Consider the following 530,212-nt stretch of genomic DNA (forward strand, 5'->3'; position numbering starts at 1 on the left):
TTTGGTGAATTGCAGTAAAAAACAATACCCCAATAAAGTTCTGCATATGTTATTTTAATTGTAAATTTTATGAGAGTTGATAATTTCCTTTTATTGACAAACTTGTAAAAACAAATAATATGCATGGTAGTTCTGTCCGACAAGAGTTGGCTTTGCCTTGTTCAAAGAACAAGTTACATTGTACTTCCCCAAGAGATTGAAGATCTGCCATTATTTATTTTTCAATCATCTCGTAGAATCTGGTTGGAGCAATACCGCACTAGAAATATCTTTAGTGTTGTGTTGGTTGGAGAGGATCTTAAAATGTCCGTGATCACTCTCTAGATCTGAAAAAGACTGATTCTGCACTTCCCATACTGTGCATATGAAATCGAGGACTTAGCTGCCAGCGTGGCTGCACCCTTTGCACTTACGTAAATTTTAGGGGTCACAAACTGAATAAAAATACTTTGATTATTGAGTTAAAGCAATAGCTTAAAATTCTACGGGTATTTGTGTTATATATTTCAAAATGGGTATTTTGGTGATATTTGATATCCATATTTTTTATGAGCATAATTTTCAGCCACTCTTTGAGGAATTTGCCTATTGTGGCCTTTGTATTTGTATTCTGCCCAATACCGGGAACCTACAAGTCTGAGGTTTTGACAGTCCTCTTCAAGCCAAGGCCTCAAGTTCAGGCCGAGAGAAAATATGAATGTTTGTCCCCCCCCCCCCCCCTTATTTATAAAGGGATTAAAGAACCGAGTGTTTTTTGAGGCTGAGGCACGGGGGAAGGACTTCTGCTATAATGCAAAAGGCAACCAATTTTGTAGCGCTGAAAATTTGTCAGCTCTGGGCCCATGCGAGAAATGCTCTGCTTCAAGCCAAGAGTACATGGGTTGGTGCCTCGGATGCTGGACCAGAAAGAGTGGTGCCAAAATGAATGCTTGCCCCAGCTGAAAGAGTATTAGTTACAGAGCTCTAGATAGATAACCCCTCTTCTAGGTCTGACAGTCCTTCCATTATGGTGCGCTGTGTACATATGTACACTTCCCCATATCTTGCAGCAGAGGGTTCCCAGGCATAGGAACCCTTGATCTTTGGCATGCTCCTCTATAGTTAATTTATAAGATGAAGAAACAGTAAGAATCGTTCAGTTTCCCCTGGCTCATCGTCTTGGGGGAAACATGATTATAAAGTAGTGGTTCTCAACTTTCAAGTGCCCGAGGTCATGCTTCAATTTTTCCCATTGGGCGATAGGCACGAATTTATTGTCAAAAAAAAGTGGCAATTTTTTTTACTATAAATATAGAATGTAGTATATAGTTCGATAGGGTAAATTCTCTCGGTTAATGTAAACCTGGCGTGAGCCAGGGTGTCGAAGACACTGGATGATGAACGGGAAAAATCATTTTACGGGCCGCAAAAAAAAAAAAAACCAAAGCCAGTTCCCTATACGAAACATCCTGAAAATATATTTTATTTTTTAATGTCCTTTCGCCACTTGTCACAAATCTCGAATGTTCATAACATATTAAAGAACCGATGACGACCTCAGATGAAGGTGATGGCCGACGGGATTGATTTTTTTTTGTCTTGTATCTCCCCGCCATTTAATAAAGTCACTGGGTAGGAACAATTTTTATCCTTGATTGTACAGCACATGCGCTTCGTGATTAGGAGGATTAAGTCGGTTAATATTTCGGATCAATTGAATATTGGTTGTTTATTCCTATCTAATAGTCAGTTGCGCGGAAACAGGTTTCCTGTTCCTTGAAGTTTCTTTTTTTTTACCCTTCAACTCTTGTTTATAAAACCGAATTGCGTGCCCTTGCTTCCCATGGAGCCATTATATATATATATATATAAACACGTTCAGGTTGTATCACTCCTCGTCTATGATGAAGTCGTCTTAAAAGAAAGGGGAAAAAATTATAGCTATAATGTGTGTGCACGCCGTTTCATCAACTTGCTCCGGTTTCGTTTCTTTTGACAATAATTATTTTAAAATTTGAATTGGAAAAATGGGGTTTGGGTTTCCGAGAGAGAAAAAAAATTACCTATAAAAATCATTCAACTTTCACTGCTCGGAAAATTTGCACCCGACGAAATTTCGATTGAACAAAAAGATTTACAGCTTTTAAACTTTGATAGAAAAATTATAGAATTCGGTGTTGTTTTTGAAATGAATGGCCAAAATTTTCATCGAATTTCGCTCCGCTTTTCCAAGTATGAAACACGCCACATCAGGAGTTTGTGATGGAAAAATCATTACTTGTAATAATTATATGAAGTCATACCTCGAGAAGTATTACATTTTATATTTAACCATTACTACTGATGTTAACCATAAATAGATCAATCATTGGACCGTTTCAAGACGATTCTATCAAAATAACATACTTTAATAATCCGAACACTAAATATCGTTCATGCATTCCAATGGGTTTGGGGTTGAAATAGCACCCATCCAGCGTAGATAAGCCTCAGTTTTAAAAAAATGTTTTTTATGGTTTTAATATTTTTACTATGCAGTATGAAATGTAAAAAAAGCATTCAAAGTGGAGAGAAACGTTAAAAATTTTATTTTATTACGGCTCGCAAGTATTGCCGGCGACAGGTTTTCAAATCACTGAAGTGACCCGCACTCAACAAAACGTTGAGCACCCCTGCAATAAACTGCTGTATCCTTATGCAAATTTTGTTCACTCTCTTCTTCCCTTTTAATTTTTATTAATCGAAACTCAATTATTATGCGAGTTGAAAGAAATCACATCGTGACTGGATAAGAAAGATATATTTTATCGAAAGTAATTGCTGTAAAAGTCATGCACTATATTCATTTATACAGCCAGGGGCGGCTTCGGGGCTATGTGACCCGTGTGGCCGCCCGGTCAAATCAAATCCGACGTAAAGGGGAAAAAAGTTCAGTCTGTGTGAAGTTTAAACAATGAATGCAGCGGCGTCAGAGCACAATTATTTTGGTAGCTCGATCGCCCTCTATAATTTGCGGCATGGGTCCGAGTCCATTTGATTCCCCCTCCCCCCTAATAATTTCTGAAAAATTGCAATGCACTTTCCTTCTCCTTTGCATACGACCAGCAACTTTCAGCCTCCCCCCCCCCCCCCAATGTTTTCTTCATGTCGGCGCCTCTGGTCCAAGAACCCCCCTCCCACCAGGAAATTGATTCAGATATAAAAATTTCTTTATAGAAGCAAAGACCCACAGGTTCGAAAACACTACTGATGCCCCCATATGAACGCGTATTGGATGAAATAATTTGTAGAGAATAAATTTCATCCAGCTGGTGAGTACACACAGTCGTGAGTTTTCGGAGTCATGAAGTACCGGGCGCCGCACAGTGGTTAATATAGCGAATTTAGGAGGAAAAAAATGTTTTCTCGAAAACTAATGAATATTTTTGAAAAATTATTTTTGCTTCACATCAAAAATAGGCATCCACACAGGCCGAGACGTATAATTTAATAATAATAACGTTGGGTAATTTTAAAACTACTTTGGCACGATTACTACGTTTTCTACATTTTTGCAATTTTTTCCATTTCAATGAAATAATTACTTATTTCTAATTAATCTTTCCATCTTTTACTGATGTTTCCTATTTTTCTGATTGACTGTCTCCAAAATAATAATGCATCACTCATATTTATTACGAATAATATTTAAAAAATAATAGTAATACCAAAGCACATTCTAAACAAAATATTGCCGTGAAAACTGGGGGAACACTCAGTTGAAGTTTAATATGTAAAAAATCAAGATTTTCACTCAAAAAATAATAAATTATTCTTTTATAACACAAAACATTAAAAATAAACAGTGCAAATAAACAAAATCTATGATTTGAGGGCTTGATCACCCCGATTGAACATTTCAAATCGGAATGAAATTTTTCATAAAAAACAGTCAAACTCCGCTGATTATTAAATACTTACAAATTTATACAAACACTGAAAAATGTATATTATTTCATTCTCGGAATTAATTTACGTTTATGTACAGTAATTTTGCATATAAATTAAAAATTTACCTAAAACGCACCCACCTTATGCGTAGTGTCAATCACTGTAAGACTCTGAGGATCTGCTTTTTTCTCCCTTTTCTGTCTCGCTAAACTTCAGCAAAGTCAAAACCTCTTTTGGCAATGCTCCCTTTTTTGGGGCAGTTCTCTTATAGGAGATACTAGATGATCTGATGATGTAAGAAGATAGTTCATCAAATCTTCATTAGTTGTTTGACGTGAAATTTTTCTTGATCTATATTCTCTGGCTTGCTTATAGTCTTTATGTCTGGCTTCTTGTGCTTCCTCCGTCAACTGACCAACGGGAAGTAGCAAATGTTGTATAACATCTGCACCATGAACCAAAACTTCGTGAACAGTAACTGGCACGTAAAACCAACTGTAAAGTTGCGCATAAAGCTTTGCAGTAGTGTTTGCAAACTCTCTAAAATTTCCGACATCTATTTCATGTTAGAGGCTGTACGTTGGCCGGATGATGTAAGACTGGCTTGTGCTGCAAAGCACGACTTGCTGATTCTATGTTCTTTTAAGAGATTTTTTATTTTTGCCTTCTTGGTCCTCGGGCCACTATCTTCGAAATTCTTTTGAGGTCTGCTCCGCTCTTTCTGGGCTATTTTGGATGGAATAGCTATTTTCCCTTGTAACCATGCTGAATTTTTGTCGAGGAAACGTGTCAAGGTCTTGTTACTAGATCTCCACTTTTTTGATAAGAAACTGATGAAACATTTGATTTTCAAACGAAACTTACTACTCTTGACTTCCAGGCTATGTTCAAATTTTGACTTTTCATCAATATATTGGATTAACAGGTCTGCAGACTTTTTAAAAGGCAAGCTCAACCCACCATTAGCGCAAATAACGTCAAACAACTCTAGACGAGTCGCACATAAGGCCATTTCAAAAATTTCTTACGTAGAAAGGGGCGGCTGCGCATAATGCAAAACGTTCACCAATAACATGTAGAACATCAGAAAAAACATTTCACGATTGAACAGAGTTAAACTTTTTTTATAACTCACTTTTTGTGCTCGAAACTACTCAAAAAAAGCCAAACTTCAAGGACGAATTACGAAAATTATTTCCTCGGAGCTCGGAAAATATCGAACCGAAAAGGACAAAGAACTAAAAATGAATAGCAAAAAGAATTTCACAGTTCCACTCAAATGCAACCGAATGACAGCCTAGGGATAGGGAAGTTCAGCTTTTCATCACATTTCGGCGAAAGCCCCATCTGAGTCAGTCATTACCCTTCTTTGACCCCCCCCCCCCCCGATGTAAACAAATATTACCTCAAGATGCACCAGACATTTCTCTACACACACATATGGTTTTTTTCTCCGAAGCAAAAACTTCATTTTTTATTTTTTTTCCAGCTAATTTCACGATTTGGACCACTGTGCGCCGCTGTGAAGAACACATAGGGGCTGAAAATTGCTGGTCGTCCCGTCCCGTATATACGGGACTCAAGCGCTTACGCAGGAGGAGGAAGGTGCATTGCATTGTTCTTTCAGAAATTATTGGGAGATGTACGTGGAAGGGGCACCGAAATGATGTCTTGTTCGGGTGAGAATGTCGTCTCGAGCGGTCCCTGGACTTGGAGGAGGAAATAGAAGCATATACCACCTCTATGCCCTGTGCACATATTTCGAGTGACATCGCGTCATTATAGGTTATATTATAGCCACTGGATATAGCTATTCCCAGAGCCGTAACTAGAGGGGAGCAGGGGGCAACGCCCCGGGTGGCAGTTTTAGGTGGGAACAAACACTATTACAAAATTATTGAATTTTAAAGTTGTGGGGGCGGTAAATTCCTAGTTACGGCCCTCGCTAGCCCAGTTGCCTTAGGCTACATAGCAGGTCGTGGTAAGGCCATTGAGGAAAGAATAACATGAGGTGACGTGACTAGCGCGTCCGTTGAGAAAGCATGGGGAATCTGGGTTGCCAGTGATCGCTCTATTAAAGAGACCAAGTAAGCCCAAACAAACCGTGGCTTCCCATGTTTTCCTATGAGAAATATCCCCGTTTTTGAAAAACATTTAAAAATTTTCTTTTCACTTCAGGAACTCAATTTTTTTTTCTCAAATTCTGTGGATATATTTATACAATTGAACGAGAGTTTTTACAATTTTAATTGTTATTTGTTTTCGAATATTAATTTCAACAACATGGAATCTTTTGCAAAAATAACCAAAATTTACCCATATATCTTGTGCCACAAAATTTCTTCTCAGCATTTCAATTTTTAAAAAAATTATGCCAAAGCATGTAACACCTCAGTGCTGAGAGAGAGAGACTATGTTTAAAGACACTTGAACAAGCGGTGTTTGAAAAAATCTGACTTTTTTTTGCGAAAAACATTATCTATGCAAAACATTATATAATTTCTATAATATTATAGAAATATTTCCAGTCCAGGTAGAACAAAAACTCGAAGACAGACAATTTTACATTTCAAATTCAATTCGAAACTGTGTTCTTTGCCAAATTTTCGTACACACCACCAAGGGCGTAGAGGGCGGACTTGGGGAGTCTGCCCCCCCCCCCCCGAAATGTGAGAAAATGCCCGAAAAAAAGGAAAAAGATGGCCAAATCTTTTGTTCTATCACTTTGGTTCCCCCCCCCCCCCGAACGAAATTTCTGGCTACGCCCCTGCATACCACTTTAAAAGCAAAGTAATAGGTACAAAATAAAGGGTAAAAAACAGCCCAAGTGATCATTTTCCTATAGACTGTACGCCAGAGAGATGACTTATCGTGGCTCATAAAAAAGTTTTTTATTTTTAATATTTTTTTCTCAATACTACATCTACATAACGGAAGGTTCGGATGGGCGGCATGTATTTCAATCATACGTATCCAAGAATATGAGAGTGGAACGGAAGAAGGGTGGCGAAATTTGTACAGTCTACAGGTAGCAAAACCATAAATACACAGTGGCGGATTACGCTCGAGCACTTCCAGTACTTTGAGGCACGGGGGCGGCAAAATGCTATTTGCCCGGGGTGGCAAAAATCCTAGCTACGGCCCTGTCAGAAGGTGCTCGAGCACCTCAGAATTGATTCAGAAATCAAAATTCCTCATGTAAAGCTTAAGACGAGCGCCCACGGGCCTGAAACACTTTCGAAATGTCCCGGATCTATCATAATGATGAACGAAACAAAAAGCCAAAATAAACAGTTAAAAGAAAAAAATTATGAAAATTGCATTTTATTGAGCTTCATATTATTTTAATTAATCATATTCCCATAGACATTAATGTGATACATCGAATTTTTAAATAAATTGAAGGCACTGAACTAATATAAGGAAATCATAGTACAGAATGGTAGGCGGGGTCACATGATTCCGTTTATTGGTCCTATAAGGATAAGGAGCAGCTCTGCTCATGTGACGTTTTCCTGAAAACAAAAGGGGGGGGGGAAAGGGAACAAATGTAGAACTTGGCAGAACCAACATTTTTATGAATTGTATACAGTATTACAAAAGAGTACATTCGGTTATAAACGCAGGATTACCAACAAGAAAAACGGAAAAAAATCTCATCATTATACACTTTCCTGGCGAACACAAAGTAAGCAAATGTCAAATATTACTTACTCATTTCTGATAAATTCATGCATTTTGTATTTTGTGAGTTTTCTTTAATAATAATTTATGTCTACAATTCAATCTTTAATAATTTGGATTTCTCTGTAATACTTGTATTCAATAAGGCGTAAGACGCACGTTTTTATATGATACATCGATAAATTGAAAAAGTTTGAGCTAGTACTCTTTTAAGAAATTAAAGTAAAAGAGACCCACTTGGGTGCAATTGCCCATTTTGGGTGCAAAGCCACATGAAATTGGCTCACATTCTCGTCCTAATACGGTTAAATCGTGTTTTCTCTGCAATCTTTATATTGTTCTCTTACATGCTTTTCAGATGTGTAACAAACACGACAGGTGAACAGTTTACATTTGCAATTTGAAATATTTCTATACATCGGAGATAAAACCATATGCCAAATGCAAAAGGGAAATTTTCTGAGAGCCATTTGAAGTGTTTTTAAAGTGGATATCACTGTTATTTATTGTAACAGGATTTCATGTTCTATACCTATGTATACATACAGGGTGTTCTGTTAATGGACCGACAAACTCAGAGGGTTGTTAGTAGACATCAAGAGAAACAAAAATAGCAATGGAACATGGTGTCGCAAACTACGTTGAGAGGGTGAAAATCGCGAAAAACGCATGCAGGCTCTGAGTCTAGCTGCAACCGCTCGTGTACTTGGCGAGGGGCATTCAGCAAACCGTTGCAGTACGGTTTCTTCCATTTGAAGAGTGCGTACATTGAGCAGTCTCCCTGCATCACGCCGTGTTGGGTGGAAGGTCCCTGTCTCCCGTAGTAATCGATCGATCGTGGGGAAGGAGTATGGGTGCGGACAACGCCTCATCGGATATTTGCTTGTGGGTACATCCGCTGTGCTAAGCGCCCATTGCCATTTGCTCGACCGTAAATCAGATGCATATCAGCGTAGTCCTTGTCCGTGTAGTCACCCATCACGATACTCATTGTAACGAACAACTAACTGCTACACGTGATTACTACCGCAATAGCGCTAATTTACGTCGTCCGTAGTGTGTGATCCTACCCCAGCGCAGGACCGGAGATCGAGCACCCCTCTATATGGCAATCATTATGGATCGGAATAGGATGCGAATGCAGGACAGAAAAGAAAAATTTAGGCGCAACTGTATACAGTACCACTTTTTGTGTTTTGTTTGTTTACGATTTATTAGTAATGGCATGAGATTGGTGAAGGGGGGGGGGGGGGGCGGAAAATTTATATAGCCTACAGGCGACAAAAACATAAATACGGCCCTGTGCTTCTGTTGCGTATTGATCTAGAGCAGTGGTTCTCAACCTTTTTTTGTCCATGGCCCCCTTTCACCCATTTCTCATTCCTGTGGCCCCCCTCGCGAACATGAATAATTTTCTACTCCCCCTTCCTTCTCCCCCCCCCCCTGTTTCTGAAGTATAAATATGTTTGAATTTAATTTGATTAATTTTTTAATGTATGAAAATAATGAAAAAGCAAAACAAACATAATTGAATACAGTAAAAAATAGAATAAATTATTTTCAATCAATCTAAACTCGGCGCTTGAAGACGGCACAATGTCATCAAGTTACTGTACTGGATGAAACTTGTATTATTTCCAAATTAGTTTTTTTGTGTGTAAATGGTTATGGTTTCATTGAGAAATGTCAGTTGTAACTTCCAAAATACGCATTCTTATAATGATAGAAATCGCAAAAAGTGGTAGCAAGCAGTTTTATTAATTTTAATCTCTTCATGCGGATAAAAGTAGTAATGAGGGAATAGCCACACAAATATGAATCACAATTGAAAAGTTCAACCTTTCACATCGTTTTCAACAATAATACATGCATCAAGGATATAGGTTCATGTTGTAGCCCTACTATGAATTTAAAAAAATGAACTAAAATACGTGTGAAATTTTTTTGAATATTTGTTTGAGCCATTCAATCCAGAGAAAACATGTGCGCAGTGACAAAGCTGTTCGTGTGAACATAATAATGATTCATTATCAGGAGTTCAAGCCCATCGGAAAATATAAATAACCAGATTTTCAAATAAGAAAATTATCAGTTTGTTGACTTCAATTTCGATACGGTTAAAATCTGATATTTCGTTGGATGACAAGCTACGTTCAAGTGGCTTTTTAGTTCATAATATGGCCGCTGTCTCGCAGCCGGACGAAGCAACGTGCGAGTTGGCTTAAACACAGGGCAATATTTCACATAACTGTCCGTACTATATTTAATATACAGGGCGCATAGGTAACGCACATATGACATTTTACTGGCGAACCATTGGTCCTAGAAGCATACATCCAGTTGGAAAAAGTACCCAAATAATGTGTAGTACTCAGATATTTGATTCATGTTTCCAGGGGTTACATAGTGTGGTGTCCTTATAAGAAATGACTAAAAGAACTAAACTGATAAGAACATACAACGCCACCTAGTGTTGTGTAAGGGGAACTAGTGAGTTCCACCTCGGACATCAAGTAGACAAGATGTCTAAATGTTCTGCTCTTTCCGCTTTATAAATTCTTCCTATCTATATGTATGTAATCTATCTAAGTCTAACGTAATAATAAATACTCATCAAAATAAATACCCACGTGTTATCCACTCGGCTAACAAAGTGTTAAAGAAAACACAACAAGTGGCGATGAGGCCCATCTTAAAAGTTGGATAGAGTATTTACTCGAAGACTGCAAAAGGTAGGAGAAAAAGTTTTTCATACATCTCTGACGATGGAAAATTTAGTTGAAGAGTTGATAAGACAGAATCAAGCTCTAATGGAAGCTCTCAAAGAGCAACGAGGCTCAACGTCAACAAACCAAAAAGTGACGGTTTCGTTTGATAAATATGATGAAGCTTCAGAGACTTTCGATTCGTTTATAGAACGTTTCGAGGCGTTTTTAGACATTCAAAATGTCCCAGAAGAAAAACGTGCTAAAGTCTTAATTTCGAGCATTTCTGCAAAGCTCTACAACTTGTTAAAAAATTTATTGTCTCCGGACAATCCAGCGGAGAAAGAATTCGCCATTTTAAAGAATGTTTTGAAGAACCATTTGAATCCTAAAGCATTGATTATACCGAGTAGGCACATGTTTATAAACAGAAAGCAGAACGAAGGCGAAAGCATCAGTTCGTATATAGCCGAATTGCGACATCTCGCAATCGCGTGCGATTATAAACAAGAGATGTTGAACACCATGCTTAGGGATGTTTTCGTTAGTGGGCTCCGAGATAGAGCGATCCTCGATCGTTTATTTGAGGAAGACGACATCGAGCTAGACAAAACAATAAAGATCGCGCTGGCGATGGAGAAAGCTGTTCAGGGGGCGAATGAGATTATCGAGAAGCCGGCAGAATTGAAGGTAGTGAAAGCGGGGAAGAGGAAAACGAAACTGCCCACGCAAAACAGAAACTACTCTGCCGCCGCTGTCAAATATCCGCCGTGTATACGATGCACAGGGACAAATCACGATAAAGACTCCTGCAGATTTATTGCTAGCAAATGTCGCTTCTGTAAAAAAATCGGGCATATAGAAAAAGCCTGCTACGCGGCAAAGAAGACTCAATCGGCACCTAACAAACAGAAACAGATTTCAGTTGAGGAAAACAAAAATGACGTTTCCATGTTTGGGTTAGAGTGGGTATTGAGTGAAGAGCCGAAAAAGCCTCCGATGATGGTTACTGTCAACATAGACAATAAACCAGTGAGTATGGAAGTTGATACGGGTGGAACAGTATCAGTATTGAGCTTACGGAGATTCAGAAAAATCTCGAAGAAAAAAGTTCAACCTACGAATTTAGTATTCCGGACATACAATGGAGAAAAAATTGTCCCAGCGGGATATGTCACTGTGAAAGTGGAGTACGGAAAACAAAAGTTGCACTTGAACTTATATTTGGTGAGGGAAAATTTAGACACGATTTTTGGCCGTGAATGGCTATACAAAATCAATCTAGACTGGAACTCTCTTAAGGCTGTGAGGACCGCTAATGACATGGATCTCAAAAAATTGTTGGATGATTATAAAGAAATTTTCGACAACAAATTGGGTGAGATAAATAACCATGAAGTGGAACTAAAGCTAAAACCAAATGTTACCCCAGAGTTTCGTAGAGCGAGAACTGTGCCCTTCGCATTAAAAGACCGGGTTGAAAAAGAAATAGACCGGCTTGAAAGAGAAGGCATTATCGAGCGAGTTGAAACTTCAGATTGGGCTACACCAGTTGTTCCCGTGGTGAAACCAGACGGATCCATAAGGTTATGTGCAGATTATTCTGTCACATTAAATCCTAAGCTAGAGGTGCCTCAGCATCCCTTACCAACGTTTGAGGAAATATTCTCATGTTTAAATGGGGGTAAACGATTTTCAAAATTGGATTTCAGTCATGCATATTTGCAAATGAAAGTGCACCCTGACAGTCAACGACTCCTAACCATAAACACTCATAAGGGGTTATACGCCTGTAAAAGATTGATGTACGGCCTAAATGCAGCCCCAGCAAAATGGCAGAGGTACATTGATGGGCTATTCCAAGGAATAGATGGTGTAAAAGTTTTTATGGATGACGCCAGAGTGACCGGAACAAATGACGAGTCACATCTCAGGGCTTTGGAAAAATTTTTCAAAAAATGTCAGGAGCATGGGCTGAAGTTAAATTTGAAAAAGAGCACATTTTTTCAAAAAGAAATAAATTTCTTAGGTCACAAAATTGATGAAAATGGCCTAAGTGAAACAAATGAGAAAACTGAAGCAATTTTGAAAGTTCCCGCACCGAAAAACGTTCAGGAAATAAAAGGTTTTCTGGGCATGGTAAATTTCTACGGGAAATTTTGTCCTAATCTGGCAACCATTGCCTATCCTCTCAATGAGCTGACAAAAAAGGACGTTCCGTGGCGTTGGTCTATAAAGTGTGAGACTGCATTCAAGAAGATCAAAAAGGAAATTTGCTCAAAGCGAATCTTGATGCACTATGATCCTACACTACCTCTTACTCTTGCTTCGGATGCTTCTCCAGTGGGAATAGGAACAGTTCTATCACATGTCTTACCAGATGGAACAGAAAGACCAATTGCCTTCGCTTCTCGTACGCTGACGAAAACGGAACAGAGATACTCCCAGATTGACAAAGAAGCTTTGGCAATTATCTGGGCAGTAAAGAAATTTATGCTTTACTTGAAAGGCAGAAGATTTACTCTCATAACAGATCACAATCCTTTGGTAGCGATATTCAGCTCGAAGAAAGGTCTACCAGTGTTGACGGCTACTCGACTTCTGCATTATGCCTTGATCTTACAAGCATATCAATTCGATATCATTTATCGTAACACACAGAACCATGGTAATGCAGATTGTCTTTCCCGATTACCTTTAAGGTCGGAAGACTTAGTTGTCAAGGATGACATAGAACTCTTCCAGTTGAATCAAATCGAAACACTACCAGTGAAAGCTCAACATTTAGCAAAAGAGACACAAAATGATGAAGAGTTGGGCCCATTGCTGAGGAAATTGAAATTCGGTGAACCTTTAGGAGGGAAGGAAGCCGAGTATACCTTGCAGGACGGATGTATAATGCATGGCCAAAGAGTTTTTATTCCGAAGAAATTTAGAAATCAAATTCTTGATGAACTCCATCAAGGCCATCTGGGCATTGTTAAAATGAAAGCAATTGCTCGATCCTACGTCTACTGGAGGGACATTGATAGCGACATAGAAAAAGCTGCTAAAAATTGTCCAGATTGCTCCAGATTCAAGTCCGATCCGGTGAAAGCAAGGGTACACCATTGGGAATACCCGAGTGCTCCGTGGGAGAGAATTCACGTAGATTTCGCAGGTCCCATATTCGAGCATATGTTTTTGATCGTAGTCGATGCTCATTCTAAATGGATGGAAGTATACCCGATGAAATCAACAAACACGTTCAAGACAGTTGAATGCCTACGGGACTGTTTCTCTCGATTTGGACTGCCTTTAGTGTTAGTGAGTGACAATGGTCCTCAGTTCACATCACACGAGTTTGAAATATTCATGAGGAATAATGGAATAAAGCACAAAACGTGTGCTCCCTTCAAACCATCAAGCAACGGGCAGGCAGAGCGATACGTTCACACCTTAAAACAATCCCTTCGGGCGATGCAAAGATTTCCCGGAAGCATCTACCAAAAAGTGAGCACGTTTCTGTTGAATTACAGAAAAGCGCCAAATGCGACTACCATGCAAAGCCCAGGAATGTTATTCCTAAAAAGAGAAATCCGAACAAGGATAGACCTAGTCTTGCCAAATATCAAAAACAGGGTTCAAGAAAGGATCAGAAATGAGGTCACAGACTTCTATGACCGAACTTTCGAGCCAGGAGATCGTGTGGCTGTGCGAGATTACAGATCCGCCAATAACAAGTGGAAGTTCGGAACTGTTCTCAACAAAGACGGAGTTCTACACTACACTGTAGATGTAAATGGAACTCTCTTCCGACGTCACATCGACCAGATGAGAGCAGCTGGCAATCAAGTCCAGCCAAGCTTGGTGATACCCCGAGTTCCAGGCAAACTTTCATCAACTCCTGTCGCTGCTGACTCCGAAGTGCAGTTTGCTCCAGAAGAACAGACAACTCCGGCAGAGATCGGTAACGATCTACCAACACCAGCTAAGGCACCAGCGACGTCCAGCAAGCCACCAGCGATGTCCAGTACTCCCGTTCCTTTGCGACATTCCCAACCAAAGCTGCATTAAGCGTGACTTACAAGCGGCTTTGTTCCCAACGAACCAGGAAAGCTCCTGTCCGGTTGGATCTTTAAATTAGCGGGGAGGAATGTGGTGTCCTTATAAGAAATGACTAAAAGAACTAAACTGATAAGAACATACAACGCCACCTAGTGTTGTGTAAGGGGAACTAGTGAGTTCCACCTCGGACATCAAGTAGACAAGATGTCTAAATGTTCTGCTCTTTCCGCTTTATAAATTCTTCCTATCTATATGTATGTAATCTATCTAAGTCTAACGTAATAATAAATACTCATCAAAATAAATACCCACGTGTTATCCACTCGGCTAACAAAGTGTTAAAGAAAACACAACACATAGTTATTAAAATAAAAATGTTAACTCTTTATGCGGACACCCTGTGCCCCAAAACTCAATGTGAAAGTTGTTTCCCGGTCTCCAACAAAAAAATTCAACGTTTCTAAGTGCAATATTCACTGAGATATTCAAAGAAAGTTGGGAAAAAAAACAGCATTAAATACGGGGAAACCATTTTATCCGTTGCTGTTTTTTCCCAAATTTCCTCAATTTTTCGAATTCGCATATCTCGGTGAATATTGCACTTCGAAACGTGAAATTATTTTAGTTGGCATCGGGAAAGACAGAGCAACGTCTTAATTGGGTTCTTTGGCACACGGGGACGGTATAAAAAGTTTTTTTTACTTTATAACTATACAACCCCTTACAACATGAATGACATATCTGAGTTGGACACGTGATTTGAATATTTTTTCTACTTGGGTATGTCTCCAAGACTGGTCTAGGTCAACTTGTCGCGGGACAATTCGTCGCATTCAATTTGTCGCAGCGTCAATTCGTCGTGCTACAAACTCGTCGCGGTACAAATTTGTCGCAGACTCATTTCGTCGCGGTACAAATTCGTTGCAGATTCATTTCGTCGCTGTATTGTCAATTCGTCGCGACAAATTTGAATTGCTTTAAAATTCATATGTTTGTTGTGATCTTATAAATAGGGTAGTTGCTTTAGGCGTAAAAAATGGATCTAATTTTTTTTTCTCATTTATTGGAAATGTTCCCCCTTCCCATCTCTGTTTTAATTTTTAACAAATGAAGGAAAGTATTCATTGAAGTCATCGAGGGACATTGGAACGTACACCAAGATAATAAATTGGGATCCAATAAATTTTTAAAATTTAATTTTTACCATATAAGCCGCATTTCTGTCGGGATTTCCATTTCTCGCAGTGAGGGACGTTGAAGAGCTCACCCAAATAAAAAATTGAGATCAAATAAATTTTTAAATTTTAATTTCCACCGTATAAGCCACATTTCCCACTTTTTGTCGGGATTTCCATTTCTCGCAGTGAGGAGCGTTGGGAGCTGACCCAAATAATAAATTGGGATCAAATAAATTTTGAAAATTTAGTTTCCATCGTATAGGCCGCGCTTTCTGCAGGGATTTCCTTTTCTTTCAGCGAGGAAGTTGGGGAATGCAATGTGCCCCCCCCCCCAGCACGATTTCCGTAATTCACTATTAAATGCATCCATGCAGAGAATATATCTTTAAGGAATTTTTTATGGCAATGTATCTAAGTTTTATGTGTAACAGCTGCGAAAAGTATTATTTTGAAATTATTTTTTGCAATGCAGTGTACATTTCAAATCACTTTGTATTATCACATCGAAATAATATTCAAACACTCCGACCATAGCCACCAGAACTGGGGGCTGATGCCATTTGAACCCCCCCCCCCTTCCCCAACTCCAATAACGAGCCTGAGTACAGGTTTGAGTCCCTCATAAACGGAATGAATGACGATTTTCAGGTCCCCCCACCCCCCCCACTACCAAAAGCTTAGACGCTAATGAAAACTATGTGAAAATATTCAAACAAGCCAGCCAAAGATATGCGACTGATTATAAACATAAGATTAATGATTATATTATATCTATGCGACTAACCCATAGTCATCTTTCTTATTGGTGATTACATTGCCTTTGTCGGTGCTCATCCTGTGGGCATTATGAAAACTTCATCGAATCGTCATTCATAAGCACTTTACATTTCCACCCTTGATCTGCGCCCAATTCCCTTCGCTGTGAGAAATAAAAATCCCAACAAAAGCGGGAAGTGCGGCTTATACGGTGAAAAATAAATATTAATTTAATTGAATTGTTAATTAAATAAATATTTCAGGTTCTTATGGAGATACTGTAATGGTAAATGTTGGTGACTCTCGAAGGGGGTGGGGAGAAACTCTCTAGCCCATGGGGCAGATAGAAATTTACCATTAAAGATAGGCTCACTGTAATTTGGGGAATATCATGCGAACCGAAATTTTTCCACGTGATATTGAAATTTTTTCACAGCAAAAATCAATTATTTAACATTTCAAATTTTTATAACTGAATTTTCAAACATAAACTTTTATATGCAGTTAAATTAGTAAATGTAATTGATATTGTAATTTTTATTTCGATGACCTTTCTGCATTGACAAAAATTAATTATTTTCAGTTAACTGCGCGTACACTTTTGTTCATGTGTTTATTTCACGTGTCAGACAAAAACCTACATACGAGGTCGCGTGGAACATGTACAGTGAAGAATCGACGGTTCGACGAATTGATTCTGCGCTGTAATATATAAATTGACGTCACGACGAATTGACACGGCGGCAAACTTGTACAGCTACGAAGTGGAGCTGCGACGAATTTGTATCGCGACGAATTGGAGCTGCGACAAATTTGTACCGCGACGAATTGGCACTGCGGCGAATTTGTACCGCGACAAATTGAGGCGCGACGAGTTGAGCGCGACAAGTTGAGTGCGACAAATTGACCGGCTACGCTCCAAGACTAACGGCCCGCCAGTAAAGTGCCATACGCCCTGTTACCCATGAGCCTGCATATACACGTAAAAGAAGTTTGGGACGAAATAAAGTCGACTCTCGTTTTAACGAATACCGTTATAACGGGAAAAAAATATCGTTTTAACGAAAACTTTTCTAATCCCCGGGTAAATTTACATAGGAACAATATAAAAATCTGGAATTCCTTTGTAACGAAATTTCGTTATCACGAAGTGATTTCTCCGGTATCTTGGAGCTCATTATAATGGGGTTTGACTGTATTTCCCCCCCCCCCCCGAAAAAAAATCTGACATTTTTGCACTAAAGTAATTGAACTTCGGCAATTTGATCTGATAAATGTACTTTTTATAATGATTATGTCCTTTTTACTTTTATAAATTTAGGGAGAAAACAAAAGGAAGAAAGGGTGGAAAAAAAAAGAAAAATGGCCAAGACGTAAATTAATTGATTGTGCGTAAATGTCTCGAAATTCCACTTGTGAGCAAGGGGATTCGCGCCTCACTCTCAGTTTTATGACAAAATTTGACATTTATGAGACGTTTGACTACGGCCACGATTAATCTCTATATATAGCTTTCAATATTAAAATATTTCATTTATACGAAGAACAATTTCAATTATTTGACATTTTCATTTTGATTCGAACTCTCCAAATCTTTGGCATTTAGACACCATTTCAAACTATCAAATCCCCGCAGTTTTTGCAGATTGTCGCTGAATTGGTTTTGCATGCGTATTATCAACACTAAAAACCATAAATTTTAGGTTGACAGATACAAAGAGACGCATTGAACTGGTTATGGACATTTCAAAGTGAAGACTTACGTGAGAATTTATTGCATTTTTCTGAGAAATTAACAGACGCAGTGAGTCTCAAATAAACAGATTTAAATTGCTTTAAATGTGGTCATATGCCCTTTAAGAATTTTTTTTCTAATGTCCACAACATTGTTCTTGCAGGATAGGAAAATTGCATTGGAATTATTTGAGATGTGTGTTGCAGGCCAGTAGTAGGCGCCTATCGACATTTCGTACTGATGAATGTCTGATCAACTTGTAAAAATTGAGATTATATATATTACATCTCAACAAGGCTATGACCACAGTGTCAAGGGACGCTGTTTAGAGCGCATGGACGCTAGTGTTCATCTTCGGACGGAATCAAGAACTTTCGCAAGATTATGATGTAGATTTTATAGTTGTTTTTTTTTTTCCTCCGTATATTATGATCCGTCCATTGACGAACATTGATTATGTGTGAATTTATGTGTGCAAACTATATGTAATATTTTTATTTATTATCCTGAGGATATCTAATACAATTTCCAGACGTACCCATCCTACGGGAACGCTTCGATATCTCAATGAGATAGGAAGCAGTGTGCGTTTGGTCGTCAAACGCTAGTAGTAGGCCAGCAACAGGCTTAAGTAGTAGGTCAATTAATTAATAGGAAGTATTGCAGTATCGATTAAAAAACTTTAAAGGTGTAGTGTCAATCTTGCTGACACTACACTGACAATACATTATCTTCTTGGATTGCATATAGACACCAATCAGCAAACCAAATGACGTTAAGACCGTCTTAAATATGTTTAAAATTACGTTTTTCCTGTTAAATTGAAAGGAATGGTATATGAACACTTGCGATTGAAACAACGGTAAATTTATGCAATTACAGTTTCTTAAGTTATACAGCAATGTAGTTTTAAAAAATTTAATTTCGCGGGTATTTTTTCTCATGTATGATTTGGTCTCTTGGAGTTCGTTGTAACTGAATTCGACTTTATTTGTTTTCAGCAGAGGCAATGAATTGGCATCCCCTCAAAATTCATAAAAAAATACCTCAGAGCAATCATTCTTTATTCGATTTTTATAAATATATTCCCCATCAGACCACTGCTGAAGATAGCTTTGTGCTAAACTAGATGGCTATCCGTCTGTAATTGCATGAAAACGATGGTTTTTTTTACAAGCTTTCATTTTTCACTCATCGACTTCTTGGATTGCATTTACTACCAGCACTCAAAAGAATGTCAATGAATGGTCAACAAATCTTTGTCTGCTTTCTTTATGGCAGCCCTCTTTGAATGAAACAATTGTGTGTCTTCGAACACACAATTTTCTGTCATTACAGTTACTCCATTTTGCTTAAACCTCTTCTATAGTTTGTGTCAGGGCCTACTGTCATCCCCAAGTCGTAAAACCACCGGGATTACATGAACCACTTATTTTAGTTTCTTCCTCATGTTAATGTTACTTGAATAGGGGAAAATTTGCGAAAGAGATATGCTATATATATGCTATTTTATGCATTTTGTTTGCAATTAAATTTTTTTAGTCAGAGTGACTAAAAAAATTTAATTTAATAAACTTCTTTGTGGCCCCCGTATCAGTAGCCGTGGCTCCCCTTTAGCGAGATTTTCATCCGTGGCCCCCCTGGAATATCCTAGGGCCCACGTGGAGCCATATGGCCCCCGGTTGAGAACCACTGATCTAGAGCACAACCAAAGTATGCTAGCCTCCAGCGGCTTTGACACAACCCGGAATGCGAGTGGACGGTGGTTCGATTTGCCGCTGAAGCCTGCGTATTTTCTTACTGAAAATCTTCTCTGCTTCAATCTAGCATAGAGGAATCTATCTAACATAAAGGAGGTATAGGAGTCTCCTCTAAGGTATCTAATTAATTTATGCATTACAGAGTATGACATATACCATGTCTTCTCTCTCATTAAACATTTATAGGTTCATTATATATTTTTTTCTCGATCGGAAAATTAGATTTTCCAAACCTGTGTTTTTCTAGGTACATGTGTGTTGCGATACTTGAACAGAATAGGACCATTTCAGATCGACGGAAATGTGTAACTTTATCGCGCTTCGCGTTTGTGTTTTCCTAGCGCGGGGTGCATCAGCTGTTCTTTCTTCTGCATTTACGTATTTTTACTATTTTTCATAATGCACTAAACACAATAAAAATGCAGAAGACAGCGAAACGTGCGGTGTAAGAATCCTCCAAAACCAGTCGGCAGATCACGCTCGACTTAAGGCGTTGGCGAAGTTCTGTTTTTCTAGGTGAAGCAGGTGTTTTGCGGTGCCTACAGCGTGGCTGGCCCATTACGACACGCCATTCATTTACCAATAGGAAATGCAGTATGACCGTTTTCTTACAGGAGCGCAAGACCCCTCACAATTTTACGTCGGGCGTGATTGGCTGACTGCTCCTGGAGGTGTCAACGGCATCCTGATCTCCGCATTTTTGTTGTGTTCTCACAGGAATCAAGGCTTGAATGGAGATGGACAGACAACAGAACAGCTAATATTGTACACCCACGCTCAGTTGGCCACTGGCTATGTCATGAAAGGTCACGATGAGCGATTCCATTCATCTTCTTTCGGTAAAAAGGCCGCAAGCAAAAAGGGCAGTTGGTTAGTATTTTCCGTTGGCGTCTTTTGCGCTATTTTAACCAGCTCCCCACCCCCGTTTCCCCTCCTCAAAAAATGAACCCCCCCCCTTCACGCGTCAAGGTCAGAAGCAACTCAGTGCCGTCTTAAGGCATGGGCCCTCCCGGGCACGGCCCGGGGTCTCACAAAAATGAGATCTGGTTGAAGTTTTCGAGAATTTGCCTAATAGGGCCTCAGAAAAATCACTTGGCCCGGGATCCCATGATGCTCTTAAGACGGCTCTGAGGCAGCTCAGTATGGGTATATACAATCAGGGCCGTAACTATATGCTTGGCCTTTGGCCTTAACTCTCTCCATAGGCGGAGATAGACTTGGAAGTCTGGGGGGGGGGCGGCACGGTCATTATTGTTGGGGGGGGGCACGATGATGATGTCAATTCATGTATACGCATATACATTAGATCTGTCAACTGCACCTTTGACACTGAGGGGGGGGGCATTGCCGTCACGCCCCCTCGCATCTCCGCCCATGACTCTCTCCCGCTCCGTAATTATGCGTCAGCTATTTTAGAATAGACAGAGCTAGAATGACAGCTGTCATCTGCATATCCACATATTTATGCAAGATTGCACAATAAAAAGGAAAACCCACCCCAAACACAACAAAAGTGCAGAGACGATTGGTAAAACCACGGCCGTGGCGCAATAAAATTTGACGTCTCTAAATTTAATCCTTACAGCGGCAATCCCGAGATGTCTCGTCAAACTTGATCTCTTTGATTTCGGTCACTCCAAAATATTTCGGATTCTTAACACGGTTTTATTTCCAATGTTGCAGTTATAATGCGGATCAGGAAAAATTTAAAAACCGCTTAAAGGGTTAACCTGTTGGCCTATCCCACGCGACGTAAAGAGCTGGCGTTAGGCGTCTTGCATTCTGTAATGGCGCATCTATTGATGAGTGAACGGCAAAGTCACGCTGAGTGACTCACGTTGCACGCAGTGCAAAGAAACCTGCTCGTAGGAAAATCGGGCAAAACGAAAACACGGCCAAACGAAATAAATTTCAAAAATGTTTCGTAATAAATTTTCGAAATTTCACGTTAAACGAGAAGATCGTGACAAGCAAGTCAACAACCAGCTAGCTCTAGCTGCTGGTGTTGTTAAACTGATCGAAATATTATTTATTTACATCGAAGGGAAGTCATTCCAGAAAAAACTATCCTACTCTGAAAGATGTGTCCATGATTCCCTTCAGGCAAATCGTAATGGCGTCTGCAAGACCAATTTTTTGCAGTGGTTGTGGCTGCGTGAAAATCTATAAGAGTGATGAATCAGAGTCTGGACTCGTCATAAGTTAATTGATGTTGTCCTCGAATGGGTTTTCCATACTGCAACGCATCATCCCACAGATTTAGCATTTAGACAAACATAAAAATGAGGTGATTGATTATTGATTATTATATATATATATATGTGTGTGTGTATTTTTTATTTTAATGAATGGTCCCAAGATTAAGATTTGATTAGATTGTGTTTCGTTGCTTATTATCGTGTAAAGGGTGTGGTGAGATTTCGGGTCTATTCTCAAATAATATATTAAAATTTTAATTTTCTCCCCAGACTCCATGAATTATCAAAAATGGATGTGTTCAAATGCTTTTTTAATTATAAACAGAACTACATTTTCGTATTCAATGTTACGTAATAAGTAACGTGTTACGTTATATCAGTTTAAAAACGAATTTTTTTTAGCTTTGATCAATTTTCATGCCTTGATAGGAAAATTTAATTCTCTAAAGAAAGTTATTCTTTTTATTAACTTTGAAATGAATCATCCTATTCATTTGAATATTTAACGTGGCTCTCACATGTAAAACACGATTTTGAAGAATTGTTGGTTGAATGTGAGTTTGTCACACTCACTCTATCTTTCCTAGGTAGATAATTAAAACAACAAATTCAAACGTTATCGGGTTAACTTACTAGCCTATGTAAGTTTCACGTGATTTCAATCAATAGCATCACTTTGACATCTCAAATCATTGTTTTTGTTCAGCTAATAAACATTGACAACTGAAACAATAACATTTTTCAGAGAGCATTACAATGTGAGCAACATTTAAAGCAAGTATTTCGATCTTGATTTTATGAGCTGACATTTTTACAAACTTATCCCATGGTCTCGAACAACAAGTCTTTACCAATTCTTTGAATATCTTTCCCATTTACAAACTAATTGTTTGAAGTGGTTTGATAAAAACAAGCTTAGGGGTGATATCTGCAGTCATTTGAGAGGTACCACATTTCTGAAGCTGATGCGACCAGTAGTGAACATTCCCTCCACTATTACTTTACTGCACACCAACTCCAGTCATAATATGTCATATAGAAATTTACTTGCATCTGCTATAATAAAGTTGTAAAGAAAGTCATTATACTTTTGTCCTTGTCTTGGACAGAGGGGATTTCTGGCAAGAGCATATTGAGGCATCATCATGTCCCAAAACAGAGTACTGCTACATAAGTCACAGAACAATCTGGAAGAATTTTAAGGAAAGTATAGAAAACACTATTATGGGAATTTTTACTGTAGAACATTTCCAGCTAGCCGAGGGTTCGTTGCCAGAACAGTGCAAAGCATTCTGTTTTGGGAGCTATCATGGTGGTTGCCCCCAAAGCAGAATGTGCCAAAATCTGTGACGTACGTCGCAGAACAATTAACGTTACAGCAGAACAATTTGGAAGAATTTAAGAAAAAGTGCAAAAAACACTATTACATGTATGGGAGTTTTTACCGCAGAACATTTCCGTACATGAGGGCTCGTTGCAGAACAGTGCTAAATATTCTGCTTTGGGGGTGGTTGCTTCAAGTTCGATAGGGCAAGAACTTACCTATGCCTTCTCTGGGATCGAATATGTGGTCCTGATGTATCCTTCATGGTTGTAGGAATCTTTTGTCGATAAGAACATTTAGTTGGACTTACCTGTACAGAACTTCAAAGATGAAACACTGGCATGTATTGGCCTATTGGTTATCTATTATATTACCAATTAACCATAGATTACTACACATTAATTGCCTTCATTTTTTTGGTCAACACCACTTTTTTTCCACCCTTTAAACTTGGATTTGGCGGTCGTCTTTCCATTGCCCAAGAGTTGTCCCAGTGAATCAATTCATGTTTTTTTTTGTTATGTTACTCTTGCCTGTATACCCTAACATATTTATATTGTCAGATTGTGTTTGTTTTGTGTTTTTGCTGATGCTGTCATATCTTCTTACATATTTTGAAGTGAACATAGTAAATGCTTTTTAATTTTCACGTTATGTAAGTATCATATTAAAGTCTGTCTATTCTTGGCTGGAGAGAAATCAACTATAATGTTTATTAATGGAAATATTCTGAGAAAAAGTGTCATGAACCGGTCTCTCATGCAATCAACAACAGAAACCAAAATTTTTTAAATTGTATGCGGGTCATTCCATGTCAAATCACCCAGCCATGACACCCATAGTCTCAGATTTCAATGATTTTTTTTTTATTTGTTGCATTTACCATCCTTATTAACTGTGTGAAATATTATTTGCATATCTCTAAAACTTTTTGAGAAAAAAAATGTTGAAATTTATCAAAAACTGATGCAGATGACTTTTCCGAGGCTCAATTTTTAAGCGGCATTGTTTGAGAAAATAAATCATAACTTTTTCAATTTGCAATATATTCAAGCGAAATTTTCACTAAAGTGTTCACAAAAGCATACAGAATACGAATAAAAATAATTCATACACTTACATTTGAAATTTACATGCAAAAAAATTATGTAAACTTTGTTTTTGTGGAATTTTTCGTTAGAAAAAATACAATTTTTCAAGCGTATTTTTAGACCAGAGGCACAGCAGTTACCAAAACAACTTTTATTTTAAATTTCTCCTAAATATATGAAGTAAAATGCTGGAGAAAAAAAATAAGGGTTTTTTGACCGTTAATATGTTTATTCTGGCTCGCAACGCAAAATTCATCGAAATAAGACTGGATCGTTCCGATTTCAAATCATTCAACTAGATACTGAAATGCAACCCATCATCCCGGATTCCAATTATTATTTTTTATTAATTGCTTCTACCATGCTTGTTGACCATGCAAAGTTTCATGTACATATCTCAAAAACTTTTTGAGAAAAAAAATGTTTTCTAACCTCACGAATGACGTCTCTTAGGCTAACCCCATTCAAGCAATATTATTTGTGAAAATATATCATAACTTTGCAGTTTTGATGGAAAACAGGTTTTTGTGCAATTGGGCATTGAGTAGAGCAGCGGGTTTAGATGCGGCTTTACATATTGCCTTCCGCGTCAGACAAAACAGATCTGTTCCAAATTTGTCTTCTCTCAAACTCTCACGCGTGCATATGAGTTCATCGTTATGGTAAAGATCGATGCAATTTCAAAAAAAATAAGTAAAACACTGCAAGAAACTCAGATCCATATTATTGAGAGAGTCTCCCTAAGCTTCGTAATTTATTGCGGTTATCCGTAGAAACTATGGATAATTTGTAGTAGTTGGTAACTCTGAATATGATAATGGTTGATGAATGGATGTCTATAGGTTTTCGTACCTCATATATGCATTTTTTGCGAAAGTGGCTACTACTTCCTTCGCATTCTAAGATTTTCTTTCACATTTTTCGCAAAATGCAACCATAGCTTAAATCCTAATTCACTGTTATCATGTATACCTAAACAACTTAGATTTCTTCATTACAATTTACGTTTACTGAAATTTCCAATATATATATATTTACCTTGTTCATTTTACTCTAATGCACTTTCAGTTCTCTGCCTCATTTATTTCATTATTGAATTATTATTTTTTAATTGTACCACCACCACTGTTTGCCGCGTAATTTTTAATAATTTATTAATCTTTTTTCTTTCATAACTCTTTCACACACACTTCCGGACACATAAGTGTGAGGAATTGATAGATGAATTGTACAATTTTTTTTTCCACGGACTGTTTCATCTCTAACCATGGCTCACCTTACACTGCATTTTCACCCATGGCCCCCTTAGTATATTCTAGGGATCCTGTGTGTTCATGTGGGCATTGTTCTGAGATCTTATTGCGAGGATCAAGGTTTGCACTCCACTGCCGGCACAGTGGTGGTCTGCTGAAGTTACGTTTTCTGCGGCTTCTCAACTTTGAGGTGCAGATGTGAGCCGGTCTCCTATTTGGAAAAAGTCTTGGACCCCAAAGTAGAATGTTTAGCACTGTTCTGCGACGAGCCCTCGGCTGACTGAAAATATCTGCTGTAAAAATCCCCATATATGTAATAGTATTTTTTGCACTTTTTCTTAAAATTTTTCCAAATTGTTCTGTGACATATGTCGCAGATTTTTGTACATTCTGGTTTGGGGGTCTTGGAAGAGGGCAGGAAAATAATTCTCTCTTGCTCTCTCAACCTTACATTATATGAGAATTTAACCACCTGCCTTTTTCAATTCAAAATATAGAAGATTAAACATGGAACACCTATAACTCTGACAACATAAATACATTAGAGGCTGTTCAAGTATTACATAAGCAGGATTTTGGTCATTTTTTGACCCTTTCCCTTGTCAGCAAAATTTACTAACCTGGGCCCCCTTATACTGATACTAGTCTCAACCAAGGAGGTTTCAGCTCCCCCTACATAAGAGTATGGGGGGGGGGAAGAACATAGTCCCATGGGACTATGTTCTTCCCCCCCCCCATTTATTTAGGAGAAAAGACTTCAAATGTTTTTGTAAGAAATTTCATTTTTAAACTAGTAACTCGTAACTCTAAGATTTATCTGGAAGTTTTACCCTTCCCTCCCATAGGCTCTACCAACGCCCCTTAAATACTACCATCTAGGAGGCTTTGGCTCCACCCAAGTTCCTGGGCTCTGTTTTCTTCCCCTGTTAATTGAAATCACCCTAGAAGAATAGATCTGGCTAATTGCACTGCTGAGGCAAGCACTGTGTGTACATGCACAAGCAAAAAAAACATGTTATTAACGAATTGTTGACCGGTTACGAGTTTATGCTTCTTGAAAGCAAGAGTTTACTTGTGACCAGTCAACAATGTGTCAACATGCTTAGTTATTTCTACATCCAATTTTTTTTTTCCCATTGCAATTTATTGAATACATAAATGCCCTTGGCTTGTTTATTTTTCAGTTCCGAGCATGGCTCAGTGAAGCATTGTGCAATGATATATACCACAAAAATGTATATCATGGTCGTCAAGCATTTTCAATCCACTGCTGGATGAAGGTCTCCTTGAAATTTTTCCATTTTACTCTGATGCTTTTGCCATCCGGTTGACTCCAGCCACTTTTCGGATCTCGATCCATCTTGCCGGAGGATGCCTTCTCGGACGTTTAACATCACAGGGTACCAATCCAGAATACATACTTGTAGTCCATCTGTCTTCTTGCAATACGTCCAGCCCGTTACCATTTTAAATGTTTAATTTTTTTTCATGATATCATATACCTTTCTGTGGTTCCTTATCCAAGTGATTCGTTTTCTGTCTGTCCTTGTGATGCCTAACATACATCTTTCCATGCTCCTTTGTGTTGTCTGCAGTCTTTGTATTGTGTTGCTTGTGAGTGTCCATGTTTCAGCTCCATAAGTCAGTGCTGGTAGCACACGCTGGTTAAACACTTTTCTCTTCAGTCATAATGGCATGTGACTCTTCGGAATCAGTTTTTGAAACGAAAGTTCTATATCTGATCCTGATTCTTCTGAAGGCACTGAAAATTAATAGCATTATCTCAATATTGACGAAAATGGACATAGTGCCCTTTGCCTCTAGCCTAGAGATTTAGAATATTCGAAATAAGGGGGGAAAAAAAGTGATAAAATGTCATTTGATAACTGTAGGAAAATTAGAAAAAATTCTCTCCCAAAGAAATTTTAAATTACTAACCTTGAAAAAAACATTTTAAATAAATAGAAAGTTTATTAATTTACCCAACTACGTTTAAAACCTCATTTTGGAAGAAAAAATTTTTTTTCTCATTTTTTATGAAATCCCTTTTTTTGTGATTCTAAACCAGGCCTTGTTTTTTTTTGTATGACGCTTAGAATCAAAGTTACATCTACTTTAGAGTTATGTTTTTACATCAAGTAATCTGTGAATAAAAATTTTAAAAAGGCATTTTATGAAGAATGTTATTTTTGACATTTTACTTGAGTTTGAAACATGATTTCTAAATTTCTATTGACTGTGTCATTGTAAAGTTTTAATATATTTTACCATTTATCGTTAAGGGTTATGAACCAATATCTAAAGTGCATTAAATGTACTTGTCTAATTACTGTGTTTTACATACACAATATGTTAAGTGGCATTTCAAAAATTTACATTTACATTAATTGAGTGATATTAATTAAAAAATACTTTGAATTGCCTTCTATGTACGATAAAAAACTGGAAATGCTTGAATTAATTTTTATCTGATATTTTTGCAAATAAAAACCATATTCCATTGATAGAACAGTGGTGGCAAAACGGTTAAATCGTGGGTTCATTATAGTTTTAACATAGTATAAAGTAATAGCCTCTGTAAAATTTAATTCTACTAATCTGTAATTGTATTGATATTATATTTTACTAGCTATAATACCCGGCGCTGCCCGGGTTTTCTTCAATGAGGCTTTTTGGATCACGTGATATCCCCCTCTTTGAGAGACATACAAACCGTGTCTAAGTTTACCGATATGGCGACTTCCTGCGCGACTCATAAAATAAACAAATCTAAATTTAAAGTAACGTAATATATATATATATATATATATATATATATATATATATATATATATATATATATATATTTTTTTTTTTTTTTCTTTCTTTCTTTTTTTAAAGGGTGCTAGGTATTTCGATTCCCTCAGTTGAACTTCAAGTTATCCATCTCTGCCTGTTTCTGCTTCAAAAAATCCTTGATTAAAGCTGTGGAATTTTTTCGATGTACTTTTTACGGGCCCATAATTAATTTTAAAGCAACCTAAACTATATGAATTGATGCAGTTGAATAAGAAATAATATAAAAGACACAATACGGAGACATTCATTTTCATGCTTGAGAAGATATACATAAGTTGAAATGAATGTTATATTGCATGGATATCTCCAACTCAAAAGTGGTTCCGGATAATTACTTCATATTTGATCTCCTGGGCTTCGTATATCTCTAAGCGAACTCAATATTTCAAAAATCAAGATTTCTATACAATTTTTAAAATTATTGATGTGACAGAAAACATAACCAAATTTCTGCATTTCTACAGCAAAATCGGCAATTTTAACACTGATTTCTATGAGGATCACCCTTTACCTGACCCTCAAAGTGATGATTATGGCGTCTATTCAAAAAGCCTTATTATTGGGAGTATTAAAAATGTGGCAAACCATTATAAAGGCATAAACTATTATACATATATGTACAGCATTAAAGAAACGACAAACCATTGTAAAGGCATATACACGTCTTAAACGCATTGCTAGGGAACCACTGTAACCAAAGTAAACGTTTGGAAAGTGATTGTTGAAGCCCAAAAACCATTGTTGCCCTACGGTTTTTTGCCCATTTGGGGCATTTGCCCTGGTCTGACGAAATTTTAAAGTAGTCTATCGTTCAAGTCGGGTCCCATTTGGTATATATGCAAAATTTGGCGACGATCCATCTAAAATTGTAGATTTGTATAGAGAACATACATACACACACACAGACAGAAAATGAATTTTATATATATAGATTAATATTTTTCTTTTGTTCTGTCGCAGTGAACAATCTATTGCCTCTGCTAAAGCATCTGTTATGGTCTATGATGAAGCAAGCAAGAAATGGATTCCAAGTGGTTCCACTCCTGGCCTTTCAAAAGTTCAACTTTACCAACATACTGTCCATAATTCATTCAGGATAGTGGGGCGTAAAATTCAGGATCATGAGGTATGACTAAGATGATGTATAACTATATATATTATCAAAATGATATGAAAGCTTATGTCTCAGGGTTAACAAGGGTTTGGACTGCACATAAAAAACTGTATCTTTAATACCTTGGTTTTTATTTAACTGACTTTTGACCACGTATGAAATATTATGTGTGAAACAAAAACAACTTTCAAAACCAAATAAAAGAATTGTAAAATTGAAAACAGTGTTTATATAAGCAATTATGACCAATGGTCATTTTGTAATACAAGGTTTTTCATTTCCAGACTACAGATTTGACAAATTGGCTAATGATAATCTCAGCCCTCTCTGTGCTGACAGTACTTTAAAGTACCACCAACTTTTTAAACCCCTGTAATATATACGTTGTTAGGCATTGGTATTTTGAAGTATAAAGGCCATATAAAACTACTACACGATTACCAGATGACAGCACAAGTGGGGGGACTATTACTTTTCCAACTATGTTAGTTAATAAAATTCAGTTAGATATTTTGCTCCTGTAAAAGTATTTACTACATTACACAAAAGCGTTATGCAGTGAAACACTGTTTTTAGAAAATATTCCCTAACAAATGTATAAAACAAATTATTGCTTTCTTTGAAAATAGATATTCATCGTTACGTATTTCAATTGGTATTTTTCATTTTTATTGTAAGTATAGTGCTGGCTAAACTTTCAAGTACTAGGTTAATTAAATTTTTGTGTACTAAATAATTGAAAAGTTTTTTTTTGTTTTTAGGCATTAATTAGAACTCAAATGACCTACCAAAAAATTTCCATGATAATTATTTCATTTTTTCATAATGTGGTTCTAAAAAGGTTAAGACAGTTTTTGACAATGCTCGTGAGAATTAGAGGACACACAACTGTGTATAATTTTAGGAGACTGTATGCTATAATTTAAATTGATGTTGACATAAAATATAAACTATCTTATAGTATTCATATCTTAAAAATTGTAATACTGAAATAGTAATTGCAGCACAAAATGTTTTTTGCAATAAATGTTTTTTTGCAATAAATGTTTTTCATATTCCAAAGTTGGTCACCCTATCCCGAGTGTATCATGTGTATAATGTATTATTGATGAACAAAATTATTTTTTGTTCATTCAGTGCTCACATGACACTCATTCCATGAAATACTGTAGCTTATATTTTTTCATTTATCTAATGCAGAGCTTGACAAATTAAAAAAATATCTAGCAGCCAGCCAAATTTCTTGGGAGCCAAGTATGGTTTTTGCTCAAGAAACATGGTTCTAAATGATGTTTCTTTTTATACTCTTTTCCGGGACTCTATAATTTCATCCCATCTTTACTTACTGTAATGAAATCAGAAAATTTTATGTCATCCTTAGACTTTGATTACATAGTATTACTATATATAAAAAATAAAAATTTTCTTTGCAGGTCGTTATTAACTGTGCCATTTTGAAAGGTCTTAAGTATAATCAAGCAACACCAACATTTCACCAGTGGCGAGACAATCGTCAAGTGTATGGCTTGAATTTCACCAGCAAAGATGATGCTGAAAGTTTTGCTGTTGCTGTGGTTGCTGCGTTAGATATACTTGGTCAAAGTGGTGAGAAAAATCTGCATTATTTTTTTAAATTCTTAGTCAATCCGGGATACAAGTTATAATTTTTGTATGCAAATTATTAATTCTGAATAAACCTTTCTGCATGTTGTCTTATTCCTTATTTTTATTCGTAGGTACATCAAATCATAGAGCTTCCTATCAAACACAGTCTAATTACCAAGTAACTGGAGGTGGTCCTGGAGGTGTAAGCTTAGATGAATATGCTGAATATCGTGGGTAAGATGCTTCTTTTTAAAAGTGTGGAATAGTTAAGCATGATTTGTTAACATTCAGTTTCTACTGTAGCAAGCATAATTTTGATGTGTCCTGTTTCCCATAATATTATAGTGTGTGAAAATTGAGAATACCTGACATAGTAGGTGCAAACCTGCACAAGTTATTATTTCTGGCATCAAATGAGATAAAGTAGTACTTCCGTATTTGCCAGTAATTCATTCCAGAACTCATGATTTTGAGTACCAATTTTCAGGGTATGTCGATTCAGGGTCACTTGATTTAAAAAAAAAATCATTGATTTAAATCACAAAATTTGAATTGTTTTTTTCTTTACATAAATTCAATGATATTGAAGTAAATGTAACATGGTATGGTTTGCATGTTACTGATATGTAATAAAGTTTTTGATTAAAAGAATTGTAGATCATCTTTTTTGGGGTAAATACAGACTTAAACTTAATCCCTAGATACAGTGCAGAAAGGAAGCTGTTCAATTTCCAGATTTTGTGCATGGAAAACATTTCAGAAAAATATAGGGAGCTAAACTACACTATATTCAATGCATTTCAATGTGGCACTAGGGTTCCCATGATAAACAGAGGAATAATTTTCTGTACAAAGCCCTGCCCTAATTTCTGATTCGAAATAATAGATGTTGTACCACCATAGATATCATTGGGCTTTCGACTTTACTTTTCTTATTAAAATTTTGAGTTTGCTCGTTTTTTTACCAAAACCCATTACATCTGTGAAATAATAAAACTGTAAACATTTAAGCAAGATCATGTAAGTTGGAAACACATCCCACTAATTGTACAAGAAACAATCTTGCCAATAGAATTTATTTTATTTAGTTGATGCTGAATTGCCACCACTCATTCACTATAATGGGGGGGGGGGTGGTCATGAACAGGGCCGTCATTTCAACTTTTTTCGGGGGGGGGGCAAAGAACATGTACTCAAGGTATGCATATATATATATATATATATATATACCATTTGTAGTGTATTTTCAGAAGCCAGGGGGGGGGGGGTTGCCCCCTGACCGGCCCCCCCCCCCAATGACAGGCTTGGTCATGAAACATTTTTTTCTATTTAAAAAAAAAAAGTTGACCTTTCATGTTACATAAACACAGATTTTTGTTTGTAGTTTTCTTATTTATTCATTAATGCTTAATTAAATTTGAGCGATTAGGAGAAAAAAACAGTTAGGTGATATTAAAATATGTATTCTTAATACAAATACAACGGCACAACAGGCAAATTGCCCAATGAGGTGGCTGACTTAAGAACATCATGGATCCCCGAGCCATCCTTTGGAGGCCCTACCTACTACTATTACACCCCCCCCCCCGCGGAACCCCCCAACGAATCGGTACATGCGGGAATGTGCGTGTACGTATAGTGAAACCTGACATGAAGTTTTTTTTGTTGTTTCTCTGTAATGCTTGTTATGTGTAGTGCTGCCATCTGCCACCAGTTTTTCTAACTATGAGTGAATGATTTATCGTTGTAGGACTGTTGCTCTCTGTGGCGAGACTTTTTAACGGGGAGATCGGCTCACATTTGTGCCTTGAAGTTGGGAACCACAGAAAACCAACTTCAGCCGACCACCACTGCGGGGTTCGAACCCGGATCCTCGCATCGCGAGTCCATCACTATAACCACTCGACCACCACAGCGGCCTTAATGATTAACAAGATTTGTTTTAATAAGCAGTCAGCTAATTTTAATCAACAAAACCAGATTTAAATTTAAAAACATCCAATTTTTTTCCCCCATACCCTGTTAGCTTTATCATTCTTTATGCACATTAAAAAAATTAACAGAATCCTTGGATGACAAACCATTGTTTTGTAAATTAAGCAACGAGAACGAAGCAGCTATCGGTGTTATAACTTCTTTTGCTTATGAAAATGTAACATCTCCAAAAGTCAAGTACCAAATTGTGATTACCGTCCGTAAAGTTTTGAGTTTACAGAGACTATAAAAGCGGCAGATTTTGTTATTTTCTTTCTTCTACTTTTGAGTATGAGCTGGCATTATGACGTTTATCCCATAACATTTTTCCAAAATAGTGAAAAAGTGTAATGTATTAATAAATTATAAACTTATATGATCTGATTGCTTTGCGTTATTTAAAAAAATTCATCTCTCTTTGAACCAGTGTCAGAATAAATAATGAAAACAATGTCTGGAAAGCCACAACTCCAGATTATGCACCAACATATGCTAGTACAGCAGCAGGTAATTTTCTTAGTTTTGTTTGAAATTTGTCGATTTTTTAAAAAAATTGATTATCCAAATTTATGCAATAGTTTTTAGCTAGAAATTACAGAAAAAAATCTGCAATTTTAGGCGATAAAGAAAATTCTACAAGGTAATGGCAGAATTTATCTTCATTTAATTGTTGGATGATATGTTTAATGGAGAGGGAAAATAAAAATTAAAACCGAATGTAAATTTTTTACGCAATGAATAGGCACAAATCAATATCCTCAGCTCGATGTCATACTCTTGACAAGGGTTGGTGACATCACTGGGAGCCGTGATGCACGTTTTGAAAAACACTGCTGTAATGTATTGGCCTATAGTCTTCTGAGAATTATTTTGATTAGTCACATTGGATGACTTTATTCTTTCTTTAAAGGTGAAGCAGCCTCCAGAACCAGTTTAGTTACTCAACCAATCTCTCCCCATTTGATGTCTTCAGTGTTATTTTTGTATTCTACTTTGAAATTTGCTTGTAGCACCGAAGTAAAACAGAACTATAATAAATTTCATACCTTTCAGGCAGAGGCCATGTTCCAGGCTTCTTTGAAGCAGACGCTTCGTCCGCTACTGTGGCGACATCTTTAGTGCTGTTTTTGATGAGTGAGGAGACGAAACAACCTTCTTGGATGACCATTGTCCATTGATGCTGGAGACGAAATGCCTATGAAAGAAGAGTACCTATTGTTCGAGGGGGTTTGTAGATCGTGGAAACATATTTCTCAAGTATGGAAATGATTCGGTCAGTGACTTTTACATACAGGAGGTATGCTGTGCTCATCTTGTCTGGAACATCCTGGGATTTTTTGTTGGGTGTTCTGGGGTGGATAGCTCTCTTGATCTCCTGGGGTGTATACCTATTTGATTGCAAGGCTTGGTTTAAATTTTAACCATCCGGGACAAAAACATGCAGTATTAAAAACTCTCATCCACCGTGCCAAACAAATCTGTGAGTCAGCTAACCTCAATGAAGAACTTGATCATTTAAACTGAGTTTTGCAATCAAATGGATATACACCCCAGGGGATCAGAAGAGCTATCCACCCCCAGAAGACCCAACAAAGAATCCCAGGATGTTCCAGACAAGATGAGCACAGCCTACTTCCCGTATGCAAAAAATGCCACTGACAGAATCAATTCTGACTTCAGAAACACAATGTTTCTGCGATCTACAAACACACTTGAACTATAACTACTCTTCTTCAATCGGCTAAAGACCCTCAAGACCCCTTCTCATAGACGGGAGTTTACAGGATTTTCTGTTCACTTGGATCTGTCTATACTGGCACCACTTTGTGTTCAATAAAAATTCGCCTCACCGAACATCAATGCCTGAGGCAAACAGAAAAATCTGCTATAGCTAAACATGCCTTTCTCAAGGGTCATGACATTCACTTTCAAGACACTGATATCCTCTCTTCTGAAACACTTCTACTCCCGACTAAAACCGTGAAGCTATTGAGATCGTTAAGCACAAAGGTAATTTCAACAGGAAAGAAGAAGGGTTGCACCTGAGCAAGATATGGCATCCGACAATCGGAAATACAAAAATCAGGATGGTTAGAAAATAAATTCCTCTGAAGTCGGACCCCCCCCCCCCACACATTCAAATTTGAAGACTCACTCAATCAAAAGCCACCACGTCCCATTAACATCAACATGTCACTTGCTCGATGTCTAAACAATGAGGTTAACCCTTCCGTGTTAAACAGCACTGAAAATTTCGGCGCAGTAGTGGACGAAACGTCTGCTTCAAAGAAGCCTGGAACATGGCATCAGCCCGAAAGGTATGGAATTTATTATGAACTCCTGCCGTAAAAGCCTGCCTTCTCTTTTTAAAACAGGTCTGGCGATATAGCCAAAACAATTTTATGAAAGAAATTAATTTTATGCCAAGGCAATATGCTAGCAATATCCAGAGAGAGACTCTTTATTTCTCCCCACTCAACAAAATACATTCACCTTCCCAGGGGTCATTCTAAATGCCATTCTTGTCCTTGAATTAATTTAAGGAGAGTACTTTTTTGTCTAATTTAAATTTTTTCATAAGGTATTTGATCTGACTTTACTTTAAAATTGGTGCGATAATTTCAGTGTATTTAGAGAAAAGAAAATGAAATTGATTATTTGATAATGATTTTTTAGTAATCTCATATCACGACTTTCTCCATCTTTTATTCCTTTTTCAGTGAATCATTCCAGCCATCCATCAACTCCCGGCAGTGCCTCATCACCTATTGCTTATGGGCATCACAGGACATCATCTGCGCCATTGAATCCTCAGCCATTGTCCACAACACCGCAGCAGCCGTCCTATCAAATTGTTTCACCTCCACCTCCCCCACCTCCGCCGCCAACGATTAATCCATCTGGATCCGTCACTTTGCCAAGGCAGAATGCCAAATCCAATGCAGTTGAGAATGTGATTAATGTTTCCTTAGCTTCAGCATTGGCAACAGCAAAATTAAAAAAGACACCTGTTAAAGTGAATCTATTTCCTTTTACAATATTGTAGAATCTATTTGTTTTTGAGAACTATAATTTTCCCCCCAATATTCTCAATTTTAATGTTAGAAAAATGTTCCAATTTTAGGCAAATGAGACTTCAAACAATGCTGATTGCAGGATTCTACCTGGGATTGGTAACATGGCTAGTATGATGGATGAAATGACAAGGACTCTTGCTAGGAGGTGACTAGATTTTGAATATATATTTGTTGCTGACTTTTGAGTTTTATAGCTAGTTCCTACGAGATATGCAGTTTCTCTCACAGGAGAGAAAAGACAAATTTCAACGTTATTATTTTTTGAAATTATTTGGAATTCTAACTATTTATATTAAAAGATTGTCAATTAAGCTATCACTGTTTAATGCTTTGGCTCATAAGCACATATGTACAGTTAAATCCTGATTTCATGCCATCACAGACATTTCATAGTTTCATAGACTCTAGTGCCATTGATATTTGATAGATGCTGTAACAAACAAATCAGCTAAAATTGAGTCTGGAAACTTTTTGAAAAAAACAAACACGTATGCACAGACTGTGTGTGCACACATTTTCTCATTCTGTGTCGAACTGTCCAATGTGAGCACATGTGCAGTATAAACTTGATTAACTGAGCCTCTATCAACCGAAGCATGTATTCCTTTTACAATAATAGCACAAGTTCCTTTAACACTTGATCCACACTGTGCTCTGCCTCTTTTACTCGATTGATTAGATGAGCATAATGTGGAAGGAATAATAAAATTAGTAGCTTGAGGATCCACACATCTGATCGTCACACACATCAGATACTCCCCCCTCCATGTATGGCAAAAAATGTTTTTGCAACAGATGCTGATGAAAAAAAAAAGGAAGTAAAATACAGGTGTGTTCCTTGAGGAACCCAGGCACATGTAACAGGGACTCAGCTTTGAGAGTTTTGATGTCAATGGGAGAAGAAACAGCATGAAAAACCTAAAAAATGATGAATAAATCAATAGAATTGTCACCTAAACTGATGGCTATAAATCAACTAACAGTCAGACTGGAAATGACCACACGCAGAACACAAAGAGAAAAGTCACTCACCGGTATTAATTAAAATTAATAGTGAATCATTAATTACGCTAATTGTAATGATTAGGGATCATTACAATTAATTGTGATTCCTGAAAATTTGATAAATATTGTAATGCATATCAAGAACCTGGATAATTATCAAGGTTCTATATAAACGAGGCCACTCCGAAACCTGTTTCCCTGTTAATCAAGGTTCTACTGTATATGCTTCAAATTGTAGACACTGTGTAGTAAGCATGTGAATATGCATAGTATGTTCAGCCTTGAAACGTACTGGGAACCAAAGTTTGAGTTTACATTTTCTTTAACATGCTTTTCCGTTGTATAATTACATGTTAGAGTTTTACAACTAATTGGATCTATTTTTTCCTCATGGTTATAGACGAGCTCAAGCTGAAAATCAAGTGAGTTTTGTTATTTATTTCAAATTGTGATAAAAAGTTACCAAAAGTTTCTTTAGTAAAGTCATCAAAAAAAATTTTTTTTTTCACAGTAAATGTTTGGTTTTAAAAGAGAACACCATGATGCATTTCGATCTGAATTTTTGTTTTTAATTTCCTTTAATGAGAATTTCTTCTAACAGGACAGAGAAAGTATCGGTAGTAATGACAGTGGCAAGGGAGGCAATTCAATTGGAAGTAGTTCAAGTCCTAGTAAAAACGCTGGTTCAGAGTCGCCTCAGTCTTCTCACAGGTCTGTGAATTTCCTAATGATCATGGATTGTAGGTTATCACATTGTGATCAGGAACTCTTCTCAAATAATTGGAAATATTATTTCCAGTAGATAAATTTATTGTGTTGAGACTGCAGTGATAGCTCTGACAATATTGCTAATTTACAAATATTCAGTGAAACTTCCATATAATGATAGAGCCTAAAAAAACAATCTTGTATGTCAAGATATTGTTCTTCAATCTGGGAAATTTCCTATACCATTAATTACATTCCATCTATTATGATAAATCCCTCATAACAATAAGTTCCTTCAGTCCTGTGCAAACTGTTATATAGAGATTTCACTGTTATCATAATTCTTTTGATTAATTCAACAATGTATCTCCTGTATTTTTTCAGTCTTAATATAATTCTCTATCATGTTTAAAGTTTGAACTTTGTATTTAGATCACATTCTGATGCAGATGGAGAGAATAGAAGCCAAGGAATCGATCTTGCCGATCTCGAGAGAGTGAAGCAGGAAATTATCAGTGAAATGAAAAGAGAAGTTAATAGAATTAAACAAGAAATTATAGAAGGTAAATAAACCACAGAACATTGTTAGCTGACTTGAAATTCATTTCTTGACATAACATTCTTTAAAGTTAATGTTTAACTTATTGGTCTTCTAAAGACTATGTTTAACTTTAATTTTGTAAATGATTCTGGTGTCAAAAAATAATTAAAAAAAACTTAACATTTTTGAAAATATAAGATTAGAATAATTTATTTATAAAAATTAATTTCACAAAGTTCTTTGAATTCTAGGGTAATTTTTTTAAAATTTTGTTTCATTGGTACATGTTCTGATGTCTATCACGGAATGAAAAAAAGGTCACGGAAAAGTCTTATAAAATTTGGACAATGGTCACAGATTTTTTACGTCTGAAGTTTTTTTTAAAATTACATTATTTTTCCGGCACCTTTTGTTTTGCTGGGGCGAGGGAATGGGTAAACAAAAAACAAGGACGCCATTATCTGTCAATGTGTATATTGGGGAAAAGGATGGGTATCATTATTATGGGTGGGGGAAAAAGCTATTTAGCTGGATGAACAAAAATAACTTTTTATGTGTTTTAGTTTTTTAATATCTACAATATTCCCCTGAAGCAGTGGACTTGGTTGGTCCAATGCCCCCCACATCCTGCAGCAGGGCCTCTAAGTTGAGATTCTCAGCGCGCACAGGCCAGTTTTATCACAATCCCTTGTATAGTGGGGCTCACTATTGTGTGAAAAAATAATGAAGAATTATCTTGGGGCCCCCAAGCTGGAGCCCTGTCAGCCTCTACTGTGCTTCACTGCGCGAGTGTATGGGTCATTGACTGTTAGAATTGGGAAATAGGCCTTGCAGTATATGTGTGCCCTCACGATGGTTTCTTTACTTTTTCTTTCAAATCGAGCACAACTCAAGTCTATCACCATCTATGGGCGATTTACTACCTAGTGAGTTGTGCTGGAAGTGTAACTGTGTAAGTCTTTTTTTGGAGTGTATGTAGTATTGTGGTGTTGTTTGATTTTCAGTGCTGCCATCTATATTTCAGAAGTGAAGTGAGCGACGTGATATGATTGAATTACAATTTGTACTGTTTGTAGGTCTGTTGCTCTCTTCTACTATGAGCAAAGTTTTCTCAAATTTTTTATTTTACCTTTGCCAATATGTTTTGTCTGTGTTCTGTAATGCAATCAGTAAAGAAATTTGCATATTCATGCACATTCTATTTAGACAGCGTTTTCTTCTGATGCACATCACTATCTGGCAATGCTCGTCGTGGCTGCCTGCAAACCGCCGATCTTGTTAAACCAATGATACAAACTGTTTGTCACTCACACCTCTCGCCGCTCAACGATGCTCTAGGTTCTTTTGCTGTTTTGAGCCCATTATTGCTATGGGCATTGCAGCACTTGATACACAACACAACCATCATGCACATGGTTTAAAATAGCCAATAGTTTTGTAGCCACAGGACACATTTTCAGCGTGTGTGAATGCCCCCGCAGAGCTTGTTTTGAAAAGTTTCATCGTAGGTGCCAACGGAACTCAGATATGACGAAAACATTGTGGGGGAGCCTAGGGGTGCCAGATGTCTGTATATACGACCCACAAGGGCATATGCAGGGATGGATTATATTGAATATTTATGAATTACTGAGGGTTTATAGGCCAGTGATTCCCAATGTGGGCGATGGAATGTTCCGGGGACAGTAGAAACTACGGGTATATCATAGGATTTTATGGGTTAGATTGTGTTGGGGAAGGCGCTGGGAGAAAAACAAATTCTGAAGAAGGGGGCGATGGGACAAAAAAGGTTGGGAAAGTATGGTTTAGGCGATCTCACAAAGAGGGATATGGGGGTGGGTGGGTGATCTTCCTATTGCCCCTCATTCCCCCGTTTATTGAAAAAAAATTTATTGGTTAAATAAAGCAAGAATAGAGGGGGGAAATTCATCCACCCCCTGGGTAGAGAAACAAGCGGGAGGGGGGGGGTTATGTGACTTGAACCCTTAGGATCCTGTAGGGTGTTGTACTCAAATGAACTTTAAAGTGATTAAAAATGAAGTTTTTATACATTTAAAAATAAATTGAGGTTTTTATTGTAGTTGGAGAAGGGTTCTCTCCCCCCCCCCCCCCCCGGTGAAAGTAAATCTAGTAAATATATTTAGTAATATTTTTTGGGCATGTAGAATATTGATTCTGGCATTCATTATTGTAAGTCACATGTCTGACGGGCCCTGTAAATTTTTGGAGATTTGTCCAGTTCTGATCTAACACCAGAGGGGAAGAACATTTGGTATTTCATTTGACCATGCGTAAATCAATTTTATTTATGTACCCAGTTGCGCCAAATAGAAATTGATCTTATCTAAGCATTTTAAATGATTGGCCTGGTGACTACTCAAAAGTAACAAAATGGATGCAGACCTGAGAAAGATTTTAAAACTATTCGAAAGCATTGAATTTTATTGATTCATATGTGCTGTATATGAATGATCTAAGCACTTCTAAGGTCTAAGCAGAAATTGAGTCGCTTGCGGAGTTCGCGAGTGGGCAGGACCTAAGAGTGATGAGTCAAACCCCACGTGTGGCATGGAGATGTGCATATTGGAACACAGTTGTGTGGATACTGGATGCGAGTGGACAAGCGTTTCCGGAAAGAAACCGGGCCTGTCATTTAGAGGGGGGGTGTCCATTGCCCCCCCCCCCCCGGCTTTTGAAAATACACTACAAATATGGTATATATTTCTATATATATAGAAATATATATATATATATCATACTTTTAGTACATGCTCTTTCCCCCCCCTGGAAAAAGTTTAAATGACGGCCCTGAAAAAAACAATTTCATGGGGCCCAGAACCTTGGCATTTGGGAAGCTCCCAGAGCCTGGATATTATATATTGGGCATTAAAGTTGGCATTAAAATGAAGACTACAAAATTAGTTAAAATTTAAAGTATGGGAATGCTGAAAAATATATATTAATATATCGTATGTAAAAATGTGAACACAAAGAAAAGAAATAATAAAAAATCAGGATTGATGACAATTCAAAATTAGTGAATAATTAAAAGCTATTGAAAATTCAGGTTTTTTGGTAAATTATTCCGGGGGGGGTGGGCAGAACCTAAAAAGAAAACTAAAGATGGATTTACATAAATTAATAAAAATTGAAGACTGATAAAAATTAATGCAAATTTAGGATTTAAAAATTAATGAAAAATGCAGTTATAAAAACCAATGAAAATTCAGATGAAATTTCAAAATTCATGAAAATTCAAAATTTAGAATGAATAACAGAATAAAATTAAATAAAGATTAATATATATTATATAATTAATAATTGTTATAAATTAGAATGAATGAAAATTCCAAAATTAATGGAAAATAACCCATAATGAATGAAAACTTGGAACTTGTGAAAAGTCAAAGCAAATGATTGATCACAATTTAAAATTAATAAATAATTCCAAAACGGCTAAATCTCATATTTAATGAAAAATAACTAGATTAATGAAGAACCAGAATTAGTGAAATTAATATTTAATGAAAGCTAATTCTTCCATTGATAGATGAAATATAATTAATGAATATTCGGAATTAAAGCCGAATTCAGAAATATAATGAAAATTATGTTGTAGGCTATCAAAAAATATAAAGATTTTTTCTCTAAAAATTAATGAAAATTCTGGATGGATAAACATTAATCAAAATTCAGAATTTTTAAATAATCTCACAATTAATGAAAATTCAGTGTATCAATGAAAATTCTGAAATTAAAGAATCCCATACTGAATTCCAAAATTAAAAATAACTCCATAATGAATGAAAATATAGAGCTAATGACAAGTCAGAACTAATGAAAGAACAATATTTAATAAAAATTCAAAAAGAAATAAAATAATTCAGGAATTAAAAGAAATAATTGATAATACTATGTTTATGTAACATTGATTCCTATTAAACAATATTTCATAAGGATGAACACATATTGGGAGTCAAACAAAGAGTACGATTTCAAAAGATAAAATAGATCGGGATGAACATCGATGTTCCCTCACATACTGACGAGGCGAAGGAAAGTGAAAATGACCGCAGGTGTTCTGAAGGGTAAAGAAAAAAAGCCTTTGAGCGGGAAACATGACATCTCACCAACTAGTAACCCTACCAGCCTGTTCATGCCAAATCAATCGGTTTGGCAATTTTGGAAATTTTGGAGGATTCCAATAAATCATCGGTTCTCAACCAGTGTTCCGCAGAACCCTTAGGGCTCTGTGTGAACTCCCAGGGGCTCCGCGGCCACTCAAGGAAAAATAAATAAAAAAAACCCAGTAAATTTTTGAAGAAAAAAAAGGAAGTCGAACTTTGATGAATAAATAAAAAAATAGGCGTCTCTGGGGCTCCGCCATAGAAATTACATACCGGAAAGGTGGGTCAAAAAAGGTTGAGAAGCACTGCAATAAACGTATTAATCTTCAAAAGACTACAAGCCCTGATATATGTTTTTAATGACTTCTTGTATCAAACCGTTGTTTCGAATATTATTGCATAATACGTATAAAGATTTAAATAATTATACTTCAATCAAGATAGAGAGACAACAGAATTAGTTAGACACTGAATAAAAATACATGCCTATAATCCGCAGAAGTTAATTTTGATACTTGTAAAGAAAATATCACCATTAATGAGATGAAGCGAGAAGTTATCCATATACCTCGATGATGAAACCGTAATTTTCTTACGGCCAGTGTGTCATTATGAAAATGATTGTTATTAGCGATAAATGTATACATGGTCGTTAATCACAAATTATCAGTGTGTATCCATTATTTATGCCATCCCAAAATTATAGATTCCTCCTATATGCAGGGCTGTCTTAAGAGCATCATGGACCAAATGATTTTTCTGAGGCCCTATCAGGCAAATTCTCGAAAATCTCAACCACATCTCACTTTTGTGAAGCCTTTTTTATCTTGAGATCCCCCGGGCCGTTCCCTGGTGGGCCCATGCCTTAAGACGCCACTGCTTATACCCGGCATGTTCTGTGCATAACCAATTTCAATGAACACACAGATGCTGCAATAAACTGGTTTCGATTTTGTAAGAAATAGAGATATGTATTGTGTGTGAGATGTTCATATGTATCAGAAAAAAAAAAAAATCTTGTGCCTCTTTCATAACATACAGCATTCCAATTCAAATCCACGGAAATAACAGATATTCAGTACAATAAAATAAAAGAGAAAAAAACAGAAACCTTGTTTCGACAATGTTAGTAAGCGATGAGCAATCATCACAGTGTTTATCCGTTTTAATAAAACCCAGGGGTTCTCAATCGCAAACATTTTCCACCCGCTCCGACCCTTTCCCTTATGAAGACCATTGCCGTACTGAAAGGGGGAATTTGGGGTTCTACCCCCCCACCTCTTAAGCCAAGATTATAGATATATATGTTAGATATATGTAGATATATTTTGTAGAAAAAACGTAACCCCCCCCCCCAGAAAGGGAAAAAAAAATCTGACCCCCCCCCCACCCCCCGAGAAAATTCTGCGTACACCTATGTGAAGAGCAGTTGTAAGCAAAGCATTTCTTTGAAATACCTTTGTCAGAACCACTGCGGAGCTGCACCCCTGACAAAGGTTGGCATGCACAGTTTGAGAAGCCCCGGTAATCCATCAACGTGTTGACAAATTCAGGGCCCTCATTTGACGGGAGTCTGGGGCTTTTGAAAATACACTAAAAATGGTATATATACATACAAATATATATATATATTTACTATGGGGTCTGCTCCCCTGCCACCTTTGGCGGCCAACCGCGCGCCCCCCCCCCCCACAACATATCTTGTTTATTTCGTTCCACTTCATCAACGATCAACGTACTATGGAAAGAGACATGTGAAAGAAAATTTTACAATAATAAAACAGCAAAAAAACAAATGTGATTCATCAAGTACCCCCAGAAAACTTGCCCATGGGGGTCCCCAGACTCCATTTCGCTATATTTTAGTGGGGCCCAGACTGGATTTATCTCTGGCTACCGATGTGTTGCAAATTTTACAATGTTAAACAACAAAAATCAATGGGATTCATCAAGGGACACCCAAAATGAAACCTGTCAACATTTCGATGGGGCCCCGACCTGGAGGCTTGTCAGACGTCTCCCCGGTAAGGGGCCACAAAAATTTTATAATTTTTATTAATTTTACAATGAATAACATCTATGGCCCCCATTCAATAGCGGGGACCCAATACTCAGATTTTTAGTGGGGGACCCAGACTGAATTTATCTTGGGCTTCCGCTGTTGCAAATTCTACAATGTTAAACAACAGAAAAGAATGAGATTCATCCAGGGCCCCCAGAATGAAACCTGTAAACATGGGGCCTCTGACTTGGAAGTTTGTCGGTCATCCCCCGCTTTGAGTGGCAGAATGAGATTCATCCAGATCCCCCAAAATGGAATGGGCCCCTGACTCAGAAGCTTGTCGGACCCCCCTTTGGGTGCAAATGTGGAAGATTTCTAGGCATTATTTTTTTGATGGAATCTCCTACTATTTCACAAGATAACCACAGAAACTCAACAAAACATCTTTATTTCACTGCACACCTCACAAAACATAACCTTACAGTGCTGAGGGCATATTCCAACTCGCACTCTGTCCTCTCGCGGAAGATAGTTTATCCCCTCACCTTCCTTTATCAACTCATAATTGAAACAAATGTTATGTGGCATAAGGCCATGAACAGTTTGTAAAAATGTCTATACCGAAATAAAATATATTTGTTATAGAAATTTACATTTTTTAGCTTTGAACATATCAAAAATAGTCAAACCAGTTTCCTTGTTTGCTATGGAGATAACCTTTGTACTTTTTTTTATTGTAATGGCTATGTGAAGGATGGGGTGCTTTAAAGTTTTTTTTTGAGATTTGGTGTCTCCCTTCAGCCTCATCAGACTGGGACCTGGCATAAAATTCTAATTATGATGTAGTGTTCCCCCCTTTCCCATATTGACTATCCTTAAATGAGAGAAACCATTGCACTGTAACCCAGGGGTCAGCAATCCATTGATCATGACCCTTATTCTTGGCCATTTCTGGACCCTTTTTGTAATTTTTTTTTGGGAATCATTACAATAAACATTTTTGAAGACATAAATTGCAACCATATTTGCATTTTGTTCTCAAGTGATTGATTATAATCCTACAAAAAGCAAAACGTAAAGTAATTTTTGTTGACACAACCAAACCCTGTTATGAATTTCATCACAAAAAATTTGGTTTGCTGTATCCAATCTAATAAGAGATACCATCTTTTCATTTTATTGAAACAAACCAAAAATTTTGTTATATCCGGAGGTTTGTTGCAAGCCAGCTATAACTAGGTTCAATTATCAAAAGTCAGTCTTTGGTAAAAAAAAAGTTAAAAATTTGCTTACCAGTTTAATTTAGTTACCAATCCCCTCTATAGTCCTAATCAGTCGAAGCATCATTTCAGTTGAAAGCACCTACATTTTATAGCTTAACCAAGGCAATATCAACTGTAAGCAATAAAGGTTTTCATTAATGTACAAAAGGCAGTGTGATGTACCTAAAGACATGTTATTGGCTAAAACATTTTTACTTTACTATGTAAATTTGATTGATGTATATATTGTCCCCTTTATGCCAGAAACATGAATGTTTAATTCCTATTGAAATGCATGTTATAAAACATTTTAGGGAAATGACTCTCATAGAGTAACATGGGTAGAGTAAACATTCAAATGCCATTTTCCAAGATTTGAAAATTTGCACATTCATGCTTCTGGCATGAGGGGGACGATGTGTAGAGTAGGTGAGTGTAAATTAATAAAAATGTAATAAAAAATTCTGTACATTAAGAATTTTCAATTTTTGGTAATTTACTTTTGCACTTCCAAATAATTTCTGAAATTACTATTTCAGCCATAAGGGTGGAGAACAATAGAAGATAAATTGCAGCAGTGTTACATGAAACAATCACTAGAATTTAAGATGGTTTATATACGGTTTGTTTCTTGTGTCCTGTGTCATTCAAGCAAAACATGTTGCATTTTTTTTGTTTGCATTTTACTTGTTTGGTTTCAGTTGATTGGAAATAATTGTCTGAAACAATGGATATATTTGTGTACATTTGTTTTAATATCAATTATGCAGACAGCAAATAATTTCCTATGATCCTGCTTAAAGATTTTGTACACAATATTCTTTTATTTTTTTCCAATTGTCAGGGTTGCATGTTATCAGCCATGCATTCTTGATAATAAAAAGGGAGAAAAAAAATGAACATTCAATATCCTTAGAAGTTTAATGATGCATGTTCTATTCATTCAGATGTTTTCTTGCCAGAATTTTGTGTACAATATTTGTGCAGTTTGTACATATAAATATATACACATATATGTATAATGGTCGAACGTGTGTTTTGTATGCTACCAAGGACAAAACTGCTGTGCAGAGCTCTTTAAAACTTGTAGAGTTGTTCAAACATCTTCAAAAAAATGACAAAATTATTTTCTAGTCGTTTTAATAGGCCATTGTTTCTTCTTTCACACTTCTCCCCTCTCCATTCATGCATTTATTTGTTATTAGATTATTGTGCTTCCATTTCAAAACAACAGATTTTTTTTGTTAATCATTAGCATCACATTGGCTAAGTTAGCTTTGTTTAAATTTTTTCTGTTGTATTTTACTTATGATGTTACGATTTTGTTGCAATGCTCAGTAATGTAAACTTTGTTTTTGATCTTCATTGAGTTTCAAATCATTTTTGAATTTTTACTATCTAATCGTTGTAAGTGAAAGTGACTAAGAATTATATATACATATGTTAATAAAATTGATATGATGAAATTATGATAGGATCATTATATGAAAAAACGTTTTAATCAAAAATACTCACAAAAATGTATGCGCTACATCAATTATATAGAACTTTCACAAAGCACAAAATTATTCTGAATATTTACATTTTATGCATATTATTGCAGTGTTGATGCTATATCATGCATGGATAACTGAATATGCAATAAAGCTCAGGTGGCTGATTTAAAATGATATAAAATATACATAATGTTTTTTAACATACATTGTGTTCTACAATTGTGACACTTATTGCATATGTATAGCGAATGTTGGGAGATATATATGTCTATACTATAGTCAGTTAAAATAAATAAAGGAATTTAGATTTTGATTAATATCTGAGTTTTTAAATGTTATTTGGCAATTGAGAAGTTATGGAATATTTTTGTCCCACACTTCATGATTCGGTAAAAATTCTATTGAATGATCTTGATATTTGTCAAGAGTTTTTCGGAGATGTTGGTTTGCAGCTGCTGTTCCTTTTTTGCTCATTAGGCAACTATAGTGGGTCACCAGTTACCGAACCTTTCCACTCAACAGCAGTCACTTGCTATCCAGCAGGAGGCTGTGATTGGGTTTGGAGGACTTTTATCACTGTAATGCGAGTTTTATTTTTGAAAATAATCACTTCAAACACTATCATAAAAAAGGATTTTTTTTTTGTCATGATGTTCTAATCCAAATGTTTCAACAATCTTTGTGCTGACTAAGTTTGTCAACTGTATAGTTTTATAGGTGATTTTCAGTATAAGAAACATAATATTCTCAATGATCAATTTCTCTGGGTTAAGATGAATTGACATAAAAGATTCAAATCAAGGATTCTTGATCACAAGTTTTTGAAGCAATTTCCAGAAAATTTTGAGCCACCATCATATGTGTTGCATTTATATTTATGCTAATTATAAATATCTGTTCATAGATAACATGCTTTACATAATTTCCTTTCTAGTAAAAAGAAATATTTATGTGCAGACTAATTGCCATCAGATAACATGTGGGTGAGGTAAGGAATTACATACCAATAATATGCTTCAAACATTTGTCATTTCAAGAAATTTTGTCTGTGTTTATCGACAGCATGTGGCATGCAATTTCCAAACACAGGTGACCCCACTTAAACAAATATAAACAATTCTGGTATATAATATTCAATTATACAAGAAACACAATTGCCATGTCACTCCTTTAATATAGAGTGAAACTTGGTCTATTCACAATTTTTTATTTTTTTGTATAATAATGGTACCATCTGTAAATGCAGTTTCAAATATGAAGGCATTTCTGGTACAACTTGGTTGGCATTGTGAAAATTAGATCTTTTCCATTTTCTGTCCAAGGCCACCCTTTGAGCAGTTTTATAAATTTCACTGATCCACATTATGACTAGCATAGTGGAAACAACCAGATCCTTTGTGACATGGCACATCTTTTTTAAAGGAGGGGGGGGGGTGGAGAAGAGTTATATTTCGAACACTATCTCTATCAAAACTTGAACAATAGTTGACTCCGCCTACTGGCTGTTGATTGACAGGTAGGGGGGACGAAAAACATGCTTGAGTAGGGGAAAAATGCAGTATTTGAACTCGTTTGTAATTGCCAAAATAAATGGATTTTAAGGAAATTTGATATCCTGCAATTGCTGCTGAGAGGGCTAAAAAATTCTGTATGTTATTGACATTTCAGTTTGAAATTTTCTATTTTTTATTGCGTGTATTTGTATTACTTGTATTTCTATGGTCATCTTTTTATGGTTCGAGACAGATCATTGCTAAGTGATCAGAACTTTTTCATTTTAACTATCCGGGAAAAGTTTCAGAAATTACGCTTAACATTTTTATTTAAAAAATACATATAAAAATTTCCATGAGAGAGATTTTTGATTCCAGAATGTCTTTTATAAGTGGGGTCAACTGTATTCCAAACTGGAGCTTTTGATTTTTAACTTTGCTAAATTTACTTCAAAAGTAACGTCATGAATGATGAGTAAGGAGTCTATGTGGTGTTCTGAATATCTTTATTACTTGTATTTTTTGTTTTTCAATTTGTTTTGTTATTTTATTGTATAAAAAAAGTTCCCTTTCTCTCTTGCAGGCCAAGAGTTTTCTCTCTACAATTACCATTCATTTTGTATAATTTCTCTCTTTTCCCTCAATATTTATTATATTCATATCAGTGATTGGACTGTTTTTAATTGTATATTCAATTTTGTTTATTGATTGACTGCAATAGCAGATTGGTGATTTTGCGTTTCTATTTTGATTGATATCTACATTTATATATATACTAGCTGCTTTTGTTTTATTATTTCCTCTCTCTAATGCACACTGCCAAGCAGATTTTTTTTTTTTTTAAATGTAGGTTAGTGAAATTTTGTGTTTCAGAATTGATCTTTTTGTTACGTGCACTGCCATTTCATTAAAAACAGAATATGTAACCAAGGATTGATTTTTATGCTTAAAATTCAATATTTTTGACTTGTGAAATGGAAATACTCGTATCATGTATTCTTATGAATGCTAATTGAAAATTATTCTAATTTCCATGATTCACTGAGAAACTTTTTTAGTATATAACATTTTTTTATTTACTTCAATTTAGTTTAATGAGCCGATATCTCACTATGGTAGACAATTTTTTTTTCAATTTGCAAACAAACATGTTGGACACAAGCAATGTTCAGGTAGGTATATGATTCCAGAATGATTATTTTGGTCAGTGATCAGATTTATCATTGAAATAATCAAGTATGTAATTAACTCTTCACATCCCAGAGTATGAAGAGCTCATCTGTAGTTTACGCCTTCTGGGAAACATCATGGAAGAGGTAAGAAATATACATTAAATCTAACAAACTCCAGGGGACTGAAAATTTGGTTTCCTATGTTTGATCTATAAGAACATTGTATAGCAGTGTTTTATAACCTTTTTATTTTGTGGCACACTTGAACAAGTATAAATGCATTGTGCTTAGTGCCCTTTTACACAGGTTCAGTAGTAAATTAAATTTTAACTTAATTTTAAGCGACTCCCGAGTGAGTAAATTGTGCTAAGTTATCAAATTGCAAGTCCATGATTAAGTTGATAAGTAGAATAAAATTCAGTCTATTTTTTTCAAGCTCGTGGCGTGGTGGAAAGATGCTCATCTACCACTGTGAAGGTTTCCTTCAGGTCTCTGGTTTGAACCGGGGGAAGATATTTTCCCCTAACAAACTTGAGACGACCACAGATATTCAGGCACTTTTATTTCTAACCAAACTCGTTAATGGCAGTAAATTGCAGTATAGCAATATGGGCGGAGTGGGTGTGTGGTCTATTTTTTCTATAACATAGCCACTATGTGCATGTGGGCATGGTCTCACCTTCAAATGAATCAAGAAGACATTTCAACAAGACAAATGCATCCACAATTTGAAAATTTGATATATATAGTCTGATCTTTTTCCTTATTGGGATCCTATAACTGCTGTTTGAATTTGCAATTCCGATTTTTCAAAAATGTTGAAAGAATAGATGAAGATATGCATACATATTTTAATGCCACATTGTTTTTATTTACTCTAGCATCAACTTTCAGAAAAATTGCATGTTTTTCTTTAATCGAAAACTGTTTCCTTTTGGGGCGACTCATTTTGAAACAAGAAATGTAAAACATTTCTAACACCAGAGATTTACTTTTTCACTCATTGTATTTGTAAAAATTTCTTCCCGCACCCACACAACTGCATGGAAGAACAACCCTTCTCCGATAGTTCAGCAAGTTGATTCTCTGAAACCAATTTTACAGGATAATTTTTTGGAATGTTCTGTATTCTTTTGTTAGTTTTCAGAAACTTGTTTTTTGATTTGTTATAATAGATTTTTCATCTCGTAATATCAGAATTCGCAATGCATTGTTTCTATGTAAACTTGGTGATTAGAAAGTTTGTCACAACAAGGTTTTTGCTATAACTGTATTCTATACTGTACTATTACTTTAAATGTGGAAACTTGTGAAAGAAACTGAACTTGTTTTTTATAATTTGGAATCACCTAGGTCCTGAGAAGTCCAGATTAGAGAGGTACTACTGTACTTGTGTTACCTATATTGGGAAAATCTTAAAGTACAGTGATCTCTCAGTTATACATTTCTTTCAGTTACAGGATTTTCTGCACTCGTGATCAAAGATATCATAAATGATGTTATCCACTTGTATGCCTCTCTCACTTATGCATCTTTTTTTTCCTTGCACCGATGTTATAGGTGAGAGGTCACTTGAATTTAAATTTAGTTGATTACTTACTATGTATAAATTACTTGACCCATGTAAATGAGCCTTTAGTTTGTACTGTGTAAAGTTTTTATTGTACACAAACTCCAGTAAAACTTGCGTAGTTAAATTGATTTTGAATATAGATTGGTTTAATATATAAAAAAACTGTAGAAAATATCACAGTATGCCAGTTCACTGATTTGTGAGTTTTCAGATTGAATATCCTAAATGGAAAAAAGTCTTTCATACCTTTTCTTATAAAATGTGCATACGGAATGAGATTGTATTGCGTATTTAAATTTTTACTCTCATTTGTATGAAAATCAGGCTAAGGGAGTTCATGATAAACTTCATCATAAGTGGAAATTGTGTCGCTGCGTGAGAACAGCAAGAAAACTGTTCCTATTTTTTAATGTAGCTTAAAGTCCATATTTTCATAATGTTTTTATGCTTTACTGCATATTTAATACTATGAATGAATGAACCTAGTTTTCTTTCTGTTTTTTTGTAAATAGTGGCAAGTCTATGTAAATGTTATTCCTTGGCTTTTTCCCTTTGTAATATGATCTTCCTCGAAATGAAAAATATTCACACTGGTTCACTGTTATTGTCAGATATTGTAGAGGTGCCAGTGTGATGCACTTTGTAATTAATATTGGAATAAAAGTGGAATTTTCATTTGGGAATTGTGAATTTGATGAATCAAAGAAAAACTTTTAAAAGAAATTCTTTTTATTTCTGATAATGTCACAAGTGGTTTCTTTTGAAAGATTTCTCATATCTGCAACTTTAAAGCAATGGTTCTTAACCTTTTTCTCTATACTGCACCCCCGTGCAATACAATTTACCTTCCTGCACCTCGTTGAATAATTTGTTTTCTATTTGGTGTAAAATTTAGTTTTGTAATTACATAATCTTGATAATTCAAGTCTTCAAACTTCACAGGGGCTGAAATGTTTTCAAAACCTCTGTTCTTTTTCAAGTATGAGTTTTGTTCTATTTTCCTCATGAATGCGAGTAATTTCGGTTAGAAGGAAGTTTCGATCCCTAGAATGTGGTCTCGTGTATCCTTGGGCATCTCAATAGTAAATATATATGTTACAAAAATTAAACCCTTGAGAGAGAATTAAAGGCAAAATAAGGTAAAAGCCAGTCATTTTCTATTATGATAATCTGAGTTTTTGCACTTGTGGAGGTGATCTGTCTCATTCACCTCAAAATATCGACTACTCTGCAATCACATTAATTACTCATTTTTTAATTTCCTAGTAGTTTTTTTTTTCTTCCAAATTTAAAAAAAATTCATTGAATTGTGTTCACTTATTGGTTTCAGCTGGGACATTAGTATAGTGTTTTCTGAGCACTTTAATGAATTTTTTGACATTTTTTTCTCGAGTCATGCCCATGACAGTATGAAATCTAATTGCAGCATGCTAATGATATGAATTACGAATGTAAACACAAACTGCAAAATATATTGATGGTATTTTCTTTAATGAACTAAAGTGAAAAACAACTGAAAAAGAAACTTTTGCAAAGAGAATTTAACATATTTCTACTAATAAAAGCTGAAAAAGAGTCAAAATGTCACAATTTTTTTTTTCATCTCACACCCCCAAAAATACTTTGGCACACCTTGAGTTGAAAATCACTGATTTAAAGAATTTTTCTCATTATTTTATAAGAATGTATCAATTGCATATATGTGATGCGCAAAGCCTTTAAATAACTCACATAAATGATTCAATCATTTATGTCAAAGACAACTGAACAAAAAGAAAAGTTTAATGGCTATGTACACATTCAGATGAAGAAAATTATTAGAATAGTATTATCTACAAAGCTAATCGAGGCTTTTTTTCAGGAGGCGGTTTCATACTGGATCTTGCTTGTGATTGCTGTTGGGGTGGGGCTGTAGGAGCTGGAACAGTGCTAGGTGTGTCTGGCTTTTCTAGCTTTACTTCTATTTTTGGCTCCTTAGGCTCTGTTTTTACTGTAACAACTTCTTCTGAAACAAAGAAAAAATAGAATTTTTCAACTTTTTAACAAAGATTAGGTTGTTTCTCCTGTTTTTTCAGAAACAGCGAAAAAAAAGTTTGAAAGAATATTATACCAAATATATTCTGCTTCATTTTATGTGAACAAATACTTATCTTACCAGTTGTTTGTTTTTCTAACTGAGGAGGTGATGGCATTTTGGGTGGGAACTTTTTCGATAATTCGTTGAGTAAAATATCAACTCTTCGCCTCTGGAAAAATGAACCTGGTTCATCTTTACTCTTGTCTTTTGCTTTGGATTTATCTGTGTATTCACAATAAAAATTTCAGTTTTTTTATATGTTAACCTATTGTTAAAAGTTATAAAATTTTCAATGTCATTATGTTCAAATTTTATTAAAATAATTTCAAATATTGCAAGGACATAGGTGCCAATTCACAGACTTGGAAAATCTGTAGTTTATCACGTGATGACATATTTGGCATCAAAGAGAACATGTTGCACAAATAAAAGGGAAAACTAAGGGATATTTTTTGGGATTGCTTCCTGTGATCATAGTTTTTTCACGATGCTTTTTTCGCAATAATGGACAACTTTACTTGCTTTTGGCATCATATTCGGCAACAGTTAATGATTTTTCATACTTGAAAAATCCTGATTTGTGATATTTTTCCTGAGAAAACTGGGTCAGTCTGGAATTTTAAGAACTGAAAGAGTATTTTCTTTGGGGATTTTCCATTTGAATGCACACAATTTGAAAACTTAGGGATTTTTCTATGAAGATAAGAAAAATTTGAGGAATCCAATTTCCTATAGGAAAACTTTTAATAAGGCCGAAAAACCGGAAGTCTTCCGGGTAAATTCCAGCATCAAAATGAGTCCCTGCCCGGGTGATCAAGGATCTAGTTGTGGCCCTGTCTGCAGTTGCTAAATGTTTTATATATACAGTATACATGTGCATACAGGGAAAGGGTGGAGCACAACACAATTTTATTTCTGCATTAATATTGAATATCCATAAAGTTCTCTTTCCCCTGATATGTTTTGAACTGGGAAAAGGACATCTTCCTCAATCATATTGTCTGGATATTTTTAACCATAAAAGGCTCCCTTGCCCAATTCATGGTTCATCTGTGGTTCCCAAGAATAGCTTATAGTGCAGAGGTTCTCCAATTTTTTCCACCCACAGAGCCCCTTTCCCTAATCAACGCATATGCGTGGCTTGCCAGAGCAATATAACAAAGAATCTGAAAGAGTTTTTAAGCCAAGCAAAAGTAAGTGTACTTTGAACATAATATAAAAATACCACGTATACAGACTAAAGGTGCAACGAAATCATTCTCCTCAAATGGTTTTAATCTTACCAGATGGATCAGAGTCTTTGAACTCCCACCAATAGCCTTTAGATGGGTGATACCTTGAATACATGGAGGCTGTAAGAAATTGAAATCAGTAACGAAAAATATGATCACAATAATAACTTTGAGCATAAAAGCTGATATTGATGACTATATTTTACACTTATTCTTAAAAGCCTTCCTAAATTTTTCAATTTTTGAGCAGATGAGTATTACAAGAATTCAGTGTTATAGCAACTTGAAAATGTTTCTAAATAATCAAGACATGAATAATCCTCATTGCAATGCTAATCACTTGTGTGAAATGAGTCAAGAAAATTGTGACGATGGTACATAATATGTCAGTATCAGGGCTATATAGTAAGGGCTGTCTCATCCCTTTGAAATTGCTCTTGCTGCCTTGGCTCAGTGGGCATGGTATTGGATCAGGTTTGTGACATTATGCTTTAATGCTTTTTAACTAAAGCATGACCTTGAAATACCAGGATAGCCAATGATGGCAAGTAACCAGTTCTGTTGGCTTCGCTGTGGTGATCAAGTGGTCATAGTCACCCACAAGGACCCGGGTTCAAGCCCCACAGTGGTGGTCGGCTGAAGTTGCTTTTCTGTGGTGTGCAAATGCGACCAGATCTCCCTCATTAAAAAGTCTCACCACAGAGAGCAACAGGCCTACAAATATTCAATCATTACATTTCACTTCTGAAATATAGATGGCAACACTGGAAAGCAGACTGTTAGGTACACAAACTTACACTTCCAGCACAACTCACTAGGTAGTAAATTGCCCCTAAATGGCAATAGACCTGAGTTGTGCTCAGTTTGAAAGAAAGTTCTGTCTGGGCATTGACGTCAGCTAGTACCTACTCTCTGGTGCTGCGTCATGACATCCTTTATTATATGGCCCTATACAGAGCTGCCAGCATGAAGAAAACATTGGGGGCCTGCAAGTTCTTAGTCATCTTGTATATACGGGACTCAAGCACATATGCAGGAAAAGAAAATTACATTCCATTGTTTTTTCAGAAGGGGGAAGGGCTTAAACGACCTCAGCCCTAACTTCCAGCACCTATGGGCCTGTAATGGCTTGAATAGAGTCAAACCTTACTTCAACGATACAAAATCCAATAATCCCTCTATAACTATATACCTTTTGGTCTGCCTCTCTTGGAGTATTGTTATACCGAGATTTCACTGTATATTCCTGCTATTTTTATACATGCATTTTATTTATTATATCATTCATATATATATATATATATAGATGAATGAGGCTCTCCACATCTATCAATACTAACTCCAGTATTATCTTGTATAGATCTCAGCCAAACAATATTGTAAACAAAGGAACTGAATGTCTGAAATTGTAAGAAGTTGAATTCAACTTATATATTTTAGTATGATCGAAGACTTCAAGGTGCGAAGGCGAGCTGATTTTCCTGTTAAAAAAGTCTTGTCACAGAGAGCAATAGGCCTACACCAGTACAAATCTTCAATCATTACACTTCACTCATAGTTCAAAAAATAAATGGAAGCACTATAACAAGCATTGTACAGTCTGCCCGCCGTATTCGCGGTTTTCATATTCACGGTTTTTCTTCCTTTATTGAAATTTTTTTTTGACAACTCAGCAATCGTCATTCACATGTTTTGTTTGCAAAATTTGAGTTGTGCTTGTTTAGGATGGATAATTCTTTTAGTGCTACTGATAATCCTTCGAAAAGGTAAATAAAAGTGAAAACTTCACAAGAAAAATGGATATATTGACTATGCTAGGCGAAAGTAAGTCAATACCTGCTGTGGTCTGCTATCACAGAAACAACGAATCTACGGTGAGATATATCAAGAAAAAGGAATATGAAATTCGTTTAGCAGTAGGCATGGCAGTCAAAACTTTGCAGCGCCTACAGGATCCACGTGTTTCTTGTACAGAAAATGCTGTTTTTGTGGGTACAAGACTGATACAAAAAGGTATTCCAATTGATTGTAATATTTTAACACAAAAGGCGAAAAATGTTACTCTTCCGTAAAGAAAGGGCTGGTGTGAAACATCTATTTCATCCGAATTTTATGCAAGTAAAGGTTGGTTCCATGGGTTTAAGAAACGATTCCGATCGTGCAATGTAAAAATCACCAGCGACCAAGCTTCTGCCGACCAGGAGGCAGCTAGAAAATTTCCAAAGACTTTGTAGAAAATTATTGAAAACAAGGGTTATGCACTTCAGCAGGTGTTTAACGCTGACGAAACTATACTATTTTGGAAGAAAATGCCGCAAAGAAGTTAAGCAAGAAAAGAAAATCGAGCCACTGGTTTTTTAAGGCAAGTAGAGATAGACTTACTATGTTGTTTGGTGCAAATGCGTATATAGGTAACATGATATAGCCCATCATCATTTTCAAATCTGCGAATCCGTGAGAACTAAAGAGAAGGATAAGCCAAAGCTACCAGTATTTTGGACGAACAATAAAAAGGCTTAGACTATGAAAACACTTTTCTTGAATTGGTTAAAACAGTGTTTTGTTCTGGAAGTCAGGAGTTACCTTCTGTTAGTGAATACATGCTATTCAAATTTCTTTTGATGCTGGATTGACCGAGGAGGAATTAATGCAGCTGACTGGTCATGAAACTGAAGCGGTACCAGATGAAGATCCAAATAAAGAAATAGGAGACAAGTTGACCACAAGTAACATAGCGGAAAAGCTTCGCAAGCTCAAATCAGCAATAGATTATTTTCATAACATAAATCCCTCTATTTTACATTCTTCACATGTAGAAAAATTAGTAGAGGAAGCCTTGTCAATATACTCCAACATACTTGATGATATGAAGAGAAGAAATGACAAACAGAAAAATCACAACGTTCTTTCAGAAAACATCGCCAACAATTGTTGCACCCTCTTTTACATTCCCTTCTACCTCTGTGTCACCTTGCCCTTTGTCATGATGTTCAATAAACGAGACATACAAGAAAAAACTATGGTTTCAGTTATTCGCAGATATCCATATTCGCCGTGATCCCTGGAATGTACCCCCCGCGAATATGGGGGGGGGGGTGACTGTACAGATCACAACACAGACACAAACATTCGACCAAATCATTAGAAATTCTGCAGAGGAATATGGATGATGTGTGGTTTGGTAGTAGTATGATTGGGGAAATGCCCCCCCCCCCCCATCTTCCTGTGTACGCCACTATATAAAAATTCACCATTCCTTATGGGGAAATACAGTATGTTCAGTTTAAAATTGTATTATAGATATTGCAGAATGTTTTGAAAACATTTGAAAAATACAGTTGACACTAGTTATAATGAACCCACGTTCCATTAAGCGACCATTCCATTAGAATGACCGGTAGGATAAGTCCCAAATGTTTTCATATAACGACTATCCTATATGTTTTCGTTTTGATATAAAATCTGTTTATGCTGGAATGTGGCCACTATAATGAGCATTGACTGTATTTTCATACACCTTCTATGATAAACATGAAAATGTATAAGCAGAGAAACTACCAACCTTCTTCAAATGCTGACTGCATATGATGAACCAAGGTGAGCTAAAATTAATAAAATACAAGGATTCAAGCATACATTTTAAATTAAAGAATTGGGTTTTCAAGAGAAAATGTTCTCTTTCCCTCTCACAGCATTGAAATCATTTATGGACGAATCACACATGAAGAGCTTGCAGCAAGAAGGACTTGGCTCCATTTTCGGTACCTCCTTTGAGTTAAGTGCTACCAATTGTTGTTAAAAAAATATATTTCCTTTGTTTGGTGCGAGACAAATGCAATTCCAGCAATTTGTTCGTGTTTCTTATTAGATAGAGCTATCACTATCATAGCATTGAGATAAGTAAAGAGCAAAAAACTGACTGTTTCTTAGTCCAAAGAAAGAAAAATACCCCAAAATAGAATGTTTTGAATTGTTCTGCAGTAAAAATCCCCATGATAGTGTTTTTAAAATTAAAATTTTTCCAGATTGTTCTGCAGTGGCACTGATTCTGCGATGTACGTCGCACATTTCGGCATATTCTGCTTTGGACGATAAATAGAACTAACCTCTTCCTGCTGCAATCCCTTCACATATTTTTGAAACTTTAGTCTCTTTATATTAGTTAAAACGATAAAAAGTAAGGGTTTGTTCGTAACTCTATCATGAAGTAATTAAAATAAATTTAAACTTGCCATTCGAGAACCAATAACGGAACTCATATCTGGAGCTTGATATACAACACCATCGAGAATATAATAATCTGCCAATGGAGTCACTGTTGAAGAAATGAAAGAAAAACAAAATTTTATAAATTACTTAATAACAACAAATTTTGGAATGACGCACAGTACATAAGTAACATTATAATTTACCTTGAGTAGGTGAATGCCTGTGCTGCTTCCTAATAACATACAGTATAGGCTCTTGCACATGTATCAGACAGTACTCCAGGCCAACCATATTACTGAACACAAGAGGAAAAAAAAAGTGAATATATAAATTTCTGATCAAGTAATACAGAGTTGTATTGAACAAAGCAAAATAAAAGACAAATTTCTTGGAGATCAAAAGGATCTTGGAGAAATTAAAGACATTTCTTTTCGGACACATAATTGCTAGGAAAACTACAAGTTTTTCTAATACTAGATTGCTGAGCTAGAATAGCACACAAAATAGCAGTAAAATCAGACATGGAACTTTTATTATAAAAGGTGCCCACTGTTATATAATTGCCCCATAATTAATTCCTTAACCGTTAGTTTTGATGGAAACTTCCAATTGAAAGAAAATGTTTCAAATGTTCTCCACATTGAACCCGAGGCCCTGATACACAGCAGTAGTAATTTTTTCATTCAGCAATTAGAATTTTTCATGGTTTCTTCACATTAAATTTACGGCATAAAGACACAGTCTGACCTGCTAATAACAAGCTCTTTTATGGTGAAAATGCTCATTTACATCCTTTTTCAAGTTAAATTTTTTTTTTTGGAAAGTGCTTGTAGCGAGTATAGCAGAGTCTTGAAAGTTTGAGGTTCCATACAATCTGAGGCACTGGAATTTGCCAAAATTCCTTTTCAGAACCATACTCTTTGCTTTTCACTAAGAACTTCATTTGTCCTACGAGATGCCAGTAATTTTTAATTTGAAGAGGATTTTTTTTTCTTACCAGGGACTGAAGGGGTCTTGATCCCTAGGTTGGTGGGGGGTCTTCGTTGGGCCCCAGAACAGAACTTTTCACGGGTCTCTCTACAGTAAATTTATAGTTAGAAAAATTATACAGTCAATGCTGCTTATTAGGATCACTAATAACGTTATCATTCTGGTATTGTTATAAATTTGGCAAAGAACATAAGGAACTAATATAACATGGGGAAAAAATTTATTTTTAGTTATTGGAACTTAAGATAAAATTATCCATTTTTTCCCATCAAAAGTTATATTGTGCATTCTGAAGCTAAGGCTGAACGAAAATTATTTTTTTCTGTAAGTTACAGTTATCGGGCTGCAAGTCTATGTAGGAAGCTAGAAGTGTTCTCTTTCCCCTCCCTTGTTGACCAAAATTTCCACACTTAATTCTCTGTGAGTCATGTATGTGTGGAGCTGCTTTCACAATGGCCTTCCTATAATGGAAGCAAATGAATGTAAAAAAAGCAGCCCTTTCTTTCCTTCTCAGTTCTTGACCAGTTCCTTTCAGTTGATCAGATTCATTTTTTTCCCCGAGAGACTTTCTCTGGGATCTATTAAATGTTTGTACACTAAAAAAATATATTGTAATTCACGACGTTCCATTCTAACGCCTCACAATGGTTGAATAATAAAAGATGGGTGAAAAACCATACAGGATTTTAGCGCAAAGGAAAAGAAAGTCCCGTTTCAGAATAGAATTTTTTAAAAAATGGAATGATTAAACATTTGCAACCAATCATGTGAGAAAGAGAAACAAGAGTTGTCCCATTTCATTTGACCATACTGAATGTATAGTGACCATACTTTCAAACAGGACTTTTTTCAGATATAATTTTCATTTGGTTATTGTTATCAGAAACCCAAGTCCAGATGTGATCTCATTAAGTGCCGTGGACTGTGTTTCATATCAGGTCCCCAGGGCTGGAACCGCTCTCTCAACCCCAGTTACAAACAAGGCATTGGTCGTGGAAGCCCTAATTCAGTGAATTAAGTTAGTGAACCAAGAACCAAAAAGGTGTAAGAGAAAGTATGAATATGTAGGTGTAAAGAAAACAAGTTAAAACAACTTTGTCAGATGAGAATCAATTCTGACCAGCCCGATAGATTTGTATGTTCATAATTTTTACTGCATGGGGCTATATTGGTATATTTACCAGAAAAAAAAAAAATTATTTATATATATATATATATATATATATGCATACAGGGTCAATCAGACCTATTCTGCCAAACGAAAGGAGGGTGATAGTGAATCACCCTCCAAGTGGATCATGAAAAACCCCACCAACCCTGACCTATCTCAAACCGTTTTTGAGCTATGGCGAATAATCGATTATGGAAAAAAAATGAGTCAAGTCTGAAAAAACCAGAATTTTAAGGTTTCTGAAAGACTTATATGCAAACTACATACATATTTTGAAAGCACAGGAAAAATTCTATAAGGTCACACAAATTTCGTCAAAATATCTGGTTTCAATGGCGAGCTACAAGCACTGAAAGATTGGCAAAGTTCAAAATCAAATTCTCACCAAAATTTTCAATCACCAATTCTGCAAACACCCTTCTAGCTATAATCAGTCAAATTTCCCAAAAACTTGTCCATTTCACCAGCTTTCGAAAGAACTTAAAATAAACCATGTCGGTTTTCTGGTTCAGGAGAAATTTAGTCTTTTGTTTGCAACATACATAACTGAAATCAGCATTTGTTGAAGTAAATATTAGATAAAAATTTGGAATTAGCAGTTACACATTTTGGCGACAATTTTATTTTGCTCAAAACATCCTATAAGGTGACATTACCTCTATCTACAAGATATCCATATTTAATGGTGAGCTGAGAGATCAGTGAAGTGAAAAGTAGCAAAAACCCACTAAAATTACTTTGATGAATGCAGATTTCAGAGATGTATCGCAAACAAGTGATTAAATTTCTCCTGAACTAGATGGCCAATTTGGTTTATTTTCGGTTCTTTTGAAAGCTGGTGGAATGGAAAAGTTTTTGGTAACTTTGACCCATTGTAGCTAGAAGAGTGTTTGCAAAATTAACAAGTGAAAATTTTGGCGACAATTTCATTTTGAACTTTGCAAATCTTCCAGCACCTGTAGCTCGCTATTAAATCCAGATATTTCAATGAAAATGGTGTGATCTTATATGATTTTTTCTGCGCTTTCCAAATATGTGTTTAGTTTGCGTGTAGGTCTCTCAGAAACTTCACAAATCCGAGTTTTTTCGGACTTCACACATTTGTTTTTCAATATTAAATTATCCACCAAAACTCAAACGGTTCCAGACAGGACAGGTTGGTAGATTGATTCATGATCTATATATAGGATCATCTCAATATTTCATGAAAAACAATTTTTTTCACCTTTTTCTAGTAACATGGTGATTTCTATTTAACTCTGAAGTGGAAAATTGGACATTTCCCCCCCCCCCCCCCCCAATCCTCACACTCAAACACATGAAGTCTGTATTGGAAGTTGAGCAGAACTACTGAATCAGATTTTTTTAAATTCTGATTGGTCATCAAATCAATAAACTTTCCGGATACAGTAGGACCTCCCAAACACGGACGGATCCATATTTCAGACACTTCTGATGTCTTTTCTTTACACAATTCTTCAGCCTTATCTAACACATCAGTCATTTTACAGTAAAACCTCTATAAGTCGTCACCTCATGCTATCGAAAAATTATGACGACTTAAGCGAAGTGCCATCAGTTTCAATGTGCAGTATTGTGAAAATCATATAAAAAAACTTAAAATAATATAACATTTATTAAAATATGAATCCAATTTACAATGTTAATACAATTTATAGATCGCAAAAGAAAAAATGATAGAAATTTTTAAACTTATTTGAGCTCTTATTACTTAATTTACTATGGTAAAATAAACTGGTACACTTTGATTTATACAAGTAATTTTTAATTCAGAGCAACTGTTAGAATAGTTGGCTTTTCTTCGCAACAGAATTATTGTACATTAGTTTTACAAATACATGAAATTTAAAATTTTAGTGTTTTAATTCTTCATTAGTAGTTCATGATACCACTACAAGATGATCTTGAACACAGGATCCACTTTTGTCTTCGGGGGGGCCCTGGGTAGGGAAAAATAAGCATTAGACCTCAACTTTGGAAAGAATGTCTGGTTTTTAAACAAAGATATTTTGTTTAAATTTGAAGCCCTAAATTAGTGGGGCCCAGGCAGAAATCAGATCTAGCTCCAACAGTCTCTTATGTTTTAAAAACCTTGGTCCACAAATGAACTTCAGTGTAACTTTCGTTATTTAAACTGTTCCGTTTTGGTACATAGGCTTTTATGGTGACTCTTAAGCATATGGCAATGCTGTTAACAAGCTTTTTTTTTTTAAAGGAAGCCATAAAAAACAATCTGTTCCTCTCTCTGAAACTTTTCCATAGTGATGAGTTAACCAAAATTAGCAATGAGTAAACGAGGGTTTAAGAACATTGTTGTCTATGAAAGCTGGAAGGGCTTATAGAAAAACGACAACTTAACGAGGTTTTACTGTATTTTGTTTTTTATTCTTCTTATTGTTCATGTCCACTGCGATTTTCAAGCTTCTGGGAAACAATGATGGCAACTGCGTGTGTTTCAATGAATGTGATTAGTCAGCTTTGATCAAAAGAAAACATTTCTTTCAATTCATTTCTCCACCCAGTACTATTAGGGTTTTAGAACTTGTTCAGTGCTTTATTTTTTTTCTATGATTTAAACACATCGAGTTTAACACAGATACTAAAAACACATATTACATTCTAAAGATTATACCCAAGGATCTTATCTAAGTATTTCTGAATCTTCCAAACATCAAGTGATGTGGCAGGTACAAGCTACAAATGGATCATAATGCTTTAAGAATATGTAAGAAAGTTAAAAAAAGCTAGAAAGTAGAACACATTAGTACAAATATTGTATGGAGAACATGGAATCAGAAAATCTACCATGTATGATCTTGTTTTCCATTTTTTTTCCCTGATCCGAGCAATGATTAAAAAAAATGCTCAAAGAATAAGGATTTTCTTCTTCTATGGACAACTGGTAACCGCATGTAAATCAGAAGTTATGGTTTTAATTAGATTATTTGTTACTATATTGCTTTATTATTTTTATTCAAAGAGAAATATGAATCAAAATGCTCAAAAATGCATATATATCACTGCTTCAAATATGAAAACTTGGAAAATAAACAAAACTGGATCCATAATCTGGAACTACCTAGGTCCCGAGGAGTCTGGATTTCAGAGGTCCCACGGTATTATGCTGTGGGAACTTGAGAAAAAAAGTCCTGTTGTGTCTACCTCCTCCTAACCAGAATATGGCCTGACTGTTGTCTCTACCAGGAATCAAACTCAAGACCTCTTGCAAACAATTCAAGCACACTGATTATTATACTACAGAGAGACAAGATATTTTCCTCTTTAAAAACATGTACAGTAGTGTGACTTTATGAGTGGAGACATTTTGCGGCCTCTCTAACTTCAGCGAATGGCTTCCACGTGGTGACCGTGGAGATGGATAATAATTTTTCTATTTTTCTCTCCTTTCAGACAAACTAGTTATTCATGCACATTGGCAAAAAACCTAAACGGGGTGATAAATAAACCTTTTGTCCAACCATTTGATTGACATGAAACAAACAGGTTTCGTGGTGGTTCTTATATTTACGTTTAATTTTTTGTCAATTCAAAGATCACACCATTAGTGATCCCCAAGGTGAAGATGTAGGCCCTTAGATTGGTCTGGTGCTCTACATTAACTGATTCAGTTACACACAGTCATTTTCTATCCTTTTTGCAAGGTCTCCCTTTTAAATCTGGCCTACTATAACAAACCTGCTAGTTACTTACAACAAAATTGCTGTAAAATTAGCATTGTATCAAACGAAATGCATTCATTTGCTTGTTAAACCGACCCTTGCTAAAACTTGTTATAAGTGAGTCCGACTGACACAGGATATAATGGCAGTATTTTTATTTTCCTTGAATTACCCCAAATGCTCGAGTCCAAGCCTTTGCATCTTGATGATTTCATTGTTACAAGTTCTGTCATAAAATGGATTGGTTCTTTCGGCAAAATAATCCATTACATTGGTTGGGTTGAGTATCGGAATCCATGCACTGTCATGCCAAGATATACTGAGAGGATTCTCTGAAAAAAGTAATATAAAAATCAATAAGTACAAATCATTAAGTTTCACGGTTTCATTTAGAACATATTTCAGTAATACTGTATCACAAAACCAAAAGCTTTACCATTTCAATTTAATGTGGTAAAATTTTGATTAAAAAAAAACATTTTTTTTATCGCATGAGATTATTCTTATTATTTGTCTTTAATAAAATTAGATATTTACCAAACATTAAAGCACACATGTGATACCAGGTGTCTGAAAATTATATCTGAACTTTAGAAGGGAACAGAGAACAAGTAAAAAAAAATTACGTCGGAATGTATGATGACTAGAAAAGCCATCAGAAGGTGATAGAAGAGACACTACAAGTACAGAGATGCTCCAAGTTACTACAGTCAGTCATCAGTCACACACACGCACTCTCTCTCTTTCTCGCTCTCTCTCACACAAACACTTACACACGCAACCTGTACATCCTGAAGCAGGGTCTTATGGGATGACAAATTAGTTTTGATTGAATGCACATTCTGTCATTTAGGTTGGCAAACTTTTCAAACATAGGTACCAAAGATGTATTCATGAATAAAGCAAATTTACAGTGCAGAGCCCCACCATTGTTCTTTCTTTCTCTGAAGCACCGGAACAGTTATAATATTACGCAACAAGTTATAGTATTAAGTATACAATGTGTATTCATACACCAGTTAAAACCAGTTCTCAAAGAGTGCATTGTGGCTCCAAGTAGGGTGTCGCCAATTCTTAACAAGGGCACATCACAGTGAGCTGTTGATATTGATGTGTACCTGCTTAGTGCTTTGAGGCAGTTCTTTGTTAGACTATTCTGGGGAGCTTTGGATGTATGTCGATTAGGATAAGGGAGCTGCGAGCAACAAAAGTTTGAGGACCACGGGTGTATAAATTTTTTTTAACATGTAGTGTGATCGAGTCTTGGTTACTAACATGATGGAAATCTTCAGGTGTTCAATGTTAACCAAATACAAACAAAGTATAGAGGATGTGGACAGGGGCTGCTTAAGCGAGGGTGCATGTAGGGCAGCAGGTTGAAAGTGGTGGCAGCTTCAGCCTTAGTTAGACAACAAATTTTTGAAGAATTACTAACAGTGAAAATTCACGTCCCATCACGCTTTCGAGTCACAGTTTGATGAGACAAATTGAGATAAATTTTGAAGAAAACTTGAGGGAAGCAGTCAAGGCCTGGGACCGTATAATACTAGGAACAATATACTTCATCACAAGGGGCAAGTGTGCATTTTGGTGCACTCAAATATTAATATTTTTCTGGACTGATCAAATAAAAGCAAAAGAATTCTGGAGCACCAGAAATGTCTTTGAAATGAATTTATTAATAAAAATCTCCTCATTATACATAATCTTTACTGCATAATATATGCAATGATGGCTCACCAATCAGTGCTGTTTTGTGGATTGAATTATCTAGCAACAAGAAAGAGCAGATATGGAGATGATTTTTGAAAGGGAAATTTTCAGGCACCTGCAGGGAACCACTTACTATAACTAAATGATGTGTAAATGGTCATCTGCATGCATTTAAAACTACTTGACAACTTAAAATTTAGTTACCTACTTAGTGACTTAACGTGTGTAAACGGGCCTTTATGCCAGGATCAGTTTATTATTTTAAAGATAGTCTGGGTTCTAATTTTTTTATACTGAGAATATTTATTTATACTATTATTTATAATAGTATTGTTGGTTTCCGTTCTTATGTTTTCTATACTGGCAATTATTTTTTTTTTGGCAACCATAACGTCTGTTTGGCCTTGGCAACTTTCATCCAGGCCATCGGATGTGTTCGGTGTTGAAAAAAAAGTTGCCAAATATCTGGATTATACAGCATTTGTTTCCTACTTTTTAACAATTAAATCTTTTATAACATAAGTTACCTTGAAGATCACACTCCAATACACGGTTTGATGTGATCTTATATTAATTTTTAAAAATTGTCAAAAGCCGAACCTGCACATTGCATAAAACAATCAAAGATGTTCATATTGCGAGTTCCATGCCTTGGCTTGTAAAATATAGCGATTTTATAAATGTAAATTCGATAGTTTTATTTCAAATTCTACTTCGAAACAATATGTGTGCACCGAAAGAGCCCCCCGTTCGAAAATTTCTAATCGATTTTGAGTTAAATGATGATGCAACATAATTATTCAATTGTAGATAAACTGAGGAAGAAAAAACATTTTTAGCACGCTTAATAATTCATATTTATAGAATAAAGTTAACGTATTCATGTCATTTCTGAAAGACCTGCGAATTGCGTGATTTTCGCAAAAAGAGATCTTCATTTGACACGAAAGTTGAAGGTTTCAAACGTGACATAAAAACTGATATTGTACGTCGGGGAAGGACACGGCGTATCGTTCATTTCCTCTCTGCGATAACCAACAAACGACGACACAGAAACTAAAATAACTGGGCCAAATCGAGACTTTCTTTAACCTATTTCTCAGTGAAAAATATCTCCTAACCGAGCGCGTGAAAGTTTTCCACAATGAGAGAGAGGTCATCATCGAGGCGAAACAAGGGATAAAAATACCAAGTAAAAAATATTGAAAAAAAAAGGATTTTAAATGGGAATCGCAACCAAACGCGCCGCATACGATACACTGCCATATAAATATAACGCCAATTCTGTGTCCTTAACGGAATATATTATTCTTGCGTACGATATAATTATTTATAAATAATTAAAATTCCAATCTTATACCTTTGTGATCCGCCATTGATAAACAAATGATATCGTTAGGTATGTATTTAGTACTTCTTCAAATCGGATGAATTCCGCGCCTGCCCACATCTACCGACTTCATCGCCGCCAATGATATCACTTCTATAACTTCACGTGTGACCAATTTCAAAAATTAGTTTTAATTTATAAATTTATATTTATTAGATTTTACACGATTTTCTATACCATATCGAATATAATTATATTCGCTACTTTCTTAATTAGATTGGACTTTCAAATCAGATGCGATGGAATATAGATCCATCATTCCAGCCAATCATACGTAAGGGTATGAGATCTCGTGAACGAATCACGTGAATCGCGTTGCAAAATCGGTGAAGCTCGCGGAAGTGAATCCTCCCCGCATTTATTTAGCAAGCTCAAGTTCAAGATCTCCTTCAGGTTCTCCTTCAAAGTATTTACTACGCCAGTTGATGATTTATTAGCTGCATTCAAGGAGGAAAAAAAGAAACAAATTCTCTTCCGTCTGTAGGATTCGCGGCGCCGAAATCACTTTTCACCAAGGACTCGAGTAAGTAAATAGGAAGGAATTTCTATGTTGTATTTGAATGTTTTATTTCAAATTTTCTGCAAAATTTCGGTCTGAGAAAGTAGCATTGGTACACTAACTAACTAACTAATTAAGTTAACGAAACAGAACCCAGTGGAAGCATATCTCCCAGATTTCCATCGCTAATTTATTTTTACATTTTCGGTCGCATGTTTATTCAGTGTCTGAACTGTTTATCAGTCACAGCTCTCTATTTTTAGATGCTATCACTGAAAGAGCATTTTTTGTTGTTGAGCTATTTAGCTTTCTGAGATAAGGTTCTGGGGGGGATGAACTGATGCCTTTTTCCCCAGACGTTTTATGGCTTCTTTTTTTTTGCCTTGAATAGATTTGATTAAAGATTAGGGGAACTTCAGAGAGCTCTTGGCTTCATTTTTATTGTTTCTCTCCCTGCTGTAAGTTATTACGGGGAAAAAACAACTGCTGTCTCAAACCCCTGAAGGTAGGTTTTATTCGCAATTGTTCATCAGATTCTTGAAGTTTTCCATTAAAGGTGCTGACATTTAATTTGTTCAGGTTGGCGTTTTAAATTTCATGATCTTGAGGGTTTTTCAGTTGAGCCGCAACTGTTTCCGAAATTCCCTTGAATGAACAACTGTCTTGGTATACTTCCTACATTAATTATGAAGTATAATGCAGATATTCTTCTAAGAAGAAAAAAATTTTCTTGTAGAAACTAGTGATATGCCAATTTAAGAATCAATGATTACCTCATTAAATTGATCATATTTAATTGTTGTAATGCAGTATTAGTCAATTTGTTCATTAATTTGTTCATAATCGTACCACATCAGCAAGTGGATGAAGATAGAACCACCCCCCCCCCATTCGAAGAGAGTGCATACACTTATGCCTAGCACTGTAGATTTTTTTGGTTTCATTAGGCAGTATTTTTTAAGACCGCAACCGCAATTATTTTTGTGCTGCATGAAATGTGAAAATTGTTAAAAAATTGTATTTCAGGTTTTTAGCCAATCCCCACCCTGCATAAAAAAAACTTGCTCTTGGGTCAAAATTTGAGAATTATTTTTATTTGCCCTCAGGACTGGATTTAGAGGTTTGTTGACCCTAAGCACTTGAATGGTTTTTATGTCCCCTTACAAATATATAAGTATATTTTACTCGATATTGAGAATACTTGAATTTTTAAATGTAAAAGACAAAACATTAGATATAGATAATATCTATATCTCTCTATCACACCCTCAGGAATCACCACCACCACCACCATGGCACATTTTCAGATCACTGAAGAAGGCCCGTGGCATATTCAAAAATCACTTAAGTAACCTGCGATAGTTTCAGAACACAACGATCTGTGACACATTTAGAAATCCCTTGAGTGACATATAGCACAATTTTAGAACACTTGGGTTGCGCCCACCAGTACACTTATACATCATTCAAGTTACCCACAGAACATTCCCAGGTTTTGGGCCAGATTAGGTGCCAGCAAAATTTATTAAGAGCGAATCATGTTTTCCCAAAGAAAAATAGTCCTGAGTAATCTTTTTTTTTTATTTTTGGGACTCAATTCTCAGAAGACACATTATTCCAAAAAAAAAAAAAAAAAAAAAATTGTCCCATACTTACTCTTCATTTTAGTAATGATGTATACAGAATTTTATGTACCAAAACAGATTTTCTAGTCACCTCAGTATCTGGGATTTGTCCAGCTCTGCTATTCGCACACTGATGCTGTTGAAGTGAAAAAATGACATGGTTGCGCAGCAAAATGGATTAGACCTCCGGCCAAGTACAGCATGATCTACTTTTTTTTCTACATATTTTTTTTCTTTTGCCAAATCAAATTCCATTACTTCATGCAATGGACCCATGCAAGTTTTCAAGTCATTCTGATAGTTCTTATGCATGTTTTGGAATCAGAACTTTAATTATAATTGCCCTGTATATAGCTGATTATTTTTCATAAATCACTTACTATTGTGCAACCTAACCAAATGGTGACCCAGTCCATATTCCAAAGAATTTCTAACTGAAAATTATTTGGACAGGACACTTCATCAATTGGTTAATTTCGGGCTTTTATTACTGTACAGTAGAACCTTGATTAACTGGGGGTAATGTTAGAAATGTGTAAAAAAAGAATTCAATATTAAGCCTGGCGGCAATACACAGTATGAGATGTGCTGCTTCTTATGGAAAGAAAATGAAAATGTCTGTGTGGTAATGTAACCACTAGTGCACTGGTCTTTGTCCTTTAGGAGCCACCGGTGTCTTTTTGGATTATAAGACAGTAGTGAAGTCACTACTGTTGTTGCTTCTTTGTGAAGGGAAAAAATCTGGGAGATATTTCACTGTCACATGTGTGTGATGTAATCCTCATTCATGAATTTGCTTACACGTGACAGGCATGCAACCCTTCCGCAAATTGCTGTAGATTTCAATGCTGGGCCATCAACAAGTGTCAGCATGCGAACCATTCAACGAAACATCATCGATATGGGCTTTCGGAGCCGAAGGCCCACCCTTGATGAATGCACGACACAAAGCTTTACGCCTCGCCTGGGCCTTACAACACCGACATTGGACTGTTGAGGACTGGAAACACGTTGCCTGGTCTGACGAGTCTCGGTTCCAATTACTTCGAGCTGATGGACATGTACGGGTATGGAGACAACCTCATGAATCCATGGACCTTACATGTCAACAGGGGACTGTTCAAGCTGGTGGAGGCTCTGTGATAGTATGGGGCGTGTGCAGTTGGCGTGATATGGGACCCCTGATACGTGTAGATACGACTCTGACAGGTACGTGAGCATCCTGTCTGATCACCTGCACCCATTCATGTCCATTGTGCATTCCGACGGACTTGGTCAATTTCAACAGGACAATGCGACACCCCACACGTCCAGAATTGCTACAAAGTGGCTCCAGGAACACTCTTCTGACTTCAGACACTTCCGCTGGCCACCAAAATCCCCAGACATGAACATTATTGAACATATCTGGGATGCCTTGCAACGTGCTGTTCAGAAGAGATCTCCACCCCCTTTTACTCCTACGGATTTATGAACAGCCCTGCAGGATTCATGGTGTCAATTACCTCCAGCACTACTTCAGACATTAGTCGAGTCCATACCACGTCATGTTGCGGCACTTCTGCGGGCTCATGGGGGACCCTACACGATATTAGGCAGGTGTACCAGTTTTTTGGCTCTTCAGTGTATATTGCTATGAGTAAAATAAAATCTTGGATAATAAAAGTTAGATGAATATTTGGTTCAGCAGAATATCTGTACAAATGAAATCCACGACAAACATTGTATTAATTGAAATTTTTTCACTGAATGATAAGAAAGTATTGTTTACTTTATTAATTAAAGTGTGTGGAGGTATAAAATTATTAGGTTTATGTAAAAAATAAAAATATACACAGGCTGTCCCTGAACTCAAGAAATAAAAGGTGGGAGATGATAGTACACATCTATATAATGCTTGTAATGGGACCATGGTTTGTGAATTATTTTTTTGGTCAGCTCATGTTAACATATAATTCAAGTCGCTGGAATCAAAAAAGAGAAGAAATTAAATCTTGAAGTAACCCTGGCAGTGACAAGAAAAATATCCTTGCCACACAATGTCATTAAAGAAAGAAAAAAGGATCAATAGCCATATTTTGCTTATTTCTGAAAAAGGGATAATGCATATATCCCTCAGATAAGTGGGTTGCGATTCTAGTTTCTATTAAGGGTACCATTTTATTATTGTTCTTGATTCTTTTATTTTGACCCAGTTATGTGTGAATGAGTAGTTATAAAGAATGGAATACTGTCTCAGTGTTTGACCACACATATCAGGTTTATGTGAGGCTATTGTTTTAATGTAGAAAATTTTTATATGCCATATATAAAATGCTGTTGTTTTAAAGAAACATGTTTTTTTGCAGTAGGCTAATTATGAGATTTTGCTAAAATATAAAGCGTGGCTTATTTATTCTATATTTCTGTAATAGTATCATTGGATTATACCTGTATCAGGTATCAAAGGCTGCATGATTTCATGGAACTATATCTATGGACATCTGTTGTTGAAAAGATGAAAATCTTTGTTCCATAAGTTTGAATTTCATCATAACCTTATCTCGCATTTGCGTAAAACTTGGTTTTTTTTTTGCATTCGGGTCAACATTCTGATAAGCTAATAGAAATTGCTCAAGTTTTTCTTATCAGTTGGTATTTCTTTGATGCTATGGGCACGTAAACTGAGCAAGATAACCCAGAAAAAAAAAGAAGGGTTAGAGACTTTGTTTCTCAACTCATTTTGTTTCATTTAAAATTTTAGGAAATAAACATTTCTTTCAAATGTGTTGAAAGATATGTCTAATTTTTGCTGTTACTTTTTAAACCAATTTTCAAGATGAGGCTGTCAAATGAAAAAAGGGAGTGAAGTTGATAAATACAGGGCATCCATAATTAAAGAACTCTATTTTGAAGTAGCCTACGGGCAAAACCAGTCATCAGAAGATTGTGAAATTTTGTGGTGGACTTCATGAAGTGATGTGAATTTGTTTCAGGTGGAAAAAAGTTAGTTGCACATGTCGCCACAGGAGGACATTTTATTAAGAAATGACACATTAAACGTTTATAATTTTAACAATTGTTAAACACTTTTACAATTGTTACTGCAACAAAACATGTTCCACATGATAGCCATCATTTTCAGACACCATGTGAAATCGCAAGATGACATGTTCCACAACTGACCAAAGTCTATGCAGGGAAATGTTCAGCACATGACTGAAGTGCTGCCTTTAAGGTCAGATAAAGTTCTTGGCAGGGTTTTAAACTGGATAAAAAATTCCTTTTGCAAGAAAGTGAAAATGGGGGAAAAAAGCTTTAGCAAAATGCTGCAATGCTAATGTAATGATTGATGGTTGGATGTCTCGTTTTGTACCTCCTGTATGCATTTTTGCGAAAGTGGCTGCTATTTTTTTTTTGCATTCTACGATTTTCTTTCGCATTTTGCAAAAAATGCGACCATAGCTTAAACCCTGGTTCTTGGATAGTCACGACTTCAAATGTCCTCAAAGCCAAAAATCGTATGAATTAAGGTCCGGGGATTAGGGAAGTGCTGGCTGATGACACGTTCTTCTGTAAAATGTGTTTTAAGAACATTCTTAACTTGCACTGCAATGTGTGGAGGAGCTCCATCTTGCATAAAAATTGTGTCTGCAAGGCAGTGACGTGCTTGCAGAGCCGGAACAATTTTGTTCTGTAACAGCAATGTACAGTATATTGCTTCCCTGTGATCGAACATGTCACTGGACCTGTAGAACGTAACTCCTCAGAAGTAGGGACTGAGAATAAATGATACAGTAAATCCACACTATACCATCACTTTTGGTGAATGCAACAAAACCTCTAAGATAGAATGGCGATTTTCTGGTTCCCAAATGCAGCAGTAGTGAGTATTGACTGCATCATCCAAGTGAAAATGGGCTTCGTCTGTCCAGAGGATATTCCAAGGCCATTCTGAATTGACCTCAATGCGATCTAGAAACTGCAGTAAGAACTGGAGTCGAGCATCATAATCCTGTGGAAGCAACCGCTGCGCAAGTGAAAGTTTCTTTATGATTAATTGCATGATCTTATGGATAGTTGAATGTGGCTTATCCTATGCCTGTGCTATACGCCTGACATTAGTGCTACCACGAGAATTTGAAGCTCTGTCCTCTTCCACTTGAAGCAAAACCTCCCTTACTGCGCATAGCTGCCAAGTCTCCCGAATTTTCCAGGAGTCTCCTGAATTTTAGCTTCATCTCTCTACCTCCCGAAAAGTTCTTAAATCTCCCGAATTTTTACAAAAATCACAAAAATCCCTAATTGTAAAAATTCCCTACATCATTTAAAAAGAATCCCCGGTTCTGAAAACAATTCCTAAGGAATTTCTTGTGGGGCAAAAAGTCTTTGCCTCTGTTTTTTCCCCCTTTCTAAATGACGTCACACGTCGTAAATGGGGAAATTTCTTTTTAAGGAAGTTTTACAAACACTCTGATGCAAAACTGTATTAAAGAATCTCGAGCTGCTTTGCTCTGATGGTAACTAGAAAAGTTGTTTGTTTTATCGTTCAGGGAAATAGCTTAGCAGCCAATAGTCCTGGATAATAATTGAAAATTATAGTGACGCGCATGTGGTCAGAACTTCCTCTTTTGTTGAAGTTGCGTACGTGAGAACAAAACATGAATACTGTTCCTTTCATCAAATGTTCCAGAAAAAGGGCAGACTTTTTCTTTTTGTACAAGTTGTGTTACGGACATAAAAATCGGCCATGGTGGAAAGACTGACATCACCCACAGTGAAATCAAAAAACATCAAGCTAGTGTCACAAAAAGTCAGTGTTCTTTAAAAATTAATGCTTTTTTCCCTTCATCTTCCCATGATTTTGGGGTCATTCGTGCTGAATGTGTTTGTTCGCATCGTTTCTGATGGAACATAATATATATATTTTTTTACATCACCATTGAAGTTTTGGCCTCTAATTTCACTTGTTTTTTGCGTAGGGATTTTATTCCCAAGTGTGTTAAATCCATATTTTATTTGAAAAAATCCCTTTTGTATTTATTAAGGAGTGGTTTTAGTATAAAATATGTGTCCGCGCGAAAATCTCCCTAATTTTCATTTTCAAAAGTTGGCAGCTATGACTGCGTCTATAGAAACAGGTTTTCTTCCTCTTTCAGGATGAACAGCCAACGATCCTGTGGTTTCAGATTTCATTATCATACTCCGAAGGTTTTTAACATTCCTTTGAACTTTTCAAATCTGCTTCCAAGTCATCTATCTTTACATGACATATTTCCGTAGAGCAGTTACTGCGGAATTTTTTTTTTGGTAAAACAATTTGGCCAAGAAAGCCCAATTGCATAAACTTATTGTTGCTGTGAGCAGTAAACATATTAAGAAACAAGATATCCGCAAATGTTTCTAGATTTTATAACAGCTGCTGCGTGACATCACATAAATTTACGTGTTTACTACAGGTATTCAAAGTGAAACGCCCTCTGGTGGCGACGTGCAACTAATTTGTTTTTTCTAAAACACACAAGTTCCCATCACCTCGCGATGTCCTCCACAAAATTTCACTTTTCTGATGGGTGGTTTCACCTGTAGGCTACTTTAAAATAGGGTCTTAATTATGGACGCCCTGTATTTTTTTTCTCCTACTGTGTGTAATTTATAATTGTGTATCGAAATTCCCTTTTTTTCTTTGAGAAAGAATTATGCAGATTGCCTATAATTGGAGTTCCTATGTTTTATTATAGTTGTAACTATTTATCAGAAAGCTGAAAACGTATGGGATACGAGATGAAAGAAATTGGGAGCAAAAACTAGATCTCAAAATCCATCACTAGTGGGCACATTCAAATTTCATATAGATCTTTAAATTGTTGAATTTTCTGTAATTAAGGTGAAAAGGGTTCAAGATGATGGCCACTATTGTTAGCTGCTGTGATTAAACCCTGATTTAATGTTGTAGGGTCTTTTCCTTCAGATAGTTTCCTCTTGTGCCGCCAGTGGGCACTCTTATGTAGGAGATGCACGTTCTTCTGTGTATTTCCTACATACATATTCTCGCTCGAAGGTTAATGATAAAATTTTGAAACCTTCAGAAAAAAAGTTTTGAAAATTGGTTTTCCAGCACTATGTTTGTTTTACTCAGTTATTTTTTTTAGGCTGTTAGTAACTCAGTCTCTCAAAGAGATTTCCAGTATACACCCCTGAATCCTGTACCTTTTAATAATTATGTAATCTCATTTTCGGGTCTTTTAGCATTGGTTGAAGCTCTTTTAAAAACAAAAGTTGGTGAAGCTTTTTGGTGCTGCACATTAGCCATGTATGTTAATTTTGCTATTATGGATAAAAGAAATTTTGTTCTTAATAATAAGCATTAGAAAGAGTTGATAATTTTTATCAGATCTAGAATAAATTGGAGGAGTCCCGCCTTCCGATAATGCAGCTGCAGATGTTAGACTTCAAGTTGTTAGTTTGACACATAGAACTCATGACATTGATGGTTCTGGGCCATGTGAAAACGTTGACCTAAACAAATTATCTCATCATGCATTTGGTCATAGAAACATTTTCACAGTGCATGGCTGCAACTTGTAAGGAACATTGTTCTTGATGCCCAATGAGTATGTAGCATGATTTTTCACTGTGAAAAGAACAGCACTATCTACCAGAGAGGTTTTGCTACTTTTGTTTTAAAATATCTTGTGGTGCTTTATTGAAATATTTGAATGAAAAATTTGCTGTATTGGCTCTTTGCAGGAAATAGATGGCAAGTAGTCTCTTCAAGATTGTATCAAGATTACATGCATCATCGATTCCGCATGTTTTTAAGTTGTCATCAAACAAAAGTAGTGCTTTATTTCCAGGATGTCGAAACCTCATGACCATATCGATTAACACAGAAAACGAGTTGCACGATGTTTTACCAGTCACTGAAAGCTATTGTCCCACCAAGAAGCCATGTCCTTTGGATCCAGAAACATTGAGGAAAAAAGAGAAAGGCGATTGGAAGTGCCTTACTATGGAAGAAAAGAAAGCATGTGAGCAAAATACTTATATTTTTATACCCATATTAAAATCTTTCTTACTCTAAATGGTCAATACAGTTGATGCCATTTATTGGAATCGATCATTCCAGAATTGTTATCAATTTCATAAAGTACTGATCTGCATCATATAGGTACATGTGATACATCATAAAACACGCACACACACTTACTTATAGTTTCAGGGTTTCAATTTTTTTGTGCATTTTGAAAAGTTATTAAAGATGTCACAAGTGTCCCGCAAAATGCTTTGATCCTGAATCCTCAGCAGCACTTGTTGGTATCGTTCTGCCTAGAGTAAGAACTGTTTACTCAGTTGTGATTGTGTCATGCTTTGCAGATAACATGAGTACACACAAAGATCCTGGTGGTGGGTATCATCTAATGACTATAAAGAATCAGAGACACAAGGATAATCTGTGCTCTTCAAGGAGAAAAGGGAAATTTTGGTAGCAACTGGAAGCTTGAGCAGGCATCATTTTCACTCCATATGACAAGAAGTGGGGGAGTGCATCATTTTGCCTCTTAGATATACCATGATTTATGTATACACGAGAGCCAAAGAGAGAATAATTTATGGTCATGTTTATTACATATATACCAGAGCTTTGGACATGCTCTCTCGTCCAACAGTCAACAACTATATCTCTTCGGCTCCATAGCCTTTTCACCAGATCCAGTTATTATTTATCACTTTATTTCACTTCCAACACATCTCCCCCTTTTTTTTCATAAAAATTACTCTAGTTCATAGTGTCAATTAGTGGATAGTGCTAGGGTTTCCACATCACACAACTGTATCAGGTTGCTCTGATGGGGATGAATGTTTATCTTGACATCTGTCCAGTTATCTTTCTGAGCGCATTGCTGTCATCCCGGACCGTCAGACTAACCAGCTTGTGAAATCTCCACAACTCCTGGCTCTGGATCGGATATAGGCTCAGGGCATTCAGTCTTGTTCAAGTGGAACTGATTGCTTCTCACAGATCCCCTTGGCGTCTTGATGATGAAGGATCTCGGGGTATCTGCCCTGCTCTCGATTTCATCCAATGTCTTCATGTCTGCCACCCACACTTTGTCTCCTACATTCAGCTGCTCTCGAGTGTGGACACCGTGGAAATGATTGTAATTTTTCCTGCTTCTCAAGCCGTGCCTTCTCCTTTGCCCTTAAGCGATTATCGTCGGGTTGGGAAGGCTTTAGCAGAGGAGGGTAAATCAGAACCGTTGTTCTAAGGCGATGCCCCATCAGTAGTTTAGCTGGACTATAGTCATTCTCCAATGGCATGTTTCTTTACTGCAGCAGTGCTGAATGAATGAATGAACGCCAGCGTCTGCCACCGGACTTATCCCGTTGCCGAGATCTCTTCCAGCCCAGCTTCATGGCAGAGTCTGGAGCAAAGTGAGTGTGCACCTAACAGTCTGAGTGTGTAGCCAGTGTTGTGCCTGATATTTCAGCGCTGCCATCTATACTTCAAAGTGTGATGATTGAATATTTGTAACGTTGTAGGCCGGTTGCTCTCTGTGGCGAGACTTTTTAACGGGGAGATCGGCTCGCATTCACGCCTTGAAGTTGGGAACCACAGGAAACCAACTTCAGCCGACCACCACTGTGGCGCCGGTGGGGTTTGAACCCGGATACTGCAGCAGTGCTAGGTATGGATCTGAATTTTTCTTCATCAGTCCTTAGGCCACCTTGACCATAGATTTAATGAAACCGTTTGCTTGCGAAAGTCTTAGACTTGATGTTACGTGCTCGAATTCATACGTCCGTGCAAATTCTTGGAATTGGGAGTTTTTCAGTACTACTTCACCGACACCAACTCTGGTTATATATCTTCATACGGCAATTTCCAACCATTGGAGTTGGGTGGGAAATGAAGTCTTGAACCATCGGTGTTCGCCCCAGAATCGGTAGGTAAAGAACTTGCTTTTGACGTTCTTTGCCTGGATTTGAACCCATCATGGACCTTGATGGTAACCTTCATAGGGGAAGACGAGCATCTTACCACTGCACCACTCGGGCGCCAGTTTCTCAGTACGGTCCTGTTCAGTGCACACAAGCTCCATGGAGATATTCGTTGCCTCTGTAGTCTAGTGGTCTAGGGTGTTCACCGGGAAAGTGAAAGGACATGGGTTCGATTCACATCAGGGGCAGTTGAATTCCCCCCCCCCCCAAAAATACATCTTTGCATCAGCCAGCTGTTAAAAACCTTTGTATAATTCCAATTATTCAGCATTTTACATAAATCAAGATACGTTTATGTAACTTCGCTGAATGATTTTGCTGAAATATTGTCACAAATAACAAAATTTGAGCTTAAATATGTGTATTATTACACATATTATGTTACAAAATTTACTCTCTGGCTCGTTAAACACATGACCCTCTGATATCCCACTCAAGTGCAGCCCGACAAATAATAAAAACATGAGGGGAGATGCTAGAGCCACCAAGAAGGAAAAAAATGTCTTAAATGTACACCGGTGATTGGTCAGAGAAAAGGGAAAATAATTTTCCCTGCATTAATAATAATTTTGCATTTTCTTTCTTGGTGTCATGTGGTCTCAATCATAATTCTGAAAGATAAGTTTTGGTTCTCAACGATTCTTCCAGATTTTGGTTAAAAGGGAACCCTATACTTATCTCTCAGATTATTCTTTAGCAGCATTAAAAGATGGTAGGCCCCTGGACTTGCTCTCCCCCCCCCCCCCAGGAGGCTTTGGATGCTCATTCTGTTGAAAATTTTATTAATTTATGATCATTATTATTATAATGAGTCGCAGAATGGCAACAGTATGGCATTCGAATGTCGGCTCAGTTGTTATGGTAACATATGTCCCTGCTGGATGTTTATTATTAAAGTTTCAATTATGTTCTCATTCGTAACCGATGTAGCATTGCATCACTAAACACATTCAACTCGAATAATAGGAACTTGTTTTATCGTCAAATTTTTTTTTAAGTTTTTGCTTATAGACCAAGTTACTTGTAATCTAAGTTGTTATTGTATGTGGTTTTATTCATGAAGCATCAAATTTTTGATTGACTTTAAAAATCGTCATTTTCTTCTACATTAACATAATTTTGCTGCAGTTTTTCTTATTGAATTTTCCCCTTTTCTTTCAGTATATCAAATGAGTTTGCATCAGTCATTTTCTGATACTGCACCCACCGATGAATGGAAAACGATTTTGGGAGGAACGTTCTTTGCAATGGGTCTGATGACTATGGGCATTTATGTGTGGTTTACTCAGTTTGGTAAGACTTTTTTGTTAAATTATTTTATTAGAGAATTGTATATTTTGGCAAAGGTTCAGACATGGGTGTCTTCAAGCTTTGAAACAGTAGGCCTACGGTTCGCATTGGAAATTTCAATGACCCTTACAAGCTAGTAAGCCATACTAAACCCTATCGAACAACATGGTGGCCCTCAAGTCATGCATTGGAGACACCTGTTACCCTGTTGGAAAATTAGTTTGAATATATTTTCAATAACCATTATATTACTATTTTCAAAGAAAGAAATTTGAAATATTTGGTTCAAAGAAGTATTCGAACATGCATAACAGCTTTTTTTTGGTAGAACAACATAACTTTGCCATATGGAATAACAGAGAAACCTCAATATAACGATGCTCTGTGGACCAACAAAAACTCTCTCTCTCTCTATTGTAAATGGTTTATCGTTGTATCTAGCATTATCACCAGTCACACTGCCAAATTTATATTGTTGGTATCTCTTCTGAATTGGCATTGTTAGTACTAGTATAAAATGCATGAAAAAGTATTGTCAACAAAAAAATTCTAATTTATCATTTGATTTATGAAATTTGGTTAGTTGTTCCACACTGTAAAGTGGCTTTCTATACAGCACTTTTGTGTACTACAAAGAGTAGCTCCAATGTGCATATTTATAAACATATACATAAAGGTAGATAGTGCAAAATACCAATATTATTAAATGCCCTTTAAAGAAAACAACCAGGTGAGGAATTTAAAGACATATTGTGTGTGTGTGTGTGTGATTTTAAAGGAAATATAAAAAAATATCATTTTGTAGTAGTTTTAAAATTAAATATTGTTACAGAGCAGGGGCGGCCAACCTTTTTCCAAGCAGTGCCACAATCAAGATTAATTTTAATGTGTGTGCCACTCTACAAATTTTAACATGCAGACCCTGTGCGTCCTGTATTTTCACAGGACACTAGCATTCTCTGTTACTGTAAAATATTGTTTGGCTGCCCTCGTATTTTCGTAAAACTGTTCAGTTTGTCACTCTTTTCTGTTCTAAATTGTTTTTATTTTTGTTATAAATTTTATTATTTGGCAATGCAGATTGTGTATGTACATATACTGGTAGAAGTTTATCTTACACCATGTTGGGCATAGACACCAAAGTTTGAGGACTCGGGTTGCTTGGGCCCCTCTCCTCCCCAATAAACTTTCTAAGAGGGCTTAGCCCCCCCCCCCTTAAGATACAGTATGAGATGTGCTGCTTCTTGATATACAGTATGAGATGTGCTGCTTCTTATGGAAAGAAAATGCCTTAGGTAACTACTAGTATACACGTATACTTTTTTTTTCCAAACTGAACATAACTCAGGTCTATCACCATCTAAGGGTGATTTACTACCTAGTGAGTTGTGCCGGAAGTGTAACTGTGTGTGTACCTAACAGTCTGAGTGCATATGAAGTGTTGTTTGATTTTTCAGCGCTGCCATCTATATTTCAGAAGTGAAGTGAGTGATGTGTTATGATTGAATTACATTTGTACTGTTTGTAGGTCTGTTGCTCTCTGTGGCGAGACTTTTTAAAGTGGGAGATTGGCTCGCATTTGCGCCTTGAAGTTGGGAACCACAGAAAATCAACTTCAGCCGACCACCACTGCTGCGACGGTGGGGTTCAAAGCTGAGACCTCGCGACGAGAGTCCATTACCACTCAACCACCACAGTGGCACTAGTATACACTGGTCTTTTTGTCCTTTAGGGGCAGCTGGTGTCTTTTCAGATTATAAGACCACCTGCCCTTAGCGTGCCAGTGAAGTCACTACTGTTGCTGCCTCTTTGTGAGGGGAAAAAATCCTGTGAGATAATACACCACCACATATGTATGATGCAATCCTCATTAATGAATTTTCTTAAGATGTATATATAGAGCATCAGAGAATTTAGCACAAAATTAGAAAATGCGGAAGAATGAGAAATTTTGATGCTGTTTATAATTTTCAGCAACTTAGATATTTAATGTGAAAGAAAATTTATATTTAGGCCACTTTTATGGGATTTTTTTGAAAAAAAAACATATATTATCTTATACCATTTAAAGATATACCATTAGAATGTATCCTAAGAATGGAAAATGTAAGAATGAAATATTTTTTGGCTTATAATGAACCGATATAATATTTTTTAGGGGAAAAAAATTTAAGCCACTTTTATATGGTCTTTGAAAAAAAAAACCACTTGGTTAAAACCAAACAACCCTAGTGTCGCGGGTTTGCCACTTCTGTTATAGAGTGATTTATTGTAATAAAGGATAATTGTTGTATTGAGAGTTTCAGCATTAGATCATTAGTGATTTCAAACAAGATTTGAAAACATATCGTTGTAGACTGATTTATCGTTATATCGAGTATAACTGTATTGTGGTTTTACTCTCTGTATATTTATATTTTTAAAATTTGGTTAGCAGATGCAACAATTTTATTATGTTTTTCTTTAAACTGCTTAAAATTATTCTTTCCTGCTGAAGAAAAAAAGTTATTTTTCTCCCCTCCCCCCCAAATTGGTGATGGGGGAGGGGGGGGTTTCGGATTTGCTGACTTTTGATGACGGGGGGGGGGGATTTGAAGGTTGCTTACATCATCAACCACCCTTTTTGAAAATATGAAATTTTCTAAGCTGCTGACGAAAGTTTGCTGACACGGGGGTAGGGAGGGGGTCAAAAATGGATAAAAATCTTCTTACGTAATACTTGAATGGCCCCTTATTAATGATTAGCATTCATTTTCTATTCGTGATTGAAGCAGTGTAATGGTTAAATGTTGTAAAAGCTTTTGAAAGGGGACATTGAAATAGATTTTAATTTTTTTTCAATGAAATTGATGCAGAAAATTCATTGATAATTATGATTTAGAACAGCGGTTCTCAACTTTTTTTTACTTGCGGAGCCCTTTTTTAATAAAAAATTTAATGGCGGAGAATGTAAGCATATTTTTTATTTATTCGTCAAAAATATCTATTTTATGATTTAAAAATATTACTGTTTTTTACTGTTGAGAACTGCTGATTTAGAATATAAGTAATCTTGAATTGTGCAAAATTGAAATACAATTTCGAAGTAATTTTTTTTTTTTTTCAAAGTTTGCCGTAATATTGACACAAGTTCTTTGCCTGTGAAAGAGCCATCATCAGGTGATTTGGATCCTGTTTTGCTTATGAACTTTGTTGATAATGATGAATCGTCATTTGATACTCAAGGCAGGCACTAGTTGGATTTATTTTTTAGGATAGAATTGTCATCTCATCATGTCCTTGAGTCTGTACAAGTTCTCATTTTGCTACTATTGTCAGCGTAGTCATAGGTTTGTTTCATTAAAGCATTTTGAGCACCTATTTTTTGTGTTTTATGACTACATTTATTGATCTTATTAATATTCTGTGGTTAAGAATTAGATGGGACGAATATTTGGCTACCATTAGGTATTCAGCCCTTTTCTGCTGAATATTCAGTTTGGCAGAACAATGCTTGTATTCGGCCGAATATCAGTGTAAATCTAGAATAGGTTTACACTGATATTTTTATTAGTTTGATGTACATATACACCAAACTAATAAATAAAAATTATATTAGAATTTTTTCCATAATTATGTACACATAGTATTATATATGTTGTAGATACATGTTATAATTGATAACAATGATTACAAGTTTATTAGACATGCATAAAATATTTACAAATCAGATGCGTGGTGTACATTCAGTTCTTGAATTCATACTCTGAATTTTCATCCCAAACAATAAGAGATTTCTTGGAGAAATGAGTTCGTCACACATTCTATACATGTTTGTCAAAATAGTGTTTTCTTTGAAGAAAGCTATTCGGTCAATTAAGATGGCTGCTTCCCAAATTGGTTGTAAAAGAATCTGTAAAATCTAGATTTAAAAAAGAAAATGACTTTTTTCCCTAACAATGGGAAGTTCAAATTAAAATATTGTTAATACAGTGCCTATAAACTGGGTGAAAGTTTTATGCACCTTCTGAGGTGTTTATATAAGGGTGTGTAAAGTTATGGTTTCAAATGTTCTATCACAAAAATACAACAGTAAAGATCACATGTGAAAAGAAATATTTTTTACAATTTATAAACCAGTTTTATATAGTAGAAAAAAATTCTCAAAAGGTTATCCAGAAAAAAAAAAGATAGAAAAAACAATGTTTAAAAAAGCCATCACATGGAGCCAGAGCAGTACATAAATGCAGCAATATTATGTTATAAAACCAAGGCTTGAGAAATTCTGGGTACCTAGTGACTAAAGAAAAATCTGATTTTGCACCTGAGAAATTTTATTTGATAAATAAAATCGGAGTGATAACACAAAAGTTTTTTGGAAATTATATCAGCATGTCAACCAACGTAGAAGATGATCTTGTAATGCATTGCAGTGAAAGAACAAAAAAAAAAAAAAAATAACTTGCACTATATTTAAGTGAGGCAATAAGTCTAAAATAAAGATTATCTTTTTTCCTAGAGAAACTAAAATAGACTCCTAAGAAATTATGGTGATTCCTTAATTTTTTTTTTTTTTTTGTCAGTCATCAGTTAAAACTCCAGTATATTTTGAATATGGTTTATGCCTGTGTATATAAGTGAGTTTTCTGAATTCATAAATGAATTTTACGGCACCTGTGATTATAAATATTACAAAGTGTGTGGCGTAACTGTTCTATTTTATGTAAATATGTTATCAGTATGATTTTTAAATAACTTACATCTAATACTTTGATATGAAGGAACAGATGTTCTTTTGTCTTTGCTATTTCTAGAAACTTCGATTTGTATGCTTCTTTTCTTGTTTCTACAATTTGGAGAAGAAAAATTTACTACAAATGCAGAATACTTCATTCTGGGTTATTTTCCTCTGTTACTGATTTTCTCAACCACAGCTCATGATTAAAAAACAATTTTTATGTCTGTAGAAGTCTCAGAAAAATAAATTTACCTGACCAATCATAGTATTGGAATGTTACAGATAAAAAGCTTTCAATTGATAACATATCCATGTTTTTTACTAGATGCCTTTTAGGTTTTTTCCACTCTAAATTTTCTGAAAATAAATGTATGATGAAAATTTGAAATACATGCAACTGAAAATATTCAGAGAATAACATTTTATAAAAACAAATACAAATCATATTTAATATGATTACATATTGTATAAATATTATTAATATAATATCACTAGATATAATATTTAATTGCAAATCATAAAACACAGTTAAAATACATACACTCCCTGAGTTAGGAATGTCAGAAGTTACAAGCAAAAATGGTTTCTATCGATCTCTGTTGACTTTGCTAATGTTTATTTAAGGAATAAATTATAGCACACACTCTGCAGAACCCTGCTTAATTCAAACCGCTAATTTAGGACTAGGACCAGTTTAGATTGTGAAAAACGTAGATTACCTAAGGTTTTTTTTCAAACGTTCTGAAATAGTGGGTATCCCCTTACGTGTTAGATAAGAGATACAATTCTATTAATTCGGGACTATCTTGGCAAGTTTGAGGGATATTTTTTTCAAACTATAAAAATTGCCTTTTGGAGATTAAATGCTAGATTGAATTTTAAATGAAATATCAAAGTAAAAGGGAAAAAAAAAAATCAGATCAGAATAAATAAAAACTCCATTGGGACATCTGTTAAGATACCACTGCATTTAACAATGATCTATAGCTCAGTGGGAAGGGGGACGTCCAACATCAAAGAAGTGCTCAGTTGACCTAGTTATATATATGCAAATTATATCGTCGTGCATCCCCAACACCTTCACTATCTCCTCTTATTTCTCAGAAGTACACAAAATATACTGTAGTGTTTTTCTCAACCTGGGATCCCCTTCCAACCATATTTAATTCTCTTTGGCGCCCCCCCCCCCCCCCCCCGTCATAAGAGATCCTTTCTTATCAAATTGAGTTTAGCCACAACTAAATTTTAAATGAACAAAAATTTTATAAATAAGATTGATCTTTGGAATCCTGAGTTAAGATCCAGAAGTTGGGTGATCATCCCTCCAAAGAGCGAAATCATATGGGAAAAATAGGTCTGTGTAAAATACTGGATAATCCACGCACACAGCAGACCTTTAGGAAGGAAATTTTTTTTTTTTTCTATACAGAAGACTGGATGTTGTGAAGATATTTATTATTTGAGATGTTAATTTTTTAAGGAAGGAAAAAAAAAATTTTTTCCTTCCTTAAAAAATTAACATCTCAAATAATAAATATCTTCACAACATCCAGTCTTCTGTATATCTTGTATTAACAAGTGGAGAGCGACATTCATGTCATATATATAGCCCTCTGGTGGCTCGTCGTCCATGAGCTATTAGCTGATCGGTTTCACCGTCCATTGCACGGTTCCGTTCGGCATATATACGCTCTAGCGAAGGAAAATCTCTATCTCCTCTGTAGCTTAGTGGTCAGAGCACTCGTCCGGCAATCGAGAGACCCGGGTTCGACTCCCGGTAGAGGCAGAGATGAGTTTTTTCCTTCCTTAAAAAATTAACATCTCAAATAATAAATATCTTCACAACATCCAGTCTTCTGTATATCTTGTAATAACAGCTTACATTTGAAAATCATAGTACTAGATCTCAACATGCGGGCCCTCTATGGATATGAGGCCCATTGGTTAAGATGATGCTGGTTCTATGGATAGGCTCTGCTGGATTCTGAAAGTGTAGTCACACCCCCCCCCCCACCATATTTTATTTGGAAGCTTTATTTTTTCACAGCTGTGGTTGAGAATCACTGATATATTGAATGGGCAAGCAAAACCATACATTGGTAGGGCTATTTTTCTCCCTTTCCTATATATAAGTTTTCCTGTTTTATATAGTGTAAATGCAAAAACTATAATCATTTCATAATCTTGGGTCATTGCACATTTCATCTTTAACAATACATTTTTCTAGTCTCTTGAATATCGTTATATGGAAGTTTCACTGTATAACTGTATGTATTAAATGCATATGGCATATTAAGCAGGATTCATTGGCAATATAAGATGTCATGCGAACGGCAGAGGTGAAGTGTAAGTATTATCCGAGTCTAAGTACAGTGCAGACTTAATATTCATTTGCCATCTTTCATGGTTCTTTCTGAAGGACAGAGCTTTGATACTCTCCAAGTGCAGCAAACTTGAATTAAACTTGTCCAAATTTTTAAGTACAATTGAAAATGTTCAACTACTCTTAGCATTATTTTTTATGTAATTTTGTTTCAATGTTGTATACATTCTTAATTGCAAAATTAATGTTTTTTTTTTCCTGTTTTGGTTTCTGAACTTTGGACTTCTGTATTTATTGTAGACAGCATTAAAAATTTAATACACAATATGGTACCTTTTTGAAGGAAGTGTTGAAGCAGCGCTCTGTAGAACAAACATTTTTGTTGCTGGGAATATTTTTCTTGAGTCATACCACACCAATTTTCTCTTGTCATTTGACAACCCAATCGAAGGCCTGTTACACGTGGTGTCCAGTAGTTTTTTAATGTACTCACAATTGTTTTTGCACAGTTGCTTAGTGGAAATTCTATAAAAAATATGCATATGTGTATAAACAAGTAAGTTTTTCTCAATTTATCGAAACCAGTGAATATCAGATATGATTCATTTGAAAAATTAAAACAAATGTTTAGAGGAAAGAAAACTCCAAGGATTTAAGAATACATGTTTTTTTTTTTTTTTTAAATCATTCCATTTACTGATTAAGCAATACGAAAGCAAACAGAACTGTACTGTTACTAACCTTCTATAGGAGTTTTATGATAGCAACACCCAGCAGTCAAGAACAATATGCAAGTTGGAATATGGCAAAAGAGCTTCATCATATCTTGCATGAAATTTCCGCAGCAATGAAGACCAACCATCATAACATTTTCCCTTAAATTTTCATCTGCACAAAAAAAAACATGCTAGATCATGATAAAGACTTCAACAGTCATAAAAATAAGGTGATAGTTTCAAGCCAATTTTTTCCCTACATCACTAATTTCCCCCAAATAACATTTTATGCTCTCCTGGATGAATTTAAAAATTGGTTGGTACACAACATCAGGGGTGTGTTACTTGTTTGTCTTTAATGAGTAGAGCCCGGAAGTTTAGGCACTAAACATGGTCAAAAAGGCACTAAAAAAAGGTATAATTTTTGGAAGGAAGGAAATATATAACTAACAACTAAAGGTATTAAGGGAGGGTCCAAAAACTAGCTGAAAAATTGGTTGCACTTAATTCACCTACCGTTTTAATTATGGTTTATAATAACTGCGTTATTATCCAAGTTAAATTGATTTCAAGCCCAAAATAAAGTATTTGAGGTCCCTCAAGTCAATTTCAGGGCCACCATTACCAGATGCGGAGCCCGAAGAGAAAATAATCTGTGGGGCGCCTTTGAGCTGCGAATAATTCTTGTTTATTTGATGCATTATTTGGAACAATCACTATCATTTCTATAGCTGATATATAGCTACCTTGTTCTATTGATATAAAAAAATTTACTCTTTTTTTTTTTTTTTTTTATATTCCTTCATACGTATGCAGAACTCCAAGAGTGGGGGCCCTGTGTGGCTGCTTTGTCTCATACACCTGAGGGCGACTCTGATCAATTTAATCGAATACTAAATATGTACGTAAAATAAATATCCATGCTTGTTTGCAGTGCATTTTTTTTTTTGAGATCAAATCAAATTTATTGTTATCATATAAAAGTAAAAAAAAAAAAAAAAAGTGAGAAAAATTTATAAAGGAGTTGATCAAAAAAAAAATGACCCACTCTGGTAAATAATATTCAACTAAAAAATTCAAATTATTCAAATAAAAATAAAAATTCATGGCAACAGAGGAGTGCAATTTAAGAACAGTTCTATATGACGCATCTAAAAAAATATATTTTTTGGATGTTGGAATCAAAGCAAAAACAACTAGATGCAGCATGTTGACCATTTTTGTCGCACCATGGTAATTTTCTGCACACGAGGGCTGATAATACCGGGACCTACAATTTATTGCAGATTCCGAATGGTAAGCCTGTTTTTATACTCATCAAGAGGTTGGTGCGCTAACCCCTCCATGGGATACTCCCTGTGGCGGAAATTTTTTCTGCAGTCATGTCGCCGTTTCTGTTGTACCCCTGTGTCAGGAAAGTTTTCTGACACGGATGAACCGGGTATCAAACTCGTGACACCTCTAAACATCCTTTGGTACATTACGCAAGTATCTTATCAACATGGGCTACCTTGCACGATGCAGCACGTAATTAAATGAAACTGTTGTGCTATTTAAGAATTACATGAGCAACAGAAAAACCATTAAAACAAATTTTCTGTACTATCAAGTGAGAAAATGTATTGCTTGACATATTTTTTAAAACGCAAGGATTTTTTGAACGCAAATTTTTTAAAACTTGATTTATTTATGGTGCATAAAACAAAATCCAAACAATATGGTCCCCCAGAGTGGTCTTCTCCTACCTCGCCTTGTGAGTCATGACGTCAATTGATGACCTCTTGGGACAATCATCGCTCAACTGTACACATACAATGGCGTCCAATGACTGAGTGAGATATATAACGTGAAGCATGTAGAAGAGAAATTTCTAATTTTCCTGTTTTTCTAAAAGCGGGCTGTGTTCATCTGAAACAAAATTATTCATGTCTAACATCCAGTCAAAGCAAAGTTAATGCATGGCAATACCAAGTTTCCTATCTCTCAGATCATGTATTCATGTTTGAATGGGACTTTCTGATAATTGATACTGAGAGTTGGGAAAAATTTTAAAAAAACATTTCTTTTGTTCTCAATACTCAAAATATCCAAGTTCAACTATGTAAAAATATATTAATAATTATATTTATTATGCATGGCAGTTATTGTAATTTATGGCAGAAAAAGTTTAAAAAAAGGCATTTTTTTACAGAAAAGCTTGAAAATACTTTCCGGGCTCCATTAATGAGAATCCAACCCTTGTGTTCTTTTTAATTGTGTTCTTTTTCTACATTGAACTACACATAATATTAGAGCGGAAAAACAAGAATTAATAAAAATTTAAATCAATTGGGTTAATATGTATTAGATATGTAATACACTTATTGGCGCATGCAAGGGAGGGGGTTTGGGGTTCTAACCCCCCCCTCCTCAAGCCGAGATTATAGTGTTATTTTGTAGGAAAAAATGTAAACCTCCCCTTCAAGAAGAAAAAAAATTTGAACCCCCCCCCCCCCGAGAAAATTCTGCGTACGCCTATGAATGCACCAGTATGTCATTTACCAGCATTTTATGTACCAGTTTATATGTGAACAAAACTCATAATTCTTTTCATAAAATAAAACTAAGACCTAAACTATGAAGAGAAAGATTAGATTCTTTGAAAAGAAATACACCTATTAAAGCAGCATAGATTACTGAGAGGATATGACTGGAGTCTAAGGTTTTTTGAGGAAGTCATAATTCATCAATCATAAAACTAAAAAAAAATGGGGAGAAAATTAGAACATCATATGAAATAACTAACCCCATGATGATTTATGTTTCCCGCATTCACAGTCATCAATGTTTTTGACACAAGAAAGAATATTTCTCAGATGTTTTTCACATTCATCTGTATGCGAAATACTGCAGTGGACATGATGCATGTTTTTGGAGCACACACCTGTTATAAAGCAGCAGACAATTAAAATTAAGGCAAAATAAAATTAGAAAAAAATAATTTAACATTCAGGGGAAGGTATTCATAAAGATGCCAAGCAAAATGCAATTAGCAAGAACTGAAAGTCTTATTTTAACAAAGCAATTTAAAACTTAGTATTTTGTAGGAATACCCATATGCAATAATTTTTTAGAGCTAAAACTTTTTTTTAATCATTGAATGGGAATACAAATACAAAGCCACAACAGGCAAAATGCCCAATGAGGTGGCTGAGAAATAGTACTTCAGAACAAAAAAAAGTAATTAAAAATCTCACTTTATTTCTTGAACACAAAATACGCACTAGAGAAATTTAAAATATAGGATTTTTAACTTATTTGAATTAGTGATTTGCACTCGTTTATTTGCCTGAAAAAACAGTGGGACTTCTATATCTCAAAGCTGACAGATGCAGAAAAATTTCAAGGTAGAGAGGTTTTAGGTAAAAAATCAAAAATATGATGGAAACAAGAAAAATCCCAGTTGAGAGAACTATGCCATATTGAAATATGTTAAAATTTTGTTTCGCTCAGCGTAGAATTTATCTTGCCTCAATTAAAATAATTCACACGCTTATATACTGATGCATTTTTTTTTTTTCTTTGAGAATGTTTATCATCATCTACAAGAGCAGTAAATAATTTTGGGCCCTTTCCTCCCTGCCTACTCTATAGAGTAGCACAGGGTTCCTAAGACATGCTCAGCATTTTTCACTGTCACTTTTTCTAATTCCTCTGGATGATGATTACATGAATTTCAGTGTGAACCAATCTGCATATGAAAACATTTTACCCAGCTTTTTACCAGGCAATTCAGAAAAACATATCATTATCTCAAAATTAGCAGTAGGCCATGTGGTTCAATATAATATTGCATGTAAAATAGAATTGTATAATGACATTTATTTTGTTGTAATGGTAACTATGCAGAAAGAACCTCAAAAAACACTAATTTAACATGTTTGGATAAATCGTCACAAAATCATGAACACAAATTTAGAGATTCTCATACTTTTTTGGAACTCACCTATTGTTCTGGAAGCTCATCTTCAATATTGTACCAAGAATCATTGGAATCTTATGAAGAAGCTTAGTCTGATTCATCATAGTTGAGATTATTCAAAAAACCCAGTTTTTAAGGTAGCAATTCTGAATTGTCGGTAAGATGACTTTTTAACCATGATGAACAGAGCATCCACATGCATGCTGATTGATAGGTAGATTCCTGTCTATCTATATTCCCAATAGATTTAGTCATCAATTAATGCTGGCATGTGATTTTGAAGTTGCGAATAATACCCTGAGCTAATTAATGGTTGAGGCTTAAATTTGGGGGCAAAATCTTCACAGGGAATGTGTAACATCAGTGTTTCCCAAAGTGGGCAATATCACCCCCGGTGGGCGATGGAATGGTCTGTAGGGGCGATAGAAGCTACTGGTTTAACATAGGATCCTATGGGTTCGTTTGAGTAGGGGGGGGGGCGATGAGAGAAAAAAATTTCTGAAGAAGGTGACGGAACAAAAAGTTTGGGAAACTGTGTTACATCATAAACATTTAAATACTTTGAATGGGTTTTTTAATATGGTAATTCCCTTATTGTAATGAACTACAAAAGATCAAAAATTAGATTAGCTATATATGAAGATTACAGGCTAAAAGAGTTGGAGTACAGGTGAATGAATTAGTACCAAATATTATGCTTATATCTAGGGTGGTATCTTCATTGTAGATAGCAGTGGTTTAAGGTGTATGTGCATGCAGTAAAATTCCAAAATGAACATGAATAGAAAAAAAATTCAAAGACACATACAATGGAATCTAATTTTTTGATTTTCAGGGAGACCAGGATGAAATGTTGCATGAATGAAAAAGTCCAAGCTATGGATTTTTTCATTCATGAAAAACCAACATGCTTGTTTTTTGAACTAATACTTTGTTCAAAATACCGGTAACCTTTTCCCACTACATTCTGCTATCACAAAAGTTTGATCTTTTCATTGAATTTTTTGGAGATGGCTCCTATTTTGTGATGACAATTAAGGAAATAGATATGAATGATAACAAGCTTATTTCAGTGACTGTGTAAAATATGAGTTTTGAAGGATTTTAATGAAATCCTAAGGCAATTGTAGTGAAACTTTATGATAGCATGGTAATAAAATAACAATAGTAACAGAAAAATTTTTGTTAAATAATCACATATTTCGCCATTTTTATTGTTGGCATTGTAACCAATATTTATTTTTTTCCTATTTAAACATCAAATTTGTCATTATTTATGTATATTACCCCCCCCCCCCCCCCCCATGCCAGAAACATGAATGTGCAAATTTCAGAAAATTGGGAAACAGTCTTTGAATGGAAATTGTTTTCCTAAAATGTTTTGTAAAATATGTTTCAATAGGGGATACACATTCACATTTCTGGCAAAACTTAGACAAAATATGTTATAAATCAAATCATTTAGATCAAAATAAGTTAGCCAACAAACCAAATAAGTGAAAATTTGCACATTCGTTTCTGGCGTAAAGGAAACACTATGTGATGACCTTTTTTTATATTGAGGTTGCACACATCTAATGAGCAGATTACATGCCAAGAATTGCAATATCATCTTGATAGTAGACTTTCAAATTGATGCATGTAGTTTATCGTGAAACTTTAAAATTGATCAATATAGACTCATTCCAATTATGCAGGATAATTGAGGTTCTACAATAATTTAGTATGATGAGGTCATGGCAAATAACATTTTCAGAAATTCATTAGCTGTTTGTTGAGTGAATCAGAATTCTGATCCAAATCACCTGATGGTGAATGAAAAAATAAAATCTCATTCTATATTAAATATAACAAATAATTTGTGGCGTTGAAAACCAACTTCAGGGCAGAAAGTAGAATACCTTTTTTGATTCGCGACAATGCATCCAATGATCTCTCTTCAATGCTTTCCACGCCTATGGTTAATAAGTTGAAGTTGTGATGCAATACTTGATCTAGATATCCCTTGAAAGAGAGAAAAAAACTAAACATGGGAACTCATTATACTAATAGGTGAGGAAATTACATTTTATATAAATAGGAGTTTAAATTATTTAAGTATATAATTTAAATAAATCAAATTTTTTTTTATTTTATTCAAAAGAAAAATTATTTACCATTTCAGATCAGAAAACTGAAATTCTATGAAAAGGAGCGATTGGAGTAAAAAAAAGGCACAGAAAATCACCTACCAAACCAGAACCCACATCAAGGACAGTAGCGCAGTTATATTTCATAGCAAAATGACCCACTATTGCAGCCATGCATTTTATTTCATTCAATTTTTTGGCTGGTGTTGACTGGGCTATAAATTTTGGCACTTCAATGTCCTCGGGTGTAAACATACATTCGTGAGGTGTACTCCATAAATAACGTGATTTACCAATGTCATTTGCTTCTTTCAGAAACTGCTTCAACTCATAGGGCCAATCTTCCTAATGTTAAGCAGAAGAAAGAAAAAAATGTAGACTAAAATAAAGAACATTAAATACGCGCTATAAGGCTAGTTATCCACTGGAAGACTGCTATAGTAGTCTTGCTCATACATGAAATTTGTTATTGCTCGTAGTACCTTCCGAGAAGAAAAAACAAAACAAAAGCAATAAAAAAAGTGCATTACAAGGAGTGGTTTGGTAAGTAAGGTATGAATCATCATCATACCCTACCAATATGTATGAAATACCATTATGTACTATACTAATATGTTTCATAAATCTCTGAGAAAGTAACGTGGGTAATTTCAGATCACTACAGCTAGAAACATCACTCTTTAATTTGATCATTTTCGTCACAAAACCATGTTGTATTTTCTGCACATAGGGAGTGCATTATACAGGGGCCTAAAATTTTCATAGCACGTTAGTATGCTGTCTTGGTGCAAATCAGTTTTTGTCTTCAAGTCATTTCTGCTGTTCGGTCAATGTCGTTTTGTTCTCAAAACATGCACTTTGAACCTGGTATGAAATAAAAATTCTTTGTAAATTTTGAAATTTTTCAATTATCTAATTAATTTTATTTTTCAAAATTTGAAATACTTTTCACTGCTTAACTGAATATTGGAATTCACACGGCAACCATAAATATATATTAACCACTATGCACACGGTATAATACTTTTCTTAGATAAAACATTTTGAAATTATAGAAAATATATTTACAATTAAGACATTAAAAAAACCCTAGAGTTGAAGACGGATACAGGCCTTGAAGCATCTTGATTGTCTGCAGCTATCGATTGTCTGCAGCTGCGATTGTCGAGAAGCTATCCATACTTAGATTAAGACAACCATAAGTATTCTTTATGGGCATTGTATAATATTTTATCATGTATATATTGTTTATAATTTTTGTTAATTGCATTTTTAATTGGGTTGCTGTATTTTTGAAATATATGACAACCATATTTTCATGGGCATCTTTTTATCAGCCACCTCGTTGGGCATTTTGCCTGTTGTGACGTTGTATTTGTATTTTTAATTATTTCATATTTTTGTTGTCTGTTAAGCCCATAGAGGGTGTTAGCTTCCTCAATAAAAGTAAAAAAATCTTAAATCTGCTTGAACACCATGGCTTTATGAAATGGCTTGAAATTAGAAAAATGAATGCAAAAATGAAAGATTAAGTTTGTGTGATGAATTTAATTATTAGCAGAAAGATTGACATACAGCTTGGAGCCCCAGCAGACAAGAAGCAGCTTAAGTGAGGGTGCAAGGGGTGTGGTGCACCTGGGCGGTAGTCTATAAGGAGCGAAAGCTTAGGCTTTAGTAGACAAAAAAATTTAAAAATTTTCAATAATAAAAATGTACATGCTCAATTACTTCTAACCAGGTAAGGGAATTCCAGAAAAATAACTTTGTCCGAGGGCCTATGATGTTGTTAAGAGAATCCTGATTTGAGGGAACTGTAATACCAGAAACAAGAATGTATTCTGTCAAAAGTGGCAAGTGTACATTTTGGTTCCTCCACCCAGAAATCTTTTAGGAATAGTCAAATAAAGACATGGGAAGAATTCAGCTTCTCACCTTCCGGTTTCTGCAGCACTGAAACGCCTTAATATATTTACTTTTCACAAGATAAGTATGAATAATGATGAATCATCAATAACAGCTGTAATCTAGATCAAGTTATCTGGCATAATTAAGATAGAACAATCTTGGACTAAAATGCCACACATATTTTGCTCTGCTGTTTTATACTGAAATAATAGGTTTGTTTGAGGGTCCACCCCACCTACCAGGCTAAACCTGGGGCTTCAGCTTTTCACTAGGGTCGTCTTTAGGGCAGCATATGAAGCGTTGCACCCAGGTGGCAAGTAAGCTCGAGCTGCTCCTGCCCTGTTATGGTATAGGCTACTTCCCTACTAAAGGCATAAGAAGTGTTTTATACCTGCGACTGTTCGGCTTCAGCTCAGTGCATGAAAATCTAATTTTTAAATAATTGCTGAAGTGCCCGTTCTCAATTTGTGGTTTAATTTTTAAAGTTGCTCCAAATTTTCATCACTGCAGTTATACTGAAAAGGAGTTCCATAAAAAGGAAAAAAGAAATATTTATAAAGGGTGGAAAGCTGCACTAATCAAAGTTGAATTAAATGAAGTTAATGGGGAGGCCATCATCAAAGAATATTAAGTACCAATAATTTTCTTAAAAAGGAAAACCACTTTTTTTTTCTGTCTTATCAAACAACCTTTGCAGTTAGAAACAAAATTTTACACAAAAAGACTTGTTGCATATTGACATAGGTGTAGCTTGGTTTTCTGAGGGGGGGAGGTCATTTTTTTATAGCAAAAAACACTATAATCTATACTTGTTAGTGGGGGGGGGGCGGCGGCCACAACCCTCCCTGTATATGCCAGGGTATATTGAGTGAAGGAAGATTACTTAAAAAAAAAGATTTTGTACGATTGCAGTGTGATTTAGAATGCTTTTGATGATGGCTTGGTAGCCCTATTTGTGCTTGTGATTCAAGCAGCAACCTCTCCTTTAAAAATCAAAACGCTCCCACATAAGACTTGGTCCTTGTCGTCCTGATAGCTAACCAGTAACGTAAATTTTACCTTGTAAAAACCCAGAGGAATCTTTTGTAGATCAGAAAAATCAAGACTGTTCAAACAAGTCACCCACTATAAAAGAAAAAAAAGAATATGTTTAGAAGAGTATTTTTTCACTATATTTCCAGGAAAAGAACAAAAAAGAAGATTTACTTCTAGACCAGGTTAAAGAAATCAGATTTTGCAGAAGTAATATTAAATGCACTTATTAAATACTTTGCACTTGGTATATATGGAACTATAATTCAAATAATTTTCACTAAAAAATGGCTAATTTGCACATATTAAAATTAATTAATTTTCAATTTTATTATATCAAATTAATGATTAGTTAATCACAACAATTTAAAATCGTTACAAAAACTCTGTTGGATATAGTATTTCACTATAAAGGAAAGTATCCATTTTGAAGAGCAAACTATTCATTTTCGTGGTCATCTCATCCAAACCAAAGTGCAGTGAATTCCATCCTTATTTAGTATGACATACGTCTATCAGCAATGTACAATGGGACATTGATTTTCCGAACTTTATTAACCCTAACAATGGTACCTAAAAAATCTGTGCTCAGGAGGGGAGTAGGGAGGTATGGGACAATGGGAAGAGTGGTTGCTTTTACTCATTAATAAATGACTTTAATTTGTTTTTTGTCTTTTTCAATGTATGAAGCTTTCAATGCTTAACACCAATTGCTAAAAAACTTTATTCAAAGAAGATTTTCTGCATAATAAATTGAAAAAAATATTTTTTCACTATTAAGTAGGTGAATACCTTCAATTTTATGAAGTAATTTTTAAATTATTATTTTTTGAATGCAAACTGGGTGGATAATAGTTAAGAAAGATCAATTTTGAATAAAATCAAGCATTGACATTCAGCCTAAAAACTATGTACTTTGTATTTAAGACTTTTTTTATAAATGAATTCACTAGAGAGAGGAATGGGACATCTTAATTTTATTTGTTTAATTAGCTTAAAATATTTAATGCTGTAACTATTTAATGGTTTTTCCTGTATTTAGAAGCATTTAACATCTGTTCAGATGCTTTCTTTAATCTTTTTAATGAATCTGTAATAATTTCTAGTTCTTGAACAGATAAAATTTATTTTCTTCAAATTTTCCATACAGTAGATCATTTCATTTAAATCTGACTATAGGAATATAATTTTTCTAAGATTTATCAATATTGCGGTTGTGATAAATTTAAGGTCTTTTAATTTAAAATTTAATTTAAATCTATCACATTCCAATGTTTATTAAATTTTCACTTTTTAATGATTGTCCCATTCTTCCTACATGGGAGGGAGGGAGGGGACAAATTTTTTGAAAATTTAGATTTCTCATAAAAAAATAAAATATTTGTTTATTTTGAAGTGTTATATATTTTTCCTTATTTCAAAAGTGATAAGGTTCTTGCTTTATCAATTACATATTATATATTACAAAAATATTTTTGTGAAAAGTGTCCCATTTTCCTCCCCACCTTTCCCTAATGAACTACTTCGCTTAGACGTATAGGCACCATTCTACTCTTAACATAGTGTTGGGTTTTCGTGAATTAATTCTAAAGATTAAGTACATTAAAAAAGAAATGTCTTGCATGACTATCTCTTGTCAAACATGTCCAATACAGAGAGAAAAAAATGTCCCTCTCAGCTGTTTGCATAAAGTGGACTGGATACCAAGCAGAGATGAAGGTGAAGTTTGGAAAGAAAATTCACATGCCTCTAAGGAAATTGAATAATGAACCTCTCGCAGTCCAAATGATGAGGTATTAATTACAGCATATGCTCTAAGGCAGTGGTTCTCAAAGTTTTTTTACCCATGGTTTCCTAGCCCAAGTCAGGGTTCATCTGTGGTTCCCAAGATAAGTTTGGTTGATATTTTCCTTTTTAAAAAAACCACTTCAAAACATAAATAAGCACATAAACCAATGTCTCCAGCTTGTCACAATGCCACTGACAAAAGTTGGCTGTGGCTCTAAGAGCTGCAAAGCACACTTTGAGAGAAACTGTGTTAACACTTTCGGGTATGAGCTATTTCGACTATGTTTGTCCCTGTGGACTGAGGGTTTTTGGCACTTTTCATGGCTTTTTTAAAAATAATTAGAATATATACATCCCAACAGTTTTTTTTAACTAGAAATTTCAAACTCTTTTCTTTCATAATATAGCAATTATTTAAAGGTATTAATAATTAGTATTTAATGAGAAATAATTAAAAAAGGTACGTTTTAGAGTTTAAAAAAAGTTCAGCATAAGAAAATATCATTTTTTTAACATAAAATTTCAGAAATTCTAAATAAAAACTTATCCAAATGTTGTACAAATATCTAAAAATGGTTTTTATTAAAAATATCATCTTGTCATCAACAAACATGGCTACCTTACCTAGGAAGACAAATGTGTTTCAACTATACTTACTTCTACATCATTTCATAAAGTTACATCCGTTGGCTGCTGTCATCTATAAGTATATATATCTATATTTATTTATTTTTTTGGAACTAGAAGAGATAGATTACGTTTAAAAACACAGGGAACATATATATTCAGCAATTTTATACCTACCAGAGTTAAAAGTTAAGCCAGAGTCTGACTCAGGCTTAGTTCCCTTCAACAAAAACGGCATCCCGAGTCAGGCTAGGACTTACACCCGAAAGTGTTAAGGGAAGAAAATAGTCCTTCGCAGCTTAACCAATTTTCTAACCATTCTTCCAATTCATTTTTTCATACATGCCAACTACTTACTTTGTTACACATTTGAGAAGTATGTTTTTGTGTGATTAATGTAAATTTCCAATAAACTAATTCTTTAATAAATATAAATTAATTAACTTAATTTCATTGAAATAGTATTTATGACTTTGGGAACCTCATGCAGGAGAGGGAGGAGTGAATCCGGGTAGGGCATTATCTTCCAATCAGTGATCCACCTGAAAACACATAAATTACTGCTCTGAAGCCCTTTAAGAAATTTGAACTAAAATTAGGGGAATTGGGGGGGGGGGGTTACTGTGTGATTTTTTTTTCAAAATTTTTTAAGTTTTTAGGTATGAATAATTCAATTTTGTGTTTTATATTATCTGCCATACTCAACTAAATGTTTGAAGAATCATAATTGTAAGTTCATGAGTATATTCATTTATTCATTATTTTTCAAGTGACATTAAAACGCATTGGAAAAAAATTGAAGGCATCATTAAACAAAATTGTGCCATTTTGTTTCATGAGTGCCAGTGTGGGACACACCCGGGTATTACCCAGTTATAATTTAAATCATAATATTCTTAAAATCAACACTGGAGGACAAAATTAAGAATGCTCAAAGAGTTCCTTGCTTCAAAAGCAGCAGCAAGAAAGTTATTAGAACATGTTACGAAAAAAGCACCTACATCTCAAAAAGAGTCAAAACAAAAAATACGGAAACATCTATGCTGCTTGCTCCTTCCCTAATGAGCTTGTGCTGTAATAAGAGACCCCAGATAAATATTTTCAACATCCACTAATAAAAATATGAAAGCAGCAGCAATAAGAAGAAGAAAGTGGATAAAGTCAATGGAAAAAATAGCTCAAAAGAATGAAGCTATTTTAATAGGATTATCAGGAGAAGAAGAAAATTTTAAAACTTGTATATTTGCAAAAAACATTATGCATGGTTGAAATCAAGAGAATGGATCCAGTGCCACATTTGTAGAGACTGGGATCGCAAAGTACGCTCAAATATAGAGGAGAATGACACATTCAAATGTGGTTTTTGCAATTAACATGAGAAAAATATTTAGGTACTTGAATTTTTTAGTACAGTAAAACCTCCCTTTTGTAGATACTGGTGGGACAAAAAAATTTATCTGTAAAAGAAGGGTGATCCTTAATCAATGGTTTGAAATTCATAATTTTGGAACAGCTTCCATATAAGGGGCCATGGCAAGTTGGCAATTCCAGTTTCTATTTTTTATACCCTGAATATTTATTTATACAACAGGAAGGACTTGTTTATTCAAAAAAGTCTGGATACCTTATGCAGTTTTGATTATTATTATATTTAGTTATTATTGTAATATGCTAGGTTGGTTTCCATTATTGTTATGTTTTCTATGCTGAAGATTTTTTTTTCGTGCCCGTAGTGTCTGACAGTCTTGGCGACTTTTTGTTGGGCCGTTGCACATGTTTGGTGGTGAAAAAGAGAAATCGGCCATTATACCAAATCTGTTCCATAATTTCATTATACAAGGGAAAATTATTATTTGGCCGGAAAAGAGAGGGGTGACCGTGTCTGAGGGATTTTTACTGTAATTGGAAGTTAAATGGTCATAAAAGGAAGATCTTATTTTTTAAAGTGAAATGTATAACTTAAAAAAGCAAATGTAAATTTTGTAAAATAAACTTCTTGATGAATACACTTTTTTACATGAATTTCAATGGGTATCCAGTTTTGCCCAACATCAGGGGAAAAAAAATTAAACAACAACGTTTTAACAAAAAAAATATCACTTATATTAGTGTAGTTGAATATCAATTGAAGATGTATGACAAGGTTGTGCGTAATTTTCTTCTTATGTTTCCGAATAATGTGGACTCAAACATTTGATACAAGGTTTTGCCTTACCATTTTGCACGAAAAAAAAAAATTTCTGCTTAAACAGTCAAGTAGTTACGATGGCAACTGCCATACGTAATGTTGGCGCCTACGACGGCATTTGCAGACACGCAGACTTTTCGGTCTTTTTCACATAGATATGACGAAATAATTTGTCACATATGTGCTGTCATCTCTGTACAGCCATCCTTCTACTTTATTATCTCATCACTAGATGGAGTTGACAATTATAATTCAAGGTCAGAGATTATTATTACTATTATCTTTGTCATGTTTTGCAAAGCAGCATCCCCAACGCTTTTGTTTCAATTTCCAACTCCCTTGCGAAGATGCATCTGTTTTATTACTCATATATCTTTTAGCAAAGGTTCAACTACTATGGTTCCACATAAATCCATCAACAGCATTTCTTTTTGTCACAGGACATTATGACCGCCCCTCCCCACTTTTGGGGTGTCATATTAAGTCTCGACACATTCGAGCTATAAAAAAATATTTTAATATTTCAAACTTCCAAGAAAAGGAAAAAAAAGGGGGAAAAGCGCGCGCATCTTCAAAAAAAAGTGGGCACTGCGGGTAACACTTGGAGAAATTAATTGGACAGTTGACTGGTTAAGATCATGAAAAAAAATCCAGATTGAAAATTATTTATTTCATTTTTTGAAAAATTATAACGAATCAAATTTGTTTGAAAACAAATTTTAAAAGTTATTATAGCAATCCTTAAACTTTTTAATTTCAAAAAATATTCGTTTCATGCAAAATTTGTATGGAAATTAATAGTTATTTTAAAGCATTACGTAAATGCAATGTCAGTCAAAAATGGGTTAATGGTAGAGCACTCGCGCCCACACTGCGAGAGGTTGGTGGTTCGACTCCCAGCAGTGGCATGAGAATTTCCTTTCTGAACGTCATCTCCGCATGATATGTATACATACGGTCATTTCGTACTTTGTATATCATGTCCAATGTATTACCTCAAGCGGAATTTTTTCCAAAACGTCATGAACGAAGATGTCTACATTTTTCTCCTCGTAAATCCACGAAGAGTCGGCCAAAAATTTGAAAATTCTTTCAAGACATTCTCTGACATCTAAATTTGATTCTCCTGCCATGAAGATGCACAGCTTAATTACATAGAGCAATTTTTGTTTATATTTACATTTTCAAGACAAACGGCCGTAACCTTAAAATTACTTTTAATACTCCGAATGACTTTGCTGACCATATTTTTTTCTAGAAAAGCGAGATCCCAAATGAGGCTTTTCCGCGGGTAACGAGAAATCATCGGCATCACTCTGAGGAACAAAGACTGGATGATCCCCATAGAGATCAATGTTAAAATTGCCGATTTTAGCGTAGAAATGCGGAAATTTAGTGGGGTTTTCAACCACATCAATAATTTTAGAAATTGAATAGAATTTTTGATTTCGAAATATTGAGTTCGCTTAAAGATACGAAGCCCAGAAAATTAATTAAATATGAAATAATGAACCACTTTTGTGGTGGATATTATTCATGCAATAACATTAATTTAAGCTTTTTATATGTTCTCAAGCACGAAAATGAAAATTAATGTCTTCGTATTGTCTTATAATATCCGAAACCTATATATTCTAGAAACCTTGGATATACTGTACTTAACTCTACCAAAAACCGACATCCGCTATTGGTACGGTAGTTAGAGCTTGGGCAATACCTTCTAGAGCAGAAGGCCAATACCTTCTGCTCTAGAAGGTATTGGCTTGGGACGCACGTAGTGAAGGAAGGCTGTGGGTTTGATTTCCTCCCACCAGGTTGAGGGATTTCTTTCCTCATTACCATCTTCGTTTTCTAATGTTTGTGATCGTAAATTTATTTTTAATTTTAATAAAATGTAATGTTTTTATTACATTTAAATTTAATTTGCCATTGCACATGTTAAATGTGATTCATTATATCACCACCAACACTACCTCCTATATACAGGAGTATATATTGTATGCAGGGGCGTAGCCAGAAATTTCGTTCGGGGGGGGGGACCACTTTCATTTCGGGGGGGGGACCAAAGTGACAGAACAATAGATTTGGCCATCTTTTTCCCTTTTTTCGGTCATTTTCTCACATTTCGGGGGGGGGACCAGACCCCCAAGTCCCCCCCCCCTGGCTACGCCCTTGATTGTATGTATAGGTGTATATACAGTATATAGGAGGTAGTGCCACTAGTCGCCAGATGCAAGTGGCTAGGGCAGTGGTTATCGACCTTCTTTGATTCACGGATCTCTTATAATTTCTACGAAGAAGCTTTGTTTGACTCGAGGAGCCTTTTTTGTACATCATTTTTATGGCGGAACCCTGCAAGCCTCTTTCTCTTATTTATCTATCAAATTTACTGATTTATTTTATTTTCCTCGAATCGAGTCGAACCTGGAGCACCGGTTCAGAACCGCTAGGCTAGGGAGTTGTTTCCAAACAGCGAAGACGTCCGGCGATACGTCCGCTGTTTGAAACAAACGAACACTTGAAAAAAATGAACACTTTTTCCCCTTTAATTAAGACTTTGTAATATTAAATACATTAGCGTACACAAAGGGGGGGGGAAGGGTTGGGGTTCTAACCCCCCTTGAGCCAAGCTTATAGTGTTATTTTGCAGGAAAAAATGTAAACCATCCCTCAGAAGGAGAAAAAATCTGAAACCCCCCTTGAGAAAATTCTGCGTACGCCTATGATTACATATATAGCTCAGCAGTAATCAACACATTAAGGAAGATGACCAGGTGGTAGCCCAAAACTTCAATAAAAGATGTTTTTATTTCACAGGCGATACATTAGAATTTAAATGAACTTGGAACTATCCAAAAAAACTGCATTAAATTGGCATTTTCACAATTATGCAGTTGAACCAGACTTCAAGAAAGCAATAGAATCAATCAATTATTGTTAGTAATAGCAGCCAAACTATGATAATTGTTTGATAATTATAATACATTGATAATATAATTACGTATTAGCAACGTAATTATAACACTTTGATGATTATGATAAATTTATTATTTTACATATTTCGCTTTTCATATTTAGCAAAAACTGATGATGTAAGTAGTATTAATTGTATTTATTACTCCTAATTGTCACATTATTTTCCCAAAATTAAGTTTACGTCCTTTGTTTCTTTAATTTACAAGGGATAATTTTAGTTCTTTAAGTCATTATAAGTTTTTTTAGGACATACATGCAATTTTTAATGAAGCATATTTTGTGAGTTTTTTCCATCATAAAAATTTTAACCTAAATAGTAATAAGCAATTTCTACACGATTTCAAAAAAATATTTATCAAGCTTGAAATTCATGTGAAATTAATTTGTTATTTTGAATTATGCTGATTAAACAGAAAGTGAACGTGAACATGCGTTTAATTTTACAAATTTAGTATTAAAAAAAATCAATGCTTCTTTTAATATAAAACCGCGTGCATTTATGAAACTGAAGTTTATTTCCATCTTCTCCATCGGTTCTTCCACTTAATTTACCCCATCGGTTGGTGCAATTATAGGTAGACTCCGATATCACCATTTGTGTAAGTAAGTGCTGATGGACAACTATACTAATGAAATAATATGAAAACTGAAAAAATACTCAAGATGGAAGTTTTCCCATAGTTTAGATCAGTGATTCCCAACGTGGGCGTTAATGTTTCAGTGGGGCGGTATAAGTTACGGGTATAACATGATCCTATGGGTTAGATTGCATTGGGGAGCGATGGGAGAAAAAATTTTCCGAAGAAGGGGGCGATTTGGGATGAAAAAGGTTGGGAGACTATGGTTTAGATGCTGAAACCGGCAATGTGTTGCTCGTCTCGCTCACGACCTCCTAAGCCGCGTTTACATGGGAAATAGAAAAAGCGGGTTTAAAACCCGCTTCAAGAATTTTCAGCAATGACTGCTCTCCATTTCTTTCCTTACTAAGGAAAAAAGTCGTCAAGCAAGCTACAGAACTCCCAATGCTACCGCAATATTGCACATGTAAATGGGGCTCTATATAACCGTCAGGTTATATCAGAATCACTTTGAGGGACAGGCAAAAGGATGATCCCCATAGAAATCAGTGTTAAAATTGCCGATTTTAACTGTAGAAATGCGGAAATTTAGTGGGGTTTTCCACCACATCAATAATTTTAAGAATTATATTCCATTCTTGATTTTCGAAATATTGAGTTCGCTTAGAGGTACAAAGCCCAGAAAATTAAATATAAAATAATTAGCCGGACGTACTTTTGAGTTGAATATTCATGCAATAACATCGATTTCAACTTTTTGTTTATATCTTCTCGAGCAAGGAAATGAAAATTAATGTTTCCGTATTTTCTTATCATATCCAGCTGTATCAATCTATATAGTTTAGGATGTTTTAAAATTAATTATGGGTCCATAAATTGCAATGAAAAAATTCCGCAGCTTCAATCAAGAATATTTTGAAGCAAAAACAGGCAGATCGATAACTTGAACTACAAGAAAATTTTGAAATATCTAGCACCCATCCAAAAGAAAAAAAAAAGATTCATTTCCACGTTTCTTTAATTTAGATTTGTCTTCCATGAGTCGCGCAGGAAGTCGCCATAGTGGTTACCTTGTCTATGATTTGTACGAGAAAGAGGGAAATATCAGGTGATCCAAAACGGCTCATAAAAAAATTTATTTAGTGTGGGGTTGTATGAGCCCTATTCAGCCAATCACGTTGGTTTACGATAATTCCCACTATCGTAATATCGTACGATCTGTTGCGCTTTCCGTCACTAGGCTTCGTAATTAACATTATATAATGTATATAACTTCGATTAACACGTTGTAAGCCATACAAACATTGTTTACTTTATTCACGTAACCCCAGTAGCACAACGATATCGCTAGGATAACGTGCCGATAGCGGTCCAACGTCGGAAAGAGATCGGAAATTTTTCGTGTCTGATATCGAACGCTTTGGTAATAATGTATTCACCCTCTCAATAAACGCAAAAATACATATCTTATTTTTTCTCTAAAATAATTTTACTCCCATTTTTACAGCATTTCGTTTCGAAGGAGAATATCTTGTACGATAATTAGTCTGTTTTGAAGTAATCCAAATTTCTCCGAATTCTCTATGTCGAACTACACCAACAAATGCATGCCATTTCTACGTCGAACGATATCGGTAACGATTTTGAACGGTATCGAAATCTCCACGTCGTTCTATATCGGTGTGCTACTGGGGAAGGGAGAAATAAAAATTCGTTGGTTAATGGTAGCGAGTGACGAAGGCAGTAATACATTTTTAAAAAGGCAAAATTTTTACTCCGGTAGGCTTCACTAAAATTAGGAGATTTTGGTAGTAAACAGTCCTGCATTGTAGTCAGGTAGTAAAGTAGTCTTAGTCCCTAATCGGACAGCTGCCTCGGTGTAGATGGAATAGACTGTGAACTTGATGATCTGGGCTCGTTGCACTTATGAATCTTATTTTCCACTGCTCGTACGAAAAGGATTTATAAATCTTTTCATTTTTTTGCTGATACAATATATTGTAATATATTTTACCGACTCTTTGACCGATCTAAATTTTTTTATATAGTAAATAAATTAAATGTTATAACAAAAACATGTAGAAAAAATTATTAAGACCAATAATAATGTTCTAAAAACATGCAAAGATTTTTCATTTTCAAAAATTTGAAATCATGATCGACCTTTAACTACACTGCTCAAAACAATTAGGGGAGCAAGCAAAAAAGTGAAGAAAACCGCGCGAGACAGCCACGTATTGGCATACAATGGATAGCACACGCGTATCAATGCGCAATACAGAAAAAAGACGTAAAAAAATTTGGAATCAAGCTTTAATTCTTTGAAAATATGGAAAAAACATGAAAAGATGATTTAGGGCAACAATTTGGTTACATGCAAACGATAAAAAAAAGTACTGTTTAGACATGATGCATGAGTTTTAATAGGGCTTGTGGTCTCCTCGAACAGCTAAGACTGCTGCACACCTGTTTGCCATGGATGCGATGAGGTTATCGATCAGACTTTGGGGAATACTGTTCCACTCCTCAAGAAGTGCAATCTGCAAGTCTCGGACAGTAACAGGCGGTCTTGGTCGCGCAGCAATGCGTCGTCCTTGGATTCAGGTCAGGAGAGCACGCTGGCCATTCCATACGCTGTATTGTTTCAGCTTCAAGCATGTTCTCCACCAGACGAGCTCTATGCGGTCGGGCATTATCATCCTGGAAAACAAAGCAATCTCCAATGGCTCCAGCGTAAGGGATGACATGAGGTCGCAGTATCTCGTCTGCATACCTTCGGGCCGTCAAAGTGCCATTCCGAATGATATGCAGGTCCGTACGTCTGCCTATGCTGATTCCACCCCATACCATCCAACCAGCTCGTCTGTATTGTGACCTTTCACGAACGAATGCGGGGTTATTTCGAGTGCCCCTGTCCCTCCATACCAGAACACGTCGGGTGTCACACTCCAGACTGAATCGGGACTCGTCTGTAAACAGCACTTAGCTTCAATCATGTTGCTCCCAATCTCGATGTTCAGCAGCCCATCTTCTTCGGGCCGCACGGTGGCGTGGGGTCAACGGAATGCAGACCATTGACCTACGTGCATAGAGCCCTCCCTCATGAAACCGATTACGTACTGTTTGGCTGGACACCCTTCGTCCTGTTGCCAAGAGCGACCGTCTTTGCAGCTGCGTAGCATTCTCTGTTCTGTTTCGACGGGCTGTTAACCGTATATACCGGTCATCAGTTGCTGTAGTGGCGCGTGGCCGACCTTGCCCTGGTCGACGTCTAACATTTCCTGTTTCTTGGAATCGATTCCACAGCCTTGCAACAACACTTCTGGCGACACTACGTTGTGTTTGCCCGGATTCCAGTCTGCCTATAACACGCCATGCCATGGATTCCGGTAAATCAAGTTGTTGAGACATCCTCAAGTCACCTTGTCTCAAAAAAAAAAAATACTGCGCAATCGAATTTCACAGTTACGGCAGTAAAACAGACGTTTCTGCAACATCCCGATTTCTGCCCTTATCTCCTTTTTCTGGTTTTTGACGTCATGAACTTTGATTTGCATATGAAGTTTTCTTCTTCCGTTTCCTGCTAGGCTTTAAATTATGGATGGTTCATTTTATGTTACTCATCGGTATACATCTTTGCGTAATTTTGTTAAAACCATGTGCTCCCCTAATTGTTTTGAGCAGTGTATTTGAATATTTCAGTTTGTGCTTTCAATGCATAAATTTTTAGGTTTAAAAAAAATAAGATCGTTTATGTTTCATTTAAACATAGCGCGATTGCACATTTGAAATGTCTTATGAAACAGCGATGGAAATATCTAGGTACCTTGTTCCGCTATCAGATAAGAAAATGATATCGTAGAGTTACGCAAATTATCATAGAGGCTGAAGCAACGTGATTGGTTCTGTGGAAAATATTACGAAAAAAATCGTGTAATCACGGAACAGCAGTGCATTTGCGAAATATGCATACGGGACATAGCCGGTTGTCGCTAAAAATGCTGACAAAGGTAACACAAGCAAATGTTATCGAGATTTTCGCTTTTCAGTGATACTTGGGCTGATTTGGCTCACGAAGATGATTCGTTGTAGAATCGCGTTCGTTTGCGAAACGTGAATTCCCATAGATATCAATGGAAAATCGTTTAATTTGTTCCAGGTCCCGATCAAAATTTAAAGATAAGCTTTTTTTTCTCTAAAACACAAGAAACGCTACAAAAAACATGAAAAATAACTGAAGGCTAAAATGAACAGCTCCAAAAAAGGATAAATGAGAATCTACAGAAAGATCAGAGATATTTGTATCTTATTTTACTCTCACTCCCTTTCTCAGACACACACACACGCATGCAGCCAGCACCAATTTTTGTTCACGTTGTATGTCCAACCACCACTGAAGCTGGTGTTGACACAACCCGGACGAGTTCGTAGGTGTCCCTATTCATTTCTGATTCGTTCAGCTCATTTGTGTGCTTTATACATGCAGATGGAAAAGATAAGCTCCTAGAATATCCAGATTGTTCAATTTGATTCTACGAGTCTTGCACTGTAGAAATGCGTGCTCTGAAAACATAGGGCCCTTTTTTACAAAGCATTTTCTATCAGCTGAATCTTTCATTTCATCCAAAAAATGGTTCAAAAACTTTCTGAAAAAAAAGTGGAAGTGCATTTGGAAAAAACTTCTTAGGTGGACATGAGTTAATTGGGCTCGTAATTAATTCTGATGATCGCAGTATTTCTGATGATGATTGGGGCTAAAATTCAGCTCAAGACGCGACTGTTTTATATTAGCACGTGCATACATATAAACGAAAATGTTCATGTAGTCGAATTCGGATTTCGGGAAATAATTCGAGAATAATGAACTTCGGGTAGTCCCAAAAAATTTTGATACTTCACTTTCTTTTTCTATTTTTGACTTTCAACCAACTGTATAGTTGCAATTTTTAAATAATGCGAGTAGCGTTTTGCAGTTGGACACTCTCAAAATTAATTTGCAAACGATGAAACCACCAGAAAAAAACGTCCGAATCTATCTTCAGAATGGCAAATGTGCGCTAAAAGTGGTTTGAAGGTTAGATTCTTTTGAGAACACAACCTCAATCCTTTCTTCCTAATGAGGTTTTTTGCCAATAAAATAAGATTTAGCAGAGAGAATAAAAAAAACCAGTAAAGAGGTTTTTACAGTACCGAAAAATGGGGCCATAACTGGGGAAACAGGCGGGTATGATGCCCCGGGCCAGAGAGGGCGCTAATTTTGCCCTCTTCAACCTCTCTTTCAACATTACAAAGGGCGCCAAAATGCATGCTTGTCCCGGCTGAACAAGCATCTAGTTGCGACCTTGCCTAAAAACAGCGCTATTAGAATGTCTTCCAAGGAAAGAAAGAAGACATTATCAGTCTCAGAAAAACAAATTTACGGATAAGAAGATTTAGATGAGATGACAAAGAAATTCATTACAGTTCCGTGTTTGAAAATCGGTCGAAAATTCGTTACAGGCGCACGCACTTTGCTGAAATCGGTGTTTGCCATAAGCAATTGAAATAGCATAGATCAGTGTTTCTCAACCGCTGGGTAGCGGCTCACTTTTGGGCCCTGACATGTCAATGCAGGACGTGAGTAATTTTTTTCTCAGGGCCGTCACTGGGATATGTGTCGCCCGGTGCCAAACATGATTTTGCCATTCCACAACTTCAAATTCCGATAATTTTATAAGGGTTTTCTTCGTAAGACTGCCGCCGACTAAATTTTGGCGAACAGGGCACAGATGCTCTCTCTGTCCCCCCCTAGTTCTAGCCCTGGTTCAACTGTATAATTTATAAGTTGGAAAAATAATTCTTTCATTGCTTTCAGGCATTGATTGTAATCATTGATATAGGCTGGGTTGAAAAAAATGGGGAATTTTTATAAAAATAGTCTGGATTGCCCAAATTATATGGTGTTTATTTGGGAATGTCCAGCGAAATACGAGTGATATGGTTATATACCCAGTTCAATAGTATTACAGTGGAACTTTCCATAACAGACACTCCCTTAACGGAAACTTTTTTGCGTGTGAATTATGATGAAAATGACCTCAACGTATTTATTAATGGACACTCCTCATTAGCGGACAAAATTTTCGGTTCCATGGGTGTCCGTTATTGAGAGGTTCTATACTATGGGGAAAAAAACAAACAGCTTGTACCATAATTGTGCAGTCATCCTTAAATAGAATATAGTTAGTAAGGTACCGATAGCGTAGCTGGTTAAGGTACGAGATTGGCACCGTGAACTTCATCGAATCCGGGCTCAACCGCAACGATTCCTTATCTTTAGGAGATGCTGGTTCAACCTTCCCCTAAGGAAGACATTTTTCAACCGAAATACCTCGATATGAAAATACTTCCACTTTTAGAACATAAATCATCTCCCTCTAATAAAAATGATACGCCTCGGAAAATTCTCAGAAAGTTTTCGTCTAGATCAGCTTCCCTGATGGAATGGTCCAGGGGGCGGTACGGAAGCAACGGAAATAACATAGAATCCAATGGGTTGACTAGCATTTGGGGCGATGAGGGGAAAAAATTTCTGGGGTGGGGGTGGCGATAGAACAAAAAGTGTGGGAATGGAAATAACGATCAATAAATATACGTCAATTTTGAGATGTATTAAGAGTTGCCAAAACGTCTTTTATGACGTCAGGTTTTTACTTGGGTTCTTTCCCTACCAAATAGCATTTTTTTTAAAAATGAAATGAGCAGAAAAAAAGTGTTTTTTTTTAAATGAAAAATTTCACGAAGGTTCAAATTTTAATTGAAGTAGCCGGCCACTTCACGGAGGGCCCACACTTCGTCCTCTCACACACATAGTCCTTGAAGTCGGGGCTGAACTCCTTCCAGGTTAAAAAAAAAAAAAAAAAAAATATCTAAAGCGAGAAAAGCAACCTTCCCTCCCACATTTGGGCGTACATGGTCTGAAAGGGTTGCGGCGTTCATTACGATTGATTGTCCATTTCCAATTTTTCTTGAAAAACAACATGATATTATAAAAATGAAAAGCTAATTTATTTACAGACAGGCAAACACAATAAAGATTTCAATCATTTTTATTACATTAAAACGACATTATTTTCCGTCTTTACATCAAAGAAATGGTCACACCTTCTCATATACTCTCTGGGAATTCTAACATAAACAGGGAATATTATCACCAATTTCTTTTTTTTGAAAGCTCTCAGGGTTGGGATGCCATTTACTCATAACCGTAAGCCTCAGGAACCAAACATATACCGTACGTATTTTCATAACAGGAGGACCACAAAAAAAAGAAAAAAAAAGAATGCTGAACATTAGAGGTTGTCTATGTTGTAATATATCACATCTTCTTCCAACATATGTACAGTATATATATATATAGTCACAAAACTATTTTATTTCCGAAACTGCCATTTCCACTAAAAGTTTATTCATCTTGAACACAATGAACGAAGCCAAATAAGTAATTGAAACAAGATTCAGCACCCGCTCCTCCCTTAGATGTTTCACATTAATTTTTCAACCACTTAATTATATGTATATAACGTATGATAAAACTAAATATTTTTCCAGATACCTAATACTGATTTTCATCCGCTTTTATAATCAAATATATTTATTTCGTGTTAAACTAAATTTTTTTCATAAAATATTCTATCTAGTTTGAGGAGAGGAAATTTTAAATCGAAGTGTTTAATAATGTTCACTGTCATTCCCCATCTGTTATTTTATATTTATCAATTTCTTTGTGTTCGACTCATTTAGTCTTAGAAAAAAAACAGCTTATATTTTCCACTGACATTAGGCGATGATTCCGAAATTTCTTTAATTTGTAGGTTGATTTTCCGGAAAAAGCAACCTCCTGAAAATATGCAACAAATGCTAGGCAGTCTTTGTACAGTGAGAGGAAGAGATACACGCAGTCATGGAAGCGTTTGACATCTAAAGCTTCGAGTAAAACTTCTCTTATCTCTGCGTATTCATTTTTTAATGTTCAATATTTTACGAGGATTCAACGAAATAGGTTCGAACAAAATTATGAATGCGAAAAAAGAACGTAATTATTGAATACTGAAATCACCACCCAAGTTTACAAATATCTCGAACATTTTCAAGCACGTCGGTGATTTAATTGCGTATATGGATTTTTTTTTAAGCAATCGATAACGTACATATTCCGGCTCCTTTTCAATGAACATAGTAATATACAATATATTTTTGGTTTTTAATTGTCAGAATCACAATGTATATATATATATTATACTCGACATTAAAGCTAACTACATTTCTGTTTTTCCTCTTTTTGCTGCTTTTGGAGCTATCGGGACTGAAATGTTTTAGTTTTACACTAGGTAAGTACACAAGTTGAACGTTGGAATTTTGCGAAGACTGTTCTTTTTTTTTCTTAATCAATGGAACGATATTCTAAATTTTTTTTTCTCTTCGTTTTTTAATCGTATGCGTTTGATGCATCGTACGCAAATGTTCATTTATTGCATTCACCAGTCGTATTGACTGTCACTTTCATTTTCAGGTTGCTGGATGAACGGCTTAGTCTCTGGAGCTGGTCCGACGAGTAAATCACTTTTGGAAAATTGGCTGTCGTTTCCACTCGCTACTAAGGCTTGTACTTCGTCGTAAGCCTGAAAAAAATAACGGGGTGCACTTAAAAATAATAGCAAGATAGTATTCGGGCGAACTTTGAAAAAAATTCAAAGCAGAGACAGAGAAATGATAAATTGATTTTTTGAAAGGAGTTTTATTGCTGATGAGCAAATAGAAAAAAATTGAATCACGAAAAGTAGATTAATATGACATAGGTTCAATTCATCATTCACCTACTTTGAAATCGCGTCGAATAAACTCGTATTGAAACACCGCTTCTGGACTAGTAGCTTGAGCCAATATACCTTTTGGATTAAACGCTGCTGCTAGTGCTCTTCGGGTCAGTGCAATTGAGCCACTGTTCTGTGGGATCGTAGTATTCATATTGAAATCTTTTGTATAGTTTGTACCACCGACATTTCCAACATAGTTGCCTAAAAAATTAAAGTAAAGAAAAAATGTAACACTTTTTTAAACCGGACTGATTAAAATTGAAAACTATTTTTAAACCTCGACATGTTTTGTCTTTTGTCCAAAATCTCTTTTACAGCTATCAATTAGTTTTAAATAGCACACGTAACGATGACTTTTGCAAATTTTATAAACGCTGTTGCGTGTGGGTGCATCAAGATCAACCTGTGGGATATCAAGATATAAAAATGTTCTGCTATATCCTCACCTCCAGCATTGGGTATATCTAGGAAGCCACCGCTAGTATTAGCTGTGCCATAACCTCCCGTACCTTCGTTATTGTTATTAGCGGTAGAGGATCTCTGCTGGTCTCCGATGTTTTGCTTCGAAAGAGACCTAGCCATCGGATTCGACGGCACACCATGAGGAGCTAAATGAACTGTCTCCTCGACGACAGTGTCAGGCTCTTGATCGTCTTGAAAGGAAGCGAAGCCTTTGTCCGTTCTGTAGTAGTTGATGAAGACGAAGAGGATAAGAACAATCAGGCAGGCGAAACCGTAACCACGAAAAGTAACCTGCGTACCTGGAAACATTCGACAGAAAAAGTAGAAAAAACACTTGGTTTTATGTTATATTATTCAATAAATTACTATTAATATTTTAAAATGAGTATTTAAAAAAAAATTCAAACTCTAGGTTTCGTATTACTGTACACCAACAAAACTTTTGAAATTTTGGTTACAACGGAGTATTTTTTGAAGAATGAATTTCTTTCGACAGTTATCCATCAGTATTTATTAGTCGACCCTGGAAAGGGAAATTTTATGAAACCAATTGTAATTGAAAACGGGGGATTCTTTGAACTTCACTTACCGAAGTAATTGACAAATATACCGCCAATGACGGCACCGCAACCTCTTCCGAGACCATGATGCAAACCTTGAAGGACACCTTGAGCCGATGACCGCAAGTTCGAAGGAGTAGCTTGAGTAATGTACGAGCAGCATGCAGCCCAAACAGCGGCGTGCGTTATGCCTTAAAAGTAGAATAATATGAATCGAAAATAATTGGTTGCTTCGATATAAAAAAATCAACCAAAAAGAGCTAATTATATTAGAGGATCTCTGCTGGTCTCCGATATTTTGCTTCGAAAGAGACCTAGTCATCGGATTCGACGGCACACCATGAGGAGCTAAATGAGCTGTCTCCTCGACGACAGTGTCAGAGCTTATTTTAACTTTTCATCCCGTCCGAAATCATATACTGTATACTCTTTGGGTTTTCCCCACTCATAAGTAATATTAAAAGATGGAGGGGAAAATAGAGAGGATGAAAGGTACATATTTAAAAAAACAAGTCTTTAAAAATGCGGACTTATTTTTTCCTTGTAGTTATTTAGAGCGCTTTACTTGTGATATGCTGACGGACAGGCAAACATTTCCAATCACCAAGGTAACCTCGATAGATATTCAATCAATTCATTTACACGTATCCCCGGACGTTTCTTCTCTTAATTACTGTATACCACGACCTGTATACGTTGTTCGTGAATGAGATCGATAACGGTGAAATTTGGGAACGTTTTCTCGCTCTCACCCTACTACGTGATACAGACTTTCCTCATCGGGAAAATCATAAAACTTGTTCAATTCAATCAACGATTAACGAAATATATCACATCAAAACATATTTAGACTCGATCCGGAACCGATCATATTTGCTCTGATCTGATGAAAGAATTGAATTTGTGATCTGTTATCACACAACGATGAAAAGCTTCGCTGTAGATAAAGAGCTATTATTTTAGTTTTTTTTCTGGGTAGATACCAACATCCACACGATCGTTGTTTGGCTGATTTTGGTTTTCTGTGGTTCAGGGCCATCTTAACAGCATCATTGGCCCCCGGGCCAAGTGATTTTTTTTGAGGCCCTACCTGACCAATTCTCGAAAAATTCAACTACTTCTCATTCTTCCTGAGGTGCCCGGGTGGGCCCATGCGTTAAGACGGCACTGCTGTGGTTTCTAACTTCGATGCACAAATGCGAGCTTCGTTAAAAAGTCTCGATACAGAACGTACTGGACCCCACAACGGTTCAAATATTCAATAATTGCACTCACATTTGAAACACAGGTGACAATGAATGAATGAACGCCAGAACTTTGCCACTGGACTTATCCCGTTGCCGAGATCTCTTCCAGCCCAGCTTCGTGGCAGAGTCCAGAACACTTTATTTTGTGTCAAAAAAAAAAAAAAAAACAAAAAAAAAAAAAACACCATACAACATATTTTCCCCGGATAGTAGTGTCGCAATTAACAAATTTTGGGGTGATTACAGACGAGATGGGGTTGGAGAAAAGTTTCTGGGTTTCGTTAAGACGGATGAATGTGCACACATTAGGTTTTAAAAGCAATTGAGGCCCCCCCCCCATGCCATTTTATCTGTTATCTTACACTTGCCATATTATATACACAGGATACAAAAAAAAAACAACAACGAAATGAGAATCTTATTGTGAAATATAAAATATCCATCGGAACGAGTCATCTCGCTAAACACCTTATTGGTGAGAAAATGGGTTTGATGACTTGCGGACTAGAAGCCAGCATCAGTTTTATTGGGTTGAGTTCACTCCCTCCGGTGGATTTAATGAAAATATACAAAATAGAAATATTGAGGGGGGGGGGAATAATATACAATTAGGGATGACCCGTGGCATCTCGCTTAGCACTTTATTCGGTGAGCAACGTGAATACGACAGTATGAGTACGCACATGTGTTGTGGACATGAAATACATGAAGAACTTGAATAGAGGAAAGAGAAATACACATGTACATATATATATATAACTGCCAGGCCGAGTCGTCTCGCTCTACACCTATTTCGGTGAGCAATGTGGTATTAGTTTAAATGGGGGATTGTCTTTTTTAGTTAAGGATTAGCTTCGGTCTTGTTGTTTTGGTTGACTCGCTCTGGCTGGTTATATTTATTAAAGAAAAAAAATATATAATAAAAACTACATATAAAAAATGGTTATTATGAAACCATTCGTGTCCTCCCGCCTAGCACCCCCGCTAGAACAGTTGAATGGAAGACACTTGTGGTTATTACATTTACATCATTGTTACGGGAATGTCGTAAAAATCTTATTTGGGTCCCGTTAGTACATGCTACATGTTGTACATGTAATGGTTATGTATCAGTAGTGGCAGTCATGTGGATATGAGAGTTGTGTTGTTGCTTTTATCTATTTCTGTTTTTTCCTTATTTTTGCAAAACTTAAATAAAATATTTTATAAATCTGGTGGACAGATTTTTTGTTTTTCGTTGGCATGTCTGACAAAGCTTGTAATCCTTGCTGCTGTGTTTGGACAATTTCGTGCACTTTCCTAGCTGCTGTTCCTTGGTCCCAAATTTGCTGCCATTTCTGGATGGTTGTTTGTTTAAGTTGTCGCTTCAGGAGCGTTAATGGGAACGGGTTATCAAGTTTATTGTCACAGTTGATGGCTAGAGAGTCTGCTCTCTCGTTTCCAAGATTACTTACGTGGACCTTGGTCCAACCTAGGAAAATTTTTCTAAACGCCGCCGTTTAATACACGTACTATTGTGTTTCTATATGTTGGATCTTGAAGTGCTTGAAGTGAGGAGCGGCTATTAGTTATTATTAAAACTCGTTCTTCTGTTCCCGTTGCGTGTTGTGTAGCCGCTAACAATTCTGCCTGAAAGTTACTATTGTTTTTATCTAGCGCCGCTTGCCACATTCTATTATCTGTATTGTACTACACAATAGGCTGCCCCGACGCCTTCATAGGTTTTGGAGTCATCTGTGTATATGTGGGTGTTTGCTAGTTTCATATCGTGGCCGTCAATCGAAATTCTATTGGCGATAGTTGAGCAGGATGGGTGGTGGTGCCAGCCATGTTCCCTTTATTCAAACTTATTGGGGTCAAAGTCTAGAAGTTCTGGTTGAATGTTTTTCTTAAACCTAACTGCGTTTGTGTAGACTGGTTCCATTTGGAGTTTTAGGTGTAGTGGGCAGTTGCCTGTGATCGTCTGGAGTCCAAGCGTGGATGTTGTGTCGTAGGCCCCGGTTATCGTTAAAAGAAATTTCCTCTTTTGCGGTTGCGTTTTTTTGTTGGATGCTTATACCAAGCTGAGGTGCCATGGGCTAAGAATCGCTCGACTACCGTCTTGTAGATGGTGTTCCTAATGGTTTGTGAGATGCCCCTGCTATTTAGTTAGTTTAAAATGGAAGCCAGTAGCTTTTAATTTTCGTTCATTGATGTGTGCTTCCCAGCCGAGGTCTTTTTGGATTGTTACGCCTAAATATTTGAGATTGTTAAAAAAAACGGGTGACAGTGCTAACATCATACACACCACTAGATAGGCACGCACACTATTAGGTACACATACCTCAGGCACAAATCACTTTCCCTATGAAAGGTTGTAAAACGATAGTAATTTGCTCATAATGTCGATAGTGTTATGCTCTTAGAAGTGAAATTTCCTGAGGTTGTTGCGACGATATGGATCAGTAAGAAAGTTCATTAATCCATGCTCTGACTTGAGGCACTGCCGAAATAAAAAAAAGCTGGTACACAGAGAGAAAGAGAGAGCCGTGACAAGGGGTACACATAGCTGCCAACTTTTGAAAATGAAAATTCGGGAGATTTTCGCGTAAACCCGTATTTTATGCTAAAACCACTCCCTAATAAACACAATAGGGATTTTTCCAAATAAAATAGGGATTTTCCAAACATAAAAGTTAAAGCGTAGGGAATAAAATCCCTACTCAAAAACTGAAGTCAAATTAAAATAGGGATTTTACACACATGGAAGTAAAACCCTTGGGAATGTGAAATTCCTACGCAAAAAACAAGTGAAATTGGAGGCCAAAACTTCAATGATGTAAAAATAAATATTGTGTTCAATTAGAAACGCTGTGAACAAACATTCTGCGCGAATGACCCTAACATCATCGGAAGATGAAGGAAAAAAGCGTCAATTTTTGAAGAACACTGACTAAGACACTTGCTTGATTTTTGTTGTTTTTTTTCCATTTCACGAGTGATGATGGCAGTCTTTCCATGACCGATGCTTATGTCCGTAACACAACTTGTACAAAAAGGAAAAGTCGGCCCTCTTCTGGAACGTTTCATCGGAATAAGTATCTTTAAAATTGATGAAATATGTTTTTGTTCATCAGTATTCATGTTTTGTTATATCGCACGTACGTAACTTCAACAAAAGAAATTTTGACCATATACGCGTCACTTTAATCTTCAATTATTATCCAGGACTATTGGCTGCTAAGCCATTTCCCTGCACGATGAGACAAACAACTTTCTTGTTACCATCCACAGAGTAATAATACTATCTTATCTTATTTATATCTTAAGTCTATGTTACCATCAGAGGGTTTGTAAAACTTCCTTAAAAAGGGAATTTCCCCATTTACGACGTGTGACGTCATTTCGAAAGGGGGGGAAAAAAATTCATGCCCCACAAGAAATTCCTTAGGGATTGTTTTCATGAACGGGGATTTTTTTTAACGAAGTAGGGAATTTTTAGGGACAATTAGGGATTTTTGTGAATTTCGTAAAAATTCGGGAGATTTAAGAACTTTTCGGGAGGTCGAGCGATGAAGCTAAAATTCGGGAGATTCCCGAAAAATTCGGGAGACTTGGCAGCTATGGGTACACATATAGAATAGGTATATAAATCAAATGAATTGGGGCCGAAGTCAGAAATTTATTTCAGTATGGGATGAGGACCACACCCCGTGCCCTCCTCACTACAGCCTTGAAATGAATATAGTTAAAAAGAATATAAAATGGTACAAAAACGCTGAAGCTGCCCGCTTGTCCGTTCAAAAATATGCAGAGTGCATAGCAACTCCTTGCACATCACATTACTGGCGATCCTAGAAGCATAATACCAGATTAATTAATTAGAAAAACAAAAAAACTCCGTTTAGGTCTCAGATTCGTCATTCATATTGCAAAGGGTTGTACAGTTATTAAAATAACAGGGGTGGGAAGTGACTAAGTCCATTTTGGAGCAGCAAAATTCAGGATTTGGAGCAGCAAAATATGGGATTCGGAGCAGATATTTATAAATTGGAGCAGTGAAATTAACAAAAATATTTTCGTTAACCCTCAACCCTTTTCAAAATAAAACTGCACTGTCTTTTGTCATCAAACATCTTTTCGTCAGCTTGATTTTTGCTTTTGACACATTGTTTGAAAGAGCGGCTGTCATAAAATTTTTTGCACCCGTCTATTTAAGATGATTTTTGCTTACTGAGGGCACTATTTGCTGCCTTGAACAGCAGCACTTCAAATGAGATAAAATTTTTTTATAATTTTTCAATTTTTTTATACTTGGAAAGAAATTGTTGCAAAATGGGAGAGAATTTCAAAGAAGAATCAACTTGATGTTTGGCGATTCAGCACTCATTATCTGGCGAGATTGGCGATCTGACACTCGCTATTTGGCGATATTGACGATTTAACGCTCGTTATTCGGCAAAGTTTCTAAACTAACATTTGTAATTCGGCGGACAAGGACATGCGCTTTTTACTCCCGGAATGAAATTTTTTTTCACGAAACATCGGAATTTAAAACAATGACAATCGACTACAGTAATTTCTGCTGCTTCCAGTGACGACTTTTTTTTTTTAAACGGAAACACTCGAATTTGCACTTTAAAGCTGAAAGGCATTGCAAACCATCTTCAGTTCCACGATCACGGACAGCATCGGGGTTTCGCGATGGAAAGCCCGATCAGGGGGCGATAGTTTAAGTATAGTGGAATAAAACACGCTCTTCTCGTAAAGAAACGTTTCGTGGCTAGCAGGAACAAAAATTTTTTGGCGTCCTTTCCGAAATTCCGGGCATACTGAAGCAAAATTCGCTATTTGGCGCAGAAAAATGCGAAAATACGCTATTGGAGCAGGATGGCGCAAGATATTAGTTTTGGCGCAGTGCGGCGCAATTGGCGCAGAGTTCCCACCCCTGAAATAAAATACAAAACTAACTTTTTATACAAACGCCCTGTCCTCAAAAACCAAATTTGATGCCAAAAAAAATTTCCACGTTTTAAATGCAATATTCGCTGAGATATTTGAATTCAAAAAATTGAGAAAAGTTCGAAAGAAAAACTAACGATTAACACTTTTCTGTACCTCATTTATGCTGTTCTTTCTCAACTTTTCAACGATTTTTCACATATGCCAGCGAATATTGCACTTAGAAACGTTAAATTTCTTTTGTTGGCCTCAGAAGAGACAGGGCGACAACTTTCTTGTTGGGTTTTTGAGGACAGGGTGTCCGCATTAAAAAAATTTAATTTTTTATTTTAATAACTATACAGCCCCTAAGACATGCAACATGAATGTCGTATCTGAGGTCTAAACGGTATTTGGATACGTTTTCTAATTGGAAGTAAGCGCCAAGATCAAAGGTTCCCCTAATAATTTGCGGTGCGACGAGCTAGTTATGCACCCTGTATATACAGCAAATAAAGATGTAAATAATGCTAGAGAAAAACAAAAACGGAGTAAATATACTGTACATGTGAAACATTTGTTGTTGAACCAATGCAAAGGTCAAAATTCATGGCTGAACCCTATATATATATATATATATATATATATACAGGGTGATTATAAAAAAACTATCCCGACATATGGGCCCCTAACTATCATACCATTCACAGGAACTGAATGAAATTTTGGCATAAGGTATTTTGATGTATGCGCTCAAGAATGATATGGAAAACAACAGTGTCACTCTAACAGTTACGGTTACAGTGAGAAAATTTCGAAAATATCAAATGGCAACACCAAGTTTTTTTGTATTAGAATGCGATCTCCATACTGAAAAACACTAAATAGCGTTGGAATGGCAACTGTAGCATGCCATTTTTATAATCACCCCGTATATATGTATGCATAGTTCGAATAAAAATATAAAAACTGTACAAATGCATAAATAAAAAGTTTTGTATAACGTCTTTTCTTTCATTCTTTCAAACCGAGCACAACTCCGCCCTATCGATACGGGCAATTTATAACCTAGTGGGTTGTGCCGGACGTGTGAGAGCGTATGTAGTGATGTGTCTGTTTTTTTTCAGTGCTGCCATCTATATTTCAGAAGTGAAGTGAGTGGTGTGTGATAATTGAATATTTGTATCTTTGCAGGTCTTTTGCACTACAATAGAGTGGTACTACAATTACTATACAAAGAAAAATACAAGTTTCTAAAAATACAAAAGTGCAATATAATTTCAAAGTACAAAATTGTATTTTTACAAAAGCGTTTTGCGTGTGTATATACGTGGCCCTAACGTATTTATGATGACAGAATTGTGCGTTTTCTGCCATCTACTTTCCACATTGTGATTGAAAAAATGACTGAATATTAATCTTCTTGTAAGTGTAGTGTCGCCTGCTTTCTGCGGGGAGACACAGAATAGGAGACCAGTTTGCATTCGCACCTTGAAGTTGCAAACCCACAGAAAACCAACTGCAGCCGATCATCACAGAGCCGTCTACAGGGATCGAACATTACGCAGGAAGAACGTTACCGAAGATTTTGCGCATTTCTTTTTTTGGGCCAATGTAGAAGATGACCTTGCACTGGATGTATTTTTTTTTTGTCCTTATCTCTCTTTTTTTAAGCATAAATTATTAAACCTTAAGATCTGTCTTCTTGGGAATTTCTTTTATATTCTCATGTACATTTTTGCAGAAGCATAAGGTAGTTTTTGTGCCTTTACCAGTCGAAACATTCAAATTTTTGTTTCTTTTCATGATTATTTTCGTCCTATTTTAATTTATGTATCTGTGTACAACACATATTGAGCGAGGACGATCCTCGGCTGTTTCCACCAAAATATCTGGGTCAGAAGAAGCCAAGAAGAGTGAGAAGGTTAAACTACGATTCTTCTTGTGTGAGCCTATCCTTCCATATCGATCCGTATGTAGTGGCACAAGGAAGGATGAAACAAAACCGATTTCCACTAGAGGGATTTTCCCAGACATAGAGGATAGAACGTACACTCACTGCTGACCTTTGTTTCCGTTTTTTGAGGTTAAAAGTTTTTTCCCCTCACATCTTATTTTATTTCAATACGTCTTAAAAACCTATTCCTTTTTTGATTAACGGAACCGTTTTGTTATTTTTTTAAGGCAGATGCACGAAATTGAGAGACAATAAATGGTTTTCCCTCTTGCCAAGTTTTTTCCCTATTTATTCAAGCAGTTGTTCGTTTACCAAGGATTAAACCATAATCGCGTTTACCTGATCTTGAAAAAATTTGTAGATAACTGTGAACCAAGATGACTTGACTCGATACGATTCTCTAAATGAATTACTCATTACTTAATTTGTATTCCATAACTATGTTGCTCTTTTGTATTCATAGATTTTACAACTTATATCCAGAGACAACTCGAGCTTACCTGCCCGCCCGGGTGCAAAGCCTCATGTGCCACCCCTAAAGATGGCTCTTGAGAGAGGCTGACAGGACTTCACCCAAAGGAATCCTGGAATAACCCTGATTTTTTTAGTACAAAGCCTCACACCATTGTTCACTGAGCAAAATGTGGATGACCATATGTCCCACTTTTAAAGAAACTTTTCGTCCCCTGTTCCAGGATTGTTTTACCGTTCTTAATTAAAGATAACTTAATAGAATAATTAAGGTAATTTAATTCACATTGAAGCACTTATCGATGAGCCATCAGTACTTACACTTATCATGTGAAGCGCGAGTGTATAATGAGGTGAAAAATCGATTTCAAACGCGTTTGTGGCACGTTCTGGTGCTTCAGAGACCAGACAAATGAGAAGCCAATTTTTTGTTTTATTTGACAGTTCTGGGAAAAATTACTGGATGGGGGCATCTCTCTCTCAAAATGCGCACTTGCCTGTTGTGACAAAGTGCATTCTTATTTCTGGTATTATGGTTCCAGTTCATGTCTGTCCCGTCAAGTTTTCTCAACATCTCCATCACCAACGTATAGCTCAAAAGCGTGATGTTATGTGAATTTTTACCATCGGAAATTGTTAAAATTTTAATTTTTGACTAAACTCTAATCAGCCGCCCTTATAACCTGCCACCCGGGTACACCGCAATCCTTGCACGCTCGCTTAAGACACTCCTGCTTATAGCGTTTTTCCTGAATGAAACGGAAGTAATAAATTGATGCCAGAAAGACTGCAATTTGTGTATATATTTTTAGTGAGAATTATTTCAGTTTATTTTGAGATTTTTGGCAAATCCTCTTTCTCTGGTATTGCCGTCATTACAAAAATAAAATAAAAGTAAAGAAAACGGATCAAAACGAAGTTTTAAAACTTTTCGCATTCTTTTTCTTTGCTCCTCACTTAACGATCTGCACATTCCATTTATATTTATTCGAGCATTTCCAAACATATATATTTTTTGCATGATTCGTATAGAAATGAAAATTCCGAAGAGTCAGGGAGAAAAATGAGAGGGGTGAAAAAAGTTTATGAAGTCATTAAATAACAATATTGGTAGGGGAAAAAAGAAGATAGATAGAATATTCTACAAAACACCTGATTCAAAAAAATAAAAAAAAAAATTGACCGATTTTTCCTTTAACCCTTAAATGCTAGTTTCTTTTAGGGCTGATAATTATTTTCATAGTCACTGAAACTTATAGAAAACCTGAAAAACCATTTTAAAATAAAGAGGGCGTACACAGCCTCAAAAATCGCACATAAAATAAACATTAAAGTAATAATACTTTCCAAATATATGACTACTTTCTTTGCGATTCAAACTATAGTAAGAAAAAAAATTCTGATTGCGAAGTTAAAAGTAGAAAAAGAAAGAAATGCAAAAAAAATCCTTTCAACAAATTAGCGAAATCACAGCCACACATGTTCTGCAACAAACAAAGAGTTGTTGTCATTAATCGAGATATAGAATAGAATAGAATTTATTAACACAAACCACATACAAAATGGGGGGGGGGAAACAAAACATATTACAGTGGGATGGGGGGGGGGAAATCAAAAGCAAACATCCATAATAGACCCAAGAGATCTATATATGATCTGTCCAGGGCCAAACCACAAATAATTTTATCGATTGGCAAACACAGGCTATTGAAACACAATACACACAATATCATAAATATACATAAATACTAAATAATAATACACAATATATATACATAAAAGTTGATCAAACAGTAGGCCGCAGTACGAGGTATGGTTATTATTTTCACCAGTAATGTTTCATTTCACAAAATAAAGTACAGTTAAACACATGGCAGATATTGGTGTTTGTTTAGATTGAGTTAACAGGAGTTAATGTAGTCTACAAGCAATTTTTTGAAGCGGTTTATGTTTCTTTCGAATTTTATATCATTACTTAATGTGTTATAAGATCTTGGTGCTAAATATAAAAATTGCTTCTGAATAAGTGTTTTTTTAGGTTTTATGACCTCATATAGATATCCATATTGCCTTGTTTGCATAGGAGTGTGTCGCAATGTGAACCATGTTTGGTTTTTTTGTAGAAACAGTATAACTCGATATAAAGTTTATGTATATCAACTCTATAATCAGAAATGTAATCAATATTTGATGAATAAGAATATTGACTAGATATTACATTGATGGTTTTCCTTAAATTATTTTTTATTAGTTCTAAATTAGATCTATAGTCACCGCCCCAGATACATATACCGTATTGTAAAATAGAGAAAAATAAAGTGTATGGAGAAATTCACTTGAAATTATGTTTTTCAGATGGTAAAATCTTATATTGATATATTTTAGTTTATTACTGATTGTAATAGCGTGGGATTTCCATTTAAGATTTCTATTTAACGTTATTCCCAGATATTTCATTTCATCAACCTCAGAAATCGTGGGGCATACACAATGATGAAAAGGACAGCCTAATTTGTGACACTGCAATTTCAATTGTTCTCTATTATCATTATAAAGTTGAAAGTTGATATATGTAGTTTTATTAAGATTCAGGACTAGTTCATTACTATTCAGCCAAATATTTATTTTATACAGATCTGCTTCTGCATGGTTTTTCAGAATGCTTCTGCATGGTTATGGCTGTGCCATCAGCATAGCTAATTAAATGTTCATTTAGTTGAAGATACTTTAAATCATTAACAAAAATTAAAAACAATATGGGCCCAAGAACTGATCCTCGAGGAACACCCGTGTTAATATATTTATAACCGCTAACCACATTCCAAATTTTCACAGCTTGCATTCTATTTACAAGATAACTTTCTAGCCAATTATACACAGCGCCTCTCAAACCAGCACGATAAATTTTATTCAGAAGAATTTTATGATCAACGCTATCGAAAGCTTTATTTAAATCTAAGAATATGGTCAGTGTTTTATTATCTTCATTTATATTTTTATGGATATTTTCCATTAGTTTTAAAATTGCCATTTCCGTATTTTTATCTGTAGAAAACCAAACTGAGAGTCCGAAAAATACGAATTTGTATTTAGGAAATCCATTACTTTCATTTTAACAACTTTAGACATTATTGGAAGGATTGAAATCGGGCGATAATTATTTAATTCATTTTTGTTTCCATTTTTATAAACAGGGATAACAAAAGCTTTTTTTAGTTTTTAAAAAAAAAAAACACCTTCTGTAAGAGATCTATTGATAAGATATGTAATAAAACGAGCATGATATTTGCAAACAATTTTGAGCATTTTGGCGGAGATACCGTCATATCCAACTGCTTTGTTGTATTTTAATCCAAATATTATTCGTTTTACTGTAGATTCTTCAACGGGAATTATAGCCATAGAATTTTGTGAGTTAGGTATATATTGTTGTACAGGAGGTATGTCAGTATTATGGTAATTACAAACATTTATAAAAACAAGTTAAAATCATCTACAAGGCTATGAGTATCACTATTTGTTGGAATAACAAAATTCTTGGTTTTTTTATTGACAATATAATTTACAATTTTCCACTGTTTTTTGGAATTTGTACCACAGAGGATAAATTTAGTATGATAATAATCTTGTTTAGTTTTTTTTATTTTATAATTCAATATTTTGTCGTAAGTTTTATAGGCTAATTCGTAACAATTATTTGAAGGGTTTTGTTTATGCTTTTTGTACAATTTTTCTTTATAATCAATCATTTTTTAATTCCAGTTGTGATCCATTCGCTTTTGAGTTTTTTACTGTTATTTCTCGATGATTGCTGTTCCCAAAATTTTTTATGTTTCAAAATAGTATCCAGAAAATTCTCATACAAAAAATTTACATCTTGTTCATTATACAAATTTTCATCTAATTTGTAGCTTCTAATACACGTTTCAAATTTGCAATGATCAATTAAATGGTAATTTTTTAAATGTGTTTTATTACTATCCAAGTGTTCAATATTATCAGAAAATTTACATTTTATGATTAATGGCCAGTGATCAGTAATTTTGAGTTCAATTATCGCAGTCATAGCTGCCAACTATTGAAAATGAAAATTCGGGAGATTTTCGCGCGAACCCGTATTTTATGCTAAAACCACTCCCTCATATATACAAAAGAGATTTTTCCAAATAAAATAGGGATTTCCAGCACATAAAAGTTAAAGAATAGGGAATAAAATCCCTACGCAGAAACAAGTGAAATTGAAGACCAAACTTCAAAATGGTGATCTAAAAAAATAAATATTGTGTTCAATTAGAAACGCTGTGAACAAACATTCTGCACGAATGACCCCAAAATCATCGGAAGATGAAGGGGGGAAAAAAGCGTCAATTTTTGAAGAACACTGACGTTTTGTGACACTTGCTTGATGTTTTTTTTTTTTTCATTTCACATGAGTGATGATGGCAGTCTTTCCATGACCGATGTTTATGTCCGTAACACAACTTGTACAAAAAGGAATAGTCGGCTCTTTTCTGGAACGTTTGATGAAAGAAAATTCAAAAATCAGAGGGTTTGTAAAATAGGGAATTTCCCCATTTACGACGTTTGACGTCATTTCGAAAGGAGAAAAAAAGAGGCTTCATGCCCCACAAGAAATTCCTTAGGGATTGTATTCATAAGCGGGGACTTCTTTAAATGAAGTACAGAACTTTTAGGGACAATTAGGGATTTTTTTTGTGATTTTCGTAAAAATTCGGGAGATTTAGGAACTTTTCGGGAGGTCGAGGGATGAACCTAAAATTCGGGAGATTCCCGGAAAATTCGGGAGACTTGGCAGCTATGCGCAGTACTAAAATTCCAATCAGATTTACAATTTCTGACAAAAACATGATCAAGACAAGTATATAAGCGAGTGGGTTTATCTATATGTGACCTGAAAATCCATATTCAGCCTGTGTATTCATCTGATTCATTATTTATCTTCAGTATGTCTATATTTATATCACCTACGTATATGACATTTTTATATTTCATAGTATTTACGATTGATCGAAATTCATTAAAAAATTCAAAGACAGTAAAATCAAAAGATCGGTATAAAAGAATTACACAAACATCAAAATGATCATGATGTAAATATAATGCTTCTGCAGTAATCATATTAATTTGTAATTTTCGAAATGCACTCAAATGGTCCTTTATGAATGCTATAACACCTCCCGATCTATTTCGGGAACGACATTGGTAAAAGCTATAGTAACCGGGGATATTATAAAGGTCTATTTCATTATTTTTTACCCAAATTTCTGATAATAATATCAGGTCAAACGAAAGGGCCAATCTATTTAAATATACTAATAATTGATCAAAATTTTCTCGCATACTTCTTATGTTTAAATGAAATATGTTCAGATTACCTGCAGGTTCCATGAATTGCGATATCGCAGAGAGTTAAGGTAAGGGTACGTCCATAGTGAACCGCTTCTCGCTTCATCGCGGCTGAAAAAAGATCGCGAAAAGTCATTGGGGCGGCCATAGTGCGCCCGCCTACCTGCTTTTACCCTCTTTAACCGGAATGAATTATTATTTCTTTTTCTCGCTTGACCGGCTCACCGCTTGCAGTTTAAAACGGATACTTTCCTCTAAAACTTGAGTAGTTCGTTTTATAGTGGAATAGTAAATCGACGGAGTTTTTGTAACGACAATTATTGTTATTACTAATTATTGATTAATTATGACATAATAAAAACGAAATCATTAAGTAATTAAGGAAAATTTAAAATTACACTAAATCCAATTGGAGTTTTTGTGACGATTAATTATTGTTAATACTAATCGTTAACTAGTTATGGCATAATATAAGCGAAATCGGTTATTAATTAAGGATCATTAATGGTCATACTGAATCCAACGGAGTTTTTATGACGAATAATTATTAATACTAATCGTTAACTTGATATAACATAATAAAAGCGATATCGTTGATTAATCATTAATTAAGGTTAATTAACGATTATACTGAATCCAACGGAGTTTTTGTGATGGATACTTGTTGCTAATACTAATCGTTAATTAGTTATGACATAATAATAAGCAAAATAGTTAATTAATCGTTAATTAATTAAGGATCATTAATGATCATACTAAATCCAACGGAGTTTTCATGACGCCTAATTATTGTTAATACTAATCGTTAATTACTTATAGTTGACATAATAAAAACGATATCGTTAATTAATCAAAATACCGTTAGATTTCGTTTTATCGTTAATTAACGAATTAATTAACTAATTTTCGATTAGAAAAACTAAAATTAATCGTTACAAAATTCCGTTTGATTTAGTTTTGGCGATAATAGTTAATTAACTATTATAATAATAATCATGATCGATAATTAGTTAATTAACTAATTAACGATAAACTAAATCAAACGGAATTTTGTAACAATTAATTTTCGGTTTTCTAATCGAAAATTTATAGTGGCACTAAAAGCGAAATCGCTGATTTATTATCAATTAATTAATTAACTATAATTAGCGATTACACTAAACCCATTGCAGCTTCAAGGCGAGTCCTATTCATTTCATGTACATTCGTCATTCTTTCATATTTAAATTTTATGATAAATATTTTTTGTTGTCAACAAAAACACACACAATAGATCCCCACGTGATAGCTCCATGATGCCAACTGCTCGTGCAGGCAGACGCTCCCGCGAGCGGTGCACTATAACCACCACCGGCTAGAATCGCGCGGGATCATCTCGCCTTCTACAACTGCCGCGGTTTAAGCAATAAATCGAGAAGCGGTGCACTATGGACGTACCCTAAGGCGAGGAAATATCTATTTGTATATTGTCTTGAAAATCCAGCATTTTCTTTAGTTTAATTTCCTTTAACTCAGTTTTCACATCCGTCAACTCAGATTTCATTTCTCGCAAGATGTCATCGTTGAATTCGATCGATTTTTTAAGTTCAGAGATTTCACCACGTAATCCACTGCATTCCTCGGAAAATTTATCAGTGATTTTTTGATACATCACACGCATTTGTTCCTTGAAACATTCATACATTGTTAAGTCCTTACCCTCCAGGGACTCACAGGTCTCGCATTTCCAATTCTGCTTAGTTTCTTCCGGCAACTTTTTAAAATTCGAATCTGAAAAACCAACACACTTCCGAAAACCATAATTGGTGAAACAGGGTTCCGATGGGAAGTTATAACCCATCAAACCCCCTTCATCATGACTCTGCCAATTCCTGTTGCAGTAGTGCGCTTTTAACCTTCACACAGTGCAGTGTGCATTTAGACACAGCTTTGTTGGCTGGAAGCCGGCCACTACATTTTTCGCAATTTTTTTCCATGATGAAATGTATAGTCAGATTGCACTATGAAACACCTAAGACCGTAGATTATAATTTTTTGATCAACTACCAAATTCTCATTTAGATAATTTGCTTCATAAGTTTTTAGATTAAGATTTTACACATACTAACGAATTCAAAAACCAAGTCAAAAAAATGAGCGAGCAAAAATAAAATAATATCACGGACCATAGAAAAAACACCTGCATCGACTCGTACAGCGTGTTACCATAGACAAAAAAAACAACAGTGTTTTTGAAACAACTAGTTCAAAACAAATGATCTAACCTGGTACTTTGGAGTACCGTCAGGATATAAACGGTTAAAATAATCGAAAAAAAGGAAGAAAGGCTTTTTATAAAAGTTGAAAGGTTTTTTTTTTCAAATAATTTTTTGAAAAAATTCAAAATTGTATAAGATTTCATGATTAATTATAGAGAAATTTTAATGCAATGATCAGAACATATTCAATAGTTCGATCTGAAGAATATTAACTAAAATTAACCACAATTTGGTGGTTAATTACGCAGCATTATCATATCATTATATAATGCGCAATGATACTGTATTTAGCAGCTTTCGAAACCTCAATTCCGAATATACAACATAGTGATTTTTACATTCAGCGAAAGGGTTGTTTTTGGTACTACATAATTAAAATGTGAATTTCCGCCTTTTGACCTCTTCGCACCAGAGATACACATATGTGTATCTTCATTTTTAACGGTTTATAATGATTTTATGTTAAACAATTCTTTTTTCAAGTTAAAGCTTGAGGTGGGCGTAAGTGTGCCTAACAGCAATGGTATTAGTAAAGATATCAACCCTAATTAATCGATTAATTTTTTCCATATTTTTCTCTTTTTAAAGAGAATTTTGTCGTACAATGAACACAAACCAATCAAAACAATGTTTTAATGGTTAATTTTGGTCCAGGCTTATAAAGAGGTCAATATAACTTCTTTCTCCCTAACGTCTGCTCTCAAGCTCGCTGATGAAATTTGAGAAGAGTAAAATTGAACGCCTACCTTGCACAAATTCGAACGGCAACACCCACCAAGGATCACGCAACCAGGATATGTATAAGAAACGGCAAATATTCCCAACCAGACCAATGCACAAAACCTAAATATAATAGGAAAGGTTTATCATGATACGCTGGAAAGAGCAAAGTAATATTAAGTACTTTGAATGATATATCACAATATATCAGAATTAGAGAGGACTAATGTACAGGGTGCATAGCTAACTCATCGAATCGCAAATTTCTTGCGAACCGTTGATTCTAGAGGTATACTTCCAGTTAGAAAAAATATCCAAATAACGTGTGGACTTCAGATGCGGTCATTCATATTGCAAAGTGTTGTGTAGTTGTTAAAATAAAAGAATAAAAACTAAATTTTAACATAGACACCTTGTATTCAAAAACCCAATTATAAAGTTGTTGCCTTATCTTTCCTGTGGCCAAAAAAACAAAAACTTTCGTGTTTCTAAGTGCAATATTCGCAGAGATATTTGAATTTGCTGGAAACAGCATTAACGGGGGAAAAAGCATTTTCCGTTAGTGTAATAACTATACAACCCCTTGCAATATGAATGACATGCAAGGTCCACACGTAATTTGAATACTTTCTCTAATAAGAAGTATCCCTCTAATATCGCAACGGTTCACCAGTAATTTGCGGTTTGAGGAGTCAGTCTAAGAACCCTGTATAGTATGATTTATATAACTTGTAGGGAATCTGCAACTCACTTTCGTATGTCCAATCTGCCTGATGAACTTGAAGCTAAAGAAATAAGCGAATATTTCTGAGATGTGGTTGATGACTGAAGCCACGCCGAATAATGTCGGAGTGCCTCCGAGATCTTGTAGATGCCAGAACAGAAATGTAAACACGAGGCCAACGCCGAAACCCATGAACCAAGTGACGTAAAGGAAAGCTCCATAACGAAGGTTTGCGAAAGTCCTCAGGACAGTTAGCCATTCTGGCAATTGGCGCGTCGTCTGGGCGAACACTGTGCTCTAAAACAATATGAAGAATAACACTAAGATGTAATGGAGAAATTTCTTAATTATTTCGAATCACACAGAGATGCTATTGCAGTATAGATTTTCGTACCAGGCTGCTTTGACAGTGAAACAGTTTGGCATAAAATATATTTCATTTCGAGAAAAGTAAGCATGTCGGACTCACCTTTGCAGCTGGAGGTTCTTCTTTCTTTGGAGGTGGCATGGGAATCGGACTATCGTCGATGACGGTTCCCTCTGTCAGAAACGATGGCAAACCGGTTCCCTTCTGGACCTGATTCGTACCATTTTCCACAACGGGCTTCATAGCGATCTGATCCTCGATCGCATCGTAGTCGAAGGTAAACTGGGTCGCGGCAATAAACGCACAGCCCATCAGAACAGAGAACGTCGCGAAGCAAATCGTATAATTTCTTTCCTTCTCGTGTGGTCTGCAAGGATGGTCTGGAAACGCCGTGGAATGATCCAGAGCGATTCCGACGAAAAACATCGCCAGGCCCCATCCCAGAGAACCGAACATTCTTTGCCTGCCGTAGTTATCCGTGTTGTCTTCTAGGTAGGAGAGAGTCGCCGAATCGGCCAGAGTTATTGCTGGTGCGCTGAAGAACTCTCCGAGGACTACGAGCAGTAGCAACAAGAAAAACGTTTCTTGTACGTCTTCCCATTTATATACAATGGAACTGAACGGAGGAGAAATGTAAGAGACGTGCTTTTCCTGATTGTAATTTAAGGTATACTCCACTGAACTAGGAGATTTACCTACCACGTGATTTGGTGGTAGATTCTGCTTGAATTTGTCATCATAGTAATCCGAATCCGTCGATTTTTGTTTCGATTTCTCCTTACGTTTATGATTCTTTGTGTCTTTCGAGGGTTCTTTGGTTTTCTCGTCATGCAGAGGTTTCGAAGTGGTCTCATTTTCAGCGCTGTCGTAACGTGAGAAATCTGATAACATCTCATCTTGCCTCACAACTTCGGGTTCATATAAGTAATTTCCGTACTCTTCTTCGTATACGCTCCTCTTGTCCCGATCATTTTCTTCCGGTACGAAGAGGAAGTGGTGCGTCTCGTTGAATACTACGCATGAAGATGCGGGAGGCTGTATAAAAGCGAGGGCTAGGGTGAAAACTATCCAAGATACCAAAGAGCAGAGCAGCATGATCTTGCCCTTGTGGAACCTATCGGCCATGCCACCCCAAAACGGAGCAGATAAGAACTCTACGAAGGGGCGTATCCCAATCAGCAGTCCACTCTGGGTTGGGTTCATGCCCATCTGCTTGAAATAGACAGCCAGTAAGGGAAACAACGAACCGAAAGCCGAGAAGAAAAAAAAATAGAAAGTCTTGGCAATCAGCAGGTCTTGATCGACGGAAGTGCACAGGCCATCGATAATATCTCTTCGGACACCGGCCACGTTCCTTCGGCTATTGGGGTTGTTGTTATTGGCGTTATTGGTTGTAGGTAAGAACTGGTCTTTACCCATTTCTGCACCCTGCTGATGCTGGTGCACGGGCGCGTCTTCTAAACCTTTCATTTCCACCATTTTTCTTTGCTCAACGATTACTTGCTATCCAGCAGTTTCACGTATAAAGAATAGAATACACTTTTTTTTCTTAAATGACTTATTTAACACCGTCTTATGACCACAAAGTGATGCATCTTAGAATTGTTTTAAGAACCTCAAAAAAGGGGGGTTGGTTTTGAACTCCATTGAGTGGTTTTCTTTATAATTGGCGAACATTGTGCACATCAGCTCATTCGAAACGGAATAACAACCTGCAAAAACGAGAAGTTAAATATCTGGATAAATAAATCGCATACACACAAAAAAAAAAAAAACAACAACATTATGCTGTAATTTAAGAGAAGAGTCATTAGAAACAACAGTATATATTCTACGGTATTTTGAAACTCCAAGCAGTAAATCTGTTTAAAAGTTAAAAATAGATTCACGTACTTTTTTTTTTCCAAACTAAAGGAGAATTATAATATTTTACAAATTAACTCATTTTAATAAAAACTGAACAAGCTTCTGCATAATTACTGAATTTGACGGCGTATAAGAATTAATTTTCTTTCGTAAGTTCTTTTAAAACTAATTGTATTAAATTTTTTTAATGAATATCTTTGAAATTTTTCTCAAAACTAGCGCGTTTGTTTATATGTGAATACATGCATCACCATGAAATGTTTGATTGAATATACAAAAGGTAAGGGTTGTACGCAAGTTATGTGATCGTGGTGACATTAGTTTCTGTTTGTTCTTTAGTTTTAGTTATTAATCATTAATCTCTTAATAATGAGGAATCCATAAGTGCTAAACTAAGAGTACTAAGCAGGTGCAATCGAATACGTGAGAAAGAAAAATGAATGTCATCACACGAAGACTATGGTCTTATACACCGGCAAATATGACACACAATAGTGAAATAGGTTTCTTGTTCAACCAATAATTTAAAATTTCATCAGCATTTTCGTTAGATGTTTTCTTTCTCATTTTATTTCATGAAATTTATTTTTCATGAGAAGAGCAACTGTGGTTTTTAACTCGTAAATGCTCAATTTATTTTTCTCGAACTGTTTATGTATTGAAATAATGTCACTTTTCAAATATATATAACTACTTTCTTTGTGATTCAAACACTAGTAAGAAAACAAAAAATCGAGTTGCCAACCGCAAGGTAAAAAAAAATAAATACAAACATTTTAACAAATAAGCAAAATCACAACTACACAACAAACAAAGAATTACTGTCTTAATTGGAACATCTACCAGCAAATTCAAAACACAAAAATGGAAAAAATATGACCTCACCTTATGTACAAAAAGGCGACTCGGAATTTTTATCACCAAACTGGTTGCAGTAATGAACGTTCAAACCGTTTACTACTGACAATGTCCTTTAAAGTACCACTTTCTTTTAACCCCCCCCCCCCCTACATTTTGTTGAAAAAACTTATATGTCAATGGATCACATATTCTATATTTGAAAGACCGATGAAACACATATATATTAATTAAAGTATATGGTTTTGATCCAGTCTATATAAAATTGATTTTCTGTGTGCGTGTTCTCTATACAAATCTACAATTTTAGATCAATCGTCGCAACATTTTGCATGTATACCAAACGGGACCAGACTTGAACGATAGGTTACTTCAAAAGTTCACCAGAGCAGAGTAAATGCCCGAAATGGGCGAAAAACTGTCGTGCAAAAATTGTTTCTCGTCCTCAACCGCCCATCGTAGAGGTATAGTTTCAATTTAAAAAATGCTTAAAAGGCGTTTGAATAATATTCGCTGCATAAGCTGCACATATGACGTCACTAACAACAGAGAACATCAACTACGACGACAAAACTGAGAATAAAAATGTTCATCGCCATCTGATGAACTCAATGATTGCCTCAAATCATCAGCACTCTACTTCCCCAAACACCAACTCTGGCCAAATCGCTACATTGCAATTTACTGCCATTAGTGAGATGGGTTGGAAGTGAAGGTGCTGTCTATCGGTGGTCGCCTCGAGTTTGTTAGGACATCAACACTCTGGCACGAAGTTAAAAAATTATCATTATCCACCAACATGCGAGTTGACCAACTGCAAAATGACTCGGCACTGCTATCATTTTCACATCAGTTGATTAAACTTGCCAATGGAAGAATTCCCGTAGACCCAAGCACCGGACTGATTACGTTCCCAAATGGATTTTACCAGTTGTTAAACTCAGTTCAAGAACTTGCAAAGTCCTCCCAAACATTCAACAAAATCACGAAACCATGAATGGCTTTGTGAGAGTGCGATTCTGGCACCGAAAAATGAGTGTGAACAAGATCAACGAGAAAATCAAAAAAATTATTCCAGGAGACTCCACGTATTATAAATCGGTTGGCACTGTCACAGACACGGCGCAGACAGTTCTGTATCCTGCAGAATTTCTGAACTCTTTTGGATATTCCGGGTGTGCTACCATACAACTTGACCCTCAAAGTCGGAGCACCTGTAATGCTTTTAACAAATTTGGAGACACCGATACTCTGCAATGGCACCAGAATCTGCGTGAAGAAATTTCACAATTACATCCTTGAAGCAACGATTCTAACTGTATGTGCCAAAGGAGAAGACGTCTTCACATTCCCAATTATCACTGAAGAAATGCCATTCGCTTTCAAGCGATTACAGTTCCCGATTCGTTCAACTTTTGCCATGACAATCAACAAAGCCAGTTGCTTTTCATTGGGAGAGCAAATGCGTAGAAGAAACGATTTTATTTTACGTAATACAAGCGAGACATGCGTACGCGTCGAATGAACATATACATACAAGGGAAAAGAAGACACAAGCAAAAAGTCACATAACGGATCAGATTCGCCATCTGGAGGTGACCAGTGGGATTACAAACGTAAGCTCGTACTATTCCCAACATCCTCCCCACCCTGGTCAACCTCCAGAGGAATTACCAATTGAATTGGCCGTCGAATTTCTGTTCCACTGGCTGTACTTAGGATACACGAACGAATGTTGTCGTCACGACCTTTGACGAGAGAAAATACGCGTGCCTTCGTCCACATGTGTCGAGGTCTTGCATCTTCCTGTAGGAGGACGACATCTCCAACTCGTAACTGAAGACCTTGGCCTTTATTTTTCACTTGGTGTGTATTCTTTCCTCCATCGGCTCCAAAAGTCATTCAGTGAATCTTGCTGCAGTGACCACGATTTCTTGAGGTTCGGTAGCTCCAGGAACCTTTTCGTGAGAAGGAAGGGTTGTCAGTCGTTGTCCAACCAGGAAGTGGGCAGGCGTGAGAGGTTCTTCGAAGCTATCATCTAACTCGATATCTGCTGCCAATGGTCGACTGTTGACTGCGGCTTCAATTCCAGCTAACGTAGTCGTCAGTTGTTCGTCATCGAGAGATGCGCGACCTAATGTTTTCCGTAAACAACTTTTGACAACACCAATCACGCGTCCCCACCAAGCCGCTCGAGGGGCTATGAATTTTCAAGTGATTCCGTGGGAGGCGTAGTATTGGTGAGCAGAAGGTAAAGTCATGGCACCCCAAAGGACGGAAAGCTCACGATTTGCGGCGTGAAAAGTCTGCGCATTATCCGAATATACAGTGTTGGGAACACCTTGACGAGCAAGAAAACGTGAAAATGCCAGCAAAAACTTATCTGTAGAGCAATCCGTGACAAGCTCGAAATGAATCGCTCGAGTGACAGCACATGTAAACAAGATATACACTTTCACTGAGATAGAGCTTCTACGAACGTATAGTGGGCCAGCGAAGTCTATTCCCACGACACTGAATGGTTTTGACCGGGTGACTCTATCCGAAGGAAGTGGTGCTTCAATTTGAGCCGGTGGCGTGCTTCTAAAAATTTTTACAGAAAAGACACTGGCGTAGGACACTTTTAATAACCTTTTTTTTTTTTTTTTTTTCAAACCGAGCACAACTCAGGTCTATTGCCATAAGCAATTTACTACCTAGTGAGTTGTGCCGGAAGTGTAAGTGCGTGTACCTAACAGTTGAGTGCGTATCTAGTGTTGTGTATGATTTTTCAGTGCTGCCATCTATATCTCAGAAGTGAAGTGAGCGATGTGTGACTGAATATTTGTACTGTTTGTAGGACTGTTGCTCTCTGCGGCGAGACCGGCTCGCATTTGCGCCTTGAAGTTGGGAACCACAGAAACCCAACTTCAGCCGACCACCACTGTGGTGACGGTGGGGCTCGAACCCGGGTCCCCGCGATGCGAGTCCGTCATTATGACCACCACAGCGGCACTTTTAATAACCTGTCGACCTCGAAGAATCCAGTAATCATTTCGTAGTTCTGATAGCACCACTCTCGTGCTCAGATGATGGAGACGAATATGTACGTGGCGAATGAGCAATTTGACAAATGGGTGTGAACCATCGAGTACCAAAGGATGTTTTTCAGCAGCTGGAAGTGATGCGAACTGCAAGCGACCACCAACTCGTATCAGATTATCACAAAGAAATGGATGGAATTGTGCAATTTTTCGAGTCTTTTGGAAGTTGTTTACCATGTCGAAGAGCATCATAGTCAGACGGAAAACAATCTATTTGAACTTGACGAATCCAATAACATTTCGCGTTTTGGAGTTCTTTTGCTGTTAATTTGCCATGAAGTTTGCAAGACGTGCGACAGCTGTATATGAATCGTTGCATCCACGAGGAAACCCGAATAAGTTTCGCGTAAGAACTGAAACGAGAAATGTCAATCACTGGGGGAGACGTGGATACCAACATTGAACTTTTCACAGTCTGACGAATTTCTGTCGAAGGTTGCTCAACACTAATATTTTAAGGCCACGCAGACTGTGTTTCAATGAGCCACGTAGGTCCATGCCACCAGGTGTCCAAATTGCGAAGTGTAGTGGCAGAACAACCTCTAGAAACGTAATCCGCGGGATTCGATTCGCCAGGGCAATGTCGCCATTGCGTCGATTCAGTGTGACGTAGAATTTCTGTGACGCGGTTGCACACAAACGTTTTCAATTTGTTCGGATCCATCCCAGGGTAACTGTTGAATCGGACCACAAAACGGCTTCTCGTGCATCGAGATCGGTTGCTGCACAAAAATAGCTGAGTAAACGAGCAGCGAGAAGTTCCAAGTCGAGGAAGCGTGATCTTCTTCAGTGGCGCTATGCGGCTTTTGCTGCAAATCTGTCGTAGCACCTTCGTGAGTAGACCGGACATATAGAACAGCACCGTAAGCACGTTCGGACGCGTCACAGAAAACATGAATGGATGCTTTGGAATCGGGATTGTAACCAATCCAACGGGGTAGTTGGCAACTTTTGAGAACATGAAAGTCCAAAATCCATGACATCCAGTGGTTAGCAATTACGGCAGGTAGGATTTCATCCCATGACAGATGTTGAACCCAGGTGTCTTTGAAGAGTAGTTTGCCGCGAGTGCTGAGAGACGCATAGATGCCTAGCGGATCGTACATGCGAGCGATGGTATGGAGTAGAAGGCGTTTCGTGCATGGCTCACCTGCAACAGAGTCAGCAAGTGAGGAGAAATCTAAACAAAAATGTGTCGTGCACCGTGTCCCATGGTATACCGAGTATTCGGGATACAGAGGTTGTTTCGATACCTTCAGTCGCCCAGATCTCTTTCAGCACCTTTGAACTAGTAGCCCATTGGAAGACTGATGATACCCATCAAGGCAGCCAAGTCTCGGTAAAGTGTGATCACTTCGTCGTGCGTGTAGCCGCCAGCAACAAAATCGTCCATGAATAAACTGCGATCCAGGTGTTGAGAAGCGTACGGGTGTTGTTCAGAGAATTTGTTCGCCAGTTCACGTAGCGTAGCTGACAGTAGAAAAGGGCTGCATGCTAGACCGAATGGTAATCTCGTGAAACGATAGGTCAGCACATCATTTGTTAAATTCAACGAGTTATTATCATGATCAGTCACTGTGCGAAACCAAAGAAATCTGGTTACATCTCTGTCTTGCTCGTGCAAACTAAGCTGCAAGAACGCTCGACATCCATCAGTGGTGAGAGCTATTCGGAACATTCGAAAACGTAGTAAAGTCGACAATGTCTCAGGTAGTAGATTTGGACCAGTCTCAAGAGCATCATTCAGAGATGTGTGTCCGTTGACATGAGACGATGCATCAAATACGATGCGACACTTTTGCGACTCAAGAATGGTCTTCTTCACTGCGTGGTGAGGGAGATAATAAATTCTAGGACTTGACGATTCTGACGTGGCCGTTCTCGATGTAACGTTCCATTTGCTGAATGCACATTTCCCGAAAAGGGCGATCCTTATCCAGACGTCTACGAAGAGTGTCAAGGCGGCGTGAGGCAATAGGCCGATTGTCCGACGTGAGGCATACGTTTTCTTTCTACGGTAGTGAAACGACACGACGATGGTTCTCCAGGCTGTAAGATTCGTGGAAATCTCGCAATATTTTTGCTTCAGCAGTCGAGAGTGATTTTTCGTTTACATCGGTGATTCCCATGGCCTCGAGTTCCCAGAAGCGTTTGAACGAGTCATTTATTTCTTCAGCAAAAGTAGTAGCCGTGCAATGAACGGTAGTGTTGTTCGAAGGAGGAGTGTGTTGGACAAGAACGTTGGAACGGGTATATGTCCGAGATGAGACGGAACAAGAACGAAAGTGTCTGACAATTTGACCGGCGAATCAGTTTTCACTATTTTCCAGTAATAATCGCTACCGATGAGAATTTGAATCGGGATGTCGTCGGACGAGTGAGGATCCGCAAGCTGAATTCCGCGTGAAGTAGCAAATGCACCAATGTCTACCGGAGCCGTAGGATGTGAGCGTAAGAATTATTGCTTTCGAACGCAACCATCGGAATCGATCTGTTATCCCAAATGCTAGATAAGAAAAATTGCACTTGACGTCGATTGTTTTGGTACAGCTTCGAATGCAACTAATAGACAAGTTGACCGATTGCAGCACATGCAATTGCAGTTCATTCACTAAACTGCTGTAAATGAAGGAGGTTTGACTTCCGGCGTCTCACACATCGAGACAATTTGCAATTTCCGTTGGGACCGAACACCCAAATACGTAAAACGGGGCGACACATCAATTTTACCACCAGCAGTAGAGGCTTGAAGTGAAGGACAAATGGATACGTGATGTGTCCTTTTACAGTTAGAACAGAAAGCTCTAGCACGGCGTGGGCAAGTTTTAGCGTTGTGCGAACGGTTAGTACACAAAAAACAACGACGAGTTTCTTTTAGCTTCTGCACTCGTAATTGAACATCAGTTATCACCGAGCAATTTTGGGGCCAATGATCATACGATTCACAAAATGGACAAAACGGTGACGGATTTTTCTCGTTACGTCTAGTGCGGACATGAAATTAGTCGGGCGGAAATTCGAAGGTGGCAAAGGAAACTCACCTTACACTTTGCTTGATAATCCGTCGATTTCTTCACCGAGAAACTGCATCAGCTTGGATATGTCCATGTCCGAGATATCTTGCCGTTTAGAGTGGATAACTCTACACCGTTGACGAATGTCCGTAGGAAATGTGCGAAGGATCTTCGGTGTCAAAATCCGACTGTAGTTATCGACATCTTCGCCGAGTGATCGGAGAGCTTGAATATGGGCGTTAATTTCCAAGTAGGTGTCGTTGAGAAACTCGGGCGATGAAGATGTCGAAGAAATCGATGTGGGTCTGTATGATGATATCCTTCTTCACCGTCTCGTGGGCTTCTGATGTGCCGCCGATTCCCTCGACGAGCTTCTTGGGTTCGTTTTGTAGATACCCCCGTAGAAAGACGTGTTTGTCGATGGTTGACAGTTGAGGATTCTCTTCGATCGAAGAGGTGAATTATTGCCACAATGTCGGCCAGTCTTTTAACACAACCGCGGAAGGGCTCTAGGCGTACTGTAGGCACCTTGAGAGCACATGGTGATGAAGTCGATGTAGGTTGAGCTGAAGCGGGAATCGAAGTAGCAACCAGAGGAGGCACCGTCGTTGGAGACTTGTTGCGTTTTCGTAGCATGGGAACAAGGAACGTTTCGCTTACTCGGCGTATTCCTCGCATGTTTCGATATCGTAGTCCTCGTCGGATATTAGAGCGTGAATACCGTCGTCAAGGCGAAGTAATTCGTCCAATTGCTCCGTCAAACGAGCAACCACGAAGTCGGTTTCCTTCCCGGCACTGTCCAACGTTGAAACGAATCTAGTCACGTTGGCGCGCACCGTTGTCCGTTTCCGATGGAGCGTCGTTAAATTCTCCTGATCCAAAATATTCGTTCCGGCGGGTTTCGTGCACCAAAATATGTCGGGGCCGAAATAGCTTTTCATTGGGAGAGCAAATGCGTAGAAGAAACGATTTTATTTTACGTAATACAAGCGAGACGTGCGAATGACAAGCGAGACGTGCGTACGCGTCGAATGAACATATACATACAAGGGAAAAGAAGACACAAGCGAAAAGTCACGATCAGATTCGCCATCTGGAGGTGACCAGAGGGATTACAAACGTAAGCTCGTACTATTCCCGACACTTGATGCAGAAATTTCTTTTGATTAAGAAATAATTGTAAAGCTATACATATATAATTATTTTACGGGGCGGGCAACGTCGCAGGGTATCAGCTAGTATAATATAAATATAGAAAGCTATGTAAGGGAAAGAATAATAATGACGCGTCTAAGTAGTGCTTTAATGTATGACTTGGCACATTGAAACATGACTTGTCTTTTAAACTCACTAATTTTTCATGCTATTATAATTGAACATATCTAATTTTCGAACTGGTTCGAGACAGTATGTTCTAGTCAATGCGCAAGTAATTTGTTTTGAAATATGTATAAACAATCTTTCGCAGCAGTATGAGTTGTGATCTATTGCAACATGTCGATTTCTTGCTCATTTTGGTATACTATGACATTATATTTGAGAATTTGTAATCGGGTTTGTGTGTGAATATATACTCCAGCTACCGTGTTTATAATTACTTATTATTAATTATTTTCTTCCTCGGGGGGGGGGGTACTACATAATTCCTGCTCGCGTTATGTTAATGGTGCTGCCCGGAGTATAATGTAAGCTATAATTCTGAAGTTCTGAAAAGGAAATAATGTAAATTGTCAAGTTATCATAATCGTAATGTAATGCAAATTGTTAACCCCGGGGGCTAATGGTGATCCCTGGGGTAGGATGTAAACCTTTTCTTTTTTTTCCATTGCTATGTATAAATGCTCCCTCCAGGGAACTCCCGTATGGCGAATGTGATTCGAGACGGGGTGAGGAACTGATACGTTGTTGAATGTTGGTATTTTGATTATAAAGGCTGTATAACTATTTTACGATTACTAGATGACAGCGCAAGTGTGGGGCAACTAGTTTTTTAAGTATGCCAATTGACAAGAGTTTTCAGGAAACAGATAGTTTCTGGATATTATGCCGAGGGAAACTCAGAAAGAAAAGTCATAAGGTCTCCGGCGGCACTCGAACCCAGGTTCTCTTGCAAATCATGCTACCATCTACCCCACTCGAAACACGACCCTAACGTCCTCTACTTCAGTGCCTCACGCCACGGTACACGAAATAAGGCAGTCGCCTTTTGATCGTTGATCATTTTTGTCGCACCACGGTCATTTTCTGCACACGAGGGCTAATTAGACCGGGACCTACAATTTATTGCCGATTCTGAACTGTAGCCTTTTTTTTATACTCATCGAGCGGTTGGTGCGCTAACCCATCGATGAGGGATTCCCTGCGGTCATGTCGCCGTTTCTGCTGTACCCTAGTGTCAGAAAAATTTTCTAACAAGGACGAACCGGGTATCGAACTCGCGAGACACCTCTAAACATCGTTTGGTAACATCCTTACTTTAGGCGAGTATCTTATCGACCTGTGCAGTCACCTTTAATTTCAGCAAATGCCCCCCCCCCAGGTGGGACGGTAGAGAGAGAGAGAGAGAGACGACTTTTTCTTCAGCCAAATATATCTAGGAAACAATAAATTTCAGTTAGATGCTTCGCCCCGTAAAAGTTTTTGCAGCATCACACAAGAGTGTTATGCAGTGAAACACTACATTTACAAAAATGTTCCCTAAAAAATGTATGAAACAAATATTATGTGGCTTTCTTTCCTCAACATATATTTGAGAGAATTAGTATTTTTTAATTTTTATTGTAAGCGTATGGTGCTGACGAAACTTTCACGCATCAGGTTCATTAATTGGTTGTGCGCTAAAATAATGTTTTGAAAAAATATTTTGTTTTTAGGCCTTAAGCGGAACAAAAATGACCTACCGAAAAATTTACGTGATAATTATTTCATTCTTTTTCATAATACGGTAATTGAATGGTCAAAGTTCTCCGGGAAAAAAAAGACTGACACATCGCTCCCGGTGGGACTCGAACCCACAATCTTCGGCTCCGGAGGCCGACGCCTTATCCATTAGGCCACAGGAGCACACTCCGATAAGAAATCAATTTGATATAAATTTATCAAATCCTATATTACAAATATAAAACGTCAAACATTTTTTGCATTTTGTGGAAGATGAATTACCACACTAACTTCATCATTTCATTCGGCCTCCGAAACCTTCCTCCCCGAAAATCACGAAAAAAAAGGGCAATATTTCATAATAATCACCGATATTTACGCTCAGAAAATATGATCCATTCTGTATTAAATATGAAAAGGGTATTTCAGGAGTTTCAGTTACATACGTGCGAAATTTTCAAAGAACGAGCAAAAAACATCTTAAAGTTTTTTCATAAGTTCGTGAATTTACCGATCGATTAATTATGATCATATGGGATATATATCTCCGCGAATACCATTTTTTATGTATTATATATATAAGCATCTGTCTATAGTAATCATATTGCATAACAGTCAAAAGTTCAGCTATAGTTACACAGGAATGTAAGCCGCAAGATGAATTCATTATTTTTATTCTAACACGAAAATTTGCCTTGTTAATATACGCCATCGGATAATTTCCAGTCTTATATAAGTCTTTTGAAAAAAAAAGAAGAGAAATTCATTATTAGTACCTCGTACACAACTAGAAAAACAGCACTTCTTCAGTCTCGCTAGAAATTTCGTTAAATCTGTAAAAATCTGTAACGTCCTTTAAAATATTGTTGTTAAGGATAAACTAATTTTAGTTCTATCTTTAGAAAATATAATAATGGTAAAAACTTATATAAACTCTTAGCATTACCTGCGGACACCTTGAGAGTCTTAGCGATTGGATACAAGTCTGTATCGCAGTATTCACTTGATGTAACATCATCCAAACGTACAAATTAAAAAAAGATCGAGGAGTTTTTTTCCTTCAATTCACTCCCTGTTTAGTTTCACGATCAAAAGTTGTACCGGAATAGATTTAGTTTTTTCTCCCGTAGAGAAGATTTAGAAATAGGTTTGTTCAAAATTCATTCGATCAACCTTTAAGATTCCTCTTCTACATTTTCCGAACGATAGGGGAGGGAGAGCGCCGGGAGAAAAAAAAATCAATATTCTGTTCTCTCGGAATAGTGTTCAGGTGCACTCTCGTTACCGCCATCTAGCGCCAAGATCTGCAAATAATTGAGTTTTATCCCGGACGATTGAAAATTTCGGGAGCACTAGCGATTTTCTGTATTAGCGCCATCTGGTTGAATTTGATCAAAATAAACAGTTGAACATATTGAAACCATAATTATAAAATTCAACCGAAAAAGAATCTCTCTCGATCAATGACCGAAAATTCTCCAATATGTATTTCGATGACATCATCGTTTGTGGTACAACAGGACAGGAACGGGAACCTTGGAATGTGCGCCTCCAAAGACGATCTTAACTTGAATTAAGTACACATTCTTTCAAGAGTTTATCACATGACATGTTTTTGAATTCAAAAACATTTCCAAAAGTCCGGTGATTATGAAAATTCCACGTCCATTAAATTCACTCAGATTTATTAGCATGGGTCACATGCTATATTCAAGATTGCTACCCGATATTTCTTCAATTACGTAAACCCCCCACGACAAATCCTTCGAAAGAATTTGAAATTCCGATGGTGAGCAGCATGGGAAGCAACTTTGATTAATTAAAATGGAAATGTCGAGTCACCGCATTCCAACTCCACGTGATCCAAACCTAACACGTATGCTAGTCCAGTAGGTGTTGCCGTAATCATGGCATACAATGCATCATCGATCGTCAAAAAAGACCTATATATCGCATTCTTCTCCATACATTTGACTGGTCGAACAAAGCAATTCACAATTTGATCATGGAGTATTAGCTATTGTGTTTTTCACCTTTTATCATTCCTTCAACTGCTTATTCGGAAAACATTACAATCCTGCGATGGACGATTGTCTGCTAACAAGGATTTTTCATCCAAATTCAACGTTTACTTCAAAATGGTAGTTTTCTTTGTAGCATTTGATCATGACATCACATTCGAGAAAATTGTCGAAAATACAGAACTTTCATCTATTGTGGTTCAAGAACACCCACTTCAGAATCTTCTGGCATCAAAAGACTGTCTTTTCAATTTCGTGTCTCTTATGTGGTTTATTTTAAATTTATTTTTGTTCTACTAAAATTAGTACTACTGGTTGAGGCCTCTTCATGGTTTAGGCTATCTAGGTTAGAGGTGGCCAACAGCTGGCCCGTGAAGTGATTTTGCGCGGTCCGGGACAAGGTAAAAGTACCGTGAAAAAAATTAAATTTGCGACCATTATTTGAACTATCGGTTCCAACAGCAGATTTCCTGATTAACAAACTGCTTACAAACTTCTCATTTCTAGTGACGAAATTCATTTAATAACTAATTAATTCAATTGATAATGGAGCGGCTTATACACACAAGTTGCACCACTGATGCGGCCCGCGACGCTATAGCTGACCATTATGTTGGTACGCGAAGAGAAAGAAGTTGGTCACCCCTAATCTAGGTCATCAATGGTTGTTCCCTTTCTGGAGAAACTAGTAGAAAATACTGTCCTCCAAGTCACCCTGCAATTCTTAAACATTTCACTAATCACACAACCATTAATTACCAAATTAATTCAATTAGATAATTTGTTATCCAAATCTCCAAACAATAAATATACCTACCAAAGCAAACTTCTATCAAGACTAACTCTAAATCACTAAGATCTGTAAACAAAATTTTGCAATGGGTTCATGTAATCTTAAAACGCAGGTTATGATAAAAGTAGGAGGGGGGGGGGAGAAAGACGGGGCTAGTTATTATGAGAGATTTGGGCAGAGTTTGAATCACGGAAGCTCAATCTTGGACTGAACTTGAATACCTCTATATTTCATTCACAGTGGCTATGGAGTCATCTGAAATAAAAAAAATTGGAGCATATACCCAAGTCACCCCGATAGTCATTCAAGTCACACCATTTGACTGCACCTCAAATTTTGCTTGCACGCTAGAGAGAGTGTAACACAATGGATAGTGATATTGAAATCACACGAGTAGAGCTCGGAAACAGATAACGAACGGCACAAGCTTATTGTCATAGAGTGTGTTATAACGGAATCACATTTTCAAGCTTTATAATGAAATTTCCTATGCGTGCAAGTACGAGAGGGTAGTAGTCTTAGGATTTTAATTATTTGAGTATTAACTGAGAGAACCTTTTGGCTAGGGATCAACATTGTTAAGATTGTTCCTGATACTGTTTTGTATATATCTCAACAGATTTAGGAATCTGCTAGGGGAATATCTTTATTTTGCATTTGGTTCTTACTAATTCCGACGACCTTTTGAGCGTGTTGTGGTAGATATTTTTTTCATTTTTTTTTCTACTAATAAATGTTGTTTTGTTAGTATTTTTTTCAACATTTCCTGGGATTGTATCTGATAACAAAAGATTTGTCCATTTTTTTTGGCGAAACTGCTTTGTTCTTTTGAGAGAAAAGTCGGCTATGTCTTTTTTTAAAGATCGATTATAGAATCGGTTGGAGTGGTAAACCAATGGCTTGTGAACTTCGAGAAAATTTTTTCTCGGTTTTTGGGATGTCATACCTTTCGTTCGAAACAAAAGAACACTGTGCGGTCAGTGTGTCATCGTGATGAATTCACATCACGACGACCTTAGTTTGAACCCCCACTGGTGGAACAATGGTGATCATTTGGTTTTTCCGCGACTTACCAACTTTGAGGCAGCAATACGAGTTGGTTTCTCATTTGGAAAATTCCGCAGAGAGCAGACAGATCTTCAACATAATACAAATACTCACATAAAAACACTTCGGGCATCTTTTACTCCCAATTTAGAAGAAATATGGTAGCACCACTAGAATACGAAACACGAATAACTCTGGTGTTATACGTTTTCTTAGAGATACGCATACACATTCGCCCGGAATACACATTCTGGCATTTACCGAACTGTTTTCTACGATTAAGTAGTGGTAGTATAGGCTGATTAGGGACAATTCCGAGTTGTGTCGTGTGGAATTTTTTCTAATAGGGTTGTAAATGCATGAAATAGCCTTCTGTTGTCGTGAATCCTCCCCTACTCCATCGACACAGTCAAAAGGAAATATCATTCATGAGAAATCGAGAAGTTACCCGTGCTTAAACGAATAACGATATTTTAATGGGCATTGTACTTTTATAACTCAACTAGCTATAATATCCAGTTGAATTATGTAAATACAATTATATAATCCAGTTGAATATCCAGATGAAAACCTCTATCCCGGGTTTTCCCCATATACTGGCAGCATTATAGAAGTAACAAACCATTGCAAAGGGCTATACATGTCTGAAACGCATTGTTTATGAACCAAGGTAACTAGAGTAAATATTCCAAAAGTCATTATTGAAGCTCAGAAACTATCGTTGCCTGACAGTTTTTTGCCTATTTCGGGCTTTCGGCCAGCTCTGGCGATTATTTTAAAGTAGCCTATCGTTTAAGTTGGGGCCCGTTTGGTACATATGATAAATTTGGCGGTCTAAAATTGAAGATTTCTATAGAAGAACATACGCACAGACACACAAAGAGAAAATCAATTTTATATTTGTATAGTTTTGAATTTGCTGTTTTTTTTGTGCTAAGGCCATCCATATTTATTATAGGCATCCTTTTTTATGCCTGGTTTTTAAAATATTTTTGTTTAAGCTACTTTGTGGGGCACCGATACCTCAGCGAATTTTCGTTTAATTGTTACGGACAAAAAATGATAGACGCAAATTTTACTATTTAATTTTTTTTTTGATTGTGTGTGTGTGGGGAGCCACATAAAAACTTGAATTTTATTTCTCCCCTAATAAAATTTTTTTGGGGTTCAACTATCACAAAAGAAATCTGCTCTCTTTGTTTATGTCATTGTTTATGTTTTACTTACATTTTAGTCCTTTCACTAACACATTGTAAAAAAAATGAAACAATTATCATTTAAATTTTTAGGTAGGCCATTTTAGTTCTATATAATGAAGGCCTTAAAACAAAAAAAAACGTTTTCAAAAATTATTTAGCATACAACGAATTAAACCTGCTGTTTATTGTTTAATTTACAGAGAGCTGTCCTGTTAAAATCGTGTATTTTCCGCTATCCCACCAGCCAAAACTTTGTTTTTAAAATATCGCACCTCTTTGAATATCAAATTAGGAAACTGTTCTATTTTTTTATGATATTTTGGAGTTTCTGAATTTTTTAAATTGATGTGTGCGCGTGTGTGCGAGATGTGTGTTTTACGAGTTGTATACCCTAATGTGTGATTTGTAATTTATTACTTGTGTGCATGTTATCTTTGTATGCTATCCTTGCATGGGTCTGGGCCCCGTAGGAAAATAGATTATTAGTTTTATTAATTAATTAACCTTGTACTTGAGAGTTTCGTCAGCACTATACGATCGCTTGCAATAAAAAAAAACAATTCAAATATCACCGGTGTTCATGCAAAATGTCGTATGTAAAAATTGCACTTTTCAGGATAGCTGCCCACTAGTTTGAATACATAGGATAATTTGCAATAATGCTATTGAGCTGGCGTCAGAAACATATGGCATTTTCACGGAAACACGTGTGAAGAAGTGGCCTAAAAAATGAGTATTTTGACATATCACATTTTCTACGAACACCGATGATATGTTGAATAATATATAAGAATGAGTATTTATTTATTTTACCGCAAGACATCCATCAATTTTTCATAAATTTGTTGCGGAACATTTTGTGAAAGCTTTGTTTTACTGCATTACAGTACTTGTGCAATGCACTTTTACAGTGGCGAAACATCTAACCCAATGCTATTAATTAACATATTTAAAGAACTAGTTGTTCCCAAGTTGTGCCGTCATCTAGTAATTGTAAAGTAGTTATACGAGCCTTTACGTATAAAAATACTCGCACCCAACAACGTATGTAAGAGATGTTGCAGGGGTTGAAAAATTAATGGTACTTTGAAGTACCATCAGTAGTCCCAGGGTTGAAATTGGAGAGAGAGAGAGAGAGAGAGAAAAGAGTATTCTTTTATTATCTTTATTTTTAAGGTAGTACCGTATATTTCTTTCGGAAATTTTTGGCGAAACATCCCGTAAAATAATCTTTCAATTAATTTTCGAAGTTAGATTGAAGGAGCTGCATCTGATAATCAAACGAAAAAGTTGTTATTGGTCCATATTTCGGATCGACAGACAAATTCAAGTACATTCATTTTAAGTACATTCAGTAAAACGAATAGTTAGTGTTCATAAACTGTAATCATGCATTATTTCAACTTTTGTCGGAAGTTCAGATTTTGGCTGACGCGTATGTTGTGAATGAAACAAAGCAGAAACAATCATAAAACGAATACACATTCGTATACGTTACAAATTTTATTAAAAAATTAATATGAAATTTCTTTTTCGTCTCATGATATAAATTACTCATCTCCATTATGCTTAACTGCACGTTAGACTTCGTACACTACAGTACTGTACAAAAAAAAGTTTTTTCCCCAGAATTTTTTTTTCATATATATTCATAGTTCAACATTTTTAAATATTATGTATTTCAACTATCGCCAGAGAATGTTCACAGAGAAGTATCAAATTGTTCTGACGGAAAAAGAAAACAAAACAACATTTTTGAACGAATAACATACATATATTTTAAATACGCGCAAATATTAATTGTACACATTTTTCTCTCATTTTAATTCTGTCGAAAACTTAAGCACATCGATTCCGGAATTCTTCATCAAGTTATAAATACAGTCACATCATTCTTGTTCCAAGTCATCATCATATTACCACTCGTGCACACACAGACCATCGTACTGATTAAATGAGTAACAATTGGCACATGGTCTATTGCGTAACAATCATACGGAAGAAATAAAAACAGCGGATCATTTGTTTCTAATCTTCTATGTGTGTTCAACCCAAAATTAAATATACTTATTCAAATTTATGATAACAAATCGATTCTTCCTAAGCTAAAAATTAGAATAATGCACATGCGTTTTATCGTATTTAATTTTATTCGAAACGTTCAGATGATTTATTGAATGCTGTTCTTTTTAAGAAACACAGATGGTTTCGTGTCACTTGGAATATTATTTTTCGGAAAAAAAATTATTCCCCAAATAATTTGAAAGGAAATGTAATTTATATCAATAGAGAAGAGATTGGGGGAAAAAATATTTGATTCATTCAATCGACGATGAATGGGGAGAGACATAGTAAAGAAACACGGCTATCCTACATCTTTCCGATACTCCTCTAGACCTCCAGACCGTCTTCAGATTGACCATTGCATTATTGGCTGCACGTCTTTACCGTATTGGTGCTATGCAGAGCCATCTGTGTACCTCGAGAAGTCATCAAATATCTTGCCTCACTCTTACTCGCAGAACTGTGATACAGTGATACTGAGAACCAAGGAATAAACTGTAACTATCTTTCATCAGTTTTTTTTTACCCTGTATTTTGCGTTTCGAATTCTATTTGCAGGTTTTAAGAATACTTTTCCATGTACTTAGAAATAAAGTATTTTGATTTTATATCTCAGCATGACATGAAGAATATAATGTTTTGTGCCCATTAAATTTTCATTAAGAAGATAAAGAAATAAGTAAAGCAAAAATAACTCTGAAGCAGAACTAATGAAATGAGGGGGGGGGGGGCATCCTCTAAAGACACTTATAGGCCTGGGTTTCATGACTTGTCTTCAGGGGAGAACTCCTATGCAATGGTCTAAATTAGTGCTCCTCATATTTTTGGGATCCATGGCTCCCTTGTCTTAGTCATAGTTTATCCGCAGCTCCCTTGGGTAGTTCACTAGATAATTCTGCATCCGTGTAAAAGAACCACTTCAAAGTACTCAGAACAGGAACACGTCAATACAACCAGCACGCCACGACGCCTCTGACGAAGGTTGGCGATGCTCCTAGGAGCTCCGAAGCACACTTTGAGAACCACTGGCCTAAATGGATGCGATGGTAGGTTAAGGCCTAACAGTGTACGAAGACTGCCGTCACTATGTCTCCCGCATTACAATATTGAAAAATTATGGTGAAAATATATAAAATTTTTTTTTTTTTTCAAAGATGTGTGTTAAAAATGAAGAAAAATAGAAAGTTAAAAAAAAAAAAACAAACAAACAGAAAAATACACAAATCTAACCCTTTGAACGGCTTGACGAGATATCTTGCATCCTTTAAGGCCTCTCATTTCACCATTGACAAGCCGAGATATTTTGAAGATTTCTCAACAAAACAATTTCCCCCGTATCTCTTACTTTGCACCTACTGAAAATCTAAGCCTTGTTGGTTAAAACAGATATGGCATTTTGAAGGGTACAGTGATTACTGCTGTGCTTTTTTGAAGGGGTTAAAGATACTCCTACGTTTCTTATTGATGCTCGTTGATATCCACGAAATAAAATTTGTGGAAACTGGCAAACTTTGCTACCATCAGCAGCTAAGTATTGATAACAATATTATTTTTATCAATTCCTTTTCCCTTTTCCGATCTATTTTAAAGATCTGGTCAAAATGATAAAAAACTATTTAATGCTCGTCAAATAAGATACCCAGAAAGAAAATCGCACGCTATTAAATAATAATTACATAAATAAATTAATACCCTCGATTTATGAAAATAAAAAATTTTGGAAAGCAGCATTCATATTTTTAGAACTGTTATTATTATATTAGTATGGTATATGTTTTTAAGGGGAAATATTTCACAAAAAATTGTAATTTTTCAACCCTTTGAAACAGCGCAACACTTTACAGCGCGAAATCGGTAGTAAAATTTCATTTATTTCAATAAGTGCTATTATCAACTTTTGCATCTTAATTAGAAACATAAGGAAATAGTTATAAAACAGTTTTAGAATTTATATGTATTTGATCTATTTGCGTTTTCCCGTCTGCGCTACTTCTATCACTATAAAGTTCTTCAATCAAAATACGACCGTCAACTGAAAAAAAAAAATATATATATATATATATACTCAGGTCCACACGATTCTGGTGTTTGCAGAATACCTGGTGATCTTCAGTAAATCGGTTAAGCAAAACACAGAAATGGCATCAGTTTGTTCTATATCACATACAGATCTTTCACAATTCTTATCGATAAAATATCTTATTTATTGAAATAAATGTGAAATATGATAGCGAATTCCTCCTATTTTAAAGATCTAAACATGGTACTTGAATGAAATGGAAGCATTAAATAAACAGAAGAATCTACAAAATCTCAGCACTTCCTGTACATCATTAACTTCATTATCAGATTTGGATGTTGAGTAGAAGTGAAACCGATAACCTGAAATTTCGAAATAAATACTGAATTCACGGTAATTTACCCACGAACTGAGCGCATGACTTGGTACAGGACTTAAATTTCTCAAAAAATGTACAAATTTCTTGATCAGATTGCAAGAATAAAAATTTGCTTATTTTTGAAACGGCATTGTCATGGTGCGGAAGTCGAGAAAAAGAATTTAACAAATATTTTCTAGAGAAGAATGTCTTATATGTGTATATCACAGAAATAATCATAAAATTATTACACATATGCCTCTCCTCGCACCTCTATTCGTGACAAATTACAACGGATAACATTCACGAATTCTAGTAAAATGTGCAAAAAGGACCTTTTTTGCACGATATCGTAATACATTTTCAATACCCATCATTGCTCACACTGAAATTATTCATTCATGGAAATATTGTATTTTTCCCTGAATAAAATAATACATCATGGCAAAAAAATAAATAAAAATTTTTTTTTTTAAACTTTGGTCATAATACAAGACCAGCAAAATAGAATAATATAAAAAATATTTCGCGAGTGCTTTTTGTTCAACCCACTCTGACTTGAATTTTTTTGGGCAATTGAAATCGTTTTTCCTATCAATTTACTTCATGTCCAATAAAACATGAATGTCAAAACTTTTCTGAAAAATACATTTCACATTGATGAAATTCCGAAACTTTTCCAATTGAGAACATTTGACTTTTTGGAGAGGAAAATATGTCACTTAAAATAGTTTCTTAAAAATAAGATTTAAAATGATATATTTCCAATTCAAGTATATAATTTATGTGTGGCATTCTCTGATCATATGAGAAATAAAAATTAATGTTGGTACTATTCATAATGAATAAATGTATAATTTTCGAAATTGTCGCAAGCAGTGAGAAATCAGAGTGATAATGTGCATATCAACATAGAGAATGAAGGTTGAGCTCACACAAATGATAGCGATTGAAACAGTAAACCACTGCAATCTATCACCAAAGAATGGAACTGCAATGTGCAATGCTAATTGTTATCATTCCCGACGAAGAATGGGCTGTGAAAGTTTTAAAATTACTAAATATTGTTAACGTTTTAAAAATGTTACCGATTCCAATTAGAACCACTGGGTCAGAAAGGGTTAAGAATGTGCTTTTTTGTGTTAGTTCGGAAGCAGAGCCAGCATTAGATTAGAAAACGATGGCGTGAATGGTAAACTCAAATTCATGATCGAAAAACGTTATTCATCGCCACCTAATGAAATAAAAATAAGTGAATTGCCCACCCCCGTATGCATATCAATTAAAGCGAGGTGCTCTTCAGGTGGAAAGGGTGAATGTATTCAATAGTTCATGAGGTGGCCAACCTGCATTTCTCCAGTGGTATATATATATATCTTATGTAGGAAATATGCTGTATTAGAGGCAGTTGAAAAATTCAAACTTTGAGGTAACTATGAATGCAACGGAGAAGAATACAGTAATTCGTTCTACAGATGTTTTTCAGGCAATTTTCAAAGATAACGAGGACCCAATATGACTACAGTCATGAATAAAACCGTGTTACTGAAATTGAAGAATCAGGGTTGCCAACATCAGCTGAACCCTCTATGGTTTACTCCATAAACACGTACTCAAATTTTTTTTTACAAAAACATGTAAATTGGGGCTTTCGCATATTTTTAAATAGCGCATCAACACAGCAATTAAATTAATTAGAGTGAATTTTTAATCAGCCAAAATGGTTAGGTAATGGTAAATATTCAGTTTGCCTTAATTTTAAATGTGTTATCTATAAACAAACCAGATTCTTCTTAGCAAACTTGAATAGATTTTACCTTGAATTCAATTACCCACTTTCTTCAATTCGGTGCGATTTTATAAATCCTTGAACACTTATTGCACTTATATTGCCGTATTTTGCACCAAAATGACACAAAAAGGCTATATCTGAAAAAAAAAATGTTGAGAAAATAAATTGATATTATGGGTTTTTTTGTATTTGCCCTTTATATGCAAATATACACGGGACCAGGAGTAAAAAATTTACTTCAACTCCCACTTCTATACTTCCTAAAATTTATTTAGTGTAGAACAAGATGTAATATTAATAAAAGATATAAATTTTAGGAAAAACCGATATCTAGAACGCTAGAAAGTGAATATGGTAGCAGATTAATGCTATTCGTGTGTTAAAGCGGGAAACGGGATCCGGCGGAAGTTACAGTACAAAAAAAAATGTTTAGGAGAAAATGAAATTTATATATAATCAAATAAATTGATTCTGCTTATCGACTTTTATATTGATTAGTTACTGCTTTCTTGAAACATGTTGGTATGAATAATTTTTGTGTAGATCAGTACATCATATAGATTTCGATGATTGCGAAAAACCTCTACGTGATAGAGAACAAAACTATATCAGTTTCAATATCAGCACTAGAAACTACGTCCAAGTCAAATGATTTCATGAAAATCCCAGACAGAAAGTCAATTTTTAAAGGCTCACGCTATTTGAAACAAACCTTCGTAATTACATCAATTACAATGATAAGTTTAAATGTTTTTTATATGATAACGATAGTGGAATTTTTGCGCGCGCGCGTCATTCAAAACCAACGTCAATGTATCCAGAAAAATAAGAGTAAATTAAAATATAGAATATACAGGGTGCATTGGTAGCAGGGAGTATGACACTTTACTGGCGAAGCGTTGATCCTAGAGGCATACTTCCAGTTAGATATATTATTCATGTTGCAAGCGGTTGCATAGTTATTGAAATATAAAAATTAACTTTTTATACGCCCTCAAAAACACAATTAGAGAGTTGTTGCTCTGCGTCCCCTGACGAGAGAGAGGAAAAAAAAAACTTTTCTAAGTGAATGTTCACTGAGATACTTGAATTCAAAAAAATAGAAAAAAGTTGTGAAAAAACAGCGTTAAATGCGAATAAACGGTTTTCCCACATTTAATGCTGTTTTTTCCCATCTTTCCTCCGTTTTATGAATTGGTACATCTTAATGAATATTGCACTTAGAAACGTAGATTTTTTCATGTTGGCATCGGGAGAGGCGGAACAACAACTTTCTAATTGGGGTTTCGGGCACACGGGGTATCCGTATAAAAAAGTTAGTTTTTTATTTTAATAATTATACAACCCCTTGCAACATGAATGACATATTTCAGTACTACACGTTGTTTGGATACTTTTTCTACTGAAAGTATATATTAGGATCAACGCTTTGCCAGTAAAATGCCATACATCTTGTTACATACGCACCCTATATATTATAATATTTATATATTATATAGTATACAGTGTATTGTAAATTCAGAAATAGGATCAAGGGGCAGCAGCAACAGATAATAAATTTGCATCACGATGTAGCTATTCTTTGTATCACAGAGGGATAATACTATTTTAAGAGAATAAAATGCATATTAAAAAAAATCATGGTGACTACAAAATTCATTCTATTTCTCACTAAAGAACAATAACCACATGAAATTCAAAAATCCACGACTTCCACATTTTACAAAAACGCAGATCTTTTTGAGAATCTCTTTTGAAATTCAACTTCTGTTCCTACATTTTGTGTTTTAAACGATATAATATAGAACATTCAATCGTGTTGAAGGCAGCGTGATATCATCTAAAACAGTTTCCGATTCGAATTTTTATTTTTCTTTCAAATTTTGCATTTTTAACTAGTGCATAAAGATGATATATATTTATATATGTATATATTATGACTATCTACATTCTCAGTTCATTTTAAAATAATTTTATTTGCTCCAAGATATTCTATGTAGTCATTATATATATGATAAATGCATAATTCTCTCCTCCTTTTCTTTATTTTTTTTACTTCATACACATGAACGTAAAACTTTAACGAGTAGGTAAAAGCATGTAATTGGATTTCTTTCAAGATTGGTGTTTACTTTCTTTTGAGCAAATATATATGTATATATATATATATACTCTATTTAATTATTTATATTAAAAATTAATTTTTCAGTGGGTTGGGTAAAATTGGTATAGTATTAAACTTTTCAACTTTCTTTAATCACATCAAGAAGCTAATACGATACTGTATTAGGATTTAAAAAAAATGAAAATTAAAGGTTAAAAAGGTTTAAATGAAGGTTATAAAATTATCTGGACGAAAGAAAAGGGATTTAGATTATAATGGTGGTTAGAAAACTAACGTGGTAGAATAAAAATGATAGGGAACTAAAAATTTATGGTCATTTTTGATATTTGAGTCAATTTTTGAAAATTACGAATTTTTTTTCACCATAAGAAACTGACAGTTCTACAGAATATAGTACAAATGTATTGAATCCGTTTAGAAAAGTGACAGGGCAAGGCATTCAATGACTTGACTAAGGAACTTGTCATTATATGCGAGCAAAACACAATACTACTATAAATAAAATAAGTGAATTCGCATAAAAAACAATACCGCTGTAATACATACGATAATAAAATAATTTAAATAGCTCGGATCGGGGTGTTGCATTACACGAGGACTAAACTTTTTGGATGCGTCATTTTCGGAAGATGACAAACAATTATAGTCATGCAAGTCGAAAGGAAATGGAATACAAGTTATTTATTTATATTAGGATCTGTATTGGCCCTTATTTTTTATTTGAGTAACTAGCCTTATTATTATTATTTTTAACCTCAATTGTCAAACGTACATAGTATGGGTACTCGAAATACTATCTACTATATTTATGCCCCTTCCAGTAGTCATGAGTTAAGTTTTAATACATGCAAACAAACACGTTGCTAAGATGTTTCCTAAACGACTTATTTGATTCCTTGTTATCGAAGCAGCTTTACATACCTGGTATAGTCCGACCATAATTTGAAGCAATAATCATTAATTGTCTCGTCAGTTTCATGACCGCAATCAATAAAAGTTTCAAATTTACGGTTACAAAATTTCGTGTGGCTACAAAGATGCCCTCTTTTTCTCTCAGTGTATTGACAATTGCAATTGACCACTGTTCTGAGTTAGTGAAGCAAATACTGACACCGATTGTTTATTGACTTAACATCAACAATTAGAAAAAATCATATTATGAATATGATTTTTTTTTTGTTTTGATAATTGTATACAAGCTAAGTTGTCTGTAGTAAATCATTGGAAATGTTTCTCTTTGGGTAAAACAGAAAGTTTGAAGAAAAAATCTTGAAAAGTAAAATTTAGAAGATTTTTAGTTAAGAGAAAAAAATAATTGAATATTATGCACATTATATCGCAATTTATATTATATCAATAACATATTTACACTGTATTAATGACATATTTATATCATATTAGTCATAACAAATGCAATTTTAACTTAAAAATATTAAATATGATATTAAATTAATATTTATATATATTTATTTGTTAGTAGACAATAAAAATTTTTTCATAATAATTTCAAAACCTTAAACATTTTAGTAACAAAAACCATGGGGTTTATAATAATTATTCTTTATCTTCGGAGAACAAGATATTCAAAATATAAATCAAATTTCATGGCAGTCAGTGTGATTTTTTTTTCTCAGATTCCAGTTATCATATTTTATTTAATAAGCAGCTATGTTGACATTCTATTTCAATGTTTGATAGCTTAAACTTTTTCTGAAACCAATAAACATTCAAAGTTTCCTATCTTTTTTAAGTGTGTGTGTGTTTTAAAGAAAAGGAACCACCATTGTGGAACTGAGAATCAAACTATTCGAGATAATCTTTTGATTAAGTTAATCTACGACATTAAAAAGTATTTTTTCTTAGATATCAGTACGATTATAAAATGTTTGGTGCTAATTTTTTCACCGAGGCTATGGGAAGAAAAATCTACTCTTATACAAATTTATCGTTTCTTTTGTTTGTTGAAATGTAATCGGTTCCTTACTATTTTTTTGGCATATATTCTTGGCACTCTACTAGTTGGTTTCAACACCAGCCATCATTTGCTTCTTTTTTTTCAGTAACACGAAACCCACATAAGAAACGTCATTTTAAAAGTCATTTCCATATTTTCTTTCCCGTTTGACCATCATCCAACCATCACTAGCCGAAGTAATATCAGCTTTTTATGTGTGGAATCAGAAGCTCTTCGTCACTTGGTAATGAACTGCTTCTCGCTTCAACAAGTTGCAGATTTACCACCTCTCTTCTTCGTTTGATTGGTAAATTTATCTCTCCGTGTAAGGAGCAAGAGCTGTTGAATCTTCAACATTTGATTTCTTCGAAAGATTCGCCTAAGTTGAGTTCTTTTCATAATACTACTTCCATTCGGTTACCCCTCCTATTGATTTTGACTTGATCCGGCTGAACTTCTGGTAAACCAGCACATTTAAAAGCCAAAATGACGTTCTCCTTGCCGAAATTCGCTTCAAACCTATGATCAAAATAAAGAGAGAGAGAGAGAGAGAGAGAAAAAATAAAACATGAAAAACGACATTAAAGTAATACGTCCAAGAGAGCAATGCTACGCGCAGAATGAATATGAATTGATATTTTGCGAAAATTACAGCGTGGGGGTGTTTGACACATTCAGATTCAATCCTTAAGCATGTTATGACATGCGAAAAATTCTCCAGGACTAATAATTATTTCGTATGTTACGGTGGCAGTTGCTTATCGAGCAAGAATTCGACCATTGAGTCGTGCTTCCAGTTGTTTGCTGAATGAATATTTGATGATTGTGGTGACAGACAACATGGTGCACGAAAATTTTGCAAAGGTAGTTTAATGAAAATTTCATGAGACCTAGGTTATATTTTACGGAAAAAAACACGAGACCGGCTTTTTTATATTTTTTAACGGAAATGTTATAAATGACTCAATTCGTGAAGTTGTTTATTTTGCAACATAATAATATGTGCAAAGAAAACAACTTGGATTCGCTTTTCGAAATTCATTGATCTTTCGTATATATATATATTGTGAATTTTAGTTTCCAATATACTCCCAAAAAATAATTAACATTAAACATGTTTATTTTAGATTATAAATATTATATTTAAAGTTTATTTTCGATAAAATATATTATATTAGGTTTATTTTTGAATTCGAAACACAGAGCAAAGTTGGGGAAAAAACAGCATTAAATGCGGGTAAAATGCTGTTTTTTCCCAACTTTTCTCCGTTCTTCGAATTCGAATATTTAAGGGAATATTGCACTTAGAAACGTGGAACTTTTTAGTTGCAATCAGAAGAGACAGGGCAACAACTTTGTAATTGGGTTTTGGGCACACGGTGGAACGGTATAAAATATTAATTTTTTTATTTTAATAACTATATTACATGAATAAAATATCTTTGTAACACACGTTATTTGAATACTTTTGCTAATTGGAAGTATGCCTCTAGTATCAACGGTTCACCAGTAAGACGCCATACGCCCTGTTACCTATGCACCTTGTATGCTAGGTTCAACTATAGATAAACGTCTAAAACCAAATAAATTCTCATTTCAAGCTTTCGATCTTTCCTATCAGTTTTCTACAGAATAGTACTGGAGTGAATTTTAATAACATTTTATGATGAAAAGGGTCTCAAAATGGTGAAAACGGCAGTAAATTATGGCGTACCTATGCCATTTTCTATGAAAGAGTTATTTTTCGTCAAATTTTAAGCGAAATTCATGTAATATTTGAAAGGCGATTGCAAAAAATTTCTATGAATCAAATGTTTTGTTATTTTCACAGCAATATTCAGTTGATAATGATGCAATTTTGGTACCCAAATTTAAAGGATTGTATGTATGCTCATAAGTTACACTTGAAATTCTTGATGTACGTGTGAATTTTTTGAAATAAAGTTTAACACATTGTGTATAGATAAACAAACTTCTGTTTATAACCGTAGCAATACATGGTGGAATATCATATTAAAATTTTGTACTGTACAATAATAGTATTTTTGAAATCATGTTTCAAAAACTCAAGTGAAATGCCAAAATAGCATTTCTTCGTAAAAAGTCATTCATAGATTACTTGATGTAAAAACGCAACAGTCGTATAAACAAAACAAGGTCTGTTTTGAAATTTGAAGAAATAGGGCTTTCTCATAAAAAAAAGGGGGGGGGAAATATCGGTATCTTCTTTCAAGATGTATGATGTTTCTAACGTAGTTGGATTTGTTATTTATGTGCATGTCAGGAATTTTAGTACTTTTTCGAACTTCTATCATCTCGCTGTAGTAAAACCATGGCTATACTCTGTTCGTTCTAACTTGGGTCCTGATGTAAATAAAAGCACGTGAGCGATGCCCAAAATGATTGGTTGAAGAACATTTCACCTTTTCTTACTGTGCAATACCACCAAAAATATAGTCCTTTGTCGTTTGCCCCTCATACCATAAAATAGCTCATAATTTTTATTTTTTTTTTTAAATATTTATTCCATATTATTTCAAAGTTATCTGGAAGACGGGAAAAAATATTTTTTAAAGATCGGTCAAAGCGTTTTTGCTGCTATGTCTTCAGGGTGGGTGTTGACAGGATACGCCTTTCTCACTCTAACATTACCGTCCCCTTTTTAAATGGAAGTTTCATTTTATTATTATTATTCCCGTTCGCAAACAGATTTGGTATACACTTGTATACGCTTCTTCAAGAGGTCTTGCAAGAAAAAGAGTTTTCTTCTTTATAATTTGATGACATAAATGAAATATGCGTGTCTATCTTGTTTGGCAGAACCATTTGAAAATGCATTTCTTTGCAGCTGCTCTGGACTCCTATAAACAAAGTTTCTGTCAACAAGATTTTTTTTTCTCACCCATGCGCTTTGACGTACACTGAACGGAGGGGGGGGGGGGTCACTTATCGTTCGTGGTGAATGTACGCATTTCAAAAGAATTCTCACTTCTGCTTGAGCAGCTTGTTGGGAGGAAGTAATATTGGTTTCGTCGAAGGCGGCGAGCGGAAGAAGTCTGAGGATTATCACGTAGACGTGAAGGTAACGTTTTGAAACTCTGGTTCGAAAGAGTAATGCTCATTTTTGATTCAGTTAGCCTCATTATGACAGACACTATAGATCCGGTGAGAAAGCCTGGCCTAGGGGGGTCCCATTAAAGATCCCAGTCCAGGGGTTCCTGCTGCTGGATGTTGGGGTCATGGCTCGCAGCCTACGCACGGATAAAAAATCGAAATTGTCTTGACAAAAAACAGGATATCAACAACAGCTTGAAGTAAATGTGGATGACTCTCTCATCAAATTGGAACTGCTACAGCCCGTGGATTATTATGAAATATTTAATTATACAGACCCGCAAGAAAAATAAAAAGTGGCAACATAACGGTAAGTTGTTCATAATTTGTTTCACTTTATAATTGGTAGCATATCCGGCCCAGGAAAATCATACGGCGTAAATTAGCTCAGAAATAAAATTGTAAAATTCTAAAGAAAAAAAGTAATAAGAAAAAATGAGGATTTTTTTTCTCACTATCTGCCGTAAAATAATAAACAACTCGCACAAACTTTTGTAACGACCATGGCCCCACATCCTGCCGCAAGAGCTCCCCCCCCCCAGGCTGTGTCCGGGCTGGAGCCCTGCCATCCCAACTCTTGAGGAGTGTGCCATGATAACGACAGAATACGTTATCGAATTTTTTTTTGGGAGATATATATATACCTCTTTCTATTATAATTAGTGTTATCAACAGTTTTTATTTCAACAAAATTTGGAGAACAGTGAAAAAAAAATTTCCAGGAAAATTCTTCAAAAATTAGAAAAAAATTAAATAAAAATATTTTATAAATTTTATAAAAAAAATAAATTGGAATCATGATTTACAATCTCGCGTTTGAGGAAAAAACACACGTGTTCGGAACGTAATGAAGGGGCGGGTAAAATTACAACCAATAGAGATAAAGGATGCGGAGTGATATCAAAAATTGGTACAGCGGTTTATTTACATCAGGACCCAAGTTAGAATGAACAGAGTATAGTATTGTATTAGTAAAACTTAGTCAAGATCTCTGTTTGTGGCTTTTACCGTACGGTAAACGCCCCTTGGGTAAGAAAAAAATGCTCACTCACTCTGTAGCGATGTTTATTTCTGGTGGTTTACCCGTGGCATTCTGTACAACTAAAAATATTTTTGTCACAATTTCAATGACGTGACCAGTTTCGAATAGGAAATCACCTTTCTTCCGAGTAGCTTCTGTCTGAAATTCAAAGATAACAAAATAATAAATATTTTTCAGGAAAAAAGAATGTGTACATATCAGCCATAATATGTCGAGAGGAATGAATATCGAACTGTGTCTCACCGATCGGACGTGGAAGACGGCCAAGTCATCCATGAATGGACTCAAAGATATCCTGAATATATCGGAAGCTGGTATTCGGTACTTGATCTGAAGTGTTCGCTGATCCATCACGAGCATCGAACTTGTACTCACAACGAACAGAGTTTGGAGGCACTAAGGAGTTCAAAATGATTCATTTTTTTTTTAAAAACGAAACATGCAAATATGAAAAAGAATAAACTCTTGTTGACATTACTTTGAAATAATAACTCGTAGAAAAAGCTCACACATATTAGAAAATGACCCAAAAAGAGGGAACAATACGACCATTGGCCGGTAAAGGTAATGCGAGAATAAAATAACGAAGAAGGTAATTTAGAAAAACTAATGCGATCATTGGCTGTTGAATTTTGCGACTGTTAAAAAACTAGGTTCCTACTTAGGCGAAAGATAATTTTAAAAGTCCAAATATGTATAAATCTACACACAAATGCTGTATTTAATTAAGCAGTAAGGAGGAAATTCATTGTACCTTTCCACTGGCTCGAGCAATTTTATTGATTATGTCAGCAAACACAACGTATTGGTCTCCAGACTCCGAAGCTATTTTTTTCCACTTCAGATTGTGCCTGAGTCGCACATAATCGCCTCGAAAAGGATGCGAAACGCTGCATATACAAAACAGGAATAAGAATTTTAAAGACAGAAATAACACTAATGGAACGATCGGAAAATACCGTGAGTGACACCGGCATGCAGTCATTATGACCATTGAACATTCAGTGTGAGTAAATATTCAATTTAAAAAAGTGACTGCTGTTGAAACAGTCGTATGAAACTAATCAGAGAATTTTGTAGACACACATGGCATTCATTTTAATTACGGTGTACATGCTACGGTGAATGGGGTAAATCCGGTTTCTCTATGCATAATAACCGGTTACTATGCGTAATCACCGACCATTTTTGTAAGTTTGATATTTTCTCAAAATTTGTCACATTTACCGGTGATTATGTATTATACCCAAGCATCGTTGGTGAACATGATAAATCGTACTAAATTCATCACATTTTCCGGTTATTGTGCATAATCACCATTTAATATTGGTAAATATAATAAATTGGCCCCATTGCGGTGATAAGATTTACTATTTAGAGGAGCGTACTTGTGAGCCAGAGTCTGAACCGGATATAATGAACTCTGATTTAACGAATTTTTCCGAACATTCTCCCGAAATAACTCTTATAAACAACTCCTATTTGACGAAATCTGAAATCGAACCTTGATATAACGAACTGTTATTTAACACATCCATTGATTTAACGAATTTTGAAATTTTTTGTCGTACACAATCAAGCACAAATATATAACCAACACCTTTTTAACGATTGTACCAGATATAATGAACTGTGATTTAACAACCTTAACCATAACCAACGATGTTTGGGTATTATGTATAATCACCTATAAAAGTGAATTTTTTTTAGTATTTATCAAATCTACTAATTAAGCTTTTGTGGGTATTATGCATAATCCCCGGTGAAACAGGAATTTATCACAGGTGAAAGCGATGAATTTATCACAGGTGAAAGCGATGAATTTATCAAACTAACCGAGAGACGATTAGCGATTATGCACAATAACTGATTTATCACATTTACCTAATATGTATATTAGTCATAAATACTTATCGTAATATAAAAGAAAGTGTTAATATAAAATGAAGTGGGAAGTAAATATCATTGGGGTTGGGGCGCATACCTTTTAGGATAAGACGTCTTGCGGTCTTTGAATATCAGACTGGCAGTGACTTTTTCTCGCATCCTGTTCCGAGATGTTTGATCGAATTTTAATCTGTATTTATTGCACTGCGAGAAGGAAAAGAAGCATGAAAACAATAATTGTTTTCTACAACTTTCGTATGTAAAACAACACGATAACACTGCTCCCATAGTATCGATTAATATTAAATTGATTTAAAGCGAAGTGTTTATTGTTGTACGGGAAATAGTATGAGCGATTGTTTCTTCTCTAAGACTACTTTGAAAGAAGAATAGTTAAAAATGTTGGGTTAAAAATAGTTAAAAATAAATAAAATTTATTTTTATTTATTTTTTGATGTTTTCAGCTGTCAAGCATGCTACTGTCATAGTATTTTAATACTAACCCTCCATTTATGATAGAGCTTCCTGAGCAAGTAACTGGTTTCATGAAGGCAGTAAGGCGCTGGTGGCCATTCTCGGCACAGCGGTGATTCAGAAGGCAGATGACGGGCCAACCACGACAGATACCGTCTCCTCTGATCAAAGGACAAGGCAAAGAGAATAAGGAGCATACAACTGAGACTACAAATAAATTCCCAAATCATACAGCATTTCATCAAAATATTACCAATGTGTCATATAAAAATGCACATAAATAATAAATAAAAAGATAAAAAACAGAAAAGTTCACATTTAAAAAAAACAAGTATCAACAACTATGAGATTTGTTTTGAGAAAGAAAAAAAAAACATTAATTTCACGATAGTTTTGTGAAATTTTTCCCTCTAGAAACGGTGCATTCAAAGCTCTCAATTCTAGTAAAAACTAAATTTGGTTTTCACAGCTTATATATCGCAGCATCACATCTATTATGCTATCGACGGCAAAGCTCAAAAAGGCAACAACTCAGAAAATTGAATTTTTGAGTTGCGCAAATATATACACTCGTGCGCTAAATTAAGAGAATTTGCACATTGTGTCTATTTTCACAAAAAGTGCTGAACCAAAGACACTAATAATGCCACCGAAGAAGTATGCAAATATTCAGTGTCGAATACGTAAGCGTACACGTGCATGTGAGCGGAGCTGTGACCATGGAGGGGATGATAAGGGCACGAGACGTTTTCCACGATTCGTGTGCTCGTACTCCTCGGCGACATTCATTCGCTGTGCTTCTCGCAAGAGTTAGGTAAATTTTATAACCTATCAGGTAAAATGAGTAGCCACAAATGTATGGATGATGGAATGAGATGGAGAATCGTCGGTAGATTGGAGGCAAGGCAATCACAAGCGCAGGTGGCTACAGAGCTCGATGTTACGCCCAGTGTCGTTCGCAATTTGTGGAAACAGTTTCAGGACACTGGATCCATATCGAGAAGATCTGTACAAAGTCATCGAAGAGCTACGGCGACCAATGAGGATCGTTATTTGGCACTTTCAATGCGGCGGCACCATAGGACTGCTACAGCATCACAAGCTCTCACGTGAGCTGCATGCTACCACTGGAACTCGAGTTTCACGGTTTATTGTTGCTCGAAGATTTCATGAGAGAGGGCTTTATGCCAGAAGATCATCTGTTTGCGTCCCGCTAACTGCAGCACACAAGAGAGCGCGTTTAGCATGGTGCAGACAACATCAGCGTTGTACCAGACTTCAGTGGAGCACCATGCTCTTCACAGATGAGTCGAGATTCAGACTGGACACTCATTCTCGACGCACACTCATTTGGAGAGAGCCTGGTATACCTGATACCATCCCTTCCACATCAGGGAAATGCACCACTATGGTAGTGGAGGTGTTATGGTCTGGACAGGCATCATGTTGGACGGCCACACATCCCTCCATGTGTTTGGCAGAGAGTCCGTGACTGCTAGGAGGTATAGAGAGATCTTAGAGCCAGTTCGACTTAGCTTTAGTTCGACTTTTCAGGGCACAGTGTTGACCCTCGGTTCCTGTTCATGAATGACAACTATTGTTCCCATCGATCTCACCTGGTCAACGATTATCTGGAAAGTGAGGATATTTGGCGTATGGATTGGCCAGCCAGATCTCCTGACCTAAACCCTATAGAAAATGTCTGGGACGCTCTTGGGAGGACAACTGCATCTCGTCATCCTCCTCCGAGAACCATCCCGGAACTGAAAACTGCGTTGCTGCAGGACGGGGACCGATTGCCACAGGGACTCCTCAACTGCCTCGTGTACAGTATGCCGTATGCGACCTGTCTGACTGTGAGAGGGGAACCATACCCAATATTAGACTAATTTTCGGTTCGATCTTGCAACGTGGATTTTGGACATTCCTGCAATGATGAGCTTTACTGCCAATCATGCGTGCGTACTATGAGTTTTGTATAGTACATCTCTTTCTCTGTTATGAATGTGTAATCATATCGAATTTCATTAAAATCTGCCCAATAGTTTTTTCAGAAATTAGGCATAATGTGCTAATTCTCTTAATGTTGCACACGAGTGTAGAACAGAGGAAAATGCCTCTAAATATTGCAAAACAGCAATATCTCCCACCTTTGCTTATACGCTATTCTACTGTAATTAAATCTGAGTTGATTCTCATTGAGTTCCATATAAAGTGAATCTTTAGAATGCAGATAATTCAAAATAAAGATTTTGCAGTTGTTGCTTCTTTGAACTGGGCCGTCCATTCACGGGGGCATAGCTAACACTGCAAATTACTGGCGAACCGTTGATCCTAGAGAGGCATAGTTCCAGTTAGAAAAAAAGTATCCAAACAACGTGTAGAACTCAGATACGTCATTCATATTGCAAGTGGCTGTATAGTTACTAAAATAAAAAAAAATAAACTTTTTATACGAACACCTTGTGCTCAAGAACCAAACTAGAAAGTTGTTATCATGTCTCTCCTGATGCCAAAAAAAACTTCTCCGTTTCTAAGTGCAGTATTTGCTGAAATATTTGAATTCAAAATCGGAGAAAAGTTGTAAAAGAACAAAGAACAGAAACTAACTGATAATGCTTTCCCCCCCCCCCCTCAACTTTTCTCCGAATTTTGAATTCAAATATCTCTGCGAATATTGCACTTAGAAACGGGGAAGTTTTTCTTTTTGGCATCAGGAGACAGGACAACAACTTTCTAGTTTGGTTTTCGAGCTCAGAATATTCGTATAAAAAGTTAATTTTTTTTATTTTAATAATTATACTACCCCTTGCAATATGAATGACGTGGATATTTCTTCGTCAGTAATTTGCGGTACGAGCTGTTTCCTATACACCCCGTATAATCATAGTTTTCGTCACTTACGGTAGTTATTTCGACATAGTTATGCATGCTCAGGCGTCAAGGAATAGAAAACTGTCTATATCGCTTTTCTAATTCTAAATTAAAAAATTTGGGAGATTCTATCTCACAAGGAATCAAGTTTTATTTAAACGTCGGAATAAGAAGGTTCTACAATACAGGAAATTTTTCTGCTAAACAGATTCCCAGTTCAAGAACATTATAGAAACAAAGCGTCGATTATGGGTTATTTCTATAGATCGATAGGCTTGAAACCTCAGGTTTCGTTCTAATCATCCGTTTAATACGCGTGAAATCCCAATGATACGACTAAGTGAACATATTAAATGCTATTTATGTTGGCGCATGAATGATGTTTGGTAAGCAAATAAGTTGACGCCCTCAATAAAAAACATGTTTGTAGCATCAAAAACAGCTTGGTCGTTAACTGGACGGATAATGAAACGGCAACCTTTATAATATTTGGGGGATAACTTGGAAAATAATTTTTAAAATGAAATAATGTAAGTAAATTGAATGTGTTTTCAGAAAAATTTGAGTGCAATGATCGAAACAAAGAAAGCGCAACGTCTGAAATATTCAACATACACTATAATATAAGAGAAAGGATCATGCCACAAAAAAATAAAAACACAAAATTTAATGTCGGGTGGAACAATAACAGCAATTAGCATATAAAAACACATAGAAAAGCATACTTATATTGGTTGAGCACAATTTCACGCAATTGATATTGATATGGAATTCTCTAAGTACATAATAACTTCTTTATGAGTACTCAAAAAAACAATATCCGGCATGTAGTGTGAATTTATGAACTTGATGAATACTATAATGTTAAGGATATCAGTGTTACAACGATTAACCTAATTCATATTCAGATTGCTATATACTAAGCATTCCTGTCACAAACTATAATTTTTATAAACGAATGAACTTATATTTATGATCCTGCTTTATTTGATTTAGCTATAGAATTGGTATTTGGGCCGTCAATCTCCTAAAGACATGTGATATTTCGTTGCTAGCGTTATTTTTGTTGTAAATGACATGAAATCATAATAACATATATCATGGGAACCAAATAATAAAATCGTAATTTTTTTCATTTAACGCAGTTTCAGTTTTAATTTTAATCTACGGAAACAAAATTTTTGAATGCTATAGAATAATGTTGAGATTTTTGGGGTGTATTTTATTTTATTTTTTTGTATTTCTGTTTTCAATAGGCCTCACCTTCCATGTTATGTAGGCAGCATAGACGACGTAGGTGGCCCACAAAGTTCCGGGTCCTGTCCGTGCCAGGGAGATCTCTCCACTCTCGAACGCTTCCGACGGATACTTTCATTCCAGACATTAAAACAAACAATTTTCTCACTCGAGAAGCAATGGTTACACCACCTGTTCACACACATTAGTAACATACGCTACCATATTCCTAAGCACATGCAAACTAAAACACGCACTTTCTGCAGAGCTACAGAACATTTTCTCTCAAGGCGAGCTAGTGAAACTTTTTCCATGCAAAATTGTTGCACGAAAGCAAATGCTATCAACCAGCAAAACAATATGCATCGACATCGTACACGTTTTCCCTTATGTTTCAATAATTTGATGGTATCAAGCAGTGTTCGCCAATACACGATTCACCAAATTAAATTTTACTCCTTCAAATTTTAGGTAATTTTTTTTGGCCTATTCTTTAAAAATACCCCTCTTTTTACAAAACTACCCTTCAAAATTTTGGAGAAAAGTGAAATTACTCTTCAAAATAGCACTCTTCGGATAACACTCGTAACATGTTATGTAATATTTGCTTCTCATAAGCTTCTTAATGCGAATCGAGAGAATACAACCTAAAACTATTAAACTATTGAAATACGTAATACGATTTATCAGGTAGGATTATAGGGCATATGTTTATAGCCTTAATCTCTTCCCACTGCCGCTCTGCAGATAGTTTTGCGACGTAAATCTAAAAAGAAAATGTCATGCTTAAGTGACACGCAGTCTTTCTAATCTACTAGGTTTTAGATGATTCATTGCTAATTAAACATAACAATTTCAACATTCAAGCACGAAATTCGATGAAAAATGAAAAAGAATTTCATACCATGCATGTAGCAGAAAGGCCTAAAAGAATAAAAATCTAGTAAAATATGTGATAGTAAAGAAAATAGTGTGGAGATTCTCTTCTTTGAATGCGAAAGAAAGGAAAAACGATCGATGAAGCAATAAAGATTTGAATCGGGGATGGATCGCTGAATTGAGTTTCGGTGTGTAGAAAAGTTTGATTCAAAGCAATCTTCAGTTCTAGTGTAAGTACACAAATTATTTATCAGAAATGATTGAGAAATTCTCGATAAGACATTGCGATTTTCCACATAAGTCGTTGGGTTCGGCCGTAAGCTGCAATCTAGAGAGGAAACTATTTCTTAGGCGGAAAATGATGATGGCCTGAGAAATAAGTTGATAGACCGTGATGTGAAATCGACGTATTTTTTTAATTCCAACTTCAAGATGTAATTAAATAAAATAAACCTCAGGCCATTTATTGTCATGACTTTTTCCCTCCAGGTTTCAGCTTTGGATTCTTCTAGTTGTTTGGCTTTATGTAGCATTTCCAGTTGAATATATTGGGGGAAAATTACAGAATTTTTTGGAAACAAGCAAAACATAACTTTTAATAAAAAAACACACACACACTCACACATTTGCTCAGCATTTTTTTCCAATATAATATTTCAAGTTTCACACGCAGCAAACCAGGGAATGTGAAGGAAGTGAAGGTAGCTGATCTTTGGAACTCAAACGCATCGTTATCTGTAATTCCTATTTTCACTGTAACTGCTTGTGGCCTGAAACGCAGATCTGGAACAGCGCCATAGGTCACTTAAGTGATCTATAAATGTACCGCGGGCCACTTAATTCATCTGTGTAAATGCGCCACGGCAACATAAGTGACCTGGAAATGTGCAGCGTGTTACTAAACGCTTTAAGCGACACAGCAGAAATCACTAAATCCCCTTCAAAATGCCATATCCTTTTTGAATATAGTGGGCTTTTTCAGATTTTCAGTAGGTGCAAAGTAAATGCTAAATTAAGAGGCTTTTTATGGAGGCAGATATCTCGCTTAAAAGGTTAAGTGAGGTAAGAATGTGTCACTATCCACCTAAGTGATCTAGAACAGTGTCCCAGGCCACTGAAGTGATCTGTAAATGTGCCGCGGGTCACTTAATCTAGTTGTGTGCCGTTTAGTTCATTTATAGAAAATTAAGTTTGAGGTCGTGGGTCACAATAGATGACTCCGAGGGCCATATTTGGCCCGAAGGCTGTGGGTTGAGCATGTATGGTATAATTGGATTAACAAGTTCAAGTAAAAGAGGCTCTAGACACTTGAAGATGAAAATACAATTTGGAAAAGTAGGCGAATAAGAGTAAAAAAGAATGGTTGGAAATGATGCACGATAAGGAGAAAAGATTGTCAGTAATACGTGTAATATATTTATAAAAAAGAAGAAAAAATTCTCCGTATGCGAATCTAAAACATATGCAATCATAGATGGCATTATTATCTATGTATCCTAAGTCAATCAGAAAAGAAATGAAAATTCGAAGAAAAAAATATATGTTATAAAATGTATGATAAGTCATCTAGATGAGCAATATTACTTCCAAAAACATTTATTGTTTTTCGATTCCGAAGAAGATAGTAATATTAGTCACGGAAGCGATTTATTTTGTTTCTGAAAGTAACATAAGCCTGTGATTGTGCTAAAAAAACTTAGCTTACCTTCCAAAGTTGGTAATTTGTTGCTAGAAGGATTTGGCTTCTCCTCATCTGGTGGTAGAGCCGCCGATGGATGTGTCCTCTCCATACTTTCTGTATGAGCGTTGCCAATTCGTGAAGACTTTCTTGGCGATATTGTTCGAGCTCGTGAAGCTGAAAATGCAGCAAAAAAAAATTCTTTATTGTAAACACACGAATAACTTAACAAATAACAAGAAAATTTCACAAGGAAACGAATTTTCGATGCTATCTGTTTAATTTAAAAGTTATCGCATTAATATCACGATGGGATTTTTCCTCGTCACACTCACGGTTTTTGAACTCTTTATGAACACTTTGTTTCTTCCGAAAGCGTACTCAGAAGGATGGACGGGTAAATCTCTGAGGAGGTGAGTAACTCCCTCGACGGGCAACCCGGACCAGACGGGCCACGTGTGGATGGATAGCATCTTGTACCTCCGCAGGAAAGACTCGTAGTCCTGACGATGAGCGTAGCCAGCTTTCCTCATCCGAACATTCTCCATTAAGCTATTATCCAGCAAAAAAAAAAAGAAAAAAAAAAGAAGTATTTTATCAAAATGTGAATAGTATTTCATGTGAAAGGAAAACTATGTAGAGTTACATTGCACTGTGATAAGAAAGCATACCATTCATGAAAGGTACTATAGAAATATTAAATGTTATGAAAAAAATATAAATATTTCATCGAAGTATAACATATCGCAAGAGTATTAAGAATCGAATGTTCAGTATGATAACGTTAGAATTTGTATTTTCTTCTAACTCACCCAAGGTATCTGATCTGATGCTGAACCAAGGCCATTTCAAATATCATAGGCTGCTTTAGCTCATTTGGCTGAAAATTGAAAAAAAAAAAGCAAGATGATTTACTTGAACAGAATGGATTTCAATGATTTGATACCGTATTTTATGTATTATACAGGAAACACGAAAGCATAAATATTCATACTAAAGCATTTTCGATTAGAAACAGTGTTCCCTCGCCCCCATAAATGCTAACAGTAAAACGTACTTTAATGCATCGTATGTAACTGGCGTTTCTTGCTTGAAGGCTTTTCATGAGAGCACCCACGGATATTCTAAATTGTGTGGCAGTGGTTGTGGGCCTCTTCAGTGTTGTACGCCTTGGATTACCTGTTTGAAGACGGAAAATTATAAAAATAAGATTACCCATACACACAGCACGCTGAATAATTTAATTATTAAATGTCTTTTAACTCATTTTTAGAATAGTGTAACTGATTCTGTTTATCACAAATCTTTCAGGTATAATTAATCCTTTAATGCTCAATTTTGTTTTCATGCTGATAATTTTTTTCATAATTAATGACCCGTATTGAAAGCCAGGCTCTAAAATCGCATATGAAATAAATGTATAGAAGTAAATATTACTTTCCAAACATATAAGTACTTTCTTTGTGATTCAAACCATAGTAAGAAGAAAATTCGGGTACAAACTTCAAGGTAAAAAAAAGAAATTCAAACAAGGCATTTTAATAAATTAGCGAGATCACAGCCACACATGCTCTGTAACAAACAAAGAGTTGTTGTCGTTAATTGAGACATCTACCAGCAAATTCAGAATATAAAACGGAAAGAATTTGATCTCACCTTATGTGCAAAGGCAATTCTGAATTTCCATCTTCAAAATGGTTGCAGTAATAAACGTTCAAAGAACTCTTTGCATATATGCAGAGCTACGCATTGAAGAGTTGTGTGTGTGATGACACAAGTACTTAATTTTTTTAAAATAAAATTTATAATTGAATACGCTACATCCGTTGCCAATGATTAGTGTTGTATAATTTAATTATCGAATCCTTCGAGAGACATATCTTTTTATTTCAGATAAATCGGGTAACTCTGATTTGTTTTCATGAAGGATAAAGACGTAATTTTTTTTTGCATAAATTTAAAAAAATGAGCAAAATAATATGAGTTATTACATGCGTTTTGAGACCAGTGTGAAATATAGCCAAGAGCCATTCATACATGCCAACCTTGGAATCAAGCCTCTCCGTAGTGACAATGTTCTTCACTGGGTGACAGGGCGGGGAGGCCCCGGAATTTCTTTCTCCCCAGAAAAAAATTGTTTGGGAGGGGGTAGTTCCACCCCAAACAATTTTTTTCTGGGGAGTTCCACCCCCTCAAATTTATCGTCACTTTTTTTTTAAAATTCAAATCGATTTTCTTCAACTTTAGGAAAAAAAATTGTGACGTATTCTATATCATACATATACATCGATATCATACAAGTAGTAATACCTGGCACTGCCAGTTATTACTGCTACTTGATTTTCTTCATATATTGTGGGCATTAAAAAAGTAAAAAACAATTGTTTGGGAATCAAGGTAACCAAACAATTAACTAAATACTGCACACAAGGCAACTAAACACCTCCAAGTCATTGTTGCTGGACAGTTTTTTTTACCTTATCGGGTATTTGCCCATCTCTGACGAACTTTCAAAGTAGCTTATTGTTTAAGTGGGGCCTGTTTGGTACGCATACGAAATTTGGCAAAGATTTGTTTTGTACATGAAATTATAATTTGTGTACCAAACAGGGCACGGTAGACTTGTATAGAAAACAGAACTCAGACACACACAGAAAAATTATTTCATATATTTAAATATCAAGTTTTTCGTTTTACAGCGAAAAATGAAAAACTGTGAGTGAAATTTGAACTTTCTTCTGTTTATCAAAAAGAACTTTAGGCCACGATAAGTTATTTTAGTGCAAACCGAGCACCTTTTTATGCCAATTGTCGATTTGCTATTAATTTGATATTTATTCTTTGGAGATGCGACCTTTGCGTGACGTCATTTTAAACTCGGTAGAATAATGGAATTAAAAAAATCTTTGAATAACAGAAGTTTCGAAAAAAACCAGACTTCCATAGTTTTTCACGATTGGCCGTAGTTCCGTATTTTATAGTAGAAATTTATAGAAACTACGGAAATTCCGTAAAGTTCGCAAGTATGCATTTGAATCATTGTATTAAATACCTTCAGGAAAGAGCGTTTTTAGTAGAGGATGTTCGGTTCTGTGCATGGCTTGCGATAGATCTCGGTGTAGGACGTCATTGTTTTTATCAATAAAACCTGTTACGGAGTAAGTCACCTGTAGAAAATGGATAGTACATCATTAAATTGCAGTGAAATATTTAAAGCAATTTTTAAACAGCATAATAGCATTATGTGTATATAATACGCAGTGACGTCGGAGCCAGTGGAGTGAGCTGTGTATGTTCGAGCATCCATCGTGATTTGTAGCATAGTTTCGAACATCCGTAGAATTGATTTAGAAAAAAATCAAAATCTTCCAATATATACACTGCTCAAAACAATTAGGGGAGCACATGGTTTTAACAAAATTACGCAAAGATGTATACCGATAAGTAACATAAAATGAATCATCCATAATTTAAAGCCTAGCAGGAAACGGAAGAAGAAAACTTCATATGCAAATCAAAGTTCATGACGTCAAAAACCAGAAAAAGGAGATAAGGGCAGAAATCGGGATGTTGCAGAAACGTCTGTTTCACTGCCGTAACTGTGAAATTCGATTGCGCAGAATTTTTTTTTTGAGTCAAGGTGACTTGAGGATGTCTCAACAACGCGATTTACCGGAATCCATGGCATCGCGTGTTATAGGCAGACTGGAATCCGGGCAAACACAACGTAGTGTCGCGGACGCAAGGCTGTGGAATCGATTCCAAGAAACAGGAAATGTTAGACGTCGACCAGGGCAAGGTCGGCCACGCGCCACTACAACAACTGATGACCGGTATATACGGTTAACAGCCCGTCGAAACAGAACAGAGAATGCTACGCAGCTGCAAAGGCGGTCGCTCTTGGCAACAGGACGAAGGGTGTCCAGCCAAACAGTACGTAATCGGCTTCATGAGGGAGGGCTCTATGCACGTAGGCCAATGGTCTGCATTCCGTTGACCACACGCCACCGTGCGGCCCGAAGAAGATGGGCTGCTGAACATCGAGATTGGGAGCAACATGATTGGAGCCAAGTGCTGTTTACAGACGAGTCCCGATTCAGTCTGGAGTGTGACACCCGACGTGTTCTGGTATGGAGGGACAGGGGCACTCGAAATACCTCCGCATTCGTTCGTGAAAGGTCACAATACAGACGAGCTGGTTGGATGGTATGGGGTGGAATCAGCATAGGCGGACGTACGGACCTGCATATCATTGGGAATGGCACTTTGACGGCCCGAAGGTATGCAGACGAGATACTGCGACCTCATGTCATCTCTTACGCTGGAGCCATTGGAGATTCCTTTGTTTTCCAGGATGATATAGCCCAACCGCATCGAGCTCGTCTGGTGGAGAACATGCTTGAAGCTGAAACAATACAGCGTATGAAATGGCCAGCGTGCTCTCCTGACTTGAGGACGACGCATTGCTGCGCGACCAAGGCCGCCTGTCCGAGACTTGCAGATTGCACTTCTTGAGGAGTGGAACAGTATTCCCCAAAGTCTGATCGATAACCTCATCGCATCCATGGCAAACAGGTGTGCAGCAGTCTTAGCTGTTCGAGGAGACCACACGCCCTATTAAAACTCATGCATCATGTCTAAACAGTACTTTTTTTTATCGTTTACATGTAACCAAATTGTTGCCCTAAATCATCTTTTCATGTTTTTTCCATATTTTCAAAAAATTAAAGCTTAATTCCAAATTTTTTTACGTCTTTTTTCTGAATTGCGCATTGATACGCGTGTACATTGTATGCCAATATGTGGCTGTCTCGCGCTGTTTTCTTCACTTTTTTGCTTGCTCCCCTGTTTGTTTTGAGCAGTGTATATATGAAGCTCAAGACCAGCGAGCACCTACAGGTCTAAAATATTTAAGCATGCCCCTGACCATATAATACAAGATAGTCCTAGACTTGTATAGAAAACAGAACTCAGACACACACACACACACACAAAAAAGTTATTTCATATATTTAAATATCTATACTTTAAATATCTCTGGACCTGTTTTGAAGAACAGAATAATAATAATATTTGAAACATTTATAAAAAATATATAAAATATTAAAAAAAAGTTATCTCTCAAAGATACAAACGGCTTAAAACGTTTGAAAGGGAAGATTTCGAAGGTTTTTTTTTTCACTTTCATCTATTTAGCTCCTTTTTACTTACATTCTTTGTAATATAGAAATCCACCACATAAATTACATACTATATATAATACTACTGTATCTATTCTAAAAAATATAAAATCACAAACTCGAAAACGACCCGTTTCTATGCATCGAAAATTGGTTACGATTTTGGGACGGAAATCAGTTACGTTTTTGCGTTACGAAAATCGATTACGATTTTAAGTCGAGTTTTTATTTAACTCCTGAACATATCGGGACCAAGTTTTGTGCATGTACTGAGAGGTACGTATATATCACCAGTGCTCTCAACACGCAGGGTCTGGGTACCGAGGGAGGGGCATTGGACAGATACTTTCATGGGGAAGTTGACAAGTTTGATTTCGAGTTGCCGTTGATGAATCTCATTGTTTCCTTGCTGTTTATTGCGTATTGTGCTGTACCGCTTATTGTGGTGCACTGAAAATAATGGTGCATTGCGTATTGTAGTGTATCGCGTGCTGTATTGTTTATTGTAATCCAGTGATTATTGAGTATCGTGGTGCATTGCGTATTATAGTGATTTGCTTATATTGCAATGCATCGCCTATTGTGCTTTTTTAAATTTTCCTCTGCTTTTCTAAAACACGGGATTTGTTGATCTGAAACAATCATTCACGTCTAACGCCATTTGGTCAAAGCAAAGTTGATGCATGGCAACACCAATATCTCGGATCACTTATTTACGCCTAAATGGGTCTTTTAGGGGAGGGGACCTTCTGATGATAACTAATACTGAGAGTTGGAAAATGTTCAGGTTAAAAGTTCTCAATGCTCAAAATATAAAAGTTTTATATATTATGGCCTCTGGAATTCACTAATAAACATAAAACTATGTTAAAATAGGCGTTTATGGCACGAAAATTTCAAAAAAAGCATTTTTATCAAAAAAGTTTGAATTGAGGCAAAAAAAAAAGGCATTTTGCCTGAACTTCCGGGCTCCAATTATGGTGCTTTGTTTATTGCGATACATCGCCGATAGTGCTGTATTGCTCATTCTGGTTCACTGCTCATATTGCATAGCTCATTCTGGTTCACTGCTCATATTGCATAGCTCATTCTGGTTCACTGCTCATATTGCATAGCTGATTCTGGTGCATTGTGTATTGTTATTCATCACATATTGCAGTGCATCACGTTCTGTATTCCTTATTGTGGTGTGCTGCAAATAGTGGTGCATTGCTGATTGTGGTGTATTCGGCAGGATGGGGTATTGCGGTGTATCGCGTATTGTGCTGTATTGAGGGTAGTGCATTGCTTATCGGAGTCGGAGACTGGCAATTGAATGACTATTTTTCAGGCATCAGCAGTGCTTGGGGAATATTTTCCTTGACGAAATAAATAAGATGGACGAGTAGTTATATATTGATTCATTGGAGGAGGTGGGGGAGGGGTTGGATGACGAAGCGTCAATAGTACTAGTACTATATATAATTATATTGTCCTCCGCGAGTTAAAGGTTGACTTTAAACCTTTAACAATTCATACACGCACTCACTTTTACACATACATTACTCTCTTGTCTTTCTCTTCATCGGTGGTTCTCAAGGGCCCCCAGCCCGTGTGGTGACAGATGGTCCACGTTAAGGGCCAGGCATCACCTTAAAATTCTGATTCTGGTTCTGGTCTGGCGAGTTAAATAAGGTTGAGAATCGCTGCTATATAGGCTTGACATTCTTCGCGTCACTGAAGGTGCGAATGAAGAAATTTTCTAGTAAGTAAATAAGAAGCGCTGAAACTGCCTCTTTCAAATTCTTTAAGCCGTTTGTTTCCACGCCTAGCAGTTTTTTTAAATATTTATTTTTAAAACTGGTTCAGACTTCTGGATTGCAACCCCCGCGACTATATACACTGTTGGCCACCGTAAATGCAACACCCTGAAGGAAGCATGCAAATAATATGAAATTTACAACATGCGTTAACGGAGGTGAGATATGCAAATGATTAGAATTTCAGCGCAGACGCACATCACGCGCGCCTGTGGCGCCACTTCAAAGCGCTATTTAAGGCTTGGAGATTTCGACGATTTGAAGTACGGCAATTGTGTTTTTCTTGTGGTTTTTTCAAAAAAACGATCAATTATGCCTCGTAGAAAACAGCGATCATCTTTTGATCAAGTATCCGAGTTCGACCGAGGAAGGATAGTGGCCTACCGAGATTGTGGATTATCTTTCAGGGAAATCGGTAGTCGTGTTGGACGAAACCAAACAACTGTAATGCGGATATGTGATCGTTGGATGCAGGAGGGTACGACGGACCGACGTGTTCGATCGCATCCACCTCAGTGCACCACTTCACGTGATGACAGGCGTATTGTGCGTATGGCAGTGACGGATCGCTCAGCCACATCACGAACCATAGCACAGCACATTCAGTCTGTACCGCATCATCCAGTGTCTGCGCGTACCATTCGACGCCGTTTACAGCAGAGTGGTCTGTCCGCAAGACGTCCATTGCTTCGTCTACCCTTGACGCAGAACCACAGACGTCTCCGCCGCCAATGGTGCGATGAAAGAAGGATGTGGACGGCACAATGGAATGAAATTGTCTTTACTGACGAGTCACGCTTCTGTCTGCAACACCACGATGGTCGGATTCGAGTCTGGAGACACCGTGGAGAGAGGATGCTGAACAGCTGCGTTATGCACCGCCACACTGGTCCTGCACCGGGTATTATGGTATGGGGGTGGTATTGGATATCACTCTCGCACTTCTCTAGTATGCATTGCCGGTACTTTAAAAAGCCAGCGCTGCATCTCCGAGGTGTTGGAGCCAGTTGTCCTTCCTTACCTTCAGGGCTTGCCCACAGCCATATTTCAACAGGATAATGCGCGACCACACGTGGCACGCATTGTCCAAAGGTTCTTCGTCAATCGCCAGATTGAAATGCTTCCCTGGCCAACTCGCACTCCGGATCTTTCGCCGATAGAAAACATGTAGTCCATGGTTGCTCAACGATTGACCCAGATTACATCCCCAGCTGCCACACCAGATCAACTTCGGCAACGCGTGGAAGCTGCTTGGTCTGCTGTACCCCAAGAACACATCCAAAGTCTCTTTGAATCAATGCCGAGGCGTGTGGCAGCGGTGATCTCCAACAATGGCGGCTACTCTGGCTACTGATTTTGGCAGGAACCACACTTCACAGAAGTCTATAAAGTTAATCATTTGATGCTTGGTCAACATGTTATCTACAAAATAAATATTGTTGCGATATCTCTTGTCTTTCTTGGTGTTGCAATTTGGGTGGCCAGCAGTGTACATTAATATTTAAATAATTTTTTCTATACAGTCCAATCTCCACATAATGAAATCGCTTCGTTCCATCAAAAAATTCGTGATAGAGAAGTCATAAATTAAAAAATAATAACAATTACTATTGCATTTATAGAAACTCACACATATATATACCTTAAACGTATAATTAGGTTACGTTTTAAGTTTAATGTATTTGTTCAGCAATTTTTACTGTTAGTTCTAGATTTATGTATTATAGGTATGAAATTTTATAAATTTTTAACATGTTTATAAATGTAATAGTACCTAGAATCTCCATAAGTAATACAATCACACGCGCACTACTACTGCTAAACCGTATAAGCACCTCTCGTAAACATCATTTCTCTGTGGTGGGGGAGGGGATATAAGAAATATGTGCATGCCAGAAAGTGTGGTGTGGGCCCTAACGTATTTACGATTTGTGTCAGTTATGCGTGTTTTGTGTTCGACAAGTGCTGCTTTCGATACTTCCTATTAGAAGGCCCAAATTTTAATGTTTAGAATCTCATGTTGACAGTTTGCCTGTTCTTTCAGGAGGGACTTTTTTGAACTACGTTGCACTGCATTTATCCTGTTTGGCACTGCTTCATCAAAATTTTCATTGACTCATAAATTAATAAAATATTGGGGGATATGATCGAAGTGTTAAAAATTTTCAACGGGATGGACAGGATGAGCCATGAATTCTTAATACGCAGTCAGTCGACTTCTTTGCAAGGAGACACCAGTATGGTTTGGTAAGGGACAATTCTAGATTGTAGTGTCGCAGGGAATTTTTCACTAATAGGGTTGTTGGTAAATGGAATAGCTCATCTAACACGATCGACATGTTTGAAAAGAAATACGGTAAACATATTGGGGTAAATCGCGAAGCTATCCATACTTATACAACATAAATATACGTATTTTACGGGCATTGTATTATATGTTATCATGTGTGTGTATATATATATATATATATTGTTTTTTAGGTTTTATAATTGCCTTTTTAATTGGGTTGCTGTATTTTAGAAATATGTGATATCCGTATTTGTTATGGGCATCTTTTTCTCAGCCACCTCGTTGGGCATTTTGCCTGTTGTGACCTTGTATTTGTATTTGTAAACATTTAAGCGTCGCTGTAAAAAGTTAGTATGATAAAAAAATTCGTTAAAGTTTGTTACTCAGATATTCTGCCGCAATAAATCGAGCATTTCTATGACGAAAAAAAAATCTTATATACGAGAAGACGGGAAAAACGATTGATATATATGCGTATGAATACTATTCGCAAATCTTACTTACAGTTCCTGCATAATGCCTCACACGAAAACTGTGATATGGCAAGGTGCTGTCAGCTATAAAGTTGCGACAACCTCTGCTTTCGAAGTATGGATTATCCATGCAAGCCTGCGTTAATTTATAGAGGAACGTCTCGTCACTAGCTGGACCAGGTCGAAGGCACTCTTCGTCAAGCATCGCAAGGATGCCATGGTTGTTCTGTAATCATCATACGAACAAATATTATATTTTCATTCGGTTACTAATACGTTATACTCGTACATTATCATTATTTTTTTTAATGCACTTATTACGTGGACTAAAAAAATGTCGATTAAAATGCTGTATAATTACATTAATATACTATTAAGCAATGCGAATGAATTTCCCTTTACTTACCTTTTCAATGAGATCACATATGACAGCGTTATTGAAATAGTCTATGTGCTCCCACTGAATTCCCTTCAAATACGAAAAATAAAGTATATGAAAAAAAACCTAATTAAATTCATAGAATTTTCAAATAAAAAAAATATGAATTCTATTTCATTGCGGAATTTTATTTGCGTAGCATGACCTTATGGACCCTTGCACTATTAAAACGCAAAATATAATAGAATGGAGTGAAAATTTTGCTACAACGATACTCGATATAACGATCAATCCCTATACAATGATATTGTTTCAACTCTTGTTTGGAATTACCCATAGAAAAATGTTAAACACCCCTCGATAAAACGATCTTTCTTACTGCGATAAATCCCTCTATAACGATATTTTTAACAGATTTTGAAACCTCTACAACGATATTTTTTTATATTTCGCTCAAAATCGCCATGAATTTAATTTCAACTTCGCCACCCATCTTTTTCATTCTTGCAATTAGCGTTTAATAACATAGGTGTTTTGCACACATGATCACCGAAAATGTTAATAGAGCTGTCGGTATTGCCACTTTTTCTGTAAGACACAAAAATGCAATACGGCAAACTTCTTTACAGAGGCAATGCATCTGAATGAATTTCATTAATTAACTAATTAAATGCAGTTTTCCACGACGAATAAATACTTTAAAGCGTGCTTTCCGATGATACCAACAACGCAGATTTAGAACAGCATAAATTTGATGTCACATGATGACAATATATTGCCTCTCGATATAATGATAATCCCCCTACAACAACATTTTTTCTTGGCCTGAAAAATATCGTCATATCGAGGTTTCACTGTATATTATATTAATCTATTAATATTCACAAATGATGCAAAATAATGAAAATGTTTGTAACATGGGGAAAACCCCATAAATGAGAAATATGAGAAAAGTTGACATTATTGGGTATTAATAATTGTTTCACCTCTTTTATGTATTCTTCCTGTTCCTGCTTCAAAGTAAGTTCTATGAGTATTTGCTGAAGTTTCTCGTTGCAGTAGTTAATGATGAGCTGTTCAAAAGTGTTGAACTAATTGAAGAAAATGGAAACATTACGAAGGAATGATAAGAAGATACTGAAAACGATTATAATTATAGTATATAACATATTTGTACATTATAATCTGTAAAAATTTACTCGGAATCTAGAAACGATTACTGGAGCACAGCGTCACCGATGTGAAAGCAATGTAAAAGCAAGGTGACGTAAAAAGTGATCGACGTTATACGGAAGTCTTACTGTACAAATAAACGAATTTACCTAATGTATTTTACGTGCAAGAATAACCGAACGTTAATTTTTTAAGTTGGTTCATGCGATTCCTTGACAACCAAGTAGAAATGGATATGAAGTTCGGAAAAAAATTCACATTCCTCTGTGGTTTCTCACATAGAATAAGTATAACCTATGTTTGGATTTTCGCTGCGATAATAACTGATAATGAATAGATATAAATTTTCGACAGATGTGTATTTTATCTTTCAGAGAAGCGACCCATGATGATCAGTCGAGAAAAATCGCAGGAGAATAGTTTTTAGCAGCGTTTCCCAAAGTGAGCGATATCCCTTCAAGGAAACGATGGAATGGATTAGAGCAATGGTTCTTAACCGGGGGTGCGGAAAAGTCTTTTTGGGGGCGCGAGATGAGGAAATTGTAACGTTGACTGATGTCAGAAAAATTGAAATGATGAGAATTGAATTTCTAAATTCTTTGAAAAATATGAATCATAGTTATATTTCGATACCTCATTTTTTCTTTCGCTTGTAGAAATATGTAATACGAAATTCACGTTGTTAAAGTTTATTTTTCGCCAAAAATACGTTGCGATTTGTTTACATTCGTACCTCGTGTTGTTGCTGTGCTTACATATGATACTGCCATAAGCATGACTCGGGAAAAAAACGTTAAAAATTATCAAGTGCTAAAAAACATGTAATATTATTGTTCCGGCTGGAATCAAAAGTGAAGAACAATCATAGAATATTTTTCTCTAAAGTTTCGAAAAATGTTAAAAATTAATTCAGTCGACTCTCTCTTTCTCTTGTTATAACGACCGGTAGGATAAGTCCCAAATGTGTTTTCACATAGCTACTATCTTATAATATGTTTTTCTTTCAGTATAATCACCACCCAATATAACACAGTTTCGACGTAACGACGAAGGTCATTAAAACGAGCGTCAACTGCAATACGTTCATTTTAATTTAGTTTTTGAACTGATTTGAAAAAAAAAGAAGCCAAAACCAACCATAGTGCAAGATATACAGAAAACTGGATGTTGTGAAGATATTCATTTTTTTGAGATGTTAATTTCTTAAGGAAGGGAAAAACTCATCTTGGTTGATTTTCCTTCCTTAAAAAATCAACATCTCAAAAAATAAATATCTTCACAACATCCAGTTTTCTGTATGTCTTGCATTAACAAGTAGAGAGCGACATCATGACATATAATAACCATAAGTCAAAAAAGGAATTAAAAAAGATATAGAAGAATCTATAAAATTAATTAATGGGTAATAGTAATGCAATTAACTACGAAAAAAACCAATTGTACGAAAAGAAAAAGAAAGCTTTATCCAAGGGTGTGAGGTGCGGGAAAGTAAATCATATTGCATTGGGAGGTGCGGGATGGATAGAAGGTTAAGAACCACTGGATTAGAGGGACGGGTAGAAGCTCCAGAGCCTATTCTATGGGTTACCGTAGTAGGAAGAGAGAAGCGATGGGATTTTTCTTCTTCTCAGGACGGAGTTTATGAGAAAATACTCTGCTTTCAAGTTTTGAAAAAGTCAAGGAAACTTTAGAACTTACCTCAAAAATTTCGAAGCCATAAATGTCTAGGATTCCTATATACTTTCTCTTCCCTATCCGCTTTGCCTGAAATAAAAAAAATTCACACTTCAGTGTAATTGATACCACATTAATGACTGAAACAACATATTACATTACACCCAAACTCATAACTTAACTCTATGAGAAAATTTACCCTGATCGTTTCGTTTAGTCTGTTAACGATCCAATTGAACAAACGACTGTACAGTGCTTTGCATAAGGCATTTCTCGCGTAGTTCGCCTGAGGATGGAAAAAAAAAATTAAGCGGAATAAGAGATGCGTAGATACTGGTGGTTGATCTGATCGCTTTATTTGAATCACAAAACTGCTTATAGAGTATTCGAATTTCTTTTACTTCAGTAGCAGAGAGGTCGGTAACTATGACGTCATGCCTCGTCTCGACAGTCCTCTGTGTCAATGCGGCCTGCAACACGGGTACGTCACCTTGAAGCAATTCACAGATCTCGTAAATTTCTGCAATCGGTTAATAAAATGTAATGTATATATAGTGTGTGCTATAACAAAATGTTACACTGTGCACACAATATATATTTCGTTATTTCAGCAAACAGGAACGCGTAGACATGGTTTTAAAGAGGCCCACTCACCATATTCGTTGATGAGAGAGCAGCTCTCGGTACCATCCATATTTGCTCGAGGTTTGAATTGGACGTTGCCTAGTTTGAGCACGGAGGCAGCCACTTGAAACGTCGCATGAACCTCCTCTTGAGACACACCTAGGACCTCGAATGCTTTCTGTAAGAACGAAACACATTTTATTATTTAAGTACGATATATATAAAAAGAAACCATACGGCATAATGCCGGTAATCCGATGCGATGGGGCAACTGAACTAATGGAATTTAGAGACATCATTACATCTGGACGGTACTGTAAAAATAATAAATATACAAATGACCAACTAGGGGATATTATTACGGAAATAAATAAAATCATACGATGCGCTTAATGCACTCGTAATAAAGGGTAAATATATTCATGCGTTACACAGACTCAAATTTTATTGATTTAGCTTATGCACCATAACAGGAGGCAAGAACATGCTGTAACAAAGGGAGGTTCTTAACCTTTTTCATCCACGCCCCAAAATCAACAACAAGGTCAGTTTCGCAACCCAGTGACACTTTTTTTTCCAAATTAGTGAAACCAGTGCGCAATAAATACATTTATAACAGTACTTTCAGTGGATTTGTATGACTTGTCTACGAAGTCTCTGCGAATCAAGTTTGGGTCATGATTCATAGCTCAAGAAACTCTGGCTGTAAGTGGATTTGTACTACTCATCTCAAAAGCCCTTTGCTTTCCCATAGGTTAAGAATCCCTGCTGCAACATTATTACAGACTCTGGAGCCGCGTTTTGAATGAAAGGCATCAAAAAAATTTTTAATATGTCAATTAAGTAGAAATTCCTTCCATATTATAAGTTCCCCTTCTCAACATACTGACCCGCGTGACGGCAAAGGCAGCTTTATCATCAATGTTGTTCGCCTGGAAGCAATGGCTCTCTCGTAGAAACTGATAGTTATCGTAGTTGCGTTGGAGCTTTAAACTTTCTGTAAAAAAATGAAAGAAAATAATAACGAGACTTATATAAAGAGAGAGGGGATTTTTCAAAAATGGCGAACGAGAGAAATTGAATAATAAATTAGCACGATCGAAAAGAAAGAAAAATCTTACTTAATAAATGGACGTCAGCTCCACTCAGAAGTTGATAGAAAATATGAAAATTTCTTTCCCCTTGTGCTTGAACGATGACCCTGGACTGGAATACGTTAATTTTTATCATTATACTTAGAAAAAAATTACATTCATTGGAAGAAATCTATAAAAAAAGGAAAACTAAAACAAAATATGAGACGTGTGTGTGTGTTAATGAGATATTATTCTATCTTTGGATTATCAATTATTCATAAAGTTTGCAATATTTAGATATTGAGTGTTATTACAAATTTTATAAGAAGTTAATATATTCTGGATATATAGGTCTATGCACAAATAGAGAATCATGCTTACCTTCTCGAGAAGATCTGAAAATAAATAAGGGAATAAAGAAAATTTACATGGTAAATATTCGAGGTGAAATATATAAACATCAATATAAATATCAATCTATCTGGAGAAATACTGTAATTATTACAACAATTATTGCAACAATTATACAACATTATTGTACCTATGTATCGAACGAGATCCTATAATTTATTTGTAATAAAAAACTACAGAATAAATGTATGTAATTAGGATTTCATCCATCGATTCAGACATCTATATAATTGTCGAACACGGCACCCAGTAATTTTTATATTCCTTTGGAAGCACCTTTCGTTTTCTTTTAGAAATAGCATCTTTTTATTAATTTTATTCGTCGGTTTATCTGTTTTTAATTTTTTTTATTTGTCCTTCGGGTGTATTGTATGTTTTTATTCGTTTATTTGATGCATTTTTAAACTCTATTTTGTTCTTAATTTTAGAAAAACTGGGGGCAGATGACAGCACTACACATAACAAGCATTACACAGAAACAAACTTTACGTCAGGTTGCACTACACGTACACGCACATTCCCGCATGTACCGATTCGTTGGGGGGTTCCGCGGGGGGGGGGGTGCATGTGTGGTGTAGCAGTAGTAGGTAGGGCCTCCAAAAAATGGCTCGGGGATCCATGATGTTCTTAAGTCAGCCACCTCGTTGGGCAATTTGCCTGTTGTGGCGTTGTATTTGTATTGTATTGTATTGTATTGTATTCTTGTTTTATTTTTGTGAGCTCTTTGTTCCTTTTTTTCACTTTTTTCAACTGTAACCGGATTTTCTGTTGTTGGAGTGATGAATAATAATTACCAAAGATAACAATAAACAAAGTTTTCAAGGTTCAAAAATCTTCGGAAATGACCTTTTCATAAATTTCGGCTACTTTGAATATTTACTACTTCACCAAACACCAACTCTGGCCATATCGCTATATTGCAATTTACTGCCATTAGTGAGATGGGTTGGAAGTGAAGGCGCTGTCTATCGGTGGTCACCTCGAGTTCGTTAGGGGAAATATCTTATCTATATCCTCCCTTGGGTTCGAACCCGGGTTGATTTTTCAGTTTTGATTTCCCATGAAGTTCATATAAATACTGCATTATCGAGAAATCGTAGTAAAGATTGGTCAATATAACATAAAATTTTTAATTGTGATAGATATGATGGGCACGAAACAGAAATAAAACATTTGTAAAACAATAATGCACTCAAAAACAAATCCACGTCTTATGTCAATCCTAAAACCAGAGGCAAGAGCAATACTTACAATTGGTTACGGTGCCTCCCATCGGACTTCCTTTGAAATCGAATTCCAATTCCAAATATTTACCCTATCATAACAGCAAAACAAAAATACACATATTATGAGGGGTATGTAAAACTATCGATATTAAGGTAATTTTTCGGTGCGCATTATAACACAAACACACGCAAAAATACATGAGGAACGATAAAAATTGATTTAAGTAATTCGATTCGAAATGATATTGAAGAACTGGTTTAGATCCCTGTACGTATGCGTATACTCAGTGATAAGTAGTTTATCGGGCGGAATATCTAATTTTTCCCGTATGCTCTTCGCATAAAAAAAATGGATAGGCTACTTGAATGAAATCAAAACATTTCTTTGAAAAGTTTTATCATAATACGGTTATAAGCTGGAATAACTGAAATACATCGTATCTCAATCAAAAGAAACATATTTAATTGCTTACTTACAAATCTCGATGAGTTATCGTTTCGGTGAGTCTTGGCATTTCCAAAAGCTGTAAAAAGAATGATATTTTCCATGCATTTAAAATCATGTGTAGAAAACTTGAGCAACGTTTAGGTAATGATTACTAAAACGTGAAATTACTTTATTTTTCTAAAATTTTGCGTAAAATTAATCAACTTTACTCGTTTAACAAAATTTCATAAAGTTGTATACTTTATGTAACGCACACTGAATTTGAATCCTTATTCGTCATATAGGACGAATGAGGATACGTAACTTGTGTTGATTAGAGAAATGAATTAGCTTTTTAGTTGACCTCACCTTCTAAAACGATACTTGATTGTAGAATTTGGTCCATGATAGGCTCCATTTCTGTCAGTTTACCAGAAACGTCTGCTAAGTACTTCATCACAATTTTGCAAGCCTCTGAGGGAGAAAAAAGGATAATACGGAATGAAAATTCCTTTTTTTTCTTGTATTTGGCGAATCCCCTCATAAAATAATTGTTTACTTGTGTTGGCTCCTAAGGAAAATGGCCGCGGCTTCAATTCAAGTATTCCGGGATTTTACTAACGTTTTCAAAAAACAGACTTTATTCGAATTCAGAACATTAACAAGCGTAGCCTAAATACGACTACTTTCCTCTACCATCCCTTAATTCAATCTCTCTGCAATACTACTGCTCTCATACTTTTTTTTTAAGCTTGACGTTCTTAAAATCGCTCGTTCGCTCGAGCACAAAGTCACGTTACATTTCTTCCTTTTCAGCGGCTGTTCAACAGCTTCCTACACTCGGTCATCCTGACCTGCAATCGTCCCGATTGCCCCACAGTACTGGTCTTTACGTGTCGACCTCTTCGGATTACGTCTTGGTAACACTGGCTCATCTTCTTCTTGCACTGAAATGTCTTCATCATCGGACTCAGACTCACACCTCCAAGATTTTAGTTGGCTCACGTGCGCTGTTGTCGTGTATAGATGACCTTTCACTGTTGATTCCAATTCAGTCACCCGATACGTGTCATTTGGTAATACAGCCGTGACAGTCATCGGTCCTCTATACTTCGGTTGAGTCTTCGTCGGTTGCCCCATGGCTCTCGGACTTCTCTTCATAACAACAACCTCGCCTGGTTCGAACACTATTGTAGCACATCTGCGCTTATCGAAGGTGCTCTTCATTTTTCTTTGATTCTCCACGATTATATCTCGAGCTTCTTTTCTTACTTCCTCTGGATCCATCCACGAGTTATTCTCCTAATCTACTAACCGTCTCAACATTCCATCATTGAATCTTGGAGAATATCCATGCAACATCTCAAATGGTGTCTTACCAGATGACTTGTTCACAAAGTTGTTCAGATTTCGTTCTACCAACTTGATTTTCACGTCCCAGTCCTTATGGTCTCTGTTCTCCATACCTGTAGTTATCGACGACAATATAGTCCTATTTGCTCTTTCGACCATCCCATTTGCTCTAGGGTGTTTCGTTGAATTGAGCGTATGGTGAATTCCGTTATCCTTGCAGTACTTTTCAAACTGCTGTGACGTAAAACAAGAACCACGATCGCTTATAATTCGGTCCGGTAGTCCAAAGTCATTCACAAAGATGCCGACCGATTTCATTACACAAGTAGTTGAAGTATTTCTAACTGGAAATAATCGTACGAATCTGGTAAGGTTGTCAATGATCACTAGTAGCTCCTGATTTCCCTTCGAACTTTTGACAAAAGGTCCCAGATGATCCATATGTATCACTGCAAACGGTCTTTTTCCGGGTTCGATTGCGTGCAGCAATCCCTGTTGCTTACCTGCCGGTAACTTATTGACCAAACATTCCAGACGCACATGGCTATATGACGTTTTACATAGCGTTTCATGTATGGGAACCAGTCTGGATCATTAGGATTTGATCTTCCTCAGTGAGAGTTAAGCATATCTCTAATTTCTGATCGATAAATGAGTCTAGAGTATCTTTTGACTCTGCTACAGGTGCTCTACTAAGTGCGTCTATATGTGCCATTTTTGATCCTGATCGATGTTTCACCTCGAAGTCATATTCCTGAATTAGATCAAACCATCTGGTTATCTGTGGATTCATGCATTTCTTTGTATTCATGTAGACCAAAGCTTGACAATCGGTGACGATAGTGAACTTGATCCCAATTAAGAATTGTCGCAATCTGTCCAACGTCCAAACAATCTCCATCAATTCCAATTTACTCGAGTGATATTTACTCTCAGTTTCTGTGGTCTTCTTGCTCACACAATATACTAGATGCCACTTGCCGTTCGTTCCTTTCTGCAACAACATTCCCGCTAACCCAATTGAGCTCGCGTCACAATGGACTTCGGTTTCCGCTCTCGCATCATAGTGTGATAGTATGGGTTGGCACATCAACGCATACTTCAGTTCTTCAAAAGCTCTTGTCTGTTCCTCTTTCCAAGTAAACTCTTCGTTCTTTCGAGTCAATCGTGTCAATGGATCAGCTTTCTGTGCATAGTTTTTTATGAATCTTCTAAAATAACTAGTCAATCCTAGAAATCTACGTAGTTTATGAACGTTACCGGGAATCGGAAAGTCTTTGACAGCTTTCAACTTCCTCGAACCTGGCTGAATGCCTTCTGCATTGACAACGAATCCTAAGAACTCCAGTTCTCTTTTCCCGAATTCACATTTTGTCAATTTCAGCGTCAATCCGGCTCAGTCTTTCAAACACTTCTCTAATTCGCTCCATCATATCTGTCCAATCCTTCGCTGGTATCAAGATATCATCGAGATAGCATAAGACCTTAGTGTTCATGAGTGGACCCAACATTTGACACATCAGTCTTTGAAACTCTGCTGGTGCATTTGCTAACCCGAATATCACACGTTCAAACTGTCCTGTTTCATCTGGAGTGATGAATGCTGTTTTCAAATTCGCTTCCTCCGTTAGCGGTATCTGCAAGTATCCATGAGCTAGATCCAACGTCGTAAACACTTTACACCCAGCCAAATTTTCCAGTAAATCATCGATTCGTGGAAATGGGAATTTGTCTTTCACTGTCTGATTATTCAATCGACGGTAGTCCACAACTAATCGATTTTCACTTGTCTTTTTCTTCACCAATAATACTGGACTAGCATACGGCGACCTAGTTTCTGTGACTATACCATTATCTTTCCATTCTTTCACGATATCGCTGATTGCCGTCCTCTCAGACAAACTTGTTCTATACGGCGGTACACAAATAGGTTTGCTGCCTTCCACTTCCTTAATGTCCATCTTAGTCAACGATGTACACCCAAGTTCCTCAATGGACAATGCAAAAACATCTCTATACTCATTCACCAATGACCAAACTTCACGCTTTTCTTCTTTCTCAGTTGAATCGTCGAACTTTATCTCATCTAAACGAATTCCTCTTCTCTTACGTCCTCGTCCCTAACACGTAGTACCCACATTAGCAAATTTCTTACCGCGAGACTGTAATTCATCGCACAGTTCATCCTTCAAGGCCACACTTGAAATGATATCATCCTCACAGATTACTTCAATGTCCCTTGATCCTATGACGGCCTCACTCACGCAGCAATCAGTCGAAGGATTCATTTCTTCATCCACCAGAACATCCAAGTTTTCACGTAGCTCATCACACACAAAAGAGTTTTTGACTTCGGGGTTTCCTACAGCTTCATCAGATTCTTCTAATTCCCTCATGCTCAGTTTATCAACAACGATTGACGCACGACCGATACACTGTCCTTCACCAAACTTCACAACATGTTTCCCTAAATTCAAAATAGGAACCTTCGTTTTCCCTTTCACGACTTCTAGCAAGACATCAGTATTTCCTTGGCTTCCTTTCATCAGCACCAGTCCGTCCTCCACATCTTCTGTTCTGGCATCGATGACCTCCATCGTTGCACCGTCAACTTCTTCTGGATTCATGGTCATCAGCTCTATCCTTTTCTCCTCGACTCCGACATCTCGAACACATGGCAACTCACTTGCGTGCCACACGCGCAGTCTTCCTCCACTCCCGGCAAACTCAATTTCCGGCGACATCAGATAGTTCCGTCCAACTATCAAATCATACGACTGTGCATTATCATCGACGACTAACACATCCACAGCTGACTTTGCACCATCCACTTCCAAATCCACGTTAAGTTTCCCAAGTGCAACTGCTGATGGCTTCACCAGATCTCCATAACCGAATAATTCTTCTGATTTCGGCACATACTTGAGCTTCATATCCTCCGCTACGGACTTCTTCAACAATGTCACACTACTTCCAGTGTCGATCAAACATGAGATGAGACGCCCATCATTGATCCTAGCATTTTTGATGCAGTTCCCTTCGTAACAATCAGCACAACCATTTGCTGCCAAGTTGACTTTCTTCGTTGTAGTATGATGACAGTGCTTTTGAATATGACCGGCCATACCACACAGGAGGCATGTTAAATTCTTCTTTCTTGGACAATCACACGACACATGACCCAGGTATCCACACGAAAAACATCTGGGCTCCCAGTCTTGCCGCTTATCGTCTCTCGGAACCGTTGGCCTGACACGTTGTCCCTCGCCGTCACGAACTTCACTCATACGAGGTCGATTGTTCCGGTTCAAAGTCGTTCCCATCACCATGTCTCTCCTTGGATCCAAGTGCACAATTCGATCCTGAGCAACGGTTCTTCGGTGAGCATCTACCCTTTGGTCATCCCAAAATCCGGATCTTCGTTCATCAGTCCCGGTGAACTTGTGACTTTTTACATCCTCGATCTCGGATCTCACGACTTCGTATTCATCGAGCTTCTTCGCTAATTCATCAGGGTTCACAAAACTAGACCACTGATCGATGAAATGTTCACGAACGTTCGTCGGTACCCGCGATTTCATCTGCTCTGTGACGATCAGTTTTTTCAATGATTCAAACTCGGTAACATTCAGAAGAGATAGCCACTCGGAAAAGAAGACATTCAATTCATATCCAAAGTCCTTCCAAGTCGACTTCAGACGTCGGGAGTGCTGGATAAACTTTTGCCGTATCGTCTCTGTCGTCAGCTTGAATCGATTCAGCAACAGTCCCTTGACGAAACCATAGTCGTTAATCCTCTCTTTGGGTTCACGGATCACGATTTCGGACACTTCGTAAGGCAGTAACACTAATAAGCTAGTGACCCATTGTTCCTCTGGTACTCTCGCAAGTTCGGCCTGGCATTCGAAGTACTGTAAATACAGACTCAAATCCCCGTTATCCGCGTCGAACTTCTGTATCTTCTTGGTCAAATCGCACGGTATGATGCGATGACTTTCGGTGTCATCATCGATATTTCGCGACGCCGCACATGTTATCCGAAGACACTCCAGTTCGAACTGCCGCTCGGCCTCTCGTTCCTGTCGTTGAGCTTCATCTTCTTTCTTCTGTCGCAGAGCTTCGGCTTCTTCTTGACGGGTTTCGATGATCTGCTCGAGGAGTCCTCTAACAAAGTCCTCTTCATAGTTCTTGGACATGACGATGAGATTCCTCAGATCGGCCACTCTGTCATCTGAAGACGGCTTCTCTCCCAACTCCAACGCTAGAATCTCCAAGTCTTTCTTTCGTCCTCTCACGAGAAATGACATTTTCTTCTATCGCAGTCCGGTTTTATATCCCGCTTCTGATAAATCTGTTGGCTCCTAAGGAAAATGGCCGCGGCTTCAATTCAAGTATTCCGGGATTTTACTAACGTTTTCAAAAAACAGACTTTATTCGAATTCAGAACATTAACAAGCGTAGCCTAAATACGACTACTTTCCTCTACCATCCCTTAATTCAATCTCTCTGCAATACTACTGCTCTCATACTTTTTTTTTAAGCTTGACGTTCTTAAAATCGCTCGTTCGCTCGAGCACAAAGTCACGTTACATTTCTTCCTTTTCAGCGGCTGTTCAACAGCTTCCTACACTTGATTAATACTGATAATTGATTATCAAATTGATATGAGAACATGGTGATATAATAAAATTTGTGAGACACAAACACGCACGCACAGGGCTGTAATCAAAATTTTTGTGATGAGGAAGGGGGCGTAGCAAACGTGATTCCCCCCTCCCTTGTGGAATTCAATAATTTTATGACAGTGTTTTTGTTTAGCCCGTAAAATTTATCACTCTTTAAAGAGACAGTTAATTTCCTCTGGGGTGCGAGTTGCGCAGTGGTGAGATGCTCGCCTACTACCATGAAATCTAGGCCCAACGGGTTCCATCCCGCGGAAGGACATAGATGATAAATTCTTTCTCTACCGAACCTGAGGCAACCACCAATAGATGGTGCCTCAATATGCTATTGTCGGAAGTCCTCTCTTTCTATGACGAGGACAGAAGTATAATGACTTCCCCTGGATAGAAAGATGTCCGAAAACTGGATCGGTGGTAAATTATTGTGTGGCGACAGGACCGGAAATGGTGTGCAATAAAGTAGAAAAAGTTGCCCCCGTCAGACCACCTTTAGTTTCTGCTCAGGTGAGAGTATGCAAACATTCAGACTTACGTGAGGGAAATAGAACGTGCATGGTGGTAATGCAATAACTTTGCCGGTATAGGCAACATATAGGCTAGAGACTGCAGAAATCAACAAATAGGAATGAAGTTCCAGATGAGCTAAGATTCAGAGTACACACTCTAGCTCTCGCGGTTACAGTTACAGCAACAAAATTTCTAAAAAAAAAATCAAATGGTAACATTCACTTTTATGCATTGTAAAGTGATTGGCGCAGTACAAAACAATAAATGGTGTTAGAACGGTACCTGAAGTACCATAAACGCTGGCACTAGATGCAGACAAAGAAACAAAAAATGCAGATCACATTTATAATGCTGGAAGTTCTCCTCCGAGGGGTTACCGCACAAACCCTCGGTAAGATCTTTGTTTACGTCCTACGGCTTCGCTTATGGTTTCCCATTATTCTCGTTCCATCACCCCTTTCTTTAGAAATTTTTTTCTCTCATCGACCCCCTACTCAAGCTAACCCATAGAACTTCCATCGCCCCCTACGGAGCGATATTGCCCACTTTGAGAAACACTGAGCTAAAGGTACAGTCGTTCCAATGCCATTCATGGTTTTCACTGCGCCAATCACTTAGCAATGCATAAAAATGAGTGTTATTAGAATTTTTCGAAATTTCGTTGCTGTAACCGTAGCGGCTAGAGCTAGAGAGTTTTGTTTTTCTCTTTACTCGTGAGCGCATATACTTTGAAATACCTATAACTCGAATTCATTTACATTCGTTGATTTTTTCGGCCGCTAGGGGCTCGTATATCGGCTAAGTTATTTTATGACCATGCAGGATAAGGTGGTCTTGCTTATCTCTCAGTGAGCACCTTCCTACCTTTTCTATAATCGAGGGTAATATTTTCTTAAGAATGTAAATAAAAACCTGGACCCAGCACAGGACAAGATGATACTCTTCGATTTGTGGGTGAATAAATAATTTTCAGCGATTTTTTTTACACTTTTCATTTGTTAAAATACAGTATACTTTTAGGTAACTGAAGACTGGAATTATCGAGTAAGAATGTACTGCATTTGATTTTTCACAAACAACACTGGAAGAAAAAAGTGGCAATCAAAATTTATATAAATTTGCCAGACGTAAGCTTACCTTGTATATTTTTATTTCCATCATTTTTACAATTTTTCGCATGTTTTTCCTTCGCAAATCATACATTTTCACAGTCGCGAAGATTAAGGATAGAATATAATATACTGTATACAGCAAAAAAAAAAAAAGAAAAGAAAAAGATTTTCTGTGATACGTACAAGTATTCATGGAAAAATTAAAATTACGTTCCATATTCAATCTCCCAGAAGAAACAGAGATACATTTATCGATTGGAAATTGTTGATGAGCATCAAATTAACCCCATTTTTTATATTGCTATTTTGTACTTTAGGAAACCGTTGTGAAGTTGTTACTGCTTCTTTTATCACCAAATCTCATTAGATATTTTCTAATACATGGATTGTAGATGATTCCCTGAATGAAGTTTGTTGAATTGATGTCGATATTGTATTTATATACAGGGTGTCCCATAAATTCATAAATAGTTAAAAAAAAAATCTGCTTCCCAAGCTCACGCGATAGAAGTGAAACTTCTAGGTTTGGCATGACTAGATTCACCTCATTGGGAAATTTTGAATTTAATTAAATGCCGTAATAATCCCATAGTAAGTCCCAGTTGTGGCAGTTCTGGTGATAATCGTGGTTGGCTCTAAATCAGAGGGTGAGGGCGTTTTATCGGGACTGAAGTCTAGTACAGGAGTGAAGAGTAAGAAGAAAAAGTGAGAAACGCTCTGGATGTACAGCGTTATGACAGCGCAGCGCAGCCAATTAGGAGCTGGCGCTCTGATGTCACAAAACTTGTATTCGCGTGCGAAATGTGCTCTCGTGTGGCCAGAGGGTGCGGTGTTACGGGAAGGGGACAGGGAAAGGTAATGAACTGTATTTGTCTGACACAAAAACCGACACCCACCCACTTTATTTTCTACCACGGCCGAATGCCTACTGGCATCCCCCACCACCACCACCACCACCACTACCATCACAACCCATCTGTTTCTCGGAACTCCATCACACAATCAGTTATTCTACGGAATCGGTTTTGAGGAAAAAGAAATCGTTTCACTTTTTGTGATGGTTTCCTCTTCCTTACAAACTTTCACTTTTATGTCCCACGTCGCTGTAGAAGTTTCACTTCAAACATTCATAAAAATTGAAGGAATTGGTATATTTGAAGGCGGTTCGCATGAAAAGTTATTCTCACGAAGGGGGAAGCACAGGAAAAAAAACTAGATAAGTTCAAATTTTTGTAGATAGAGGGCGATGTACGGAGGGAGTGTCCGCCCCACTGGCGCCACAGTGGTGGTCGGCTGAAGTTGGTTTTCTGTGGTTTCCAACTTCAAGGCGCGAATGCGAGCCGATCTCCCCGTTAAAAAGTCTCGCCACAGAGAGCAACAGGCCTACAACGTAACAAATATTCAATTATTACACTTCATTCACAATTTGAAGTATAGATGGCAGCACTGAAATATCAAGCACTACACACTCAGACTGTTAGGTGCACTCACTTTGTTCCAGACTCTGCCACGAAGCTGGGCTGGAAGAGATCTCGGCAACGGGATAAGTCCGGTGGCAGAGTCCCTGGCGTTCATTCATTCATTCGGAGGGGGTGTCCGGCAGGAGAGATTGGATCTTTACCTTTCTTTCAATATCTTCTGCGTCCGAAGCGTTCGTGAAACTTCACCCGGCGACTCGTGATTGAGTTAAAACAAATTTGCCAAATAGTGCTTCATGCACCAATGCCAACGTCACAATGAAAACCTTATGTAAGCAACCAGTAACAGGATAATTCAGAAATGAGCGGTAAATCGTACACCCGACATTTTATACAGACTCTGATTTGCATGCTTCCAGTTATTTACTTTCTTGCAACGATAGTAATTCGACTTATAGCCCTCTATAGTCTTTTTAGTAATTGAGCCCTCTATAGTCTTTTTAGTAATTGAGCCCTCTATAGTCTTTTTAGTAATTGAGCCCTCTATAGTCTTTTTAGTAATTGAGCCCTCTATAGTCTTTTTAGTAATTGAGCCCTCTATAGTCTTTTTAGTAATTGAGCCCTCTATAGTCTTTTTAGTAATTGAGCCCTCTATCGATAATAACTTGAACTAAATTTTTTTCTGTTTTTCAAACAAACAAAAAAATTAGTTACGCGAGAATAACTTTTTCACAAACTGAATTCAAATTTTCCAATTCCTTCAATTTTTATGAGTTTTTAATTAAACTATTTACGAATTTATGGGACACACCCTGTACTTTCGTGATGATGATACGTATACACATAGAGAGAAAGAATAACTGAATTTGATGAACTATGAACGGTATCGTGCTAAGATCACGCCAACTTAAAAACGAATTTTTTATTCATACCACCTACGAAACTTTGAAATTCGTTTTCCTCCTTTTCATATTCTCTGTCTCTCTCTCTCTCTCTCTCTCGATGGAGGAATAATCGATTCTTTTGTAAGTCTAAATCTAATCTATTTACTTATACAAGTAGGCACCGTGTATCATTTGAATGCGATTCTAAAAATCATCTCCGGATCCTGAATTCAATGGAAAGTGAGGAGTGAACGGACTCATCATTATAATCCGGAAGCGTATTTTCCCCTTTATGAATGGGTATAAAATTTTAGCTGCTGGGTAAAATGAGAGATTAAATTCATTTTACAGTTCACCTTTTCCAGATTCTGTCCTGCTGCTGATATAGAACCTATTCATGATCTCAGTATCTAGTATTCGCTCCAACCTACTGCTCCGTAGAACATACACCGAATGAGTTGAATGGAACGCTTTCAATCCTCGGTTCGCAGACAAAATGAATCGTTACCATCTGCTCTACTTGACAATAATAGCGATTATTTCCTCGTAAGCATATTGGGCTGCACTCAACTTGTACTTTCAACTTATTGTTGGGGGGGGGGGCGAACACAGAAAAAAAGACTCACAGAAGCTAAATGAAGAGTTTATATTTCTAAGCGTCTAGTATATCCTGTAGAGGAGGGGAGGGACGAATTGAAATTGATGTTGAAGTTTGGCCGCGAGTATTGAAAGGTTGAGGAAACATTGCTCTTAGGTATGTCTCCACAAGACATATGGGTTATTTTCACGAAATTGGGCAAATAAGTATCAACTAAAAAAATCCAAAAACATTTTACGTACTATATTTCATTTATCAGCAAGTTACTTTGCTCGCTAATAAATGAAATATAGTCAGCATTAATTAATGTTAAAACCATGTTAAGAGATAGTTAAATCCGACGTGATATTTTTGCTGTTTCAGCACTCAACTTCATATTTATGCTTGACACTCGCAACATGTTCCATCTATTTTGGTAGCTCATTTTCAACTTGGACAACTATTGATACTCTGAACAGCATTTTTTTATGTGAATTGTGTAAGTTTTTATTTCTATTTTTACATCTGTTTATCACTACATTTTTCGTCACTTTTATGGGGACAGGAGATTTCTACTTTGTTTCCGTTTTGCTAGTGCAAGAGAGGCACTTCCAAAGAAAAGTCTTCAGGTGAAACATTACTCAATATATCTAGATTTTTTGACTCCCATCCCCCCTAAGTCATAAAAAAATCTTAATTCTGGTTACTTAATGCCAGGGTAAAGATATTTTTATGTTTTGCGACATTGATAAAAAACTGAGCATATTGAAAAAGCATATGCTTTTCAGAAATAATAGAAGTCTCTGAACTGAAACATGAGGTGAAGTGAAAATAGTTTTCTATTACCTATTTCTCACAAAAAAGTAGCCACCTCTTTTTTCCCCGAATAAATCTAATTTATAATTCTAATTGATTTGAAAGAAAGTTCCAGTGATGGCTAGATATTCGTCTTTACCTTTCCAACACAAAATTTGATTGGTTCAAGTTCTACATCAGTTCCCACCTATGTTTTATCCAAAGTCACAAATGGGAAAAAAAAGTTGGGGAAAATTTCCATTTATCTGTAAAGTATCCGCCGCTGTGGTGGTCGAGTGGTTATAGTGACGGACTCGCGATGCGAGGATCTGGGTTCGAACCCCACAGTGGTGGTCGGCTGAAGTTGGTTTTCTGTGGTTCCCAACTTCAAGGCGCAAATGCGAGCCGATCTCCCCGTTAAAAAGTCTCGCCACAGAGAGCAACAGTCCTACAACGGTAAATCATTCAACCATAACACTTCACTCATAGTTAGAAAAACTGGTGGCAGATGGCAGCACATAACAAGCATTACTGAGAAACAAAAACTTCACGTCAGGTTTCACTACACGTACACGCACATTCCCGCATGTACATGGTGCATGTGTGGTGTAGCAGTAGTAGGTAGGGCCTCCAAAAAATGGCTCGGGGATCCATGATGTTCTTAAGTCAGCCACCTCGTTGGGCAATTTGCCTGTTGTGGCGTGGTATTTGTATTTGTATTTGTATCGATAAAAAAATATTCAAAATGTGCAAAAAAGATGAAATATGAAGATATACCAGTCCTAGAAATATATACTAGTGAAAATAAGAATATACGCTTTTATTTTACGATAAAGAAAGTTACCATTGTAAAATTTGAAAAATGGTCTGGGGACCGCCAGGAAGAGGACATTTTCTTAACAAATGAAAGTTAGTACACTTACCCCCAAAATCAAGTAATAATAACTAAGATGTTTTAAATCGGCAGTTTTTTCTCCTCAATATTTTTATTAACGCAGTGTTTCATTGTACTGTATAATGAAATGAATGCTGAATAAATAAATGGCTAATAAATAACCTGTAGCTAATGAAATAAACTGTCGAATAAAATTTTTCTCGCTTTGTAGCTTTGTTTATAGAAAATTTAATGTTTTATTGGGCTTCGAGAAATTGCAGAGAACGAAAGATATTTGTTTCATCTGAAAGTGTGCTTTTTCGAACATGCGAAAGTGGATGAACGGCAAATACAGATGAAGAGGAATCAGCGGAACATTACGCGAAGATGAATAGACATAACAATGTGACGTTAACACGCATTTGTTTGAACGCTCCAATTCGAAATCTCGTCGCACCAGGAGGAGGAATCGTTTATGAGGCAGCCATTAATCACGTGGGGGTAGTTCTTAATGGAGTTTCCCGGTAATTTCTGCCGTTTACTTGGAATAATTTAACGCATAGCAGTGGGACGCGTACCTCCGTCGTCATCACCACAATCGCAGCCACGATCATCGCTATCAAGGCGAGAAAAAGGCCAAAAGAAGATGCAAATGTTGCGCAAAAGACAGCGATTATATTAACTATCAGATATATGGTTTAGACAAAACTGGTTAGCAAATAGTTGGGTTAATTTTGTTTTTATAAGCGGAGGCCTCATCTTAAAAAATGTAAAAAAAAGAAAGAAACCGAGTACACATCCCTCTGAATTAGGGTCAGCAATACTGTGCAGAAACGAAATCGAGTATCTTAGCGTATTTACTGAGGATCGTTAACCATCGATGGATATTTGTTTCTCTGATGGCGAAAGCATGTTTAATATGCATTTGAACAGTCAAATATTCGCCGAAAGGTATCATTCCCATATTTGAATCAGTCTTCATCAAGCCCAGACCGATATCCAATCCACAGACTATGGCCGAGGTTCTAAGCCTTTTCAACCGCGACAAAATTCAACAAGAAGATCATTTTCGCCACCCATGGGACTGTTTGTTTTTAAAAATTAGTGAAGCTAATGATGCAATACCTGCATTTATAACAGGACTGTAAGTGAATTCGCACGACTCCTCCAGTTCATAGTGACTGACTCGAATCGCGGGGACCCGTATTCGAACCCCACCGACACCACAGTGGTGGTCGACTGAGGTTGGTATTTTGTGGTTCCCAATTTAGAGGCGCAAATGCGAGCCGATCTCCACGTTAAAAAGTCTCGCCACAGAGAGCAACAGGCCTACAAACGGTACAAGTATTCAGTCATTGCACTTCACTCACTTCACTTTTGAAATACTGAAATATAGATGACAGCACTGAAAAATCAGACACAACACTAGATACTCACTCAGACTGTTAGGTACTTACACTTCCGGCACAACTCACTATGTAGTAAACTCCCCATGGCGATAGGTCTGAGTTGTGCTCGGTTTGTAAAAAAAAAATGATTCCTTCAGGAAGTCCCTGTAAATCCAGTTGAGTCGTGAGCCATAGCTCAAGAATCCCTGACTGTAAATCGATTCGTACCGTACTTCTCGGGAGTCCTGCCAATCATGTTTGTTTCGTGACCCAGTGGCTCAAAAATCCTTGGCTGTAAGAGGATTCCTACGATATTTTTCCTGGAAGACCCTGCGAATCAATTTTGGGTCGTTACCCATAGCTCAAGAAAAAATCCCTGTCTGTGTAAATGTACTTGTGCGACCTATCTCTGAATCACCGGTGAATCGAGTTTGGGTCACTACTCGTAGGTTAAGAACCTATGGTCTATGAGATTTGTTGGAGAGCAATGTGTAGAGTCATTCAACTCAGCTTTTAAACACAAGATTGCAAGCCAAACATTGATGCAAATCTAGCTAAAAATTAAGTGATGAAATATTGCATTACCTCATGAACTCTCAGGACGAATGCGAGCGTGATTCGCGCTGAAAGAAATCCAACAACGTGTTGGAAATATGCGACTTTTTTTTCTTTTTGGCCACACAGAATGCACTTTTTTCCACGTGTAAATATTTTCCTATTATCTGTTCAAGTCAAATACCTACGGTTCAATGAAAATCTGGAAAAGTTAGGGAGGTGTTCAAGATATAGAGGTATATATAGTATTGTGGACATTATGTGTTATAGGATTGTGGCCGGTCCCAATGTAGTAAGCTGTCTAGGATGCAAAGATGTGTCTCCAAATCAGGGCCGTAACTAGCATTATTTAAGGGGTAAGGAGAAAATATGATTTTTCCGCCCCCCAACACTGCAAAATTCCATGATTTTTTTAACGGTGTTCCTCCTGAAATTGCCGCCTTTTAAAGTTTGCAGTGAGAGGCAGTTACCCCCCCCCCCTTTTGTAACCTTCCAGTTCTACCCCTGGTCCAAGTTGGCAGGTTTTACTGTAATTGTCGGTAAACGGGTACGAAGGAAGGTGTTTTTCGAGAAAACACAGGCTTTTCCCAGAAGCGAAAAGAGAAAGATGTTCTGAATAAAAGCTCCGTTTCTCGCGAGCGGTTACCAATTTTACTCTTACGTAATTTGTTAAATTTTTTTCGGGTTATTGGCAGTGATACTGCACATACAAAGATTACAGCGTATTTCATGAAGATATTTCGAAGCATACGAACGCATTATAAAAAGTATGATGTCACCAACCTGTTTTGCCAGACCCACTTTCACCGGTGACGATAATGCACTGGTCTGCGTTCCTGTCCTTCATCGATGCATAAGCTACATCGGCTGTCGCGAATCTATAATTAGAAATAATAAATATATATTTAATGCTTCTTAGACTAAGTCTCCAGGATTACTGGTAAACCGATATTATTCCAAAAAAAAGCTTTGTTTTTTATACAGGCATCAATAGAAATGTCTGTGTATTTATACGAAGGAATTTAAGCTTGAAGAATGGACTCACATGTGAGGGGGAAGATCGTACATGCAGCACCTTTGATACGCCAAAATGACTTCTTTAGAATAAAGGGCGAGCTTCTTGTAGGGGTTCACGGACACAATGATCTCTCCTAAATATGTCTGCAATGTAAAAAATATATACAAATATGCATGTATTTATTATCTGTAATTTACGCTGATGCCATATTTCAGTGGAATACAGAATATTTATACTAATAAAAATAGAAACATTTTCTTCACTCAAAAAATTCTTTAGCAATAATCTGCTACAAAGTGGTAGTCTGGAGCAGCATTTCTCAACCTTTACGAACCCAAGGACTGGTACAATATCTGAAACAATTCGACGAACTACCAACTTGCAACATTTATAGACTGAGCATGTGTCCCGTATTTTAAAGGAAATTCCCGTATTTTACTTTTTCAGATTGATTTTATATGCAACTATCTATAATGCCCGGCGCTGCTCGGGTTTTCTTCCATGAGTCTTTTTGGATCACGTGATATCCCACTCTTTCTTTGAGGAACATGCAAACCGTGAATGAAGTATAACTTTCATAATAACAAAATTACGTTATGGTAATTATTACTAGAAATATAATCTTACGTATTTTTGTCATGTTCAATGCTTTCTCCGTGAACAACATTTCAATTCGAAGGTTGCAACAGCTGAGTGCTGCGAAGATTAATTCAGGAAAAAAGATTAATCTGCCCTCGCGGGTAATCGGACCCCCACCCTCTCACTTCCCGGGTGAACGCGTTAGACCTCTACGCTGCAGAGGCAACGAAGCATTTTTCTTAGTGATTGTTAGGCAAGAAAAGAGGTTCGTTGCCTCTGTAGCATAGTGGTCAAGTGAGAGGACGAGGTTCGATCCGCGCAAGGGCCGATGAATTTTCTTCCCTGAATTTATCTTCGCAACGCCCAGCTGTTGCAATATTCATATGAATAGTGGGGAGAGACATCACACATCGTCGTACATTTAAATTCACTGCGAATTTCAGTAGCTCTTTATTTTTCACTCCTTCGAGATTTCACTCATCTCACCAACAATTGGTGATTTTGCCGTCTCATGGCAATATTTTTGGCGAGAGTTTGTGATGTACCGTTTTTTGCCGTATTTCAGATCACCGTTTCCCGCATTTTTTCCCCAATGAAATATGGCCCCCCTAGTCACGATGAATGTTTTTTCCGTGAGATACAATTTTTGTTTTCTGCGATTGGTGGAAGTCCTTCATTTCCCCATTCGTCAGCAACTTCAGTAATGACTAGCAAGTTTGTCAAAAATTGCATTTTTTATCTACAATAAGCGATACTCCATTTTTAGTATCGAGATTTATCGCATTTTTTTTATACATATTTTTTGATGAAACATGGTTATCATTCGCATAAAGGTCTATTTTTTTATCGGAATCCAAAAACATGAAAATCAATCGCAGCAATTGAATCGTTTTTCATTCGCTTAGGAGTCTGTCTACCTCCACCTGAACCGTCGTCGTGGAGTAGAGGGGGTCCGCGGATCATAGGCTGAGAAACACTCGTCCAGAATTGTATCCAGTCATTATACGCTTCACGTTCAGAAGAAAAATAAATTAAAAAAATAAAAAATAAATAAGTATGAAAAGTTTACTATAAGTAAGTACACTTTACAAAATTTCTATGTTTTGACGATTGCCTAATTTACAAAGTCAACGAAATTAACCCCCCCCCCTCCCAGAGGGTGCTGCAGTACCATCTAAATGTCACGAAATTACAGACACTTGAGAGCCAACAAATTTATGTATTGTTGAGCATTTAGTATACAACTAAATCATAAATAAATACAAAAAGTCACCGATAGGTGGCACCACCTATTGATAAATTGTTCTACGGATGTTTTATTTCTGGGTTTGCAACACAATGCTACCGCTTCCGTGAAAACGCGTTTCCTTAACTTTAGATGATTTATTATCATTTATCAAGCTAAAAAATTAATTTAACAGATGGTGTTTATTTTATTGAATTTTGTCAATATTTAAATACTAATAATTTTTGTATTGATTAAATAATAACTTATTATTGTGTCATTATTATTTATTAATAATTTATAATTATTGTATAATATGATTGAGTATGAGTTTAATTTTGAAAATTCAATTCTTACTTCAGCTAAAATGAAAATAGCATTGCGTCGAAACATTTAAATCATCGATGCTCAACCCATGCCCGCGGGTCAAATGTGGCTCTAGGAGCTATCTCATGTGGCCTGTCACCTAAACCTAATTTTGTGAAAATGAACAAGGCTGCCCATTTACAGATCACCAAAGTAGCCCGTTGCACATTTAAAAATAACACAAGTGACCTGCAGTGCATTTTCAGAGTATTTAAGCGTCCCGCAGAGAGCAGTTCTACATCATTCAAGCAATCCACGCCACATTTCTACATGATCTATGTGACCCGTTTACATATCATTTAAGTGACCTCCGGCACAGTTTCAAGACACTTTAGAGACCCATGGTGCAGGTCCACATGACACAAGTTACCCACGACACAGTTCCACCTCACTCAAATGGCCCAAGCCATATTTTCCCCATGACCTAAGTGGTTCGCGACATATTTGCTTATCAGATAACTCGAGTGAACCGCGGCACAATTCCAGATCACTTAAGTGACCAGCGGCATAGTTACAGACTACATTGTGGCACATATGCGAAACACTTAAGTGGCCCGCGACACGTTCTCAGACTAGTGAAGTGGCCCGCACTCTAGTAAAGGTTGAGCAGCCTCGGTGTAAATAAAATATATTCTCTATTTATCGGTGGCATCAAAGCAACATGCTTTGCTCATTCTTATTCGTTCCCTGAAAAATCGCGAATGAAGAAAGGAAAGGCAACACACGCACGCGCGCGACACACACACACAAATGCAGAAAAAAATATATAATTTTTATGCTTGGTGGCAGAATCAACGACGACGCCCCCCCCCCTCCATCACACTTCCTCCGAGAGATTTATTTGCCTTTAAGCTAAAGATTAGGACTTCTCCCTTGTGTCAACTCCCGTCAAGTATTCAGGTATGTAAATATTTACACAAGCACAACTCTCTCATCAAAGTTAATAGATATACACTCTGACAGAGATTGCACCCCACATTGTCACTTTCTCTCGAAATCCAAACAATTTTTGAATTCCTAACTACATTATACTTAGGTTCTAGATATTTTCCCCTTCGAATTTCAATTCTCGATTCAATTTATCATCAATTACTCCGAATTTTCACGAAAAAACAAAATAGGGCGCGTGCGGTAGCCCAGGTCGATAAGATACTCGCCCGAAGTACCAAAGGATGTCGCGAGTTCGATTACCGGTTCGTTCTTGCCAGAAACTTTCCGAACATAGGGGTACAACAGAAACGGCGACGTGACCACAGAAAAAGATTGCTACCGCAGGGAGTCCAACATCGAGGGGTTAGCGCACCAACCTCTCGATGAGTATAAAAAAAGGCTGCCGTTCGGAATTCGCAATAAATTGTAGATCTCGGTCCAATTAGCTCTCGTGCGCAAAAAAAAGACCGTGATGCGACAAAAATGAGCAATGATCAAGTGAAAAAAAAATTCTTGGTTATAAAGTTTTATTACACGATATAATATCGAATATTGATCAGTTTTTCTGGAAAGAAATACATAAAAAGGAGAAGAAGAAGAAGAAAAAAAAACCCATCAGCTGCGGTCATAATTCAGAGCAGCTGTTTCTGGGGGGAGGGGGGGAGAATTATTATTATTTTTCTAAAATCTCATATGTTATGGTGTTTCTTTTCCCTTAATCGTTAAAAACTTCCCAAAAAAGACACTAAAACTCTATCGATTTTAGAGGGGTAACTTGTATTCAAAATGTCTCAATTATTTTCGAAATGTGGTGAAAATCCCAAGACGTTTGGGGAAACATTTTCCAATCCATTTCGGCTTTGTTGTAAATTATGTTATCGTTTGAACTAATCGCAAATGCAAATTACTAGTTTCTACATTATTTGGTATGATAATGATTAACACACACGCGATTCTTTTTCTTTTCACTCTTCGAGAAACTTCTTCGTATCTGAATACGAGAAGGAAGGAATAAATTCGTACAAGTAATCAGTATAACCATTAATATAATTAGTTTTCAATTACATATGAGAGATATATGTACGTGTATGCATACGCATTATTGTTTACTCAGTTTGATATGAGCGTGAACATCTTTTATTTCCTTGGCATACGTACGAATACCTTCAAAATTTCGATGTAGCGATCGCGGAAAGAAGCACATGAGCAACATTTTCGAGTTAATTACAATAAGTAAGACATAAAATGAGATTAAATTGTTAATGAAGTCGCGTAAAACTTATCGAAATGAAATTTTTGTTTATTACAAGCATAAATAAATAAATATATATATGTATAAAGAATTAGCAATTTTTGTTGCACAGAGGCGCTAAAGCTTTTCTTTTGTTCCGACAAAACATACAAAAACAGAAAAGGCTTTTTTCAAAAATGTAAGTGGAAATTCCCCACATTGGTCTGGAAAAAGGAGACGTTTCTGATGGATGGTGGAGCCTAAAAGCCTGATGATGACCCATGCATTGGATTTGTTCTTATTTTTTCAAGATTGTTTTTGCAATTGTGAGTTTTAAGTTTATTTATATTATTTATATTATATTAATTATATACATATTATCACAAAAAGGAAAAGGAATACAGTTATCACTCAAAAAAGAAAGAAAAAGGAGTCGGTGAAAGACAACCGAGCAGAATTCGTTCAGGGTCATACATGTATCTATATAAAATTGATTTTCTGTGTCTGTATGTTCTCTATCCAAATCTTCAATTTTAGATATATCGTTGCAAATTTTGCATGTATACCAAATAGGACCTGACTTGAACGATAGGCTAAAAGTTCGTCAAATGCCCGAAATGGGCAAAAAAAGAAAAAAAACCAACAAAAAACTCTCGGACAAGAATGGTTCCTGGGCTTCAACAATGACCTTTGGATTGTTTACTTTGGTTACCGTGGTTCCCCAACAATGCGTTTCAGACATGTTTACTCCTTTACGATGGTTTATACCTTCTACAATGCTCCCGGTATATTGAGAAAACCCGGGTAGCGCCGGGTATTATAACTAGTATCTCATACATTGAGAGAATTATCAAGTTGGTCCGTAGTTATGCAGATAAAGTCGAAATGAAAATTTTGGTGTCGTTTAATTGCACTTGCAGATTTGATTGCTTTTTGGAATTTTTTTTTTTTTTCGAACTACAGTAGGGCAATGTCATACTACTACTTAACCGTACATGCACTTCACACATATTCCTCTGCGAAATTTCTAACGAATCGGTACATGACGAAATGTGCGTTGTATGTGTGGCCCTAACGTATTTATGTTGTGGGACTTGTGCTAATTTTGTGTTCTTGGATGCAGCTATCTGTCTTCCATATTTTGAAGTGAAAACGGTGAATGCTTGAATTTTCATTGTTATGTAAGTATTATCACAACATATTAAGTGATGAATAAATAAATAAAATTATGTTGCAAGTCTTTCTGCTCACTTTTTCAAATAGGGGACTGAATCGCATTCGCGTCTCGAAGGTGGCAATATCATATTTGATGACAATGTCATTTTTCATACATGGTATATGAAATTGGTAGTGTATGTTCTTTATACATAGGGGAAGGTTGAGAAGTATTGCTTCGGTTTCTAACATGTTTGATAGGTAAAACACTATAATGGATGTTATTGGGACTATGAGCTAGAGTGACGGAGTTTATACTTTCAAAGTCAGTTAGCATTTTATCCGTTTTTATCCGAAAAGAAATATTCCAATGGCTAACGGTAAGAGAGAGAAAAGAAATAAAAAAAAAACATTTATTGCTTATTGGTGAATTTTTTTCAAAAAAAGGTTTAGGAATGCTATCTAGGAAAATAAGCAGCAGCATGTGTTTGTTCTATTGTATCCCTCCCCGCTCCCAAAAAATAAAATAAAATAAAAATGGTACGGAATATTTTTTGGAAACGCGATTTTTATGAAGTGTAGAAAGGTACTTTTTTGCGAGTACGTATTGAGCCTGCGGAAGGGCGACAAAGAAAACTTTACCTCCAGAAAATAAAAAATAAATAAAACTCACAATATGTTTAAAAAACCCCAGAGATATAGATGTTTATATACTTTACAAAGGATTAGAGCTGTTTTGACCTCAAGGGAAACATGCCCAAAAGAAGGGAAAAATTACCACAAAAGAAAGGGCCAAAAAAAAAAACCTTCATACACAAGAGGGAACAAAATTTGGGCTGTTGCCAATTTAAGATGAATGGAGAAAAGCAAGATTGTGTGTGTGTGTGTGAAAAAGGTAAAGAACAGTACAACGATAGAAATACGAGGATGAATATTCGGAGGGGATTGGTATCACTGCTCGTGTTAGCTGTATCATCTAATACAGATGAGGCTGCGCACACGTTGTACAGGCAGGATCGTCTTAACAGTATCGTGTACTCCTCGGGCAAAGGGATTTTCTGGGCACCCTACCCGTGTAGACGTTACCTGCCTACAAATTTCCATTTTTACTTTCGAAAATTGTAATTCGATCTGATGTTCATGAAGTTCCTTCTGACGACTCCAGGACCGCACCTGTGTGGTCTTCCGCGTTATATATATATATATATATATATAAGAAGGCACACCGTATACCATCTTTATATATATACATATCCCATCATACCCATCATTCTTGACTCTTACGCTTCAGGTTCGTATTCTTCGGATAACACGTTTCTAGCTTTTGATTTTTTTTAATTTTTCACCAATGCGCAAACCTGTTGCGAAACCTTAGCGCCACGGCTTTTCCGCAATACACAATTCCACATAGCGTAGCGCACTGTCTGTTCGACATGTAGATATCAGATGGATTCTCTCGAGTCACCGACTCCTTGCTTGTCTTGTAATTTGTCGTTTTGTCCGCATTACGCGGGATCACCAGCTTGATTCGAGTTTACCGTGTAGTAAAGAACAAGAAGAAGAAGGAGAGAGAGAGAGAGAGAGAGAGAGAGAGAGAGAGAGAGAGCGAAAACGAATATAGGAACGAATATTGAGTTTTTAATACTCAATGGATTGAACTGTTACAAAAATTGAGCTGAACTGACTTGTCAATATCGTTGTATCGAACGCAAAAATACAATGGAATTTTGGTTTGCGAGTACAATTGGTTCCGTGAACGTCCTCGTTATCCGAATCACTCGTGAATCGAATCAAACATTCTCTCAGGGCGTAATGTATACTTGGATGATTCGTTCCACAGTTATTCATTCACGTGAAAATGACTGATAAAAATGACATTTAATCACAAAATTGCTTGCTGTTATATGCTGATTCAATGCGATCCTTTTATTTTGTGCGACTTTGAAGAAACCTATCCAATATGATACTTGCTTTTGCTTCCTCTTGAGGATTTCGTGGAAGTGGGAAATTGCATAGTCATTGCTCACACATAACTACCACAGCTTCACTTGCGTGGTTTTCTTCTGCAAAATTTTTCTCGGCTTCTCACATTGTACACATCTCTCTAATCTGATTTGAAATGAGTAATTCCCCCTCATTTTTCACTTCTTCAGGTGAGATCCATCCACATGCTGTTGGTGCGGAAATCCATCAGTTCGTCTGTGGTCAACGCCTGGCCACGTTCCTCTCTTAGTTCTCGAATGTCTACATCATTCAACTCCAGTCCCACGGTCTTTCTCAAAGACACAATCTCTTTGACAACTGGTGGCTATTGTTCATGAGATAAACCTCAAAATCACTTTCAATAATGAAATCAGTCCAGTTTTCTTTAAGCAAAATTGAGGGTTGGCTTAGTGACATCCAATCTAGGCTTTATTGATGATCTCGAGGAAATGCACAGTGTGGAAGTTTTTTTGTTTAAACTTTAAGAGGGTTTTCACTGTTTCGCATGCTGACTGGAAACTGTGCGGGAGAAGATATTCACAATCCACAGCATACAGCACAATCCACGTCAGCGCGTGTAACTGAGTAAAACAAAGCGTAAAGTTTTCGCTAATAATTACTAATCATCACACGTTAAGCGAGCCAAAATATGCTCAAAATTTTTGTTCGTTATGCGAATCGCTCGTTAGCTGAGTTACTTGCTAACCGAAGTTCTACTGTATAGATTTTCCATAATAAAGGTTTGAACTGGATTAGACACGATTACCTACTTATTGAAGATGATGTTTCATTGTCCAATCTTTGATTCAGCCATTATGTTGGACACAAAATTCAGTCAATAAATAATTCTTACGGCTATCAATACTTAAAGTTTGAATGCTAGAAATGATGCTTAATTATGTTATTTATGTGTGACTTTTATTGATCGTTTCTATTCAGATTGACGAAAACTAATGTCCTTGAGAAACATCTTCTTTTAAAAGTTTGTAGAATGGATCTTCTTCGATTAGTCCTAATAAAAGAAAGATATTCAAATCCAAATAACTTTCAATTCAAAGTAGTTTAAATCGTAACGGAAGGTATTAGTCACTTTAATCGATATCAATTTATGCGTGATCATAGTTTCTTTTTTTTATTTTTGTTATTTATTGGTTGGAAGCTGATTGCGCATGACTGGAAACGCTATCGCAAATTCGATATACCCCGGGAGAGAGAAAGAGATTATTTCTAATTTTCTTATTTAAACGAATTCAGTCTCGAGAAAGTAAATATATATACAGTGTGTGTGCGCGCGCGCGCGTGTGTGTGTGTGGTGTGTGTTCACACAAACGACCTTTAGCACACTCCCCTCCCAGTTTTGTTCGATTTCCATTAATGTAGACCGGCTTTGCTTACTTTTGAAGCAAATGGCTTCAGATGGTCTGGCAACGTCACTAACCGGTCTCTTAAGAGTGGAATTTCTGAACCAGAATCCTTTAGTGGAACTCTAGTTCCTACGCACGTATACATGCATATATGTATTACGACTCGAAGCAAGAGGATGGCGGTACAACAGTTAAACGAAAGACTCTCTCTCTCTGAGAATGTGTTCTTCCCTTCCTATACCAATAACTGTAATTATTGGCACTGAGAGAAAGAGAGTGTGTGTGTGTCCATCTCTCTTCCTTCTCCCACTACTGTATGTGTGTTCCTTAGACCCTCTTTCTTTGTGACTCTCACGGCAATCTTCGCCAATCTCTGACTGGCTGTTTCATCTCATTATCTATCATAGGAAATGTTTCCGGGATATCGGTTGTCATGGTTACTATCTCAACAGCCTTAACCCCCCCCCCCCCATAGCATCCTCACGTCTCTTATAGTAAGTACCGTATTAGGTGAATGCGTGCTCACCTTATATAACGCGTAGCATTAATAATTTGAAATGTATTGGTTATTTCATCTCATCAGTTCGGCTATGATTTGGTGGTGACGATTAGGACCTGGGATGCGCACGCATGTATGAACACACACTCACACGCACATCGGATTCAATATTGGAAATTTTAATCATCGTCAACAAATTTGAAAAACATTTAAAGCGATGGAATGTTCTGGAATGTTGTTAGATATGGGGGAGGATGAATTCACAGGTCTTGACAACAGAAAATGTCGAAAATAATCTTATTGGGCAAAAAAAAATGGTGTTACGGCAAATTAAGTAACTCGTTTTTTTAACCTGCTATCAGTCACCTGATTTGAGATTTGTTATTTGCATTATTCAATGTCTTTATGGTTCGTCACTACTCATACTTGCAAAGTAATGATCAAGGCATTTTGACCAAAACATATTTTGGCGTAGTGTTGATATGCATGCAGAAAAATGAATAAACCAAAACTGTAATTATCTTGGACTAAATCTTGATAGCTTCTACATAATTAATCATAATCAATTATGTAGAGTATACAGGGTGTCTCATAAATACGTAAATAGTTTGAAAATTCATAAAAACTGAAGTAATTGGTAAATTTGCATGCGGTTTGTGACGAGGTTATTCTCATGAAAAGAAAACAAACATACAACGTTTTTTACAACATATTTTCCCCGGACAATTGGGTACTGTCACGATTAACAAATTTTGTGATGATTGCAGACGAGATGGGGTTGGGAGTTGGAGAAAAGTTCCGCGGTTTCGTTAAGACGGATGAATGTACGCATATTAGGTTTTAAAAGCAATTGAGACCCCCCCCCCCAAGCCATTTTATCTGTTATCGTACACTTGCCATATTATATACACAGGATACAAAAAAACAACAACTACGAAATGAGAATCTTATTGTGAAATATAAAATATCCATCGGAGCGAGTCATCCCGCTAAACACCTTATTGGTGAGAAAATGGGTTTGATAACTTGCGGACTAGAAGCCAGCATCAGTTTTATTGGGTTGAGTTCACTCCCTCCGGTGGATTTAATGAAAATATACAAAATAGAAATATTGAGGGGGGGGGGGGAATAATATACAATTAGGGATGACCCGTGGCATCTCGCTTAGCACTTTATTCGGTGAGCAACGTGAATACGACAATATGAGTACGCACGCGTGTTGTGGATATATATATATATATATATATATATATATAACTGCCAGGCCGAGTCGTCTCGCTCTAAACCTATTTTGGTGAGCAATGTGGGATTAGTTTAAATGGGGGATTGTCTGGAGAGAACCTTAGCTAAGGATTAGCTTCGGTCTTGTTGTTTCGGTTAACTTGCTCTGGCTGGTTATATTTACTAAAGAAAAAATATATATAATAAAAACTACATATAAAAAATGGTTATTATGAAACCATTCGTGTTCTCCCGCCTAGCACCCCCGCTAGAAGAGCTGAATGGAGGACACTTGTGGTTATCACATTTACATCATTGTAACGGGAATGTCATAAAAATTCTTGTTCGGGTCTGGTTAGTACATGCTATACTATGCTGGTTGTACATGCAATGGTTATGTATTAGTAGTGGCAGTCATGTGGAATTTAGAGTGCACAGTAGAGAGAATTCCAAAATTTTTTATTACCCTTTAATGTCGTTTCCTGGTCTTGTTTCATATGTGAACAAAGTCTCTCTCCGGAAGTGATGAAAATTTTTATGTTAAAAGGGCTGATTACAATTATTTTCTTGAATCAACAATTATTTTCTTAACGGCTTATCAGTTTCGCTGCTTAATAGGCAGCTTTGGTGCTTAAGTTTACACATTTTTGTTCTTTCACAGATTTAATGGGTTTTGGTAAAAAAACCCAGCAAAAACTTAAAATTTTAACACGAAAAGTTGAAAGCGCAATGATATTTATGTTGGTACAACATCCAGTAATCAGGGAATAGAATTCAAGGCTTTATGCAAAAAAATAATTCCTGTTTTTTTTTTTGATCAGGGGAACCCTAGTACCACATTACAATGCACTGAAAATACAGGGTGGGAAAAAAGTCCGTAGAAATTTTAAAAATGAATAAAAACCGGAGAAATAACCGAAATAAAAAACGGTTTGCATGGTTAGCATCGCTAGGTCGAGGGATTTTTTTGACAGGAAAAGCCTCAAAAACAGCCGATAGGTGGCGCTAGTACGAGCGACTTCGGTGGAAATATGCATGGAAATATGATTATAAGCACTTGCGCTCCTAATCCACAATCAGTTCACCGTTGTAAAGGGGTTATTCAAGTATTACGTCAGCATCGGGGGGGGGGAGGGGGTTTCGAGGTTGCTTACGTCATCAACCACTCTTTTTGAAGATATGAGATATTCGAAGCTGCTGACGAAATTTTGCTGACGGGGGGGGGGGGGAGGAAGGGTCAGTGTTTTGCTGACAAGGGGGGGGGGGTTCAAAAATGGCTAAAAATCTGCTTACGTAATACTTGAATGGCCCCAAACCGTGTATGTGGACCCGCTGCACTTTGCCGTTGTTGGATTTGTGACTCGCCTGCAATGTGTTATCCCCTGTGGTGGTGGTCATGTGGCTGCACATACACATACTGCTGTAATAAACGATTTGGAGGCATTCTGCTTGTTATTTGCGTATCTTTTCTTTGACCCGTGTACGTTAGCACCACCTATCGGCTGTTTTCTAAAGTTTTATTTTTCCTTTCAAAAAAATTCCCGTGACGTTAGCGATGCTAACGCTGCAAACCATTTTTTATTTCGGTTATTTTCCGGTTTTTTTAATAAATTTTTAATGTTTTTACGGACTTTTTGCCCACCCTGTCCTATACCTTTCAGACTGTAGATTCAGATTTGCATGCACAAATGTTCTGGTTGCTTTTGTTTTTTCTCTGGGGGGGGGGGGTTGTTACGTTTTTACTTGCAAAATCACGCTATAATCTCGGATTGGGGGCCGGAATGCCCCCTCTCCTTGCTAATATTCGTATACATCCCGTAGAGTACAGTCCACCCCCAATTTGCGACCGAGGGATTTAAGTGTTCACCCTGTATGCTTCGAAAACGCTGTACATTATTCACAAATAGAATATTATTTACCAGAAGCTGAGAGAGAGAAAAAAACTATTATCGAAACTTGAAAAACTCCGTTCTTATGATTAATGTTTTGAGCAACGTGAGCTGTTAATAGAGCAATTACGCAATATTTATTTGTTTCACAAAACTAGCTTTCACTCTCTTCAGCTATATAAAAGAAATTACGATGAAAGAAATGAGCATTTCAGTGTTGAATATCGATATTTTCTTGAAAAAATGCGATTACTAAAAAAATAAACCGCGAAAAGTCTCAAAATTAAATAAAAATGATAAACCTCTAGATAAATTTTATTTTGAAAAAAAAAGTTATTGTGGGTCTATGTTGACAGCCACAGGGAATCAATATAGAAGTTTGAACAAAGAGCTTTATTATATAAGGTAAATAAAGCGCTTCTCTCCCCCCCCCCCATACTCTGATGTTTCGTCCTCTTTTGTGGTGTTGGAACTCCCGGCGCTCTAATGATATCGAATTTTCGTAGATAGCTTTCGCAGGGACCGAGTAAAACGTTTTTCTTGTCGTAATCGTCGATCGAAGTTCCCCGTGTGTTACGGATATCCAATAAAAGAAATTCCCTCAAGATCTGGAGACAATTTGTACCTGCGCCTTGAAATCATAACTATTTTTTTGTTTAACGATCGTGATGCTCAATCCGGAAATTTTTAGAGGATGAATGTTTTGAAATTTATAATGTTTTTTTAATATTCATGCTGTTTACGATCGGGGCCTCTTCGTGATGTTCGTTTTTCCCTCTTAAGAAGAAAAAAATCACGAAGGCCTCGTAACGATTTGAAATTCATTCTTTTTGGCTTGGTGTGAAAAAACCTTTCTTTCCTGCAAGACCTACTCTATGTTTCTTAGTGGTGGATTGAAGAGTTATTTCTCGTAGGGGTTAATGTAGTTTTGACAAAAAAACATAAAATGATGTCATTGGTCACAACGACTTCATGATTTCGTTCAGTCCAGTTACTACTTTCCTTTCAGCTACCTTACTTTCTTTCAAACCGGGAGAAACTAGGTGCATCGCAATGGGCAATTTGTTACCGAATGAAATGTGTGCATGTGTACCAACAGTCTGAGTGCTTATCTAGTGCTGTGCGTGAATTTTTAGTGCTGCCATCTAATTTTCAAACTATATGTGAAGTTTAGTAACTAGGGCTCGAATTTGTGTGACCTAAAAATCTTAAAAATACGCACGTATTTATGACCTAAAAGCATGGAAATATGGCCTTAAAATTTAAAAATAGGACTTTATAATTTTCCCATTGTTTTATATCTTCTTTTTCAGTTATTGTTTCTTATCTTTTCGAGTTAAACAAGTATGCAAAAAATTCATCAATTTACCTTTTTTTTAATCAAAATCCTCTCATTAAATGATGATCTTCGGGAGGAGCAAAAATATTTATCTACTATAGCTTTGCCACTTTAATTATGGATATTTTTTAATTAAAATTTTTTTCTCTGGTTTGTGCTGTCTATGTATGGGCGAATTTCATTTTTTCTCGCATATTTTTTATTTAATGTTTTGTTTAGTTTACATTTCTGGTCATACATTAAAAATTTTGTCTTTTTTGTGTATTGTGCGCATGTTTTTCCTTTTTTTATCATTACGTTTTTACTTGAAATCCATAGGTTTGTCTTGTTTATATTACGTATGTGTCTTTTTTTTAATGTTTCTGTGTTCATGTTGTACTTTTCTATTCATTCCTTAATTACAGAAGCTACTTGGCAAAGGCTTTTTACAAATTCGGAATAAATTACCGCATGAAGCGATATTTGAAGAAGGCTTGCATAAAGCAGAAATTTAGCAATTTTTGCAATATTGCTGCATATTTAATAGGTTTTGTGCTGGAACTTTTAACAAACTCTTTTACGTTTAACAAAACATATTTAACAAAATACGATATCATCGGTCCCCATTCTTTTAAACCGAACACAAATCCGGTCTACGGTCATTGTGCAAATTACTACCGTTTCACTCCCTTTTAGTGAGTTGTGGGGAAAGTGTGTGTGTGTGTGTCTATACCTAATAATATACGCAACCATCTGCCTACGTAGCTAATGTTGTGTTTGAAGTTAGTGCTGCCATCTATACTTCGAATTGTAAATGAAGTTTAATGTTTGATCAGGCAGGAGCCACAACAAAGAAAGAGCAGGAGGGTCTGGTCAATACCTTCTAGAGCATACCTTCTGCTCTAGAAGGTATTGGTCTGGTCCTCTTAATGCGAACACCTCACGATGATCACATGACCGCACAGCAGCCACCATCGGTGCTGAAAACCTTCTACTCAAAGAGCGTGGAGAAAATTCCTTGAATTTTTACTCCAACTTTAGAAAAGGACAAGGAAGAGGGTGGCCCAACGAATAGACTTCAGGGAAGGGCGATTTTAAAGATTAAAAGAAAAGATTTTTACTTCAAAACATAATACAAAAAACATTGTTTTAAAGTTTTGGAATTTTAGAATGACGGGGAGCGATGGAAAAACTGTCTGTCCCTCCTGACAAAAATCCCTGTATTTAGGTATGATGAAAATGCATTGATTTCGAATAAGACCTGCTGCACGTGCTCGGCGTGCAATAGATCAATTCAGTTTTCGATTCAGAAACATAGCAACAGGATCCTCTGAGAGCAAAGTAAGGGCTGCTTCTTTTTCCAAAAAAAATGAAAAGACAAAAAGCATACTATATCACTGAAAACATTCCTACAGATTAAAATTTTCGCTGAAAAATAATCTAAAAAAATTGCTTGATAATATATCCATCGCTTGAAAATTCCCAAAGCTTGACCGATCACTCAAAAATGCTTAAAATATGACCAATAGGTTAAAAATACGCAAAGTATCACTTTCCATAAAAAAAATATGATGTTTCATAAAAATACGAGCCCTGGTAATAACAGTTGAATACCTACTACTCAACTGTGCATGCACCTCGTACACATTCCTTTGAGGAATTTCTAACGAATTGCTCATATGCAGGATTGTGTTGTGTGTCTGTAGATGCACTGTCTAACATACTTATGTTGTCAGAGTTATGCGTGTTTCGTTTTAAGCCGGTGCTACCATATGCCTTCCATGTTTTGAAATGAAAATGACAAATGTCTGAATTGGGGTTTAACTACTAATGAGAATTCAAACTAAGAAAAATTGTGGAAAGATAAATGTGTGTGAATAAAATCATTTTTTCAACTATCTATTTGATATTTTAAGCTCAAGGCGGGAAAAGTTATAAATTTACCTATTAATATGGTTAAAAGACTGGGGTACACATTCTCCTTTATTTATTTAAATACAACCCAAGATGGAATGAATGCGTTGGGAGTGGAAAAATACACACAAAGCATGTAAAAATTGATGTAAAAAAGCAACCAAATACAGATTCATAATTTAAAAAAAGCAAGAAATACTGAAATGAGTACAAATTAAAAAGCAGAAAGACACGGGGAAAAATATTTTTTTAAAGTCTGTGAAGCGATGGGTTAACTTTTCTCGGAAAAGTCTTGTGTCTAAGGTATAATTACAACTCTCGAAATGTAAACGAGTCCTTTGAGAACGATTTGAAGAAAAAGTTATTATTTTAAGTGAAAAAAATTTAAAAATCTACTCAAAACACACGCACAGTATTAAAATAATATAAAAATATTTTATTTATCTACGTTGATTAGAAATTGCTTATTGGGCTCTCGGCTTGACTCCCCTGCCGATCGCTCACACATAATTATGAACTACAAGAGATTTAAAAAAAATCCTGTTAAGGCTGATTATTATCATTTTGTATTTGCAGGTTATTTAGCCGCATAGACTTCTCCGCAATGAACATACCACTTTATGGCCATTAACTAAGTTTATAATAATGATAGCGATTATGAAATTACGGCAAGGCTCTTTTGGTGTATGATGAACACGTGATCTTTTTGCTATTTAATGTATTCCTTTTTCTATAACATAACTTTCTTTCATAAAATTTCTTTTATGATATAAAACGCGTTAGCTTCAAATCACACACAACACGTTGATTGATTCTGCTCCGGTCTGGAGAGTGTGAGTCGCCGCAAACTGCATGAATATTTTATTTTATTTGGGTAAGTTATTGAAATTACTCTGCAAATTAACCTTATAAACTTAATCAAGAGTAAAAATGAGCCATTTTAACAAACGCTTATAGTTCCGCAATTTAGCCATTGTAAATTATTGAGACACAAAGAAGTGAATTCCCGTTAAGGCAATCGATTGAAGGCCATCAGACACCATCACAACTTCATGCAACTCCTCATCAGTAATGCAACATTAAAATTTGAAAAAGGCTTCTTATAACATACTCAGATTTCCTCGCTTCGACATCTTTGATTCAAATTTATTTAAAATAATTCAGAAATTATAAAATACAAATACAACGCCGCAACAGGCAAGATGCCCAACGAGGTGGCTGAGAAAAAGATTCCCATAACAAATATGGATGTCATATATTTCAAAAATACATTTTCAACACATACACGAATACAATACAACATACAATACATACACAACACAATATATGAATACAATTCATATATTTAAAAATAAACGAATAATATCGTGAAATCTCAATTCCGTTCAAGTCAGATCTATCTCGATGAGAATTAATACAAATTACGCTCTAATATGGACAAAATATGTGTAAAATTTTTAATGATGAAAAAAAGGCATCAGTGTGTAGAAAGATACAAAGAGGTGGTTGAGAGATATGAAAAACAAATTTCTGATGAACATTTTCTGCCTGAAATTGTAATAATCACATTTTGATGTAAAGCAGTTTACGTGACAAAATGAAAACCAGGCCATTCTTAATAACTGATAATTTGTCACGACATTTTTGCGATATTTGCTGATGTCTGGAGATGATGCCGTTGTCTATCGTTTCCCTCCGTTCTGGAAATGCGTTTTTTATTTTTCTTCGAATAATCACGAAAGAAAGGAGGGAAACGGAAAGCGGAAGCAAAAATAGAGATAAAAGAAGTAGAAAGAATAAACAAGAATAGAAAGAGGGAGGAGAGAGGATAAAAGAATGGAAGAACAACAGAATAAAGATAAGTAGGATGAAGAAACAATGAAAAAATTGGAGGGGAAAGAAAGAACGAAAAGAATGAGACAAAAAAAGTGCAATAAAGAAAAGACAAATGAAACAGATTTAAAATGAAAACAGGAAGAGGGAATGTTTTTAAAGAAACGATAGATGTAAAAATGGAAGGGTTAATGGAGAAAAAAGAGGTGGAAAGGAAAGAAAATAGGAAGAAAAGAGGGATACATAAGAAGAATGAAAAAAAGCCCGAAAGAAAATAAGGGAAAAGAGTAAAACGAAAAGAAAGAGGCGGATGGAAAAAGATAAAGAGAAGGAAAACGTAGGAAGAAACCGAGGAAGGAGCTGATTGCAGATTAATTTCGCAAAACAAATAAACAATATTCTTAAAACATATCAGCGAGCATTCTCAAAATTTAACTTGTAAACGTCTCAAAGATAAGAAATAATAAACTCCCGATTATAGGCAATAATAAAAAAATAAAAAAACGAACGATGGGGAAGAAATAAGACATCGCAACGAAATGGAATCGAGAGGAAATACGTATATTCACCGTTGAAGAAATCTGAGGTAAATTAAGATTTCAAAAGTGGTGGAAAAAAGAAAATAAAACGTGTTTCTTCTTAAGTACGATTTCATCCCTTTTTTTTTTTGTCCTACCTACATTAATAGGTTGAATTCCGAAAGCTATTACATTTTTTTTTAATTTCCAGGATGTGGAAGTTAATTTAGTTTTCTTTTTTTTTGCTACCAAGTACCTTCGGTGTAATTTCCTTTGAGGAAGCGGAAAATTAGAATACCTCTGAAGGGGTGGAAAGGAGTGTGGTTACGAAACTAAGTGGAATAAAAGAATTACGCGTATAATCTTTTATTTGTGGTTAGTTTCGTTTTTTTTTATTTTAAAACGCGAAGGTTCGAATTAAATAGCGCAATGCATAAATGACGCTAAGCGACGGATCTTGCACGAAAACACAAAATTCACCGTAGAATCAGCTCTTTGTGATTTTGGCATGGAAATGTTATCATTCTTTTTTCTTTCCCGATATCTGCAGATTTTTTGATGCGTATAACGCTTACAGTGTCTTTAATCGCCAATTTCTACGATGAAATTGAACTATCGATTCAGTTTTTTTTCTTCTAATATTCGTAAATTTTTAAATTTTGAACAGCGAATATGATGATGTCTTTCTTTTATAGATGGTGCCTGATTAGTACCAGGTTTCTCCAAACTGTATTTGCTCGTGTCGTGTTCCTTGCTATAACTCAGCCAGTTTTGCAAATGAAAGAAAGATTCGATTGACAAAGGTTTATAGGAAATTTAACACTAATTGTGACTCCAATTTTACAGGAATGTATAAAAAAAACATTTTTTCACTTATCGAATCATAGGAAACCATGTTACATATTCTATACGTTAGTTATAAAATATTCCAAAAAATAGAGAGAAATATAACTTGCTTCTATCAAGAATTTGAACCAGGACTTTTTACAATCTGGGCAAATGCACTGACCATCATATCACAGAGAAATGACTTTCATCCCTTAAAACACGCACAGTAGTTTACGTCACGAAGAGTGACTTGCTGAGTTGAGACATTGCAGACTCTCTTGAATTCAGGAATGGCCTTCAGGTGGATGCAGTTATCTGTCTCATCACCCCACCTCTTCTCAGAAATTTATTTTCTTATCCCCGTCCCCTTGCTAAGCCATCCCATACGATCCCATGTGGCTTCTATCGTCTCCTGTCCATTGCATAATTCCACTCCCCCCCCCCCCACCGAAGAAACGATATTGCCCACTTTGGGAAACACCAGTTATTTATTTATTCAATATTGCGTGGCCGAGGCCTACACAAGAGGATGCTGCGGTGGTTAAGTATGACAAAAATGACGATTGACGTTATATGAAAATTTGTAAATCGTAGTACAGTCTACAATATTTGGTGGGTGGTTGTTCCAGTCAATAATAGTTCTTGGGAAGAAACTAAATTTATGACAATCTGAAAAAGCAAAGATATAATTTCTTGGAATGGTTAAGTCTAACAGATAAATGTGAGGGTTTAATTAGAATGTTGGAAGTGTCGATATTAAAAAGCCCACGGAAGATTTTGAAAATAAAAGTTAAACGAGAGATAAGTCTAAGAGAGGAAAGCGGTTGGATATCGAGTTGGCGCTTGAGCTCCGAAATATAGACAGATGAAGACCGGCAGTTAAAAATGATGTGGTGGTCGAGTGGTCATAGTGACGGACTCGCGGTGCGAGGTCTGGGGTTCAAACCCCACCGTCACCACAGTGGTGGTTGGCTGAAGTTGCTTTGCTGTGGTTCCCAACTTCAAGGCGCGAATGCGAGCCGATATCCCCTTTAAAAAGCCTCTTCACAGAGAGCAACAGACTTACAAACAGCACAAATGTAATTCAATCATAACGCATCACTCCACTTCTGAAACATAGATGGCGGCACTGAAAAATCAAACACACAACACTACATACGCGTTTAGACTGTTAGGTACACACACACAGTTATACTTTCGGCACAATTCACTAGGTAGTAAATCACCCATAGATGGGGATAGACCTGAGTTGTGCTCGATTTGAAAGAAAGAAAAGTTAAATATGAAGCGTGTGGACTTATTTTGGATAGATTCTAATTTGTCTATGTTGGTTTGAGTATAGGGTCCCAAGTTTCACAGGCATAGGAGAGAACTGGGAGGATATAAGTCTGGAAGCGTAGGTGACGGACATGAGGGGTGGAGTTTTTCAGGTTACGACGAAGGAAAAAGAGTTTTTGGACACATTTACGAGAAATACAATCAACGTGAAGATTGCAGCGGATATCGGCAGAGATTATAACGCCCAGGTATTTATAATGGGAATCCTCAGAGATAAAAGAATTTTTGATTCGTGGGGAAATCGTGCGGAATTCTTTTACGGGTAACTTTCATAAAAACTGTATTTAAGGAGTTGAAGGGCAATTCCCAGGTTGAGTATACCCTTTGGAAATAATGTTAAGGTTGCGTTGAAGAGATTCTTCGTCGGATGTATTGGAAACTGTTTTGTAAATGACACAATCGTCTGTAAAGAGTCTGATACGGCAGTTAATGGAGTTAGGTAGATCATTTATATAAATTGAAAATGGTAATGGCGAGAGGACCGAACCCTGGGGCGTGCCAGAGTGCCAGACTCAACATGAAGAAATGGGAGTTCTCGCCCTCGAATGAGACAAACTGGCTGCGGTCAATGAGGAAGATCTCCACTTATTTAAGCAGTTGAATACAAAGGCCAATGTTTGAAAGTTTTAGTAGAAGCTTATTATGTGGCACCCTGTGAAATGTTTTAGAAAAATCTAGGAAAATGATACCGGATTGAAGGTTTTTGTCAATGGTGTTTGTTTTATTATATATGAAAAGTGTTAACTGGGTAGAAACAGATATAACGATGATCTAAATCCATGTTGATTAGGGAGGAAAAAGTTGATCGAGTCGAGGTGGGTAAGTTTAGACAAATTTTCGTGGATTATCATTTCTGTTCGCTTGAAAAACTTTGATTCCACGTAAATGCTCCAACGTGGCATAAGCTATTTTTAAACTTTGAATTTCAAACCAGCAACTTCCTTTGTACGGAAATTACATTCGTAAAGAAATAAAGACCCAGTTCTTGTTTACGTCGGAAATGATAATAACAATATCATTCAATTTACTTTTGTGTATTAGTTGGAATCATTATGGCGGGTCGCAGTAATCTCGCGGAATTAAGCGAAAGTTAAGGTGGGGGGGGGGGGAAAGGCGAGTGGGGAAATGATAAATGCATTGATTGATGACTATAATGGTCATTCGGATAAATGCTTCGAGGTTGATACGAGGATATGAACGATACGCGACGCTTAATTTTCGAGGAAATTGGGAGCTATACCATCGAAATAATTCTTTGCTCGAGCATTGATTAGTTCGGTTTATGGTGAGGAATTAGCAGAGCGGGAGATTTTGGAAATTATAAATATCCGGAGATATCGTCATGATGGATGAGGCATTTCGTACGCAAGAAAGCGAGGGGGGAAAAAACAAACGAAACCACAAGGTGAAATGAGATTCCATCTCCCTAAATATACGTAGAGGTTAAAGTTCTTTTTTGGCGAGATTAGGGTGAATGTGAACGAGGAATCGAGATATTGATAAGCAAATCGAAAGATGATGATACTCTTTTCCAACGGATAACTAAGATACATGTAATGATGAAGTTACGACGATGTATTTAAAGAGTGAGCAGCCCCCGTGAAATTTCGGAAGATATATGAGGTAATATTCCAATTAAATGATACTCATAATTATTTAATTCAGATATTATTCGGCTTTTCACTCACTGTCACCGAGTAAAACCGAGTAAAATAGTTATACGGGTAACTTTGTAACATCATAATATATAATTAGCCGTAGAATAACCACTCCAGACGTTTGCAAACAGCAACATAATATCTCGGGGTTTCCACATTAATATTTGTAACGTTCTCGGTGCATCGACTCATTAAAGGAGGTATGTTTCGAGGCAATAACCATTATGAAACTTTAATAGACGATAAACTTTATGAGCTCTTACATGCGAAGGAAGGGAGGGAGGGAGGATTCAAGAAGAACTCCTGAAAGACGAGTGTTTAATGCCCAACGAGCTATCCGACTCAGAAGAATGTTGGTTGGAAGGGGAAAAAAAGGCGCATAATAGGGCGGGCAATGCGTTTGGCATCCGAAGAAATCAAGTCCCTCATTCTCTCATTTAGTGAACAAAATAGGAAAAGCGCAGGAACAAAGGAAAACCCTAACAGCTCAAGGGAGGAGGATAAGGCACTAAAAAAGAAAATAGAGAGAGAGGGGAGGGGGGAGGGAGAAGAGAAAGGAACGAGATGTGTTACGGGAATATTATACGCCCAAGAAAACACGACCGAGATCAAAAGAAACATTTGATTCAGCGGGATCCAAAACAACTGGAATCCTTGGACTGCGAAATCAATATGATCTGCCACTCAAACGGAGGCTCTGTACTCGGCAACAGTGAAACCTAACGAGTCCAAGAGGATGCGGACATCAAAGGCATGTGCAACAGAAAGAAGAGAACAAAATGAAAAAGCCCCGGAGGAGCAACAAGAAAGAAAAGAAGCCAACGTGTATGTATTGCCGGACCTCCGATAAAAACTCTGAGCAAAATATAAGACAAGAAAAAATTCCCGGGAAACGGGATATCGGGAAAAACGCATTCCTAAAAGGAAAACGGAGTGGATAAAGAAAAGAACAGCTATAAGCCGTGTTTCTTTAACTGAATAGAAAACTGTGCTACAGGTAAAAGAAAACAACAAAATGTCCGCAGTCCGAATAACATTGGAGGTGTACGAACGAAACGATTTTTTGGCTACACTTCTTGTTTTCTCTTGTCCTTCATCGACCTTTCGGCACTGGTGAATTATTTTTATTCAGTTACAAAAACAATGCATTCGGCTACGCATGAAATTCTGAAGGAAATTCAATTCAACCAAACTCTGGATTTGTTAACTCACCTATGTTATTAAGTGAAGTTTAATAAGACACTAAAGTTTAATAAGAACAAATATTATTTTTAATGATTTTATCGGCTTTTGTTTCCTTAACAGCCATCTGTGAAATGACATTTAACTTTCAATTGAAGTTTTTCGTCCGATGAAAAGTACAAAAACCGTACAGAAGAATCCACTTCCGTTCAACGTCACCCATCCATAACGTCAAATTTTAAAGGTCCTTGATAGCATATTTCGCAAATAGAATTCATTCGTTAAGCCACTTTGACTATCGGGTCATTTTTATTCGGTCCCCAGGTGTAACGTTATACTGTGTTACTTATACTATATCAGTGTATAAGTTGCATCTTGGGATGACAACTTTCTAACACGATAGTACCGAGAAGTGGGCAAAATTTTATTGCAATCAATTTCGTGCTATATATAAAAATGCAATTTTTTTTCTCTGCAGTCAAAAACACGAGTCTTTATATCTTTTCCAAAACCTGACCTTTTTACTATAACTTGAACAACTTTTTTTTTTCTGAAATAATGTAGCATTCAGGGAAATTCTTCTGGAGAAACTGGAGAAACCGCGAGACACCCAGGCTCTGTCGCAAGAAGCAACGTAAGCTCTTCGGGCCCCCCCCCCCAGAAGGGGGGAAGGTCCAGGGCATCTCCGGCAAAACCATTATTTATTGATACGTCAAAGATTACATATAGTGAAAATAAATTAAAAATTATGTAAAAAGAAGAATCAAATGAATCAAGTTAAAGTCAAAGTGCAACTGGCACGGATAATAAATAATCATGGAAAGTTGTATGAAATCCTATCGCAAAGGCGCAATCAGAAATTTGATTAAATTAAATAAATAAATAAATTGAAATCAAATAAATAAATAAATTTGATTGATCGAGGATTGTTTGACAGAAATGCAGAGCACCCCATTGCGCTCGGGCAGTTCAGTACACTCTGTCCAATTCACTTTTGATCACAGTTGAAGGTCTTTAAAATATCTTCGAGACACTTGATTACAGATTTAGGATTCATCCTGCTCCCCGCCTTCAAATAGTGCCACCAGCGCACTGTCAGGGTGAAGACGCGGCGATCTCCTTAACGGAGGTGCTGGTACCGGAGTTGCAGGAGCTGGAGGAGACGGATCCCTTATCTTCCCAGGATGTTCCTCAAGGAATTTCACCATTTTTCTTATCTTTTCTCTTGATTCCTGCCGACGTAGTATGCCAAGCATTCATGGTCTGTGTAGATGGGCAGCCGGCGAACGGAAGTGATAGGGTGTCGTTTCTGGACAGCATGTGGCGTAGTGCAGGGGCGTGCCAGGCTGAACATGAAGACAAGAACATTTGTCACTGACAATCACTTTAAAGCGATGTAAGTTAGCCGGGAAAGGTCCATGACCGGTGACAAATAAGATGAGCTCGCGTGACCAGCCCCTGCTCCTAGTATCTACTTTCTTTATAACTTCATGAGTTGATCTTCCTGATGCCTCCGGTATATCCCAATCCAGTTGCCACTTTGCTATCATGTCCCTCCAGAGGAGAGACTTGGCGTACGAAGCTGGATATAAGAGTTCCTCGCAAAAGTCTCCCGTATTGGTCGGTTCCTTCTCCGCCGCATCCGGTAGCTCGTTTCCCCACTGGCCGTTGTGGGCTTTTACCCAGGAGATGCGTATTGAAGGTTGAGATACAAGTATACTCCTATTCCTTCTGGCCATTGCGTTTTCAGAGAGTGGATTTAGAATGGCCTGGATACTCGAACGGCTATCCGATCTTATTACAGTCTGCCTCCTGTTTGTAGCTGCATCCAGAGCTGCTGTAAATATAGCGAGCATCTCAGCTTGATATTCTGAATTATTTTCTTTTAGTTTAGCAGCCCATTTATCCACGACCTCCGTTCCCACGGTTTTTATATAGGCAGCTCCTCTACCTGATTCCAGTTTAGAGCCATCCGCGTAATATACGACGGATTTCTCTTCAGGTGTATCATCCTCCGAAGAGTCTAGGAGTACTTGATTGGCCTGCAGAGATTCTGCAGGATGCGAGGTCCAGCCTATAGTTTTTTGCTCGAAGGCGTCCGGGACTAATGTTTCCTCTAACAATGGACATGGCTTGTGAAGCCTTAGAAGACGTGTGACTCTTGCCAGGAATTCTATCTTGAGGGATAATGGCGGGAGCCCCAAGATCACCTGAAGAGCATTCGTAGGTGTAGTTCTATACGCACCAGAGATATATAGAAGGAAGGGTCTTTGTAAGGAATCGAGCCGTCTGAAAATCTGGACCTTGGGAGAATGCAGGAAAATTCTTCTGAAAAATGTTTAGTTCTACTTTCAACTAATACTTTAAAATTTGCATACATCTACAACCACACGTTTTCAAGAGTTTAAGGTTTTCCGACTGCCTTAAAATATTTTCGCAACGAGATATGATCTTATACTTTGTGAGAACACGTTTCAAACTAAAGCTAATGATCTTAAATAACAATCCCGTGATACAACTATACAGGGTGGATATTATCACCATTTCAAAAACCGCACCACGTGATTCCTTGTCGAAACCTTTTTTTTTTTTTGTTTTTTTTTATTAATTTAACAATACACAAATATACATATGAAATTGAGCGCGCACACAAACAATAAAGACATCTGTGTGGCCCCAAGGGACAATTGTCCTTCCAGGAAGCCTATAAGAATTATATCTTATCTGTTTACACAAGCAAAATAAGAGATAAAAAAAAATTAAATTAAATAAGAAATAAAAGGAAAAAATAATAATTATAAAAGTAATACAATGAGTGATACATATATATATATATATATATATATATTTTTTTTTTTTTTTTTTTCTTCTCTCTTCCTTTGAATATTTCTATTTGTTTAGCCGCCAATTTGAACCAAAGTACATTACAATGTTATTAGGTTTTCTATTTGCATGAAGACATAAAGCAATGGGATAAAATTTATCAGAGAAAAAAAAAATAAAATAGACGATTGTAACTTCACAATTGTGAAGGTTTCGCAAAAAATTCGAGAATTATATATATTGCAGGTGATTCAGTGTGCAAGACATAATTTATGTAATAGTGTCTAGATATGCTATTGGCAGGACATGTGAAAATGAAATAGAGCAATTAAAACATTTCATAATGCTAGGAAAATATCATTTTCATTATTTCAGACGTTTTTACATATTGATATATTTCATACTTTTTGTTAGTGTTGTTAGTTGTTTGGTACTCCGATTGGAAAAAATTCATTATTTTAGGTGCATTGAAAGAGAAACTTTTCTGGAAGAGATGTTTTTTAGTTTTTGGTATTTGATATTCGTTTTTAAGTCTTACCGAGGTTCTATTTGTTTTTCTCTGTAACCATTCGTTGTTTCTTGTTAAGAAGTTAATCATTCTGTAAATATATAGCTGTCTGATGTTAAAAACATAGCTATTTATATTATTATTGTTTTCACGATATGTGTCCATATGTGTCCATACTTCTTATTTTATTATATATGTTGCTTAGTTTTTCGATGTTGGTTTGGTATGCACCTCCCCAAGCACATAAGCCATAGGTTATTATCGAGAAAACCCAAGCATAGAAAATATCTTTTAGAAAGTCTGCATCTATTAGGTACTTCAATCTATATATCAGGACTGTATGTAATCTAAGTTTTTTGACAAGTTTGTTGCAATGAGCACTCCATTTTAGGTCATCTTGAATGATTATTCCTAGATATTCATACTCGTAAACTCTTTCTATGAGTTCACAATTACAGTTATGTTGTTCCTGTGGGTGACAGCTATGGATTTTAACGTGAATTTCAGTGTCATGATGAATGCTTCGTGTTTTTATGCATTGATATTTTGTTTTACTAATGTTTAGTTTAAGTTTATTTTTTGTCATCCACTGATTGATATTTCTAAGGTCATTTTCAGTTTTTATTAAAATATTTGTTATATCGTCATCTTCTATATATAATGCTGTATCGTCTGCAAATGAGATTAGCTGTCCGTTCAGGTGCATTTTGCAAAAGTCATTTATATAAATTAAGAATAATGTGGGACCCAACACTGATCCCTGGGGAACACCTTTTTTGGTTTCGTGGTAATCACTAATTTCCTTATTTATAGTAACAGCTTGGTGTCTATGTAAATAATAAGTTTTGAATGGTGTTCCAAATAAATTTGGAAAAAGTGTTTTCCATTTGAGGATCGGACGAATATTTCGAAGGTTATAACTTTGTTAAAATTTTTGACGTGTCAGTGACGTTTATCCGGTCAGTTATGCGACAAACGCCCAACGAAAGTAAATTCTCCCCCCCCCTCCTTGCATCGGATTGTAGCTTCTTGAAAATGAACTAAAATATTCAATCCCGTTGAAAGCAAAGTTCGATCTTCTACTTTCATGATTGGCGCATTTTCTCTTCGTGTAGAGTGATGTTATAACCTGTTATCTGCGATCACTATATTGGCAAATTTATCACTAGGTTTGTGATGTGTTAACCAAATGAGATCTAATTGGAATTTTTTAAAACCAAAATCAACCCTTTTCTCCAAAATGTGTTAATTTTCTGTCTTTCATTGTTAAGTCAGATCTTGTGAGGGAAAGTGTAAGAAAAAAAAACAGTTTTGCACATGTTTTGCTTTCTTGATCCCTCTGAGGGTTAGTAGCATTGTTTACAGCTTCAGAACACCAAGTTTTAAGTTTGGTGTACGCTGGGTGAAATGGCAGGATTTGGAAATGACAATCAATTTTTAAAGCGCTATAACTCTGGAATTATTGACCAAATTTCCTAATTGAAATCAATCTTCAATATCAGTTTTTGACAAGGAATCGCATGGTGTAGTTTTTGGAAGGTCGATTGTTTTCACCCTGTAAACATTAAGAAACGACGGTTTGTGTTTTCAGTTGATCCTCGGTCCCAAGACCAATTTAGTCATTGTAAATGATGGCTCTTTTCCAAATAAAACCATTATAACGACAGATTAGCATGCTTGGCAGTATAAGAAGCAGCAGGACACGAGTCTCAACTGAAATCTTCGTACGGTTCGGGGAACGAATATCGTGCAGGTAGGAGAAATAAAACATGATCGGGAAGTAAAACGTCGACGACGAAGTGGTTCTTTTCTGCGGAAATTGCGGATACGGGTATGCGTGTGTGTGTACGATTGTTGGTGGGTGTAGAGGAGCGAGAAACGGATATTAATGCCGACGAGGTATATCACTGAAAAGAAAACGACTTCTCGAAAAAGCAGTACCAGCACTTTGAATACAAGCAGTCAAGGGAAGTATAGGAAACCCTAGAAACTCATCTCTTCCACGCAAAAGAAAAAGTTCTATAAAAAGAGAGAATTGATTGAATGCAGCGGCGACGGCACTTTCCATTAAGCAGCACACATCTCACACACTCAGTTCGTTTTAAATAAGTTCAGAGAGAGAAAGAAAAGTGCATGAAAAACGAATTTCGACGAGTTTTTCCCGTAACAGAATTTGAAGTCGATCGATCACGAGAAATATATTGTACTCTCCTGTGTAACACTATACAATCTTTATGTACTCCTTCAATTTTACTTCTCTTTTATCAAATATGTACTGTATATGTACATGTGTTCGTTTCGTGAAGGTGACTTTCATATTGGAATTCAAAGGATAAAGGGCATAGGTTTGTTCATTATGGGGCAATGGGAAATAAATGCTCAGGTTATACCGCAAATCAAGTCTATCTCCAAGTTATATTTTGAACAACTTCAGTTTCTACGGATGGAATAATTTGCTTCAGATTTGTAGAATATAAGATGCATTGCTTAACTTTTTTTATTGAGAAAGTCTTCATTCAACTTGCCCTACTCTACAGTGTAGTGTCGCGTTCTTACCGCACTTCTTGCTATTTTAAATTCATCGCCTCAAAAAACTTCTTTTCTCTTTTCATCAATTACATCTCAGTCAAACGATTATTTGCATTATTACTACAAAGTATCTCTGATGAAATATAATTAAATTGATTCATTTTTCAAATAATTTTCTGAAGACCATTATCAGAAGTCGATTATTAGAGTATGCGAAAGCAGTACTCAACTCTTGCACAAAATTCTCATTTGCATTTTCAAACTTTATTAATTTAATTCCTAGTTCGACACATTAAACCAGGGGATGGCCAACCTTTTTCCAAGCTGTGCCATAATCAAGATTGATGCACATGACACTCTACGTTTTTAACATGCAGACCATACATCCCGTTTACATGGAACACGAGCAATTCTTTCCTGCAAAATATTGGTTAGCTTTCCTCTTATTTTCGTAAAAATTGTTCCGGATAATGTCTCTCACGAGCATTCGAGATGGTAAATCACAAAGCAATTCGAAGGAAGACTCATATTTATTTTGCAGAACATCTATTTACGCGTATTTACAAACACCGATTTGACAACATGCTAAACAGAGAGTCTCTGACATACGGTTTCTCATACGCACGCAAGAGAGCTCTTATCCAGTAACTCAATTTGCCATCTCTTCTCTTTAGTTCCGCTTTGGCGGCGCTATTATATGGTCCAGGGAATGTTTCGAGAACAATCTGCTATATTCTCACGAGGTCCTATTTTTTCCTTTGGCATTATGACGTCGCTAAATCATCGGAGCTGTCGCTAACTTTGCCAAGTTCGTCGTCAATTTGGCGAGATTTACAGAGAAATACGTCAGTGTCTATTTATAAGTGAAAGATGACATATTAAATGATAAATAATGACTATTTATATAATTTTAATAACAAAATGTTCAGTTTGTTACTCTTTTTGAGTTATAAATTGTTTTTAATTTTGAGTCATAAATTCGATTATCGCAAGGCAGATTATGTATATACGTAGATTGGTGGAAGTTCATCTCACATAATACATGCTGTAAAAGAGTGCTTACCATACTGAATATAGGCATGGCAGTCTACAAGACCATCACTCATAAGAAAAGGTTTGCTCAGAAGTTGGAAATAATTTTTTTGATTGAAAAATGGAATAGAATTTCATTAATTTTTGAAAAGCGTTCGAGTGCCATTACTGACACCATGAAATATTCATTCCATAGAACTGCCCCGAAGCACTTGTGGGCACATATGATACGTTAAGGCCGCGAGCAATAAAGTCCTTGCATCATTGTATACAGAGAAAGCCAGCTGCATTATCATTACCTTTGCATAATGAGTAGAAATACTATATAGTGTAAATATAGAAGAAGGCTGAAACAAGACTTCCGAAAAGGACTGATGGCAATGCCTTTCAAGAACAAAGAACCACAAGAAAAACAGAATCACGAAGAAGGGACTGAAGCGGATATCGCAAGCTGTCAGCTCATCTTCTTAAATTCGAAAGCCACGGGAAAAAAGATGGAAAAATTGAGAATAGAAAATGGACAAGAAAAGAAAAAAAAAGAGTTATAGAAAGAATACTAAAAAAAAAGTAGAAAGAATGGTTCCAGGGATGTAAAATGCATTAGCCGGGGACATTTCTCAAACTTTCGGGACGACGACCGAACGTGGATGTAACGTCCTTCTAAGAGATTCAGTCCACGTATTCCGTCGTTGCCAATGGGAATTTCAAACACCCTCCTCCTCCTCCACTTCGGAAAAACGTCCTCCCTTTGACAAAAGAGAACGTCGCATAATGTAGGCGACGGACGAAAAGTTCAGTGCAATGATTTGATAGATAATGCATGTGTGTGTGTATGTCCGAGTGAGATTCTGTTTCTTACGTAAGGAATAAAGAATCCATTCCATGATCGACGCATGACAGCGAGGGAAGAAGTCCTTTATGGCTGCCAGAAAAGGCAGATCTAGAATAAAATGGACGCCGGTGTATGCTCGGAATAAATACTCTTCGTATAATCTTCAGAACCAAGCGCTGGTCCAGGACGATGTGTCGTAAGGGGGCCAATTAATTCTGGAAATTTATTGAATCATCCTGTACCTTACGGGTCAGACTAATTTTCTCAAATTATTTTGGCTCTTGAGAGGGGTGATATTTCCTATCCCCCTCCCACAGGAAACGTGCCTGAGCGAAGGCTGTGGATAGAGTGGAAGCAGGCGTATTCAGCTGCGAATGAAGCCTAGGCAAATATCTTTAGCTGCGAATGGAATGAAAACAAGCATCTTCAGTTGCGAATGAAGTAAAGGCAGATGTCTTCAGCTGTGAACAGAGCAAAGGCAGACATCTTTAGTTGCGAATGGGGTGAAGGCAAGCATATTCAGCTGCGAATGAAGCCTAGGCAAGCAAATACAGCTGCGAATGGAGTGAAGGCATGCATCTTCAGATTCGAATAGAGAGAAGGCATACAGGGGTTGGACAAAATAATGTGAACACCTGTGCAAAAAACAACACTCGAGGGAACCTGTCGTATACGCCCTCCCTCTAGTGTGGAAGAGTTCCACTTAGTGGGCGATAATGTGCACACATCAGTCTAGTCGTAGCAGTGGTAGCGTTTGGATGCGATGTATATTGGGGCGTCAAAACTTTGTTATGGCTGACCTCACAGATTTCGAAAGAGGCATGATTGTTGGAGCTCGTCTTGCCGGGGCCACAGTAATGAAAACGACCACACTTGTTGGTGTAGGGAGAAGTACTGTGTCGATGGTAATGACAGCCTATAGCAAACAGGGAAAGACATCATCTACCAAGCATAACAGTGGCCGAAAGTCGAAGATGGCTGATAGACCCAGAAGGGTTTTGAAGAGGATTGTGGCCAGAAAGCACAAGATAACAGCATCCCAGATAACATCTGAGATGAACACACATCTACAGGAGAAGGTGTATCGACAAAAACTATCCGCCGTGAACTGCATGCAGCAAACATACGCAGGTAGAGCGACTATTCCAAAATCACTGGTGACACCATACAATGCCTTGAAACGACGAACATGGTGTCACGAACATAAGAATTGGACACAACAAAAATGGGAGAATGTCTGGCTGACCATCTTCATCCAATGGTGCAATATTTGTTCCCTGATTCTCGACCTGTGTTCCAAGAAGATAATTCGCCCGTTCACACTGCTGGAATTGTCGGAGACTGACTTGATGAACACCATGATGAACTGCAACACCTCGTGTGGCCCGCGCGGTCCCCTTATCATAATATAATTGAATCCATGTGGGATATTTTGGCAGGCCAAAACGTGCAGTAGGTTTCCACCTACAAAGACACATTCTGAATTCAAGGATGACGTCACTCTCCGCTACCATACGAAGGTTTTAACAACTGGATGTTGCGAAGATATATTTTGGAAAGAGAGAAAATTCAACTGCTCCTGCGGGGAATCGAACCCACGTCCTTTCACTTTCCGGGTGAACGCCCTAGACCACTAGACAGTTAGATAGTTACATTCTGAATCAGTGGCCTTTTTGCAGGAATGCTACGCATCCCTGTGACTGTTGTGCGTGACTTGTATTTGTCCATCACACGACGGATACAAGCTGTAATTAATGAAAAAGGAAGGCCAACAGCCTATTAATAAAGATTTTGTCTCATTTCACAGATGTTCATATTATTTTGTCCAACTCCTGTACATCTTTAGCTCTTCAGCTGCGAATGAAGCCTAAGCAAGCACCCTCAGCTGCGAATGATGCCGAGGCAGACATCTTCAGCTACGAATGGAGCAAAGGCATGCACCTTCAGATCCAAATAGAGTGAATATAAGCGAATCTTCAGCTTTGAATAGAGTGAATATAAGCGAATCTTCAGCTTTGAATAGAGTGAATATAAGCGAATCTTCAGCTTTGAATGGAGTGAAGGCAGGTATCTTCAGATTCAAATGAAGCCTAGGCAAGCCCCTTCAGCTGTGATGGAAGCCGAGCAGATATCTTCAGCTGCAAATGGAGCGAAGACATTTTTAGCTGCGAATGGAACGGAGGCAGGCAGATCCAGGGCGATGTTCTGGGGAAGTGACTTATTGTCTAGGTGTAATTGGCCGCTGTGGTGGTCGAGTGGTTATAGTGCCGGACTCGTGATGCGAGGATCCGGGTTCGAACCCCACAGTGGTGGTCGGCTGAAGTTGGTTTTCTGTGGTTCCCAACTTCAAGGCGCAAATGCGAGCCGATCTCCCCGTTAAAAAGTCCACAGAGAGCAACAGTCCTACAACGATAAATCATTCAATCATAACACTTCACTCATAGTTAGTAAAACTGGGGGCAGATGACAGCACTACACATAACAAGCATTACACAGAAACAAACTTTACGTCAGGTTGCACTACACGTACACGCACATTCCCGCATGTACCGATTCGTTGGGGGGGTTCCGCGGGGGGGGGGGTGCATGTGTGGTGTAGCAGTAGTAGGTAGGGGCTCGGGGATCCATGATGTTCTTAAGTCAGCCGCCTCGTTGGGCAATTTGCCTGTTGTGGCGTTGTATTTGTATTTGTAATGGATCATCTCGTACTTGACGGACAGACAAATTTACTCCATATTATTCGGATCTGAGGAGGGGTGATCACCCCAAGCCCCCCCCCCCCTGAATCCACACTTGATCAGAACGAGAATCCTCTTTTGAATTCTGAATTGTTGATATCGAAGAATGACAACTTGTGGTGGTGTTTGACATAACACGTGATGTATAAATTATTTTAAGAGTTGGAGCCGATATTTTCCTCCTGGTCCCATCGATGCACGGAGTTAACACGAGAAGCTATTGCTGCGAAGTCCAGTATTTCTGGTTTCGAGGTTCTTGTGTTAATGCCTTTCTAATAAATTCGTCCATTCCTCAATCAGAATAGGGAAAGGAAAAAATTTTGCAATCGATTTTTCTGATTGGCTAGTTCGCTGCAGGCAATGACGCGTCTAATGACGCGACTAACCATGATTGGTCGAGAATGGATGGATGGATGGTTTGTAGGAAAGGCTTTGGTTAGAGGTGGTAGAAGGCCAACATGAGTGAAAGCGACGTGGGAAAATCCGCGTGTTGCCTTTTGTAGATGTTCTTACCCCCTAGCCTCGCGAAGGCAGTAGTAGTGATCGATTAATAGGTTTTCCTCGCGATACCCAAAATCGATGGCTCTGGCCCAGCCATCAGTTTTGACGCTCGGCTTCCACGATGTCACGTGGTAAATGGATCAAAGAGGTTAGGAGAAGAGGGTGGGGTGGGGGTCTGAGAAGGTGATTTCTCAGTGAGAGGCAAAACCCCAGGATTCTGATCATAAATCTTCCTTTTCTTATATCTCTGCTCCCATGGCGAGAATTATAAAATTGGAAATCGCTTATTTCGTCTCCTCCTTCTCTCCCACGGCATCCCCTCAAAGTGTATGAATACCGCGTTATTAGTTTTCGTATCGAAATGATGAAGTGTGTATTGAAAAAGAGGGCAAGTCCACGACTGGATGTCGTGTCTGTGGCGAGTCGTCTCTTCTTTAATGTTTCGATTAGTTTAAACGTTTCCGGTTACGGCTTATTTATTTATTTTTTTCCTACTTGTATTTGAATTTCAGAAGATGTGTTTAATGAGACCGAACGAGGCGAAGATCCAGAAGTTTTCATGAAGAAATATCTGTCTCATGGTGAAACTTTTGTACCAGATACATAAAAGAAAAATGTAAACAGGGTTTTTTCCCCCACGAGACAACCTGAAACGTGGCTCCGGTGCAGTTCTTTTTTATCCCGATCAAATAAGTAGTTAGAATTTTTTCATCTCATTGGATAAAAATCGCCAGTCTTTCAGCATTCACTTTTAGTATTTTTGTTGAACGTTTTGGAGTAACCTTTATGTGGAATTTATTGTCAGGGCCGTAGCTAGAAACTTCTTTCAAAAGGAAATAACTTGTAAAATAGAATACAGTCTGACAATATTTTATTTGTTTGGGATTAATTTACTGTAATATTCAATGTCTACAGGACTTATCGATATCAAGGCCATGTAGGTGCATTCGTGGTTCAACAGCTTTAATCACGTTCTCTTCAGCTCTCTCTACTACTAAACCGTACATGCATATCGTAAATATTCTTACGGGGGACGAATTGGTGTGTACCGAAAAGCATTGGTGTAGGTCGATTGTTTGTGAAGGTCTGTGGAAAAACGTGATTTCAGCGAGGGAGATTGGGAAGCTTGGGGTCATGGAGCGAGCATCAGTGAAACCGCTGCACTTGTAAAATGCTAAAGAGCAGCTGCAGTTGAAGTGTTTAAAGACTGAACTGTCAAGCAAAAAACTGGGTCTCAACGTTCAACTTGTGGTCGTCACCGACTGGCGAACGCTCGGGAGTAACGGGGAGTCTCTAGACTTTTAAAAGGCATCAGAACGGTAACAGAACAGCAAATATTAATCTTGGATCGTCTTAAAAGATTTTTGAACGGAATGTTAGCCGCGTACAACGCAACGTATGAGATATGAAAGACGAAGGCCTGTTTGGTGGCCATAATAACCATATTATGTGGAGATTATTTATTAGTTATATAACAACTAATAAATAATTTCCTCCCATGATTATGAAATGGCGTATTATATCCAAACCTAAACGGTTTTAAACTTACCACGTCACATTCACGAAAAATCGAAAATATGTGTTCCGTACAAAAATTTAAGCGTTAGTAAGATTCGAAAACTGCACAAAATACTGTTAAAAACCGAGAAAGATGTTGACTTTCTGGCCTACAACATATCAAAGAAAGAAATATTTCTGGATTATTATTGCCGAGATGAACTTCAGAAAGAAAAGTTATTTTTCGCAACTGGGAATCGAACCAAGGTCCTCTTTCATACCGTAGCGTATTTGCTCGTTATGCATATAATACCCGGGTTTGATACAAGATGGAGACAAACAAGTTTTCTTTCCGAAGTTCATCTCGGCAATAACATCCAGAAAATCTCTTTACTTAATGCTTTAATGTTGTTGAAAACAGTAAAAAAAAGCAACTTCCAACATAAAATTAACGCTTACTAATGATACCGAATTGGAACTTGTCAGCGTTCATAGCACACAACTCGATCGCATTAGTTAGTGAGGGCAGGGGGGGGGGGGTAAATAGAATGTAAGTGTTGAAATCATTTTACCCAATAACCCCCCCCCCCCCCTTTTGTATAACACTCTGAAAGCCATCGGACATAATTAGAAGTTACTAAATCAAGACAACTGATGAGAGGTCGAAATTTATCCTTCTCGCCATCTGGAGCATTCTCAAAAGAATGCGATCAGTAGGAATGCTAGACGACAACTCGTACAGACGCACGTACAATACAAATCATGATAATGATGATAATAACAATAAGAGACAATTCACGCAAGAAGAAAAAAAGAATGATATGCGTTCAAAAGGCGCACTTATTGCGTTTTTCAAATGATATGTGAAGGGACGCGAGAGAGAAGTAACTCATTTCTCACGCATAGTTCAGTTAATTAACCTCGCAAATTATAAACGTGTCAGGATTTGGAAATTTGTGTCAATGGTAACCGATTGCTTCAATTAGATTTAATTAAATTCTTAATAAATTTACCGTTTGCAAAATAATGCTTCGCGAACGTCGGTGACATTTCGTCCGGAGTTTAATTAAAAAAATTTCGAATTACGAACGCTTTGGGAGGGACGAGAGTTTTACCGGGAAAATATTTTTTTGCCACTGCGTTGAATTATTATTATTCAAATATATTCGTGTACATCCGGAAAGAATTCTTCGCAGAAGAATTTTTGCGTTGTTTGTATCCAAACAGTTTCAGATTTTTCCAGGGTGAGTTTTGTGACAGGATCTCGGCGTTTTGACTCGAATTACATTTGAAGTCTGTGCCTTTCTTTCTCCTTCCGCCAAACAAGGACATTTTTTGTTTTTCATTTCCAACTTTGTACATGAAATTTGAGAAGATACTTAAAAGCTTCTACTTTAAAGTTTTCTTATATCTTGGGAAAGAAAAAAAAAATCTCACCGTTCAGTTTTAATGTTTTCTGACACTCGATACATGAAGCAGAGCATAAATTTTTGTGAAAAAAAGCAACGGCTCCGAACGTGTGAAATTTCTCTCGTAGAAATGATAAAAATATATTAAAAATATTGAAATCCTGAGATATTTAAAATGTACACATTTTTTTCTTTAGTTATGGCTTTTTTGCATCAGTATCACGTTTTCTAATGGTGATTATAAAAATATAATTTGCACTAGCTATAACACCGGGTGCTGCCCGGGTTTTCTTCAATGAGGCTCTTTGGATCACGTGATATCTCCCTCTTTGTTTGAGGGATATACAAACCGTGTCTAAGTTAACCAATATGGCACCTTCCTGCGCGACTCGTGAAAGAAACAAATGTAAAAGAAACGTAGAAACGAATATACAGGGTGTTTCAAAAATAATCATCCGATTTAAAAAAATCGTAACTATTCAGCTTTTAATCCGTTTTGATCGAATAATGTATAGGTAAAGAGAGTGACACCTCGAGTTTCACGCATTTGCCGACAGGTAGCGCTAACGCTCTTCCTTCGGCCGCCACTTCAGTGTTTGTCAAGATTGGCTTTACCCACAGTTAGAAACCAATTCGGATGACTTCATTTTCCAGCAGGACGGGGCATCCCCACACTGGAGCTTGAACGTTCGAAAATTTTTGAACAATCGCATTCCTAAAGGATAGATTGGCCGTACGGGACCTGACGATTCAGTTAAACATCACTGGCCTCCAAGATCGCCGGACCTCACAGTGTGCGATTTCTTCTTGTGGGGGGGTTTATGAAAAATTACATTAATGTCCCTCCCCTTCCAGCTACATTAGCGGAACTGAAGATACGCATAACAGCAACAGTGGATGCAAACATGCTCCAAAAGTTTGGGACGTATTTGACTACCATATAGACACATGCCGTGCATCCCGAGATGGACACATTGAGCACCTTTAATTTGGTTTGTAAAAAAACTTTATGATTAGCCATGTAATATAAAATTAATCTGAAGTGTCTATGTGTTTAATGTTTTCTGATATACGCATTTCAAATCGGGTGATTCTTTTAGAAACACCCTGTATTTGTTTTACATTTTTAAGGGGTGCTAGGTATTTCGATTCCCCCCCCCCCCCCTCTTGAGCTTCAAGTTATCCATCTGCCTATTTTTGCTTCCAGAAATGCTTAGTTAAAGCTGCGGAATTTTTTTCGATGCACGTTACGGGCCCATAATTAATTTTAAAACAATCTAAACTATACGAATTTATGCATTGGATATTGCAGGACAATACAGGCACATTTTCATTTTCGACCTTGAGGAGATGTAAATAAAAAGTTGAAATCAATATCCAACACAAAAGTAGGTCGTGCTAATTATTTCATATTTAATGTCCTGGACTTCGTATATCTCTCTAAGCGAACTCAATATTTCAAAAATCGAGAATTCAATGCAATTTTTAAAATTGTTGATGTAGCGGAAAACTTCACAAAATTTCCGCATTTCTAGAGTAAAATATTACCACTCATTTCTATGAGAATCATCCTTTGCCTGACCCTCAAAGTAAAGCTGATGATGATTCTGACGTCCATTCGAAAAGCCTCATTACTGGCAGCACTGAAGAAGTGACAAACCATTGTAAAGGCATATACACATCTGAAATCCATTGCTAGGGGGAACCAATGTAACTAAAATAAACATTCCGAAAGTGATTGATCAATTTTATATAGATTGTAAATTTTTATTTCCTCATCGAATTGCTGTATTTCAGAAATAAATTCCGTGAACCAGAGTAACATTTTAACAACGGATTATTTTAGAATTCGATTTTAAAGCCAATGCCATGCGTTTTATCGGTAGCGGTGAACCAATTAAACGCATGGCATTGGCTGGAAATTCGAAAATAATCCGCTGTACTCCCGGCCGCAAAGTTACCCCGCTTAACGGTATTAAAGTTTTGCTTATTACCAGACGCCAATTTTTCAAGAGAAGGGTCTACTGAAAAAAATGGTGCATTTTTTTTGCATTTGTTTTTCCCTCCCACCACATATTGTGTTTATCTAAGAATGATGCCACTCTCCGCAATTCATTCGAAGGTTTTGACAACTGTCTGATGCGAAAATGAATTCACGAATGAAAATCCAACTACTTCCACGGGTAATCAAACCCCCGCCTTCTAACATGCCGGATGAGTGCATTAGACCAGTGGTTCTCAACCTGGGCCCCTTGCGGTCCTAGGATATTCTAGGGGGGGCCACTTGAGAAAATCAGAAGAAAGGTGATCCACGACAGGTGGTAAAGGGAGCCATAGAGAGCTGTGAAGAGAAAAGCTTTAAAAGTGAAACATGGTTGAGAAATATTACTACTTTCAGAATTCATCAGATCCGTCCATACAACCAGGAGCATCTTAACCCTTGGATCTATGTGGGGCATGACCCGGGTCTTTATGTCTATAATGAAGGGAGGGGGGACTGCAGTATATATGGGATCTGGTACTATGATTTTCATATGTAAGCTGTTACTTCCAGCTAAGTATGGAGGGCCGCCAGATGTTGGATCGTCCCGTATTTTACACACACCGTTTTTTACACACACCGTTTTTTGTAATATACATTTAATTTGACTCCTGGGAGAGAGATGATAATCCACCATTTGAATCCGTGCCTAGCCAGGATTCCACAAATTGATCTGATTTATTAAAATTTCATTCATAATAAAAAAATAGAAAGTATCTCACTCTTGGATGAGGGTAGAGGAGAGGGGGCCCGGATAGGACAGGGGAGCCACGAGAGAAAAATGTGATCCATAGGGGCCATGAGCTGAAAAAGGTTAAGAAACACTGCATTAGAACACTATGCTATAAAAGCACCGAACTTCTTTCTTAGAGCTTGTATACAATGAACGGGACCTTACAAGGATCAACAACTCACATACACCGACGTTTTACCATCAGATGGTGATTCACCTGAATTGTACCTGCGTACTCCTTTAGGCCTAAGTAGACAGCCTACAACTTTTTTTTGTTGAAATTCCAACTTTAAAGAGTATTGCGCCGTAAAAAGATAATGCACTCGCCCGGCAGAAGAGAGGTTGTGGGTTTGATAACCTGTGGGAACAGTTGGATTTTGTTTATTGAATTCATCTTCGCTCCAATTTTTAAAACTTCATATCGTCTCTGGGCCAATGCTATTTAGGAGCCACATCGATCGATAAGAAAAAGAGGACGAAATTTGCGAGATTTCATCTTCGAAATAAATTTATCGGTCGACAAATGTTGAATCGCCCAAAAAAGAAGCGCCAACAATTTGCGAAAAGTGACGCAGAAACAAAAGTTATCACATGTCAGAGTCGATCCCAGAATAACTTCTCTTTAATTTAACATGTTTCCACAGCGTGCTAATATATTTGCAGATTTTATTGCCGACATTCATTATACACTATCTGGGTAGGGACACCGTCGAATTCATTTCTGCGAGTGATCAAGATAACGTGGGAATACAGAATTAAATGGCGCGTCCACACGAACATACACGCACACACAGAACGGGGAAACGCTAACTCAGTTTTGCTCCGAAACAATGAAAACATATCACGTGACATCCATGCATATCACTGCGATAAATAAACGCGGAGAAAGATGAACGCGACTCTCTTTCTCTAGTGTTCGTTTATACCCGACTGTTTTATTCAGATGCGAATCAGAATATAATCTCTATGACACGAGAGGATTTTTACACTATTCCGAAAATATAAGTTATTCGAAGATGTAAAAATAAGGCGTTCATTTTATAGTGTCGAACCGTTTGAACATATAAAAATGGGTAAAAATGAAATAATAAATATTAAACATAATATAAGTGAATAATGAAATAGATACAAGGAGGAAAAAAAAAATCGAAATAAAAGAATACTCATTCCTTCTATTATAAAGACGTAATTCCTTATTTTCTTAGTGTCGGTTATTCAACTAAACCTCGAGAGTCTTTCTCGAATCATATCTCATCTGTACTTACATTAGTTATTCATGTGATGACGAGCTTCACTTCACCGAGTCCCGTGCGCAAAATACACAGAAGAAAACAGAAAAAAGTTATGATAAACCTAATAAATAGAATGAACATAAGAATTTCCCATTTTTCGTAATACTACCAGACCGTAGGAAAAAGATAAAAACGTGCGAAATTATTCTACTGGAAATGTGTTAAGGAAAAAAAAAATGCAGCAAGCGTATATACGTAAGAAATAATAGTAGCGGAACGAAATCAGAAATCATACGCCATGACGAACAAATGAAACGTAAAAAAGAAACAGAAAAAAGATAATAAATAAAACAAGAAGAAATAGAATCAAGAATCGTTACTGATTCAATGCGAATGACGTTGTTCTTCTCTGAGGAAGCTTTTGTCTTATATTCGATGGATATGGCAGCATGTATTGTACAAAAATAAAAAAATAATAGGTCTGGAATGATGATAATAAAAATACAAGCATTTTGGAAGGAAGGAAAGAAAAATCGATCAAGTAAAGACGAATTGAAGGAGGGGGAGGGAAAGGACTGTATATATTGACAGGGCAGAAATAAATATAAAGAAATGAATTCTTTTGTTCTTTCTGTATGAAATAACCTAATCAATGTCGTAGAACGTCACGATATGAGATTTTCCATTTAGTGGTTGAACATTCGGTATTTTCATTTCTTTGAGATAATGAAACCTTTGCTCGAGTTAAGTTTTAATCTTTGATGGATGTGGGAACATATTCGATGAAGCCTATTTAGGCATCGCTATATTTCTGATATTGATTTCGAAAGACGACTTCTGGAATCTGCTAATTTTTCAACTGCTAGAAATCCACTTTCGAAAATGTTTTGAGGCTTCGATTATTCAAAATCCTCGTGAGAATCTCGAGCGATAGGTAGGTTGTTAACCCTAGACTGCGGGAGTAGTGTGGGAACACACACAATTTCGCTCTTATGTCCCTAAAGTTTCACTTCAATAATTTGTTGTAGAGTGATTACAAACGTGGAGATGTCATATCTATACCGAGCTTTTCACGACTGCTTGGAAGTCGAGGTATTGTTCAACATCAATCCCTTGCAAAAACATCATAAAGAGAGATGCCGATTGCAAGCAGGGGGTTCACTCGATCATTTCATAGCGTAGACGTCAAAAATGAAAATTTGCTTCACATAAATGTAGTGTCTTTTTTTTGTAAAGTAAAACCTTTATAACTTGATATTGTCTACAAACTAAGTTATATTAGGTATTGTTCAAATTATTGTTAAAATCACAAAACTTTTAGTTCCGCTGTCGACAGTGATGTGATTGGTACAGCAGAAACTTGTGATGGTTGTCTTAAACTAATTTCAAATTTTTTAAACTTACGTTTAGAGAATAATTTAGTCAATAATACTCGAGTAAAGAAAACTGCACACTTATGTCCTATGAAAAAAAGGAATTAGAAGAAATCGGAAAATGATCATTTATTTGCTAGCTATAATACCCGGCACTACCCCGGTTTTCTTCAATGTGACTTTTTGGATCATGTGATATCTCCCTTCTTTCTTTGAGGCACATACAAACCGTGTCTAAGTTAACCAATATGGTGCCTTCTTGCGCGATTCATGAAAAAAACAAATCCAGATTTAAATAAACGTAAAAATCAATATACAGGGTGTTTCAAAATGTATCATCCGATTAAAAAAAATCATAACCGTTTTGATTGAATAATGCATTGGTAAAAAGAGTGAAATCTCGAGTTTCACGCAGTTGCCGACAGATAGCGCTAACGCTCTTCCTTCGACCGCCACTTCAGCGTTTGTCAAGATTGGCTTTTCCCACAGTTAAAAACCGATTCGGATGACTTCATTTTCCAGCAGGACGGGGCACCACCGCACTGGTACTGAGCTTGGACGTTCGAAAATTTTTGAACAATCGCATTCCTAAAGGATAGATTGGCCGTACGGGACCTGACGATTCAGTTAAACATCACTGACCTCCAAGATCGCCGGACCTCACAGTGTGCGATTCCTTCTTCTGGGGGATTTATAAAAGACTACGTTTATGTGCCTCCCCCTTCCAGCTACATTGGCCAAACTGAAGATACGCATAACAGCAGCAGTGGATACGAACATGCTCGCAAAAGTTTGGGATGCATCTGATGCAGATGACCTTTAATTTGGTTTGTAAAAAAACTTTATGATTAGCCATGTAATATAAAATTAATCTGAAGTGTCTATGTTTAATATGTTTTCTATATATATATAATGTACGCATTTCAAATTGGGTGATTCTTTTAGAAACACCCTGTATTTGTTTTACTTTTTATAAGGGGTGCTAGGTATTTCTGCCCCCCCCCCCGAGCTTCAAGTTATCCATCTGCCTATTTTTGCTTCCAGAAATGCTTAGTTAAAGCTGCGGAATTTTTTTCGATGCACGTTACGGGCCCATAATTAATTTTAAAACAATCTAAACTATACGAATTTATGCATTGGATATTGCAGGACAATACAGGCACATTTTCATTTTCGACCTTGAGGAGATGTAAATAAAAAGTTGAAATCAATATCCAACACAAAAGTAGGTCGTGCTAATTATTTCATATTTAATGTCCTGGACTTCGTATATCTCTCTAAGCGAACTCAATATTTCAAAAATCGAGAATTCAATGGAATTTTTAGAATTGTTGATGTAGCGGAAAATCCCACTAAATTTCCGCATTTATAGAGTAAAATATTACCACTCATTTCTATGAGAATCATCCTTTGCCTGACCCTCAAAGTAAAGCTGATGATGATTCTGACGTCTATTCGAAAAGCCTCATTACTGGCAGCACTGAAGAAGTAACAAACCATTGTAAAGGCATATACACGTCTGAAACGTATTGCTATGAAACCACGGTAACTAATGCTAAAAATGCCACAGGAAATAGCGGAATAAAATAAAGTAATGAGGGAACATATAAAAATTTGCTTCTTAGAAGAAAAGAGAAAGAAAATTATGACACCGGTGGAAAGAAGCAAGTTTTCGCAGATAGCAGTACACACAAACGCACATTGACGTGATTTCAGCAGAAACTTCTCTTCAAATATTGATATATCCATTCCAATAGTACACGCTTAAGTGTGTCCAACAGCCACATCGCATATAACAACCAGAAAGAGAATAAAAAAACAAAAACTTCCATTTCTCCGAGAAATAGTCATTTTTGGCCGCTGCCGAGAGAGAAGCGATGTCATTCCATTTTTCTTTTTCGTCATATTTATTTATTATTATTCGAGAATATTCTCCAAAGGAAAAAAAGAGGATAAGAGTGTACAGAAAAGTTTCCTCTTGTATCGCGGGCTTTTTTTTCCCTCAAAGATGTTTTCGAATATGGAATGGTGAATGGGAAAAAATAACATAAATATCTAAAGAAAATGTGAGCGGTACTCTTTCAGGTAAAAAATTCTCCGCTATTTCGGTGTATTATTATTATTATTTCTGAACGAGTGCACTTTGGTCGTTATTTTGATCTGGTCAGATGTACACACGTGTTCGGTGTAAGTATATTTTTCCATATTCAGTTTTTGAGTGAATATCTGCCAAAAAATATTCTGCATTTTCGGTATGTGTGTGTGTGTGTGTGTGCGCTCCGGTACTTACTTTAAAAGGAGGAATAACTTCCCGAGAAAAAGAAAAAGACATAAACGTATGTATGTATGTATATGTACTCATATTATACGATATGGAAAAAGGTAATATGAACTGATACTTTATAGGTAAAAAATCGGTTTCGAGTGATTTTTTTTTGCGACAACGTTTTTTGTGGGAAAGAGTTTTCTCACATCGAAGAAAAAGGCACGTTAGACTCGCGGAAGGGAATACACTAAAACGATAAAAAAAAATATATAAATGGTGTGCGATTGTTACTCGTGATGCCACCGATTCGAAAATAAATGAAAAATTTTTCCTTGTAAAAGTGAAATTCGATATTTATCACTGAATCGTTTACATAACTAATTTTTATTGCTGACTTGATGGTGTATTTGGGTTGATATTTGTTCGAAATGTGATGTTGTTGAAAGAACCGTATGGATCATTAATCGAGAACATTATTGTATTCAAGAATATTTTTGGAAAGAAACATTTTTTTCGAGAGCACCGATACAGAATTTTTCCATTGATCAAAGCCTCTTGTCTTGCGTAATATTTCTTAGCGGGATTATTTTTCCACAATATTTAATATATTTTTGCACTCTTTCGGGCCAAACACTGGTGTGCTATGCTATATTGAAACCTCGCACGCTCGCACGCTCTTATTTGTTTTTCTTCACAAAGTCCATGGGACAGAGACGTGACACGTGCAGGTATCCCTGAGATCGCTTTACGCCAGGGGTCTTCGACTCATGGCACGCCTAGCTCTATGGCAACATTTGTGTCTGAGTGACCTATTGCTACTTAACCGTACATGCACCTCGAACACAATCCTCTGCGGAATATATAACGAATCGGCACATGTCGGAATGTGTGTTCTGAATATATGAGTGGTTCTAAAGTATTTATATTGCCGAGTTTCACTTGCTTCGTGTTTGCACTGCCATCTGTCTTCCGTTTTCTGAAGTAAAGATGGAAATGTTTGAATTTTCTTGTTATGTCAGTATCGTGTTGTAGGTCTGCCTGCTCTTCACGGATATACGTCTTCAAATGAAAGACGGGCTCGCATTCGTGCCTCCAAGCTGGAAAACCGCAGGTCTGAGTGACCTGCAGGTGTCTACTAATTTCATTGGAAGAGTTTTGGAGGACCTGCTGTATATTAAAGAAAATTGATTGATAACATTAAAAAGGCAAAGGCGAGCATGGAAGGCTAAAAAAAAGGGAAGATATAAAAGAAGTCTTTGTCGCGGATTATCCACTTCATCTTGTCATTTTCAATCCTTCATAGACCTTTTCGCTTCGTGTGTTCCATCTCACGACCTTCGTATGAGGGCACTCGTGGAAGCTCTACAACTAGCACTATGGGAACAGTCTCAACCAGATATCACTCTATCATTGTCATCATATTCAGAGCCACTACAGCAGATGCCATTTATCGGCAGATATTCCTTTGTCACAGGGTTGGGTACAATAGGTGCTTCCCCAGATATATACCGATGTCTCAAAGAGCCCCAGTCATGCCAGTTGTGCATACAAGAGACATCTATCAACAGGACCGTCATTTCAACTTTTTCCAGGGCGGGGGCATAGCACATGTACTCATTGTATGTATATATACCATATTTAGTGTATTTTCAAAAGCCGGGGGCCACCCTAAATGAAGGGCCTGTCTATCAAACTACCAGATGCATATGTGAATGCAGACACCGCAGCTCGAACAACATCTAACATTGACAATAGCATTTTGGTCGCCGCCAGTGGCCACTTCTCAATCCTCCGAGAAGTGATGAATCACCGCTGCCAGGATCATTGGAATAATCAGGTAAATAATAAACTACATGCTATTAAGGCCACACTTGGCCATTGAAGTTCGATCTGCAGGACTAATCGAAGGGAGGAAATTCTGCTTGCCCCATTGTGCTTAGGACACAGTCGCCTCACACATTCTTATCTTTTGTTAAGAGAGAGTCAACTAGAGTGTCCACATTCTCAAAGTCCATTGACCATTGCTCATGCTTTTACTTGTTCACATCATCGTCATCATTTTACGACCGATTTTGGTCACAGTCACCTTTCACTTCGTGGCATTTTAAATAACCATTGCGATGCATCTCGCATTTTTAAATTCATCAAAGTGGTTTTTATGACGAATTCTAGTAGCTTACAATCTACGTCATTGTTTTCACGTTTAACGTATCATTATTATTATTTTTTTAATCATACGCGTACTTTTACTATCTATCTACATGACAAAAACAAATTTTATCTTATTTTTATACCGCCATTTTGATCGTTTGACCTAATTGGTCTTTGCGCCGCCAAAAAAAAAAAAAAAAAAAAAAAAAAAATTCAATCTCATCCAACATGAAAGGAATTTTGAAAAAAAAATCGAACCCGAGTTGTCAATTCTAGTAGTTTTGATCTTGAGGGTGAGTTTGTCTATTCAGCACATATGACACACAGTCATAATATCTAATTTAATTGGATTTAACCATGTTACTTGAGTCCCAATCATCAGAATATACCGGGTGTAATATAATAATTCTCCCTAAGAGGTTTGGAAAGGTCATATTTGAAAAAAAAAAAACAAAATCAAACAAAAAACAAAGGAAAACAGCAAAAAGTTTCACACAACCATAACTTCAAGCTTTTAATTAGGGAATCCGATAGTGAATGGTTGCAATAACTAACAAAAATCTTTTTCTCTTGGTTTTTTTTCCTCACCTCAATATTTTGCTTGGAATTCGCTAAATGAAACAGAAAATAGCGTTTACGGTCGCGCAAAAAGCTTACTGTGTTTTGAAATTTGCTATAATGTGAGTCTGTTGTGACAATACGGCGTAATTTTTTTTATAAAATACCAATTCAAGCATCAACGGACGAGATAATTCACTCGTGGTATACAGTAGCATATTTATAGGGAGGCTTAGCGGGCTATAACCCAGGGCAGCACGTTCAGAGGGGCGACAAATTTGAGGAATGAGTGGGCAAGAAAATTAGTAGAATCGGAGAAGGACGGCAAAATTTGAATAACCCTAAATGATACCCCAAAAAATACCCCAAAACGGTGTGGAAGCATATGACTGACCTGTACAAGCATGTGAATGATTAAAAGATTGACTTAAAGACAAGGTTTACTGACAGAATTGGGGGGTCAAGTGGGTTATAGCACAGGGTGGCGAATTTGAGGAAAGAGTCGTCAAGAAAATTAGACAAGAATGGGAGAAGGACGGCAAAATTCGTGTAGCCCACGAGAGGCAAAATCATAAATGTGCTTCTGATGGTATGGAAAGTTTATTGCAACTTAATACACCCCAAGGGGGCTCCACATTTTCTTGGAGACGTGCGTGAATACCTAAATGGGATGAGCTTCCTCTTCGTTGGATTGGACTTTCTTCGCAAGATGACAATCCTTTCATGGCTCCCCCATGGTAACATGAAATGCGATTTCTTTTTTATGGGGGTCATATCGAACATGTATTCGTACCCCTTATGCCAAGTGATTTAACAGAATTGTGAGAAAGAATTACGCGTGAATTCGCTAGCATTGACAGTGAGATGTTGGGACGAGTATGGCAAGAACTGGATTTTAGAATGGATGTATGCCACGTCACCAAGGGTGCCCATGTTGAATATAACTTGAAGTGATTCTTTATATGGTGGTATGAAACTTTTTGCTGTATTCGTAATAGTTTTTTTTAATATGACCCTTCCAAACCCCGGAGGGAATTATGTTACACTCTGCATATAAAAAGAAATTTCATTTTATTTTTTATAATTCAAGTGGCATAACAGAAATCATTAAGTCCCCTCCAAAATGTAAGTAAGCTTCATTCTGATTTCTGGTAGGTATAGACGGAGATATATAGGGAAATGTGTTCTCCACTGAGAAATCAAGATTTCAATAAATCTGGTCTTGTCAATGCTAAAATAAGAGGCTTTCCAGAAGGCGAGATATCTCGTCAATGCCACTCGAGGGGTTGAATCAGAAATTGAATTAAATAAAAAATTATCAAATAATATACAAATAACTATTTAACAAAAAGTATGTAAATAATAACTAAACAAATATATAAATAAATAATTGGTATATAATTGCTGGGATTATCGATTATTATCTAAACAGTATTAAAAACGCGAATATTCCAATTTTTTATATCCATTACAAAAATCCATTTAGAATCAATTGCCGCTACAATAAATTGTCAACGATATCCTTCTTGAAATTGCTACTTGAGCTATTGAAATAGGAAAAAAAAATCACCAAAAGAAAAAAAAAAGAAAAATTAAGGCTGAGAGAAGATATTAATGGGAATTCAATCGGTTAAAATATGTACGTTTTGTGTTTGAAAACACAAGTTCATGCTAAACCGCCAAAATAATGTCCAATCATGCGCCAAACGGGATTAGAAAATTCTCGCTTGCATCACTCGATCAATTGATTTCAAAGAGGGGGGGAGGGAGCTGTTTGGATCATTAGCTGGAGAAAGGTAATACGAACACACTTTTGACACCCAAATCCAAGTCAATTAGGCACATTAAGGTATCATTAGCATAACCCCACTCGCGCGACTCGACTGACTTAACGCTGATGTGCCAGTTTGGAAATGGCTGCTGCTGCTCCTAACGATCACGTATAAAGGGTCACGATGATGGAAATTTTCGCTCCATGTTTTCGCTTTTCACGGCACCTTAAGAACCTGCAATTCGCGGATAATGCTCGCTTGAAATTGCCTCTACTCCGAGATGGAATTAAGGTTCTCTTCTAAGAAGAGAACACAATTTCTACGTCATTCCCCTCCTTCCTTCTCCTTCTTCGTTTTTCTATTCTTTTAGAAATTCTAATTTAAAACATCTACTCTTGGATGTACCTTGTATAGTTCAGTTGATGCGTTTAAAATTACTGATATTAAAACAGTTAGATCATCCTCATGGTAGAAGTGAGACAAAGGAATGAATCTTTACGAGAGATTCCGCAAAAGAAATTTCCACAAGAGAAGAGCGCGTAAATATGGCGATATCTCTCTCTTGGGTTGCAAATGAGGTTTCTCTCAAAAATAATTATCGCGCGAATATTTATGGAAGTCTTTGACTTGACAAGCTTTTTATTACGATGAAAATAAATATATATTTTTTAAAAGAAAGAGAAAGTTGGAAATTATTAACTTGAAGATTAGAAAGCACTCAAATATGCAGGTTGGTTCTTTTCTTCATGACAACAATGGACATTAGATACTAAATGGTAGACTCACGTAGATCTGGTCCCTCTTGAAGCGTTGGTGGAGGTTGGCAATGAAGGCATCCTCGGTCAACGGATCGAGCAAGACAGCGTCGCACACTCCTACCTCCTGGTCAAGACTCAGTACCCCTCGGGTACTGCTCATCGCGCACGCACTGCAGCTGCAGTTGCAGTAAAGGTAACACTGCAATGATAAGAACACACATCTATTTTTAAAAATAATATTCCACGCATCACATTAAAATCGAAAAACTTGTCGTATTATGCATTATGTCACATTACGTTAGATTCAACAGTTTTATGGCCATTATGGACGTGGATTTCAAACTGCGGATAAATACCAGTAAGTAATAGTGGCAGTGTGGCACTGTTTCTCTAACTGTCTACTTCATTATAAAATATATGGCATTTTGAAAGAGCTATAGGGATTTCTGCTGTGCCGCTTTAAGGGTGAAATCAAAAGGGTTGAGCTACAATTTCATATGCATTTTTTGAAATTGCAATCAAAACTGTATATTTATTGTATTACTGCACAGCATGCGAAATCAATAATCCAAAGTATGCAATATCACCTCCTGAGGGGTGATAAAATGGTATAAGGGTATGGTAGAAGCTATAGGTTTAATATAGGATTCTATAACACACACTCACAGAAAAAAAATTAAAAAAGCGGACAGTTGAACAAAAAGTTTGGGAGACTGTGTAATACATGAAAGAAAAAAGAAGCTATTTCGATAGTTTCATAAAATCCAACTTGCCTCGTGACTGCGATACAGTGTTATTAAAAAAATTCCGTATTCCTTAAAATATGTGCAAATGAAAGACCCGTAAGATTTGAATGATTTTTAAGGATCACACCTTGGACCATCGAATGAAACAAGCTGCTCGTGTTTAGAGGCCATAAAACAACTTTCACTCGGTAGAATTAATTGAGAGTTGCAGTCTAGGCACCCTGCCATAAACCCCTTCACGCACAAGCTTTTCGCCAAAAATTTGGATTACTTGCAGTTAACTAGCAGAGTGGGAGAGATAAATCTCGAAACTGTTGTCATTGTTTACAAATAGGAAATGAAGGGAAATCAAGTTTTTGCATTCTTTCTCCCGGTTGCCCTTTCCCTATGATGCTGTAATCTTCAAACCGTAGCGAGGGAGACATGACAAAAAAAGATAATGCTGAGGTAAAGGAAAAGAAAAATAGTAACTTTTCTAATACTGGGTTACCAATGAAGAATCTCGAAGGAAGGGACAAAGAGCTCAAAATGTTTCTCCCATTCATACGGGGAGATATCTCGTCCCTGATCGTTAAAGGATTAATGATAATCCTATCTAACGAATTTGTTACTTTTAGAAGTTGGCAATAACGTTGTGCTTGATGTCGTCGTGTAAAACTGTAATCAATCTGCAAGAATAGCAGATTCCACACAACTCCATTTCAAAAAAAAGGAAAAAAAATCACGGAAAAAGTTTTTATTTCTAACAACATATTTTTTGAACTTCACCACTTCACGTACAAACTTTTGGCAACAAAGTTCGATTATTTCTATTTGATGAATCGGCGATAAATCTATTAACTTTGTCCTAAACTAACCACAGAAGAAGGAAGAAGGGAAAGAAAAAATATATAAGGAAAAACAGTATAATCGAATAAATAGATAAAAGAGTATTTTCTTAGCCTCTTTTTTCCCCCTCACCCTACGTGTTCTCTTTCGCTCTTTCATAAAACAGTAAAGAAAAAATCGGGAGAGAGGAAAGAAAATACAGTGAACTGGATATTGAATTTATTTCACTGACGTTTGGATGAAATATTTCGTCCGTAATCGTACAGGGGATAAACCACAATCTTTCAAATGTCAGCGTAGTTTCGTTTACATAATTGTGCTACTCCTGATCGGCTAAACAGTTCCTATCACCGGTACTATATTAGCAATAATCCAGCGATTACGCTTAAATTTGATGAATGTACATTTTTCACAGAAAATAACTCGAGTCCGCGTCAATCGGGGTATTGTTGTATGTACGTAACGATCAGGGTGATTATGCATCTAAAGTGATTACATTGTAAATGATTAAAGGTCAAAATTCTTTTTCAGTGTTGGCGTTCGTTATTACGAACCCCCCCCCCCCCACGTTCTGTTCACTGGAAAAATAACGCTATATAGGGAGGTCGTCATATCGACATTTTAAAAAAAATGAGCTTCTTAATACAATTCCATAGTTGGATGGAATGAAAAATAACGTTATTAATTTTTTTATTTATATGTAAGCGGTAACTGTGAAAAAATTATAAAAAAAACTAATAATTAATTAGATGTTTCGAGAGAATTCTCCAACATCAAAGGTCGAGGTCACACACAATTTTCGCAAACGAAAAACACGCATTTCGTTCATTTCGTTGCAAAAAATACGGGGCGAAGAGCTTATTTCGAGCGCTGTATTGGATTGAATTGTCTTTGTAGGTCAATTACATTGGATGAATATAAAAAAAATTGGGACTTCTCGTACCGGACGTAACAATGGAACGGTCGCAATGGTGAGCACCGACTGTATAACAACAAAGGGATAAGACAACTTGAAGAATAAAAACAATAAAAAAAGAAAAATACGTATATATATTTTCAAATCATATCTTTGAGATAATAATTGCAAAATATTATCATCTGATACCGCCAATAGTACGCCAATCGATTGAACGCTTCTCATGCATGTAGTATCGGAAACTAAAAGAATCCAATCTTTTTTAAGTATAACATTAATAATAGCCAATTGCTTAGAAGAACCTCTGCGACCGATTTGGGAGTTATTTATAGTACCAATTTTAACTTTGCTGATCACATTAAAAATCTTTGCTCTGTGTCATATAAAAAACTTGGTTTGCTTAAAAGAATGTCGAGAGATTTCAAGGATAGTAATACGTTAATATCCCTTTTTAATGCGCTTATAAGATCTAAACTTGAATATGCTTCAATTATCTGGAACCCATTTCACGCTTGCCATATTATGAGTCTTGAAATTATTCAAAACAATTTTCTAAGGTATTTATATTTCAAAAAATATGGTCCTTATAACAATATTCTATCTGCCACTCATCTACGAAATAGTTTCAATGTCAATAGCTTACAAAAACGGGAGTACTTGCTCGTTATTTTTTTCAAGAAACTGTTGACTAACCAAATTGATTGTATACCCATTCTTAACGAAATCTGTTTCAATATTAAGTGTCACAATACAAGATCCAATTGTTTATTTGCCATCAAATCATATAATACTAATATTGGTAATTTCTGTGCTATAAACAGATTTTCTGAATTTTATAATGCGCTTCCTCAACATCTGGATATTTTTCATTCGTCTGTTACCGACTTTAGAAGATTTTTGCTATGATTGCGTTGTATATATCTTTGTATAGAATTTTTGTATTTTGCGTAATTCTTTGTTACTTTTTATTTGTCTTTTGTGTACTTTATCATGTCACTTTTTCTATTCTGTGCAAATTTTTATTTTTACTGCAAGCTGTAATTGGGTTTAAACCTGTAGCTTTGTTTTATAAATAAAATAAAAAATAAATAAAAATAAATAAAAAACTAGTAAGTAGAGTCGAAGCCTTTTTATGCTACATATCACCGCCCAATATGAGCTGAAAGTGTATTGTTTTCATTCTCATTTTAAAACAGCGATTCTCAACATATCACACACACGTCTTCTGTGCGTAGACGCACAAATACAGGAAAAGATAGAACTCAAAATTAAAAATTTAAAACAAATTATTGAATCGAAAATAAGAGAAACTGCATTCGGATGATAAAAGAATTATATGCTACATATAGCATGGGTCTCCAACTTGTGTTCCGCAGAACTCTGGGGTTCCGTGACAGCTTTTTTGGAGTCCCGCATGATAGAACGTCACGGAATCCTTAAAAATCCCAGAATCCCTTGAGTTTTGTTTTCAAAGAAGAAAACTTTCTTGTTACTGATAGCCGCAGAGCTGTTCCATATTTTTAATTTTAACGACAGTGTCGTTTAAATAAAATCGAAGTTTTTTTGAAAATGTTTTATCCACTAGAAGTGAGGATTCTTGAATAGCAGAATTTACACGTACGTTACGGGGCACCCATGCACATCTCAACACACGAGTCCCACTTGGGCGCGGAACGGGGACCTCATTTTCATATGGGATCCAACGATAAGATCTGACACAATGATTTATGACAATAAATATGTACTTAAGAGTTAGTGCCTAAGCCCTCTTTCACTGTCTTGAGACGAACCTCTTATAAAAATGTACACAAAAATTAAGAGCGGTTCTGATTCAGAGTTACAAAACTGTTTATTGTTGGTGTTGTAGCGCCATCTGTTGTATACATTTGTAAGCAACATAGCCAAAGATGCATGCGTATGCGTCCTCATGACTAAATTCATAAATTTTGGGTAACTTCACTTCGATGCTTTCTCTTGCATATTGAGTACGCAAATGATAAATAATATCGTTATACCGGAGCTTCTGCTGTTATCTATGAAGTATCAAAAATACCGATGCCTGCTTAAAATGTGCCGTGTAAAAAAACAATATGGCATGACATTAAGAAATATGTCATGACTTATGCGCAATAATGTTAGTTAAAATAGCAAGTTTTTCCGAAATTTTAACAGATGTTGTTTGTGTATTGTAAAATATATAACATCACTAAAAAGCAAACCCTGGCTTTCTGGAATTGTGATTAAAAGGTTCCCGACCAAAAATCTAGATTTTCTTTAATCACAATTTCGAAAAGCCACAGAGGGCTTCACTTTGTGGGTTAATGTTACTTTACAATACACAAACGGCAACTGTGAAAATTTCGAAGCAAACTTGGCAATTTAAATAATATTATTGCTCATAAAATATTTATTAATATAATATCATGTATTGTTTTTTTTATGCTGTCCATTAATCGAAAACCGGTCACCAATATCATTCGGCGAATTATAACTGTTGTATTTTTTAGTGCTGGTGGTTCGTGAATATGTTTTCAAATACGCTGACAGAGCTCAAACCTCGTGCCAACGCATCGACTTCGAAGCTGTCTTAAGAGCATCATGGGCATCTCGGTCATGTTCAGGTTACATTCATCCAACACCTACTGGATAACATGCAAATTCTGTAGTAGGTGCTGACCTATCTGGTTAAAATTCAAAACCTACCAATTCTCATACTTTTTCCTAGAAAAATCATACTGCCTGATTTCAAATAATCATGAGACTGCACAACGTATCCGAGACCCCGGGTGGGTGAAAAACAAAAAATGGTGAGATTCATCCAGGAATGCAATCTTGTCAGCCCCTGGGAAGGGGCAATGCGGAAAACTAAGTTGCATAGGGTTTTCCAAGACAAGATCTGAGACATTGATTTATGACAGTAAATATGCATTTAAGAGGTGGTCGAAGCCCTCTTTCATTTTGCCCTGGGGCTATGATGCTGTTGAGAGGGCAGTAAGGACACATTTTTTTTGATAAATATTCAAAAATTTGAACAGCCTCATTATCATTAAGGGTTCCACGAGAAATTTTATGTGGGAAATCTTTAACATATGGACATCTAAATGCGTATAAAAAAGTAACGCGGAACGTATTTATCAGGTATTTAAAATTCAGAATCAATTTCACCCGGGTGGTTGTTATGGGGGGGGGGGGTTGGGGCGAACTAAACTGATATGGTAAATTGGGTCGTGACTTTGAAAAGGTTGAGCAATACTGCTCTAAAATAAATGTCTTGAAAAAAGGAATGTTATTTCACGGATCTGCTTTTTTTTTTTTTAAATGCCCTCAGTGCGTTTGCGTGTGGGTGAAAAGCAAATAAAAATGTCGGAGAGAGCTCAGACACAAATTCAATAAAGAGCTGTATAACTAACTCTTCCTTCTCCCAGAATTGATTAGCGGAAAAACTCGGTTGAAAAGAGGAGGAGGAGGAGGAATAAGAGAAATCGAGTGAGGGAATGAAGTATAGCTCTCTGTTTGTTGTATTTTTTTGGAAAGACACACATACACACACACACGGCGAACATTCTTGCATACGAATGCATCTTCAATGCACTCGTAGAGGTATGAAGTGCGCGCATGTGAGCGAATTCTTCTCGAGCTTTACTTATAGGAAACTCGGGTATCCGAGGAAGATAAAGAAAACGGGGAACATCCCCCCTCCCCCTATTCAGTGTATCTTAACATCTGTGCCACCTTAATTGCTCATTCTTAAGGAAGAGAAAGACGGTGAATGGAGAAAGCTGCGACTTTCCACTAACACTCTACTTCGCTTTCGTTTTTCGTTGTTGTGTTGGAGGAAGACGGCAAATTTTCGCGAGAAGGTTCTTCTATCCATCCGGCAGGACTCTCTCTTCTAGCATCTTTTCATCATCCGTCATTTTGATGAGGATAAATAGACTGGCAAAACTTGGACTAAGTCGGAGAGTTTTTCCCTCCCTCTTTGCTTTTGGCTATCATTTCACTTTTCTTGTATTCTTCGTACCGACATTTCTTATACGTTTCTCTACCTTATGGAAATTGGATGGCACGATATTTTTTTCCTTTGCCTATTCTGAAGCGAACGGTCTTCTTTCTTTATTATCCGAGAGTTTTTGTAATGGATATGGGTTTCTTCGAAGATTTTTTTTGTCTTTCATATCGTGCGGAAAGACATAGCAGAAATAATATATATTCTATTTAAGAGAAGCCGAATGTGCCTTTTTATATGAATTTATTGAAAATGATGATACTGACAGAATAGCTTTCTGTCAGTGTCATTCCCTTCTTGGAGTATTTAAAATTAAAAAATATGGGACACCGGGGTACAACAAAAAACGGAGACTTGACCGCAGCAAAAAATTGCTACCGCAGGGAGTTCCCCCATCGAGGGGTTAGCGCACCAACCTCTCGATGAGTATAAAAAACAAGCATGCCGTTCGGAATCGGCAATAAATTGTAGAGCCCGGTCTAATTAGCCCTCGTGTGCAGAAAATGACCGTGGTGCGACAAAAATGATCAAATGATTAAAAAAATATGGGGAAAATGTGTAAAAATATATAACCTATGCCAGCTTGTGATTAAAATCTCTGAAAATGATCAAAAACTCAACAATTGATATTGCTGATAAACATAGATCATAACTAACAGAAACGCGTTTAACAACTGGATTGAGACTACGCTTTTAACAACCTCGCATAGTATAATGCAATTTAAGCAGATCTGATGTATGTATGTTTGAGTGTATTACTATACACACTGAAACCACCACAACTATACTCGTTATAACGGTATAGATAGTTTTCGGTAGGGAGATATCCTTCATTTTTTGCGATAAATCCCGATTCATCAAATAGAGATAATCGGACTTTGTTGCCAAAAGTTTGTACGTGAAGTGGTCAAGTTCAGAAAATATGTTGTTAGAAATAAAAACTTTTTCCGTGATTTTTTTTTTGTTTTTTTTGAAATGGAATGCCCCGAGTTGTGTGGAATCTGCTATTCTTGCAGATTGATTACAGTTTTACACGACGACATCAAGCACAACGTTATTGCCAACATCTAAAAGTAACAAATTCGTTAGATAGGATTATCATTAATCCTTTAACGATCAGGGACGAGATATCTCCCCGTATGAATGGGAGAAACATTTTTGAGCTCTCTTCATTTTTTTGTGAGAAAATATTTTGAATCTTGCAAAAATATTTTTTTATAGTTCAGTAAAAATCGCCTTCGATACATTAAACCGAATGTTACCAATTAACTAATAAATTACGATTTTTGAACGATAAATAAATGCTTATAACTACATTTTCTGATGGTATAAATAACGCCGAGATTTAGAAGAAATGCCAGCAGCTGCATAAATATTGTGGGGATCGACAAAATATATATGATGCTGCCTTTTGATACTTCAATGGTATTTTTTTTTGGTCCATAGTATATCGTTATGTACTTTCAAAATTCACTGCAGTTAGACTATGTATATTTGTTACTTTATTGTTCCAAACATTGATATTTGTCATGGAATCTTCTAGCTGTCTGACTCAATCAAGCCTTATTTTCTTAGCAAGTATATTCAATACAAAAAAGAAACATCGATTTACCGTTTCACACTGGTTTGTTCGATCGCAAAGTTTATAAAATGATCAAATAATATGAAATTCCTACAATCCTCAGAAATTCAACCATCATATGAGGATATCATGACCAAAAACAGTGCTCCGTTCGATATTAAAACCGAAAGATTATTTTGATAATGATTGCTTTTTAATTTTAATAATGCAAACATTATATTTACTTATTCAACAAAATTCCTCTGCGATTGAAGAAAAGAGGAAATGCGTTAAATTTTTCACTCTTTATTCCTCTTAGCAATAATTACACGCAAATCCTCGAAATTGCGCGAAACATACATCTTAATAATAACAAAAATTTCTAATCTTTGATTTCAAGAAAATAAAAAGAAACAAGGGAGAGAGAGAGAAAAGAAACTGATTAATTTAAAATTAATTTGGAGATTCTTTTTCCCGTTCTTTCGGATAAAGTGGTCTTTTTTCATCTTTCTCTACTTTTTTTCTCTTTTTCATATATCAAGTAGATGTTTGTTATTGCAGCATAAAGAAGATTCTACGGGAAGAAAAAAGAAAGAACTCCATTCCAACAGTAATAAAAACCGGTAGAAATAATAAGACAAAAAATAAATAAAATGAAAGATCAATTCTGTTTCGCTCTCTCTTCTCGTATGTGTCTTTCTTATCTACGTCGGCTACTCCACTTTTTATTTTATTATTTTTTTGGTTATTATTTTTGCCGCCACTACTTCTCCGTTTTTCCAATAACGAGCAGCCAAAAAGTACATTAAACTTAATGCAGCAGTAGCGAGTTGCTGCCTGCGAATAACTGATTTGGAATTGCCTTTTTATTACGTGCGCTAGAAGTGGATTCCTATTCCTGTATTATTTTTGCTTCCCCCCCACGCGTCCTTCCCCCCCTCTCCTTTGTCTGTATCTATGTATGTGCATAATGCTTACTATGCACTTTAAACTTAACTCTCATTTTTCCTTCTTCTCATAATAATAGTTTTGTGTGAGTTGAGCAAATGATTACGAAATATTCTTTTTTTTATTTCGTGGAAAAAAGTAAAAAAAAAATATATTTTTCCCTAAAATGATTTTTTTGTGTCTTTTCCTCAATCAAGAGTTGGTTTTTTTTTAAATGTTTTTATTTTTTTTCTTGGTCATCTCGATGTTTTGCTTTCGGTTCATCAAACTGATATTTTTTGATTCGTAATTTCTTGAAATTTGAAAAAAAAAATTAAGCATATGCACGTAGATGTAGATTTTGTTAATTTCACTTTATGCACAGTAATTTTTTTTATTACGAGTGTAATTACTAATACGATTTTATCTTAACTCTTCCGATAATACTTTGAAGAATATAAAAAATTTGATTAAAGAAATGAGAAAGTTTCTAAAATATTTAATGGCTTTTGAAGAAGAGCATTTTAAATTTTAACAACTGAAAAAAATCCTGATATTATGATATAATTTTAGCATTCGTAGAAACAATTTGGTTAGTCTTCTTTTCTATGCATGAGTAAAACTGAATCAGTTCGAGTAATTAATACTCCGCACGTAAGAATATTTATAGATTTATTTGACTGATGAAAGGTTACTTCGATTTTAAACTGAAATAAAAGTTTCTAGTTTCATTAATATGTCCAAATGCCAGCAGATCTCCTCCCTAAAAATGTCTCGCCACAGAGAGCAACAGACCCACATCGGTACAAATATTGCCATTTTTCCTCTCTTTCATAGTTTTAAAAATAAATGTAAGCACTAAAACTTATGTACAACATTAGATACGAGCTCAAAATGTCAGGTACACATGCACGGTAGTAAATTGTTCGTGGCAATGGCCCAGAGTTAGGCTCGGTTTGAAAGAAAGTTTTATTTATGTATCTTACAATTTGACATAAAGATCAAGTCCACTATTTTTGTAATATTGGACATATACATATTAATTGTAATTTGGGGTGGCAACGAGATAGCGGTGTCGAACGCATGGTTTTTTTCTTAGCTCCCGCCATTTAATGGTTCTATTCCCCCCTCCCCATTTTTTTTTTGCTGTTTTTAATTTTTCTTGTGTTTTCGGGCCCGCAGGATCCCTCGACCATAATGTTAGCACCATGTTTTGTATTGCTTTTTTGTGTTTCTACAATGCTAATAGTGAGAAACGATCGATCAATGCAAAAAACGTATTTCTCGAACTTAAATCAATCGTGTGTTGATCAGTGTCTAGTCTTCTTTCATCTTTCGATGCGTGGTTCTGGGCTGCGGCATTCATCTGAATATATGATCGTGAGAAATGTGATGAAAAATTCGTTTATACGGAGATGTGGTTCACTACCTGGAGGTCTCATTTTCCTACTACTGCTTATTGGTGGAGTCGAACAAAATCCAGGACCATCAAAGAAGGTCATGAATCAAAGTTCGATTGAAAATTATACCCAAGTTTTTTCACCGAAATCTTCACTCCAGCGCTCACCGATCGAGCAACCTACAGATAATTTGAAACGGGCAAGACAATACTCGCCTGAGGTGACAGATTTGGAATCCTACGAAGTGACGGAAGCAATGGAATACGCTGCTGACCCTGAGGGTGATGTGAAAGATGGAATCAATTTATTGATCAAATTGCATGTTTCAACCACATAAAAACTGGAGCGAAATTTATCTCTGCTCACAGAGAGAATGGAAAAATTCGATGCATGGGCCGAAAATATTGATAAGAAAATTACTGAGTTCGATGAAAGGCTCTCTGCATTCGAACGTCTAGAGCATACTGGAATAATTGAATCAACGGCTCACCCCACACCTAATGTATACAATGACTTAATATTAAAAGTTGATGAATTAGAAAACGTAATAGACGTAATAATCTATTATTCTTTGGAGTCCCTGAAGCTGATGAGACATCATGGAGTGATACCGAACATACACTCACAGAATTTTGTAAAAAATATCTGCTTCTTGAAAACATATTTTTCGAACGTGTGCATAGACTGGGAGGAGTACGTGCGGATCGCCCAAGGCCAATTATCTGTCGTATCCTGAACTTCAAGGATAAGGAAATTATAAAAAAATCTGCTTCGAAGCTGAAAGGATCCGGATTTTCGATATCAGATGACTTTAGTGTCCGTGTGCGTACAATAAGAAAAAAACTTTGGGCTTTCGGACAAGAAATTAAATTACCTGGACAGAAACCACGCCTCTATTTCGACAAACTTAAAGTGAATGGCAAAACATTTGTATATGTCGCAAACTCCGATTCAATCGAGGAACTGAAAATTGAAAGTTCGAATTTAAACTGAAATCGGTCCCCGTGGGCGGCAATATTCTCCCACCGATGACACCCTCAAGATCTGATGAAACGGTAAGTTATCTAAGAATTTTATTTTACAATGTCGCGGGTATTTTTAGTAAATTTTTATTTTCCGATTTTTCGAGACTTTTATTATCGCATGATATATTCTGTCTTGCTGAAACTTGGAGTATAGATCATTTCCTTCTCCCTAATGTATTATCTGAATATTCAACCATTCAAGTTGATGGTGTCAAAACTTCAAACACAGGCAGGGCGAGCGGAGGAATCATATTGGGTTATAGAGCCGATAAAATCAAAAATTTAAAAATTGTAGCGAAAACTAAATTCTCTATTATTGCCGAATTTTCTTTGACAAGTGATCTAAAATGTTTAACAGTTTTTGACTATTTACCTCCTGGCAAAGAATATAACACTAATTTTAGACAGTTTTTATCAGACCTATCTGAACTGATTTGTAACTTCGATAATGTTATAATTGCTGGGGACTTTAACGCTAGATTAGGTGATAAGACATATTTTCCTATTATGCATGATGAAAATGATACTGTTACTAGAGCTTCAATGGATAGGATAGATAACGAGCGAGGTCGTTGCTTATATGATTTTTTCTTAACTAATAACTTGATCTTATTGAATGGGTATTCAAGATACACATGGCGCGTTCACATATTATTCCTACACGGTTGATTTATTTGCTATCTCATATGATTTATACATACAATTTTTTCATGACTTTGAAATTTTGGATGATTGTTTCTCCGATCATTTTCCAATTAGTGCTAAATTTATTTCAGCTACTGTCCCTCAAAACAAAAGATTTTTAACAAGCTACAAAAAATCATTCTGGAATACTGATTGCTCAGATGAGTTTGACACGAAAGTTAATCATTCCTTTTCTAGGATTCCCGATTTAGAAATAACTCCAAACATATTCGTTGAGACTCTCTTTAATGTTGCTACTGAATTGAATCTTATTCGTACCGTACACAATCGCGACTTTTCCCATAACAGATCAACCTGGTTCGATGAGGACTGCCGTAATTTAAAAAAATATATTCATAGAACTCTTCGTTCTCTCAGAGAAAATCTTACTCTCAAGAAATATTTTTAACTTTTCGAGCTCTAAAATTAAGGTATAAAAAACTCTGTAAAACGAAAAAAAATTATTTTTTTTCAAACTAAAATACATTGTTGATTTCTGCGAAAAATTCTTCTGAATTTTGGAAAATAATTAATAATTTTAAACCTAGACGTTCGAATCTCAATAATGTTCCTACAGCAACATGGTACCAGTTTTATTAAATTCTGTTTCCCCCGACTGATAACAATCAAGTACAAATTTTTCCCTCCAGTTTCGAGTCTGCTCTTGCACATACGGATCCTATTTTGGACAACCCGTTTTCTTCGGAAGAACTTTTGTTTGCCCTCAAGAATATGAAAAGTGGAAAGGCTCATGGAGGTGATCTCATAAAACCTGAATATTTAAAGAGTTTCAGACCTCAGAATCTTTCAAGGCTTCTAAAAATCTTCAATGATATCTTTGAAAAATCATGTTTTCCAGTTTCCTGGATCGGGGTACAAGTCAATCCTGTGTATAAAAAAGGTGACCCCATCCAACCCGAGAACTACAGACCCTACAGACCCATTTCTTTGATCTCAGTCGCGACCAAGTTATTTACCTCCATCTTGAATAATCGATTAAATACCTGGCTAAATGAGAAAGACATTATTCCAAGGGAACAGGCTGGATTTCGTTCTAATTTTTCAACCACTGATCAAATTTTTATTTTGAATAATCTCGTACTGAAGTATATTTTTAAACCTAGGGGTAAACTCTATGCTATTTTTATCGATTTCAAGAAGGCTTTCGATAGTGTTGACCATTCCCTACTCTGGCATGTTCTGAGATCCATAGGTATCAGTGATAAATTTATCAAGATACTCTCTGACATGTATGCTAAAGCAAAAGTGAGAATCAGAACCCGCGATGGGCTAACTGCTGCAATAAATATTACTAAAGGGGTTTTGCAGGGCGAAGTTTTATCTCCCTCACTTTTCTCTATTTTTATTAAAGAACTCACAGACCGTCTAAATTCCTCTAGTATTTCACCAGTTTTTATAAATCATGCCACTGGTATACATGCACTTCTGTACGCGGATGATGCCGTAATTTTATCAGATTCCCCAAAAAACCTATACTCCAGGGTTTTTGCGACGACTTTTTGATTGACCTTAATATTAATAAAACCCAAGTTATTGTATTCAAAAAATCAGGTAAATTGTCAAAATATGATAAATGGTACTTTAGGGGTCAACAACTAACTACCACTTCGACTTACATGTACTTGGGGGTCCCTTTTTCAAGTTCCGGCAAATTTTATACAGCATACTTACACTTTTTGGCAAAGTCCAAAACAGCTATACTACCAGTAATAAATATACTTAGAGGAGCTCATAATAATTCTTTGGTCACGGCTTTAAAACTTTTGCTTTCAACCGCCTCGTATGCATCTCCCATTTGGGTATTACAATTTATTGATAAAATGGATCAAATATTTAGTATTTTCGCTAAGAGGCTATTGATAGTTTCTAGAAATACCCCTGGGTACGCTGTGAGGGCTGAACTTGGCCGCCCAAGCCTCAGTGTTTCGTTTAAAAAATATAAAAATAAAATTCTGGATACGTTTGCTTGAAAGGAAACAATCCCGTTTGACAAGAATAAGTTATGACCAACTATTTCAATTCGTCCATTAATAATAAAAATAATTGGGCATTTCACGTTAAAAATATTCTTGACAATGCTGGCTTCGGTTTTATTTGGGTTCAACAAAATCCAAGTCTTGTAAAAGCTTATCTTCCACTGATTATCGAGAGCATAAAAAACCAGAGTATCCAAACTGATTTCTCCCGTATTGTAAATAGTAAAAATTTTTCTCACTATAAAGATATAAAAACAACTTTCCTGATGGAAGATTATTTTTTCCTCCCTTTTCATATCTCAGTCAAAAGGGTTTTTGCCCAACTCATATTTAATCAGACATCAATTTTCGTTAATGGTAAAAACTTTTCTATAGATTCCCATCAGCAATTGTACGTATTGCAACCTTTTGGTATTTGAGGATTGGAATCGTGTAATTTTTCACTGCCCCTTTTTACTCTAACCCCAGATCCAAATATTTAAATCTCTCTTCAGGTCCCGCTAATATTGCTCAATTACTTTCGATCGCTGATAACTTATACTCAATATATCTATTTATCTTATCATGTATTCGCCTACGCTCGCTCTGTTTGGACTGAAGTCCATATTTTTCTATTGTTATTAATTTACTTTTTCTTCTATTACTTGCTTTTTGTCCGCTCTGTATCTATATTACCTATTATTATTTGTCGGTATATTATAATCATGTTTATTCTGTGTCTGCTTATCATTCATTCATTATTTTCCCCTTGCCTTATATTAACTGTTCTGACGCCAACATATGTGCTTCATTATATTCCCAATGCATGGTATATTTTGTAAATATGACTGTAAAATGTGGCAACAATGAATTGCCACTCATTGAAGGACCTACTGGTCAAATCAATAAAATTTATTATTATTATTATTATTACATATTAATTGTAATTAATATGTCACGATAAAAGCCCGAAGACTGGTAAAACCTAGGATATACGGGTAAGACCTAGGTTTTACCAAGCGAGTTGGTAAAAGCCCGAAATACGCTAGTAAACGTTTTCATTTAGGACATTACCAAGTCAAATCAAAGCCCGTTTTCAATGAATCAGCTGATCATCAATGAACTTCGTTCCTGACTCTTATCAATTTGGTGATAATTGTAATTATTCAATAATAATAATTAATTAATAATTAGCTAATAAATTAATGTACCACTATGAACTTACTAGTTTCCGACGCTAGCTATGTTAGCAATTAATTGATTTCATACTTTTCGAAGTAAATTAAATTACTGCGAACAATAAAAGCCCGTTTTAATGAAGGTATATTAAATAATTATAAATTAATTGATTAATAAGCGTCTTTGATTCATGAAAAAGGGGCTTTTACTGTTAAAGTGAAGTAATAAGTAAGTAGCAGGAGGGGCTAATGATGATTAATTGATTCATCTAAAACGGGCTTGGATTGGTAAATGTCCGAAATGAAAACGTTTACAAGCGTATTTCGGGCTTTTACCAACTCGTCTTGGTAAACCCTAGGTCTTACAGGTAAATCCTAGGTTTTACCATTTTCGGGCTTTTACCGTAACATATACATATAAAGAAACACATATTTTTGGATCTCATGCCGAGGTGAACTCGGAAAAAAAAGTCATCTGTTCTACGCTGGGACCAGATAACTTTATATCCTTCTATAGCCCGGCGGATACCAGATGACTTTTATTTCCGAGTTCACCTTGCCATAAAATCCAGAAAATATCTGTTTCCTTGATATATTGGGCTGAGGAAAAAGCTGTCTAGCCCTCAATATGCATATTTATTGTATGTTTTATTTTCCAATCACCTAACTCCACATATTACAATGAAACCTCGATCATTGTAGAGGGATTATCGTTATATTGAGAGGTAGCATTATAATCAGATTCCGCGCATTCATGCAGTTATTGGCATGTCTTCTGAATTGGTGTTGTTAGTACCATGATAAAATGCGTTTATGAGTGTACGGTATATTCAGAGGAACAAATCGTAAAATTGATTGCTTGATGAATTCAGTTAATTTTTTTCACCCTGTAATGTAGTTTACTCCACAATACTTATGTGTACTACACAGAAAGTATTTCCGTGGCAACTTTATTAACACTTTTAAAGGGTAAACAGTGAAAAATAGCGATGCTATCAGACACCCTCAAAAGAACAAAAACTGGCGAGGGATTGAAAAATATATATGAAGATGATTTTGAGCCAAATGTAAAGAATATCATTGCAGCAGTTTCGAAATTCCCTCCAAAAATATCGTTATAGAGGGATTTATCGTAGTAAAGGGTATTGTTGTGTCAAGAGGAGTATAACATTAGGCTATAGGCAATTCCAAACAAGATCTGAAAAAATATCGTTATAGGGGAGTTATCGTTATATCGAGTAACGCTGTAGAGAAGTTTCACTTGAGTTTAAAACAAACCATTATATATATTTTTACATAAAATGAATCTTTTGTTTCGGGGCAGCAATTAGTAAATTAACAAAAGATGCTAGAGTAAATATATTCTCCCATTATAAGATAGCGCTTCGCGTTCGAGAAGTGCTGCCATCTGGCTTCTATAATGAGCGTGAAAGTGACGGATGCCCGAATTTTCGTGTGTCGTGGAATCGTTTCCGAAGATCGACTCGAATTTATAACGAATGAAATAGTGAATAAGGAAATCAAAGCAATTGAAAACTAAAATAAAAATCTTATACTAAAAAAACGACCGAAAAGTTGGAAAGCACATCACATTAAAAAACGACAAACACCGTATAGGAATCTGAATAAATGGAAATGAAGTAAAAATGCATTTCTTTTAAAAGATTCTTAATTTATTTCAGTGCAATTAACGGCGATAAAAATTACGGATTCGATATCCGCGTATTGAATAAAAAGACATCATCGATATAAATATGGTAGTAAAATAACTACTTGTTTTATTTTATGGTGGGAGAGAGAGAAACACCAGCTCTCTGTTGTCACGTTTTCGTAAAGGAAAAATATCGAAATAATTCAATATTCAGAGCCGAATGGAACAAGGAGCCCTAAATGGATTTATGAAAATAAAATATAAAATTTATATTATTGAAGCGAGATAGAGAGAGAAAGAAGGGAATGAAGATGAAAGAACTCGAGAAGAGGCACCGAATGCTTTTGACAGTTCGATCCGATCAGATTTGACAATCCGCCTCCCGTGTTTGTCGAAGCGACGAACAAAACGACGCGATTCCTGTCAATTCTCGTTCAATTCCACGAAATATATAAATATTACGTACGCGATCAAAAAAGGAAAAAGAAAATGCTCAAGGTTGAAACTCTTGTGAATCGCAGGAAAGCGAAAGAATTAGATAAGTACACGACGAACACAAAAAACAAAAGGGCCTTAAAACTGCTTTAGACTATATACGAGGGGCGCACAGCCAACTATGTATTTTACTGGCGAACCGTCGATCCCAGAGGTAAAAGTATCCAAATAACGTGTAATACTCAGATACGTCATTCCAATTCGAAAAACATAAGAAAGTTGGGGGAAAAACAGCGCTAAATGCGTATAAATCGGTTTACCCGTATTTAACGCTGTTTTTTCCCAACTTTCCTCCGTTTTTCGAATTCGAATATCGCGGTGAATATTTCACTTAAAAACGTGGAATTTTTTTAGTTGGCTTCAAGAGAGACAGGGTAACACCCATTTACATCCGTATGAAAAAAATTAAACAAGTTTTTATGGGGTGAACCATAGAGGGTTAACCGTACATGCTTCCTCATAAACGTTCTTCGAAGGAATTTCTAACCAATAGATATATGCCTGAATGTGAGTTCTGAGTGTGGTCTTATCGTATTTATGCTGTCAGAGTTATGCGTATTTCGTGTACTAGTGCTGCCATCCGTCTTACATAATACGAAAATTTTCACTTCAAAGTAAGAGCATGTAAGTATCGTGTTGAAGTTCTTCCTGATCTCTGTGGACAGACTTTTTCAAATGGAAAACTGGCTCGAATTCGCACCTCAAAGTTGGAAAACCACAGAAAACAAACTTCAGTTGACTTTCACTGCACCGCCAACGGGGTTGACTTCTCAAGATGAGAGTGCAGCACAATGGTCACATGACCGCACAGCGGACGTGTTGAAGGTCTGTTTGCTTTCTGTGAAGAGACTCCTTCAGATTCCGCCGCTATTGATTGTTATCATCAAAAACACGAATTTCCATCATGATAACCAGGGTTGTTCACACTAATAAACTATAATGCCCCCGACTTACTAATAATTACCGGCCAGAGAAAAGGAAACAAAAATCTGCCTTTATAGTGACCGAATAAGTTCTGTTTTTTCACGTGGAGAAAAAAATAACTTTGGAAGCTCGAGAAAAAGAACGGATGTCAAAATTTAGAGAAACAACCAAAAATCATAAAAACAACAAACTTTAAACTAGAAAATTTTCATTTACCGTAAAATCATTAAAAAAATATCCAATTTGATTATTTGGAGGAATGAAATAATTTCTGTATTTATTTCTAACACTTACAAGGTGAAATCAGAGGAAATAATGAGAAAAATAGTGTTTTAATTAAATATCGGTCGAAGTATCGATTAAATCAGGAACAGAGCTCAGTGCCGTGTTTCTCTTATGGATTAACACGGTATACTAATCAGAAGGTCCAGCGAGAAAACCGGGAAACAAGTGATTTATGTATATTTAAGAATTATGGTTCATTCTTATCGTAGTTAAAACGGCGGAATAGATAAATGGCCGTCCATTTAACGTATTTTAATAATGAATGCGACTTGAAATTCAATAATAATAATGAAAAAATAACCATTGTCACTGAGGTATGAATTCCAGCAATTAAGTTTTATAGTTGTCTCATAATTATTCGCATTTTTTTTCTACTTTAATTTTTGGCAGTTGTTATCTTTTTCTTTGGATGGGGCGGGAGTATGATATTGATAAATAACCGCCGAAAGAATTATGATCTTTTTTAGGTGCAACGGACAATTCCGTCTTCGCTGGAATAAATGTCCTGGAAATGTAAATGGTGCGGATAATGAAGCTCGGATTTATTACCTGCTCTTTTATAACTGCAAAATTTAATTTACGATATTTTTATTGGTCGGGAGAGAAAAAAAATCTGTTAAAATACGAGATGTAGTCCGCGTAATTCAATAGTGTTGGATCGTTTTTAAATGGGAATCTTTCCTGGACGGGTTTAGATTTGGAGTCGAATAAAGCTCTTAATGTGAAAAATTCGAATTAATCAATAACACTGGACAACAATGAAATTCCATCCAACGTGAAAATATACAATCCCGAATGGTTCTGACCTGCTGAGCACGAATATCCCCATGAAAAGTTATTATTGTCTTTCAATTTTGGGAATATTACCATGTTAAAAAAAAGTCTTTACGAGCAGTATCACTTGACAACAACGACACTGTCCGACATGAAAATATGCAATTCTGAATGATTTTGACTTGCTGAACACGAATATTACCATGAAAAAAGTTTTAATTGGCTCTCGTTTTGGAGATATTATCCAGTGAACATTGAGAAACCGTGTTTTACTCGCGTTATTCGTACGGTGAAAAGGTGGTAAGGACTATACGACAATGTTACCACAGATAAAATGGCCAACCTTGATGCTGGCTGACTACTGTTGGACAGGACCAGTCAGACTAAGATGCCCCTTACGTCCGGTACAAGAGCAATTCGAAACGAATTAACGAGTCAGACGCCGATAAATGAATTTATTATGTTGTAATACACACACATTTGCGTTTCTACTATTCTATTGTGGTTTTATGTACAGTCAACCGGGTAAACGTTGTCACTTTTTTCTTCTTCTTTCAATTACTTTATTAACTAATAATATACATAAATGCTTCAAAATCATCATTAAACATTATTTTTGATCTTTAGTTTCGCAATCTGTAGAAACAAGATCACTTAAGTCGAGTGAAAAAATAAAAAACAGCGTTGGCAAAGCTAACCACGAAACGGGACAGTTTTATTATACTTGTTAAATCCAGTATAAATCCGCAAAAAAAAACAACAACAACAACAACACACCACCAGAAAAAAGATTTTTTAAACTATAAAATCACTTTACAGACTAGTATTAACTCTTTATTGTATAGAAAGACACACAAAATATTTAAACCATTGAAATCGGAAGGTTCAAGATTCCCAAAGTTCAAAGAAGAGTTTTACATTTTCGGGGTCCGAAAAAATACATTTTTGGCACGGTTTTGTTAGTAAGGAAGGTCAATTATATACACCATGTACATTAAGTTGAGTTTCATCAGGTACGTTTGGGGAGTAAAAAATTTTTCTCCTGCCAGTCGTAAAACAACTCGAACTCCCCGTCTCCATGGAATTGAGTGACTTTAAGGCTTGACGTTTTTTTTCGCCAAAAACTTTACCACAACAAACATTCCAGGCTGTAGTTGTTTAAGAACCATACCATCAATCTACTGAACCACGTTGGCATTCATCATTTTATCAGGTTCGTCTATGGTTGAATCATGTCCATCTTCACAGAGAAGAAGCGGGAACAGCAGCAACGACTAATCCCCTTCAAAGATTTTCAGTGGGTTCATTGGTTGGTTCTGTATCTTGCTGGGGTTCTCACTGATTCAGATGTGCCACGATTCTGAAAACGCACAATTAGATTCATCACTACTGTGATGGTCATTCATCTGATTGTTCTTACTTTTATCAGTCCCCTAAATCTGATTCGTTGTTGAGGCACTCGGAAGGGATGTTTTTCTCAATCAAGTGCAATTCGCCAACGGCTTCTGGTGACACATCAATTCTACGTCTTCTTCTCTTCCAGAGAATCTGACTACAATATAGCATCATCATAACTTTGATACCTGCGTCCTCCCAGCTTGGTAGTAATGCGTCTCGGCATCTAAACGATCTATGAAATAAACACGAGAAATGCACGATTTGAAAAAATGACGAAATTCTAGGATGGCAAAGTTGCCCCATTTACGCAAAGCTTCCTGGTGAAGCATTGCCAAGTTATATTATTATTCCTTAATGCAACATAAAATTTACATCTAAAAGTGATTCTGAAAGAGGGATTATATGTTGTATCAAGCAAAACAAGTAGTTTTTACTTACCTCTGAATGAACGGTAGACTGTACTCTACAAATCGAAAACAAAACCACTCATAAAGAACTAGCTGTAAACAAATGGTGGAGCTAAAAACGCACGAAAAGGCTATCAATCAATGCCTTCTCTGTGATGAAAACATTGACACCACTATTGATTGGTTCAGGAACTAGGCAGGGAGCAAAACAACATCTTTTCGAAAACTGGTGAAGTTGTCCCGATTCACGGTATATTAATGTTGTGCCCCTATATATGGGTGAAGTTTCTATATATTTGTGTAGTTTTTTCTGTATATTTATTTTGTTTTCTATATACTTAAGTTGCTTTTCAAAATATTATATTGTGTTATTAATATGTGAATTGGTGAGAAGAAGAACAGTACTAATCGAAAATTTGCAACTCGAGATAATTAAGTTTTAAGTTTCGAAAAACTGGTAGTTTTCTTTTACTAATTCAAATTTAGAACATGGTTGGAACCAATGAAGAAAGACTGGTTTTATACTGCTTTTACACTCAATTACAGATCTACATTTATCGAACCTATTCATAAAAAAAGGCGGGATTTGGACTTGTACTGTTCTTCTTCTCACAGGTTTATGTGTATTAAATATGAAATATCAGAGAAAACCGTAGCCAGTTCAGCTTTTTTTAATGATAAAATTCGTGTTCAGCACACCGGATTACATCAGAAATAATTATTTTTTATTTGGGCGCAGGAACTTGGTCAGAATTTGTGTGTGTGTTTTCTATCGCAATCAGTAAATTTTCGAAAACTACACCCCTCCCATTGTATTACTAAGTTATTATAATATCTACTATACTTTTCTGATATTAAACGAATTGACGTTAATGATATACTGCATTTTTCTATAAAAATTCCTCGCGAGTACTATAGAGTTTACAACGATAAAACTTGAAATTCTTTTAAAAAGAAACTCATTAATCTTGAAACAACATAACACAACAATTCATATATCTCGAAAAATTCGAAACTTCTTATCATTTGCAATGCAGCTACGTATATACTGTGGACAATATATCTCTCGCTTCTGGAGAATTATAGATATGAAGGAAAAAAAAATTCCGAACTAAAATTGTTACTGATAATCATTATTCGGTTGTAAACTTTCTCAATAAAAGAAACTGAAATTATTGATTCGAAACATCACTGAAAAAGAAGAAAAATTAGAAAAAAGAAAATTTTTGTTGCCCAATAGGAAAATCATTGACTCCCAACCAAATATTTACGAAATAAAACATACATAACAATGAACTTCGGGGCAAAAAACGTTTCACTTTTTCGGTATAAAAGTTTTGGCAGATAAGCTGGAAAAGAAAAAGCGGAAGAACATATAACATCAAAACCATTAAGGAAATAGTCCCTTTTTTCTTTTTATTGAAAAACTCGAAAGTTTTCAATCGAACATTTTTGTATTTTTACTGTGAAGGAATGATAGAAATCAGTACGTTATATTCTCTGGTGTTTATTTCAAAGCCATTTTTCAAATTTTTCCCTCAAAAAAATGTATAACTTTCGAAAATTCATTTGAAAAAATATACTCTCAGTTATATGGTAGCAGGTATCATTGAATGTATACATTATGTAAGTGCAACCAACTTTCAAAAGTTTTTCTATTTATTAAACGAAAATACTTATCTGTAATATAATATAAAAAATATCTTATCTGTATGATATTGTATTTTTTGTAATTTGATACATTCAGTTTATTATTTTGATTGCTTTTTGTAATTAATCGATCTGAACTTAATATTTTAAAAATATGGCGAAAATTCCAACGATTGTAATGGTTATGAACGTTACTTTTTTCAATGAACTTGTAAGAATAAGCTATAATGAGCTTACAATAATAACTATTATAAAGAATGTGAGTGAATATCTATATATAAACAAAATAATTTTTAAATAAGATGCTAATAAAATGAATACGGAAAACTTTTTTGGGAATAGAAAAGTTAACATTTTTAAATATATTTTTAGAACTCACATCTTCTTATAACAGTTTGGCTTGGACTTTTTCCTATTCTATCACGATGAAAGAAATGGAGTCAAACAATGACGGAAAATGAAACGTAACAAAGGCTTTTTTTATATTGAGGATGTGATGAATGTTTTCCTTTTGTCCATTAAGTTGAATAGTGCGACGAGTCAATTTGAAAAACTCACTAATGGAAGCAAATGGTTAATAATTCATAATGTGTTTTTTCTAAAGTGCTCTCTAATTTTCAGATATTAATAATGTATTTCTCTCGAAAGAAATTTTGTCTAAAAATTTATATTCACGAAAAAGCCAATCCTTTTTACGTGAAAATGGTCAACTGTTTAAAACTTATATTTTTAATACGGTCTCTCGTATTGAACGATTAAGACTTTTCCGAGACTGAAGTGAAAAACCTCATTTCCTTCAGTAAAGCAAACCATTGATTCATTCGTGTTCGATAGTGTTTTGTTTTTCATGTTAATATGAGTAGAATTTCCCGTTTGAATCATTAAAATCATTACTAATAAAAACAATTATTATTACGTATCTTTATTTTATTTCGTTGAAATCTGATTTAATTACCTGTTGCTTTATTTTCATGGCTATTTTTTCAATAAAATATCATTCCCGAAGCAGTTCGTGTATTTAGTTACTGTACTTCCATTTTTAAATAATGATTCTAAGCCCATTCATCACACGTAAATATACCGACCGAAATTTTGCTACACAAAATATTATTTTACAAATGTAGCGCTGATGTAGTCAGAGAAAGGATCCTTTCGTCATTTTCTACAAATGATTCACCTAAACACAGATCGGATCTTTTATATTTTTTTACCCTATTCTTTGCTCAAAAACATTTATTCAAGTTTTTTTTCCCGATTTTTACCCAAAACGATATTTTTCTTCTCCGTATTCCGACAAAACGTTCACAAACTTTTTTTTTCCCAACATCTAAAATATATACGAAATTGTTTTTTATTTCTTTTGTTTACTGACACATCATCCAAAGAAGCCCTAAAACCAAAGTACGATCGTGCGCTACGTAATTCAACTCACGAAATAATGCTTTGTCGTTCATCATAACGTTAAGAAATATTCCAGCTCCCCCACCTTTTTTTTTTTCTCTGTTGAAGATTTTTCCGATACTCTTTTTCCGGTAAAGAATAGCCGAATAATTTTCTTTTCTTAGAAGAATAACCAACAACATGGAATTGGGAGAGGGGGGGGGGGTGAAATAGAAAAGAAGAAAGAAAATGGGCTGAGGAATATGAAGACAATCATTCTTCTTCGGATCTTTTTTCACATCGGAGAAGGTAAAAAGTCACACGATATATATACATAAGAAGAAAACTACAGGCATTATTTTCATTTTTTTAAAAAATAGAAGTCCCTAAGATGGGCGTTAAAGCTTTTTCAGTGCTTTCACCTTCTTGTTCTTCGAACAGTTTAATGATAATGTGGTGCTTTACTCTCATGCTAATGATCGTCTCAATATATTTACACTGTGTGCTCTTTTATTTTTGTCTACTAGTTTCGAATACTTGATGTAAAAGAATGTTTTTCTTTTTGGTCGTGAAGAACAATCAAGCAAAATTTTCTACTTATTTTGACTACGGCACTTGCACAGTGGAAGCAAAGTTTTTCCTTTTTTTCTTTTGTCCTCCAGAACATTCTGTCTTTGTGTTTGTTCATTACGAAAATTTTCATTGGACGAAAATAAAAAGAGCAGTTTTCTATAAAAGGAAAGAAATATTTTCTTCTAGTTGTTGTTTTTTTCCCGAACACACACACACAAAGATGGATTTTGGTATGGACACACCTCGTAGTTTTCAAATATATTCTTGGATCGTGACTGAATTCGGAAACCATTGGTTGGTATTGCTCGAAAATGGACACGGTGCAGCACCGACCATCGAAGTGTATAAAGTTCATAAATTTAGATACGAACTGGGTTAGTGAATACTGTACAAGCATATCGTCCTTAGTATTAAAAAACAGCAATGTATAATGCTTTTCTGATCTCTTGGTTAATTTCGTTACCTTTCAATCATTTCAAGCGCCCAGGTGAGTTAATTAGAGTGAAGCATATTAAGATCATTAGGGGTCGCGTCTTAATGCAAGAGCTCAACCGGGCCAACACCTTTTAAAGCAGAAAGCCTCCTCCCGAGATTTGTGACGCCATCGTCATACGTCCTCGAAACCCGTCTTCCCTGTAAGATCGTTTTCCGGCAGCACCACGAACGAGCAACACACACACACACACTGTAACGCCGATATGTTATGCATTTGCCCGCGTTGCTATTATAGTTTTTCTTAATGTTATAGAGAAAGAGGTCGAATTAGTAAAGAATTGAGCACTCGATATAATTCAACATTATTTTCAAATTATTTTCAAGTATCAATTAGGGTTAGAGTTTTTAATAAAAACTTAGCAATATTTGAAAAACTACCCTTTGACCTCAAAACTTGTCCAAGAGCATTAATTTTTCAGAACTTCATTTCTGTTGATTTTAACCAAAAAAATATCCATTGAATACCAAAAGAAAATTTTGAGACCAATTCAACAATATAATATCCTTTATTTTTCGTTAAGATAGACACATGCAATATATATTTTCAGTCATTTATAAAAAAATAAAGATGTAAAAGGAACTTTTCATTAAATAAATATACGTTGCTTTTCTCCCTTTCTACTATGGATTGGATATGGATGATTGCACGATTCTCATTCATATACAGATGCATAATAGATGCATGTCACCAGCTTCTTTTTCGCAGAAAATTTCTTATCTATAACGTTTCTTTAAAAGTGCATTTTTATTCGAAGGTTCTTGAGAAATACGTTAGAAAAAAATCCACAGAATCCCTCCCCACCCACATTCTGAAACTTACCTCAAAGAAATATTGTTAGTACTGTTTATATTTCCCAAACCTGGCTTTTAAATTAGTATTTGTATATATTTTCTAGTTAAAACGTCATGAGCACAGTATTTTGTAATTTCTAAAGAACCCAAAGTTGTTTATCGTAACACACGGAGAGTCTATTTCGAAAATACACCTTCTGTACACATCATTGACAAATGTAGATTAATTTTGAGAATTATATTATGAAGCAACGTGTGATCTATGCTCAAGAAGGGCAAAACATTAACCTAACGAAATTTATAGGCGGGGCAAAATTTTATTTGGGGGAAAAACGTCATTTTTTTTGATACAGCCAAATTTTCTGATATTTTTAATCAGATGCACTATTAGGAAAAAAAAGTGGTCTGTCCCTATCGAAGGGCGAGGATGGACATGGAAATTTATGTGGGGACTAGTGGACAAACCCACTATTTTGCTATTAATACAATCGTCAGTTGCGATGGCTCATTGTTAATTATATCCAATCAAAATGTTTATGCCCACACACATCTCGACTTGGGGGGTTGGTCCTTTTCCTCTATCAAATCAGTTCACCTGTGGATTGTTTCGCAAGATGGCATGAGGCAAGTCCCATGGAAGACATCTCGGTCAGGACCGTCGATTGGGCAATGGATCGATGGCGCTGCATCGATTATAACCACCAACCAATGATGAAAGTTCCAGTCCTCGCTCTTCTTGGGAGTTCACAAAATTCGCATGATCCCATATGATACTGTCAAGTCATACACACCTACTGACATGAAATAAAAGCATAATCAAACTTTGAATTTTTCAAAATTTGTGAATGTATTTAGTTGAAATTACAACATTAAAAAAATTTGGGATTTTCATTACTTTGACCCTAGCAGGTGGCCCTCCACAGATCTTACCAAGGGACCCCCACTTTCAGAGGGGGGACCACGAAATAAAATATTTCCTTTCACGTAATTATTTGAAATTCTATCGAAGGCCCCTGTGAGAAATATTAGCGTGTTGTCCACCAAAAATCTGATCATAGAAGCCCGGCTCCAGGATCTGAGGAGGAGGGGGGCATGAAATATATTTTCTGTAATTATTCTAAATTCCCTCCAACTGTTTATTCGTTAAAAATTTCTTACGTTGAAAATTGGGATTTTGAGATTAACGATATTTGCAATAATAATATTACATCAATGCATTTCATGTAAAAGTAAAAAATGAACGCACCTGATTTTTTATGCAGCTGTTCAGTTACACAGGCCTATACTTCACCCAAAACAAAGCTCGCTGGTGGCCGGATTAGCTGTTGTTTATTTCAACTATTCTTTTTAAAGGACTTGGGCAACAATATTGTTTATTTCCTTGCCAAGAAATGAATAAACATTTAATCTAGAAATTTATCATAAAAAAACTGCGCGCACGTTGATTGCCTGTTAACGGCCGTCAATATGGCGATTATCAGGGACAAGCAGCTTCCGTCGGGGAAGAAGAAGGCCGGAACGAGATGACGTCACGGCATCGAAAATATCGCGAGCGAAGGCTTCCTGCTTTAGAAAGTGTTGCCCGGGCACGCACGGTTCGCGGTATCTTCTTGCAAGGGGGGGGGGGGTGGTCTCTATTAACCTTGCATAGCAGACAGTGTGAACTCTGTCGGCTTTGTTAAATGCCCAGTGCTCACCCCCGGGGAACCAATCGTGTTGTTAAAATGACCCTGTTGAAGGGAGTACCTCAGTAATTTATATCAATCTCATCACAATGCAAATCATGGTAAAATAGCATTTATCCGTAGACTAATAGTCCGTCCTACATCAATGATAATGACAGACAGAGAAAAAAATACGTTTATATTTTCAACGCATTCTCTACGCCCAGGAAAAAAAAAAGCATTGATATACAGGGTGATTCTAAATTCATGGGACAAACTTTAGGACGTAATATAATACTCCTAAACAAGCATTTCCGGTCATAGAATGTGTGATCGCTTTGCTATAGAATCACTATAGCAAAGACGGTAAAGTGTGTCTTTAGAGAGCGCACAATAGCATTCAACAAATACAAATAACGTATTTTCTCGCGGGTTTGCTGTCATATGTGCCATCAACCATTCGAGGGTGCATATGAATCTTTGGATTGAATTGGAGTTTGTTTTTTATTAGACCAAGGACTATCAAAGTCATATGCTGCGCCAAGCAATGATTAAGCGATACACGCTTTATCGATGACTTGTGGTAGATTTTGCTTTACTCATGTTGCACTATGACCACAGGTTTGCCACATTATAATACCCTGCATCTTGGAATGGTTGATCACACATATCGCAGCAAATCTGTCAAAAAAATCTGATATTTGCTTTTGGTGAAGTGTTGTTGTGCACTCTCTAAAGCCACCCTCTACTTCTCCTGCTAATGCGATCCGACCAAAATTCTATAACCAAAAATGGTTGTTTAGGTGTCTGTTTAGTTTTAATGAGAAAAATATTACGCCATTAACCTACATACTGTATCTACGTGAAGAAGAAAGAAAGATAATCGAAAATGAACTCCCCCCTCCACACACTGTCCTAGACCACTAGATTACAAGGCAACGAATTTCAATCGAATTTCCTTTCCTTCCTTTATTGTTACTTTTCCAGTGTAAGCGCATTTCATGCCTTCTGGGGTTATTGTGACTAAACTAAATATTAATATTATTCCAATGATCATGCCACGGGTGATGCAACACTTCTCGGAGGATCGAGAAGTGGTCACTGGCAGGGACGAAAAGGCTATTGTCAATATTAGATGTTGTTCGAGCTGCTGTGTCTGCTTTCTCATTGCCCGGTATTCCAACATGACTCGGTAACCAGTAAAATTTAATTGTGGTACCATGATGTGTAAGATACCGTATTTCATGAAAATTGCCATCAGTAAATGAGTGAGTGTGAAATGTCAAGGAACACAGTGCTTATAATGCGCTTAGTGAGCCACTATAGATTTATGCGTCGTCTCTTCAGCTGAATTCTCCCACGAAATTTGGGAGTTCATTTTCGATGATTTTTCTTTCTTCTTCACGTAGATACAGTATGTAGGTTAATGGCGTGACATTTTTCTCATTTGACTAAGTAATCATCTTTGAGCCAGCTGTTGAAAACCTTCGTATGGGTATCGTAGAGTGGCATCATCCTTGGATAAGTCGCCATCTGGTGGCAGTGTCAGTAATTGTGAACATCGGCCTGTATTAGGTCCGACCGTCCATGTCGCACGCGAGATCTATGGAAAATCTATTCATTGCCTTTGTAGTCTAGTGCACTCACCCGGCAAGTGACAGGACGGGGGTTCGATTCACCGCGATGCATCGTAGTGATAATTTTTAATTTCATCTCGTATTTTCATGAAAGCCATTGATTCTTACGACAAATTGTGTTGCTTACAATTTATTTGTGTTAAACGCATCATTGCTTTGTTTTTTTGTTTATGATATGCGTACTTCTACTCTCTCGACACGACAAGAGCAAATCTTATTCTTAATTGGTCTTTTGTTTCGGCATAATTGGTCTTTGCACCAAAAAAAAAACAAAAAAAAAAACACCAAAATTCAATCCAATTTAATCAACAACACTGGAAGGATTCAATTTTTATTTTTTGGTTGAATCGAAAAAACACTCCTTTTCTTCCTTCCTCTGCATCTCCCAGTTCCTTATTGTTTTGCGCGAAGTCGTGAGCCATTTTAAAACATAATTCAGGAGTTGTTTTGCTCACACTTTTATCATTTTTCGAACAGCATTGAATTTATAAATTGATTTCATCGATTTCTCGGTAGTTTTTGATTTTATTCTCAATTAAGAACGACACTGAATCATTGTATTGAAAATCCGCATTTTAGAGAAAAAAATTAGACCTATATTTTTATCGAGTTATAAAACTTATAGCGGTTTCATATTTTAATAGTATTTATGTTAGGTTTACGAAAAAAATGTTAAATATGAAACTATTACTTATATTATTTATTTTGCCTAATAGTGTACAAAAGAGTTTCGGGAAGAAATTATGCCATGCAATCATTCCCTATTACCCGATTCGTTCATAGTCTCTTTGATCTCGGAAGTTTTATTTTTTGCATCGGCATCTTATAGTCTAGACACGTTGATAAATAAAAATGAGGTGATGGGGGCTTTAAAAAGACTTTTTTTCTTTGACCGACGTAGGATGTAAGACAACAAAAGCAGGGGGTGGGGAGGAAATATCTTAGTTTTTCTGTGTATACGAAAGATAGAATACAGTACACTAAATGTATGGCGACGTGTGTGTGTGTATATATATACACACATATAAAATAAATGTATTTCTCCTCGAGCCTTATCCGAGATTTGTTCAGCGAAGCGTTTTTAGCCGATATTCCTTAATGCGAAAATCATGTAACGACGCTTACCAAAGCGTGAAGATGATGGCCGCCAGGTTGCAACAAGAAGATCGACCATTTTCTTTTATTTTCCATGTTGCGTACGTTGATTTTGTTCCGTGTGATGTCGGAGGAGTCTCGTGTGAAAACAACTCGTCCTCCAATCGGTAGAGCTTAACAGCCATGTTGTATTGGGGTGAAAAAAAAGACAATTTGACTCTCTTTGGTTTTCCTCTCGCCAAAAGGCACATCTAAACAGCATACATATTTATTTTGCAGTATATTTCTACTTGGAAATTTATTGATCGGCGCAAAAAAAAAAAAGAAAAGAAAAGGAAAAAAGGTATCACTGTACATACAGAGACAGATTTATGATTTTGCCACCTGTGGGCTTCATTAGAGTCTAATTTTATTGACCACTCATTTCTTGAATTTGCCACACTAGGCTATGACCTGCTTGTCCTACACCTGCCCGTGTCTTCAAGTGACTCTTTTGGTCTCACATACTTTCGTACTCTCTTGTTCATTCCCATGCTCAGATACTCTCTTGTTCACTGTTTTGGTGCACTTGTTCACTCATTCCAAAAGGCTCCTCAAAATCCACTTATTACAAATGTGACAAGAGGACTGGGACGACCCTGAACACCCAGGCAGACTAATCCATAACATTCTGCCTAGAGTTGGTAGTGGGATGGTCACAAGAGAAAGCCATTTTCTTCACGGGTCATCAACCATTCCTCAGCTACCTCAAGAGGTTTAAAATATCAAAGAACGACAAATGCATATGCGAAGTCGGCACACCACTCCACTATGTTACCAGCTGCCCCTACACAAAAGCCTTCAATCTAATTAAACCAAGGCAAGAGCTGGTGAAGGAGGGATTTAGGAAGATGAGATGGCTCGAGAATGAATCAAGAACGCTGGAGAATCTCACGCGCTATCTTGAAAAAGAGGGCATCGAGGATAGATTAGGCCACCAGACTTCAGCAGCCTACAAGGAGATCCAGCAGACTGGCAGCACGGGCAACGAGAAGATACATAGAACAACAAGGGAGTGACCACGACACGGCCCCAGAGACCCCGGGAACAAACAGTGACGCGGACTTTGAATAATATGAATATGTATAAATACCATTTGTATGTGTGTGTTTACATAACTGCACCATGTCTTTATGCATATAATGTATATGCCGTATGTATTTTTTTTTGTGTTTTTCTGTAAATATTTTTTATATACAATAAAAAAATTCCGCATTAGCCCCTCCCGAAAGGGACTCGGTAGTAAATTGTCCTTAGACGATTTGCTGGGGCTATTGTCGGTAAATCGAATTGAATTGGCCCGGTGGTTGAGAAACACTGCTCTAGATAACTAACTCTCTTGGTCATTTACATACTTGCTCACTGTATTGGACACCCACGTACTTGCACACTTTCCTTTGCACATTTACAATCATGAAAATTCTTTACTGCGTTAGCATATTTTTAGTTGAAACAATTATATAAGACAACCAAAAATACAATATATATATATATATATATATATATATATATATATATATTGTTTATGGTTTTTGTAATTGCATTTTTAATTGAGTTGCTGTATTTTAGTAATATATGATATCCATATTTGTTATGGGCTTTTTTTTCTCAGCCACTTCGTTGGGCATTTTGCCTGTTGTGGCCTTGTACTTGTATATTTGTATATCACCGCAACAATTTAATTAATTACAGTAGACTTTTTAATTAGCTAAAATGGTTAATTAAGGGTAAAATACACAGTCTGCCCCTTTATTTTAATGTTATTTTTAAACACAGGAAATTTCGCTTAGCACAATTCGTGCGACTTCATAAGTCTTCTAACAGGTTAAAAGTTCAGCGGCTCTCAAAAAAAAAAATAAATAAATAAAAATAAATGAATACACACTAACGTGGACTCAACTTTTTCTTGGAAAAGTATTGTTTTTATATAGTTGTATTTTCTATTGAAATGACACTAAAACATACTTTCTGAAATACAAAAAAAGAAAAAAAGAAAAAAAAAAAGGAATTGTTTTTTTAGTCTTGTATTTGAAATGTTATTCAAATACACACGGATCTATACGGAATTATTACTTATTGTATATCAAATTATTTTAGTGAATTTTAGGCATTCATTATTAACTAACGTTCAGTAGTACAATCATGGAAATACAATGTTCGGCGATGTGCAAACTTTTTAACAAAATTACGGTAGCTGAACAATAAGAGATATAGTTTTATGAAAACTCTTAAAAAACAAATATGATGTCAAACAGCGATGGAGTTACTTTGACTATATAGTCTTACCATTCGAATTATCACACAGTTGACCGTTCTTCCTGTCGACCAAAAGCTGATTTCTGAACCGTTAGTCTCAGAAAAAACTTAACCAATTACGAAAATGTGTTTCAAATGTTGTCATACATGATCGTTCAAGTAGAAACAATTATTTCAGGAAAATTTTAATGGTCCTTGTACCGTTATTTTTTTTTCCAAATTAAATTAGCTGTAACTCGTAAACGAATAAATTTTATTTTGTTTCACACGTCAGTGCATAGATATTTTTCAATAGATTAAACTTTGGTAAAAATGAACGCAATCTGGTGGCAATGCCAGCAATGTGAGCTTTGGACTGAGTTAGGTCTGGCTGTTCTTGTACTGTCTCGTTGAGAGTACACAAGCTCTAAGAAGAAAGGATTCGTTGTCTTTGTAGCGTAGTGGTGCGGTAAACGAGAGGAAGTGGATTCGATTCCTCGCAAAGGCAGTTGAATTTTCTTTCCTGGATTTGTTTTCGCATCAGCCAGCTGTCGAAACCTTCGTATCAATAGCGGGGAGTGACATCATCCTCGGCTAACTAATTTATTTCGACGGTTTCTAAGATGATGTGTGATCACATTCGTGCGAAACAATTTCTTTTTGTAACCTAAATGTTTTCGCTAACATAACGTTAGCTATTAGACAACGATAAGAGTGGGCAAATCGCATTTTCAAACGGTTTTTTTACAGAAAATATTCCAAAACGCAAAAAAAATTTTGTTTGCGAGGTTTTTTTAAAAGGGGTTTCTTATCACAATGATCATTTTAATACGTTTCAGTGAGCATAAGAATCAATAAAACATTGCGACAAAGTTTCATAAAAAATGTAAAAAGAAAATATTTTCAGATTTTTTTCAAATGGAAAGAGCTCAATTTTTCGCGTCCAATTAAATTAATGAGAATTCACGAATCAATAACAACGATACAATTAAGTATTTTTTGGTTTTCTTTTGCAATTTAACTCCTCGTTTTGCAATTTTTCGTTGATTGACGCTGACATTCGCTTCTATAATCCATTAAAGTCTTCTCTACATTCATTTATAATTTATTCCTGGCAGTAAAAAATATTAGCCTTATTTTACGGTATATAAAACAAGGCCTTTTTTCCATTATATGTAGAAACATCGAGAGAAAATATTGATCTTTGCAATAAGAAGGAAAAGAAAAAATTCGACTTGAGGTTTTTCCCGCAAATCCCCTAATGATCATAAATTTTTCTTTTTCCTTGGATACTCTCGGGTGACCAGAAAAAAAGAAGAGAAAGGGGTGGACAAATTTGCTGTAGAAGGACAAAAATTTAAGTTACGGTTTACCCGTTTCTCCTTTTTTATTTATTCTGCTCCTTGTATGATATCTCCGAGGTTCTCGCAATGGATTGGCTACACCAACACCATTTTTTATGGAGTTTCGCTTCCGAAGCTCGGTTATCCATGGATTTTGTAACAGAGAGCTTGAGGTTCTCTAGAACTTTGCTGAGACAACCATTGGATGGAGTTGGAAAATAGTCATAAATAAATCAATAAGTGAAATACTACATATAGTTTCAGTGAGATACTGCATATAGAACATTATACCAAATTCCCTCACGTTTTTTTCAATATAATATAGATAATACCTATAAAAATATCGGGTTTGCGCCCGCGCTCTATTATTTTTGAGCCCTTCCAAATTTTGAATAACTTCACGCCTTTGCATATTGTACTTGATATCACTGCTATTTTGATAACGCACCCCAGTGAGTTTCAAATAGTTTCTCTCAACGAAATTATTCTAATATACATCCGTCAAACAAAGACGAGCAGAGAAAGAAAAAAAAAGGAAAAAATTCGAATGAAAAACGTGTTTTTATTTTCCAATAGTGTAGGCGCATGTGTAGTTTAGTAAAAAAACTTTGTGACATATTGGTTTGTGACATCATGGTTGTAACACAACCACGTGATGTTGGTTCTTTATGAAAAGTGGAATTTGAAAATGTTTGTGTAAATTTTCATTTTCCAGGTCACAAGGTTAAATGAAAGGTCAAATTGGTTAATTGTTATAGATTTTGACTATTGCACTTGTGTAATTTAGTAAAAACTCTGTAAATTTGTTACGCCAAAGCTATATTGGTTCTTTAGGGCAAAAGGAAGTTCAAAATGTTTGGTGTAATTTTTCAATTTCATTTTCCAGGTCGAGAGGTAAAATGGAATAAAAAAATTGGTTAATTTTCAACGTTTTTTTGACAAAGTTTATTTTCTACCCAACCAATATTTTTAAAATTTTTATAACACAAGGTATAATATTTTCCTGGAAGGCAAGCATATGAAAAAAGCTGCGAATGCTCATGCTGTTACACTGGAAGTTTTATTTGGCCTCTTGATGGAAGAATTCGGTGATATAATTTATCGAAAGTCTACACTTCAGTAAGCAGTGAAACTAGTTTAATGGTCGTTTCCCGCGCGAAATTATCCAACTATCACATGAAAATATAACTAGTAAACTTGAAGATTGCGAATTCAGTAAGCATTTGCACGTCTTTCGCAAATCAGATATGAAACTTTTAAATTTACAATATTATATGAAAATGAGTTCACATCTTCTGATGTTTATAATGGTAACCCGGCTTGGATTGTGGCGTCTGCCCGTGGCTGCCCGTGAAGAATTTTGTCTATTACTCTTCACTGAAAATAGAATAAAATATGCCCAGCTTTTTTTTGTCCCTGAGTATCTTGTTAAATGCGTTCTTTCAATGCAACAGAACTAGAAGTATAAAAGAAATTTGAAAATGGAAACTTCTGAATTGAAAAAAGTGATATTCCATTCATAAGTATTGGAGTTGATTATGCATTAGAGCAAGAAAATCGTACTTTGAAAGTTACTGGTGGCATATGAGGCAAGACATTGAATCCTCAGGCATTGACTAAGTATTTCCTTATTGCACCAGAGCTTTCGAGATTGTCTAGAGATGCAGAAACAATGTGCGGCTATTCCAGTGTCAGGAAACCAAAGCACCACAACTTAACACAAGCGGCTGTTAAACATCGTGATGACAATTTAAGGAAACTACGAACAGTCCTGCAAACCTGTAACCCATTCAAAGAAAATAGTGTGAACTTGTCAATGTCGTTACAAATCTATAATGCCTAATAACGTTAGACATGATATGTGTGGACGCGAAGGGAGGAAAGCTTTTGAGACTTTTGTGAGTGGACAGAATAACAGGGAATACGAACTTATGGAACAAAATGATGAAGATGAAACTGCTGACTTGGAAATAAGCTGGAAAAGTTGTTACGATTGAAATAAACAGCAAAGCTATGGAATTAAAAGAGAATAGATCTGATCTTTATTTCGAAGAAAGGCTAAAGCTGCCAAATAAAGATCAGACGTTGATATAAGAGCTGCTGTAGGTACTTCCGAATTCTCGACTATATGTGTAGAGCATTGTTTGCAACTGATGGTTGGTCGTTGCCTTGTAATGATAAGAATAAGCTGTTGTGCCTTCTAGAGGAAGAATCTGTTCCTCATTTGTCAACAAACACGGTTCATTTCAGGAATGATGTGCAGGAAGAACAACCAGATGCAGTCCTTTTCAAACCGAAAAGCCATAGTTTTATAGGCGCCATGGTTTTGGTTCAGCAAATAAGTGGCAACGTTCAGACATGTAATGGTTTTGCACAACAATACTTGCGAAATTTGAACAGTGTAGTTGGAATATATGATGCCGTGCACTTGGTTTTTTATCATTACCCAGTGTCACTGAAAACAGTCACTCGCAATCGACGCAGAGGAAAAAGAACAGATAACAGGGCATTAATCTGCACAGATTCAACACCAATTCGAACAGAACTCTCTGACTTTCTTTGTAACACTAAAACAAAAGCGAACCTAACGCAACACCTCTTAACGAAAGTACTAACTCACCGTGCGATGTCCATATCCTACGGGACTTCTAACCGAAAAGCCATCACCGGGAAACATATTTTCAATATGGTTAATATGCGAAATGAAAAATACATATGCTCGTCCTATACACATTCCACCATTTCCAAACATTTCAGAGACAGAAATACAAACAAAAATGTGTACATCAAATAACCCAATCACATATGGCTAGTCATCAGGGATGAAATACGCTACAAGAGCGTGTACTACATATAATATAGAGATTATTGAATTTTGATCACATTGTTAGTCTATTCCGTAGCAGGGATTTGCGAGTAAATAAGATTTAGCAGGTGCGAGTAATTTGATATGATTGAAGTCGTGGATGTGTCCAAGTCTTGAGGTAGGCTAGTAGAAGGTCTTGGGTATGGATCTCCATGGAATTTATAAGGTTTCCCATCTTTTTAGTGAGGACTTGCGACCTAACGATTTGTTTCTTCGATATGTTTATGTAAGATGGATTTATTTGTGGAAAATAAGCATCGCTGGTATACGGGCACTGCGTGAAATAGTGCAGTAGGTCCCCTTTACCGCCACAGTTACAGAATTTGTTGTTGGAGAGTCCGAAGCGTTTTAAATAAGTTGGCAATGGGCCGTGTTCTGAAAGAAAAATTATCTTCTGACGTGACCAGACTTTATTCATAGTCTGAACTTGTGGAACTACCTTTTGAACCTCTGCTCGAGTGTCCGAATCATTCCATTCCCTTTGCCATCTGTTCCTAAGCCAATCTTTTAATATTTTTTTGGCAAAGGATTTCGGTAATGGAAAGTCTGTTAGAAATGGATGCTTAGTCGCATCCTTAGCTGCAGCGTCAGCAGCAGCATTTCCAAGGTTGTTCTGATGAGATTTTATCCAGGCAACATGAACGTGAGAGTTGTTAATCAACAGGTTTCGGATTTGGTGTACTAATTGATGCCGAGATTTACTGTTATGAAGTTCTCTGATGCTTGCCTGGCTGTCGGAGAATACTGTAATGTGAGATTGTGTGTTTTGAATCAGTCGAGAGCATGCAAGATGGCAATGAGTCCTGCTTGAAAAACAGAATTATTATCATTCAGTCTGATGCTCAAAGTGTAGAGGATCTTGTTGCTCTGTTCAACGACGAATGCTGCCGCTGTACCAGTGTCCATTTTGGATCCAAGCGAGATTTGATGCGGATGAAAGTTGATTGCTGGAATGTTTCTGAAATCCGTAGGAAATGTTTTCGAAGTGTGCCCTGAACATAGTAAAGTCCTCGTTTACCACATCTTGGTTGAGTCTTGTGATAAGAGCTAAATTGCATTCACAAGAAAGAAAAAGATTAAGTGGAGGGTTGCCACAGAAGCAACCTGAAGTACGGATGATGCTGTCGTTCGATAGGCTCCTACAGCATATAGTAAGAAAGGCCGTTGAATAAAGTTCACCTTCCTGATTGCACTAGCAGTAGGATTGCAGAACCAGATAGCAGCACTATACGCTATAACTTTACATAGTACTTACCTGTATAATATGTTTCTAAATATAGGTTTAGTTCCCCACTTTGGGCCAGCCTTACGATGAAGCTTATTTAATATGTTGTTTGCTTTAACTGCTAGATTCGTTGAGTGTTGAATGAAATTAAATTTCTCATCAAATGCTATCCTCAGAATTTTTAATGTAGAGGTATGCCGAAGTCTCTGGCTACTCATGTAAATCTTCGGTAGTTTGCGTTTCTTATTAGGCCAGAGATAGCTAGTTTTGCTCCACTCTATTTCTAGTCCATGTTTGGTCACCCAGTTGTTTATTGAGTTCAGGATTTCTCCGGCCCAATCGTTTATACCTTTTACTGACTTATCAGCAATCACTAATACTTTTCTTATTTTTTATTTTTAAACCGAGCACAACTCAGGTCTATCGCCATAGGCAATTTACTACCTAGTGAGTTGTGCCGGAAGTGTAAGTGTGTGTACCTAACAGTCTGAGTGCGTATCTAGTGTTGTGTATGATTTTTCAGTGCTGCCATCTATATCTCAGAAGTGAAGTGAGTGATGTGTAGTGACTGAATGTTTGTACTGTTTCTCTCTGTGGCGAGACTTTTTAACGGGGAGATCGGCTCGCATTTGCGCCTCGAAGTTGGGAACCACAGAAAACCAACTTCAGCCGACCACCACTGTGACGACGGTGGGGCTCGAACCCGGGTCCCTGCGATGCGAGTCCGTCACTATGACCACTCGACCACCACAGCGGCAATCACTAATATTAAATCATCGGCGCACGCCTGCAGGTAGACTCTTGCCGGTCGAATCTGGTCCAACAGTTGGTTGATGGCTAAGTTCCAAAGGGTTGGCCCTCCGTACGATCCCTGTGGAATGCCACGTCGCATCGAGTGTTGCGCCATTTCTCCATCGAATGTTAGACAGATTTTTCTATCGAACAAAAAGGTCTCGAGTGTTAGGTCTAGATCATCAGGGATTTGTAGTTCCCTCAGTGTATTTATGATATGGTTGTGAGGCAGCAAATCGAATGCTTTTCTAATATGCACTTCCTGGGTTTCAGTTTCACTGGCTGGGACACAACTGTGGGAAATTAACATATTAGCGAGCTTTCCTAAATGTTGAACCACATGCCACTGAAGCATTTGCGGCACTCGGAAAGGAAAAACATTTAATGGATATATATTAGTTCAGCGCTCTAGAAGAATCTTCGTGGGCATATGTTTAAGAGACTGCAAGTGGAGAAACTTCCCATGTAGAGAAATGTGCAAATGTCAGGTGGGATGAAGAGAAAAATGCATGAATTTGCGATTGTGTGCTGTCGATTCTTCAGACTACGATGATTCAGACTACTGAACCAAAATGTACATTTTTCACCATACTACATTATGTACACTAAATGCCGATTAAATTTGTGCGAATTTCTGATTACTTTAGTGCGGAAAATATCATTATACTGTAAAAAATATTTGTAATGTTCCATTTATTTGATACAACAACAATAAACGTCTTAAACAGTACAAATTTTACCTTGTGATTGACTAATTTAACCCTCACGGTGAAACAAAAAATTTACTCAAACATTTTTATGTTCCCTATGCCTTAATGTAACGGTATAACCTTGGTGTACAAAATTTACATAAACTTTCAGCAGGAACTTTATTTTAGACATATGTTGCTCCTACACTACAAGAGTCTCGCAACTGTAAAGCCGGGTTTTCCTAGCCGCAGGTTTTGGGTGTCACGTGCAACGTGAATCGCCTAGCGCGACACGCTGTCCACTCACCAATAGGTAAAGCAGTACGACCGTTTTCCTACGTAGCGCAACACGCTTCGTGCCGGCGCTTTACGTCGGGCGTGATTGGCCAACCCCACCTATAGAAAAAGCACGAAGCTCGTAACGTTATTGAAGGAGGCCGTTTCACCTATTGTCATTGGATATAGCAGGCGGACGAATGCGATATATTTACCTTTTTTCGTAGTATATCCAATGGCTATAGGGGAAATGGTCTTCTTCAGTGAAGTCACACGCGTCGTGCGGAAGCCTTCTATAGGTGGTGTTGGATTGGCCGACGTCTTCTGGAGGAGACAAATACGTCGTGCGCCGCGCGTTTTCCCGATCTTCTTTTGTTTTCTTTTCGGTCTCCCCTTTCCATCTTCATCAACCATTTTCAATCCACTGCTGGATGAAGGTCTCCTTTAAATTTTTCCATTTTACTCTGTCTTTAGCCATCCAGTTGATTCCAGCCACTTTTCTGATCTCGTCGATCTATCTTGCGTGGGGACGCCTTCTCGGACGTTTAACACCACGGGGGTACGAACCCAGAATAAGTCCATCTGTCTTCTTGTAATATGTCAGCTATACGAGTTTTTTTGATAATTTATATATTATAAGACATAAATTTATTAAATATTTCAGCGTTTAAACAGTATTCAGTACTTGACATAAAAAATTATTTTGCAATGAATTTTTGTTTAAATATAATGAATAGTTATGAGGATGGAGAAAATTTGATGAAAAATTCAATTGATGTTTAATTCGTTTCGGTCCTTTCGATTATAGTTATATCCGAGAGGAAATTGAAAGGTGCCTAAGGATATGAAGGTATTCCTGATAAATTGCTTCACTGTAGTAACAACAATATTGCAGTGAGCTCAAGATTACAGGCGATAGAGCTTTTTTCCGTAATACAGTCAAACGCGGTTATAGCGACCTCTGTTGTAACGGCACCTCGGCTATAACTTCAGTAATTGGCGATAAAGGCTGATAGACTAATTCCCGTAGAGGAGTATAATGATAATGAACCTTACTTATAACGTCGATGCAAGGCAATCACCTCGGATATAACGACAAAATTTTCGTCATTTTTATTTCTGTTTGAATGACGTTTTCCCCAGAAATTCTCAAGATTGGAGCTGATCACATCCAAGGAATTTTCGTCTGTTGTTCCATTTGTACTTAACGTTGTAAAAAAAGATTTATTACATGCTTGACGCTCCGACTTGCTGATTGACCTGACCACAATAAGCGTTTCGACCTCCTCGGCTTTTTATTATTAAAAGGTCCCGTTTTTCTCAACGAATCTTACTTCAATTCCCAATCTTCACTAAAATCAGGAACGAAGAAAATGATTTGCATGATTTATAAATTGCGTTATAATGAATATGACTATAAATATTTATCTCACATATTTGTCAATTTCATTTTGGAAATACGTATTAGCAGACTTGCACTTTGGTTCTTGCAAGCGTTATTTATTTATCCGAAGATGATGTCACTCTTCGTTATTACTATGAAGGTAAGGTTTCGAAAGGTGGCTCATGCGCAGATAAATTCAGGAGAGCAAATTTTCAACTGCGTTTGCGTGGAATCGAACCCGCGTCCTCCCACTTTCTGGGTGAATGCGTCAGACCACTACGCTACAAACAAAACGAGTTTCTTTTCCTTAGAGCTCGTGTGCACTGAACGGGATTGTACATGGACAGTCGAACCTAACTCGGGCCAAAGCCCACAATGCTGACACTGCCCAGATGACGACTACTTATCCGAAGATGATGTATGTATTCCTGAATTCATCTTCCAAGAAGCCAGATGCCGAACCTTTCGTACGAATAGCCGAGATTGACATCACACATCAACTCCCAATTTTTTTCCTATTTATACCACGTTGTTGATGCATCCAGTATAAAGACCGGCAAAAACCATTCAATCTGATTCCGTCCGAATTCAGCTTTTTTCCCGACTATTTTTTGTGAATTAATGAACAAAATCAGGGACTTTTCATTTGCAGAAAATTTGTTTCAGCTTGACCTTTGATATTGGAAAATTTAATGCATAAGTATTGAACTCACTGGTTTTAATGTACGTGCTTTATTACTAATACTATACCGTACATGCACCTCGTACACATTTCTCTACGGAATTTCTAACGAACCGATACGTACCAAAATATGTTTTGTGTGACTCCTGACTCACATATTTATGTTGTTAGAGTTCTGCTGTTACGTGTTCTGCCATCTGTCTTTCATATTTTGAAGTTAACGTTGTAAATGCTTGAATTTTCGAGTTATGTAATGTATACAGTCGACGCTCGATATAATGATTCCTTTCGTTTGGTCAAAAACGGGCGCTATATTGGGAGGGTCGTTACATCGAAAAGAAAAAATATATGATAGTCATTATAAGAAAAGGTTTGGGACTTATCCTTCCGGTCGTTGTAATGGAATGGTTGCTATAACGTGGGGTCGTTATAACGAGTCGTTAATCGACCGTATCGTGTTTGCCTGCCCGATCAAATTAATCTCCTTAAATTGGGATCATTATAATGAATATTGACTGTTTTTTACCTCCGACATGATGAAGAACCTCTTGGAACATATGGAAATGCAAATTACAGCCAAACTGAAAATTTGGACTATTCCCATTTGAGTATTTCACGAACTGTACTAGCAAGTTCTTGCAGCTTCATCTTTTTGAAAGAAACGCGTCTCTGAGTTGCTAACCCGGTTTCAACGGCCCCCCCCCCCCGAAATGTTACAAGAAATTGATGTAAAGCTAACTAGAGAGCTGCGCAAATTAAATCACTCCCGATATACGTGATCAGAGTAAAAAAAGAAAATCTCTCGAACATTCTGTGTAGTCAAGAATCAAAGTTTTTATCGTGAAAATAGTGTTAATATTTTTTCCCCTCGAGCTAACTGCACTAATTAGCCATTACACGCTCCAGTTTACGTCGACAGAAGAAAAAAAAACATGTTTCCGAAACTTTTTTTTTTGTTTTCAATTATGCGACTTTCTTTTTCAGCTTTTTTTTTTATTCGACCTATTGAAGGAAAAATGATAAATTTCTTCCTTTTTTTTTTTCTTCTGGATATGAGAGAAATTCTCGCCAGACATAACTTTACTACTTGTATGATAATATCCTCAATTTTCTGACGCTGTTTGGTACGTTAGGCCATATACTACGGACGTTTGTAATGAAATTAATATTTTGCTTATTATACAGGGTGTCCTGCAGGTGTTAATGCGGCTTTTATCTCGTCAACCATCCGTCGAAGAGGTATCATTGCAATTTCAAAAAAATGCTTAAAAGCAGTTCAAAAATTACCCTGTACCAGTTTTAAGACTGGATACAAAAAAAAAAAAAAAAAAAAAATTAAAAAAAATCGAAATTTTTATGCGGTTCCCCTGTTTTCTAACTTCCAGTTAGAAAGTTGTTGTCCTATCTTTTTTTGAGCCCAACAAAAAATTCTTAAGTTTTAAGTGTGATATTCGCTGAGATATTTGAATTCAAAAACCGTAGAAAAGTTGGGGGAACAGCATAAATGAGGGAAAGGAGAGTTATCCATCAGTTTTTTCTCCTTTTTCATAACTTTCCTCCGGTTTTGAATTCAAATATCTTGGCGAATATTGCACTTAGAAACGTGGAATGTTTTTCTTTTGGGCTCGATAGATATAAGGCAACAGTTTTCTGATTGGAAGTTTATAGGACAAGAAAACCGTATAAAAATTCAGATTCTTTCATTTTATGACACACTGTATTTTCACTCTCCAAACTAGTGCATTGCAATTTTTGAACTCCTTTTGAGCCCTTTTTTTTTAATTGCAATCATACCTCTTCGACGGATGGTTCATGAGATAAAGACCGAATTAGCACTTACAGGACACCCTGTACACCATAGGTGCACAAAGTTGTGCAGTCCACGAGCAGGATATGCGCTATACTTGTCGCAGCAAAAAATGTGTACATTTTGGATGACCATGTGACTGAGGGTTCCCCGAAGCTGCTATCTTTTCCCTAAAGAGCTTAAGGCGACCACCGACCTTCATTTCCAACCCAACTCGTTAACTACGGTAAGCATATCAATATGGCCGGAGTTGGTGTGTGGTGAAATAGTAATTGTGTGTCTTTGGTACCAACAACAAGAGCATCTGGAGTACAACGGTACAATTACTCTCTCACTCACACTTCACTCATAATTTGAGAAATAGATGGCAGCACTAAAAAATCCCCCCACAACACTAGAAACATACTCTACTCAAACTATTAGATAGGCAAGCACACACACACTTCCGGCACAACTCATTCGGTAGTAAATTGGTTCCCATGGCTATGGACCCGAGTTGTGCTCTGTTTGAATGCGTTTTCGCCCGTTTCAACTTTTTCAAAAATGCATCGTTCTTTTCCTTATTTTGAACGAGTCTTATGCTTGAAATAAAGATTACATTCTCGACTGAATCAAATTTCGATAATTTTGACTCCATCATGTAATTAATTATAGTCATATAAATATATCCATCTGGCACATTCATCAAACATATACGATTTTTATATTGAATTCTTTGCCCATTGAGATTTTCAGTGGTCTTCTATTTTCCGCTTTTGGCGATTTTCTTGGTGAAGTAGATGGCAATTTTACTTTTTTTTAGTAACTTTTGGCTGCAATGGGCAATATTGCTTGCTTTTGTCAATTTTTTTGGAGGTAATTGGCCTATTCTTTTGCAGTAGTTAGCCTTTTTATACAATCTTTTAGTTGCAATCTTCTTTGCTTGCAATTGACAATAATTTTGGCAGTAGTTGGCAAATTTGCTCTCCTTTGACAATTACTTCGGCTCTAATTAGGAACTTTGCTTACAAGTTTTTGCAACAACTGGCGATATCCCGCATACATATCAATTTCCCGCATTTTTATGTAGTAAATAAGTCTATAGACATTTATTGTTTGCGTATAAAGTTTGCGGGTTTTAAGGCTATATATATTCGGTCGTAATATTGTATATTCTTCGGGACGGGTCGGCAGCATTAACCTCCTCGGTTCTAATTTTAAAAAAAATCTGGATGGCAATTACAATTGTGAAATCTGTTTTATCACACGCGATACGTAATGAAATACTTTGCTTAATTTTTTCTTCTACTCAACAGATGGCGTCCACGATTGTAATTTCAAAGCGCGTTTGCGAAATATAGCAACATGGCTGCTAGACGTCAAAGTGTCACTTTTATTACTTAATTACAAATATTACACTAATTTTAAAAGATACCTTTTCTTTTGTTAAGTATTAGTTACTTATTTACAGTAATTAAAGTTATTTCCTGTGGAATATTGAATCATCTTAAGTTGTTAAACGTTTTTGTATCACATGTGATACAATGGGATTCAATCACGTCTGGGAATGTGTCCCAAGTTAGTTTTAGTTTGTTTTTAGTTTTATCATTTACGTAGAGAGAGAGAGAGATTGGAAACTTGTTTTTCATCATTTCTTTAGTCAAAATCTGAAATTTTGTTTCACATTTTTACACGCTTTTCCGTCTTAATTCTGATCTGATTACTGTTTTTTTTTTCAGTCAAATATTTGACTCCAGATGAAATGTTAGTGGCCCCGAATTGCGATTATTCTGATTCAAGTTCATTGTCAGATGAAGATAATAATTATCAGAAGGATGATAATTTGAGTGACTGTAATGATGATGATCATAAACGAGATGAAAGTGACGAAGAAATTTTTGTTTCAACACAGTGGGGAATATATATAGATCAATTTAATGCAGTTTATTTTCGGTTCAAAGAGGTGGGATGTACTGAATATCAGAGTTCAAAACCTCATAGAATATTTTATGGAGTATTTGGATGAAGGATTTTTCAAAGCTATGGCAAACTTCACAAATATAAAATCTGTCACATTAACTGGCAAGAGCCTCAATGTAACCCAAGAGGAAATGCAGACTTTTGTTGGTTGTAGTGCTCTTTTGTCGTGCTATGGATATCCTAGAATTAAAATGATATGGGAAAGGTTCACGCGAGTATCAATAATTTCAGACAACTTTACTAGAGACCGTTTCTTCTTTCAAATTCGCAGCAATTTAAAAGTTGTGAATGACAATGATGTTCCGAAGGAAGTTAGAGAATAGGATAAATTTTGGAAAGTCAGACCTCTGCTAAATAAAATTCGCGAACGTTGCTTGAAACAGAAAAGACCGAAAGTTGTGTCAATTGATGAACAAATGGTCTCTTTTCATGGACAGGTTTCTATGCGACAGTTTGTGAGAGGAAAGCCAAATTCTGTAGGATTAAACGTGTTTGTTATGTGTTCGTCATATATATGGTTTGCTTTTGGACCTCATTTTTTTTATGAAAGAAAGGGTACTGATGTAAAATCTCCGGAAGATACAAGTCTCCTGGACTTGGGAAGAAAAATTGCACTGAAACTTTCGGATTCATTACAACCTGGCTCATCAATATATGTGGACAAGTTCTTCACTTCAGAATTGTTGCTGGACTTCCTATTTAACAGGGACGTTTATGCTACTGGCACAATAATGAAGAACAAAGTTCCGAAATTTTTGAATCTAAAAACAGATTCGGAAATGAAACGTGAAGGACGAGGGTCAGTTGACCGAATTGTAAAAAAATGTGCCTTGTAAAATGGTCGATAACGAAGGTGTGTTGCTAATATCGAGTGAGCATGGAAAAAATGTCATAAGAAATTGCACTAGGTGGTCCAAGAAAGACAAGGCATACTTGGAAATTAAATGACCGTCCATTGTAAATAATTACATAATTACATGGGTGGCGTTGATCACCTCGACCACACCATTAACTACTACAAAATTAAACGTCACACTAACATATGGACTGTGCGAGTTATACTTAATATGATAGATTTTGTCATGTCAAGTGCATGCACGGCTCGATTGCAGAAATAAGATGATCGAAAGAGACGAAAGAAAGAATGACATTATTGATTATTTTTTGCTTTCAGACTGGATATCACGACTGCACTGATGCATGAGTTAGTGATGTTGCCATCTCGAATTTCTTCTTCCGTCTTAACCAATGATGAGCCCCTTCCAAAGCGTAGAATCGCAACATGCATTCCGCATGAAACAGCACGTATTAAAGAGGCCAGACATATGATTGAAATGATTGGGGACAGAAGCCATCATGCAGAAATGCTAAGTGCTCATCATTAACGACTGTACGCTGTACACACAGACTGTAAAGCGTTTTTGGGTTTCACAACATCGAGAAATTGTTTTAAAACCTTTCATGAAAATGTAAAACAATAATAATATTGTGCCTCTAACCTATGGTTATGCTTATGCATAACATATTAATTATGCTTATTTTTCATTCTTTGCACGCTCCGATTCCGATTGAATTATGCAGCTCTATCAGCAGCAATGACCATTCCCGACTGGGGTTTACCAACACCATCTACAGCAGAACGCCTCCGCGCGAAGCTCTGACGTTACTGAAGAAGTTTATTTCACCTGCAGCCGTTGGATATAGGAGGCCGACGCATGCGATATCTTTACCCTTTTTTTGCAGTGTATCCAATGACTATAGGTAAAATGAACGACCTCAGTGACGTCCCCAGCTTCGAGGAGGCTTTCTGCTATAGATGGTGTTGGCTTTACACACTCTAGCTCTTCTTTTTCCCCTTTTTTCCTCCTACAGTAGTTTTCTTCTATATAGACTAGTTATTTACTTTTTTCTTCTCTTTCTTTCTCTGTACTGCACTTCAACATCATGTACAGGGTGGTAACTATCGACCGCCCAATAATTACACACGTGATTTCTGGTGAAAAACTATAAAAAACGGAAAAGTGGTTTTCAGTTTTTGATTTGACCTGTAATTATGAAATTATAACGCTTTGAAAATTGATCACATCACTTCATAATCCTACTGAATTCATCGAACGTACACCAAACGTACATCTTGGCGTTTTTGAAACTGGATAAAAAATAGTATATATATATATATATATATGCTATTGTGCCAAAGCCCGAAATTGGCCACTTCGTGAATTCGCCAATTTCGCTAAATATTGACCCCGTTAATGTCCGAATTTCGGACCTCTATTGGTGTTCAAAATAATAATATTTACAATTTTTCTCTGAGTGACCCAAAATAACTCCGCCGTATTTTTTTTTATATTTCTGTGCATATTTAACCACTTCACAATCAAGGACGTAATATTGCGTCCAAACGCCAGTGGAATAATTTCAAACAAGTCTATCTGTTTTCTTTCCTCTCGCTTCAACACCATGAAACTTTGTTGCAACCCTATAAAAAAAGTAGTTCTTTTCATCTCCGTGATGAGGAGGAAAAACTTCTGTTCTAAGGTTAAATAGGTTGTATTACACACATGTACGTAAGAGGGGGAAGAAAACATGTAGGTGAGGGTGAAAAGAGAAACATATTTTATACCTGCTATCTGTTATTTGTTACTATTATAGATAAGAGGGAGAGAGAGAGAGAGTATATAGTAATTATACAGTTTTCCTTTCATGTTTTTTTTTTAATTTTCTACTTTTTTCCCGTTCCTTTTTCTAACATGCCATTACGTTAGAACAAGGTTATCAAAACTTGTATCGTATTTATCACCAATTTGTCAAGCAGAGATCATCCGAATTTCTCGCCAATCGCTTGTGAGCGAAGCGGTTAAATGAATAGAATCAGCGGTAATTTTTTCAAAACTTTTGAAGACGTGACCTTGGTACCTTTTGTAAGTAAAAAACATTTTTGGCTCCCACAAAGTGAATAGGGGTTTACTTTTTGAATAACAAGAACTACAAGTCATGTGGTAAAAAGACAGAACTAGTGGGTGCGAAGTTCCCGGCTTGCAAAATTTAAGGATGCAAAGCAAAAAAATAATGGTTTTTACATAACAAAAAAACCATTGTTATGTAACTATGGAGTTTCACGGAAGGGAGGCACCCTCCTGACAAAAGCTACAGTTACGGCTCTGACGGGGGATTTCAGAGACGCTTTGGTGGAGCATGGCCTAAGAAAAGGTTGGGAACCACTGCACTATACTCTTACGCATAATCACCGGTAGAAGCGATGAATTTCCAATATTTATCAAATTAATCAGGAGCGCATAAGTATTATGTATAACTAACGGTAAAAGTGGTAATTTTTTCGCCAACGACACTTGGGCATTATGCGTAATCGCCGATAAAAGTGATAAATTTATCAAACTTACCGAGACGATTGATGATTATATATAATAACCGATTTATCACATTCACCGTAACATATATACACATAGCGCGTTCCGCTCTGTAAGTCTTTTAACTATCGTAAACGATGTCGGGTGTCAGTAATTGGCAAACCACGCCAGGGACAAAATGTTAAACATACAATAAGAAATTGATGTGTTTGTAGTAAGGAATATATGAACGGCTTTTAAAACCTGCATGTCTTTAATGGCAAGAATTTTGAGCATTTTTTTTTCCTGGCTTGTAATATTGAGACATAAAAGTAACGTAAGCTTTTCCTCCTTGTGTCAAAAGGTATTCGAATAAGCCTTGCACAAAATTACACGATTTTTCATTTTCCACCGGGAGAAAGAAAATTGCTTGCAAGAGTCAACTGATAGGTCCTTTGATGGTTTAACTTCTCCGCTTTTTCTTTTTCTTATTATTGCAGTCCTTGGAGTCAAATAAAATTCTAGACTGAGTCATTTCTCGGTTAGGTTTCTCCTCTGTATGTACATGTTTTAGCAACGAGTGAATTTTTCAAGCCTGGAAATGGTCTCTTTATGTAAATTCTTTGTCCTCAATTCACTCAGTGAGAACATTATGGCTCGGCATATTATGCAACAAGTAAAACTCAGACGCCAGATCATTTCAAGCTCTCCTTAACGTATATAAGTAAAGAAACAACAAAAGGAAGGAAAATGGATAGAGAAGAAAAAGTAACTTTTCCTTAAAAATAAAACCACTCCTTATATTATAGTACTTCTTCTCATTCCATTGGATTTCTGCAACAAATTAGCTGCTCCTTGCATAAGAAAATAGTATAGCGAAATGCACATAATATGGCGTACCCAAAAAAATTGAGTGGCACCAGTTTTTCGATTTAGATTGTTTGGTGATTTCTGGAATGCTGAGGAAAAAAAACTCGATTTTGCTATTATTGAACTTAACTTGATAATTATATGTATTGAAATTAAAATGACCTTATATATCACTTTCTCAGAAATGGAATTGAACATTGTTTTTTTGTTCTTTCATGTACTTTTTGACAAAAGCGAAAAAATTTCCAACGATAAAAACTTTCGTGTTTTTTGGAACATTTTGTTTAGTTCGATTTGCTATGAGATATTTTCTAGAGAAACCATCCCTTTACGAAGAGCTAATTTGTATTGTTGAAATTCATTTCACGATTTAATATCATCAATAATTTCAAAAATTGTTGATCTTTAAAACAAAGATTCTATTATACAAATTTCGTGTCGAATAATTCATCACGCAATAGAATCATATGCAATTAAATTCGTATCGATCGAATAATGATCGAAGTTTGCGCTAATCGAAACACCGTACACTATATTGCCAAAAGTATGTGTTCTTTTTTTAGAGTTTAGGCATTTTTTCTCGAATTTCTAGAAGAATACTGATCAAATAGTTCTGAAACGTGAACCCTATGCTCTTACTTACGATTTCCAGTGAAAATTTAGTCACGAGTGCATTTAAGAGGCCGACAAAAAAAGTTTTTGATGGTTTCTAATTAATCCTGTATGATAAAAACTGCAAATGATTTGTAACTTTCGTGAAATATTGCACCAGCTTTGTGTAATATTTATGTGCATTTGCGTGAGAATAGCATGCGTATTTACGAAAATATAAATGTTTTCGCTTAGTTTATGTTATTTGATTATTTCAAAAATAAGCCAGATTGTGACAGATTGTCTGTGTTTTTCATAAAAATTGGTTGAAAAACGTGTGATAAAAGTTGAAAGTTTTATATAAAACATTTATATCTTCGCGAATATGCATGCTATTCTCACGAAAATGCACACAATTTATTGCACAAAACAAGTATAATATTTTGTGAAAGTTACTCTTTGCTTCTGACCCCCGCCCCTGGAAACGGTGGTTCAGCTTTTATATGGCCTACATGACAGAACGTTTGTGCACTGATGAGTTATAAGTTAAAAAACCAAGAAAATTATGGATATTTTAAGCCGATTTGTAGAAAGATCTGGTTAAGAAAGGTTCTTCTGTAGTGTCATTGCGATGAAATATCTTCTAAAGCGAGGTCAACCAGTTGAAATAATTTATGGTTTTTTTTCATTTGTAGAGTTTTTTGGCCACTCCTCTCTTGATTGAAAAATGAGTTCTAAGAAAATGAAAGAAACTAGAGAACCCAATCTTTCCTAAGAAACATGTAAATGTATGTACTCTTCGGAACACTATCCGCGCATCTGGCTCGACGCATGATTTCAGTCGCGTACATAAATGTGTCTATATTCCTCGTACGTGCGGCCGTGCGATCCATCATTCTGTCAAATGTATATAAAATACATATGCGAAACATTTTTCTAAGGAAAAAAGAAAGATAATAATGAAAGCAAAAACAAAATTTAATATAAAATGAAAAAGAGAAGAAAAAACGTAGCCAAGAGGAGAAAAATATGGCAGCAGCAAAACACACGTTCACTTTGAAGTCGATCGAAAATTTCACGGAAAATAAACTTGGGATATTTCTCTTCGTTTGAAATTTCACCACGTTTTTTGAATACGCCAGTGAAGATGTTTTCTCTCTCAGTACCGTTTTCCATTTCCTTTCCTTTTCTTCTTTTTTTAAAGCAAAGCGATCTGAAGAACTACAAGATCCTCAGAAAATAAGGAGGAAAATAGAATTCATCTGATTTTCAGTTATGTGAAAATTTCATATATATATTTTGTAAAATATTCATTGTCTATATATCAAAAAATTAAAAACAAAATTGATGATGGGAAGATATGGAATTTGAAAACAAGATATGAAAATTGAAAACAGTATACGAAAATTGAAAACAGTATACGAAAATTGAAAACAGTATACGAAAATTTAAAAATTCAAAATTGAAATAAATCAAAACCAATGTCTAGGGCTCTTATCGAGGAGGAACACCCTGAAATTGGCTTAAAGCAGAACGTTTCTGGGAACATTTTGAGTCCCGAAATGCCCGATCCTCCGACGTCCTGCTATTGTACCAATGAAATGAATAATTATAGCAAAATCAATAAAAACTATTAAAGCCAAAAAATGTTGTCCAGAAAAATATTATAAGCAAAAAATGGAGTCAAATCAAATCCAAAAACTCTAAAAAAGTAGATGCAGAAGGTGAAAGTACACATACCATGTGATTAGTCCTACTTCTGTAGTGTTGGCGGTCAATTTGGAGTTAACAGTTATTGGTGTGAGGAGGAAGTGAGTCCAAGGTGTATGGAGGAAAATTGTCAACTATTAAGATTTTTTTAAGATTAATTAATGCATTTTGAAAGCCATTAGCATTATTACAGATATGTCTGATGCGAGATAGTTGAGAAAATACAATATTTTTGAGAACCTTTTTGCTGATATTGGAATTGTGATTAGTTAAAAAATTAACTTTGAAATTAAAGTAATTTCTTTTGTCGTGGATACCATATTATTAGCAATGTTTATTTTTAAGTCAAAGAAAACAGCTTGATTACTATCGTGATTAGTTTTTTTACGATTTAATGTGTTAGGATAAACTTGTTGACTGATTTCGTGAAAGGTGTTGTAAAACGTGTAATATTATGAATAGAATTCTCAAAGAAATTGATAACAGTAAATCTGGCTTTTCACCATTAATAATAATGTCAAAGTTTTGTAACTTCCCAAAATTGATAATATTAAATCCATTGACACTTCTGATTTTGAAAATTTATTCACTAACATTCCACATAATGAAATTATAAACATCTGCGAATTTCTCTACAATAACTATGAACTATGAATGTTACTATGAATGTCTGCTTTTTTTGAGAGTTTTTTGATTTGATTTGACTTCATTCTTTCCTTATAATATTTTTCTGGACAACATTTTTTGGCTTTAAATTTTTTATTCTTTTGATTTTTCTGTAATTATTAATTTCATTGGTACAATAGCAGAACACAGGGAGGTTGGAGCATTTATTTAAGCTTTCGGGGCTCAAAATGTTCACAGAAACGTTCTGCTTTAAGCCTATTTCAGGGTGTGTGTCCCCCCCCCCCCGATGAGAGCCCTAGAAATTGGTTTTGATTTATTTCAATTTTTAATTATTTAAATTTTCGTATTCTGTTTCATATCTTGTTTTTAAATTCCGTATCTTCTCATCATCAATTTTGTTTTTAATTTTTCATACATACACAATGAATATTTTAGAATGTTCATACACTACACTGTATATTTTAGCTGTCTATGGCACTGGTATTGTTGAGTTTCAACAAAAATGAATTAATTTTGCAAGAAAGAGAAATTATACTGTGTGATACACACATATACTGTGTGAATATAGGAAATAAGATAATTATATTGAAATAAGAAGGGCAGACAAACAAACCTCCAAAATTACGTTCGAAAAATAATTCATCGAACTGATTTATGACTGATCATAATGTGTGTGATTAAACTAGAATTAATTCATTTATAAAGTGTTCGTCCGTTTTCATGTTTATCTTATTATCTGAAGTCTGGGGATCTTAACCTTTTCAGCCGTGACCCAAAATAAACACTAAGATCAGCTTTGGGACCCATGGAATTGTTTTTTTTCTATGGATTCAGTGAAACAATTAACGCAGTAAGTGCATTTATAACAGACTATAAGAGTGGATTCACACGACCCGTCTTGGAAGCCTCTGTGACCCAAGTTTGAGTTGCGACGCGTAAGTTAAGAACCCTTGTCTTAAGCCGTTATCTCGTGATGCCTATGTTATAAGGCATGCACGAGTATCAGTTTTTATTGTATTGTAGTTTCAACTTGTTGTAGTTTCAACTTATTGTGGCTTTTGTCAACCCAGCGAAGACCTTTGACATGAAATTCATTTCTAGAAGAAAACGTTTCTTTTAAGGGCGCTCTAGAGCAAACTGTTTTTCGAATAAATTTTTGAAAGTCGCAACCTACTAGAGATTGAGAGATAGGAAAAATAATATTTATGAATGATGATGTAACTACTCCACTGTATCGGGCTTAACTTACTAGAAAAGGAGCGACTGCTACTGATAAAACAACTTTGGAGCTATGAAAAATGAATAAAGAAAAGAAACGAAAAGATTCCGAATCACGGATTACGAGCAACGTCTATAGTAGATGACGAACTGCGTTATCGTGGATAATAGCGATTTATCGTTGGTAGCGAAAGCCGTGAAAGTTTACGTTTGTTTTTGAAGTTATTATTCTATTCCAGCGCATGGTTGATAAAGGAAATCGGTTGCTTTTGTGAGGAAATACCGATAACAATCTCAATGGAAAAAATTTTCAAAATCGCTATCGGGAAAAAAAACGAAATTTCTACTATGAGCAATTTCAATTGTCCGAAGATATTGTCACCGAGTAAGAAAATAGACGACCAAAACAATACAATTGAACTCACTATAACTACCTTTGTTGTAACGACAATAATTGGCGAATCTAAAGAATTCCAGTAGCGAATAATGGAAATGAACCTTGTGCTTAAAACGTCAATGAAAGTACGATTACCTCGGATATAACGGCACATTTCTGTCATTATTCTGTATTATTTACCATGATGGGGGGAGGGTAATATGATACGTATACATTTCGAAATTTTCCAATTTTCCTCTTTCTTTTATTTGAAAAAGCTCCTTCTTTTCAAAGATGCTCAGACCAATCCGGGATAAGACCGCAACTTCATACTTAAGAAATGTCAACCTAGGTTGTAACGACACCTCGGTTATAACGAAAAAGTTTCGAGGAATCTTCGATGTCAGTATAACCGAACTCGACTGTGTATGGTGTTTAAGACTGTACATTCTAAATTTCGATAACGTTGTTAAAAAATAACAATAATAGGATACTTTAATGATTTTCTCTGTACATACAAAACAAATCTCTAACATAATCCACATTTTTTTGTAAAATAATAATAATAATTCTCAAATATATATATTCGAGATACAGTTCCATATATCTTCAAAAATTTCACTCCATTAAATCCCATTATGCATATTATTGTCGTTTTTCGCATTGAATCGCGGAATGCCACTTCGCAAGAGTCGTAAAACGCATGTTATCCTGGGAGAAAAACGTCGTAAATTTCTGGCTCGAACGAGACTTAAAAACAACATTCCTTTTATTTATTATTATTTCTTTTTAAAGGAAAGAGTAGAATGTCAGTATATCCCGTCTATGTACAAGCCAGTGCATACCGAAAATAAAATGAGAAGGGTTCTTTTATGAGGTCAAACTGTACAAAAGAGGGATGAAGAAGAAAGAAAAGCCAAGATTCCAATTTATGTGAAACACGGAATAATATCTCATTTCATCATTTTTGTGATGTTTATCTCCCGAGATATTTCTTCAGATGTTGAAAGAAAGAAGAAGAAAAAAAGTTCTCGAAGATATATGTAGTTTCTTATTAAATGAATCCTTTATATATATATATTTTTTTTTTCTTGGTTATCTATGTTGAGACTGTCTTGTAACTATGCGTGGACTCTTCATCAGAGTATCTCATTCCTCTTTTTTTACGAAAGAAAGAGAAGATCCACTTTGAACCCCCTAAGATCAAGCTGTCACGGGTCTTAGTAAGGATTTAGAGCCAAATCTCGCGATGAGAGACGAAATAAAGAAAAAGTATACATCAGAGAAGCATTCTTTTCTTTATCTTTTAACATGCTGAAAGGTCCTTATGATCCCTTGGAATCTGGGATTTGCGCAGACTTGGCGTTTAAATCAATAAGATCTCTTGAAATGCATATGCACATACAAAAACAACATTTAATGGTAAAAAGAAAAATTCAAAAATTTTGACAAAAACAAAAAGGGAATAGTACAGACAAAACAATTGTAATTTAGAGAAAAGAGACTTTCTGGATATCAATGTAGAGTTGAACTCGGAAATAAAAGTCGGATGTCTCCGCCAGGAATCGAACCACGGTCTTCTTGCAATCACGGCGTATAAATTATACAATATACGACATTTAAACGGACTTTTCTTTTCTTTCTTTTACTGTAAGTTTACCAATGCTTTGGTATTTATTGGGAGGCTGGGGAGATTCTATTCATTCGGTCAAAAAATGAAGGCTTTTCTGATGAGAGGTAAGGTTTAACGGCCTAAATACTCTCATTCTTCAATGTCTGCCTACACATTAGCACAAAAATACAGTTTCAAAATTATGCACAAACTCAAGGAAATTCAAAATTGTAGAAAGATAAATTCAATGGGAAAAATCCAAGACAAAGAAACAGCAAAATATACAAAAACGGTTTTAACTCAGGAACTAAATATCTTTTGTTTTACCTCTCACGAGGCAAGACTCCCAATAATGACTTTCCATTCATATAACCTTTTTACGATGACAGCTGGAACCTCAGTGATTTATAGTCATTAAAATTTTAGATTCACTACTTCACCAAACACCAACTCTGGCCATATCGCAATTTATTGCCATTAATGAGACGGATTGGAAATGAAGGCGTTGTCTATCGGTGGTTGCCTCAAGCTCGTTAGAGAAAAATATCTTATCTATATCTTCCCCTCGAGTTTGAACCTGAGACCGTGACAGTAACCTTCATGGTGGTAGACGAGCATCTTACCACCACGCCACTCGGGCGTTTAGATGCGCTACTGACACTTCACTACAAACTATGCTCATTATACCCCTACTTGTTTGCTTATAGGTGTTTTTTTTTTTCCTACTTGGGGACTGAGAGACACCCACCATCGTTCTTCTTCTCTTCTTGCCCTTGAAAACATTACTATAGATAGGATTGCCAGGTTTCTTCTTCAGATGATGAAATAGGAAAGTGATAACTTTTTTATTTCACTCAAAAAAAAAAAAAAAAAGTACGCATAGTCCATTTGCTTGTTTTTGCGACACTTATTTATTTTAATCAATTTTGAGTGAAACAATGTTTTGCAAAAACTATTGATGTCTATTACTCTGCCCCACCTAATATAATGATTATTTCTCTTAGCGAGACAATACTGTGGGGCAGTGTCGCCCCCACTTAAAATTCATGCTGTTACCACACAGTAGTACGGGAAACTGACAGGAAGTGGTTTTTTGATCTTGAACGTAACTCCTCTCATTTAACACGTAAAAAAAGCAACTAATATGAATGAAATTCAGTATTATTTTATTTAAAAAACAAAAAAAAGAGACAATCAATATTCATTTTGAACGTAATAGGATTGATACTGAGCTGAGTTAAGCCTAAAACGAAGTTAAAAAAAAAACTACTTAAGAATAGACAACTACTTTCTACATATAAAAAAAAAACCGGCATTTACTTTCTAATTAAGACGTTTTTTGACAACAAAATGCAACTTTTTCTAGACAAAAATTCAAGGTGAAATCAACTGGTACAGATATGTTTAGCAAATAATGTCCAAAATAACGGATGCATCACTATACAAATACATGAGTTGATCGATAATGTCTCTTGCCGAAAAAAATCAAAGCCGTTTGGAAATTTCTATTATCTGCTGAGCAACGATGAATCTTTTTCCAGAATTGGTGCAAAGTAGCCCGGGATTACGGTACTTGAATATACACAGAATATTGTGGTATTATAGTACTTGGATATATATCTTCAAGAAAAAGAGTCGATATATGCTTCATTTTTTTTCTGAGTGGTGCAAAGACTCCAACGAAAATGAGAACCAAATTTAGATGTTTGAAGCCAAAAACCTCGTAAGATTTTGACGGTCTAAAAATAATTGACAACTTGCAGCTGCAACTACACTCCCACCTCTTGAAGAACTTCCAACAAATTGGTGCACGCCGGAAAATTTTGCATATGTAAATGGTGTAGATTCCCTAATGTATTTATGAATGCCTAAATTGTGTGAGTGATAGGCTACTACTAGTAAACCACGCATACACTTCGTCCATATTCCTATACAAAATTTCTAACGAATGGGTACATATAGGAATGGGCGTGTGAGAGTGTGAAGCTAAAAATTTGGTAATTGCTGCTCATGGGTTGTGATGGGCAGTAGTAATGGATTATGAATATAATATAATTAAATTACATTCACAACATGAATACCTTCTCCGGTTTTCTGTTAAATGGTCTCATTATTAGAGGACAGGTCTTTTGGATCCATTTTTCTTGAAAATTTGAGTTTTTCGATATTTCTTCAAGATTATTACCGAACACGTTTGTTTGCACGGAGTGTAGTAGCGAACTGAGTAGCTTGTAAGGGCCGCCTTCAATTGACGACCAACATCATGCGTTTCGAAGTGCCACCATCTATCTTTCGTATTGGAAGTGAAAGCGGTAAGCGTATATACAGTATATGAATACTAATGTTCTAATACAGAATGAACGTTTGTCTAATTTATTGGCTACTGCAAAAATTGGTCGAATAAAGTTATTTTTTTTGACACGTAGACGTTGACAAAAATTATTATATTAGTAATTCATGTTAGTTGCATTTACGGTTAACATACAAGACGGTGTATGCAGCTCGTTCCGTGGGAACGCTGCACCGGCGGTCTGTTTTGAAGACAGAATTTATTTATTCATTTTAAAGACGTTCTTTGTCGTTTTGTGTAATAAATGACACATATTAGTATATTACGTCGCTTCACGATCCATTCATTTCTAGACGAAGAACGATATTGAAATTAATTGAGACTGAAAGGTTGTGAGGTTGAAGAGAGAGATTCCCTCTTTAATGAAGTCGTTTTAATTGATTTCCAAGTTTTAACGACTTCGATATCTCCAGATACATTTCTTTCGGTAATTATCGAAGACTCTTTGAGGAGAAGGAGAGAGTAAAGGGATAATCTTTCTTCTTCTTCTTATTATTATTTTTTTAATTATTCTCATTCATTACTGTTAGGATGCACCATGAACACGAAAAGCAATCACGGAGAATCAGTCTCTTCGAAAGCCGCAGCTGCATTGCCATTCAGTCATATCGGTTATCATAATTGCCCGAGTCATAAATTTCGAGGAGACTCCTTCGAAAATGCGGGGGGAAAGGAATCTTCAAACACACATACAAAGGCAGTAAAATTAAAACACCGGTTGTCACTAAAGAGTTTTGTACTGTATATTTAGCAAGCAATAATTTCGATAATTTTCCGGGAAGTTTTGAATTCTTGCCAGTAATTTGTGCGTGTTACTCGAATTATCTGTTGGAGCTTTGCTCATTCATCCTATCGTTAGAGAGGTGTCATTCATAACAGACCAATAAATTCCATTGTATTATAAAACGATGTATCAAGTGAGATTTAGTACTACTTTCTGTAAAAAAACTGTGACATATATCACTCTAATTTTCCGTCGCTCAACTTTGACATGATATTACGACGACAGCCATGTGGAAGGAATGCATAAAATTAAAGAAATGCTTCGTACTTTGGTTACATAGCACAATACGAATAGAAGAATTAAGTTCTAAAAACAACGTATAGGGAAAATAAACAGCGTAAAGTTCAAAATCTGATTCTTTTTAGCATCCCTGGATGCCCTCAAATTTTTAATCAATTGCAAACCCGGACATGTTAATTGTATTTCATTCTAATAATCAGGGTAAGAAAAGGGATTTTCTGGATATTAATACCGAGACGAAATTCGAAAAGATTTGCACACTCGGCAATTACGTTAGAGATTATGTAAGGAATATTAACGTGGGTGTCTATCAGGTATTTCCAGTTCAAGGTCCTCTTGCAATCCCAGCAAGTGCGCTAACCCATGTACCATAGCGACACAACTTCCCTTTCCTTACAGCACGTGCAGTAGCGTGATGTGCCGAGTAGAGACGATGTAGCCTCAGTTAAATTTCGGCAACAGGGCCACCCAGGTGACGACAGTATGGAGAGATGTTTTTCCCGACCCACAACATAAGAAAAAAAAAGATTTTCTGCCGAGACAAACTTCGGAAAACAAGATCTATTAGTTATTTTAGGTTATGTTGTGCTATCAAACGTAAACACGAGAATAAAACACTCCTGTCGATCACAAACAAACATCTGGCCGCTGTGGTGGTCGAGTGGTTATAGTGACGGACTCGCGATGCGAGGATCCGGGTTCGAACCCCACAGTGGTGGTCGGCTGAAGTTGGTTTTCTGTGGTTCCCAACTTCAAGGCGCAAATGCGAGCCGATCTCCCCGTTAAAAAGTCTCGCCACAGAGAGCAACAGTCCTACAACGAAAAATCATTCAATCATAACACTTCACTCATAGTTTGAAAAACTGGTGGCAGATGGCAGCACTACACATAGCAAGCATTACAATTACAGAGAAACAAAAAAAAAATCTTCACGTCAGGTTTCACTACACGTACACGCACGTTTCCGCATGTACCGGTTCGTTGGGGGTTCCGCGGGGGGTTGTGGGCGGGGTGCATGTGTCGTGTAGCAGTAGTAGGTAGGGCTCGTAGGTAGGGTAAAAAAAAGGGCTCGGGGATCCATGATGTTCTTAAGTCAGCCACCTCGTTGGGCAATTTGCTTGTTGTGGTGTTGTATTTGTAACACCCGTTGAAAAGTTTTTGTTTTTACAAAAAGAAGTACTGAGAAGTGATATTCGATTGAGAGCGAACATTGTGATGATGATGTTACCCTATTACTTACTAATCTACTTACGACACATACTTGTTTTTTGTGTCAATGAAAAAAAGCTTTCTATCTCCAAAGCTGGTTTTTTTTTCTTTCACTCATCTTTTCAAAAGAAAACTGTACGTAGGAATGAGAGGATGATATATTATATGATTAATAGCCATCTCCACGATGAGTATTAAAGATATTTTCGTGATCAACAGAATGATCACACATTCCTCTGCACGACATCTTTAAATATGAATCGAATAATGCATATATAATTAACATCCATTTGTTTTTAATATCGCGTTATATGCTATAGCGACGCTCGAATTTTTGCCTTTGACATATTGCCGTATCACGCTTCTACCTATTCCATGTTATCCGTATTTCAAATTGTTAGTGAAGTGTAATGATTGGAAATTTGAGCCGTTGTCATTCTCTGCCGCTAGATTTTCCAACATGATGACTTTTATAATGGAAAATAGTATTTTGTATGTAGCATTAAATGATAACAACAAACCATTCATTTATTCCGTAAAAAATGCTTAGTAAAGTAAGAATTACGAATACAAACTTCTTTCCCGGTATGACTGATATCACAGTGGGTAACACCGAGGCCGATACAGCGAAAAAGAAATGCGGCATATATTATATGATCTATTGTAATGAATTTTGTATTCATTAGTAAAGTCTATTGACGGGAAACGAGCATAAATTGTTAACCATATTTTTTGCATTTTGCAACGGGAAAAATCCTTTTTTCCCCCCGAGCATTCCCGAAATCATAATTCTTATTTAGTTTTCGTTGATTATTGAGAATAATGCATTACTACCTTTCTCCCTCTTGAAGTGGGTCCCTAACAGGAATCATCATCGATTGTGCTCTCTATGATTTTAGCTACTGCTACTATTACTCAACCGCATATGCACCATGTACACATTCCTCTGGGGGGAGCGGTAGCCTATAGGTCGATAAGATTCACCTAAAATGCCAAAGTTTGATTAGAGGTGTCGCAGTTCGATACCGGGTTCGTCCTTGTCAGAAACTTTCCTGACGCAGGGGTACAACAGAAACGGCGACATGACCACCGAAAAAGATTGCTACCGCAAGGAGTCTCACATCGAGGAGTTAGCGCACCAACCTCTCGGTGAGTATAAAAACCGGCTGCCGTTTGGAATCGACAATAAACTATAGCTACCAGTCTAATTAGCTCTCGCGTGCTGAAAATGACCGTGGTGTAACGAAAATGATCAAACATTCCTCGTGGGAAATTCTAAGGAATTGATCGAAATGTGCGTGTACGTGTTGTGAATCTAACGTGAAATTTGTTTCTTATACTACTTGTCATGTGTAGTGCTGTTATCCGCTATCAATTTTTCTGACAATGAGTAAGGTAATGATTGAATAATTGTACCGTTGTAGGCATGTTCCTCTCCTACTGTGGCGATCTTATTGTAGCTATAGAAAAAGTGTTTCATCGCACATTTTGGTAATATTCATCTTAAAACCGTTGCTCTGATGCTCATATAGACGCAACTCCACCCTCTGAGTAAATATGATTAGATAACCGTCTTTTGTTACTCGGTAGTTTTAGCAGTGAAAGAACTGGTCTGGAATACAAACAAGATAACACTGAAGTATTTCTTGCCTAGAAAATAATACTGAAAAGATTTATCATAGAGTGGCAAAACCCATTCATGAAATCACCACATTTGGTAGAGTGTATTCGTGAAAGTGGTTCGTTTATTCTAGATTAGATCCAATGTTTTTCTTTTTCTTTGTCAATGTTTTTTTATACGTGGAATTTCCTTAATGGCGTCGGACGTACATCGATTAAACTCTATTTCATAATTGGAGTGAAACCATTCAGGAAAACAGCGGCCATAGAAACGCTTCTACTTGAGAGCTTTTTGCAGAATTACGTCGGGTTATGCCTTAGATTTCCTGCCGCTCGATCTAAGCTCCTTCCAGTCGATCGCCGCTGAAGAAGCTCTCAGCTTCGTTAAGATCGTAACACGATCAACCGAACAAATCACGGAAAATACATCTCCGACACTCGAAAAAGGCACCCGCGCCACTCACTCGTGATGAGCGAACGGAAAGTCTCGTCCTAATTACAAACACCTCGTTCGAAGAGGAAAAAGCCGAGGAAACACTTTCGATAACTTTTGATAAATTGATTTATATCCCCTTTTGGTTGGGGGCACTGATTGAAGGCGCCGTCTCCCGGAAAAGGTCAAGAAGCAGTAATACGAGAGAGAGATAGAAAATTCCCCCGCGAAACCTTTTTTGATGTCTTTTAGTAGTTAACGAAAAGCCGACGGCCACAATCGAACCTAGAGTGGCAACAGCAACGAAAGGAAGGTTCACATCAGCAACAAGAAACGCTATTCACTAATTGTGTACGAGTGTGTTGAAGAGACATTTCGGCCGTTGTCTTCACGTGGTCGGCGTCGTTTGTCACTGCACGGAGAAGAGGTAGCAGCAACCCCTCGCACGAAAATGAGGGCGAGATTCCCAAGGCTAATTGGACACGACAAACAAATTCGAGCCAACAATCCTTTGACTACATTTCACGAGCCAGAACCAAGTCTAGGAAACACCGCTTTCTAAAGCGCAGACTATTTCGAAACAAAAATTTCGTTTCCCTTGATTCGCTGGCAATATAAGATTACATTACCTAGTAAAGTCAAACTACTACTCAACCATACATGCGCCTCTTGAACATTTCCACCTCAAGAATTTCCAACCGATTTGTGCATGCCGGAACATGCGCTTTTGTAACTTTATACGAAACACGGTGTTGCTCCAACGCAGTGTTTCCCAAAGCGGGCGATATTTCTTACTGAGGGGCGATGAAATGGTCCAGAGGGGGACGGTAGAAACTCTGGGTATACCATAGGATCTTATCGGTCGACGAGTTGGATGGGCGGTGAGAACGAAAAAAGATTGAAGAAGAAGGCGGTAGAAAAGGAAGTTTAGGAACCTCTGTTCTAAACGTATTTATGTTGTGCAGAGCTTTGTTTGCGTTATACTGGTGCCACCACCTGTCTTCCATATTTCAGTAAGAAAATGACAAATGTTACGTAAATACCGTGTCCCACATTAATTAATGTTAGGTTATGTAAATATCGTTGTGCAGTGGGGAGATTTTTTTTTAAAATGGGAGACATCGGTTCGCATTCGCACCTCGAAGTTGGAAAACAGTGTAATTTTACTACTCATCGTTAATTCACTTCCTAAACACTGTGGAAATTCTGTATGCCGGAATGTGTTGTTTGTGAGTATTATGTGTGCCTTCCAAGTATTTATGATATCAGAGTTGTGCATCGGGGAACAAGGGTTGGCATTTTTAATGCAATTAGGCATAGCCACCCTTCAGAAACGCCTACACTTTTCTAACCAAGCACGGGGTTCTCCCGATGAAGATCCACTGCATAGGTTCTTTTTCCCTCTCTTAAAATTCAATTTTTGTTTTACTTTTTCTTAAAATAATTCTTTTTTTTGCGTACGTATATATTTATGTGTTAAAAAGTTACGAAATTTAAATTTTTATACGGGTCGGTCCTATAAGTGATACCTTGCACAAAACTCTGTGTTCTAGAAAACTAGTAAATCTTAGCTTATGTGATTGGTTTTGCTCAAAAACTTTTCGTCCGCAACTTTTATCGCGAATGAAGAAGCGAACACGACGACATTCGAAGCGTTTCCTAAACTGCAAAATGGCGTTTCTTTACACGTCCCCGATGTCCAATGGAATTTCTTTCGCCCGCTAGATTACACCTTGTCCCGTTTCTTTCGTGTATATAACGTCGAGTTTAAGATCATATCACCTTTTTTTTTCCTGAAAAAAATGTCTCTTCGGTTGCGTTTCCTCCAGAAAAAAGGGACGCCAACACCAGTTCCCAAATACGAGTTCGTTGCGTTAAAAAAAAGGAAACCATTTTTATCTTCTCCTTTTATCCTTTCCGTGCAACGTTATTATTCACACTCCATATCCCACATTCCTCGATCCTCCTGTCGGTAGAACCAACTCCAACGGTGGGAAAAAAATGGTCGAAAGCCCTCCGGAGAGAAATAAATCTGGAGGAATAAAATGGCCGAAATGTCCTTCCAGTTCCACAGTGGGGGGGGGGAGGGGGGGGGAGGAGTGGAACTCTACCTATACATACACTGAAATATCTATAACAAAGTTATGATAATGAATGGGAAACATAGAAAAGCAAGGGCGCGGTACCCCAGGTCGATGAGTTACTCGCCTAAAGTAGCAAAGGATGTTTGGAGGTGTCGCGAGTTCGATACCCGGTTCGTCATTGTCAGAAAACTTTCCTGACGCAGGGGTACAACAGAAACGGCGACGTGACCGCAGAAAAAATTGCTACCGCAGGGAGTCCCCCATCGAGGGGTTAGCGCACCAACCTCTCGACGAGTATAAAAAAACAATCCAGACGTTCGGAATCGACAATAAATTGGAGGTCCCGGTCTAATTAGCCCTCGTGTGTGGAAAATGACCGCGGTGCGACAAAAATTATCAAATAGAAAAGCAACTCACGTTCCGATTTAGTTGAAATTAAATGGAAATCGCGTTCCGTATTTTGGTGCACTCTTGAAAACGCTCAAGAATCGCTCCGAACACAGTTCCTCTAACTACGTCATCATATTCGCCTAATGCAGTCAAACTCGGTTATAACGGCATCGAAGACTCCGTGAACTTTTGTCGTTATAACCAAGGTTGCCGTTTTCGATGGAAAATGTAATCAGACGCAATAAAATGCTGGGCAAGAAGCTGTTATTTCGTTGCGATTAGGGCGACCATATTTGATCCAGAGAAAACGAGAAATTGGTGTCATGAATACGAGATATCACGAATTCTCACCATAAAACCTAGTCAGTCCTAATTTAACGAACCGGTTAATACCGAAATTTTTATTCGTTAAATTGAGGAAAATCATTAGATCAGTATTGAGAAGTTAATACAAATAACACTCATATATATATAACACAAGCTTCAAAAAAATTTCGCTGAATCGTGGAATTCGTTAAATCGGAGTTCGTTACATCGGTGTTCGACTGTATTTCTTTCGCCAACTGTCAGAGAAATCACCAAATATGGTTAAGTAATAATCCTCGACAAGAAATATAGTACTGGAAAATATGCAATGATTTAAAATGTATTTCACGGGAAAACATTAACATGGCAAATAAGTGATTCATTTTTACACAAAATTTATAAATTTCTCAAAAAACTTTCATCTCTGATTCTAGCAAAGATTAACAATTACAGAATTGTTAACGAGGACGAATCTTCGTCCGGAAAAAAAATCCAGGATCTTTTTTGCAATAGAAAAAGTCGGTAAGGGCAAAAATGCGGGAGAATACAGTAGTATCTCGTAGTGTATGAGCCACGCTAATTAGCAGGGTCACAACTAGACATGAAAATTTACTCGGCCGCTGGGTAGCAGTGCCCATTTTGCTCCCCCTCTTTTCGTAATTTTGGAGTTAACAGTTAACTTAGCACCCTTCCTGATCCAGCACCAGGGGCAACAAACCCCTCTGCCCGCCCCTAGTTGAGACCCTGCTAATTAGAAGTACGTGGGAGCGCCACAAACTCCGACAAAAAATATTTTTTTTCCATCATTAGATATCAAAAACGACGAAAAATGGGTTGTTATATCCAAGTTCGTGGCATTTTCATCGACGTAGTAAGCAGTGCTAATTAACTATTCTCTGTGGGAATCACCCAGGACCACCAATTCTCGAAGTTATAACCGAGTTCGATTGTATTTCGATGAAGAAGGTAGCATCTGACGAATACGATGGCATGAGTATGTCTGATATCATGTTTAATACGGTGGTGGTGCATCAATCCACACGCCAACGTGTGTCAATGTAAAAGCCAGCTTAAAACGGGACACGATCAGAGTGATTCCGAGGAATACTCCGCGATGGATAATGCTGCTTGAATGAGAATGTATTGTGAGGGGGGGGGGGAGGACAAAAGGACATTCACATTCATACTACGATAGCTTCGTACGTAATGCGGAACGAGAGGGCCGTAATCGAACAATACGTGCCCGAGAATCGAAGCGAAATGCCGACCGACCAGGAAACGTGAATGAAATACCTATAATTGGATTCGTGGACACGCCATTCCTGGAGGTCACGCGTTCAATGTCAAGAGAGAAAGAGAGAGAGAGAGGGCCACCCTTAAGAGTTCGAGACAAGCAGGAGCAGGAATGAACGAATCTTGGAAAAAATTTGCATGCCCAATCAAAATAATAAATGTCCAAAAATCGATATTTTACATGCCGAAAAAATATTACTAAATATGCAAACCATATAGATTATCACACACTGAATTTACTTACTTAAAAATGAAAGTAATAATAATTTATTTGCATATAAGAAATCGAAACTTCGAAAGGAACACAAAAATTATGAATCTGAAATCAGTCGAACCACCTAATTTGATTTTCTTTTGTTGGCGTAGGAAAAGAAGTCGCCAAGTCGCTCTTCAGCCAGGTCCGTCTTAACCCTTTCAGTACCACATGAAGGAAAAATGAAATAATTGTCCTGAAAAATTTTTGGTATGTCATTTTAGTTCTAATTAATGCCTAAAAATACTTTTTTTTTCTAAAAAAATTATTTAGTACACAACGATTTAATTAAAACCTGGTATTTGAAAGTTTCACCCGCTTAGAATAAAAGTAAAAACTATCAATTCCATTTTTTCATGAATTTTAATAAATTTTTCACGTTTTGTAACGAAATAACATCGAATTGCATCGATTTCAAATAAACTTTATACGATTTACCTAACTGCTATGTTTTTCGAAGTCTACCCATTTTCAATGCTTTACTAATTTACGACTTCTATCGGTTTTGGACTTGCCATTCCTTGTGTAGTATTGTATATTTTTGTATTTAATTGTATATTTTTATATATTATTATTATTATAGTGACGCAGATTTCGTTTCTTACCGCAAGGGGCGCTGCATTTGGTTTCCCTCACCTCCTTCACACTTCTGTTATCTTCTTAAGATAGTTTCGGAGAGTGTTTGTCCATGAGTATATAAAGGTTGAAACATTATGAATTAGAAAATAATTGAAATTAATGAATGAGGCTTTTTGAATCACGTGATATTTCACTTTTTCCTTTGGGGGACATACAAACCATCTCCAAGGCAACCAACATGGCGACTTCCCCGGCAGAGCTATCAAGAGCAAATTTGGGCGTTCACTCTAAACTTCAAGAATTCTGAAGCCTATATTACGACACGATCTTGGCCATTCGATGAATTTATCATCCAAGAATGTCGTTTAGGACAGATACAAATAAAAGGTGAAAATAAGGCGTATCATCAATAGAGGGGAAGAAAAACTATATCAATCACAAGTACATTATACTAATGCGTTTTTACTCAGTAAAAAATAAGTATACTTAAAAGAAAATAAAAGAAAGCACATTAAAAATTGAAAATTGCATGGCAGGCTCCCACTGATTAACACATGCTGATTATGTATGCCATGTATTTGTTCTCATCCAGCTTTGATATTGCAAACATTTGTATCCGAACTGTCTTTTTCAACTTTTGCATTGGCTCTCTTGTTTGGGAATCGGAGAACAAATCATGTTCTTCGACTCTTTGTTTAAAGCATAGCAATTAGGTGAATCCTTGAAAAACCCACTGTGAAATCTATGAAAAACTAGAAGAACGAAATGTACCCCATTTTGTTGAATATATGAAAAAATTAAAAAAATTAAAAAAAGTAACTTGTATAGTATAAAAAACCATTTCTTTTTATGGTGTGATAACCGGGGTACATAAAAACAGATAAAAAGTAATCTCATTTGGATACATTTTGGAATTTTATGTAAAAGTAAATGTAAAATTGTCTCGTATCCATGTTTAAGGCCTTACTTCTTTTGTAATTTTCATCATAAATTGAGAATTTTGTCTTAATCATGTTGTGTTTGTATGTGCTTTTTTGTGTTTGCGTTTTTTCTGCGTTTATTTTGTATTTTTTGGTTGACAGTAATAATTTTGTCTTGTACGTGTGTTTTTTTTTATTTTATATATTTATTTTATTTATTCCTTAATTATAATGTAACTTGTTGAATCATCATTTGCCGCTGGATAGTAAATGTGCTTCTCGTAAATTCACTTCAGTTTTTCTGCATATATAAAAAGAATAAATTTAATTTAATTTGAAGTAGAATGCATTAAAATTAGTAAAAGATACTAAACTGAATGAGAGAAAATCACTGAAAATTCATTCATTTTAAGAAATCGAGTATAACGGAATTGAAGATTGAAAACCAAAAACTCCGCTTTGGGAAAGCATTGACTGTGAGAACTTTTACGAAAGAACTAGTGAATGGAAGATTCCTACTAAATAATTTAGAGAGAAATGATGCTCAGTTTATATTATATGTATAAATTATCTGGTAATTTTTAGGTCACGATGTACCATGTTCAATAGCGATTTAGAAACAGTAAAAGAGGACTTTCGTATTGGTAGTTGAATTTGTAAGTCTTGTTGACTAAAAATTCCTTGTCGATTTTTGTTATTTTGTTTCAATAATTTTTATCACTTTTTAATATTTTTATCACTTTTTAATATTTTTATCACTTTTTAATATTTTTATCACTCTTTTAATGCTCTTATCACCATTATCATTTTTAAAAGTTTTTTTAAGTCATTTTTATTATTATTTATCATTTTTTAAAGTTTCTTTTACCATTTTTTTTAAGTTTCTTTCATTATTTTTACTGTTATTCATCCCTTTACTTAAAGTATAATTATTTTATTGAACACTTGAGGAAGCTTCTGAGAAAATTGGTGCTAGAGAGAATAAAAGTTGAAATGTCATGAAGGATGTCCACTCTTTAAATTTTATTGGCACACACATCATACCAGAAACCGTAGTTTATGTTTTTCTTAGCCTCTTTATTCTCATCAGTAACCGAAAAATTATGCCTCTCGTGGTAGCAATGTCTTCTAAGAAAGTGTTCGTTTCGGTGAATGGTAGTGAGTTGACCGCGTGCACTTTAAATGTTTGTGCGTGTGCATGACATGAAATAGCGATATCTAAGGGGAATAATGCTGCGAGGAAATAAATAATCAGCAAAATCTTCCTTCAAATCAGTAATACAGGAAAAATTGAATGTTTATAGGGTGATGATGAAGCTCTACGAAGTTTCAGCTGAAGAAATCAATAACGTTATATTGAAATCCTTGTATGCAGCTAGAGTGCTTAGTGAGAAATACATTTATACACAGAGAATTACATTTAAATTTAGTAAGAAATGTATGTATTCAACCAATCATCTCATAGTTAATTATTTTAATTCTTTATTTCATTTACTAATGGTAATCATTTTATCTATTTGATTTTTATTATTTTTGTGTTATCATTTTATTTTCATTGTTAGTTTTTTCATCGTTACTATTTCATGTTTCATTTTTTCATTATCTTTGTTATTTTATTTGTATTAGCGTATTATTTTAATAATTCGAAATAATTAATTATTTCTTATTTTTATTATTTAAAATTTTTTTTTTGTAAATAAAACTTATTTTTAATTTTTTTTACTTTTATTTAAATTTATTCTAAATCCCTTTTTATTTTACATTTGTTTCAAATAATTTTTATTTTAATCCCAGATTTTCCTATAATTATGTTTCTTTTAAAACGATTCAGCGTTAACAGCAATGTAGTAGATTGTAAAAGAACGACGACATTTGCGGAAAGATGATATGGAGTTGGAAAGGAAGTTAAAACGACTGACAACGCAAACTAATTACTAAGACAAGTCTGAGATAAATAGAAGTTCAAGTTATAAATAAATTTGATTCTTAACTATATTTTTCATTTTTAAATACATTGTTTTAGGGTACCTTTGAAATCATGATATAATCAATTTGGAAAAGAAGGAACTGCTAACATTTTCGGATCTTTTCTTTGCACGGATGCCTTCACAGATCCTGTATTTGGCAATGAATGAATGAATGAACACGCCAGGGTCTCTGCCACCGGACTTATCCCTTTGCCGAGATCTCTTCCAGTCCAGCTTCGTGGCAGAGTCTGGAGCAAAGTGTGAGTGCACCTAACAGTCTGAGTGTGTAGCTAGTGTTATGTATGATATTGCAGTGCTGCCATCTATACTTCAAATTGTGAGTGAAGTGTAATGATTGAATATTTGTAACGTTGTAGGCCTGTTGCTCTCTGTGGCGAGACTCTTTAACTGGGAGATCGGCTCGCATTCGCGCCTTGAAGTTGGGAACTACAGAAAACCAACTTCAGCCGACCACCACTGTGGGGACCGAACCCGGGTCCCCGCATCGCGAGTCCGTCATTATAACCACTCACCCACCACAGCGGCTCACGTATTTGGCAAAAAAATTCTCTTAAAACAAGGAAAACTAATGCAGAAAACATCTAAAATCTATGTGACTGAACACTATAAACTAGAGGGATAAGGGAATACGAATATATCAGCGATATATATATATACGGTGATGACAGGGGTGTAAGGGCATGTAAAGACATCCTTTAAACTCGTAACATGATGTCGTCAAAACACGCATCATTGGGGAAAAAAGAAAGAGACAGGAAGTGCCGAAAAAAGAAGAAGGTAAGAATCTTGGCAAAAACCGGAAATTGGGACAAAAACCCCCCCCTCGTAGATGATGGTGGCAACACTCTTGAGTGAAATGTCCCGTTTTTTTGAAATATGGTCACGTAATACTCGAGGAGTCTAGAAGCTTGTCAAAAATATTTATAGCGTCCGTAGTCCTCAATGATCCGTAGTCACTAATTACCAATAGAGATAAGTCAACACAGTGGTTAAAAACGATAACGGAAGTCACAAGAGATAACACACCGGAACTATAGAGATAAACAACACATGTCACTTAATTAACGCCAGAAGTCATAGTAAAGGTAAGACACCGGAAATCGATATCAATAAGGCAGCAGCAGCCAATAGCGAAAGGCAACGGAAGTGCAAAAAGACACCGGAAGTCGTTTAATAAACAACAGATGTCACTCAATAAACACCGGAATTCCATAGCGATAAAACAATGGAAGTGCGATGAAACACCTCGTATTATATCTCAGCGGCCACTTCCGGCGGTGGACCGGGGTCCATACTACTTTTTATCATGACTGCCTAACGAGTTCAGTGGAATTTCAATCATATGTATAGGAAAACTTGCACCGCCGCTGATGAAAAAATGAAAGCTTATAATTCTTTTTGACATGCCCGGTAAAAGTCAGCCAATAGATTCAGTCCTGGTCCAACACCAGCTAAAGCAGATTATTCTGTTCTATCCGGCCAATGTCCGAAATTCGGGTTTTCGCCGGTCCCTATATATCGATCCCTATGATTCGGGTCATCGCCCCGTTGGCGTATTTTTGCAATAATTATGTGATAATTATGGGCATTTAGAAATAGCCATAGCTAACCATAATTATTATCCTTAGCTATGGCAAACCTAAGGACCAAAGGAATATGAATATCGGTATCTTTATGCTCCAAATATAGGAATTGACATACATGGGGCCAACCAAAGAACGGCGAAATCCCAAATTTCGGACATTGGCCCGGTGAACTGGGCTGGCCAGATCGTGAGGTGGCCAAGCCTTCAGGCTTTGGCAGACACGTATATACTTATGTTGAGTTTTTCACTGTATTGTATTGTAATGTGAATATATATGATGTATATATAATATATGAATTAAATGTGCAATTTCAGAGAAAACTATAGATAATCGTTTTTTTCAAGGGCACACCGAATTATACATAACTGACTATTTTTGTTTCGGACTCAGAAACTTTGTCAAAATTAGTTGTTCAGCTTGTTACGATTCAGAAAACCATTGCTGAACACAGTTCGAACGTGAATTCAACCTTTACTTGAAGGCTGCAGATAGTACGTGGTTTTCAAGCGACAAAAAGATTGAAAATTTCTTATTCGATTGATATCTTTGCAGTGAGAAATATGCGCGCGTGAGTGTGAAACATATAATCATCTCATTTAAACACGTTTCGATGAAATTTACTTTGCGTACTTTGTAATACGTATTCGTTCTCTGATCGATTCTTTTAATATTTTTTAACTCTACTCGTGTTTCTCAACTTTTCTTCTGCGCAACAGTGTAGGGTGGGTGACGATGATCACTCAATGTCGAGACCAACCCCTTCCTTGTTGTCTAAATATTGCATGAAAATAAAAGAAGAAAAAAGAGAATTGTCTTGGCAAACTTTTTTCGGAGCGGGCAAGATTTTGGCAGGGCAATATAATTTATTATAAAAATCTATTTATTATAAAACATTTGTATTATTTAGGTTACCGGAATTATTTAGGGAAATAATACGCTTTCCAGAGACTTGGTTTTAGAAGAAACAGACGTGTGTGTGTGTGAAATGAGAGAGTTCAAAGCGAATGCTTTCGCGATTTTTCTGAAGCAGAAAAAATTCCATCACTTTTGCAATGTCGATTTTATATTGATATTTATTGATTATTTTTGACGCAATTAATGTTTCACTCCCCGCGGTTGTTTGTTTTCTCATGTAATGACGTATGTTCAACGTAAAGACAATTTTTGCTGGCTATTTATAATCTTACATGTTATTCTGGTAATATTATATGTGATTTTTTTTCTTGCCAAATTAAAGTGCTCATTGGCTATTTAATCAACATTTATGTGCAAAAAACGTGAAACTTTTTATTTCCAAGCAAAAATAAATAATAATAAATATAAAAATTAAAAAAAGAGGTTCGTGAAGTTTCTCTTTTGTAACTGATATATTGACAGAAAGAAAAATTAATTACATTGTGGCATTATACAATTTATTAATGATTATTATGATTTATTAATTTTTTATTCCATAAAAACAGGTTGGCAAGGGCGTGCCGTGGTGATCAGAACCGTCTCGGTAAAAATTACTAGAAAATAAAAATTTCAACCGGATTATCTTTTTTCTCTTGGAATCAGCTATCATTTCTTCCAAGCTGACGAAATCGTTGGAGAACGTGAACGAAAAAAATCGCATCGCTACTTAACAGTTTACTTCTTGAAAACGTCGACGTTTGACGTGAACAGACATTTTTTTTCATTCAGCAACCATTAGTTAAGATTTGGCAACCAAACCAAGTGGGATGCACGGTCAACGTGATAGTGGCTACATATTTTTCCCTCTGAAGAAAGCACCCATAGTGGGTCGAAATGCATTAGAAATTTTGCATTTTTTCATGTGTTTACTTTTTTTTCGTTGATGATTTCTGAGTGTTATTTTCATGCTTGAAATTCTTGTATGACTACTAGTTGTATGGTGTTTGACAGATACAAAGTGCGTTTTTCTATGCACAGTTAAAACTAGTGAGAAATGCAAAGCTCACAGCAACAGAGATTTATTGAATAAAAACTAAATTAACTATTAAAAAGTACATTTTGACTCTTCAAATATCAATACGGCAATGAAAAAATAAGTAATGGTGTCTGAAAAACGAATTTCAGACGTAATTCTGTCTGAAGGAAATGTCTTGCAGATCTGAAGAGGGGTATTTTCGGTCCAATAATGTCGAAATCTGAAAGGCGTTTCAAGAGTACTGCTAGGTTAGAAAATCTAAAGTAATTTACCTTGAGATTTGAGAAGTATGTAAAATTTAAGTACAAATATAAGAGGGACGAAAATTTATGAAATACACCTGCCTTTTTCCTTCTTAACATGGCTTCATAAATTGCCTTCTGGTCCAAAAAAATCTTCCAAGCCCTATCTTGAAACATCCCCTATGATCTATACAAACGAAAGTCTGAATTGCCACCTATCAGTCGAGTGGTTTGGGAGCTAGCTTCTGACTGTGCACGTCTGGGTTCGAATCCCGGTTTGGGCATGGTTGTCTACTAACACTAACAAATTCCCTGGAAAGATCATACGAATCTCTTGGGAATACGTGAGGATCATGTTATATATTTTAAATATTATTATTTATTTAGTACGCTTTAAATGTTTTGATAACACGCAGGCCCATCGAGAAAGAAATAATCTGATCGTGTTTGGAGGAAAGAAAACAACTTTCACTCTTTCTCATGGGTTGAAATATATGTAGAGGTGGAGACCGAATGAATTATCATTAACGAGCATTAATGATAATTATCATTAGAAAAAATTTCTACGATTGTCTAAAATCGTAGGACATTAGGCATGAATCTGACCATTTCGCAAAAAAAATCATCGTAGTTTCATTATATACATTATTCGGATCGACTGAACAATTCTTACTTGATTATCGCTGAATAATCGGCACTATATTCGGTCGAGCTCTCTGAGTCAACTAGCAACAATCTATTGCTTAAAATGCTTAAATGATTACGCTTAAAATTTGAAGAATGTGAGTTGTTCATAGAAAATATGGTTTAGCTAAGTCGTAACGTAACTCGGTCCGATTATTGATTTATTCAATTTCTCTCTATCGATAAGGACGTCACAATCTTCTTTTGCTCTTCTTGGAACGGCTTGTGACTTTTTTATAGGCTTCGTAAACAAGATGTTTTGGGTTCAATGACCTACACTTTCGATACTCTACGAATGCAAGGGTGATCTACCAAAAAGTTTCCTAAGCAACTGAGTAACGGACGTAAAGATCATTTAATGAAATTTGGATGTGTATCAATTATATATATATATATATATACAATGCAGAAGAATCCCGTTATAACGAACGCCAAAAGACCGGAGGAATCACTTCGTTAAAACGAAATTTCATTATAAAGGAATTCCAGGGTATCTGCATTGTTCCTATGTAAACTTATTTGGGGGATTAGAAAAGTGTTCGTTAAAACGAGATTTTCGCTATAACGGTATTCGTTAAAACGGGATTCGACCCGTCTCCCCCCCCCATATCTTTAAAGTGGCGAAAATAATGTCTTAGAAAAGCAACTACCATTTCGCGTTTTAACGTCTTTTGTCAATATAGTAAACCATATCACTGTTCTGCAAATGAAAATAGAAATCGTTTTTTAGAGATAACAGTCGTAATTTTTATGGAAATCTGCCTCCTGAATTCAAATCGGTAATTTGTTTCTCTGTGTCAGGCATAGTTTACAAATTATAGGCAATTCCAGGATTTTTTTTACTTTTTTTTTCCACGCTGTGTATCTATATAGGCAAAATATGTACTAATTACTCTTCCAGTCACTTTCAAATTTGTATTGGAACATTCAAATAGAATGAAACAAAAAGTAAATTCAGGCTCATCATGTATTTTATGGGGGAAAAACACATTTTTTTTACTGGTACAAAATATCAACAAATTTATGTTTTCTCCAAGAATTTAAAAGGCTTATTTTTCTCTTTTCCTCGCTCTCTCAAATAATATTCCAGCAATAGTCGGAAAGCGCATTGCAAACTTCTATTTCCCTTCATACCACTTTTATATGGTCATTATTTCCTTATGAAACATTTCACGTTCGTCGGAAACATCACTGCAGTTCTCAGAAAAGTAATGCAGATGTGAATCTAGGAAATGCACATTTAGGGACATGGTGCATCCTAAAACTACTTGTACGCACTTATCGTCTATTGAACCAATTCTTCATAGTTGTTGGCTCTTTTCTAGAAAGAGATTTCGCTACATTCTCTAAATAAATATATGCGTCGTTTCTTTTTGGTGTCAGGCATCGTTCACAATCTGTGTCTTTCTGAAGTTTTGTAATTTGAGGACCCACAAAAACAATCTTTCGTTTATTTTTGCGGCCAAAAGACAAGGAAACTTTTTTGAAAGTTACATAAACCCCTTTCCAGATGGATTCATGGCTTTGATAAACTGTTTCATTAGACTTTATTAATCTCCATACATTATTGCAGAACGTTATCATGCTATCATTTGCAAGAAAAAAAATTCGTTCCCTATGCTTATATTCGGTAATTTCTGTGTCTGGCTGCAAAAGCTTTTTTTGTAAAACTACCGTATATCAGTCAAATTAGATATACATTGTTGTATAACTAAAAAACTGTGCCTGATAGCACATTTATATTTTTAGATTTGAATCTCCCACACCATAAATCTTAAGAAACAGATATTTTCATATAAAAAAATTTTTCCTCATGAAATAGTGTAATCGGGGGAAACCCTTAAGCATGCATAACTACGATCGCCGCCGAATTATTCTCGATTCAGCAACATTCAGAGTATCTCCATCGCCGAAGATATCTTGAGCATAGTCTTACACACTTTATCACGTTAGTACAGTGATACCAAAAGTCACCCGAAAAAAAAAGACGGTTGTTCTCGTGATCAGTAGCTAAAACCGAAAAAGTAAGAAACGAACCCGGATAGATTCTAATTCGGCCACACGATGGCAAAAAAACATAAAAAGAGAGAAAGACTTCGTTTCGGTATTTTTTGGTTTTTACGGCCAGCAGCTCGTAAAATGGTTTCTCGTCGACATCCACCACAAGATGCGTGACGCGTAGTAAATCAAGAATAGCGGGATAGGCTACTCCTGCACGCAGTTGCCTCTCTCTTCTTTTCTCACACATAGGACGCCGGTCAAAAGAGCTCCAGTATCGATAAAAACCATTGATTTCCTTCCGGTTCCTCTCATTCTATCTTTTATTCTTATTCTCTACGGCTATTATCAGAATTGGTAAAAACGGTATCGGTTTTCAACGTATCGAAAATACCTAACCAGTTAGTTAACATTTCAAAGAAGGCATGCCGGAATCAATCCTTAAATATGGCAACGGTGTATTGAGCACGATAGCTCCAAATCTCCGTGTTGAAAATTTCCAATATGCATCGACTAACGCTATCGATGTGTGAATTAGGTTCACGAGTATGGTCAGATTCTGGAAGTTTTCGATATTCCTCTAAGGAATAGTGTCGGATCGGTGTCCAGATTGTATGATTCCTGAATTTTCTTATGTCTTTTTACATATATAGTCGACGGTAAATCATCATCATCATCTTGTGAAACTAATGCAGGTTACATCATTATAAATAGAATATGTTTCAAGCCCTCCAAAAATATTTTTGATGGGGGTCGCGGCTCCCGAAGCTAATTGAATATTTTAATTTGAAGATGAAAATCTGATGCTAATGCCAAACTCAGCGATCAACCGATTCACGAAATTTAAATAATGACCAAACATTTTGAAAACTTATCACATAGATAAATGAGCGAGACAGAGGGGGAATCAGCGGATTTGATCGCATTTAATCACGGATACGACTAAAAATAAATAAATAAACTTAGTGTCAGAGTTACCGTTCATTAATTGCAAACTGATTTACGTAAGAAATAATATACTCGTGTATTTCAGAGGACGTAATTCCTTTTGAAATGACTATGAGAGATTAACAGTTGTGTTATGACCGCCAATGAGATATAATGTTTAATAGATACAATAATATGGTGAACTCAATGACGGATAGTAAATTTTATGGAGCAGAAAATATTCCAATAAATGCATTAATCATCTGATCATTATCATAGACAAAAAAAACTAAATCTCATTTTAATTTCAGTACAATAATGACACTTCTCTTAACTGGCTGAGTGTTTGCCAAAATCACGCAAACAGAGAAGAATTATTCTTATTAAACTAGAGCAAATACTTTGATTTTTAATTAAGAAGCCTCGTAACTAATTCGAAACGAGAAAATTAACGGAAAAAAGACATTTGCGTGTAGTATAGAAGAATGAAGTTATTATCATTCGCGTGATTGCACTTAGGTTAATATAAAATAATATTGTGAAATATTTATCCTGCTTATGAATGTATGTAAGCTCTAATCACATTAACGTATCAGACTACGTTCAAAACATTCATTTTATTATGAAAGCCATATTCTTCGATTCCAAAACAGGCCATGTTTTGTTTACGTGACGCTTAGAACTGAAGTTACTCCCACATTAGTGTTGCGTTTCTGCATTAAGTAATCAGTGAATGAAAACTTTGAAAGCGTTTTTACGAAGAATACTTCTTTTGACACATTTTATACTTGAGTTCTAAACCATGATCTCTAAACATCTATTAATTCTATCATTAAGGAATTTCAATGTGATATCTTGGCATATATTATCAAGGTTATGAGTCAAAACATAAGGTCTATCCCATGTATTTGTCTAATTACAGTGTTTTATATACACGATATGTTAAATGAAATTTCAAAAATTCACACGTACATCAACATATTTGGGTGTAACATATGAGCATACCATACAATCCTTTCAATTTTGGTACCAAACCTGCATCATTACTAACTCAATATGCTGTGAAAATAACAAAACATTTCATTCGTAGAATTTTTTTTGCAATAGTCTTTCGAATATTAAATGAATTTCGCTTAAAATTTAACATAAAAACGACTCTTTCATAGAAAATGGCATTGTCGTTTTCCCCATCTTGGGGCACTTTCTATCAAAAAATATTATTTCAGTTCAATCCAGTACCATTTTACAGAAAAGGGCTAAGGAAGATAGTCGGATACCTTTTAAACTATGAATAACCAATATTTTTCTAGCTCCTCTCGATCTCACGTGCTTTTAATAGAAACTCGTCCAGAAATAAGTATATAATTTTTGAAATATATCGTCAAACATTCTCGATTCGCGGGGTATCAAAAACGATTATTAGTAAACTTATTATTTTACGCTTCACACATGCTTACTGAAAATATATTTTCGCGATCGGTTATCTAGTGAATATATTTGTCTTTCGAAATAACCTCTTTATTTTCTTTTAAAGCAAAAAAGGCATAAAGGGACAACGGTAGAGAAGAAAACGGAAGAGAAAAGAGTATAAAAGCCACACACATCCTCTACCCGCCGTATATATGCCTTTTTTTTTCTTTCTGTTCCTGGCCTGTGTGTGTACTTCACTCGCTTACATACATACATAGAGAGAGAGCCAGAGGAAAAATCGATAGGACGGAACTTACCCAATTCGTAGGGAGATCTCCATGCAGTACGTCAAGCACCCATATCCAGGTTGAGGAAATGTAATGTATCCAGATCGGCGGCACATGTATCTATCTCGTCGTACAACAGTTTTACCACCACAACAACAGCAACGTCTAGAATATACCGATCAGATTTAGATTTCTTTTTTGCTCCCTTCTTCGTGACGACGCAGGGCGAAAATTAACAACGGGGAAATAGAAAAGTGCACGCAAACCCGGCTCCTTCCTTTCTTTTTGCCGTTGTTATTGTTGCAGTTGATTTCTTATAAGAAGCGGCCCGTGATCGTCGGATTCTTCACATCAGTAGCGGCACGTCCAACATCAGTGATGAAGCGGTAGCGGCGGCACATTTACACGCACACACATTTCGGAGGACGGTGGTGGATACCATCGTGATCATGATTTCGTAGCGGGTTCGGTTGGGAGACGAGGAGAACCAGATGATGATGGTGGTGGAGGGGGCATCACCAAATAACCCGACACACACCGAAATTCTCATTCATTTAATAATTAAAAAGAAAACAAAACCCCTAATAACAGAGAACATTTGGGTGGGAAAATTTAGGGTCTGAAACTGCGTGTGTGAGGGGCCACACACCGGTCCACCCTCTTGTAATGTGTGTGTATCTTTCTCTGGTAAGTGTGTGTGTGTGTGTGTCTCTGCAACGCTGGTTGGGGCGGGATTGTCAAGAACGGAGAGAGCGCGCTCTAGTCGCCCGCATTCACACCGAGACTATCCACCTATAGCTCTTCTTGCATCGTATTTGGCTTCGTTCTGTTGGCGCAGTGACATGCTGCTACTCTAATTTGCTTGTCGCCAATTGTCTTTCGTCCATACTTTGAGATCGTGTTGTAATCGCTGTGTGTGTGTGAAAAAACAAATAAAGTGTGTGTGTATTTATGACAGCATTTCTTTTTAAAATTAGAAAAACTAAATATTTTCGTGATGACAATGTAATTTCTAGTTTAAAATAACTAATGGTTGTTATTTTTTGATAAAATACGGTGTTTGAACCAGATGCCAAGTATAAAGACATGCCTGAAATTTTCTGATTGTTTTTAATACCCTTTTCAGACCCGAGAAATTCATTTTTTGGAATTTTCAAGATGTTTTTGCAATTTTGATACTCAAAAAATACATTGAAAACATATATGTCAGCAGATCTTTATTTTTTCAAATTTAAAAATTTTTTTGGAAAGAAATAATGACGCGCACACACATTCAACCAAGATGATGTAGGGTATATCCATCTTTAGTATACTATTTTTTCCAAATTTTATTGCTAAATTTTATGTAATAAATCACTTTTCCCGGAGTCGCTTTCCACTGGAAGCCATCTTATAAACTCCCCCCCCCCCCCGAAAATTTAAGTGATGCCTCCTGACGAAAACCCGCAAAGTTCATACTCACCATGTTTCTAATTCAAAACTTACACCATCTTCTAAGTCAGAGTTTAATCCCTGATGTTTTGCAATGAGCAAAAGCAACCACGACATCTGTGCGCGCGCGTGCAGGGTCTCAAAGGGGAATATAGAAATTCATTTCTTGGTTTATTTTCAAGGTTTCGAAGCAACTCAAAATCCATGGGAATCTGAATTTCCAATTTAACTGATATATTGCACATTTTCAGCGAAACCTCATTAAAACAATATCGTCTACTACAATAAATCCCTCTATAACGATATTTTTTAGAGATTTAGAAATCGGTATTTTAAAATTGTTCGCTCAAAATCACCTTTGATAAATTTTTAAATTCTTCACCAGTTTTGTTATTTCGAGGATATTTAATAACTTCGGCATTTTGCACTATCCCCCTCCCGAAAGTGTTGATTGATTTGTGTGCCTTATTTATATAGTGAACAAAGTTATTGTACGGTAAACTACTTTACAGGGTGAAACGCCAACTGAATTCTCTTAATCACCTAATCAATCACAAGTTTCTGCTGCGAATAAATACTTCTTAATGCATTTTATGATAGTACTAACAACACCAATTCAGGCCGCTGTGGTGGTCGAGTGGTCATAGTGACGGACTCGCATCGCGGGGATCCGGGTTCGAGCCCCACCGTCGCCACAGTGGTGGTCGGCTGAAGTTGGTTTTCTGTGGTTCCCAACTTCGAGGCGCAAATGCGAGCCGATCTCCCTGTTAATAAAGTCTCGCCACATAGAGTAACACACAGAGAGTAACAGACCTACAAACAGTACAAATATTCAGTCACGACACATCACTCACTTCACTTCTGAGATATAGGTGGCAGCACTGAAAAATCATATACAACACTAGATACGCACTCAGACTGTTAGGTACGCACAATTACACTTCCGGCACAACTCACTAGGAAGAAAATTGCCCATGGCGATAGACCGGAGTTGTGCTCGGTTTGAAAAAAAAACAAAAAACACCAATTCAGATGAGTTGCCAACAAAAAATATGAAATTGGCGGCGCCTATAATGATGCTACCTCTTGATATAACGATAACCCCTCTACAACGATGTTTTTTCTTGTCTCGCAGGGTATCGTTGTTCGAGGTTTGACCGTGTTTCGGTCCCAAAAAATTTTGTTATTATTTTAAATTCAATTTTTCAGATGAAAAATCTTGTAAAAATCTTAAAAATTTCAAGTAAACGAGGGATATTTCAAACAAATGTATTATTTTTTGCACGTAAAAATATTATATGCTTCGGAATTGGCAAAAAAAAAATATATATATATATATTTTTTATATTCATGCCAACTGCTTCAATCACCATATTTTTGTCAGTTTTCTCTTCGATGTTTTTTTTTCATTACAAATATAAACAGCGAGATTCCATAATCCCCCTTTGCCACCTTTTACTGGCGAACCGTTGATCCTAGAGAGGTATACTTCCAATTAGAAAAATAACGCGCAAAACTCACAGATACGTCATTCATGTTGCAAGGGGTCGTATAATTGTTACAGATATCCTGTCTTAAATTGAACAGTAAAACCTTTCTAAAAAACACAATTAGAAAGTTGTTGCTCTTTCTTTCCCGAGGCCAATAAAACAATTCTACGTTTCCAGGTGCAATATTCGCTGAGATATTTGAATTCACAAACTCGAGGAAAGCTGGGAAAGAACAGCATAAATGAGGGAAAGAAACGTCGTTCGTAGAAAGCGGCAGCGGCAATTATGGAATCACTCCGTATATTTCATTTTTCAAATTTTAGACCATATATTTTGCGATTAAAACTTTCTCACTCCATTTTTTTTTCACGCATCGTGACGTATGAAAAGCGATGAGAAACTGGAATTTTAAACCTTTCACGTAAAAAAAAACGAAGATTAGAGGTATATATATATTTATAAGAGCGATATAAATACATCAACGCTCTTACGTTGGCTTCACTGCAGCTTACGTAACTATGCGAAGAAAACTCCATATAGAGAATACATTAGTAGTTTGTTGTTTTTCAATTTTATGATTAATTATCATTAAATTATCTTATTACAACTAATAATTTCCCATATGGAATCAACTTTTCAAAAAAAAATCCTTTTTAATTTCAACATTTGGCTCTTCCCAACGGTATGCTATAAATAAGCGTGAATAGACGTTCTGATTTGAAAGCCCTACCCCAATGTATCTGCCGATTCTTAAGATGAATTGTGAAAACAGACGCACACACAGTAGACGCCGCGGATGATTCAAGTATTGTTGTCACTTTTACAAAGTACACAAAGGAGCAATATGATAACACGTGGGGAAAAATTCGTGTGTAGTTATCTGGACTTCGGTTTACGTTTTCTATTTATTTTTCTATTATTTATTTATTTTTTGTCTGTCCTAATTCATTTTTGCACATTTGGATGCTAAGGTTTGGCTAAACTTATTTTTTTCTCAGTAATGTAACTTATCGTTATCAGCTTACAAGAACATGCACGGGGTTAGACCAGCACCTCCTAGAGATAGAAGGCCTTCGCGCGCTACTTGTGACGTCAGTAAGTAGTCCATTTTCCCTCAGCACTTGCCAGTATCATAGTTGTGCGGAAAAGAAATGATCGGGCTCAGGATTGGCGATTTCTATGCCCCACGTTCAATCACTATGCGATATTTGTGAGTCAAGCGGGAAGATTATACGCCAAAATGAGAACAAACAAAATAGAATGCTGTGTTTCAAAATGTGGCAAACTTGCTCGGTAGGCTAATGACATTTATGGCAAACAGTGCAGAGGCTTTCTATCTTTAGGAGGTGCTGGTTAGAAGGTGATGTCCCACCCCCAACTTGTTCCCAAACATTTCTGTTTTCAGTTCACAACCGAGCGGACATGATCCATGTACGTGTAGAGTAGAGATGATTTTGCAATGATTAAATATTTGTACTATTTTTAAGCCTTCCGCTCTCTGTGGCGAGACTTGTGTCGCTCCTCGAAGTTGAGAACCACAGAAACCCAACTTCAGCAGACCACCACTGTGGCGCCGGTGGAATTCGAACCGGGCCTCGCGATGTTAGTCCGCCTTTATCTTGGTCTTTTCTTTCTTTCTTTCAAACCGAGCACAACTCAGGTCTATCACCATCTATGGGCGATTTACTACCTAGTGAGTATGTATACCGGAAGTGTACTGTGTGTGTACCTAACAGTCGGAGTGCGTATGTAGTGTTGTGTTTGACTTTTCAGTGCCACCATCTATATTTCAGAAGTGAAGTGAGTGATGTGTTATGATTGAATTACATTTGCACTGTTTGTGGGTCTGTTGCTCTTTGTGGCGAGACTTTTTAAAGGGGATATCGGCTCGCATTCGCGCCTTGAAGTTGGGAACCACAGAAACTTTTTCTTGGTCCGCAGAGTATCGTTGTATCGAGATTTCATTGCACATCCAGTTCATGGGTGGGGAGGGTCAATCAAGCATGTTACCATCGGTAGCGGTTCTTCAAAGTGATGCGTTAGCTGCCACAATAAAAAAAAATAAAAATGTTATCAAGGCACAAGATTTAAAAAAAACGTGTCATTTGTATAAAAACTTGAAAAGTTGTTTGCTTCGCTATCCTAACATGTGGACGCATATTTGGAAGCTCGTACATACGCTTTATTGCAATCATTGTTTTTTTTGTTAAGAATAATAATTTACGAAATCTCAGGACTGACAAAAGCCCTTTATGGTGATTAGAGCCGATCACAAAAGCAATTGAGTTGTTGTATGTGCTGCCATATCCAGTAGTCATTATTTACAACTCTACAAAATAATTGTTGCCGTTCCGAACGAGCACATAAAGATTAAATTATTCCAATCCTAATCAATAGCCGTAAATGATTCCATCAATTCCTTTTTTTTCCTTTAGTGAGGAATTTAATGATGGAAGGAATCGCGGTTGAAAAAAAGGCCGAATGAAAGAGGTGCTCTTTTTAAATGAATGCATTTCGAAACGTAGATCATGTTGTGATATTTTAAATGCCGAACAGATTGAATCGTAAACTGCACTGTGATTAGAAAGAGTATTTTCATTGTTTTCACTTCCACAATCCGGAAAATTACTCGTAAATAAAACACTAATTCCATATTTGAATTTCACTCTTATCAGTTTCTTAAATATACCGGGTGTCCCCAGAGTAATCCGGCGTTTATCTCATCAACCGTTCGTCGTGGAAGTACGGCTCTAGTTTCAAAAATGCTGAAAATGTGTTCAGACATCCCCCTGCACCAGTTTCGGGAGTAAAAATATAATGTGTCAAAAAATTAAAAAAATCGAAATTTCTATACGGTCTCCCTGTCGTCAAAAATCTAATTAGAAAGCTGTTGCCCTGTCTCCCGAGGAAAACTGAAAAAAACAATATTCATGTTTTTAAGTGCATTCGCTGAGATATTTGTGTTCTAAAACCGGAGAAAAATTAGGAAAAAACAGCAGGACGACGCTTCTTTCTCACATTTACGCTGTTCTTCCCCAACTTTTCTCCGATTTTCCAATTTTTCTTGCTTGGATAAGTTTCGGGGGAAACTCGTAAGCTCGGCACGGAAAATTCATCGTTCTTTAATTATTATGTACTGAAGATAATGGTGATTGTGCCCATGGCCTTCATCTTATTGGCGAAAAGGAACACAAAAGGTTGCGAACTCCTGGTCTGTTGTGCAGTTGGTCTGCTTAGGAGGAGGTCTGTTGTGCAATAAGATGCGATTATTATATAGTTCGTCTCAAAATTTAAGCGCAAAAGAAATACGGCGAATACGAAGAGAAATTAAAAGCAAATAAACTTTTGATATTTTTGCTAATTAGGTGCCTCAATATCACGTTGATAACTAACATGAAAAAGTCACTAATAATAATAAAATCATGATTTTTGATATAAATGAAATTGGACATTTGAATCTGTGTTCAAAAGTTTAAGCACAACACAAGAAAATCCTGGTACAATATGTGCAGTTCCAGAATTACATATAGGGGTGGGGGGGCGAAAGGTGTAACGTTCAATTTCCAGGAATCGAATGTCCAAGAAATTCACACGAAAAAGAAACGAAAACAAAGAAAAAAAACCAACAATTCACACTATATAATAAAGATCCGACCGCACGTCTGTTTAAAAAGGGGATTTCCTAACAAAAATGTGACTGAAAATCATTTTTTTCTCGTAAAGAAAACCACTTATTTTCACTTAAATATACAGTTTCCATAAGAAAACCCTTTTCCATGAATTGAATTCCTGGAAAATTCTCGTCGTATATCGTGCTGGGAAACAGAACAACTGAAAATAATCTAAAATAGATGAAGGGAAAAAAATTACTTGATATACAGGGTGATGAAAACGACTCAGACGGGAACAACTTCAATTGTAATCACTCTGGTATATATATATATGTATATATGATATTATTACTTTCCAAAATAAGAAATAATACCGTTGCATTTCTCAAATTCCAATCTCGTCTGTCGGCTCGGCCAATTTCGAGGAGTGAACGCGAGCCGGTCCCTTATTTCAAATGGTTTCTCCACAGAGAGCAGCACCATGATACTTACATAACATAAAAAATCCAAGCATTAACCAATCTTCGCTTTAAAATATAGACGGCAGATGGCAGCAACAGCAACAACATAAACATTTTAGGGGGATGTCACTCATACTCTCAGAACACGTTCCGACATGTACCAATTCGTTAGAAATTCCCCAGAGGAATGAGTACGAGGTGCATGTACGGTTAAGTATTATCAGTAGTGGTTTTCCCCAAAGTTAGTAATACAACCAACACTCTGTGGGGATGATCGAACGGTAACACTTTTTAACTTACAAATAATGTAGATACTAAGCGGAGTTGAAGAAAACAGGAGTTATATGCAATTCAGATAAAGAATTTTTACTCACGTGTATCACTAATTCATTTCAACGTGCTTTAACTTTTCTTACAGAAAGTATTGCTGTTCATGTGCAGAAATGCTGATTGGTGTCCCAGCAGAATAACTACACAAAGAAGTGCTATACGAACAGAGTATTTAATATGATGCACCGCTTCCGAGAAAAAAACCATTTTTAAAAAATCCTTTATACTTTCTTGCTCCGAGGTTATGCAATGAATTTAATGGCATCGATAGGCAACAGCTTTCATTTATCATGTTTCTAAAAACGTTGTAAAAAGTTACGTTGTTTGGAATAACAGTTCATTTAATGTAATAGTTAACTAAAGGCTGAAACACACTACAACTGACGTGACGCGAATTCCCGTCATGCCAGAGACGTGATAAATTCTGATTCGTGGAAATTTAGTGACGTGGAAATTCCACGTCACCTAATTTGTACGTCACAGAATTTCCACGAATAAGATTTCACAAATTCGTCATCATGCCTTAATGCATCTCTTAAAACATCAGACCAGTGTACACACCATATAATGTCTGATATGATCCCGTGCCATCTGATGTGGCGTAGTTACGCGTCACGTCAGTGTAGTGTGTTTCTGCCTTAAAGCTGGCTTCTCCTAGGAGTAGAATTTCTGCGCCGTGTGCAGCGTGAAAATGCTGATTGGTTAAAAGCCTGGAATTGAGGTTTTTGACTAATCAGCGTTGTTACGCTGCACGCGCTGTAGTAACCTGCTCCTAGGAAAACCTGGATTAATACTGTAATTTGAGCAAGGAATAATCGAAGGGAGGAGGAAAAAAAACGAATATAAAAATAATCGAAGGAAGGAGGAGTAACGTTACGTGGAATGTGTGATAATATGTGTGGTTATAATAATAACTGGTTGTTGTGTATATTTACCAATCATCTTTGTAAGTTTGATAAACTTATCACTTTCACCAGCGATTATGCATAATAACCAAGTGTCGTCGATAAATTTGATAAATACTTGAAATTTATCGCCTTTATCCGTGGTAATGCATAATCCCCTAGCGTAATTGGTGAATTTGATAAATATGAAAAAATATTCCAAACGAGTCTAGTATGTGTGATGAATATAGTCGAAACCCGATATAATGATAAAAAAAATTTGCGGTCGTACTCCGATACATTGATACAATACATGTATGAAAATTATCCTGTATCAAAAAGTATATCTCTCATGTAGTATGATTTATCATGTTTACCAACAACGCATCGACTAGGTATTATGCATATTCGCCGGTAAAATTGGTAAATTTTATCAAACTTACCAAGACGATTGGTAAGCATGAATAAAGACCGCATTTATCACATTTTTTTGCCGTAACATATGTAAACTTTATTTCTTTTCCCTTTATATTTTTGATTCTTCTCATGTTCGTTCATTAATAACTTGCATAGAGTTTTGATGAATTATGTGAGACATTGTAAGGATACTGTTTGCTGAATATATTTTCTGCGTGTTTGTATGTATATCAATCTTTCTCCCCCCCCCCCCCCGTTCTGAAAGTTATAAGTTGCATATCATGATATAAAGATCAAGAGAGAGGAGTAACATTTATAGACACACAGGCTGTCCCGAATCGATTGCACAGCGGATATCTCAGCAGTCGTTGATTTCAGAAACATACTTTCAGGTATAAAAAAAATTTAAAATGACGTGCGGTTACTCAAAATGTCTTAAATTTCCCAAAGGGTGTCGCACACATTAAAAAAAAATCGAAAAATTAACTTTTTACGTAGACATTCTGGTGTTAAAACTTTCAATTACTGAAATGTAAGTGCGGCTCTAAGTCATTTACAAAAAAAAAAAAAAAAAAAAAAAAAGAATATTTTTAAATACTATACCAACGGAGATATTTGACTGGAATTTTCAGCCTGTGACTGCGATTCGCAAATTGCGAAACGTGAGTTAAATTCAAAGTTGTAAAAATTTTATGATTGTCAAAAAATTTAATTGTCGTTTATTGTGAACAAAAAAATAAAATAGCCGAGAGTTCATGCTCCTTCTGTAAAGCCTCTAATGACAGCCAATGACAGCTTGCCGACAGAATACGTTGCCAAACTATTGTAATTTTATATATTTAATATCTCGATACGTACAATCGAATATTCCGTTATAACGAACTCCAAGAGGCCGGAGAAATCACTTTGTTATAACGAAATTTTGTTATAAATGAATTCCACGTTTTTTGCATTGCTCCTATGTAAACTTATCTGGGGGATTCGAAAAGTGTTCGTTAAAACGGGATTTGACTGTATTACATTTAAAAATATGAAGTTTTTTGCAAATGCCTTTTTAGAGCGAGATCGACATTTCAATAATTATTACGCGGGCACTGTACAAAAAGGTTAATTTCTTTATTTTTTTAAATGTATAACCCCTTAACAAATTAACACCTTAAACAAATTTTGGGATTTTAAGAAACTGCACGTAATTTGAAAACTTTTTGTAATTGAAAGTATGTTTCCACGGTTGTAAAGATATCTGTGCAAACAATTTGGGACAGCACCTGTATAATATTGTATAGAAAAATTTTAAATTTGTTATCTATAGTCTCATTGCTTATTTTCGTAACCCCTTCAATGTTGCTGCGAAACTATCAACATTCCAGATACTGCTTATGACTCATGGAAGGATCATATCCCATTCGGTCAAGTATTGTTTTACGTTGTCTTTTTTGATTTTCTTGTCTAATAATAAGAATACTGTGTACGAGGATAATGTCACTGTCCGCTATCCGTACGAAGGTTTTTAACAGCTGACTGATGCGAAGATGTATTTAGGAAACAGGAAATTCACTTGCCCTTGCGGGGAATCGAACCCACGTCATTTCACTTTCCGAGTGAACGCCCTAGACCACTAGACTCAAAGGAAACGTATATCGCAATCTTTCCTTGGAGCACGTGTGCACAGAACGGGACCGTACATTATTCGGCCTTTATATCATCAACCGTTCGTCGTAGAGACGTGCGGTATGTGGGTTCTAGTTTGAAAAGTATTCAAAATGTGTTCAGAAATAATCAGATATCAGTTTGCGAATGGAAATACAGTGTGTGCCAAAATAAAAAACATAAACTTCTATACCGGCCCCCCTGTCCTCTAACTTCCAATTAGAAAGTTGTTTCCCTGTCTCTTCTTAGTCCAACAAAAAAATTCGACGCAATATTCACCGAGATATTTCAATTCGAAAAAGAGTAGAAAATTTGGGAAAAGACAACATAAACTAACGGACAACCTCATTATTCTGTTTCCCTCTAACTTTTCTCCGCTTTTGAATTTAAATATCTCAACAAATATTGCAGTTAAAAACGTTGGTGTTTTTCAATGGGCTCAGAAAAGACAGGGCAACAACTTTCTTATCGGAAGTTGGAGGAAGAGTGGAGGGAACCCTATCGAAATTTAGATTTTTTTACTTTATGACAGTACTTTCACTCTCACAACTGGTACAGGGTGACTTTGAACACATTTTAAGAATTTTTTTTTAAATTGGAGCCACACCTCTATGAACAACGGTTGATGAGATAAAGGCCGAATTATGACTTACAGGACACCCTGTATGCAGTAGTAAGAGAATTAATATCTCACCCTAGTAAAGCTACGTAACCTTACGATCAAATGTTTTTCTTTTATGATTTTTCTAACTGCGATGTCGATCACGAGAAATGAAATTTTTGGTATTACGTGAGCATCATACATTTTTTGGATACGTATCTAACTATATTTTTTGCTCCCAGCTTGGATTTTAACCGGAGCAGCATATAAATCATAAAGAATTAAGAATCCGTGATGATTTTCGTGTTCGAAACGCAGATTCATCGAAAACAAACGTAAATTTCGGTTGAATAAGCGCAAAGGCTTTTTTTACGATTTTAAAAATTTCTTAAATCTGAGACGCATAATAAAATTGTATGTATGATAATTTTCGCTACATTTTTCTCTATGCGTATAGCAACAAAGTACAAGTTAGCGATCAACGTACTCTCTAAACGTTCTCTTTAAATATTAATGGAAAAAATAACCGTACATACGGTACTTAATTTTATCCTATTCTGTAGAACTAGATGCGCACGTGCATTTAATTCTTTTTCGTTTTTAAATGATGGAAGGAATCAGAAATTCGTTGCCATGGAGTGTGTACGAGTATATATTTGAAGAATTCGAAAAAAGAAAAGAAACAAAACTCGCCGATCTCTCTTTTTCTCTGTTTCTTCTTTTATTTATTTATTTTTTAAGAAAGAGGTTTCTCAGTACTGAGATGATCGATCGTGAAAAACATGCAGAAAAATTTGCATTAGATCTTCTCTGTGATCAAAAGGATGACTCCGATCGAGCAGATTTTCACTGAGTCTCGACGAATCCAAAGTGTCTCTTTCTCCCCGCCCCCAGTTCTTTTTCCTTTACATTCGCGGGAGGTTTAAAAAGGAAAAAAACTTGAAAGATCTGGAATCGACTTATACACGATTCGGATCTTAAACGCGAAAGAAAAAAAAAATATTTTTTTTCTTTTTTGAATGATTCCGAAACTATTTCTTTGATTCTAGATTCAAATCCGATTCGATATTTTCTTTTATTCTTAAGTATTTTTTCGTTTAATGGATGCCAAGTATCAAAACGATGCTGACGTGGAAGACATTGGGGATTTCGTCGAAACTATCATCTTATTATTAGAATCACCATTTCCATGCAGTGAGACTACTACTAAATCACGCATGCACCAAGCACGGATTCGGAGGGGGGGGGGGCGATCGCCCCTCCCAGGAGCCAAATAATACGGGGGGAGGAAATTTGTCTGTCCCATATAATACGGTAGGATCCAATGAACCTACACATCAAGCCGCTTCTACGACTTATCGCCGTGGATCCGACGGCCTCCGCTCTATTTGCGGTTGAAGATATATGCCTCGGTTCCATTCGCAGCTGAAGATATCTTCAGCTACATCGGCTTCATTCGCAGTTGGAGATGCCTGCCTTCGCTCCATTCGTATCTGAAGGTGTCTGCCTCCACTTCATTCACATCTGAAGGTGTCTGCATCCGCTCCATTCACAGGTGAAGTTATCTGCGTCGGCTTCATTCGCAGCCAAATACGTCTGCCTCCACTTCATTCGCAACTGAAGATATCTACATCGAGAGATTATTCACAGCTGGCACAATGCATTATTTACATTCATTCACAGCTGGAGATACCTGCTTTCGCTAATGCACGGACCCAGACGATGTGGGGGGGGGGGGGTGATTGAGGACATAGGCCAATCCTGGCACGGTGTTGTGGGATACTTAGATATTTTGGTGGGATATTTAGATATTTATGATAATGAGCTATAAGTAATGCTATGATTTTTTTAAAGTATGTCAAATTGGTGTGCCCTGGGAATATCTTTCCTTGGAGGCGTATTCCTGTTGACACACTTGACTCCCACATTTTTTACAAGAAGAATACTTACTCAACTGTTGCAGGACCGCTCACTCGATGCAGGGCACCTTCACCAGTGCCTGCTTCTTGCTTAGAAGAGAGATAGAGAGAAAAGGCAAAAGGAGCTCTCTCTATTTATTTCCTTCACGCAGCGCATGCCAACATGACACCACGTGACTGTCGTTGGTGGAGTTGCAGTGGTTGGCTGCTATCTCTAATTTGGCGACGCATGTTACAGTAGCCCCCACTTATAAGAATCACTGGTTTTGAGAATCAACCACTTATAAGAATCACTGGTTATGAGAATCAACCACTTATAAGAATCAAATCGGCAAAACGAAAACTAAGAATCAGATTCCGCATGGCCGGACTATCCACGAGAGGTTCATAATAAAAAAATAGTATGTGTATTATTTTTTGTCAAAGAATTTACTGATAAGCGAATCTATCAGAGCGTCGTTAATCTATCAGAGCAGCGATAGAAAGGTCCAGGGAGTAGTAGAAGCTACGGGTATAACATAGGATCCTATATGGGTTGGCTTAAGTTGGGGGAGATAATTTAAAAAATATTCAGAAAAAAAAGGGGGATCATGGAACAGAAAGTTTGAGAAACTGATCAAGAGTTATGCGCTCGGACAATAGTCATGGCCCCCATATCCCCCATTATCTGAGTCCGTAGGTTAGAATCTTTGGTGGATCCCCGGCCCCTTTTCAAAAGCCCTCGGTAGTGAATTTATAGAGTGAAGAAACAAAAAAGGAAAAGGATGAGAATCATACCGAGTCCCGGGGCTGGAGCCCTATCAGCGCTACCATTTTTCTGCGGGGTCATGGCAATACAGAAGTAGTACAGTTACTATATAATATTTTAGTTAGTCTATATTGACAACGATATGCTACAGATGTTTAAACTGATTTAAAATTTTAGAAATTAAAATATTTAATAAGAAATTAATAAGGTTTTTGGTTTTTACTTGAAAAACATCATAATTTCGCCTGAAGCCTCCCGCTCCCACCCATTATGTACGCTACTCCAGTGGAAACTGGAAGAATAACAGCAAAAAAAAAAATAAAAAATTCCGGATATAACAATGAACCGCTTATAAGAATCAAAATAGCTGAACAAAACGTCATTCTTATATGTATAAGTGGTGGCTACTGTAGTTTCCCTCCTCCACTCTTTTCAGTCCGATGGTTTTTAAAGAAGGTAGCAGTTTTGCAGAAGAAATTTTTTTTTTGATTCTTATAATTGAAATGCGGAATCTGATTCTGCTCTGAGGAGCTCCGCGACGAACAACCGGGAAATTGATAATTTTTTTAAATCACGACTTGAATTCAACGAATTCGAAGTTGGGAACTGCAAGAAATTCAATGATTGTTAAATAAGATATAAGCTTTATTTCTCACTTTATATCTTAGAAATTCAAATTTTCTTGTATTTTCATCACATGTCTAGTTTTCGTTCATCAGGCGATCGTCAACTTTGAAAAAAATTTGAAGCATTGGTGAATGAGAAAAAATTGCTTGCAAAAAAAAAAATTTTTTTTTTTTTAACCTAAAATTTTTTTTAAATTGTTATAAAATTATGTGGAGGATTTCTGTGAAAAATTTATTGGATGATAAGGTCAGTGGGCCCAAAAGTCAGGCTTTAATCACGTGCTTTTCAAACTTGACATTATTGTACGTAAATGACTTTAGCATAAGTAAAAAGCTGAGGATCGAAATGCATAAAACAAATTTTGAATGAGTTGGTCTAGCCGGTGCTGTTAGTTGTCTAGTCTAGCCCTGTTGACGCGTGGGGCCCTCAAGAGAATGCGGGCGTCACAAAAATGAGAACCTGTTAACATTTTCGAGAATTTGACAGGTGGGGTCTCAGAAAAATCACTTATCCCGGAAGCCCATGATTCTCTAAAGACGACCCTGGGTCTAGCGTGTCTTGTCTACTGCACATATGCCCATTATTTTCCTCTAATTTATTTTATTAACGTCATTTGAGATTCACATGAATATACTATTTTACTTCATTAAATATTAACATTTATGAAAAAAAAATTATGTATTGTATATATCTCATACTAAAATACTGATCTCCAGAAATGTGATCTTTGTGTGCTGAATGTGCGGAACAAATACACTCATGTCCATAAATTAAGGATAATTCAGAATCACACGGAAATCGAAATCTAAAGTAAAAATTTCACTTGTAGAATTATCACACACATCTGCAAGAATGATATGCAAATTTCAGGAAGCCACCAGGTGATGCCGATAGTACGTCACAATGACGAGAGTGTAAGAGGGAGGTATATAAGGAATGGTGGCAAAGAAGTGAAATTGTTCACAAGAGTTCTGTAAGGCGCTCAGTGCCATAAGCGAATAGTTATGACACAGAGGACGCATGTGGATGATTTTTTACGTGGTAGAATTATCGGCCGCCTGGAATGTGGGCGTACTCAGATGGAAGTATCCGAGGAACTTGGAATTGCCCAAAGTGTCATCTCTAGGCTTTGGCAACGATTCCAAGATAACGGAAATGTCAGTAGACGTTACAGAACAGGTCGCCCCCGAGTTACAACGCCGAATGAAGACCGGTATTTGGCAGTAACTGCCAAAAGAAGCAGACGGAGCACAGCATCCGACCTGTCTCGTCAGCTATCTGCAGCCACGGATACCACAGTTTCAAGGCAAATCGTGTACAGACGTTTGGGGGATATTGCTCTATATGCTCGCAGGCCTGTCAGATGTGTTCCGCTCACGGCAACTCCCTGTCGGCAGCGAGTAGCCTGGAGTAGAGAACATGGAAGTAGAGAACATTGGAGTGATCTTCGTCACAGTGGGCTTGTGTGATGTTTTCCGACGAGTCCAGGTTTAGCTTGCAGTCTGATTCACGTCGGACTTTCATATGGAGAACGCCAGGTATCCGTTACCACCAAGACAACATCATTGAACGACACCGTTACGGTGGTGCAGCATTGCTTGTTTGGGGTGGAATTATACTGGGTTCCAGAACAGATCTGCATGTTCAAACCGTAATCATGAAAGCCCAAATTTATCTGGACATCATTCTGGAACAACATGTACGTTTGTTTAGGGGTGCCATGGGCGCAGAATTTGTGTTTATGGATGACAACGCCCGTCCTCACCGAGCAAAAATCGTAAACGAATGCCTTGAATCTGAGGATATAACCCGTATGGAATGGCCAGCATTCTCACCTGACTTGAATCCGATAGAGCATGTGTGGGACATGCTTGGCCGAGGAGTTGCAGCCCGTCAACCATCTCCTACATGTGTACCGGAACTTCGGAGAGCATTGCTTGCTGAGTGGAGTGATCTTCCCCAAGATCAGATCGATAATTTGATACTCAGCATGCCTAGGCGTTGTACGGACTGTATTTCATCGCATGGGAGACATGAAATGTATTAACCATCATACCAACCATGTAATAGTAAGTTTTTGTAAAGGAGATATTTTTTACAATTGCTCCAGGGAGCAAAAATCGTAGTTTTTATGAATGGTATCATACATACACCATCGTTTTTGTTCTTTATCTTTTGTTTAATAAATGGGCTTTATGAATAAGTAACGTTTGTTTTGTTTCTGAACCTTTTTTTTGCCGGAGCTGGCATTATCCTCAATTTATGGACATGAGTGTAGAATGACTAGAAAAATTAAAATACACGTTAAAAAAATATCCTACAAACTGAAATTTAACTATTCGTGGAATCCTCTTCTGCCTTTGCTGTTGTTTTTTGGGTTAAATGAAGCATTTAATTAACGCATTTTTGACCGCTCCTCCAATACATGACCGAATTGAGCAATTTTTATTTATGATGACTGATAGTTTATTTGTGTGAGGAGTTTAAAAAAATTAGATATTAATTTAGCATGTTTTCTTTATGGTTAGTTTAAATTTCAAATTTGTGGTGAACTGAACTTCAATTAACTTTAACCATAACCACGAAATATACGTCATCACAGATCTATAAATACTGTATACTACCGAATTTTATTGTACATTCGCATTACATTCGTTCATCTGTATAATCATTATTACGCAAATTAATCATGTAACTACCCAGTTCTGAATATTTAACCTTCTGATAATTGGAATGTGGTAAATAACAGTTGTGTTGATATTGTGGAGTCTACTACTAAGTCCTGTCATGCCTTCAAATAAATTATCTTTCTAATCAGTTTAAACTAACTTTATCTAATTAAAATAATTGGTAATTATGATTTTTTGGAAAATCTCATGTTTCACGTGACGAGAGATATTTATGAAAACTTATTTTTTTTTCTGTTTTTAAAAATTGTTGAATTGATTGAATTTAATTTGTAGAATTATGGAAAAATAATAATAAAATGCTAAGTTGAAAAATAAATAAATTGCTTAAAAGTTTAAATTAAATTAATGGGTAAAAGCACCGCTGCAATGTTGGTAGACTGCAGCAGTCATACTGTTTTGGTTTGACAAAAAATTGCACTTGTGGTGACATCTCTCGGTAGGAATATGAAACATTGTTTTAGTTCTTTTGCAGTCCAGTTGAGGTTCCCAACCTCCGCATGAATTATGGTTACCAACTTCAAGCCGATCTCAACGTTTGAAAGTCTCGCAACAGACAGCAACAGGCCCTAGAGCGTTACAATTACTCAATCATTACACTTCACTCATAGTTATAAAAATTGATGGCAGCACTACACTTAGCAAGCATTTCACAAAAACAAACTTCACGTTAGGTTTACTACACGTACATGTTCCAACATGTACATTCGTTAGAAGTTCCTCAGAGGAATATGGACGAGGTGCATGTATGGTTTAGTAGTAGTCCAGTAGAGGGCATTAGTATCGCATCACATTTGCTAGTATTGAATAGGATGTCCCCCATTGTTCGCCGATAGATGGTTGCAGTTTTCTGTTTCTACAAATGGGGCTCCACGGCAACCCCAAAGCAGAAAATGCTGAAATCTACGACGTACGTCGCAGAACAACCTGGAAGAATTTTAAGAAAAAAAAGCAGAAAACGCTATTATGAGGGATTTTTACGGCAGAAAATTTCCAGTCAACCGAGGGCTCGTTGTAGAACAATTCAAAACAATCACCTTTGAGGCATGGCAGACACCAATATTTCTGAGGATGGGGAGGGTCCAGGACTGGAAGTATTTAGGAACCGTTGTGCTCTATATCAATGTCTCAAACAACGTTGTAAGAGAAGGGGTCCTATAAGTTCATGTTTATCCAAGACCCGAGTTTATGACAAACAGGCTGTGCCCTTCACACAGTCCTAATAACACTCGCTATTTTCTCAAACTGTGCAGTTTTGTGGATTTCCACGATCATTAGCTGTAATCAGAGGCGTACGCAGAGGACCAACCTTTCGTGTGGGGTGGGCATACCAAGTTCAGGAGAGAGCGCGCAAGAAATCTCTTCCAGGAAGATTTTGTGTTATTAACTTTCGAAAAAGTACGGTATTTGAAGTTTAGAAATTGATTAAGACATCATATGAAAGAATTTTCATTTGATATTGATTTTTTTTGAAGAAAATATTTTTAATTTCTGATCGTCTTGGGGGGAAAATCCCGGGTCACCATATATTCTGCCACTTATTATTATGAAAAATAATTTTGAAATTCCAAGTTTACACTTGTATTACCACGAATTCAGTGTCCTGGTGTACCAATACACACTTGAGAATAATAATATTGAACTGACCGATTTTGAAACGAAAATTATTTAAATACGTATGAGATTACGACTCAGCAAGTTAGTACAAATTAGAAGGCTCTTATAGTCCTTTCTTAATTTGACTCACCTATATTCGGGTGAAGTTAACAAGAACTTAATTTATTCGGAAGTTGAGCAATGTTGACTGATTTCATCTACATTTTGTGTCTTTTATCGCGCTATTTTCCCTCACATTTTCTTACATGTGGAAATTGTACCTGCTACGCCAATTGCGGCAGCATCTGAACTGAAGGGTTTTGCGGTATAGGTGTGGAGAGAAAAAAAAGGCATGCTCTCTCTGCTCCAGTCCTGCGATAAAAAAAATAATAATAAACGAGATTGAAAGTTGTGAAAAGCTATCGAGAGAAAGAGCACAAGTGAAGAAGACATAGCTAAAGATTGTGCAGGTTGGAATCATGGACATCATGTAAAAAAAAAAACATTATAATTACCCAAGAAGAGATGTCAACTTTAAAGAGATTTTTATGCGGATCCAAATTCCGTACAAAAATAAATATAAAAGGGATTTTCGGAACACAATGTAGGGACTTTTCTCTTTTGCAAGATGGAATGTGACATCCTGCAAGAAATCGCCGCTTAGTGCAGTCACCAATCATCGTCAACCCGTAGGTTTAATTACCTTCCAATTGCCACCCCACCCCAAGAAAATGAAATATTTTTTTGTGATCTGATGCAATGGCAACAGTATGCATAATGCTTGTGACGTCGTTTCGGGGATTAAAACGAAAGAAACTACCCTTTTTTCCGGGTAAATTGTTTGGAAGTAATTTTTTTCCCTAATACCAGTAGGGAGTTTTTACAATCACTGTTGAATTTCGGAAAATATATAATTTTTCGGGAGTCCAGGCAACACTTGGTACCTATTCTATTTATACAGGGTGGGCAAAAAGTCCGTAGAAACTTGAAAAATTCACAAAAACCGGAACAACAAATAAAAAACGGTTTGCCGGGTTACCATCGCTAGGTGACGGGAATTTTTTACGACAGGGAAAAACAAAACAAAAAACAGCCGATAGGTTTCGCTGGTATGAGCGACTTTGGTGGAAATATGCAAATGAAACGGTTATAAGAACTTTCGCGCGCGCTCCTAATCCACCATCAGTTCACCGTTTTAAACCGTGTATGTGGACCTGCTGCACTCTGCCGTTGCTGGATTTGTGACTCGCCTGGGAACTATTCCCTGTGGTGGTCATGGTGAACACATACTGCTGTGATAAACGATTAGGAGGCATTCTGTTCGTTACTTTTGTATCTTTTCTTTGACTTGCGTACGTCAGCGCCACGTATCGGCTGCTTTTTTTTAGTTGTTTTTCCCCTTTCTCAAAAAAATTCGCGAGACCTAGCGATGCTACCCCTACTACACCATACATGTACCTCGTCCATATTCTTCTGCAGAACCTCTAACGAATTGGTACATGCGGGAATGTGTGTGTACGTGTAGTGAAACCTGACGTGAAGTTTGTTTCCGTGTAATGCTTATGTGTAGTGCTGCCATCTGCCACCAGTTTTTCTAACTATGAGTGAAGTGTAATGGTTGAATAATTAATCGTTGTAGGCCTGTTGCTCTCTGTGGCGAGACTTTTCAATGGGGAGATCGGCTCGCATTTGCGCCTCAAAGTTGGGAAACACAGCAAACCAAATTCAGCCGACCACCACTATGGGGACGGTGGGGTTCGAACCCGGATCCTCGCGATGCGAGTCCGTCATTCGATGCTACCCCTGCAAACCGTTTTTCATTTCGGTAATTTTTGCGGTTTTTATGAATTTTTAAAGCTTTTAAAGACTTTTTGCCCACCTTGTATTTATGCTATATATATTATATTAGCAGCTATGTTCTCTTGGTTAGTCGTTTAAGCTATTTTCATATTAGAGCTGAAAGAAAACCAATACTATGAAAAATTTGAAAATAAAAGTGGCAACATATTTTTATTCAATAACACAATGTGAAAAATGTTTAGAACAAATTTATTTTACCTCAATAAAATATACTATACAAAAGAAATTAGATCAAGGTGAAAGGAAAAACAAAAAGATAGAAGATTGAATGGTAACACGTTATATATTTACGACAGATAAGCTGAGATGTAGGAAAAGGTTCCAAAAAAACAACAACCTGAATAAAACCAATTGTATACAGTGTAGTGTGTTACTATAATTAAGGCGGTAGGTAGATCTCAAATTACAAATATATACATAACACCGCTCAACAATACCAATAACAGAATGAGACATAACTATGGCAAAGGGGATGTATATATGGCAAGCAAAAAGGTTTAATAGAAAAAGAATCGAAGCAAAACGAACTGAACTGCATATCAGTGTACTTAATTACATTAACATTACAAACATCACAAAAAGAACACACTATTATTCAGTCTGTTTCTTCAAGTAACATTTAACCACATATACAAGGAAAAACAAATTGTTTGATCCGTTCTGAAGGAAAAAAAAAAGGATTATTTTAAATTTCTCCAGCAACACTGTAATGAGATTTCTCACAGATTCAATTCAATGTTAAATCACTATGCATTTGACTTGATTAGATGTGTATACAATGATCTGTCTAAAGCAATATCAAATCTAAGTTTTAGTTGTTTTTTTTTTCATACGCAAACTTGTCTACACCATTATTTCTTTTATTCCATTTATTCAGAAAAGGAAATTCATTTGACTAATAAGTATACCAAAAAAAACTTCAATGGCGTGTCTTCATATAAAATATATTAATGTTAGGTAGACAAATATTTAAACATTATTTTAATGTAATTTAATAAAAATTTGCATGTAAAAGCTAGCTGCACTGCAACTATTTGTCAAAACTAATGTTGAAAGTTATGAAAAATTAAAAATGAATTTTAAAACGTGCCATTCAATATCCCTATAAACTTTCCACACGTTCAAGAACACAAATCACAGCCTAATTATATCTTAAATAAATCAATGCTAAAGTGTAAAGCACACCTCAGACAAGAAGTCAGTTAATCAAACAAACAAGGAAATATTATTCGATGGGAAAAATTTCACCGAGACATTTGGAAAATAAATTCCGATCTAATTCAGTAAAAAAAGCTGCAATATGAAAGTGTGAAGCTACACCAGAACAGTTTTATAATCTCAGATACATAGCTATCATATCATGTCTAACACATACATACATAGTTACAAATGATACACTTGATTTATGAGAAATTTTTTTTTGTCACTTTAAATTTGAAGTTGATCTCACAATAATAAATAATATTCCATGAGAAATTTTCCATCGTTTCATAAAAAATATTGCAGCACAATTCATGAACACGAACACAGTGATTACAATGACTAAACTCGAAATTTATGCAATCACAATTACAAACTGAACAAATAGTTTGTAAAAAAAACATAATTAATGGAATCATTGAACTTTTTCTTGAGCGTATGATCATAGATCAAATAAACTTGAGAAACACATAATTTCGAGGAATATCATAGAAAAAAAAGGTTTCTTAGTTCCTTCAAGAACATGTGCAAGGAGAGTAAAACATGGTCAGCATGCCATTTACTATTATTTTTTGTGATGATTTTCATTTGTGTCCTCCTGAAAATAAGGAAAGCCAGTTTCAAATCCTCTCACGTTTGCATATAACAATGATTCTCAAAAAGGACAATGTGACTCCCATGGACATTGGGATGTGCGAGCAATATTTATTTGTTCCTGTTCTCAGTGCTCTTTTGGATGTGGAATATCAACCAGACTATTTAGGGGTGCCATGGATGAATTATGACTGGAGTAAGGAAGCCGTGGGTCACAGAAGTTTGAGTCCACTGGCATATACTAAGAAACTTTTATTTTTTACAGAAGTCAATCAAAATCCTGACCTTGGCCAACTTGCATCTTTCATCCACAAAAGTAGTTTAACAATGGGTATTCTAATAAAGTAAACATCAAGGAACAAAATAAAAATCAATTTTTGTTCAAAGTATTTTAAACTTTCACACAACTGCGTGTGTGAGCATGTGTGTACTTCTATATGAAGCTTATTTAATTTATTGATGGATTTCAATCTATTTCATTCGTTCACGATGAATAGTGAAAGAGCACACCAGCACTAAAAATCTGCTTATATTTGTTCACAATGTATGAGATGATGGACTCAGCAGAATTTATTCACTTTCAGTTAACAAACCGAATAAATGCCAGTAACAGTCACTAAAATTTAATAGTTGCCACATACAGCAAAATTAACTCACAGATATTTGAAAATTCTTGTGAGTGGGAGCGCAATATGAGAAACATTATCACAAATCAAAGCAAAATTAATAAAAGCAGCTCCCACTTTTCCAAATGATGTAAAAGAAATTAAATACGAGTGAAAATTTTGAATTTGAAAAATAAATTGCTCACGTTTTACATTTGCTATTTAAGAACTAAAGATTAGGAACAGGCACTTTCGACATCATAAATATCTGATTTGTAAACAACTAAGAATTTTAGACCACTATTCCTCAACTTTTTTGTAGCTGCAGACTGGTGCAAATAAGTGATAATTTTTGGGGACTGGCAGAAATGAGATAAATAATTTGCAAATCGAGTAAGACTAAAATGCAAACCAGTATAAAGACAATATTTTACTTATGAAATTTAAAATTATGTAGCGACTACATTAATTGGATTAAATGCTACATAGACGAGCAGAAGAACATTCCTTTAGATGTATCCTTTTTCATGTATGCACGTTATGTACCTGTATAAATGCAATGTCACGCATATGTTTTTACACATATACATTATACACAGACAGCATATCTACTCTACTACTGCTTAACCCTACAAGCAACTTGTAACTATTCCTCTGGGGAATGTCTAATGAATTGGTGCATGTCAGAACGTGTTGTGTGTGTAATCCCTAACATGATGCCAGAGTTATGTGTTATAGTGGTGAATAAAAATATATAATTAAAAAATTACATCTAAACAAGGAAAGATTACAAAAATAATAATTATTAATTAATAATAATAATTATTAAAAATGACAAAAGTTGACTACTCATTGCCTCTCACGCTTCTTTGTGGCAATATCTATAAAAACTTCTTTTCACTCTCACACACACATACACCTAGCTTCCCTTTTTTCTCTCTCTTCGTCTGTGCTTCACCTGATCACACGTTGTTGTTTGAATGACATCATTACAAGACTAAGTTTGAGGAATTTTTAAATTAGCTTCTATTGGCATTCAAATTATTAATATTTGAATTTTTTTTAGTAACACATAATAATTATGCCAGATTTTTAAACTATTAATGCATATTCAAATGAGTAGAATCAGTGACATTTTTTCAAAACATTTTGATGACATCACCTTGGGATCTTTTCCTTGTGATACATGAGAAGCTTATTTTCAAAAAGTAACATTTCCATTTTTCAAAATTCATTTTTTTTGTTTAGTTTTCATTTTTCAGCATATTATTTAAATATTCTTTGACTACTATATGTTACCTCCTGGGTTATTTTCCCTTTTGTAAAGCAGCCCAATCCGGGGGAATACATTTTCCACTTCTAACTACAAATTTAGTGAACATGGAAATGTTCCCTTTTGTAAATAAGCTCCTTACAGGTTACAAGGACATGAACTTAAAAATTTGAGTATTGGAATCTGTATTTCGTTTGAAGTTACCCTGTAAAAATTGGGTGAAAAAGTCAACACTCGTCAAAAAAAACTCTCTGACAACAATGGTTTTTTTCAGATATTCAACCCTTCAATGGTTCCTAATCAACTTTCATTGCAATCTTTGGCAATCCGAACATTTAGTGACACGGAGAGTAAAAAAACTGGGATGAAAGTTTGGGGAAGGGGGAAAAACATGAATTCAAATGAATGAACCTCAATCAGACACATGCATAGTGAATTGCACAGCAGCAATGAGGCAGCAAAACTGTTACAGATCTGAGGAAAGGAAAGCATTCAAGCAAGTTCGATTACACAGCTTTGCTGCCCTCTTCATTGTGTGTGAGGGAAGTCACACAGAAAAGTTACATGTAAATATTATTGGTTTAGTTTAAATAAAACAGTACTTTCTGCAGAAACCAGGATAAAGTAAATAGTATGTGATGAATGAATGGGAAGAGTTTACCCTATAGGAGGGTGAATGGGGAAGGCAGCAAAGGTTCCTCTTCCCTACACCAGTAAATATATCCTATGTATATGAGGATCATATTAAATTAGCCGTCACTGAATGGAAATTGAAAATATCAATCAGGATTGTGCAAAACATGCTAAAAAATTAGGTTTAAATACTGATCTTGTTTGTAACCTGGAAAATGTCTGCATTATAACTAAAATGTTTTTTGTTGTAAAGAAGGGGGGGACAACTTATTGGTATTTTATTTTTTAAATGATTCAAATTTAAATTCTATTAGAAATTTTTGATTGTAATGATAATCCTCAAATTACTGCAGGAACAATAGGTATCAGATATAAAAACATCAATAGTAATCAGATATAAAAACAGCTTGAATTAGAAGGCATAGGCAAACATATTTTCAAGAAAAAATACGTAAAAAAAAGTGTAAATAGGAGCTATTAGAAAATGATACCGAAATTATATTTCAATTTTTTTTTTAATAGTTTGACACTAACTGAATCAGAAAAGAAAAGGACAATACAGTGGTCCATCATATCACATTATGAAAATAAACATAAATATTAGACAAATATGTACAAAAACAAATCAGTGCATCTGTATCAATTTATTCAGAGAAGTGTCAACTAAAAATATGATAGCTGAAATTGAGCACTTCTTAGATTTCCACGCATTTTTCATCCAAAACTGGGCAGAAATAGCAACAAATATATACCATCCAAAATGTAATGCACACGCAATATTTTTTCCTTGCAATCACGCAATCTCACACAAAAAAGCAATAATTTATAAAAATCATTTCTTACAATAAAATTGTTTTAAAAACTACTACAATTGTTAATGAAGAGCAAACACTGAAGAAATTATCCGCTGCACAACATCAGCAATGCAATAAAAACCTAAAATGAAAGGAGATTTCCAGAACTAGAGAAAAAATATCAATACAGCTTAAGTATATCTGACAATGCTGTGAATGTGTTAAGACTTCTTTTTTTTAATAATGTTAACCGCAAGAGACAAGTGCTTCACCAGTGTTATTACAATGGATTTTACCAAGCAGTGCTGTTTCCATTGGGATGCACTTCACTGGAGTCTTTCTCTCTCTCTCTCTTATATACACACCTTAATTTAGAGCAAGTCTAAAATAATTATTTAAATTTAGAAAATAATGCAATAAAAACAAAGACTCTGTACAGACCCATATTTAACACACAGGCAGCCACTGATTAAAACGTTCATTCTGAAACAAATTTCACAAGGCCTGGTTAATTCTTAATTAATAAAAGCGTAGGGAAAAATGCTCAAAACAGCAAATTTACAAACACATTTTTTCCAACACATTTTGATTCTTCTGTGAACAAAACAGAAATGACGCAACATGCACTAAGAAGATAATGGAAACATTTTGTTCATGAATCCACCAAAATCCTACCAAAACAAAAAGACATAGACTATGTATGTATGTCCATTAAGAAGGATGTTTTTGTCAATACAGAATGGCACAACTGTCCCCCCCCCCCTCCAGAAAAAAAAAATTGTCATATCATTGACTACTTGCTGTAGAAGGGGGATTTCCTGGGGATCCTGGTGTACTTCCGCAACCACTCTGCTGCAATTGAGACTTCTTTATGTAAACATTTAGTAACTTCATCTGGAAAAAAATAATTACAAATGATGAAAACAAAAATAAAAGTAACAACATTTATTGAAATGATTCATCTTGAAGTCAATTTATATAGAGAGTAATGTTTGAAAAAAATTTACTTGTCTCTAGATTTGCTATTTAAAAAAACAGATTATGAAGAATTAAATCCTATTAACAATTTTCATCATCTTTCATTATGACTGGAACCCAGATCATATGTAAATGCAAACACATTTGCATATGACCTGGGATCTGAGATAATATATAATATTCATATTTGGGACTTCATTACTGATGACATAAGACATCATATTAATGATGAATACACAAAATTAAAGACTTTCAGCTTATGTGCATATTTTTGAAGTTTTACCAAATCTTAATCACATTCTTATAACAATGCAGTTATTATGCATTGCACAATAACTGCATATTTTTAAATAAAATATTGCACATAATATTTATGTTACAGAAAATGTAACACAGGATAAATCCAGTGATTATGCAATAATCACAGACCATTTTAGTAAGTTTGATAAATTTTGAAAATTTATCACACTTACCAGTGATTACGTATAATCTCCATCTTGTATTGGTAAATATGAGAAATTGTCATGCATATTATTATTTTGAATTTTTTCATGTTTGCTGTTTCAAATAACCACACATTTGAAATTTCACATTTAATGTGCTAATACATAAACTCCAATATAAACGTTCTCCTGCATAGCAATAGGATCAACACTTACTTTTGTCAAAAATTAAAATTTTTTAATACAGCAAAACTTCGATATAATGATATTCTGCGAACTAAGAGAAATATATAAATATATATTGTTGTAGAGGGATTATCGTTACACTGAGTTGCAAAATTATCCTTACGTGTGATGGTATCTGGTATAGTATATATACCAAATAGAAATAGTATAATATAGTGATAAAAAGTAATGATACCAATAACTTACTTTAGCTTTCAGTGATTTTTTTTAAGTGAAAAATATTTATGTTATCAGATGCCTTCAGAAGAAGGAAAACAAGTGACAAAGTTGAAATGAAATTCAAAACGATTTTGAGCAAAATATTGAAAAAATATCTTTTTATAGCAATTTCAAAAATCTCCTAAAAATATCGTTAGAGGGATTTATCATAGTAAAAGATATCATTATATTGAGTATCGTTGTAGTGAGGTTTCACTGTATTTAAAATAAAAATTGAGGAATTGCATACCTTTCTAAAAAACTGTGATAATGAGATCAACCAACAATGTTTGTGAAAGAAAGATTCTACATATCTTAAATTTTGTTTTTTTTATGCCTCTATGAACTCCATTTTTGTGTTCAAATTCAATATGCGTTTCTTGTTGCTGGTGGCCATCTCTACATGAAATGAAATCTCTGCAGTAGCCAAAACATGGTATTGCTAAATTGTGAGCAATAATTCAGTCTCCCTCGTGTATTACTCTCTTGAAATTATCAAACCTTTTCCAAGAAATAGGAATGTTTTCTAACAAGTCACCATTTCCATCAGAAATGAAATATGAAACAAGCTTTTACTAAATTTTGAATAGTAAACCCACTTCCTCTTAAGCCCAACCCCCCAGAACCAGTTCAGATAGATAATAAGCATTCATCGTTTTTCCAAGAAGTGAAAGAGTTTGCCTAACAAAAAGGGATCAGAACAACTTAACTTTCCTCCCATCCAAAGGACAAAAATTCTTTCCGCTTTAGCAGGTTTTGTATCTACGAAAAGACTAAATATGCCTTCCGTTTCCACATCAAACAGTTTCCGTCTTAAAGAGGTTTAATGATATTGAAAAAGCAATAATTATTTCCTAGACTATATATTTGTTTCACTTAAGACTGGTTTTCATCTCGTGCAGTGTTCATCTTAGACAGGTTTCACTGTGGTATGATAATTGCAATTACATAAATTTACCAGACATTTTGCTCAAGCTTTAGTCTAGGATGATGGATTTGATTTATGATGTTGATTATGTTTAAAAATGTTAATAAAGCTAACATTACAAGACTGATACTAATTTATACATTTTCATCCTTATAACCCTTATTTTCATTTAATTTTCATGGAAAAATATAATATGCAGTGTACCCACTCTGGGAAAAACTGGTAAGTGGTTGAATTTAAGTGATATTTCTCTGCACGATTTCTTCCATATTTATAATACTTACCAACTTCATTCCGGAATTATGCGAAACTCACTGGTAAAAGTGATAAATGTAGGATCATTTATGAAAATACTGAGACAATATATGATTATGCACAATTAACTGACAAGTATGGGTAATCTATCTCTCTCTCTCATTGATTTATCACATTTACTGTAAAATATATCCATAAAATCAATTTCCCCTCCCCCCCCCCCTACACATGAGGTGTAGAAGGAAGTAGGAAGTAAGAAGGAATTCAGTAGGAAAGTGTATTATAAGGTAGTGTGAAAAAGGGTAGTTATAGTCTACCTAAGCAAAAGATGTAAAACATGAGAAGAAAGTGGGGGAGGGGGGGGGGTGAGGTTTAGGGATAGACAAGATTTCTGTAGCCTTTGCTGGCATATGTTATTCAAGCCAGGAACTTTAAGGTCAGATTTGACATTATCTTATTTTATTATTCTTATGGAGTTAATTGAGGATTTTTTAGGTATGCTTTACAAAAACTAGTGTATGAAAAAATTTCAAAAGGTTTTCTTTTTTTTACCTGATTCAAGACAAACCAACTACTGTATAAGGAAATATTAAATAGTATTGAACACTATCGCCACTAGGTGACCAACTCACCCTTACTTTCAACCATGCAATTTAGAAAATTTTAGCATTTTGTGAATGAATATGCACCAAAAAATAGAAAATATGTAATTTAAAAACAACTTTACCTTTTTTTTGCATGGTTATTTGTTTTTTAACACATACTTTCTCAGGACGTATTTTGGGACTTTTAGTCCATATTTCAACATTTTTAGTGCATGTCTGCATATTTTTAGAGCAAATTTCGCTACTGTTTTACCAAAGTTTTTGAGATAAAAATCTACAGTATTCCCCTGCATTAGCCGGCATGTCAGGAAACAGTAAGGGAGATCAACATACCAGGAATATCAGTACTTTCTGACATGCTGTAAAATTTGAGTCAATGATTCTGAATGTCTTAAATATCTGAAGCTTTATGTTTTCTTTTACTGTTGCCAATTTTAATCTTTTAAATATGTCAATATTAAGATTCGTTTGGGTAGATTGGATGAGTGGACTGCAAAGTATTTTGCAATCCTTCATCATATAAAATTGAAATAAGCAGAGTGAGAAGAAGAAGAAGGGAAAAAAAAAGCATGCTAAAACATGATGTTGTGATAAAAAAGCGACAGAACATTTCTTCAATTCTTCAATCCCTCAACATGCAGAAAAATGTGTAGAATACAGTCTCTGTATTTTGTATCAAATTGACTACAATTAAATTATAGTAATTAGTGAATACACTATTTCCAATTCCAATTATAGTTACTAAATTCCTGGGCGAACACAACTGCTATAGTGAAAACCATAGTCCAATTCACTTATTTACTCAATATTTAATATAAATTGATATTCTTGATATTTTTTTGAATGTATTCCGAGATACTTATGGGAATGGACCAGATTAATATTCAAAACACTGGTCTTTCAATCTTAACTGCATGCCTGCAAATGCAGGGAGAATATGGTATACACAACTGAGAGACATAATGATTTGTGGAATCTTAGATGCACAACACACCTTGCTGCCATTCAAAGAAGACAGATGAGGCTTCATAGCATCACCTACAACTGAATGAATAGATACCATACAAAATACAGCTGCTTTCCTGACAGGACTCTCGGGGTTATCATAGGCCTGAAATGATATATATAAAAATAAATTGATGTATATAAAAATATTATAGCCAATAAAATATACATACAAAATAGTTGCGAGAATTAAAAAAAATTCGAACAAACAAGTTATAATTAAAATTTGGTTGTTATTATAATACACTATCTACCAATAAGTATTTGGACACCTGTGATAGAAAAGAAAAACTAACTTTATTCAAAATCAATAGTTGGTAGAGCCTCCACGAGAGGCAATTACAGCGTGAACCCTCCGTGGCATACTTTCCACAAGTCCTTGTGTGACGGCTAGTGGTATTTTCTTCCACTCGGCTTGGAGAAGACATGTCAGTTCCTTCACCGATTTTGGACGGGTAGGGCACCCCTTAATTCGGCGATCCAACTCGTCCCAGAAGCTCTCGATAGGGTTCAGGTCTGGGCTCTGGGCAGGCCAGTCCAATCGATGAACCCCATTGGCACCATACCAAGCCTTGGTTAACCTCGCAGTATGACAGCTGGCATTGTCGTCCTGGAAGTAACAGGGGTCCACCCCGCAAAACTGCCACAACATAGGAAGCACATTGTCATCCAAAATAGTGCAGTAGGCATCAGCGTTGAGCTTACCATGAATGGGGACCAAGGGTCCCAGTCCATACCAGGAGAAACACCCCCAGACCATAATTCCACCTCCGCCGAACTTGACTGTTGGCACAATGCATTCTGGCAGGAGACATTCTCCAGGCAGACGCCAGACCCAGACCCTGCCATCCGAACGGTAGAGGGTGAACCTTGATTTGTTGCTCCAAATAACCCGTTTCCACTGATCTACGGTCCAATTTCGATGTGCTTTGCACCACATTAACCGGGCAACGCGGTTGGACTTTGTGATCAAAGGCTTATGGGCAGCAGCACGACCATGAAAACCAATCAGATGTGCTTCCTTATGGATGGTATTCATTGAAACAATACTCCCGTATGCCTGTTTGAACTCCTCGCGGATGAGGGCCATCGGTTGGGTGAGGTTCTTCCGAATTTCTCTGGACAGCACCCGTTGGTCTCTATCTCCCAGTTTCGTTGGTCTGCCGACTCGGGGCAAATTCAGAAAATCAAAGCTCACCTTCCACTTCTTAATCACATAGGCCACTGTCGATTTTGGGTACTTCAGCTCGCTAGATATGTCCCTTACGGATCGGTCATTTTTGTGATACCCGATAATTATACCTTTCTCGAAATCAGAGAGCTCCGAACTGCACGGCATCTTGCATGCGACTAATGCCGATGTTGTTTCCTACTTTATATATATACCGGCGGAGGGCGTGACGTATCTCAGGACCGCAGATATCGTCATTTGCATAGGTGTCCAAATACTTATTGGTAGATAGTGTACAGTCAGACCTAGATATAACAAAGTTGCATGGGAACTTGTAAAAGATTCGCAATATCCAATATTTATTATAACTGATGTGCGATAAATGCTCTCATTTAATGAGATGAATCTATGGACTAGAGGTGGTCTGATGGTGGTGAAGATGGGATAGGAGTTCTCGAACAGACTTGGTCAATTACAATTAACATTAATTATTCATGTAGGTTTGAATTAAATATTAACATTCCTAGAAGCAAAACAATTGGAAAAAAAGTTGGAGAAATACGAACAACATTGACAAAAAAAAGAAAAAAAATATAGGAGAAAAAATGGAATTCCCAAATTATCATAGCATTTAAAAATATTCTATCATTCCAATTCACACGTTAAATATTTTAATTAGGGCTGGTTTGATCAATCAATCAATTGTTAATCACAGTTAAACATTTTAGTAGAATTGACTCAATCAATCCGATTAAAATTTGAGTAAAACTTTAGTAATTTCACTTGATGTATTTAACGGAACCGATTAAATGACTTAAATTATTGTACCAATATATAAAATTTTCAATAAGTGGTCATATTTAAATCAATATTTTAATCAATTTTTTTTGCCATTGGGAAATATTAAAGTCCATCCAACGAAAAATTGTGATCATTCCAGTTTCAAATTGTAGTGTCCGAGTGGCATGGTGGTAAGATGCTCGTCTACCATCGTGAAGGATGTTGTCAGGGTCCTGGGTTCGAACCCAAGGGAAGATATAGATAAGATATTTCCCCTAATGAACTCAAGGCGACCACCGATAGACAGCAATCTCACCAATGGCAGTAAATTGCAATATAGCGATATGGCCAGAGTTGGTGTTTGGTGAAGTAGTAGTTTCAAATTGTGTTTGATGGGAGATTGGAGAAGGCAAGAACAAAATTTACTGTCTCCACTGTGAACTGTAGTTGTTCGTATTCTTGGAAGCATTGGCTCCTCTCCTCATAAGCGCTATTTGGGAGGAGTTTGGAGGAAAAGAAGTAACAATATGACCAAAAGTAGATTAGAAATTGGTGACTAATCTAAAAAAAATCAATTTAAAAAAACCAAAAAACCACAAGATCCAAATGAAGAAATTCCAGGTTTTAACAAAATATGTTCAGCATGCAAGTATTAAATTGTTTCACACAAGTGGCAGCCTCAATTTCTTAGTCTATATTCATATACTTGTTTACATCTAGCGCATGTTTGCATGAAATGAATAAATTACATTTTTATAACATCAATTAATATTGCATGTTGAATGGTGTCACTATCCCGGATGCAACTAGAGTCACCGATTTGGGAATTCTCATTGACGAGCGACTTAAGTTTTCTGAACATTGTTCAGCGGTTGTCAAAAAAGCGAATAGAATGCTTGGTCTCATTTTCAAAAAGGTCTCTTCGCGTTCTCCTAAAGTCATTCTTCCGCTTTTTCGAGGCTTAGTTTGTCCTGGACTGGAGTATGCTATAAGGTTTTGGAGACCATATTTACAGAGGGACATAGACTTGATTGAAGGGGTGCAGAGAAGAGCTACGCGTGTCCTTATTGGCACACGGGGCTTGAGTTATGAAGAGAGACTTCATTTTTTGAATATGTTTACATTGGATGAACGCAGGTGTCGAGGAGATATGATCGAAGTGTTCAAAATTTTCAATGGAATGGATAGGATGGACCATGAACTTTTAGTACACCGCCAATCAACTGCTTTTACAAGGGGACACCAGTATCGATTGGTGAGGGACAATGCAAGGTTATGGTGTCGCAGGGAATTTTTCTCTAATAGGGTTGTTAATAAATGGAATAGCTTACCCCTGGAGGTAGTAAATTGTAACACAACTGACACGTTTAAAAAGAAATACGATAAACATGTTGGGGTAAATCAAGAAGCTATCCACTCTTAGAATAAGACAACCATAAGTATTCTTTATGGGCATTGTATAATATTTTATCATGTGTATATATCGTTTATAATTTGTGTTAATTGCATTTTTAATGGGGTTGCTGTATTTTTGAAACATATGACATCCATATTTTTATGGGCATCTTTTTATCAGCCACCTCGTTGGGCATTTTGCCTGTTGTGGCGTTGTATTTATTTGTATTTGCATAGTTATGAAAAATATTCGATTAATCGGTTGATTAATAGATTAAAAATTTCAATCGATTCCCAGCCCTAATTTTAATTATAGTATTATCTATTAATATTTCAAGAAACTCAAATTCTAAAGAAATTTAAAAATATTTCATTTCCACAGAATGTAGTACCAAAAACAATAAACAATAGCAAAACTTAACACTTTCGGGTGTAAGCCCGAGCCTCACTCGGGATGCCGTTTTTGTTCAGGGTAACTTTTGACTCTAGTAGTTATAAAATGGCTGAATTCCAGTGTTTTAAACATAATCTATAAATCTTCTAGTTCCAGAAAAATATAGATGGCAGCAGCCAATGAATGTAGCTTTATGAAACGATGTAGAAGTAAAGTTGGAACTTATTAAAGTTTTAGACTTATTAGATACTGAAGATTTGGCACACAAGAGATATATTAGCACACGATTCTTTGTCAGAGTTATCAGATTCAGATGATCCAAAATACCAGCCCGCTTATATAAGAGATTCAAAATCGCAGTTCTCAAATGACGATGATAGCAACGGTATTTGACTTTTTTCTTTTGAAACAAAATTTTGTGCATAATATTTATTTTTTTCAAATGTTTTATGATGTATATTTTACAAAATTATTATTCATTTTAGATGATGAAAAGGAGCAACCGAGCAAATCAAAGGCAGAAACTGGAAAAATATTGAGAAAAGAAACTCGAACTTATTGCGAACCTTGTGGTGTTGCTCTGTGCGTAAATGTGTGTTTTGAAATTTACCATACCAAATCAAATTTTACATGATATATTTTTTTCAATAAAAACTATTTTTAGATATTTGTACAACATTTGGGTAAGTTTTTATTCAGAATAATTTGAAATTTTATGGTGAAAAATTATGTTTTCTTAAGTGGAACTTATTTTAAAAAAACTCTAAAATATTCTTTTTTAATTATTTCTCATTAAATACTAATTATTAATACCTTTAAATAACTGCTATATTATGGAAGAAATTAGTTTGAAATTTCTAGCTTAAAAAAAACTGTTAAGATATATATAATCTAAGTATTTAAAAAAAAAAATCATGAAAAGTGTCACAAACCCTCAGTCTACAGGGACAAACATAGTCAAAATAGCGCAGACCCGAGAGTGTTAAAAAAAATTAATAAAATTTTTATTGCAACTTGCAGAATCCAATTAATGATCATGATCTGTTTTTTCCCCTCCTGTGCTTTTCGAAAAAAAAACCTGCCTAGGCACCATAGAAATGTAACACGTGCATGCTCAATCAATAGCCCACGATCTCAAACCTAATTTTGTAAAAATGAACTAAGTGACACATTTGCAGATTGCTTAAGAGATCTGTGGCACAGTTTCAGATCACTCAAATACCCGCTGAGCTGTTCTACTTTAGTGACCTATGTCATGTTCTTAGATCACTTGAGTGACCTGCAGCATATTTACAAATCATTCAAGTGACCTGCAGTAAATTCTCAGATCACTAAAATGACCTGAGGCATATTTACAGATCACCACGGCACAGTTCCAGAGCACTCAATTGACCCATGGAACATCTACAGATCACTTATGATCTGTGTTACAGTTCCACATTCTTAAAGTGAACAGCAACATATTCACAGATCACTGCAGCACAGTTCCGTAGCACTCAATTGACCTGTGGCACTGTTCTAGATTACTCAATCATGTGGCCAGTGACTCATTTCCAAATCAATGAAATAGCCCAAATCTACTGAAGGTTGAACACCCTTAATGAAACACCTCCTGGAGTTACATTACACCCGAAGGATACAATGATTATTAATGAGTAGTCTGCATATGTTCATGAAAATGTCTGGGTTTTTTTTTCAAAGATGACGGCAGTTGTCAATAGCATAAAAACAAGCCTAGCATGCCTTAAAAAGGGTGTTCAACGTTTTGAAGAAAGAGTGGGTCACTTTTCATTGATTTGAAAACGTGTCTTGGCCCACTTAACTAAGTGATTGAGAACAGCACTGCAGGTTACTTGTGTGATCTGTAAATGTGTCACGGGTCATTTAAGTAGTCTGGAAATACACCCCTTGTCACTCAAATGATCTACATCACCGAAAACCAGTTCTGGCCACGTCGCTATATTGCAATTTACTACCATTAATGAGATGGGTTGGAAACAAAGGTGCTGTCTATAAGTGGTCACCTCAAGTTTGTTAGGGAAAATATATCTATATCCTCCCTCGGGTTCGAACCCGGGACCATGACAGCAACCTTCACAGTTGGTAGACAATCTCACTACCATGCCACTTGGACGCTGCTCACTCAAATGATCTGGATATTTGTCTTGGGTCCACTTAATAAGTAAGAATGCTTCGCAAGCCACACATTGCATCTAAAACAGCTTCCCAGGACACTTAAGGGTGCCTAAAAATGTGCAGCGGGTCACTTGAATAAGGTAAGAATGTGCAGCGGAGCACTGAAGGGATTTGGTTATGCACTGCTTAGTTTGTTTTAAAAATTAAGCTTGAGGTGAAGGGCCACATTTGGCCCGCAGGTCTTGAGTTGAGCACATTTGTGACTTAAAGAAAGGATTCTCTAACTGTGTGCAGCCAACCTTGGTCAAGGGAGCTGCGAAGTAGTGACATTAACAAAGGTTACTCAAAGAGATTCTTTGTTAAACTGCTCTGGGGAGATGCAGAGTGTTTATTAGGGTTTATTAAGTTTGAGAACCACTGCCTTAAAATAGCACAAAGAAACCCAAAAGTTATTTTCTGAAGATTGAAAAAACTTGGTTCAGCAAGCAGCTACACTCGGCTCATCTTTTCCCCCTTAAAAACCAGGCGTGGCCTAGGCTCTGTCCCGTTAGGGATGAATACTTGTTACAGAATCGGCACAGCAAGATTCCCAGGTGGATTTTACGTTTCCCAGGAATCTCTCTTGTGGACAGCCCGTCCCTCACCCTCCTCATTTTTTTTGCCATCCTAATTTTATGGTATACAATTTGCGAAAAAGATTCACTTTCTCCACTGGAGTTCAGGCTTATTTTTAGCACTTTGACTGAAAACTGTAATGAAAAGATATATTTATCGTCATGCCTAACTCCAGTGGAACTGAATTTTTTTCCCCTCTTCTCTTTCAATAGTGAGTTGTGAATAAAATACATCAAAAAGGGAGGGAATGGAAAACCAGTGATATTTTGGGGGTTTTCAGAATTTTCATATTGAGATGTTGGCTGTAAAAAAAAAGAGGGGATTTTATAGAAATTGGGGTAAAAAAGGATTGTGGCAAAAGTAGGAAAATAAGAGGACATTTCTGTAAAATATTAAAAATAGGAGTGCTGCAACCCCTGTATTAGACTCATGTGTACGTATTAGACTTGTGTAGAGTGATTATTATCAAAGTGTCATGCTTTTCAGGGGCACTGCAATACTTTTTCAGAGATGAGCCATGCATATTGATGTGTGCCTGTTCAGTGTTTTCAAGTGGTTCTTCAGGCTATGCCGGGGGAAGTTATGAATAAACGTTGACTAAGACAAGGAAGCTATAAGTGGCAAAAGTTTAAGAATCACTACATGGTGAGAATTACTGTAAGTGGTCCGTTGAAACTATTACAGGCATTAATGGTGTAGGGGTTCACAGAGACAGAGACACTGACACAAACAAAACTGAGGTTATCAAGACCCCTCTTTATTCGAGCAGTTCTGGGAACGATCATAACCAGCATTATTTATAGCTAGAGATAACAATCTAGCTGTAGATGGTGCGACACCGTGGTCGCATCATGGTTCACACTTTGTTTCTGAAAGGGAATCTCTAACCCTATACGACTTAATCATATGAAAAAAATTACATTTCTTGCTGAAAACTTCATTATATTCGATATTAGAATATATGGCAATTCATTACAAGCAATATTTCTAACATTGTTCTCATATTGCAAGTTCACTCGAAGGGAGAAAAAATTAGTGGTAACTGATACTATGTACCATCCAATTTCGTTATAAGCAGGCTCGACTGCAACGTTTCTCCACATGGTAAAGAACTTGTTTCTTTGATGTTCTTAGGCTGGATTTGAACCTGCAGACCATGACTGTAACTTTATAATGGAAGATGGGCATCTTGCCATGGCACCATTCTGACACTCGCATTACAATATCTGGAACTATGGCTTCTAACTCATACACTTACTCCACTTTTGCAAAAAATACCACTTACCACATTTGTGCACTAAACCATTGAGTAATACCCATGAAGTTATGTGATAAGCATGTCTGAACAGTTACTATGTATGTTGGAGGTATTACTATACTCAGGGGCGTAGCCAGAAATTTCGTTCGGGGGGGGGGGGGACCAAAGTGACAGAACAATGGATTTGGCCATCTTTTTCCCTTTCTTCGGTCATTTTCTCACATTTGGGGGGGGGGGAACCAGACCCCCAAGTCCCCCCCCCCCCCCCCTGGCTACGCCCTTGACTATACTAACATGAATCAGAAAGAAGCTTACCTTGATTAGAGCTGGCATTATTTCTGGCAACAACTGCAACACAGTTGGCTTTGAATGATGTTCTACAAACTGCAATAGATAAATAAAACTTTGAATAGATGGACAACGCTTTTAAATTTCAACACCACAGAAAACTAATAAAATAACATCTGCCTTCTGTTCTTTTTGCTACTCAGTAAGAGTTTGTATAAAACTCAGCAAAAGAAGAACTTTTTGGGAAATATGGGGGGGGGGGAAGAGATACTAAATTGATCACAGCTTCTAATGAGCCATCAGGGTCAAAAATTAACTTTCAAAACCATAAAAGACACAGCTTTATTATCAGAAGTTACAGTACCTAATACATCAGATACATTTTCAAAGTCAACAATTTCATTTCATGTATTATTTACCTTGGATAACATTTTGATAGCTGCTTGATTGACAGGAAGTTGACCAGTAGATATAAGTGGTATTAATGTCCTAACACATTGCTCTAATGATAAATGCTTTGCTGCAATACCTGAACAGGAATCCGCTACAATAAGAATCTACATGAAATCACAGAAAAGAAACAACCAGTGTTTTAATAAAAACAGCCTTAAAATTGATACAGAATATAATATTAATATAACTTCATAAAAAGTTTAATTGCTAGTGTGTTTGAAAATTGAAGGGTTAACAAATACATAATATACACTGCTTAGAAAAATTTTTTATCAGAGATGTGGAAAACGCTTTTAATTTCTTAGGGAAAGAAGATGGCAAATGCAGTCATTTTGGCACGGTTTATAACTGCACGATAACCTAACCGCAATTCAATGGTGTATATAAAAAGAGTTTGACCAGTCCTTTATAAGATTTGCTCAAAAGTGTCACAATTAGAGATGGGAATAAATATTCGGCCACTATTCGGTATTCAGCCCTTTGCGGAACATCTGGGTATATCCAAGCACAGCAAACTAATTTTAAAAAACTATATTAATTAGAATGTTTTGCATAAATTAAAAATTGCTGATGATATTTTACTGTGTGGTGTATATACCTTTCTATGTATAAGAGAGGCTATGTCAGGGTGAATTTTAGGATAAAGAAAATATGAAACTGAAAATATAATCCTACTGCAATAAGGTGGAAGTGAGCATGAATTACACAAGTTCACTAACTAAAGGATGTACCTAGACAAGAAACATATTAAGCTACTGAAAGAGGCATAATAAGAAAACAAGTAGTAAATTTTATGATGCATTACTAGTTGAGAGTAAATATTAGTTGACATTTTTTTGATTAGATGTAAAATTGTGTGACAAGTGTTGAAAAAATCGATTCTTTAAATAATATGTAAATACAATATAGTAGAACTTGATTAATTTGAATTTTTATGAACTCCCCTTAAGTTTTTAATTTAATTTTAATTTCTTGTTTAATTAAAATGTTTTGGCTAATTTGAAGTTGGAGGGGAAAAATTATGATTTTTATATCTGCAAATTCAGTTTGAAAAAATTCTGAAAGAAGTCACACAGACTGTTTTATTTGACCAAGTTGTTAAATAACAAATTTTCAAAGCAAAAGTTTGAAAATATTCTGTTTTTCTCTATTTTTTCTATTATAATTTAATGCCCATTTTGATATTGTTCAGTGGAGTACATCGAGAATGTGTAACACTTGATACCATTATTCAACCTTTGGATCAAGGTGTACCATTCAAAATCTGAATAATTTTTATAATCAAAGTACAAATTGTAATACGTAACAAAAGTATAGTTCCTTGATAGCATAAGAATGACAAGCAAAAGCTGGAAAAAAGTTTCGTAACTGATGATCATGAATTGTTTCCATGAATAAGGCTTCAAGCATGGTCACGAAATTCTGCAGTGATGTTCATTCCAGAACAGTAACTAAGATCAATTATTATAATTATATTATTATAACTACAAATAATTAAAATTTGGGAAACTGTTTCGTAACTGATGATAAACTTTTAATAATTGAAAACTATTAACCCTCCCCCTCCCCCATATGAATGTTGATGATTAAGTTCCTTTTTACTCGTCCAGGGCAAGTTTAATTGGATAATTCTAATTTTGGATAAATCAAACTTCTTTTCAGTGACTTTGGATTTTGAATTAATCAAGTTCGACTTTATATCATCATTAAATTTGATTGTCAGTATCATGAGAATAAAAATCTTTCAATTAATAGTTTTTAATAATATTTATTTAAATAATAAATTACATAATTGAAATGAAATATCATTTAAAATTACCAATAATTTAATTTTCAATTACAAACACAAATTTTATTTATAATTTTGATGAATTTTATGGAAATCAATATTCGGCTGCCAAATATTCTACATTCGGGCAAATCATTATTCATCCCATCCCTAGTCATAATTTAATGCACACAATGCTCATATACCTCAAAAACGACATGATGGGTCAGGACCAAAATGAATATTTTTACGAGTGCAATTTAAATGTTGTAAGATTTGTTACTCGCTGTGGAAAAAATTTGCTCCCAGATATATGGAATAATGAGAGACCTTTCGGCGATTTTTCATAATCTACAACAAATGGTAAGCTATTAATTTGACAATCCTAAAATTCTCTGCGACACCACAACCTGGAGTTGCCCTTGTAATCGATACTGGTGTCGCCTTGTAAAAGCAAATCTACTGTATACAAATTTATGAGAAGCTAATGTCTCTGGAAAATTCATATATTAGATTGAAATAAACATAAGAAGGTAAAAAATTATGATATCACTAGGGTATAATATTGATGGAGAAATTACCCGACTTCAGGCCATATGGGTACAATTGTATCCCAAATTGTATCAAACTAAATCATACTACTTTACATCAATGTAAAATAGAATGTTTTACATTGTTCTGCAATAAGCTCTCAACTGACTGAAAATTTTCTATAGTAAAATTCCCATAGAGCTGTCTTCAGTACAGAAGAATTCTTTTCTTAAAATTCTTCTAGAGATTGTTCTCATCACAATTATATTACCCCCAAACCAGAATATTCATTATGATGTCACAAAACCTGCTAACACCAATGCATCTGAATCTCAATCAGCTAAATAAAGTTGTTTGGTCCATTTATCTGAAAAAGCTGAGGTAAAAATAATTTTTACGAAAATCCTACTCCTAGATAACCCTACTTAATAATATTTTGTTTTATTGCAATATTTATATAATTTGTGTAATGAATTTTCACTTAAATAGATTTTCACTGAAATAGCATCTGTTTTATGGTGAGAAAACTATTTCACATGAAATTAATTTTTTCACATTTGATTGAATGAAGTTTCTTCTTTAAGGCGGTGGCTAAAAAAAGACATCATTTTGAGTGAGAAGTTCGATTTCAAAGTCCCAAGTCTTTCTTGCACGTCACTATAAACTGTATTGAGAATGGGAACTATGATGACTATGGAAAATTATAGTTACCTAGTGGTATATTGAGAGAAAGCAATCTTAAAAGTTCAGAGATTAATGTTTAATAGTGTGCTGCGCAGTTGTGTGGATATTGGGTTGACCTTACATTACAAGGGCATGGGTTTGATCCCAGGAAGCAAGCTTACTGTGGATGTTGCTTGAAGTTGATTTGCCAACCTTAGGGGTGTGAATTCGAGCCAACCTTGCACATAGAAAACTTATACAAAGAGAGCAAACAGCCCCACAAACACCAAAATTATCACAACTGCTATACTTTATACACTTTTACTTTTGAAGATAAATGACAGTACTTTGGACAGATAACAAGTACATCAAAAACTCATAGATACATTGGATTTCTTGGGCAGAGGAGAATGTTTATCAGGTATGTGTGCAGTTTAATATTAGCAGCATTTATCAGCACATTCTAAATATCATTTCATTGAAAAATGCTGTGGTACAACACACATGTATAACAATTCATGTGTGTTGAATTGATCGACAATTCAACATTAACCGATGCATATTAAAAAATTATTTAAATTTTAGTACTTACATCATTTTCAGTGTCTTTGTGAGCCTCAAGGATTTTGAGAAGAGTCAGTTCAACATATTCATGAAAATTGTCTGGTTTGTATTTTATTAATTCACCTAGGGCTTTCAAAGCTCTTGAGCGAACAGAAACCTGGAAGGGTGGCAGAATGTTATGATAAAAGCAAACATTTAACATCAAACAAAGCAAAGACAGACATACCCTATATACTCGTGTATAAGCCGACCCCCTCCCCACTTCCGGACCACCAAAACCGCAATAAATTGAAAACCCACATATAAGACGATCCCAAAAAACCCGTGCATTTTAGAGAAAAAAAATTCTTATATTTTCATGCGAAATGAATAGCTTGCGAAAATTTACAATAGAAAAGGATTTAAATTTTTAATCCATTTTTTCTGAGTCTCCAAGCTCATCGTAATCCATCAGATCATCATAGGGGCTGCAGCATCTTCATTTTTATCCTCATCTGGGCTGTCATTGCCATTGTCACTTTCAAAGAGGATATCATTTTCAGTTCCGTCCATCGCATTGCTGATGCAACACTTTTTGAAGGATCGGATGATAATTTTGGCAGAAATAGAATTCTACGCTTCATGTACCCATTGGCACACTAAGCCAATGTCACATTTCTTCAAGGCACCACTTTTTGTAGTTTCTTTATCATCAGAACTCATCCATTTGATCCTCAAATTCCTTAAATAGTCTTTGAGAGGCTTGTTGATGCTCACATCTAAAGGCTGTACAATCAATGTTAGCCCACCTGCTATCAATGCCAATGACATTATCAGTTCTGTGGGGTTTGAACATATCCTGTACCAACAATGTGGTTTCTCGAACGCTACTACAAAAATGACTACTGATTGCGGGGGGTGGTGGTGGTGTCAATATTTTCTCATCAAAAACTGACCCAAGTATAAGCCCACCCCAGACTTGAGAAACAAATTTTTCCACAACAAAAACTCAGCTTATACACGAGTATATATGGTAGTTTTATCTTTTATGAATCAGGAAAAAATGAAAAAAAAAAACAAAAAAAAAACAGATAGATGGAAGGAACAGAATTTAAAATTTTGAAACCAATTCCAAAGAAGGGATCCAAACTTACATTTGGATCTTCAACTGTTTGAATCACAACTCGTAATATAACTCTAAAATCTTCATTTGAAATTACTGAAGACTGTTCTCTTGTTAAATGAATCAGGCGACCAAGGGCTTGAACCTTTTTTTCATTCCTGATAAAGAAACATGATAAAAAATTATGAATAAATGTACACAAATGAATATGATTCTCTAGTTTCAAGTTAGTGATAATTATGATTCAAAATCACCAATGAATCAGCATTTTTGAAAACAGCACCAGTATATTTCTACGTAAGATATGTAGATGAATCATTTGTACTATTAGAAAAACTATAAGATATCTCAGAACAACTGCATCAAATCATGAAGGAAATTGATAATCAATTACACTTCATGTTCAAATTATAATCCAATAAACTACTTTAATTTATAAACATAGTACATCTAAACCCTGCTTTATAATGAACATAATTTTAGGTTCTCCAGCAGTGGAAGGTTCCCAACCTTTTTTCCCTCCTGCACTCATAGAGCAATGTGACTTATCTTCCAGCACACCTTTGGATAATATATTTTTTATTTGTTAGAGAATTCAGGTTTTTTTTGTAATTGATTATATTAATTATTCAATAATTAATTTCTATGAATTCTTTTACTTATTGTCTAATGTATTTTCGGCCACGGCCAATATTTAATTTTGGCTTTTTTTTTAATTAATTCAAAAATAAAATTTAAAAAAAGTTACTATTTAAAATTTTTTTTTTTGAAATTTGGAAAAAAGATTCGCATTGAATATTGCTACTTCACTTGTTGATGTTATTGATTAGTGATGCTTCACTTATTGATTCCAGCTTCTAGAACTATAAATTAATGTTTCTTTGACACTTGACTGAATTTTTTTTGACGTTTTTCCTGAGTCATGTGTGTTCACGACAATATCAAATCTAAGCACAACATGCTAATACCACGAGGCACTAATGTAAACAAACCACAAAATAGTTTATTTTTATCATTTCAATTTTCCTGAATAATCAGTCAACACGTATGTAGTGTTCTGTATGCGCATCTCTCAGTTAAAAACCTTGACATAACAATACGGTATAAGACTCGAGAGACAAGAAGAAAAGCCTCAGGAGACTGGGGATTGCAAAAACAAAAAGGGATTTTCAAAAATAAACAGAGGGAGAAAATGGTGTGTGAAAGTGATTGAGTAGGATTGTCCTCTCAAGTTAACAATCTTATTCTAATTTTTTTAATTAATAAATTCCTGTTTATGTTTGTTGTGATGAGTGCTCCCTATTTGAAGAACATAAGGTCACTACAATGTAATTTTTTTCCATCTCACACCCCCAAAAATGATCTCCCGCACCCCTGGTTGGGAACAACTGTTTTACAGGGTTATTCATTATCAGTATGACAAACTTGCAGGAGAGTAGGAGGCACAAAGACGATTTGGAATCACATAATATTGCAGGGTCAGAAATGCCTTCTACATGAGCTACAGTCAAAAGAAGCAAAGACCAGAACAGAAATTGCAACACGTTAGTGTAACATAAAGCATTTTAATGAGGACTTTAATATTAGCAAAAAGCACACATGCTACAGAAGGTGTTTGAAAGTTCGACCACAAGAACTCACACAGACTTCACATCAGCACAGCATGGAATATCTAACATTCTGGTAGATTCTTGGCTTGTCTTGGATTTCCCTGGCACAGCCGCAGAGATATGAATGTCTAGGCCTTCAACTCTCTCTCGATTCATGGTAGCTCTCTCTCGAAACAACCATTCTCACATAATCTTCTGTGCAAATGTGCCAAGATTATATGATGAGGAGCACACCTGTTCGGGAAACGTTTGTGGTAGAGGCAAAGAGCGGCATACCCATTATAGTCAGCAGCTGCATATGCGAGGTGCATGTCGGCCAATCAACGTTTGAGTATTCGTCCATCCTACTACCTCAGCAACCAATTCTCAAATGGCTGATTTCCAGTGGAATCGTTGTGCAGTCGAACTTCTGTACAATGCTCTCTACTGCACGAAGAAGGCATTTTAAACCCTTCAAGACTATGCGATTCGGAATTGTCTTTGTGATACCCTAACCCTGTGCAAGTTTGTTGCACTGGTAGTGAATCACTCTGTATACCATAGCATATTCACTTATAAGATGGGATATGTAAAAATAAATTTTGGGTCCATATAAGTTTGTCATAATAGGGTTTGACTGAAGACATGGAATGAAGTATGCTTTTTCAAAACCTTAGTTGTTCAAGAAAACTGTATTCATTCTCTTCACCTCCTAATGCAAGATCACACCATTCTATGCAACAGAACCTCTAGGTTCTCATTCCCATCTGATGATGCCTCTTCTACATTTTTCTGATTAATCCCTCTTCTACAAAAACTGTTTTTTTCTTGGTTCACAGAATATAACTGCATTTAAATTTCATTTTATTAAAAAGCTTTGTGTAAATTCAGTTTTTAGCAAAATTTTACATCAGGCTTTCTAGAAATTTGAAACACGTAATTTGTATTTACCTAGAATTTTGATTCAGCTCATCAATAATTGAACAAATAGCTTCATGATCTGCATAAAGAGAAACATTTTTTGCATGTACTCAAACAACACATATAAAATTATTGACAGTAAATTGAATGAGAAAAAAAAAAACAAAAAAAAACTGATTGAAACTTTTTTTGCTACTAACACATTTCCAATTTTGTTTTTTAATTGTTTATACCAGTATCATTTGATTACACGTACAGGAATTGCCTGCCTACCTGCCTCTCACACACACTCACTCACTCACTCACACTCACACACTACATCACCTCATAATTTCACTACCCACTGGGAAAAAATTGGTTTGGTAATTTTTCTGATTGCATAGAATGAGACCAATTGAAGATGTGATCTCTGGGGAGAGAGGTAGGTTTTAGCAATAGTAGGGCTGTTTGATACGTCCAAAGTCATCCGCTGGGCAGACAAGGTCATATTGGCATATACTTTGATGTAAATGAACTTTTGTTATTGGAAAGGCTGTTGCTAGGTGAGGACGATCGATGTTGAACTTTATAACATCTTTCGAAAACTGGTGGGAAATTAAAAAAAAAAGAAGAAAAAAAAACCTACAGAAACTGCTGACGGGCAGTGGTTGACATGCTAGCTTTCAGCTGTGCAGGTCTGGGTTCAAATCCTGGTTCAGACACGGATGTCAACTAATGCTAACAAATTCCCTGGACAGATCATACAGATCTCTTGGGAATATGTGGATATCATATTTAAAAAAAAACATTTTATGGGGTATGTTCTGCTTCACAATAGGACATGCCCCTTAAAGCTACCTATGTATTAATGAATACAGTATTGCTATTCGATGAGGTTCCATGGATGACACAGGTTTCCCAGAAAAATTTGCTTTTCAAATCATTTTCCTGACCAAAACTCTTGACGAAACAAATATAATTCAATATTTGAAACCTTCAAAATGTTTTTCAAGTTTGTCTTTTTCCTTTCAAATACTTTCTCAGATGTATTATCAATCAAGTATTTGCATATTTCACTGACCACATCCTGACTTTCTAGGTTGTTGGGAACCCTGTTAGATCTTTAAAGACCAGATCTCTACTCTTGTATCCATCATGTCTGTATTGAAAAAAGCATCGAAGGATTAGAGGGTGTTTCACTTAAGACAAAGCATGTTTTTTATTACTTCTCATTCTTATATATAATATAATCAGTTTCATGTGAATTTTTTTTTAATCAAGATTTCTTCTCTTTTTCAAACAATACATGCAGAATTTTTTTAAATTTTGGTTTTTACATTTTAAAGAATATAATTAATGATATCTGAACACAAATTAAATTCTAAATATAATTCTAGCTAAAAATTATGTGATGGTAAATTAATAATACCAACCATTAATTTCGTTGTCTGGTCCACACAATTCTTCTGACATGCGCCTATCGAATACTGGAATGTCCTATGGAAGAGGAGAACAAAAAATACATGATTAGTCACAGAAGCATAAATTTTACACAGACAAATCAAAATGCATAACAGAGTAATAATTTTCAATAATAGAGATGAAACATTATTTAAACACACTTTCAACCATGATACATACATTCGATGAAAATTGTGAGGAATAGTCAGTAGGAGATCTTTTAGTGGGAGATGAATCAGCACTAGAACCCAGTTCTAATCTGTCCATAAGTGTTTCAAGCCTCCCATCAAGAACCATGTTTGGACTAATACCAGAGTCTCTTGACGGCGATTGACTGATGATTTTTTCACCTCCTTTCTCATAGTATTCGGGCTTGTATTCTTCAATCTCAGACAGTGTCTTTTTAATTAAGTTTGACAATTCATCTGGATTAAGGTTCTCTGTGTCATCATATTCAAAAGACCTATTCTGTGGGGTACTCCCATGACTGCGACTGGTCCTAGAGAAATCAGTAATATAAAATTATTTGACATTGAACATATTCTAAATTATACTCTATATTACATCACATTAAATTTTGTGTCATGATTATTAGTTTTATAATAAATTATAAAATAAAGGGCAATGATTCATTCGGTATGACGTGAAAGAAATAAAAGAGCAAGTTTCTTGCCAAACAATTTACCAAGTCATTCCAGTGTTAGGTGATTGTATGTGTGACATAACCGGACATGGTGATGTGAGAACACCTCCTGAAGATGGTGATGACTCCGAACCAGAACGAGGATAACGATTATGCACTAATCTAAATGCATTATCCTGAGTTGAAAGCCAAAGAGAATTAATTAAAATATTTAAAACAATGTATGAATAAGAGAAATGTTGAAGTAAATTAGTAATTATTACATGTCATTAAATTTGAGTTTTGATAACATTTTCTTAGCACATGAAGAACCATAAGGAAAACAGGTATGAGAACAAAAATTAAACTAACCCTGTAAGTTTTAGGTAGCTGATCCAGCAAGCTAGAATATTCTGGAGGATTGAGATTGAAGAGTGCAAGAAGGACATCTTCACCATTCTAAAAATACAAAGATAGAGGGTAAGAGGAAAAAATCCTGTTGTATTATACATGATGGCAAATATTTTTATACAAACTATGAGAAATTTTCCCTCAAAAGAAAGGAAAAACACAGTAAATTTTTTATGTCTTTTTCCTTACCTTTTTCAAATCACTACTTTTAGGCATAGCAGTCCAGGAAATTATTTTCATTAAGGCGAATCGGGTTTCATTATTGGCACTTGAAAACTTGTTAGGATCCATTTCATTTATGAGAGAATGGAGACACTTTAGAACTGCAATTTTCACCTACAATAAAGATAAAACCTTCTACAATAAATATAACAGCTACAGTAAAAGATAAATTATAAACACCCACTGCAGTGTTTGAACAGGCATGTGTAAAATGAAAAATAACCATGTCTTATACATCAGCAGTTCTCAACCGGTGCTCTACAGGGGCTTATGCATTCTACGGGGGCTTCGCGGTTGCTCGAGGAAAATAAAAAAAACCAGTAAAATTAAAAAAAATAATTATAAATATTTTTAAATAGTAAAAATAAATCAGTAACTTTGATGAATAATTAAAAAATTAGCCTACGGGGCTCCACCATAGAATTTTTTTTACTAAAAAGGGCTCCATGAATCAACTGAAATGACGTTCTTATCAATGGCTACAGAAAATTGGTGATGCAATTAAGAAGCGAATAATGTGCTCTTGCATCAAAAAGATTGTACAATTAATTGCAAATTATCAAGGGTGAATTATTACATTTTCTTATAATTATAAACATTGGAAAAAAAAGAAAAAAAAAACAACCAACATACTTTTGTATTTGGTGTCTGCGTCTGATCATTGAGAAACCTCATGATGCAATTGAACTGATTTTCATAAGGGAAAGATTCTCTGTAAAGTGAGAGAGAGAAATCCATCAATTTGCTGAAGCAGGAACAAGAAAAAAAAATAATTTTAAATGTAGATTAAGTTTCAAAATGGATCAAGATTCTATTATAACCAACACTCTTTTGACATCAGATTTCCATCTCTTCATGAAAATTGAAATTTCCATTACAAAATATGATATTTCCTGGAGTAAATTTTTAAAAAAGGAGTAGAAGGAAAAAAAAAGTTGTTTAAAGTATCATGTAAGCATAGGGATGCACATTTCCAGGATAAAATTTAACTTTCAGGTAATTACAGTTTACTAATTCTATTACGGTTTAATAATACTGGTTTACTAAAATAACAAAAATATTTGTTTCCATTCTAGAAACAAATGTTTTTCAGAAAAAGCTTGATACATGCTCAGAACCAATTGAAGAAAAGAAAAACCTAAAAACAGTAAAAAAATCATATGTTCTGATAGTGCATTCATTACTCACTTGACAAGTTCTAATGTTTTTTGTATTTTTGCCAGCACAGATCCCAATATATCTGTACCCATTTTCAGAAACAGCCGAGTCATCAAGACATACAGCCACCCATGCAAATCTTGTTTATGTACAATGATAAGTTCATTCAACGTGTCCAAAAACAATGTGAACACCTAAAATAAAAAGAATTTCAATTTCCATCAATAAATTGATAATTTTGATTTAACTGAAATATACATATAATAAAGGAAACCATCATATCAAAATAGTAATGGGTGACTTCAATGCTAGAATTGGAGAGAGAAGAAATGGTTGAAGAAAGCTCAGTTGGAAGTCATGGTTACGGTGTACGAAACAAGAGAGGAAACAGACTCGTTGAATTTGCAGAGAGCGAACAGTTATGTATCATGTGCTAGGCATCACAAGGAGAGACAGAAAACAAATCACTTGGATAAGGAACCACACAAAAATATATGATATAAGAGATGCCACTGTACTCTAATTTACCTGGGTCCCGGAAACCAGGTTATTAGAAAAATCTGGGTCCTTTTTGAGTGAAAGTGGATCCCTCTCAAAAAAACTTATCTTGAATTCTCTTCCAGCATACACCAGGTCTTTGATCACCTGCTTATATTTCTTTGTGGAGAGTGAGTGGTGGGTCATATTATGGGTAGGAGAAGAAGGCATCTGTGAATCAAGTATAATTAATTTAAAAAAAAATGTTCTATCCAAAGGTTCATTTACTTTCACTGTCTACTAGTAGGAAAAGCTTGCGAAGAAGCTCATTAGCACTGAGAATTTAACGTATGGAATTCCGCACATGTAAAAAATCTAAAACAAATATACAGTTGATCCAACTTATAACGTTTCTCCCATTTAGAACATTTTTCCACTTAGTACAACTTATTTTCATGATCCTAACAATAAGTAATTCTTATTAAGATTTCCTGTTTAAAGTGTTTTCCTATTTACAACGTTTTTTTTTAATGGTTTTTGAAAAAAGTTATAAGCAGGACCCACTTTAATTAACAGTTGGAGGCCACACATTTATATATTTACTAATAAATCAATCTATAAATTTCCTTCAGATTGATTTTACATTTCGTTAAAAAAATCTTAGATTTAATCTTGGATTAAATTTAAAATCTTAATCTTAAATTTAAATCTTAGATTCTCTCTCTCTTCTCTCAGACTTCGGAATCAGAATCTTCTGATACCCTATTCATATTTTGGTTTTCCTGGTAAAATTATTTTATTTCCCTTCCTTGATGGTCTACCATTCTGATCTGTCGCCATTTAACTGCCACAAATTTTCACACCTGAATGTGGGAGCTATGCCAGATTTGTGTTGGAGGAACTTAACAGTTTGCTTATGTGTGTGTGCCCAGCATTTGGCGTGTTTTATGTTCAGTAGGTGGTGCCATCTATCTAGTGTTGCAACTATATACTTTCTCAAAAGGGGCAAGCACACATTTTGGCACACCCATGTAATGTAGAAGCAGCAGTTATAAAGGGTGAATTTGGTGCCCCCCTTCAGTCCAGAGCCCGGGACACTAGACCTGTCTGTCTCTCCACCCTCCCAGTTGCGGGCCCTTCATCTATTCTCGAAACTAATAATGTGTGCATTTGAAGTTTAATGTATGCATATTTGTGTTGTAGGTCTGTATGATTGCTGTGGTAACCAGAAGTTTTTTTTCAAAATTTGGGGGTGGGTTATAAGGAGCCTCTTCCCCCCCCCCCCGAAGATCAAAAATTAAAAATATTTTTGTACAGAATTAAAATATTGGAATAAAATAATTTCTTTTATACTATCTGTTAATTTAAAATTGTTTTGCAGTGTTAGTGACCCAAACTTTCAGTGAAGAATTAGATCCTTGTGCCTCTAAAAGTCAATTTTGTGTACAGACCCGTGACCACCACATAGCAGTTAGACAAAACTGTGGATATTGAAGGTCCAGTTTTTACAGATTTGGTTTTTTTGTCAATGATCTCGGGAAAGTTTTACAATTTAAATGATCATTACAATCCTTTAAGATTTAAAAAAAAAAATGTGCATTTGCAATATTGTGTAGGAACAAGGGAAATTGACGCCGTATAGATGCTACCTGTGAATGCTGGCGGATAGCTGCAAAAGTACCGTAATTTCTGGTATGTAACTGGAAGGGAGAAAATCCGCAGGGGAATAAAAATTCCAAAATTTGACAATTACACGGCTCCTTATTCAGGGAAACAACTAGATATCCCTCATCTTATTCTTCAACACCCGCATGTATATTGATACAGTACAGTATACAAGGTAGTAAAACCACTTTTTCAAGGTTGCACGATCATGATAAAAAAGGGAAAAAGGTTGAGGTTTTTCTCTCTACTTTTTTCTCTTTCTTAGAACTTGGAAAGAACACGTCCTCCGGGACGTGTCAACAAAATGTTTATAAGCGTCCTTTTCCAATGCACTATTTTTAAATGCCAGGTATTTGACGCGTTATAGTGCGTCAATGGCATCTCTGTGATATCATGAAAAGAATTAAATGTCTAAAATGGAAATGGGCTGGACATATTGCAAGAAGACAGGACAACAGATGTACCACAAGTATTCTATATTGGTACTCCTGTGGTGTTAAACATCCAAAAAGGTGTCCCCATGCAAGATGAATTGATGAGATCAGAAAAGTGGATGAAGTCAACTGGATGGCTAAAGTATCAGACAGAGCAAAATGGAAAAATTTAGAGGAGGCTTTCATCCAGAGGATTGGAAATGGTTGTTGTTGATGATGATGCATATCGTGCCGTTATGACAATAATGATTTTGACTATGGGAAATTTTAATTTAAAAAAGGGGGAAGAATTCAAATTCAAAATTCAAATTTCCTTTATTTAAGATTTTTAAACACAGGTACAAAACATTTAGGGGCTAAGCAAGCTTGTGAGCCCACAAAACAATATCTGATACATATCTGTCGGCATAAATAATAACGAGAGAGAAAAAGAAAGAAAAAAAAACACACATATATATAACACCAAGAAATAAGTGGCAACAGGAATGGAATTGATAAACAAAAACATTTGGCATTTAGCAGTGTATGCAAGATAAAAGAAGATTACATTACAATATCAAACAGATAATTTAAATCTTCTTGAGTTAACACCCAAGATTTTAAATTGATAAAAAAAAGATGTACATGAAGATTGTTCTTTTATTAACTGAGGAAGTAAATTAAATATTTTGGGAGCTAAATAAAGGAAAAATTTTTGGAAACGAGTTTTATTTGGCCTTGGTACCTGTATAGTATGACGTCTAACTTTCACTAACTTTTCTAACTCTTAGATATTTCTTTTCAAAGTGGACTTATCCAAGTTTGGCTGCTTCTCCCCCAGACCTCAGATTCCCTTCCCTCTGGATGTGAGAGCTTTCATATCCTTTCTTGCCCTTCACAAAAGTCAAAACATCTCCATATTCCCTATCTGGGCCACCTTGGGCATTAAGAGGTTAATTTATAGAATGAACATACAATCACTGTTTACCAATACGCATCAAAATTCAATTTTATTCCTCTAAATTCCATTGAGGCATGAAAATACTAATTCAAATTTTGAGTAATTTCTTTTAATAGTTATTCTCACTGATGAAAAAAAGTCCTTTGAAATTTTGGAGAGGAGCGAAATTACTCTTGAAAATTATATTTTTTGGATAGAACTACACAATACAAAATAAATAAATGCATTAGAACTAATTGATTATAATCAGAAGTGCACTAAAAACCAGGGTCTGGAAATTTGATTCTACGCATATCATGTAAGCAAGGAAAATTTAGAGATGGATAATGTTTTTTTCTCTCTATTTCAGTCACGCTCCTGTGCGTGTTTTAAGGGGGAACAAGATCTTGTTTCTATGCTAAAATGGTTAGCGCACTTGCTCAGTTTGGATGAGGTCTTGGGTTCCATTACTGGTAAAAACAATAAAACTTTTTTCCCAAGTTCACCTCCACATAATATTCATAAAGTCTATTGATTTGATCAAGGAAAAATTCCAAACATTATTCTGCAGCTTTACAACCAGATACTGATATTTCTATACAGCAGGACTTGAAACAGGCAACTAGAAAATATTTTTTTCTACTTCTAAAATTTTCCAGATGTGATTGCTTAATCGTAGTCTAATGATGATACACAATATTTTAATTTCATTGCAGCGTGTCTTCTTCATAAGAAAAGGTTATTAAGTCCCAGAAAAGTTTAAAAAAATTATTCAAAACAGTTTTCATAAGAAAAAAATCATGCTTAGCCGCTAGGAAATTTCACTGGTGCTTGAATATTTTTCTGATTTGATCAGGAAAATAGACTTGAAACAGTACACAGTTACTAAATGTTACAGTAAGAAATCCAGCAGGATATCAACCAAGCCACCACATAGTTAGTAAATAAACTCTCTCATAATAAAAAGGAAAAACATAACAAAACAAATGCATATTGCATTATGTACCACTAGAAACATACGCATATAACTTCAATTTTGAATCTAACTATCACTTAACTACACTTTGAATTCTTAGAAAATTCTAAAAACAATGAAAGAAAACTAAGTGAATGATACATATACAAGGATCAACCCTTTCATGATTCAGGAAGAGGTACTCGGCTATAAATGTTTGGTGTAGTAAAGTGGACATACTCAATATGCAACTCGGTGCAAAAAATAATTGCAGCACCTTGTAGTGTAATAAGGAGTAAATAAATCTAACGTGGTAACAAAAGCAAAATAGAATTAATTAATAGGTTTAATCAACGAGATGGCAGTGTCACTCTAGTCAATGAAAAATCCCTTCTCCATCCCAATTAGTTTCTAGGTTGAAATTATGAAGAAAACAATCAAGTTCCTATCATATGAATTTGCATTTGCTATTTTGTCTTAAAATAGGTAACAGTGTTTATATATTTCCATCAGATGAAAAGATATCAATATTATTGATATTAATCCCAATATTCATTGGATGTGAAAGATAGTTAAATCATCATTAAGTGAGATTTTGCCTTAATGAGAATCCAATGTACTGTGATGCATCATACAGTCGACACTCATTATAATGACCTCCTCCCCCTCGTTCCACAGAAGACAGACATATATAGGGGACTTATATAGACAGACCAGTTTTATATTGGGAGGTCGTTAAAACAAATGGTTTAAAAAAATTGTAAGATTTAGCTTCTCTGCTTTTTCAAACTGCTGAAATTTCCCTTTCCATGATCAACAAGGCGAACAAGGCACCCCAACTCTTTTACTTTCATAATTGAATCATGATTTTTAACTGTGGTGAACAAAGTACTCTTTGGAGTATTCAATCACTGTCATTTTCAACAACAATATCGAGTCAACTTCTGCCAACTTTCAATTTGAGATCTACAGTTTTCCTCCGCATTAGCCAGCATGCCACCAAACTCACAAAATGACAGGGGAAGCGAGATTTAATAAAGATCTCATTATGCATTCAGTGGTTTCAATGGATTTTTACGATAAAGACATTTAAGAATTTTCCAGAATCTGGGATTCAAATTTCCCAGCACGCTAATGCCCCTTGATGTTTCCTAGCAAACAGGGTGATGTGAGGAAGAATACAGTAAAAATATAGTGCTCCATTTATTTAAGACAACCATGTTGAATGAATAATTTTCAGAATGAAAAAATAAGTTCAGTTACTTACCCTTGAATATTCTTAAATTGAGGAATTAAGTAGAATTGAGAAAGATCAACTATGTGGGAAGTGAGAGTGAGCCACCATGTAAGAAAATTAAACAGAATGGTAAGCGAGGGAAGGGGCACATCAACATTATCCAGTCAATGCACACCTTGCTATGACTCACCCCGTTTTCAGTGAGGGGGCTACTTAATTACAGGGTTTTCTGTAGAGGTGACAATATACTTTATTTCTTTCCTTCTTCCAGGCATCAAAGGTCAAGGACAAACAAACTAAACCACAGATTTTGTCTATTTCTTTACAGAAAAAAGAACAAAAAAAACAATAACAAAAATGGAAACTACGAGTTTGGGTGTTGTAATGGAATGAACGAATTTTACGGGTCATTATATTGGATAAAAAATAACACGGTAGAAATGGGATAAAATTTGGGAACCTGTCATAATGGTCGTTGTAATGTACGCTGATTGTATAATTGATGGATCAATTACTTTAAAACTCACTTTTGTATGAGGATCCATAAATATCTTTGTAAATATTTCAGAGACTTTTTTCAATTCTATGTTTGAAAGTGTATGCTGTGACCTGAAGTAAGCCTGGAGGGCCTGAAGGCCTTCTTTACGGTCTGTCCAATGCACACTATTCAAATTATGTATAAAATCTCCAACATCCTAGGAAAAAAAACCAACAAAAATATGAATATGAAGAAAATATCAAACACAAAATAAAAAATAAATAAATAAAGCATAAAACAACAAAATATCTTCAACTTTACATGATTTCATCTTAAATTATTTTTTCAAAGCATACACATATTTCATAATACAGTATTATAGTCTATGTATAACGAATGTATACAAATTTTATCAAATCAAATTGTTTACCTCAATTCCTCGCCCGTATGAGCTAAAAGATCTATCTGAGCATACACTAGATGTTTCACTTTCATCCGAAGGGTCATCAAAAGCGTTATACCGCCGCCTTGGAGGTGCTCTCTTGAGACACAGGAAAATAAAAATTAAGGAAAGTTAAAGAATGTCCCACGTATTCAAGATTGTGAATAGAAATATTACACTCTATACAAACACTTAAAAGACCAATTAAAATTTCGAAAAGCAAAATAGCCACATCTAGAGATAAAAATGATTGATACAATGCTATTTTTAACAAATACTAGCAACAAATAAAAATATATATGTTCAACCAATTCTTTTCCAATTTCCACCCCATCATGAAAAAAAGGATAAAATAATTTTAATAGGGGCATACCAGTGCATCTGCCATCGCAGCCTCAGCTTCTCTACTTGCTTGTAGAGTTCTTTCTGCCATCAGAGGGGCACCACCAGCTATATGTTTCAATAAATGAGAGAAATATAGATTAAGACCAAAATTATATAATGCAAAGAAATATATGTATAAAATAAAAGGCTCTGAATTCTATGAAAAATACATCAAAACTTACACGAGACCGGTGAATATTTCTCACCAGCTGACATTAACCTTGTGCGTGATCCACTCAATCGTCTTTCATGTGCTGAAAAAGGGAAACAGAAAAATCTTGGGAATAAATTTGGAAAAAAAAACTTTCTAAAAAGTTATTAATTTTTAATTTCTACGAATTGGAATTGCATGTGTTAAGATAAATAGTTCCCAACCTTTCTGGCTCCAAATATCACAGTGGAACTGCCTGTACAACTATCGTAAAAAATTTGTACATTGTATTATGATTGAGGATTCTTTTTATTAAGTAACAGTGGAGAAATCATGATGAATTTCTGTGTTTCCTAAGGTTACTGGTATCATGAGAAACATGTACAAATTTGTTTAGGAGCGGCCCCGGGCTGCAATCTTGGGGGCAGAAGGCGCAAATTATATCAGAAATGCGAAGTTCCATAATAAAATGAAAATACTTTTTTTTTGTTTATAAAAAAATGAAATAAAATTTTAGCCATGGGAGGAAGAAACAAAATTATGTTTGCACTTCCCCTGAAAAAATCCCGTTTACGATCCTACTCTTACACAGGATCAATTAGAGTACATTTAGCAAATCATACTTCCATCATACATTTCAGCAATCTTTATTGCTAGAACCCTGGAAATTCAGGTAAAATGCCATAAATGCGTATTTTTGCCTATTTTGGAACTTTTTCTGTATAAACCGGCTTTTTGAATTTTCCTGTCATAAGTGACTATTTTAATATTGTTTTAAGTTTTTTTGCGAATTTCAGAAACCACATTCTATAGAACTTGGATATTTTTAGCATGGAGAACTTCAAAAGATTTTAACCTTTTCCCTTTTAAGATCTCTAAGTCTTAATATTAATTATTATCAGCCCACCCCTCCCCCCAACCCTTCCAGCCACATTTAAACTGGAATAGGTGTAAGTGTCTGAGAGATACAAAAACTTGGTTTTGCCCTGCATTAATTTTACTTTGTTTACTTTGGCTGGATGGTGTTAGACATGAAAGTTTTTGTTCCAGACAAAGGCAGCTATGTATGAGAGGAGCTGAGAAAAATTACAAGTTTGTTTCTCCTTATAAAATACAATCTTATATTTTCCTTTTGCATTAGACTGCATTATATATTATATATTCACTGAAGAGCCAAAAAAACTGGTTCACCTGCCTAATATCGTGTACGGCCCCCCCGAGCCCGCAGAAGTGCTGCAACACGATGTGGCATGGACTCGACTAATGTCTGAAGTAGTGCTGGAGGTAATTGACACCATGAATGCTGCAGGGCTGTCCATAAATCCGTAGAAGTAAGAGGGGGTGGAGATCTCTTCTGAACAGCACGTTGCAAGGCATCCCAGATATGTTCAATAATGTTCATGTCTGGGGATTTTGGTGGCCAACGGAAGTGTTTAAAGTCAGAAGAGTGTTCCTGGAGCCACTTTGTAGCAATTCTGGACGTGTGGGGTGTCGCATTGTCCTGCTGAAATTGTCCAAGTCCGTTGGAATGCACAATGGACATGAATGGGTGCAGGTGATCAGACAGGATGCTTACGTACCTGTCACCTGTCAGAGTCGTATCTAGACGTATCAGGGGTCCCATATCACGCCAACTGCACACGCCCCATACCATCACAGAGCCTCCACCAGCTTGAACAGTCCCCTGTTCAAGGACAACCTCATGGATTCATGAGGTTGTCTCCATACCCGTACACGTCCATCAGCTCGAAGCAATTGGAACCGAGACTCGTCAGACCAGGCAAGGTGTTTCCAGTCCTCAACAGTCCAATGTCGGTGTTGTCGGGCTCAGGCGAGGTGTAAAGCTTTGTGTCGTGCAGTCATCAAGGGTACACGAGTGGGCCTTTGGCTTCGAAAGCCCATATAGATGATGTTTCGTTGAATGGTTCGCACGCTGACACTTGTTGATGGCCCAGCATTGAAATCTGCAGCAATTTGCGGAAGGGTTGCATGTCTGTCACGTTTAATGATTCTCGTCAGTCGTCGTTGGTCAGGTTCTTGTAGTCCGGCCTAGTGCATGCTCTTTTTCCGGCCGCAGCGATGTCGTAGATTTAATTTTTTACTGGATTACCGATATTCGCGGTACACTTGTGAAATGGTTGTACGTGAAAATCCAAATTTCATCGCTACCTCGGAGATGCTATGTCCCATCTCTCGTGCGCCGACTATAACACCACGTTCATACTCACTTAAATCTCGATAACCTGCCATCGTAGGAGCAGTAACCGATCTAACAACTATGCCAGACACTTGTTGTGTTATATAGGCGTTGCAGACCGCAGTGCCGTACTCTGATTGGTTCCATATCTCTTTATTTGCATACGCATGCCTGTTCCAGTTTTTTTGGCTCTTCAGTTATATTATCAGCTCTTCAGTTTATAACTGACCAATTATTGTCCCAAGTGATCATCAGTGTTGATAGCTTGGCTCGGCCAGGCCATGAAGGAGGTGAAAGGGCTCTAGCCATGGGACCCATATCGTATTTTGGAGAACATTTTGTTTATTCAACCACAAATGGCAAGGTAAATAACCATGACAAGTTATTTTAGTTATTTAGTAATCGATTGAATTGACCAGAGACACTCTCGGGGTGTGTGTGACAGGTGTGGCCACTGGGCTCTGCTCTTGAAGTATATGTCAGCATATATAGAAATATCAATGAAAAAAAGTTAATTTTTTTAAAATAAAACGTGGTGGCTGTGTATCAACTACAAAAATGATAATGAATTTTCCAAATAAGGCAACAAATAAATGAGAATCATTTATAACTTGAAGGAGCCTTATAATAATTTTCTCTACGGGCTTCGCGTCTGGTAATGCTGTCCCTGGAATCGACTTAACCCTCAGGAATCACAAGCAAATTAATTGTTTTCATAAAATAAATTTAATTTTGGAAATAATGCAGTTATTTGCTATAATCGAAACTGTAGTTGGAGCAACCAATTTTTAACCAGTTTTTGGACACTTAATATCTAGGTTTTTAGTCATTTTTTCTTTCTTCTACTTATTATAAATGCCTTTTTTTAGTGCCTAAACTTCCAGGCTCTAATGATTACAGTCTAATAGTATTGAATAATTAAGATATAGAAAAGATTAGAGTCAAAAGCATGAATTTTAAGTGAAACAAAAAAAATGTTTCTCTCAAGAGAAACCACTTCTTCCTCCTATGTCAAAAAATAAACATTTAAAAAAATCAATATAAATGCTATAATTTTTATACAGCCACACCAAATATTCATTAAAAAGTGAGATATAACACTAATTAATAACTTTTTCAAGACATTAAAGTCCCATGAAGCTATATTATAAGAAGTATTCATTGTCTAAAAACTTTTTTGGAAAGGGAAGAGGATTGTGAAAAGTATATTTAAGCTTTGTAGTAGTATCTAGTAGACTTGATAACTATTAATCATTTATAACAATAATTCTTTGCATTATTTTTTTTAATTCCTAAAAACTTAATGGTTGCTCAAAAGAAAGTGCCCACATAAAAGATGAAAATAAGAATATATTAGCTGAAGAAGGAAATAAGATACAAAGGCAAGAAATAGAAGAGAAAGAAATTCAAGAGATTATTGGCACTATTCCAAGTAAAGAAGTTTGACGAAAGAAATGAGTTTAAGAGATGAATCAGCCATATAAGAAATCTGGAGTTGGGGGGGAAAAGACCACCTGAGTTCCAGAAAAAACCCCATTAAATGCAGAGAAGAAAGGAAAGTGCTTACAAGCATAAACATTCCGAGATGGACTTGTTTCTCTGCTTGTAGCAGTTGGAATGCCAGATTTCCTTCGAACTCTTCCAGGTGGAGTGCCGTCTGTAGTTGAATAAGTTGCATAACTGAGTCTTGATGATGGGGAATCAGGACGGCTGCTTGCTACATAAAATAATTGAAACTGCCATTAAAATTCAGATACCCAGCTTAACCAAAAATGGTCACATCCATGAAATACAGAAATTTTTCTTCTTTGTAAAAATGAAAGAATATTACTCATCAGATCGATATGATCTGATTGATAACTATGAAAACCTGCAATGATCAAATAAAAATTTTCTCTTGAATTTCAAATTCCTATGGTGTGATTGATAATAGCAATGCTTGTAATTGTGAAATCTTCTCATTAAAATCTTAGTAAAGTTTTAACTTTGATGGAATTCAGGTACCAAAAAAAAAAAAAAAAAACACCACAGGAAAATTGTCTACATTGTGGTAATAAAGTAATAATTAACATAAAGATTTTCATGTGACACATCATCAAATTATTTACTAAACATAAAAGTAAAGTAAAAGTATGCACTAGAGATGGGATGAATAGTGATTTGGCCGAATACCAAATATTTGGTGGCCAAATATCAGTTTTCTTAAAATTCATCACAATTATAAATAGAATCAGTGTTTTTAATTGAAAATAAAATTAATGATAATTCCCAATAACTGAATTTTAATTATGTAATTTATTATTCAAATAAATATTAAAAACTGGTAATTGAAAGATTTTTATTGCCAAGATACTGACAATAAAATTTAACTATGATATACGGTATTGTATTTCAATATTTCAGTGGTACCTTGGCTAACAACGATGATTTGTTCCGGAGTCACATTCATTTTGGGAAGATTTTTATTGCCAAGATACTGACAATAAAATTTAACTATGATATACGGTATTGTATTTCAATGTTACAGTGGTATCTTGGCTAACAATGATGATTCGTTCCGGAGTCACATTCATTAGCTGAGAAATGATTTCCCATACCTTTCTATGGAAAATCCTTTGTTTTGTTACAGCTTCTGCCCAAAATTTGAAGATAAGTTTTTAAAACACCAAGGGATGCTCTAAAAAAGACCAAAACTGATCAAAGGCTAAAATGAACAGCTTCAAAATTGGATAAATCAGAATCTACAAGCAGATGAGAGATTCTGAAGATCTTTTCATTTTCCAGCATGTACACAATCAATCCCAGCTTTGGCCTATTAAAGCTGGCATTGATACAACCCAATCAAGTTCATTGATGTCCCCATCCTTATGTGATTTGGTCAGCTCATTTCTGTGTATGATACCTTCTGTGTATGATACGGCCCCTTTATGGCTGGTAGCGATAAAAGAGCAATTGTTTTAAATCAACTCACTTACTGTTGCAAAATTATGCTAATTTTCAAGAGTATTGATTGAGTGACATGTAAAATTTTCATAAACATCAATGAATTTTTTTTTATGAATAAATTGTACAATTGTGTTTTCAACTTCAAATGTAAAACCGTTAGCATAAACCAAAAAAAAAAAACATTAACATTTGTGAAAATGTATGCACGTCGTATTATTTTGTTTTCTAATAAGTTTTCAAAACTTTTCAGATATCAAACAAAAACTACTATATATTCATGGAAAATTAAATTTCAATTATGAGCTTCATAAGCTTATTTTATCCACCACAATCTTGATAATGCATTTTAGGCATAAATGCTGTTGCTACGTAATAAGTAAATTGTAAGCCCTCCCTTATAACATATAATTTGGTTATAACATACAGTTGTTGAATCACTAAGAGGGTAAGTTATAACTGAATTTGACTGTATACGTAAGGTGATAAAAATTCAATGTCACAGTTTTTGGATCTATACATAATATATTTTGTCAAAATGTCCTCCTCGATATTAAAAAATAAAATAAAATAAATAAAAATCATGCTCACGTTGTGATTGAGAACCCTTTGATCTGCCTTTCATGACTCTCTCTGGTGAAGTGATGGCATTTACAGATGAATCTGCTCTTCTCACACCAGTCCTTGCTACAAGAGAAAAGAAAAAAAGTAAAATTTATTAAAAATTAATGTAATAATCAGCAACACCACCAAAAAGAAGGAAAATATGCTAATAAAACACTTAGATACCAATATTTTTAAATTGTTATTTTAATGCAAAAATCATAGACTTTTTTCATGAACATGGTCACTTAGCTAAAACATTTTGTATGGGAACATAATTCATACAAGAGATCTATTCGGTTCTATGAAATAGATCAATTTAATTTGAAAACGTTTAATGGAAAATTTTGGTTGAATTGCTTGAGTCAATTAACCAAACTAAAAGTTACAGATGTGATTAACAATTGATCAACTAATCAGATCAGCCCCATTTGGTGGAAACATTAATTAAGTCCCATTTGTAAGTGGAAATATTAGAGAAAAATTTAATGATGAAATTAAAAATTTAATAACATTTAAAATTTTCTGCTGTTGAGGATACCTGAAACTATTATTTCACTGCAAACAAATATTGCCCTATATTCCAACTGTCTATTCAGAGAAGCTTGACTGTATATTCTCATAATAATGTGTATTCAGAGGTGTACACACAGGAAGGGCATGGGAAGCTCATGCCTCCAAGGTCATAAAAAATTCAATTTTGAAATTAAAAATGATATTCTTTAAATAAATCATAATTTGTCTGGCCTTTTTCCGATCCAAAAATCAGCCCCCCTACACCTTTAAAAATAAGTGCTGCTTACGCCCTTACTTATTATATATAAATTATGATATATCTCATAAGTGTTGAAACTTCCGAGTTTGTACATTAATGTATTCATTCCAAACTCTCTTTAATATAATCTAAAATGCAGTAAATACAATTAATGCTCATTTTTATGAGCTCGAACAGGCTTGAACAATTAGTTAATACATAGGAAAAACATTTAAAAAATGGCATATTGTTTGGACCAGAAGACTAGTTTGTAAAATTGCATCAGTTTATATAATCAAGTATCAGCTGCAGTGAAAAATTTTTATGTGATAAATGGGAAAAAAATAGAAAAGAGTAACCTGAAAGTAAGATTTTTACTATGTACAAGGCAACCTTTCAAGAATATTATGTACTGATAAAGAAAAATAATTAACAGAAATACACACAAGATTTGTAAATCATGTAATAATACAAACTCAAGATTATTAAATATAATGATTTAATATTTGTCCCATTCACAAGCAATTATTTTTTCAGAAATAAACTGATTAGCAATAAGTTTGTGGGTCAGTAAATATTCCTTTTCCTGCCTAATTTAGGAATTATAATAAAAAATAATAATTAAATATAAAATGAGAAAAACAATATCAAAGATAATGAGATGACAAACAAAAATAAGTAAAATAAAATAAAAAGACACTTACGAAGAGAAGCCCCAGACCCTCTAAACAGGCTAGATGCTGCTGAATAATTTGCCCGAGCCTTTGCACGCCTAACCGCTCCCAAATCAATTGCACTAGTAGAACGTAACTGTTTGGGGATACCTGAAGCTACAAAACAACGTACAGGGGTAAGATGGAAGAAAAAAATAAATAAAATAACACTAGCTAAAATAGCAATAATTTTGAAAAACATAAAATTATAAAAAATATAGAAAGTTTATGAGCAGACATGCAGCCAAAGTATGATCAAATGAAAATGCATGCAAAAGTAAAATCCACTTTGGGATAATTGGAATCCTTTTATTTGGGATAAATATTAATTGGTATACATGTATTTGTTCTTGGTGCTGATTTGAAGACATTATTAAAAAACCAATTCACACATATACAGTGATCTCTCACTTATATGTTTCTTTCAGTTGTAAGATGATTTTCTGCAGGTCAAAGATGTAACATAACAATGCTATTTGCTTATACGCCTCTCTCACTTTTGCACCTATTTTCCTTGTTTTCTTGCATCGACGCATAAATGAGAGATCACTGTATTTATGCCAATGAATGCAGATATGTATTTTTTAAAATGTTTTTATTACTTAGTAGCAGTCAAATCTACATGTATTGCTACATGTAATCTACATCTCTATACATATAGTAATAGAAGAATAAATTATGGCATGAATGTGAAAAAATTAATACTAACATTTAATGTGTAAAACCATGATCTACAATTTATGAAAATACTTTTTTCATTTGTTATTGCATTTTCAATTTAAACTATGAAATGTAGAAAGGTGAAATGAAAGCAAGGTATTTTTTTTCTCCCGTGAAGTTTTTACCTGTTTCTTTAGCACTAGATGGTAGAGGAATACCAGACCTTCTCCCCAAAGTTCCTGTTCGGTTGTACCTTGCAGGGGGAATGGAGAAAGTATTATGATTTCACTACTTTAGTCTCAATTTAATATAAGTATTGCAATGAATTTTTCAATAACATTTATATGCATATTTAAAAATTTAGCTTATTAAAGTAAGATAAAGAACAATTAAAAAATGCTTCCAATTTCTTGAAGCTAAATTAGCTGAAGCTAAATCACATTATATTTACTATCACACTGACATAATTTTTATTTCTCAACATTCTAGCTCTTTTCTGAAGAGCTAGAATATTAGTTTTGATTTGAACTAATTAACTGAAAAAATTTCAAAAAGAATGTACATACCACCTGTAAATAGAAAAGAAAAATAAACCTAAGAATAACAAACCAATCAGTCATTAAAAAAAAATCTTGTAGTACATAATGGATATTCTATTCTATTATTGTGAAAGTAATGACTATTGGCATAACATATATGCTGCAGGATCCACCTATGAGAGGATTATCCTGTGATAATTTTTCCCGCTGTCCCTTTTCAGATGTTCCACTTCAACCTGTGCATTTTTATGACAAGGCAACATATATTTAAAAAACCCAAATTCTAAAACTTAATTCTTTTATTGCTGAGTATAATAGTTTTTTAATCACTTTCACATCTTTAAAACTAAAAAGTTATTAGGTTCCATTAAAATGTTATAAAAAACAATGTTCTTGCACTATTTAGAAATAGCCACTCTATTCTAATTTTTAACCCACAAGGGTTAAAATTTTCAATCATAGTATTATTGGTCACTAAATATGCTGGTAAACTGACTGCAATATATATATATTTAAATATTAAGCGCCATTTGTTTTTCTGAGTGATTTCATGAGCTAACCCACTAAAAACATTTTCCCAGCACTTGGACAGATAAAACAACCTACCAGATTGGCTTTCACTCTGCATCACAAGGTACATTTACGAAAGGTCATAACTAATTTTCTCAGTGAGCAAGAAGTATTTGCTACATGGTTCAAATAAAGTCCACAAGAATTTGGTTTATTAATCAAGCTGAAACAGTGCTGTTTTCCATCATAGAAGAGATTTCTGCCATAGATACTTAAGACAGAGGACTAAACAAATTTTTCATCATCAATGGCAAAAAAATCTCTTAAAACATTGGGATTTAAGTCATTCAGAAGTAGAGTGACTATATAGCAATAGTAGAGACTTTAGCAATGATTTTGCTGCACAGTGATTTTTGCCATATCTTGGTGTTCAGTGACAGGAAACAGAAACGAGACACAAGTTGCTGAATAACACAAGAATGAAGCTCAAAAAATCTGAATTAACCAATACTGCACAGTGGCAACTATATGATACACAACTGCTTTCTCTCTCCATGAAGACAGCTCACCAGCTCACTAACACAATAGCATTCTAAAAAAAATTTGAATAAGCTTGTGAAACACGTAAAGCTCAAGTGCGAATGCTTGGTCTACTAGGAAATTTAAATAAATCTTATTTGAAAATCGAACATGCACACAACTTAAAATAAGTTCTTTCTGATACTCACGATAAGTTTTCAACTGATCCATGAGAGTAAGTGGGCTGTCGGAATGGTTTTGAGGACTGTGTCAACGAACTGCTACTCGATGAATTGCTAAGAGTCAGCTCATCGTGAAGCATGCGTTGTTTACTGTTATCCAATGAATTCAGCAAGCAATCAGCTTGCTCTCTAAAATGATCAGCAAAACCCCAGAAAGCTCTATTAAAAAAATAAATAAAACAATTAAATTATAATATAATTTTCACAATTATTTAGAAAATATGTTCACTGAATTGGAATCATGATTAAAATGTTCTGCTTACTTCCGCGAAAATGCACGAGCTTCAGGGTCAGCATCACTGATTCCTTTTTTGATGGCCTCTTGCAAAAGTGCAACATGTTTCTCAAGAGTATTTGTAGGCCACGTTATTAAAAGTTGGACTAAAAATTCAAAACAGGCTCTAGAAAAGATAAAAAGATCATAAATAAACATTATAAAAGAGAGTTCAAGTCTCAAAATACATATCTATAGAAGCATCATACAAAAAAATTAATGAAATGAAATTAAAACATGAAATAAGGAAAATAAATTTAAATATTTGTATGTACAGGGTGATTATAAAAAAACTTTCCCGCCATATGGGCCCCTAACTATCATACCATTCACAGAAACTGAATGCAATTTTGGCATAAGGTATTTTGATGTATGCGCTCAAGAATGATATGGAAAACAACAGTGTCACTCTAACAGTTACGGTTACAGTGAGAAAATTTCGAAAATATCAAATGGCAACATCAAGTTTTTTGTATTGGAATGTGATTTCCATTGTGAAAAACCCTAAATAGCGTTCGAACGGCAACTGTAGCATGAAAATCACCGGCGGTAGATAGGCTAAAAGTGAGGACAACCAATAAGGACAGAGAAGCAGCATAAAATAAAACATTTTATTGTGTTTCACAAATTTTCCACATGACCTTGTGGAGGACTAATCAGGCTGGGATCTCAGCCGAAGAAACGGTGTGACGAATGAAACGAACATTAATGCTCTAGTGCACGGCAAAGTGCTTTTTACTTTTTCCTTGCCTAGCTCCAGGGATTTTCATGCTACAGGTGCCATTCCAACGCTATTTAGTGTTTTTCAGTATGGAGATTGCATTCCAATACAAAAAACTTGGTGTTGCCATTTGATATTTTTGGAATTTTCTCACTGTAACCGTAACTGTTAGAGTGATACTGTTGTTTTCCATATCATTCTTGAGCGCATACCTCAAAATACCTCATGCCAAAATTTCATTCAGTTTCTGTGAATGGTATGATAGTTAGGGGCCCATATGTCGGGATAGTTTTTTTATAATCACTCCGTGTGTATATATATATATATATACAAAAGAAAAGACTAATTTTTCTGTTAACAGTTTAAGCCACATCAACACCAAAATATTCAGAAACACACTCATTTCGCAAATTTGTAGATTCGGACACATTTGTAATAATAAACAGGAATTCAATACAGCACTCCTTTCCAAAGCTGCATCTCGCAACAGTATTTCAACCGCCTTCTTTAATTACAAACAACATTTTAAAAACTTCTCTTTCAAATAAAAACAGTCTTCCCCACTCATAAGGTATGTCCGGTGATTTTTTGACTACTTTTTTGGACTTTTAATTTTTTTTATTTGTTTTTATCTTTGTAAAATATTCCCTGTAATTATTGTATTCCTATAGCTTTGTATATATATTTCTCATGCTTCTTTGAGTTTTTAATCTGAAGCTCTGTATATGTTATTCAAATATTGTATTCTTTAAAATTTTTTCATTGTCTTTTTCATCCAACATGTTTTTGAGAAGGCAGGCATCGGGGAACAAGGGTTGCTGCAATTAGGCATAGCCACCCTTCAGAAACGCCAACACTTTTCGAACCATGCATGGGGTTCCCCCTGATGATGACCCACTGCATAGGTTCTATTTCTCTCATAAAATTCAATTTTGTTTTCCTTTTTTCTTAAAATAATTCTTTTTAGTATATATATATTTGAAAGAACAAGCAAGCAGCACTAGCGCTTTTGTCATTCAAAAAATACTTTTTGCTACCTCATCATTTTTATCTTCATTTCTCTTGTTTTTTCATCCATATATATAAGAGATAGGTCAGTGAAGTGTACATAAAAAAAGAGGGAAAGAATAGTTAGTATACACACTTTGAAGAAAATCAGTGATGAATTTAGAAAACTTACTTTCTAATATCTTTTGATTTCAAATTTAGATGGAATGTGATAATTGGAATCAACCGGCTTGCATGAGTATACTGTAAATGTTCAAGGAAAAATAAATCTGTAAAAATCCCTATGACTAATAACAGTGACAGCAAAAACAGTTGAAAAGATTTGGTTCAAGTAAAAAAAAAAGAAAAAGAATATTATTCATGATACTAATAGTCAATACAAGATGGCAAAGCACCACAAACAAGGATACTCACTCGAATAATAAAATGTATGGCAACAATTCCAGCAGTAGACATAATCTTGGCACTATTGGGAATCAAGTTGATAAGAGATGGGAGAACAGCTTCTGAAAAATGATCCAATTTGGAGCCCAACTGTTGAGAAAGGTACCTGTAATGATGAAAGAAAAGTTGTCAAGCCAGTTTAGGGTGATTTGTTTTCCTGCCGTGAAAAAAAAAAAAAAAAATTTTTTTTTTCTTTACTGTGATGTTTAATTATGGTGCACAATATTGTCCATAATGAAAAGTTGGGCTGAAGTACTAATTTACAGCAAGGGGAAATACTTTCTTTATCAACACTATGTAGTTTGAGCACTGAACTATTTGTTCTGTATCGTTCATTAACATGATAATTTTTTTTGTACACCTTTTATTTGCAAAGACGATTTTAAATAAGATATAAAAACTTGTCATGGGGTAGTTTACCAATTCTTTTATGGAAATATCATTGCACAAGGATTTGTGGATTCATTGTAGTATCAATTCTATCTATGCATTTTTTACAGCAATACTACAAAATTATATTCATGAGATAGGTGGGACAGATAATAGACATATGAGTGGAATTTGCGCAAGATGGGGTAGATTTGGTATAAAAAAATATATATAGTTAATTGGGACCGAACTTTAGGAAAAACAATTTTTTCCCTTCTTACCATGGATGTACCGTTTTGAAAGAGATGCAAAACTCTAAAATACCACACATCTCTTCCAACTAAAAAAAATATATTATTAAATTTTAACTATACAAATTTGACTTTAACACATATACATTAATGATGCGGCTGATAGTGCAGCTCAAGCATTAATGACAAAAATATATCAAGTAACAGTGTTTCACAAAGTGGGCAATATCGCCCCCCCCCCCCCCGGTGGATGATGGAATGGATCAGGGGGGCGATAGCAGCTACAGGTGTAACATAGGATTCTAGGATTATATAGGTTCACCAGAGTTGGGGGCAATGAGAGGAAAAAGTTTCTAAAGAAGAAGGGCAATGGAACAAAAAGTTTGGGAAACTATGAACTAACACATTCTATTTCAGCTCATTCTAGGAGCTCAGCTCTTCTGGGAATCTGCTCCCAGCAGTTGCGATGTCGCTGTTGATATTTATGAGCAAAAGGGGGTTAAATAAAAAAAAGGGAGAGAGAGGGAAAAACGAGTGTTTGCGTGGGAGGAAGAGTTTACTCCCACACCACCATAATCATACTTTCCTAGCTGGTGGCACACATTTTAAGAAGCCCTGCATCACACAATTTTTTTTAAGACTAGCAATAACATTAGATTTCAGGTATGAAACTGTGATCTTCTCCACAAAAATGTTAGATACCGTACAAGCATTGGGATTCCATCTCTAAATGAATGGCAAAGTTTTCATTATGTCCCCAATACTTTCAGTTGAAAATATTTTAATTTGGAAATTTTCAAATAGGTTTAAAGTCAAGGTATTATTGCATTGTCAATGTATTAATAAATGAAAACAATGATTAGATATAATATGGGTATGAAAGAAAAAATTGGTGTAAACAGATTTACTACTACAGAGAAAATCCCTGTATAATGATACTCTATATAACAATAAACATCTAATGATATTAATCTCTGGTCCCAATATAATTTCCATAGTGTTATAAATTTGATCTACAATGGTAAATCAATAACGATATAGAGAGATAGAAGACTTTTTCCTCAGCCCAAGACATCAAAGAAACAGATATTTTCTGGATTTTATGCTGAGGTGAACTCGGAAAGAAAAGTCATATAATCTCTGCCACCAGTACTCGAACCTAGGCTCTCTTGCATACTGGGCAAAGCATGCTACCATCTACACCACTGGAGACACGACTCTGCCTTCTTTATTTCATGTACTGTGGCATGAGGTGCTGAAGTAGAGACATTAGTAGCCTCGCTTAACTTCAGTAAATGGTTCCCAGGTGGGAAGGTAGAGATAGAAGACTTTTTTCTCAGCCCAAGATAAAGAAAATAGATATTTTCAGATTTACAGATAAAATATGTTTCCTCAATAACGACATGTGTTTCTGGTCCCATGAGTATTGTTGTATAGGAGTTTCACTATATATTGGATATTTCTTGCTGCCAAGTTTCACTGTATTCGAAACAGGAGACTCTACTTACGCTATAGTAATACATGCTTCTCGAACAACTTGTGAACGAAGATCTTTCACAGAACTTTGGAAAGGAAGCTCAAGAGTACGAAGATGAGAAAAGAATTCAGAATAGTCTCCTCCACCAGCAATGATGATGCCCCTAAACCTCTTGATCTAAAATTTAAATAATTATGATATATAACTTAATATAGTTTATGGGTCAAAAACATGCATTGAAATGGGGGTTATATGTTTTCTTGTCATACAAGTTCTAGGAGAGGTATTGTAAAAAATGAAATCTTATGAACTAAGAACTTTATTTTCTTCACAGCAGTTCATTTAGCTATTTCACAGATGATGAAATATTTATTCAAGAATCAAGGAGTAATAATGGTATATCATACTATTATTTATACAAATACCCTTATTATAGTACAAATTCTTGGTATGTCCTAACAATCCTAACCAAATTATAAATACAGCATTCTGTATTCCTCATATATAATCTATTGTGAGGATCACGATCACGTTAATCTCATGCGAGTTCTTCTCTGAGCACACTCTCTGTCTCTCTAGCGTATTTTTTTCTCTAATATAAGCTATTGTTGGTTGTGTTTGCAGCTTCTTAACATGCACAAGTTTTTTTTCCCCAGCAACAAATTTTATCTCACAAGTTTAGATACTTATGTTTTGTCAAAATAACTTTTGAAAATCAATAAATTAATTTTTAAATGATGGAGCAAGAATTTCCAAATACCTTAGAAAACAATGTCTATGTTTGAAACATGCAATAATAATGTATGAAAATCCCTCTTACACTTATGATTGTGATATCATTGAAGCTGATGTAGAGAGGGGGAATCTGATTATATTTTGCTCTCTGGTTAAGAAATTTTATTCATAGATTTTTGCTTATGTTTGACATATATTTTTAATTCATGGCTGAATGAAGATTATACTAAACATTTTGCACTCAACAATGGGTCAAAAGCACTATTCCTTGAACTTAATAGCTAAGGCTGTATATAGCTAAAACATTACAAAATAAATAAATAAAATAATCAATGCCTACTGCTTCAACTCTTTTTTCCCAATCATTGGTTGGATTTAATGCATCCTTGATCTTTAACAGTTCAGATTCTAGATCCTTCACTGAACATATCTATACGTGAAAAAAAAAAAAAAAAAAAAAAAAACACATTAAAACAGTAACTTTCAATACTTAACAATCAGCTAACAATTTCATTTGATTTAATCAAGAGCCAGTATCACAGAAAAAAGATTTCTAGATATAATCTCTATAAAAGTTTGATGAAAAAAAACTGATAAAAATACCGTTATTCTTGCAACATCCTCAAAGGACCTTATGAACATTTCTTCATCAGCCCCACCAGCACCACCTAGAAGCATTATCAAAAATGTTACAAAAAATGTCCTTAATAGTGCTATAAAGTGATTATTAACTGGCACTCACTAAATTAAGTAAATGTATGGGAATTTATGTGAAATGAAAGTGCTGGGAACAGTGAATAGGGAACAGTGGGAACAGAGTTAGGTTAGCTTTATGACTTGAAAAAGCATGATTTTTAAGATACGTAGAATGTATAGGAACACACTGAAAAATTGGAAGGAGGAAGAGGAAGCTGAAGTTATTTGAGAAATTGAGTGAGTTTAATAGCACTTTTTATTTTAAAATTGGAAGGTATAAAGTGTTTATACAAGTGATTCAGCACAATTTAGCAAACAAGATTTGTTAAATTTTTAGAGAAAGTTCTCATCACAAAACTTCATTTCTGAAAACTATAAGTTGTCGAGAAGGACTTCCTAAATGCGACATTTAAAATAGTAAATTTTTTTAAAATTAAGAAATGCTGCACAGAGTAATTTTTCAAAGCAGCTACAGTGTTCATTCAAAAATAATACCGGCCTGATAGGCCTATTAATTTTTGTACCAAAGCATATTATGTCTTATTTTCAGAGAGTTTGATTTTTCTTATGCACATGATTGTACAAATCCCAGCTTGATTTTCTTGCGACTCCATTTGCTGCAGAATCCTTGGTCTCATACCTCTAATGTTCAGTAGTAGAACTCTCCTAAAATGAGTACTTCTTGTCCATGTCGTCTGCTCAAAGTGCATCATTAACAAAGCTGTCACTGATCGTGTCTTTGAATTTTGATGAAGTTTCAATGCTGATTTCTCCATTCTTATTTCAATGTAACCAATGATTTCCATTTCCAACTAGTTTTGAATAGATTGTTCATTACAATAGCAAGTGCACAAATTACTAAACTACTACTTAACCGTACATGCACCTCATACACATTCCTCTGTAGAATTTCTAATAAATCAGTACATGTCAGAAGGTGTGTGAGTATGTATATGCATATATATTTATGTTGTTAGAGTTGTGTTTGTTCCGTGTTCTTGCTGGTGCTGCCATTTGTGTTACATACAGGAATACTGGAATACTGTCTAGAAACAGGCAGTCATTTCTGTTGGAATCATCACGGTCTTCAATCATGTTGGAATCAGAGATCAACCTTTTCCAGTTGCGAGCACTGCCTATACCCATCATCAAAAGAGCACCCTTATGGCAAGTTTGCCATTAGAATGCATGAAATCAGGATGATTTCAATCCTTGAATGGAATTTGCACAAGATGTTTAATTGAAACGCTCATCAAGTGATCACAAGCAATGGGTTGAAGATGCCTATTTTAGAAACATTATAATTTCTCATCTAAAAAAGTTATCTATTTTACACTAGATAAGCCCATAGGCATACTTGAGATTTTCTCAAAGGTGGGGTTTTTCTATTTTTTCCTTGAAGGTGGGGGGGGGGGGAAGGGCCCATTTTCTAGTGAAAAAAAAACCACCAAAATCTCAAGGGGCGGGGGTGTTTGAAAAAAAAAAATTTTGAAAGATTTCTTTTGAAGAAAGCAAAGTTCTTTAAAGAAGTAAAGAAAGCTTAAAGTTGCCAGTTCCAGTGGTCATGTAAATATGGAACTCATGCAAGTACACAGGAGGTGGAGGGGCTGCATTGTATATTCTTTTCATAAATAATAAGGGAGAGGATGGGTTCAAACAGCCTGACCATAACCCCCCCCCCCCCTGGTTCTGACGTTTATGCTGATTCACCATTTATGCCATATCACCTGCAGTCCACTTGAAGCTTGGCAAGTTTTTTGGGGTAATGTGTGTCATATAGCTAAGTGGCCTGCAAGCCTCATTTAAATGTCAAATGTGGTCTAAGCTAGGTGAACAGATTCAGCTATTTTGCTGAATATTCAGTTCAATCAAATGTTGCTTAGATATTTGGCTGAATACATACATCAAACTAATTTTAATCATATTAATTAAATCATACTAATTCAAATTTACTGATTATATATTATTGTGGTGTATATCCTCTCCATGAAAGAGGTTATGTATTTTAGGGTGAATTTCTAGGATAGGGAAAACATGAAACTGAAAATAGAATTCTACTGCAATAAAGTGAAAGTGAGCATGAATTACATGAATTACAAAGTTTATTACTGAAGGCTGTATCTAGACCTCCTACTGTGATACCTCGGCTAATCAATGCCTCAGCTTATGTTATGAATTTCTTGACTAACAAAGATTTTTTTCAATGTCTTTCTGCCTCGGCTAATGAATGATGATTCAGTTAATGGGAACTTTAGCTGACATGGTTGCATCAACTCTCATAAAACAGCCGCATCTTGAGTCAATCAAAATGAATTCAATCAGTAACTCACTCAAGCCAGAAGGTTTTCCCACCTTGGAATCCCTTCCTATAGATACCCTTCTCTTTTAGAAATATTTTGAGTCATTTCATGTAAAATGAATGATTAAGCTAAGAGGTGGTCGAGTGGTCATAGTGACGGCTCGCATCGTGAGGTCCCGGGTTTGAACCCCACCGGTGCCAAAGAAGTGGTTGGCTGAAGTTCGCCTTCTGTGGTTCCCAACTTTGTGGAATGAATGTGAGTCAATCTGCCCGTTTTAAAAAGTCTTGCCATAGAGAACAACAGGCCTACAAATGGTACAAATATTCAACCATTACACTTCACTTCTGAAATACATATGGCAGAATTGAAAAATCAGACACAACACTAGATACACACTATTAGGTACCCACACTTAAACTTCCGACACCACTCACTAGGTAGTAAATTGCCCAGGGCAATAGACCCGAGTTGTGATCAGTCTGAAAAAAAAGATTAAGCTAAGAGAAAATATATTTTTTAAAAAGCCTTCTTAATACCAAACAGAACAGTTTGTACATTCTACGAATTTATCTTTTCCATCTGCATGTGTGTGAGAGAGAAATGAGCTGAATATATTACATAGCACATCGCCTCACACACTTTTTCTAAAATATGGCTCACGAATCTGACTACATAGTGTAAAATTTAAAAGATATTCAGTTTCCATCTTCCTTTAAAATTATCCTTTATTCAATTGTGAAGTTGTTTATCTCAGCCTTTGGTCAGTTTCTTTCTTTTTATAGTGCTTAGAGTTTTATGAAAGTCAATTTAAAATTTTGGTCAGTTCCTAGAATAAATTACACAATTTTTGCATAGAAAACTATAAATAATCCTGTTTCAACTAACAAGCATAATTCATTAGCCGAGGTATCACCGCATTAAGCTACTAAAAAGGCAAAAAGGACAAAGAACATTTAAAGAGGAAAAACTAGAAAATGAGTCGTAAATTTTATGATTTACTAGTTGAGAGTAAATAAATGATTCATGTTTCCTTAATTAGATGTAAAATTGTAACAAATGCAGAAAAAAATTTATTCTTTAAAATCAATCATTATATGTATGTGAACATTATATTTGATACCTTTGTTAAGTTGAATTGAACAATTTTTATTTCCACGATATTGACAATTGTCAGTTTTTAATAATAAAATGATAAATTTTAAAACTAAAATTGAAAATTCCAATAATTTAAAATGTATAATAATTTTATTTTCAATTAAAAACACCAATTTGATTTATAATTGTGATGATTTTTAAGAAAATTGATATTTGGCCAAAACATTAACCGAATATTTGGTATTCAGCTACTCGGTCCTATTCGTCTCATCCCTACTTTATACCATCATTTATTTCAACTATAAATGTCATTAGTGGAGCCTAGAAGTTTAGGCATTAAAAAAGGTTGAAATAGGCAGGCAAAAAGGCACTAAAAATGCCTAAATAGGCACTAAAAACAGGCATTTGTAATTTATGGAAGGAAGGAAAAATAACTAAAACTAAGGTATTACGCGTCTAAAAACTAACTGAAAATTGGTTGCACTTAATCTGTATACTATTTCAACTAGAGTTTATAATAACTGCTGTATTATCCAAGTTAAATTGATTTGAAACTCAAAATAAATGCCAGTAGACTATCAGGACTATTAGGTCAATTCCAGGGCCATCATTACCAGACGCGGAGCCGGTAGAGGAAAATGATATGTGGGGCTTCTTCGAGTTGCAAATAATTCTCGTTTATTTGTTGCATTATTTGGAATAAACATGATCATTTCTACAGTTGAAAAATAGCCATCTTACTGCATTTTTGTAAAAACAAAAAAAAACTTTTTCTTTTTAGTATTACCACGTATGCGGGACTCCTTCAAGCATGAAGTCCTGTGTGGTGGTATCTGTCAAATGCCCCTGAAGGCCACTCTGGTCAATTTAATTGAATACTAAATATGTATGTTTCGTAAATAACCATGGTGCTGTTTGTAGTACAAAAAATGAAATTAATACAACGAGTGGGCCCCAGAGTCTTGTCTGCTCCTACTCCACTTTGTGTGAGCCATGGCATCAATTCATAACCACTTGGGACAGTCATCGGGCAGCTATACACATACAATGCAGTCCAATGCCTGAGCGAGACATACTATGTAAAGCATGTGGAGAGAACAAAAATTTCTACCTTACCTCTGCTTTTCTAACACTGGGCTGTGTTCATCTGAAACAAAATTATTCATACCTAACGCCATCCAGTCAAAGCAAAGTTAGTGCATGCCAACACCAATTTCTCAGATAATTTATTCACGTCTAAATGAGACTGGAGGGGTGGGGGGGGGGGACTTTTCTGATAGTTAATACTGAGTGTCTGGAAATTTTAAAAAGAGAAATTCTTTTAAAGTTTTCAATGCTCAAAATATTCAAATTTTAAAGATTATGGCCTCTGAAATTCACTAGTAAATTTAAAACTATGTTAAAATAAGCATTTATAGCATGAAAAATTTCAAAAAAGGCATTTTCACCAAAAAAGTGAAAATAGACAAAAAAGGCATTTATGACATTTTGCCTGAACTTCCGGGCTCTAGTCATTAGTATCATTTTAATTACTTAACAGCAATATAACTTCAATACATTCATCATGTACAGCAACAAATGTACAAAATGTATCCGTCTGGCTGGTGATTTTAAATGAGGCTTATTTTTTGGGTAGGACTTATATAGCAAGCATTTTGAAACAGCAGCCTTAGGGCTTAATTTGTAATTAGGCCTTATTTTTTAGAAAACACAATAGCATATTAGAAGGTGAAATGGAGCGATTGTATTTGAAATTTATTTTGATATGTATATTACTGTCAAAGCCTGAAATTGGCCGGTTCAACCAAGCAATTTGGGCTGTGTAAGGGATTTAGCTAGATTTTGGCAAGCCAGTTCACGAGATGGCTGCAGATCTCTTGCCAAAGAAAAAGCCTGAATCAGGGTCAGACTAATGATCAAAGAAATTGGAATATCGATACCTTATGGGATTGATAGTGATATTATAATGATCTCCAGCTCATTTTCCCCATAATGCCCAAAATTTTGTGGAATTTTCGACACTAGCTGGGTCAGCTGGCCAATTTCTGGACTTTGGCAGTAACATAGAACACTGCATCACTGTAAATGTAAATATTAATTTATTTCAGTAAGAGTTTGTGAAGGGGAGGAGGGGGAGGGTTTAAAGTGCGTACACATGCATGTACATATTTTGGCTAAAATAAAAATCTTCAAAAAAATTCATGTTAAAACAACTCAAAAGAAATTTTATTATGCAAAAATCAAGTTTTTATATTGCTCGTTAACATTACTAAAGGGTAACCATAATGAGTATATATATATATATAGCAAACAGGATATGGCATTTTACTGGTGAACTGTTGATCCTAGAAGTATACTTCCAGTTAGAAAAAGCTTCCAAATAACATGTAGTGCTCAGATATGTCATTCATGTTTCAAGGGGTTGCAGTTATTAAAATAAAAAAAATAATATACAATTTTAATTATACAGACCCTGTGTGCCCCAAAACGCAACTAGAAGGTTGTTGCCTTGTCTTTCTTGGTGCCAAAAAAAATGCTATGTTTTTAAATGCAATATTCAACAAGATATTTGAATTCGAAAAAAGGAGAAAGTTGAAAAAAAACCAGTTCATATTAAAGAAAACCGTTTTACCCACATTTAGCACTATTTTTTTTTACCCAAATTTCCTGTTTTTGAAATTCGAATATCTCAGTGAGTATTGATCTTAGGAACATTGATTTTTTTTGGCATCAGGAGACAGGGTAAGATACAATAACTTCCTAATTGGGTTTTGGGGCACACAGGGACTGTGTTTTTTTTATTTTAATAAATAAGCAACCCTGTGCAGGATGAATGACATACCTGATTATTATGCATTATTTCGAAACTTTTTCCAATTGGATGTATGCCTTTAAGATCAACGGTTTGCCAGTAAAATTCCATACCCACTATGCACCCTGTATATATACAGTCGATCCCGCTTATAACGTTTTTCAAAAATCACAACTAAAAACGTTATAAGCAGGAAATGTCTATGGGAATTATAAGACATGGTTTTTCACCGACCATAGCTATTTTATGTAGTGTTTTAAATTTATTAACAAACATTACGGTACATATAGAGATTTAATAGGAAGAAATTATGTATTTGTTATTCCAATAAATATTTATGTGCATTATATGGGATGTAGTTTGTAGGAAAAAAACAAGAAATACACATTATATATATAGAAAAAAAGAAATTTTACATTTTGATTGTTTAACGTGCTGGGAAACAAATTGAATTTTTCGCTGTTGCAACTCTAGAAAGCACAGGGTTATCATCTACAAATTTGAGAATTTTTATTTTTTCCTCTACACTTAGAGCTTTTCTTTTAAACTTGCTCTGAGACACTTTGACTCGAACTGTGCTCGGCAAAATCTAACATTGTTACTGCTTCATTTTTCGAAATTTCAAGTCATAAAAGTATCATATTGGCTGTTCTGTGAAGAATCAAATTCCAAAGAGTACAGTTGGGAAATATGATTTTTCTTATCTGCAAAAGCCACCTTTAAATGATACTTGATGCTGGCATCTAAAAATTTGTCAAGTTGTTCAGTTTTGTACCCATGTCACTCTTTTGCAACTTGATTTTGTATCAATAGATTCAGAAGTGGATGAGAAGACCCACCGTTTCATTTCTTTGTTATACGCAGACATTGTCTAACACCACTAAGAGAATAATTTTTTTGTATGACATTTTTTGGAATCAATCTAGAGTCCAAATTTGAATAAGACTACAAAGGAAAAAAAAACTAACCCCTTCTGAGAACGTTTTCTAGTTATCTGAGAGATACCCTATTCAGCGACATGACTTCAATCACTCAGTCGTATGCAGACAGTGGTAAGGGCAGTTTATACTCTGCATACTATTGTTGGACAAAGTGAGAGAAAAAGGAAAAATATTCAAAAATTATTTTGCCTAAAACCCTTGAAAAAATGAAAAAAAATGTACTTTTCATTCAATTTTTTATGACGAAAACCTAATCGGCTTCTAAAGAGCCATAAAAAAAAGCCCCACTTCTAGTTTTCTCATAATAGTTAAACACTGGCACACAGACAAACACCATTTTCATTTCTTTACCTGTGAAAAAGTATGTTTTTTTTTCAAAAAGAAAGCCTGAGGTGAATTTTTCAAATGTAGAAAGTGGGAATACCAAAAAATTCAAATGTTGTATCCGGGAAAAATTAATATCATTAATATAGGAAGAAAGTAAAATTTGCAAAAATTAGTCCTACTAAGCAGGAATGTTATAAGCGGGATCGACTGTATATTAATACACAATTACACAATGCTATTAACTTACAACCAAGATTATAAGTAGATTTGAGCACAGAAAATGGGTAGGAGAAAAGCAAAGCATAACTCTAAAGAGCAGGTCAAAGCAAAAATGCAGGCATCTACCTGAGGAAGAACTAGGTTTCGAGGTGCTCTTCAAACTGGGCTTCCGCTTTGGAGCTTTATCAATTAGATAATGTAAAAAAATACAATTATCTAATAGGTGACTAGTATATATATTTGTATATGTCATGGTTAATGTCTGAAATCTGGCCAGTTTGTGAAACAGTTCACCACTTTGCGAGTCCATTTTGACCAAAGCCAAAATTATATCAAAAGTTAAGAATGCCGGCTTTAGCCAGATTTCTGACATCAATCGTAACATATATATTGTGATAAAAAGAAACATGGGCATTCAGTTTCAATACAAAGTATTAAGCGATCACTGTTATGGTATTAGCAAAAAAGCATAACATCTATAGATGAAAATTATAGATAAGCATGTTAAAGAAAAGCTTAATATATTTTAAAGCATAACAAGTATTATTGAAAAATCCTGTTAGTTTGAATTGTTTTTGTTGCAGGGAAGGGAGCATTAGGGACGCCCACACAATTCTGATTGAAGGAAAAATTCTTCACAATGCAGTGTAAACTATGATGCTGAAAAATTATTAATCAACATTTCCAAACAAACGAAATAAAAAAAAATATGTATAATGAAATGCAAAAATATGACTATTTTTGATAAATTTAGATTTTTTTTCATCATCAACATATGATTATCAAACCCAAATAAATAATAGGCACAATACTCTGATTAGCTTAGCCAAGGACACACAGGACCAATTCTATCATTGGCAGGAGTCTACGTTCCTTGATTCCTGCAGATCCTTCTACATCAGCACTAACTTACATTCCATTAAAACCTGCATCTCTGAATACTAACTCCACTCTTGCTTGGAACAAATGGAAGAATCTGCTGTCTCCGAGTTCACCTTAATGCACCTTAATTACCTGTCATTAAAGACCATGACATTCAGTTCCAAATCATTGACATTCTTCCTTCCGAATCGTACAACTATCCCCATTTGAATAGCGAAGCAATGGAGATTATAAACACAAAGAAAATTTTCATATTAAAGAAGAAGGAATAAATACACTTTAAGGCAGACATTGCACCCAGTTTTACAGGAGACCAAGATAATGGCAAAACTAACACCTTTAGATCCAGATCTCCCACATGTAAATTACAAGCATCTGAACCTCACCTAAACAGTCAGCAGCTGCCATGCCATACCAGTACTAAAAAGTCCTATGCCACACCAACCACATAAACTTCTCTGCATCTCCAAAAAACGCAAGTTCATGGTAATTTTCAAGTATGTTATATTGCCTGCTTTCAATTACACTCAGGATGTCCGCTGCAGTAATGGATGAAACATATGCTATCAAAACCACTCGATCACGGCCAGGGTCATAGTTCTAGACATTTTTCAAAAAAAAAATTGCCCCTCTTTGGTTGGCACCCTAAATAATCGGTCCCTTTCAATTGGAGCCTTCTGCAGCTGCATAGTTAGCAGGATTTGGCATAACAACTCAAAAAGCTGTAATCATTCATTACTCAAATCTTGTTTGTGCAGATTTGTGTTCAATTTCATCTAGTAACATTAAAATCTATTTATCTTCTAATAAAATAATGAAGACAAGGTAAGAAATAGTATTATCTGAAAATATAATTTTGAAGAGTAATTTCAGTCTCCAAAATTTTGAGGGGTATTTTTTTTTTAATCAGTGAGAAATAACTACATTGAAAAAAGTTAACTAAAATTTGAAGGAGAATTTTCACTCCTCCACAAAATTCAAAAGAGTAAAATCGAGTTTTGATGGTTGAATCACATATTTAGATGCATATTGAAGACCACTAGTAGGAATTGATGATTGAATTTGGTAGGATTTGTTATGATTATGATAATTCAACAATTTGAGTTAAAAAAAAACTGGAGATGATTTAATGTTGCTAAATGAAGAAACATACTCAGTTACAAAGACATCAATTATAGATTTAATTATAGTTTATAATTAAAACATGTAAGAAAATTAAAAAAAAAAAGTTTAATACATTTATTGAAATAATTTGCATTCCAGCACGTAACTGGAACATATATAACTCAATTTGAAAAAGCATAAGACATAATTTTTCCAGAATGTGGAAATCTGCATCTTCAAATTATATTTGAGAAAAAACCTATGTAATCTATTATAAGTATTCATACTACTATGAAATGATTTACTTGATGCAGATGGTGCAGATTTTGCAGGGCCGAAGACACCTCTTCTAGCTGGTGGTGCACTACTAGCCCTTTTTGATGTTGATTTGGTCAATGACTAGAGAGAAATAAAATAACACACAAAAAATGTCTCATACACTACATAATGATCAATAGGAAATATAACAAATTAAAGAAAAACACACACAACCAAAAGCATGACATATATAAAAAAGTAAATCATGTACATAGGGAGTTATTCGCGAAAATGGCATATGCTTTATAAAAGTAATGCTCCGCACATAAAAACAAAACTAGAAAAACTTTGTCTTTAATGTGTTAAAACCTGACTAGCAAAGAAAAAAAAGTGAGAAACATTTTTTACAACCAGGAAGTGTTTTACCTATATGCAGAAAACTGAAATTCAATAAGATGAACCCGCTCAATACGAATTAAATACTTATTCGTCTAGATGACATTAACCCGTCCAATATTTCTAACCTAATATTATGTCAGAAGTTTTATGGAAGAAATACAAAAACACCATTCTTTAGCTTGCCAAATATGTGCTCCGATTTGAGATAAGAATGTAATCTTGAGAACTTTTTTAGTAGATAAAAACATGATTTTTCCTGCAAAAATTCTCTTTTTTCTATGTTTTTCTTTGCTTGAGGGGTCGTTTATTAGAATAATTTTGTAGAGAGAGGATTTAAAACGGATTAATGTGTTATCAAATTAAAAATGATATCAAGTACAATACACAAAAAGAACTCAAAAATAGTGTGGGGGGCTAAAAATTATTTTATAGGTGCTATCGAGATGGTGGCAAATATTGAGTGGGCTCGGACTGGATACAAATTTATGCTTACAATAACCCAACATTATATGGTTCACTAGCAGTTCATTAGGCATTATATAGTTGTCCATTATATTATGTTATTATATTAGTTCTTTTTCGACAATACTTGATAATCCATTTCTCTCATTTTGCATTTTATTATCTGATAAATGTTTTATTCTACATTGTTGATTTATGCATGACGCTAGAATTTAAATGTTCAGTTTAAATGGAAGGCGTTGAACTCAGGGGCATCCGAAGATTAAAGCCGTGGTGTTCAGCTTGAACTTCATGTAAAAAAATTCTTGTTTTTAAATAAATTCTGGTGTTCAGATGCATGCCAAAAAATAATGGGGTGCTTGAGCACCCCACTCTAACAAAACATTTCACCTACAAAGTATATAAACAGTCTCATAATGAATCAAAAAATACTTTTTCCTCGATTGAAAATCACTATCTATACTGTATAATATTCAATCATAGAGATGTCCCTCAATCTCTTATGTACAGTATCACATCATCTTTGTTATTGAATCACTAAAACCTCTGTTTGTGCAAGCGCTCAAATAATAATCTAACTAGAATAATTTCTTTTCACCTCTTTTCCAAAAAACTCCAGGTTTTTATATTTGGTGGATTCTTGCATTGGGGTGGAAAAAATACATTTCACTTAAATAAGAATGGAGTGGGGATTTAAATTTCTTAACCTCTTTAATTAAGAAGTGCTCTTCTTTTATTTCAATAAAATGTATTTTTTCCTTCCTAATTGCATCTGAAATGGAAGATCATTCTCTTCAATTGTTCACCAGAAATGCTACTCAATAATGGATCACACTGCTTTTGTCCTTCGTGTTGATTCCAAATGATGCACAATACCTTTGTAAGACATCCCTTCCCTCATCTTGCTCTGCTACCAAGTCAGATTCACAGGCACAGTTATTTTGCAAATTGGGGGAACTGAATGGTTGAATGTTAGAAAAAAAAACTCTGCCACTAAAGTAATCTTAACTAAAATGAGATCTTGTGCAGTAGGCTTTGTGGTAGAGTTTGAAAACTGAGGAACTGTAATCGATTTGATAAGTTTAGGCATGCCCACTTTACTTTGAATAGAGAGAAAATTTTTAGTATGGAACCTTGAATTTAACAGTAAAAAGGATGAATAGACTTTCATTTCAACCCTGTGTACCAGGGATATTTCAATCTTTTCGAGTCATGAACATCGTCCATGTTCTTCATCAGAAGAGCACCGATAAGACAACTCTCACATATGTTCAGACTCAAATCAGCGTAATCTCAATTCTTGAATGCAATTGATATAGAGTATTTAATTGGGAGGGGGGGGGGGGATCAATATCTCCCAAGCATGAAATCAGGCATAAGCATAGAACACTCTTGGGTCTTGAGGTGAGCATAATGAAGCTCACTAGCAACAGGTTGAAGATGCCTGCTATATAATTTACATAACATTCACTTAGTTATTTAACTCTTTTATGGATTCAAAAGTTTATATAAATGCAGTAATGAATGTTTTTGAAGGTATTTAAATAGCATATACTCAGTATGTATTTATTTTCTTTTATTATTATAAGTTTTACTGATAGACCAGAACTTGCACCTAAAGTAAAAGGTTAACTCAAAAAATGTAAGATAATCAATGTATGAATCAGGATCTCAACCCAGTATTGAACCAGAAATGCATGCATATACTAAACACATAGGGCCCAGAGTGTGTGATATATATATAAACAACAAATATGCATTTAGTACCAGATGCATGCTACACTAGTCATAAGCTATTTAACTGACAACATACATTCAACCAATACACACATACATGAATTATAAATTTTATTAAGATAATGCCACAAACAGGGAGAGAAAACTAAAATAAGAGGGAATATACTAAAATACATGACCAGATTGAGCAAGACCATATAAAAAAAAAGGAGGGCACAAATGCAGGCACTATTCTACTACACAAAAATGCTACGGCAAACACCTAAATGTAGCGGTAATGCAATATTAGACATTGAATGCTGCAACGGTTTTTTTTTACACTCACCCCTTCAGCTTCACTGCTTTCTGAATGCTTTCAAAGAAAGCAAAATGGGAACGAGACATTAAGAACAGGGAATATACATTAAACAAATAAAATTCAAGTAAACACAAAAATTTATAGAAAATTCACACCCTTTGTTAATTATCAAGGTTATAGATAATAATTAACATAATGATTAATAAAAAAATTACAATAATTAGATACAAAAACAAATCCAATAAAAAGATAAACTTGATTTCTTCTGTGAAGCTTAATACTAGCTCAAACATTGTAATGTGTATATATTGCTCAATATTTGCATAATTTCATCATTTATACGGTAGACTTTTGACTATCAACTATTTGGCCTAGTTAAAAATAATAATTCTACATAATAAAATGAGGAAACTTTACTTTGTGTAATAATTTATCACTGAAAAGTAAAATAAGTAATTTTGCAAGAATGAAGCCTATGCTTTGTTTACTTTAAAAGTGTGTGCATTCATATATTATACAGTGCATTATTATTTTATTATTTTATATCAGGGTTGGAAAGTTTTTGCCACAGGTGGTAAAAACCGTCCAGGTAAAAATTGATCCCCCCCCCCCCCGATATAGTTGGGAATCTATTGTATTTTATTTTTTGTTCAATTTTGTTACTATAACTTCTAAATACACAAATAATGATCCCACTCAAAAAATTAGGAAAAGTAGGATGGGGGGGGGGGAAATACCCCCTTAGACAACATAATAACAGCATAATTTTAAAAAAAATCCCTAAACTTTTTTTTTGAAAAATTAAATTCTTTTTCATAGCACATTATTTCAGTATTCTCGAAGATAGACTCGAGCCAAAGCAAAATTACAGAAATTATTTGATGATAAAAACAATTTAGGGTATTTAGCAAACACAGATAATTTTTTTCTGTCTCCCCTCACAATATATATTACATTCTTTCTTTGGAGTCTTCTACAGTTCAGTCTGTCAACTCTCTTCAACAATACATACAACAAATTACAAAGACATGCAAGTTTTTTTCAAGAACGACGCTCATTCGAGACCACTTCCAAAAGCACAGTGTGAATTTGTAAATTACAAGGTCTGATATAAATAAGTCAAGGTGGACCTGATAGTTTTACTGCATTGTCCATCTCCTTTTTAAAAGGATTTGTTTAAATTTTAGTGCTCAATGCTGGTGAAATCGTTTTTGACAAATGAAGTACTTTCATTTCCAGCTCTTTGCTAAGCATTGTAAATATTGTTTATGCCTTTGCATACCCTCAAAATACAGAAGACAATTGAATGTTACTGGGTATCATCAGAGTCACAAAACCTAGAATAGCCCTATGTACCCAACTGCTTTGTTATGCAAACTTGTGTCACCTATACACAAAATATGCACCATAATTTTGAATGATGAATGTTAGTTACTGCCCAAGACCATGAAGTAGTAAATGCAAAATCATTTTTTTTTCAACCAGGCAGAAGTTTTTAATCACTACTTGTTGAACCCTCAAACTAAGCAAATGAAAAACTAATAAACATAATAAACCACCAAATGGTCCACATACTCGCCCTCCCTAAATAACTTTAAAAACTATACAATTTCTGCTTTGGCACAATCATTAATTGTGACAAATGTAGGACATTTTACCAAAAAGTAGGAAAAGTAGAATGAGTGGGAGTCCTGTAATAATAATAATAATGTAGATTATTCTTTTGAATTTCACAACTTAAATGCCGACGAAATCGTACATGATCCCCTTCCCAGTGTCACCCTTTTTTGCTCATGTGCTGTAAAGATATATAAATGCATCTGTGACAGTTAATGCAGACTCTGTAATGTATATATATGCACGTGGTAATTAAGGGGTTAAAGGTTAAAAGTTGTTCTAATTGGCCTGCAGCAAGATTAATATTATGAGAGCTTGTTATAAATGTTTCAAAAATTTTGATTGAAAATCTATAAACTGACAGAAAATCTGGAACAAACATAAAATCTAGTAATTTCAGTCCTGTTTACATGGGGTAATAAAAAACATTGCATAATACTACTTCTTCACCAAACACCAACTCTGGCCATATCGCTATATTGCAATTTACTGCCATTAATGAGATGAGTTGGAAATGAAGGTGCTGTGTATTGGTGGTTGCTTTAAGTTCGATTAGGGATAATATCTTATTCATATCCTCCCTCCAGTTTGAAACCAGGACCCTGACAGCAACCTTGACGATGGTAGACGAGCATCCTACCACCACGTTACTCGGGTGCGCATAATACTACTGGCATAAAAACTTGTTTGTATAGCACTACAATGTCTGGCAGTATTTTGCATTCACCCTACAAAGGATTATAGAAAAGGAGGTATGAACGGCTATACATACCAAAAAGAAAAAGTACAATTTTGTTACTCTCCCCCCCCCCCCTCCCCATGAAGAGAAAAAGTTCATAGGTTCAATATTGAGACTCACTTATATAATTTAAACATATATAAGAGTGATACCTGAGATCTAGAATCTGTATCATCTTCAGTTCTGTGACCTAAAAAAAAAAAATGACATGAAAAAATCTATGTTGTTTAGGTAATATTTTGAACAATTAAATATTAATCCCTCTACTGAAATATTCAACATGCAATTAATAGGGAAAATGTAACTTTTCCAGCCTACATTATACACTGGTGTAAGAAATTAAGAGAATTTGCAGACTTGGCCAATTATCTGTAGAACTATTGTACCGATTTTAATGAAATTTGATATGTACATACATTGATACAATACAAAACAAATAACCATTCAATAATTGTAATACACACGCATGATCGTGCGTAACACTCGTTGGAGTCGGAAGGTATGAAACAGCGGTTGTAGAATAAACAAAAAAATGGGTTAATAGACGGGTTAATAGTGGGTATGGTCCCCTCTTACAGATATATAGGTCTCGCAGCGTGATTTCATACTTGAAATAAGGCAGTTTATCATTTCCTGTGGCAATTGGTCCCACTCGTTCAGCAACGCTGTTTTCATTCCCTGGATGGTTCCCGGAGGGGGGTTGCGAGTTGCAATTGCCCTCCCTAGAGCGTCCCAGACGTGCTCTATAGAGTTGAGGTCTGGACATCTGGCTGGCCAATCCATCCGGCGAATATCCTCACTCTCTAGAAAATGGTCGAGCAGAAGAGCTCTATGTGGCCTCACGTTATCGTCCATTAAAATGAACTCAGGGCCAACTGCACCCCTGAAAAGGCGAACATAGGGCTCCAAGACCTAATCCCTATACCTCACACCAGTCACAGTACCTCTTTCAAAGACATGGAAAGGTGTGCGGCCATCCAACATGATGCCTGCCCAGACCATTAAACCTCCTCCGCCATAATGGTAGATTTCGCAGACATTGGAGGGTAGGTAGTGGGTCCCTGGTTCTCTCCATATGAACGTACTGTGAGAATCGGTGCTTAGGCTGAACCGGGACTCATCAGTGAAGAGAACGGTTGCCCATTGATCCATACTCCAATCTCTATGCTCTCTGCACCATGATAAACGGACTCTCCTGTCCGTAGAAGTGAGCGGGACGCATTGCAAACAACCCTCTCTCATTAAGTCTTTTCGAAACAGTCACCCTTGATACACGGGTTCCTGTGGCTGCATACAAGTCACGAGAGAGCTGAAAAGCTGTAGCACTCCTGTTACGCCTCGCTATAATCGACAAATGACGATCTTCTCTGGCCGTCGTGGCTCTTGGATGACCTTGCCCAGGCTTTCTCTTGATGGATCCAGTATCCTGGAACTGTTTCCATAAGTTAGACACGACGCTGGGCGTTAAATTGAACTCTCTACAAATCTGGACTTGAGATTGGCCTACTTCTAGCCTCCCCACAATTCGTCACTTCATTCCATCATCTAAACGTTGGTGGTTACTCATTTTTACTGTTACAATTTGAAATTAACCGACTGCTGCAAAATAACACCAAGAAATTCGCCGAGGTGTGCTAGCGAACGAAATGCGTCTTAACTTACGCGCGCTTATAAAGCCTGTTTCTCTACTGGCTCCACCTACACACACGTGTACGCTTATGTATTTGACGTACAAAATTTGCATTTTTGTCTAGAAGTATGTTCGCTCGCTGATAATTCGAATTATAAATGTGCTAGTTGATTATTTTTGCCTACCGGAAATGTATGATGTACATGTTTTCGCTCTCCGGTGTCGTGAAAAAAATATGATGTGAAATGTTGTAAAGTGGTGAAGTGTGTACGTAGCAGGGCGACCGCATGACAGCTGACAGCTTCCCGAGGGCTTGTCCACGGGCCAGCACCCTGGCTTCTAATAGAGACCCACCACGAATTCGCTGTGAACGATCACCGGAGTAAAGACAGAGGGCTTCTTACAAATATGCAATTCATTCTCGCTCAGCTGCCATCTCATCCTACATTCACTCCAAATTCGTCTATCGACTGGTCACCGTCTTCATTATGGACAAACCTCCATGTTACCCCCTTCGAGCTTCAACCGTAGTCTGCATAAATAGACAGAACGATAATATGTAAGTTTTTTTATTTAAATCATTGTAAAGCGATGTGTTTTTTTTTGTCTCGGAAAATCGAACCTCCATTTGGTAGATGTTTACATTTATCTGTATAACCCTTTTATTGTTAAAAGGTAGCTACCTACTCCTATTATTTTTTTTAATTGTTAAAATTAAATATTTTCTTTTTCCTTAAAATTTGACTCTGATTTACTTGTTCACGAAAGTGTTGTGTTGTTTTCTTTCATCTTATGGATTGCTTAACCCCTTGTCTTGATCCTGTAATATTTATTCGAACCTGGGTGAATGGATTCCAATTTTGAATCAAAGTAAAATATAATTAAAGAAGAAAAGGATCAAGACATCTTACTAACCATTCAATCTAACACTCATCATGTGCTTAGAAAAATGTTTGATTTTTTTGCAAATTTAACAAAAACAAAGGTGAAAATCATGGTCTCCCTTCACAAGGTGGGGCTGATAAAGCTCCAGCCAGGGACTTTTTTTATCTTGTTCATTCATTTAAACTCTTAGAATATAAACTCTTTATGTTCCTTAGCTTAGAGATAAAACAAAGCTCTTTTTTTTTTTTTTCATAACGGAAAACAACACAACACATGAACTACACACAAACTGTATACAAGAGTATGATCTCCCAAGGGACCTTATGTCCGTCCAGGGCAGATCCATGAAAATAATACCAAAAATGTTTTCTTGTGGCCAACACATCGTTTATGTGTTACACATACACATATACACACACACATATAAATTGCCCCATGGATTTTATTGTATGTGTTTATTTGTCTGTCTTAAAACTTTATATACTATTTATGATATTGGTATTTTCCACATATGTTTTAATCAGAGTATCTAAAAACAAAGCTCTAGTTAGAATGAATGTATAAAATATCTCTATAGCAGTCAAAACGACCATTATAGAGATATTACACTAATAGTGTTTCAAAATTCTTGAAATGGAAATTTTTCTTATGCATACTTCAAAATTATAAAAACAGATGTTCTGTTATGGTGTTTGCTTTTGTCCAGTACCCATTTCATAATATTCAGATGTACACTTTTGAAGAATCTTGACATGCAACATTATTTGATTGCGGTTTTGTGGATCTTGATGCTTTTAAATGCAATGCATTTGCTGGAAAAATATCGCACGACGATCAGCATCTTCATTTTTCATGATTTTAGCCATGACCTTACCAGGGTGGGGTGGCAGGGCTCTCGTCACTGAAGCCTGGAACAATTCTTATCATTTTTGTCTCTTCACACTATAAATTCACTATGGGTGGGAGGGGTCCAGAGCCAACCAAAGGTCCCAGCCAAGAGGACCTTGCTGGATGATGTGGTAAGCCATGATTTCACTACGCAACATGCTTTTCACTGAGAAACAAATAATACATTTACCCTTGCTCCCGAGCTACTAACCTCTATTTTTATTATTATTTTTGGATTACAGTGAAACCTGTCTAAGGCAGACACTGTATGAGATGGAAACCTGTCTTAAATGGAATCAAAATATAGTCCATTCAATGATTAGTGCTTTGATTTGCACCTTTATAAAATGGAAATCTGTCTAAAACTGAATATTATTTCAGTCCCTTGACATTCCGTCTCGTACAGGTTTCACTGTATCGGTTTTCTCCTCAAATGATGAGAACATCAAAAAATGATTGTTCATATTTACTGCTATGTTAGAAGATATGTTTCTCAGTCTATCAGTACGAGGTAGAGAATCTGTAAAAAAATGCAAGGAAATCCTTGTTTGCTGCTAATTGTGAAACCAAGTCATTTCCCATATTTGAAGAACCACCACAATTTAAAATTTATTTGTATTGATAGGGAATTACTCGGTGAGATGGAAGAATATTTATCATTGTTATCAAATCACAGACAACCTCTGCCAAATTAAAACAGTATTGTGCACCGAAGAGTTGGTGTCGAATGGCTAAATCACTTTCACTATCTATGGTTGGTAAGCAGAGAAAATCTAGGTCTTGAATACCATGCACAAACAAATTGAAATCCGGGAAAAAGGTAATTTCTGACAAAAATTATGAAATTTTACTTTTTTGCTAGTGAGTGCCATTGATGTTTTCGGGAAGTTAATTCATTCAATTGCACAATGCAATCGGCATCACAAAGCTGCCTCGTGTATCTAATTTTTATTGTTAGGATTTCATGTGACTAATCATGATTTTTTTTCTGCACATTCAATCTCTTTGCAACATTTTTTATGGTATTATACTTCAAACCTTGTCAGAGGGCTTTCAGGTGAAAATTATGCGAACAATCGCAAAAACTGAAAGAATTACAATCAAAACCCCTATCAAGATTAGTGTGTTATACAACAAGATATTTTGTCCTAAATTTAAAAAAAAAAAAATGGTGAAGAAATTTTTTTATTATTATAAACATATGATAAAGAAAAATTGAATACATGTAGTTTCAGAAGAAAACCAGTGAAGACTTAAGTTGAATTTTCTAATTGCGGTCAAAGTCACTGCTTCGGACATTGGTTTAAAAAATGTTTTTCAAGTTTTAATGTTTTACAGTTTAGTTTCTAAAACGAAACTGTTTGTGGGGTTATTCAAAATCGCAATGGCTACATGGTTTACAGCAGGAGGATGCGATACACTGACATGCCCATAACATTCCTCCTGATATGCTAAGAGCTACTGTTGAGAACACAGTAATGCAATTTAACTTGCTTTCAGAAAATGGTGGACGCCACATTGAACATGCTTTGCAACACGTTTTAGAAACGACTCAAAACATTTTAAACTGATGTCTTCATGTCTTATTCTGTTTAACAACATTGCATACAGCACCATTCCCCTCTGGTGGTGAGTTTTTGAATTGTGGAAAATTGAATCCCATGAACTATTGTAAACTATTACCAAGTTTGATAACATTTTGTCCAATAGTTTTACTTTTATGGCCATTTCAAAATGTAACATTAATTAATTATAAAAACCTTGTAAATTTACGATTCAGCTGTCTCAGAGGTGTTTATTCCAGATGTTGTTTGAATCTTAATTAAATGAAACTTTGTTTAGATTTCTCTAATTCAATCAGTTGAAAACGACTGATAAATATTACAAGCTAATTTTTACATTTCGTACGAGCTATCTCTGAATTTTTTACGTCAAAAATTCTATTTAACCATTTACTAAATCCCCTGATCATTTTAGGAACAAGGTATTGTACACTCACGCTGTCTTGGCCTCTGACCATGATCACGATGGGCGATACAATTTATCTTCTTTCAGTAAAAAGGTCGCAGCGGAAAAGGAGCAGGTTGGCATTTTCCGTTGGCATCTTTTGCGCTATTTTAGTGAGTTCTTTTCCCCTATTTCTCCTCCTTGGAAAATGAGCCCTCCCTTCGCACGTCAAGGTCAGAGGCCATTTCAGTATGGGTATATAATATAATTGGTTACAGAATCTAGCATTCCAACCCAAACTGTTATATTAGCGCCCGAGTGGTACAGTGGTAAGATGCTCGTCTTCCACCATGAAGCCTACCGTCAGGATCCACTGGCCCTTTTCGGAGGGAAAACATCGAAAACGATTTCTTTACTTCGCGATCCTGGGGCAACTACCGATAGATGGCGTCTACATTTCTCACCCAACTCTATCGGCTGGAAATTGCCTGGTAGATTGTCACGTTTCCATGTGTCCACCCGTAATGAATTCGTAACTATCGTATCCGGTAATCGTCGAATATTAAAATAACAATTCTATTTGCTAGAAGAGCGGATTTTCCATGGATCCTCTAGAACCTATAAAAGAGGAAACCAATACACATTTAGGTTAAACGAAAAGTGAAAAGGTGAGAGGCAACGAAGATAGCAAAAATTACAAACCATCAACATTTCTGGAAGGGGGAAAAAATCGTACGTTTCTAGCGTTAAAACCAAACTTCCACATTGTGCCCCACCAACGGAAATATTAAAAATATCACAGAGGAAGGTACAGATAGAAATCTATCTACTTGAGGGTGAGCGTGCACGGTTGCGAATTCTAAAAAAAAAAAAATCCAAAGGGTAGGAGAAATGAAAGTAAAACTCCGCACGTTTCAGGGAAAAACTACACTAAAATTCGAATGCAGTAGAGAGACGATATGGCTCCCTTTAATACCACAACACCAGAGGTACCTACTTCCCCCAACCATCAGAGAACTCACAGAAGCTTCACAACAACATCCGAATCTCATGAACTTTTTTCCATCCACCCACATCATACTCTTGGGAATCTACATCACTCTACCCCCCCCCCCCCACATGGAACTACAGCAGCACACACGCTTCTGTTCATTCACTGCAGAGAACCGGGATCCCCACCCTGGCAAAAAATAAATAAATCGTGAGGGGTGGATGTGTAGACGGAATAAAAGCCTAAACATTCTGTGACAAAGGGGCCGAAACACGTCACCCAACCATTTATATATAGGCAGCAGGAGAGGAAGGAGCCTCACTAAAACCAAACAGGAATGGAGGGTTTCGAAATAAATTCCGTTTACCTTATACGTTTCTGTAGTACAAGGAAACTTATAATGGTATGATGACCGAATTTTCGGAATCTGCATATGCTGAAAACCGATAGAAACTTAAATCAACGTGTTTGTATTAACTTCATGTATTGCACGCCTGGAAACCAAAAAGGTTTTCTAAAAAATTATTTACACTATTTTTTGAAATCGGTTTAATTTTTCCCCCAATTTTCAAAAGTTTCATGAAGCTATGAACACACTCCAGAATTTTTTATTTGAAATTCGGAATTTTAACTTCAATCAAGAGATGGCGCTTTAGGTTCTTTCGTATGGACTATGCAAATTTGGCGGAGTTTTCAAGCACAAAGCTCGCTATTACGTGAGTAATGCTGAAATTAATGAATGAAAGTCCACTGACTTTTCATTATTGAAGATGAGCAGAGCAAACATGCTGTCTGACTCAAAAAAATATATAGTTTCTAGAAATTTAGTTTGCGGTCTGCTTGCTCAAGCAATAGCTGAAGTACTGGGCAGTTTTCCAGGAGCAATTTCGAACTTCATTAGACTTCGTACAAACTATTCCACTAAAAATTCTGGAAACCCCGAAAAACTTTCAAACATCTGCTTGAAATTTTTTCGAAAAGACAAAAAAGAAAAAAACTTGAAAAGACAAAAAATAATGGTAATAATTTTTTTTGAATGAAAACATGAGTCTACGGCAAACAGCCAGTGATCCTTGTATATCTGCTTTGGTCTCAACTCTTTCTAGATCCGTTAGACGTCCGCGAAAGTTGCGATAGGTAAAAACACAAAACACCCTCAAAAATGATGGAAGCACATGAACTGCAACGTTTGAGCTTCGCTAAACATTTCACGTAACTGAAAGTCAGACTATGACAAGATAACATCTTTCTATGAGAAAAAAAAAATCAGATGGTTGCAGTCTGTATACGTTGCGGAAAGAGAAAAAAAAATTCCACAAAAGACAGGGTAGTGAGGAATGTCTCATTGTGTGGGCTGGTTTCGAAAGCAATGGAAAAAAACTGGAGTTGTACAGTATTTCCATCAGTTCGCATTAAGGCAGTGAAGTACTAAGAGATGCTGGGAAAGCATAAACATATCCATTGTGCATGGACACTCATTCGCAGAAGACATTGAAGAACCTTCCTGTATCTTCCAGCAAGATAACACTTACATACATATTGCAATAGTACCTGAGAGTGGATTTTGTACAACAGAATATAGGCAACTGAGAGGTCAACAGTTTCCTCCAGATCCAAATATAATGAGAATGTTCGGATCAAATGGTTCGACATATTTATAAGAATAAACTTTATTCAGGAGTGGTAAAATGCAATTTTAAGGGACCGGAAAAAAAAGTTCTACCTAAGAAGTACGAGAATATAATTTGAAGCCCATTAGGTGTGCAGGAATTCGAATTGATGTGTTTGGGTGGATGAGATCTGGTAAAAAGGTTACGATCAGCGGCGCCGATACCTAAAAGAAAATCTCCAACGTCTCCGGAATCTATCGGTCGCTATCGTTTCTTGCGTGGGTAGAAAAAGAAATACAAACGACAGGCATATTTTATCTCCCTCCCCCCCCCCCCACACACACACAATCTCCGCGTACTCGATATGCAGTCGTATCTTCACATTTCAATACAGGAAAACAATGTCATCCTGTTCAAACACGGAATTTATTTTTGAACAACGCAAATCATAAAAATAATTTTTATGGTTTATTAAACATTTACTATTCATTACAAACAAATTATATTTTATCGCTTTTTTCACAAATAATTATCATTTGTAAAAAAAAAGTTTTATTGAACGTATAAGACAATATACACGCCACCAGACTACGCATATCGATGGGAGCAGCTGATTTGCTGAAACGATAAGAAATGCGCAACGTAGCTTTGTCCCTCCCTCCGGCTCCATAACCGATAATGAGGAAGGGGATAATTAGGACGAAAAAAAAAAATCAAACAACGAAGATGCCGAGCAAAAATAACTGGAAATAGAAAGCCACACACACACCCAGAGAGAAAGATAAGCTGACAGGTTAAAAAAAACCGAGGAAGTGATTGAAACGATACATATATACTGTATATAGTTGGATAATGCGATCTACATCAGAAATTAAAAAGGGGAATGGGGGGAAGAGGGCAAACAAAGAATAATAAATTACGAGATTCGAATCGATAATACAAATGACAGTATGACATAATGATCTGCATGCGAACTGAATTCTTATTACATCCTCCCATCTTTAAATGACAGACATAGAATTATCTCTATTTGGGAAAAAAAATCTCATTAATCAAACGACTCCCATGATTATCGAGTACAAGATTCCCCTCCCAGTAATTATAGAAGAATAATTATGCGTTTTACGACAATGATTACCAACGTTTCTGATCAAGCTTTCATGCAGGAAGGGATTGTGGCGATTTTGTTCCCCCTTATAGAATAGGATTATATTAGTTTTAACGTTGGCCCATTTAGAAATTAATAACCAATATACTAAAAAAAAATAATTATCGTTTATCTTTATGCTGAGGTACAATTACATGATTTTGTAAACATAAATTACATAAACTTATAATGTATCAAGAAGCCTTGACACAGACATCAATGTTTTTTTGGAATAACGTCTGTTTTTCTCCGTCCTATTGGAGTTTTGCAGTGAAAGATGCAAAACAAAGCAATTATTCAGATTGACACGTTATAAATAACCCTTTAAACACGATGTATAAATAAATAAATAAATATATTTTCTTTTCTAACAGAGTTGACTCATTTGCTCAGCTGGAAATCGTCGTCGTAAACTTCACTAACGTAGCACTCCCCATCAGCAATGTTTACAGAGGAACCGCCTCTTTCAGAGATTGCTGTTGTGTGAAGGTTACCACCTTCAAGAAATGATTTTCACCCTGTCTCACTCTGAGAAAAAAAAATAAAGATAAAAAGAAGGTGGGGTTGAAAGCAAGAGACTCTAATATTTACATTCCCTAATATTTAAGTTTGAACTGCACCAAGATATAATATATATATAGAGGTTTATATGTTTGAGTATACAAAGAACAAATATATAGTCACTTGCAAGATAGATTGATCTTCTACGCAAATGCTTCGGGTAAAACGAATTTTTTCATCAATGACCGCATGCTTTTCCGGGATTGAGAAATTATAATTTTGTATTTTATTGACAAGACCGACGAACTATTTAAAACTTAAACGAACTTATTATCAAGGATATTGCTAAATAGTAATTTCTTACATTTCACCCGTATACTCATAGCGTAATGTGATTAAGATGATGTCCAGCAGAATGAACAACGCTAGCCGAATTCATTCTGTGACAGTGTTGAAATTTGATCATTGATCATTTTTGTCGAACCACGGTCATTTTCTGCACACGAGGGCTAGTTAGACCGGGACCTACAATGCATTGCCCATTCCGAACGGCAGCCTTTCTTTTATACCCACCGAGGGGATGGTGCACTAACCCCTCGATGTGGACTCCCTGCGGTAGCAATCTTTTTCTGTGGTCATGTTGCCGTTTTTGTTGTACCCCTGTTAGGAAAGTCTGACAAGGACGAAACGGGTATCGACTCACGACACCTCTAAACATCCTTTGGTACTTTAGGCGAATATCTTATCGACCTGGGCTACCGCGCCCCTCATCCATGTTGGAATCTGATTAAATTTGAATTAGTTAGCAAGTTGATAAGATCAAAGACGATTGGAAAAATTTTGCACGGATTGAAAATCCTAGATATTTTAATTAAAATGCAACGACGTTAGCGAGTTGATAGCACCTACAGATGAAATTGATCTGGGCAGCGAGATAACGTGGCTTAAAAATGTATTACTTTCAAAAACTACTTGCATTCACAACGATACAAAGGGGTGCTAGAAGACAATCTTGAAACGTTGTTCATTGTTGGTCATTATGTTGAATTTACTCGTATTTTTACACTCATACGTAGCCGGTGTGATGAGTGAGCTGTTCCTTAAAAAACCGGTTCACAATGTTTTAAGCAATAGAAATGGAAATCTTTCTAAAAAAATACGAGTTATTGATTTCATGTATAATTGTTATTTAAAGAAATGTTAGAATATAATTTGAAGTCTACTGGGTGTGAGGAAATTCGAATTGATGTTTTTCAGGGGGGGGGGGGCGGGTGCGATATGGCAAAAAGAACCACTGCACTAAATGATAAGCACATCTTTTTCTAAATGTTCGTACTTCGTGGAAGATAATATTATGATAAACTTCAGCGAAGAAATTCGAATCAAACCAACATTAAATAAAAAAGTTTAAGAAAAATTTAAAAATTCTTTCACAATATTTTGACATAAAATTCACTAGTTCTGACATTGGCCTACTTTACATAACATTTCGGTCACGAGGAACCGGAAGATATCACATCAAGTTAACGGTCAATGGCAGTAGGAATGGAGAAGGTAAGGGAGGAAGAGAGTCCCCGTCTCTCAATCGATAATTTGGCACGCGGCAAGTTTCCAAAATCGTTTCTATAGCACTACAAAAAAAAACCTGGAACCGTTCCAGGTTCCGTTATCTTCCCCCACACCCTTATAGATCAAGAGCAAGGAAGCAGTTCCCGATTTCCCGACCGACACAGTAGAAACTCTCATAACAAACTACAGTGTGCTCCCATCTTTTCAACTCCCCCTCAACAGCATTATTTCTTCACCTTCGCTTCAGAGAATACCACAGCAAAAGGCAACACACCGTGAAGCTTGGAATAACGTGAGGAAAGAGAAAATTATCTTGTTTTAGACATGTGCCAGCGGCACTTTTTTTTCTCTACAGAAGCGAAACACCAATAATAAAAATCTGTACAGATTATCTTCAAAGTTGAATTTTGGGCTCGATGGAGTTTTTGAATGTTCAGCTGATGAAGAGTAGCAGAAGAATCACCTTATTCAAACATGTATATGGGGTTGCATTGTGAAAAATTGGTGAATTTGTGTTCCGCTATGTGAGAAACTTTGAACTCCCTCCCAGCTCATACATTATACATAGGATGACTATAACTTATGACCGGTATTTTACTGGACAACCCCGTATTTTTGACCATTCCTACTTTTTCACCAAAATGACCCCCCCCCCCGATTTTTTTAAACGAAAGTTACTTAATTTTATCTTGATTTAATCTTTACTGAAACAGAGGAATATTTGCATAACTCATGAATTATATACTGTAATCTGGTCTGTAATTATTAATATTCATCGCGCACACTATCGATCTCCTCCTCTATAAAGTCTTCCCACAAAGAGCAACATACCAGCGATAGACTGGTTCTGCGTGTGTGTGAGGGTTTGTTACAGAGGGTGCATAGGTAACAGCACGCACGGCACTTTACTGGTGAACCGTTGATCCTAGAGGCATACTTCTAGTTAGAAAAAGTATCCAAATAGTGTATAGAACTGAGATACGTCTTTCATATTGTAAGGAATAGTTATTAAAAAAAATAACTTTTCGTATGGACACCCCGTGCTCAAAAACCCAATTAGAAAGCATATGCGGAGATAGACTTTGAAGTCTGGGGGGAGGGGCACGATGATGATGATGTCAATTCATATACACGCATATACGTTAGATCTGTAGACTCTACCTTTGACGCTGGGAGGGGGGGGGGCAATGCCCCCCACCCCGTATTTCCGCCCATGTTAGAAAGTTGCTGGACTGTCACTTCTAATGCCAACAAAAAATATTCACAGAATTCAAATATATCGGTGAATTTTGCACTTAGAAACGTGGAACGTTTTTGGCATCAGGAGTGACAAGGCAAAAACTTTCTAATTGGATTTTTGATACAGGGTGTAAATATGAAAAGTTCTTTTTTGTTTTCTTTTAAAAATTATACAACCCCCCTTGAAACACGAATGACATATCTGAGTACTAAAGGTTATTTGGATATTTTTCTAATTGGAAGTGTACAATCAAAGGTTTGCCAGTAAAATGCCACGATGATTGAATATGGATAACGCCAGACACACAATGCTGTAGGTACACAAGCGATTCTTTCACCTCACCTCTTCTGGGATAAAAATATAGTAAACTGCCTGAATGACGACAGACCAGAACTGTGTACGATTTAGGATACAAAAAAAGTACAAAAACTTTTCGGTGAGGAATACCAACTTTATCCGTTGAAACAACTTCAATTACTGTACCTACAAGCTGATCGAAAAAGACAGTAGGGAAGAGAAGCAAAAGGTTCAATAAACGGAGGTGATGGAAGGCTAACCAAATGAATACCAAGCATGGGCGGCGGAGGAGGGGGGAAGGGTTTGAGAAAAACTGGTATGCGTTCCTCGTTACGCGTCTTGCTTATTTCTCCTGGCAATCGAAACACTACACTCCCGATCCCAGCCCAGAGATAAAAAGAAAGGGAGGCATTTTAAGCTCAGGATTCTACTCCTCTACTATATTTTGCTACATCCATATGGTATTGGGAAGACTAAGGGTTGATAGTTCGTCATTTTCACCACGATTTTTGTGGAACTTTATTTATTTTTGTTTTGATACACAATACAATATTTTTGAACACAAACGATTCAAACTTTAAAAAGAAAAAAAAACTAGGAGCATAATATTAAATTCGAACAATGTAAACTGCGTTTATAGTTATTGCTGTATTTCGTATGGCAAGAAAAGCCATGTTATAAGCAATGGCTAATACGACGAAATAAATTAATAACCCTCCGTCGGGCACAATGTGTCTGTCAGGCGCATCACAAACTCATTTTACGTTGTACATTTTAAATTGCACTCGACGGAGGGTTAAGCAAGAATTAATCAAACTCAGATTAATGAGTAAGGAAAGCCAAAGCGTAATTAGAAAGGAAATATACGTGCCTTTAATGAAATCATTTTTTTCTTTAGAGCGATTATTAATATTGCATCGAGGTGTGAAAGTCATTACTTGGTCGGCGTTTCTCTTTGTCTAGCTCCCAATTAACAGATACAAATTATCAGAACTTCTTCAGTGAATGTAAACCAGAGCAAAAAAAAAACCAAGTAATTTATGAAGATGTATATATTTTTTTCAATTAACAAATAGAAAAATTATTTGTAAGTAGTGCTTAACCTTCGGAATGCTTTGGAACGTCAAGTGTAGTTAAAAGTCCAAGTAGATAAAGCAGCTGAGATAATGGTGAAAAATTAAGTAATACAAAATACTCCAAGTTTCAAAATGCCTTGAATGTTCCTCTCGTTGGTTTTTATGACATGAAAAATGGTTACACAGCATCTTAAATCGTCAGTCAAACTATGAGGCGGACAATTTCGGTCAAAGTAGGTGAACTGGCTGAGAGCCAAAAAATCGAAAATAAACTTTGCACCATTGAGATAAGATCACCAATAGACAACACTCATATAAAAGGGCTCTAATTTAAACATACTCTTGAAAGACAGAGTCAAAAAGTCTTGAAAAACCGCAATTAAATTAGCATTCGATTGAACAACAATACTCAGAGAATTATCCGTTTTTTTCTTTCAATTCTAAATATCTGATCGGCGCACGAAAATTTAGTTTTTGATACTCTCTGACGTGAATATATTACACGAGATTTATATATACTTAATTTGAAACAATCTTCGTCCAAAAAGACGAGATAATTCTTAAAATAATCTTTATCCTAGTTGATTTCAGGTTCTAGTGGAACTTTATGACTTTTGAGGTTAACTTGTACTTCTTATGACAGAATACTGTATTCCAGGAATCTTCAACCCATTACTCGCGAGCACCATGGTGCTCCCTGAAGCACCCAGAGTGGTCGATGCTCGTGCTCGCGAGAACTTGATCAACGTTAGAATTAAATTCCTTGAACAAATTGCGTTCTAGGATTGAAATCATCCTGATTTCATGCATTCGTATGTCGAACTTGCCAAAACAGATGAGCTTCTTGATGATGGACACAGGCAGTACTCGCGATCGGAAAAAGGTTGAGGATCTCTGCTGTATTCGAAAAAAACTTTGGTGTACATACGGTATATATCTGTAATATTTCGATTGATTTTAAATCAACTTTCTTCGACCCACGGAACTCTTTGAATATCGAGATTTTTAAACTTCATTAGCATATGTGATGAGTTATTTCTCGGCTCCCAAAAGTATCGATAGGTTCTTTTTGAAGGGAAGAACAAATGTTATGCTATCTGAAATCTCACTTTGTGCGCATACCTGACTATCCTTCGCATCATAAAGCCAAGTAGCGTCCTCAAGGAAATATCTGTAAATTGAGTGTGGCTATTTTTCTGTGAGCTTCCGTCATGGAGCCTTGTCGTTTTTCAATCGTAGACGAAAGAACGTGTTTGCATCAGGTTCGGTATTTTGGCGAAAAATATGAAATAAATCGTTGAAAAGAGTCTGAATTTTGCATGAGCTCCAAGGAACTCCAACGAATGCTTCCAATTCACGAATTCAAAAAATAAGCACGCGCAATACAATTTGCATAAAAAACATCCTTCAGCTGTGAAAGATTGATATTCTCCCCTGCTCTCAATTTCTTTCCCATCTTTTCATGAAGATGTTTTCAATATAATAATAACTATCTGTGATCGATAATTATCGATCTAATTATAATCGCCTTAATTATAATTGAGGGGTAGAGAGGTTCAGAGCAGGAGGTACTTTTATTATTTGCACTCTGTATATACAAAATATTAGTACCGGAAGTATATAGGCCCTATGTCTATTTTTGCCAATGATGCGGTATTGATCTGCAATATTTTTGTCACATTACACATTGGTATAGAAAAGGGGGTGACTAACTTCTAACTGTTCGGGGGCCAACATAAGGGTTTTAGCGTCGCGGGCTGCACAAGCCGCACCAGTAAAATGACCCGCAAAACTCGCATATTCGTCTCTGCCACAAGTAATATAGTGAAATATGGGCAATTGAGTAGTTAAAATTTTACCGTGGGCTCCATTTCTTCATAAACCGATACATGTTCATTGTTTATCTGGTTGTGTTCCCAGCTAGATGGAATGGATCAAAAATTACTGTTTCTTCTGAAAATTATTCCATCCAATTAGTGCATCCATTGCTTAAAATTTTACAGACAAAACATAGCTTCCAATATTTTTAAATTTTTTTCCTTTTCTTAATTTGGCAACCCGATGGGGCACACAAGGAATCGATTCACCGGTAGACTTCGAAAGGAGTTACATTAGGATAAAAAGCATGCTAACAACCAGTCACGTTGATAGTAATGGGAAAACATATGATGGGTACCAAGATGAGATGGACTAGCTTCGCATTGACCAGGCAGACTACCTTTAGATGCGAAAGGATGCGCACACGCATAGTACCTGGTGCTCCTGTATGTCCACATAAGACTACCTACATTGCGATACACGTATTCATATTACGTGAGTTACTTTTTTTAAACAGAATATCGGTGTATTGTGGTTTGAAAAATGTGCCAGTCAGAATCAACGTTGAATGCCACCAACCTGCCATGTCGAAATTTAGATATGAATGCTTCTATGTTTTCCACCCAAAAATCATAGTATCCGGGTATGGAACTTTGTTCAATCACACAATATGAACACGACTATCAAATATAACACATTTTTGCTCTTTGGAATTATTAGGGTCTGCGTAGCCTATAATATATATGTAGTTGGTTTCGAGGTCCTATTGAGAGTTGACATCCATTTCGAAAAAGTTTCGTCCCAGTGATCAGAACACCGAATATACATTCAGCTACAACAGGCAACTTGCCCAACGAGGTGGCAGAAAAACATAGAAAAAAATATCCATAACAAACTTTGAGCGAATTCGTATGTTCGAAAAAGTAGCGTGGTAAAAACATAGCAAATTACTATCGACACTGGAAATAATGGATGTAAATAGCCTGTTAATAAAAAAAAACTGTTGAAACCAATAGCTCAAACAATGATCAGAAAATAAATTCGATAGACAGTATTTTTACCCCTATTCGAGGGCCGTAAAATCCCCTCGAAGGCACGCGGCCCAGCTGTTGGCTACCCCTGGAAAAGAACACCTATTTCAATAAAAGAGATATTCACTCTGTAAATATAAAATAAACGAGCTCTATAGAAAGACATACTATTTTACAAATTGCTAAAAATCAGTCGCTCTGAATATGGCAGGCATATGTCTCGCATTTTGTTTCGTATTTTCCGCAACAGTCCCGACTTTTTTTTTGAATCGTTCCCGTTTTTCAGTCGAAGTTTCCTTGAATTTGTTATTTAATCCAAAACGATATAGGTAATTTTCAACGGATTGATTGAATGCAATATTACCATATAGAAGTTCCGAAAATTTCATGAACTATGGTATTTCGCTTGCGGGGGTGATGATCAACCTCATAGATCCGCGCCTTCACGTGAGTTTGGTAAAAGTTATACTGCAGTAGATTCTCAAATAGTGTGCCACAGCACCGGAAGCAGTGACGGATTAATGAAATTTTGGGGGAAGGGGGTGGTTGGAAGGCGCCACAAACCGGGGGTATAAGATGTCCCCCCAAAGAATATCCTTTTTCTTTCTCTCGGGGAGGGGAGGAGTCGCCCCCTCTTTTAATCCGTCAGTGATTGGAAGGTAGGGGGCAGTAATGCATGCAAGATTTTCTCAGTAGGGGGGTTCATCTTTTTCTTTTCTTCCAAAGGGGTTTTCCTCCGTTTTTTACTAAAAAGTAAACCACTGCAATCTCGGCCTACCTCTCTTTGCCCCCGTAAGCCAGTGACGTGATGAGATACATTTCAAATTGATGGCAGAGCTTTGATTTCTAAACTGTGCTACGGCACCTTGAGGTGCTGTGCTATTTGTGCTGCACATATTCTGCAAATAGTTTTATTAAACAATGCAGTGTGGACTGTGATTACAAAACAGTGAGTACTGGATTTGTATATACAACACATACTCAGTGATACACCCCTCCCAATCTCAGCAGAAGAGAGGAAATAGAATTATCAGTGGTTGCTAGTACGCTGTTCTTCCCTCCCCAGCACGACCCAACCAACACGGGTAAAAGGCTTACATTTCGGAAGCCTGGGTCGCGTCTGGTTTGACACAGTAGGCTGTTCTGGCCCAAAACTGTTTTTGTTACCAAGTCATTTCTGTCATTTTGCTTTGGCGGGAGTCAATCTTATAGGATACTGAATTAGAACTGTGAAAAAAATGTAATTTAAATGTTTTTAAAAAATAAAAGTGTTTCCCCCCCATAAGGGTATGACTATGTTGTCTTTGGGGAACTTCCCCTTGTTGTAATTTTTCTAATTTTTTTGAGTGGGAGCTCTGCATACATCGTTATATCGTGATGTAAAGTTGATGCATCACGATGTGAAATTTTCAATATCGCCCAGTCCTAGTAGACATAGCTATCAGACGTTTATAACTTGATAAACCTAAAAAAATATTGTTACTCTCCTTATCTTTAAGCGCTATACAAAATAAAATTTCTTTCATGCTGCTGAATTTTGTAAGCAAGAGTTTGATAAATGTTTTCTTAAATCAGTGGTTCCCAACCGAGGGTACGAGAGAAGCCGTTAGGGAGTACGTGAAAAGAAAATGGTAATGGCGGCCACCCAGCTAAAAAAAGAACAAAATAATTAAAAAAGATTAAAAAGAATTTTAAAAAGTAGGTAGAGGTTGTTATTAATATTGTCAGTTTTAATATTGACCTCCCTATCAATAAAATCTTCGATGAAAGAGGGGTTACGTCCTCTGGAAGGATCGGTCTACCCTTCTCCCGTTCGAGCCCAATCTCCAATGAGTATTGGCGCTCTCCTCAGTATTTTAGATTTGATTTTTGACGCATGCTGGGCTGTGCATAAAAAAAAGAATAAGTTAATTAGTGTGTTTAACTTTTGTTGTGGGTGTTTGTATTGAGGCGTGTGCGTGTTATTAATACAATCTTTCTGTATGTAAATTTTTCTACCAAGTACCTACTATTCACGTGAATACGCTATATACAAGTGGCTAAAAACTGCATAATGTGCGGAAGCGGAAGTTGACTGGATTTTGAATGGCTACAGAGCCTTACATACCTGAGTGATATTTTCCACCAGATTAATAAATTCAATCTTTCACTTCAAAAAAATTGTAGCATTTTTCAAGTTGTTGACAAAATTGAATCCATGAAAAAAAATTTGATTTTAGGGCAAAGTCAATTAAAAAAGAACAACCTGAAGTGTTCAAAACACTTCACGATTTCTCGTCACAAACTGAGCTAAATTTAACAGTCGGTGATGAGATAACTGAGCACATGGAAGGATTAACATCTTCATTTGAAAAATATTTTTCAGAGCCCTATTCCTTTCAAAGTATTTTGAACTGTGGCTTCATTGTCGACTGCAGAAAAGAAGAATTTTCTAGAGCTTGCATCAGATACCACTCTGAAGAATCTCTTTAATAGCAGAATATTGAACCTATCAGTTTTTGGGCTCGTCACGGTGACGAATAGAGTGAACTTTCTAAAAAAACCCATAATGTTTTCGTTGCCGTTTACTAGCCGGAGTTGTTGAATACGCTTTTTCTTCGTATATACTTATATTGAAATAAATATAGAAGCAAATTGAATGCAGCTCCGGATTTGAGATTGCATTCATCCTCTTTCGAGCCTAATTTTTCAAAACTTTGTAATTCAATAGAGTCCCAAATATGGCATTAAGTTTTCTTTTTTTCCAATCTTTGTGTTAATTTGTTTGCTTTCTTCAAACTTAAAAATAAACTATAAAATGAAATAGACCGTTTAATTTAATTTAACATACTTTTTTTGAAAAGTGCTCGGAATTTGTAATGGGTGAAACAGATTCGGGAGTGGGGGTATGATCCCACAAAATTTGATGAAATCAGAGGCATAGATTAATATTGTTTCCAAGCGAACCCGTATATAAATGTTATTTTATACAGTATTAATATATTTTTAAGTATTCTTCAAACCGTTAAACAGTTGTGGAAGGTAGGTAGGCGGTAGATGTTGTAGTCTTGAAAAACTGATTCGATAGTGTAAGAGGTACAAATTTCACTGGATGTCTCAGATTACTACTACAAGAGTATTCAATCTGTCATCTCGCGCACTCATTGATTTCCTTTCCTAATAATACTGTTCAGAATAATTCAAAACGACCCTATAAGCACGAGTGGTGCACAGTGACCTGGACGCTTATAAACAATCCCTACATTTCTAGCTACATTGTAAAAATTTAGCGCATCGTGATTGGCCGAAATGAGTGATGCACCACGTTTTATGGTGAAATGTTTGCTGGCGACGTTTAACAAAAGATACATTTAATTATGCTTGAATACGACATCCACTGTTGGAGTAATGGTTATAGTACGAGACGTTATGGACGTTTGTACGTGTTACGACACGTACCGCAGGTTGTGTGTTCGAGTCGGTCTGAAACCCATCCAAATTTTTTTTCCCATCATTCCATCTTCGCTGTCATTTATTGATTTATAAAAAAAAATAATTCCATTTTTGTTTCTGATTTAATTAAATGCGGTTCACTTAAATCGGGAAGACAATAATAACGGCTCGCGAAGCTGAGCCCAGCTATCATTTACTGATTCAATAAAAAAAAAATGCTTTAATTTTTCGTTAATGAACTTTGAAATTCAGTTTAAGAAAGTAGGGATGGTAATTACGCGACCTGGACAGTAGAGCTCGAACTTCACAAAATAGTAAAGAGAAGTAGAAAATTTTCCGTTTCAGGGCCTATATCGCAACTCTTTTATAAAACGAAGTTGAATTTCATTTTAGAAAAAATCATAACAAATGATACTTTTAATAAAAATAAGAAAGGTTTTTCTTCTTCTTCATTCCTTATCTACTTTGTTCAGTATCATCACGAGACGCCTTCACGATCTCAGAATTCTTAATGAATATCGAAAGAATCAAAACAAGATCTCGAGATCATCAATCACTCTCACGCCATCCCATGAAGTTCTTACGTCAGAAAGAGAAACGGGCTTTCTCTAAAGAAACAAGGTGAGAGAAGAAAATATAAAAAACTCGAGAAACTGAAATTCGATCAGACACCAAAGATTTTATCCTTAACGGAGCTATAGGAATAAAAAAAAAAAGCCCGTCTTTGATAGTCTATTTTTACTTTCCCCACGAGATTTCTACAATATATTATTTTAGGTTTTTCCAAGATTCTCCTATTTTCACGACTTAACTATCATATATTTATCAAGGCTTGACAAATCACTGGCGCCGTGGTACCATCCACCCATGTTATGAAGAATGGGAAAAATGGAAGGTGTAGTGTTATTATTATTTATTATACTCATTCTTCATACTCACACACGTAAATACTCCCTGTTCATATGTGGCCCACACGTAAAAACAAACACTACACACAGTCACTAATTACTCTTATTAATTATTATGTGTTCCAGCGAGGCTGAAAATTGTATTATTTTTTATATATTTTAAAATTATTAAATCCCTCATTTGTGGACATTTTCTCTGTTCCCCATGCTCATGAGCGGCAAATAAAATCAAGAAATCAAATTCCAGATTTCTATCATGATCGTGTTTTGACATGAAACTTTGCTTGCTCCCCGTTCCCTAGTCCCTCCTCCTCTTCTCCCCCCCCCCAGGGGTGAGTCACCATTTTCGCGCGCTTTCATCAAGAGGACATGACGTGACTATCTGGTGACCCCTCCGCCTCCAATCGGAAGGCCGGAAAGTTGAAGGTCCAGAGAAAAGTTTACGAAGACGAGGCTTCCGTTTTTTTTTTGGGGACTGAGAGATGTTGAGGCAAAGCCGCTTGTAAGTTTCCTCTTGCATTAAGCCTCTTAATGCAGCTTTGTGTTGAGGTGGGACGTGCACTCCTGAAGCTGCGTGGCCCCCTCGCCACCTACTCCCCCGTAAGTCCGAACAACCCTCCTGCCCACGACTGAAGAAAAGCTCCCCTCCCTCAACCATCCGGGAGGAAGTTGCGAAAGCCGGTATCACCATGGGTCAGCGGCAGGGCCGTGGCCTTACTACCTGCCAAGATGCCGAGCTCCAGTTCCAGACATTACCAATAAACGACTGAAAAGAGCGACACATCCCGACGAACGGTATCAGCCAGCCACCGGGACATCAGCATGGATCAACAACCCGTGCCGAGCTCTAGTTTCTAGATGTCACCAGTGAAGACGGAAAATTCGGCACTTCATCTATGAGCGACCTGTCAGCTCAGCCACCACCATGGATCCGTCCGTATCGCTCCAGTGAGTGACACCTGCCTTCCGTCTTCCTGAGACCATTCGCATTCCACCCGAGAACGAGCTGAGGTCTTCATCCTCCGAGGGACAGTTCGGTAAAGTACTCTAAATTTACCTATCTTTCGGATACACCCCCCCCCCCACTTTTTGTTGGCTCCGTCATCTGACGATAATGTCCAATCCTGAGGATCTTCGCTCCAGGATGCCGCCGTTTGCGGTGTGTCCATGTACAGTTATTAATATCTCTGTAATATTCATATTATTCGTTCCAAAAGGGGCCCCTAGAACCAACGGTTCATTTTTTTAGAATTAAATTCTTAATTATTGAAATGTTGTCTTGCTTGATTCACTGTATCCTGTGATTTGTTGAGATGGCTTTTCCTTTTTATTTTTGGTAAAAATATAATCTCAGAAACTATAAAAGAACCCGGGTGGTTATTCACCCCCTTAATTTAAATTAGGTAATGGTAAACTTAATGCACTAAGAGTTAAATATCTAAATAAACTATATAACAACCCGTTAGGTGTCATTCAGCAATAAAACATTGGTATTGGCACCTGAAATTTTTTCCATGTGTGATTACAAGCGCTGGAGAAAAAACACTTGGGTCCCAAAATATTTAGTTGTGGTGTCTCGATTTTTTTTTCGAATTTGCCAAGCCCTGTATTTAGGGGGGGGGGGGTGTGCATGGTACATTCCGGTACATATTTGAAGCACCGTATAGTCAGAATCTTTACTGGCAACAAACCAAACTCTATTATTTCTAAATATACGTTTGCTTGAACTAGGGGTTGCTTGACCCTTTTCTTTCGAACGGAAAAAGAAAAGTTATCAAAAGGAGATTCTCAATTCAATCATTATTGGAATTCAATTTTATTAAAATTATACAATAAAATAAATATTATCAAAAAATGTAGGTAAAATACACCGAGAAGTCACAGACTTTGAAAAATAATACCACAGATAAGTAACAAATTGATATCTTTGTCCGAATTTCATAATACGTATAGTCATATCTCGGTATATTCGTCATATTTTTAAGAAATGAAAAGGTCTTGCATTTCGCCTCATGTTTGGTATTCACGAATCAACACCATCTTAGTTATATACTTATAATGCATATGATAATAATAATGAACTACAGGGTGGTCATAAAATAACTTTGCCGATAGACAAGCCCCTAGTTAGCATACCAAGCTCTTGATGAGATCTCTTTTGTCTGCGTCCTGCCACCGTTAATGGCGTTACAAGCAGGGTTCGTCGATATATATATCAATCGATATACACTGCTCAAAACAATTAGGGGAGCAAGCAAAAAAGTGAAGAAAACCGTGCGCGACAGCCACATATTGGCATACAATGGATAGTACACGCGTATCAATGCGCAATACAGAAAAAAGACGTAAAAAAATTTGGAATTATGCTTTAATTCTTTGAAAATATGGAAAAAACATGAAAAGATGATTTAGGGCAACAATTTGGTTACATGTAGACGATAAAAAGAAGTACTGTTTAGACATGATGCATGAGTTTTAATAGGGAGTGTGGTCTCCTCGAACAGCTAAGACTGCTGCACACCTGTTTGCCATGGATGCGATGAGGTTATCGATCAGACTTTGGGGAATACTGTTCCACTCCTCAAGAAGTACAATCTGCAAGTCTCGGACAGTAACAGGCGGCCTTGGTCGCGCAGCAATGCGTCGTCCAGGTCAGGAGAGCACGCTGGCCATTTCATACGCTGTATTGTTTCAGCTTCAAACATGTTCTCCACCAGACGAGCTCTATGCGGTCGGGGATTATCATCCTGGAAAACAAAGGGATCTCCAATGGCTCCAGCGTAAGGGATGACATGAGGTCGCAGTATCTCGTCTGCATACCTTCGGGCCGTCAAAGTGCCATTCCGAATGATATGCAGGTCCGTACGTCCGCCTATGCTGATTCCACCCCATACCATCCAACCAGCTCGTCTGTATTGTGACCTTTCACGAACGAATGCGGGGTTATTTCGAGTGCCCCTGTTCCTCCATACTAGAACACGTCGGGTGTCACACTCCAGACTGAATCGGGACTCGTCTGTAAACAGCACTTGGCTCCAATCATGTTGCTCTCAATCTCGATGTTCAGCAGCTCATCTTCTTCGGGCCGCACGGTGGCGTGGGGTCAACGGAATGCAGACCATTGGCCTACGTGCATAGAGCCCTCCCTCATGAAGCCGATTACGTACTGTTTGTCTCAACACCCTTCGTCCTGTTGCCATGAGCAACCGTCTTTGCAGCTGCGTAGCATTCCCTGTTCTGTTTCGACGGGCTGTTAACCGTACATACAGGTCATCAGTTGCTGTAGTGGCGCGTGGCCGACCTTGCCCTGGTCGACGTCTAACATTTCCTGTTTCTTGGAATCGATTCCACAGCCTTGCAACAACACTTCTGGCGACTCCAACAGCGTCCGCGACACCACGTTGTGTTTGTCCGGATTCCAGTCTGCCTATAACACGATATGCCATGGATTCCGGTAAATCACGTTGTTGAGACATCCTCAAGTCACCTTGTCTCAAAAAAAAAAAAAAAACTGCGCAATCGAATTTCACAGTTACGGCAGTAAAACAGACGTTTCTGCAACATCCCGATTTCTGCCCTTATCTCCTTTTTCTGGTTTTTGACGTCGTGAACTTTGATTTGCATATGAAGTTTTCTTCTTCCGTTTCCTGCTAGGCTTTAAATTATGGATGATTCATTTTATGTTACTTATCGGTATACATCTTTGCGTAATTTTGTTAAAACCATGTGCTCCCCTAATTGTTTTGAGCAGTGTATATCGGATATTTATTTTCAAAATATCATGATATTTTCGATATTTTTAGTGGAAAATACATATTAAATGTATTAATATGTACAATATATAACATTCCCATGCTTTAAATTTCAATCAGAAATAGGTTAATCAGTAAATGATTTGATTTTTTCAGTCGAAAAGGGTTTGATATTTTCATTTCAAAATGAATTGATATTTGCATCTAAAAAGGAATTGATATTTGCATCTAAAAAGGAATTGATATTTGCATCTAAAAAGGAATTGATATTTGCATCTAAAAAGGAATTGATATTTGCATCTAAAAAGGAATTGATATTTGCATCTAAAAAGGAATTGATATTTGCATCTAAAAAGGAATTGATATTTTCATTTGATGAGAAGGGTGGAATATTTTCATTTGATGAGAAGGGTGGAATATTTTCATTCGAGAAGTGTGATATTTAAACTGAAAATATTAAACTATTCTTCACCGAAAATAAATCAAATCCTTGTCAAATGAAAATATTGGTTATACATGAAAATATCAGATGCGAGGTGAGAGATGAGATTTAAGATATTTTCTTATTAATAAACAGCAGAAGTAAGTGTTTCATGTTGAGTGAAATGTTCCCCTTTTTAATTTATATCATGCTTAAAAGATTTGTTAAACAGTAGGTTCACCATTTTATCGAAAATATTGTGTGTGTGTGTGTGTGTGTGTGTGTGTGTGTGTGTATATATATCAAAATATCGGATATTTTTGATATTTTCGAAAATATCGCGATATTTACTGGTTACAAGTACCGTTCCAAGTAAAAATTGATTACGTCACTTCATTATCCTACCTAATTCATCGAACGTACACCAAACTTATAACTTATCGTTTTTGAAGCTGGTAAAAATTCGATTAACCATAACAGAAATCGAGAAATCTAAAGATTGTGCAAACAAGTTATTCTTTTACACTTTTCAAATTTTTACGCGGATCTTTTTCCGAAAATTAAAATGTTTTTGCTTTGATCAAGTTGCATAACGTCTGTTGTTCATTTGATTTGTTCCGTTTTAATGTATAAATGAATAAAGTAACAATACTAATTTTGAGATGCGATTTTTTTCCAGTTCCAATTTAGAAGTTTTCGAAGATTTACATGTTGCATCACGGCTTTCGATTGTAATTTTGCAATATAATCAAACTGATTAGCACTATAAGCTTGTTGAATGAAATCGATCACAGTTAGAAACGATCATGATGTTGATAACAAATACAGTTCAAAATTTTTACGGCGTCTCATTTAAACGGAAGTAAGTTGCTTTGTATCAGTCCAGGGTTGTGAGCAGCATCTCATTTATGTTACGAGTGTGTGTATGAAACAATATTCAAAACCATACTAAGAAGAATTAACAGTAAAGAGGTGGCTTCATTTTTAAAATTGAGAGCTGGAGGAAGGGGGTGCATGATTTTTCGGGGGGGGGGGAAATTAAGAAACGAAGTATAAGAGCATCTCAAAACGGGCGGCAAAATTAGTAATTGGTTGGTCAACGAGAGTCTGAAGTCGGTCTCTGCTAAGAGGAGCCCGAAGCAACTGCCCCTGAATGTGAAACTTCATCTGAAAAAATTACAATGTTCTGAGCGAACCATGCACAGGCTGCAATAAATTTCGAACTCATCAAAACCTTTCTCGTAAACAGGTAAAGTCATGGGCGGAAAGATACGGGGTGGGGGGGGGCATTACCCCACCAGCGTTAAAGGTGAAGTCGACTGATATAATGTATATATATATGAATTGACATCATCATCGTGCCCCCCCCCCCGCCTATGGGTAAAGTAAATATTAGAATACAGCAGGAGTTCATAAAAGACACTATTTTAGCGATAAAAATCAATTGCGGTCACATGGAAATAAAAAATCTTCAGTGCAAAAAGTAGAATTTGATATGAAAATGTGATTCGATGTAAATTCAGTAGATAAAATCCGAAACTAATTATTTTGAATGTCAATTCATAAAATAATTAGTCTGATTAAAAGTTTCTGATTTAATCGTTGTTATTATTTTACTGTTTCCACCAGTCACACCTTCGTGTCAAGCTATCATTTTTACATTCTTCATTGAAGATTTTTATGCGTAACAGTTGCAATGAAATTTTAAAATAACTCAAAAAATATTGCCGTTTCATTGATCAACACTAACCACGTATTTTAATCCAAACAGGGTAAAAAAAATAAAAAAAAGGATCGCACAGTAAACCAGCACCTCCTGCAGATAGAAGGCCTCCACACGCTGCTCGTGACGTCAGCAAGTAGTCCGTTTTCCCTCGGAATATTCAGGGGAAAAAGCCCCTGCTCGCGCCAGTATCATCGTTGTGCGAAAAAGAATGGATCGGGCTCAGAATTGCCGATTTCTGTGCCCCATATCCAATCACCAGGCGGTACTTGTGAGCCAACCAGGAAGATTCTACGCCAAAAAAAGAAGAAACGAAATAGGATGCTGTGGTTCAAAATGTGGCAAACTTGCTAGGTAGTTTTATGTTGTTACAGATTAACTTGACAACCCATGCGGAGGCCTATCTCCAGGAGGTGCTGAGTAAACACTATGCCAACTTCGAGGCTCGAATACGAGCCGATTTTCCCGTCACAAGAGAGCAACAGACCTACAAAGGTGAAATCTTCGATCATCACACTTCACTCGTAGTTAGAAAAGTTGGTAGCAGATGGCAACACTCACTCACAGGCACTACACTGAAACAAACTTCACGTCAGGTTTACAAAAGGTACACGCACATCCCAGCATGCATAAATTCATTAGAAATTTCGTAGAAAAATGTGTACAAGGCGCCTGTACGGTTCAATAGTAGTAAACATTATGTACCTTTCCTCAGAACATTTCACTTAACAGTGAAGGAAAGAAAATTACATTTTTGCAAAAAAGTATTGATTCGGTAAAACAATTTTTCGAATAGATCTAAGTTGGCTAACATTTTACAAATCTGGAGGTAAATTTGCTAATGTGGCGGGCGAGGTAACACGTAATAAAAAATTTGTTATATCACTCTGCACGAAGAGAAAAAGCACCAATCGTGAAAAAAAAGACCGAAATTGCCTTCCAACGGGATTGAATATTTTATTTCTCAAGACGCGGCAACCCGCTGCTGGGGAAAAAATTACTGTCGTTGAGTGTTCGGAGAATAACTGACCGTTACAAAACTGACACGTCACAAAACTTTACAATGTTGTAACTCCCGAAATAGCATATTTGTCCTAAAGCGGCACAAGGAATCATGTGTGTAATTATTGGGCGGTCGATAGTATATACCCACCCTTTTCTTTCTTTCAAACCGAGCACAACTCCGGTCCATCGCAATGGGCAACTTAATACCGATTGAGTTGTGCCAGAAGTGTGAGCGTGTGCAGCGTATGATTTTTTTTTCAGTGTTGCCATCTATACTTCAAATTATGAGTGAAGTGTAATGATTGAATATTTGTATCGTTGTAGGTATGTGGCGAGAGTTTTTAACGGGGAGATCTGCTCGTATTCGCGCCTCAAAGTAGGATTGGATTGGATTTATTGGCGCAAGGACCAATTTGGTCAAACTGCGCCGCCTCAAAGTAGGAAACCACAGAAAACCAACTTTAACCGACGAAAAAAACATTGCATCGGCCGGAAATCGAACCCAGCACACCTGCGTGGCAGACGAGAATTCTACCACTGAACAACCAATGCGTAAGAAAATACACTTTAGAAGCTTGAGCGGGAATCGAACCCTCAACCTTTGTGATGCGAGTGTCATGCGCCGTGCACTGCACCAAACACGAATAGTACCCACCCTATATCACGACACCACATCGTTCAATCGATAAATATTTTACGACATAGTTATTAACGTGAGGTAAGTTAACAAAAATGTGAGCGTTCCGGTTCTCATTTGCATCGATATGTAGGGACACTACTACTAAATTGTACATGCACCTCGTAAACATACCTTTGGGGAATTTCTAACGATTTGGTGTCTGCTGGAATGCGTTTCGTGTGTATGGATGGCAATAATTTTTTTTATGGTGCAGAATAATGCATGTTTCGTGCTAGAGGAAAGCTGACATGCCTGGAAGTGAAAGTAACAGATGCCTGAATTTTCGTGATTATACAATATAAGTATCATGTTGAAAGTCTACTAGCTCTGACGGAAATGCATTCCATGATCCAAATAAAGTTTTATATATGATGAAAAAAAAACATATTAATACCTGTTTACACAACTTACTAAGATTTATCAAAAACCTTAGTAATCTAAATTATCTAATTACTAAGAGTAAACTTACCAGAGTAAACTATCTAATTACTAAGATTTATGATTTATTGAATTTTTATCTACATGCTATACTAAAATAACAAAACACCCACATGGGCTAAGCGGGGAAAAAACTCAATTTATGTATTCTGGTTGATCGAACAATTTGAATCAAGCATAGCACAGTGGTACCTCACAATACAACACGCCAAAACGTCACTGAGATAGTATTGAAACTGAAACTATCAAATTGCAACTATCTTTTACATATAACTGTGTATCTTGAACCTCAACCTCACTTCCTTAAGGCGTATGGGAAGAGAAATACTGCATATTATTTATTCAACTTTATTTTATTACATTGACTCCGCTAAACCAAATTAACTCTCACTACTACTAAAACAAACATGGCACCTCATCCATATTCCTCTTAGAGGAACTTCTAAAACAACTTTCACTGAATTATAAAACAAGAATCGTTCCGACAATGCATAATATTGAGGCAAAAGAGGTATTTAATCTAGTGTGCCTCAACGTATTGAGCCTTGAAAGAAGTCTTCTTTATCTCCTACTCTTTTTTGCTCGACGTTGATGAGTAACTGATAAAATTTAAACCCTCGATCAAATCTCAACTGCATCTTCAAAGTTTATCAAACGTGCCACCTCATTTTCTACAGCCTTCTCGTCTAAGAACGCTATCAATGGCTATTCTACGCATCTTCTGTTGAACGCGACTCGACTTGTTTGGGATCAATTTAATCCGAAGTACATACGGTAGTTCACTTCTGCAATTTCTCCAAAATTAACAAAGCAAACAGAAAACCACCGAAAACTAAGTTCAGCCGACCACCACCGTAACACCCGTGGAAATCGGACCCCAGCCTTCGCGACGCGAATCCATCACGATGCACAGCGGTTTAGAGCACGGAACAGGCTCACAACCAGAATTTCCAGCTCACCAAAACGCATTCTGAGAACTACTGTTCTAGCTTTTGATGATAGGAGCCATCTTAAATAAATACAATCAAGTTCTCATAAGTTAGTTGATTTCTAACAAATTTAGGACGAAAGTTCTTAGGGAAAAAGAAGAAAAATTAGCCGGATTCCCAAGAGAAGCTCCCTGCTTTCATACATGGAAGAGGAATCGTTTCGCGCAGCTACAGAAATTATCTATAGATATACGGTAATGCCGGTTGCTCTGTCCCCGGCTACATAGGAAATACCTACAGAAAATGGGTATCATAAATCGACATTTATTTGATATACGAGTCCTCTGAAAAAAAGAAAGAAAAAGCGTCTACACGCGTGTGGGGAGGGGGGGGGGATTACTTTCTACTTTTATTACGAGGGTATATGACAAAAGATCGATCTTGGGTAACACGAGAACCAACAACTACAAGCGGAAAAATACGGGAGAAGTACAGTATTATACTTATGGAAAAAGTGGGAGGAGAGAGAGTCGCTTCCAACATTTGAGAACTTGGCACATGTTAGTTTTCCAATTCAAAATTCGTTGCTGGTATGTGAGATCCAGACCATTACCGTCGTATACCAGCTACGCTCGCCCAGTAAATTGCCTCAACAGCGATAGATCAGGGCTGTGGACGTTCAGGTGAGGAAAGCTCGTCATCAATTTAAGGAGAAAAGAATAAAAGAATGCAATTTGCATCGCTCATGAACTTGAAAATCATAAAGAATGGACTGAAGCTTTTTTTTCTCTTCTATAAAAAAATATATTTACACGTAAAGTTTGATAAAACCCCACGGGAATATTTTCAGAATCTCTGTTGAAAACACACATTCTGCTAATATTTTAATGGACTAGAGCAGCGGTTCTCAACCTTTTTTGACTCGCAGAGCCCTTTTCAGTATATACTCGTAATTTCTATGGCGGAGCCCTGTTTGACTCGAGGAGCCCTTTTTTGTACATAATTTTTATGGCAGAACCTTGTAGGCCTCTCTTATTTACTTATCTATCAAATTTAAAGATTCATTTCATTGTCACCGCGGAGCCCCTAGGAGTTACACACGGAGCACCGGTTGAGAACCGCTGGACTAGAGGAATATTAATAATAATAATAACGTGATCTTCACGTATTCCCAAGGGATCAGCATGATCCGTCCAGGGAATTTGTTAGTGTTAGTAGACATCCATGCCAGAACCGGGATATTACCATACCATATTGATATATTTATTTAGTTTTATCGTTCTTTTTCCTTCCACTAATATTTTGAAATATTTGTAATTTTTTCAACCGAATAAGTATTTATGTGCAAATGAACAGATATAAAAAATTAAACCACCTTTTCATTTGGAAAAATATAAAATCTGCACATATTAATTCTGCACATTTGGAATTCCAACGCATACGAGACGTACTATGAAGGACATGAAGGCACAGAGAAACCGAAAACGCCATCTTATATTGGATGGCTTGTGAAATGAAAAGAACGCCCAGTCGAGTCGTGACAGGTGAGCTTAATCAAAGGGAAATTAAAAAAAAAAACATCCGTTGCATGAAGAAAAAAAACGTTTAATTAATCTCAGGATATTACGAAAAAAAATGATCGGAGGTGGACATGGTAATAATAATACGTAGTTTTTTATAAGAACAAAATAAAACATGTGCACCATGTAGTCAATTCTCCTTTTATATGCTGGGAAGCACCGTAATTTACTTCAAATGCCTTAAATGGAAGTCTATCATATATGTACCTCTTTGAGGAGAGCCAATTTTTCTCTGCGATAATGAGGTGGGCTTGCTTCAGTGCGGGGGAGGACAATCTATCCCTTCTTTTGTATTCATAGCTACACCATTCGCATTTCAATAACAAAAATGAAAAAGTGGTAGGAACATGACGGACATTTCTTCGGGGGGGGGGGGGAATACTAGCGTGACTTAATTATACTCGTACGTTGATGAAGGAACGTTATAGTCGGATGGAAGATGAGAATAACAAGGCGAGATGTAAAATACTGTACATAAAAATACCGTCAGAAAACATACAGCGGAATAATCCAAGTTCAATTTCCTTTCTCGATGAAAGAGGTATTAGAATGTTTATTACAACTGCAGCAATGAAACACGATTCATCTTGGTTGATTTCGAGAACGGTCAACTATATATAGCCTATGGCCCCCACAAGGGGTGGGCTGACAAGGCTCCAGCCCTGGGGCTAGGGAGGATTTTAATCTTTTTTTTTTGTTTTTTCACGCTATAAATTCATCATTAAGGGGGGGGGGACCCGTGAAAGGCTGGTCAAGGAGCCCGCAAAAGATCCCAGCCTAGGGGCCCTGCTATAGCCATTAAAACACTTCAACAACTAAACCTACTTACACCACATAAAAATTCCTCAGGAGAATTTGTAACAAATTAGTGTAAGCAGCAAAGTGTTATGTGTGTGAGACCCTTACGTATTTATGATGTCAGAGTTATTGTTGGAACATAAAACACTGAATAAACGATAAACACGTGATTGAAAGCATTCATCATGAAATAAAGCATTTTAAATATTAAGAAAAAAATTATCTCTTTCCCCCATGTTTAGAATGTAGTTTGCCATGCAAATACAGTACTAAGTTCTGCTTTAGAAAAATTTCAACAGTACTGAGCAATTAGATAATTTATGAATGGTTTTTATTAATTATGGTATTAAATGAGATCAATTACCCCATGATTATTTCGAATTTCAGCACTAAAAGCTCGATTTCACACATTTGTACTTTAAGATTTTTATATAAAAATGAATTTCTTCATAAACGTGTTTCATCTTTCACGATTATTTAAAAACCCTAATTTTAATATGCCTTATTTAGTCAGAATCACATCCGAAAGCAATATGCAGGGAAGTAAACCGCTCGAGTCCTGACGGTGTGATTTCAGTCACGAAAATTTTAACCCTCGTCCTCATATACTACTAGACTCGATAAAATTGTGGGCTCACAAGCTTGCTTAGCCCCTAAATGTTTTGTAACTGTGTTTAAAAATCTTAAATAAAGGAAATTTGAATTTCAGAACTTAGAACGAAGAAATTTCGTTATATTTAATACAAATTATCATTGCTTTACAATGTTTCCGCATATTTGATATAAAAGTAGCATTAAGCAAAACAAAGTTGAGGGATCTAATCATTTGCATCGAAAACAAGCTTTGAAAACAGAACATACAACTCCTCCATGAAGGCCGAAATAATTATCTTACGGTTGACGATAATGAGCCAGACTCATTAGTAAGGACATGTTTTAACACGTAAGCCACAACGATACGATATATCCAAAGCCTATAAAATTTGCAAATACAGTTTTCGTGCATCAGATTCAGTATATAATTACGAAACCCCAGTAGTCAAGGTGAAATGTAAATTCATTTCTTTAAATTATTAAGAACTATATAATGCTTTATTCTTTCTTATTCTTAATACATGCTAATCCATGAATTTAGTCGCAAAATCTCTAAAGAAATTTCATTTAATGGTTTAAGAAGTAACCTTGATTTCCCATATGATAGTTAGATATATGATTGAAGACTCACAGAAGCCCCCCATCAGTGATCATTTTTGTCACACTACGGTAATTTTTTTTGCACACGAGGGCTAAATAGACCGGGACCTATAGTTATTTGCCGAATTTGAACGGTACCATTCGGATTTTCCCCCCCTTTCTTATTATTGCATATCTTGCCGAGGGGTTGGTGCGCTAACTCATAGCGTGGGTGGGGGGGGGGGGGTGTATTTCCTGGGGTAACAATGTGTCCGATGGTCATTTTATTGCCGTTTCTGTTGTATCTCCACGTTAGGGCCCTTTCACACGGAGCGGATGCGGATGCGGGTCCGGAAGAAGTTTTAACAATTGGAATATACTGCGCCTTTCAGACGAGCCGAAAAATCTCCGCACCTAGGAAATGTTCATGCGGGTCCGGACGTCGTCCGCATGTGTCAAAACCTAAGGGCCCTTTCACACGGAGCGGATGCGGGTCCGGAAGAAGTTTTAACAATTGGAATATACTGCGCCTTTCAGACGAGCCGAAAAATCTCCGCACCTAGGAAATGTTCATGCGGGTCCGGACGTCGTCCGCATGTGTCAAAACCTAAGTGCGGGCTCCGCATCCGCACATAGAAGTTTTGACAATAGGTTTATTCGGAGCTATTCAGACGATGCGGATGCGGAGCGAATTCGTCCGCATCTTTGGCTACTTTTTGAAGGTGATTTTTCACGGAATTTTTTTAATTATTTGCCATAAATACCCTTAAAAACACCATATGAGGGTCCCTGTTCATCAAATACGATGTACCCACATACGTCTATCCCTTTGTTTCCTTCTGAGATTGAGATATAGCAACTTTAACTGCCTTTCGTCCATATTTCACAATTTTATACAATAAAACCTGTCAACAACGGCCACTGACGGGACCAAAATTATAAGCCGTTCTGTTCATTACGAATATTTAATTGACTACATACTTTAATAACTTTTAAATTTAATTTAAAAATTTTAATTTTTTTCTTTTTAAATTTTTAAAATTATTTAAAAATATGAATATCTGAAATATTATTTTAAATATTTGTTATGTTTTTAAATTTTTAATCTGTCAATTTTTTTAAACTTTAAAAGAAATACTTTTATTAAACAACGTTATCCACGTACGGTGCTCCCTCAGAGCCGGATTAAGACGTTTGAAGACCCTAGCACTTGAATATTTTTGGTGGTTCCCCCGATACCTACAAGTTTATTTTACTCGATATTCAGTCTATAAACTGAAAAAATGAAATTTTATATTTCAGAAATGACTAATCTAAGGATGGGATTTCACTCTAAAAGGTTTATGAAAGTTATTTTATAAAACTGGAAAAAAGCAACTAATAAATTGCAAGTGCAACCGATAATTTTATTAGTTGCTTTTTTAAAAGAATTATTATAAAATTTTTATAGTGTAATCCGTACTTGAGGCCGGGATTATACTATAAAGTTTTGTAAAAGATCTTTTATAAAAGTTAAAAAATTCAACCAATAGGCGCATCGGTTGCATTCAAGCAAATGCAACCGGTGATCTTAATGGTTGAATTTTTCACGTTTTATCAAAGAGCTTTTACAAAACTTTTATAGTGTAATCCCAGCCTAAGACAGAATTGTGATGTGAATATTTCTAAGCACAGACATTTTGAAAGTCCCCCCCCCCCCCACTTTTTTTTTCATACTTGCAAATTCTTTGATATTTGCTGAATTTTTTTTTTTTTTTTTGGAACATCGAATGTTTTGGATGTTTTTGGATTGGATTTTTCGAACATTGGATGTGTTTTTGGAATTTTCTTTCATATTTTTCCGAAACGACAGATTTTTTTTCAAAATTTTTTGAAAATATTTTAAGATATTTTCTCCCATCGACTACTTGTGAGGATCGGAATAGAGGCATCTTTAGGCTCAATGATAAAAACCACCAAAGAATGCCTCTAGGCTGCCTATGGGCACTGAATCAGGGGTGAAGGAGAAAAATAATTACAAAAATTGCGAAAAAACAGTTTTTATGCACGAATTTCGAACTAAAGATGCGGGCGATTCGTCCGCATCTTCAGCGCTCGTTTGAAAGGGTATGCGGACCCGCGTCCGCATCCGCTCCGTGTGAAAGGGGCCTTAGGAAAGCCCATCAGTCAAAAACTATATATATCACGCAACACGCAGATTTCATTAGGGAGACGAACGCAATAATTTTTAATAGGGGGTAGACTATATCGACCGGAGATATTAAAATCATTACATCTTTTTGGACTACTGTGTCACGGTCTATTCACTTTAATGACAGACGTTTCGTCCACTACTGAGGTGGTAATCTTCAGTGCAGGAGACAGCGAGCAAGAAGTGGACGAGAGAACGCGCTCATCTTGGAGAACTGTCAATGACTGATGCGTCTGCTAGTAATGCAGTTGAAATAAATTTTACAAAGCTACAGACATTTTTCCCCCCACAAAAGCACGGGTATAGGTTCTATGAATTGCAATTCCAATCTCAAGGCTTAGGGAGAAAGATATAAATCTTAGAGAAAAAATTTCTACTCTTTGCCAAAACACTCTCTACTCCCAGCTCACAAAGAAAAAAAAATCCTCCCTCACTGTCGAATGGTAGCACACAAAAATCGAACACATCTACGAAGTTCTATTATCCCAAATAGCGCTCTCTAACCGACGTCGTAAGGCGATTCATTCCACACGCCTTTTCAGAATCAAATTAATATTCAGGAGGGCTGACTTCATCGACCAACGTAACAACTAGCTTCCTCTATCGCCCTCGTAACGGTTTCATAGGAGGAAAACTGCGTCGGGAGGAATTTCCAGTGGACAGGAGAACAGTGAGTGAGGGTGGAACATCGAAGAAATGATCCAAGATATTCCTTTTACTGTATTTTCCCCCTTTCAAGGCAATCGAATCAATTCTCCACCCTCTACCATATCCCGTCCATCCGGTAATTCGGCTGATGTTGCCATGGCTTTGATCCTTAAAAGGTAAAGAAAGAGTGCCTATTTGAATGCTGATATAAAACATGAGCACACTCGCTTCAATTGTTTTTTCTATCTTTTTGACCACTTGCTGAGATGACTTCATACGCTTGGAATGGCGGAAAATTAACGCGAGATTCCATTTATGGATCGCCATTAACTCACCTGGGTGCCTAATTCCTGCTGTGATAACTGAGATGAAAACAAATGGCGAAGTCAGCCAAGGCTTCAATTTAAATGTTTTATAGCCTATAGTCAGAGTAAAAAATTTTAGAAAAACATTCAATATGCACCTGTTAAGAAATTGCCAGAACATAACTATAAGAGAGACGTTCAAATTTATATCTGTGACACACGAAAATTTTGACAATTTCATGGAGAAAAAAATTCGATAGGTAAAAATTAATCAAAACGAAATAATATGTGAACGTATCCCTCTGTGAACGTATTTCACAGAGGGATACTTATTTCCGACGAACTTGTTCCAATCTGAGAAGCGAGTCAAGGGAAATTCGGATGCATGGAAGGGGAAATGTGCTTAATGCGGAAATATAAGCACACGTGACAAGTCTCGCCAGTAACAAAAATTTTATTCAATACTGTGCACTAAAATAGTGTAAGCGAAAATTGAAAGTAAAAAAACATGATTTTAAAAATAACGGCACACAAATTTAGAGTGGCTGAAAACCAAATACAAAATTCAACAGAAAATCTGTGTACAGGGATTTGTTGTTTATTCTACGTGTACTACTACATACCGTATTTTACGAGTATAAAGGGCCCCTTTTTGACCAAAATTGAGTCCCAAAAATATAGGGAATTTCTCACAAATGTGAGGATAGTATTATAGATATAGCTTTTTCAACTTTTTCCAAGTTTTAAACCTAAAAAATCAGTCGGTTTTGTACACACGAGGGTTCCTCATACACGATAAAATACAATAATTTTACCAGTGTACGTGCACACACGGCGTAAAATATGACGAAAAAGTATGCCTAATGACGTTACCATAGAGGAAAATTTTGACATAACGTGTCCGTTCTAACATCAATAGCCCCATAGTAAAATTTAAACAAGTAACACGTGCTGCTGCCGATCAACCAACACTTTCTTCTTGTTTGACTGATTGGGAGTTGAAAAAAAATTGTCAAAAAAATGTACACTATGAATTCAAGGCTTTTCCAGAAGTAATCAGTTCGACAGCAATGTGCATCGTGTATTCCAAACCATTGGTTTTCTCTATCGCAAGGATGAAAAATTAAAAAAATGATTTTTCAAGAAGGGAAATGATTTTCGAAGCAAAAAAAGTTATTTTTGAGACACCATTTATCAGTTTTGTAGTACTTTAAAATTTGGCTCTAAATACAATTTTTTATCAAAAAGTATATATATATATAATATGCAGTAGCGTACACAGGATTTTCTCAGACAGGGGGCTTCTTTACTATAAAAAAAGCTATTATCTCAGCTCGGAAGTGCGGGGTGGTTGTCTTCTTCCACTAGGCGTTTTAAGATTTTTATTGAAAAAACTGAACTAGATATAATCACTGATTCCAAAAAATGACCAGAGACTTAAAACAGACTCATCAAAAAAGTAATTACTTTTCTTGTTTTTACTTTTCATCTTCCAAATCGGAAACTGGAATAAGAGAAAAACCGAGATCAATCCCGGGTTTCCGAGAAGCAAAGCCATCATTAAGGAGACGCTCCAGGGTTGTGCGGCCACACGGATGCCACTATAGGAGGGACACCATATCAGGGAGAAAAAAATTGATTATTAAAAAACATTGGGGAAAAGATTTCAATAATTTTCAAACTATGAATGCATTAGAATAATTTCTATAGAGAACTGATTTCTGATGCATCGCAACTAGCGACGATGTGTCGGTAGGGGCGACTTTTCATGGAGTGGCTTAGCAGAGGGCCAAAGTTCCGCAGATATACAGACTATAAAAAACCCCAGCACAGTTTAGGAGGCTTTGGCATAGCGCATAAAAGAGTCAACTTCTTTGATTTAGAGCAGCGGTTCTCAACCTTTTTTGACTCGCAGAGCCCTTTTTTAATTATTCATTAAAGTTACTGATTTATTTTTACTATTTAAAAATATTTATATTTTTTTTTCTTCCCTAGAGCGGCCGCGGAGCACCGGTTGAGAACCACTGATTTAGAGTCACTGAAAATAGCCTATCTTATTTGTCAGACAAGGAAAGGGTTTTTTTCCCCAGAAACAATTTTTCTTCTCTCTTTCACTGTATGTAGTATGATGTATCTAACCTTGTGTTGTTTGATTGACGTCGTTCTATCACTTTAGGGTTGCGGGATTTTTAATTTCATTCTTAGCCTCTATTGGCGTTCAACATATTAATATTTCCATTTTTTTTTGAGTGACCCATAATAATTCTGACGGATATTTATATATTTTTTGGGGTATTTGAATGAGTAGAATTAGTGGTAATTTTTTCCAAACTTTTTGAGGATGACACCTTTGGACCCTTTCTTGTGACTGCGATTACCAATGTTGCACAGTTTGCTTTCGAATTCGTCCACGTTATGCTAACCCTCTCTCTAAACCATATTTCTGCGGCTCACGATACAATAATAGAACTAAGTGTGCTATGCACACCCACACACACGAAACGCCCCAATCGCTCGACCAATAACTCACTCAGTGAAACAAAAGAAAATAAGAGTGTAACATATATATATATATATATATATATATCTATTGAAAAAAAATAAAATAAAAATTTCCTGGTCATAGTGCGCGGACGAAAACATGAAGAAAAATGCTCAAGTTGCGTGCGATTGTCCGTTGATGGAATGAGGAAGTGTGAAAATGATACAAAGGTCCGTCACATCAATCCAGCTGAAAAGCAGCAATGGACCATAGTGTGTATGCACATAGCGAAGTAAAATGAAATAAACAGACCCACAGCGCAGCGACGATTCCACCCATAAAACGACTCGATACATTATTCATCAGCTTCAGGTGTACTTCTACTTATAAGGAAAACGATAACGTCTGGAGGTAGTCTTCACCATGAATAATTTTCTTTTTTTAATCATTCCTATGTTCTTGCAATTCATTTGCAACCAAGACTAGAACTCGGCAACGAAAACCACCGTTGTGGCAACAAACATTACTAATTCGAAGTCGTTTTATCAAACTAACTAAGCCAAAATGAATTTTCAAGAGATCGCCAACTGTGCTTAAATAAACGACTATTATCTCTCACGAACCTACTAGATTCAAACAAAACTATTCTACTGGGATTTTGTGAGTCTTTTCTCAAATTTAAAACTTAAATTTTGATTTACGGATATCGGGTAAACTCCTAAAGGTGATTCTAGCACAGCAAAGGATCTCTGTCTGGGCAAACTATAGTCTGAGCAAAGTAAATTAACACATTGTCGACGGAAGGACGTGAATCAGCGTTTTTTTTTATTTCTCAAGCCATTACTGTTTTTCACAAATTCAAGACGCGAGGCAATAAACGTGCGCACAAAACGCACTTTTATTCAGCTGATTTCGTGTTTCTGATTTAAGAAAAAAAATGTTCAATACAAAATTATACAGCTTTGAATAGGGACTTTTATATTCTACATCCTACACCCAGAGGCGCAAGTGGGGTGAGGGGCACGGGGGGGGGCCCTGGCCTGCCAAGCCGACCAAAAATTAAGAAACAAATTAATATTTCGGTAAACAAATTAAAATACCGACAGAAAATTGGGGTCAACACGTTTCAACAAACATCTATCAAGAAAAAATAGTACCATGCGAAAACTAAAAAAGCATGATTTCTAGCTTAACTTAATCAGCATTTCTCATTAATAATTGGATCGGTGAAATCTGTTTAAAAAAATGAAGAAATAGATTAATCTTCACAACTGATTTAGCGTCTCATGGAGAGGTAAATCAGTCAAAGGGGAAAAAATACTAATTACAATTCGAGCCGATTAACTATGAAATAGTAAACCAAAAATGAAGAAATGTACTAAATAAAATCGATTGCAATCAAAAACTTCAACATTCCACACGAAAAAAATTACCAAACACGAAGAACTTGAAAGCAAAAGATTTCAGACATTAGAGCAATTGATGAACAAAATTACCCGTGTAATAAGAGCTAAAATACGTTATCGATAAGAAGAAACTATTTCAACAATTAATACACTCTCTAGTTGTTTATAGGCCAAAAGTTAGAAGGAAAAAAAATATCACGCTCCTACTCAATCTTTTCTCATTATGATTTGATTACGTACACACAAAGATATAAGTTACAAGAGTTTATATTTTAACGTTTTAAAGAGTATATCGGTAGCGTATTACATAAGCGTTTTTTCTAGGCAATGTAAAAGAAAAGTTTAAAGTAAAAAATAATTGCTAACCAAATAAGAATAGATCATTCAGCAAATTTTTTATCAATAACTCAAATCGTAAGTTATGAACAACTAATTCACATTTTTCTTAGAACGGATCTTTCAATATTTTCGCAATTAACGCGTTAAATTTTATATTCCTGTGGGCATAATGAAAATCTTACAAAATGTTTTTATGGTAAATTCATATAACCTAGCTTGATTTTTAGGCGGATTAACACACAGCGGTTACTACTGAGCTAAATGCGCAATGAAAAACAAATCCAAACAAATTCGAAAGAGAAAAAAAAAATTAATAGCCCAGGCCAAAACACGATATTTCTCTAGAAGAGACTTAGCACACATATGAAATAATTCATGGATTTTTTTTCTGGACAGAAGAAAAAAATCGCAGCCCTCAAAACATAAAGCTTCGCCTCATCTCGACTTCACAACATTTACAAAACTCGAAAATCGCTGATTTCAGTAGAATGACGGAGATGAGCAAGATAGTTTCACACAAGCCTCATACGGAAATATGATAATGTCTCTAAAACATGATTTTCGTGACGAACTCAGGCGAATAATAAGCAACTAGATTCTCGACGTTGCTCGACATCAAAAGTCACGGTCACGTTTTCATGTTCGTACTACGTATAAACGACTGTTAATTCTCTCTCAAGGCAATGCAGGAACGCGTGCCTGTTATAAATGTTGCAGCAATGAGCCTTCAATGACGTACGTCGACGATGATGATGATGCAAACCTGGAATCGACATTTTCATATACGTACTAATTAATGACATGTCTGAAACACACATACGCGCGTCCGCGCAAAATAACAATCGCAAAAGAAACGATACATTTAGAAAATCATTAAAGCAAACTCATAATCAAGCATACCCCTTAATCAAAATGTTTAAAATGAAAACATTATGTTTTTTTTTAAAGGCTGAGACTTCGACAAAGGCGGAAAAGAACTGTCACAATGATTTATCACCACAACCAGCAGGAAAAAAAAATAGTATTATGATTAACAAAATGTGAGATTGGGAAGAATAATAAAGAAATTAATTTCATAAGACCTATATTACTTGTATTTCAACATACAGACAAAGCAAAGAACAATAAGAACTTAACTAGGAAGTGAACAGCGTAACAGATTTCAACTCCATGAAACGATGAGATTGTAATTTTAAAAACTTTGGTGCTTCAGACCGGATCACACACGTAGGAATTCTCGTACAAAATAAACTAATTTTTACTTAAGAAGCCGTGAAACAAGGAAATGATAAACTTTTTGACTTTTCTAAACACTTTTCCATTCATATAAAAGTTTAGTATGCTTTCGAACTTCTAATACGATCCAGTGAGTTTATCTTACATGGTCATGTCAAGCAAAATCGAGTACGAGAATCAAGTACGCAAATCAAAGAATAACGCAGTGTTTACCAAACTTTTCCAAAATGCCACACACTAAATAGGAATTTAATCGACACACCCCCCCCCACTTTTTTGGACGAAAATTTTAACGGTGAGCCCACCCCGTCCTTCGCGTTTCACCTCTTGCTATAGTCCGCTCATTCAGCTTAATTCAAAATGAGAGTCACTGCACTGCCATTGACTATCGAATTTTTTTTGATATATTGATATTAAAAAAATTCGAGAGTCGATGGCAGAGAGAGAGAGATGACAATGAAACGATTTTATTCCCATTAACTGAGATACCACGGTCACTGTCAGGGCTTATTTGACCAGACTTGCAGTCTAAAGTCGTTTCCAAACAACTGAACAAATCGTGCTAAAAAAAACTTTCCAATCAGAATATGAATGTTAAATGATTCATACAGCCATAAAATTGAGTGGTGGGAATTTCAATTGTTTGGTCAGCTCACTAACTAGTTTTGAGAAAACGAAATTCTATGCAAAAACATCTTAGGGAACAAACTGCTGTGAAACTAAAAAGCAATTTCACGCCTGGAGTTCTGTTCAATAACTTATATTAGAACAAAATGAGTTACAAGCCGATTATAATGCAGATTTTGCAGGAATTTTCTAAAAAAACATTTCCGACAGAACAAAAAAAAATCGCTTTTTACGAGAAGTCCCGTCATAATGACAATTTCCCCCTATGATTGTGAGATCTCGTTATAACGGACTTTTACTGTATTTAAGGTTGCGAAAGATGAAAATGACTATCAACTTTTTATTTAGCAAATTTCCTTGCGATATCCTAGTTTATCATAACGCGACCCACACTTTAGGAACCACTGGTTCAACTATAAATAAAGAATTTGCAAATTTTCAGCCATAGACGAAGTGCAGACTTAGACCATGAACACAGTCATTGACTCCTACCGTAAGAATGTCATAGCAACGGCCCGAATTTCGGCAGTAACGCATGCGAAATTTGACAAAAGCTGAAATGTGAAACAAATAGGATGCGTCGTCTCAGCGGCATCTATGTCGAAATTCACTCGTGCTTGTGGCATTGTCTGAAAACAGGAAGTGATGCGATTTTTCCTTATGTAAAGAAACAGTAGGCTGTGAGTCATTAAAATAATTTTGCAAGTTCACCATTTCTCTTGTATTTGTGGTATGTGAATGAACCAGTGTTTCTTTTTTTTTTGAAAAACCTTGCATCGCGTAGCATTTCAAAAGGGGAATAGCGATTTAACTTGACATTCATAAAAATAAGACTACTCCTTCCATGAATCGTTTTTCATGTTACATTTGTGTTGCTTTTTGAAGTAAATAACATATAATTTATAAGCTAAATTAAAAGTTACCAAACTATACCAGTAATTTTAATGGCGCAAAAATATGTTTTCTCTCTTCAATACTTTATCAAGTATTATACTTTTTTGGATCAAATACCAAAAAAAGTAAAAATTCAGAATTTTTCGCATCATACGGATATGCGGGTACGTATTACTGCATTGGCAATATCACTCCCTTTAGCTCCAAGACACCCTTTTGCGCCAAGTGAGCAAAAAACAAGAAAAGAAAAAAGACGGATGAAACGAGTTTCATTCCTTCCCATGTGAAGTAATGAAGCATCAACTAAAACGATGAGTTAGTTTTCCCTCACGAATTTCTACCTATAGAAGATTACACCAACTATACAAAAACCTATTCACCAGCCCGCTCACTCATTTTTATGACGATATCAGTACAATCACGCATGAATGTGTAAAGTCAAATGTAGTGAATTCAAACCTACCGGAACTAAGACGTAAATTTTTCACAGTGAAAGAAGGTCAACAGCACCCTGGAAAAATATATAACGCTGGAAATAAGCAATACAATATCAGCATGAAGGTCATGAGTTATTGATCAGTTTCACACACAAGATTCATAACATAAAAATATTCGGGACAAGCACAAAGTATCCATCGGATCTGAAAGTAGGAATACTAAAACAGTGGCTGCACTAATGAAGGCTAACTGAACCTCTAGGATGCAACAAATAAAATACACATTTTCTTTTCTCCGGATTTGAACTAAAGCTGATCCAAAATTACCTCCACTCAAAGAACGACCAAGAAAAACTTTTATGATCGCCCACTGATTGGATTGAGTTTGCGTTTCTTGACAGCTGTGAAATTGATTTGCTGTTCTTCGAGGTGCGAATGATTCCCCCATCCGGTTCCTCCTTTTAAGAAAACACTCACAGTAGCAAGTAGAAACCGTGTCTAATAGAACAAGGTTTTACGCATTTGCAAGTACTATTAAAAAAAATGTCTTTGCTCGACAAACACAGCGAATCACCTCAGGCAACCGCAAATTATCCCGGAGCTTCATTGGTCTGCATCAGGCGCATGATCTGTTCCATCATGGAAATCACTACGGACCTGGTCTGCAAGAGGTCCTGGGTTTGATTGCCGGTAGAGAGAAATGACACTTTTTTCCTGTTCACCTCGGCATAATATCCAGAAAGCCTAAAATCATCATCCATCTCTGTTTCATCATTGTTTGAAGACTTCCCTTTTTAAAAAGACATAAATGATTGTTTCCTCAAAGCCTGCCCTAATCCAAGAAGCGCTATTTCAGCATTCTATAGATACAGCCTTAATCAGACCCACAACAGAAAAAGTTTTACATTTAGACATCCAATGGCTTGCAGATTCGTTATTACCAAATATGAAAAATAGACTGAGCTTGGCATCAAAAGGTACTGTAGTACGTCTTTTTAGCCCACATTCGCTCACCATTTATACACACAGTACTTTCACTCCATATAAACCAAGGGTGCAGACCTTTCGACCTGGGAACCAAATGCGGCTAGCCAAGGAGTTTCACACGAACTGTAACTATACCTGAAATCAGCAAAATTGTAATCTTTGAATGAAATTTTTGCAGGGTGTTTACTGAAAGCGCTGATCAAGTGCTCGCGAGCACGAAATCGGACACGAGTACTGAGCACCCTTGGTGCTTCAAGGAGTACTATGGTGCTCGCGAAAGAGGTTGAAGATGGAAATGCAAATTACAGCCATACTGTAAATTTGTGATTGCTAACTTCAATAGCAAGTTTTTGGAATTTTTTGAAACAAACATGTATTTATACAATAGCAAAAAAACTTTTTTGACAAGCATTTACAGGTTGCCAATCACTTATGAAATAAACTGTACAGCACGGAGGAGACACAACGGAATCTCGATATGAAAGAAAAAATATTGCTGGAGAACCACTAAAAAGACCTTCCATCCAAAATGATACGAACGTCAAAACACAATACAACAAGCTCATAATAACATTCTGAACAGGAGAACAACAGGATGATAACAATGTCTACAGGAAAAGAAAGAAAAAAACAACTGATGAAATAGAAGAAAAATTAGTATTAGAGGAACAGCGCGTACATTATTATTTCAGAGAGAGACACCCCCTCCCCCATCTGCCTATAAACCTAAAAACTCTAACACTGAATTGAGTTGTGGCAAAAGACATTTTTCCACGGAAAACAATGCATAGAATTTCTATGCTTAAGGCAAAAGGTAGTATTATGATGATGGTAATACACAAGGACATCTGGGCGGAAAATGGAACAACCTTATGTCTTAACAATACGAGGAGCGGGGGGGGGGGATGCTAAGGAAGAAACAAGTCATGGGCTGTAAAAGAAGATAGAGACGAGGAAGGGGGGTGTGAAGTGGAACGTTCTGCCGATTTTCCACCTACTATAGTACGTAGTATGTTCCACATGAATCCTATGAAGAAATTATACAAAACACTCCTTGGCTAAAACACAGCCTAGATCTGGAGAGAAAAAAATCGAAGCGTTTTATTTAAAGCTGCGCATACTTATTGGAATGAGAGGAATCGATCTACCAATTATTCAGCGTAGGTGGAAGGCGCTGGAAGACAAAGCAAGGTTGCGAAGACTCAAATATATTTTTATAGAAAACATTATTTTGCTTTTGTTATCAAACTCACACATTCATAACTAATGACGACGTTGTAACTGATTAGGTTTTTGCGGCCATCGTCTAATTTTCAGCCGTGAACGCGGTCATTGGTTTCGGTTAGGAAAATTTTGTTCCAGTTTTTTACCCATTCTCCTGATGATGTCAATAATTTGTGATGAGGAATAACGTTCAGGAATGACCGAAATCCGTATTCAAGCAGCGGAAAAAAAATCGGATTTTTATTTCATTCGAATAAAAAATACGTGCGCACTCCAATCCGAAAAACTGCTATAAATAACCAGAGACATTGGGTCTACCGTGAAATCATATACCTACGCCACTGACCGATCGATGGCGTATAGAGCATGAAGGCGCCAGTCACCCGAGCAACTAACGTCTCCAGACGTCAAAACACTAATTATTATAAGTTTTCTAAAACATTTAGAAATGATGCAAGTTGCGCCACTGAAGTGGAAATTAGCTTATTGTTTCGAAGCGATGATTCAAAAGAAAAGTGACTTATAGTACTTAGTCTGCGGTGTGTGAGCATTGAAAATGTTATGAGCAACCATACTATCGAGAAATAGAACCTCAATCAATATTTTGTCTAACACTGTAGGGTAAGGGAAGATCATAATTCTCTGCTTTCTAGTTTTAGGTCAAGATGCATATCATAACGGTTTCGTTTTTTTCTTTTTTTTCCCCCCTTAAAATTCATGCTTTGCACTACAATAGATTCCTTCCCGAGATATTCTATCAGTTGTACCATCCAATGAAAATCATTTAATTTTGGAAAACGAAATGTGTACTTAAATAGGGTTCACATGCAACCGTACTAATTAATAAAGATTGAACAAACAAGAACTAATCTTAGCTCAATGAAATAAAGGCGCAAATAAATTCATCATTGATCATTTTGATATTTTTTGTCGCACCACGGTCTTATCCTCTATTCGAGGGCTAATTAGACCGGGACCTGCAATTTATTATCAATTCCGAACGACAACGTTTGACATTTTGCCTTTTTTATACTAACACAGAGGTTGCTGCGCTAACCTCTTGGTGTGGGACTTCCTGCGATAGCATCTTTTTATAGGTCGTCATGTATTGTGAACAACCATTTCATTCCCAGAAGATAATCATTTCACTTAAGCACACATCACACACATGAATGCAGGGGCGTCAGAAGCACTTTATGCTAGTGGGTGCTCAGCAAGAACTTAATACGAGTATGATGAAAAAATATTTCAATTAACTAATGATTATTTTTATACATACGAATTGAGAAGAGAAAGTATTTTTCATGTCACAATTTTGTTCAGTTTACCAGCCAATTCACTAAACTGAAATGATTTCACAACTCCAACGAAAGATTGAAAAGAAAAAGTTAAGGCATGTAAAGGACGAAGTCATAACAAACAAATTTTAAAAAGCTCAACGCAAAACACTTGTGAGATACATAATAAACGATTGAAGCAATATTTTCCATTCAATTAACAGTAATAAAGTAAAACCCATCGACTTGCATTTAATTATTGTATGCAACAGAATTCCACTACTAACCTTTACATCCACATGACCTAGATGAGCGGTTTTGCTTCCTGTCCGCGTACCTAATCATGTTGTCAAACAAGAGTATCCAATCTGTATTCTCATCCCATAGTATGCTGGTACCGTTGGGAGAAAGCAAACCTTCGAAAGACTTGTTTTCACTAGTACCCGAGTTGGTATCCTCGCTGTCATCGGCGGGAGTAGCACCGGCAAGCAGTAGCATTTGATCATCACCTATCCATAATGTAGGAGTTAACTTAACACCATCCGCAGGGGGAGACGCTATTTCTGATGAGGAAGTTGATGGCCCTTTAGTACCATTGTGGTCATTTGAAACACCGAGCCTGGAATCCAGATCTGTTACATCATACGTATAATGGCCATTGGTATTCACAAAAGATACGTCCTTATTGACATTATTATCACCACTTCTGGACGAAGTTTCAGACCCTGGTTTGCTGGATGGAGATTGCTTGGACGTGTTTTTTACTTCAATGTCAATGGACGCAACTCCGTTCATTTCTAACCTTAGTTCAGCTGCTTTTGTACAATCGGTGAGAGAGTTATGATGAGATGGCATATGGCATTCGTTGATCACTGACTCTGGTTGCATGGAAGAAGTCATTCGCGGAGAAGATGGGACGGAATAGTTCTTTTCGGTCGAGCCATTCGCATCTCCATTCGCGTACATGTTTGACATTTCGTGGCTGTGAATGGAAGATTTAGATATGCTTGATCTCACTAACTTGTCCCTAAATGCTATCGACACCGACTCTGAATTATCACACTTTTGTGCCGAAGTTGCTGTGCCATAAGTATTGCACCTATTTACATCATTGGCATGCGGATCTGCAAAATTAGGAACTTTATCGATCTTTGGAGAAAGAATGCCGTTCGTTGAGTGCGATGTGGAATCAGTCCGAAGCCGCAACGCACTAGTCGGTAGAGTCCGGTTGAAAGCCGACGGCGAGTGGATACCATCACATTCCATTGCTGTCGTGCGAATTTACCAACGTCTATACTTCGTATAGATGTCCAGCATTGACCGCTCTGGCCTAAATTCGATCATTCACAGGCGAAACTCAAACCCTAAACAAATTGAAATGTTGCATTTCTCAAACACAAAATTTTGAGGATTCGAACCTGTCAGCTGCATCTGATCCTCATCGTAAAACCCACGTGCAACAACAACACTAGTACCTTCGCAAAAACGTGAAACAAGCACGAGGAAATCACATCAACAAAACAGCGACGAATCCCGAGTATCACGTCACGGCACAGGCGCAGTCGTCGTCATCAAGGAGGGAGAGAATAGAGAAAATGAAATGAGTCAGTGAGAGCCGGTCGGATACTACAGACAGTAGTGCACGAGGTCTGGTTGATGCGCAAGTACGTGTGAGGGAGGCCAAGGGAAAGTGAGGTCAACTAAACATACAGAAAATGCGATAGTGAAAAGACAGGGTGGGGATAAGAGAGAGGAAATAAAAACTGGGCAAAGAGGGAGCAAGTGATGCTGGAAACGTGCTCTCTTCAACCAGAATAGTACAGGCAGCGCCACTCCAAGGCTGGTAGATATTCTCTCCCTAAAACCCCAGACCAGAGGCGTCAAAAATAATAATGCTGATAAAGGATTCACATCCGCACCTTTTGGACACTTTCTTTCTTTTTAGGCCCTTTTGGACACTAATACGATCTACAGCGATGACTCACAAGAATAAAAGCAACATTTCACGGATATTCATATTGATGACCATGGTTGTATTATCGTGAATCATTTTAGTTTACACAAGAACTAATAAGACTTTCAATACAGCGGCTAGAGAATATTCGTTAGGTTTAGGACATTCCTTGCGTAGTTTTTCTGTTTTCATCACTTCTCACTAACTTATGCAAAATGGTAATGCAAAATTTTTGGTGGTAAATATCCTCTCAATAATAGCAATTAAGAGAAGCCTTCTCTCATGAACAAAAAGAAAAAGGGTTCTAGAAACCGGTTTCCGTTAGAGGTTGGATAAAATATCTCGTTTTCACTCAAAGATGTGAATGGAACGATTTGTTCATAGAGAAAAAAAAAAATCCAACCAATAAGGCAATTGGTTACGATACGCTTATTGATTGCATTTTTTAAAGTTTTAGAAAAGAACATTTATGAAACTTTTATAGTGTAATCTCGGCCTTAGAAACACACACAAATTGCAGTATATAATTTATAAACCAAGTCACTTTTTCCTATTTTGAGATGACAATTTATGTTGCACAAAAAAAAACAATTTTCACTAACTCCAGTGTCACTGGTTTGCTTACATAAAAGAGGAAAAAAGAGGGATGTTTAGCAAAACTCGGTTTACAATATATGCTCATACACGCTGAAACGTGATTCCCCATGGGTTGCTATAGAAAGTCGTTTAATTCGTTCTGGGTTCTACAGAAAATTGAAAGTTGAGTTTTATAAAACACAAAGAACCACTATAAAAAAGATGAAAATTAGCCAAAGGCTGAGATGAACTTCACAGTTAGCCAAGATTGGGTTTCTGCCCACAAAGTGAAACTTCGCTTCCACGATACTCGAAACGATTAATCCCTCTACAACTGTATCTTTTAAATCTGGTTTGAAATCGCCTATAGTCTAACGTTAAAATCTTCTCGATACAACGATATACTTGCTTTCTACATGCCACTCTATAACAATATTTTTTGAGGAGATTTTGTAACCATTACAACGCTATTTTTTCATATTTCGCTCGAAATATCCATAAATATATTTTTAACTAATCAAATATTTTAATTCTTCTGAGGACGTCTGATAAGGGGCCGTGCAAGTATTACGTAAGCAAATTTTTAGCCATTTTTGACCCCCCTCCCCCCCTTGTCAGCAAAATTTCGTCATCAGCTCTGCCCCTCTGAATCCTAACTAATATTTTCATAAAGTGTAGTTGATGACGTAAGCATTATCCAAACCAACCCCCTCCCCCCTTGTCATCAAAAGTCAACAAATCGGAAACCTTTCCCCCCCCCCATCGATGATGACGTAATACTTGAACGGCCCCTAACATCGGCATTTGGTACCATATGATCACCGAAAAAGTTGATGAATTGGTTGGTTTTGCTGTTTTCTGTGAATAAACCACAAAAATGCAGGGGCAATAAATCTCACTTTTCATTCACAGTTGTCCTTTTGTGTGTAGCATATTCAAAGTTTGTTGATAACATAACATTTAACATATCATCATCAACAACAACCATTTTCAATCCACTGCTGGATGAAGGTCTCTTCTAAATTTTTCCACTCTGTTCTGTCTGATGCTTCAGCCAACCAGTTGACTCCTACCACTTTCCTGATCTCGTCAATCCATCTTGCGTGGGGACGCCTTCTCGGACGCTTAACACCACGAGGGTACCAATCCCAGAATACTTGTGGTCCATCTGTTATCCTGTCTTCTTGCAATATATCCAGCCCATTTCCATTTTAAACGTTTAATTCTTCCCATGATATCATATACCTTTGCGTGGTTCCTTATCCAAGTGATTCGTTTTTTGTCTCTCCTTGTGATGCCTGACATACATCTGTCCATGCTCCTTTGTGTAGTCTGTAGCCTTTGTATCGTCTTGCTTGTGAGTGTCCCTGTTTCAGCTCCATAAGTCAGTGCTGGTAGCACACACTGGTTAAAACTTTTCTTTTCAGGCATAATGGCATGTGACTCTTCAGAATTATACAGTTTTTGTCACAAGTGCTCTATTAAATCCTGATCCTTTGGTTTATTTCATTAATGATTCTGTTGTCCATGGTAATTTCTTGTCCCAGGTATACATAGCTTTCTACTTCTTCTATCTCCGTGTTGTTGAGCAAGATTGTCCTCTCTAATACAAAGGGGGTTGAATATAACTTTAATCCCTTCCCGTAGTTATTGGTTAACGAAATGGTGTATTTAAGGGGAACCTCCATAAACCCGGGAAACTTAAAATTTACCAAATCCCAAAATATTTCAATGCAGAAATGCCTCAAAAGTGGACAAAAGTTACAAATAGACAGCAATAATCAGCTGTAGAAGTGGAAAATGCTGTAAAAGAAGTTATCGAGAAGAAAATGTCAATCCGAGTCGTGTAGCTGTAGCTTACAACATTCCAAGATCTACATTAGCCTATTATGTTAGTGATGATTTATTTTCCATTGTACTCATTGGCTACAACCATTAGATGTACATGTGTATGGGCCTTTTAAGACAAGATTTAGATTAGTTCAAGATGACTAATTAACAAGTATTTCTATTGCAAGAGTTTTAAATGTTCATGGCGATAATGGTAGTTACAAGGTTCAATTTTTAAATAAAATTTTTTTACAGCTATGGAGTTTTTTTTATCCAGAGAAAAGCGAAATATGTCACATTTCTAAGTCGGATATTGTGTCCAAGTTGCCAAAACCCCAATGCCAAGGGAGTACAGAAAGAGTAAAAGCATTTATGACATTTCAGTTTGATTTTACCACTATCAATATTAAGTGAGCGTCAGCTGATGCGAGTTTAAATAATGAAAAGCCGAAATGTTAATGCTGTCCCATTCATCCCTGCCTTAGGGATGGATGGGACTATTTGGACTTTTTCACAAAACTTATGATTTCTTCCCAAATATAAATAATTGTTTAACAAAAGAATGTTTAAATTGAAGCTAGAGAACATAAATGTGAAATTATACGTATATCTGGCTTTTCCGATTGCATATTGCAAAGAAATAAATATTTTGATGAAAAATGTCCCATTCATCTCCCAACCTCCTTTAATCTCTGCCCAAGGGCGGAGGGTCTGAACTTCAAACTCCTCTCCCTTTGCATATGCCAGTGAGCCCAAAAATTAACTGGAAGAGATACTGATAACAACATAAACTAGGTGGCACTGTTTTAGTGCTGATGATCGGAATATAATTAGCATGTGGCAGACATGTGGTTTGGTCCTTTATTATTTGTTCGAAATTCCAGTATCTGACTCAGAGTATACATCCATTCTTGCCTTTCAAATTCATCCTGCATATTCTCCCCTTCATTCAAAAATATTTCATTTCATATAGTAAGAATGTGGTTCGGGAAGAGTTCTGATTGGACAGTGAAATCTCGATAACTCGACACATAACGTAACATCTATTATTCTCTTGATTGGCACAATACTAATTTCAATGCAAGGAAAACTCTCTATCTCGACACATGCTTGGCTTAACTTCACTTAAGTCAACTACGATTTTTGTCCCTATACCGCAACTGGCTTTTACAATTGCTCATGTTACCAGTTCTAAGAATTTTTCGACATTGTTCATGGATATTTCAAGAATCCTTTGTTTCAATGTTCTATTTGATGTGTTCATTTTATGAGTTGGGGATGGAGCTGTACATATGAAGAATGAATGTTTGAAACCTCTTGGCCGGCTTATAATTTTAGTGGCATTTCCATGAAAGGTCTTTTATTCTTCTCATGGTAAAAAAAAAGTGTGGATAGTGTTAACACCCAACAGGGATAAAAATCTTATCTATTGGGCATTTTGATACTGTTTGTTGTGAAGAATGTTTTCGGCAGAATTTAGTTTCATGATTTCATGGAAAAAGAGTAAACGAAAAAGAGCTAAAGCCTGGTTAGAGGCTGAATATGTCATTTGGTTTCCATCATAAGTATCAACGGCCATGAATGAAATGGCTCCACGCAAACTTCATAATTTGAAATCAAAAGCTGAAACTTAAAAAAAACTAGAATCAGGTAAAACTCTGAGTGAACTCGCCATAGAATATAGAGTTACACGGAACACTATTTCAACATTTGCTAAAAATAAGGAATTTTTTTTGTCAGCATTTGAATTTCTTATGAACCAAGCAGAAAACATATAAGAAAATCAGACTTCATCAATGTAGAAGAAGCAACTCTTTTGTGGTTGAAATCTGCCCGATCTCACTGAATCCCATGATCAGGACCAATAATTCAAGAGAAAGCAAAAGATTTCGCAAAAAGTCAAGGGGATTTCACTGCGAACAGTGGATGGTTGACCTGATTCAAAGAATGCCATGGCATTGATTTTAACCGTTTAAAGGCCAATGTTATATAAATAGAACATAGTTTTTATTTGCAAAAATATCAGATAAAAATTGATTCAAATATTTCCGGTCTTTTATCATATATAGAGAAAAGTTCAAAGTATTTTTTGAAATAAATTCGGAAACTTCATGTTAATTTAATCTTTTTTGACAGAATTTTGAAATTTTTGGGGCATTTTTTTCCCATTTCGCCAAAATTTCAATTTTGAAGGCATTCTAGTGTCATCATTCAACATGTGTATGAGGGCGAATTCTGGGTAATACGAAGCAGAGGAATGTGCTTTCTGGGGGGTGAATTGTTTTATTTATATTGGTTGGGTACTTTTTATTCTTGCATTCTTGGAAATACATGTTTTTGTGAACTGCAGACTAATCAAACCGTGATTGGTAATCGTAGTCTTTTTATGTTCAGCTGTATGTAACCATGTCTGGAAGATATCTCACATTAGAAGAAGCTGTAGGATATTTAGAAACATTTAGATATATATACATAATTAGTAGGATATTTATAACTCGTATATATATGCCAATTACTTGCTAATGAAAATGGGAACATCATGGATGATACAAATACAAATACAACGCAACAACAGGCAAATTGCCCAACGAGGTGGCTGACTTAAGAACATCATGGATCCCGAGCCATTTTTTGGAGGCCCTACCTACTACTGCTACACCACACATGCACCCCCCCCCCCGCGCGGAACCCCCAACGAATCGGTACATGCGGGAATGTGTGTGTACGTGTAGTGAAACCTGACGTGAAGTTTTTTGTTTCTCTGTAATGCTTGTTATGTGTAGTGCTGCCATCTGCCACCAGTTTTTCTAACTATGAGTGTTTTTCTAACTAAGTGTTATGATTGAATGATTTATCGTTGTAGGACTGTTGCTTGCATTTGCGCCTTGAAGTTGGGAACCACAGAAAACCAACTTCAGCCGACCACCACTGTGGGGTTCGAACCCGGATCCTCGCATCGCGAGTCCGTCACTATAACCACTCGACCACCACAGCGGCTGTGGTGGATGTTGATGATGTTATTGTTGAAAATGATCTAGTGACAACAGTTCCAACTGATGCATGTGGAATGCTAGATATATATTTTGCAACATCGAGGATGAGGTATCACAAATTCCCGTAACGCGTTTTTAAAAAAATGTAGGGCAGAAAAAAGTGCAACACTCGTGTGAAGGTTTCAAGAAAAGGCAGTTTTAAGCAATCCGAAAAAAAAACAATGCATGGGATAAAAAAATTCTTTCTAGAGTCCGATCACAAACCTCAGCTCTGGATTTCATTTGAAAAGATTTGCCATATAGCACGGTGGGATAATTCATTCAGAGTTGTTTTGAAGCAGATTTTATTTCGAATTTGGAATTCAGAAGAGGAGTGACAATGAACCTTCTACGAAAGAAGGAGGGGTTAATTATTCATCCAGGTCCACATTGTCAACTGAAAAAAGATGTCAGGTCATCTGATGACCATTATATTGTGTCTGCGACGCAAGGATGGTGTGCAGTTTTCCAAAAAACACTATATATAAATGCTACCAATGTGACAAATGGGTCCATGAAAGATGTTTTCCTTCTTTTATCACAGACATTATAGAAAAATTTGAATTTTCTTCACTCACACATTTTTATGCTAAAAAAATTGGTATGTGTTGTGAATTTGAAATTGTAGTCCAAAATAGAAAATTTTGTGAGATAACTGTACTCCAGAAATAAATAATTTTGACTCAGAATTTTTGACTAGCCCTCCAGATTTTACAAAAAGTTTGCGAGTATCATAGGAGAAATCCTCCGAGATAGATATATTTCTGCTTTTTAATTTGGAGGCATTTTTAAGTGTATCTCGCTTTTGAGTTTAAATTTATTGAATTTTACAATGGAAAGACTACATCCATGGATCCTTTTAGGGCATATTCTATGACAGCGGTCTATCTTGATGGGTAAAATATTTATGTCTAGGTGGTCGGAGCAGCATTAAATGATTTTTGATTCAAGGGTGGAGGGGGACTCAAAGTAAAGACTCTCTTCAAGGATGTTATGGAAAATTAGATTGTCAAGGCGGGAATGGTTCTTTAAATCAATAACCATATTGGTGAGGGAAGATTGGAGTTTGCAGATAAATTTTAGGAGAGATCATAGACTTGACTTTGGGGAGTTCCTCTATGGGGAAAAAGTTTCTCCCCAACTGCACCAAGACGCTGGGATAATCCACTCAACTGATGACTGAATGAGTCTTGTTTTTTGAGTGAGGAGGGTAAGCTGGTCAAGAATGGCTACTTGGGTATCTGAAATATTATGGAGAATGAATGAATTATCTGATGGTGTGGAAGTTTCAAATGAGATTTGATCTGTTTTGAGAGTGTGTTGAGGAATGGTTGACTCTGGGACCAGGGTTAGATTCAATATCTCCCACCAGTAATAGCAAGCAAGCCAAGTGGGTATAAAGGATTAGCGGGTGAAAAGGAAGTGGTGCTGAATGGATCGAATTTGAACAGCGGTTATATGTATCAGAGTTAAAGGGGTTTTACTTTAAAAAAATATATTAAATAAGAGATTGGTGGTGGAGTAAAAAATATAGTAACACACTGTACATAAAACTTCAAATCCTGGATGTGGTATCCACATAAAAAATATCCAATAGATATAAATTAAATAGCAGTTTAGTATGAAAATGTGATAGTAAATAACCTGTAGAAATGAACTTGAATGTAACATTGTTTTCAAGAAAATGTTGATCCTGCATCGTAATAGTGTAAGGATGGCAGCGATTATATATATATCAGCAGTGATGCGCCCACTTTGATAACAAAATCCAGGTAATTTATTCAGGATTTTATTTTTTACCATCATTACATTTACCATGTTTACATTTTCACTATGGTCAACATCAAAGCCTGGTGGTGACCAAATATACATGTATTATCATTATCATCATGCCCCCCTCCCCAGACTTTCAAGCCTCTCTTTGTTTATGTGGCCCCACGAAACACGAAACAATCATAATTCTGACAATATGAATACATTAGGGCCACACATACACTCAGAATACACATTTTGGCTTATACCAATTCATTAGAAATTCCACAAAGGAATGTGTATGAGGTGCATGTACGGTAAAGTAGTAAAAGACATGGGAGGCGAAAAAAAACTGAAATGTTTTCTTGGTATACAGACATGCTCTCCTATTCTAAAAATGCTTGTACTGAGCTCACCTGAAAACATCAAGTAACTGCACAGTGCAGAGTAGCACGTGATTGGATTATAGAGTTATATAATGCACTTGTATTTTCTAGTAAAACATATTTTACAGCTGCCAAGTGGTAAATGAGTACATATTACAAAGTCAAAAAAATAACTCATTATTGTTAGCTTCTTTGAATTGAAATTATGCACCAAAAATTACATTGCTCATAGTACTTTTATTTTGGTTTTGAGAAGATTTGATACAAAATTCAAAATAATGTTAAACTTGCCTGTTAAGTGTTTGATATTTTATTGACCATATATACTCGTGTATAAGCCAAGTTTTTTTGTTGAAAAATTTATTCTTCAATTTGGGGGGGGGGGGTGGGTCCGGCTTATACACCGGTCAGTTTTTAGAGAAAAAAATATTGACCCCCCCCCACCAAATCATATAGCTACATGGCCTCCGCATGGATAGCTTGGAGATCCATGACATCATCAGATCACTTTAAATGACATTACAGCAGAGTGATTTTTTGTAACTATGTTGAAACACACAGAACCATTGATGCAAAGCCAAAGCAAAAAAATAAAAACTTTGTAGGCTTTGATTCCCAGTGGACGAATTTAAAGTCTTTAGATGTGGGCATCAGCAAGCCTTTTGAAGACTATTTATGTACTAAATGAATGAGTTTTGAAGATAAAGAAACAACAAAAAGTGGTGTCTTGAAGAATCCTGACATTGGCTTCGTGTTGTCAGTGGGCTCACGAGGTGTAAAATTATGTTTTTGCCGAAATGGTCATCAGATCCTTTAAAAAGTGTTGTATCAGTAATGTGATGAATATAACTGAAGACAACATCCTCTTTGAAAGTAAGGATGGTGATGACAGCACAGTTGAAGGTGAAAACAGAAGAAATGAATTAGAAAGTTTGAATAATTTTTAATTATAACTTTTATTGCATGAAAACATAAGATCCCCCCCCCCTCTGAAATGCACTGATTTTTGGTGGTTAGCTTATATATATGGATTTTCAATTTATTGAAATTTTTGTGGTCCTAAAGTAAGGGGGTCGGCTTATACACAAGTATACAGTAATCTTCATATTATTAAAAAAAAATTTTTTGTTCAATTCACATTTACACATTTTTTAAGAGAGAGAGAGAATGCTCATTTCACAAAATACATGCATGCACATTTATTAATTATCAATTGTTTAACTTCAGCATTTTTGATAATAAAAATTTACAATATAACTGATTCCTCCATCTCAAAACTGATGGGAACAAAAAACAAAGAAAGTTGAGAAAATTTTGAGGATTTTTTTTGTCGCAGCAAACAGTACACTGATTTTTCAAATTCACAGTTCTACTAAACAGATTTTTTTCCTTTGCATTGCCTAAACCATTCTTGAACACATCCATCAATACATAGGTTGTTTGATAAGTAAAGTAAATCTCCATGAGATTGCAGCATGATCACTTTGTAATTATCACAATCGTAAGGGTTGTCCTTCAAACCCTGTCACAGCAAGTTAGAGCACAAAGAGCTTTGTGTTTTTTTTTTTTTTTTGTGTCATTCTCAGTAGAAATGGGATGAATATTCGACTGCTATTCTGTACTCTGCCCATTCAGCCCCCAGTTGACAGGTTTTTCACGATTTAAACCATGGTTTAAACTTATGTCAAAAACCTCAAATATTGCTTTTCAATATTAAAACTCCTATTAAAGGAGTTAATTGGATATACATGTTAATTGGATGTAATGTTTAAAGTGTGTTTATGACACTTAGAACCAAAGTTACGTCTACTTTAGAGTTGCGTTTTTACATCAAGTAATCCATGAATGAAAATTTTAAAGGCGTTTCATGAAGAATGTTATTTCTGACTGTCTTACTTGAGTTTGAAACATGATTTCTAAATATCTATTGACTGTATCATCGCAAACTTTTAATATTATATTTTGCTATTTATTGTTAAGGGTTATAAACCAAAAGCTAAAGTGTATTAAATGTATTTGTCTAATTGCCATGTTTAATATACACAATATGTTAAGTGACATTTCCAAAAATTCCTATATACAACATACATCAATTGAGTGAAATGACTCTCCCGCCAAAATTTGGAGTCGAAGTGAAAACGTTATGAAGTTATGTGGTGCATAAATGAAATATTTTAATATTAAAAAGTGTAGAGGAATAATTGAGGCCAATAAATGTCATATGAATGAGAAAGTGTTATAAATTAGAGTCGTATAAACGGGTTTCTACTGTAAATAAGTGATTTCCCAAATTTTCGGGAAATATGATTTCCCATTAAGATTCCTGAAGACTCCAAAATGTGGAATTTGGAAACTCTACCTCATGCCCTATCACACATACAGGGTGATTATAAAAAAACTATCCCGACATATGGGCCCCTAACTATCATACCATTCACAGAAACTGAATGAAATTTTGGCATAAGGTATTTTGATGTATGCGCTCAAGAATGATATAGAAAACAACAGTGTCACTCTAACAGTTACGGTTACAGTGAGAAAATTTCGAAAATATCAAATGGCAACACCAAGTTTTTTGTATTGGAATGTGATCTCCATTGTGAAAACCCCTAAATAGCCTTCGAACGGCAACTGTAGCATGAAAATCACCGGCGGTAGATAGGCTAAAAGTGAGGACAACCAACAAGGACAGAGAAGCAGCATAAAATAAAGCATTTTATTGTGTTTCACAAATTTTCCACATGACCTTGTGGAGGACTAATCAGGCTGGGATCTCAGCCGAACAAACGGTGTGACGAATAAAACGAACATTAATGCTCTGGTGCACGGCAAAGTCCTTTTTACTTTTTCCTTGCCTAGCTCCGGGGATTTTCGTGATACAGGTGCCATTCCAACGCTATTTAGTGTTTTTCAGTATGGAGATTGCATTCCAATACAAAAAACTTGGTGTTGCCATTTGATATTTTCGGAATTTTCTTACTGTAACCGTAACTGTTAGAGTGACACTGTTGTTTTCCATATCATTCTTGAGCGCATACCTCAAAATACCTTATGCCAAAATTTCATTCAGTTTCTGTGAATGGTATGATAGTTAGGGGCCCATATGTCGGGATAGCTTTTTTATAATCACCCCGTATTTTAAATAAACAGCTCTATTTCCCTTTGCAAATTGAACACAGGTAATGAATAGTGTACATAAAATATTTTATATGTTCTAGACTATTTTTATGTAAAAAAATTCAAAATTGAAAATCATATTTAATATTTTGTTTTAATTATTATGATAAATTAATGTCCAATAATAAAACACATTGTAATATGCAAAAAAGTAAGTTTTTCATCATGTTACATACCTACAGTGTTCAAAACATTATTTAAAAGCATTCATTTAGTTTTTCGACAGTTTGAAAGAGTTTTTGAAGTAAAAAACTCAACCCTGATTCAGCACTTTTTATTATATAATAAAAAGGGTGCAATATTTGGTTCAGCCAAATAATGCTTAGGTATTCGGGCAAATATCTGTGTAAACCTAAGCACATCACACTAATTTGAAAAAATTATATTAATTGGAACTTTTAAGCATAAATGAAAAATTTACTGATTATATTTTATTGTGTGGTGTATATTACTTTCTGTAAAACAGGCTATGTCAGGGAGAATTTTTAGGATAAGGAAAACATGAAACTGAAAATAGAATCTTACTGCAATAAAGTGGAAGTGAGCATGAACTAGACAACATACGTATTGAGCTACTGAAAGAGGCAAAAGGGGCAGAGAATATCTAAAGAGGAAAAATAAGAAAGTAAGTAGTAAATTTCATGATGCATTAGTTGAGAGTAAATAATGGTTGACGTTTTCCTGATTAGATGTGAAATTGTAGCGATTATATGGAGTGGATTGTGGATTATGGATATTAATAAGTGTGTTAAAAAAACTGATTCTGTAAGTACTATTAAAACAATATATCACTATTAAATTTGATTGTGAGTATCATGACAATAAAAATCTTTCACAATCACCAGTTTTTTCATATGTACTGAAATAATAAATTACATAATTTAAATTCAATGTATCAATCAGTTGAAAAATTACCAATAACTTTATTTTTAATTAAAAACACCAATTTTATTTATAATTTTGATGAATTTTAAGAAAATCGATGTTTGGCCAGAACATTAGGTGAATATTCTGCATTCAGTTATTCTGCCAAATCACTATTCATCTTATGTTTAGTTCTAAATTTAGATCATAGCAATTATTCTGGATACTTATTCTGGTTATACTTGGCCACTGTGGTGGTCGCGTGGCCATAATGACGGACTCTCCCAATATAGGTCCCTGGTTCAAACCTCACCATCGCCACAGTAGTGGTTGGCTGAAGTTCGTTTTCTGTATTTCCTAACTTCGAGATGCTAATGTGAGCCCATCCCCCCCCCCTAAAAAGTCTCGCCACAGAAAGCAACAGATCTACAAACGGTACAAATGTAATTCACTCATTACACTTCACTTCTGAAATATAGATGGTAGCACTTAAAAATCAGACAACACTAGATATGCACTCAGACTGTTGGGTACGCACACTTACACTTCCGGCACAACTGACTAGGTAGTCAATTGCCCATAGATGGCAATAGATCTGAGTTGTGCTTGGTTTGAAACAAAGAAAAAGAAAGTTATTCCGGAAAGTATAATGATAAGTCATGCAGTGAAAAAAACATTTTCATCTAAAATAATTTTAAGCTGCCCAGATCAAAGCTGATTTGGACTGAGTTAATGGGGACTCTACCATCAATAAAGATAATTTATTTTTAGATCAACCAATTTAATGAGGCTGCATGTCCACTGAAGAAGAAAAGCATCTTGGGGGTCTGGTTTCGGCCATCGCCCTGGAAATCATTAATAAAGTGTACGGTATCGTCATGGAAGATGGCAGATTGAAGTTACTTGAGATTACTGATGTTATAGGCATCTCAATAGAATGGGTTCACAATATTCTCTACAAGAAATTAAAAAAGCTTTGTACAAGATGGGTGCCAGCCAAAGTAGCTTGATTTAAATCCTGATTAAAATCACATGATTTTTTCAAAAAAATTACTGATTTAAATCAGATACTTTTGACATTTCAAAAAATTTTGAATAATATGATTTTTTTAAACTTTTATGATGTAATGCAAGTAAATAAGAGATAACAAGATTCATATTTTAATTTACACATTATTTAATATTTAAATAAATATGTTAAAGATATTTGTTTCTTAGAGTCAGATTGAAAGAACTAATTCAGTTTTTTTCAGAAGATTAAAGAGGTTTCTTAAATCTCTTCCAAGAACTTTCTTTCCTTTAGAGAAAGTGAAGTTGTTAAAGAGATTGCTAACTGTATAGACAAGACTTTATCTCTGGAATGGGATTTACTAGAGGCTTAGTGGAAGTAGTCAATACACTATCCATGGGAATAATTGTCATAGTTGTGAAACAAGATATGTTTTTTTTTTGAAAAGCAAATAAATTTCAAAAGTCATAATAAAAACTTTAAATTTTCCACAATTCTAATTCCCCCCCCCCCATGCTTTTTCTATCGTTACAGCATAGAAAAAATTTTCATAGCTTGTAATAAAGAATTTTGTTCATTCACTGTGGTTCTTTTTTCAAAGAAAATTTTATGGTTACGCAGCGATATTTTATAAAGATATTACTCCAGAATATTTAAACTGATTAAATTAATGAATGTCAGTGGCATATATAACAATGTTCTGCCAATCACTATTGCCAGTTTCAGATAATGACATTTTTATGATAATTAGAAATTTTATGTAAATTAGATTGATGACCTTGAAGCCGATTGGCTTGTTTATACATGTGCAGCAGAGAATTTCCTCCTTAAATACTGGTCGTACGCTGTCACGATTGCATTTTTCAACTACTTCAACTAACTCTACCAATTAGGTCATTCTTGATTTAGGTCATTAGACTAATAGCTAAAAATATGTTGTGAGTAAAATAACCGACCGTCTTGTTAGTTGGCTTGGTTGAAGTATTTTCAAATAAGTTTTATTTTGAAAGAAAAATCTGTCTTGCAGTTCGACTCCAATGAATGGCTGCCACTCCTGGGTAAATTTCTGAGTGATGAAACCCCAAGAGGTTTCATGGTATCCTGCCAAATTGACTGCTGATAGTGACGTCCAGTTCCTCTCCACCTTCCGATGTCTGTGTGGCTTGAGCATCGTGCTATTCTTTGATCATTTGGAAATCTGTTGAATGCTGACTGCCAGTGACCTGATCTGAAATCCAGAAATCTGTTCTTTGGTTTGTTAATTCATCATGGTTGGACTTATGCTGTGTTCACAACCTTTTCTTTTCTTTCTTTCCTTTCAAACCGAGCACAACTCAGGTCTATCACCATCTATGGGCTATTTACTACCTAGTGAGTTGTGCCGGAAGTTTAACTGCGTGTGTACCTAACAGTCTGAGTGCATATGTAGTGTATTGATTTTTCAGTGCTGCCATCTATATTTCAGAAGTGAAGTGAGTGATGAGTTATGATTGAATTACATTTGTACTGTTTGTAGGTCTGTTGCTCTCTGTGGTAAGACTTTTTAAAGGGGAGATCGACTTGAATTCACACCTTGAAGTTGGGAACCACAGAAAACCAACTTCGCCAACACTGTGGCAACGGTTGGGTTCGAACCCGGTGCCGCGCGACGCGAGTCCGTCACTATGACCACTCGACCACCACAGCGGCTGTGTTCACAACCAGAACACAGGGCTTCTAGGTTCTCAAGAAGAGGCATAATACTCAGCTGAGTATTGACTTCCACAGGTGAGATAAAATCATTATGGCTGAATGACTGAATCAAATTTTTGAACTGGCATCTTAATTGAAAAATTGTCTTAAACTAAAATTAACTAAAAAGCTTAAATCGTAGATGTAACACCTTAGAATACTTAGTGTAATAAAGTAATTAAAGTGGAAAAACTTATTTTTGCCTTTCCTTCTTGTCTGATTTAACTAAGGATAATTCAAACCAGGCATGTAACCCTAAGGGAGGTTACAGCAGTGGCTCCTCAACAATGCGTTTCAGACATGTATATGCCTTTACAATTGTTTCGCACTTCTTTAACACTGTGTAACAGTTTATTCCTTTATCACTTTTTCAACCCTCCTAGTAATTGAAGAAAACCTGGGCAGCACCAGATATTATAGCTAGTAAAGGGTAAAATTAGCAGAAATTTTATAACAATTTTCTCTCTATGCATATAAATTTTTGGTCCATGTATGAGTATGCACTTTTATCAAGTTCAATATTGTCCAAAAAAATTAGGGTTAGTCTGAGTTCTATACTTAAAAAATATACTTATCTTTAGAATTTAATATTGTTCAGTCATATTTAGACACAATATTTAAATTTAAAATTTATTATTCAAATTTTAGAAAAACAATATATATTTAACATAAAAAATCTGGTTGATTTTTATCAACCTTGGTGCCGGGATTGGTCACGATTGATCACAAATGAATGCAAGAGACATTTAAAAAAAAAATTGGCAATTTTGCCTCATAACCCCTGAGACTTTCGGAAGTGATTTTTGGCTGTGGGTGAAACATGTATTCACCAGTATACACCAAAGGAAAAACAACAATCATCAAAGCAGTGGATGGAGAGTGTTAGGATGATGACACTAAAAAGCAAAGATGCAAAGGCAAAATCTCAGGAATTAAGCTTCGTGAAAACCTCGCATTCACTAAATTCTACGGATTTGACACCATGTGAACTTTTTCATGCTCCCAATATTGAACGTTTTGCTTGGTGGAAAAAATTGCTCATCAAATGAAGTAACCATTGAAGTTTTAAAAGACTTTATTCAAGAGTTAGAGAAAATGTAATTTTCTGACAGGATAAAGAAATTTCATCACCACTGAAAAAAGTGCGTGGAACTTGAAGTGGTCTGTTGAAAAATAAAATAGAAATTTTCCAAAAAAATGTGATCATTTTTTATCTCACTTATCAAACGACCCTTGCAGTTTTCCAGACATTTTTGCTACTTCTTGATGTTGTTTTCATACTTGTTTCAAATTATTTCTATGTTTCTAGTAGTTTTTGAAAGGGTATCATGTGGAACAGCAAACATTTCACTTCACTTTCATGGTAGAATTTACCTCTTAAAAACTTTGAAATTTCCTTTTTTTTTTCTGTTGGAGAAGTATGTTAAGTTTTCGTTTCTCAGTCGTTTTTCAACATTTCTTAACATGAAACAAATGAATAATAATTACCCATGGCTACATAGAACAATGGTTCTTAAATTTTTTTTCTATTCCCCTCCAACAGTGCAATACAATTTACCTTCCCGCATCCCCTTAGATAATGTTTCCTATTAGTAAGAAAATTTAGTTTTTTATAATTGAATAGTCATCATATATATTTTTTATTGAATATTCATCACATCAATTAGTTTCTATAAACTCTTATTAATATAAAATAAAATAATTAATATAAAAATATAATTTCTATAAATTCTTTTACACATTATTAAATTGACTTTGATAGGTAGGTTGTTTTTTTTTGAAAATTAATAATTCGAAAAATATAAAATTATTTGAAGTGTTTTTTAAATTTGAGAGAAAAAGATTTGATGTGAATTTTTGTCAGCCGAACAGCAATATTATGCTGTTTGGCACTTGATTTAAATTTTTTTTCCTGCAGGCATGCTCAAGGCAGAATTGCATCAAACTGTAGCATGTTAATACAGGACAATAACTAGAATTTTTGTGGGGGGGATGGTTTTGATTTTGCTGCCCCCCCCCCCATTACAAAATCTGATCATTTTACAACAATATCTTTATTCTTCCAAAAAACTTGCCGCTCCCCCCTCAATTTTACTGCCTAGGGCAGCTGCCCCCTCTAGTTACAGCCCTATACATACTGAATGTAAACAAACTGCAAAATACACTCATGTCCATAAATTAAGGATAATGACAGCTCCGTCAAATAAAGGTTCAGAAACAAAACAAACGTTACTTATTCATAAAGCCCATTTATTAAACAAAAGATAAAGAATAAAAATGATGGTGTATATGATACCATTCATAAAAACTATGATTTTTGCTCCATGGAGTAATTGTAAAAAATATCTCCTTTACAAAAACTTACTATTACATGGTTGGTATGATGGTTAATACATTGTATGTCTCCCATGCGATGAAATACAGTCCGTACAACACCTAGGCATGCTGAGTATCAAATTATCGATCTGATCTTGGGGAAGATCACTTCACTCAGCAAGCAATGCTCTCCGAAGTTCCGGTACACGTGTAGGAGGTGGTTGACGGCCTGCAACTCATCGGCCAAGCATGTCCCACACATGCTCTATAGGATCGAGTCAGGTGAGAATGCTGGCCATTCCATAAAGGTTATATCCTCAGATTCAAGGCATTCGTTTACGATGTTTGCTCGGTGAGGACGGGCGTTGTCATCCATAAACACAAATTCTGCGCCCATGGCACCCCTAAACAAATGTACATGTTGTTCCAGAATGATGTCCAGATAAATTTGGGCTTTCATGGTTCCGGTTTGAACATGCAGATCTGTTCTGGAACCCAGTATAATTCCACCCCAAACGAGCAATGCTGTACCACCGTAACGGTGTCGTTCAATGATGTTGTCTTGGTGGTAACGGGTACCTGGCGTTCTCCATATGAACGATGTGAATCAGACTGCAAGCTAAACCTGGGCTCGTCGGAAAACATCACACAAGCCCACTGTGATGATGTCCACATTGCATGTTCTCTACTCCAGGCTAATCGCTGCCGACAGTGAGTTGCAGTGAGCGGAACACATCTGACAGGCCTGCGAGCATATAGACCAATATCTCCCAAACGTCTGTACACGGTTTGCCTTGAAACTGTGGTACCCGTGGCTGCAGATAGCTGACGAGACAGGTCGGATGCTGTGCCCCGCCTGCTTCTTTTGGCAGTTACTGCCAAATACCGGTCTTCATTCGGCGTTGTAACTCGGGGGCAACCTGCACTGTAACGTCTACTGACATTTCCGTTATCTCGGAATCGTTGCCAAAGCCTAGAGATCACACTTTGGGCAATTCCAAGTTCCTCGGATACTTCCATCTGAGTATGCCCACATTCCAGGCGGCCGATAATTCTACCACGTAAAAAATCATCCACATGCGTCCTCTGTGTCATAACTATTCGCTTATGACACTGAGCGCCTCACAGAACTCTTGTGAACAATTTTACTTCTTTGCCACCATTCCTTATATACCCCCTCTTACACTCTCGTCATTGTGACGTACTATCGGCATCATCTGGTGGCTTCCTGAAAGTTGCATATCATTCTTGCAGATGTGTGTGATAATTCTACAGGTGAAATTTTTACTTTAGATTTCGATTTCCGTATGATTCTGAATTATCCTTAATTTATGGACATGAGTGTATTTTAGGTATTAAGGGGTATTTTCCCTCAAGAAATGAAAAACAAATATAATCGCTAACCAAAAAAGAAATTTTCAATACGATTCATATTTAAGAATTGCAAAAATCAATTTTTCTCATCCTTTCAATTTTTCTGAACAATCAGTCAACATGTTATAATTTTTTTTTCTTTTGCATCTCGCACCCTCAAAAAAAACAAGTGGCATCACATTTTTTACATGAGTGTGCAGTATGTGCCTCACTTTTTTTTTGTTCAATGTTAACCCCCAATAAGCTTTGCATCCCATTTTTTTCCCATACCATAATTAACAATATCCATCATCATTATGGGTAGATAATTTTGTCATGAATTTCCTTTCACCTCTGAAAGAATCAGAAAGCCAGATTTATGTGAAAAAGAAAGAATTTTCATGAGTTCTGGATGAAAAAAACAGTTTCACTTAATTATTTCTTAGAGCTTGTATTTAGAAATAGGACTAGTCACATTGAAAGCACATGGTCCAAATTCAGGTGGTGCTAAGGGAGCTCTAGACCAGTGGTTCTCAACCTTTGTAAGCCTGCGGCCCGGTAAATCTCTTTTGTGTAAGTGAAAGGCTCGGCCATACACACAACCAACGAGAAATTAATGGGGAAAATTAAACTGCGAATCACTCTCGCGTCCCGGTGTGGCTAGTGTCAGGGCACGGTACTGGGCTGCGGCCCGGCGGTTGAGAAACGCTGCTCTAGACAATGGGTCCAAAAGGAATATCTTATTTTTTGTTGCTGTTTCACTCTATAAATTTACTAGAAAGGATCATCAAAATCCTTTGGAGCCAGGGTTGGGTGGGGGCACAAGAAAGATCTCAGCTCAAGGACCTTATTCCAGGGAATGGGTACCCAAAGAAATATCATCATGAATGCATTTTAAATACAAATACAAATACAAATACAACGCCACAACAGGCAAATTGCCCAATGAGGTGGCTGACTTAAGAACATCATGGATCCCCGAGCCATTTTTTGGAGGCCCTACCTACTACTGCTACACCACACATGCACCCACCCCCGCGGAACCCCCCAATGAACCCCTAACCAATCAGTACATGCGGGAATGTGTGTGTACGTGTAGTGCAACCTGACGTAAAGTTTTTGTTTCTGTGTAATGCTTGTTATGTGTAGTGCTGTCATCTGCCCCCAGTTTTTCTAACTATGAGTGAAGTGTTATGGTTGAATGATTTATCGTTGTAGGACTGTTGCTCTCTGTGGCGAGACTTTTTAACGGGGAGATCGGCTCGCATTTGCGCCTTGAAGTTGGGAACCACAGAAAACCAACTTCAGCCGACCACCACTGTGGGGTTCGAACACGGATCCGTCCTATAAATTGCCGTCACTATAAATTTCACTAAAAAGTAAAGTTAAATGTGAATAAATTTCAAATGTTTATGCCCCCCCCCCTTTCTTACCCGTGAAGGGTCAAAATTTTTTGTCTTTGTTAAGTGACTTCAAGCAGATCTTCCTTGTGCCCTTTTTCTCATCAGACTCCCATTACCACCTAATCATATCTTTTTTTCTAATTCTTCATTTTATCTTATTTCAAGCAGATTACAATCATTTCTTTTCGGTCACAACTTGTACAGAGATAAAAAAAGATGTCAATAAGGTTAATCCTGATAAACACAAATCAAATTCTGAAGCCACAACATGGGAATTTTTACAAGATAAATGTAACAACTGAATGGAATGAATGATGAAAATGGTGTCTTTGATCAGATCTGAGATTAAAAGTTGAGCAAGGGCTCAAAATGTGTACTTCACATAATTTTCTTCTAAGGAAATTTTTATTCAGCCATGACCACTAAAAAAGGGAGTTTCACTATAATATTTAAAGTATTTTAATGCAACAGATTTACCTTTTAGTTTCTTCATGCAAGGCATCAATTAAAATATTATAGATAATCCCAATGGGTATTCAAAATGTTAAGATACATTAATTTAAAAAAAACAATTTTTGATTATTAAGACGTAACATTTAACAGATCTAATAATCCCAACCTTGACCTCATAAAATGAGGAGGGGGGTTTGTCACATAAAACTCACAGCAAATTGTAAGAGATAATCAAAGGGGTAAAATTTGCTGATAACAACCATCCGTAGAAGCACAAAATATTTAGTATTTTCATGTAAAGTGAATCACTCACCAGTTTTATCAAGTGCAGTTGGTAGTAAAGCACCACCAGTTTTCACTTCATCAAACTTTGTAAATATCAGTTGTAATCTACAAATTTTATGAAAAGAATAAGTGAATGAGGCTAAATCCAAATTATTTGAACATATACTCATTTGAAAAAATGTTTATGGCATTTTCATGAAAGAAAGGTTTTTGAGGCAAAGAGTTATATTAATAACGCAAAGAGAGTATTTACTGTCAGTTTAGTGGGAAATACTAGAAAAAAAATATTTGCAAATGTTGGGAAGAAAATGAACTTGCATCAATGATGGCCTTTTGCCTTGACAACCTATCTTTCAATAATTATGGTGAAAAGAATTATCATAAAAATATGCAAACACTTCCAGCAAAAATCATGACACAACACATTCCAATGATTAACATTTGAACACAAGAAATAAGAAATATGCTATAGCTCAAACAATAATACATCAAAGTTTGAATAAACAGAACAAAGGGAAAAATTTAATAGAACTGAAACACGTATAATATCAACATTATTATTTTTTATTTGTTAAAGATATACATCAGGTAAAGAAAGTATCATGGAAAACTTGAATCACTAATTTGTTAAATTTCAAATAACTGATAAATGCACCCACAAGTAAAAGAAAATTTATTTATCTTCTCATAAGAACTATTTTTATCAGAATGTATTTTCTTTCCTTTTTATTGTAGTTTCAATAATAATAATAATTTTTTAGGGCTTTTTTGGTTACTACCAGTCATACTACTCCCTCTATTCAATGCCTAATTTATTTAGCTGGACCATCATCTCCATCATGACCTTACACATAGGTAAGATCACAGGAAGAAGGAACTATAGGACATTTCCTGGTGCTTCACAAACACTGTCAACAGCAATGGCAGTCTATGAAAAAAGAAGTTCTTAAGATTCTGATGTAATTATTAACTTTATTTATTTTTTTAACAAGAATTTTGAATTTATTGGATGTAATTTAGCTGCACATGTACATTTACCACTAATATTTTATTTTATTAAGATATACCAGAGAACTTAATCAGAGGAAATCACAGGAAACTTTTTCTTTTTCAAATCTCAATATGAAGTATGGCATACACATTACTGCCTAATTTCCCCATGCTTGGATCTAATTGGTTACTTCATAGCATAAACCCTGATACATAACCTCTTCACTCCAGAGGTACACATGGTACCTTCCAATGGTTTTAATCACTTTTTCCAAGACAAGATCTGAGGTACACATATATGTGTACCTCAGATTAATTACTTTAAGTTTATCTTTACTAGGATCATTGAGTTAATCAATTGATTGAAAAAAATTCTTAAAGGGCATTTTGACATACAATAAACACAAATCAATCAAAAAAATTTTTTTTTTTAATAGCCAGTTTTGGCTTAGGTATGAAGGGGTTATGTTCAAATGCTAACCCATTCAAATATTCAGAAGAAAAAAAAAAATTTACAAAAAAACTTTTTTGAGAAAGACTATTTATCATTAAGATTCATTGCTGATCACTATCACTTAAATGCATAGCTTTGCAAATGTGCCAAGGATACTTTAAACATTCATTAGTGCAGCCAGTTTGAATATAAAAATTCAAAATCACTTTTGCACATAAGGTGAGATCATAGCCTTTCCATTTAATATTTTGAATTTGCTGGTAGATGTCCCAATTAATGGCAGCAACTCTGTTTGTTGCAGAGCATGTTTGGCTGTGATTTCGCTAATTTCTTAAAACATCTTGGTTGTATTTCTTTTTTTACCTTAAAGAGTTTACAACTTGAAGTTTTCTCTTACTTTTTTTTTTTTTTTTCAAACCGAGCACAACTCAGATCTATTGCCATAGGCAACCTAGTGAGTTGTGCCGGAATTATGTGTGTACCTAACAGTCTGAGTGCGTATCTAGTGTTGGGTATGATTTTTCAGTGCTGCCATCTATATCTCAGAAGTGAAGTGAGTGATGTATAGTGACTGAATATTTGTACTGTTTGTAGGCCTGCTGCTCTCTGTGGCGAGACTTTTTAACGGGGAGATCGGCTCGCATTTGCGCCTCAAAGTTGGGAACCACAGAAAACCAACTTCAGTCGGCCACCACTGTGGCGACGGTGGGGCTCGAACCCGGATTCCCCCGATGCGAGTCCGTCACTATGACCACTCGACCACCACAGCGGCTAATTTTTTATTACTATAGTTTGAATTGCAAAGGTAGTTATATATTTGGAAAGTAATATTACTTCAATTCATTTATTTTATTTATTGCATAATTTTTGTGGCTCTGTGCATCCTCTTTAAGGCCCTGTATAAGCAGTACAATTCAAAATAGATCTTTTAATGATTTTTCCAGCTTCCTATACATGCGTCATTGACAATGAAAAAAAAATTATCAGCTCAAAAAAAAAAAAACATGCATTTAAGAGTCAAATTATTTCAAGTATTACTTTCAGAAAAAAATATATAGCATAGATAAAGTTTCCCTTTTTTTCTTACTTCTGTGGAGGAATGCCTTGTCTCTTTTGAAGATCATTTCTTAATTTTTCACCGACATGCTTATACACATGAACTAATGTCAACATAGCTGCATCACGCACCTGAAATAAAGAAAAATATATAGCTTGTTGCTACTTAAACTGTATTTGTAACCATGATTAAATAGCCAAGACCTAAAAATGAAATGAAGTATAGCCAAAAGAAAAATGAAATAAAAACAAAGATTTCAGAATTTTATTTCATTAATTTCTAATCACAATGGTTCTTAATCTTTCTACCAAGTTGACCTACAATCTACCCCACAGTTGACTTCAATTTAAAAAAATTCTCGCACTCCCTTCAGAAAAATTAATACAATCAATCAATAACAAGTATCATGAATATCAAGGAATATTTTCCTGCTTGCATCCCTCAAGATTTCTATCTTGCACCCCGTGTGGATAGGTGCACCTTTAGTAAAGAACCACTGTTCTATAGTTTCAAGCAATGGCTCATGATGCTAAATCTACTGTGGATACTCCACAGCAAAATCGATATATTAAGTTTGCCTGGGCACCTGGAACCCAGGGTTGGAAAAGGCAGAGGTCCTTACCTAGTAAAAGTGTCAAATGGGATATTTGAATTAAATTTTTATGTGTCCTTCTCTGAAATTTTGGATGCTTCACACGTTATAGAGTGTCAGCAACATTACCATCTGGCAAATCAACGATTTCAGATTCACTGAAAGTCAAAGCCTGATGAGAGTTGATGTTTTTATCATGAAAATTAAAATCTTAATTTTTATTTGAAATTTTCACTAAGGCATTCAATTCAAAATCAAAACTAAAAAATTCCTATTTAATTTCATTGGCCAGCAATCAGTTGCAAAAACAAGTGGCCAGCGCTAATCAAATAGTTGTGTACCTCAGATCTATGGTTTTTAACCCTTTAAGCGACAATTAGAAATTGCTAACCCCTATTCAAAATGCCATATCTTTATAATGATGCATCTGATTTTTAGCAGGTGCAAGCTAGGGGGTATAGGGAAAATTTTTCCATTGAGAAATCAACTTTACAAAATATCTGGGCTTGTCAATGCTAAAATAAGAGGCTTTTATGGAGGCAAGATATCTTGTCATTGCTGTTAAAGGGTTAACAGAGATAACTTCTGGCAATGTCCACATTTTCAATAAAAATGCATACCAAAAGATTAAAATTGGGGTCAACCTCAGACTAAGGACTTTCCAGCAATTGACATTTTTTGGGATGAGAAAAAAATTAAGCACATCACAATGGGAAAAATAAGCCCCCAAGATGGAGGATCTTGATTAGGGGTCACCCAGAACTTTATGAAAGGGGGCATAAATTATTGCTTCGTTCATATTCTATCAAGATAAATTAGATTTTTATGAGGAATGTTTTCTAAAGAAATGTTTATTGGGTGCATATATGAAGTAGTAAGAGTAGCTAATAAAGATCTTGGTTGATGGAAACTTTATATATATACAAAGAGAAATACATAATTAAAATATTTCTTAACAGTTAATAGAATACTATACCTGGGAATGTGGATCACCGAGTAGTTTGACTAGTGATGGCATTAACCTAGATATTGTGAGGGAATATGCGCCAAATCTGAAAAAGAATAAATAAATATGCATAGGGGAAAAACATACATGTAAAATATGGAATATTACATTATACATTACACAAGTGGACTTGGAATTTAAATTAAAAAAATACAAGGAGTTTCATCAATTGGCAATTTTTTCAATTTGCAATATAGAGGGTGTTTATAATTACAGTTCCCGTACTCTGTGTGTGTGTGTGGTTTTTCTCAAAAACTACCCATCGGAACACAATTAAATTTTCAGGATATCTTAATGAAACCAAGGGGAGAGATTCATGCAATAGAAAAAAAGTTGAATTTTCAAACCCCCATTTTAAAACATTGGTCTTTCCTTATTGCATTTTTCTTTTTCCCACAGTCAATATAGCACACAAATCAAACGTCAATACGTTCACCAGAACAGGCCTTATATTGGTCTAAGTAATTTCAGTATACTGACACTACTCAGACCAATGTAGTGCCTGTTCTGGTGGACGTATTCCATTAAAACTTGATATATATACACTATATGGACCATGGGGAAGGGGGGAATGAAAATGCAACAAAAAGTGACACTTTTTCCCCTATGGTCAAAAATTTAATCAATATTTAATTGCATAAATCTCTCTCCATGGTCTCATTAAAATATTCAGAAAATTTGACTGAATTAGCTTAAAATTACTTGGAGTGTGCGGAAGCTTCAATTATAAACACCACATATATTTTTCATATTTTTCCCATTGAATTATGGTAACCCTAGTTATGCACAATTTTTACAAAATGGTGAATCACAACAGACCTTTAAGAAAAGCCTTTATAGAAGATTGTGCTATTAAAATGTGATAAAGAGGTAAGTGAGCCTATGTACAGGGATTAACAAAGTTGCTGGAAGCCCTGTATAATCAAATTGGATCCTTTACACAGCTAACAACTGTACCTTTAGTGTTTTTTTCCCTTGTTTTTTTGCACCCAGATATTTAAAAAAAAAAAATTTTTTAACCTAAAATTCGAAAGGTATTTTTACCCACTAATGAAATTTCGGGGAATAAAATATGAATACACATATTGGGGAATAGCGTTTCGTGTATATATTAAAAAGATCCTGCACAGATATTACATATTATACTACTTTTATGAAATTTCTTTTAAAAATTTGTCAGAGCTAGGCAATAGTCCAAAATAGTCACAAAACTGTCCACCAACAATGATTCCTTAGTTGCAACAAAGACGCTTGGAATGCTCCCTTTGATTATAGTGGTTGGTTTCCCAACACATTTATATCTTCACAATAGTTTATCATTTCTTTAACTCTAGAACAATAGGAAATTCAAACTAACTAAAACTACGGTAGCAGTCATCTTGACTGCAATAGAAAAAATTCAAAATAAATTATTTTTCTTCACAGAATTTTTTAAAACTGCATATATTCATTTTCTCTGTCATGTTTCTGTGATAAACCCTTCTTCATTTTACTTTGACTTGCAAACGGTTTCCTGCCTCAGACAATGTTCCTTCTTCATTTGCCATTTTTCTGGAATTTCAGACAAAATGGCTTGTTTTATGATAAACACTAATCTTTCGAAAAGATGACATCACTCTCCGCTATCCTTACGGAGGTTTTTTAACAACTGACTGTTGGGAAGGTGAATTTTTTTTAATATTGATTCGTTGTCTTTGTAGTCTAGTGAGTGGTTTAGGGCATTCACCCGGAAAGTGAAAGCATGTGGGTTTGATTCCCCGCAAAGGCAGTTGAATTTTCTCTTTCCAAAAAAGTTTATCTTCGCACAACAGCCAGTTGTTAAAAACCTTTGTACTAACCTTCTGTTTTGATACTTCAATATGGATAGCAATTCTTTGAAAGCTTGCAATCCGTTTCTTGATTTTCACTGATAATACACTGACTAGGTTAATACCATCAAGAAATTTGTAAAGAAATTGCATGTGCGGAATAAAAAGTTGTGAATAGTTATGAAATACTGAGCAATGTAAAATACATATGTAAGACAGCTTTTCGATGCCGATTGCATTGTACACTGAATAAACCCATTTGGTCGAAAACAACACTCATTAATAGAGTACTAAAATTTTATAATTTTGGGCAGCAATTTCTTTTATTCATGATTTCAACTTTTCTGAGCACCATACTCAAGACCCAGATTTTCTCCGCTTATCAACTGTAGATTGTGAAAGTGACAGAGCCAGTCACCACCAATTTTCAATGAGATGGGCTCATTACTGTTACAATTCGGCAGAGGTTCTCTGGGATTTGATAACAACGATAAATATCCCTTCATCACTGAGGAATTCCACATCAATGCAGATAAATTCTGAGTTGTGCTATTTCTTCAAATGTTGAGAAATGACATTGTTTCAAAATTAGCAGGGAAAAAAAAAGATTTTAGTGCACATTTTTCCAGTCTTTTCACCACATATTATATGGATCAGAAACATGTCTTCTAACATGGCAACAAATACACAAATACGTCATTTTGATGTTCCCATCACTTGAAGAATAAACTGACAATTTTCAAAAAAAAAAAAGCTCAGAAACGAGGGTAAATTTATTATGTTTCCTCAGTCAAAAGCATGATATAATAAAATAATGGCTCTTCACATCATTCAATAGGGGGGGGGGGGGCCTCCCCAGGCTAAGATATTTGGTTGTGCCCTCTGGGACACTCTATAGTGAATTTTTAGTGGGGAGAAACAAAAATGATAAAAATTGTCCTAGTCTGGAGCCATCGTCCGAGTGGTGTGGTGGTGAGATGCTTGTCTACCACAGTGAAGGTTTCTGTCAAGGTCCCAGGAAAGAATATAGATAAGATATTTTACTATATATATATAACAAGCTTGAGGCGACCACTGATAGATGGTACGTTCGTTTCAAACCAAACTCATTAATGGCAATAAATTGCAATATAATGATTTGGCCAGAGTTGGTGTTTGGTGAAGTAGTAGTAGTCTGGAGCCCTGTCAGGCTCACTTTTGTAGAGGCCATGGGTAAAATCGGGAGAAATGAAGATGTTTTTCACGCAATATTTTTCCAGCAAATGCAAGCAGTAAAAAAGTAACGATCCATAAAAATGCTAAATGAATCAAATAATGTTTGACAATTAAATTCTTCAAAAATATACCTTTAAATGGTGAGAAATGGATAATGGAAAAATACAAGCACCATGATAGAATAGCGTTTCTCCAACATCTATGTTGGCATAAGAAAAATTTCCATTTCAGGCAGTTTTGTAACCACATAAGTGCAACAACTCTATAGCGGTTAAAATGACCACTACCATTATTCTAGGTAGAACTTTATTTTATCTCTAAACTAAAAAGCATATAAAGAAAAAAAAAAGGGGGAGTTTGAAAGTAGCTCTCTGCGGTCAAAATTACTGTATTCGTTGCTCTAGTGTTAATGTTCTAAGAACTGAAAATGAAGAAAACCTGGACAACACTGGCCATTTCTGCTAGTACTGAATAATGATAAACCAAAGCTATTTATTAAATCTAATATCATGACAAAGAAACATCATGCTAAATCGAAGTGCTAAATTATAATTAAAAAAAACTCACTTGTCTAAAGTTTGTTGCAAAAGCATCATCACTTCTTCCCTCACTCTCCAATTTTTGTGATTGAATGCAGTGATAAGCTTGTCAAATATAAACTGTGAAGAAATCAAAGAAAAAAAATCATTTTATGAGGCTTCATGTGTTTTAAAATTAGACTGAATTACATACTGAATTAAATAAATCTGTTAAGTGGCATGCACATTTGAAGGTGATGCCATTGTATTTACCCTTACAGAAACACATATCATTTTACCTGTGGAGAGGAAACCGGATTCATCAAGGTTAACATTAACCTTTTCGCTTGTAATCGCACCTGAAAGAAGAGCATATTTTACAAACAAGGCAATAACAAGTTTGACACGTACTATGTACAAGCATCAATTCATGCAATGAGTGAATTAGGTACAGAGGCTGACTGTGGGCATGGTTAGCTTATTTTTTGGCCTGGTTGCTGGGTGGCTTGACTGAAATTGTTCTGATGCAACAATCAGTGTTTTATGAACCCCATAGGACAGTGGTTCTCAAAGTGTGAGTCACAGCTCCTAAGGACATCTGCAACTTTTGTCAAGGGCATCATGACAAACTGCTGATATTCATGTGCACCGGTTTCATCTTTCAAGCAGTCTGTTTCATCATCCTGTTTTGATCCTTCATTCAGCTTGTTTCATCATCATCAAGTGGTTCTTTGTTTGACTGTTCTGGAGAGCGTTGACACATGTTATATAGGGCAAGGGGAGCCATGGGAGAAAAGTTTGAGAACTACTGCCATAGGATAATAGGCTTTTCCTTTCAGATGGAACTGTGAACTGGGGGCTGTGGCCCAGTTTAGTTAGCTAATGATGCATGTCTGAAGAGTAGCAAACATTTAAGTAGCAATGAGATGTAATAGATATGTCCAGTCTTTCACTAGAAAGGGGACACCAACAAAACACTTTGATGGCAATGGACCTTTGGTGTTGCAGTGGCAACTGGTTGGTGTCAGGATCAATGCTAAACATACTTGTATTACCTAACAGAAACTACGAAGGACCATCAAAAGCAGATGGAAAACTGGATGCCAGGAAAACTGTCATGAAATGTCAATGCTCATGCTTCACAATAATGCATGTCATTACGTTACTAATGCAACAAATTTTCACAATAATTTTTGTCCCCCATCTTACAATGCAGAAAGTAATAATGTGATCTGTTGTCATCGTTTTACCATTTCTGTTGTACTTCTGACAGGGGAAGAAGCCACGCCAAGGACTGAGTAGATATCTAATTTATAACACTTCTAAAAATCCTTTAGTATAGTAAGTGCATGTTTAATTAACCTAGGCTTTTCTTTTTTCTTTCTTTCAAACGGAGCACAACTCAGGTCTAATGCCATCTATGGGCAATTTAAATCAACCTGGGTTGTCACACCCCTTTCCTAAAATGAGTAAATGTAGTAATTTTTCTCTCTGAATTTATTTGTTGTAAAATTTTACACAACTGCCTAAACTCATCAAAAGTATAAGGTGTTTATTAACTTAAAATATCATCACGAGTAATACAATCAACAAACAATAAGTGGCACTGTAGAAGCAAATGATTATGCAAAATTATAATATCGATTGGATTGAAAATTGATTACCTGGTCTTTTCCATCACCCAGCCTGTCCACAGCAGCAGGGAAAACTATAAACAAGGAATAAAACGAATTGTATTATTGAAAATATAACTACAGTAAAGTACTACTCAAGGGACCAAAAAACCATTTTGCTATAAAGGGGTTAGCGTTGCAAATGGAACACTACGAAAAGTGCATTGGGACCATAGAGTAATATTGTAACATGGGTGATTATTATTTTTGAGGCTATCATTATATAGTATTTTTATTACATTCTAAATTTCTTCTATGTATTTAAAATTTCTGATGGCTGTTTAACTCCTATATTTGAATGCACTACAACCCAATTGTTTGGGTATAATGGAGAATCCCAAGGCAGAAAAGCTATGATGTATTCTAGTTGCTATTCAAATGTCACTTGCACAGTGGGATTGAAGCTAACTCTATGATTTTTTATTTTTTTTGATGGAAAAAAGTGCAAAGAAAAACAGGCGAAAAGAAAAAATATCTTTCTCCACAAACTACAGGGTTACATTAGGTAGTAACATAATTTTGAGAAGTGAGCAAATTTATTTTTCACAGTGAAATCTCATAACACAATGATACTTGAGATAATGATGAATCCCTCTATAATGATATTTTTAAAATATTATAGAGGAATGAATCTTGTTCTAAGTGGCTATAGTGTAATATTAAACTTCCCTCAATCTAAAATAGCTAGAGTCCTGCTCATTTGCTCATGTGGCATTGTCTTAAATGAAATCAATATGATGCATGCACACATGTCAGCTTAAAAAATAATTTTTTGAAATTATTCACTTGATGGGGGAACTTACCAGAGCTGTTTTAACTCAGGATAACCCGATGTGTGAGATTTTCTCTCATGGTGTGAAATATTTTGTTTCCCACTCAAAACTAAGAAAGGTCAGAGTTTCTGCTCTTGTCTAACTGGTAGTGAGGAAGGGTTAGGTAATACTTTAATATTGGCAAAAGTTACAAATGTGAGAGAAAATCTCACATGCGAGTTCTCATGCACTAGCAAACGTAGCAAGTTCTTCTGAGATCATCATGGGCCCCTGGGCCAAGTGATTTTTCTCAGGCCCTACCTCACAAATTCCAACCAGATCACATTTTCGTGAGGCCCCCCTGGCCATGCTCAGGTGGGTCCATACATTAAGACAGCACTGGAACTCACCTGTGGTAACATATGGTTTGAATTCCTCTTTCATTCTTTCAGCTAACAGTATTATAATTTCTATACCATTTTGGGATACCTAAAATACAAGAGCAAGGAAATAAGTAACTACAATATACTTTACAATTAGACTTTCACGTGTATCTCTGTCTATGACAAAAAAAAAAGTTTTATTTCTAAAGCTTCAATATGAAACTTTATTTTTTTTATGTTCACCCCTGTTTTTTTTTTTGTCCTGCTGGTGTCTGCAAAAGAGAGGTTTTACTGTATTTAAGTTATGTTAAAAGCCCGAAGACTAGTAAAACCTAGGTTTTACCAAGGCGAGTCGGTAGAAGTTTGAAATACGCTTATAAATGTTTTCATTTCAACCTTTTATCAAATCAAAGCCTGTTTTTAACAAAGTGATTAACCAATATGAACATATTAAAAATGTGTTGAGTAAATAATTGTTAACAATAGTTGCTTAATTGGTGTCAGGAACAATCACTTCATACAGTTAATTCATTTGTTAATTATAATTACTAAACAATTATACTTGATAATTAAATAATAAGTAAGAATAAGTTCATAATGATTAATTTACCTCATTAAAAATTGGCTTTGACTTGGTAAAAATCCGAAATGAAAATTTATTTCGGGCTTTTACCAACTCGATTTGGTAAAACCCCAGTGGTCTTACCAGTAAAACCTAGACTTTACCATTCTTTTGGCTTTTATCATAACATATATTAATAAGCATAATCAGAATAACACCAGAAAAGATTTTGAAAAGAAAAATTAATTACAAAGCCATAAATGGTCCAAACAGAATAAAATAAAAATTATTAAACTGATGAGAGAGAATGTGTTAAAATAACACATATGAACACTGTCGATTGATTTTAAATAAAAATGCAGAACTCCTCTTACATGAGGGAAATAAAACCTAATAGTTAGTTTGCTTGAAATAATAAGAACCATTTTAGACAAAAAAATTTTCACCTTAAATGTTCAAATGCTAATTCTAAAAGAAGAAAAACTAACTTTGAAATTGCTGTTATTCAGCCATGAACCAATGGCATCAATAAAAAATCCCAGTTCTTCACATTCAGTAGAATTTGTAGGATCCTGAAGAAATCCTGATATATCACTTCCCAGTTGTATCCTCTTCTTGATGTCTTGAGTATTCAACAGAGGAACAAACTGCTGAAGGTTTGCCATTATTTCTTCTATAAAAGAATACTATGTAGAATGTCTATGCAAAATCTTTTTCAAGCAGTACCTAGATAGAAAAATAGTAGGAAAAACCCTCAAGTTTAGAAGTTTTAATGTGTATAAATATCATTTTTACATATACAACAGGGCTGGACAAATCAAGAATAAATTTAGGAGCTAGCCAAATTTCAAAGGAGCCAAGTATTCTTTTTCCCTGGGAAAACAATGCAAAATAATGTTTTCTTTGATTTATCTGGGACATTGGGACATCTTTCGTATCAAGAAACATTCTAACACCAACTGGTTAGTAAGTTGCACAAGGCGATAGACCTGAGTTGTGCTCTGTTTGAAACAAAAGACATGCTAACATAATTTTTGAAAATTTTACGCTGTAATTTAGTTATTAAATATAAAATTTTGTGCACCAAATTCAATTTTTTAGTTTTAGTCAACATGGCGACCCGAAATTTGTCAGCCCTGCTATACAGTAGACTCTCACTAATCTGGCACATATCATACTAAGGTTATGCTGGATTACAAGAATTACAAGTGGCACCTGTCTAAGACAGACACTGTATGAGACAGAAAACTGTCTTAAACAGAACAAAAATATAGTCTTGTGAATAATTAATGCTTTTTCAATCATAGGAAACTTCAAGACAGAAACCGTCTAATGCGGAAATGGAAGGCACATTTAGTCTATTTGTAGATACAAAACCTACTAAAATGGAAAGAATTTTCGGCAAAGTGCAAGTTTTTGTCCTTTTGATAGGAGGAAAGTTAAGCCGTTCTGATCCCCCCCCCCTTTGTTAGGCAAACTCTTTCACTTCTTAGAAAAAATGAGAAATGCTTATTACCTATCTGAACTGGTTCTGAGGTACAGGCTTGAGTGGAAGCAGATTTACTATTCACAATTTAGTAAAAGCTTGTTTAGCATTTCATTTATGATGGAAATGGTGACTTGTTAGAAAACACTCCTATATTTCTTGGAAAAAGTTTAATAATTTTGGGAGAGTAATAAGCGAGAGAGACTGAATTATTGTCCGAAATTTAGTGATACCATGTTTTGGCTACTGCAGAGGTTTTGATTCAGCGTAGAGATGGCCACCAGCCAAGGTTGGCAGGTTTTTGACGCATGGCATTTTTTGATGGCTTAAACCATGATTTGAACTGTCATGTCAAAAACCTTCCATCAAACACTTGTCAAAAACCTCAAATATTGCTTTTCAATGTAAAAATTCCCATTGGAAATGCACATGTTAATTGCATGTGTTTTTAAAAAATGACTGTTATACAAAGAATAAGTACTTAATATAATTGTAAAACAATTTTCTACTCTCTACAAAATTATTTTGTATAATATAGGCCTATATATATGGTTTTTTATCCTTATAAAATATAGGCTACAATTTGAATAGAGCATAGCATAAAAGCTGAAGGAAAAACTATGGAACTGTTTGATATTCTTCAATTCGAGATGATTCTTGATGTTCCAAAATTTCTTCAACTGCTTATATATGTGTATGGATATAAACATCTGCTGTACTGTTTTTATCACAGATAAGTGTTTAAAAAGTTCTTTTACACAAGCCTGATTTCTGTTATTTAACTGTATAGATAATCACTGATACTTAAAACAATACCCTTATTGTACATAACATTAGAATATATATCTAGCAATCTAAATACTAAATTGTCGGACTAAAATGTCCTTTAATTTGGCAGTACTGGCTTGTATATGATGCTTAAACTCCTGTGCAATTCTTAGTGCAGAAGTAAGAATAACTAATTTTGACTATGATATGGTATATGTGTACTAGTATTTATATAATGAAATTGTTTTCCAATTGAAGCTGTATGTAAATGTGAAAAACAATGCTTTGGGTATCAAGTCCTACCAGCTCTGCTTTGATTGAAATACTCTTTAAAACTCTGGATTTATACACACTGAGCTAAGAAATTTTTAGGTGAGAATAAATTAGTTTAATTAGTATATTAACAGATTTCTGCCCAAGAATTTTCAATATGGAATAAAATTTTGAGTAGATCAGAAAATTTAAAATATCAAAATTGACATTTTTTCTCAGTAATTATAATTCAAAATATAAAACACTTCAATCTACGTCACAGTAAGTGTTTTGTTTTTTAACATAGCAGGTTGAAAAACGTTATTTAACAACACTGACAATAATTTTTTTATTGTTTTAATACTGAGTTGGTTTCTGAAGTCAAAAAACCTAACTTGATGCCCTATCACACATATCTTAAATAAACAGCTCTGTTTTGCTAAGTGAATTGAACACATGTAATCAGTAGTTTGTATAAAATGGATCATACAATATCTGTTCTAGACTGTTCTAGTTTTTTGTTAAAAAATTCAAAATTGCTATTTTGTTCTAATTACTGTAATAAATTAATTTTTAAAAATAAAACATTGTAATATGCAAAAAAGGTAAGTTTTTCATCATGTTACATACCTAATGTGTTCAAAACATTATCCAAAAGCATTCATTAAGGTTTTGACAATTTAAACCAGTTTTTGCTACTTGTCATGTCAAGTCAAAACTCAACCCTGCCACCAGCCATAAGAAAGGTGTATTGAATTTGAACACAAAAATAGAGTTCGTAGAGGCATAAAAACCAAATTTAAGTGTTACAATGTGAAAAAAATAGGCAATTTCTCAATTTTTATTCTAAATACACTGAAACCTCGCTACAACAACACTCGCTATAATGATACCTTTTACTACGATAAATCTCTATATAATGAGATTTTTGAAACCCTTATGAAACAATTTTTTTATATTTTGCTCAAAATTGTTTTGAATTTAATTTTAACTTGGTTACTCGTGCTCGTTCTTCTGAAGGTGTCTAATAACATCAAAATCTTACACTAAAAAAATCACAGAAAGCTAAAGGAACAATATTTTTTCTTGGCCCCAGGCCCGTCATTTGGGGGGGGGGGGGCAACTAATTAGCAATTAGCCAGGGAAAAAGTTGAAATGACGGTCCTGCTCGGCCCGCAGAATATATTGTATCAAAGTGTTTCACTGTATTAAAAAATTTTAATTTTTTACAAAAGTAAGTGTTCATTCTATTGCTATTCAGGAGAATGTTTTATATTAAAGTTTAACTTAAGCGCATTAAATATGAAATTCCAAATGTATAGTAATTTGAAATCACAAACATGAAAAAAATTCCAAATAATATGCATGTCTCTGTTTAGCATTCGTTGATTTATAGAAGTTAGGGTGATGTTCCCGAAACCTAAGTTTCCTAAATGATAGAAATAAATCACTGCACATATTTTTATGTGCACCTCTATAAAACGGAAACTTCTCTGGAACGGAAAATAATTCCAGTCTCTTGACCTTCCCTTTTATATACAGGTTTCACTGCATATATATAAATAATGTGCAAAGACAAGCACAGGACACGATTTCCACATGGGTAAGTGGAAACATTGTGCAGGTTCCCATTACTTTGTCCTCCCAAAATTTAAACATTTTTTTCATTGACCAATGAAACATTTTTGATCACAGTTGCAGGGAAGCCCCTCATATAAAAGTCAAGCCCTAGACACGGAGTATTACGTTTCTTTCTTCCACACACAAAGGGAGCTGGCCTGAAAACACCAGATTACTGGACGGTCTGGAATAGTGCAAAGCCGGATTATTGAGAGCCTACTGTATTACAGTAAAAGCTGGGAGACCAGTGTGTAAAACCTAGGATTTACCAACACATGCCAATATGCATCTAGATGCATAATTCACTCAAAATTCAATTCTACTTCTCCAAATTTCATTGAGAAGTGAAAATGCTCCTTTAAATTATAAGTATTTTTTTAAATAGCTATTTCTCTGTTTTTCATAAATACCCCTCTTTTTTGTAAAATTACAGCTTAAAATTTTGGAGAGGAGTGAAATGAAATTACTCTTCAAAATTATGTTTTCGGATGACACTGAATAAGCTGGTAAAAGTTCCAAATATTCTTGTAAAAGTTTCTCATTTCAGACTTAACCAATTCAATGAACCAGTGCATTCACTCAACATATAGCTACACATGCATGTTTCGTTTTTGTAAATTTGCTAATTCATTAACTTACTACTACTTAATGTTCATCAAGTAGTACTTAATGTTTTACTTAATGTTCATCACTGTATTTTTTTGGTTTACTAAAAGTTTATCACAATAACTAAATTCACCAGATTCTGTAAATTATTGAATCCATAGTCAAACAATTATTAATTACACTGGTTTTCAAGGTTTTACTATAACATGGGAAAAAATAAGCCGTTAACTTGGCTATGTTCTGGGTGCCGATTCCAGATATGAACTTGAAAAAAAAAATCTTGTCTAGTTTTTTTTTCTTTTTAATAATTAGTATAGCAACCTGGAAAATGTGTTTTATCATGGCGTACACATCATGGATCCATACATCAATGGCATACATCAGGTGTTTAAAATTGTGTCATAATAATTTTGCCTTTTTGGAAGAATTTTCAGTGTGTATTGCTAAGAGGAAAGATTTTCTACAAATATTAAGATGAAATTCATTTTTGCACATGAAAAACAAGAAACACGTTAAATTCAAGCAGGGCTTGGAAAAAAGTTCCAGATTGCTTAGGATTCAACTTTGTTTTTGAAAATGGTCCAAAATATATAGCCTACTTACTCACGTTTAGGTCGAGGTATAATTTTAGAGATCAAAATAAAGAAAAACTAGATTTGTTAATGCAACTCTTTATTCCTATGTTCTCGGATAACAGCATAAAATGCATGTATTAAGGTAAACAACCACGTTTTCTCAACGCTATCATCTTTTGCCTATTCTCACTCTGAAGCTTCGCTACAATTCTCACTCCACAAAGAATTTCCCTCCAATCAGTCGAGTGCATTTAAAATGCAACATTTCCTAAATGATTTTGTGTAACACCGCGAGAGACAGACAGGGCGAGTTCCGAGAAGAAATTCGTCTGAGGAACCGCTGGTACGATCGGGCCTATATAAGGTGAGGCGCTGCTAAAAATGGGGTATTTTTCCCCGTAGTCGTGAAGGAGGTGATAAGTTGAGGTGAGAGGAGAACGAAAGAGGGAATCTCTGGTGATGAATATGGACGATCAGGATTGAGATGGGTCTGAAAGATTTGGTGGTGAGTGCCATATAAATATAGTCTCGGAATTATCTCTCAGTAAATAATTTAAGTTTTATTTTTATGCAGATAATTAATCACTTAACATTCGGCCTGTCAAGTTCATGTATTTGCGATGGCGTTATATCATGTTGGATAAGGATCTCCTCTTTGAATAGCTCTTATTTTAATTGTTAATTGAATAAATTAATTTGTTAATATTAACCCCTTTGTGTGAATTCATTTTCAATGGTCATTTTTCTTTGTTGGTGGACGTCAAAACATAACGAAAAAATAGTCCTTTATCGTAAATTTAATTGTTTCCCTTTTTTTAGTGCCCCTTCCCCAGTCACTTCACCGTCACATTTGATATCAGCTCTCTAGGCCTGTACCATTCCACACAACTGGCAATCAATCAATTTTTGTTATCAGAAACCCCAGAGTCTCAATGTGATCACATCAAGTAGCATGCGCTGTACTAAAAAAATACAACAAATCCTTTGCTCACTCATATAGGACAACCTAGGATTTTGAAGCAGTGAAAATTAAATAAAAACCTCGTCCAAAACATAAGTAAATATGGTACGTAGGTATTTCTTTGCTTTTCCGAGAGACTCAGTCAGAGTATGTTCCAGGCATGAGGTGACAAGGTGGGCACTTTTGTGTCATTAAGATTATCATCACCCTTTTTAATTAATTTAGTACATGCTCACTGTCAAAAATTTAGCCAGATATCATTTTCATGAGGCACTTTGTGCACTTGTATTACCCATGTGGGACCATACATTAAGATGACGCTGAACACGACAAATATGTGTGTTATCAATATTTACATTTAATCATATTCATTATAAAATAACTGATAATGTATGCAAGCTATATTTATCTCCGATTTCAGTAGGACTTATGAATTAAAGTAAGCTTCATTAAAAAGAAAAGGGTTTTGTCAAATTTAAAAAAAAGTTGAGAGGAAAATTATGAAATGTTTCACATATGTGTGTGATATTGACACCCTAATTATGATAAATAATACAGAATAACGACAAAGACATTATGTCGTATCCGAGGTTACAAGCAGGGCTGGACAAATTGCAAAAAAATCTATATTAAAGGTGCCAAAACCTAGGTGGCAAAAAAAATTTTACCCAAAGAAAAAGGTTCAAATAATGGCTGTCTTTCATGTTGGCAGATATGCTGTTATAAATTCCAAACATTTTGTGGTGCTCTCAGCCTGCAATGTAATAACTACATGAAAAAAATTTTAGATGGCAACACAAATTTCTTAGTTGACCCGGTGTCTGGGATTTGCACAACCCTGGTTATAATAAAAACCCTGGTATACATATAACAATTACACGAATATTAACATATCTTTCAAGGTAGTAAATCCTAGACCAGACATCTTGAACACAGTGCTCCCTGAAGTACCAAGCATGCTTGATGCTCGTGTCAGACTTTGCATTCACAAGCACTCGATCAGCGTTCCAGTAAACACTTTGTACAACTAGCATTCAAGGGTTGAAATAATCCCGATTCCAAGCATTCGTGCGTCAAACTTGCCATAAGGGTTTCTTTTGATGATGGGTACAGGCAGTGCCCACAACTGGAGAAAGGTTGGAGACCTTTGTCCGAGACCACGGTATAGTGTTTTACTGCCGGTCATCCTGAATCAAATCGGTCTTTTCAAGGCTTAAAAGCAATTACAGAAACATATTTTGCATAATAAATTTTAAAATAGCATTACACATCACTTTGAGCATGTTGGTGCAGTTGGAAAATTCCCATAGATGGCACGCGTTGAGCATCTAGTGTTTAGGGGAGGGGTGACACTGCAGAAAATTATAAATCACCATGACACATTTTAAAAACTGAAAGAAAATTCCTCCAATTCTTTGAATCGCGACGCTTTCCGCGTTCATTTCCCCCCTAATTAAGATGTAAATAGTGTAAAATATCTCCATGGGCGTTGCGTGTGTGGGTGAGCAATGTATTAAAAAGGCATGTATATACACACACACACAAGCAAGAGACCGCTACGATACCTGTATGAAGGATTATGTTGCATCCAATCAAACATTTTCGCTCAGAAATGAACGTATTTCACAGATCATGGCCAATGCGCGAAAAAACACGAGCGATTTCAAATGATATTCCTAACACATGTTGTGATTTTTCCTCTCCCACTTTTGCACCCCGTACGTATTTACTACCGCTAAAATGAATAACCAACAACAAAACACACAGGAGACTTCGGGTCGTCGTCGGAGGAGGAAAAAAAAAAAAACTATGTCAATATTTTAGATCGACGGAATGGCAACGAGTGTGACGTCATCGATGCCGATGAATCGAAAACAAATGATACCTTTTGTGGTAATGAAACAATATTTTTGGATATTTACTTTTTTTTTCTAAAGAAGCGGGAACAAAAAACAAAAAAAAATACTGCTGAGTCTCGATTATCCGAGTCTCAAAAGTTCGAATTCCGGGTAATCGAGACGCTGAAAAATTTCGAATTTGATTCTCACGAACATCTTTTCTGCCTTTTTTATCATCTCCACCAATTCTCGCGTGACCATATTACCCGTACGTTACAGGATGTCACCACCACTACATTTCTCCTCTATGGATGTCATCGTATGTTTCCTTAGAAGAGAAATAAAGTATTTATGTTTCCTCTCAATTTATATTGCCCACAATTTGGGTCAACAAAAATATTTTATTTTTATTTTATGTAAAGTTGTGTCTTTTCCCCTTTTATTTTTTACAAAGCTCGCCAAATTTTTATTTCTTCTTTAAATCAAAGCTAAAGATTATTTTCATAAGTTGTAAATTATATTATGATTAGTAGAGCCCGGAAGTTTAGACACTAAAAATGGTCGAAATAAGCAGCCACAAAAGCACTAAAATGCCGAGATACGCACCAAAAAAAGGCATTTATAATTTATGGAAGAAGGAAAAATGATATTAAGGGTTCAAAAACTAGTTGAAAAATTGGTTGCACTTAATCCGTCTACTGTTTTAATCATAATTTATAATATTTGCATTATTATACAAGCAAGATTAATAGCGAGCCATAAAACAAAATGTTAGTAGACCACACCTGTGGCAATTCCAGTGCCACCATTACCAGACGCAGAGCCAGTAGAGAAAATGATCTTTGGGCCTCCTTCCAGTTGTGAATTCTCGTTTATTTGGTGCATTATTTGTGGACTAATAATTATCATTTCTTGTTCTAATAATAATTATTATTTCTTGTTCTAATAATAATAATTATTTCTTGTTCTAATAATAATTATCATTTCTTGTTCTAATAATAATTATTATTTCTTGTTCTAATAATAATTATTATTTCTTGTTCTAATAATAATTATTATTTCTTGTTCTAATAATAATTATTATTTCTTGTTCTAATAATAATTATCATTCATTTTTAATTAACTAACTTGTATTAATGTAAAAAAAATGTAACTTTTTTTTATATTACGAACCCCGTCCACGAGAGGGACAGAATGGTTTTGGGTATCCTCTCTTGAGCGCAACCCAAGACCCCTCTCGGCTCTCATCGAGCCCCCTATGCGTTACTCCTTAAAGCGCGGGACCCTGTGTGGCCGCATCTGTCAAACACCCCCTGAGGGCGAGTCTGGCCAATTTAATCGAATACTAAAATGTTTGTGAAATAAACAGTCATGGCTGTTTGTAGTGCATTTATGGTGTAAAAAACAAAATCAAAACAACATGAGGCCCCAAAGCCCTGTCTGTGTGAGCCGATAACGTCAACCTCTTGGGACAATCATTGGTCAGCTATACATATACAATGCAGTCCAATGCCTGAGCGAGACATGTTATGTGGAGCCCCCATGTGGGGAAACAAATTTCTAATATATTCCTCTGCTTTTCCAACATAGGCTGCATTTAACTGAAACAAAATCATTCACGTCTAACACCATCCAGTTAAAGCAAAGTTAATGCATAGCAACACCAAGATTCCCTATCAATCAGATCAATTATCCGCGTTTTAGTGAGGCTGAAAGAGGGAGAGCTTTCTAATATTGAGAGTTAGTAAATAAATTAAAAAAAAGCAGTTCTTTTGTTCCAATGTTCAACACACCCAAGTTTTGCAAATTATGCCTCTGAAATTCACTAATATAATTAAAACTGTAAAAATAGGTATTTATGGCAGGAAAAGTTCAAAAAAGGCATTTTTAACCAAAAAGTTAACGTTTAACGTTTTAACGTTTTACGAATGAGGAAACATGTGGGTAAATCCAAATGGAGATCCAGTAATGAATCACGGTGATGATAATGCTGAGTTGGGTGGAAGATGATACGATTCAAAGAAATTATCTAGAATAATCAATAAAAATAAATATATGTTAAAAGTATTTCAAAGCCTCTTGGTATTACTATATTTTTGATTTTATTGTTTCTATAGCATCTTCTTCTTCGCTGTTATTTTTTCCCGTTGTTGACAAATGCGTAAGTTTGCAGGTAAAAGATTGAAGCTAGTACTAAACGCTGTAAGCTAACTCTTTTGCATGCTCTCAATAAACGATGAATGAGTATCCACAATGGTAAGTGATTCTTGACTCTTCGTTGAAAGATGACCTTAAATTTTTTTTGTTACTTTAGGAAATCATATACATTCGGATAAAATATTTTGTCTTATCACTCTATTTGACTGTGAGATCACTAAAACGTCTTGGGGGTTTCTTCAAGATTAACAAATGCATGTGAAAAATATATATTGTTTTTTATGAAAGCAAAAAGTGTCTACCTGTTGGTCAGGGGCGTAGCCAGAAATTTCGTTCGTGGGGGACCACTTTCATTTTGGGGGGGGGGGACCAAAGTGGCAGAACAATGGATTTGGCCATCTTTTTCCCTTTTTTCGGTCATTTTCTCACATTTCGGGGGGGGGACCAGACCCCCAAGTTCCCCCCCCCCCTCGCTACGCCCTTGCTGTTGGTTGACTGTTAAGAAAGAATGAACTATAGCGATCAAGAGTGTTTTTGCGCTAGTTCGATTTCTCTTTGACCTCTTCTCGTACTAAGTGTGATATCTCGGTAGATGGAAGAATTGTATTGGAGCTTTCCCTCCTTCTTTCGCAATTTATAGTTTTTCCAACAAAAACTAACTTTATGTTACTGTAACCAGAACATCAGAGAGGATGTCATTGGAAAAAATAGTAGAAGAGTTAGCGTAAAAGAAAAAATCAAGCTAAAGTGATGAACACAAGTTCTACATTACCGATGCTATAGTCGGAAGTTTAAAAGAAGTTATGATTTCGTAGGGGAAAAAATATTTAGTTGTCGCGGATGCGCTATGGGCTATCAGCTGGGCACGCAGTTGCTTGATAACTTAACATTATTACAAATATTACGATCATGCCTTGACTTTCATGACATCGCTGAAATTCAAGTGGAAAATCATAACGTCACGGAGAATTATTTGATTAATTATGAAAATTTGTATGATTGAAAAAACAAATGTATGATTGAAGAAAATTATTTAAAATATTGAATAAATGAAAACTTGATTTGTAGAAAAGACTTTGCAATTCATTTGTAGTAACTCTTTTATTTTACAGCTCGGAAAATTTTCTCAGTTAAGTAAACGAACTCGTATTTCAAGAGAAGTTACACGATGGTAAAAACATGTCAGAATGAAAAGTTTTCCAAACGATAATTCAAGAACGAACCCTGTGAAAAAAAAAAATTTCAGAATAATGACCTGACGACGTCATGGGCATGAAATTAAAAAAAAAAGAAAAAAGGTATAGAACATTAGGGAGGGATGTGAGGTCAGAGTTGTGACGAATTTCACAAAAAAAAAAATTTCCAAACGATACAACCCCTCTTTGAAAAATACCCCATCACGGAGTGTTGTGACATCATGGTATTAGTGAAAACGTTAATTTGGAAGGACGTATACAAAAATATAAAGTGGTGATTATATATATATATATATATCTATATATATATATTACTATTCGAATATTTTGTTGCGTAAGATTTAAAGTCTTGTTACATGCATTTTTACTAGCTGATTTATGAACGAGTCCCCTCTTGTGAAAAATCCCATTATTTGGTTGAAAGTCAGATTTGAACATAGGGATAAAAAAAATTTCCAAACGATAATTTAGGAATGCCACCCTCTTTGAAAAAAAAAATCTCATCACTTGAGATAGAAAAAAAGAAATTCCAAAAGATAATTTAATATATGACGAGCCCTTTTAGAATAACAACTTGGAACCTTAGAAAATGTGACATAAAAAATTTAATTTAGGAACGACTTGCATCGTAGTGGCTAAAAAAAACCCGATAATTTTTTATTTTAAAATAATTTAAGCCCTCATCAAACCTCTTTGAAAAAAAGTTAGTTAAAAAACGTTAATTTAAGAAAGATCCTTCTAAATCCTATCACGGAGTGTTGTGGAGACTTGGGGAAAACTTTTTAGGGTGATATGAAAAAGTTTAATTCAAGAACGACCCCACACGACTTGCAGTGGCTAAAAATAAAAACAATAATTTTGGGAAATTTTTATTTCAAAATAATTTAGCCCTTTTAGAATAACGACAGAAAAAAATTAAGTTAAAAAACGATAATTTAGGAAAGATCCCTAGTAGAAATTTAAATATGTAGCTTGATAACGCAACCCTTGACGTCAGACACTGAAGTTTAATTTATGAAAGATCCCTCCTAACTCAAGAAAGAAGTGATTCTCTTATCACAGAAAACAAAATGACTCAGGTGCTGGCTGCTCTTTGAGGGATGGCTGCGGAATGGAGGCAGCGTTGAAAAATCTTTGACGTCATGGGAGTGATCAGACACTAAAGTTTAAATCCCCCTCATCAAGAAACACCTGCGTGGAAAAAAAAAAAATCTTGGTATCAACATGGCTGCGGAAGGAGTGTGACGTTATCATGGCTGCGGAAAGGGGGAATTGATAGTGGTGGTTGCCCAATGGAAGGACAACTCGTCGTGGCTGCCCAATGGTTGCCCGGCTGTCCTGAGGCAGAACCCCCAACAATGCATATGGTCCATAGGGTTGCCCGGCAGCCCTGGCGTTGAACTGTCAAAATGCCTCTACTTTCGTATGAAATTGGGGTTCCCGCTTCGGCGTACCTAGTAGAATCACCACCGACAGTGGTCGACTATTCGAGGCACTGCTATTTTAAAAACTGGTGCAGCTGCTAGGGATGCAAAAACTTCGAACCACGTCATTTCATCCACAAAGCAACGGCCTAGTCGAAAACTTAGTCTTTCCAATAGTTCTTGGCCTCCGGTCAACCTCTCGATTCGAACTCAACATGCCACATGTGCAGAACTGCTTTATGGTACCACACAGCGGTTGCCCGTGGAGTTCTTGATTCCGGGTACCGAGCATCCCACGGACCCACTAACATTCGCAGCACTAGCGAACACCTTTGCGTAATATTGCACCCATTTCTACTGCTAATCACAATAAACTGAAGGTCTTCATTCGTCCGGCACTACAGACATCGACTCACGTGTTTATACGTAGAAATACCGTGAAGCCTCCACTCCAGTGCATCTATGAAGGCTCGTTTCAGGTAATGCAGCAGACGTCCAAATACTTCGTGTTCCTAATAACAGGCAAACACGAAACAGTAGATCGACCGGAGCCAGCATTTTCTCCGGAAAAAGATGTGCTGGTACCAGAAAACCCCTCAACCAGTGACGATGACACCCGAAACTACAAGTCGTAGTGGAAGGAAAGTTCGATTTCCCGATCGATATCCATCGTGGCTAAAGTCACTGGTGGGGGAGTACTAAAGCGTCTACAATCAAGTCGTAGCCGAACAGATAGCAGCACCCGGCAAAAAAAATCTTGAAATTTTTTTTCGGGAACACATGTACGAAATTTCACTCTTCCTTATCTGATATCACCATGATGATCCTGTAAAATCACATACGTTTACATAAATATGTCATTATACCTTAACTGATAGATTTGGGTAGTATTGACTGATAGCAGGGCTGCAACTAAGAAAGAGCGGGGGGGGGTTTCTGGTGCTTGGTTGCTTAGACACGGATCCCAGGGTGATTTATCGGGAGGGATGACTTACCGTATAGGGTCGTGGAATCATCCCTATTTTAAGGGACAGACCGATTTCCCTCATAATATTCGGCTGGCTCCTGCGAGAAGTGATAGCCCCTCCCATTACTACTACTACTGACAGGGGCGTCGGAAGTGTTTCGAACCTGTGGGTGCCCGTCTTGAGATTCATGTAGGAAATTTCGATTTTTGAATCAATTCTGTGGGTGCTCGGACCCGTTCTACAAACTTCCGTGGGTGCTCGAGCACCCACAGCACCCCCTGCTCCGACGCCACTGACTACTGAACCAGACATGATCTTCGTCCATATTGCTTTGCAGAACATCTAACGAATTGGTACATGTTGGAATGTGTGTGTATGTGTAACGAACCTGACTGAAATTTGTTTCTGTGTAATGCTTGAATTTTCATCAATGACTGTTCCCCATTTCTTTCCTTACGAAGGAAAAAAGTCGTCAAGCGGGTGCTAGACCTCCCAATGCTACCGCAATATTGTACATGCAAACGGGGCTATAGTATATAGCACAACAGCGGCTATAGCTATAGCACAACTCATGAGCAACAGAGCACCTACCATATATATAGGCACTGGAACCTAGGGGCTACTAATTGCTACTGAACCATACATGCACCTCGTCCATATTCCTCTGCGGAACTTGTAACGAATTGGTACATGTTGGAATGTGTGTGTAGTGAACCTGACGTAAAGTTTGGTTTCTGAAGTTTTTCCGTGTAATGCTTGTTGTGTGTAGTGCTTCCATCTGCCATCAATTTTTCTAAATTTGAGTGAAGTGTAATGATTGTATTAAATTGTATTGTTGTAGGCTTGTTGCTCTCTTTCGCGAGACTTTTTAATGGAGAGATCGGCTCGCATTAGCGAATCGATGCTACAAGGGAAAGCATGTTTTCAGCCTTAATTCTGCAAGGGGAAAAACTTCTGGCGACACAATATTACATAGTTCAGAGGTCCCCGATTCATTCGGTATACGAGGCAGCACACACACTGGGGAGGAGAGATACGCGATACAAGAATTACGACAAGGAAGAAAAAATTGCATAGGGGGTGAAGGAAGAGACGCAACAAGAAGCAGATATTTTTCATAATACAATATATAGTCGGATCCCGTTATAACGAACTCCAAGAGACCAGAGAAATCAGTTCGTTATAACGAAATTTCGTTATAAAGAAATTCCAGATTTTTTTCATTGTTCCTATGTAAACTTATCTCGGGGATTAGAGAAGTGTTCATTAAAACGAGATTTTAGCTATAACGGTATTCTTTGAAACGGGATTCGACTGTATAAGGAATGCTTGGCAATTATGGTTTCGAAATCATAAATCTTGATGGTAAAGGAAATTGATGATCTTTAAAATCCAATGTGGCATATTTATCCATCGTGAGATATAATTTTATTTACGGATTTATATAGTGACAAAGCAATTTTTCTCTCCCGAGTTCTACAAATTTTCCCAGAGATCTTTTTTACTAATACGACGAGTTTATTACGCGTGAATTGGGGTCGTAGGAGTTATGACAAATTTCGGAAGGAAAAAAAAAAAAGAGATGAGAATTTTTGGTGCTAGTGTGAAACCGGTCGTGAATCTGGTTAAGTAAAAAACAAAAACTTGCTCCGGAATCGAGATACGAGCGGAAAATGCCCAACCCATAAACAGTGTTGTAATTTTGCTGTTTTGTTTTTTTATTGTTATTACTATTATTTCACGAATTCACGCTTGTTACAGAACATAATGCGCACCTTTCTCTCTCTTTTTCTCTACGGTCAGTTGGTTGTAGTCCAATATATTTTCGTTGGGTGCTGTTCTGGGAATTAGAATCAAAATCCTTTACATGTTCTTCTTTTTGATCACTAGATGACGTCCGAGCAATGCACGAGTTATGAACAAAGGAAAGAGTAGAATAAAAAAGTTGAGTTATATAAATGAGAAAGATGCGCCAAAATGAAAAATTGTTTTTCATTTTTATCCAGCCAGCCCATCTTCAAGAATGCATCGTAAAAAAAGAAGGAAAGTAGGTATGGGGGCAAATACTTAAAGAATGCCGATGGTGTGGGCAAAGGTGAACAGGAGAGCATTCCTTGGCCTGAAAGAAATATATTTCTTCATGCAAATGAGGATTTCGAGGGTAGTCAGCGAATATTAATAATGCTCGACTTCAATGCTAATGCAAAAAGGGATAATGTTCAAAAAGAAATAAGATGAAAAAAAAAATAATTTTATTCAATTTTTCATATTTGACGTTTGGAATTACTCACAACTTTAAGCGAAATTTAAAAAAAAATTACCGGAAAATTTAAATACTGTTCTAAAGGAAAGCTTTTGTTTGTGTAATAGTTCTACGTTACATAAAAAAGAATGAAAATAATTTTATTCGTAATATATATATATATATATATACACACACGTATATTTTACATATATATATATATATATATATATTTTATATTCATAATGTTTTATTTTCAATTTCTATTTTGATGTCATCAATTTTTATTTCACTTACAATAATTTAACTCCTATATTATTGAATGGCTATGATACTATTATTTTTTAAATGCATACACAATTACTTGATTCCTTTTGTAAGCTTCGTGTGCCAATGAAAAATCATTATTTTATATTATTTTGATGAGAAATTACTACTACTATAAGATTTAAATGAATGACAGAAGATTAAAAATTTGAGGTTCATGAAAATCAATCAAGGTAAGGCAATTGAACTGAAAAATTATCTGTGTTTCGTATCGCAGAATTACGAACCAAGAGATAACGCATTTTATTTTTTCGACTAAGACAATTTCTCGTTGCGTGGAAAACTATCGATTGTGGTACATTACGTAAATCTGTCAAAGATGATCATGAGCTTCGGATCGAATGTCTAGATGGGAGTAAAATGAGGTCGCTGAAGTTACTACGCGGATATCATTAGCACTGTGTATAATTTTAATGACCATTCGTCATGGTAATCGGTTTTCCTCAAATGTAATATCAAGCTTAAAATTAAAAAAAAGAAGAGAGATTAAGAATTCCAAACATTTCCTGTTCAAAGGCGACGGTATTAACGGTCTTTTATTACACTTTCTAGAACCAGGATAGCCAGGCGATAGTGTCATGCAATCCTAAAAGTCCGAAATATCTCGAAATTAAACGTCAAATTTTCAAAACACGTCTCTCCTTTAATCGTATAAAGTATAAAGTTCGATAGAGATAATAAAATATTTTGGTAATTGGATATATTTAAGGATTGTCTGTAGTTTTGCGTTTTGTGAAAATATGTTTGTGTGGTCTCAGAGAAGTTAACGCAGGAAAGACAATTAATTACAAATACAGGGGGGGGGGGGGATACACATATCTGCTTCCTCTGTAACTGTTCAAATTTAAAAAAAGTAAAATAAATGTATTCCGATGTTGCATCTTATTTTTGGTCATTTCAAAATCATAGTTTCATACCTTAATCGAGATAAGATTAATTTGATGAAGTTAATTGCTTATCAAAAGAACATGCTTGTTTACAGGCAAAGAAAAACAGAAATTAACAGTCCGAGGTTACATAATTATAAAACCTGCGTAACTAAGCCTGAGTTATTATTTGTATATTGTCTGAGAAGTTTCTGACAAATTGGTACACGCCGGAACGTGTTTTCTGAGCGTATGTGTGGCCTTAACGTATTTATGTTGTCAGAGTAAATACTTGTTTCATGTTGTATGGAATGCTGATGGTGCTGCAATTTGCCTTCCATATTTTGAGTGAAAATGACAGATCCCTGAAGTTACATGTACTACTTTGAGGAACTTGCTTAGTACTTTGAAACAAAAGAGCTACCTTAATAGGTACCAAGGTATCAAGTGCTCAGGGAGTACGAACGTTTTAGGTTTTCGATGAAAAGTGTTAGACGGGGTCATGATATTACAGTATCATTAAACATCCCGAGAAAAAAACACAAGTATGTTTTACAGATGAAATTTGTGCCCCTGGTAAGTTTTCATAAAAAAACTGTCTTACTGATCTGTCATGTACCTGTACTCCATTAGAACAACTGAGCTCCATTAAATACCAAGGTATTGTTACAGATAGAAATTTTAAATGGAAGTCTCATGTAAAACATATCCAATCAAAACTTTGTTTTATAGTTTATAAATTTTATTATCTGAAACATCATACAAATAAATACAAATACAACGCCACAACAGGCAAAATGCCCAAAGAGGTGGCTGAGGAAAAAGTTGCTCATAACAAATATGGATGTCATATACTTCAAAATTACAGCAACCCTAATAAAAAAGTAAATACGAAAACTAGAAACAGTATATATACATGATAAAATGTTATACAAAATGCCCATTAAGAATATTTATGGTTGTCTTATTCTAAGTATGAATAGCTTCTCTATTTACCCCAACATGCTTATCGTATTTCTTTTTAAACGTGTCAATTGTGTTAGAATTTACTACCTCCGGGTGTATTCCATTTATTAACTCACTGCGACACCATAACATAAAATTGTCCCTTACTAATCGATACTGGTGTCCCCCTTGCAGTCGATTGACGGTGTAACAATAATTCATGGTCCATCCTATCCTCCTCGTTAAAAATTTTGAACACTTCGATCATGTCTCCCCGACACCTGCATTCATCCAATGTAAACATATTAAAAAAAAAGAAGTCTCTCTAGCTTTTATAATAACTCAAGCCCCGTGTGCCGATAAAAACACGCCTAGATGTTCTCTGCACCAAATACCCATTTTTTTGTTGTCGTATTACTATTTCCTTTTTCATTCTCGTCTATCATATGGACTGTTTGGGGCAGTGACTACATCAGTGACCTATCATCCAGACCCAAAAGAAAATGATTCGATCACTAACTGGCAATTACTCAACTCCGTCATTTGATCTCTACCGACTACTTAATATACTCCCCGCATCTCTCTCTCTCCATTGCGGTATTTATACTTTTATAAATCAATTTCCCTACTTGCTAAAAAACAACTCAGTCTTCCTCTTAATTTATCAAGCACAAGAAATAGATACAATAACATTCTAAATATTTCCTTAATACATAAAACAGTGAAGAAAACCATTTTACATACACCTTATTCCGTAATTTTATAACAAACTATGGCACGATATTATTTTTTCCCCTTCCATACCATTACTGAAAAAACGTTGAAAAAATTATCTTTCTTCAAGCTAACATCAAACATCAACGATCATTTTTGAAAAAAAAAAAAAACAAAAAAAAAACAACTACAGAGCCTATCAGTCAGTGCTAAATCTAATTTTATCAATCTTTAAGTACATTTCCTGCTGTTTGCTTCCAATTGTCGAAGTCGCTAAACAATTCTAGCATTTCATTTTCTTCATTCATAATGTATATGCAAGTATACTGTATATTTGAAATTCCGTATTGTATTATGATTGTATACTTGTTCACAGATGCAGAATTAATTTCGATGTATTTATCAATCTATTTTTTTTGTTTTTTTTTTTTTGTTTATTTGTATGTCCTGTCCTTGAAATTGCATTGTAATTATTCACACATTGATACTTCGTGTTCATCAGTACAGATCCACAGGATCTCCTGATGAATTTGTTTCTTACATTATTATGCACTATGTCATCATATTAAATAAACTTTTCAAAAAACAAGTAAAATAAAAAAAATTATTTGCTCTGTGAAGTACTGTAAATCAATATAGCGTGGGGAGATGTTTACTAACATTTTAGCGCTAAAGCCTGTAATGATCTCCCTCAAGAAAAACAATGACGAAAATATGTTTTTGAACTATAGTCTTATGAACTTGTGGTTGCGTTCTCTCGAAACATCACTGGTCTCCCGAATACAAACTCATCAACTTCTTTTGATAACGTATAAGGCGCCCACCATTTCCGGTTGTCGCTGACCTGAAATCAAGAGAAGGAGAAGAAAGAAAAGGGAGGGATGACATATCTCATGCCTTCCAAGTCCCTAATCTTTTATTCGAACACACACTCACAAAATTATATTAACTCTATTTTTTGTGTCCAACTGATTTGATCCGAGCAAAAATTTGGCACGTTGAAGTGTTCATAACTTCTTACATTAACAGCAAAGAATATGTAGCTATGATTAAAAATAAAGTTTCTTGAGGTGATAGATAATCTAATTCAGATATTAATGGGCGAGAAGAGAGCGAAGAAGATAGAAAATTAATTTGCGCGAAAGGGAACTCGTTTTTATTTTCATCTTATATAGAACTCATAGACAGTAAAAAGGTTTCGGTAATTGAATCTATTTAGGGGTTGTCTGTAATTCTACGAAAATCTGTTTGTGTGGTCAGAGAAGTTACTACAGTAAATATAGTTGATTGATAAACACAAGTAAGGAAATAAGATTTATTTTCTCCCTAACTGCTCACAAAAGAGACCAACCCTGACTGAACCCACAACGACGACATTTCTATGGGATTTGTTGTGCTATCAAATAAATTGAAAAAATAAATAAATTAATTGCAGTTTGTGGTGCTTGACTGAGAGAAGTGAAAGCTTCGAATCTGAAAAGCTTGTTTCGGAAAAATCAATAGATGTTCGTGATCCATATAAACAGTTGCCCAAATTTACAAAACTATCAGGCAAATGAATATTCAAAGTTAGACCCTGAAATTTACGTCCTAATTCAAAGCTCTTCACTTCGGGAAAAGGGTATTCAAATTCACACACACACACACATAATTGTCCACTTGGAAAAACGTTGAAGTAACGCTGTTTTCATTCCCTGAATCCATTCTATCTGAAAACTAAAGAAATAGAAAACCAAAAGAGATTTTTTTGTGCTTCATCTCTATATCTTTTGATCAAGACGTGAATGACCACGAAAAGATGCCCCGAAGGCTTCCGATGACTTCATCCCTCGTCAAACATGTTCAAAAGGATTTAAATCACGCAAGAGATGCTCCTTAATTGGCATGCTTATCCCAACTCTGTTTTATACATGCCATGATGTCTTGTTACTTAATAGCATAAGATTCAATTTTTTTTTTGCATATACATGGTATTCTGTTAATGGACCGACAAACTCAGAGGGTTGTTAATAGGCATCAAGAGGAACAAAAATTGCAATGAAACATGGTGTCGCAAACCACGTTGAAAGAGTGAAAAATCGAGTCCAGAAGGAGACGAAAGGTTGATGTCAGTTGATCGCTGAATGCGTTCGTGGGTTCACTCACCATATCTGACGTAAGCAGCGTTGCGAAACGCATGCGCTGGGGGTAGGATCACACGCTGCGGCCGACGTAAATGAGCGCTATTGCGGTAGTAAGCGCGAGTAGCAATTAGTTGTCTGTTTCAATGAGTATCGTGAAGGCTGATTACATAAAAGAGGAATACACCTGATATGCATCTGATTTACGGTCGAACAGATGGCAATGGGCGCTTAGCACAGCGGATGTACCAACAGCAATATCCGATGAGGCGTTGTCCGCACCATACTACCTTCGCCGTCGTCGCTGCGGCAGACATCAAAAGCATACCTGGTATCTTCGAGCGCGTTGGGGAATCGTTTTTACGTCGTTGTAGACTGGGCAATGATGTCAGCAGCCAACGCTTCCACAACTCTTGTAATAATGAATAAAATAAACCTTTTTGTAGTTATTATTGTACTTTTATCGTTCCAGCGTGACATCGAAATCTGCATGCGTTTTTCGTGATTTTCATCCTCTCAATGTGGTTTGCGATACCATGTATCATTTCAATTTTTGTTTCTCTTGATGTCTACTAACAATCCTCTAAGTTTATAGGTCCATTAACAGAACACCCCGTATATGTGTGACAGGCCTATATACAGTCGACGCTCGATATAACGACCCTCCCTTCATCCCGTCGAAAACGGACGTTATATTGGGAGGGTCGTTATATCTTAAGTAAAACCTATATGATAGTTCTATGAAAACATTTGGGACTTATCCTACCGGTCGTTGTAATGGAACAGGCTCGCTGTAACGTGGGGTCGCTATAACGAGCGTTAACTGCATATTACGGTAAATGTGATAATTCGGTGACTATGCATAATCCGCGATTATTATGCATAATCACTGATCATCTCGGTGTGTCGGTAAGTTTGATAAATTTTACTGCGTTTATTACTTTTATTGGCACAATTAAGCATAATGAAGTGGTAAGATTGATAAACATGGAAAAAAAGAATTCGGAGGATTCCTCTTCCCCTTATCGCACTGAAAATCCTTCGTTTTGTTGCAAGGCCCAAAGGAAAGGAAACATGACTTTTCAAGTACAAGAATATTGTATAGCTTTTTGGCGGTCATCACCCTTCTCCCCTTTCCGCCTGGTCTGAAATTCTGAAGGGAGGAAAATTAACCAATGGACGGTAAAATTAAATGAGCTTGACAACTGTAGGAGCGACGTATTACCTTTTGCATATTATGACGGTTCTACTTCACAAATCTACGATATCATAAATGCAGTATTTGTTGTTCTCTTTGTTGACAACTTAGCGGGTGAATTCAAATAACCTTTTTCATAACTAGAGCTCAGATTATAATTTTGCAAATGAATACGTGCATATGCGCATTCGCACAAATTTTGACATTTTTCAGTATTAATGCACAAACCCCACCGTCGCAGGGCTGGCGTCTTTTATTCACTGCGACGCAGATTTACATACTGTTTCTTCTTCTTCCCCAGGTTACATTTGCATGCATGATGTTCTTTTTCTCTCGCTAAATTTCAACAGGAATGTCATTTTAACGTTTGCGGAGCGGCCGTTTCGAAGCGCGCTTGCGTTTCATGTTAGACCATGCATTCTTTGGTGACAATTGTTTATGTTGGTGAGTACTATCACCTCTTAAAGTTTTTCCCATCTTTTCTGAATCAACCTGTATAAAATAAGCGTTAAAATAAAATATCTGCTTTGTTTTTGCATGGTGATTTTTTTTAATGCATATATTCTAATTTTTGGCAGGTATTTCGGAATTTTTGACTTTTTCAGGACTTTTAAGTGCATATTTTGCTTCAATTTTAGTGCATATAATCCGAGCTCTAATTATCATTGTATAGTAGCTTGTGAGGAGAAAGTAATTTACCTTACGGAGTTTGTGAATTTCGCTTTGTGTAACTCTCGAGATTTCAGCGTAACATGTTTTCTTGCGTATAATCCGCACATGAAAATTTTATTCACCGATGATGGAATCTCAGAAAATAAGGAATAAAACGTTTTTGATGGGGAAAAAAGTAGATTTTTGTACTGCATTTAAACGCCATCTATAAATTTTTCCAAAATTATTTTTTAAAAATTTATTTTTAAATTATTTTTATGTATATTGCAACTTATTGCTGAAAGCTACAGATAATCCACAGCGGCATATAATCCACGTTAATAAAATGTTTTCTTTTTTATGTTTATCCACGGATTACATGTAGGAAAATACGGTATTTCTCGTAAGTCTTTCTTGTAAAAGAAAAAGAAATACAGTTCTGTATATGTATACTTTTAGTAACAAATACGGTATTCTTGATATCGTAAACGAAAAAAAAAATCATGTAGGATTTATGAACCCTTTAAGCGGCTTTTATAATCTTCCTGATCCGCGTTAAAGAATAACTGCCACATTGGGAATAAAAGCCCGTTAAGAACCCGAGATATTTCAGAGTAACCGAAATAAAGCAGATCAAGTTTGAGGAGATGTCTCGGGATTGCTACTGTAAGGATTAATTTTGCGTGAGGACATGGAAATAGAATCAAGCTCGTGATCTGCTGGAATAAAATTGTATGGGTATGTATCTTTGTCAATAGATGGCAGCAGCAACATGGATATCCAGGCCTCGCCGTGAAATTCTAAACCTATTCTTAAAGCAATGGTTCTTAATCGGGAGTGAGAGGGAGCATTTTTGGGAATGTGAGGTGGAAAAAGAAATTACATGTTGACTAAAATTATTTTCAGAAAAATCGAAATGATAATAAAAATTGATTTTTTTAATACTAAATACGAATCCTACCAATATCTCGACACCTCATCTCTTGATTTTCACTTACAGAAACATGTCACACGAAATATGCGTTGTAAAAGTTTCTTTTTCGATTAGCGATCGTACTTGTTTTCTATTTTCGTGGAGAAAAAAACACCATCATTTTACTAAATTATTTTGTGATTTGGTACTTCATGTTATTAGCATGTTGTGCTTAGATTTTATACTGTCTCAGAGAAAACGTCAAAAAATTCAGTCAAATGTTAAAGAAACATTAATTTATAATGGTTGAGGCTGGAATCAATAGGTAAAGATTCTATTCAACTCCGAAAGTAAGGCCTAGCTAAAATTGTCAATCGGACGCATTTAGCATGTCGTCGCAACACATGACGAATGTATTGAACTATATAAAATGATAATGATTTTATTATTATTTATTATCGGATAAAAATATAAATGAATGATATCATTGAAATTTATACTTGAAATTAGTTGGAACATAAACAAAAATTAGGATTTTTGGACGTAAACACCCAAGCAGGCCTGTTTGGACGAGAGGTGAACGTCTACGTAAAAAGATAAATTTCAGACTTTGACTTTTATCATAGAAAACGAAGAAAATTTCTACTCACAGAGTTTCTGATGATACATAAAAAAAAAACAACATATGGCTGGTACACTATAAAAGTTTTTGAATAGTTCCTTTATAAAACTTAAAAACTGCAACCAAAAAGCATATTGGTTATATTCGAGCAAATGTAACCGAAATTAGGTTGCATTCAATTGAATAGACTTATTTGTCGCTGTTCAAGTTTCATAAAAGAAATTTTCTAAAACTTCTATAGCGTAATTTCGGTCTGTGACATATTGGGCTACCCATTGGATGTCGTTGTCTTATAGGCCAGAATTACACAATAAAAGTTTTGTTAAAGATCTTTTATTAAACTTTTACAGAGTAATCCCGGCAATAAGTAAACAAGCGGTACAGTTCGACGCTGAGGGCCGAATGAAGCGGTAAAGATTTACGGCGGGCATGGGCACATCGCTTCGCATGGTCCTGAAAATCAAAACTGAAATTTCTGTTTAGTTGAAACGGCGACACCCAAAAGAAATATTTCATGGTGTCTCAATTTTTTTTTTGTCGATTTTTGTGTAACCGTCGTTAAAAAAATAGTTATTCTACCAAAAATAAGCCTTATCATGATTTTTTATGCTCCTAATATAAGCCCTATCCCGAAAATAAGCTCTAATGCATTTTTTGAAGCAGAAATTAATGTAAGACCGCGTCTTATTTTCTGGGAAACAAGGTAATAAATAAATGAATTCATTGAGCTTAATTAATGGATAATTAATGTAATGAATTACATAAAAAAATGAGCTTTGTGTAATAGATAAAAAATGGATTATCCTAGGGGTCGCGGGTAGTTAAGTCGCATTGTACTTGGAGTGCGAGAAGGAAAAAAAGGTTAAGAACCCACTCTCTTAAACGGTGTTTTAATCTAAAGAATGATAAAACATTATTTGAAATAATAAAACTCATTTATATGAAGAAGCCACCATCGATGGAAATTTCAAAACTGAAATTTCATTATTAATCATGAACTAAAATCTCAATTGAGATATACAGTGCGAAACATAATTATAAGACACTCAAATTTTAGTGCAATCACACGAAGGACAAAAGTAACAAAATATCAAAAATTCCAAGCTGTGTTTTATAATGGTACAAAATAACTTTATACCAAATATCAGGAATTAGAAAAAGAAGGATTTTCATATTATTTTTATGGAAAATAAAAATATTATATATATATATATTATTTATTTGTTACTATATTATAGTATTGACAAAATTATAAGACACCTACTGATTTTTGAGGGAAAAGTAAAATAAAATTCAAACAAATTACATATAAATTTATCAAAATCAATTATTTTGTAAAACCACCTGTTGCTAATCGCAGCAAAAATGCGACTTGGTATGGATTCAATCAAATAAATGAGAGTGCCGTAGAGGAATCATTACAAACCTGTGATATGGTGACTTTTAGTTGATCATTTGAGTCGCACCACGGTCATTTTCTGCACACGAGGGCTAATTAGACAGGGACCTACAATTTATGGCCGATTCCGAACGGCAGGCTTGTTTTTTATACTCATCGAGAGGTTGGTGCGCTAACCCCTCGATGGGGGAACTCCCTGCGGTAGCAATTTTTTGCTGCGGTCAAGTCGCCGTTTTTTGTTGTATACCCTTGTGTCAAGAAAGTTTTCTAACAAGGACGAACCGGGTATGGAACTCGCGACACCTCTAAACATCCTTTGGTACTTTAGGCGAGCATCTTATCGACCGGGCTACCGTGCCCGTGGCTTTTAGATGCTCGATGGAAGAAAATTGCCAATTACCTTGTATACTGCAAAAGATGCCCCACAAGTTTTCCATGGGGTTGAGGTCAGGGGAACGAGCCGGCCATGAAAGAACATTGATGTTTTCTTGCTTGAACTACTGCTTTGTGTGACTTGACACATGAATTGCGGCACTATCTTGTTGGAATATGCAATCTTAGCCACAAAGAACTTCTTTATTGCCAAGTTGCTCCTGCAAAAGTTCAGCATAGCTTTTTGAGTTCATCCTTGAGGGTAAAAAAACTACATCAGTCTTTCCTTGGGCAGAAAATAATCCCCTAACCATCACTGAACCACCGCCTATTTGATGGCTCATTAATTGCCGCGTTACAGACCTCAAATCCTGCCAATATGAATGGAAACCATCTGGACCATCAAGATTGAATTTCTTTTCCTCGGAGTACATAGCATAATGCAATTGATGAGCGCAAGGCATTGGTACATTTTGTAGAAGTCAGGCGATCCTGTTTGTTTTTCAAATTTAATGGTGTGTTTTTCTTCATTTTTATGAATTTGATGTTACTTGCACAGAATTTAAAACTCTTGAAATTATTCGCTGTGAGCACTGCAGTTGTAAAGTAGATTTTATATTTCTGGATGACATTCAGCTCCTCACTGCTAGAACATAAACATTACACTTTGTTCGGGCAGAAAAGCATGTGGGGTGTACCCAGATAGTTTTTTTTTTTTTTTGCAAATCGAGATCAATATATTCCACAGTTTAAAACATTTGTGACGACACATCGAGAACGTCCAATTCTATTTGCTAAATACGTTTTGGAAACGGCGGCACCATGCAATAGCCAATTTCAGGATACATGTACTTAAGTTTCATTATTGTGAAAATATTTTG

General features: G+C 35.9%; 7 protein-coding genes and 3 non-coding genes across 25 annotated transcripts; 4 read left to right on the top strand and 6 right to left on the bottom strand.

The window, feature by feature from the left end:
• Nucleotides 1-21,846: 21,846 nt before the first annotated feature.
• On the top strand, nt 21,847-52,310 carry LOC149083335 (protein enabled-like). Of its 2 annotated transcripts, XM_089236568.1 has the most exons (11): nt 21,847-22,061; nt 29,439-29,604; nt 31,026-31,197; nt 31,329-31,431; nt 33,599-33,678; nt 35,892-36,187; nt 36,296-36,393; nt 37,654-37,675; nt 37,855-37,964; nt 38,394-38,524; nt 46,433-52,310. In XM_089236568.1, the coding sequence occupies exons 1-11, from the start codon at nt 22,057-22,059 to the stop codon at nt 46,459-46,461; spliced, it is 1,212 nt and encodes a 403-aa protein (XP_089092694.1). In that variant the 5' UTR covers nt 21,847-22,056; the 3' UTR covers nt 46,462-52,310. The 2 variants fall into 2 exon arrangements, with proteins under 2 accessions (XP_089092694.1, XP_089092695.1); XM_089236569.1 differs by lacking the exons at nt 37,654-37,675; nt 37,855-37,964 and having other exon boundaries at nt 21,867-22,061.
• Nucleotides 52,311-53,391: 1,081 nt separating this feature from the next.
• Nucleotides 53,392-68,167, bottom strand: MED6 (mediator complex subunit 6). 5 transcript variants are annotated; one of them, XM_089236575.1, is made up of 8 exons: nt 68,081-68,167; nt 65,180-65,339; nt 59,349-59,440; nt 59,169-59,251; nt 58,499-58,538; nt 54,988-55,056; nt 53,783-53,926; nt 53,392-53,632 (listed from the first exon to the last, which is right to left on the bottom strand). In XM_089236575.1, the coding sequence occupies exons 1-8, from the start codon at nt 68,094-68,096 to the stop codon at nt 53,460-53,462; spliced, it is 777 nt and encodes a 258-aa protein (XP_089092701.1). In that variant the 5' UTR covers nt 68,097-68,167; the 3' UTR covers nt 53,392-53,459. The 5 variants fall into 5 exon arrangements, with proteins under 5 accessions (XP_089092701.1, XP_089092700.1, XP_089092699.1 ...); XM_089236574.1 differs by lacking the exon at nt 68,081-68,167 and adding an exon at nt 67,842-68,001 and having other exon boundaries at nt 53,392-53,629; XM_089236573.1 differs by lacking the exon at nt 68,081-68,167 and adding an exon at nt 67,842-68,001.
• A 299-nt stretch (nt 68,168-68,466) lies between these two features.
• LOC149083337 (uncharacterized) lies at nt 68,467-83,866 on the top strand. 2 transcript variants are annotated; one of them, XM_089236578.1, is made up of 4 exons: nt 68,467-68,633; nt 76,964-77,244; nt 80,378-80,509; nt 83,615-83,866. In XM_089236578.1, the coding sequence occupies exons 2-4, from the start codon at nt 76,971-76,973 to the stop codon at nt 83,740-83,742; spliced, it is 534 nt and encodes a 177-aa protein (XP_089092704.1). In that variant the 5' UTR covers nt 68,467-68,633; nt 76,964-76,970; the 3' UTR covers nt 83,743-83,866. The 2 variants fall into 2 exon arrangements, with proteins under 2 accessions (XP_089092704.1, XP_089092705.1); XM_089236579.1 differs by having other exon boundaries at nt 68,624-69,114.
• On the top strand, nt 79,331-79,404 carry TRNAS-GGA (transfer RNA serine (anticodon GGA)). Its single transcript has one exon. It is a non-coding gene; the product is annotated as a tRNA-Ser (tRNA).
• Nucleotides 83,867-84,156: 290 nt separating the features above from the next.
• On the bottom strand, nt 84,157-103,085 carry LOC149083339 (methyltransferase-like protein 25B). Of its 3 annotated transcripts, XM_089236570.1 has the most exons (10): nt 102,888-103,085; nt 97,317-97,382; nt 94,455-94,697; nt 94,125-94,227; nt 91,048-91,185; nt 88,288-88,434; nt 87,880-88,071; nt 85,476-85,580; nt 85,246-85,331; nt 84,157-84,407 (listed from the first exon to the last, which is right to left on the bottom strand). In XM_089236570.1, exons 1-10 carry the CDS (start codon nt 103,023-103,025, stop codon nt 84,213-84,215), a joined length of 1,413 nt encoding a protein of 470 aa, XP_089092696.1. In that variant the 5' UTR covers nt 103,026-103,085; the 3' UTR covers nt 84,157-84,212. The 3 variants fall into 3 exon arrangements, with proteins under 3 accessions (XP_089092696.1, XP_089092698.1, XP_089092697.1); XM_089236572.1 differs by lacking the exon at nt 94,455-94,697; XM_089236571.1 differs by lacking the exon at nt 91,048-91,185.
• Nucleotides 86,938-87,009, top strand: TRNAA-GGC (transfer RNA alanine (anticodon GGC)). Its single transcript has one exon. It is a non-coding gene; the product is annotated as a tRNA-Ala (tRNA).
• A 9,431-nt stretch (nt 103,086-112,516) lies between the features above and the next one.
• On the bottom strand, nt 112,517-146,275 carry jef (major facilitator superfamily domain-containing protein 6 jef). Its single transcript, XM_089236580.1, has 8 exons — nt 146,002-146,275; nt 133,457-135,066; nt 133,015-133,284; nt 132,290-132,386; nt 115,353-115,514; nt 114,748-115,062; nt 114,306-114,502; nt 112,517-114,106 (listed from the first exon to the last, which is right to left on the bottom strand). The coding sequence occupies exons 2-8, from the start codon at nt 134,831-134,833 to the stop codon at nt 113,963-113,965; spliced, it is 2,562 nt and encodes an 853-aa protein (XP_089092706.1). The 5' UTR covers nt 134,834-135,066; nt 146,002-146,275; the 3' UTR covers nt 112,517-113,962.
• TRNAR-CCG (transfer RNA arginine (anticodon CCG)) lies at nt 145,166-145,238 on the bottom strand. Its single transcript has one exon. It is a non-coding gene; the product is annotated as a tRNA-Arg (tRNA).
• A 13,764-nt stretch (nt 146,276-160,039) lies between the features above and the next one.
• LOC149083343 (unconventional myosin-Ia-like) lies at nt 160,040-335,699 on the bottom strand. Its single transcript, XM_089236828.1, has 29 exons — nt 334,953-335,699; nt 255,320-255,490; nt 205,535-205,650; nt 205,273-205,367; nt 190,714-190,818; nt 190,395-190,441; nt 189,943-190,006; nt 188,662-188,675; nt 188,326-188,410; nt 188,095-188,201; nt 187,235-187,382; nt 186,982-187,100; nt 186,780-186,866; nt 186,605-186,670; nt 184,720-184,824; nt 183,761-183,823; nt 183,386-183,580; nt 176,665-176,779; nt 174,670-174,791; nt 174,425-174,492; nt 173,948-174,164; nt 173,640-173,789; nt 171,083-171,187; nt 166,975-167,106; nt 166,569-166,675; nt 165,339-165,474; nt 164,828-164,980; nt 164,595-164,722; nt 160,040-160,947 (listed from the first exon to the last, which is right to left on the bottom strand). The coding sequence occupies exons 2-29, from the start codon at nt 255,449-255,451 to the stop codon at nt 160,824-160,826; spliced, it is 3,105 nt and encodes a 1,034-aa protein (XP_089092954.1). The 5' UTR covers nt 255,452-255,490; nt 334,953-335,699; the 3' UTR covers nt 160,040-160,823.
• A 19,707-nt stretch (nt 335,700-355,406) lies between these two features.
• chb (CLIP-associating protein) lies at nt 355,407-511,175 on the bottom strand. 8 transcript variants are annotated; one of them, XM_089236587.1, is made up of 42 exons: nt 510,945-511,175; nt 503,600-503,837; nt 502,577-502,655; nt 501,406-501,449; nt 500,041-500,100; nt 499,791-499,882; nt 496,171-496,246; nt 494,633-494,733; nt 492,130-492,206; nt 422,612-422,649; nt 420,131-420,157; nt 417,255-417,348; nt 415,090-415,143; nt 407,177-407,241; nt 406,914-407,003; nt 405,870-406,015; nt 403,712-403,847; nt 403,470-403,540; nt 401,558-401,695; nt 401,262-401,453; nt 399,670-399,737; nt 398,816-398,941; nt 397,346-397,441; nt 395,379-395,528; nt 391,646-391,717; nt 391,453-391,529; nt 391,068-391,178; nt 390,687-390,854; nt 384,503-384,666; nt 383,948-384,026; nt 383,282-383,428; nt 383,054-383,140; nt 382,745-382,878; nt 382,240-382,558; nt 382,032-382,095; nt 380,650-380,698; nt 378,141-378,267; nt 377,036-377,164; nt 373,448-373,585; nt 373,056-373,124; nt 364,981-365,097; nt 355,407-361,227 (listed from the first exon to the last, which is right to left on the bottom strand). In XM_089236587.1, the coding sequence occupies exons 2-42, from the start codon at nt 503,774-503,776 to the stop codon at nt 361,120-361,122; spliced, it is 4,356 nt and encodes a 1,451-aa protein (XP_089092713.1). In that variant the 5' UTR covers nt 503,777-503,837; nt 510,945-511,175; the 3' UTR covers nt 355,407-361,119. The 8 variants fall into 8 exon arrangements, with proteins under 8 accessions (XP_089092713.1, XP_089092714.1, XP_089092707.1 ...); XM_089236588.1 differs by lacking the exon at nt 420,131-420,157; XM_089236581.1 differs by lacking the exons at nt 492,130-492,206; nt 494,633-494,733; nt 496,171-496,246; ... (4 more) ...; nt 503,600-503,837; nt 510,945-511,175 and adding an exon at nt 470,268-471,689.
• Nucleotides 511,176-530,212: the final 19,037 nt, after the last annotated feature.

This window comes from Pholcus phalangioides, unplaced genomic scaffold (genome assembly GCF_987345545.1).
Source record: "Pholcus phalangioides strain wild (caught in Gottingen) unplaced genomic scaffold, Ppha-v1.0 ptg000009l_1, whole genome shotgun sequence".
NCBI classification, from domain to species: Eukaryota; Metazoa; Arthropoda; class Arachnida; order Araneae; family Pholcidae; genus Pholcus; species Pholcus phalangioides.

What these genes read in the sequence shown, in the direction of transcription:
- LOC149083335 (XM_089236568.1), top strand. An exon ending in ACAAGGACTCTTGCTAGGAG is followed by an intron (nt 36,394 to 37,653) that starts GTGACTAGATTT and finishes TCATGGTTATAG; the next exon opens with ACGAGCTCAAGCTGAAAATC. An exon ending in GAGCTCAAGCTGAAAATCAA is followed by an intron (nt 37,676 to 37,854) that starts GTGAGTTTTGTT and finishes TTCTTCTAACAG; the next exon opens with GACAGAGAAAGTATCGGTAG.
- MED6 (XM_089236573.1), bottom strand. Translation starts at nt 67,986, where the DNA reads ATGGCAGTGTATCGTATGCGGCGCGTTTGGTTGCGATTCCCATTTAAA. An exon ending in CTTGGACTCGAGCATTTGGG is followed by an intron (nt 59,441 to 65,179) that starts GTAATTCAAGGA and finishes TCTTGTGTTCAG; the next exon opens with TAATATGGTTGGCCTGGAGT. An exon ending in GCAGTCAGCATTTGAAGAAG is followed by an intron (nt 55,057 to 58,498) that starts GTTGGTAGTTTC and finishes AATTTCTTACAG; the next exon opens with CCTCCATGTATTCAAGGTAT.
- LOC149083337 (XM_089236578.1), top strand. Translation starts at nt 76,971, where the DNA reads ATGGCAAGTAGTCTCTTCAAGATTGTATCAAGATTACATGCATCATCG. An exon ending in TATGGAAGAAAAGAAAGCAT is followed by an intron (nt 77,245 to 80,377) that starts GTGAGCAAAATA and finishes CTTTTCTTTCAG; the next exon opens with TATATCAAATGAGTTTGCAT. An exon ending in TGTGTGGTTTACTCAGTTTG is followed by an intron (nt 80,510 to 83,614) that starts GTAAGACTTTTT and finishes TTTTTTTCAAAG; the next exon opens with TTTGCCGTAATATTGACACA.
- LOC149083339 (XM_089236570.1), bottom strand. Translation starts at nt 103,025, where the DNA reads ATGGCAGGAGAATCAAATTTAGATGTCAGAGAATGTCTTGAAAGAATT. An exon ending in TCAACACTTCCTTCAAAAAG is followed by an intron (nt 85,581 to 87,879) that starts GTACCATATTGT and finishes ATTTATTTTCAG; the next exon opens with AAAATTTAGAGTGGAAAAAA. An exon ending in CCAATACTATGATTGGTCAG is followed by an intron (nt 85,332 to 85,475) that starts GTAAATTTATTT and finishes TCCAAATTGTAG; the next exon opens with AAACAAGAAAAGAAGCATAC.
- jef (XM_089236580.1), bottom strand. Translation starts at nt 134,833, where the DNA reads ATGGTGGAAATGAAAGGTTTAGAAGACGCGCCCGTGCACCAGCATCAG. An exon ending in AGATATACCCAATGCTGGAG is followed by an intron (nt 114,503 to 114,747) that starts GTGAGGATATAG and finishes TTAATTTTTTAG; the next exon opens with GCAACTATGTTGGAAATGTC. An exon ending in TTATTCGACGCGATTTCAAA is followed by an intron (nt 114,107 to 114,305) that starts GTAGGTGAATGA and finishes TATTTTTTTCAG; the next exon opens with GCTTACGACGAAGTACAAGC.
- LOC149083343 (XM_089236828.1), bottom strand. Translation starts at nt 255,451, where the DNA reads ATGAGCAGTACCCGAGGGGTACTGAGTCTTGACCAGGAGGTAGGAGTG. An exon ending in TCATAAAGAGTTCAAAAACC is followed by an intron (nt 173,790 to 173,947) that starts GTGAGTGTGACG and finishes CTGCATTTTCAG; the next exon opens with CTTCACGAGCTCGAACAATA. An exon ending in CCGTCTTCCACGTCCGATCG is followed by an intron (nt 164,723 to 164,827) that starts GTGAGACACAGT and finishes TTTGAATTTCAG; the next exon opens with ACAGAAGCTACTCGGAAGAA.
- chb (XM_089236581.1), bottom strand. Translation starts at nt 471,246, where the DNA reads ATGGAATGTGATGGTATCCACTCGCCGTCGGCTTTCAACCGGACTCTA. An exon ending in ATCTCGGAATGTTTATGCTT is followed by an intron (nt 391,718 to 395,378) that starts GTAAGCACTTTC and finishes TCCCTTTTTCAG; the next exon opens with CACATGAAAGACGATTGAGT. An exon ending in TAATGCCAGCTCTAATCAAG is followed by an intron (nt 365,098 to 373,055) that starts GTAAGCTTCTTT and finishes ATATCATTTCAG; the next exon opens with GCCTATGATAACCCCGAGAG.